Source organism: Phocoena sinus, chromosome 3 (genome assembly GCF_008692025.1).
Source record: "Phocoena sinus isolate mPhoSin1 chromosome 3, mPhoSin1.pri, whole genome shotgun sequence".
Lineage (NCBI taxonomy): Eukaryota > Metazoa > Chordata > Mammalia > Artiodactyla > Phocoenidae > Phocoena > Phocoena sinus.
The window spans coordinates 18,525,966-19,080,662 of NC_045765.1; the positions used below are offsets into that span (position 1 = coordinate 18,525,966).

The 554,697-nt window shown below is 45.7% G+C and overlaps 7 protein-coding genes, 1 long non-coding RNA gene, 1 other non-coding gene and 1 pseudogene across 26 annotated transcripts; 6 read left to right on the forward strand and 4 right to left on the reverse strand.

Moving 5' to 3' along the window:
- The first annotated feature begins 22,127 nt into the window (after positions 1-22,127).
- Positions 22,128-42,802, forward strand: CLK4 (CDC like kinase 4). 3 transcript variants are annotated; one of them, XM_032626686.1, is made up of 13 exons: positions 22,128-22,258; positions 25,045-25,205; positions 29,999-30,221; positions 31,283-31,373; positions 31,772-31,838; positions 34,654-34,770; positions 34,863-35,029; positions 35,236-35,330; positions 35,581-35,710; positions 38,482-38,564; positions 41,306-41,385; positions 42,115-42,205; positions 42,285-42,802. In XM_032626686.1, exons 2-13 carry the CDS (start codon positions 25,045-25,047, stop codon positions 42,423-42,425), a joined length of 1,446 nt encoding a protein of 481 aa, XP_032482577.1. In that variant the 5' UTR covers positions 22,128-22,258; the 3' UTR covers positions 42,426-42,802. The 3 variants fall into 3 exon arrangements, with proteins under 3 accessions (XP_032482577.1, XP_032482579.1, XP_032482578.1); XM_032626688.1 differs by lacking the exon at positions 31,283-31,373 and adding an exon at positions 27,108-27,250 and having other exon boundaries at positions 22,140-22,258; XM_032626687.1 differs by lacking the exon at positions 31,283-31,373 and having other exon boundaries at positions 22,140-22,258.
- An 8,644-nt stretch (positions 42,803-51,446) lies between these two features.
- COL23A1 (collagen type XXIII alpha 1 chain) lies at positions 51,447-404,115 on the forward strand. Of its 5 annotated transcripts, XM_032629191.1 has the most exons (26): positions 51,447-51,883; positions 81,397-81,463; positions 333,565-333,609; positions 357,549-357,556; positions 359,131-359,157; positions 379,988-380,014; positions 381,369-381,395; positions 384,738-384,854; positions 385,725-385,760; positions 386,174-386,200; positions 387,916-387,969; positions 388,980-389,024; positions 390,449-390,526; positions 392,572-392,625; positions 393,254-393,298; positions 394,169-394,258; positions 395,566-395,628; positions 395,929-395,985; positions 396,250-396,276; positions 397,197-397,259; positions 397,344-397,397; positions 397,589-397,615; positions 400,184-400,237; positions 400,530-400,616; positions 402,535-402,573; positions 403,011-404,114. In XM_032629191.1, the coding sequence occupies exons 1-26, from the start codon at positions 51,587-51,589 to the stop codon at positions 403,011-403,013; spliced, it is 1,518 nt and encodes a 505-aa protein (XP_032485082.1). In that variant the 5' UTR covers positions 51,447-51,586; the 3' UTR covers positions 403,014-404,114. The 5 variants fall into 5 exon arrangements, with proteins under 5 accessions (XP_032485082.1, XP_032485084.1, XP_032485085.1 ...); XM_032629193.1 differs by lacking the exon at positions 396,250-396,276 and having other exon boundaries at positions 403,011-404,115; XM_032629194.1 differs by lacking the exon at positions 390,449-390,526 and having other exon boundaries at positions 403,011-404,115.
- Positions 404,116-408,658: 4,543 nt separating this feature from the next.
- On the forward strand, positions 408,659-434,537 carry PHYKPL (5-phosphohydroxy-L-lysine phospho-lyase). 5 transcript variants are annotated; one of them, XM_032626698.1, is made up of 13 exons: positions 408,659-408,738; positions 409,797-409,915; positions 410,416-410,575; positions 413,821-413,895; positions 414,666-414,753; positions 414,831-414,947; positions 416,488-416,570; positions 416,825-417,050; positions 429,840-429,994; positions 430,387-430,476; positions 432,336-432,466; positions 433,486-433,563; positions 433,806-434,537. In XM_032626698.1, exons 1-12 carry the CDS (start codon positions 408,680-408,682, stop codon positions 433,533-433,535), a joined length of 1,353 nt encoding a protein of 450 aa, XP_032482589.1. In that variant the 5' UTR covers positions 408,659-408,679; the 3' UTR covers positions 433,536-433,563; positions 433,806-434,537. The 5 variants fall into 5 exon arrangements, with proteins under 5 accessions (XP_032482589.1, XP_032482588.1, XP_032482592.1 ...); XM_032626697.1 differs by having other exon boundaries at positions 408,661-408,738; positions 434,024-434,240; XM_032626701.1 differs by having other exon boundaries at positions 408,661-408,738; positions 410,449-410,575; positions 434,024-434,240.
- Positions 434,375-440,984, reverse strand: HNRNPAB (heterogeneous nuclear ribonucleoprotein A/B). Of its 2 annotated transcripts, XM_032626704.1 has the most exons (8): positions 440,739-440,976; positions 440,419-440,655; positions 439,515-439,683; positions 438,630-438,788; positions 438,316-438,447; positions 436,084-436,204; positions 435,266-435,406; positions 434,375-434,982 (listed from the first exon to the last, which is right to left on the reverse strand). In XM_032626704.1, exons 2-8 carry the CDS (start codon positions 440,631-440,633, stop codon positions 434,912-434,914), a joined length of 1,008 nt encoding a protein of 335 aa, XP_032482595.1. In that variant the 5' UTR covers positions 440,634-440,655; positions 440,739-440,976; the 3' UTR covers positions 434,375-434,911. The 2 variants fall into 2 exon arrangements, with proteins under 2 accessions (XP_032482595.1, XP_032482596.1); XM_032626705.1 differs by lacking the exon at positions 435,266-435,406 and having other exon boundaries at positions 440,739-440,984.
- Positions 440,985-464,475: 23,491 nt separating this feature from the next.
- NHP2 (NHP2 ribonucleoprotein) lies at positions 464,476-468,496 on the forward strand. Of its 2 annotated transcripts, XM_032628043.1 has the most exons (4): positions 464,476-464,772; positions 464,991-465,060; positions 467,359-467,464; positions 468,127-468,496. In XM_032628043.1, exons 1-4 carry the CDS (start codon positions 464,613-464,615, stop codon positions 468,250-468,252), a joined length of 462 nt encoding a protein of 153 aa, XP_032483934.1. In that variant the 5' UTR covers positions 464,476-464,612; the 3' UTR covers positions 468,253-468,496. The 2 variants fall into 2 exon arrangements, with proteins under 2 accessions (XP_032483934.1, XP_032483933.1); XM_032628042.1 differs by having other exon boundaries at positions 467,359-468,492.
- On the reverse strand, positions 465,294-484,246 carry RMND5B (required for meiotic nuclear division 5 homolog B). Of its 3 annotated transcripts, XM_032628039.1 has the most exons (11): positions 483,972-484,246; positions 483,692-483,813; positions 479,367-479,529; positions 475,990-476,135; positions 475,721-475,861; positions 473,295-473,395; positions 472,946-473,112; positions 471,821-471,986; positions 470,291-470,393; positions 470,045-470,199; positions 465,294-469,957 (listed from the first exon to the last, which is right to left on the reverse strand). In XM_032628039.1, exons 3-11 carry the CDS (start codon positions 479,503-479,505, stop codon positions 469,894-469,896), a joined length of 1,182 nt encoding a protein of 393 aa, XP_032483930.1. In that variant the 5' UTR covers positions 479,506-479,529; positions 483,692-483,813; positions 483,972-484,246; the 3' UTR covers positions 465,294-469,893. The 3 variants fall into 3 exon arrangements, with proteins under 3 accessions (XP_032483930.1, XP_032483932.1, XP_032483931.1); XM_032628041.1 differs by lacking the exon at positions 479,367-479,529 and having other exon boundaries at positions 469,391-469,957; positions 483,972-484,165; XM_032628040.1 differs by lacking the exon at positions 483,692-483,813 and having other exon boundaries at positions 469,391-469,957; positions 483,972-484,006.
- A 6,726-nt stretch (positions 484,247-490,972) lies between these two features.
- N4BP3 (NEDD4 binding protein 3) lies at positions 490,973-499,497 on the reverse strand. 4 transcript variants are annotated; one of them, XM_032628426.1, is made up of 5 exons: positions 499,230-499,497; positions 493,683-494,030; positions 492,674-493,189; positions 492,002-492,229; positions 490,973-491,877 (listed from the first exon to the last, which is right to left on the reverse strand). In XM_032628426.1, exons 2-5 carry the CDS (start codon positions 494,001-494,003, stop codon positions 491,350-491,352), a joined length of 1,593 nt encoding a protein of 530 aa, XP_032484317.1. In that variant the 5' UTR covers positions 494,004-494,030; positions 499,230-499,497; the 3' UTR covers positions 490,973-491,349. The 4 variants fall into 4 exon arrangements, with proteins under 4 accessions (XP_032484317.1, XP_032484316.1, XP_032484314.1 ...); XM_032628425.1 differs by having other exon boundaries at positions 493,683-494,186; XM_032628423.1 differs by having other exon boundaries at positions 493,683-494,033; positions 499,230-499,496.
- An 87-nt stretch (positions 499,498-499,584) lies between these two features.
- LOC116751937 lies at positions 499,585-526,152 on the forward strand. The gene is made up of 2 exons (XR_004349371.1): positions 499,585-499,867; positions 523,258-526,152. It is a non-coding gene; the product is annotated as an uncharacterized LOC116751937 (long non-coding RNA).
- A 2,373-nt stretch (positions 526,153-528,525) lies between these two features.
- Positions 528,526-529,045, forward strand: LOC116752129 (annotated as a pseudogene).
- Positions 529,046-541,440: 12,395 nt separating this feature from the next.
- On the reverse strand, positions 541,441-541,505 carry LOC116752412. The gene has a single exon (XR_004349484.1). It is a non-coding gene; the product is annotated as a small nucleolar RNA SNORD58 (small nucleolar RNA).
- Positions 541,506-554,697: the final 13,192 nt, after the last annotated feature.

A 554,697-nucleotide genomic window follows, 5' to 3' on the forward strand; every position in this document is an offset into this window, starting at 1 on the left:
TGCAGGCTTCTCATTGCGGTGGCTTCTCTTGTTGTGGAGCATGGGCTCCAGGCACATGAGCTTCAGTAATTGTGGCTCACGGGCTCTAGAGCGCAGGCTCAATAGTTATGGTGCATGGGCTTAGTTGCTCCACAGCATGTGGGATCTTCCCAGACCAGGGCTGGAACCCATGTCTCCTGCATTGGCAGGCAGATTTTTAACCACCACCACAATGGAAGCTGTATTCATAGTTTCTTGAGTGCTTTTATCCATTGAATTTTGTCAAATGCCTGTGTCTACTGAAATGATTAAGTGGTTTTTGTCCTTTATTCTATTGATATGATGCATACCCTTTTCTCCTCAAATAATTTTAAAAACAATTGCATAAAACAATAATTGGTGCTCACTTCAGCAGCACGTATACCGAAACAATTATAAAACTTACTGTTGGGCTCATAATGTTAAAGATATACTTTACATGACAATAGCACCAAGGAGCGGGTAGGAAGAGAAACATATTTGAACAGTTTCTGTGTAATATTGGAATTAAGTTAATATTAATCTGAAATTGTTTTTTTAAGTTAAAATGCATGTTTTATTCCTTGCTTGAAAATATCTGTTTAACATAAAAGAAGGAAGTAAAAGAGGACAGAGGCACAAAAAAAGATCTGAGATATATACAAAACAAATACCAGGAACACCCCCACCCCACCCCAGTCAAAGCCTCCTCCAGGCAGCACAGGTCCTGGTGGCCTGCGTGCTGCCCCTGACAAAGCCTCCTTTGGCCATGCAGGTCCCAGTGGGTTGTGCCGTCCCCTGTGGCCATGCCCATGGAAGCCTGCGCCCCAGCTGGCTTACGCCAGCACACATGCTCCAGGCCAGCTTCAGGAGCAGAAGCTGGTGAGAGGAACACATGCAGAGGTGGGGCCAACAAAGCAGGTCCAGAGACCTACCTAGAGCTCTTGGAGGGCCTACTAGGGAGTCAGGGGTTTACTGTAGCTCTCTGTGGGGGCAAGGACAATAATAGCAGAGGCACCAGGGAAATTTTTACTTTTTAAATTTTTTATCTTTTAATTTTATTTTTTACTTTTATTTTTTAAATATATTTCTAGTTTTTAAATTTTATTTTATTTTTTTAATATATTTTTTATTTTCTAATTTTATTTTATTTTTTATTCTTTGTAATTGTTCTGCTCTTCATTTGTTGTCTTTTTTGTTGTTATTGTTGTTGGTTCTTTTGACATTTTTGTTTTTTATTTTGGTTGGTTTTGTGTTTATCTTCTTTTTTAGTTTTTATTTTTGTTTTTGTCATTTTTGTGTGTTTGTCTTTTGTTCACTTAGCTTTTCTTTTAGTTTGTTTTCTTTATTTTTTGTTTTCTGTTTAGGTTAGTTTTATTTTTATTATCTGTTTTGGTTTTGGGGCTTTCTTGTTTGTTTGGATGTCTTCTTGTTTTTTCTTCCTTGGGTTTTTTTGTTTGTTTGCTTGCTTGCTTGTTGGTTTGTTTTTTGTTTGCTTGGATTTCTTTTTATTATTTGTCTTGGGTTTTATTTGCCTGTTTGTTCTCTTTTCTTTTATGTGTGTTTCTATGTTTTTGTTTTTGTTTGCTCAGTTTTGCTTTTACTATTTGCCTTAGGCTTTGTTTATCAGGGTTTTATTTTGGAGGGGGGTTTGGTTTTTGTTTTTCTTTTTGTTTTTTGCCATGCTGCATGGTTTGCAGGGTCTTGGTTTCCAGGCTAGGGGTGGGGCCTAAGCCCCTGTCATGGGAGCACCAAATCCAAGCCACTGGACTACCAGAGAACTTCAGGTCCCAGGGAATATTATTCAGTATGAGCTCTCCTGGAGGTCCTCATCTCAGCACCAAGACCTGGATCCACCCAACTGCCTGAAAATTCCAGTGCTGGATGCCTCTGGCCAAACAACCAGCAAGACAGGAACATGGCCCCACCCATCAACAAAAATGAGACAACAGAGAAATATGTTACAGATGAAGGAGCAAGGTAAAAATGTACAAGACCAAATAAATAATGAGGAAATAGGCAATCTACCTGGAAAGGAATTCAGAATAATGATAGTAAAGATGATCCAAGATCTCGGAAATAGAATGGAGGCATGGATCAAGAAAATACAAGAAATGTTTAACAAGGATGTAGGAGAACTAAAGAACAGACAAACGGTGATGAACAACACAATAACTGAAATGAAAAATACACTAGAAGGAATCAATAGCAGAATAATGGAGGCAGAAGAACGGATAAGTGAGCTGGAAGGTAGAATGGCGGAAATAACTGCCAAGGAGCAGAATAAAGAGAAAAGAATGAAAAGAAATGAGGAAAGTATCAGAGACCTCTGGGACAACATTAAATGCACCAACATTCGAATTATAGGGATCCCAGAAGAAGAAGAGAAAAAGAAAGGGTCTGCGAAAATATTTGAAGAGATTATAGTCAAAAACTTCCCTTATAGTCGAAAACTTTCCTAACATGGGAAAGGAAATAACCACAAAAGTCCAGGAAGCACAGAGAGTCCCATACAGGATAAACCCAAGGAGAATCATGCAAAGACACATATTAATCAAACTAACAAAAGTTAAATTCAAAGAAAAATTATTAAAAGCAGCAAGGGAAAAGCAACAAATAACATGCAAGGGAATTTTTCAGCAAAACTCTGCAGGCCAGAGGGAGTGGCAGGATAGATTTAAAGTGATGAAAGGACAAAAACCTACAACCAAGATTATTCTACCTGGCAAGGACGCTACTTGGCAAAGATATCATTCAGATCTGATAGAGAAATCAAATGCTTTACAGACAAGCAAACGCTAAAAGAATTCAGCACCACCAAACCAGCTTTACAACAACTGCTAAAGGAACTTCACTAGGCAGGAAACACAAGAGAAGAAAAAGACTTACAAAAACAAACCCAAAACAATTAAGAAAATTGTAATAGGAGCATACATATCTAGAATTACCTTAAATGTAAATGGATTAAATGCTCCATCCAAAAGACAGAGACTGGCTGAATGGATAGAAAATCAAGACCCATATATATGCTGTCTGCAAGAAACCCACTTCAGACCTAGGGACACATACAGACTGAAAATGAGAGGGTGGAAAATGATATTCCATGCAAACAGAAATCAAAAGAAAACTGGAGTAGCAATACTCATATCAGACAAAATAGACTTTAAAATAAAGACTGTTAAAAAAAAGACAAAGAAAGACACTACATAATGATCAAGGGATCAATCCAAGAAGAAGTTATAACAATTGTAAATATTTATGCACCCAGCATAGGAGTACCTCAGTACATAAGGCAAATGCTAACAGCCATAAAAGGGGAAATCAACAGAAACACAAAAATAGTGGGGGAATTTAATACTGCACTTACACCAAAGGACAGATCATCCAGACGGAAAATTAATAAGGAAACACAAGCTGTAAATGACACATTATTCCAGATAGACTTAATATTTCTAGGACATTCCATTCCAAAGTAGCAGAATACACTTTCTTCTCAAGTGCAGACAGAACATTCTCCAGGATAGATCACATCTTGAGTCACACATCAAGCCTCAGGAAATTTAAGGAAACTGAAATAGTATGAAACATCTTTTCTGACCACATGCTACGAGATTATAAATCAATTACAGGAAAAAAATACTGTAAAAAACACAAACACATGGAGGCTAAACAATATGCTACTGTATAACCAAGAGATCACTGAAGAAATCAAAGAGGAAATCAAAAAATATCTAGAAACAAATGACAATGAAAACAAAACAACCCAAAACCTACAGGATACAGCAAAAGCAATTCTGAGAAGTTTAGAGCAATACAATCCTACCTCAAGAAACAAGAAAGTTCTCAAATAAACAACCTAACCTTACACCTAAAGCAACTAGAGAAAGAAGAACAAACAAAACCCTAATCTAGTAGAAGGAAAGAAATCATAAAAATCAGAGCAGAAATAAATGAAATAGAAACAAAAGCAAAGGTCAATGAAACTAAAAGCTGGTTCTTTGAGAAGATAAACAAAATTGATGAAACTTTATCTGAACTCATCAAGAAAAGAAAGGAGAGGACCCAATTCAATAAAATGAGAAATGAAAAAGGAGAAGTTACAACTGACACCACAGAAATACAAAGGATCATAAGAGACTACTGCAAGCAACTATACACCAATAAAATGGACAACCTGGGGGAAATGGACAAATCCTTAGTAAGGTACAACCTTCCCAGACTGAATCAGGGAAAAACAGAAAATGTGAACAGACCAATCACAAGTAATGAAATTGAAACTGTGATTAAAAATCTTCCAACAAACAAAAGTCCAGGACCAGATGGCTTCACAGGTGAATTCTATCAAACATTTCGAGAAGAACTAACACCCTTCCTTTTCAGAATCTTCCAAAAAATTTCAGAGGGAGGAACACTCCCAAGCTCATTCTACGAGGCCACCATCACCCTGATACCAAAACCAGACAAAGATATCACAAAAAAAGAAAATTACAGACCAATATCACTGATGAACATAGGCACAAAAATCCTCAACAAAATACTAGCAAACAGAATCCAACAACACATTAAAATGACCATACACCATGATCAAGTGGGATTTATCCCAAGGATGCAAGGAATCTTCAATATATGCAAATCAACCAACGTGATACACCATACTAACAAACTGAAGAGTAAAAACTATATGATCATCTCAATGGATGCAGGAAAAGCTTTTGACAAAATTCAACACCCATTTATGATAAAAACTCTCCAGAAAGTGAACATAGAGGGAACCTACCTCAACATAATATAGCCCATATATGAGAAACCCACAGCAAACATCATTCTCAATGGTGAAAAACTGAAAGCATTTGCTCTAACATCAGGAACGAGACAAGGATGTCCACTCTCGCCACTATTATGCAACATAGTTTTGGAAGTCCTAGCCACGGCAATCAGAGAAGGAAAAGAAATGAAAGGAATACAAATTGGAAAGGAAAAAGTAAAACTGTCAATGTTTTCAGATGACATGATACTATACATAGACTATCCTAAAGAAGGCAGCAGAAAACTACTAGAGCTAATCAATGATTTGGGGAAAGTTTCAGGATACAAAATTAATGCACAGAAATCTCTTGCATTCCTATACACTAACAATGAAAGATCAGAAAGAGAAATTAAGGAAACAATCCCATTCACCATTGCAACAAAAAGAATAAAATACCTAGGAATAAACTTACTTAGGGAGGCAAAAGACCTGTACTCAGAAAACTATATGGCACTGATGAAAAAAACTGAAGACGTCACCAACAGATGGCTAGATGTACCATGTTCTTGGATTGGAAGAACCAATATTGTCAAAATGACTATACTACCCAAAGCAATCTACAGATTCAATGTAATACCTATCAAATTACCAATGGCATTTTTCACAGAACTAGAACAAAAAAATTTTAATTTGTATGGAAACATAAAAGACCTCGAATAGCTAAAGCAATCTTGAGGGGGAAAAACGGAGCTGGAGAATAAGGCTCCCTGACTTCAGACTATACTACAAAGCTATAGTAATCAAGACAGTATGGCACTGGCACAAAAACAGAAATATAGATCAACTGAACAGAATAGAAATCCCCAAGATAAACCTACGCACCTACCATCACCTAATCTATGACAAAGGAGGCAAGAATATACAATGGAAAAAAGACAGTCTCTTCAATAAGTGGCGCTGAGAAAATTAAACAGCTACATGTAAAAGAATGAAATTAGAACACTCTCTAATACCATACACAAAAATAAACTCAAAATGGAGTAAGGACCTAAATGTAAGGCTGGAGACTATAAAACTCTTAGAGGAAAACAGAGGCAGAACACTCTTTGACATAAATCTCAGCAAGATCTTTTTTGACCCATCACCTAGAATAATGAAAAGAAAAACAAAAATAAACAAATGATACCTAATTAAACTTAAAACTTTTTGCACAGCAAAGGAAACCATAAATAAGATGAAAAGACAACGCACAGAATGGTAGAAAATATTTGCAAACGAAGAAAATGACAAGGGATTAATCTCCAAAACATACAAGGAGCTCAGGCAGCTCAATATCAAAAAAACAAACAACCCAATCAAAAAATGGGCAGATAACCTAAATAGACATTTCTCCAAAGACATACAGATGGCCAAGAGGCACATGAAAAGAGGTTCAACATCACTAATTATTAGAGAAATGCAAATCAAAACTACAATTAGGTATCACCTCACACTGGTCAGAATGGCCATCATCAAAAAATCTGCAAAGGATAAATGCTGGAGAGGGGGTGGAGAAAAGGGAACCCTCTTACACTGTTGGTGGGAATGTAAATTGATACAGCCACTATGGAGAACAGTATGGAAGTTCCTTTAAAAACTGAAAACAGAGCTACCATATGACCCAGCAATACCACTCCTGGGCATATACCCAGAGAAAACCACAATTCCAAAAGATGCATACACCCCAATGTTTGCTGCATCACTATTTACAATAGCCAAGACATGGAAGCAACCTAAATGTCCATCAACAGAGGAATGGATAAAGATGTGGTACATATATACAATGGAATATTACTCAGCCATAAGAAGGAACGAAATTGTGCCATTTGCTGAGACATGGATGGACCTAGAGACTGTCATACAGAGTGAAGTAAGTCGGAAAAAGAAAAACAAATGTCGTATATTAACATATATATGTGGAATCTAGAAACGTGATACAGATGAACCTATTTGCAAAGCAGAAATAGAGACACAGACCTAGAGAAAAATTGTATGGACACCAAGGGGGGAAAGGAGGGGTGGGATGAATTGGGAGATTGGGAATGACATATGTATACTACCATGTATAAAATAGATAACTAATGAGAACCTACTGTATAGCACAGGGAACTCTACTTAATGCTCTGTGGTGACCTAAATGGGAAGGAAATCCAATAAGGAGGGGATATATGTATACGTATAGCTGATTCACTTTGCTTTACAGCAGAAACTAACACAACATTGTGAAGCAACTGTACTCCAATAAAAATAAAACAAATAGCAAAATGGCAGATGTAAATCCAACCATATCAAAATGTAAATGGATTAATAAACACTCCAATAAAAAGGCAGAGATTGTCAGACTGGGTTTCAAAATAAAATCTAAGTATGCTGTAGATAAGAAACACACTAAATTCAAAGATGCAAACAGTTGAAATTAAAAGGATGGAAAAAAGATATACAGTATAAACAGTAACTGAAAGAGAGCTATAATGGCTATGCTACTAACAGAGAAAATAGACATTAAGGGGAAAAGTTTACTACAGAAAAAGAGGAACATTTTATCCCTTTTTTTAAAAGGGATAATTCACTAACAAGATAAAACAATTATAAACAGAATACATCTAACGACAGACCCTAAAATATATGAAACAAAAACTGAATGAGTTGAAGGGAGACTTCAACATTCCACTCTCAATAACTGGTAAAACAATTAGGTATAAAATCAGCAAAGATACAGAAGAGTTGAAGAACACTGTCAATCTACTTGACTTAACTGGTATTTATAGAAAATTCTACCCAACTACAGAATATACATTTTCTTCAAGTACATACAGAACATTATCTATGATAGACCATAATCTATCTATTATGTAAGTAATCATATGTCTTATTTATGCTAGGCCATAAAACTCAATAAATTTAAAAGGACTGAAATAATGCAAAGTATATTCTCTGACTCTAAGGGAAATAAGTTAGAAATCAACAATAAAAGAAAATTTAGAAAATCCATAAACATTTGCAAATTAAAAATACATTTCTAGATAATCCATGAATCAAAGAAGAAATCATAAGTTAAAGTAGAAAGTGTTTAGAACTGAATAAAATGAAATCACAATATATCAAAATTTATGGGATGCAGCAGTGCTTAGAGGGAAATTTATAGCTTCAAACACATACAGTAGCAAAGAAGAAGGATCTCAAATCAATAATCTAAGCTTTTATCTTAAAAATCTAAAGAAGAAAAAACTAAGCCCAATTCAAGTAGAAAATAGGACATCATAGACTAGAGTGTGAATCAATGAAATGGAAAATTGAAAAACAATAGAGAAAATAAAATGAAAGTTGGTTCTCTAAAAAGAGCAACAGAATTGAAAAACCTTTAACTAGACCAACAGAGAGAAGGGGGGATCACCAAAATCATTAATGAAACAGGGACATCACCATTAGCCCTAGAAAAACTTAAAGAATTATAAGGAAATATAGTAATCAATGTATGCCAACAAATTAAACAACTTCTATGATATGGGAAACTTGCTAGAAAAACACAAATTATGAAAACTGACTCAGGAAGAACTAGATAATCAAAATAGACCTATAACAAGTAAGGAAATGGAATTAATAATTAAAAATCTTTTCATAGGGCTTCCCTGGTGGCGCAGTGGTTGAGAGTCCGCCTGTCGATGCAGGGAACACAGGTTCGTGCCCCGGTCCAGGAAGATCCCACAGGCCGCAGAGTGGCTAGGTCCGTGAGCCATGGCCACTGGGCCTGCGCGTCCGGAGCCTGTGCCCCGCAATGGGAGAGGCCACAACAGTGAGAGGCCTGTGTACCGCAAAAAAAAAAATCTTTTCATAAAAGCCAAGGCCCAGATGACTCCACTGGTATAGTTTGATACTTCACAAACTCTTGCATGAAATAGAGTAGGAAGGAATGCTTCCTGACTCATTCTAGGAGGCCAGAATTACCCTAACAGCAAAGCCAGACAATTACAAGAAAACTATTGCAGCTTCACTCCAGTAGCCACACTAGCGTAGCTGAAAGTCCATCAATTCCTAAATACCTCTGCTTCCGAAATCCACCAATGCCTAAATGCCAGGTTCCCAAAACCTTATAAAAGATCAGCTCTGGCTTTATTTGGGGATGATATCCCTCACAAGTACAGCTCTCCCTTGCAAGCAAACCAGAAGTTCACTTTTTTTGCATCAAATTTCAAGTTCAATTTGTTGTTAGTTCACAACTCTTTTCTGGTTCAACTCCAGTTTACAATTGGTTATTAGTTCAGACTGGTAGTGACAGATGCACTAATGCAGTTTTGAGATAATCAAATTCAGTCTTTCCAATTTTTGTGGTGATTGCTATTATCTGTTTTTTATTCATATATATTTGAACTCCAAAATGTCAAAATACAAGTATAAATTATATGATGAATTTTCTGAACTATTGAAATTTATTAACCAAGGAAAAATTCCTTTGAAGGTCTTAGTGCTGTATGCAATTGTTCATTTAATATAAAAAATGGTGGAAAGTCACATATAAACCAGCATATTCTAAGCACTAAGTGTAAGACATTTATGATTTCCTCAACTGCTATCAAAGAAAATGATAAAATAACATACTTTCTGATTAAGAGAAATTCAGATGAAGATAAAATAATCAAGAAAAAATTGTAATTGGTGGCTTTCCACACTGTATATCAACATCAGATTTTCAGCTCAAATGAACTGTTTAAAAATACTGCTTTCATGGGACGAAGTGAGAGAGTTGCATGGACATAATACATTACCAGATGTAAAATAGATAGCTAGTGGGAAGCAGCCGCATAGCTTTGTGACCACCTAGGGGGTGGGATAGGGAGGGTGGGAGGGAGATACAAGAGGGAGGGGATATGGGGTTATATGTATATGTATAGCTGATTCACTTTGTTATACAGCAGAAACTAACACACCATTGTAAAGCAATTATACTCCAATAAAGATGTTTAAAAAATACTGCTTTCAGAGAATTTTCTAATTTTAAAATTGCAAGCACATTTTCAGATGACCAGTTTTTTTCTCATGAAAAAAGTTGCTTATAAGGCTGAGTGTGATCCACTCTAGGTGAGACTTCAGAAACAAGAGCAAATTTTTGCAGAGATTATCTTATTGGGTTAGGAGTTATTTAAAAAACCTTCTGGTGGAGATAATACAAATGCAAATTTTAGTGGGTTTTTACATAAAGATGCAAGCAATATTTATTCAGAGGTGAAGCAGCATAAACAATTCTCTGGAATGTGCTGGTTGTCTTGCCCATATTCTACATAATGCTGCTCAAACAGCATCTATGTCTTTCTATTGACATTAAAACAACTGTCATTAAATCCTTCTCTTAAGTCAACATTTACTCTATTTGAACTGAGTGATTAAAAGATTTTGTGACTTTGTTGACATTCAGTATTATTCATTCTCTTGAATTGAAAAACCCATTGGCTTTCTTTAACAAATGCAGTTGGGAGAATCCTCAGTTTATTTGAAGCACAGAAATCATTATTTAATTCTGAAGAAAAAGTCTCAAAATGTTTGTTGACTTTTTCAACAATCCAGTGAGTGAAGCTTATTTATTTCTTGTTTATAATTTTTAACATCTGTTTATCAATAGGATTATGCAAATTGAAGAGTAAACACTGTCACTGAAGTACTCTTACTATATAAAGAAATTTGTCGAATGTGTTAAGAATTGATGAAAAGTTTATCCCTTTTTAAAAAAATTATTTATTTATTTTTTAACATCTTTATTGGAGTATAATTGCTTTACAATGGTGTGTTAGTTTCTGCTTTATAACAAAGTGAATCAGTTATACATATACATATGTTCCCATATCTCTTCCCTCTTGCGTCTTCCTCCCTCCCACCCTCCCTATCTCCCCCATCTAGGTGGTCACAAAGCACCGAGAGCTGATCTCCCTGTGCCATGCGGCTGCTTCCCATTAGCTATCTATTTTACGTTTGGTAGTGTACATATGTCCATGCCACTCTCTCACTTTGTCACAGCTTACCCTTCCCCCTCCCCATATCCTCAAGTCCATTCTCTAGTAGGTCTGTGTCTTTTTTCCCCGTCTTACCCCTAGGTTCTTCATGACCTTTTTTTTTCTCCTTAGATTCCATATATATGTGTTAGCATACGGTATTTGTTTTTCTCTTTCTTACTTACTTCACTCTGTATGACAGACTCTAGGTCCATCCACCTCACTACAAATAACTCAATTTCGTTTCTTTTTATGGCTGAGTAATATTCCATTGTATATATGTGCCACATCTTCTTTATCCGTTCATCCGATGATGGACACTTAGGTTGCTTCCATCTCCTGGCTATTTTAAATAGAGCTGCAATGAACATTTTGGTACATGACTCTTTTTGAATTATGGTTTTCTAAGTGTATATGCCCAGTAGTGGAATTGCTGAGTCATATGGTAGTTCTATTTGTAGTTTTTTAAGGAACCTCCATACTGTTTGCCATAGTGGCTGTATCAATTTACATTTCCACCAGCAGTGCAAGAGTGTCCCCTTTTCTCCACACCCTCTGCAGCATTTATTGTTTCTAGATTTTTTGATGATGGCCATTCTGACTAGTGTGAGATGATATCTCATTGTAGTTTTGATTTGCATTTCTCTAATGATTAATGATGTTGAGCATTCTTTCATGTGTTTGTTGGCAGTCTGTATATCTTCTTTGGAGAAATGTCTGTTTAGGTTTTCTGCCCATTTTTGGATTGGGTTGTTTGTTTTTTTGTTATTGAGCTGCATGAGCTGCTTGTAAATTAATCCTTTGTCAGTTGCTTCATTTGCAAATATTTTCTCCCATTCTGAGGGTTGTCTTTTGGTCTTGTTTATGGTTTCCTTTGCTGTGCAAAAGCTTTGAAGTTTCATTAGGTCCCATTTGTTTATTTTTGTTTTTATTTCCATTTCTGTAGGAGGTGGGTCAAAAAGGATCTTGCTGTGATTTATGTCATAGAGTGTTCTGCCTATGTTTTCCTCTAAGAGTTTGATAGTTTCTGGCCTTACATTTAGATCTTTAATCCTTTTTTTTTTTGTTTTTTGTTTTGCGGTACGCGAGCCTCTCACTGTTGTGGCCTGTCCTGTTGCAGAGCACAGGCTCCGGACGCGCAGGATGCGCAGGCTCAGCAGCCATGGTTCACGGGCCCAGCCGCTCCATGACATGTGGGATCTTCCCAGACCCGGGCACGAACTCGTGTCCCCTCCATCGGCAGGTAGACTCTCAACCACTGCGCCACCAGGGAAGCCCTTTAATCCATTTTGAGCTTATTTTTGTGTATGGTGTTAGGGAGTTAAGTGTCAAGACACTTTTTAAAAGGGACCTGATAAAAATGAAAAAGAATTTCTCATTTGATGTAGATAATTTTTATGAAACTTGCCATGACTATCTTTTGAAATGGATTTTATTACTTGAAAAACTTGATTTTTTTTACCTAGAGTTTGATTAAGAGATGCTAAGTAATACTGAAGAATGGAAAGATGGTATTATGCGCTTCAACAAATCAAATTGGAAGGTCAATTCTCAGTTATCAATTTTATGCCAACACATGTTCAGCATAGTGGGTCATAATGCTGATTATGAGAGTCTTTTTTCACTAAAGAATATTAGTGGACAAAAGAATGAAATAAGGGACTTCCCTGGCAGTCCAGTGGTTAAGACTTCCCCTTGCAATTCAGGGTGTGCGGGTTCAATCCTTGGTCGGGAAGCTATGATCCCACATGCCTTGCAGCCAATAAAACCAAAAACAGAAGCAGTATTGTAACAAATTCAATAAAGACTTTAAAAATGGTCCACATTAAAAAAATATTTAAAGAAATGAAATGTTATGTAACAATTTAAATGGAACACAGATTATAACTGCAATAAATGTATAAGCAAATTCTACAAAACAAGGAACTGTTGAGATCCAAATCATCTGGGAAACATAATTAAAGAGATGTAATTTAGATATGTAGAGTTTGTTTCAGATAAATAATAAATAATTTTGTAGTAGAAGTATGTCCCATGCAATGTTTCTTTTATTTTAATATATGTAGTTGATTCTTGTTACTTGCAGGAATTAGGTTTTATAAAGTTGCTGAAAACACTGAATTGGTGAATAGTTACTCATCACTCCTAGGAGAAATAAGGCTGGGTTTCTGTGAGCCTCTGGTTCACAATACTTTCATCAGCCAGTCAGCCCATAATTTTTGAAATGTGGTTTTCTGTTTAAAAATACCTTATCTAATATACCTTGTTGATTCATTAACACTCACCTCATGACCAAAAGCACTATTACTCATGTCTGAATGAAGCTTGTCTAACATTCATATTTTCTCCATAAGGTGGATGATAACTTTCTTTCTTTTAGAAACACTACATAGCACTTCAGCACTACACTTAGGGGCCATTTTAAACAGTGAAGTCACCAAGAAAAAGCACAAAAATGTACTATTAAATAGACTGTGAAAAAGGCACTTCTTTACAATATGAGAACTGGAAAAGAAGGCAGAGCATTGCCTTGCTTGACTTCAGCTGGTAATATACACGTTGAGAAATTTTTTGCTCCTCTGCTCACGCCCATGAATGAGCATGAAGGCACTATGAGTATTGATTTGGGGGGTTACAAATAAATTTTAATGAGTAGCTGAATCCACCAATAATGAGGATTGGTTATATATAAGTATTTATTTGTATGGACCTATTTCCACAATAAATTGAGAAGAAAAGTTACAACATGAAACCTAACTAAAACTTTGGAAGTATTCCCTTTACAAACAGGAATAAAGCAAGGATGTCCCTTATCATTGCTTCTAAGAGAGAGAAGGTGGTGAAACAGAATAAAGAACATAGCCCTTTGGGTCCAGGAAAAAACTCTCACTGGTGGTGAACTGGGATGAGGTTCAGATGGAGGTGAAACATTGGCTTATGCAATAGCTGGAGGTACTTGAATAGTATGGGGACAATTGCAGTTGTAAGAGTTATTGAGTTGTTTGCCTTTGGTCAGTTGTTTTAAAAGCTCTGAAAAAGGAAACTGAGAAGATCAGGTCAGCCATCTGTCAACTTAAGGCTCACTATTGAGTCAGTTGTCTCCTGTAGCCACAGGGAAGACTGTGTTGAAAATTAGACCCAGGGCAACAAAGCTACAAAGTAAACTGAGTGCATAGCCTAAATGGTCTCCTATGCTAAAGTTCAGAACTCTGAGAAGCACATCTCTAGTGTATTTAATATATTGTCCTTCCAATCTACTCTCAAACCTTTATTTAAGTATATACGTATCCTCGAAAACATGTGGTGCAGTTGCAGTTTTTAAATATCTGCCTAAATGATATTGTTTTATAAATCTCATTTTCTTCTTCATTCAGCATTAAGTTTTTAGGTCTATTTATATTGCTATATGTAAATTTAGCAAAATTGTTCATTGTTTTTTTTTTTTTTTTTTTTGTTTGTTTGTTTTGTTTTTGCGGTACTTGGGCCTACTCACTGTTGTGGCCTCTCCCGTTGCGGAGCACAGGCTCCAGACGCGCAGGCTCAGCGGCCATGGCTCACGGGCCCAGCCGCTCCGCGGCATGTGGGATCTTCCCGGACCAGGGCACGAACCCGCGTCCCCTGCATCGGCAGGCGGACTCTCAACCACTGCGCCACCAGGGAAGCCCTGTTCATTGCTTTTAACTAATGTGTAGTATATATCCATTTTACTTATATCCATTCCCCTAGTTGAGTCCTAAGGAGATGAAAGCCAGTAAGAAATTATCTGTGATAAGAAATGATTGGGACCTTCAGAATTGTGGATTCTGATACAAAATTTAAGTTCTTTTTGTTTCTGTGCTGTACCCACCCTCTGGTATTCTCAAAATTTTAAGCCTATTCCTCATAAAAGCTACATAGTCTTTGGAGAATCAAGGTGAAGAAGTCTGTGTCAATACTTGGTACAAAAATGTTATGAAGTAAGAACAGCAACTGCAGATGAGATGGTATAAGGGAACTGAGGGATAGAGCCAGGAATGGGAATTTAGAGTGAGAGGTGACAGGAAGCCACCACAGAAGTTAATACCTCTATAGAAGTCATCAGAATAGTCTGAAGGATACTGTACTTCCTACAATTACATGAATTAGGAACTTGATATTTATACATTAAAATAAAAGGTAACCCCAGAAGATTTGGAGACAAATATATATTACATATTTTCATATGCTTATGTAGGATTCTACAATATTCATAGGAAATTTAGAACTTATTTACTTAGGCAAATATATTTTCCCTTCAGTGGTTTCACTGGATGGTTGATAGTTGAGACTATTGGTAGCAGGTGTTGAGAAACTCATTTATTAACCTAGTTCCAAAGCCCTTTCATTAGAGGTAGTGAAAATTGACAGGGAGATTGGAAAGATCAGCTTATCCTATTCCCAACAGAACCTCTGAATTAAATCACTCCTGGCACCCCTCCACTCCCCACCTTTGATACACTGCAAAGTGCACTGTGTATCAGGGAATGTTTCTGGCACTGTTTGATGATTGGATCCTGCTACATGGTGTGCTGTGTGAATCTCCTCACAACCAGTCTCAGGAAATATTGGAGAAACCTGGGATGTTATCCATCTTAGGCAGCATGGGATGCATGGGAGACCCTTAGTGACTTGCTGTTGAACAGTGAATAAGGCACCCTGGGACCTTTAATGACCTTGATGTGCTGGAGATAAACTGAGTCATTGTTTCATCATGAGGAGCCCTTGATGATATATCACCTTGAAAAGTGCTTTTTTTAAGACAAACTCCTTTGATCTTGCTGAAAGATGAACTCAGCCCGGTTTCCCTAATGACTAAGTAAAGTAAGTTGCTTTGTACTGCTGTATGAGTTGAAGCAGCCAGTAGAATGGGTTAAACACAAGAGCTTTGGAGCAGGTAAGTCCTGAGATTGAATCTTGGTTCTGGTACTTGATAACTTGACTGCAAGCAAGTAACCAATGATCACTTTACAGAGTTGTTTAGATTATTAAATGAGATCATGTATACAAAGTAGTTAGCACATAATGAGTATTTAATTGATAGCTAAAAGCACACAAAAAATCTAATTAAATACAGATTGGTAATTATCAGTAATAGCGACTTAGAAGTTATAAACCCATAAAGGTTTATACCTTTGTAAAGGTTTCTCCATATAGCTGACAATCTTTTGTTAAACGTAATTTACACAACAATTTAGACTTTTACTCTGGAACTCTGCTTTCAGAGATGACTGTTTCCTATGTCTGAAGTTAAACTTGTAGAATATCTGTGCTAGAATATATGATAAGAATATTCCTCTGGTTGCTCTTCAAAGCTAAGATTTTCTTTATATATGGTTTAACTTAAGGTTTTCTTAGACATACTTGTTCTTTTTTTTTTTAAGTATTAAAAAACATGTATTCTTGAACAGTGATTTGGATGAAAGTAGTATTCTGAGAAACTTTTTTTTTTTTCCTTAGGATAATGAAGCTATTTTAGTATTATTTAAAATAAGAACAACCTTTAAACCATATGAAGTGGGCAATAGGGGAGAAGCACACCTTCCTGAGAAGGGTCCTCCGAGAAGGGTCTTCTCAGGGGCAAAGGCAGCAAGGGTGGGTGGGCAGGAGGGAGTGCAGGCCTGGACGTCAGCGGTGCTTCCTCGGGGCGGGCTCTGCAGGTAGGAGAGGTGGCTCTGGGGCTTGGCAGCTCCTGGCTGGAGTGGAGGGAGCTGGCCTGGCGGTCCGTGCCAGTGACTCAGGCAGGGGTAGGGCAGGGGTCAGCTGGGTAAAAGAAATGTGGGTTTGAGTGTCAGGAGGAGGTGGCCTTGGCTCTCAGGACTCAAGGGGGACGTCAGGCTGCAGGAGGCCCAGGCCCGGGAGTGCTGATCCGCCCCCATCTCTCCAGCGAGGCTCTGTGACTGTGCCCTGGGCGGGTCGGGGGTGGGGGGGCCTCACAGCAGGGTGGGCGGCAGACAGGGAAGGCTCAGGCAGGGCTGCTGGTCAGGCCGGGGCTCAGTGTCCTGTTCTCGGAGGCGCTTGCACCGGGAGCAGATGCTGCTTCTCAGAGGCCCCGGCCTGGGCACAAGGACAGGGACCACTCCATTCCTCATCACGGGCCGGAAGGCCGACAGCCTGGGCTCGGGGCTCTCAGACCTGAGAGGCCCGTCGAGCCGCCTTTGTCCTTCCTCACATCGGCTGAGGGCCCTCAGCGCGGTCTCCTTGGCACAGGGGTCCGGGGACTCCTGGCTGGGCGGACACGTGGACAAGCTGCTTAGGCTTTCAACGGGGGCGGTACGGATGTCCACCAGGCTCTGCGTGTGGCAGGAGAGGCAGGCGTTCCACTGGGACCTCATCGTGAAACCATTGCCATGGCCGGAAAACCCCAGCCCCGAGGAGGTGCGGAGGGGCGGCCCGCTGGGAAGGCGCCTCCAGCCCTGGGGCGCCGAGGACCCGCAGACCGGGTAGTACTTCCAGGTGCGCAAGGCGGCGTGGAGCGGCCGCCTGCTGCGGAACCAGAGCCCGCGATCCTGGCGGCGGCGGTGGTAGCACAGGATTTGGCACCCTTCCCGGCCCATCGGGAGGCAGGTGCCGCGGGCGGGCCCGGTCCATGGGGACCGGCGCTGCCGGGCGTGGGCTGGCTGCGTGGCCTTGACCGTGCCCAGGTACATGCTCAGGTAGCTGCCCATGCTCGCGGGTCAGCGGGGTCGGACCTTCGACGGGCTTTGGCTTCTGGGCGGCCCCGAAGTCTGTAGACGCGAAGCTTACGGCGCCGAGGCGACCGTTGGCATCGGGGTGTGGGACGGTTCGTGGGTCGTCGGAACCTCTGGGCACGAGGTCCTGCGCGCGCCAGGAGCTCCCACTCTTGGCCCAGGCGCTTGGCTCTGGGTGGCGGGGGAGCCCTCCACTTTTTGACCTTGACATTTAAAGGGAGAAAATATAATAATTTGTACCAGGTCCTGAAAATTGACTGAAGGGCACTCTCTTTCATTACTGTAAAAATGAACAAAATGCACTTGAATGGTCCTTTAAGGAAAAAGAGCGAATTTACTTGTACTTCTACAGAGGCTGTGTGCTTCTTCTAGAATGGTTGCTAATGTCACTTTTTGTAATTTTATTCTTTTTTTTAAAAACATCTTTATTGGGGTATAATTGCTTTACAATGGTGTGTTAGTTTCCGCTTTATAACAAAGTGAATCAGTTATACATATACATATGTTCCCATATCTCTTCCCTCTTGCGTCTCCCTCCCTCCCACCCTCCCTATCCCACCCCTCCAGGCGGTCACAAAGCACTGAGCCTGATATCCCTGTGCCATGCGGCTGCTTCCCATTAGCTATCTACTTTACGTTTGTTAGTGTATATATGTCCATGCCTCTCTCGTGCCCTGTCACAGGTCACCCTTCCCCCTCCCCATATCCTCAAGTCCGTTCTCCAGTAGGTCTGTGTCTTTATTCCTGTCTTACTCCTAGGTTCTTCATGACATTTTTTTTTCTTAAATTCCATATATATGTGTTAGCATACGGTATTTGTCTTTCTCTTTCTGACTTACTTCACTCTGTAGGACAGACTCTAGGTCTATCCACCTCATTACAAATAGCTCAATTTCGCTTCTTTTTATGGCTGAGTAATATTCTATTGTATATATGTGCCACATCTTCTTTATCCATTCATCCGATGATGGACACTTAGGTTGTTTCCATCTCCGGGCTATTGTAAATAGAGCTGCAATGAATATTTTGGTACATGACTCTTTTTGAATTTTGGTTTTCTCGGGGTATATGCCCAGTAGTGGGATTGCTGGGTCATATGGTAGTTCTATTTGTAGTTTTTTAAGGAAACTCCATACTGTTCTCCATAGTGGCTGAACCAATTCACATTCCCACCAGCAGTGGAAGATTGTTCCCTTTTCTCCACACCCTCTGCAGCATTTATTATTTCTAGATTTTTTGATCATGGCCATTCTGACTGGTGTGAGATGATATCTCATTGTAGTTTTGATTTGCATTTCTCTAATGATTAATGATGTTGAGCATTCTTTCATGTGTTTGTTGGCAGTCTGTATATCTTCTTTGGAGAAATGTCTATTTAGGTCTTCTGCCCATTTTTGGATTGGGTTGTTTGTTTTTTTGTTATTGAGCTGCATGAGCTGCTTGTAAATTTTGGAAATTAATCCTTTGTCAGTTGCTTCATTTGCAAATATCTTCTCCCATTCTGAGGGTTGTCTTTTGGTCTTGTTTATGGTTTCCTTTGCTGTGCAAAAGCTTTGAAGTTTCATTAGGTCCCATTTGTTTATTTTTGTTTTTATTTCCATTTCTGTAGGAGGTGGGTCAAAAAGGATCTTGCTGTGATTTATGTCATAGAGTGTTCTGCCTATGTTTTCCTCTAAGAGTTTGATAGTTTCTGGCCTTACATTTAGGTCTTTAATCCATTTTGAGCTTATTTTTGTGTATGCTGTTAGGGAGTGATCTAATCTCATACTTTTACATGTACCTGTCCAGTTTTCCCAGCACCACTTATTGAAGAGGCTGTCCTTTCTCCACTGTACATTCCTGCCTCCTTTATCAAAGATAAGGTGATCATATGTGCGTGGGTTTATCTCTAGGCTTTCTATCCTGTTCCATTGATGTATATTTCTGTTTTTGTGCCAGTACCATATTGTCTTGATTACTGTAGCTTTGTAGTATAGTCTGAAGTCAGGGAGCCTGATTCCTCCAGCTGCGTTTTTCGTTCTCAAGATTGCTTTGGCTATTCGGGATCTTTTGTGTGTCCATACAAATTGTGAAATTTTTTGTTCTAGTTCTGTGAAAAATGCCAGTGGTAGTTTGATCGGGATTGCATTGAATCTGTAGATTGCTTTGGGTAGTAGAGTCATTTTCACAATGTTGATTCTTCCAATCCAAGAACACGGTATATCTCTCCATCTATTTGTATCATCTTTAATTTCTTTCATCAGTGTCTTGTAATTTTCTGCATACAGGTCTTTTGTCTCCTTAGGTAGGTTTATTCCTAGATATTTTATTCCTTTTGTTGCAACATACTTGTTCTGTGTTGAGATGAAGCTACCAGATTAGACAGTTTTTCTGGTGTTAATAGTGGATTCTGAGAAATTTAGACAGACTTTTTATTAAGTCCTCTGACACAAGGTGTTCATTTTCCAGGTAACTGACTTATTAGAAAGGGTTAAGGTGTCAGGTAAGATTATTAAGCCAACTGGCCCAGAGATTCTGGGAGTAAATTTCAACCTTTGATTTAGTCCAACTTAACCCAACTGAGCAAAACAGCCAAAAGCAGCTTCCATAAACAACCTACAAATATGTACTGGGTTGTAGCCACTGAGATACCAAAGATAATATAAATTAGGTCCTTGTCTCCAGTCAAAGCTCATAAGCCACAGAGAGTAAATAGGAGCACCATACATGTTGACCTCCTCCTGATCATGACACACTTTCAAATATTAGGGCTTAATATTTAAGTGGCAAACTTATTCAAAATGACACTGAAATAAGATAGCAGCAACTACAAAGCAGACTGCACTACTGCATAACATTGTTTTGTGATGTCTATAAATCCCTCTGTAGGGGGCCTTTCCACTTGGCTGTCTTTTAAGTTTATATTGCTGTTTGAACAAAACTGTGCACTGTCCTGACCACATTCTCTTTTAGCTTCACAAGACAAAGATCTTTCATGTGCCAGCAAAAAAGGGGAACTTTTCTTTGCTGCCAGCTTAATTTATGCCTCTATATGCCTCAAGCTGAGTCCCACTTTACCTCGCAAGATGGCCCAGTCTACTCAGCTAAACATTCCAACTGATAGATGTCCCTGAAATAGTAGGCGTAATCAATTGTAGAACCAATACATTTCACACTATGGACAAAATTGGTCATCATATTTTGGTGGTCCCAGGCACACCAGTGTGCTTTGGCCAACTGACTAAGGACCTCATCTCTAACCAGAGTAGTCAACAGCAGGGAGATAGGTGGGAACTGATGTAGTCAGAGATAGCATCTTAGAGACAGACCTCAAAGGATGGGTAAGATTTAAAATTGTAGATGCATAAATGGTGGCTATTCCAGGTGAGAAGAATAACGTGTTTCATTCTACAGCATAAAGAATTTTCACTTCCAATTCTCCAATTATCTTTTCAACTTCACTTCTTCACTTCTTAACATGGGGTACAATCTCCATAACAATTCAATTTATCCAGAGTAGGTGGCACAAGTTTTCTACAGTATTAGGTCATGAAATGACAGTGCCCTCCTTTCACCTAACAAGGTACAAACCCACATGCTATTGGATTTATGCCCGCAACAGTCCAACCATGCCCTCCCAAATTTGATTTCTGATTTTCTCTTTTATCCATCGAATGTTTGTCAGAACACAAAATCCCCTTGACACTTTTCAGGACCAACCCTACCTGACTCTTTCCCAGCATTTGTCACTGTCAGCCTTTCCCTCATTTAAGTCCTTCTCTCGCTTACTCTGACACCGCACTCTTGGTTCTCCTCTCCTTCTGATCATTCCTTCTCAGGCTCTTTTCCTCTGTCCCTGAAGTGCTCCCCAGGGCTCAGATTTTGGCCTTTTTCTCTCTTCTCACTCTACACGCTCACAACGGGAAACTGTCTGGGGATCCTTATAACTGCGAAATACCTTATCTGAGGTAAGCAAGCCCCTTAACGGGGCTCACTAGCTCTCAGACATTACTCTGCCTTGGTTAAATAAAACTGACTCACAGGAATAAATAATGGGGAAAAGTTTGTTAGGGAAACTTCCAGCTACCAGGAGGCAGGGACCACAACAGGAAAAATTTTGTAAGGAGTCTCAACTGAAACTTATTTTTTTGTTGTTTTTTATTAGGAACACAGGCCTTAAAAAGATAAGCACCTCTGAGCTTGTTTCCTAAGACATCCTATTTATCGGAATCCATTTTTAGACAGGACGTTCCAAGCGGGCTGGACTACACAATCGCGTTCACTGAGCTAACCCCAGCACCAGCCTGGGCCGGTTTGCGGCTTGTCTATTGCGTGGTGGCTCTGCCTGCAGTTCAGCCGTGGTCCGGCCCACTGGGGCGGGAGAGCAGGAAACGGAGCCACGGTTGGCTCTGCTGAGAGGTGCTGCATTCAGAATAACTCCTCGAGTAACAGCAGACACGTGCCACAGGCTTACGGCGTTTCCTCCCGGCTTCACCCAGGTTCTAGGGAGTTGCCTCACCTACCACACATCTCGGAGCGTAGACTGCTCCGCCCGCGTAGCCGCGTGGTGGAGGGCGGGGCCCGCCCCTGACGTCACACAGGGCTCCGCCCCTTAGGGGAGAGGCGGGAGCGCGTGAGCTCTGTTACGCAGGCGCGTTCGTCCTTTATAAATGGCGCTAGAGGCCGACAGTGGGGGTGTAGGGAGAGGGTGTTGCCGCCATCTTGTAGGATGTTTGTCGCAGCGACTGGGAGAGAAGACGGCGGTTTGGTGACAATTATTGGCCAAAGGGCCTTTTACTTTTGCGGAGGTAAGGTTTCGGATAGGGTGTTCTGGGCTGGGTGGTTTCCCAGTCTTTTAGGTCTCGAAGCCACGTGTCGGAAAAAGGACGGGATTCGGGGCCTCGGCGACCTGGGTTTCTTCGGGGCACAGCTCTGCTCGTGGCATTTGAAACCTAAAGTTGCCCAGGTGTCGTGGTAGATTTAAAATCCTAGGGCGGAAAGGCCTCGGCTCTGCTGCTGACTCTTCTCAGAGAGGCCAGGCCACTCATATCACGGCTCCTTTAGGCCCGTGACTCGTCCCGCCGATCAGGGTGAGACCCTGCGAGAGCCTCCTGGGGCAAGTGTTTTCCTAGATCAAGCCTTACTCTGGGTCCCTGGCCTCGGCCGTTTGTAGCATTCTGGGATTTTCCGAGCTCAGACTTCTGCCTCTGAGTGCGCGAAAGGCCCTGACCAGGTGCCCTGGGGGAGAGGCGGGGGGTGGGGACTGGGCGTCCGAGGAACTGCTAGTTTGCGAGTCCAGGTGGTGGAATTTAGCTCGTGCTTGTGAGAGGTAAATACGGAGAGGCTCATCCTTTGTGTGAACTGTTTTTTTCCTAAAGTGGAGCATAGTATTGTTGCATCAGATCTGCATTTCTGATACTTATGCATCACACTGTCCTTGATTACTTAAGTAACCGTGAAATGCTTATACTATTCTTAGGAAACAGCGCTCCAAACTGACCACGTCAGCCACCTGGTCTTATTTTATAGCTATCTTTGTATGATTGTGCTCCATACATACACCCACAGGCTTCTTGTTATCCGTTACATACAGTACTCTTGGAGCCATCTAATCGTAACTTTAACCTATATAGATATTTTAATATAGATAACGTAAAATTGTCGGGTAATATAGGGTGTTAAAGGGCAGTAGAGAATCAGGTTTCTAAGATGGATATAAACATCCGATGTTTATTGTATCTGATGTTTTTATTGAAGGATGATTCTAACATGTAGGATTCTTTGTTAATTAGAAATAGTGTGATAATTCTAGATAGTTTTTCTTTTTTTTGTATGCGAAGGAACCTAATCTGTGTAACCTGGATCTGGGATTCTTCTCTTGGCCTCCTGAGAAAATATTTCTGAACAGTAGTGGCGGCGGCGCGGGAATGGCTTCCTAACAGCTGAATTAAATTTAAAGTAATGAACTTGGCTAGAGAAATAAAAACCTTTGGCTCTCCCAAGATGCTTATTTTAATATTTGCATATTGATAACTGTGGTTATTTAAGAATTCTGCCTTGGTGAGCTAGTTATGGCCTACTGACAGTAGAAGGAAAAAAACAAAACTGAAGCAGACACACATGTTTTGCAAAAACTGCATTATAATAGTCATAGTAATAAACCTCAGTCATCAGATGTTGTAATTTTGCTTGCTATGATTTAAGAATGCTTAACTAAACAATTTTAAAGAGTTCCTGTGTGGTTAAAATACAATTTGGGTAATTGAAGGGTCAGAATAATTCCACTAGAAATATAATTTTTTTTTGATGGCTTTTCTGATGGTCTTTTGGCTCAGGTTAATTTGTAATGTCATTTATTTCAGTTTCCCATATTCAAATGACTATGTAAATCAGAATGCTCACTTATCAGTTTCCAGTGAGAGCCCTGACTAGAGTTTTAGGATTTTTGTTGGACCTAAGAATCAACAAGAGAAGTGAGTTAAAAGATCTGAATATTTGGTGGCTTCGGGCTCTGATGGCATGATACCTACATTTTCTTAGGGAATACCTCCCAGGAGATGCCTCATTTTAAAGTCTTTTAATTCATTTGAAGTTTTTAAAACTTTTTACTTGAATTTGTTTGCTTGTTACTGAGTCATTTGGGCTAACTGAAGGGGGTTAACTAAGTTGGTTTTGCTCCATTTTACCTGTTTTCAGCTCCTTGCTGAGTTGTGAACCTCACCCTCTTCAACAGTTTGGACATCACTGTTAAAAACTTAACTGCTTTGTGAAAGAATTAAGATGGGAAGAGGCAGATAGGGATGACGTTGTTAGAACACAGATCCTGATCCTGAATGGAACTTGTGAGGATGTAGATGGAGTCAGGGAATTGTCACAATTATCTGATTTCAGTGTGACCGTATTCATCCTTATAGGTTCATTTCTTTAGTCACCCCAGATCTACAACAAATATGTTTAATTTTAAGAATGGCTGCAGGATGATCTGAAAATAAACAGTCATCTCCTATATTCAGTATCCCTAAGTGTTTCTCTGAGTTCAGTTATTTGTATCACAGTATTTCGACAAAGCTGCATGACACTTGTGATATTTGTTTTAAATTAGTTCACATTTAAAGTTAACATCAATAACTTAATAATTTGATTATATCAATAACTTAAGAGATTAGTAATAATTTACCATAGAAGGTAATGATAAAAATAAAACCAAAAAAGTTATTAATTTCTAGCTAGATATTGTTGTCTACTGAAGGCTTTGAGCCTGAATCCTGACTCTTTTTTTAAAATGGCAGTTAGCAAGTGTTAGTTGAAGATATGCACCAAGCTGAGAATTTATCCAGAAGAATTGAAAGAAAATGTATTAAGGTCTCACAGTGTTATCATTTAGTACTAGGTGTGTATACCACTTAGAATCATCTGACATACCAGTGGGATAGTGCCTCCATGCCTTGGGAACCATTACCTACGAAGATTTTAGAACCTGTACAACCAACCCTATGTGCTGAGGTTTTTCTATTTAATATTAATGTGAAATATTTTATTTACTAAATATAACCATCTGTAAATTCCACAACTCACTTTTCATTTCCATTAACAGATGAGGCATTCCAAAAGAACTCACTGCCCTGACTGGGATAGCAGAGAAAGCTGGGGACATGAAAGCTACAGTGGAAGTCACAAACGGAAGAGGAGATCCCACAGTAGTACACAAGAGAACAGACATTGTAAACCACATCACCAGCTTAAAGAATCTGATTGGTAAATTACGCTTGAACTAGTACCATTTTAACACTAATAGTTTTAATGACTTGTCATTAGCTTATATAGCTTTCATCTGTCAGATTGTTTTATAAATCAGTCAACAAATACTCATTCAGAAAATATTTACTGAGTGCCTATTATATGCTAGACACTGCTGTGAATAGAACAGAGTTCCTACCCTCACATATCTGTGTCCATTTTGGAGCTATAGGAGACAGTTGATTGAGTCCCAGCTGCCAGTAATATAGTTGGGGGAAATGAGACACACAAAAGTTAAGTAAGTGATTAAAGGACCAGTGAGTGCCTTTAACTTCTATGCAGTAGGGAGAGCTGTACATTGGGGCCTTATTTAGGGTTCCACAAATGAAAGATAATGAAGGGTGGGGAAGAGTTCATCCAGATGAGAAAAATAGCATGTGGTGTGTGAGAATGTTAAAGTGTGTTGGGGATTAGTTGCTTATACTGTATTCTACAGGTTATATTTGTAGATAAGGCCAGTAGATATGTTTGGGATTTTTAGAAGCTTGGCTGTTGTAAGAAGGGCCTCAATAAAAATTTCCAATGACATATGTCCTGTTCTATTGTATTCTTACCAGTGTAAAATTTGGAGGTAATACATTTATATAGAATTGAAGGAATTTTTCAAGTTCCTAAATGATTAAACAAAGCCTAGGTGAATAGAGTTTCTTTCATTCTGTCCTCCATTAATTTCCCTCTCTCATTTGTTTTTGTTGGTTCTATGTTTTCTCCTTGTTTTGTGCAGATGTTCCACTGGGACTGTTTGCCAGATTGCTTTCTAAATTAGCCAACTGGGGTTACTTTAAAAAACTATGTAATTTTTTTCCTTCTCCATGCCAAAACAGACTTGTTCTGTAGAACAGTGAGCTTGTTGGTAATCAGTGCAGACTAATCATTCTTCACACACTATCATATGGAGGGAAGAGGGAGAATCTATGCCAGGATTTCAATGACCTGAGCTAATTAATGTATTATACAAGAATATCTGTACCCTATATTAAGATAAATACAAAATACTCTGTAAGGCTTAACATATAGTACTAACCATTCATGGATTTATTATGCATTGTATGTGTAGAAAGGAAGTGATATGAATGATGAATGATATGAATGATGAATTCATGTTCATAATTAACCACATAAAGATGTTACTGAGTCAGTGCAATAACCACTAGACCAATAGTTTCTTCTTTGATATTGGCACCAGAGATGTCTGGTGGTAATTGCTCTCTAATCTGGAGTAATCTAATAATCTTTTTCAAGATTCAAAACTTTACGAGAGTGTTTTTTGTAAAATTATTGGAAAAAAATGAAAAATACAGAAGCGTATAAAGAAGGTACGCTTGGTAGGATGCTAGTCCCCCATTTGGATGTAAAGTTATTTCTTATTCTTCTGAAAAATATTTTTGTATACAAATCTTTGCCTCTGAATATTTCCTGAAAATAGGTTCTAAGAAGGGACAGTTTCAAGTTAAAGGGTGTGAACTCTTATAAGGCTCTTGCTACATATTCACATATTTTTCACGTATTTTTCTAGAAAGTTTGTACCAAGTTACACTCCTACGACATGCTGTCACCAGTCTTGCCTATTTTGAAATGCCAAGAATAGTGTTTTGTTTTCATTTGAATTTTAAAATTTCTGCTGAATTTATCCTCTGTCATGTGCTTATTGAACACTTGAACATTTTTTTAATTGAAGTATATTTGATTGTGAACATTATTTTTGTATTCTTAGCCTATTTTTTCTATTAGAGTGTATTTTTCTTATGATTTATCAGCGCTTTTATTGGTTATCAGTTATCTTACCTTTTTTCATATATACTTCAGAGTGTCTTTTCTTTCTGATTTGTAAGTAGCCTGTGAATTTCTCCCTTCCTACAGGCTTAATCAGTTCTACACAGGAAGACTGATGTGGCTGTGAACGCTGTGAACACATTTTATATCCTTAAATGTCTTGTAACATAGAGTATCAAGCCTTAAACCAGTGATTCTCAAACTTTAGTGTGAATAGAATCACTTTGGAGGTATGTTTAAAATGCATATTACCAGATTATTCAGTGAGTCTGACCTGGGGTCCAAGGATCTTCATTTTTAAAAATTCAATATTTCGATATTGTTAATAAACAGACCACCCTTTGAGAAACACTGTTTTAAGCCCTTTAGCCTGGCATGCAAGATTTTGGATGATCTGTTCCCAGCTTATTTATTTGCCTATGTTCCCCTATGTGAAAATTGCTCTTGCTGAAATTGTCTACTTACTATTTCCTAAGTAACATGTAGACAAACTCATCTCTAAGCCATTCTGGCTAAAAGTACTCTATAACTGTAAGAATGGTAATATGCCATTTTTCTTTCCTGGCATTTCTTCTACTTCCCACTTTGCCCAAATCCTGATTTCCCTTTAAGATGCAACTGTTCCCTTCTTTTTCATGAAATCTTCCCTGACCATTTTAAACATTTTGAGTTTTTTCTCCTAAGCACTCATATCCAGGCTTTCAACATTTCCTGCATTGTTGAGTTTTGTTTTATTCTTGTATGAGTAATCTCAAACTGAACAGTTATTTGTTGGCAGGGATTTTGCCTCATATATGTTTTTTACCTTCCACAGGACCTGTGTGGAAATAAAAACGAATGCCCATAGCCTCATTAGTCTTGGCTGTTTTGAAGAACTACAGTGAAATATTCACTGGACATTCAGTGAATATTTTTAGAAATTAAATCAGTCTGTTCATCCTGTTCACTGTGTCCATATAGCCTTTATAATTCTATGTATATTTATATATATAGAATATATATAGAATATATATTATAATATATAATATACATATAATATACTATATAATATATGTTATAATATATGTTATAATATATTATAGTTTCTTTATATAATAATTTCTTTATATAATTAATATATTAATAATATAATTAATAATATAATATATATAGAATATATATATTATAATTATATATATATTTATATATAATTGTTTATATAATCTCTAAGCCTTGGTTGTTGTAGGTTGAAGAGGTCCTCATCTTTTTAGTTTATCCTCATGGTATTACTTGACTCTATGTTTGTTATTCTTTAGATTATTTATGGATTATCAGCAGCTCTAATTTCATGTACTAGTCCAGCTAAGGATTATTAGTGTTAGAGTTTTCCAATAAATTTTAGACTTTTATGGGAAGGATGCCTTACAGAATTAAACAGATGCCCTTTAGAGCATGGTAATTTCTAGTTTGACGTATTGTAGATCTCTCCCTTAACGGTTCCAAGCAACTGATCAGATCCCTGACTTAGACCCAGATTTAGACCCTGATATCCTGAGTTGTTTCTCCAATGGCTAGAACTTAAGGCTGACACTGGGGAAAGGGGGTTTCTGCATCTCCCCAGCCTGGATCTGATGCCAGCCCTGTTGAGTAGCAGTTTTAGAGATGCTTCTCCTTTATTTCTGTGTAAACCAGCCTCCTGAGAAAAAGAATGACAACATATTCTGGGAAAAAGAAAGAGGTTAGTGAGGGCAGTCTAGTTAACATCTGTCACTCCATTGCTTGTCAGGATTATTTTAGCTGGTGTGTCTGACTGGGCAGGTGTCCCCTCTCTCCCTCAGTGCTCCCTGTGCACTGAGGTATCTCTTGAAGCTTCACACTCTGTTGAAAAGGACACTCATCCCAGGTAGAGAGGGGGACGGGAAACTGGGCCAATTGAATCTTTTTCTTTCCATCAGATCAAGGCTGCTTAACTGGAATCCATTGACTTCCTGAGGTCCATGACCTCTGAAATTCCTTGCCAAGTTTTGTTTACGCATTTGTGCGTTTCTTAGGGGAGAGGGTCCATATCTCTCAATCAGATTTTCAAAGGGATCTGTAGATTCAGAAGTTAAGCACTATGGCACCAGATGATGCTGTTTTTTCTGAATTCTTGTTTATTTCACAAGCAGGAGTGACAAATTCAAAATGCAGAGGGAAGTAGGGGGTTGGGAAATCCTAAGCAAGCAATTACAAGAACCTTTTCTCATTTGAGGGGGATATATTTTAGATATTTTTGGCACATGGAGCAGCCTTCAAAAGCTGTGTTGTTTGTTTCTCAGAGAGATACAGGAAGCTCGAAATAGAGGAGAGGAGATGGAATAGGTGGTGTGTATAATAATACTGGCACATACAATAGGATTTAGAATGTGCTCTACAACCATGGCAAATCATTTTCCTTCTAGGGATCTCAGTTTAGTCATCTGTAAAATGAGAGGCCTGAAATATATTTAAGATTCCTTTAGCTCTAATACACCTTTCATGAAAGAACTCTGTGCCAGAGATACCTACTTACATTAAGAAGGAAAGGAATCCTGTTTTGCCTGCCTCATATTGTGTGTGGCTCTGAAAAAAGGAAGAGAGCTTAGTTACAGATGCATATATCACAAGATTGATGAATTTCAGAAGAGCAGTTTTGTGAATTTTTGGTCTTAACTTTCACCAGAAGGTAAAGGGACACTTAATCAAGTAAACACTGAATATGTTGAATGATTTGACCCAAGCTTTGTTCCTTCATAGCAGTATATATTAATAGAGATATATGTTCCCCTTTACTTGTTGGTTAAAGTAAAATTATTTCTGAAGTTTTGTCAGTTAAATATAAATTCTAATTCATCAATTTGTATTTTTTTCTTTTATTGAGTTAGCTGTTTTAAACCACGAATTCTTGAGAGAATGTTTTATTTTAACCATGTTATTCTAGAATGAAGAGAGTAATTTTAAATCCTTTAATGTGTTTGCAGTCATTATTTAGAAGCAGGGTCCTTGAATGAGAGAGATTATCGGGACCGGAGATACATTGATGAATACAGAAATGACTACTGCGAAAGATATGTTCCTAGACATTATCACAGAGACGTTGAAAGCAGTTATCGAATCCACTGCAGGAAATCTTCAGTCCGAAGCAGGAGAAGCAGTCCTAAAAGGAAGCGTAATAGACACTGTTCAAGTAATCAGTCATGTTCGGTATGATTGATTTTGTTTTTATTTTGGGTGGATACTTATTTGTGTGTAAAAGCTCTTACTGAGCCAATAAATTTGAAAAAGTTTATAATACTATATGAATATAATTGTGTTTATATTACTTGAATCCTTAAAGGAAACTTCCAAATTCTTACAACTAATCTGTATTTATTAGTTAGCCCTCATTTGCCCACATTTACTCATTTTCTGCAGACCAGATCATGAGTTTCTTGATTTTAATGTTAAAAATATTTTTATCTTTTATAACATAATCATACGAAAAGATGAAGCACCCATCTTTTCTTTCATCTTAAACGTTTTTTACTTTAAAAGAAACCCCTTTCCCAGTACTTGGAGACAAATGTAGAAAGTTGCACTGGCGGATACTTACCCTGTGTATAGCACAGGCTCCAATTAGTTCCATTGGAGTTCTGAAAGTGGGTGCTGAAGAGGAAATTATTGTCCAGAAAGCCTGCCCTTTTTTTTTTACACTCATGAATCTTCACTTGTTTGCAGTAAACTATGAATTATTTTCCTCCCCAAGTTTTCTTCAGTAGAACTATCATTGATTAGATCGAACATTGGCATTAGCCTTTATTTTCCCCTTTTATTTTAATTAAGTATGTTTAAAAATATTGCTAAATATCAATTTGAACTAATCTTGACATTTTAAAACATTTTCCTGACAAACTAGACATCTCAACTCACAGCATAGGCTATTTTATAACAAGAGATTAATAGATCATGACATTGCATTCTTTAAATTTCAGACTTCAATTAAGTCAGTATTTTAAAGAGACAATTGTGTTGTTTTTTTCTATTGCCACTTTAAGTATCTTATCTGAAAATCTGTTCCTTGCCATGTTTTTCTTCTGTAACATAAACTGTGCCTTGTGAATTTCTGGGGACTGAATTTGAAATTGCTCCTGCCAACTGTTCGTGGCCTGGTGCTTATCTGAATGCCTGAATATCTCCCCGCTGAATGAATTGCGTATTCTGCCCTGAATTCACTCTGATATATTGATTGGCTGGATGATCTTGGTGCTGCCCACTTGCCGTTCCAGAAGAGCCACCGAAGGAAAAGATCCAGGAGTATAGAGGATGATGAGGAGGGTCACCTGATCTGTCAAAGTGGAGACGTTCTAAGAGCAAGATGTATAGAATATTTTTCAACACTTTTTAAACTTTTCAGACAGAATAATCTTTTTAAGAATAGTTTGTCAGCGGGGGGCTAAAGAACTCTTCATTGCTTTTTTGTTTTGTTTTTCGTGGGTTTGTTTGTTGTTCTTTTGTATTTCTTCTTTTCTATAGAGTTTAAATATTTCTACTCTAAAGTTCCAAAATAATCAGTGGAATTTGAGATTAGAGCAAGAATGATAGCTCTATCTAAATTATTTTTGTAGCAGCTGAAAATAAAATAATTTGACTGCTGGAACCTTAATTATGCTTTAATAGAGATCATTTGAAAATATTCCACACTTAAGCGCTCATTATTTGAATAACTGATAATTTGTACACAGGTACTTACACTTCTTTCTCCCCCCTCACTTTAGATGAAATCGTGGACACTTTGGGAGAAGGGGCCTTTGGCAAAGTTGTAGAGTGTATTGATCATGGCATGTAAGTTTGTTGTTTTTCTTTTTTGAACATTCTGATATTTTTGGTGGAGAAGGATCCATAATTTAAATGAAATGGAATTTAAGTGGTAGCTATGTGTTTTCCTGGAAGGTATAAGTATTCAAAAGTTCTAGAACTGTGTATGATTTATTTACCGTAAGTATGGATTTTGATCAAGAATGCTAAAAATTTTTATCAGATGGAGTTCATTGAAATTAATGTGAATGTTCAAGTGAAGAGTTTCCCAGAACTTAGGTCCTTAGCTTTCTATAAGAGATTTGGAGTGCTTTACCCTACTTTTGAATTGCAGAGACAATAAATTAGCATGTCTAATCTTCTTGGTTCAAAAACTTTTATTTCCAAAGGAAATGTTTTCCTCTAGGATCCCTATTCTGTGGTTGCAAGTTTTTATGTAAGTGAATGTCTTAAAACAGTTTAGTGGAAACCGCACATTTCTAAATTGACATCTAAACTTTTCTTCATAAAATAGTTGAGGATGTAATTTCCAGCTTATTGTAAATGCTGATTTTTTAAAAAAACATATCTCTCTTTTTAAATATGTTTGGAGGAATCTAAATACAACAGCTTGATACCTCCTGTCATCCATGAACAAACTTTTCTTGAATACTTAGAAATGCTTTATCCTTGAACTTACTTTTACTTCATTTTTCATAGAGAATATTATCCTAAATGTCTTTTATTATCACCCTTTCCTCTCTATGACAAAAATGTGAACATAAAGTAAAATTTTAAGATATTTTGAAATACTTTGACTTAGGAAAGTTGCTAAGAATTCCCATATATTCTTCACCCAGATTCCACAAATGTTAACATTTTACAGTATTTAATCATTCTCTGTATTTACATGTTATATGTATTTTCAAGTTTTGCCAGCTCATCTACAGACCTGATTCACATTTCACTAGTTGTCCCATTAAGGTCTTTTAAAAATTTCTTGAGGTTCTAAGACTTGAGTATTTGAGATATTCCAATGAATAGTATTCAATTGATCAAGTACAAATCTGTTACAAATTTTGATACTTATTAGACCTAAAACATACAATGTAATTGAAAATATATCTTTTATTGAGATGGTTGGGGCCTTTAAAAAATGAGTTCATGTGTCCATAGATAAATCTTACTGTTTTAGCATTAAGTTTCCATTTTTCGTTTTTTTTTAATTGACAAGTAATATGAAAGCTTGTAAGTTTAAGGTGTATAACGTTGGTTTGAAACATTTATATACTGCAATATGATTACTATAGTAGCATTAGCTAACACCATTATCCATTTTTCATTTTTATAGCTATTAGCACTGTTCATTTTTATAGCTTATTAGCAGTTAGAAAACTTGGCCATACGATTAAATAGATGAGACTAGAAGAAGTTTTGTCACAGCAGTTTTATAGTAATTCTTGTAAGTCTTGAGATATATGCTATACATCATAGGGAGATAAATCATTAAAAATTTATTTTGATGATTATATATCAGCCCACAACTTCATTGGGGCCTTGTCAAAAGAAATGAGTTTGGAACAGGTTTGCTATCCAACCACTAGAAAAATTTGTTTGCCTCAAAGATTTTTTTTTTTTTACAAACAGCCTAGGGCACAAACCTTGCCATATTAATTTCGTGTGCATGGGGTTCTCTTTTGTAATGTGGGAAGGCCATAGTGAAAAATGCAGGGTTGACTGCTGGCTTGTATTTAAGAAGATCAGGTTTAGAAAAGAGGACAGAAGGAAGCTGAAGATTTGGAAATCCCTTTCCTCAAAATCATTTATGGCTTTTTTTTTTTTGCCGCACCACGTGGCTTGCGGGATCTCGGCTCCCCGACCAGGGATTGAACCTGGACCTACGGCAGTGAAAGCTCATGTCTTAACCACTGGACCACCAGGAAATTCCCTCTGTACTTTTTAGGAAGTATTACAGATGTCCCAGTCTAAAACACGCTGCCCTACATTGTTGCTATTTATACCTATTCGCATCCGTGAATGCACTAAACATTTTTTTGGCTTCATGACTTATTGGTGTCTCCTTTGCCGGAATTATCTAACAAACTGATAGCTGTCTTCCTTCTCTGAAGAAGTCTAAGCTCCCCTAACCCTGATGGTTAGGCTCTTTCTTCTCTCTACTCCTTATACCAGGCACTTCTAACCTTATGATAAGTTGTTCAAGTGTCTGTCTTTTCCATTAAGACTGTGAGGTACATGGGACAAGCCCTTTTTAACACTGATTCCAATGCAACATCTGGCACAGTCGGTCTAGCGTGGTGAATGAGTGAATGCTTTCAGCAGTAGTATGTTCTATTCAAGGTTTATATTTTTATCCTTTTTTTTTAAAAAAAAACTACTTATAAAATCTAGGTAAATTTAAACTTTTGGAAACAAACATTAACGTTGATAAGTATTAAGAGAAATCATCACTCCGTATAATGTATATTTTGTCAAAATGTTTCGAAAAAATGTTTATAGATCTGCTATAATATACCCTGAAAGATTATTTTAGGAAAATAGCATAGAATGATTGGTACTTAATAAGATTATGCTTTAGAGCAGGGGTCCCCAACCCCTGGGCTGTGGACTGGTAGGAACTGGGCCTCACAGCAGGAGGTGAGCAGTGGGCAAGCAAGTGAAATTTCATCTGCTGCTCCCCATAGCTTGCATTACCACCTGAACCATCACACCCTCCCCCCACCATGGAAAAATTGTCTTCCATGAAACTGGTCCCTGGTGCCAAAAAGGTTGGGGATAGCTGCTTTAGAGGATACATGTCTTCAGTGCCCTTCTGTACATTTACCATTTTCATTTTGTTTTTAAGGGGTGGCATGCATGTAGCGGTGAAAATCATAAAAAATGTGGGACGATATCGTGAAGCAGCTCGTTCAGAAATCCAAGTATTAGAACATTTAAATAGTACTGATCCCAATAGTGTCTTGTAAGTAATAAACTTGGAACTGTGATCCATTATGTTACATGAAATAATCAGAATTCTGTGAACTGAATTATTTTTATTCTGATCTGTTTTAGCCGATGTGTCCAGATGCTAGAATGGTTTGATCATCATGGTCATGTTTGTATTGTGTTTGAACTCCTGGGACTTAGTACCTATGATTTCATTAAAGAAAACAGCTTTCTGCCATTTCAAATTGACCATATCAGGCAAATGGCATATCAGATCTGTCAGTCAATAAATTGTAAGTATACTTGTTAAGTTTTTAAATACCAGTAAATTAAAGGTTTTATTTTACAAGCAACATATCAAAACAGTGTCACTAAAAATACACATTGCAAGTAAAGATGAAACCACTTTTGATCCCTACCTCTACTACTAATTCTCCTGTCCCCCGGTACAGATTAAATTTGTAAGTGAAACTAATAATGTCTTTTTGTTCTTTTGTAGTTTTGCATCATAATAAATTAACCCATACAGATCTGAAGCCTGAAAATATTTTATTTGTGAAGTCTGACTATGTAGTCAAGTATAATTCAAAAATGGTAGGTTACACTTGTTTTAATTTTGGTAGTTGTCTTTAAAATTAATTTAGCTTGGTGATCCTTGGATGAGGAATTTTACCTTTGAGGCTTATTATATCCTGATGTTTAACCCAAAAAGGGTAATCCTTTGCCTTTCTCATGGGGTTATTTTGAAAATCAAAAAGATAATTCATGTGCAAGCCTTTTGGATAGTGCTATAAAATATTTCATATCTTTATTGATCTTTGTGTTTACTTAACTCTATCTCTAGAAACGTGATGAACGCACACTGAAAAACACAGACATCAAAGTTGTTGACTTAGGAAGTGCAACATACGATGATGAACATCATAGTACTTTGGTATCTACACGGCATTACAGAGCTCCAGAGGTCATTTTGGGTTAGTAGATACCAGACTTCCTGATATTTTAGTTGAAAAAGAGATTTTTTGTTCTCTACAGCTTTTATTGGGGGGCAGGTAGTTGGGGGATAGCTGTAATTTTCTTAGCAGTGTACAGAAAATGTTTTCTGTTTTCATAAAAGCTGTCTGGACATTGCTATAAATATTTTTCCTGAGTGGGAAAAATGTGATATCATCTGTAAAGATATTCCAGGTTGTGGTTATTTTTGAACAAGTCAGTCTTACAAGATCATAAGAGAACAAGCTGTATTGGCTAAGTACATGACAGCAGTATGATTTTGAAGCAATGTGGGCACCTCTTTTCGTCTCATCACAAATCATGGTGCTGGTGAAAATGCTAAAGATTGGGTTGGCAGACGTCTAGATGTAGGGTGGATGGAGGTTAAGAGGATAAGAAAGAGGGGCTAGTCTAAGAGGAGAGCTTCTTTGATCATCTTTGACATGAGAAAGCATAGAAAGGAAAATTAGTTAAGGTGCAGGGTTTTTAAATATTAATAAAAGGGAACTCAGTGAGGGAGAGCGTGTCTTATGCCTCAAAATTTTAAAGTTCGAGACCAAGTCATGTTGATAGAGCAAGGAAGTCAGAGATGGCTTTGGGGGCTTGGAGACAGTGGGAAAAATTCAGATCAGGTGATATTGGGAGATAGTTAAATGGTATAAGCATATTACTTCACCAAAAGTAAGTTTCAACCGAGGTTGGATAGTAAAACATCTTTGTGGAATCAGTCTTTTCCACTTTTTACCTTTTGTCTAAGAGGACTTGGTAGTTCAGAATATGAGTGTGAAAGCAAACTAATGATGTTTACCTAGAGTAGAGAATTAGTAAAAGGGACAGGAAATTAAGAATATTATGTAGTGCTGGCTAGTAGAACTTTCCATGATGATAGAAATGTTCTATATCTGCACTATCCAACATGGTACCCATTAGTAGCCACACGTAGACTACTGTGTACTTTCAGTATAGCCAGTGTGACTGAGGAACTGAATTTTAAATTAATTTAAATTTTAGATTTAAATAGCCACATGTGGCTACTGGCTACCAAATAGGATAGCACAGGTTTGGAGCTCATCTTTGAGATTGATGTTACTAGGATTTCTGCTTAGTATGGTCTGAAAGAAGCTGCTGTGTTGCAGTAGTTTAGAAAGTGTATTCATGGTTGAGGACTGAAGGCTGCAATGAAGGTAAAAGAAAAGAGTGTGGGAAGAGATTGTGGACAGAGAGGTATTTTCAGAGCTTAAAAAGAGATAACTTGCTGTGTTTTATCAATTTTAAAAAGAAGATTTTTCTCTACATTTTAACATGTGAGGGAACATAACACAAAACAATTGGCATTTTTTCTTTGTTATTGGTTTGTAAAACAGTGGTGTATCTTACAGTTAGTTAATGGCCTCCTCCTAGATTGCGTAAGATACAGTGATTCTTAGTAATAATACAGTCCCATGTGTGGCCAGGCTGGGGATAGTTGATATAAATCTGAAATTGGGGTTATTGGTCTTTAGGAAAAGAAATGAACAGATGGGAAGATTAGAAGGGTTCTTTGTGTGTTTGTGAAGTGTTACTCCTGAGTATTAAGGCAGAATTAGGTTGAAGGAGGAAGATGTTGTCAGTTGCTACCATTGAGGAGGGCAGTTGGTCTCATGTCTTGGGTGTTGGTAGTAAACAGAAGTTGGTAAAAGTGAATGATGTGAAATTCCAAAGAGTGTGAGAGCTGACCCATAAGAGAAAGAGGTAATTTACAGTCACTTGGGAGAAAGCTGGACTGGGAGACAGGAGTGGCTGGAAAAGAAAACTTTCATCTTAGATCCAAGCTCTATCTTTTGCAGATTTTGTATGTGTTACTGTAAGTAGAAACTATGCTCCATTATCCTTTTGTTCAAGTGATAAGTACCATGAGGGTTAACAAAAATGGCTAAATCATAGTCAAGTTCCTTGAATATATTGTTTCTTCCTTTGTCTTTAAATTCAGTAATGTTACTGAAAGTAATTGAAATGTCTTTTAAAGTAGGATTTATTTGTACATTATTGTTTTATTAAAAACTTAATCTTTAAAAGGTTAAAACATCTGTATGGTTTACTCTTTTCCTTTCTAATTAGATATAGACTTAAGGTTAGGTGTTTTTTTCTTTTCTGAATAATGTTACTCTTGAGAATTCTGAAGGAGAAAGTATATATGATCATATATAGACAACCTGAAAGTACATATATAGATACCTCTCCATGTGAACTTTAAATAGCTATGTAATTCTGCTTATGGGTGACACTGCTTATAATATCCATTATAATTCTTACATAATTTATGTGACACTACTATTTTTTTAATGGAAGAAATAAACTCAGATATCAAGCTGATGGTAATTGATGAGGGGTTAGTAATTACATTCTGAGGATAATTATTGATCTATGTTTGCACTAATAAAATGTAAAATTTCATAGAACAACCGTTAACTGGGTATAACAGTGTTCCTCATTGCACAAGCAATTCAGAGACTATGGAATATATGCTAATCCTTCTTACTTTACATAAAATGCTTCCCCAGGTTAAAATACTGTAATTTGATACAAGGATATGGAGGACTCTGAAAGCATAGTGAATAATGTTTGATATAAAACTAAAAATGTAAACTCTGAATTTACTATCATATTCTCCTAAATAGGCTATATAAAGAGAGCACCCACATAGGAAAAGATATTGTGTATTGGCAATTAAAAATTGTTGCATAATACAATGTTTGGTTTTGTTTTTAAATAGCTTTAGGTTGGTCTCAGCCTTGTGATGTTTGGAGCATAGGTTGCATTCTTATTGAATATTACCTTGGTTTCACAGTCTTTCAGGTATGTATTTAGTAAATGTTATTTACTGATTCATTATGAGCTTTAATGTTAAAGGCATGTTAAAGTTTTGGTTTCCATATTGGAAAGTTGCCATAGTGTCATTATTCTTAAGATTAAAATTTACATGGGCAAAATAGTCATCCTTCTCTAAAACCATAGTTGAATGAAATACTCCCAGTGAATGGTCATAATTCATTCTGCATGTGGAGCTTTTAAACACATGGTTCATATTGACTTCATATGATCCGTTTTATTGTGGTGCTCCTTCATAAATTTACATTAGTGTTACTATGGTCAGTTTTAATTCAGCTCTGGTTATGTTGTACTTTTATTAAAAGTATTCAGAAACAGTAAGTTGTATTAAGCATCTATGACACCCTAGACACATTTCTAAGCACTATGTGTATAAAAATGAAAAGACAGCATCTCTGTCCTCAAGGAAGTCATACACAGGATAGATATGGGAAAACGTACAGTACAATATGATACTTGCTATAATGGAACAATGTAGAAGGGAACCCAGAAAAGGTGAACGGTTAAGTTTCCTTAGAGAAGGCATCACTGAGGAGTAGGGAGTTTAATCCATGCTATAAGGAAGAGTAAGAGTTTGTCAGAAAACTAGAGTGTGTGATGGCCATATCAGGAAGAAATGGTATTCATAAATGCAACAGGCATAAAGGAAGCTACTCTAGTTGAGGAAGGATGAATAGTGCTGTCAGAGTGTCTTGGATAAATAGGAAAATGGTGTCAGTAGGCAAGTATTGATTCATAGTGGACTTGTTTGCCATAGAAAGGTATTTGTTTTATCCTAGGAGTCAGTGGTTTCCAAATGTAGGCTGGTTGGTCTAAAATGAAAATGATTTTGTAGGGTTGCCATTCTAGCTTTCATTTAGAAATTATCTCTCCTGGTTTTTTGGTATTAAAATGTTCTTTCTGTGAAATGGTAATAGTTATTGGCTTACTTGGCAGAACAAAAAGGAGAAAATGTTATTTAGGTCTCTACTTTTTTTCCTCATAATTTTGCTTATGTCAGAAAACTAGAAGTCTTGAAAGCTTCAAGTGGTGTAACCATTGAAGAGGGTTGTGATTTGATAAGGTGTGTTGTTGGATGGGGTGAGGGTGGTTAGGGAGTTCCTGGCTAATACTATCAAGGTTGATTTGAGGTTATGGCAATGCAGGATGAGGAGGGAGGAAGCTGTGATTAATTATAAGTCACTTAGGCGGCTGTTGCAGAGTATGTGTTCACTGCTGTGGGGCACCTCACCAAACTTCTGTCTACTCTGTAGAGATCTGTTAAAAGTACTCTGAGATTGTAGACAAGTTTGATATCTAGAACATAGCTGTCGGTCATTTCTAGGGGGTGGTGTCTGGTTTTGTGGTGGTAAGCTATAGGGTCAAGGAAAAAGTTGAGAACAGTGCATGCTTTCTTCATTCTGACACATATAAAATCCTTCAGATGGTTTTATGATTGTAAATCATTCTGAGATCTTAAGCGTCGATTATTAACTTTGGTTTGAGATGTGGTTTATATTTTAATTCTACCCTCCAAAATAGTCTTCAGCTAAGGAACTTTTTGAAGATAATGGAGCTTGTATTATTTATTCCTGTCATGAATTAAGAACATTTTGAAAGCAGTGTGCTAGGCACAGTAGCTAATGGATTTAAAAAGCATTGCACATAGACTCTGCTCTTCAGAACAAGGGTTGGCAAACAATATCCTGTCTGATGCCTGCTTTAAAAAACGAAAAAGAATATGTGGTAGAGACCATTTGTGACCATCCAAGCCTAAAATATTTACTATCTGGTCCTTTACATAAGAAGTTTGCCAGCCTCTGCTTAGGAGTATACCATTTAGTTTAACAATTTATTCTACTTTAGCCAAAGCTCTGCTACTGTGTAATTTAAGAATATGAGTTTTGACTTGGGTTCACAGCTCAGGTTTCCTCATTGATGAGCTATGTGAGCTTGAGCTAGTATCTTAACCTCTTTGAAAGTTATGTTCCCACATTCCTAGCTCAAGGTTGTTGTAAGAATTATTGGGACTGTATTTTTATTGTCTAGGATTAGTGTTACAAAGTTGCTATCCATTGGGTAATGGAGGTTAGTTAAGCAACCGATAAAATGAGTAGCCAGGTTTTTGGTAATCTTCCCCAGTCATCCCTCAGTTAAACAGTGCAAGTAATACAAATAAGGAAAAACTGTTCTGTTTCACATTAAACAAATTATTCCAACATTGTTAATCAACTGTACTTCAGTAAAATATACTTAAAAAGTTGTTCCTCAATCAGCTATACAGACCTTACCAATCCATTTCAGAAATCGGACAATCAGTATAGCTCATTCAGTTTTATTCCATCTTTGAAGTAGAGTGTAATATAAATTGTATAGCTGTCTAATCTAGTCCTTTTATGGAAACACTATTTTCTTTTTTCTTAACATTTATTTATTTACTTTTTTTTTTTTTTGGTTGCATTGGGTCTTCATTCCAGCACGTGGGCTTCTCTCTCGTTGCGGTGCGTGGATTTTCTCTCTCCAGTTGTGGTGTGCAGGTTCCAGAGTGTGTGAGCTCTGTAGTTGCGGCTCGCGGGCTCTCTCGTTGTGGTGGGCAGGCTTAGTTGGAAAGTGGATTCTCTACCACTGGACTACCAGGGAAGTCCCGGAAACACTATTTTCTTGTGTTTTCCTTTTATGTGCATGTAGGGAAATGGAAAGTGCTAAGTTTCTTTTTCCTATTTTTTTAGACTCATGATAGTAAAGAGCACCTGGCAATGATGGAACGTATGTTAGGACCCATACCAACACGCATGATTCAGAAAACACGGTATGCTTTTTAAGATTAAAGCCCTATATTGGGTACATGCAGTGGCCTATATTCAAACTATAGAAAACCCATCTTTGTTGTTATTGCTTATTCCAAAGACTGTAGATTTTGAATTTTTTTTTCATGAAGTCGTTTTTGAAAAGTAATGCAATATTTACTTTGTGATCCAGTAAATAAAGTGGTGTTTTTATACTCAAGTTAACCTTTGCATAAGTGTTTTCCTAGGTTGATTTAAAAATAATACATAAGAGTAGTAAAAAGCTTGATTTTGGAGTCATATCTAAGCTTGAATTCCAGACTGTTGCAAACCACATGTATGTCTTTGGACAAGAATACTATAAGTGGTTTCAAAACATAGCTTCACCACAGAAGTCATCCAGGGAATTATTAAAGATTTCCAGCCCCATACCAGATCTAGTGAAATCAGAATTTACAGGAATGGATCTAGGAACCTCTGTTTTTGAAGCTGGCATTGTTTCACTTATGGTATTTGGGAACAACTTAGGCGGGATACTAAAACTTCAGAGGGTACAAGATTAGGAAAAATATCATATAAGGTAGCCGATATAATTATTGCTGAGATTTTTAGAAATTGTATGTTTATATATATATAGAGAGAGATGTCTATGGTTCCATCTTTTCCCCCAATCCTCTGGTGGAGGCAGGGCAAGCATGTGGGGTTTTGGGGGGTTTGTTTTTTTTTTTAATCCAGACGTCTCTTTCCTATAGGAAACACAAGTATTTTCATCATAATCAGCTAGATTGGGAGGAACATAGTTCTGCTGGTAGATATGTTAGGAGACGCTGCAAACCATTAAAGGTAAAACAACAAAAAACAAAAAAAAAACTGTTTTAACTATTTTTTAATGTCTTTCTTAAACAGTCATTTTTCCCCTCAGGAATTTATGCTTTGTCATGATGAGGAACATGAGAAACTGTTTGACCTGATTCGAAGAATGTTAGAATATGATCCAGTGAAAAGAATTACCTTGGATGAAGCATTGCAGCATCCTTTCTTTGACTTATTAAAAAAGAAATGAAATGGAAATCAGTGGTCTTACTATACTTCTCTAGAAGAGATTATTTAAGACTGTGTCAGTCAACTCTAAACATTCTAATATTTTTGTAAACCTTAAATTATTTTGTACAGTTAAGTGTAAATACTGTATGTTTTGTATCAATTGCATAATTATCTTGTTAAGCAAATATGGTCTTGATAATGAATGAAATATAAAAGCTAAAATTAATTTTCCTTTTTTGAGATTAATTACCATTTTTAAAGACCTTTGGAATATCCTTTGTGTCCAGTGATAAATGTGATTGATCTTGCTTTTTTGTACATGGAGGTTGACTCTTGGAAGTGATTTTTGTGTTTTGTTTTTTGTTTTTTTTGAGTAAAAGGAAATCTTGACTACTTCATTCTTAAAGGAATATTCTTTATTTACCTCAAACTTTTCTTAACTTTAAAAGTTTTTTCTGTAATTGTTGAACAGGTAATAAGTATTATTAACTCTAGGTAGGCAGGTATTAGAAACCAAAACCCATAGGAACTGTTTGCTGTTGGAATTTCATTAAATTGTAAGTATTGTTCTTTTTCATTGGGTGATGTCAGTGGTGGTAAGTAGCATTCATGGAAAGACATCCAACTTGTGCATCGTAATAGGTTAATAAAACCACATACACACTTTGTTTAAGATTAAAGTCTAACTGGAAAGTTAGCTTGGAAAGTCCTGTTTTCCAATGGCTATTTATGTAGTTAGTCACAAACGTAGAAATAGGAATTCTGATGACTGAGGTTTTTGTTTTTAATGCCAAATCTTCAGGAGTCTAGAAATTGTCCAATATCTGTTTCCTTACCATATGAAGTATAAATACTTAAACCTCAGCCTATGAGACTTTAAGGTTATTATTAAACAATTTGTATATATGTTACTCTTTACTGGAAAAAAAAAAAGATGATTTGATTGGAGAACACTTGGGAAGAAAACTGCAGAAATTTCCAGACCCTGATTGGTTAACATAATGAACTTTTTGTTTGTAGGTATTTTTTTCTGTTTACCTGTTTTCACATTAAAAACTACATGGTAAATATTAATTTAGTAAAAAAACAAAACAAAACAAAAACTATTGATCAGTCTGCCAGGTAAAAATATTTTTTGTTGTAGAATTCATGATTGATTATCCAGGTAAAGGTTTTTTGTTAAAAGTATTCCCATTTCTGAAGTGTATTACCAAAGATTTGAGTTTTATCTGTATTCTGAACATAAAATGCATGTAATTTTTTGGTATGACAAATAGTGATACCAAGGTGGGTTTCTCTACATGATCTGCTGGTAGCATTTGCACATATAGTAAAGCTATGTTCCTGAAGTTGACTAGGAATTTAAGAAAACTGAAATGTTGCTGTAGAATCACTGCATAAATTATGCTTAGGGCTCTGATGCAGTCTACATATAGTTCAACTATGTTATATGTTATAAGGTTTTCTTAAAGGAGCATTTGATGTAAAGAAAAGGTTTTTCCTTAACACAGCAATGTCGTTATAGAGATTAAGAAGTCAGCCATCCTTTATTTTCCTCTCCATTTCCATACTGCTGGTGCCACTCTACTACCTAAGCCTCCTGACCTTTCCCTACAAGTGCTCCAAGTTCCCAAATTAATGTTTACTTTCTCCCCCATCAGAAACTCATTCCTTTGGAGTAGCTGATCTCAGGATATAGGAGGAAAGAAAAATATCCACACTATTTCTTACTAAGAAGTTAATGATTGCTAACCCCTTTCCCTGCTGAAAAGTATTTACATTCTTCACTAAGGGTATTTGCTAGTTCCTAGGCCTAATTCATGGAAGTTTAGGAATTAAAGTGAAACTTCAGTGAATTAGGTAGGATAGAAGAAAAGTTTAGTGGTGAGGATGGTATCTCTGGTATCATATGAGTGTCTACTGCTAACCTTCCTTCCCATCTTCTGTGAACTCTCAGGTTCCTACTCTTAATTGCCTTTTTCCTTGTACTTCTGAACTCAATTTCTGAAAGCGCCAGGTTTTTATTTGACAGTGTTGGGAGCTTCAGCACTAACAGGAAAGGTTTAGAATGGCCGGTGTATAAATATGGATTGTTTGTAACTGGGTATTTTCCCTCATGATTTGGTGTCTCATAGATTACTATTTCTAGAAATTCCACTGACGTCAAACCTAGTTTTAAAAGTGCAGCTAAATAGGTTATTTCCAGTGTTTTCTGCTACTGCTTATAGCTCAGGTGTTCTCATCCATGCATTCATCAAAATTTTTGGAGTAGACGAATAAAATTGACTTATCCAGTTGACAGTAGAAAAATACCCAGTGAAGTTTTGTAGTTCGTACAACTGAAAACTATTCCTCTGAATAATTTTGAAGGGCTAGATGCTAGAGAAATTAGAAGTGACTCAGCCACGACTCCTAATAATTGTGGCTGAATTGTGACTTAAACTCAGGTATCCTAGATTCTAGCATTGTGCATTCTTGTGATAATACAACTTACTGAGTTAAAAACTTAAGTTTGATTCTTGTTCATGGTTCTGTGAAATGGGATGAAATGAATGTAATGGCTAATAGTTTAATTACTTGGATTCAATTTTTCTTACGTTTTTCTTTAGTAGTTGATACATAGCTTCAACCATCAAAATGGTTAAAATGGTATGATAATTTGAAAATATACTCTGTTTTAAGTAGATAGGCAGATAACCTATATTTAAACATCTTGACATCCTGGAATGAAGAAACACTTTGTCAGTTAGTGTGGCCTGGCTTTTTAACTCATTTCCAGTTTGAAATTTCTGATTCCCACAAAATTTGGTGCAAGTAAGGTATTTTAAATTTAAACATCCAGGGACTTCCAGGGTGGTGCAGTGGTTAAGAATCCACCTGCTAATGCAGATGACGCGGGTTCGAGCCCCGGTCCGGGAAGATCCCACATGGCGTGAAGCAACTAAGTTGGTGTGCCACAACTGCTGAGCCTGAGAACCACAACTACTGAGCCCATGTGCTGCAAGTACTGAAGACCGCATGCCCATGTGCTGCAAGTACTGAAGACCGCATGCCCATGTGCTGCAAGTACTGAAGACCGCGTGCCTAGAGCCCGTGCTCCATAAGAGAAGCCACCGCAATGAGAAGCCTGCACACCACAACGAAGAGTAGTCCCCACTCATCGCAACTAGAGAAAGCCCGCACGCAGCAATGAAGACCCAACACAGCCAAAAATAAGTTTTAAAAATTTTGTAAATTTGAACATCTAGTACTTTGTTTAACAAGCTGCATTTTCAGGGAATTCCCTGGTGGTCCCGTGGTTAGGACTCTGCTTCTACTGCAGGGGGCACTGGTTCAATCCCTGGTTAGGGAACTAAGATCCCACATGCCAAGCAGCCAACAACAAAAAAAGGCGACCTTTTCAAATAGAAGAATTCATGAGTCAGTAACAGTATTAATAGCATCAGTAATTGTTGGCTTAGTAGATCGCACGTTTGCAAATAAATAGGTAGAAATAATTTTAATTCTTAAAAGAGTTGATCATTTGATCACGATTTTTGAGAGGTTGCTATATCCAGCTAAATCCTTAATCTAAAGTTTTGTTTAGTTAATTGGTTTTACTTTTTCCATATTTTTATAGAGGGAAGGTAAAGTTTTAAGTCAGGTTGGCTTTACAACTCCTTGGCCAGTCCAGCCTTTGCGGCCAGTTTTATGTTAGTGATTTTTAAAAATAAAACGCAAAAGTTGAATAATGAACCTCTATATATAGCCCAGCTTAAAAAATTAAAAACATTTTGCAAATTTTGTTTCATCAGTTCCCCAACTTATTTTCCTGTTGCATTTAAGTACAAATGTCAGATACCATTTCATCCATGTATCTGTACTGTATATCTTTTAACATGAGTTTTTAGTGCCAGTATCACACCTAACAAAATAATTCCTTATCTGGTAGAGTCTATAAAGTTTCATGATTGTCTAAAGAGTTATTTTAAGTTAGTTTGAATCAGTACCGAGTCAGGGTCCACACATAGCTAATTTGTCTCAGATCTCTTAATCACTATGTGCCTTTTTTTCTCCCCTTTTTATTTCTTTGCTAATTGAAACTTGGTCATTTGTCTTTAGAGAATTTCCCATACTCAGTATTTCATTGGAGTGGTGTCCTTTCCTCTAGTCCCCACTTATCCTGTAAACTGATAGTTAATGAAGTTTTTTAATAGTATTCCTTCTGATAAATACAGAAGGGATGTTAGAAATACACTGTGTTGCTACTCTTTATGAAATAATATATTTGGGCACCAATCATCAGTGGATGCTAAAACCATGAGGGGAAAACTGATGGAGAACTTTATAATGAAGGGATCAGGCTGAATCTCAGGTTGGCAACCAGATGGATGTGTTGATATGCGTCTGAGGTGATGCAATAGGAAATACACAGCACCTGTGGAGTATCACTGCCTTTAAAACGAAAAAATTGAATTTGGATCTAGTCAAGCCTGTAGATTGAAATTGAAATATAAAGAAGCATACCGACCCTTTTTGTTCATTTCTTACCTGTCTGTTAATTCTTTGGGATAGCAGTTCAATGAATTAAAAGAGCTCAGACTTCTTACCAGCATGGTTTCAACTTTAGTCCCAGGTCTTCTCTGTGTTTGGAGGAGTAAGTTACTTTAAAGTAACTACACTTCCTTACTTGGAATTACTTAGGGATAATATCTGTTATCCAATAGCCAATGCAGGGGACACAGTTTCAATCCCTGGTCCGGGAAAATCCCACATGCCGCGGAGCAACTAAGCCCGTGCACCACAACTACTGAGCCCACGCACTGCAACTACTGAAGCCCATGCACCTAGAGCCCGTGCTCTGCAACAAGAGAAGCCACAACAGTGAGAAGCCTGTGCACCACAACTAGAGAAAGCCCGCTCGCAGCAAGAAAGACCCAACACAGCCAAAAATTAAAAATTTTTTAATCTAGCAGATTACCTGGCTTTTAGTAGTCCCACTAGTCAAGAGCAGTTATGTACTTTGTTTTCTATAAATGCTTTAACCCCTAGTAAATAGCAGTTACTTTACTTTCTATAAATGCTTTAACTCAGGTGACTTTATGTTTTTTAAAATTTTCCCAGTAATGTTGGTTGTTCCTCTTTAGGGCACCAGGAATTACAAAACTATCAAGAATTCTACTTTTTTACAGGCTCCGGACACGCAGGCTCAGCAGCCATGGCTCACGGGCCTAGCCGCTTCGCGGCATGTGGGATCTTCCAGGAGCAGGGCACGAACCCGTGTCCCCTGCATCGGCAGGCGGACTCTCAACCACTGCGCCACCAGGGAAGCCCAAGAATTCTACTTTTGACTCCCTATCATAGCAGTTTTTATTGTTACATTTCACTGAAACTGGAAGGGGGAATAGAATTTTCAAAGAATTTTTCTTTTTTTAACCAATCAAGAAATGGTCAACTATTCAGATATATTTTCTTTACATTCACTCCTTTCCTGGTTTTAGTTTGTTTTTAAATGTTGCAATTCTGGGGAGAAGTTATATATAATTAAAAGACTTTAACATAGATTTAATTGTAAAGACTTGAAACCATCCTAAATATCCCAAAGGAGCAGACACCTCATAGGTCTAGTTCTTTAGATACTATCAACAGCAGTTACATGTAATGAGATTAAAGATTAATTGTAGACTTGGAGGAGTTCCCATGCACCCCCTCCTCCCAGTGACTTAAAATGTTTCCCATTACAAATATAAATGAAAAGGTTTTTTTAACTTAAAAAAAAACAGTGCTGCTTTTTTTTTATCATGAGCTTTGAATTTTATTATTTTTTATTTTTTTGCAGTACGTGGGCCTTCGCCGTCGCGGCTTCTCCCGTTGCGGAGCACAGGCTCCAGACGCGCAGGCTCAGCGACCATGGCTCATGGGCCCAGCCGCTCCGCGGCATGTGGGATCTTCCCGGACCGGGGCACGAACCCGTGTCCCCTGCATTGGCAGGCGGACTCTCAACCACTGCGCCACCAGGGAAGCCCGAGGTCCCTCTTAATGTGTATTCCACATCCTGAAAGATGGCACTGCAGTCTTTTACCATATTGTTTCTGAATACTCTTGAGTTGGTGCTTCACCTGTGCCTTCAAAAGGCAGTTCCAGTGTTCTGTGAGGCTGGCTGCTTCTGGCTGGTGCAGGATGTAATACAACCAGTGGACTCCATGGTCATGGGCTCACTCCCCCTCTTACTCTGCTGTAAAGTGGGTTCCCTGGTCAGATGCTCTGTTATATAGGACTCCATACCTGTGGAATGGGGAATCTGTATGGATAGTGGTGCTGGCTGAGGCTCTGCAAACAGGGAAGACGAGCCCATACCTAGTATAGCTATCCACCCCTGTGAGTGACAAATTGCTGGCCCTTCTGGGATGAAGAGAGTCCAAAGTAGTTGATTTGCCACCAAGTAGCCTGAGGACTAGTGCCTATCGCTGACAGGTTAGCCATTTCAGAGGCAGCAGTAGCTAGATTGACCTTGGTAATCTATATGCATGTTAGGGAATGCAGTGGATTCCTGCCCACCCCCCAGATCTGCTCTCCACCACTCTGACTCAGCTCTCTGCCCTTAGGAGGCTGACCTCTTTGCATTGCATCATCTGGGCTCCCTTGCGCTGTAGGTTTGGTCAGTGGGAGGACCAGCAGATCAGAGAGTAAGAGGAGAGAGAGATTATCCCCCAGCTCCTTACCTTCCAAGCCATGGTTTTGCAGAAGTGGTATCCCTTGACCAAAGGCCACAGCTCCTGTTGAGCTGACCTTTGTCTAGCTCCGAGCATTCACAGGGTTCCCACACAGTTCCTTCTTCTCCCCCCTGTAGCTAGAGATGGTAATGGCCTCCCACTGTTTATACTCCAGAGTGCTTCTTCAACATCCCCTGTTGGCTTCCCTTAATCTGCCCCACCATGTAGACAGTCTCTACAGTCAGACTGTCTTCAGTCTGAGGATGCCATCTGTTCCTTCCAGGACCTCAACTTACAAAATAGAGTATTTTCTGCCTTGTCTTTTAAATTAAGCTGTAGGCAGTAAACATATTTTCGCCTTTCCTTAATTCACTTGACAAATATTTGCCAGATCCTGTACCGCTCTTTGAGAAAACGGGTGAACAAGACAAATGGGTAACTTTGTCTTATTAATAAAAAGGTAACTTCAAACAGTGATAAATGATCTTCCTGAGTAATCCTTCTGAGGACTGCGAGTGAAGCCTCCTTAGATTGGACAGTCTGGGTAGGTCTTTTGGAGATAGTGAGGTTTAAGGACCTGGGACCTTGACCTGAAGGAGGAGCTTGCTCAAAGATCTGAGAGCAGGATATTCCAGATAGTGAGGCTGTAGGCAAGGGCAAAGGCCAAAGAGACCAATGAGCTTGGCTTGTTTAATACACAGAAGCTTCTGGAATATGGTGAACAATACATGCAGGTGATGGGCAATTTGCCTGTGTGTTTGTAGCAAGAATGATGTGCCAACTTGTAATATGGTGTTGGCCTCTTTTCAAAGAAGACAATCCAGTTTGCTGAGCAAGTACTTTTCAAACTACTTATTGGGCATATGCTAGATCTTAGCAAGACCTATCTCTGTATAACCACTTAACTGTGACGCCAAGTTACCTAAGGTCACAGCTACAAAGTTGCAGAGGTGAGATGCCAACCATTTGTTTTATTCCAATCTTGGAGGTAATTTCCCCCTCCAAATTAAGGGATTAAGGAGGAATATATCAGCTGAAAGTCCTCAACAGTGTTAAGAGCTGTCCAAAGATGCTAATAAATCCAAAGATACCCAGAGGGTGGGAAGATATAACAGGTCTTTTTTTCAAAACCGGCTGTGGATTTGCCCAAATTACAAAGGTCCAAGCAAGTCTGTTGTTTTTATTTGATTATTACTGGAGTTAGTGGGAGAGTTATGTGGGACCCATTTTAGGATACAATATGCCTGGTAGGAATCTGAGCCGGCAGAGAATGTGCTTGACTTCCAGCCTTGCCCCCCTTTCTTGAAAAAGACTGTTCCGGCCATTTGATTCTCATTCAGGCTTTCCTACTTTAACCCTGTGGTGTACATTTGCATCAGAATCGCAGTATAGGTTAAATATGGTGCATACTAGATGATTATTTTTGGCCAAGTTGTGTTTCCAGTACAGAATTAAGCCATCAGCTCATCAAAAGTTGGAGTTCTTTTTCCCTATCTTTTGCATTTGTTAAAGCCTAAATTTTCTCAAATGAAAGAATTCTCTAGGTCAGGAACAAGGTCTTACAATTTGTTTCCATCACCGCCTGTCTGGCACATAATAAATGGTGAGAGTATTAAATATTCTAAGAGGCATCCTTCCACTAGGCTCAATCCCGACCCTGACTGCGTATGAATGCACAAGAGGTCGCTTTCCACCACCAAGCGGCGCTAGGGCACCATCTAGAAAGGATTCACTAAGTTTTCCACAGGGTTTGAAGTTTCGTACTTCAAAACTTCTGACACTTCAAAGTGTCGGGTTAATTTACAAGTCGAGGGGAATTTTCCCAGCAAATGAATGATGTGCCAACTTGTAATATGGTGTTGGCCTCTTTTCAAAGAAGACAATCCAGTTTGCTGAGCAAGTACTTTTCAAACTACTTATTGGGCATATGCTAGATCTTAGCAAGACCTATCTCTGTATAACCACTTCTGCAGGGGTAGGCTGCAGAAGGCGCTCTGAGTCTCTGGGTGCACCACAGACCTCTTGGGATCGCAGCTGGAACTCGGGCTGAGGAGTCGCAGAGGTGCATGCGCGGGAGTGCGTGCAGCCCGGCGTCCAGGGTGCAGCCTGGCGTCCAGGTGAGGGCGGAGGTGCGTGCTGCTCGCGGGGTCAGCCAGGTACGCGCTGTGGGGCTAGCCAGCTCCGTTTCCGCCCCCGCCCCCGCCCCCTCGCCGCACTGGGCAGGCCTGGCCGCTCCTCCCCTGGGTGGGTCCCGGCTCCTTTTCTGGCAGGGTCTATTTGCATAGAGGAAACTGCCCAAAGTGGCCGCTGTGGAGGAGCTGGCTGCAGGGAAGGGGGCGTGCGCCGCGGTCCGCTGCTGCCCGGAGGCCAAGCCCCGCGCCGGGCCGACCTCGTGCCTCGGGCTCTCCAGCACGCTCCAGCACGCTCAGCCAGCGACCCCGGCTCTGTGCACCGTCCCCTCTGAGAGTCCACCCGCGACGAGCACACCATGAGTCCAGGCCAGGGCTCCGGCGGCGACGCGCGGAAGGGCTGCCGGACGGGCGGCGGCGGCGGCGGCGGCGCGGGGCGTCCCGCGACGGCAGCCGGGGCCTGGGCGGTGAGCGCGCTGTGCCTGCTGCTTTCCGCTGGCTCGGCGGCCGCCTGCCTGCTGCTGGGCGTCCAGGCGGCCGCGCTTCAGGGCCGGGTGGCGGCGCTCGAGGAAGAGCGGGAGCTGCTGTGGCGCGCGGGGTCGCCGGACACCCTGGTCGCTTGGGCCGAGCCGCAACTGGAGCGCCTGCTGCGCGAGGTAAGTCGCCGAGCGCGGGGCTGGGAGTGTCCGGGCGCCGGGAGCCGTTGCGGTGAGGAAAGGTCGCTCGCCAGCCGTGAGCGCCCGAGTCCGTCCGAGCAGCCTGCGCGGGGCCGGGGGTGGGGTGGGGTGCTGAGAGAGGCTGGGGTGCTGGCGGCCGAGGGGTCCTGCTGTTCCCGCTCCAGCCTCAGGGTCGGCCTGCGTGAAAAACAACCTAGAAGGGCTGTTTCGGGGACGAGCAGGGGGAGGAAGAGGAAAGACTGAGAACTCTGAAATAACAGATCTGGGGGCGGGTCTCCACGGGTGTGTGCGCTCGGACCGGTGGCTTCCCGCCTGCGTTAAGCTCCTGCCTTCCTACCTGTGCCAGGATAATGAAGAAGCTTTTGCGGGAAGTGTGTGGTGACTTCTGTCACTGGTAGCAGCTACTGTTCCCAACGCTGATATACCTGCAGAGGTGTGGGGTTCCCAGCAGACCGGAGGTTTCTGGGTGGCAGGAAACCTGTCAGACCCTGGCCGGGGCCCTTGGAGGGGCATGGTCAATCCAGCCTGCGCTGTCCACCCTCCGGCCCCTCAGGAAAGTGTTTCAGAACAGCTCCATCTTGGAGATGCTGTGCTGTGCCTGGGGCTGCTTGGGCTCAGCGCTCACCCAGGGCAACCCAGACCTGAGGGGGTGCCAACATCAGCTTGGCAGGGTGAGGGGAATAAAAAACAGTCCGGGCCAAAAAATACAGATTCTGGATTCGGTCGACGCCACCTAGGCGATGCCACCTGGGCATTGTGGACACAGCAGATGCTGAGTTTCCTTGCTGAAAGCATCGTATGAGACTCTCTGACACTTCTGTTAAGGCTGCTGCGATATGTCTTCAAAGCAGCAGCCACATTTGGGACTTCAAACCTCTCACCCATCATGCTGATCAAAACCTCCAGCAGGTCACCTCCCCATAGAACAGTGGTGGTAGACTGTCCAGAGCGCCCCTGGTTGTGCTGGCCTCCCTTGTGTGAGCCATCCTCTTCTTCCTAGGAAAGGCAGCTACCCCAAGATCACAAGCATACTCCCCAAAGGGGCATCCTCAACTGTAGTATGAATAGCACCACAGTGTTTCAAGGTAGAGGAGAGGATGGGCAGGGCTGTTACTACCATTTCCCCTGAACTGTGCCCAGCTGTGATCTTTATTAATGTAGCTGTGTATCCATTTTTAAGTTAATTTGGATTCTTTAAGGTGAATGGGAGAAAACTGTACCATGCCTTTGTGTTCACCATTCCTATTTCTTAGTCACTTTAATTTAAGCCAGTGTGACATCTCTTCTAACTTGGTTTTGGGCAAAATTGCTGCTTCATGAAATGATTTCCTATGTTCCTCTTGAAAGTGCCTGCAGACCTTAGAAATCTCTGCTGGCAACTCCTGGTGATGGTTTCATAATTGAGCCCATTACCTTTTGGCAAATCCTTAGAGACAAGGGTATTGAATTGATTTATGGAGGGCCAGTAAAATTGCTACCTGTTAGTGCTATAACTGTGGCTGTTCTTTCGAATGGGGGGCCCCTTTTACTTAATAAAAAATAAACTGCAAGCTTTGATTGAGTAAATCAGAAATCCCAGTAAAACCTTTTAGAAGAAACTTGCAAATTGTGTCCATTCTAATAGGGAGGAGAGTCCTGGGAAAGCAGCCACTGCTGAGATTTGAGTCCTGAACTATGCAGATCATAGGAGGCTTCATCCTGCTTCCAAGGAGTTATTGGGCAGAATATTCCCCCTCTCTCTCCCTCTCTGTTTCTCTCTCTCTCTCTCTCCATACCACCCCCCCCCCGCCCCCCGCGCCACCTCCCCCACTTCTTTCCTCTTCATTAGTAAGGGGAAGGGAAAATTTCAAATCCTGGAATTGCCACTTGAAATTCGCGATACCGTTCTGCAGGCTACATCATTAGCATAGGACACATCTTAACACTTCGTGCTACTAGCTAACCAAGTTTGGTGTTGAGGAGTCTCTACTTGGAGCATCTGAGATGCCACACTATGAATGCAGTTGGGGTTCAGCTTCTGACTGTTTGAGTGTCCCTGTGAAAAGGCATCTCTTTCCCAGGGCACCAGTCTGTTCCTGCTCCTAGCCATTCTTCTCACAAATGTCACTGGATGGGAAATGTACATGGCCTGGCCAGTGACCCTGAGAGTCCCTGGCTGAGATGAGGGGACTCATGGGAGGTGCATAGTGGGAGTTGGTAATTGGGTTTAAATAGATGTGAAGATAATTTAGAAAAACTATTTGATATGAAGGATAAATAAATAACTGAAAATCTCTTAAAGAAAGAACCTTTGTAGTTGAACATATTTTTCAGTTCTAATTTGTTCTCAGTGAAGCATCCTTTCAGCCTGTGCTGAAGTAGCTGTGTATGTGAGGATGCCTGCAGCTTGTCCTTTTACCAACAAGCTTGTTTTCAGAGAATAGAAATCCTTGCCAACCGTACACAACTTTAATGTCAGAAAAAATAAGCCAACAGAAGCCACTGTTAATATTAGACCCACTGTCTTTGTTCCCTTGGGAACAGAACTGTGAAATAACTTCTTTGGGACTGGCTGATGTGCCTGATAATGTAGATATAGAAGCTACAAAAAAGGAATATTCATGATAACTCATGATTATTAAAGACCCTTCCCATGGTACAAAATAAAGAAATGGTTTTCAGAAAATAAAAGCAAGATTTTTGAGCAAGAGTCATTAACAATAGTATCTTCAGTATGACCCAAAAATATAAATGCAAAACAAGCATATGATATTATGCTTTTAAAGTGCTTTAAAGAGCTTGCCTCTGTAATCAACCCCCCCCATTAGTTATACCTATAGTTACAGTACTACAAAAGCTTAAATTTTAGAGTAAATAAAATAGCTGCTATACCACAGTAAAAACTTTAATGCAAGGATTAAAGAAATATTTAGTTGTATTCAGAGGAAACTATTTTCAGCTTACAATGGATTTATTGTTGGCTGTTGGTCTTCCATTCTCCAGACCAATCAGTTTGAAAACAAGAAAAGCCCAGAGACTCAGGGTAAAATTCAAGCCCTTTCCTTCCCTACCATCAACTATATATATTGGTTAAGTTACCATAAAACCCAAATCAGGAATCAAATGTGGCTTTTTTTGGCCTCTGTGGCAGCTTGTCACTTATCAAGACTGCTCTAAGGTGTATGCTTTAATAAAAATGGCAATTTTTGAATCCCATGGCACAACTGGAGATGGAGTATAAATCATAGCTACATTTGTTTCCTTGACATTTCCTGGCTCCCAAACCAAAAAAGTTTACAGTTACTTCCTGGCATGCTCACTTTATTTCTCCACTCTTTTTTTTTTTTTCCTTGTTTTTTTTGCAGAAGTTTAGGAGAGCTTTATAATAATAGCATGTTTAGAATGAGCCGACTGTTGGGGCATTCCTTTCACAGATATATTTTGGAATTGTTGAATTGGACTTTTACACATTAGCTTTGAAGATTTGCAACAGTGCTCCTGAAGTTCGGGGATCTGAAAGCTGAATGAATTTAGACCAGCAGGCAGAGAGGGGTAGATGATAAATGGGGTTTCAGTCCCACTATTTACTAGTCCTGGCATCTAACCTCTTCAGCTTCCTGAGCTCAGGCTTCCTCTTCCCTAATACGATGGTCACAACTACCTGTGTACTGATGAGCAAATAAGATAATGTAGAGGAAAGTGTTGGTCAGTAAGTCTTTTGATGGTTGAGTACCAAAATCCCCAAGTGTGATTCCTTAAACAGTACAGTCATTGAATTATCTTGCATAACCTGAGAATCCTGGAAGTCAGCCTGCAGGTCCTGGGTTAGTTCAATGACTTGGCCATGACTGGGTGCCAGGTCATTCTCTGCCATTCTCTTTTTTTTTGTTTTGTATTCCCTGTCACTTTTATTTTCATTTTTTTTCTCTCTCACAACTTTACATTTACTTTCTTTTTTTTCACATCTTCATTGGAGTATAATTGCTTTACAATGGTGTGTTAGTTTCGGCTTTATAACAAAGTGAATCAGTTATACATATGTTCCCATCTCCTCCCTCTTGCGTCTCCCTCCCTCCCACCCTCCCTATCCCACCCATCCAGGTGGTCACAAAACACCGAGCTGATCTCCCTGTGCCATGTGGCTGCTTTCCACTAGCTATCTATTTTACATTTGGTAATGTATATATGTCCATGCCTCTCTCTCGCTTTGTCACAGCTTACCCTTCCCTCTCCCCATATCCTCCAGTCCATTCTCTAGTAGGTCGGTGTCTTTTGTTTTTTTTTTTGTCCTTGGATTGTGCATTTTATTTCTCATATATCAAGTTATGCCTTTGTTTGAGAGCATCATGACATTTATTTTATTTTATTTTTTAACATCTTTATTGGGGTATAATTGCTTTACAATGGTGTGTTAGTTTCTGCTTTATAACAATTATACATATACATATGTTCCCATATCTCTTCCCTCTTGCGTCTCCCTCCCTCCCACCCTCCCTATCCCACCCCTCCAGAGGGTCACAAAGCACCGAGCTGATCTCCCTGTGCTATGTGGCTGCTTCCCACTAGCTATCTACCTTACGTTTGGTAGTGTATATATGTCCATGCCTCTCTCTCACTTTGTCACAGCTCACCCTTCCCCCTCCCCATATACTCAAGTTCGTTCTCTAGTACGTCTGTGTCTTTATTCCTCTCTTACCCCTAGGTTCTTCATGATATATTTTTTTCTTAAATTCCATATATATCTGTTAGCATACGGTATTTGTCTTTCTCTTTCTGACTTATTTCGCTCCGTATGACAGACTCTAGGTCTATCCACCTCATTACAAATAGCTCAATTTTGTTTCTTTTTATGGCTGAGTAATATTCCATTGTATATATGTGCCACATCTTCTTTATCTATTCATCCGATGATGGACACTTAGGTTGTTTCCATCTCCGGGCTATTGTAAACAGAGCTGCAATGAACATTTTGGTACATGACTCTTTTTGAATTATGGTTTTCTCAGGGTATATGCCCAGTAGTGGGATTGCTGGGTCATATGGTAGTTCTATTTGTAGTTTTTTAAGGAAACTCCATACTGTTCTTCATAGTGGCTGTGCCAATTCACATTCCCACCAGCAATGCAAGAGTGTTCCCTTTTCTCCACATACTCTCCAGCATTTATTGTTTCTAGATTTTTTGATGATGGCCATTTTGACTGGTGTGACATAATATCTCATTGTAGTTTTGATTTGCATTTCTCTAATGATTAATGATGTTAGCATTCTTTCATGTGTTTGTTGGCAGTCTGTATATCTTCTTTGGAGAAATGTCTATTTAGGTTTTCTGCCCATTTTTGGATTGGGTTGTTTGTTTTTTTGTTATTGAGCTGCATGAGCTGCTTGTAAATTTTGGAAATTAATCCTTTGTCAGTTGCTTCATTTGCAAATATTTTCTCCCATTCTGAGGGTTGTCTTTTGGTCTTGTTTATGGTTTCCTTTGCTGTGCAAAAGCTTTGAAGTTTCATTAGGTCCCATTTGTTTATTTTTGTTTTTATTTCCATTTCTGTAGGAGGTGGGTCAAAAAGGATCTTGCTGTGATTTATGTCATAGAGTGTTCTGCCTATGTTTTCCTCTAAGAGTTTGATAGTTTCTGGCCTTACATTTAGGTCTTTAATCCATTTTGAGCTTATTTTTGTGTATGCTGTTAGGGAGTGATCTAATCTCATACTTTTACATGTACCTGTCCAGTTTTCCCAGCACCACTTATTGAAGAGGCTGTCCTTTCTCCACTGTACATTCCTGCCTCCTTTATCAAAGATAAGGTGACCATATGTGCGTGGGTTTATCTCTAGGCTTTCTATCCTGTTCCATTGATGTATATTTCTGTTTTTGTGCCAGTACCATATTGTCTTGATTACTGTAGCTTTGTAGTATAGTCTGAAGTCAGGGAGCCTGATTCCTCCAGCTGCGTTTTTCGTTCTCAAGATTGCTTTGGCTATTCGGGGTCTTTTGTGTGTCCATACAAATTGTGAAATTTTTTGTTCTAGTTCTGTGAAAAATGCCAGTGGTAGTTTGATCGGGATTGCATTGAATCTGTAGATTGCTTTGGGTAGTAGAGTCATTTTCACAATGTTGATTCTTCCAATCCAAGAACATGGTATATCTCTCCATCTATTTGTATCATCTTTGATTTGTTTCATCAGTGTCTTATAATTTTCTGCTTACAGGACTTTTGTCTCCTTAGGTAGGTTTATTCCTAGATATTTTATTCTTTTTGTTGCAATGGTAAATGGGAGTGTTTTCTTGATTTCACTTTCAGATTTTTCATCATTAGTGTATAGGAATGCCAGAGATTTCTGTGCATTAATTTTGTATCCTGCTACTTTACCAAATTCATTGATTAGCTCTAGTAGTTGTCTGGTAGCATCTTTAGCATTCTCTTTGTATAGTATCATTTCATCTGCAAACAGTGACAGCTTTACTTCTTCTTTTCCGATTTGGATTCCATTTATTTCCTTTTCTTCTCTGATTGCTGTGGCTAAAACTTCCAAAACTATGTTGAATAAGAGTGGTGAGGGTGGGCAACCTTGTCTTGTTCCTGATCTTAGAGGAAATGCTTTCAGTTTTTCACCATTGAGGATGATGTTGGCTGTGGGCTTGTCATATATGGCCTTTATTATGTTGAGGAAAGTTCCCTGTATGTCTACTTTCTGCAGGGTCTTTATCATAAATGGGTGTTGAATTTTGTGGAAAGCTTTCTCTGCATCTATTGAGATGATCATATGGTTTTTCTCCTTCAATTTGTTAATATGGTTTATCACGTTGATTTGCGTATATTGAAGAATCCTTGCATTCCTGGAATAAACCCCACTTGATCATGGTGTATGATCCTTTTAATGTGCTGTTGGATTCTGTTTGCTAGTATTTTTGCATCTATGTTCATCAGTGATATTGGCCTGTAGTTTTCTTTCTTTGTGACATCCTTGTCTGGTTTTGGTATCAGGGTGATGGTGGCCTCGTAGAATGAGTTTGGGAGTGTTCCTCCCTCTGCTATATTTTGGAAGAGTTTGAGAAGGATAGGTGTTAGCTCTTCTCTAAATGTTTCATAGAATTCGCCTGTGAAGCCATCTGGTCCTGGGCTTTGGTTTGTTGGAAGAATTTTAATCACAGTTTCAATTTCCTTGCTTGTGATTGGTCTGTTCATATTTTCTATTTCTTCCTGATTCAGTCTTGGCAGGTTGTGCATTTCTAAGAATTTGTCCATTTCTTCCAGTTTGTCCATTTTATTGACATAGAGTTGCTTATAGTATTCTCTCATGATCTTTTGTATTTCTGCAGTGTCAGTTGTTACTTCTTTTTCATTTCTAATTCTATTGATTTGAGTCTTCTCCTTTTTTTTCTTGATGAGTCTGGCTAATGGTTTATCAATTTTGTTTATATTCTCAAAGAACCAGGTTTTAGTTTTATTGATCTTTGCTATCGTTTCCTTCATTTCTTTTTCATTTATTTCTGATCTGATTTTTATGATTTCTTTCCTTCTGCTAACTTTGGGGGTTTTTTGTTCTTCTTTCTCTAATTGCTTTAGGTGCAAGGTTAGGTTGTTTATTCGAGATGTTTCCTGTTTCTTAAGGTAGGATTGTATTGCTATAAACTTCCCTCTTAGAACTGTTTTTGCTGCATCCCATAAGTTTTGGGTTGTTGTGTCTCCATTGTCATTTGTTTCTAGGTATTTTTTTATTTCCTCTTTGATTTCTTCAGTGATCACTTCATTATTAAGTAGTGTATTGTTTAGCCTCCATGTGTTTGTATTTTTTACAGATCTTTTCCTGTAATTGATATCTAGTCTCATAGCCTTGTGGTCGGAAAAGATACTTGATACAATTTCAATTTTGTTAAATTTACCAAGGCTTGATTTGTGTCCCAAGATATGATCTATCCTGGAGAATGTTCCATGAGCACTTGAGAAAAATGTGTATTCTGTTGTTTTGGGATGGAGTATCCTATAAATATCAATTAAGTCCATCTTGTTTAATGTATCATTTAAAGCTTGTGTTTCCTTATTTATTTTCATTTTGGATGATCTGTCCATTGGTGAAAGTGGGGTCTTAAAAGTCCCATACTATGAATGTGTTACTGTCGATTTCCCCTTTTATGGCTGTTAGTATTTGCCTTATGTACTGAGGTGCTCCTATGTTGGGTGCATAAATATTTACAATTGTTATATCTTCTTCTTGGATCGATCCCTTGATCATTATGTAGTGTCCTTCTTTGTCTCTTCTAATAGTCATTATTTTAAAGTCTATTTTGTCTGATATGAGAATTGCTACTGCAGCTTTCTTTTGGTTTCCATTTTCATGGAATATCTTTTTCCATCCCTTCACTTTCAGTCTGTATGTGTCTCTGAGTCTGAAGTGGGTCTCTTGTAGACAGCATACATATGGGTCTTGTTTTTGGATCCATTCAGCCAGTCTGTGTCTTTTGGTGGGAGCATTTAATCCATTTACATTTAAGGTAATTATCAATATGTATGTTCCTAAATCCCATTTTCTTAATTGTTTTGGGTTTGGTATTATAGGTCTTTTCCTTCTCTTGTGTTTCTTGCCTAGAGAAGTTCCTTTAGCATTTGTTGTAAAGGTGGTTTGGTGGTGCTGAACTCTCTCAGCTTTTGCTTGTCTGTAAAGGTTTTAATTTCTCTATCAAATCTGAATGAGATCCTTGCTGGGTAGAGTAATCTTGGTTGTAGGTTTTTCTCCTTCATCACTTTAAATATGTCCTGCCAGTCCCTTCTGGCTTGCAGAGTTTCTGCTGAAAGATCAGCTGTTAATCTTATGGGGATTCCCTTGTGTGTTATTTGTTGTTTTTCCCTTGCTGCTTTTAATATGTTTTCTTTGTATTTAATTTTTGACAGTTTGATTAATATGTGTCTTGGCGTGTTTCTCCTTGGATTTATCCTGTATGGGACTCTCTGTGCTTCCTGGACTTGATTAAGTATTTCCTTTCCCATATTAGGGAAGTTTTCAACTATAATCTCTTCAAATATTTTCTCAGTCCCTTTCTTTTTCTCTTCTTTTTCTGGAACCCCTATAATTTGAATGTGGGTGCGTTTAATGTTGTCCCAGAGGTCTCTGAGACTGTCCTCAGTTCTTTTCATTCTTTTTTCTTTATTCTGCCCTGAAGTAGTTATTTCCACTATTTTATCCCCCAGGTCACTTATCCGTTTTTTTGCCTCAGTTATTCTGCGATTGATCCCATCTAGAGTATTTTTCATTTCATTTATTGTGTTCATCGTTGCTCGTTTCATCTTTAATTCTTCTAGGTCCTTGTTAAATGTTTCTTGCATTTTGTCTATTCTATTTCCAAGATTTTGGATCATCTTTACTATCATTATTCTGAATTCTTTTTCAGGTAGACTGCCTATTTCCTCTTCACTTGATAGGTCTGGTGGTTTTTTATCTTGCTCCTTCATCTGCTGTGTGTTTTTCTGTCTTCTCATTTTGCTTATCTTACTGTGTTTAGGGTCTCCTTTTTGCAGCCTGCAGGTTCATAGTTCCTGTTGTTTTTGGTGTCTGTCCCCAGTGGCTAAAGTTGGTTCAGTGGGTTGTGTAGGCTTCCTGGTGGAGGGGACTAGTGCCTGTGTTCTGGTGGATGAGGCTGGATCTTGTCTGTCTGGTGGGCAGGTCCACGTCTGGTGGTGTGTTTTTGGGTGTCTGTGGACTTATTATGATTTTAGGCAGCCTCTCTGCTAATGGGTGGGGTTGTGTTCCTGTCTTTCTAGTTGTTTGGCATAGAGTGTCCAGCACTGTAGCTTGCTGGTCGTTGAGTGAATCTGGGTGCTGGTGTTGAGATGGAGATCTCTGGGAGATTTTCTCCATTTGATATTATGTGGAGCTGGGAGGTCTCTTGTGGACCAGTGTCCTGAAGTTGGCTCTTCCACCTCAGAGGCACAGCACTGACTGCTGGGGGCAGCACCAAGAGCCTTTCATCCACACGGCTGAGGATAAAAGGGAGAGAAAGTAGAAAGAAAAGAAAAGAAAGAAAGAAAGAAAGGAAGGAAGGAAGGAAGGGGATAAAATAAAACAAAATAAAGTAAGATAAAATAAAGTTACTAAAAAAAATAATTATTAAGAAAAAAAAATTTAAGTAAAAAAAACACACACACAAAAAACGGACGGATAGAACCCTAGTACAAATGGTGAAAGCAAATGTATACAGACAAAATCTCGCACAGAAGCATACACATACACACTCACATAAAGAGGAAAAGGGGAAAAAATCATAAATCTTGCTCTCAAAGGCCACCTCCTCAATTTGGGATGATTCGTTGTCTATTCATGTATTCCACAGATGCTGAGTACATCAAGTTGATTGTGGAGCTTTAATCCGCTGCTTCTGAGGCTGCTGGGAGAGATTTCCCTTTCTCTTCTTTTTTCTCACAGCTCCCAGGGGCTCAGCTTTGGATTTGGCCCCGCCTCTGCGTGTGGGTCGCAGGAGGCCGTCTGTTCTTCGCTCAGACAGGATGGGGCTAAAGGAGCAGCTGCTTCGGGGGCTCTGGCTCACTCAGGGCGCGGGGAGGGAGGGGTGCTGATGCGGGGAGAGCTTGCTGCGGCAGAGGCCAGCGGGACGTTGCACCAGCCTGAGGCGCGCCGTACGTTCTCCCGGGGAAGTTGTCCCTGGATCCCGGGACCCTGGCAGTGACGGGCTGCACAGGCTCCCCGGAAGGGAGGTGTGGATAGTGACGTGTGCTCGCACACAGGCTTCTTGGTGGCGGCAGCAGCAGCCTTAGCGTCTCATGCCCGTCTCTGGGGTCCGCGCTGTTAGCGGCTCACGCCCGTCTCTGGAGCTCCTTTAAGCAGCGCTCTTAATCCCCTCTCCTCGCGCACCAGGAAACAAAGAGGGAAGAAGAAGTCTCTTGCCTCTTCGGCAGGTCCAGACTTTTCCCGTGGTGCACTAACCCCCTGCAGGCTGTGTTCACGCCTCCAACCCCAGTCCTCTCCCTGTGCTCCGACCGAAGCCAGAGCCTCAGCTCCCAGCCCTGCCCGCCCCGGTGGGTGAGCAGACAAGCCTCTCGGGCTGGTGAGTGCTGGTCGGCACCGATCCTCTGTGCGGGAATGTCTCCGCTTTGCTCTCCACACCCGTGTTGCTGTGCCCTCCTCCGCGGCTCCAAAGCTTTCCCCCTCCGCCACCCGCAGTCTCCGCCCGCGAAGGGGCTTCCTAGTGTGTGGAAACTTTTCCTCCTTCACAGCTCCCTCCCACTTGTGCAGGTCCCGTCCCTATTCTTTTGTCTCTGTTTATTCTTTTTTCTTTTGCCCTACCCAGGTACGTGAGGAGTTTCTTGCCTTTTGGGAGGTCTGAGGTCTTCTGCCAGCGTTCAGTAGGTGTTCTGTAGGAGTTGTTCCACGTGTAGATGTGTTTCTGGTGTATCGTGAGCCCCGGGAGTGGCCTGGGGGCACTGGGCAAGCAAGGGGAGCTGACTCTGGGGCTCAGGCTGGCCGAAGCAGTGCCGCACACGGATCTAGGTCCTCCTGACGCTTCGACACAGACACAGTGCTGCCATTCTCTTGGTCTTTCCTCATGGTCACAATATGGCTGCTGCAGCTCCAAGCACATGTCTTCACACAAGAATAGCCATGGTAGAAGGGAAGAGGGCAGGAAAAAGCTATCATCTTGAGAGGCTTTCTTTTTTATTTGAGTTAGGGAACTTTCCTTATAGCCACCAGCCAGAATCAGGGCCAGTGATCACCATCATCCTGTCAAGAGTGATGGGGTTGCCACAGGAGGCTTTGGCCAAGCTTGGTGAATCCTCTGAGTCTGGGCATGTTGTCAGTGGAACAAAATTGTAGCTTTGTGAGGAAGGGAGCCTAGGAATGGCTATTGGGGAGCAACCAATAGTGTCAGATGGGTGCCCTAGAATGTTACCCTAGAGGAGGACAGGGTGGGGGTGGAGGGAGGGGGAAGTCATCCATTGTCCTGCCACAGTTTTCATGACCATACCCCCTTCACTGCGCCACACTTTGGGAACACTCTCCAGCTGCAAAATTTCTGTTTCCCTTAGGGTCCTGCTCTCCAGCCCTGCATCTAGCCATAGTAGTCAAAGGCAAGGTTGATGCATTTGGGGTTCTCTCTGGCTCAGTCCCATGCTTTGTAGTTTGTGGTCTTTAACCCTTAAGTGCATGCTCTTCTGATCCCAAAGTGACTGACTGGAGTGGCCTCCTTACTGGCGATGGCACTCTAGGGTCCTGCTTTCCAACTCTTTCCACATCGTGGCATACACAAAAAACGACACCTGCACATCACCCTGCAGTAAGTGGAAGAGGCTGCTCGGGCTGGAGGGAACTGGCCCAGCCACTCTGAGGACCAAGGAGATCGGTATACCTGAAAACATGTGTGGTGCCCTATACCCAGCAGGTATACCCTAGGCAGCTCTGCTCCCCCTCCTCACCCCAATCCCAGCCATAGGCCCCCTTGGCTTTTTCAACAGCCATATCTCACTGTGGCCTCCAAATCCCCTTCCAGAGATCATGGAAGAATCATGGTCCCCAGAGCAGGGTGTCTCTTTTACCTTCATTGAGCATCATCTCATTAGATTCCACCTTTCTAGTTGCCTTTGGATCCTTATACTTTCAAATAGCAATGTGACAGGACCCCAGCTCAGACTGGCTTAATTAAAAAGGGAATTTAACCGAAATGTCCAGGGAAATGTCTGCTCAGGCACAGCTAGAGGTGCCTTGATTTCGTGTTTCTTTGTGTTGGCTCCATATTTGTCAAGGATGCCCTCACTCTTTCCCATGAAGTGGCAGGGCAACTGTCAGCAGCTCCAGGTCCATATCCTCAGCATTAGAGTTTCTCTTTCCCAATAGTCCCACTGATTCACTCCAGTGGTCAATATGGATTACCTGCACCAGTCACTGAGATGAGCCAGGCAGCATCTCTGATCTCTGTGGTGGGGGGAGGTTGTGTGCACCTGTGCACATCTGTGTGTACCCCACTGGAGCTGAAAGGACCAGGAGTGGAGGATGGTCCCCAAAGGACAATTTGGAGTGTTGTTATTAGAAGGGAAAGAAGACAGGGGGCTGGTAAAACCATGTAGATGACCATCCAAGGAATAACAAGAGAGAGGCTTGGGCAATAAACTGGAGCCACATTCTGGAGAAATTCTTCCTCAATGGCTTGAAATCCAGCTAAAGGATTTCTGATCTAATGGGCTAGGCAGTAGGTTGGTAGGTGTTTGTTCTGCAGGTGTTTATGTATATTGATAAATTTGGGTTTATCTGTAGGATCAAAATCTGTATTTCTCTCTGAATATAATGCGCTCACAAAATGTGAGCTTAACAAGTTATAGGATAACTTAAAATCTTAAAACTTTCCCACAACAGCATCATGAATTGTGGAAGACAGAGGTTATTGTCCTTGTTTTACAAGGGAGAAATGTCACTAAGAGGGAGGCCATGACCTGTTCCAGGCACACAGGCCAGGCCTGAGCTCCCTCAGGTCAGCAGGAGGCCTTGGAAGGAGGAGTGATAAGGACAGGTGTGTTCTCTCCACCCTTTATATGAGTTTCATGTCCAGCCGAGGGCAGTCAGGGCCGCCTGCTCCTGGGGCCCACCTTCCTCGGCCCACTTTCTTTTCTTTTTTTTTTTTTTTAAGTCTTTATTGAATTTGTTACAATATTGCTTCTACTTTATGTTTTGGTATTTTGGCTGTGGGGCATGTAGTATCTTAGCTCCCCCACCAGGGATAGAACCCATACCCCCTGCATTGGAAGTCGAAGTCTTAACCACTGGATTGCCAGGGAAGTCCCCCTTCAGCCCATTTTCATCTGCTTACCAGGGAGTGTTCTCCCCATAGGAGTGTACTCATGCGAAAGGAGGCTCCTCTCCGGACTGGTTGAGGAATCTGTTGGGGTGCCCTGAGTCCCAGTGACCTGGAGCAGTGAGGCCAGGAGGTTGCCCAGCTTTGCCTGGTGCTGTGTGTCAGGGTGGCCTTGAGGGACCTGTGTTTGAAGAGGAAGCTCTCTGGACAAGGAATCAGAAGGCCACCGTCTTTAGTCCGTTCAAGCTGGTGTTACAAAATACCACAGACTGGGTGGCTTAAACAACAGATATTTATTTCTCACCGTTGTGGAGGCTAGGAAGTCCAAGATCAAGGCGCCAGCAGATTTGGTGTCTGGTGTAGACCCGCTTCCTGGTTCATAGGCGGTCTTCTCCCTGTGTCCTCTCATGGCAGACAGAAGGGTTGAGGGAGCTCTCTGGGGTCTCTTTTATAAGAACACTAATCCCATTTATGAGGGCTCTACTCTCATGTCCTAATCACCTCTGAAAGCCCCCATCACCTAATCCCATTACAGGGGGGCGGGGGGCTCAATGATTCAGTCTGTAGCAGCCACCACCTGCTGGCTGTGTGGCCCAGGCTGGTCCAGAGCCTCAGTTCTCTATGCATGAGGCAGGGCTGAGAGCACTGCTCAGCCTGTGGGGAGGGGCCAGGGTGATTCAGGAAGAGAAGGGAGGGCTGGACAGAGTAGCTTGTACAGCCCAGGGTGAGCTCTGAGCACTAGATCCTGCTGTTCTTCAGTGTCAGGGTCCCAAAGGCCTTTGGTGTAATCCTACACCTTCAGGGAGACCTCTCCTTCACCACAGATTTCTACACATTTCCCCCTTTTCCCTTAATTATTCTGATCCCTGCCCCCCACTAGGCATTGTTAGGTGTTGGTGGGAGACAGAGTTCTTTCAAACCCTTTTCTCTTTGCTCAGCAGCTCCCCAGCTCCCACTGCTCCTGGGCTGTGGCCACCTCCTTTAGGATGTTAGACCCAATGTTGGGAAATAGCACACCTGCTTGGCAACCCTTCCCCTTCCTCCCTTTTTAAAATTTAAATAACCAAGATGTATGTCGATTTAACATGATTAATGTTATTGATAATCCTATCACTCTAAAACAAGGACATTTAACGTTTTGCACGATCCCTTCCAATTCTTATATGGATGGACAGATTTATGTGTACCTAAGTGCACACACCATTTACACGTTGCTTCTGTATATTCCAACCTTTTATCAAACACATTTTTCCAGGTGCTGCACAGTCTTTATGGTCATGTTTCGTGACCACATAGGGTTCCATCAGTGGAATCTGCATCCCTCTGTCAACACGGCATCTAGGCCTCTCCACATCTTCGTTGGCACAGACAGCTGATGGTTTTATGGGGAAAGTTTCTTACTTCTGTTACTTTTTATGATGTAGAGTACCTGCCTAAAGAGGATCATTTTTAGGGCTTTGTTTTTTGTCTTGATTTTGGACCATCCAAGTTTGTCCATGACATACATGTTCATCCTCCTGTGGAATCCCAAAACTGTTGCACCACTGTGAAATCATGCTTCAAGTTTTATGATGGGAAAAGTGGATTCAATCTGTCTTTTGGTTGAACTTTCATTTCAATTGGGTCTGTTGCTGTTTTTGAAAGCAAAAGCAAAAGCAAAAGCAAATGATAAAGAAGTCTTAAAATAAGATTTGGAAGAACTCTGAAGATTTCATCTCAGAATTAGGCTCATTTGTTGGTTTGGTGCAGAACCCTCCTTGAGTAGTGTTTTGCAGTACCGGACTTCTAATTCTGTGAGCAAATGTAACTCTGTTCGGTAAACTTCTCTGTAGGCCACACACGACCTCCAGCTCCTCCCCAATCGATTTTCTCCATGTGTAGGATCAGGATTAATCTTTAATTGTTGACACAGACACTTAGAAAACATCCCTTCATCATGTCTGGAAACATATTTCAGTACTAAGCACCAACCACTGGGAGAAAAAATAAGTTTGCAGATACAGTTTTTAAAAAAAGTGTATTATGTCTCCCCTACCAGATTTTATTTTATGTATTATTATTATTTTTTGCACTGCATGGCATGTGGGATCTTAATTCCCCGACCAGGAATTGAATCCGGGTGCTCGGCAGTGAAAGTGCGGAGTCCTAACCACTGGACCACCAGGGAATTCCCTGCAGATATAGATTTAAAGAAAGGCATGCCACTGTACTCCTGGAGACTACAGGGGAAACAGTTGAGGGCCTCCCAAGTGCCCGCCCTGGACAGAAGGGTCACGTATTCTTCCTTGTGGTGTTTCTTAACAGCCCCATCCCAACCCCTGAGAGATAGGCTTCACCCTCCCAGAAGTGACAGTGACCAGCCCCAGGTGGCAGCGTGCGCCTGAGCCTGGGTGACCTGACTCCTAGCTCTGAGCCCTTTCTGCAGCCTCACAGCAGCCCCCCATGGAAACAATACTTGAGCTTGGAGCAGTGGCAGCTTTTTCTGCCAGTGTGGACATCCTCCACAGGTGTCCAATGTGGAGGGTGGTGGGGAAGACTTTAGCTTTAAGCAGAACTGGGTTCACATCCCAGCTGTGTCATTTCTCACCTGTGTAGCTTCAGGTAAATTGCTGTTTTTCCAAACCTCAGTTTGCTCATCTGTTAAATGGGGATTATAGTACTTGCCTTATAAAGTTTCTGTGGGGATTAAACAAGTTGATATGTCCGAAGAGCTCAGTGCATCGTACACATTCTGAAAATCGTTCTTCTTGTTGGAATTCTTCTTTGACTGAATCCAGAAGGAATGTCTCTGTTTGCTAATTGGATAGGAAGTCCTGTGGTTACAAGGATGATCTTAAGATCCTTTTACCACTGGGGTTCTGCCATCCTGTTAAGGCCATACAGAAGTGAAAAAGGTATTAACACATGTCCAGTCTCTGAGTCAATGCCAGAGAAATGTGACTTGGTTGTTGAAGAAAGGCAAAGACTGCATTAGCTTCATAGCCACGTTTTTTCAGTCTCTCATTTGAGCAGAATGAGATTTTCCACTTAAAAAATTTCAGTTTTGACCAAAATAAAAATCTAATTATTCATGAAAATTATTATATGGATTTTTCAAACAGCCAATAAATTTGCTTTAATTAATGTTAGTCTGTTTTTGTGGTTATGCAATATAGCACAAATACTCCCAAATGCTCATGATTAAACTAATGAATTGGAGGCCTCACACACATCTGCTTCTATTCATATTGGTAAATGAGAAAACCTTTATTTTTCTGATGTAGCCACAAAACCTTGGGTGGGGAAAGTGCCTTCCAATGGGTAATATGAACTTTTAAAACAGAATTTGCTTCCAACTTTTATGTTGTGAAACAAATCATAAAGTAGTTAGAAAGAATTCTGGTGTTTTCAGAAGACAATTTAAATAAAATCTACTTAACTTGGGCCTCCAAGGAGGATCATCACACAAAAACCAAGGTCTGTCCATTTATTTAACTGTGCCTTTTTGTGTGATGTATGGGCTGTTATCATCTACAGCATCTTGTTTTCAGATCCATCTCGTGGTTCAGACAAACGAAGGACAAGTTCACATGGCAATGGGATTAGAGTATGTGTGTGTGAGGGTGAGCCAGTGCGAGGGCTGGGAGAGTGCGAGAGTGTGCATGCGTGTGGGTGTGTATGCGTGTGAGAGCAAGTGTGCACACATGTGAGCATGCTGCTTGTATGTGAGTGTGTATATATATGTGAGTGCGCGTATGTGTCTAAGTGTGTATATGAATATAAGTGTGTGCATGTGTGGGGGTGTGTATGGGTGTGTGCAGGCACATATGCACACTTATGTGCACACAGGAGCTGGGAAGGAAGCGGGAAGGGTGAGACCAGCTTGACCTCTTGCCTCCCCACAGAAGTTGTCCCACCTTGAAGACCCCCTGACTGGGCCTGGCACAGCTCATGCTGTTGCTCCAGATCTGGGAGACCTGGGTTTGAGCCTGGAGCTGCCTCTAAACTGGCCACTGTGTCCTGGGACAAATCAGTTGGCTTTCCAAGCCTCATCTTCCTCCTCTGGAAAAATGGTGATGGTGTCTGCTTCACTGCTTTTCTGTGAGGATGGAGTAAGGCCCCTTCCCAGGACTGCTCCGGACAGTGAGGGGCCAGGAGTTCTCTCCTTAACCACTCCCCACTTGGCTAATCCTAGCTTCGGGGCTGTCGGGACTGCTAACATCAGTGCCAGGTCCTTCCTGGGGACAGTTCCTCCTCCTCCTTCCGGCTCCTATGATGAAGCTCACACCTTAGGCGTGGCCTTGAATGAGTTGAGCTGGAAGAAGCACCATAGTATAACTCAGCCCAGCCGGTCCTGGTTCTGCTGATGATCTCTTCCTGGGCTTTTGTTCAGTTAACGCTGCCTCTCTGAGTCCATGCCATAGGCAGGTCTGGCCACTGTGCATTTTTCTCACTCATCTTCCTAAATATTCTCAGCGGTGTGTCCCTCTCCTCACCCCATCAACCCTCAGTGCCGCTCATCACCTGTGGGCCGGTAAGGTGAAAACTTCTCAGTCTGCCTGGCATCAAGGCCCCAGGTCCATTCAGCCTTCTCTCACTTCAGTTCACTTGGGGATGGTGGGGAATCTGAAGGAGGCATGGGGTTGGGGTCGGGGTGTCTGAGGGACCCCATCTGTGTCAGTGTGCTGGTGCTGCCCTAACAAAGTACCACAGTCAGGGTGGCTTAAACAACAGATGTTTCTTTTCTCATAATTCTAAAGGCTAGAAGTCCAAAATCTAGGTGTCAGCAGGTTGGTTCCTCCTGAGGCCTCTCTCCTTGGCTTGCAGATGGCCATCTTCTCCTGGTGTCCTCACATGGTCTTCCTTCTGTGTGTATCTGCGTCTAAATCTCCTCTTTTTAATAGGACACCAGTCATATTGGATTAGGGCCCACTCTAATGACCTCACTTTAACTTAATTACCTCTTTAAAAACCCTATCCCAAATACAGCCACATTCTGAAGGATCAGGGGTTAGGACTACAACACATGAATTTTGGTGGGAGACACGATTCAGCCCATACCACCATCTAATCAGACTTGACACATCAGGGAAACTGCAGACGTTCACTGTGGGCAGGATGAAGAGGGCAGGGGCCAGCAGGAACAGTTGGAGCCCAGTGTGGGGATTCAAGCAGGCCTGACATGGCAGCTGGGCTGTGGCATGGAGGAGGCTTGGAAGCCACACATGGGAGCAGCCTGAGGGCTCTCCTCAACATGTCAGAAGCCACGATGGAGGGAATTTCCTGGCAGTCCAGTGGTTAGGACTCTACACTCTCACTGCTGAGGGCTCGGGTTCAATCCCTGGTTGGGGAACTAAGATCCCACAAGCCACTCTGTATGGCTAAAAAAGAAGAAGCCATGATGGAAACTGTTCATTCCCCTCCCATGGCTGTTGATGGGATTTCTTTCTGTCAGGCCAGTGTGATGAACCTTAGAAAGCGGGTCCTGATGGGAAGTCATGTGTGCGTCCTTGAAAAATAATGAATGGGAACATGAATTAACGATTACTGAAGACTTGCATTTTGTTTGCAGACCAAACCTTTCAAAACACACTTCTGTATTTTGGGACTGAACAGGGACCTTTAAGGAAATGTTTGCCCATGTGGTTTAGAAGAGAGTCACTCAGCATGCCAATGGGAGTCACTGATTAAACCCACATTCCTAAGAGAAAAGTTTCTGAGCTCCTGCCAGATGGCTGGTTTGGGCTAGTTGTTCTCACTGGTTGTCTTCAACTGGCTCTGCTGTGACGTTTACCTGACACCGACGTGGAAGCTGAGGCTCAGGGTGGTGAACTGATGCTTCCTGAGCCCAGGATGCCTGCCCCACCAGCCGGCCAAGCCTGTGGGAGCCAGGACCTGGGTGCCCTTGTCCTTTGGCTTTTGTTAGGTTATACGTGAAGTGCACTGAACTCCACATATTTGAAATGTGTAATTTGCTACATTTTGACATATGTGTACACCTGTGAAATCCCCACAGATGAACATGTCCATGACCCTCAAAACTTTCCTCTTTCCCCCTTGAATTCTCTCCCTTCCATTCTTTCCCACCTGCCATGCAAGTATTGCTGATTTCTACACAATTAATTAGCTTTCCTTTTTTTAAGATTTTTGTATGTATTCTTTGTTGGGGGAGGGGAGCCTGGTTTCCTTCACTCAGTATAATTATTGAGAGTTTCTTTGATTCTTTTGCATACATTGTCAGTTCATTCTTTTTCAGTACCGAGTATTATTATATGGCTATACCACAATTTGTTTATCCATTCACCTGTTAATGGATATTTGGGTTATTTCCAGTCTGAGGCTGTTACAAATAAACATCCATGAACGTTCATGTACAAGTCTTTGTGTGGAATATACTTTCATTTCTCTTGGGTATATTACTTTGGAATGGAATGGTTGACCATCTGATAGATGTGTGATTAACTTTTTTTTTTTTTTTTTTTTTGCGTTACACGGGCCTCTCACCGTTGTGGCCTCTCCCGCTGCGGAGCACAGGCTCAAGATGTGCAGGCCCAGCGGCCACAGCTCACAGGCCCAGCTGCTCCGTGGCACGCGGGATGGTGATTAACTTTTTAAGAAACTGCCAAACCCTTGTTCAAAAACATTGTATCATTTTACATTCCCATCAGCAGTATATGCGAGTTTCATGTGTTCATATAATGTCTTTTTTCTTTGGCCGCTCTTAAGATTTTCTCTTTATCCCTGGTTTTAAGCAATTCAATTATGATATGGCTTGGTGTAGTTTTCTTCGTGTTTATTTTGCTTAAGTTTCATTAAGAGTCTTTAATCTGTGAGTTTATAGTTTTCATCAAAATTTGAAAAACTTCTTGGCCATTTCTTCTTCAAATATTTTTTTCTATTCTGCTCTTTTTCTCCTCTCCCTTGGGACTGCAATTACACACGTATTAGGCCACTTGAATCCCAAAGTTCACTGACATGCTTTCTTTTTAAAATAGTAATTTCCCTCTGTGTTCATTTTGGATAGTTTCTGTTTACTAATCTTTTCCTCTGCAATGTTTAATCTTCCATTAATCCTTTCTACCCTATTTTCCATCTCAGACATGATAGCTTTCATCTCTAGAATTTCAGTTCAGGTCATTTAGTATCTTTGCTCTCTCTACTTAACCTTTTGAACATACACTATGCAGTTATATTTCTTGTTTTAAGGTCCTTGTGTGCTAATTCTAACACCTGTGGCAGTTGTGGGTCATTTTCAATTAATTGATTTTTCTGATCATTATGGGGTCTATTTTCCTGCTGGTAATTTCTGATTATATGCCAGACATTTATGAATTTTACCTCTTTGGGTGCTGGATATTTTTATATTTCTATCAATATTCACGAGCTTTGTTATGTCATAGATGTTACTTGTAATAGTTTGATCCTTTTGGATCTTGTTTTTAAGATTCATTAGCTGGAATCAGAGCTATATTTAGTGTAGGGTTGATTATTCCCTACCACTGAGGCAGGACCCTTCTTGGTACCCTACTCAGTGTCTGAACAGATGCTCTTCCCAGCCCTGTGAGAGCTGGGCACTGTTCCCTCTAATCCTTTCCCTGGCTTCAGGTTGTTTCTTCACACACGTGCTGATCAACCCTCTGTGGAATACCCTGTGAGGACCCTTGAAGGTCTCCATGGTTCTCTGTGTGCAGCTCTCACCTACCAGGTCCTCTGCTCTGCAAACTCTAACTACCTTGGCATCCCTGCACTCACAGTTGCCAGGTTCCACCTGTATTTCCTCTCCCTGTGCCACATCCTGGAAACTCTCCCCAGGCAGGAAGCCAGAGTAGTCGTTTTCTGTGTCTCTGAGGATCAGTCTCTTTCCTTGCTTGATCCCTATATCTTCAAAACCATTGCTTCAAAAAAAAAAAAAAAAAAAACCATTGCTTCATATATCTTATTTGTGGGATTTCTATTTTTGTTTCGGTTTTTGATATTGTTTTGGGCAGGAGAGTAAATCTAGTCATTACTACTCCCTCTTGCCTGGAAGTAGAAAACCATAATGTGACTTTTTAAATTTAGGGTAATAATTTTAGATTTATAGAAACATATTGTACCTATGTACCTATGTAAATCTAGTTGTTGCTACTCCGTCTTGCCTGAAAGTTGAAATCCATGATGTAGCCTTTTAAATTTTTTCGAATAATTTTAGTTGTATAGAAACATATTATGTACATATGTGCATAACCATAGTACATTTGTCAAAAGTAAAAAATGAACTGTGATACAATACTCTGGCAGGTGGAATTCTAAGATCGCTCCCAAGATTACCACCCCTTGCTGTACACACTTTGTATAACTCCCTCCCCATGAGTGTAGGCAGAACTTGTGATTATGATGATATGATTGAGTTACTCAACCTATGATTGAGTTACGTTAAAAAGCTTATCCTTGGTGGGCCTGACTTAATTAGGTGAGTCCTTAAAAAAGACTGGACCCTTCCTTGAAGCATGAGAGGGTGTGTGGAGGGGACCACATGGCAAGGAACTGTGAATGACCTCTGGCCAGCAGTTAGAAAGAGAATGGGGGCCTCAGACCACAGGAACCACATGGGTTTGAAAGAGGACCCAGAGCTCTAGAAGCCCTCAGATGACACATTGACTTTAGCCTCATGAGAGCCTGAGCAGAGAACCAAGTTCATCTGTGTCTAGACTTCCGATCACAAATACCGTAAGATAGTAAATTTGTGTTATTTTAAACTGCTGAGTTGGTGGAAATCTGTTATGCAACAATGGAAAATGAATATAATTACTATTAACTGAAAAGAACCAGGTCAAATTCATGAGTAATAATAACCCACTATTCATCTAGCAAGATTTCAATAAAGGTTAATGTGAAAAAAAAATGACTAATGTGAAGACGAGCATGAAGCCATGGACCACTCCCGTCACCTCCAGTTTTCAAGATGATTTTCACACTCTCATATTGTGTCTCAGTTGGAGGTGGTTAGAATTCTGATCAAGAATGGATCTATTATATGAGAAAATATTTGCAAATCATATATCTGATGAGGATTTAGTATCCAAATATGTAAAGAACTCATCAAAAAAAGAGCTCATGAACAAATAGACAAACAACCCAATTTAAATAGACAAACAACCCAATTTAAAAATAGACAAGGGGCTTGAACAGACATTTCTTCAAACAAGATATACAGATGGTCAACAAGTACATGAAAAGGTGCTCCAGCATCATTAGTCATTAGGGAAATGCAAGTCAAACCCATAATGAGATACAGCTTCACATCCATTAGGATCTGTTGGTGAGGATGGAGAGAAATTGGAACCCTCATACACTGCTGGTGGGGATGTCAAATGGTTCAGCCACTGTGGAAAATTTTGGTGGGTCTTCAAAATGTTAAATATGGAATTATCATATGACCCAACAATTCCGCTCCTAGGTATATACCCAAAAGAATTGAAAACAGGTATTAAAACAATGCATGCACGTCCACTTATGTTCATAGCAGCACTATTTACAATAGCCAGAAGGTGGAAACAGCCCACATGTTCATCAAGGAATATATGGATAAACAAATTGTGGTATGTACATACAATGTAGTACTATTAAGCCGTAAAAAAGAATGAAATACTGACACATGATTCAAAGTGAATGAATCTCAAAAACATTTTGCTAAGTGAAAGAAACCAGACACAAAAGGTCACATACTGTGTGATTCTCTTTATATGAAATATCCAAAATAGGTTAATCCATAGAGACAGAAAGCAGATTGGTGGCTAGGAGGAGGGAGGAAAGGGAAGCTATTGCTTGATGGGTACAGGATTTCCTTTTGGAGTAATGGTAATGTGTTGGAACTAGATAGAAGGAACTACATAAAAGGGGTGGTTGCCCAACATTATGAATCCCCTAAAGGCCACTGAATTGTTCACTTTAAAATGGTTAATTTTATGCTATGTGAGTTTGACCTTAACTTTTTAAAAAAGAATAATCTGTTATATAAAATAACAAAGTTATATCTTAATCAGTGGTAAATGACTTTGTAATTCTGCTATCCATTTTTTAATGTGAACTACAGACTTTATTTAGATCTTCTCACCAGTTTTTCTTCTAATGTCCTCTTCCTATTCCAGGATCCAACCCAGGAGACCACATTGTATTTAGTGGTCATATCTCCTCCTCAGTCTTTCCTTGTGTTTTATGACTGACAATTTTAAGACATATTGGTCAGGTATTGTGTAGAATGTTGCTGAATTTGGGCTAGTCTGATGTTTCTCATGATTAGACTGGGTTACTAGTGTTTGGGAAGAATACCACTCAGGTGGATTGACACTATCATGATATCACATCAGTGGTCTATGATGTCAACATGACCTATCACTGGTGACATTAACCTTGATCACTTGATTAAAGTGGTATCTGCTAGAGTTCTCCATTATAAAGTTACTGTTTTCCTTTCCCTACTCTACATTTTGGAAGTAGGTCACTAAGTAAGTCCAGGCCATACTCAAGGAGAGGGGAATTTAGCTCCACCTCCTGGAGAGGGAAGTATCTACATAAATTACTTGGAATTCTTCTGTAAGGAAGATTTGTCTCTTTTCCCTATTTATTTATTTATGTATGTATTTATTTATCTAATCATTTATATCAGTATGGACTCATGGATATTTAATTTATTCTTTGGATTATAATTCAATACTACATCATTTATTTTGTTGCTCCAGCTTTTGCCATTCTGAATTCTTTTGCTTTGGTTTTGTTTCTTTGATGTACTGCCCCCCTTTTTTAAAGCACTTCCTTATTTTCTGGCACTGCAAGATACTCTAGCCTTATCTTGTATTTTTCCTGCCCTGGCTCTAGAATCAGTCATTTCTCCAAGGAGTCATGGTTCTTTTTATTGGAGAATGGTATTTAGAAACCAAGATCTAGGTGCTGAATGTGCTTGTTGCTACTAGGGTGTCATTGGCTGTAGGTCTTCTCTGCAGGCAGCTTGGGTTATTATTCACTCTATATTCACAAAACTGTAATTATTTCTGTATGCATCTGTCTGTGTGCATAACATAAACATGACCTCATAGTAATGTCTCTGACTAATCCAGCTTCCCCCTTTGCTTATTTATAACTTCTTCTTGGACAGTGAGAAACCAGGCTCTCATTACCCATAGTTTATTTACTCACTTGTTCAATCCCAATATATATGTATAGTAATTTCAAAATTGCTACCCTGTACCCCTGTGTGAAACAACTGTACCTACCAGAGTATAGCATTTATGGACAGTTCTTTTGGTCTTCAGCCCTACAGTTCTCAATTGAAACAGTATTTTGCAAAGTGACTTAGGTCAGTTACATGTTTTTCCCCACTACCTTCAGTGAGGTTATGTCACATAATCTTAATATAGTTATATTAATTTGTTTCAGCCTGCATTCCACCCTGGGATTTTCCAGCATCCTGGTTATTTTTTAAAATTTGTATCCATTTAAGTTTCCTCTTTGTGATGTATGGTCCAATAGTTTTTGACAAATGCTTGGAGTATATCCATCACCCCAGCACCATGCAGAACAGTTCCATCACCTCACAGCTCCTCCATGAGTCTCCTTGTGTTTCATTCCTCCTACTCCCTCAACCTTTGGCAACCACTGACCTAATTTCAGTCCCTATAGTTTCGTATGGCCTGGATTTTTTTTGTAGCAACTCTTTAATTTATTAGACATTAAAATTGCTGGTAAGCAGAGGTTCTCTTACTTTGTGGTTGAAGTTAGTTGATACCAGGATTCAAGTCCAGTCCTGACACTTACATTGCCCTGAGTCTCAATTTTCTCATCTGTAAATGAGTATAAAAAAAAATAGTCCTAGCCTCATGGGGGTTCTTGGGAGGACTCAATAAGATAACAGTTGTTGGCACAGTGCCTGGCACATAGTAAGTAATCAATAAACTTGATGATAATAATACTTTATATTTGCTATCCTCATCATCACCATGGTGGGATATGAAAAAAGAATATTAAAGAGGCCAGGAAATGCTGCCGTCTTGAGTTGCTGGTGGCCATAAGAATGTACACATGGGCCCTTCCCTAGGGGGGATGGAAAGAAGGCAGAGAGGATGTGACTGTAGCAGGGCAGGATTGATCCTCCGAAAGTCTTCCTCTGGTGTTTGTGGTGCCTGTGTGTACTTTCAGGGTTGATCCTGGAGTTAGTTTCCTGAGGAGACAGAATCATCTGTCTGTCATTCAAAAATTATCCTAGGCAGGGAGATTTTAGGGCTTCATTTTGGCTTTTCTCCTCCCCGGGATTTTTTTTTTTTTTTCGCTGAGATATTACAACACGGAAAGAACTTTAAAGAAGTAAATCACTGTAATCCCTACACCCAAGTGGGTTGATGTTTTGGTAGTTGCTGCCATCCCAGCCTGCATTGTTACACATATGTAAACATTTTATTGTATCATAAACATTTTTCCTTGTTGCTACATAGTCTTCATAATGACTTTTGATGAAGATATGACAGTTTCATGAAGGGGATTCACCATCCTTCACTAAAGTACTCCCACTGTTTTGCGGCACAACTTCATGAATATCATTTTTTTGCTCCTGATGATTTATTTCCTTGGGATATACTCCCTAGAGTAGGAATTTTCTGTCAAAGGATAGGAATGTCTTTGTGGCTTTATCTGTAGCATTTTGCAGAAATAAAACATTACATCCTTTTTTGTATATTAATCTATATTTCATCAAAATACAGCTGTTCAGGGATGTGATCAAATATCTGGTGAAGAGTTTGAGACTAATGCTTCAACAGATCATTGATAAATTTATCATCTGACCATGTAATGCTTTTTTGGAAACCATGATTTTCTCTGATTAGTTTTCTCTCAGCTCTTTCCCCCCCCAACTCCAAGTTCTCCTTCTCAGTACTTCTGGAGGGAACACTCCCAAAGTCTCTGGTCATTTCTCAGAAACTCATTCTTTATTTACTTTTGGAGTCAGGACTTGTTTGCATATGTAAAACCAGGACCATATTGTTTGCAGATGCTAGGGGTGCTGCCAGATAATTGAATGTAAAAAGTTGAGACTTTTGAATCATTTTTACAAACCAGGACACAAAAGAATGTTTTCTTAGAATTAAAAAAAATAATAAAGGCATGGAAATAAAGTTCGCGGGACTGGGTTTCTAATACAGACATTTCACTTTGTGTTCCTAGTAGGGATGTTTCAACTCCAGAGTTGGGAGTGGGAGTTGGGGGGGTGGGGGGGAGGATAGAGGACTAAGATAAAACTTTGCAGATTCACTATCTAATCCAGAAAAACAAATGCATAAAAGGAGTTAGAATAAATAACGAAACAAAAACTCAATCAGTTATTTATGATCCCATCTACTAGCATTAACAATACGTTTTTTCCTTTCTTTAATAGTTTTCTGTTTAGTTTTTGTTTGAAGATAAGAGTAGCTTAAAAGTAATTGTGTTTCCTATCAGTATTTGATAAAGCCCCCTTCCCCTTAGGGGAGCTGCCCAGATGTGATAGCACTTGTTGAAAGCTAATTGTTTTTTAGCATTAAATGCTTTTGTCATTTTTTTTAAAAAAGGAAATTAGCGTAGCTTCTAGTCTTTCTAGAAATGATAAAAACAGCTGAGAGCTTCTCATACAAATTGACTGGCTTAAACTAGAAGGCTGGATTCTTTTTCCAAGTGAATTTTGAACTCTGTAATAGTACCTGCAAGTATAATGGGGGAAAAGTGAGTTCTGAGGTCCTGCTCACACGTGCATCGCGGGCACCTACTGCAGCGTTCCAGTACAGTGAGGATGGGCATGGCTGGGATGCTCCAGACTCCAGTGCACATGGCCTGGGGTCGGGTGGGGGTGGAGGTGGTATCTGCTGCTGCTGTGGTCTCACCCACTTGGTAGGAGCCTGTGGCAGCTGCGGGGCGGAGGGGGGAACCTCTGGAGGCTCAGGGCTGGCTGGACTGCTTGCAGGGTGGCTCTGGGCCCAGTGGGCGGTTCTAGGGAAGAGTTCCCCAGGCTTAAGCAGGAGTGAGTGGCAGGTGTGGGTCTGGACAGGAGCTGAGAGCCCAGGGCCAAGAGGCCTAGCCAGGTTCTGATTTCTGGGACAAGCCGAGGCCTTGGGGGGGTTTAAGAGGTGTGGGGAGGACAGAAAAGTTCTGTTGTGGTACTGCTTTCACAAACACCTCCACCACAGGGTTCAAAATCATACATCTTCCAGTTCTCTAAAACCTTGGCCTTAACTCTGTCTCTTGTCAGTACCAGCCTCTGTGGCCCATCTGGAAAGTGAGGGCAAGGCTGGCAGATTGGAGTGGAGGTGGAACTTGGAAGTACTTTGCAGGGGCCAGAGCCTCCCCTGGTTACGTTTTTTATTTCAGGCTCCTGGTCCTGGGCTGTTCAGCCCATTCTTATTTATTTATTTATTTTCTTATTTATTTATTTATTCATTCATTCATTCATGGTCGTGCTGCACGGCTTCTGGGATCCTAGTTCCCTGCCCAGCGATTGAACCCAGGCCCTCGGCGTGGAGTCCGTTATAACCACTGGATCTCCAGGGAATTCCCTGTTCAGCCCCTTCTAATGTGAAAATTCCAGGCTTGGTGATCAAGGGCTCAAGACTGGGAGTGCCTTCTCACCTCCTCTAAAACAATGATTTAAAAATTACATTTTTGTTTGTTTGCTGTGCTATTTTCCAGATATTTGTATTTGCGTTTTTACTATGTTTTTTATTGAGAAAAATTACATTTTTAAGTTTGAACCTTAAGTAACCCTTTTAGTGGTAGTATGCATTTTTAACTCAAGTTAGCACATTTGAGATTTGCTTTGTTTTGCTTTTAGGAAGAGTTTTTGGTTTTTGTTTTTGTTTTGTTTTTTCCTAGAGAAAGGTTAATACTTTGTATATTCTTGTCAGGACTCAAGTCTTGGCTAGTTTGGGGATTATGGGCCAATTGCTTCACTCCCCTAAACCTAGATTTGGGATTGGGGATTAATTTCTTATTTTTTCCAAGTTTGTATCCCCTGTCTGTGAGGCAGGGACAATAATTCAGGCCTCAGAGGTTACCCTAGTGTCACATAAGGTGATGATTATGCCAGGGCTGTACTGTGAGTTGTCGTAATAGCAGAGCTGTGACTTTTGACTACATTTTTGTGGTAGTTCTTTTCCCTTCACCCAAATCTAGCACAGGGCTGGGCATGTGTAGAGATTCTTGTTAAATTGTACTGAACTAAATTTTCTAGGCCTAGGATCCCCACTGGTAAGAAGAAAGGAAAATGTCATCAGGGTGGATTAGCCCTGGGCCATTGGGTCTGAAGCCAGTGGGCTTGGAGGGGCTGCAGCCAAGGGGCCTCTTGGGCTCCCTGGGGTTGGATAGGGGTGGTCTCCGGAGCAGGGAAAGATGTTCAAGAGTGAGTTTTGATTGGCCCTACCTGGCCTCCCTCTGCTCTGCCCTCCTATCTTCACACCAGGGACTACCGGGTCCCTTTGTCTTTCCTGGATTTGTATTTGAAAATGTTGTTAACAAAGCAGAAACGTGTCATCTTCTATTCAGGGACTCCCAAGTAATTGCTTAATGTTTATTTCATTCTAAAACTGCCTGTAGAATTTAATGACCTTTTAAAAACTGTTCTTGAAAGCATCAACACCACCACTGTGGATCTTTCAAATATGTTGGTTTTTGCTGTTTTTCCGCTTCTACCCCTCTCCGCTCCAAAACTCATCCTTATTTTTTCCCCCCTTTTCTTCCTGGTTCAGAAGATGGAGGGACCAGTCAAGCTCCGGACAGTTCGAGAAGTGCCGACGGACTGTGTCTGTCCCCCAGGTAAGTGGATGTTCGATTGTTGCTGGCGCCTGACTTCCATAGGCCTGGTCTTCTCTCTCCTGTCTACCCGAAACTGCCAAGGCCATGGTCAAGAGAATCACTGTGGGTTTCAGGCTGTCTGTGGTACCTTGTCGACTGTCCTGGGGCCTTTCTTCCTACATCATCTTCCCTGGTAGGTGTGTCATTAAAGATTCTGGCAAAATTAACTGACTTGGTTTGATGGGGATGGTGGTATTGGTGGAAGAGCTAAGAAACTCTTCAAGATGACTTATAATAAAGGCTTAGATGCTAGGAAAGTAGCAGCCATCCCCTTTTAAAGATGGAGAAACAGACATGAGCCATCCGAACAGTGTTAACATTGTGACCCTAGCTCTGTTTCGAACATGAGGGGTGGTGGGTAGAGGAATAATCTGGCAAATATAGTTTTTCTTGGTTTTCATTTCTTTGGTGGAGGTAGAGGAAAGGAGCAGGAAACGTGGTCTGATTTGTTCAAATAATCATTTGTCTTGGGTTTTGATGGCGTAGACCAGGACGGCTGTGACTAGAATTGAGAATTTGTTGGTTCCTGATCCATGTGGCTCAAATCCTGATTCATATCGATCTTCCAGTTGTCCTCATTGGAGCTTTGCATGTATTATGACTGAGAATTTAGGGGTGTAGTCTCAGCCCCAGTGTTTTCAGGGTTAGAATTATCCTCTCATAGAACAGTATGTAATATCAGTTAATGAGTGGAAAATTGTAACAATTCCCAGATGACCCACCATGCCGGACGGGGTGAGAGAACATGGGAGCTGAACCCAGGGGCCCTGTTCCTTGCTGTCATGCCTTCCATTAGCCAAGTTGTCTGGCATTTCCGAAACCACTTCACCTGGTCCAGAAACCAAGTTTACTGATGGTTAACATCTCCAGATTGGGAGATGTCCTGAGATTTGTGCAAAGATGGACCCATGGTGTGAAAATTCAGTCTCTGGGGACCCAGTGGAAGAGGATTTTACAGTCGAGCTTGAGCTAGCCTTTCATAGGAACTCTGAGGTTTTAATAGGAGGGAAAAGGACATGATAAGTAATGATGTCATGAGCAGATCAGGAAGTCAGAAATTGCAAATCATTGGGGGAAAAAAAATCAGCTCCACCAATGAATTTTTGGCTGATCTGCAAAATGTGTAAAACAATTCTTCTTGCTCCTCCCCTGCTCTTTCTTTCTGAGTATTGAATGGTTGTAAATTCATGTGAGTTATGTAGATGAGGGTTGTCCGAGGGGCTTGTGGCTGTGATCAGGCTGTCCTGGCAGGTATGGTCAGCGTGGCCCAGGGAGTGTAGCACCGCAGCCTCTGCCAGGCCCCAGTGCACACCCATGTCCACATCTGCTCTTTCTCTCCTGTCACCTTGAGCTGGAGAACTCACTTGAGCACTTTAGACTAGAGCCCTTTATCAGTGCAAAACCCCATAGGCTGGCACATTCTCCTCTGCCATAAAAAGCACAGAGGGCTTTTTCTCCAATACCAGAAACCTTACCTCATTCCCTTTCTCCCTGACTCTGATCTGCCCTGCAGACTTTTGGAGTCTGGACATGCAGACCACCCTCATTTGAGATACCCCATCTCATCTGAGATACCCGCAGATCCCCCTAGCCCAGTTCCTTCCCACGGCCCAGAGGACAGTGTAATCTTTTGTCAGATCCTAGGATGCAGCAAGACAGATAAGCGAGGCCAGAGAAGGGGGCGGCTCTTCTGTGTGTGTTACCCATTGTGAAGTGGGTGCTCGGGGAGCTCTGAGGCTGAAGGGAGGGGCAGGCTTCGGGCTGGAAGGTCAAGATTCTTCTCTTGCTGGAGTCAGTGGTGGGAGGACTGGCAGAGCTGTGCTCTGAACTAGCCCTGTGACCTCAGGCAAGTGAGAGGCCCTTGAACCTTGAGCTCCTTGTCTATAAAACGGTATAGTGAGTTGAATTGTGTCCCCCCCTCCCAAAAGATATGTCCCAGTCCTAACCCCTGGTATTTGTAAATGTGGCCTTATGTGGAAATAGGGTCTTTGCAGACATAATTAATTTAAGGATCTTGAGATGAGATCATCCAGGGTTTAGGGTAGGCCCTAAATCCAATGATGAGTGTCCTTATAAGAGTCAGAGGTAAGAGATTTGAGACACAGAAACACCCAGAGGAGAAGGCCATGGGAAGACGGAGGCAGAGGCCAGAGTGATGCATCTACAAACCTAAGAACACCCGGGATAGCCGGCAGCCACAGAAGCTGGACAGGGGCGTGGAAGGGATTCTCCTTAAGAGCTTTCAGAAGGAACCAGCCCTGCCAGCACCTTGGTTTTGGACTTCTGGCCTCCAGAATTGTGAGACAATAGGTTTCTGTCATGTTAAGTCACCTAGTTTGTGGTCATTTGTTGTGGCAGCCTTAGGAAACTAAAATAAATGGGACCGTTAATCACCCTAATTATAAGGTTGCTGAGATAATCAAAATGTGGCGGACATAGGAACTTCCTACACCACCAGGTCTGAATCAGGTGTGTGGGGCTGCCACCTGGGAGCCCCCTCATGCGGCTCTTCCTCATACACCTGCCTCAAAAGAGACTTCTCTTCCTTCAGCGGAGAGCTCAGGGCTGTAGATTCATGTGGCTTACCCATGTACCTGGGGATTCCAACGTCTTCTTTTCTTATGTTACTTATGTACTTATTGTTTTAAAATGTGTTTAAAGTTTTTAAATGTTTATTTTTGAATAGGAAATAATATGTGATGAAAGATTCAAGTACTACAAAAGATTACATGTGAAAACTAATTCCCCTCCCCTCCTCTCCCCCGGTTCTCCTGCTCCTCTTTCCAGGGGCCCTTTACCCATTTGCTGATGTCCTTCTGAGCAGCCCTTTCCAATAGAACTTTCTGTGATGATGGAAATATTCTATCTCTCTGCTAATCGAGCAGCCACTACTAGCCATGTGGGGCTACCAAGCCCCTGAAACATGGCTAGTGCAACTGACAAACTGAATTTTAAATTTTTGTTTAATTTAGAATGGATAAGCGGCAAGGTCCTAATGTGTAGCACAGGGAACTATATTCTATATCCTGTGATAAACCATAATGGAAAAGAATATAAAAATGAGCGTATGCATGTGTATAACTGTGTAACTTTGCTCTACAGCAGAGATTGGCACAACTTAGTAAATCAACTATACTTCAATAAAAACTTTTTTTGTTTAATCTTAATTTAAATTGTCACGTGTGGCTGGTGGTTATGATGTAGGACAGTTTTTTGAGGTTTTTGAGGTCATTTAGATACATTTCAGTGAGAAGCTCCCCTCCTGGTTTTATGCAAATGGTATATGTTGTTGTCCCGGTGTTGCTTTCTCGGTTTGCAGTTTCCCTCTGAGATGGTCTGAATCATTCCATGTATCAGAGAGCAGGTGTTACCTTGTTTTGGGTTAAAAGACAAAATCCTGTTGGGCTGTCCTGTGAGGTACCTGGCCAGTCCACACCCCAAGGACGTTTGAATTGTTTCCCATCCTGTGTTCTTACAGACTGTCCTTCAGGGAACTGTTGGAGGGAAGGAGGACTGTTGTCTTGCCCGGTTCTCTGCCTTCCTCATGCTCTGTACTGAAGCCCGTCATGAGCCAGGCACTGCTGCAGGGCTTTGGGTCACTGGGCTGAAAGGATAGGAGCCCTCAGTCTGTTTGGGGCACCACCACCAGAGCAGCAATTCTGGAATGTTGCAGGGGGTGGCCCCGAAGTCTGCTCTGTGGGAGACTCAGGCACGACCCAGTCCCCATTGTGCTGTGAACATGTGAGCATCCCAAGGGATGGGTCGGGGCCAGCACCCTGGAGCCTGAGAGGTTTGCATTTGACTCTGATGCTTAAACAGCTGCCGAGTGGGCACATCCTGCACATCCTGGAGATATGGGCCATTCTGGTGTAAAAGCTCCTTACCTTAACTAACTCTTTTAATTACATTAATAAAATAAACAAACGAAAAGGAAACTTATGAGCTTACACAACTGGAATAGAGAGGTCAGAGGTACAGCCAGTTTCAGGTATGTCTGGGCTCAGGGGTCTCTCTCCGCCTCTCAGCTCTTCCCTGAGTCATTTTCAGACACTGTCTCCTTGGGGTGGGAAAGTGGCCACCAACAGTCCCAGCAGTATATCAGACCTTCTCAGCAACCCCAGCAAATAGAGCACTCCCCTTTCTCAAAGGTGTCAGCATTGGGGAATAGGGAGTGTTATGGGCTGAATTGTATCCCCTTCCAAATTCAAATGTGGAAGTCTTAACCCCTACCTAGTACCTCAGAATGTGACTGTATTTGAGACAGGGTCTTTAAAGAGGTAAATAAGGTAAAGTGAGGCCATTAGGGTGGGCCCTCATCCACTATGACTGGTGTCCTTATAAGAAGAGATTAAGACACAGACACACACAGAGGGAAGATGACATGAAGCCAGGGAGAGAGGCCTCAGAAGAAACCAACCCTGCTGACACCTTGATCTCTGACTTATAACCTCCAGAACTGTGAGAAAATAGATTTCTGTTGTTTAAGCCACCCAAACTATGGTACTTAGTTTTGGCAGGCCAAGCAGACTAATACAGAGAGTTATTGTTGCTGGGTACAGAGTTTCTGTTTGGAAAGATCGGAAAAGTTCTGGAAAATGGATAGTGGCGATAGTTATACAACATTGTGAAGGTACTAAATGCCGTGAAATTGTGCACTTTTAAATGGTTAAAATGGTATTTAAATTTTGTCTGTATTTTACTGTGATTAAAGAAAGAAGTCCCAGCATTGACCCTGATTGGCCTGGCTTGGGGCAGATGCCTCTCCTTGTACTGATTGCTATTCCTGGAGGATGGGACACATTGATTGGCCAGGTCTGGGTCATGTGACTGGTCTTAGACCTGGGGGGAGGCCGTTGTGGGGGAGGGTTGACACTACCAGAATCATGTAGGCTGAGAGTGGGGAAGGGTGGTTACCTCAAGAAAAAGTAGAGTGCTATTCCCAGAAAAAGAGAAAAGAGATGCAGCTGGGCAGACATAAATAATAGATGACCACTTCAGTCCAGCTCTGGGGGCAGCTGGCCAGACTTGTCCAGGTGGTCCTAAGTGGGGACTACGGACAGACCCTGAGTTTGACCAGAGGCTTGCCTCCACTTCAAGCACATAAGTCTCTTCCCTCTGTTGAGCTTGTCCAACAGACAGTGCAGCTCAGTGATTAAGCACTTGAATTTTGGACCCAGACTGCCTGATTCAAATTCTTTGTCCCAGACTTCCTTGGTGGCGCAGTGGTTGGGAATCCGCTTGCCAATACATGGGACACAGGTTCGATCCCTGGCCTGGGAAGATCCCACATGCCGTGGAGCAACTAAGCCCATGCGCCACAACTACTGAGCCTGTGTGCCACAGCTACTCAAGCCTGTGTGCCTAGAGCCCATGCTCCGCAACAAGAGAAGCCACTGCAATGAGAAGCCCGCACACCGTAACGAAGAGTGGCCCCTGCTCGCTGCTACTAGAGAAAGCCCACATGCAGCAATGAAGACCCAATGCAGCCAAAAATAAATTAAATAAATAAATTAAAAAACAAATTCTTTGTCCCTTACCAACTCCATGACCTCGAACTTATCCTCCTGGTGCCTCAGTTTTTCATCTGTGAAGTGGGGTTTCTAATACTACCTACCTCATAGAATCGTGCGAGGATTGAATGAGCTTGTAGAGAGTTTGTAGCAGGGCCTGGCACTGCTTCCTGAAAGTGAGTTAGTGGTTACCAGGAACCCAGATCCCTTGCCCCCAGGCCAGTCCAGACTCACTGTGTGCAGCCTGTTAGCTTCCTGATTGTTGCCAGGGCTGCCAGAGAGGTAGGGACGAGGCGATTCAGAGTTGGCGGTTGGCTGGAATATCCTGGAGGGAAGGAACAAAGGCCTGACAGACTTCCTTGGCACGTTCTTCTGGGATGTGGGTGAGAAAATGCTGGTGACAGAGCCCAGAAGTGAGGGAACCAGAAAGGCCACACGTGTGGCCTGTGAACTCTTGTCAGCCACTAACGGCATCCGGAAGGCCTCATCATGCAAAACCTGGGGCTCTGCCCCTTTGCACAGTTTGTACTGGTTTCTAACTGGGCTCAACCTGCCCTGGAGAGTATTAGGAACTTTTCAGAAAAACAGTAATACTTTTCATTTCCTTTTTGTGCCTTTTTGTGTTCTTGCATAATATCCCAGAGACATGGCGTGTGGTTTCCAAATGATAGGGACTGTGCTTGCAGTGTAGGGTGACTTCCCAGAAATTAATAAACAGATTTATCAGAGTTAGAAATTCGCTGCTCTGTGAAAATGTTTGGAAGTTTGAGCAGAGGAGTGAAACTCTGCTAGGAGGACATGAAGTACAATGCAGAAATGATACAGAACCTGATACATTTCATTGACAGTTTATGGCAAATGTTGCAGAGTGGAACAGAAATGGTCAGTTACTCTATTCAGCCTGTTTACTGTATTTGTAGGTTTAGGAATTTGCTTAAGGCAGCGGGGAGGGGGTGGGGGGATGCTTTCTTACTACATTGAAGCAAAAAATGGTTATCCTACTTTGAGTTATTTCTTATTTGTAGAATTTTTTTAAATGATACTTTTTTTAATGTGTTAAATCCTAGTTGACTTGCGTTCGTGGTAAAACTAAGTAGTTTAATGGCAGTTTATCCCATTATGTCAGACTGTACAAAGTTGAAGAAGATAATTTGTGTGTCTGTTTCTTTTTTTTTTTTTTGGCCAGAATTCTCTGGAGAATTCATTCATTCGTTCATACATTCATCTCTCTCTACCCTATTTTGTGCTTGTCCTGTGGGTGATATTGATTAAGATTGTTAGAGGAATTGCGGACCCAGTTGTTAGAGGATGATGGCACACATACAGGAACCATAATATATTGAGAATGGGAAGAATTCTAAGAAAAATGTCCCACAGAAATTGAAAGGAGGGAGAGATCACCTCAGATCAAGGAGGCCTGGGTGGGGGAAGATGACAGTTGGGCAGGGTTTTGAAGACTGGTTGACATCTTAGCCAGCTGGGATGGGGGACACATTCCACAAGACCTGGCATACTGAGCAGAGGCAGAGGGGAGCTCTGGGAGTGTCAGGGAGCTCTGTTTGGTTGGAAGGTGATAATGAGAGGTGAGGATGGGTCTTGATTATGGAGGGATGTGAGCTTCATTCCATGGGACACAGTTGAAAGGTATGTGAGTAGAGTTCAGCTTTAAGAGGAGGACTCTAGAAACAGCATGGAGGATGGACTGGATCACAAGTTTGCTTCAGCAGAGAAGCCCACTGAGAGGGTGCTCCGGATGCGGACATTCTTGTCTTGTTCCCCGATGCGTCCCCTGAACCTAGAACAGTGCTGGGCATGTGGAGAAGGGGTGGTAAATATTTGCTGAATGACTGCCCTGGAGGAGAGGTCATGAGAACTTGAATGAGGGCCATGAGAATTGATGGCAGGGAACAGCTGTGAGAGGCACTGGGCCATGTGGTGGACAAAACTCATAAGCAGGATGGATGGGCACGGGAGGGGACAGAGGTGCCCAAAGCTGGAAGCCCGGGGGAAGGTGATATCCTGAACAGAAACAGGAAATCCCCAAAGAGGGATTTAGAAGGGAAGATGATAAGCATAGTTTTGGACAGTGGCCTTATGAACCAATTTGTAGACCCACTGATGAATGGAAGAAAATAATTAGAAGTCTTCTCTTAAGGCATCATCTAGCCACTCTGAACCTATTAATTGTAAAATGTACTGTGTCCTGTAAATAAAAGTCTTGAGGGCGCTCAAGACGTTTTGTTAATTTTGTTAATTTTGTTTGTTTGTTTAAATACAGAATATTTATTAAGAAGACATTAACATGCTTAGATACACAAATTAAACCACTTATACCATGCCATTCTCAGTGAACTGTAAGGAAAAAAAACATGAAGAACAAAATTAGTTGATTTCAGATAAGTTTTCGTGTTTTCTAGCTATCATATGTCCATTTGCATATTAGGAAGTTATTAGCACTGATATATAAACTTTTTTCCCAATCTTAATGTAACTTTTTGGCAAGGGGAAATTCACAAAAATTTGCATTGAAGTCTGAATGTAAATTGCAGACTCTTAAAAGAGGTTATGTATTGACCTTTGGGAATTGGAGATTTTCTTGTGACCACTAGAGGGAGCCCACTATATTCATTAAATTCATTAAATTCTGTAGAAATCTAATGGAATTTTTAAAAATGATAATTAATATTAAAAAAATTTATTAGAAAGTACACAGAAGTTCAAACCAAGGGCAATGAAATACAAAGTTAGCCTTTCACTCTGTTGTTTTTTCTACTAAAACAGAAGATCACTGAGAATTTTCCAGATGGCTCCAGAATAGAGTGGTGTGTTGTTGGTTTCAGAAGGTGTTGTTGATTATGCAAAGGGTAAAATAGCAACTAGCAAGCACATTCCCACTCACCCAAAATTTATTGAGCACATCTGGTTTAGACCCAGTAGAGACTCCCCAAAGCTGTGGGAAGATCCCATCTTGGCCAACTCTATGCCAGCCGTTGGATGACAGGTGCAACTCTTCACTCCGTGAGGTGTCGTGTAACTTTGTACATTGGGATTATTAAATGTCTCGCATATCAAGAGCTACTCACATGGTGGGACCGCCTCTTCCCAGGGGTAAGTTCAATGCAGTCATAATATTTTGTTTCTTAGCTCTCTTCTTATGCCAAAGTATATTCCACATGGATTGAAGATTTAAATGTGAAAAATAAAACCATGGAAGGCAAGACAAAAATACAACAGGTCACTTTTTAAAATTATAGGTAGAAATAGACTTTATAAGCTTGGTACTGAAGTCAGAAACCATAAAGCAGCAGTTCTCAACCAGGGATGATTTTGCCTTGTGGGGACTTTGGCAATGTTTGGAGACATTTTTGATTTGTCTCAGCTTGAGGGGTGGGGTGCTACTGGCATCTAGTGGGTAGAGGCCAGGGATGCTGCTAAACATTCTACAGTGTACTGGAGAGCCCCCAACATAAAGAATTATCCCACCCAACTGTCAGTGGTGCCAATGTTGAAAAACTCCTCTATAGAATAAATGTTTTCTTAAATGATTTAAGCTTAAAAGCTTAAACTTTCTGTCTAGAAAGAAAATTCCACCTTAAAGTTTAAAGATAAATGGCAAACTGAAAACTTAGCGTATATAACAAGCACATGGTTAATATTCATGAGATATAAAGTGCTTTTGCAAAAGAATAAGGAAAAGTCAAATATTTTAGTGGAAGAATGGGCAAAGGAGATGAATAGGGAGTTCACAGAAACGAAATGCATGCTGAGGAAGGAGGCTGGGAAAGGACAGGATGCGGGGCAGTTCCGGGAATCTAGGCAGCAGGAACGGAGGGGCAGTCCCCCGGGGAGTTAGAGGTCTCTTGGGTGTGTCTGCATCAACTGTTTTTTGGTGTGTCATTCTGCCTGAGGTTCAGGGTCTCAGGAGAGAGAGCCCTACTGGGCAGGTCTGACCCCTGTGCCCATTCCTCTGCCCGTGGCTTCCAGGGCAGGGCTGAGAGGGAAGAGCACCTCCCCCACAGGTGCCAGGATGCTGCACAGTGTAGGGGAGGGGAGTCTGGGTTTAATACAGGTGGACTTGGCAGTGAATGCCAAGTGTGGCCGCCCACCGGCTCTGTGAGATTGGGCAAGTGACCTGATTCTTTAAACTCTCCATCTCCTTGTGTGTAAAATGGGAAAACATTATGTACCTCGGGGGTTTGTTTTGAGGTTATTCTGAGACAAGTGTATGTGGAAGTGCTTGGCACACCCTAGGCATCTCGTAATGTCTGTTCATTTATCCCTAAGGAAAGTGGTCTGTGGTCCTCAGGAGGTGAGAGTCAGACACAGATTATTATTATGGGGGTGGGGGGAGGGTACTTAGTAAGCAAGCCCAGCCCTTTCCTTTTGTTGCCTCCTCTGCAGAAAAGAATGTCATTTCTGCTTAGTCTCTTGGTTCCTTTAGTGCCAGGATCCCCCAGCGAACCTTCTGCTCAAAGATGGAGAAAGAGCAACTCCTGGCTCCTCTGGGAGCCCTTGAACTTGGGATTCCCTCTGCTGCCTTGTAGATTGTCAGCAGGCAGCATGGTAAAGCCCTTTTCTCTTGGGTGGCCCTGGGGTTTCCTTCCTGATCCACCAAAGACTTCTTCTGCCCTGATCCAATGTTATTTTACATTTTTGTTTAGTCCTGGCTTTAGAAATAGGATGAATGCGGCCAAGCTGCCTTCCCTACGAGGTCATGATTTTCATGACACTGTTAGGCTTGAGGTGGCCTGTTGTCTGGTCATTTCTTTAGAAGTAGCCTGTGTGGCCCACTCACAAGCTAGCACAGGAAGAAATTCAAAGCACCGGAGGCTAAGGCTCCGAGGGGAAGGGGGGCTCTAAGGAAAAGTCCAGAGAGCAAAGGATGGTGTGGAGGATGGGCCAGCTCCCCCATTAGAAGCGCACACGCCTTCGTGGTGCATTGTGAAGAATGTACTTTTAAAATGCAGAGATGATTCCCAAGAGAACATGCAAACATCTACAAGAGTAGCTGTGCAGTGGGGAAAGGGCAGCCATTTAGAGTATTTTTGGACACTGGCTCTGTGCTAACCCTAATCCCTGGGGATGCTAAGTATGACTGTGCTCAGAATGTGAGCTCATGGAGTCAGGGGAAAATGGAGTTTTGACCCAAGTTGATGTCACAATGGGTCCAGTGGGGCTTCCCTGGTGGCGCAGTGGTTGGGAGTCCACCAGCCTGTGCAGGGGGATGCAGGCTCGTGCCCTGGAAGGGGAGGATCCCGCAAGCTGTGGAGGCTGGGCCCCTGCATCAGGGCTACTGAGCCTGCGCTCTGGAGCCCATAAGCCACAGCTGCTGGGCCCGCGTACTGCAACTGCTGAGGCCCGTGCACCTGTAGCCCATGCTGTGGGGGTGGGGTGGGGACTGCCACCGCCACCACCACTGCCACCTCGCATCGTGGTGAGGAGTGGCCCCCACTCACTGCAACTGGAGGGGGCCTGCACGCAGCAATGAAGTCCCAGCGCAGCCAAAAATAAATAAATTAAAAGAAAAAAAGTAAAACGCAGAGATGAGACTATATGTGCCCCTGGATGGGTGGCGGCAGTAGGTGACCTGGAGGCAGAGCAGAGAATGGGCTGTGCCACCCACAGAAGGACTGGACAGTGACTTTACCCCTGGGTGTCACCCCCATCCTTGGCACTGACTGTTACACAGGTGGGGATAGAGGCAGACCGTGTTGGCCCAAGTACTTGCTGAAGGGTCAGCTGTGCCCAGGAGCAGCATATTTATTAGCTGTGACTGTGGGCCTCACAGTACCCTGCAGGGAGGGGGAGTGGTCTTAGCGCTTTCTGTGTGTGTGGCGGGGAGGGGAGCTCGGAGAGGACAGGGCGCTGCCTCTGAGGAAGGCCAGGAGCAGCTGCCCAGGAGTGATACCCCCCCCTCAAGGCAGGACTTGGGCTTAATTTCTAGGAGGTCAGGGCAGTGCCTCAGGCTGCCCCATGCCTGTTTGCTCCCTGAGAGTGCTCCCTCTCCTCTTGCCCCTCCCCCTCGGGATCCAGGAGCTCCATCAGGGGCTGGGTTGTGGAGGGTCTGTGAGCATCGATTTCTGTTACCCTGGACACTGGCCCTTCACTGCTGGAAGTGGGTGTAGAAAAGAGGAGGAAGGGGTCGGGGCACGGGGCGGGGAGGGTGATGAACTCAGGCGGGAGAGGGTAGGGAATGCAGGTTAGATTGGGGTGGGTGAGGGAGTAGGGAGAAGTGGGGGAGCAATGTGCGAACCCCGGTGTACCTGTCCTGCCCCCATGGGGGCAGGGACTCTGAGCCCCCAGGGCTGGCTGTGGGAAGGTTCCAGATCCTTTAGCCAGAATCCTCTGAGGGCCGACTCAGTTGGTCTCTAGGGCCTCTCTTAGGATTATTGAGAAAAGCTCGTTTCCTACCTAGAACACACCATTTTCTTCTTTCTGAAGGTCCCCACCTTCCCACAGGGCCCCCCTTCCAGGCTTCTTAGCAGGCAGTCCTTCTTTTATTTTTAAAAAATTATTATTATACAAGCAAACTATGCTTCTTAAAATTATCCTACCATCCCCCTCCTCAAAAAAAGTCTCTCTTGTACCCCCCACCTCACTACCCTATCCAATCCCGTGCCCTAGATGTAATTATTTGACCAGTTTTGTTTGCATTCTGCAGACCTTTTTCTGTGCTTCAACAAATACATACATTTAAATACTTATAGAAATAAAATAATGTGAGCTATTCTGTAGTTTTTTGTTTTCTTTTGTTCTGTTTTTTTTTTTTTTTTTTTTTTTTGCTGTACGCGGGCCTCTCACTGTTGTGGCCTCTCCCATTGCGGAGCACAGGCTCCGGACGCGCAGGCTCAGCGGCCATGGCTCACGGGCCCAGCCGCTCTGCGGCATGTGGGATCTTCCCAGACCGGGGCACGAACCCGTGTCCCCTGCATCAGCAGGCGGACTCTCAACCACTGCACCACCAGGGAAGCCCTTTTGTTCTGTTTTTAATACATCTTTATTGGAGTATAATTGCTTCACAATACCGTGTTAGTGTCTGTTGCACAACAAACTGAATCAGCCATATGCATACACACGTCCCCATATCCCCTCCCTCTTGAGCCTCCCTCCCATCCTCCCTATCCCACCCCTCTGGGTCATCACAAAGCACAGAGCCGATCTCCCTGTGCTATGCTGCTGCTTCCCACCAGCCAACTATTTTACATTCGGTAGTGTGTATATGTTGATGCTACTCTCACTTCACCCCAGCTTAGCCCTCCCACCCCATGTCTTCAAGTCCATTCTCTATGTCCACCTCTTTATTCCTGCCCTGCAACTAGGTTGATCCATACCTTTTTTAAGGAACCTCCATACTGTTCTCCATAGTGGATGTAGCAATTTACATTCCCAACAACAGTGTAGGAGGGTTCTCTTTTCACCACACCCTTTCCAGCATTTATTGTTTCTAGCTTTTTTGATAATGGCCATTCTGACCGGCGGCGTGAGGTGATACCTCATTGTAGTTTTGATTTGCATTTCTCTAATAATTAGTGATGCTGGGTATCTTTTCATGTGCCTCTTGGCCATCTGTATGTCTTCCTTGGTGAAATGTCTATTTAGGTCTTCCAACCATTTTTTAACTGGATTGTTTGTTTTTTTTAAATTGAGCTCCATGAGCTGTTTGTATATTTTAGAGATTAATCCTTTGTCTGTTGTTTCATTTGCAAATATTTTCTCCCATTCTGAGGGAGGTCTTTTTGTCTTGTTTATGGTTTCTTTTGCTGTGCAAAAGCTTTTAAGTTTAATTAAGTCCCTTTTGTTTATTTTTGGTTTTATTTCTGTTACTCTAGGAGGTGGGTCAAAAAAGATCTTGCTGTGATTTATGTCAAAGAGTGTTTTTCCTATATTTCCTCTAAAAGTTTTATAGTGTCTGGTCTTACCTTTAAGTCTTTAATCCATTAGGAGTTTATTTTTGTGTATGGTGTTAGGTAGTGTTCTAATTTCATTATTTTACATGTAGCTGTCCAGTTTTCCCAGCACCACTTTTTGAAGAGGCTGTCTTTTCTCCATTGTATATTCTTGCCTCCTTTGTCATAAATTAGGTGACCATATGTGTGTGGGTTTATCTCTGGGCATTCTATCTTGTACCGTTGATCTATATTTCTGTTTTTGTGCCAGTACCATACCATCTTGATTACTGTAGCTTTGTGGTATAATTTGAAGTCTGGGAGCATGATTCCTCCAACTCCGTTTTTCTTTCTCAAGATTGCTTTGGCTATTTGGGGTCTTTTGTGTTTCCATACGAATTGTAAGTTTTTTGTTCTAATTCTGTGAAGAATGCCATTGGTAGTTTGATAGGGATTGCATTGAATCTGTAGATTGCTTTGGCTAGTAGAGTCCTTTTCACAGTGTTGATTCTTCCAATCCAAGAACATGGTATACCTCTCCATCTGTTATGTCATCTTTGATTTCTTTCATCAGTGTTTTATAGTTTTCTGAGTACAAGTCTTTTGCCTCAGTTAGGTTTATTCCTAGGCATTTTATTCTTTTTTTGCAATGGTAAATGGGAGTGTTTCTTTCATTTCTCTTTCTGATTTTTCATTGTTGGTGTATAGGAATGCCAGAGATTTCTGTGCATTAATTTTGTATCCTGCAACCTTACCAAATTCATTGATTAGCTCTAGTAGTTTTCTGGTGGCATCTTTAGGATTCTCTATGTATAGTATCATGTCATCTGCAAACAGTGACAGTTTTACTTCTTCTTTTCTGATTTGGATTCCTTTTATTTCTTTTTCTTCTCTGATTGCTGTGGCTAAAACTTCCAAAACTATGTTGAATAACAGCAGCGAGAGTGGGCAACCTTTTCTTTTTCCTGATCTTAGAGGAAATGCTTTCAGTTTTTCACCGTTGAGAATGATGTTTGCTGTGAGTTTGTCGTATATGCCCTTTACTATGTTGAGGTAGGTTCCCTGTATGCCCACTTTCTGGAGAGTTTTTATCATAATGGGTGTTAAATTTTTCAAAAGCTTTTTCTGCATCTATTGAGATGATCATATGATTTTTCTTCTTCAATTTGTTAATATGGTGTATCACATTGATTGATTTGTGTATATTGAAGAATCCTTGCATCCCTTGGATAAAGCCCACTTGATCATGGTGTATGATTTTTTTAATATGCTGTTGGATTCTGTTTGCTAGCATGTTGTTCAGGATTTTTGCATCTATGTTCATCAGTGATATTGATCTATAATTTTCTTTTTTTGTGATTTTTTTTCTGGTTTTGTTATCAGGGTGCTGGTGGCCTTTTAGCATGAATTTGGGAGTGTTTCTCCCTCTGCAATTTTTTGGAGGAGTTTGAGAAGGATCAGTGTTAGCTCTTCTCTAAATGTTTGATAGAATTCGCCTGTGAAGCCATCTGGTCCTGAACTTTTGTTTGTTGGAAGATTTTTAATTAAGGTTTCAATTTCATTACTTGTGATAGGTCTGTTTATATTTTCTAATTCTTCCAGTTCAGTCTTGGAAAATTGTACCTTTCCAGAATTTGTCCATTTCTTCGTGGTTGTCCATTATCTTCTTCTTGGATTGATCCTTTGATCATTATGTAGTGTCCTTCCTTGTCTCTTGTAACATTCTTTCTTTTAAAGTCTATTTTATCTGATATGAATATTGCTACTCCAGCTGTCTTTTGATTTCCATTTGCACGGAATATCTTTTTCCATCCCTTCACTTTCAGTCTGTAGGTGTCCCTAGGTCTGCAGTGGGTCTCTTGTAGACTGCATATATATGGGTCTTGTTTTTGTATCCTTTCAGCCAGTCTGTGTCTTTTGGTTGGGGCATTTAATCCATTTACATTCAAGGTTATTACCGATATGTATGTTCCTATTACCACTTTCTTAATTGTTTTGGGTTTGCTTTTGTGGGTCTTTTTCTTGTCTTGTGTCTCCCGCTTAGAGAAGTTTCTTTAGCATTTGTTGTAAAGGTGGTTTGGTGTTGCTGAATTCTCTTAGCTTTTGTTTGAAAAGCTTTTGACTTCTCCATCGAACGTGAATGAGATCCTTGCTGGGTAGAGTAATGTTGGTTATAGGTTTTTCTCTTTCATCACTTATCCTCACACTTATCCATCACATATCCTGACACTCCCTTCTGGCCTACAGAGTTTCCACTGAAAAATCAGCTGAGAACCTTATGGGGATTCCTTCGTATGTTATTTTTTGTTTTTCCCTTGCTGCTTTTAATAATTTTTCTTTGAATTTAATTTTTGTTAGTTTGATTAATATGTGTCTTGTGTTTTTCTAGGGTTTATCCTTTATCGGACTCTCTGTGCTTCCTGGATTTGGGTGACTATTTCCTTTCCCATGTTAGGGAAGTATTCCACTATAATCTCTTCAGATATTTTCTCAGACCCTTTCTTTTTCTCTTCTTCTTCTGGGACCCCTATAATTCGAATGTTGGTGTGTTTAGTGTTGTCCCAGAGGTCTCTAAGATTGTCTTCAATTCTTTTCATTCTTTTTTCTTTATTCTGCTCCTCAGCAGTTATTTCCACCATTTTGTCTTCCAGCTCACTTATTCATTCTTCTGCCTCCGTTATTCTGTTATTGATTCCTTCTAGTGTCTTTTTCATTTCAGTTATTGTGTTGTTCATCTCTGTTTTTTCTTTAGTTCTTCTAGATCTTTGTTAAACATTTCTTGTATACTCTCAACCCATACTTCCATTCTATTTCCGAGATTCTGGATCATCTTTACTATCATTACTCTGAATTCTTTTTCAGGTAGATTGCCTCTTTCCTCTTCGTGTATTTGGTCTTGTGGGTTTTTACCTTGCTCCTTCATCTGTGACATATTTTTTTGCCATCTCATTTTTTTTTTAATGAGTGGGATTGTGGTCCTGTTTTACTGGTTGTTTGGCCTGAGGCTTCCAACACTGGAGTTTGTAGGCTATTGGGTAGAGCTGGGTCTTGGTGCTGAGATGAGGAACTCTGTGAAACCTCACTCTGATGAATATTCCCTGGGGTCTGAGGTTCTCTGTTAGTCCAGTGGTTCAGACTTGGAGCTCCCATGTGGGGTGGCAAAAAAAAAAAGAGAGAGAAAAATAACAAAGTAAAAAATAAAATTAGACTAGGAAACTAACAGATATGTTAGAAAGAATGTAAAAGTAAAACTATAGATGAATCAACAACCAGAAGGTACATCAGTACCACAACAGTGAAAAAGAGGAGGAGGGAAAAGAAAAAAAAGGGGGGGGAGGGGGAGGCCTTGGCTGTGGAGAACAGGGCCTAAACAAGGGTGAGGTTTGGGCAGTGGGTGGGGCCAGTGCTCAGGACCCACAGGGCTAGAAAAGGCCCTGGGGTCTGTGAGGGGTGGGGCTTAGGCTCAAGGAAAAGAAGGGGCCCAGGCATGCCCCCCACCCTGGTCTCAGAGGGCAGGGAACCTCACCTGGGAGCCCAGAAGGCTTCTTGGGCTCGAGTAGGTGGGGCAAACTGCCCTCCTCTCCTCTCTTGCTCCTCCTCCTCCGGTCTGGGGTCTGGGAAGGCCCCTCCCACTTGCCTCTCCTGATCTCCCTGGCCTCCCTCCTATGCCCCCAGGACCCATGGAGCCTGGATGGGGCTTTGGAGGGAGGGAAAGCGACTTAGGAGTTCAGCAGGCTCCCTGGCCCAAGTGGGCCAGGCAGTCACCCTCTGCTCCTCTCCCCACTCTTCCTGGAGAGTCCCTCCCACATGTCTCTCCTGATCTCCCTGGCCTCAGGGGCTCTGATCTTGTCTGGCCTCCACTTCTCCTCCCCCCTCATTCCCCCTACATCCTACCGGTTCACTCTGGGGTTCCTCCCGTCTCCTTGGGTGTCAGAGTCCCCCACCAGTGGCCAGCAGCTCCCTAGTTGTGGGGAGACGCTATCTCTGCATCTTGCCACACCACCATCTTGACTCCTCCTCCTGTAGTTCTTTTTAACTTCACAATATGAGGGTACTGTTCCCTGTCAGTCCAACCTGAATGGGCTCCAGGGGCCCATGGACCATTCTTATCTTCAAATAAACACCAGGATGTGACTCAAGGTGGTTGCTGCGGCTCCCAGCCCGCTCCTTCCTCTCTTCCCCCTCTATCCCCTGAGCTCTGGTCTTTTTTTGCTCCCCTGCCTTTCTGGACTTTTTCCACATTTCCCTCCACACCAATCATTTTCACTCTTTCCAGCATAAAAGTCTCTCAGTATGTGTCCTGCTCCTTCTGCTCCTGTCCTTTCTGTCCTTTCTCCTGGTCAGCCCATCTGAAGCCATGGTCACAAGTGGGCAAGTGCAGGGGCTTCTGCAGGAGGTGCTAGAAAGGCAGTGAATCTGTTCACATTTAATATTGTGTCCCTGCAACCATTAAGAGCTTTTGTCACTATAACATCAACACGTATGTACCTCTGATGTCTGCCTCATTATTTGTTTTAACTTTTTGTCAAAATAGAACTTACTACAGGCATGAGCACATATCCTAAGTTTAGAGCTTGATGAATTTCCACAACCAAAACACATCTGTGTCCAGGTCTAGAAACAGCACATGAACTGCCCTCTAGAGACCCCCAGCTACCTGAGGGTAACCACTGTCCCTGTTTCTCACATAATAGACTTGCTTTGCCTGTTTTTGAACTTTATCTGGATGGAATCACACACTGTAGATTCTTTTGTGTCTTTAGTTGAGCGTTATGGGATTTATCTGTTGCTGCATGTAGTGATGGATTGTTCGTTTATTTATTCATTTTATTATTGTTGGGCATTTGGGTTGTTTCCAGTTTGGGGCTATTATGGACAGTGCTGTTGTGAGCAATCGTGTATGTGTTTTGGGGAACATATGTATGCATTTCTGTTGTGTTTATACCTTACAGTGGCATCGCTGGGCATAAGATATACAGATGTTAAATTTTGGTAACTAGTACCACGTCATTTTCCAAAGAAGGTGATAGTTCCACCAAGTGAGTATGAGAATTCCAGAATTCCAGGTGCTCCATGTCCTCACCAACACTTGGCATTTTCTGTCTGTTTTGTTTTAGCCATCCTGGTGGCTGTGCATGTCTGTGTCTGGACTGCCTTTTCTGCTCCATTATCTTATTTGGCTATCCATTTGTGATTACCACATTATTTTAATTACCAAAGCTTCAGTGTTGATATCAGGTGGTGTTTTGTGCAGAATTGCCTTTGCTATTCTTGGGCCTTTGCATTTTCATACAACTTTTACAACCTGTTTGCAAATTTCTATTAAAATAACAACAACAGCAATGACAAAACAACAACAAACCCCAACCCTGCTGAGACTTTGAATGAGATTCATTGAATATTGATAATAATTTAGGAAGAAATGACAATACCAAGGCCTTCAATTTACGAACATGTTGTATTGCTCTATTGGGGTAATTTTATTTGACAGTATTTTATAGTTTTGAGCGTAGTGGTCTTGTACATGTTACATTTATTCCTAGGAATTTAATGTTTTTTTGGATGCTATTTTAAATGATAATATTTTAAAAATTTGCTTTCTGTTTGTTGCTGATGATTTTTCATGTTCCCCTTGTTTTCAGTGTTTTTGCCGCTTCACTTTTTAAAAATATTTATTTGTTTGTTTATTTATTTATTTTGGCTGCACCAGGTCTTAGTTGCAGCACGTGGGATCTTCATTGTGGCATGTTTAGTTGCAACATGTGGGCTTCCTAGTTGCGGCATGCATGTACGATCTAGTTCCCCGACAAGGGATCAAACCTGGGCCCCCTGCATTGGGAACTCAGAGTCTTACCGACTGGACCACCAGGGAAGTCCCACTACTTCACTTTTTAATTCTAATAGTTTAATAGTCTTTTAGATTTTTCGTGTATTTTCTATCATGTCATCTATAAGTAGAATTTTGTTTCCTATTCTTATTCCTTTTATTTCTTTTACTTTACTCATTGCTTTGGCTAGGACCTTCAGTGTGCTGAAGAGAATTATTACCAATTCTATTGCAGGCATCCTGGTTTCATAAGTGAAGTCAGAAGAAACATTAAGTATGACCATTGCTTTAGGTTTTTGTAGATATCAATCAAATTAAATAAGTTCTCTTCTTAGTTTGCTGAGAGGTTTTTTTTTTAAAGAAAAGTTATGATTGGGTGTTAAGACTTGTCAAGTGATGTTTGTACATTTAGGAGATGATCATATGATATTTCTCCCTTTTTTCTGTCAAAACACTGAATTATGATGATTGATTTTAAAATGTTAACTACCCCAGAATAAACCCCACTTGGAGGGGCTCTATTATTTTAATATGTTGCTGGATTCAACATTTAGTTTAGGGATTTTGTATCTGTCTTCATAGAGAGATGGTCTGTAATTTTGCTTTCTTCTGTTGTCAGGTTTTGGTTATTAAGGTTATGCTGGTCTTGTAAAATGAATTAGAAAATGTTACCTAGAACATTTCTGTTATGTTCTGTTTCTGGTTTCTGTTACCTAGAAGAATTAGTGTAAGATTTAGTGTTGCTTCTCTCTTAAATGTTTGGAAGAAATCACTAGTGAAAACATCCAGACCTAGGATTTTCTTTAGGTTTTAAACAACTTCATTAAATTGTTTTAATAGCTATAGGACTCTGCTTCATTTTTTTTGAAGTTTATTTAATTTATTTTTTTATACAGCAGGTTCTTATTACTTATCCATTTTATACATTAGTGTATATATGTCAATCCCAATCTCCCAATTCATCCCACCACCCCACCCCACCCCCACTTCCCCCCCTTAGTGTCCATACGTTTGTTCTCTACATCTGTGTCTCCATTTCTGCCCTGCAAACCGGTTCATCTATACCATTTTTCTAGGTTCCACATACATGCGTTAATATACGATATTTGTTTCTCTCTTTCTGACTTACTTCACTCTGTATGACAGTCTCTAGATCCATCCACGTTTCTACAAATAACCCAATTTCGTTCTTTTTTATGGCTGAGTAATATTGCATTGTATATATGTACCACATCTTCTTTATACATTCGTCTATTGATGGGCATTTAGGTTGGTTCCATGTCCTGGCTATTGTAAATAGTGCTGCAATGAACATTGGGGTGCACGTGTCTTTTTTTTTTTTAATTTTATTTATTTATTTTTGGCTGCATTAGGTCTTTGTTGCTGCTCATGGGCTTTTTCTAGTTGCAGTGAGTGGGAGCTACTCTTCGTTGTGGTGCGTGGACTTCCCATTGCAGTGGCTTCTTTTGTTGCGGAGCACGGGCTCTAAGGCATGTGGGTTTCAGTAGTTGTGGCTTGCGGGCTCTAGAGTGCAGGCTCAGTAGTTGTGGCGCACAGCCTTTGTTGCTCCGTGGCATGTGGGATCTTCCAAGACCAGGGCTTGAACCTGTGTCTCCTGCACTGGCAGGCGGATTCTTACCCACTGCGCCACCAAAGAAGCCCCTACGTGTGTCTTTTTGAATTATGGTTTTCTCTGGGTATATGCCCAGTAGTGGGATTGCTGGGTCATATGATAATTCTCCTTTTAGTTTTTAAGGAACTCCATACTGTTCTCCGTAGTGGCTGTATCAATTTACATTCACACCAACATTGCAAGAGGGTTCCCTTTTCTCCACACCCTCTCCAGCATTTGTTGTTTGTAGATTTTCTGATGATGCCCATTCTAACTGGTGTAAGGTGATACCTCATTGTAGTTTTGATTTGCATTTCTCTAAGAATTAGTGATGTTGAGCAGCTTTTCATGTGCTTCTTGGCCATCTGTATGTCTTCTTTTTTTTTTAACATCTTTATTGAGGTATAATTGCTTTACAATGGTGTGTTAGTTTCTGCTTTATAACAAAGTGAATCAGTTATACATATACATATGTTCCCATATCTCTTCCCTCTTGCGTCTCCCTCCCTCCCACCCTCCCTATCCCACTGCTCCAGAGGGTCACAAAGCACCGAGCTGATCTCCCTGTGCTACGTGGCTGCTTCCCACTAGCTATCTATCTTACGTTTGGTAGTGTATATATGTCCATGCCTCTCTCTCACTTTGTCACAGCTTACCCTTCCCCCTCCCCATATCCTCAAGTCCTTTCTCTAGTAGGTCTGTGTCTTTATTCCTGTCTTACCCCTAGGTTCTTCATAACATTTTTTTTCTTAAATTCCATATATATGTGTTAGCATACGGTATTTGTCTTTCTCTTTCTGACTTACTTCACTCTGTATGACAGACTCTAAGTCTATCCACCTCATTACAAATAGCTCAATTTCATTTCTTTTTATGGCTGCGTAATATTCCATTGTATATATATGCCACATCTTCTTTATCCATTCACTGATGATGGACACTTCGGTTGTTCCCATCTCTGGGCTATTGTAAATAGAGCTGCAATGAACATTTTGGTACATGACTTTTTGAATTATGATTTTCTCAGGGTATATGCCCAGTAGTGGGATTGCTGGGTCATATGGTAGTTCTATTTGTAGTTTTTTAAGGAACCTCCATACTGTTCTCCATAGTGGCTGTATCAGTTTACATTCCCACCAGCAGTGGAAGAGTGTTCCCTTTTCTCCACACCCCCTCCAGCATTTGTTGTTTGTAGATTTTCTGATGATGCCCTTTCTAACTGGTGTGAGGTGATACCTCATTATAGTTTTGATTTACATTTCTCTAATAATTAGTGATGTTGAGCAGCTTTTCATGTGCTCCTTGGCCATCTGTATGTCTTCTTTGGATAAATGTCTATTTAGGTCTTCTGCCCATTTTTGGATTGGGTTGTTTGTTTTTTTTAATATTGGGCTGCATGAGCTGTTTATATATTTTGGGGATTAATCCTTTGTCCATTGATTCATTTGCAAATATTTTCTCCCATTCTGAGGGTTGTGTTTTTGTCTTGTTTGTAGTTTCCTTTGCTTTGCAAGAGCTTTTAAGTTTCATTAGGTCCCATTTCTTTATTTTTGTTTTTATTTCCATTACTCTAGGAGGTGGATCAAAAACGATCTTGCTGTGATTTATGTCAAAGAATGTTCTTCCTATGTTTTCCTCTAAGAGTTTTATAGTGTGCAGTCTTACATGTAGGTCTCTAATCCATTTTGAGTTTATTTTTGTGTATGGTGTTAGGTAGTGTTCTAATTTCATTCTTTTACATCTAGCTGTCCAGTTTTCCCAGCACCACTTATTGAAGAGACTGTCTTTTCTCCATTCTATATCCTTGCCTCCTTTGTCATAGATTAGTTGACCATAGGTGTGTGAGTTTATCTCTGGACTTTCTATCCTGTTCCATTGATCTATATTTCTGTTTTTGTGCTGGTACCATATTGTCTTGATTACTGTAGCTTTGTAGTGTAGTCTGAAGTCAGGGAGTCTGATTCCTCCAGCTCCGTTTTTTTCCCTGAAGACTGATTTGGCTATTTGGGGTCTTTTGTGTCTCCATACAAATTTTAAGATTTTTTTGTTCTAGTTCTGTAAAAACTGCCATTGGTAATTTGATAGGGATTACATCGAATCTGTAGATTTCTTTGGGTAGTATAGTCTTTTTCACAATATTGATTCTTCCAATCCAAGAACATGGTATATCTCTCCATCTGTTGGTATCATCTTTAATTTCTTTCATCAGTGTCTTATAGTTTTCTGCATACAAGTCTTTTGTCTCCCTAGGTAGGTTTATTCCTAGGCATTTTATTCTTTTTGTTGCAGGGGTAAATAGGAGTGTTTCCTTAATTTCTCTTTCAGATTTTTCATCATTAGTGTATAGGAATGCAAAAGATTTCTGTGCATTAACTTTGTATCCTGCAACTTTACCAAATTAATTGATTAGCTCTAGTAGTTTTCTGGTGGCATCTTTAGGATTCTCTATGTATAGTATCATGTCATCTGCAAACAGTGTCAGTTTTACTTCTTTTCCAATTTGGATTCCTTTTTCTTCTCTGATTGCCGTGGCTAGGACTTCCAAAACTATGTTGAAAAATAGTGGTGAGAGTGGACATCCTTGTCTTGTTCCTGATCTTAGAGGAAATGGTTTCACTTTTTCACCACTGAGAATGATGTTTGCTGTGGGTTTGTCGTATATGACCTTTATTATGTTGAGGTAGGTTCCCTCTTTGCCCACTTTCTGCAGTTTTTATCATAAATGGGTATTGAATTTTATCGAAAGCTTTTTCTGTATCTGTTGAGAAGATCATATGGTTTTTCTTCTTCAATTTGTTAATATGGTGTGTCACATTGATTGATTTGCGTATAGTTAAGATTCCTTGCATCCCTTGGATAAATCCCAGTTGATTATGGTGTATGATCTTTTTTATGTGTTGTTGGATTCTGTTTGCTAGTATTTTATTGAGGATTTTTGCATCTATATTCATGAGTGATATTGCTCTGTAATTTTCTGTTTTTGTAGTATCTTTGTCTGGCCTTCGTATCAGGGTGATGGTGGCCTCATAGAATGAGTTTGGGAGTGTTCCTTCCTCTGCAGTTTTTTGGAAGAGTTTGAGAAGGATGGGTGTTAGCTCTTCTCTAAATGTTTGATAGAATTCACCTGTGAAACCATCTGGTCCTGGACTTTTGTTTGTTGGAAGATTTTTAATCACAGTTTCAATTTCATTACTTGTGATTGGCCTCTTCATATTTTCTATTTCTGCCTGCTTCAGTGTTGGAAGGTTATTCCTTTCTAAGAATTTGTCCATTTCTTCCAGGCTGTCCATTTTATTGGCATAGAGTTGCTTGTAGTAGTCTCTTAAGATGCTTTCTATTTCTGCGGTGTCTGTTGTAACTTCTTTTTCATTTCTAATTTTATTGATTTGAGTCCTCTCCCTCTTTTTCTTGATGAGTCTGGCTAATGGTTTATCAATTTTGTTTATCTTCTCAAAGAACCAGCTTTTAGTTTTATTGATCTTTGCTGTTGTTTCTTTGTTTCTATTTCATTTATTTCTGCTCTGATCTTTATGATTTCTTTCCTTCTACTAACTTTGGGTTTTTTTTGTTCTTCTTTCTCTAGTTCCTTTAGGTGTAAGGTTAGATTGTTTATCTGAGATGTTTGTTGTTTCTTAAGGTAGGATTGTATTGCTATAAACTTGCCTCTTAGAACTGCTTTTGCTGCATCCCATAGGTTTTGGATCATCGTGTTTTCATTGTCATTTGTCTCTAGGTATTTTTTGATTTCCTCTTTAATTTCTTCAGTGATCTCTTGGCTATTTAGTAATGTATTGTTTAGCCTTCACGTGTTTGTGTTTTTTACGTTTTTTTCCCTGTAATTGATTTCTGATCTCATAGTGTTATGGTCAGAAAAGATTCTTGGTATGATTTCAGTTTTCTTAAATTTACTGAGGTTGGATTTGTGACCCATGATGTGATCTATCCTGGAGAATGTTCCATGTGCACTTGAGAAGAAAGTGTAATCTGCTGTTTTTGGATAGAATGTCCTATAAATATCAATTAAATCTACCTGGTCTATTGTGTCATTTAAAGCTTGTGTTTCCTTTTTCATTTCCTGTCTGGATGATCTGTCCATTAGTGTAAGTGAGGTTCTAAAGTCCCCCACTATTATTGTGTTAGTGTCGATTTCCTCTTTTTTAGCTGTTAGCAGTTGCCTTATGTATTGAGGTGCTCCTATGTTGGGTGCATATATAGTTATAATTGTTATATCTTCTTCTTGCATTGATCCTATGATCATTATGTAGTGTCCTTCCTTGTCTCTTGTAATATTCTTTATTTTAAAGTCTATTTTATCGGATATGAGTATTGCTACTCTAGCTTTCTTTTGATTTCCATTTGCATGGAATATCTTTTTCCATCCCCTCACTTTCAGTCTGTATGTGTCCCTAGGTCTGAAATGGGTCTCTCCCCGAATAGCCAAAGCAATCTTGAGAATGAAAAACGGAGCTGGAGGAATCAGGCTCCCTGACTTCAGACAATACTACAAAGCTACAGTAATCAAGACAGTATGGTACTGGCACAAAAACAGAAAGATAGATCAATGGAACAGGATAGAAAGCCCAGAGATAAACCCACGCACATATGGTCACCTTATCTTTGATAAAGGAGGCAGGAATGTACAGTGGAGAAAGGACAGCCTCTTCAATAAGTGGTGCTGGGAAAACTGGACAGGTACATGTAAAAGTATGAAATTAGATCACTCCCTAACAGCATACACAAAAATAAGCTCAAAATGGATTAAAGACCTAAATGTAAGGCCAGAAACTATCAAACTCTTAGAGGAAAAGATAGGCAGGACACTCTATGACATAAATCACAGCAAGATCCTTTTTGACCCACCTCCTAGAGAAATGGAAATAAAAACAAAAATAAACAAATGGGACCTAAAGAAACTTCAAAGCTTTTGCACAGCAAAGGAAACCATAAACAAGACCAAAAGACAACCCTCAGAATGGGAGAAGATATTTGCAAATGAAGCAACTGACAAAGGATTAATCTCCAAAATTTATAAGCAGGTCATGCAGCTTAATAACAAAAAAACAAACAACCCAGTCCAAAAATGGGCAGAAGACCTAAATAGACATTTCTCTAAAGAAGATATATGGACTGCCAACAAACACATGAAAGAATGCTCAACATCACTAATCATTAGAGAAATGCAAATCAAAACTACAATGAAGTGGGTCTCTTGTAGGCAGCATATATATGGGTCTTGGTTTTGTATCTATTCAGCGAGCCTGTGTGTTTTGGTTGGAGCATTTAATCCCTTCACGTTTAAGGTAATTATCGATATGCGTGTTCCTGTTACCATTTTCTTAATTGTTTTGGGTTTGTTTTTGTAGGTCCTTTTCTTCTCTTGTGTTTCCCACTTAGAGAAGTTCCTTTAGCATTTGTTGTAGAGTTGGTTTGGTGGTGCTGAATTCTCTTAGCTTTTGCTTGTCTGGAAAGCTTTTGATTTCTCAGTCGAATTTGAATGAGATCCTTGCTGGATAGAGTCATCTTGGTTGTAGGTTCTTCCCTTTCAGCACTTTAAGTATATCATGCCACTCCCTCCTGGCTTGTAGAATTTCTGCTGAGAAGTCAGCTGTTAACCTTATGGGAGTTCCCTTTTATGTTATTTGACGTGTTTCCCTTGCTTCTTTCAATAATTTTTTTGTCTTTAAATTTTGCCAATTTGATTACTGTGTGTCTCGGTGTGGTTCTCCTTGGGTTTATCCTGTATGGGACTCTCTGCACTTCCTGGACTTCGGTGGCTGTTTCCTTTCCCATGTTAGGGAAGTTTCCGACTATAATCTCTTCAAATATTTTCTTGGGTCCTTTCTCTCTCTCTTCTCCTTCTGGGACCCCTATAATGCGAATGTTGTTGCATGTAATGTTGTCCCAGAGGTCTCTTAGGCTGTCTCATTTCTTTTCATTCTTTTTTCTTTATTCTGTTCCACAGCAGTGAATTCCACCATTCTGTCTTCCAGGTCACTTACCCGTTCTTCTGCCTCAGTTATTCTGCTATTGGCTCCTTCTAGTGTAGTTTTCATTTCTGTTATTGTATTGTTCATCGCTGTTTGTTTGTTCTTTAATTCTTCTAGGTCTTTGTTAGACATTTCTGTGTCTTCTCGATCTTTGCCTCCATTCTTTTTCCGAGGTCCTGGATCATCTTCACTATCATTATTCTGAATTCTTTTTCTGGAAGGTTGCCCATCTCCACTTCATTTAGTTGTTTTTCTGGGGTTTTATCTTGTTCGTTCATCTGGTACATAGCCCTCTGCCTGTTCATCTTGTCTATCTTTCTGTGAATGTGGTTTTTGTTCCACTGGCTGCAGGGTTGTAGTTCTTCTTGCTTCTGCTGTCTGCCCTCTGGTGGATAAGGCTATCTACGAGGCTTGTGCAAGTTTCTTGGTGGGAGGGACTGGTGGTGGGTAGAGCTGTCTGTTCGTCTGGTGGACAGAGCTCAGAAAAACTTTAATCCGCTTGACTGCTGATGGGTGGGGCTGGGTTCCCTCCCTGTTGATTGTTTGGCCTGAGGCAACCCAACACTGGAGCCTACCTGGGCTCTTTGGTGGGTCTAATGGCAGACTCTGGGAGGGCTCACGCCAAGGAGCATTTCCGAGAACCTCTGCTGCCAGTGTCCTTGTTCTCACGGTGAGACACAGCCACCCCCCGCCTCTGCAGGAGACCCTCCAACACTAGCAGGTAGGTCTGGTTCAGTCTCCTATGGGGTCACTGCTTCTTCCCCCGGGTCCCGATGCGCACACTACTTTGTGTGTGCCCTCCAAGAGTGGAGTCTCTGTTTCCCCCAGTCCCGTCAAAGTCCTGAAATCAAATCCCACTAGCCTTCAAGTCTGATTCTCTAGGAATTCCTCCTCCTGTTGCCGGTGGTCCTGTTGCCCAGGTTGGGAAACCTGACATGGGGCTCAGAACCTTCCCTCCCGTGGGTGGACTTCTGTGGTATAAGTGTTCTCTAGTTTGTGAGTCACCCACCCAGCAGTTATGGGATTTGATTTCATTGTTATTGCGTCCCTCCTGCCATCTCATCGTGGCTTCTCATTTGTCTTTGGATGTAGGGTATCTTTTTTGGTGAGTTCCAGTGTCTTCCTGTCGCTGATTGTTCAGCAGTTAGTTTTGATTCCGGTGCTCTCGCATGAGGGAGTGAGAGCACGTCCTACCTGCTGTATGTTTTAAATTCAGACTCTGCTTCATTTTTAATAACAACTTTATTAAGATATAATTTATATACCATATGATTCATATATTTAAAGTGTACAATTCAATGATTTTGAGTATATGCACAGAATTGTGCAGACATCACCACAATCATTTTTAGAATCATTTTTAGAGCATCACTCCACTCAGAAACCCTGTACCCCTTAGCTGTCATGTTCCAATCCCTCTATCACTCCCAGCCCCTGGCAACCAGTCATCTACTTTTTATCTCTCTCTATTTGCCTATTCTGGGCATTTCATATAAATGGAATCATAAATATATGGGCTTTTATGTCTGGCTTCTTTCTCTTAGCATAATGTTTTCCACGTTCATCCAGTGGCATGTGTCAGTACTTTATTCATTTTTATGGCTGAGTAATATTCCATTGTATGGATATACTGCATTTTGTTTATCCATTCATCCATTGATGAACATTTGGATTTCCACTGTTTGGCTATTGTGAATAAAGCTGCTATGAACATTTGTGTACAAGTTTTTGTGGGAACATATGTTTTCATTTCTCTTGGTTATGTACTTAGGAGCAGAAATGCTGACTCATATGCTTCATTATATTTTATTGCTAAACCATAATATGGAGATGCCAAAGTGTATTTAACAACTACATTATTGATGGTCATTTAGATGTTTTCATTTTTGCTGTTAATGAGTGCTCCAGGCAATGCTGCTCAAAATGTGGTTTGCAGATGGGTGCCAGGCCCTTGAAATGTTTGTTACAGATCCGTAACAAGATTTAGATAGAAACTGAGAACGTTTTGAAACTTTTCTAGCCTTTTAACCAGTAGTTTTACGTCTGTCGAATCTAAAAATTAAAAAAAATGGCCAATACTTCTATGGCTTTGGTTTTTAAGTTTTTATTTTCTACATAATTTTATTGTATTTCACAAAAGTATTGGTCCCTGACAAACTGGAAGTTAGAACAAAAAACACAACTGACCCTCCACTACAGGTAGGTGATACACCTGCTTGTCCATGTGTGTTTCTGTGGGAATGGTGGCCTGAAGCCACACTCAGAAGAACAAGAACAAGCTGTCTGGGACTAGTTTGTGAGGGGGAAAGGAGAGCTCCTCACCTCAGTTCCTCGTCAAGAATGAGAATGATAATTTGTAATACAGATGAACGGATAAACAAAATACAGTATTTACATGTGATGGGTACTATTCAGTATTAAAAAGGAAGGAAATTCTGACATGTGTTGCAGCATGGATGAACCTGGAGGGCCTTACACTAATGAAATAAGCCAGCTACAACAGGACAAATACTATGATTCCACCTATATGAGGTCCCCACTGTAAGCAAACTTATAAGAGGCAGAAAGTAGAATGGTGGATGCCAGGTGTTGTGGGGAGGGGAAAATGGGAACTTGTTTAATGGATGTAGAATTTCAATTTGGGGTGATGAAAGCGTTCTGGAGATGGATGGTGGTGATGGTTGCACAACACTGTGAATGTATGTAATGCCACTGAACTGTACACTTAAAATTGGTAAGTTTTACGTTACATATGTTTTAATACCACAACAAAAAAATGTTTCATTTATATGGGCTCTGAGCCTCTTAGTTCTCCAGTCACCATGGTAGTCACAATCTCATTTATCCTTACAACTACCCTGTAGGATGGGCATTTCCCCATTTTACAGACAGGGAAAGTTAGTCTCAGAGGGGGTAAGTGATTTGCTCCAGTGATACAGGGGTTAAGTGAGAGAGCGCCAGAGGGGCTTCTAGCTGGGTACCTCATTGTCTTGGTCTGCTCAGGCTGCAATGACAAAGTACCATAGACTGGGTGCCTTACAAAACAGAAATCGATTTCTCACAGTTCTGGAGTCTGAAAGTCTCAGAGTACCAGTATGGTCGGGTTTTGGTGAAGACCCTCATCCTGGCTTGCAGACAGCTGCCTTGCTATGTCCTCACATGGTAGAGAGAGAGTGAGTTCAGTCTCTTATTATTATAAGGACACTAATCCCATCATGAGGGCCCCACCGTTTGACCTCATCTAAACCTAATCACCTCCAGAGGCTCCACCTCCATATACCATCACATTGAGGGTTAGGGCTTCAATGTATGAATTTGGGGAAGACCCAAACATTCAGTCCATAACACCTACTCACTTGCACGTGGCCTTGGCAAGCCCCTGCAACACCTTGAGACTCAGTTTCCCCATCTGTAAAAGGGGACAGTAATAGCCAGCCCGCTCATATGGGGTCATCATATAACTCAAGTTAAGTGACAGGTGCAGACACCTATATAAGCTGCAACTCGGGGAGCTTAGACTTATCTGAGATCAGCTTGAGTTTGTGTTTCCAGAGCTTTCCTCTCAGGGCACCTTGGAGTCCCTTTTAGCTGAACGCATGTGGCACTAGTTGGAGGGATGCTCCTGCTGCTCCATCTCTGCAAGGCTGCTCCTTAAAAGGGCCCTTTCCATTCCGATGTTTTTTAGATTAAGGCAGCCACAAAGTGAGCCGTCTCCCAGGGGCATTGGAAGTTCCTCTTAATGACTGATTATTTTTAAAGGGATAATACTGAATCACGGCCAGGTAAACAGATTCAGCCAAAAATGTGCCTGCTGTAAAGGCCCAGGTTGGAGCCCTCAGCTTTTTGATTCTTCATGGGGTGACCTCAGGCCTTGACTGGAGCAGGACCTGCAATGGGGGTCTCTGAGTGAGCCTACCCATCATGTCAGCAGCCAACCTGCATGCATGGTCACATGTGTGTGGGGTGTGGCCACACTCTTTTGTTGGGGGTCTCCCCATTCTGGTTGATAGTTGGGGCTGTGTAATCTGTCTAGTCACATCTCTGAGGGCTTTGGCAGCCCATGGTCAGTCTGGTGTTGTAGCTCAGTGACTGCAGGGCTGAGAGAAACACCAGGCACCTTTCTTTTATCCTTCGCTGGCCAAAGGGAGTGTGCAGGATGCCAGCGCAGGCCTGGGTCAGCTTAGAAGGCTGAGGGTGAGCGAGGGCCAGCTTGCTGTGAATAGATGAGCAATTCTGGCAGCAAGTGGGGCAGTAGGGAACTCTCTCAACTTGGCCCCTGGAGTTACAGCTCAATTACAGGGTTTTTGGCAACAGTAGCAAAATAAGTTCGAAACAACACAGTAGGAACTTTGAATCCAGGGCAGTTAGAAAGCCAGTGTTATCAGTTAGGCATGCATTTGGCTGCAGATAACAGAAACCCTCACTTCAATGCATGAGGATTTATTTTCCTTGCATGATAATTCCGGAGGTAGGCAGTCCAGGGCTGGTGCAGCTGCTCAGGGATGTTTCTGGAACCCAGTGTCTTTTTATCTTTTCATCCCTCCATCCTTAGTGGCAGGCCTTCATCTTCACAGAGAGGTCAGGGAGAAGGGAGTCGGAATGAGCACTGGGTCAGCCCCAGGCATATAGTGCAAAGAGCATTCTACTTGATATCCAGAGATCTGGGCCCACTTCTGACTCAGGGTCACTTCCATCTTCTGGACTTTTTCCCACCTGTCAGATGGGCAAGTTGAACTATATTATCTCTAAAGTCTCTTCCATCTTGTTCCAGTTATCTATCTGTGGCTTTTTAATAAACTACCTCAAAACCTTATAGCTTAAAATGTCTATTTTGCTCATGAATCTGCAATTTCGGTAGGGCTCAGCGAGGACAGCTGGTCTCTGCTCCACTCATTGCTGGCTGGGAGGCTGGGATTGTCTGAAGGCTCACTCCATGTCTGTCGGGGTACTGGGTGTTGTCTGGGACCTCAGCTGGAGCTTGGCCAGGACATCTGCTCCTGGACTTCCAAGTGGCTACTTGGCTTCGTCACAATGTGGTCACTGGGTTCTAAGGGTGAATGTCCCAAGAGAGAGCCAGGAGAGGCTGAGTGGCTTTTTCTCACTGGCCTGGGAAGTCATGCAAAATCACTTCAGCCACATTCTCTTCATTAGAGGTAAGTCACTAAGGACACCCCCTATTCAAGAGAAGTAGGCAGAAGTCAGATCTGCCTTTTGAAGGAGGAGTATCAAAGAATTTGTGGACCTGTTGAAAACTATCATGCACCTGTAGGTTTCAAGTTTAGTGTTCCCTCTTTTTTGTGCTTTACTCTCACTATTCTACAAGACAAGAGAGGCTGCCTCTCAGTGCAAGGACGGCAGATAAACTGTCAAGGAAAAGGTTTTGCTAGTCTTGGACTGCTTTGGAAAGCCCTGGCCCAACCCCACTGGGACCAGGACTGGGACCTCCCTCAGTCTTAAAAGTGAATGATACCTGGTTCTTTTTTTTTTTTTTTGCTGTACATGGGCCTCTCACTGTTGCGGCCTCTCCCGTTGAGGAGCACAGGCTCCGGACGTGCAGGCTCAGTGGCCATGGCTCACGGGCCCAGCCGCTCCGCGGCATGTGGGATCTTCCTGGACCAGGGCACGAACCCGTGTCCCCTGCATCGGCAGGCGGACTCTCAACCACTGCGCCACCAGGGAAGCCCATACCTGGGTCATTTTGAGAGTTACTCCCTGGCCACATGAGACTTGAGGATACTTGTCCAGCAGCACTTGAAAGTGTATAGTATGATGACAGTTCATCAACACACTCTCACTGACCATTCCTTAAGTACCCAGCACTGTGCTAGGCATGAGTTATAAATCAGGCCTGAGAGCTGGCCCCGTCCCTTGGGAATTTGTGGTTTTGTTTGAGAGACAGACAACTGGGGACACCCCCACCTAGCTAAGTCAGCTGCATCCGATTTCAGTCTGTGTCCCCAGTGTCCACCCTGGGCTTGGCACAGAGGCGGCATTGATTCCAGTGTTTGTCGTTGACAGAAACCTGACTCAGAATGACTTGGCTAAACAAAAAAATTTTTTTTGTATGTTGGGGTTTGTATAACTGAAGAGACCGGAAGTAGATCTCTGACTTCAGGCATACGTGGGTCCCAGGACTACAGTGGTGACATAAAAAACCTTTCCCCTACACCTGTGTGTTAGTTACTTGGTTCACTGGGTGGCCCCCAGTGGACCAAGCTCCCTAATATTCTCGCTGTGTGTAGCCCCTTCCAACACTGCGTCTGAGCTTGGATGTGCAGTTTGCTTTGGCCAATTGGACATTAGCAGGTGTGATGCAAGTAGAGGCTTGATAAGCTGCTTGCACACTGGGGCTGGTCTTCTTGGAACCCAGCCACCCAGCTGTGAAGAAGCTCAGGTCTAGACTATTGAAGGATGAAAGGCCACATGAAGAGAGACCTTGAGGATGAAGCCATCATAGACATTCTAGCCATCTCAGACAAGCTCTCAACTAAATGCAGCCACATGAGTGACCTCAGCCATCACCGTGGTAACAAAACTGCTCAGCTCAGCCCAGTTATTCCAGAGAATTATGAGAAATAATAAATGGCTGTTTTAGGATACTAGGTTTTGAGTCATGTTATGTGGCCATAGATAAAACTACTACACCTTTTCTAAGTGTTGGCAAAACAGCTGCCAACAACTCCAGGCTCAGAAGTCCCAGTGGACCTAGAGTACGTCTTTTCCATGGGATTGACTCTCATTTAACTAATGCAAGTAGCTTGCTCATCTTGGAACCAGTCACTGTGGCCAGGAGATGAAGACCAGGCCAGAGATTCGTGCCCATCCTTGTAGCTGGTGGAGGGTTGGGTCAGTCCCACCCAATCCATGAACTGGGATAGGTTAGGGAAGGGAGAAAAATGAGGCTATTGTTACCAGAAAGTGGGAGAGCGGAGACTTAATAGAATCAACAGATAACCTCCACGGGGGAGCGCATTAAATTGGTGAGGAGGGTGAATGAATAATCATGAGTGTGGCTTAGTTGAGGAATAATTTCTAAAAGGGCCAATATTTAAGTCAGGACTTATCACGAGTAAGAGACAAAGGTTTCTAAGTGTCAGGCAAGCTGAGGGGTAGAACAGGAGATAGAAGAAGGCCCAGAGGCGGGAATTAAAACTCTGGGTAAATGGGAGCTGGATAAGGATGCTGGACAGATCAGGCATTGCACTCTGAGATGGCCAGATGTCTTCGCTGAAAGCTGTTTTTTTTTTTGAAAGCTGTTTTGTTTGCCGAGACTCCAAATGTGTTGTGTAGGCTTTTCCTCCTGAATTAAAAATTCATTTGCATTTTAAGAAAAGTGTCCAGGTGTTTCTGATTTATTTACACTTAAATCATCTCTGTGTGTGTGTGTGTGTGTGTGTGTGTGTGTGTGTGTGTGTGTGTGTGTGTGTGAGAAAGAGAGAGAGAGAGAGAGAGAGAGAGAGAAAGAAAGAGAGAGAGAGGGAGAGAGGGAGAGAGAGAGAATGTGGGGAACTATTTAATGTCCAAGAAATCCTGCAAACGTTTCATTTCGGCGTTTGCCATCTCAGACTGTTTATCTGAGGAGTGAGAGGCTGCCTTTGGCTGGGGCCAAGCCTCCTTCAGCTGTCCCAGGCTTGCAGCAGAGAGGTACGGCAGGGGCCCTCTTGAGGCCTCAGTGTCCAGGCTGCTCAGGGGGCCGAGCAGGGGCTCTGAGGGGCAGCTTGCAGCCTGCAGGCAGCCGGCCCCAGGGGAGATCTCAGAGGCTGCCCCAAAGCAGGTTGCAGCCTACTGAGGACACACAGTTGTCTCAGCTCTTCAGAGACCGGGTATCCCCACCCCCCCATCTCAGCCCAGTCGGTCACCAAAGAATGAGGACAGTTTGTACCCAGTGACGTGCCCAGTTCAAGCTTGTGACATACTAACCGTCGGGGCCAGCACCTCCTGGAAATAGAAGCAAGTAGGAGCTGTTCTTGTAGAAGGTGGAGGTGTGCCCCGGGGGCCTGTTGGAGCTGGCAGACACCCAGGAACAGGAGAGGAGGGGTCAGCCGCTTATCTCAGGACGGACAGATGGACACGTGGAGAGCACCACGGCTGCTCCTCGTATGGGGAGTCAGGAGGCTGGGAGGGATTGGCGCAGAAGGACAGGTCTCAGGGTGAGTGACACTCGGCTCAGACCAGCGCTGGGGCATCCTCCTGGCCACTGTTGCTCATCTCGCCCCCATCATTGTTCACCCCACCCCCTCGACCCTGCTGTCCACACCCCTCTGGCTGCACCTCTGGTGACCAGCACCCACACTTTTTCCGATTTGGCTTTGACCCTCCCTACCTGGTCCTAAGTGGCCCGGGCAGTCTCTGCATCCTGGGGAACTGGGACAAACAAGGCCAACTTTCTTAATGACAGCAATTTGAGGATGAGTGAGGATAGGAGCAGTTTTACACGTTGTTTAATGTAATAAACAGGAGTCCAAGGAGCTGCAGGACTGAATCTTTCTTTAACCCTCACAGCAGCCGTTTATCCATGGGCATCTGGGCAGCAGAGGCACATGGCTGCGGGAGCACCGGACAGCAGCTCTGAGTCTGAACCCACATTTTGGGGTTCAAGCCCTTTGTGGTCAGCCTGACACCCCTGTATCACTGGCCCCCAAACTCAGCAATGGAAGCATCCCATTGCAGACTCACCAGCTGGCCCCTCACTGCCCCCCAAAGCTCCACACTTGCATCAGGACTCCTTTTATTGCAATTGATGGGAGCATAGCTCAAACTGGCTTAAGCATCAAAGGAACTTTTTTGGGCTCTGGGAAATTATGGTTTCAGGAGCAGTCGACATCCTCCTGGTGGGTTTGCCTGTCTCTCGGCTCTGTGTTCCTTTGTTGGCTTCATTCTCAGGTGGCCTCTTCTGTGAGGGTGGTTACAGCCCCTGCCAGGTCCAGGTCCACATCATGTCAGCTGTACTGCCCCGATCCTGCAAAGGACTTCTACTGGTCTAGCCACAGCCTTGTGTTCCCCAAGCCTGTCACTGTAGCTGAGAAAATGTGGAGCTTTGCTTGGTCAGGTCTGGGTCATATGCCCACCCTCTAGTCAGGGGATAGGATCAACCCCATCCACACTCACGTGGGCTGAGCATGGCAAAGGAGTGGCTCCCCAGAGGAGCTTGGGATGCTAGTAAAAGAATGGGAGGGACACTGGGAAGGCAAAACCCATAGATGCTGACTCCAATGCCCACACCCACCTGGGTACCTTTCCTTCTCATACCCCAGCCCTGAATCTGCCCTCCAGCCTCTCTCTAGGTTCTCCCAAGCTCACCTCCTCCAGGCAGCCATGTCTGATTATACCAGCCTGTTGTGCTTTCTTCTTCCCAGAACCCCTCAGACACTCACCTTTGTCCAGCCTGCCTATGCAATGTTTGTTTATTACCTCAGGCAGTTACCATGTTCAGCTTTTTATGTGGATTTTTGGATTTTTGCCCCACATGCATTGTGAGGTCTTTGAGGGCAGGACCTAAGACATCTACGTCCTTAAGGCAGCTGGTATGGTAAAATGCTTTGGACTTTTCTTGAGTGCTTCTGCCTCTAGACTGTGCCATGCTCACAGACACATTTAACCTGATCTTTATTTTTCTATGTTGATGAAGCTTTTCCTGTGAGCCTTGGACACACTATCTTTTCCCATTTTGCACCAGTTTTATTAGGTAAAGCTTGAGGGTCCTAGGGTTTGCACCACTGTTGTAGCCTGTCTTTCCTTGCCCTGTGAGCTTAGTCAAGTTACTTAACCACTTGTTGCCTTACTTTCTTCATCTTTACAATGTGGAGAACATTTACCTTACAGTTACACAGATCGAATGGGCAGCGTATATGAAGATGATGCCTAGCAGAGTGCTGGACTCATAAACAGCAGCTAAATGAATGCATGAGTGAATAAATGAATGAATTGGTCAGTTAGTTGTTGAGCCACGCAGCTTGTAGGACTCTAGACAGGGAACTCTATGAGAAAAGAGAACCCTGTTTCATGGTGTGGAGGAAGCCTCAGCATAGACAGCAGGACCAGAGCCAGCCCGTGGCTGCCTGCCCTAGGCTGGGATGGTCTAGAAGCTGGGCAGGTCTGCAGAAGGATCAGCAGGTGTGGTCAGGTGGCCCCATCTTATGGGGAGGAGAAGGCTGGTAAGGTCCAGGAGCTGGTCAGGTCAAGGCCAAGCATCATGAGGATGTTTGCCTGTGCTGGGCAGCATTGCATCTGTCCCTGCTTCTTTTGGTGAGAGCACCCTGGTTCTCCTTGGGCAAACCCCCTTTTCTAGTCCCAGGCTATGGCTTGGGGTAGGCTGACCCCACCATCTAGTAATTAGCACATGACCCAGTCGTCCCCAGAAGTGGCAGATTTCAGACTTTTCCTGCAAACTTTGGCATAGAGAGGGTCTTTTTCCACTGGGGTTGCACAGGTGATGGAATGTGGGCCTGGAGCCACTGGGGGCCACAGTATGGATAGCATCCACACATCCCTGCCATAAATAAAGCCAACACAGAGAAACTAGAACTGAGAGGTGGGGAAGGAGAGTCCTGAGGAACACCTGGATCCAGCCGGACCTGAACCTTTGTGGATTTTTTAGTTAAGAGAGGCAATGCATTCTTTGTTTTTAAAGTTAATTTGACCCTCTTCTGACCTTTAAAGATAAAAGTCTTGACTGATATACTGCCCTACTGAAAGCAGTTGTTCCCCAGAGATCCCAGCCATATGACACACAATTCGTTTCCATATTGATGCTCACTTCCATGGATATTTGCATTTTTGAGGTCAGAGGTCATGCAAATAAACGGTTATAGACAGGAGGGCGGAGAGTTTCTCAGGAAATCGATAACAGTGAGTGAAAGCTGTGTTCACAGCCCATGTACCAGAGCGTGTCTCATTCTCAGTAACAGCGCAGTGTCGTGTTGTGGCTCAATCTCAGCAGCAACAGAATCTGGAACATGTGTTCACCACATTGAGAAAAGTTTCCTTCGCATTGTTCATCATTCAAGGTCTCATTTAGTTTTTTCTGGGTATGCTGTTTCGTATTTCACACGTGCTGTTGGTTCGTTAGTGGAAATAATTACCTGCACTGATAAAGCAAGGCAGTAAATGAAAGAAAATTATATAAAAGCACCCACCCTAGTGCTTCCATGGACACAGAAGATGAGAATTTCCATCCGTGGTTAAACAGAAACAGAGCTTTGGAGCTGCTCTTCCTGGGCCAGTTCCAGTGACGCATCTTCAACTCTGGGTCACGTGGATTGCTGAGAATCCAAATCATGCAGTTTTTTCAAATTCATGTCTGGACCTAGATAGGAGGCTTTCCTAGAGATGTATAATATAGGGCAGGGGTTCACGGCTCATTACTAAAACTGTGCCAGAATTGTACTGTGAAATGTACTAGTGTCCAGGGATTCAAGATGGACCTTCTTATTCTCAGGCTGGGGTAGGGGGTTGTGGAGACTGCAAGACAAGAGTAAGGATGCCATTTGGCAGAAGTAATCAGCAGTCCCTGTAAGCTGACTCTGGTCCCGGGACAGTGCCCACGTCTGGGTGCTTGGCGCCTGCCTGGGTTATGCCTTGTGGTGTTGGCTATGTCATCAGAGACCCCATCCTGCCCTCCAATACTGCCCCCTTGTCCTCAAATATTATTAGGTCATCACCTCCCCTTGGGTACATTCTTTCTCAAAGTACTCCTGGATACAGCTCATGGGCTAAAGATGGCTAAGAGTGCCCCAGTGTTCCTTGCTGGATGACTTAGGTTAGGGTTTGTGCAGTCTTCAAGCCATCTCCCAGACACCTGGGGAAGGTGGTGAGGCCTCTCCCAGTCCCAGGGTAGACTACTGAGACCAAACTGTTGTCCCTGTTAAAATATGTTCTGACTGGAATTCACGTGGGCTAGATATATACATCTTAATTTGAGACAGGGAAAAAAACCTATTCCATGTTTGATTATCTTCCAAAGGCAGTAACTTGCCTGGTTAGTTTTTCTCTTTCTCCACTCTCCTGACCCCAAATTACAGAAAGAAAACATCCAGGTCATGTTTCCAAATTTCATTTCTTAAACTGAAAGCACATTTTAGGTCTCAAAGGGCAAAAGACACCTTCATCTAGTTAACTCTGAGAGTTTTTAATGTTTATACAACACAAAGTCATGTAGCTCTTTAGTTTTTTATTTTTATTTATTTATTTATTTTTCCTGGACGCGGGCCTCTCACTGTTGTGGCCTCTCCCATTGTGGAGCACAGGCTCCGGACGTGCAGGCTCAGCGGCCATGGCTCACGGGTCCAGCCGCTCCACGGCATGTGGGATCTTCCCGGACCGGGGCATGAACCCGTGTCCCCTGCATCGGCAGGCGGACTCTCAACCACTGTGCCACCAGGGAAGCCCAGCTCTTTCCTTTTTTTAAAGCAAACTAGGAGAATTGTTACTTTGCCAAGACTTCCTATTCTTTTTTTTTAAAAAAATTCTTTTACTGTAGTAAAATACATTTTTCATTTTAACCATTTTTAAGTCTACATTTCAGCAGCATTAATTATATTTATAATGGTGTGCAACCATCACCACTCGCTATTCCCAAAACTTTCTCAGCACCCCAAACAGAATCTTTGTAACCATTTAGCAATAACTCTCCATTTCTCCCCACCCCAGCCCCTGGTATAACCTCTAATCTACTTTCTGTCTCTATGAATTTGCCTAGTCTCTGTATTTCATATAAACGGCCTTTTGTGTCTGGCTTCTTTCACTTAGCACAGTGTTTCCAAGGTTCAGCCATGTTTGAGAATGAATCAGTACTTCATTCCTTTTTATGACTGAATAATATTCCATTGTATGTGTATACCACATTTTGTATATGCATTCATCAATTGATGGACATTTGAGCCTCCTCATTCTTAAGTTTTCATCTTGAACAGTTATGGGGAGTAATTTTAATATTAAAATTTTATTACTATAAAGTCTTCATTCATAATACCACTTGGACTCTTGTATATAGATAAAATGGAAGTAACATTTATTGATTGTCTTCTATAAACCAGGCTCTGTGCAGGGCCATGCACATAGTGTCATCTCATTTAATCCTCACAAACGTGGTATGAAGTAGATGTTATCATCCCATTTTGAAGATGAAAACACTGAAGCCCAGAGAGGATAAGAGACTTGCTCAAGGTCACATAGCTAGTGTGTGGCTGAGCTGAGCTTTGAGTGCTGGTTCCCCTTACTCCCAAATCCACATGTTCCCATCCTGTCTGTTCTCTCTCATTAATCATGGAGACAACCTGTTCATGGCACTTTGTCACACTTAGAGATGTGGCAAAGATGCCTTCTTCCCAAATGCATCAACAGAACCTCAAGCCCTGGTCCAAAATGACCCAGATTTTGTCCCTTGGACTTAGTGTATCTCTTATCAACTCAAGTGGTGAGGGAGAGTATATAAGAGTCACGTGAGTACCTGCTCATAGGGAGGTGTTGGGGGAGTTTGGGAGAGGCCTTTGAATAACTGATATATCTATTTGCACTGCAATTGTGGAACCAATGACCAGCTACCTCACTGAGCTCTCTGCTCTGGTAGCAAAGTCGGGGACTATCCAGTCTTATTGGTCACACATTCATTCTCTCCCTTTCCCTCTCTCACTCCCTTCTGACTACCTATCCATCCAACCATGAAACCATCCATGAATCCATGCATTTATCAATCTACCCATCCATCCATCCATCCATCCATCCATCCATCCATCTGTCTATCCATTCATCTGTTAACTCGTCCATCCATCTGTCCACTTATCCATCCATCCAACTAGATTATATTTGTTGCGGGCCTGCAACAATATGGATGCTAGCTCCTGTTCTAGGTTCTTGGATATAGTGATAAACATACTTCAATAGAGGATAGATCCAACCAGTATAATGTGTTAAAAGTCAGGAAACTTTATTTTAAAGTCCTGATTCCTGACTACTCTTGGAAAAACTGGAAGACCAGACAACACCAGGGCCCAGTTTGCTACATGGCAGTGCTGGCCAGAGCTGTGTAGCCCTGTGCAGAGCATTGACCTCTAGTTCACCACAGCCGTGGCCACTGCCTGTTGTCTTGTACCTGGACCACACTGCATGCCTGGCCCCAAGAGGCCTTTGGGTCTGTGCCCCTCACTAGAGAAGTGTTTGCAGTAGCCACTGCCTGGCCTCACAGTCTACCCCAGCCCAAGACCTGGACTTTGTTCCAACACATTCTGCCCCTGAACTTGCCATTACCTCATCTGCAAAATACGGGTTGATGTGGGCAGGTGAAGATGATAAAGGAGCTAAAAAAGATCTGTAGACTGTAACATGCTGTTCAAAAGAAGGGGCTGCTGTCACTGAGAGCCTGAGCCGCTGGGAGATAGAGAGAGAAAGGGACCTTGTTGATAGGTTGGGTGTTCAACTTAACAGACTCTCAATCCAGGCCTGAGGCTCAGGGCATTTTTGAAGGGAAGTGACACCTAAGTTAAGAAGGGTAAGTAGGAATTGGGAAAGGGAACCACAAAAGTCTTCTCTAACCTGGAGCATTCAAGAATATAAGAGCTCAGTCAAAATGGTGAGAAAGTGGAGTTTGTACATATGGGAGTTGGGGGAGGTGGGGGTAGGAAGGCAGGCAGGGCAGTGATACTTGAAAGGAATGAGACTGGAAAGAGAGTTAATCTGCATTTAGATCATTTAGTCCTTATACCACAGTCGGGGGTTTGAACTTATCCTAAAAGCCAGGGAGACCCATGGGGAGTTTTCAGCTGGGGATGCATTGAGCACTTTGGTATTCTAGTTGGGTGAGGACGGATTTGAGGGGCCAGATCTCGGGCAGCAGCTGGTGGGTGAGCTGGGAGGCTGCTCAGGAATCTGGAGTAAGAGGAGTAGGTGGTAGCTGATTCTTCTCCTGGTGTTTAGGAGTAGAATTGCTTGGGGCTTGGGCTTCATAAGCTGTGAAAGGGGTGGGAGGGAGGGGCTGGCGTGGGAGGGCCCTTGGGTTGCTGGTCTGGGTAGCCGTGAGGAGCAGGAGGGAGGAACAGGTTGGGTGGAAGAGAGGATTGACCAGGTAGAACATCACGGTGGGGGCGCCCACGATCTGTTTCTGAGACTCGGGATTGACAGTAAAAAATCAGGGAGGAGGTGAGATCTCTGAAGAGGACTCTACAGAGAGAGAAGAGGAGAGCGCCTGTCAGCCAGCCTGAGGAACCCACCAAGATGAAGGGAAACCCCATTTAAGTGAAAGGCATGGGAAGAGAGGGCTGCAGAGGCAGCAGACAGAAGCAGGGTGGGGAGGAAAGCCAGGTCTGTAAGTAGGTTGGAGGAGCCAGGTGAGCAGGTCACCAGGGTCAGGCAACACCAAGCACCAAAATATGTCCACTGGGTTCGGCAACAAGGAGGTCATTTTAGAACTTGGTGGGTGTTATTTGGGGGCAGTGGGTTGAGGAATGGGCGGAGGTGTAGAAGAGAGGAAGAGGTGAGACTGAGTGGGCAGCACCTGGGAGAGGGCACGGGGTGCTGGGAGGGTCTCAGGAGGGAAGGAATATTAGTGTGGGCGACAGCGGAGCAGCCAGGAGAGCAGGGGAGACCAGAGGGCTGAAGCAAGTACAGTGTCGAGGGCCCTGAAGAGGTAGGAGGAGGTGGGCAGCAAGGCCACGAGGAAGGACAGGTGGGAGTTGGGAGGCTGAGAAAGTTGCCCCTGGGGCTTCTGTTTCCTCCATGAAAGGGGTGGTATGCTGAGCTCCTCAGAATCTGCAAAGGTCAGAGGTTGAGGAGACTGGACAGGAGGAGAATGGATTCTAGGCATTCAAGGGCTGTGGATGATTTGTGGACCTGGCATGGCTTTCCTCACCACTGCCCCCCACTCTGGCTGCTTAGGGCCCCCATCCCCTGGAAGGCAGTGCACCGATTCTGGACCAGTGCTCTCCTGGGCCGGCCCTGCCTAGCAGGGTCACAGCAGATACTCACCCGGGCGTGGTCCCATCCCCACCCAGGTGAGCAAACTGCAGAAGGAGCCTGTGTGGGCCTGGAGGCTGGAGGCTGGGGGCTGCTGCGGGGCACGTAGAGGAGCAGAAGAGGCCAAGAGCAATGTGGCTTCCTGAGAAAAGTCCCCTGTAGCAGACATGCCCAGGAGGGCTGGCTGGGAGCTAAGCCTGACCAGCCCTCCTCCACATCTGCAGCTCAGCTGCTCCAAGAAACTTGTGCAGCACATGGCTCTTGGGTGTCCATTAGAACAGGCAGCAACTTTCTTCTGCATGGAAAAGTTTTGCTTCAAAGAGAATGACTTTATTTTCATTGGACTCTGGGGGGAAATAGCTCTAAAAATGAGAACCTCGGCAGGAAACACAAACAGGAATTGGTCCCTTTACTCAGCTTTGACCCTAATTATTAAGCCACGCTCTGAAAATACTGAGCTGTAACTGAATTTTTTGTTTGTTTGTTTTTTGCACACATTTTTTTTATTCCTCCAGACAAACGTGAAGTTCTGTTTAGTATCTACATTACATTCAGAAATAAGAAAACTGAGGCTTAGGGAGATTAAGGTCTTCACAATTATATACAAAACAAAGAAAGATTATTTTGCACTTTCTTGAATTATGAATAAACAGTATGTACTCAATTTTTATATGGTTCCTTCATTTCTACATATTGTACATTTTATTTTATAGTATTTTTCCAGTTCCATTGAGATATAATTGACGTGTAACATTGTATACATTTAAGGTGTACCATGTAATGATCTGATATATTTATATATTCCAAAATAATTACCACAGTAAGGTTAGTTAACATCACCTCAAAAATTACCTTTTTTTTTTTTTTGTGGTAGAACCTTTAAGAATTACTGTCTTGGCAACTTTCAAGGATATAATAGAGAATTGTTAGCTATTGTCACCACGCTCTCTTAGATTCTCAAAACGTATTCATTTTATAACTGGAAGGTTGTACCTCTTGACCAATATCTCCCCAAATCCCCCACCACCTGAGAACCACTATTCTATTCTCTATTTGTATACTTTTGGCTTTTCAAAAAGATTCCACATGTATGTGACATAATACAGTATATTTCTTTCACTGACTGACTTTTTAACTTAGCATAATGCCCTCAAGTTCCATCCATGTTGTTGCAAATGGCAAAATTTCATTTTTTACGGCTGAGTAGTATTCCATTGTGTATATCTACACCACCTGTTTTTTATCCATTTATCTGTTGATGGACACTTAGGTTGCTTCCGTATCTTGGCAATGTAAATAATGCTGCTATGAACACTGGGGTGCATGTATCTTCTCCAATTAGTCTTTTCATTTTTTTCAGATATATACACAGTAGTGGAATTGCTGGATCATATGGTAGTTCTATTTTTAGTTTTCTGAGAAACCTCCACACTATTTCTGCATTGGCAACACCAATTTACATTCACACAGTGCTTGAGAGTTCCCTTTTCTCCACATCCTTGCAAACATTTGTTATTTGTGTTCTTTTTGATGATAGCCATTCTGTCAGGTGTGAGGTGATACCTCATTGAGGTTTTCTTAATAAGAAAAAAATTAAATTTATTAACATATCTTATGTTTTATTTAAAAATTTTTTATTTTATATTGGACTACAGTTGATTTACAATGTTGTATTAATATCACATGTACAGCAAAGTGATTCAGTATACATATACATATTTATTCTTTATCAGATTCTTTTCAGATTAAGGTTATTACAGAATATTGAGCAGAGTTCCCTGTGCTATATAGTAGGTCCTTATTAGTTATCTATTTTATATATAGTAGTGTGTATATGTTTATCCCAACCTCCTAATTTATCCCTCTCCCCCACCTTTCCCCTTTGGTAGCCACATTTGTTTACTAAGTTTGTGTGTCTGTTTCTGTTTTGTAAAGAAGTTCATTTGTATCCTTTTTTTTAGATTACACATATAAGCTATATCATATGATATTTGTCTTACACTGTCTGACTTACTTCACTCAGTATGACAATCTCTAGGTCCATCCATGTGTGGCAAATGGCATTATTTCATTCTTTTTTATGACTGAGTAATAGTCCATTGTATATATGTACCACATCTTCTTTATCCATTCATCTGTCGATGGACACTTAGGTTGTTTCCATGTCTTTGCTATTGTAAATAGTGCTGCAATGAACATTGAGGTGCATGTATCTTTTTGAATTATGGTTTTCTCTGGATATATGCCCAGGAGTGGGATAGCTGGATCATATGGTAGTTCTATTTTTAATTTTTCAAGGAACCTCCATACCGTTCTTCATAGTGACTGTACCAGTTGACGTTCCCATCAACAGTGTAGGAGGGTTCCCTTTTCCCCACACCCTCTCCAGCATTTATTGTTTGTAGATTTTTTGATGATGTCCATTCTGACTGGTGTGAGGTGATATGTCCTTGTAGTTTTGATTTGCATTTCTCTAATACTTGGAGATGTTGAACATTGTTTCACATGCTTTTTGGTCATCTGTATGTCTTCTCTGGAGAAATATCTATTTAGATCTTCCACACATTTTTGATTGGGTTGTTGTTTTTTTTTTTTGATATTGAGCTGCATGAGCTGTTTGTATATTTTGGAGATTAATCCTTTGTCAGTTGCTTCATTCACAAATATTTTCTCCCATTCTGAGGGTTGTCTTTTCGTTTTGTTTATGGTTTCCTTTTCTGTGCAAAAGCTTTTAAGTGTCATTAGGTCCCATTTGTTTATTTTTGTTTTTATTTCCATTTCTCTAGGAGGTGGGTCAAAAAGGATCTTGCTGTGATTTATGTCATAGAGTGTTCTGCCTGTGATTTCCTCTAAGAGGTGTAAGGTGAGGTGTCTCACCTTACATTTAGGTCTTTAATCCACTTTGGGTTTATTTTTGTGTATGGTGTTAGGAAGTGTTCTAATTTCATTGTTTTACATGTAGTTGTCCTGTAACTGAATTTATAGCCAGTGTTATGCATTTGTGCGTGAGAGTAGCCTGTACCCTATGAGGAACTGGGGTTCTGAGGCTGGGAAAATGTGACCAGTCTCTGTAATGTGTTTTTCCTCCCATACATGTCAGTGACAAATGTGAATTTTCTCTGTTGGCTCACATCCCTGAATTCCCAAAGTGTCCCCTTTGTACTTTGCTGGGGGTAGTAGGCTGCTGTGTCAGCCTCCCCACTGGGCTGTGAGTCCCAGGTCAATTCATGTCTGTGGCCTCAGCCTTTGTGGCCCCAGGATGTGGCACTGAGTGTGGTGATGGATTTGGGATCGATGGATTGTTGGATGAACTAATGAATGTATAAAAAAGGAATCTCTGGGCTCCTCAAAGAGAACCATAGGCTACAGGGTTTGTTTCATACCAGCATTCACCCCCTTAATCTAAGCCATGTGAACAATCTTCCCAATGAAACCCTGTCTTCACAGTGCCTTCCTTTTCACAGAACCTTCAGTGGCTCCCTGTTTCTTCAGCATCAAGTCTAAATGTCTCAGCCTGACACACCTCTGGGGCCTCCATGCCAGCCAGAATGGGCTCCTCCCTGCCCTCCAAACACATCTGCTCACCCTGCCTCTGCATCTTTATCCCTGGGTCCTTGTACCCAGAGCACCCTTCCTCAGACAGCATAGAATTAAGAACATAGGCTGTAGATTAAGAGGTCTGCATTCAGAATGTAAAATGGTGCAGCTGCTCTGGAAAACAGTATGGAGGTTCTTCAAAAAATCAAAAACACGATTACCATATGATCCAGCAATTCCACTCAGCAGTTCCACATACACCACGGGATTAAAAGCAGGGATGTGAAGAGATATTTGTACACTCGTGTTCATAGCAGCATTTTTCACAATAGCCTAAAGATGGAAGCAACCCAAGTGTCCATGGGTGGATGAATGGATAAACAAAACATGGTATACAATGGAATGTTATTCAGCCTTAAAAAGAAAGGAAATCTGACACAAGCTACAATATGATGAACCTTGAGGTTACTATGTTAAGTGAAATAAGCCAGTCACAGAAGGACAAATACTGTATGATTCCTTTTATATGAGGTTTCTAGAGTAGTCAAATTCATTGAGAGAGAAAGTAGAATGCTGGTTGCCAGGAACTGGGAGAGGAGAAAATAGGGAATTATGGTTTGAGTATAGAGTTTCAGTTTTGCAAGATGAAAAGAATTCTGGAGATGGATAGTGGTGATGGCTTCACACCAATGTGAATGCTGCTGAACTGTACACTTAAAAATGGTTAAAATGGTAAATTTCATGTTATATATATGTTATTGCAATTTACAAGAATAATTTTTGCAAAAAAGTGGAAGACAATTGAAAAAGGTAAGTCAGAGACATACACTGTGAGAAGGACTCCACCTGCCAGTGCTGACTTTGAAGATGGAGGAAGGAGACCATGAGCCAAGGAATGCAGCAGCCTCTAGAAGCTGGTATCCACCCTTATTTCACAGCCAGAAAGAAATGGGGACCTCAGTCCTACAACCGCAGGAACTGAATTCTGCCAACAACCTGAATGAGCAGGAAGGAGATTCTCCCCTAGAGCCTCCAGAAGGGAACATAGCCTGCTGACACCTTGATTTTAGTCTGATGAGATCATACTGGACTTATGACCTACAGAACTCTTAGGATAATTAGTTTGTGTTGTTTTAAGCCAGGTAGAGGCTGGGGGAGGCTGTTTGGGTTGGAATCCTGGCTCTATCACTTTCCAGCTGTGTGGTCTTGGTCAAGTTTCTTAAGCTCTGTGCTTCAGTTTCTTTATTGGTAAATTGGGTTCCTGAGGGTACAGAGGTTGTAGAGAGGTTTAAGTGAGTTAATACGGTACAGTGTTTAGTGCAGTGCCTGGCATCAGAGGAAACCAACACATGTTGCTATTGTTATTGTCACCACCACTATTATCACTCTCCCCTGGGTCCTGTCACGTGCTGCCATCCTCCAGGGTTCACCTGATGCCCATCTCGCCCTCTGAAATGAGGGAGTTTACTACTCAGTGGCATCTTTCTTCTTTCTTTCCATCTCTCCCTCTTGGGTGTGCCCCTCCTCCCCAGCTTGAGCTCCTGGAACACACAGTCTACTATTTCTCCATCCCCTTTGCACTGGATGTGGTGCAGGGCAGTGAGTGCTGAGCTCCAAGTACTAACTCAGATCTGCCTCCTACTGGCTGTATGACTCTGGAAACGTGCATCAAGGTGGGAGGAGTGGATGAAAAGATTCATGTAATTGCAACAAGAACAGAGCAGGCACAGGTCAATGTTAGTCCCATCAATCTGGGCACTGGTACTCAGTGAGTTCTCAGCTGTCCCAACAGAAGCCCCACAGCCTGCTGGATCTGGGTGAAGGAGATGGGGAGGCATCTCCTTGGGGGTTTGTAGCTGCAGCAGAGCTGAGAGCAACCCCTCTGCTCCTCTCCAGCCACAAGGCTCTTCATCCTCTCTGAGCCAAGATACAGTGTGAGGGATTGCCCTCCCCACCCCTACAGTTCATTTTAGAGCCTGGGAAGGGCTGCTGAGTCCCTGGCACATAGTGGCATGTCCCATGGGCCTTTCTATTGATACCTTTCCCCTGCCACTCTCTGTGCATAGGTCTCTCCCCCAAGGGATAGGAGACATGTTAATTCACCATTCACACCCAGGACACCCAGGAAATACTAAGAAAAGTCCATAAATAATATTCTCTTTCTCAGACTGGATATCCTATACATGGTACATGCACATCTTTATCTAGATATATAGATAGTCTTTCCCCACAAAATAGAATCACACAGTGAATATTATTGCTTAAAATAGCTCAGTGGTCCAGAAGTGGGAAAGCCCAAGATAGGTAAGGTCAGAGCTGACAGAGCTGGCCTTAAAGGTCACCCAGAGCACCACTTCTCAAACTTCCCTATGCCAGACTAAGCTGGGGGCTTCTTAAAATGCAGGTTCTGATTCAGTAGGCTGGGTGTGGTGCCTGGGATTCTGCATTACTAACAAGCTCCCAGGGACTGCTGCAGCCCATCCATTGAGTAGCAGTGATCTAGACCAATCCTTTCCTTTTAAAGATGGGGAAACTGAGTCCCAGCTGCAGCAGGAGTATGAACAATTTGAGCTACACCTCAGGATTTGTTTAGGAAATATTAGGATGTAACGTTGGAACTGATAGAGAAAAGTAAAGAAGTTATTTATGACATATGTTCTCAATGCCATGTACTTGACATAGTTTATCTCACTTTCTCCTCATGACACCCCTACATAATAAATAGTTTGGTTTTTATTTTCCAGAAGGAAAACTGAGCCTCTGACAGCCAAAGCAGTTTGCCCAAGGTCAAATTAGTGTTCTTTCTGGTCATTCCAGCCCCACACCCATGACCTTTCACCACCACCTTCAGTGCCATCAGAGGTGTTAAAGTGTTTGCCTCAGGCACTGCGACTGTTTTACTTTTGCTCCACTTTGGCATTTGAAACATTATTTATGTTTTACATTTATTTTTTATTGAAGTATAGTTGATTTACAATGTTGTGTTAGTCCCTGATGCAAGCAAAGTGATTCAGTTGAATATATATATTCATTTTTCATTATAGTTTATTATAGAATATTGAATATAGTTCCCTGTGCTATACAGTAGGACCTTGCCCTTTATCCATTCTGTATATAATAGTTTGCATCTGCCAGTCCCAAACTCCCAGTCCATCCCTCCCCCCTCCCCTTGGCAACCACAAATCTGTTCTCTCTGCCTGTGAGACTGTTTCTATGAAACATACTTTAAAATGATCCAAGTAACTTTCACTTGTGGAAAGATGAAGGAGAAATACTTTTTTCCTATTCCTCCTGCTAAGAACAACCAAAAGCCATGGATATTATATATGAAACCAACATAAGAAGACAGTTATGGTGGAGAGAAGGGACCTCAGGATCCAAGAAATGACATTGGTGAGCTCCCAATAAAAGCCTACTCCCTCTAGCCAGAGGAACAGGAAAGGGGAAGCCTTGCAAGAGAGAAAAGTTTAGATAATAACTGCTCAATTCCAGCCAAATAGTGTCAGTAGAGGCTGCCTGAGGAGAAGCCCCACCCAGCCAGGATGGGATCAGTAGAGGCTGAATGGGAAGATGGAACTCCCACTCCCACCCAGAAGTACCAAGGAGACCCTCCCCACTTTGGGTGTCAACAGAGGCCAAGTGGGGAACCTGGAGTCAACTCCTACCTGGCAGTAATGAAAAGGTATCTCTTCTCCTGCCAGAGTGCTGTAAGGGGAGCCAGCTAAAAGAGAAGATTTAAATATCTCGAATCTCATGATATAATACTCAAAATGTATGGGTTTCAATTGGTAACCACTCATCATAACAAGAACCAGGAAAATTATAATCTGAATAGAGAAAGACAATCAATGCTCACCAGCACCAAGATGGCAGAGATGTTAGAATTATCTCCAATGACTATTAAAGCAGCCATCATAAGAATGCTTCAATGAGCAATTATGAACATGCATGAAACAAATGAAAAAAAATAGTCTCAACAAAGAAATAGAAGAGATAAAGAAAAACAAAACGGAGATTTTAGAACTGAAGAATACAGAAACCAAAATTAAAAACTTAGTAGATGGTATCAACAGCAGGATGGGGATAACAGAAGAAAGAGTCAGTGAACAGAAAGATAGAATAATAGAAATTACACAATCTAAACATCAGAGGAAATAGAGAAAAACAAAACAAACAAAAATGAACAGAGCCTTAGGGAACCTGTGAGATTACCACAAAAGATCTAACATTCATGTTTTTGGAGTCCTAGAAGGAGAGGAGAAAGAGGGCAAGTTGAAAAGTACTCAAAGAAATAATGGCTGAAAACTTTCCAAATTTGGCAAAAGACATAAACCTACAGTTTCAAGAAAGTAAGCAAATCCCAAACAGGATAAACCCATAGAAATCTACACCAAGACACAAGTCAAATTTCTGAAATCTCATGACAAAGAAACAATCTTGAAAGCAAGCACGGAGAAGCAACAGCATACCTAAAGGAAGAATACAATTTGAATGACTGTATATTTCTCATCAAAAACCATGGAGGCCAGAAGGAAGTGGTATAATCATTTTCAAGTGCTGAAATAAAAGAACTATTAACCCAGAATCCTATACTAAAAATATTCATCAGAAATGAAGGGGAAATCAAGATGTTCTCAGATGAAATGATAACTAGGAGAATTTGTTGCCAGCAGACCTACCCTAAAAGTATAGCTAAAGGAAATTCTCTTAGAGAAAAAAAATATTGAAGGAATCTTGGAACATCAGGAAAGAAGACCAACAGAATGAGTAAAAACATTTTTCTTCTCCTCTTGAATTTTCTAAGTGTGACAGTTGAAGCAAAAATATAACACTGTCTGGGCTTCTCTGGTGGCGCAGTGGTTGGGAGTCTGCCTGCTGATGCAGGGGACACGGGTTTGTGCCCTGGTCTGGGAAGATCCCACATGCCGCGGAGTGGCTAGGCCTGTGAGTCATGGCCGCTGAGCCTGTGCGTCTGGAGCCTGTGCTCCACAACGGGAGAGGCCCCAACAGTGAGAGGCCTGCGTACCGCAAAAAAAATTTAAAAAAGCTATAGGAAAAATATAACACTGTCTGATGTGGTTTTAAATGTATGTAGAGGAAACAGTTAAGACAATTGTAAGTGGAGGAGGGTAAAGGGACTTAGCAGGAGGTAAGGTTTCTATATGTCATCAAACTGGTAAAGTGACAACATCAGTAAACTGTGATAAATTATGTATGTATGATGTAATACCTAGAACAACCACTATAAAAGCTATACAAAGTGATATACTCAAAAGCACTAGGGATATATCAAAATGCAATTCCAAAAATATGTTCAAGTAACCCACAGGAAGGCAGGAAAAGTAAAACAGAGAAATAAAAAATAGGACAAACGGAATTAAAATTAAAAGTACACACTTAAGCCCTAACATAAGTAATTACATTAAATATAGATGTAAATGGTCTAAATACACCAACTAAAAGACAGAGATTGTCAGAGTGGATTAAAGAAAAACTATGATCCAACTATGAGCTGCGAGGACTTCCCTGGCAGTCCAGTGGTTAAGACTTTGCCATCCAATGCAGGGGGTGCGGGTTTGATCCCTGGTTGGGGAGCTAAGATCCCACATGCCTTGCAGCCAAAAAACCAAAAAAGACTTTAAAACTGGTCCACATCAAAACAAACAAACAAAAAACCACAACTATAAGCTGCCTGCAAAAACTCACTTAAAATATATGAGTGTAGTTGATTGAAAGCAAAAGGATGGAGAAAGATGAATCATGTAAACATTGATCAAAAGAGAGCACTAGGGACTACCCTGTGGCTAAGACTCTACATTCCCAATGCAGGGAGCCCAGGTTCCATCCCTTGTCAGGGAACTAGATCCCACATGCCACAACTAAGAATTCGCATGCTGCAACTAAAGATTCCGCATGCCACGACTAAAGATCCCGCTTGCCGCAACTAAGACCCGGTGCAGCCAAATAAATAAATAAAAGCACTAACTATATTAATATTAGATAAAGTTGCAAAGAAAATTATCAGGGACAGAGAGAGACATTATATAATGATAAAAGGGTTTATCCACCAACAAAAGATAAAAATCCTGAATGTATTCTCCAAAGGCTAGAGCTAAAAAATATGTGAAGCAAAAACTAAAAAAGCTGAAAAGGAGAAATAGACAAATCCACATTTACTATTGTAAAGGGGTAATGTAAGGAAGATCTTTATAATGACGGAACATTTCTGTATTTTGATTGCGGTGATGATAACACTAATCTACATCTGTGATAAAATGACATAGAAGTGTACACACACAGTGCATCAATGTCAACTTCTTGGTTTTGATATTGCACTATAATTAAGTATGAAGTAACTGTGGGGGAAACTGGGTGAAGACCACTACAGACTTCTCTGTACTATCTGTAACTTCCTGTGAATCTGTAATTATTTCAAAATAAAAAGTTATTTTAAAAAAGCCTCTAAGTAGCAAATTCCAGTCTCTCAGTCTCACCACCCCATGCCCCCAGCTCCAAGCCAGAGGTGCACAGCCTGGCCCTATTGCCCTGCTCAGCACAAGCTGTTATATGGTGTGTTTCAGTTAAGGCACCCTGTGAAGCTTCATTAGCTGATTCAGTATGGAAAAGTGGCATCAAGCAAAAGCATGGGAACACGAGAAGACAGACTTCTAGAGCATAGGAGACTTCAGAAACCAAAGCCACAATGTAACAGGCAGGACCATGGAGGGAAGTGGAGGCCCCTGGGTAAAATGCAGATGCTGGTTAAGGCTACACTTGGCAGTGGAGAGAATGCCTGTGAGAACATCTTGCAGACTATGATGGGCATGGACAATGTCCCCAATCTGCATCTGGGGAGGCTCCAGCACCACCAACAACTCATTTGCAATGCTCTTATCTGATTCTGACATCACCGGGCTGAGGACTGTCCAGATGAGAATTCCCTGCCCTTCCTCAGGATCTGGAGCTTAGCCTTCCAGCTGAGAAGTTGGGTTTGTTCAGATGATGGGCATCAGCCCACAGGTCTTGCTTTAGTTAAAGCTACAAAAGAGGCTGACTGCTACATTTCCTCAGGACTTTACCACATGATTTTCTCTCTGCCAGAAGGTCTTTCCTTTCCTTATCCCCCTAGTAACTAAGCCTCAGGCATCAAGCCTCCTCTGTCTATCTGGCATTCTTAATGTAGATGAGAACCCAATTCAAACTGGCTTAGTCAGAAAAGGGCTTTCTTTCAGCCCACTTAACTGAAATCCCCAGTGTCCAAGAGACAATGTTGAGAATCTGTCCTTCTCCACCTCTTAGCTCTGATTTCTTCACATTCTCCCTTGCCGTGTGTTGGCCCTTGGCAGTTCCAGGATTACATTCAATGAGATTTACATTCTGGTGGAAAATGAGAGAGCCTCTTTTCTAATAGTCCCTGGTGAGCTCCAGGGCTGATCCTCATTGGAAAGGGGTTGGTGGGATGGACAAATAAACTGTCATGGACAGCCTTTCTGATCCCTAGGCATAGTTGTTGAGCCTCTCCACTGTGCTCCAACAGGACTTGTTCTTATACCTCTGGTAGCACTCAACACCCCATTAGGTAACTAAAAATTTACATCTCTCTCTCTCCTTCCAGACAGTGAACTTTTTTGTTTGCTTGTTTGTTTTGCGTTACACGGGCCTCTCACTGTTGTGGCCTCTCCCGTTGCAGAGCACAGGCTCTGGACGCACAGGCTCAGCGGCCATGGCCCATGGGCCTAGCCGCTCCGCGGCATGTGGGATCTTCCCAGACCGGGGCACAAACCCGTGTCCCCTGCATTGGCAGGCAGACTCTCAACCCCTGTGCCACCAGGGAAGCCCCAGACAGTGAACTTTTAAAGTCCTAGGCTATGAATAATTAAAACAAAATGGAGGCATTTCCCTGGTGGTTCTGTGGTTAAGAATCCGCCTGCCAATGCAGGGGACACGGGTTCGAGCCTTGGTCCGGGAAGATTCCACATGCCGCAGAGCAACTAAGCCCGTGTGCCACGACTACTGAGCCCACGTGCCACAACTACTGAGCCCACCGCATGCCACAACTACTGAAGCCGCACCCCTAGAGCCCGTGCTCCACAACAAGAGAAACCACTGCAATGAGAAGCCCGTGCACTGCAACGAAGAGTAGCCCCCACTCGCCACAACTAGAGAAAGCCTACATGCAGCAATGGAGACCCAACACAGCCAAAAATAAATAAATAAAATAAATAAATTTATTTTTTAATAAGATGGAACAACAATAGCAAACATTTATTGACTGTTCACTATGTGCCAGACCCTGTGCTGGGTATTTTAAATCATGTTAATTCATTTTGAACTGTGAGATAGTTACTACTATTATCCCCATTTTACAGATGAGGAGCCTGAAGTTTGGAATATTAAGTGACTATCCAAAGGGTTCATTGATGAGAGAATGAGGATTCAAAATGGAGTCTTTTCAAAAGAATGAAGTTACATATGAACAAGGCTATAATTTGCAGCACTATTTGCAAAGCCAAAGATGGAGAATCTCCCAAGACTTCATCCAAAGGAAACTGACTGGACAAAGTATGGCACATTTGCACAGTGGTGTAGTGTGGAGCTGTGAGAGGGAATGAGGAGGATCTGTATCAACGTGAAGTTACTGTCAGGATATATTGCTAACTGACCAGGAAAAGATCAGGTACAGAACCGTTTATATAGTATGCTGCCTTTTATATAAGCAAAAGGGAGGGAAATAGGAATACACACACACACATATACATATACATATATATACACCTATAGGTATATAGGTGTGTATGTGTGTGTGTGTGTATGTGTATATATATATATATATATATATATATATATATATATATATATGCTTATATTTTGAAATAGAAACAACAGAAGAACAAATGACAGGTTTACAAACCAAGCAATGTGCCTTGTTTCATAAGTTGGCTTTGGAACCATGTAAACATTTTACATAACTAAAAACCAAAATGAAACCAAAAAAGAGTGAAAGCCATCTCTTAACATCGAAAACAAACTGAGACAAATGGTCCTGTATGCAAAATTGATGGCATAACCTCATAGAGAATTGTTTCAAGTGACTTCGAAACAGTAATTTGTGCATTCCAAGTGGGACAGAGACAGAAAGAACCACACACACACCAAACCTGAACCGCATTCCATAGTCTTGCTGTTGGTAATAAAAATAGTATTGTTTTGGGCTTCCCTGGTGGTGCAGTGGTTTAGAGTCTGCCTGCCGATGCAGGGGACACGGATTCGTGTCCCGGTCTGGGAAGATCCCACATGCCGCGGAGCGGCTAGGCCCGTGAGCCATGGCCGCTGAGCCTGCGCGTCCGGAGCCTGTGCTCCGCAACAGGAGAGGCCACAACAGTGAGATACCCGTGTACCGCAAAAAAAAAAAAAAAAAAGTATTGTTTTGTGAAGCTAATATATATATATTAACCTTAAGTAATTATATTAATGTTTTGGGGAACCAAGGTTTTTGTTGTAAGAGAAGGGGTGCAAATATAAAATCTTGGAAATTAAGTAAAGTCTTGTCATCATTAATAAGAATTGGAAACAGCAATATGAAGTACTTGCTGTATTCCATAAGTAATTGTGTTAAATGTCTTCAGGAATAACTGGAGCTCCACACCAGGTCTCCTGCCTGAGTCAGACCTTCCTTCCAACCTCCCATTGAGCCTCCATTTCCCCCTCTGTCCTAGGCATTTATGGTCACACATGATTGGCTAGGCTGATATTCCCTGGATGGATGGGGATGAATATTTCCATGGCTTCTGTGGCTCCAAAGTCTGTTTGGAGGATGTGCCCTGGGGTCCCTTGGTTTTCCTGATCAAGTACAGGCTGCTGCTCATGTTTGCAGGCCGCAGTGGTGTGGGGCACTCAGGAACCTGTGGCCTCAAAGAACTGTCAGTCATTTGGGCAGGCTGGGAAACACCCTCGCCAAGGACTGGAAGCACCCCCAGGCTGAGCCCTGACTGCGAGGACAGGCTTCAGCCCTGGGGAGTGACAGGGTAATTCAGTCCTGGTCAAGAAACAGGCCTTTGCTGTTTTTGTTTTTGTTTTTATCTTTCTTTGTTTATTTACTTGTTCCATCCAGCTTCTCAAATCCTTCAGCAGATCTGGTCACACATGTGCTTCTCAGGCTCTGGGTGCAGTGCTGGGTGGGTATGTCCCATCAGAAGCCTCATTCAGGGTCCAGAGGCCCTGGAGGCATGGATTTGAGGGGCCTTTGGATTACCTTTGGCTTTCCTGTGGCTCCTCAGCATCTTTGAGACTTAGCATAGGGTCACAATCTGCCAAGCTTCCTGGCCTCTTATACGCTTCTGTCTGTGGGGCTGCTGCCTCAGGAGGTGTCCAAGCCCTTGTGGACAGACTCAGTCTAGCACAGGTCCTTCTATGTATCTCATTCCAATGATTGGACACTCCATCCCTGAGTCCAGGCCCCACTCTGAACCACCCTCTGGTCCTATCATGACCCTCCTGGGCCTCAGTCACTGCTTTGATCATCTGCTGATTTCCTCTAGTGTTATGGGTTGAACTGTGTCCTCCCAAAAGATGTTGAAATCTTAATCCCCAGACCCATGAATGGGACTTTATTTAAAAATAGGGTCTTTGCAGATGATCAAGATGAGGTCATTAGGGTGGACCCTAATCCAATATGCCTACATCCTTAAAAAGGGGGGGAAATTTGGACACAGAGACACACACACACAGGGAGAACACCATGTGAAGATGAAGGCAGAGATCAGGGTGACACATCTACAAACCAAGAAAAGCACCAAAGACTGCAGCAAACCACTGGAAGCTGGGTGGGAAGCCCAAGACAGATTCACCTCACAGCAGTCAGAAGAAACCACCCCTGCTAACACCGTGATCTTGGACTTCCAGCCTCCAGGACTCTGAGAGAAGACATTTCTGTTGTTTAAGCCACCCAGTCAGTGGTACTTTGTTGTGACAGTCCCAGAAAATGAATAAACTTAGTAAGGAGGCACTAAATGGTGGCCATCACATATTTATCAGGCCTGCCTCTTGTTTTAAAAAGCTTTGAGCCAACACTTATAAATCCGTAGATCTCACGTAAAATTCAGATTTCCAGTTTCTCTTGAAAAATCAGAACAACTCTGGCTATTCTGATTCCCAAAATCAGAAAAATCTGTCAACTCCAGGTCATTCCTGCTTGGCCACAGGTGGCTGGAGCAGAGTCCCCTTTGTTGGCCACAGATCCTAAAGCCAACTCAGTGCATGTGGAGGCACATATGTAATAAAGACAAGGAGCTTCTCCCCCCCCACTCCTCGGATGCATTTGCTTCACTCAACAGGGGACTGGCCTGGCCCCATGAGACATTTGAGTTTCTGATCTTTGCTCCAATACCTCCAGGACTGGGACTGCACCTTCTCCTTTCCCCACACCCACCCCCTGTCCACTTCTCCAACAGCAGCTGTCACCACCACCCACTGAGATTCCAGCCTATTGCCTGTGCCCAGTCCCCCTAACCCTGTGCTTTTCTCTCCATCTGGGAGGCAACCCTTCTCTCCGCATGGACCCCACCCACTGCCGTCCCCGTCATCCCCAGCTCCTGTGTTTCTGCTGCTCCGGGGGCCTGCCCCATGGTGGACAGTATATTAGCATCCAGGCCAGCCCTCTTGACCTACACCACTGCCCACTGTGTCTCAGACCCAACAGTTGGCCCTTTCACCAAAGGAAGGTATATTTTTAAAAATTATCATTTTAAAACTCAAGGGCAGTAAACTGACCTGTCTGTCCCACTTCCCAGTTTCTCTTACACTTTTACTCCTCCTGCCCCAACATAAAAATATCTGAAAGGGGGAATAAGATAGGAAGTTGTAGAATATGCAAAACAGAAAAATATAAAGCATTTTATCCTTACAATGAAAAGATTCTAGGTATCAAGTATATATTCAGTACTCCGGTCAGTATCAGCCTGAAATGTCTATCCTGAGGTGAGATGTTTTTCTTTTTTATCTTTTCAACTGTAATGCTTGATCACATACAAATGACAATGCCTGAGTTATAAAGTATAATAATATAATGAACACCTGAGGACCTGTTTACCAAATAAAGATTCAGAGCACAAATGGAAGCCTGCATCCATCCCTCCTAACTGAGCCCATTCCTCTGCCCGGCCCACCTCAGGTCATTGTTATCCTGAATTTTAACATTGCCCTTTTGCCTCTTCTTCTGAACTGTTTATTTTGGAAATAATTTCAAACTTACAGAAAATCTGAGAAAGTAAAAAGAGTGCAAAGCACATCCATTAGCCTCTACCCTGATTCACCTATTGTTATCATTTTACCCTGTTTTCTTTATCATTTGATCTTGTTCTCTCTCTCCCTGCTTCTCCCCCCTCCCTACACACACACACACACACACACACACACACACACACACACACACACAGAGTTTTTCTGGGGAGCCATTTGAGGCTGTCACATTATGTCACCCCTAAATACTTCAATATGTATTTTCTAACAATAGGAATATTCTATTACTTAAAAACATTGCAGTTTTTTAACTTCAGTAAATTGACCTAATAATGCACTTTATAACATGTTTTCCCTCCAGTGCTAGATGTACAATAGCTGTGTATCCTTAGCATTGTTTAAACAGGAACATTTCCACAGACTTTCTGTATCTTCCATAACATTGACATTGTATGAATTAATCTCTCCCTCCTTTTTAAAAAAATAGAACACTGCTTCTTTCTAGTTTGAGTGGTTATGGTCTTCCTGTTTCTGAATGTGCTCTTCTGTGATTTAACATTATGTTTGTAAGGCTCCCTGTGTTGTTGCATGTAGCTGTAATTCACTTGTCATTGGTGCTGGCTGTTGTTCCATTGTGTGTATATACTACCATTATATTTGCATGTTGATGGACAGTTGGGTTTTTCCAGTCTTTGTTACTGTGGACAGTGTTGCTGGGAACATTCCTGAACATCTGTTGGCACGTGTGTGAGAATTTTAGAGTTTATCTAGAAGTGGTGTTGCTGGATCATCAACTATGGGAATGTTCAACTTTTCAAGATAATTCCAGATTGTTTTCCGAAGTGGATGTGGTCACTGATCCTCTACTAGCAATGAGCAAGTGTTCCTGTAGACGCTTAATTTTTGGTCACCTAGTGTATGCAAAGTGTGCGAATTATTGTCTCATGATGGTTTTAATTAGCATTTTTCTGATTACTAATCATGTTGAGCATCTTTTCATGTTTTTCAAGCTATGTGTGCCATTTCCTGTGAAACAGCAATAGTAATAATAACAATACCACCTCTAGTTTACAGCTTTCATTGTGTGAGAAACTTTTAAGCACACACATTGTTTAATCATAAAAACAGCCTAATGAGGTAGTACTATTTTTCTCTGTTCTATTCATGTATTTTGCCCATTTTCCCATCAGATTGTTTGTTTTTAAATTCTTGATTCCTTTACACTTCTGTTTTAGCTCACTTTCTCATACTGCCCCGGCAGGGGAAGGGGAGTGGAGGTGGAAGTCAGGCCCTCCCTCCTCTGCCTCTCTTGACACCCGAGGCAGGGGCTCCATGTGACTGCTGAGCTCAGTGGGAGTTCCGGTACCCAGTGTGGACTCCAGCAGTACCCCAGGTGGGGGCTCATTACTGGCCGGCTTGGGTGAATGTCCTGGCTCCCTACTTGGCCTTCTCTACTACCAGCCCAGCAGGGGTGTTGGTGCCTCCTTATACATGGCCTGGTGAGGGTGGAATCTAGGCTCCCCACTCAGCCCTCGAGGGCAGTGGTGAGAGTGGAGTCACTGTTTTTCCTGTAGTGTTTGGTTGGAGTAGAGAGGGGTTGTCTGAAAGTCCTCTGTCATGCCAGGCTGCCCCTTTCCTGGTCCTTTGGCTACAGAGAGCAGGCTTCTGCTGGAGGCTCTTTTGGCCTGTGCCCCTTGGTGTTTCTAGGTTGCTGGCTTCTCCAGCTCCAAGTCTGGGATCTATGAGGCAAAAAGAAAACCCAGGAACTCACCACTATGTTGTTCCTTGGGTCCCGAGGTACCTTCCTAGTCTTCCTTCTTCTCTCCACTGTAAGAGGCTTCTTATGTTCTCTATAGAATTGTTTTATATATAATGCCCAGGGCTTTTCATTGTTCTTAGTGGAAGAAATAGTAAAAAGCATGTCCACTCCATCTTCCTAGAAGTGGAATCCTTATTGACTTGTAAGTGGTTCTTTATGTATTCTGAATACTAATCCTTAGTCAAGGAGTTCAACACTCCTTGTATAATAATATTGAAAATATTATTTCTTAGTCTGTGGGCTTTTAAAAAATTTTCTTTATGGTGCTTTTTTTTTTTTGCGGTACGCGGGCCTCTCACTGTTGTGGCCTCTCCCGTTGTGGAGCACAGTCTCCGGATGCACAGGCTCAGCGGCCATGGCTCACGGGCCCAGCCACTCCGCGGCATGTGGGATCTTCCCGGACCGGGGCACGAACCCACGTCCCCTGCATCGGCAGGCGGACTCTTAACCACTGAGCCACCAGGGAAGCCCTTTATGGTGCTTTTGACACCTGTTTTGTCAGATGTTCTTGATTTCAATGTAATTTCACTTGTCAGTCGTTTCTTTCTTTTTGTTTTTAGGGTTAGTACTCTTTGTTTCTTGTTTAAGAAATAACTACTTATCCCAAGTTTAGAAAGATAATGTTTCATAGTTCCTTCTAAACTTTTCAATATTTTTATTTCTCATTTAAATTCTTAATCCACCTGGAATTGATTTTGGTGTATGTTATAGGGTAGAGGCCCAATTTCATGTTTTTAAATAGCCTCATTGGAATGTAAATTGATGTACAATAAAGAAAACATATTTAAAGTGTACATTTGAATAAGTTTTGACATATATATGTGAACACTGTGAAACCATCTCCACAGTAAAGAAAATGAACATATCCATCACCCCAAAAGTTTCTTCCTGCCCCTTTATAATCCTTCCTCCCTCCAGCTCCCCATCTTCCCTCTAGCCCCAAGCAACCACTGTTTGGCTTTCTTTTACTCTAAATTAGAATGAATTTATGAGATTTTTATGTAAATGTAATCATACATTCCCACCAGCAGTGTATGAAAGTTCCATTCCTCCACATCCTCACCAACACTTGGTATGGTCAGCCTTTCACATTTTAGTCATTCTAACAGTAGTGTAGTGATATCCCATTGTGATTTTCCCTAATGACTAACGATATTGAGCATCTTTCTATGTGCTTTTATGTAATTTTCACTTAAATCAATATTTAGTGTTATTAAGTCTGTGCCAGTATTATTTATAGTTCAGAATGTGTTCTGGTTTCTTTTTGTTTTGCTTGAAATTAATATTTTCTTGGGATTTGTATTTCGTTCATTTTTCTGTGTGTGTATCTGTTGCTAATTCTTCCCACATTGTTATCCAATGGCATTCCCTTTTTGTCTTATTCTTTGGGTCTCGTGTCTTTCTCTTTCTTAATTTATTTCATTGCTTTTGTGGAACATATCCTCCAGGAGCTTCATCAGGTTAAATAGCAGTACAGTGGTGAGAAGCATAATGATGGATACATCTCATTTACCTGGCCATTAACTCTGTTCCAATCTGGACTGGTTGCCCTTTATACTTGGTAACTGTCATTATCCCAGAGTGTTTTGTCTTTATTTTGGAGAGTTCCTTTTTTTCTTTTCCTGTATTACATTTCCTATTTTGGGGATCTCATGCCTGTATCTTTCTTAGTTTACCCTCTCATTTCGGTGGAGAATAACCTTCACTTTTTTAAAAAAAGTAAAACATTTTGACATCTCTTATGTCTGAAAAGATCATTATTTTACTTTGACATTTCATGGGTAATTTGGCTGGGTCTAGAATTCTAGATTAGAAAGCGTATGCCTTCAGCATTTGGGGTTTTTTTGTTTGTTTTTTTGCTTATTTATTTTATTTTATTATTTTTTTTAATTTTAGAATTTTATTTTTTTATACAGCAGGTTCTTATTAGCTATCCATTTTATACATATTAGTGTATATATGTCAATCCCAATCTCCCAGTTCATCCCACCCCCACCCCCACCCCCACCACTTTTTGAATGAATCACTCCATATCTTCTTGCTTTCAGTGTTGTTGAGAAGTTTAAACTTTTGTGGTCTTCTCTCTGTCCCCAGTGTTTTAAAAGGACCTATTATGCTGAGTACTCAGTGGATTGGAAATTTGTGTTCTTCAGTTCTGGGAAATTTTATTTTATTTTATTTTATTTCATTTCATTTCATTTCATTTCATTTTAGAGGATGACTTCCTCTTGTCTTTTTTTCTCTGTTTTTTTTTCTTGAAACTCTTATCATTTGGATGTTGGACTGCCTTCTAAGTTGCTTATCTTTACTATTTTACTTTCAGTAGCTTTTTATTTTTGCTCTATTTCCTAGGATGTTATCTTAACTCTATTTTTCAACACTTTTAATGAGTTTTTGATCCTGCTATTGTTCTTTGAATTTCAAAAAGCTCTTTTTGTAATAAACACTTTAATTTTAGAATAGATTTTAGTTTACAGAAGAATTGCAAAGATAGTGTAGAGAGTTCGCATATACCCCACACCTAGTTTCCCCTATTTTAATGTCTTACGTTAGGATGGTACAGTTGTTCATTTAATGAACCAATATTGATACATTATTATTAATTAAATTCTAAACTTTATTCAGATTTACTTGGTTTTTACCTAATGTCCTTTTTCTGTTCCAGGATCCCATGCAGGATACCGTATTACATTTAGCTGTCATGTCACCTTAGGCTCCTCTTGCCTGTGACAGCTTCTTAGACTTTCCTCATTTTTGATGACTTTGAAAGTTTTGAGGAGTAATGGTCATGTATTTTATAGAATGTCCCTCAACTTGGATTCATTTGATGTTTTTCTAGTGACTGGACTTGGGTTATGGATTTTTGGAAGGGAGACCACCGAGGTAAAGTACCATTCTCATCACATTATATCAAGGATACATGCTATTGTCATTACTTCTGGTTCTTAATCTTGATCACCTGGTTGAGGTAATGTGTCTGGTTTACCCACTGTAAAGTTACTCTTTTTTCCCATTTCCATAAAAAGAGCTCTCTTTATTCTCTAATTTTTAAAATAGCATCTTGTCCCTGTTTCGTGGATACATTTTTCTTATCTTTCTGAAAGTGTTGATATTTGTTTCATAGTGTGTTTTGTTGTTATTGTTTTTTTTAGTATTTGTCAAGTATATCTCTTCCCAGTTTTTTGCTTTTAATATTTCCATGTCCTTATGCTTTAGGCATGTCTTCTATAAAAAGAACACAGTTGGATTTTTTAATGATCCAATTGTCCATCTGTTTCTTTTTTTTTTTCATCTGTTTCTTTTAACTAATGAATTTGGTTCTACTTATATATGTACTAATTACTGATATATTTGGACTTATTTCTATTATCTCTTTAAAAGACTTCTAATTGTCTCCCTTTTCTAGACTTTTCTGTTTTGCACCTTTTGTTTAATTATTTATTTTGTTGTTTATATTCTCTTTTTTCATTTGTTTCCTACCAGTCTATAATATACACACTCTACTACTATTCTTCTCATTTTTCTTAATTGAAGTAAACTTAATAAGTAGTAAGATGCACAAACTAAGTGTATGGCTTGATATTTTTACTGAACACACAATTTTAGACCATCAGTTTTTTTTGTCTTTTTTAACACTTTGAAGATATGGCTGGCTTCCAATGTTTGTGTTGAAAAATCTACTGTCATTCCTTTAAAGGTGAACTGCCTTTTTAAGTGGATACTTTTGAAATCTTCTCTTTGCCTTTGGTGTTGTGTGGTTTCAATTTACTTAGGTGTGGATTTCTTTTTATTTATCTTACTTGGAATATGTTTTGCATCCTAGAGTTGTGGATTAATTTTTTTCCTGTTGACCCTAGGAAATTAATAGACATTATCTTTTAAAAATATTTCCTCTCCTCCATTTTTTCTATTCTTTCTTTTGAGGATTCATTCTATTCTCCATATCTCTTAATTGCACATTTGTACTCATACCCTGTCTTATGCAATTACATTCTTGGTGATATATTTGTGTATATAGTCCATTTTATTAATTCTCTATTCAGCTTTATCTAATCTGCTGTTTAACATATCTATTGAGTTTTTTATTTCAGCCATTATATTTTTCATGTATGGAAGCTACATTCTCCCCCGCAACTTCTGTTAATTCCTCATAGTCTTGATGCCAAAAGCTCAGCTTCTCTGTACAGTGGTGAAGTAGAAAAGGATAGTTTTATTACTTTGCCAGGCAAAGGGGGACACAGCAGGCTCCTGCCTCAAAAAACTGTGTGTCCACAACCCAGGAAGATTTGATAAGGAGTTTTATAACAATGCTTCCCAAGGGTGGAGTTGCTGACAAGATTAGGGTGTGTGCAGGGTCTCAGTTGGGTCTCCTCATCTTGATGAGCTTCTCTGGTCCCTGTAATCTTGCCTCAGATTGTTTCCTGGCTGCTCCTCCCTTGATTAACAATCATTCAAATCTGCTCTTTGGAACCAGGGAAGGTCATAGAGGCTGGAGTCTTGCCTATAAGAAAATGGGGGACAAAGAAAGAGGCCTCCGTGCCAGAGAGCCTCATGGGGCCCCACTTGGTTTCACTGTGTCCGCCTTTGCTTGGCAAAGTAATAAAGCTATCCTTTCCTACTTCACCCAAAACTCTGTCTCTGAGATTCTGAAACCGTGCAACTCAGATTGGGACTTAAACCCACGCACTGGGACTTGAATTGGTCCAAAATCCAGATTGGGACTTGAACCCATGGTCTTTTAATTGACATCACACACCTGGTCTCAGGACTTAATGAAGTTCAGGTTCTTAATGTCTTATCGCAGAAAAAATTCAGTGAGAGACAAAGTGATAGGTAAGAAGTAGATTTATTTAGAGAGAAACACACTCCACAGACAGTGTGGGCCATCTCAGAAGGCAAGAGCAGCACCAGGGTATGGGATTGTCAGTTTTTATAGGGGTGGGTAATTTCATAGGCTAATGAGTAGGAGGGGTATTCCAACTATTTTGGGAAAGGGGTGGGGATTTTCAGAAATTGGGCCACCACCTACTTTTTGACCTTTATGGTTGGCCTTGGAACTGTCATGGTGCCTGGGGGTGTCATTTAGCTTGCTGATGTGTTACAATGAGCATATCCTGAGGCTTAAGGTCTAGTGGAAGTCAACTAGTCTGTTTGCTGTCTTGGACCTATTTGGTTCTAATCAGTTTATGTCATGTCCTTGGGCTATGTCATTCTTTTAAAGGTTGTGCTCTGCCCCCTTCCGTCCTGTTTCATTAGGACTGGCTTCCTCTTCTTTCTCAAAGTCATGATTTCTGGTTTGTATGTATGTATAGCTTATCTACCTCTGTATCTCTTTTATGGAAAGAGGCAAGTTATAAGTAAATTAAGTTAAAGTTTATAAACATCTTACATTTACATTTCCTTCCCTTGTGTTCTTAAAATATCTAAAGAGAAGACGTAATCTGAAATATTTATGTAAATTGATCTGGCTACAACTTCTGAAGCTTCATGCCCAAGGCATGAGTAAGTGAACGTAACTTCCCATAGAACAGAAAGGCATTCCTCCCATTGCTCCCTTCTCTTCTGGGCAGCAGTGCCCAGATTGTTCTGAACTGGGATTCTCTGCTTACCTTCATTGTGGACCAAGGGTAGAGTGTTGTCCTGGGGCTTCACCCTGCTTAAGAGTAAGAACTAGACCTTGGGTATTCTAAGACATTTTTCCAGAAGAGTTGAGTGGACTAACATACATTCTGTTCACAGCAGGTGAAAACGGTAGGTATTTTCATCCCCATATTATAGATGGAAGACCTGAGATACCCTTGACAAGCTCATTCTGAGTTCTCACTCCTGCCCTGTCCCATCATCTGAATCACAGTTATTGACAACTCCCTCTGAGCAAAGACATGAAATGAAGTACTTAACATGGGCTTTGAAGCTAAACTGCCTGGTTCATATCCCTTCACCATTCACCATATACTTACTGTGTGACCTTTAGCAAAGTTACTTAACCTCTCTGTGTCTCAGTTTCCTTGTATGTAAAATAGGAAGAGTAATAATATCTGTGCCCCAGAGTTGTTATGAGGACTAAAAGATTAAATATGGGAAAAGTGCTTAGAACATATATAAAACACTCACAAATGTTAACCATTATCATTACTACTTTTTAAAAGTATTATTGCTGTAGGGACTACATTGGACACAGAAGTGACCATTGGAACTACCACCCCCACCCCGCCAGCTGTCACATTCTGGGGACTTTTCCCAATCTTATACTGAACTTATCCTCTGGGCATCTCTAGCTCAGACCCACTACTTTCTTATTGCAACTTGCTGCCGTCTTGGTCTGTGTGCCCTCTCTCCTTTCCTTCCCCTTCCCTTCCCACTCTACTTGGCCAACTTCATCCACCCTCGTGGTTTCAGGCTCTCCCATAATCTGATGGTTGCAAATTCCTTCCCAGCCATACCTCTGGGCAGCAGTACCGTATATCCCACTCATTGTCAGCCTCTCCGTCTTTCTTCCCCATCTCAGAGTGGCATCTAGCATCCTTCCAGAGGATTTAGGTTGCTCAGTTAAAACATTTTATTCACTCATTCAGTCATTCAAGTCAGTAATGCCTCAGGCTTCTTCCCCCTCTGAGGTTCATGACTGGCCCTCCAAGTCTGCGGTTTTATCAGACCATTCTCTTCACCCTTGATTCAGGCCATTTTTGGTTCTCCCCATGAGTAGAGTATTTAGTCCACTTAATCCAAAATCCAACTTCTCTGAATTACCTGGTGGTCCTATCCCAGGTTGTACCAGGGTGTACCTTTGACATCTCAGCAACAGTGGGGTCCCTGCTGTTGATGGATGGGCCCAGAGAGCCTGTGGTACAAGGTATACAGCCTCATGCCTCTGGAGAGGTTGATCGCTGATCACTGCCCATGTGCTGAGTCCTGGGAAAATCTCAGATCAAATTAGCAGGGTCAGGAGGAGGGCAGGCCAGGACCCTGGGAGTGTCTCTGGTGACCCCAGTTTTTCAAGGACCAGCCTTGGCTGTGGGCACACCATTATTGATGTCAAAGGCTCAGTATCGCCGTCTGCCTTCTGATGCCACCCACATGTGTTTCTAGATTTACTGGGACCTGTGTATGCAGGTGATAGGAAAAAAAATTATTTCTTCATTGTTATCCTTGTGAATCCATCTTGATGGTGGGGGCAGGGGTTAGATAGGAACCACAGTAGCTAACAGGATACTGAATATTGGTGGATAAGGTGGAAAGTGGGACTATTGGGAGGTGTTAGGAATGTACCAGGGAGCAGAGCTCTCTTATTTGGAGTGCCAGTGGGAAGCAGTGGGAAGCACTGTGTTTGATGCCTGTGTCCCTTGCCCAGTGCCTCTGAGGCAGAGGTGGCCTTAGTGTGGCCACTGAAGTCTGACTGCTTGCCCCCTTTGGAGTAGTAACCCACTGAATTAATCTGCTGGGGCTGCCGTAACAGAACACCACAGGCTGGGTGTTTAAACAACTGAACTGTATTTTTTCAAAGCTCTGGAGACTGGAAGTCCAAGATCAAGGTGCCAGCAGGTTTGGTGTCTGGTGAGAGCCCTCTGCTTTTGTTGTAGACAACCACCTTCTTCACCTTCTTGCTGTGTCCTCACATGACCTTTCCTCTGTGCACACCAGAGAGAGAGAGAGAGAGAGAAAGAGAGTGTGTCCTCTGGCATCTCCTCCTCTTCTTATAAGGACACCAGTTCTATTGGATCAGGGCCCCAACCTCATGACCTCATTTAACCTCATCTACCTCCTTAAAGGTCCCATTTCCAAATACAGTCACACTGGGGACTACGGCTTCAAGATATGAATTCTGAGGAAACACAATTCAGTCCATAATGCCAACTACCCTCCCAACCCATCACTTTCATGGCATGTGACCTGCTATGTTGAGCCAGCCCCCTGCCTGTTCCCTCACCTCTCGTATGAAGGGCTCAATGATGTCTGGCTTGGTCAACCCTTCATAAATGTCTACTGAATCAAAACCTAATGTGCCCTTGTGCGCAAATGAAAGCTAATTTTAGCTGAAGAATGATTTAAGATCTTCACAGTCCCCTCTTGATATAGTTGAGACCCGTTGGGGTATTACAAAACCAGACCTAATCCCCACTCCTATATACCTTTCACCCCTTCCTCGCTGTGGTTTCTTTAATAGTTGGATTGAAACAGACCAGACTGCCAAAACAAACCCTCCTGTTTCCACCCACAGGAAAGGGGGGGCTTAAGTTGTACTTTTTTAAGTAGTGGCAATTATGTTCACATTGGCGACTTATACCTGAAAAAAGTCTGTTCTGGGATTTGTGAAAGAAATGGGTTTTAGATTGGCAGTGACTTGTGGCTTGGCATGATTGCAGGCTTTGGCCTTAACTGGTAGGGTTTGGTTCCTCCTGAAGAAGACCCTGCCAAATGCTGGTGGTGCTCAGCCCACCAGCCCAGGGAAGATGGCTCCCTGGGGTTGGCAGCTGTGCTTTGGGAGGACCAGAGATCCTTTGCCTGAAGCCTCTGTGGCTCCAGATGTCAGATCCGCTGGTCACCTCTGGCCCACCCAGGTCCAGATGGGCCAACAGAGAAAAAGTTCTTTCCTTGAACCTGCCTCCCTGGAACCCTTGAAATGTGGGGACCAAGGTCTCTAGAAGCTACTCCCGCAGAGTCACTTTAATACTGACGTGAAGGTTGTGCCCAAGAGGGGCAGTGCTACTGGCCATGCGAGAGGCTGGGTGACCCTGTGGATAGAGCCCTCCCGTGGGGCAGGAATTCCTGCTTGCCCATGGCTCCTTTGGTAAGAACTGAGTTTGCAATATTGGAATAGCCCCGAATTTACTACAAAGTGTGTGTTCTTATCAAAGAAAAGCTGGAGACCTGGTAAACCCCCTGCTTGTGGAGCTGGGAGGAGTGGTTCCATTTGGTCTGCATCTATAGATTGATAAGGGAGGGTTTCTGGTGTGGAAGGTATTTCTAAATCTCTTGGGCTCCAAGATCCACAGAACATTGAGCTAAGGGCCCCTGGAGATCATCTCCTTTCCCTCCCAGTGAGGAGCAGAGCATTCATTCATTCAGTGCCTATCCCTGTGAAATGCAGGAAAATGGGGATCCCAAATCAGGGTCCCTGCCCACAGGAATTTATATTTTAAGGGTGGGAGACCTACACATATAGCACCAGTTAACAGTTTATATGATAGATAACATGTGGTGCTTACTAAATGCCAGGCACTATTCTAAACATTTTACATGAATTAAGTCATCTATCCTTTTTTTTTTTTTTTTTTTTTTTTGCAGTACGCGGGCCTCTCACTGTTGTGGCCTCTCCCGTTGCGGAGCACAGGCTCCGGACGCGCAGGCTCAGCGGCCATGGCTCACGGGCGCAGCCGCTCTGCGGCATGTGGGATCCTCCCGGACCTGGGCACGAACCCGTGTCCCCTGCATCGGCAGGCGGACTCCCAACCACTGCGCCACCAGGGAAGCCCTAAGTCATCTATCCTTATAGTAATAGATAAGCATTACTATTATCACCATTTTACAGATGAGGAAACTGAGGCACAGAGAAGTTCAGTAACTTCACCAAGGTCAAAAGATAGTAAATGTTGGAGCTGGTGTTCTGTTGCACATAGCCAGGCTCTTGGGGCCGTGCTCTTGACCCCCAAGCCAAAGACCCCTCAGGATCCCCTGTAGTGAGTTGGGGCCTCTGAGGGGGAGGGGTGGCTGACACTGGCCAGGGACTGGGATGGGGGTCTTGAGCTGGAATAAAAGAGCTTGTCCGGTGGGGAGAAGGCAGGAAGACATAGTCGAGGCACGCGTTTGCTGAGGTGGGGAGGCCTTGAAGCTCTGCCTGTCGGGAGCGGGGACTGAGCTGTGTGTCTGGGATGGAGCATGTGTGCAACGACCTGGCCGCCAGTGAGTGGAAATAGGGGAAAAACGGGCAGCCAAGCGTGGCCCTTTTTGGCTTGCACAGTTTCACAAAATTATTTTTTTATACTGTGGTAAAATACATATAAAATTGACCATTTTAAAGTATATGATTCAGTGGCATTAAGTGTACTTACAACATTGTGCAAACGTCACCTCTGTTTAGTCATAGTACATTTTCTTCACCCCAAAAGGAAACCCTGTACCCATTAAGCAGTTGTTCCACATTTCCTTCTCCTCCAAGCCCCTGCTTTTTTCTCTATAAATTTGCCTATTCTGGGTATAAATTAACCTGCTCCGTGTAAGCAGAATCATACAGTCCATGGCCTTTTGTGTCTGGCTTCTTTCACCTTGTATAATGTTGTCAAGGTTCATCATGTTGTAGCATGTGTCAGCACTTAAATTCCTTTTTATGGCCGAATAATCAAAATATTTGTTTTTAATCAGAATGCCTTTTGGACTCCCCACTTTGCCCCAGTCACTCCCACCCTTTGTGGTCTTGCTCCCGGCCCACTGATGCTACCTGCCTACATTTCAGTTTCCATCTTTGGTTTAGACAGAAGTGTTAGGGCCAGATCTTGCAGATCCTTGAATGTGGTTGTGAGGGTTTAGCCTTTGTCTGTAGGCAGCGGGTGGCTACCTGGTGCACAAATCCCCCTCCTCCATGGGAAGCCATGTCTGTGCTGGGTGACCCTGCCACAGGCCAAAGCTGATTGTCCCTGGTTGGGAGCTCATGCAGGTGGGGCCGTCCTTCTCAGGCAGTTTGTAATTGAGACGAGGAGGAGGAAAGTCTTCCTCCTGGGGCCTGGACCGGCTTGAACTGTGTGATTGGGAGAGGCTGGCGAAGAAGGGAGAAGGGGGCCATGAGGATGAGGGATAGGTCCCTGAGTTCTGGGAAATGTCACTTTGTCTTTTAGAAATCTCTCCCTCCCTCTCTCTGTCTCTTTCTTTATCTCCCTGTTTCTGTTTAAAGCTCAGCGGGGTGGTGAAGGAGAGGGAAGGAACAAATTATTATAAATTATTAACTTGTCCAAAAAGGATTGAAAGTGGTGATTTTTTTTTATAAAAGTCAAGCACATTGAGGTATAATTTACATACAGTAAAATTCACCCTTTTCGTTGTTCAATTCTGTGAATTTTTTTCTCTCAAAACTCTAATGTTTATTATTGATCTTAGAATAAAAGTGGAATTTAATGCAATTACAGTAAAAATTCCATGTGGCCTGAAAATTCTAACTTTTCAGCAAGGTCAGCTACTCATTTATGAGGCCCAGTACAAAATAAAGATATAGACCCTTATTCTAAATCAGGAGAAAGGTGTTATTATAAATAGCTAAATATAAAGCTTTTCACTTTCTTCCTTCACCAGTCTCTCAACTTGTCATGTTTTTGTTAATGTCATTCTAAGTAAACAATAATTAAATTTTCTAATTACTATTGCATAAGTTTTACTGTCCACAATTCTGTGAGTTTTTGGTATACATTTTTTTATTGTGGTAAAATATACATAAGATAAAATTTACCATTCTAACCATTTTTAAGTGTAGTTCTGTGGCATTAATTATATTTGCAGTTTGGCACAGTCCTCATCACTGTCCATCTCCATAACTTTTTCATCTTCCCCAACTGAGACTCTGTCCCTATTAAACAATAACTCCATTTTCCCCTTTCCCCAGCTCCTGGTAACTTCTATTCTACTTTCTGTCTCTGTGAAGTTGCCTATTCTAGATATTGGAGTCATACAATATTTATCTTTTTTTGTGACTGGCTTATTTGGCTTAGCATAATGTTTTTAAGGTTTCATCCACGCAGTGGCATGGGTCAGAATTTCCTTCCTTTTTTACAGCTGAATAATATTCCATTGCATGGATAGACCACCTTTTACTTACCCATTCATCCCTCAGTGGACGCTTGGGTTGTTTCCATCTTTTGGCTGTTGTGAATAATGCCGTTATGAACAATGGGTGTACAAACATATGTTTGAGTCCCTGCTTTCAAGTCCTTTGAGTATATGCCCAGAAGTGGATAAATTCTCAGCTTAAACATGATCAGAAAGGCCCTCATTATCTCTAGGACACTGCCCAGAAGTTGGCTCCCTCCGTTCCTTTCCTGTCCATCTCTCCCTGGTCCTAGCCTAGTCTTCCTGGGCAGTATTCACATCCTTCTTCTGAGATTTTGTTTTATAAGCCCCACCACATTCTACACAATCAATACATTCTATACACACGTGCTGAAGACTAAAATCCAAATTCTGAAGGCGCATCAGTTCCAGGAATAGGAATGCAGTGTTTCCATGTTGCGAAGGTGACTAACAAGTGGGCTCTTCCCCGGCAAATCCATGGCAGACTTTTCTCAGGGCAGAGCCATCCTCCCTTAATCCAATTCTGATTTCATATAAATTGAGAGGCTGAGTGAAGTAGATCCCCCAAGCCCTGCCAGAAGACAGCTTATTCTCGTGTTTGTCCTCTCTTGATGGGGAGTGAGAACAGTTGCTGACACAGTATTCAGTGTGCACAAGGCACCCTGCATTATTTCATGTAGTTCTCACAAGAGCCCAATGAAGTAATGCTTTAATGTCCTTATTTTACAATTTCAGGGAGGTTCTATAATCTACCCAGGGTTTCACAGCAAGGAGTGTCTGTTCTTAACCCTTACCCACAATGAGCCCTTCTGCACAGAGCTGATGGGGGAGGAACATTAAATTATCTCTCATAGAGTATGACCCAATATACAATGGAATATTACTGAGCCATTAGAAAGAAGGAAATCCTGCCATGTTTGACAACATTGGATGCACCATGAAGGCATTATGCTACATGAGATAAGTCAGATAGAGAAAAGACAAATACTGTGTGAGATCATTTGTACGTGGAATCTGAAAAATTTGAACCCATAAAAATGGGGGGTACAATGGTGGTTACAAGGGGCTGGGGGTGAGGGAATTGGGGAGATGTTGTGTAAGATTACAAACTGGGAACTAGTAAATAAACAAGTCCTGGAGATCTATGCATAGCATCGTGATTTTAGACAACAGTACTGAATTATAAACTTTAAAGTTTCTAAGAGACTAGATCTTAAATGTTCTCACCACAAAAAAAGAAATGACAATTATGTGACATGGTGGAGTGTTAGCTATTGCTATGGTGGTAATCATATTGATCTATAAATGTATCAGATCAACACATTGTACTCCTTAAACTTAGACAATATTATATGTCAACTTTATCTCAATTAGAAAAACAATGTATGACCTAGAGCAGAGGTGATTTTAAATGTGGCTCACATGTTCCTGGCCCAGTGAGGCAGGGTTTTCAGTGGGTCTTGGTGCTCAGTTCCAAGTTTGGTTGGAATTGGGGTATGTAGTTACCATGAAAGAGCTAGAGGAAATGCTGACTAGCTGAATTGAAGCTTCCCTTCCTTTGCCGTCATTTATCAGTCCTACCAGTACCCCCAGGAGGGATGTGAGACTCCCAGGCAGTCGAGTGCCAAGATTCCGGAGTCATTCCCAGTGCAAGCATCACATTGGGACCCTTCCAGGGCCCATGACTGCCTGGCTACCCTAGAGAAGATACACACTGCACCCCAAGTTCCTCTAAATGCTTCCAGAAAACAAGACTAAGCCAGGCATCATGGCTACCTTCAGAGACTGATTGAATGGACAAGCCCTACTTTGCACTGTAGATGGTGTATAAATTGGGAATCAGACACGGCTCTGCCCTGGAGCATCTGGATTCCAAGAGCATCACCTGCAGGGTCACCTGCGCCTGCAGAGGCACTGGGGGGAGCGACACATTATGTGTGGGTCGGTTGTAGAATTTGTAAGCCCCAGGCTCACAGGTGTAAATTGGATTCAAATTGAAACATCTGGTGTGCAGCATCTAATTTAAATTCTGTACAACAGATGTGGCTGATAGTAGAGATTAGAGCCAGGAGGTCCAGAAATGGGATTTTTTATTTTACCACATCCCCTCTGATCCCACAGTTCTCTGCTCAGGGTGTGAAACACTGTCCTGATGGCACCCTTCTTAAAGTCCAAGGCAAGGTAGATTTCTGTGCATCTTCTTTACATTCTCAAGTGTACCTTGGTGTACAACTGGTCCTATTCACCTTGGTTCTTTTCCACACAAAGACCTCTTTGCATTGATGTGTTTGTAGCACCTTGGCTTTCCCTTGGCTGTCTAGCTTCTTGTTTCCTTTCATCCTTTCTTTCTGTGGGCTTCATCCCTGTGACGTGGAGTTATCTCCACTTGAACAAAACCATCTGTCTCTCCCTGAAAATAGCCTCTTTGAATTTGCCAATTATTCCTCTTTTTTTTAACCCCCAAGTTTCCTTCTGCTGCTTAGCCTCTTAACCATTCATTCTACCTTCCCCTACTAATGATCATGTTTGTCAAAATTTTGCTTTCAAATCTTGGCAATTGCACGGTGGACTTCATGGACTTCTCATTGTGGTTCACCCTCAGGTATTTTCTGTGCTGGATCTTGTTTGTGTTACCAACCAAGGGATGCATCTGAAACCCTGACCCTTCTGCTCTTCTGGGTGAGGGGTCTTGGCAACCTGTATATGTCACCTGAGTATAACTTTGCAGCTTTCTGAATCTTGTTGAACATTCCCAGATCTTCAGAATGTTCAAGATTATTTACATCAAGAGTGGCTTTGAAATTATGTGGTTGAAGTTTTTAATAGTCAAATTTGACCTAGATTTATGTTTATACTGCACCTATGCAATATAGCTAACTGTTAACTAACTGTTGTTCTTTAGGTGTACATAAAGTGATCAGGTCATTTCAAACAGTTTTAGCTACCTAAGGCAGCGTGAGGGCAGAAGTTTTTACCACCTTTCTAAGGTTTAGGAATATACAATTTATATTTCTTGCTGTTGGGATTCTTTTTTTATGCGAAGTTCCTCCCCCACCACCATCACATCACAACCATCATCACCACTGCCCAATGCAATAAACACTTGGGGGTTGAAGTTCTATTGACTAGCTCAGGTTGCTGGCAGATTTCCTTTTTAATATCAATTTTTATATATTCTCTTAGCTTACTGGTCCTGATATTTCTTTACAAATAAAACTATACCAATTCATATTATTGGAATGGGGTGAGAAGGTAAATGCATAAATTGACCAATATCATATTGTTGGAATTTTAGGAATAAAATTCCTAAATTCAGAAAATTTTTTGAAGGTCGGATTGCCAGAGCCATATTATAATTCCGTATCACCTGCCAAGGTCTTCTTCAGCCATTTCATTTATTCACCCACGTTTATTGGATGCTCACTCTGCTCACTTTGATCCACGGGGCCAGAGTCTGACATCTTAAGGGCACCCCCTTTATGCTGAACTCTTTACAAATACATTCTATTATCCACTGAAAAGAAATAAAGCATCGTTTCTGGCCCCATGATGCTTAGACTTCGGGGAGCTAGAAATATAAGCAGCCATAATGTCACATGGTTGTTAGTAGTAGTCTCCTGCACAAGGTCCATGGGATGGGGGGCAAGAAGCTCTGCCCAAATCAGGAAGGACTTCACAGAGGAGACCCCGGAGCTGGCCTTGTGTGAGACCCCGTCCTAGTTCTTTTGATAAAGTGCTCTTCCTTTTGTTTGGTGTTTTTGTTTTGTTTCATTTTAATATATTTGTCATTAGAATTATCCCTCAAACAAAAAGAATGAAAACAAACTCCCTTTGAAAATCTCTTGCCTAGCACAGAGTTGGTGCCCAGTACAATGTGTTCTGTAATACAGAGAAGCAAGTGGGCATTGCTGAGTCTGTACTCCTTTCCTTTTGTGCACGTACTAACTACAGTATAAAAGTTTCCTTTTAAAGGCAAGCCCTGTTGCTCAGTGCTGCTTACCACTTTGTGGGGTAAAGATGGTCAAGTTAGAATTGGAACCCACAAACAAATCAAACTGAACCTAATATTGGAAGGAGAGACCCAAACCAAAACAAAATCAGAGGAAAACAAAACAAAACAAGCAAGGGAGGGATCTGTATACATAGGGATAAAAGCTAAGCTTTTCTGAATATGCCTTGTGGTTTTTATATTTGACTTTGCAAACATGTAAATATTTTAAAATATGAAAAACTAAATAATTTTTGAAAACCGGACCTCATACTTCTTATTTTTTCACATGTGTCTTCCCACTTCTAAGTTGCAGTCAGTCAAGGTGCTGGAAAGCCAGGAGATGGGGAGATATGAACAGTTTCTGCAAGTTCTGTGTCTTGAGGTAGTTTATTCCTGTGCAGCCCCTTGTTCCTTGGGGCTGAATTTCGATAGCATCTCACTGGGGATGCTTTCCAGTACCAAGGTCTCACCCTTTGGAGAGTCTTTTTTAAAAAATAATTTCTGTTTCATGGGGCATCTAATGCCTTCTCTAATAAATTCCTATAAAATTGTCTCCCTAATAATACATTTTGAAGGCGAATTACGATAAATTACATGCAAATGCTTAACTCTAAGTGTCTCAAGAGCTCAAAATTGATAACTTATAAGCCTTACCATTGTACCAAAATGGTTATCAGTGACCTGTTTATTGGCCCTGTTTGCTTTTTTTTATTGTGGTAGAATATATGTAACATAAAATTTACCTTTTTAACCATTATTAAGTGTACAGTTTGGTGGCATTAAGTACATTTACATTGTGCAGCTGTCACCACTACCCATGTCTAGAACTTTTTCATCTTCCCCAACTGAAACTCTGAACCCACTAAATAATAGCTTCCTCATTCTCTTCCAGGCCCTGACAACCACCATTCTCCTTTCTGTTTCTATGAATTTGACAACTCTAGATACTTCATATAAGTAGAATCATACAATATTTGTTCTTTTGTGTCTGGCTTATTTTGTAAGCACATTAGCATCATGTCTTCAAGGTTCATCCGTATTGTAGATGTATCAGAATTTCATTCCTTTTTATGGCTGAATAATATCCCATTCTATGCACTATAAATTGAATGGTTGTGTCCTCCCAAAATTCATATGTTGAAATCCTAATCCCCAAAGTGATGGTATTACGAGGTGCAGTCTTTGGGACGTGATTAGGTCATGAGGGCAGAGCCCTAATGAATGGGATTAGTGCCCTCATAAAGGAGGTTTGAGAGAGCTCTCTCTCGCCCCTTCCACCATGTGAGGATATAAGAAGTCAGCAGTCTGCAACACAAAGAAGGGCTCTCACCAGAACCTGACCATGCAGGCACCTTGATCTAGAACTGTGAGCAGTACATTTCTGCTAATTAGAAGCCACTCAGAATGAACTAAGCAATTTTGATATAGCATCCTGAATGGACTAAAACAATATGTAAAAACAACATTTTGTTTGTCTATTCATCTGTTGATGAACACTTAGATTGTTTCCACCTTTTGGCTATTGTGAATAATGCTGCTATGAACATTAGTGTAAATGCATCTGTTTTGAGTCCCTGTTTTCGTTTCTTTTGGGTATATATCTAAGAGTGGAATTTCTGGGTCATATGGTAATTCTACATTTAACTTTTTGCGGAACTGCCAAACTATTTTCCACAGTGGCTGCATTACCTTTTACATTCCCACCAGTAATGCACGAGAGTTCCGATTTCCCCATATCCTCACCAATACTTGTTATTTTCCTTTTTTTTCTTAATCACAGACATACTAACACATGTGACGTGGTATCTCATTGTGGTTTTGATTTGCATTTCACTAATGGTTAATGATATTGAGCATCTTTTCATGTGCTTACAGAGCACTTGTATGTCTTCTTGGGAGAAATGTCTATTCAAGTCTTGTGCATTTTTAATTGTGTTTCTTGTTGTTGTTGAGTTGTAGGAGTTCTTTATACATCCTGGATATTAATCATTTATCAAATATATTATTTGCAAATATTTTTTCATATTTTGAAGGTTGTCTTTTCACTCTATTGATTGTGTCCTTTGATGTACAAAAAAGTTTCTCATTTTGATGAAATCTGGTTTATTTTGTCCTTTGTTGCCTATGCTTTTGGTGTCATATCCAAGAAATCATTGCCAAACCCAATGCCATGAAAAATTTCACCTGTTTTCTTCTAAGAGTTTTATAATTTTAGCTCTTAAGTTTAGGTCTTTGATCCATATTGAGTTAATTTTTGTATATGGTCACATTCTTTTATTTTATTTTATTTTATTTTTTTTTGCTGTACGCGGGCCTCTCACTGTTGTGACCTCTCCGGTTGCGGAGCACAGGCTCCGGACGCACAGGCTCAGCGACCATGGCCCACGGGCCCAGCCGCTCCGCGGCATGTGGGATCCTCCCAGACTGGGGCACGAACCCACGTCCCCTGCATCGGCAGGTGGACTCTCAACCACTGCGCCACCAGAGAAGCCCCACATTCGTTTTTGATATTAAGAATGTTTATGAATATCCCTGACATCTTATACAAAGATGGAGTCATACATTCACATCTTTGTTGACTAGAAACCAAGATATTTATCTGTGATAAATAGAAACTTTGACTTACTGTGGGAATTTCCACTGTGAAGTTTCCTTTTGCATTTGGACTGTCAAATGCAGAATAACTGGGATCCTGCTGCTGATTGCATTGCAACGCAAAGACATATCATTCAAAGCAGGAGACTGAAAATACCTATGTGGTCATTTTTAGTTGTTTTTAGTAGAAGAGTGCTCACAGGCCTGGTGCTTTTAAATGGGTTGCAGTGGTATGGCAAGGGTTTTAGGATGGGGGTAGAGTGCATCCATTTCAGGAGCTCTGGGAACTGGGGTATGGGCCAGGGTCCAGCTGGTTGAGCACTCCCTCAGCCTCCTGGGGAAGCAGCAGTGAGGGGTCTGGGGTGGCCAGTGGACCCAGGATGGCAGAATTAGTTCTGGAACTTGCCCCGTCTGAGGGAGCTATAGTTTAATTTTGGTTTGGAGAATAATTCTACAATCCCCCCATCAACCCATCCCCCCAGCTTCAACACTTATCATCAATTTGATCTGGTTTCATCTATCTCCTCCTACCTTTTTTTTTCTGGAGTATTTTAAGCAAATCCCTGACACCTTATATTTCACTTGCAAGTACTTCACAGTGCGTTTCTCAAGGATTAGGACTTTTCCCCCTCATAACCACAATACCATTATCACACCTAAGATTAATATGAATCCTGAATATCATATAATTTCAGTCCAAATTCAGATTTCTCTAATTTTCTCAAATGATATTAACTCCCTCTGGACACTTCCTGAGAACTAGTTCCACATCCTCTGGCCTGAAGGAGCCAGAATTCTTTCTGGAGTGTAATAAAGAGTTGAAAACACCTGTGTGTGTTGGGGGAGGTGGCCATGGGGCAAACTGGTGTCCCCAGTGGCAGGACAAGTGAGGCTGCCTGTAGGGGAGCCAAGAAGGAAGGGGAACCAGCAGCTCGAGATGTGCATGTGTGTGTTTAAGAGCAGGGGGTTCGGGTAAAACAACTTGTGTTCAGGTCCTGGCACCCATCCCCAATACCTGTGTGACCTTGGGCAGGTGGCTTTACCTCTATGAACCTCCATTTCTTCAGCTATAAAATAGGGATGATACGAATACCTCCTTCATATTAAATAATGCACATAAAGGACCAGACAGTGCTTTTAAAGTGTTCAGTGAAGGCTGACTGTTGTCATCAACAGTGTCATCACCATCATACTTATTGGGGTGATCATTGTTATCCTGATGAAGATCACAGGCCACTGAGGCTGGTGACCTGGCCCTACCATGGCCCGGGATAACCAGGGTTACAAGGAAACCCAGTGTTTTGAAGAGTGGTCCCTCCTGGAACACCAGTGGCATTTTGATGCCCAGAATGGTGCCCAAGTCCAGAAATTCTGGCAGAGTCTCTGTGCCAGCTTGCATTTCAGGACTCTGGGATCTCTTTTGCTCTTGTTCTCTAGGGAGACCTTTGGACAATGTCTTCTCCAAATCAAGGGGACAAATGGAAGACACTGATACCTTCAAAGGGCCACATCATCTTTTGTAGCTACTTCTCTTTCAACCCAAGTATATCTAGCTTCAAAGATAAAAAAACTGGCCTTGGGTATCTTTCCCAAATATTAATTTAAAACATTAATTTGATTCTTCCAGACAGTCTCTCCATGGACACAGGAAGGGAGGGGGTTGGCACAGGAAATATTTGCCACCACCCAGATGGAACCCATTCTAGGGGATCCCACCCAGATATACCCCATGCTGTGGGCCTTGACGCTGGTATGGAGGGTGCTGGAAGGAAAGAGCAGGTAGATTATATAAGAAACAACAGCTATTGTTCTGAGTCTGGAGTCCCGTTCCTCCTGCAGTAGTCAGACATGTAGCCCAGGGGAACATTTGTTCCAGTTAGCCCAGAATAATCCTGGTTTGTTTCCATTGTGTCCCAAAACCTCACTGAATTCTCCTGACCGCCCCAGGCACCTTGGCAACCATTGGTTCTTCTGGCCAAACCCTGGTATCTTCCCATCTCATATGTAAACTGCCTGAACAGGGCTCAGAAAGAGTTTTCACCTCTAATGCCCCAGTGGGGTTCAGTGGGGCTTGCCAGGGTGCCCACAGGCACCATCTGGCTCTACTGGATTGAACCCTGCCAGACCCCCAGCCCTGGTTGCTTTCCCACCTACTCCCCACCATGGCTGGAGTCTCTTCTCCTCAGCCCCATGCCCAGTGTGCCCAGCTAGGTCCTCACCCTGAGACCTCCCAGCCAAAATGAGGGCCCTGAGATGTTGCTCCTCTGGTAATTGGCACCTACCTTCTCATGTTTAGTTCTCTCTGGGCCTCAGTTTCCTCACCTGTGAAATGGGGATGATCATTCCTATCTCACAGGACTGCATCAGAGTGGCAAGCTTCACCCATTAGAATCAACATCCAAAACGTCCTACTGTGTAAAACAAATTACTTGTCTGCTGTACTTCAGAACATTTTTCTCCACTGTATTTTATGTTCTCTTGGGAAGAGAGGGAAGGAGGGGGGATATGTTGACAGTTGTAAACATACATGTTTTCACTTGAAGAGGGTTCAAGCTGTTTTTCATTTCTTAAAGGAGCCTTCACATGTGTCCTTCAAGGTCTTTGCTTGCCAATTAGGCAACATGCACAGTGATTAACCACCCCTCCCTTTGGGGCCAGATTGTCTAAAAGACCTAGTGGCGCCTAATGAGGAGCATAAGAGACACTCCTTTGGAGACAGCTCTGCTTATACTATCTGCTTTTCATTTAAACAAACCACTTGTTTGCAGGCAAGATGGATTGCTGGGTACATGGGTGATTCAGTGCCCTGCATGAGTACTGGTAACACTGGAAGATTCTGCTCACTTGTGTCTGCTTTGAGCCTGCCCAGCCACTCTGCCTTTGCCAAAGAACTGATGCCTTCCCCCAAACCCCAGTCTCTGTTTCTCCTGCTCAGAGCTTTGTAATCAAGATGACTTAATGGTTTGACTGTTTTCTGAACCTTTGGGTTGCCTAGAAAACAATTTCTTCCAGTAAATGGAAGTAAAAGTGCTTAAAAGTAATGTCAACAGCCACAGTCTCTCAGCCTTTTATGGCTTTTGCTGTTTAGAAGATGCAGTTCAGCCCTTATTGTTTAGAGGCTAGTCCTGATAGGAAGGAGGCACAGATGTTCTTTTAACTCCAGTATATGGATGGGCAAACTGAGACTCAGAGGAGTTGGGTGACACAGGTAGAAAGTAATAAAGCTAGAACTGGATTCCTGATTTTTTGACACCTTGGGTTCAAATCCTGGCCCTACCTTGGTATTTAGGAGCTTAGAGAAATAATTTAAGTCATTCGAACTCCAGTTTCCTAATCTGTTTAACAGAGAAATTAATATTGCCTGCACTGAAAGGAAGATTAGATGAAGTTGTACATATGAAGTCCCTAGAATGGTGGCTGGCACAAGCACATGGGCTCTGCCCCTCTGCCTTTATTCTTGTTAGGTCCGTGGCAAAGAGGCAGGTACTCAAGCAGCTCTGCTCATGTTGTTGACAGGTGCACACCAGGCACATACAGAGCACTCATGCAATTCACTGGTAGTTACAGCATTGAGTGGAAGATGAGTGTGGCAGGCAGGATCCTAAGATAGCCCCAAGATTCCTGCCCCTGGTGTACAGCTCTGTATTCTTTTCCCTTGAGTGTGGGCAGAACCTGTGAATATGATGGGATATTACTTCTGGGATTACACCACATTAAGATGGCAAAGGGCTATTGCAGATGTGATTAAGGTTACTAATCAGTTGAGTTTGAATTAATCAAAAGGGAAGTTATCTGGGTGGGTCTGACCTAATCACACAGACCCCTTCAATCTGGATCTAGAAGTCAGAGACAGAAGTCAGAGGATTTGAAGCATGAGAGGCCTTTGGAGGGGACCATGTGGCCAGGGAGTGTGAGTGGCCTCTAGCAGCTAAAAGTGGACCCTGGCCAACAGCAAATCAGAAATGAGGGCCTCAGTCCTACAACTGCAAGTAACTGAATTCTGCCAACAGCAACATTTCTTTCATGAACTTGAAAGGGGGCCCTGAGCTCCAAAAAGGAACATAGCCCTATCAACCCTCCCAGACCCTGAACAGAGGGTCCAGAATTCTGACCTGCAGAAACTATGAGTTGAGTTTTAAGTTGTCAGGTGTGTGGTAATTTGCTTTCAGCAATAGAAAACTGATACAACAGGCAAGGCCGCTGCGGGGTGACCGTATTAGTTATCTGTTGCTGCAAACAAATTACCACGAAACTTAATGGCTTAAACCACAAACATTTATTATCTCATAATTTCTGAGAGTCAGGAATGCAGATTAATTGGGTGCCTCTGCCTTAGGGTCCCAGATGTCTTCATGGCTCATTCCTTCACTTCATTTAAGTCTCTGCTCCAATGGCACCTCCTTCAAGAGACCTCCCCCAACATGCCAGCGTCATCACTTTCTGTCTCCCAGTCACTTAATTTTTTTCATGACACTTGTTGTGGGTTAAATTGTGTCCCCCAAAAGATATGTTGATGTCCTAGCTGAGAATTTGTCCTTATTTGGAAATAAGATCTTTGTGGATGTAAGCAAGTTATGAGATCATACTGGATTAGGATGGGCCCTAACCTAATGACTGGTGTCCATACAAAAGGAGGGAAGTTTAAACACACAAACACATGGGGAAAACACCATGTGACAATTGAGGCAGAGATTGAAGTGATGCTTTTACAAGCCAAGGAATACCAAGGATTGCTGGCAGTTACCAGAAGCTAGGAGAGAGGCAAGGAAGAATCCTCCTCTAGGTCTTTCAGAGGGAGTGTGGCCCTGCCAACACCTTGATTTCAGACTTCTGGCCTCCAGAACTGTGAAACAATAAATTTCTGTTATTTTAGCCATCAAGTTTGTGGGTATCCATTACAGCAGCCACAGGATACCAATACAGTGCTCTTCATCTATCTATCTATCTATCTATCTATCTAGTTTATGGTCTATGTTCCCCACTGGAATGTGAGTTTCTTGAGAGCAGTTGACTTTCTTTTGTTCTCAGTGGAACCCCCTGTACCTAAATCAGGACTTAATAAAAATGTGCTGAGTGAATTGATGAATATTTTTTAGTAAAAAAAAAGTGTCCATGATATAAATCCTTTCTATGCCACATTCCTCTACATTTAGAAAGGTTAAGAAAGAAATATGGCAAGTTCCACTGATCTATTTCATTATGAATATTTTTTTACTTCTCATAGAGGAACAGAAGATATTGAATCTTTAAGAAAAAAAATATTTTCAATAAAAACCTCAGACATGAAATCCAAGAAAATAGTCATTTAGTTATGAATAAGATAAAGGAATGGAACCATTTGAAATTTATTTTTTATGTAGCCTACTGTAATATTACCATAAAATTTTTGTGAACTAAATTTCACTTACTGCCTGCTTTTGGAGCAGGTCATAGTTTCGTTGAAAACAAGAAAAAGGGAACTCAGAAGGGTAACTCTTAAGGTTAATTAGGAAAGAAATTGAAACAAAATTGTGACTTTTGAGGGGGCTCCTTTGAAAATCTGATGAAAGCTAAGGGCTTAGATAGAAGTGCCCATTCATATAAAATCTCACATGTAATTTCAGGGTTTGAGGATTGGCTGAAGCCAAGGTTAAGAACTCTTGTTCTGAAGAATTTGTCAGAACAAGTCCATGTTCTTGACTGGAACTGACCCCAGTCCTTTTACTGAGGTCCACTTTCCTTTGGCTGGGGTGAGATGGGGGCAGCATCTACACATCAAAGCTGAACATCATTTCTTTAAGTTCTAGTGAAATAAAAATGGTTAGATCTTATTAAGGGAAGTAAAGGGCTTCCTTGGTGGTGCAGTGGTTGAGAGTCCGCCTGCCGATGCAGGGGACATGGGTTCATGCCCCGGTCCGGGAAGATCCCACATGCCACGGAGCGGCTAGGCCCGTGAGCCATGGCCACTGAGCCTGTGCATCCGGAGCCTGTGCTCCGCAACGGGAGAGGCCACAACAGTGAGAGGCCCACGTACCACAAAAAAAAAAAAAAAAAAAAGGGAAGTAAAGTTGTTTAAATGCAAAATGAATAACCTTGTGTGGTTGTTCAGCATCTTTCTTTCAAAGCTCTCAAGGCACATATTTTTTTAAACAATTATAAAACAAAAACCCATAAGGGGTGCTGAATAACAGGGTAAGAGTCATGAGATGGCCACTTAGTGAGGTTTTGGGAGGTGCAGGGGTATTGTTAATCAGCTGTGGCCTTGACTGTTCAGAGGTGAATGTCAGAAAAAAACAGGAGAAACAGTAACAGCTTTGGGGTCAGACTCAAAATCCCAACTCTCCCACTGTCAAGCTATGTGCCCTTGGGCGAGTTACTTAACCACCCTGAGCCTAGTTTTTTCCATCTATATAAGGTGAGAATAATAATACTTACTTTTAAGTGTTGTTGTGGAAAATAGGAGTTATGCATTACAAGCACCTGCTCTGTGAATGGTAGCTATTACTGCTGCTGCTGTTGTTAATATTATTAATATTGACAATACCTTACATTTTGTAATGTAATGCCATATCTGGCTGTGTATCAGAAATATATGTGAAGAATTTAGGAAAAATTCCCAGGCCCCACCCAAGAACTATTGAATCAGACTTCTTTGAGTAGTTCCCAGCATTGCCAGGCATCTGTCATTTGCTTCTTCAGCCATTCCCACACCATTGTCCACCATGCTCTCAGCCCCAGCTGGCTGACCAGTGTGGCCTGTGGCTTCCAGTTGGGTCTCAGTTGGCCTTCCAAGGGTCACTGTGGACCAGTGTGTCCCTCAAGCACAGGAATATCCCTTGAGCTTCTATCACACAACATCTCCACATGGCTTCCTCTTCCAGTTCAGATAGCTGCTCCCTCTCCCAGCCTTTTTAGTCTTTGGGGTTGTTTTAAAATGTACCCAGGATTTTATTCTAATTAGGGATGGTAAAATGACAGACACAGAGACAGCTGACTTGAAAGAAAAGTTTAATACTCACAGTTCACAAGAGGAGGGGGCACCACCCGCCATGGAGGGCCACACGGAGAAGCACCAGGGTTGGTCAGGAGGCAGAAGGAGCCAGGGGATACATGGCCAGAGCCTGTACTGTGGTTATCATGGGAAGGAAGTGGTGAGGCAGGGTAGGCAAGCCAAGTAAATTTAAGGTTGCCTGGTTTGAATAATTTCAGTAGGCACTAGACTAAAGGGATGTCCCTAGATTTCTGGTACCTGGCCCTGGGGTTATTTAGGGCAGGGGGAATATTGGCTTGGTGTGTGAGTCTATAAAATAGGTGGTAGGCGCTCAGCCCACCACCAGTCCCTCCCATCAGGAAGCTTGTACAAGCCTCTTAGATAGATAGCCTCATCCACCAGAGGGCAGACAACAGAAGCAAGAAGAACTACAATCCTGCAGCCTGTGGAACAAAAACTACATTCAGAGAAAGATAGACAAAATGAAAAGGGAGAGGACTATGTACCAGATGAACAAACAATATAAAACCCCAGAAAAACAATTAAATGAAGTGGAGAGAGGCAATCTTCCAGAAAAAGAATTCAGAATAATGATAGTGAAGATGATCCAGGACCTCGGAAAAAGAATGGAGGCAAAGATTGAGAAGATGCAAGAAATGTTTAACAAAGCCCTAGAAGATTAAAGAATAAACATCTAGAAGAATTAAAGAAGAAACAGAGATAAACAATACAATAACTGAAATGAAAAATACACTAGAAGAAATCAATAGCAGAATCACTGAGGCAGAAGAATGGATAAGTGACCTGGAAGACAGAATGGTGGAATTCACTGCCATGAAACAGAATAAAGAAAAAAGAATGAAAAGAAAGGATGACAGCCTAAGAGACCTCTGGGACAACATTAAATGCACCAACATTCTCATTATAGGGATGGCAGAAGGAGAAGAAAGAGAGAAAGGACCCAAGAAAATATTTGAAGAGATTATAGTCAAAAACTTCCCTAACTTGGGAAAGGAAATAGCCACCCAAGTCCAGGAAACACAGAGAGTCGCAGGCAGGATAAACCCAAGGGAAACATGCCAAGACACATAGTAATCAAATTGACAAAAATCAAAGACAAAGAAAACTTATTAAAAGCAACAAGGGAAAAATGACAAATAATATACAAGGGAACTCCCATAAGGTTAACAGCTGAATTCTCAGCAGAAACTCTACGAGCCAGAAGGCAGTAGAACTATATATTTAAAGTAATGAAAGGGAAGAACATACAACCAAGATTCTTCTACCCAGTAAGGATCTCATTCAGATTTGACAGAGAAATCAAAAGCTTTACAGACAAGCAAAAGTTAAGAGAACTCAGCACCACCAAACAAGCTCTACAACAAATGCTAAAGGAACTTCTCTAAGTGGGAAACACAAGAGAAGAAAAGGACCTACTAAATCAAACCCCAGACAATTAAGAAAACGGTAATAGGAACATACTTATCGATAATTACCTTAGCCGTGGATGGATTACATGCTTCAACCAAAAGATGCAGGCTCGCTGAATACAAAAACAAGACCCATATATATGCTGTCTATAAGAGACCCACTTCAGACCTAGGTTCACATACAGACTGAAAGCGAGGGGATGGAAAAAGATATTCCATGCAAATGGAAGTCAAGAGAAAGCTGGAGTAGCAATACTCATATCAGATAAAATAGACTTTAAAATAAAGAATGTTACAAGAGACAAGGAAGGTCACTACATGATCAAGGGATCAATCCAAGAAGAAGATATAACAATTATAAAAATATATGCACCCAACATAGGAGCACCTCAATACATAAGGCAACTGCTAACAGCTATAAAAGAGGAAATCGACAGTAGCAGAATAATAGTGGGGGACTTTAACACCTCACTTACACCAATGGACAGATCATCCAAACAGAAAATTAATAAGGAAACACAAGCTTAAATGACACAATAGACCAGATAGATTTAATTGATATTTATAGGACATACCATCCAAAAACAGCAGATTACACTTTCTTCTCAAGTGCGCATGGAACATTCTCCAGGATAGATCACATCCTGGGTCACAAATCAAGCCTCGGTAAATTTAAGAAAATTGAAATCATATCAAGCATCTTTTCTGACCATAACACTATGAGATTAGAAATCAATTACAAGGAAAAAAACAAAAAAGACACACAAACACATGGAGGGTTAACAATACATTATTAAATAGCCAAGAGATCACTGAAGAAATCAAAGAGGAAACCAAAATATACCTAGAGACAAATGACAATGAAAACACGACAATCCAAAACCTATGGGATGCAGCAAAAGCAGTTCTAAGAGGGAAGTTTATAGCAATACAATCCTACCTTAAGAAACAACAAACATCTCAAATAAACAATCTAACCTTACACCTAAAGGAACTAAAGAAAGAAGAAAAAACAAAACCTAAATTTAGTAGAAGGAAAGAAATCATAAATATCAGAGCAGAAATAAATGAAATATAAACAAAGAAAACAATATCAAAGATTAATAAAACTAAAAGCTGGTTCTTTGAGAAGATAAACAAAATTGATAAACCATTAGGCAGACTCATCAAGAAATAGAGGGAGAGGACTCAAATCAATAAAATTAGAAATGAAGAAGTTACAACAGACACCGCAGAAATACAAAGCATCCTAAGAGACTACTACAAGCAACTCTATGCCAATAAAATGGACAACCAGGAAGAAGTGGACCAATTCTTAGAAAGGTATAACCTTCCAACACTGAACCAGGAAGAAATGGAAAATATGAACAGACCAATCACAACTAAGGAAATTGAAACTGTGATTAAAAATCTTCCAACAAACAAAAGTCCAGGACCAGATGGGTTCACAGGTGAATTCTATCAAACATTTAGAGAAGAGCTAACACCCAACCTTCTCAAACTCTTCCAAAAAATTGCAGAGGAAGGAACACTCTCAAACTCATTCTATGAAGCCACCATCACCCTAATACCCAAAACAGACAAAGATACTACAAAAAAGAAAATTACAGAGCAATATCACTCATGAATATAGATGTAAAAATCCTCAACAAAATACTAGCAAACAGAATCCAACAACACATTAAAAGGATCATACACCATGATCAAGTGGGATTTGCTCAAGGGATCCAAGGCTTCTTCAATGTGTGCAAATCAATCAATGTGATGTGCCATTCTAACAAACTGAAGAATAAAAACCATATGATCGTCTCAATCGATCCAGAAAAAGCTTTTGACAAAATTGAACACCCATTTATGATAAAAACTCTCCAGAAAGTGGGCACAGAGGAAGCCTACCCCAACATAATAAAGGCCATATACAACAAACCCACAGCAAACGTCATTCTCAATGGTGAAAAACTGAAAGCATTTCCTCTAAGATCAGGAACAAGACAAGGATGTCCACTCTTGCCACTTTTATTCAACATAATTTTGGAAGTCCTAGTCATGGCAATCAGAGAAGGAAAAGAAATAAAAGGAATCCAAATTGGAAAAGAAGAAGTAAAGCTGTCACTGTTTGCAGATGACATGATACTATACATAGAGAATCCTAAAGATGCCATCAGAAAACTACTAAAGCTAATCAATGAATTTGGTAAAGTTGCTGGATACAAAATTAATGCACAGAAATCTCTTGGGTTCCTATACACTAACAACGAAAGATCAGAAAGAGAAATTAAGGAAACACTCCCATTTACCATTGCAACAAAAAGCATAAAATGCCTAGGAATAAACCTACCTAGGGAGACAAAAGACCTGTATGCAGAAAAGTATAAGACACTGATGAAAGAAATTAAAGATGATACCAACGGATGGAGAGATATGCAATGTTCTTGGATTGGAAGAATCAATATTGTGATAATGACTATACTACCCAAAGCAATCTACAGATTCGATGCAATCCCTATCAAATTACCAATGGCTTTTTTTTACAGAACTAGAACAAAAAATCTTAAAATTTGTATGGAGACACAAAAGACCCCGAATAGCCAAAGCAGACTTGAGGGAAAAAAACGGAGCTGGAGGAATCAGCCTCCCTGACTTCAGACTATACTACAAAGCTACAGTAATCAAGGCAGTATTGTACTGGCACAAAAACAGAAATATAGATCAATGGAACAGGTTAGAAAGCACAGAGATAAACCCATGCACAGATGGCCACTGTATATTTGACAAAGGAGGCAAGAATATACAATGGAGAAAAGACAGCCTCTTCAATAAGTGGTGCTGGGAAAACTGGACAGCTACATATAAAAGAATGAAATTAGAACACTCCCTAACACCATACCCAAAAATAAACTCAAAATGAATTAAAGACCTAAATGTAAGTCCAGACACCATAAAACTCTTATAAGAAAACATAGGCAGAACACTCTATGACATAAATCACAGCAAGATCCTTTTTGACCCACTTCCTAGAGAAATGGAAATAAAAACAAAAATAAACAAGTGGGACCTAATGAAACTTAAAAGCTTTTCCACAGCAAAGGAAACCATAAACAAGACGAAAAGACAGCCCTCAGAATGGAAGAAAATATTTGCAAACGAATCAATGGACAAAGGATTAATCTCCAAAATATACAAGCAGCTCAAGCATATCAATATCAAAAAAACAAGCAACCCAATCCAAAAATGCGCAGAAGACCTAAATAGACATTTCTCCAAAGAAGATATACAGATTGCCAACAAACACATGAAAGGATGCTCAACATCACTAACCATTAGAGAAATGCAAACCAAAACCACAATGAGGTATCACCTCACACAGGTCAGAATGGCCATCATCAAAAAATCTACAAACGATAAATGCTGGAGAGGGTGTGCAGAGAAGGGAACCCTCTTGCACTGTTGGTGGGAATGTAAATTGATACAGCCACTATGGAGAACAGTATGGAGGTTCCTTAGAAAACTAAAAAAAGAACTACCAAATGACCCAGCAATCCCACTACTGGGCATATACCCTGAGAAAACCATAATTCAAAATGATACATGTACCCCAAAGTTCACTGCAGCACTATTTGCAATAGCCAGGACATGGAAGCAACCTAAATGTCCAACGACAGATGAATGGATAAAGATGTGGTAAATATATACAATGGAATATTACTCAGCCATAAAAAGGAACGAAATTGTGTCATTTGTAGAGACGTGGATGGACCTAGTGTCTGTCATACAGAGTGAAGTAAGTCAGAAAGAGGAAGACAAATATCATATATTGACACATATATGTGGAATCTAGAAAAATGGTACAGATGAACCGGTTTGCAAGGCAGAAATAGAGACACAGATGTAGAGAACAAACGTATGGACACCAAGGGGGGAAAGTGGGTGGTGGTGGTGGTGGGATGAATTGGGAGATTGGGATTGACATATATACACTAATATGTATAAAATGGATAGCTAGTAAGAACCTGCTGTATAAAAAAAAATAATAAAATTAAAAGAAAAAGAGGTGGTAGGGGATATGGGCTTTGGATTGGTTGGTTTGCATATGAAAATTATGCTTGAAGGCAAGTTGTTTGCTATCTCTGGGAATTAGCAAACCCTGAGAGGGGTAGTCTCTCCCTGGCCAGCAAAGCATCAGATGTCAAAGTGTCATAAAATGTAAAATACATAAAAGGCAGGGAGATATACGTAACTACAGCCCCTGGGAACTGCCCCATCACTTGCCCACAGCTTTGTAAGTTTTTTAATTAAAGTCTCCTCCAACTACCCCTGAAGAGTGCTCTGTTTCCTGCCAGGGACCTGACTGACACATAAAGAACTGGGTATTTTTCGCAGCCCACAGATGATCCTGATGTGCTGGTTGCTAGCGCAGATGGTTTTTCAGAATCACCTCATGCATGCGTGAAGCTGGTAGTGTGCAGAGCCTGCTCAGTTGGTCGGGTTAGGTCTTCACAGTATGTAGATGTGGAAGGAAGACGTGGGGATGGCTGCAGCGTGCGGCAGCTGGAAATGGACAGGAGCACAGGCTTTGGGGGTATGAGGAGGGGTTCCTGAGGCTTCCCAGGCATCCACTGCAGACCCCAGACCAGCTTCTCCTAGCAGGGTTTTGGATTGGGCAGCTGCTGTCTGAGGTCCCAGGCAGGGCCTTGGGACAGGGGGTGTCTAGGTCCAGTGTTCTGAGGGAAGAACTACTTTCAGTGAGAATTCTGTGAGAATCTGGATGATTCCAGGGAGCAGGTGCCCAGGAACACTGGGGACATTTCTCAATTTCCTGCCGAGTGGGGTGGTTCTGTAGCATGAGCCAGGCCTCATCTTTGATCCACATTACGGTGTCCATCCCCTGTCCTGTCTTGCTTTTTCATGTTCTTTTCCACCCTCTGGTCTATTAGTGAACATAGATTTAGACCTTCCCCATCTCCCTCCCGGCATCTCCTGCTGCTCCGCACTCAAGGCTTGCCATGGATTCTGGATTCTGGATTTGGGTGAGAAGCTGGAGCCTTCATGGCCTGGGGGTGCTGCCCAGCTCTTTGGTTTTGGATGATTCTTCTAGGCAGGCTCTAGAGCGAGGAAGACAGTACTAATCGGTGGGCTGGGTTTGCAGGGACCCGTAATCACAGGAGCCCAAGCCCTCTCAGCTGGCCCGTGGACACTGGCTCCTGGCTAAAGAAGGATTCAGGGGCAGAGAAGAGTGAGGCCAGCTGGGAGCCAAGAGCTCCGTAGCAGCTGACCCAGAGAAGGAGGGCACAAAGCCTGGGCTGTCAGCTCAGAGCAAGCTATAGTCCTGAGGAGGGGCCTGAGGAAGGGCTGAGCCAGAGGTTGATCAACCAGGACTTTCTGTTAATTTATGAGTGTGGCCTGACAGCAACTGTGTGTTTGTCAGGCAGATATCCGCACGTTGAACCTCCAGTCTCTGGAAGTGGAGGGGATGAAGTGAAGGGTAAATTTTAAAGTGATTCAGCTGCCTGGAGTGACCACTTGCCCTGTTAGACAAACTGGGGAGGGGGGAATATTTTTAAATGAACGGCCCATATTGTGATTCCTATAAGAAAGGCTAGTGAGAGAAGATGCCTAATAAAACGAAAATAAAACCATGTTAGTGTGATGAAAGCCCACTTTGGGCCTCTGCACAGTGAGCTGGCAGGATGAGATGCTTGTGGCCCATCCCTGCTTCTAGGACTAGAAGGTCCTATCCATCCTAGGACTTTCAGGGAAGAACGTGCCCTCTCCTCCCACGACCCAGCATGCTTATCACCAGTTTCCACCAATGTGGCCAGGAAATGGACAGCTTGACTGCTCTGTCGACAAGCAGGGGCTCTCTGAAGAGGGCAGCAGATGACAGGACTCTCCGGGTCTATCAGAGTATCAGAGATGCTGGCAGACACAATCGTCGGTCCTGGCTACCTGCCTTGCACTTGGCTCCCCCAGGGGTGCGTGGATGGGGCCTTTCTCCAGGGTCCTGCGTTACGGAGGACCATCTCCTATTCCTGGAACTGGTGCACCTTCAGAATTTGGCTTTTAGTCTTCAGCATGTGTGTATAGAATGTGTTGAATGTGTAGAATATGGTGGGGCTTATAAAACAAGATTTCAGAGGAAGGATGTGAATACTGCCCAGGCAGACTAAGCTGGGACCAGGGAGGGATGGACAGGAAAGGAACGGAGGGAGCCAACTTCTGGGCAGTGTCTAGAGATAATGAGGGCCTTTATGATGATGTTTAAGCTGAGAATTTATCCACTTCTGGGCATATACTCAAAGGACTTGAAAGCAGGGACTCGAACATATGTTTGTACACCCATTGTTCATAACGGCATTATTCACAACAGCCAAAAGGTGGAAACAGCCCAAGGGTCCATTGAGGGATGAATGGGTAAGTAAAAGGTGGTCTATCCATACAATGGAATATTATTCATCCTGAAAAAGGAAGGAAATTTCAGCATATGCCACAACATGGGTGAACCTTGAAGATGTTACACTAAGTAAAATAAGCCAGTCACAAAAGGACAAACATTGTATGACTGCATTTATATGAGGTACCTGGAGTAGTCAAATTCACAGAGACAAAAAGTAGAATGGAGGTTGCCAGGGGCGGGGGCGGAGGGAGGAATGAGAGTTATTGTTTAATGGGGACAGAGTTTGTTTTACAAGATGAAAAATTCTGGATGATATTGATGGTTGCACAACAATATAAATATACTTAATATCACCAAACTGTGCACTTAAAAGTGGTTAGAATGGTAAAATTTATGTTCTGTATATTTTACCACAATAAAAATGTTTTTTAAGTTGGGAATTTATAAATTAAACATCAGGTCCTGTCCCCAAGCACACCTTGGAGGGGTGCCATAGGCTCCATGACTCCTGCACGGCCCTTCCCTCTGAGCTGCCTCCCTGGCCGATGGGACAGGGCGGGACAGGTCCCTCTGCAGAGTCACCTTGAGATCTGAGGGAGGGTGAACATTGGTGCTGGTGAGCGCTCAGCTCCGCGCCCAGCCCCGCAGTCAGCATCTCTCCCTCACCTGGCACTGCTGGCCACCCCAGTTGCTCAACTCATGGGGGGCAACTTGGGTGGGGGGTGTGATGCATGGGGTGAATGAAGTGCAGGCACAGTTTTGGAGGCTTTCACGGAGAGGGGGTGGCAGTGTTGGAAACGATCTTTGAAGCTCAAGGCCAAGAACTACAAGGTCTCTCACAGTCAGATAGTACTATTCCCCTATTCCTCTACTACCTTGTCTCTCCCCGTTGAGGCCGAGGCCCGGAAAGGATTAAAGTGAAATGATGCTCTCAAGCCCTGAGGGCAGTGCCTGACCCCCAGGAAGCCATCAGTAAAGGTGAGTTACACTTGTCCTTGGTATCCTTGCGCTCACGGTCATCTGCACCAGTTTCCCCTCACCCTCTGAGTTCTGTCCATTTCTTCCCCAAACACACAGCTGCTCCAGCAGTCCCCCACCTTTTCCAGCTCAGCAACTACTCCCAAAGTAAGGGGTGCATACTCCCAGGAGAGGATGTTGTGGGATGCACACCTGGGGCATTAGATAACATCATCTCACTTTGGAGAATGTTGCCCTGCTCTGGTTCTTTCTGGAGGATGTCGAGGAGAAAGTCTCATGTTTGTGCTGGTGTGTCCTTAACACCTGTCTAACTCTCGCTGACTCTGAGGCCCCAGCAAGCTGCAGTGTCTGGTTATAATTTAATAACTTCCTTTCCTTGTATTTATTTTTAGGGTTTCTTTCTATTTTTGGCAAATGGAACTGGTTTTCTAGTTACTGTAGTATATAACATTTACTTTTAAAGTAGCTTTTAGTGAAGAAAACCTGAATCAGTTTAAAGAGAAATATTAAATCAGTAATACGAGAAGAAACGTGTGGCTCTGGCAGGAATCGTGAGGGGGGCCTGCAGCGGGGTGCACCCTAGGAATTTCTACACCTCCTCCAAGTGCTTGCTTAAGTTTTCCCTGACGTCCCACCCCACAAACAAGACAGCGCAAATAGCAGCTGATGTCCATGGTACGTGTCACACTGTATGGAACTTGCGTCTTTGTAGGTCTAAAGAATACACTTCCTAAGACAGGGAACAAGGCGGGGCCGTTGCTGGGCCCCCAGCCTCCAGCTCAGAGCCGGCCCAGAGCAGACATCAGGGAGTGTTTGTCACTTCAAGGCTGCTGGCTGACAGGGGTGGAAGGGTCTCCTTTCAGGAGCAGGGACCTGTAAGCCCCCGGCGTTTCTGTAAAGTGAGGTCAGCATTCCCAGACCTCTCTCTTTCCCAAAGACCCCCTTGGTCCGGGCAGCAGAAACTCCTGTTTGTGACTCTAAAGATGTCAGTTCAGGAAGGGAACAGTGAGTTCCCTGTGAAAGTGAGGTAACTGAAACTCAACTAAAGGACTCCAACTCAGCCTCTAAATCAGGATTAATTTAGTCCACGTCTCAACTCACCTTATTATGCGCTTCTTCAACTTAATCTTATAATAATGACAGTAGTAGTATTCCCACAGCATTTTCAGTTTTATATATATATATATATTGCATGTGTTTTTAAATTTATTCTTCAGAATAAGCCCCTGATGGAGGAGGGACTGTTATCCCCATTTTATAGCTGGGAAATCTGAGGCTCTAGCTTGCCCCACTATTGTGCAGCTAGAAAAGGGACACACACTGCCTTCTCCTGATTCCCACACCTGTTCTGCTGCCCCACTCAGCCTGCTGTGTCATCAGCTAACTTTCAGACAAGGCTGCACGCTACCTGGCCTGGGCTGGCAAGGTTAGAGTTGCTCTGACAGCCCCTCTTGGGTAGCAGGAAATATTATGGATCCCATACAGACACACTCTCAGTGCCAAATGGACTATGATGGTGGCTGTGACGTTTTCAAGTGTGGGCAAGGGGCAGCAGGTGCAGGGTCACCACCCCCAGCTACAGGACCCAGGAAACAGCAAACTCTTTGGCCCATGGACTGGTGAGACCCAGAAGCAGGGGACCCTGACACCTGGGCTGGGGACAAGGGTGTGGCCTCATCACTTGCACTCCAGCCCCTGGAAAGCACAAAGCCGGGGGTACCCAGGCCAGTCTCAGTTTTCTGCATCTGTGTTTGGAAGCACTGGGACCCTCAGAGTGATCACACGAAGAAAGATCGGCTCTTTCTTTTGTGGCAGCTATAGAAAAAAGACAAAACTCAGCTTTAAAAAACAAGCTACTCCAACGGCAAGGACAGTGGCAACAGCTGCTTCTCCTCCCGCTAACAGCCAGCACGCAGGTGTGTCTGCTTATCTGGTCCTCATAGCAGCCCACGAGTCCTGTTCATGTTCTATTTTAATGATGTGGAAACAGGCAAAGCAAGGGAAGAGATGGAGAGGAGTTTAGAAGGGTGGCCAGACAGCCCCTGGGGATGGTTGATGACAGTGGTGACTTCACGTGTCGAGTTCAAGTGCCTCTGAGGTTCATCGCTTGGAAGACAGATGAGTGTTATCCTTCACTGAGATGGGATCCACAATGGAGCAGCAGGGAGGCCTGAGGAGTGGACGTGTAAGAGACTTTCTCCTAGGTTTTCTGGTGTCTTGTTTTCTGATGTATGCACTGCACATGAAGGTCTGGAGTTGATCAGGAAGCTGGACTGTTTCCAAGGTCACCAGGGTCCCCGTGTTAGTCACTGGTTAATATTTAGTATCACACAAAGGGACAAATCCTACATGATCCCATTTATATTAATAATCTAAAATAGTCAAACTTGTCGAAGCAGAGAGTGGCGTGGTGGCTGCCAGGGGCTAGAGGGAGGGGGAAATGGGGAGGTGATGGCCAAAGGGTGCAGAGTTACAGTTATGCAAGATAAGTAAGTTCTGGCTTCCCTGGTGGCACAGTGGCTAAAAATCTGCCTGCCAATGTAGGGGACATGGGTTTGAGCCCTGGTCCAGGAAGATCCCACATGCCGCAGAGCAGCTAAGCCCGTGCACCACAACTGCTGAGCCTGTGCTCTAGAGCCCGTGAGCCACAACTACTGAACCCATGCACCACAACTACTGAAGCTTGCATGCCTAGAGCCTGTGCTCTGCAACAAGAGAAGCCACCGCAATGAGAGGCCCGCACACCACAACGAAGAGTAGCCCCCGCTCACCGCAACTAGAGAAAGCCTGTGTGCAGCAACGAAGACCCAACGCAGCCAAAAATAAATAAATAAGTAAATTTTAAAAAGAAAGATAAGTTCTGGAGATCTACCGCGCCACGTGTAAGCACCATTGTAAGCACAGTGCCGGTGCTTACAATACTGTATGGTATACATTAATTGTGCTAAGAGTGTAGATCTTATGTTTAGTGTTCTTATCACACACACACACACAAATAATAATAATAATAATTAATAAAGAGAGCAAGAGGAGACTTTTGGAAGTGATACATCTGTTTATGGCATACATTGTGGTGATGGTTTCATAGATGTATACTTACCTCCAAAATCAAGTTTATATGTTAAATATGCACAGCTTTTTGTATGTCATTTATATCTCAAAAAAGTGGTTTAAAAATATATTTAATACCACAAATCTCCCTACCTTCAGCACTCCAAATCCCTCATAGTACTTACTAGATATGTATTCGGTGTTATCACATTGCCCTCCTCCCCCCATTTCCTGCTAGAATGTGGACTCCACGAGGGCAGGTCTCCCTGCAGTTCTGTGCATTGCTGTGTTCCCAGCGTTAAGGGGCTCAGAACCTGCTAGAATATGCTGTAGGGTCCAGAAAGCACACCCAGGCCAGACCAGGCCTCTTCTCCTGCCCCAGGGTGGACCATGTGGGAACTGTCCCTGTGAGCCAGGCTCAGCCATGCTGCACAGCAGGCCTGCTGGGAGCCCGGTGTCAGGGGGGTTATCTGCGGCTGTGTGAAGAATGCTTTTAAACCCATGCCTGGGTTCTTGACCTTCTGAGAGAGAGAACAGATGCATTGTTTAACCCCTTCTTGCATGAGAGGAGCCCTATCATCTGGGGTTTTAGGAAGTGGGGTCAAGCTAGAGAATTTCTGGCCCTTGGGCCCCAAGGGTTAACGAGAGCCTGGTGTTCCCAGGACCTGAATTTTGTAAGTCCCAGAGATCTCAGCAGGATCTCTGAAGCCCAGCCTCCTCAGAAGCTCACCACCTGTCAGGGTCCTGATTAACAGAAGGCAATGCTTATCTCCCGAGAGGTTCCAGGTACACATTGTGTGAGGTTGTGAAGGTAGAAGTGATGTTTCCTTTTTTTTTTAGTTTTTATTGGGGTATAGTTGATTTACAATGCTGTGTTAGTTTCAGATGTACAGCAAAGTGAATCAGTTATACATATACGTATATCCACTTTTTTTAGATTCTTTTCCATACAGACCATTACAGAGTATTGAGTAGAGTTCCCTGTGCTATACAGTAGGTTCTTGTTAGTTATCTATTTTATATATAGTAGTGTGTATATGTCAGTCCCAATCTCCCAATTTATCCCTCCCCCCCTTCCTTAGCCCCTGGTAACCATAAGTTTGTTTTCTACATCTGTGACTCTACTTCTGTTTTGTAAATAAGTTCATTGGTACCCTTTTTTTTAGATTCCACATATAAGCAATATCATATGATATTTGTCTTTCTGTGTCTGACTTATTTCACTCAGTATGACAATCTCTATGTCCATCCATGTTGCTGCAAATGGCATTATTTTGTTCTTTTTATGGCTGAGTAATATTCCATTGTATATATGTACCACATCTTCTTTATCCATTCTGCTGTTGATGGACATTTAGGTTGCTTCCATGTCCTGGCTATTGTAAGGAAGTCATGTTTTCTTTTGCCACCGGGAGGTCAGGAGAACTCCATAAGACCTGTTATCTGGGCTTTGGATATGCTTTCCAAATCTAATTAACTTTTGGGGCTCTATTCAAAGTCACTTTTTCACTCATGTTAACAATAATGCATTAAATATGTGGCCCATGTTGTCATTTATGAATCATTTTCACAGGGAAAATGCAACACATGTGTTTTGGAAGGAGATTGAGCTTAGAGCTGAAGACTTCTCTTCAAGTACAGGTGTTGCTGTGTGACCTTGGTCAACTCTCTTAACCTCTCTGAGCTATGCTTCCTTGTCTACAATACTTGCTGCACGGAGTTGCTATAAAGCCTTGGTCACATGGGGGATCTACAGGACACGTTGTTTTTAAAGCATTTGCAGTATGAGTTTAAAAATATAGGAGATGTCCCTTAAAAATCCCACTTTCCATGTTCTTTAATAAGTGGGAAGCTCTGGCAGCACAGCTGGCACTCCTGCATTTTCACAGTTAAGGCTGAGTGACAGCCAAAGCCTTCACATGTAACCCAGGAGGGACAGTGCCTTATAGTGATGTGCTATAATCACATGTTACATTGAGGAGAAGATACATACTGTTTCTAAAAGGGGTACATCATCGTGGAAGCAACCCAAGTGTCCATCAGCGGATAAGTGGATAAACAAAATATGGTCTGTACATACAGTGGAATATTATTCAGCCTTAAAAAGAAGGAAATTCTGACACATGCTACAATACAGATGAACCTTCAGGACAGTATGTTAAGTGAAATAAGCCAGACATAAAAAGACTAATATCATATGATCCACTTATATGAGGTACTTGGAGTTGTCAAATTCATAGAGACAGAAAGTAGAATGGTGGTTTCCAGTGGCTGGGGGAGGGGCAAAGGGGAGTTATTGCTTAATGGGTAAGGAGTTTCACTTTGGGATGATGAAAAAGTTCTGGAGATAGATGGTGGTGATGGTTGCAGAACAGTGTAAGTGTACCTAATGCCACTGAGCTGTGCACTTAAAATGGTTAAGATGGTCAATTTTATGTTATGTGTATGTTACCAAAATAGAAGGCAGGGGAATACTTGAGCATGATTTGCTAAGTGATGCCCACAGACTGGGGCATTAATTTCAGCCCCTCAGCCTGCACCCTTGCCCACGCCAGTCATTGGAAACCCCATGAAACTAGAGACGTGCTTCTCTCCCTGACCTCTCCCTACCCAGGCTGGTTTCCCAAAGATGGGAGGCCTCCTGGTATTTACGCCACATGGCCCAGGCAGGCCAAAGGGCCCGTACCTGCACAGTGTCCAAGGCTGCAAGGGAAGGACCAGATGTTTGAGCTCTTCCTTGTTTATAAACGAAATGTCTGTTCTGATCCAGACCCTCTGTGTTTACACGACAGAAAGGGCTGGGGGTGGCTGTGCACATTTGGGAAGCATCCCTGGGCAAGTGCTCTCAGGTGCTCACCGCTCCCCTCTTAGCCGTGGAGCCTTATGGAAGTTCATTACCTTCTCTTACCTGTTTCCTCATCTGTAAAACAGAGAAACTAACAATGCCGAGCTCAGAGGGCCCCCTCTCAGGGAATGTTTGCAAAGCACTCAGAACAGTGCATGCAGCAGCAAGCTCGCAGTGTGTGTTTATTAGCGTTATTTTCCTCCCTCTTTTCCTGACTTTTTTCCCTTCTTGTTTCTGCTGCCTTTTTCCAAACACAGTTTTACTCAGCCTCCAGCAACAGCTCGAGAAAAGAAAGCCAAATCCACGGACATCTTGGGCTCTCTGAGAAAATAAACTCATCTCCACGCATTTAATGAAAAGCAGATTTTTTGAAAACACTTAAAATTCAGAATGTTTGTTATTCTTTGTTGGTACATAAAGAAATCTGTCTTTCACTCACATATTACCTAGCCTGCTGTAAAAAACCCTTGTCGTGGCTAAAAGGTGTGCAGCTCTCAAAATCACTGGAATCCCAAAGCAAAACAGCCCATTAAGGCTGCTAAAGTTCAATTACACTTAAAAAAATATTTCCCTTTATTTAGCTGTGCAGTGAGGCGTGAAATTGCACCTAACCATCCACTTACTAGGCCCTTTGAACATTTCATCCTCCCCAGCATTTGGGCAAGGTACACTGTACCAGCCTTCAGCTGGTTCTGCTTTGCTAATTATTCCAAATAAACATTAAATGCTCCTTCCTTTTTCTCTCCTTTTTCTGCAGTTGTCTGCTGTTCATAAATGTTCACTAATTTTCATACCAATTTCCATTTTGGCTCTAGTTCTGAAGAGGGATCCATGGGGACATTTGTTAATGAAAAATCTGGGAAATTTGATTTGGGAACCATTCTTTTTATACAAGCATTTAATTGTTGAAAGGATCTGATGTGTAATTTGTAGTTAAATTTGTTAAATCTTGGAAGGTTTCGATTTTTGTGTGTTTTTGTTGTTCCAGTAATGCAGTCAAAATTAAGTTAAAAATATTTCCAACTTTGTGTTTGGCCTGGTTTTGTATTTTCATCAGCTGTTATGGATAGGGAATATTGAATAGCCCAACAATAGTAATTTAGGGATTTCAGAGCTCGATGGGGATGATTAATAGAAACCTGAAGCTCTTAACATAATATTTTGTTTAAAATGTTTCCTCTTATTTTACCTGATTTAATACAGATTCTTCTCTTTTGTTCTTTATTTCTTTAAATGACTGAAATAAGTTAAATGCATACAGGTTTATCTTAGCCTCAAATGCAAAGATAAAAGGAATCAATATGAAAAGCTCCCTGTAAGTTATATCAATGACAGAAGAATGTTGAATTTTCATTACTGACCGGGGTAAATGCCTCAGCTGCTTTTGTTTAAAAGCTGTGTTGCGAATTGGGCCTGATTGCTGGGGAAAAAACCTCTGACTTAACCTCTTGGAGAGACAATGCCATCTGTGAATGGTAGTAATAAAACAAGAGTTAAATTATGTGGAAATGTTTACCATGCATGGCACAGAGCAAGTGTTGAATATATGGATGCTTTTATCATAATTTCTTACAAAATGTTGAATAAGCTCCTACTATTTGCCAGGAGCTATGCTAGGGGCCAAGAATGCAGTGCTGAGCGATTCAAAACCAAATTTGCAGGACTGTGATTGCTTGGGCAGAAACTTTTGGAGCAGCTTTTTCAAATACAGCTTGTCCATGTCTCCCCCTGACGTTTTACCTGAAGTCCTGTGTTGAACTGGTGTAGAATTCTCTGTGTGTGTTTTCTAATGTTTTCTCTGTGTGTTGCACTCCTGTTATATCGAATAGGAAAAAAGTACAACAGTTGTCCCTAGTACTTATTGAGATCACATGGTATGGTTGCCGAGACTGCTTCATACTCATTCCCTCATTTCTTCCTCTCACAAACTCCCTATGAGGAAAATACTGTTGTCTTCCTCGAGTTACAGAAGAGGAAACCGAGGCCCAGAGAGGTGAGGCAAATTGCCCAAGGTCACAGAGCTTGAAGCAACTTATGGATGGGGCACCTCTGTATAAACTGTTGCAGGTTGGCTACCCCGATCTCTCCAAAGTAGAGAAATTCTTTAAAATATCCGAAAACATTCCCACAGTGTCCAAGCTACTAAAAATTGCTTCTGTGTTTCCAGAGAGCAATATTCATTCACCTTGCCACCGAGTAGCCCTTGCCTGGGCAGAATCACCTTGTGGTTATCCAGGCCCAGCACCTGCTCAAGCCCAGTTGGGGAAAGCAGGAGGTATAGGGGAGTGGCAGGTCCCTTGGCCCCCTCCACCCAGACCCTCTTCTCTGCACTGGGAGGTGGGCCAGCTTTGCCACTGCTGCCCCTTGTGGTGTAAAGCCATTACAGTCAGGAGAGGTGACCAGGAGATGGCTTGCCCAATTCTCAACAGTGACCAGCCTGGAAACACACACTGCAGCTCTCTGGAGTATCCTTTTGGCTGTATTGTCAGGGAAAATGACCTGCTCCCTAGGGGAAAGGCAGCACCAGGAATTCAGTTCCTAGGCTGCAGCTAGTTCCCATCTCTGCACAATCACACAGAAGGCACCTGGCCCTGCTGCCAAAACCGCAAAGTGGCTTGTTTCTGCTCCCCAGCCTTCGTTAGAGAAGGGCTCTCTTAAAGGTGGTGCCACCATCCAGACTTTCCCATGGGAATTTCTCCTGTTTATTTCCTTAAGTTAAAAAAAAAAGTGCTGGTATGAAATGAGATGCCCCACTCACTGGCCCCCAAAACTCAAATATCACAAAATAGGGGGAGGGGGCCCAGGAGATCTTGGGTATCCGTCTTTCCTCCCCCAGTGGACTGTAAACATATCAGCAAGGTCTGGGACTTACGTTTTTTTCCCCTATATGTCCTAAAAACATATGGTTGGTAAAGTTGATAAGACCTTTTTTAAAATGTGAAGGACAAAAAATATATACATTTGTTTTTCCCATGGGAGCAGGTTTAAGGCAAGAAAAAGAAAGAAAATGGGTTTTATGGGTATGTCCATTTCCATTGGAACACAAGGCAACTTGGTAGGGGGTAGATATTTGTTAGACTAGATGATGGAGCATTTTGGAAACTAGACTTTCTCAACACTTTGAATCTTAAAGTGGGGAGATTTGCCACACACAATGAACATCCTTTACTGTGTCACCCTCTCACAGAGCCTCTTCTGACAGCCCAAATTATGTCTCCTAGTTGGAATTAGCGGGTTATTGGGATTGGTTTTTTCACTTGACAGAACTTTCCTTACGGGTTTTGTGTGTGTTGGCATAGACCCCATGCCCATCATGGCTAATGGTCATGAGCCTACTGCCTGGTACTGCTCTGTCCCTGTGGGCTGCAGACTGCTGTTGGGCCCTAGGCCAGGGCCAGCTCTCCCCTACAGGGAGGGGCACTGCTGTGCTCATCTTTACAAAGGATATTTTTCTGCTTTTTCCCTTGAGGTAAAAAATTATGGGCTCTGTAAAGCCTTCTCGGCCTGAGAAAGGTGCTTCTGTATTAGGTCTACTGTACAATGTTTATTTTATTAAGCCTGGGGATTCTCTCTCTGTACAGGGAAAGTCTCTGGGTTCATGGCAGTTCCAGTGGCTGTTGGAAATGATTAGGCCAAAGCAGAAATAAACACCCTATGAACATAATAACTTGGCTTTCCCAGATAAATTCCAAGTTAAGTGCTTTTAAAAATATATTTCTGTAATTATAAAGTAAGGCCTACTAACTGCAGAAAACAGAAAATATAAAGAAGGCAGTAAAAACCACCCATTACACCACTATAAAGAGAGAACACTTGTTATTAACATTATGTTGAATTTTTTTCTTTTTGCCTCCGAATTCTTTATGTGTGATAACACTGTGTATTAGTTTTGTAGTTTTTTCCATCATTGCCATATCATGAGCATTTCTCCATGTCATTACATTGTTTTGAGAAAAATCTCATTTTAAATGTTTCCTAAATCTTTTATTTTAGAAAATTTCAATCATTTTACAGATGTAGAGAGAATAGTATGAACCCACAGGTACCAATCAGTTGGTTTTGGCAATTATCAAATCACAACCAGTCTTGTTTCATCTAGACCTATGAACCACTTGGAGTATTTGGAAGCAAATTGCAGACATCACATCATTTTTGGGGAATCTTGGTATAAATATTTAAAATTCAAAGGCATTTTAAAGACACAAAATACTATTCATTACACCTAAAAAATTTAAAGGTTAAAAAATGCTTAATACCAATTAAATATCCAGTTGGTGTTCAAGTTTCCACAATTATTTCATAATTTTTTAACAGTCTGAATCAGAATCCAAATAAGATTCATCTATTGTAATTGGTTGATGAGTCTAAGTCTCTTTTAGTCTATAGGATGTGTCTCGTCATTTATTTATTCCTTGCAATTTATTTATTGAAGAAACTGGTCATTTGTCCTGCAGAGTTTCCCACAGTCTGGATTTTGATGATTGCATTCCTGCTGTGTCATTTAATATGTTCTTTTGCCTCTGTATTTCCTGTAAATTAACGGGTAGAGCTAGAGGCTTGATAGGGTTCGGGTTTGGTTTGGGGTAAGAATACTTCCTAAGTGGTGGTGTGTGCTCCCACCAGGAAGCACAGAGTGAATGTGTTTCTTTTATGATGTGAACAGCCATTCATGTTTATTGCCCAGATCCATTATTTTATTAGGGATTTGTAAAATGGTGATATTCTAGTTCTGCTATTCTTCTTTGTTTATTATCCACAATACTTATTTGAAGACACTGTTCGATTACTCTGTGGTAGAGTTCACTTAAGAACAGCAGGATTTTTTTTTTCCAATTATTTACCGGTTTTCAAAATAGTGACTTGGTTCCTTATCATCCTCCAAAGGTGACCACTGGATTTTATTTTCAGTACCATTATGACCACATACATTCAAACATATTTGGTGTATTTTAATCCATTGCAGTTATTTTTATTGATGCTTGAAGGGGCCCATATTTAGTCAGTGGGAACCTCTTCAAGTTGAGTCATGAGTCCTTTTGATATGACCCTTGTAGTTTCTGACAGTTCTTTGCTCTTACTATGACTATGTCCAGACTCATCTTATATATTCCTTTAATTAGGAAATATATAGAGACCATAGTCTGGGCATTGCGGGTACCTGTTGGTTAGTCGTTTCTTTTTAGGCCTTGACAGCAGACAGAACTAGAAAATGTTTCTCTGTTTCTAAGATAAAATGTATCCTGAACACATGCTGCTAATTCCAATTTAAATTCAAGGCTACAGGTTTGTATTTATTTAAATTTATTTTTTATTGAGGTAACATTGATTTATAACATTATATAAGTTTTACGCGTGCATAATATTTCTACTTCGGTATACACTACAGTGTGCTCACCACCAACAATTTAGTCACCGTGTCACCGTACAATTCATCTCTTTACCCATTTTGCCCTCCCACTTACCTTCTCCTGTGGTAACCACTACTATGTTCTCTGTATCTACATGTTTGTTTTTGTTTGTTCATTTATTTTGGTTTTGTTTGTTTATTAATATGATCTTTTTCTTATGCTGAAAATCCTGCCTCTCAACAACACACGCCAAATTCACTTGATTATCCTATGATACACATGCAAGTACACATGTAGTACATACACATACAACAGTCTCAGAATATCGTGTCACACTGACTTCAACAATAGGATTACCAAACACAATTTTTTTTAGCATTTCTTTTGGTCCTTTAGGAAAGCCTTTTTGATGGGGGCATGACATGATGTAGAAGTTTCTATACTTGTGGGCATTAAGCTTGCCTTCAAATTTTTGCACTTATAAAGAATTCTGTGGTAAACATCCTTGCCTTTGTCTTTTATTTCTAATCAGTTCTTTTTTTTTTTTTTTTTTTTTTTTTTTTTGCGGTACGCGGGCCTCTCAGTGTTGTGGCCTCTCCCGTTGTGGAGCACAGGCTCTGGACGCGCAGGCTCAGCGGCCATGGCTCACGGGCCCAGCCGCTCCGTAGCATGTGGGATCTTCCTGGACTGGGGCACGAACCCATGTCCCCTGCATCGGCAGGCGGACTCCCAACCACTGCGCCACCAGGGAAGCCCTCTAATCAGTTCTTTAGGCCAGACTTCTAGGAGTGAAATGAGACAGTCAGAGGTGGTGGATGTGTCTAAGCCCCCCACACATAGTACCCAGTGCCTTTTTCAGAACCAGCTGTGCTTGGAAGGACCTGCATCCCTGCACCCTGATCAACATTTTTCATTACTGTTAATAATAACTAATGTTATTATTATGTTACCAAACATATTCAAAGCAGGGTACCTCGTGGTTAATGTTTTTTTAAATTATTATCAGTCATATGTTTATTGCATAGTTGTAGTTCTATTTTGAATTGTCTTTGGGGTGAGAAGTCCCGTTTTAGTGTTTTCTTCCTACTGATTTGCAAGATATTTTTAATATGTTAAGGACAACAATCCTTTGTTATGTTATGTTTGTTGCAAATGTTTTTCTCACTTGGCATTTGACTTTCAATTTTATGGGGAGGTTTGATGTATAAAAGTAGAAAATTATACAGTAATCAAATTTGTTGACTGTTTCATTGCTTTTATGCTTAGAGTCCCACCTGATATCAGTTCAATGCTTACCTCTTTCCTTCAAGTTTATACACTGTTTCATGTATTTTTCCACCTTTATTGCTTCTTTCCCCTTATTACAAAAGGAATACATGTTTGCTATAGAATTATAAAAGCATATGGGAGATATGGAAGTCTTCATTTATTTTTATACTTAACTATTTTTTAAATCTGTAATTTATTATGGTACACAGTGTGAGGAGAATATCTGACTTGAGGATCTTCCCAATAACTAGTTATCCCAAAACCATTTGCTTAGCAATCTGTTTTTCTCTTGAATTGTACAAGAAATTATTTGGTACATAAGCATCTTTTTTCCAAAATCTGTACCAGTTCCAATTTGTTTTAATTCATGTGGTACGTAATATTCCTTAACAACTCAGGGTACTTTCTTGTTATATTTCTTTTTCAAAAATGCCTTAGCCAGTTCTTGTCTGTTTATTCTTCTAAATATACATGAGAATTATTTTGTCAGATTATACCAATAATGATTGGAACGGCTTTAAATGGAGTTTGGACTTTCTCCTGATGGGTGTGCTGAACCGAGGCAAGTTTCAGACAAGGGAGTGATGTGTTGGGGTCTGTGTTTCCCATGGCTCCTCCAATCTGACACCATGTGGGGCATGGGTAGAAGATGCTACAGCTTTCCAGGAGAAAGATGCTAGAGTCTCTGGCTGGAATGTCACAGAGGAAGGACCTTAAAGAGGTAGTAAGGAGAGGGATGACATTGTGCTTGGGTATGAAGACTGGAGCAGAAGGGAATCTAGGATGACCCCTTAGTCTCCCATTTGGTCAACTGGGGTAGATCATGGTGCTTTTCACCAAGATAGGATTAATGGCTCTAAGGTTCTGTGCTTTTGTGATTTGAGAAAAAATGGTCTCCATGCTCTGGGCATGCGTATGTGCTAGTGTTTTTCCAGATGGTGAAGTGTAATTATTCTTTTCACATAGGAGGAACTGCGGCTTACATCGGGGAATGACTTACCCTGGTCACACAAGGTGCGCATGGTGGCCCTGAGATTCACAACCTCTTGTATCTGCCAAAGCTGGGGCTGATCCTCACACACACGGTGACCATTGCCTGGCCCCTCTCACCATCACTCTGTGCCAGACTCTCTTTTCCCCAAAGAGACCCTGAGCAGAAAAGGTCTAGGGCAAGCCCTTGGTCTTCTTTGTCATCCTTACATTGGTGGACTCAGTAAAGGATTGCTCAGTGCTGAATTGTGTTCCCCCAAAAGATTTCTTGAAGTCCTAACCCTCACTACTTCAGAATGTGACCTTATTTAGAAATAGGTTCATTGCCAATGTAATTAGTTAAGATGAGGTCATATTGGAGTAGGGTGGACCCTTAGTGCACTATGACTGATGTCCTTCTAAAAAGAGAGACAACGATGTGAAGACAGGCACAGGGAGAATGCCCTGTAATGACAGAGGCAGAGTCTGGAGTGATTCCTGCCTTCATAGGAGGGAGGATGTATTGTCTATAGTTATCACATGAGTTGGGAAGAAGAAAGGGAATTCCTGTTGCTGAGCCCCTGCTGGGAGCCAGCTCCTTAATCCTTAACAAGTTTGCTCATCTGAGCCTCACCATTCTGTAAAAAGGGTATTATTATCTCCATTTCACAGAGGAGGAAACTGAGGCCCACAGACATGAAATGTTTTGCCCAAAGACTTCAGCCTTCTTCTTCCTGGCTATACCCAGCTGAATACCCCTGCCCACTTGTCATTGCTTGGGGGTGTGGGGATCCTGCTCTTGGACACATGTTTTTCGGCGGACAGCATGCAGGCCTATGGGCTAGGTTATTAGTGCATTTAGTACATTAGATAACCATAAAGTGGCCATTTGTTCTCTTTTTGATTTGAGCTGCTTTTTTTTTTTTTTTTTTAATGAAAGCTTATTTATTTATTTATTTATTTTTCACTGTGTTGGGTCTTCGTTTCTGTGCGAGGGCTTTCTCTAGTTGCGGCGAGCGGGGGCCACTCTTCATTGCGGTGCGCAGGCCTCTCACTATCGTGGACTCTCTTGTTGCAGAGCACAAGCTCCAGACGGGCAGACTCAGTAGTTATGGCTCACGGGCCTAGTTGCTCCGCGGCACGTGGGATCTTCCCAGACCAGGGCTCGAACCTGTGTCTCCTGCATTGGCAGGCAGATTCTCAACTACTGCGCCACCAGGGAAACCCTGAGCTGCTTTTTATAGGCTTTTAAATTTAGAAACTGGTTTGAATGAAGTACTATTATGAGCTTTTGTATTTCATGTCAGTAATTCTCAAACATTGCCTGGGTTTGTTAACCCAGTATTTGAGGTGGGATGGAGGTGGGGGGAGAAGCGGGGAGGCAGGGCTGCGTGTTAAAAAAAAAAGTCCTTTCAACTTCATCTGTGATCACTTTTCAGGGCTGTTAACTTAAATACCCAAATGTTGAGTTTGAATGTAATAATTACTGTGTTCCATTTTGTGCAGAGAGAAAGAAGGCTTGCAAAGACAAAGATAAATATCTCTTTATTCTGAGAGTGTGATATTTGAACTCTGTGAAATGGCTTTATTCTATAGTTACCTGGCCACAAATAATACCTATACCCGTGTTCCTAAATGGAAGCTCCCGAAATATTGGGGATGATTTTTTTCTTTTATTTTAATATCTCTAGTTCAGCCCAGGCATGACATAGAGGGGGCTTGGAGAGTCAGTATGGAATCATGGTGAGAAGCAAGACAGACTCCCTCGGTTTAAATTCCTACTCTGTCACTACTAGAGAAAAAGTAGGTGGCTGTGGGCAAATCATTTCCCTTCACTGTGTCTCAGTTTCATTATCTGTGAAATGGGAATAAAATCCATCCTTGCTTTTGTCTTCATCATGGCAAATTAGTCGATTGAACAAATGAACTGGCCCCTACTAAGTATACTGCGGACCAGTCTTAAGAATCCTACTAGCTCAGGGCTTCCCTGGTGGCATAGTGGTTAAGAATCTGCCTGCCAATGCAGGGAACATGGGTTCAAGCCCTGGTCCGGGAAGATCCCACATGCCGCAGAGCAACAAATCCCATACGCCTCAACTACTGAGCCTGCACTCTAGAGCCCGTGAGCCACAACTACTGAGCCTGTGTGCCACAACTACTGAAGCCCGCATGCCTAGAGCCCATGCTGCACAACAAGAGAAGCCACCGCAATGAGAAGCCCTCGCACCACAACGAAGAGTAGCTCCGGCTCGCCACAACTAGAGAAAGCCCCTGCACAGCAACGAAGACCCAACGCAGCCAAGGATAAATAAATAAATAAATAAATACTAAGAAAAAAGACTCCTACTAGCTCTGTGCTCTGGGATTCTATCCAAGTTGAAATTTTTAAATTAAGGGGCATATTTCATGTCCAGCTGGAGCTTGGGTGCTTAAGGATGAATATTGCAATTAACAGCTACAATTGAGCAAAATTCCAAATCCACTTTACAGTCTCCCCACAGCATTTATAACAGCATCAGGTACATAGGAAGTACCCAGAAAGTGAGTGGTTCAGTGAGATAAGAAGAAAAGTACTAAAACATGTTTGTTTTTTAATGGCTGAAAAAATTTAGTAGGTAATCCACTCACATGGTCAAAAAATGCTGAGGTATGTAGGGTGTACTGTATATAGTGTTGCCCAGATGTGCGGTTATCTTCCCCACAGAACACTGGTGCTTTATTTTATATCCCTCCAAAGGTATTTCATACATATAAAAGCATATATTTGTGTGTGTATCTCTTTTTCCCACTTTTGTACAACATACGAACATGTAGCACATGCAGACCTGTTTCCTTCACTTAAGAATACATATTGGAGATATTTCCCTATTAGTATATAAAGAGTTTCCTCATTCATTTTTCTAGCTGTATGGTATTCCTTTGCATGAATGTGCCCTAGTTTCTTTAGCCAGTCTCCTGCTCATAGACATTTAGGTGTGTCTACTTTCCTGCCTTTGCAAAAAAATACCATGGAATAAATTCATGTATCCATCATTTCCCATACAGATAATACATCCATCTGACCAATTCTAGTGGAAATCATGGGTCATGGACACACACATTGCTAATTTTGCTGGATGTTAACAAATTGCCTATTATTAAGGTTGCATAATTTTACACTCCTGCCTGGTTTTACCCTCGCTTCAGTGTGTTATCAGTGTGCTGTGGTTCTGGGCCATTCTCATGGATGAAAAAATGGTATCTCAGAGAAGTTTTAATTTCCAGCACTCTTATGAGAGAGGTTGGGTATCATTTCCTTTTTGTAAATTGTGTCATTGTTTCTATTAGGTTATTGGGCTTTTTTCTAACAATCTGTAGGAGCTCTTTATGGATGAGGGAAATAAGCTCTTTGTTAAATGAGTTGAATATATTTCTTCCCTGTGTGTCATTGGTCTTTTGATTTTGCTTATGGTAGTGTATCGGTCTGCAGGCATTCTTATTTTTATATACAGTGACATTCTTATTTTTATATACAGTTGTCCTCCTTTATCCCCAGGTTTTCTTTACATGGTTTCAGTTACCTGAGGACAACTGCAGTTCAAAAATATTAAATGGAAAATTCCAGAAATAAACAATTCATAAGTTTTCGTTGTGTGCCACTGTGAATAGCGTGATGAAATCTTACACTGTCCCACTTCATCCCGCTGAGGACATGAATCATCCCTCTGTCCAGCGTATCCTGCCCATTAGTCACTCAGTAGCCACTTATCAGATCAGATCTCAGTATCACAGTGCTTGTGTTTAAGTAACCCTTATTTTACTTAATAATGGCCACAAGGTGCAAGAGTAGTGGTGCTGATAATTTAGATACACCAAAGAATAATCATAAAGTACTTCCTTTAAGTGAAAAGGTGAAAAGTTCTCAATTTAATAAGGAAAGCAAAAAATTGTATGATTGTACGCTGAGGTTGCTGAGATCTATGGTAAGAACGAATCTTCTATCTGTGAAATTGTGAAGAAAGAAAAGAAAATTGTGCTAGTTTTGCTGTTGCACCTCAAACTGCAAAAGTTTGGCCACAGTGTGTGATAAATGCTTAGTTTAAGATGGAAAAGGCACTAAATTTGTACATTAAGATATTTTGAGAGAGAAAGAGTTCACATAACTTTCATTACAGTAATTGTATGTAATTGTTCTATTTTATTATGAGTTATTGTTAATTTCTTATTATGCCTAATTCATAAATTAAACTTTATCATGTATGTATGTATAGGAAAAAAATATGGATATATGGTTTGGTATCATCCTAGGTTTCAGGCATCCACCATGGGCCTTGAAATGTATCCCCCATTATAAGGGAGGGACTATCGTAGTCCATTTTATCAATTCTATTTTTTGGACTTTTTATTATATTCTATTGATCTTTCTATTTGTGTGTCAATGCCACACTTAATTATCAAGACTTTATTATACATTTTAATATATGGTGGGGCTAATCCTGCCTTATTACTCTTCTTTTTTTAAAAAATTAATTAATTAATTAATTAATTAATTTTTGGCTGTGTTGGGTCTTCGTTTCTGTGCAAGGGCTTTCTCTAGTTGCGGCACTCTTCATCGCGGTGCGCGGGCCTCTCACTATTGCGGCCTCTCTTGTTGCGGAGCACAGGCTCCAGACGCGCAGGCTCAGTAGTTGTGGCTCACGGACCTAGCTGCTCCGTGGCATGTGGGATCTTCCCAGACCAGGTCTTGAACCCATATCCCCAGCGTTGGCAAGCAGATTCTCAACCACTGCGCCACCAGGGAAGCCCTACTCTTCTTTTAAAGTTTGTCCTGGTCAGTCTTGCATGTTTAGCTTTCCATAGGAACTTTAGAATAAGTTTACCTAGTTCAAAGAAACATCCTGCTGGTATTCTTGTGTGTGTGTGAATTGTGTTAAATTTACAGATCAACACAGGAAGAACTGACGTCTTTATGATGTTGAGTTTTTCTGTCCAAGAATGTGGTGTGCTCCTGTAGTGGTTCAAGTCTTCTTTTGCATCTCTTAAAAGATTTAAGATTTTTCATGTACATATTGTAAATTTCCTATTAAATCTATTTCTACGTATCTTGTATTTTAGAATAGGATAGAATAGAATTAATATCTTTTCTTTCATTATACCTTATAACTTGGTTATCATTTTAATATAGGAAATCTATTTATTTTATATTAACTTTCTGTGTCACCATATTACTGAATTCTTTCATTGTTTCTGATTCTCTTGGGATTTCTAGAGAACTCAGATAGTGAAGGAAAATAGATAACAATTATACTGATTTAACAAGAAAATTGAGAATTAAGTGAACTGACGTTTCTCCTTTGGGAGATTGTATCTTGAAAATACCAATTCTTAAAACATAAATAGTTGTTCAATAGATTTAATGTTTCCTTTTTTTCTTCTTCTTAATAGAAAACCTTGCTTTGAAAACAAAGTCAATGTAATAAAAGTTGAAATGTTACTGTTGACAGGATTTAGTTTTAATAAAATAAAGATCTATAATTCCTTATGTTATTTGTGCTTAGAAAGTTTGACTTCAGAAGTAGTATATCCTTAAAAATAATCTGGTAGAGAGAAAAAGTACCTAACTTAGAGCAAGTACCCAGCACAGGGTAATGGGAGGAGCCTGAAATCAAAAGTTCGAAGACTTGAGTTCAAGCCCTGGCTCTGTCACCAGTTCATTGCAATGTTGTCTACCTCCTTGGGCCTCAGTTTCCTGATCTATAAAATAGGACTGATGGTAACTACCTAACAGGGTTGTTGTGAGGGATCAAATGAGATCATGAATATTGAGAGCACCCAGCACATTGCATGGCACATGGCTTATATACAACAAACGGTGGCTATTATTAATAATATATCTGTTAATTTAAGCCACCCTTGGTGTGTTAAGATACAGATCAGGCTACTATAACATAGACTCCTAAATACTATAGTTAAGCAGATAGAAATGTGTTTTCCACTAGTGTAACTGTACAAGCACTGGTATAGTTGCTCCGAGGTATTGGACACACAGGTTCCCAGTGTTCTGTGGCTCTACTATTCTCAGCACGTAGTGTAATCCCATGGTCCCAGAAGGCTGCTGCAGTGCTCACCATTGCCTGATCCCTCAGCCTGCAGGAAGTAAGAAAGAGAAGGCAGGGTGCACACACCTTCTCTTTAAGATCACGCCCAGGAAGCTGCTCACATCACTTCTACTCATGTGCCGTTGGCCATAAACTAGTCACATGGCCACTCTTAACTGCAAGGGAAATTGGGAAATGTAGGGTTTATGCCCTTCTAAAATGAACATTGGGGACAACTAGCAATTGGAGCCATAATTGGTATATGAAAATGACACTTCCTACTTACCACCAGATGTCCCTGTATCTGAGCCCGTTTGTGACCCACCTTGGTGTGTGGGGGGTTGCAGGTGCAGGAGGGGCTCAGGATCTGGTATTAGGTCTTATTTAACGGTAGGGTCATGAGGGTATGCAATGACCATATCCAGATCAGCCTTGCTCATTCTCTGGGACTTGCTTTGGGAGGCTGCCCTTTCATGGTAAGTGGATCTTATGGTGATGAGGCATAACCTAGATTCAGCTGTCTTGATATTTGCTAAGGTATGATAGACGCTGTTGGTAGAGGTCAAACCTAGATCGTTTTTGCTACCATCTCAGTGCCTGGACAGTGCCAGACATACAGTAGGTACCCATACATGTTGATTGATGACTACTAGACTGACTCTAGTGAAAGGATCATTTGGACACAAACAACGAAGCTCAGTTCGCATCACTTGCTTAACAGCACTGGATGTGATCATGTGTCAATGCTTTTATCTCAGGAGTTGTGGAAGAGGATGCCTTATGTATGAATCTTCTTATTAAGACCAGACAACAAAACCTTCCCTGTCTCTCAGGCCACTTCTCTAATTAGGAAAAGTAGTAAGTAAAAAGATAGGGTGGAGTGGGGGAGGTACAGCATCTTTCCAGTTTGAAGGCTGTATTTAGGCTGGGACAGTTGTGCCTGTAATTATCCGGTCTGAGTTGACTTTAATGAGCATTATTTTTAATGCTTTCATTTCAAACGGGAAAAAAGTGATTTTTGCATCCAAGTGTATAAAACAGCTTTATTCACTAAGCTTGAAAGACATAGTCATCACTGCTGTGTCTGTAGTGACTCTGAGCCAGAAACCTCATATCAGAGCCTTGGCCAGAAGGTAACAGTTGGTTGCTATCAAGGAATCACAGCATTCAGGCTGGCCTGGGTCCTCCTCTTCCCATGACCATCTCCCAATGGCAGACATGTGGGAAAACAATGCTGGATGCAGGGGAGGCAGGATTTGGCTTCTAATTTTTCACACTTACAAATAGCATTGCAGTGAACATTTTAATTTGCATGTGCATAACCTTTTCAGTATTTTGAATTATTTCTTTGGGGTAGATTCACAAGTTCAAAGGAAATGAAGTTTTATAGCCTTTAATATTGCAAAATTGATGTTCAGAAGTTTTATACCAATTTATAATGCCATAAGCAATGTTTGAAAATTTTGCATTACCTGTGATAACAGTGAGTAACATGATCTTTCTGAATTTTTAAAAGGTGAAATGGTCCATGGAAAAAAATTTGTTTTATTCTTATTGGAAAAAGTAATGCATGTTTAAAATTAGAGAAGCCAAAAGAAAACTAAAATCAGCTATAATTTTGCCCTCAGTGAACCATAAACACTGGTAATATTATGGTCTGTATCCCATCTGAAGTTTTAAACAAATGTATATATAATTTCTTTTCCTTTCATTCTTTCTTTTCTTTTTATTTCCTTTTTTTAATTGACTAGAAATATTTTTCACATAACAGTTTTATGCTATGTGAACATCTTTTTAGGACATTAAATATTGTTTTCACACAGTTCCCCATTTTTGGAAATGTAGATTATTTTCAGTTTTCTGCTATCTTAAATAGTATAATATGACGATGTTTATAACTAAATCTTTAAGACACCTGTATGTAAGAACACCCCTGACTTGTGTCTTCTGCACTGGGTATTTGTAACAATGTTAACAAAGATACATATTGGGAAATTTTTAATTAAAAAACTGTCTTGTTTGACTTGTAACTCATGTAATTAAAGAGGTAAAGGACTTTTTCGTATGCTTATTGGACAGTTGTACTTCTTCCTTTGTGAATTGTTTATTGTTACTTTCTTAAATTTTCCATTGGATATTTCAACTCTTTCCTATATTGCAAAATATTTTTCAATTTTTTAGCCACCTTCCAATTTTATTTATTCTGGTTTGGGTTTTTTGTTTGTTTTTTAATTCTAAATCTTGTCCTTCATGACACCTATGTTTGTTGTCATGTCCTGGAAAGGTCTTTTGCCTCCCAACATCACAAATATTTTCTTCTACGTACTTCTAAGGTTCAATTTTCTACACCTAAATCTTTAAACTCTCTATACTTCATCTAGCCAGATGGTAAATGTGGATTATAATCTTTTCCTCTCCAAATAGGTAGTGAGGAATTCAAAATGGTAATGTCATAGAGATCACTGGCTGGTTACTTTAGATGTCAACTCTTTTCAAATTAATTTGTACATTTTGTATAATTTCTATCAATCTTAATGAGATATTTTGGGAATTTGACAAAATGAGTCTAAATTTTATCTAGGAGAATAAACATTTTAAGAACAACCAAGAAAATTTTAAAAGGCAAAAGCTTCAAAAGGAGGGACTTAGGTTATCAGTTATTAAAATATATTATAAAGGTATAGTAATGAAAATGAAAACAGTATGTAATCAGTATAGGAACAAACAAATCAATGAAACAATAGAAATTTCTGAAACTCAAGTATATAAAATAATTTAGTATAGCATATCATTAGAGTAAAGTATTTCAGATAAGCAAGAAAAGAAAGGATTTTTAAGTGAATGATTTTGACTATTAATGTTATCAGTTATAATATTAACACCTTTTATAATATTGCGCCATCCTTACAATGCTAGAATGAATACTACTTGGACACCATGTATTATTCTTTTAGTCCATGTTTAAATTGGATTTCTGATGTTTTATTTAGGACATTAGGTGACACTGGTCCATATAGCTATAAAGTTTGGGTATCAGAACTGATTTCATGACCTGATGTCTCTAAACGTCCTCCTCCTTCCCCAAGTTATCTTGCCAGGAATCCAGAATCATCAGATCTCCCGCATTTCATCAAGCTATCTGTTGTCTCTTTCTCCCATGCACTTCCCTGGGCTCCCCGCCTCCACTTTGGCTTCTGCTCCACCCATTGTCCTCATAACAGTCACAGTGATTTTTTTTTTACCTAAAATGTCTATTTGTTAAATTTTATAATCAATGAAAGTGTAAGTTGATTAATTAGATTTTTAAAATATTATTACTGAGGTAAAATACACATAAAACTACCATTTTAACTGTTTTAAAGTGTATGATTCAGTGGCATTAAGTATTTTCACAGTATTTGCAACCATCACCATTATCCAGTTTCAGAACTTTTTAAATACCCCAAATGGAGATCCCATGCCTACGAAGCAGTCACTTCCCATCCCCCCTACCTCCAACCTCTGTAACCACTCATCTGCTCTCTCTCCCTATGGATCTGGCCCACTCTGGATAGTTCATATAAATGGAATCATACAATACATGGCCTTTTCATGGCTGGCTTATTTTACTTAGCATAATGTTTGCAAGGTTCATCCATGTCATAACATATATCTGTACTTCATTCCTTTATGGCTGAATAATATTCCATTGTATGAATATGTCACGTTTTGTTTATCCATTCATGTGATAAAGCTGCTATGAACATTTGTGTACAAGTATTTGCTTGAGTATCTGTTTTCAAACAATGGACCTGTTTTCAGTGGAGGAATGGAGTTGCTGAGTCATATGGTAATATTATATTTAGCTTATTGAGGAAATGCCAAACTATTTTTACAAAGCAGTGGAATCATTTTACATTCCTACCACCGGTGTATGAGTGTTCCAGTTGACTCTACATCCTTACCAACACTTATTTTCTTTTTTTTAAATCATGGCCACTCTAGTGGTTATGAAGCAATATCTCATTGTTTGGATTTGCATTTCGCTGATGACTAATAATGTTGAGCATCTTTTCATGTGTTTGTTGACCATTTGTAAAAGTTTTTTATACATTCTGAATACTACATTCTTATAAGACATGATTTACACATATTTTCTCTCGTTCTGTGGGTTGTGTTTTTCACTCTCTTGACAGTATCCTTTCATGCACAAAAATTCTTAATTCTGATGAAGCCCAATTTATTTTTTCTTTGGTTGCTTATTCTTTTCATGTCATATTTAAGAAACCATTGCCAGATTCAGACAGTTACTAATTAGAGGAGTGAGGGAATACAGAAACAACGGAAAGGCAGTCAAGAAACAATAGTTCAGTGATGAGCAGGGGCCTGGTTCCTCCTCAAGGGATATACATAACAATCTGATACAAACCTCTGAGTTCTTCTACAGAAACTAAGACCCCCACTCAGGTGGGAGATGGTAACTTCAGGCTGAGCACAAGCACTTGGACCCCAGACTGTTTGGAACCACAAGGCTGATGATTGAGATTCCTGTTATCTCCCCACCAACCAATCAGAGGAAGGTCACACACCCTGCAGACCTCCCCCCAAATTTTGCCTATTAAAACTGTTCACTGAAAATGATCAGAGAGTTTGAGTTTTTTGAGCATTAGCTACCCTGCCCTCCTTGTCTGGTGCCTTACAATAAACACTGCACATTCCTTAAAAAGAAAAGAAAAAAACATTGCCAAATCCAAGGTCATAAAAAATTTCCCCTATATTTTCTGCTAAGAAAACATAGCTAAATTTTGCTCTTAAATTTAGATCTTTGATCCATTTTGAGTTAATTTTTGTGTATGGTGTGAGGTAAGTGTCCAGCTTCATTCTTTTGCATGTATATATCCAGTTCCATAGACAGAATGCAGTCCGTCTCAAAAGGCAAGAGCTGCCCTGAAATATGAGGTGGTTAGTTTTTAGGGGCTCATAGGCTAATAAGTGAGAGGATTATTCCAACTCTTTTGGAGAAGGGGCAAGGATTTCCAGGATTTGGGCCACCACTCACTTTTTGGCCTTTTATGGTTAGCCTCAGAACTGTCATGGTGCCTGTGAGTGTGTCATTTAGCTTGCTAGTGTATTTAAATGAGCATATAATGAGGCTCAAAGTCTACTGGAAGTCAAATCTTCCACCATCTTGGGCGTAATCGGCTTTAACCAGTTTTTGTTGTATCCACAATGGCTCTATCACTCCTTTAAAGGTTGTGCCCTGCCCCCTCCCTCCTGTTTCAATTTGAGGTCTCCTCAGACCCATCAAGCTCTTTACTTTCCCAGGACCTTTGCACATGCTCTTCCCACTACCTTCTATATCTCCTCTTGTTCCACATCACCCAGTTAAGTGTGACTCATCTCTTGCCTAAATCACCAACCTACATATAGTAGTTAGGTTTCCTCTGGTTATTCTCTTTCATAGTTCTTTGAAGTTTCTTTATAGCAGTGACCTCTATTGTAACTAATTATTGACGAGGAGCCCAGCTGACTGTGCTGGGGTCTTGGGGAGGGGTGAGGTGATATAGCTAATTATTGATACGATTTTTGGTTTATTCCTGTTTCCCCCATGGACTTTTGGTACCATGATGGTAGGTGTCATGTCTGTATTTAGTTCACCACTAAAAACTCAGTGCCTGGCCATGTGTCTTTCACATGGTAGACACTTGATCAATATTTACCCAAAGTATGAAGGATGACAGTAGCTTAGTAAATAGAACTAGGAAGCTTCCCATATTTCTTAAGATGTGAAAAAGGATAGAGTAATTAAAAATTGTTCCTTAAATGGCTCAAGCAACGTGCTTAAAACCTCAGTCGAACCCCAGGCTAGTCAATTTTGGTAATACTTATTTTTCTTTTCAAAAAGGTTTTTTAAAGGCTGGAGAGGGTGTGGAGAAAAGGGAATGTCGGCAGGAATGCAGGTTGGTGCAGCCACTGTGGAAAACAGTATGGAGGATTCTCAGAAAACTAAAAGTAGAATTACCATATGAGGCAGCAATCCCATTCCTGGGCATATATCCAGACAAAACTATAATTCAAAAAGATACATGCACCCCTATGTTCATAGCAGCACTATTCACAATAGCCAAGACATGGAAACAACCTAAATGCCCATCGACAGATGAACGGATGAAGAAGATGTGGTACATATATACAACAGAATATTACTCAGCCATAAAAAAAGAACAAAATAATGCCATTTACAGCAACATGGATGCAACTAGAGATTATTATACTAAGTAAAGTAAGTCAAAGAGAAAGACAAATATCATATGATATCACTTATATGTGGAATCTAAAATATGACACAAATGAACCTATCTATGAAACAGAAACAGGATCAGGGACATAGAGAATAGACTGGTGGTTGCCAAGGGGGAGGGGGTGGGAGAGGGTTGGATTGGGAGTTTGGGGTTAGCATATGCAAACTATTATATATCGGATGGATAAACAACAAAACCCTACTGTATAGCACAGGGAACTATATTCAATATCCTATGATAAACCATAATAGAATAGAATAGGAAAACAAATCTGTATATCTATAACTGAGTCACTTTGCTGTACAGCAATAATTAACACTACATTATAATTCAACTATACTTCAATAAAAAATTTTTAAAAATTTTTTTGAGTTGTATGTAGTAGTCTCCTACAACATTTTCCTGTCTCCCATACCGCTAATCTTTGCTGTTAAGTATAGTGCTTTTACTCTATTTATTCTTAAATAGGCTTTCCAAAAATATATGTTTTATTTCTGTGCAGTTGAAGCTTTTATTTTCTTTTGGATCTAAGCATTTTTAACAGGATTGTTCTTTTAATTCTAAACTATTTTTACTTTTAAACCTTTACTATTTACTTCTAGTTGTATAACCTAATGGTCAACCTATATCCTTTCTGATATTGGAACTATATTGTGACTTAATATATGAACACCTATAAAAAATATATTATGTTCAGATATAAAGAAAATGTCGGGCTTCCCTGGTGGCGCAGTGGTTGAGAGTCTGCCTGCCGATGCAGGGGACATGGGTTTGTGCCCTGGTCCGGGAAGATCCCACATGCCGCGGAGCGGCTGGGCCCGTGAGCCATGGCCGCTGAGCCCGCGTGCCCGGAACCTGTGCTCCGCAACGGGAGAGGCCACAACAGTGAGAGCCCCGTGTACCCCAAAAAAAAAAAAAAAAAAAAAAAAAAAAAAGAAAGAAAATGTCAATACATTTCTGAAAATATCAAAGTAGGTCTCTTCTTATTCATTTTACCTGTTACTCAGTGAGACCTTTTGAGCTTAAGACTCAATTTCTTTCATAATTCTTTTCCTCTGTTATCTCCTGAAATTTCTACTTTGAATCTGTGTAATTAATACATTTTTCTTTCCATGTCTCTTATTTTTGACATGAGAGGCAAATATTTTACTAGACGTTTACTAGACGTTACAATTTACTACAGTTTACTAGACGTTAGGCAAATTATTTAACCTCTTCCTGCTCAATTCCCCATCTGTAGCATGGGGATAGCACAGTACCTACATCATGTGAGGATTAAGAGACAAAGTGTTACTTGTGGTTTGTCTCTGAGAAGCAGCCATGCTTGGCTAGCGCTAGTGCCTCCAAGTTCAGAGCAAGAGCCATACGGGCCTGGGACCCAGGGTGGAGACCTACCTACCTTTCATGAAATTGAGGCATCTCCATGTCCTCCCTGACCAAATTGAGTTCAGCTAGTGAAGGAGGTGGGAAGGAGACATGGGTAGATGTTTGAACATGGTTGGCAGCCATTTCAGGAGGCACCAATGTATCTAGTATACAAGGATATTATGAGAGACTTTCATCAGCAGTCCAGATGTGATAAATAGAGGACATTCTGCTTACACTATGCCCATGACATTCACCTCACTGTTGAGAACCAAAATGTGGCCAGTTTGTAACGATTTGTCCTTAAGGATCCACAGCACCTCCAGGACTCCTCCTGTCTGGCCTCAGGAGTTTTGTGTCTGCTGGGTTTGTTCAACCTGCAGCTCACCCAGTCATCTCTAGCTTTATATCCTCCTTCCTCAGTATCACCTATGAGTCAAAGAGTAGAGATAAGAGATGCAGCCTCTAAGTGGAGTTGCTCTTTTCATTGAGATCCAATAGGTAAAAATTTGCTAAAGGTCCTGGGGCTAGGTCGTTGGAAGTTAGTTTTAGTAGTATGTTTCCTGGATAAGGTATAAGAAAGCCCATGCTACACTGAAACCTGGCAAGAGGGGCTTTTTACAGTTCGTGCACATGCAAGGAGGCATGATCATTTGGTTGACTGATTCAGTGTTTACTGGCCTTTTGCTGTGTGCCATCACCATGCTGAACTTGATGTGGGTTAAAAAATAAATTAGTGGCTGCTACTACAGCAGGAGGAATACTGGATGTGGAGTTAGGAGACCTAGGTGGCAGTAATATAAGCCTCTTAATTTCTCCAGCCTCCGGTTTTCTTGACAGTAAAATGATAATGATATCTACTTCCTACTGCTGCTGTGACAATTAAATAAGACGATGTATCTGAGCTTACCTTGAGAGTTACCTGAAACTTAGTGGGCATTCAGAACACCTGAGTTGATTGATTAAAATGAAGCCTTATACCCTCATGGGGAGCTAGCACACATTTAAACAACTTTATTACATGGTAGAAAGTAATACATGTCATGCTTAAAACTTTCTGGCCATGTAAGACTGATTCAACGTGCTAAAATCAATCAGTGAAATCCAGTACATTAACAACTAAATAAGAAAAAGCACACGATTATATCAATAGATACAGAAACAGCATTTAATAACATTCATTCACAATAAAAACTCTTAGCAAACTAGAAGGGAAGTAGAAAGGTACTCTCAGAAACAGAAAGGAATGCCTTTAACCTGAAACAAGAGATAAATCTCAAAAAAGGTATTATTCCATTTGCATGACATTCTGGAAAAGGCAAGACTGTGATGATGGATCAGTGGTCTCCAGGGTTACGGGTCAGGGGTTAGAATGACTGATAAAGAGCATCTACCAAAATCTGCAGCTAACACCATACCTCATGGTGAAAGGTTGAATGCTTTCTCCAATAATCAGAGAGAGCATCCCTATTCAATATTGTACTGAAAGTCCTAGCAAGTGCAATAAAGTAAGAAAGAGAAATTAAAGGCATTCAAGTTGGAAAGGAAGAAATAAAACTATTCATACTCATAGATGACATGATTGCCTACGTAGAAAATCCAAACGAACTATCAGAAAAAAGCTCTTGGAACTAATAAATGAGCTGTATTATGGGATATAAGGTCAACATTTAAAAAAACAAACCAACAACAAACAATTGGAAACTGAAACTTAACAAGCAGCCTCATTTACAGTATTCCCTCCTAAATGCAATATTTAGGCATAAATATAACAAAATGTGTGCTGAGAACTATAAAATGTTGATTAAATAAGTCAAGGAAAGACTAAATAAATGGGGAGACGCACCTGATTCATGAACTGGAAGATTCAATATAGTTAAGATGTCAATTCTCCCCAGTTTGATCTATAGATGTAATGTAACCCCAATCAAAATCTAAGCAGGATTCTTTATAGATATCAACAAGTTTATTCTAAAATATATATGGAAAGGCAAAGGAACTAGAATAGTGAAGATAATTTTGAAGAACAAAGTTGAAGGAAACTAATCAAGACTAGGTAATATTGGCAAAAGGATAGTCACATTGGTCAGTGGAACAGCATAGAGAGCCCAGAGATAGACCCAGGCAAATAGAGTCAACTAATATTTGACAAAAGAACAAAGGCAATTCATTGAAGAAAGGATAGTGGTTTCAACAATGGTGCTGGAACAGTTGGACATCCATAGGCAAAAAAATGTGTACCTCATCCTAAACCTCAGACCATATCCAAATATTAAATCAAAACAGATCAGAGGGGGCTTCCCCGGTGGCGCAGTGGTTGAGAATCTGCCTGCTAATGCAGGGGACGTGGGTTCGAGCCCTGGTCTGGGAGGATCCCACACGCCGCACAGCAACTAGGCCTGTGAGCCACAACTACTGAGCCTGCGCGTCTGGAGCCTGTGCTCCGCAACAAGAGAGGCCGCGATAGTGAGAGGCCCGCGCATCGCGATGAAGAGTGGCCCCCACTTGCCACAACTAGAGAAAGCCCTCGCACAGAAACGAAGACCCAACACAGCCAAAAATAAATAAATAAATAAACAAATGTGGGGTTTAAAAAAAAAAATAGAGGTATAAATGCAAAGCATAAAACTTTAAAACTCTTAGAAGAAACCATAGGAGAAAATCTTCATGATCTTGGATTAGGCAACGAGCTCTTAGAGGTGACAAACAAAAGCATGATCCATTTTAAAAAAACTGATAAGTTGGACATAAGCCAAAATGTAAAACTTCTGTTCTGCAAGGGACTTCCTAAATAGAATGAGAAGATGGCCTGCACACTGGGAGAAAATACCTGCAAATCACATACCAAACAAAGGACTTGTATCCAGGCTATACAAAGAACTCTCAGAATTCAACAATAAGAGAATGAAGAGCCCAGTTAAAAATAGGCAAAAGGCAGGAATTCCGTGGCGGTCCAGTGATTAGGACTCTGTGCTCTCACTGTCGAGGGCCTGGGTTCCATCCCTGGTCGGGGAACTAAAATCCCAAAAGCCATACCTCGCGGCCAATAAATAAATAAATAAATAGGCAAAAGTCACTTCATCAAAGAAGTTATACGGAAGACAGATAAACGCATGAAAAGATGCTTAACATCATAAGTTATTAGGAAAATGCAAATTAAAACCACATTAGATACCACTATACACCTATTAGAGTAGCTAGAAAAATACCAATATGCCAAGTGGATGAGGATGTGGAGCATCTGGTTTGCTGGTCAGAATGCAAAATGGTTGAGCCATTCTGGCAGCAGTTTGGCAGTTTCTTAGGAAGGTAAACATATTCTTGGCAAATGACTTAGTGATCCTACTCCTGGACATGTATCCCAAAGAAATGAAAATGTACGCTCACACAAAAACCTTGTACATGAATATGCACAATAACGTTACTTATAATCACCAAAAACTGGAAGAAACCCAGATGTCCCCCAATGGGTGAATGGATTAAAAAACAAACAAACTGTTGTATGTCCGTATAATGGGATATTACTCAGCAGTGAAAAAGGAGCAAGCTATTAATGCATACAATAACTTGGATGAATCTTAAATATGCTACATACTAAGTGAAGGAAACCAGTTTCAAAAGGTTACGTACTGTATGATTTCATTTATTAATATGTCACATTCTGGAAAAGGCAAAACTGTAATGATAGGGAACAGATCAGTTGTCACTGGGAGTTAGGCGCAAGGGATGGTCTGACTGCAAAGGGATCACATGAGGGAATTTGGGGGTTTTGATGGGGAGGATTGTCCTTTATCCTGTTAGTGGTGGCAATTATAAGAATCTATGCATGTCTTAAAACTCATGGAACTGTACATTCAAAAAAAATTTTTTTTCATATTTAAATTTTTAAAACTCTGGCCAGAATCTGAACAAAGAGAAGGCAAGCGGCCACAGGGCATTGGCTCCTGCGTGTCTGGTGTTGAAACACCTTCCAAAGCAGGGGGTTCAGCCCTGGTTTGGTAGCATGCTCAAGCCTCTCAAATTTCAGCTCCCTTTAAATGTGGGGTTTGTTTGCTGCCTCAAACCAAAATGGCACATGGTAAGTGTTTTCACATGGGTGCAACTTCTGTGCCTCTAATGGGTTTCAGGGAAATGCCGTAGGTGGGTTAGGGTGTGGACGTGCGGACGAGCTTCCACACAGGCCTGAGTGAATGCAGTGGCTCAGATGTGATTCCTCTGGGACCACACAAATGCACAAGCTGCTTCGAATCTTTCAAGGCCCAGAAATTCCCAGCAACTAAAAGGAAACAGAGAAGCAGCCTGGGGTGCTGGAAACATCACTGCCCTGGAGACAAGGGAAGATTTGGTGAGACGGTGGGAGGTCTCCTTTGCTTGTAAAATAGGAATGGGGCTGGGGGAGCAGAAAAGACTAGGGGTTCTCAAACTGGGCTCTGTCGAGTTCTGGGGGTGAGAGGGGACAGGGAGGGGTGGCGAAAGGGATGCAGGAAGTCAGGCCTAGGGTCCTTGTGCCAAGCAACAGCCAGAGTTGTTCCACTCTGATTCTTTTATAGACTGGGCCTCTGCAAGATGCCTTCTATTTAAAGAGTGGCTTCTGCTGCTTTAAACAAGGTTTAATCACTACAGGACCAGACGATCTGTAAGATTCCTTAGATGCCCTGTGGTTCCCTGAGTCAGGAAGAAGCGAGCTATTGCTCCCCCAGCTGTGGACCCTGACCCCAGCGCTCAGTGAGGGAGACATACAGTCCTGTTAATTCTGGATTCACGAAGGCTTCACTCTGGGAAATTGCTTTTGACATGCTTAGGGGTAGAAAGTATCTCAAATGAAGCTCCAAATAATTTAAATGTGATGACATTTTGAGTTTTGTGGAGGGGAGGGTGATCTTTAAAAAATGTTCCCATCTAAATTTGCCTACCTGTTTGTACATACAAGTCGAAGGCAATTTTCTTTGTGGAATTACCAGTACATAGTACTTTTGCTCTTGAGATAAGCTTCTTCCTCTTTCTTGACCACATGCAGCTCCCACCCTGGGCTCTCTCATAAGACAAAGACAGACCAAGTTCAGACTCTTTTCCCATAATTTTGGAGATTTTGGCCAAGGAGGAGAGGAGGAAGCAAGGGCCAAGCTGGGTGAAGGGATGAGGCTGCAGTACTTGGCATCAATCAGTTGGATGTCCCAGAAGGCCAGGCCAGTGGGGGCTCAGGTTGACAGTCAAAGCCCTGGCCAAACAGATGGGGATTTGGAGCAGAGAAACTGAAGCATGGGCTTATTGATGGTCCCTCTGCCCAGTCATGCTCAGGCTACCAAGTACGGTTTCTTCTGTGAAGCCCAAATCCTTCTGATACGGGTGATTTGGGGCCCCTGTCAGACATTCGATGAGTTTCCTTCGTCATTGCCACACGTTGGGGTGGGTAGGCTCCTGCAATCTGGGCGAACGGTGCTGAGTGTTAAACCTGAAGACAGGGACTTCGCTGGTGGCACAGTGGTTAAGACTCTGCTCTCCCAATGCAGGGGGCCCAGGTTCGATCCCTGGTCAGGGAACTAGATCCCACATGCATGCCACAACTAAGAGTTTGCATGCCACAACTAAGGAGCCCATGTGCTGCAACTAAGACCCGGTGCAAATTAAATAAATAAATAAATATTAAAAAAAATAAAAACCCTGAAGACAAGGAAGCAGAGTTTGTGGTAAAGCTGAATGCTGAATCTGCCAGCCCTGTGTCCTCAGTTAGAGGTTCCTGGGATACTTTTTGGCTTGTTTCAAAAGCATTTTTGAACCCCAGTTTCTCTAAACATCAGGAGTTAAATGCGATCTTCTGTGTGCCCCTCCAATTAAGCCCAGGAGGAAGCACTTTTAAACGCCCCCTTACCCCAGATCTAGGTCTTTGTGATCTGGGTTCAGGGCCAGTCTTCATGGGTGAGACCCTGTGGCCCTGCACTTAGAGGGCCTCCCTTTAGTTTAATGCTCTGCTGTCATTAAATTCTTAATAGTTTTAGAACAAGGGGACCCAAATTTTCATTCTGCACCAGACTCTGCAAATTATGTAACAAGTGTTGTCTGGAGCTTTAGATTTGAATTATTGCTATTACATTTTTATTTTTATGTTGTGTATCTTACCTGTCAAAAATGTACTTGACAATTATAGTCAGGTTTATAACTCAGACTTACAGCAATTATTTGAACTTCTTGCTGGGGTTTGCTGCCAGTCTAACTGTAGGAGAACGTGGACTGTGAGCCAGCACACAACTTTTTAAAAACTATGTATGGGTTGTGGGAGTGGAAAAAATATAAGATACAAGTGGATGTATAATCGAGTTTTGGGGGGAAGTTTTACATTCACATCAAACCACTCTTTCATTGAGCAAACTTGGGTGACTTCTGGGTTCCAAGCCCTGCGCTGACCACAGGAATACAGAGAAACACACACAACCCCTGCCCTCAAGGAACTCCCTGTCTAATTAAGTGTTTTTCAGAGTATGGAAAAAGCAACTTAGTACATATACGAATACCCATACAGAAAAGGTGAAACAATAGTTTAATAGGACAGTGTGTTTACTACACACAGTGCATTCTAGTTTCTATTCTGTTTCATTTTTTTAAAAAATGCTGGTTGTACCACATGAAGTTGATTTCACAACCCATTAGCCGAAGTTTTAAAAGCACTGCTATAATGGGAGAGACTGATGTGTAAGCAAATAATATTTTGTTAATAGGTAGGGGTGGTGTGGACTTCTCAGATGAGTGTTAATCTGCTCTGAGTCCTGAAGGGTGAGGAGTTTGCCAGGGTGAGAAGCTGGCCGTGGAAATGAGGAATTCCAGACACATGTGCCATGTCTGTGATTGGGGAAAGGTGAGCGTTCCGTGGGACCTGGGCATCTAGGGAGTTGTCCTGGAAAGGTAGATGAATGTATGGTGGAGGGCTCTGCATGCAAGGAGCATGGCAAGGAACTCCTTCACTATCCTGTGTAAGCCACCAGAAGTTTTTTTTTTTTTTTTTTTTTTTTTGGTACGCGGGCCTCTCTCCGCTGTGGCCTCTCCCGTTGCGGAGCACAGGCTCCGGACGCGGAGGCCCAGCCGCTCCGCGGCATGTGGGATCTTCCCGGACCGGGGCGCGAACCCGAGTCCCCTGCATCGGCAGGCGGACTCTCAACCGCTGCGCCACCAGGGAAGCCCCCAGAAGTTTTTTTAAACAGTCTAATTTGAAGTATCATTTATACACCATGAAATTCACCCATTCTAAGTGTACAGGTCCATGATTTTTAGTAAATTTATATAGTTGTGCAACCACCACCATGATACGGTTTTAAAACCTTTCCATCAGTCCAGAAATTTCCCTTGTTCCCATTTCCAGTCAATCCCCAATCCTATCCCCAACCCCAGGCACCCACTGATCTGCTTTCTGTCTCTGTAGATCTGTCTTTTCTAGAAATTTCGTACAAATGAAATCATACACTACATGTGTTTTGTGTCTGGCTTCTTTCCCATGGCATCATGTTTCTGAGATTCATCCATGTTGTTGCATGTATTAGTATTCCATTGATTGGATATACCACAGTTTATCCATTGGCCAGCTGATGGACATTTGGATTGCTTCCAGTTTGGGGCACTGTGAGCCTTTGCATCCAGGTCTTTGTGTGGATGTCTATTTTCATTTCTCCAGGGAGATCCTAGGAATCGCTAGGAATTGTTGCCACACTGACTTCTGCAGTGGCTGCACCATTTCACATTCCCACCAGCAGCCTACAAGGGTTCCAGGGTCTCCACGTCTGCTGGAGGATGTGAACAGAGGAGAGATGGGATGAGGTTTGCATTTAAAGAGACTGCTCCAGCTGCAGGGTGGGGGTTAACTGGGAGAGAGAGGGAGGGGGGCAAGGCAGAGGCAAGAGGGAGAAATCAAGGACTTGCACTCAAGCTGAGGCTGTGGATGGTTGGAGAGGAGAGATGTGTCTGACGCGGCCAGGAGTCAGGCGGACAGGAGCCACAGAGCACTTCTTGAACTGCCTTCAGGTCACACAATTAATAAGAGAGAGAGATGGAGGTGACCTGAAAGCAAGACTTGCATCCGGACTAAGATGACGGTACTGAAGTCCCTGGCCCATCTCAAGTTCCATTAAGTAAGTTGGGCTCAGCTGTCACATCCCTTAGGACTGTTCCCAAATCCTCTGAGGGAAGTGGTTTCCAGCCCTGGCTTCCATTTGAGTCACCTGGGAAACTCTAAGGTCTGCTGGCTGGTCCTGGTGTAATTGATCGTGGGTACAACCTGGATGTGGAAAGGTTTAAAGCTCCCAGGTGAGTGCAGTGTGCACCTGGGCAAGAACCACCCTCCAAGGCAAGTTCGCAGACTCTGGTACACACACTGGAAACCCCTGGGGAGTTTGACAAACTGCAGGTGCCTGGGTCTTACCCAGAGCTTTTGGTGTAATTGGCAAAGGGTGACCGCCAGAACTTTTAAAATCTCCCCAAGTGATCATATTGTGAGGCCAAGTTTGAGAACCGCTGCCCTAGGCAGTTTGTTTGGACCCAAGAGTCAATTCTGAGCAGATGCTTCCAATGCCAGCATTTCCTATGCGTGTTCTTGATTCTCTTGCCATTTCAGAAGTAGACCAAGATATCTTTTTTTTTCCCTTTCAAATGTACAGATCATTTTCCCAAAGCATTTTATAGTACATGTTGTTAAAAAATAAAACCAGATTCCAGTGCACATGTTCTATAAATCCATCTGGTTTACATAACATATTTACAAATACAAATACAGAAGGAATTTAAAGATACTTGTGGGTAAGGAACCAGCATATTAGCTGTATGTTGCCTACTCTGTGGTCTACACAGTGCATGTATACATAAATACACATCAGACACATATGATGAACTGAGTAACTATAGGTAAAACAGTTTATTTTGCCGGGATCCCAGACCATACTGGAAAGCTCATTTATGCATACTTTTCTTGCCTAAATATTTTCAGACAATAAATTAAATAAACAAGAATGATGGCTTGTACCTTTTAGTTCCTCCAGGTGTTTGGCACTTGTGTATTCCTACCCATGAAACTCAAGTATCTTTTAAATCTTACAGCAGTAACTTAAGGAGGAGGCCAGAGATGGTTTTATTTTTTAAAGTTGGACTGTTTTACTAAGTGCCCTGGCATGTTAATTTCTCTAGGTACTGTTTTCATTCTTTGAACTTAATCCCTTGGTGTGAACCAGAGCAGACTCTCAGGGTGGAGGCAGGTGCCACAGAGGGGTCTTGCCTCTGCTTGTTTTCGGCTCTGGGATTATGACATACCGGCTGAGATTTTTTGAAGCCTGACCAGCAGCCTTGGGTCAACTTCAGGTTTATTCACTATGGCCATCAGGGACCACTAAGCCCATAGTGGGCATGTAGACTAGGCCCCCCAGGCATAAGCAGCCCAGGAACTCAGCTGAGGCCTACCCTCCATCCTCCCTTCCCCCAAGTCCCGTCTCCCAGTGCCCCCAGGTCTAGGTCAGCTTCTTGACTTCTGCATCTTGAGTGATGGAAATGATACTGAGGCTGGCCCCAGAGGGGGAAGGTGAGGGATGGAGAGCACAGGGCCTCGGCTAGGGGGACCCAGATGGGACAGTGGTATCCTCAGGGCCTGGTTCCTTGGAACTCAGAGCAGCAGCAGGGCTATAGGTTCAGAGGCTGGATTCCCCCACCAGGGACTGCCCCCACTCCCACCCCACCACACATTCACTCCTCCACTAGGAACTCTCGAGGGTGAGGCTCATGCTAGATCCAGGATGCCATAGACGTGGGCCAGCTGCTGATGCCCTCCCGCTTCTGGTAATTGTGCTCGCTTCCTCACCTGTCCCCTCTGCCTAGACCTGTTTCATCCAAGGTAGAGCATAAAAAGCCAGAAGGGATTGTGATCAGGCATCACCACCAGCCCACCACCCACCAGCAATGAGATGAAAGAGCAAGACTGTTGTCCACTGAGGTGGAGGCCATTGTACTGTCTTAAGAAACATTGTACCTGGAGACAGACGTCCCAGGTTCAAGTACCCTTTCTGACACTTGAGAGCATGATGATCCTCAGGAGGGAGACAGCTGGGAAAGAAGGAGTCTCCAGAAGATGAGGCTCTGAGAGTGCTTTGTCAACTGCGCAGGCCAGACTGACCCTGGTTCTACCACCTTCCACTGTGCAACTTTGACTGACGGGTGTATGCTCTCTGACCCTCAGCCTCTTCCTTTGCAAAATGGGGGTATTACTTCTCAAGCATTAAATGAGTTGAGCCCACCAGGAGTTTGGCACAGTTTCTACACAGGTAAGTACCTGGTCAATGTTAGCTCTTAGTTCTGTGCCCTATACAGGTACTCAGATGAGCAGGGCTCATCTCTAGGTTCCCACCCTCTTTGCTCAGTAAGGACGGCTTAGCTATGTCACCAGAGGCCATACAATGACACCATAAGAAAAGCAGCAGCTTGTCCACCATTCTGGTGCCTTTGTTATGAAGCATCCCTAGTGAATCCTTGATTATGGTACATTTTGGGAAAAGCAAACATGGCGTTTCCAGGTGGTTTTCAGCAGAGATGGTGTTGTGTGCATTCTCTCTCTGAAACACAGAGTCACCACCCAGTCTGCCCCTCTTCCCCTGCTCTTCCTGCCCTTGCAGCCACACTGATCCACCAGGCCCTCTGTCCTCTCAGCCTCCTTCCCTGCCTCAACCTGGGCCCTAGATGTCACTGGCAGACTCCTAACCTGTCTCCCTGTCTCCATCTCTGTCTCTCCACACTGTCAACACAGCTAAACACCAGGTATCTGAGTTTGGGACTCAGAATCCCCCTCCTAGGATGGCAGTCAGGGCCATTGGCTGCCTCAGGTGGCTTCTTTGCTGTACGTTCCTCACTCACGCCAACCCCTATCTGAACACCCGGCCCTGCCCTGAGCCCAGGTGCGTCCTTTGAGGCTCAGTTAAAATGTCACCGGCTCTAACAAAAGCAGTTCTAAGAGGGAAGTTTATAGCAATAAAATCCTACCTCAAGAAACAAGAAAAATCTCAAACAACCTAACCTTACACCTAAAGCAAGTAGAGAAAGAACAAAAAAACCCCAAAGTTAGCAGAAGGAAAGAAATCATAAAGATCAGATCAGAAATAAATGAAAAAGAAATGAAGGAAATGATAGCAAACATCAATAAAAGTAAAAGCTGGTTCTCTGAGGAGATAAACAAAATTGATAAACCATTAGCCAGACTCATAAGGAAAAAAGAGAGAAGACTCAAATCAACAGAATTAGAAATGAAAAAGGAGAAGTAACAACTGATACTGCAGAAATACAAAGGATCATGAGAGATTACTACAAGCAACTCTATGCCAATAAAATGGGACAACCACGAAGAAATGGACAAATACTTAAAAAAGCACAACTTCCGAGACTGAACCAGGAAGAAATAGAAATTATGAACAGACCAATGTCAAGCACTGAAATTGAAACTGTGATTAAAAATCTTCCAGTAAACAAAAGCCCAGGATCAGATGGTTTCACAGGCAAATTCTATCAAACATTTAGAGAAGAGCTAACACCCATCCTTCTCAAACTCTTCCAAAATATAGCAGAGGGAGGAACACTCCCAAACTCATTCTACGAGGTCACCATCACCCTGATACCAAAACCAGACAAAGATGTTACAAAAAATGAAAACTACAGGCCAATATCACTGATGAACATAGATGCAAAAACCTCAGCAAAATACTAGCAAACAGAATCCAGCAGCACATTAAAAGGATCATACACCATGATCAAGTGGGGCTTATCCCAGGAATGCAAGGATTCTTCAATATATGCAAATCAATCGATGTGATACACCATGTTAACAAATTGAAGGATAAAAAACATATGATAATCTCAATAGATGCAGAAAAAGCTTTTGACACAATTCAACACCATTTTATGATAAAAACTCTCCAGAAAGTAGGCACAGAGGGACTTATCTCAACATAATAAAGGCCATATATGACAAATGCACAGCCAACATCGTTCTCAATGGTGAAACCATTTCCACTAAGATTAGGAAGAAGACAAGGTTGCCCACTCTTACCACTATTATTCAAATAGTTTTGGAAGTTTTAGCCACAGCAATCAGAGATGAAAAAGAAATAAAAGGAATCCAAATTGGAAAAGAAGAAATAAAACTGTCACTGTTTGCAGATGATATGATACTATATGTAGAGAATCCTAAAGATGCTACCAGAAAACTACTAGAGCTAATCAATGAATTTGGTAAAGTTGCAGGATACGAAATTAATGCACAGAAATCTCTTGCATTCGTATACACTAACGATGAAAGATCTGAAAGAGAAATTAAGGAAACCCTCCTATTTACCATTGCAACAAAAAGAATAAAATACCTAGGAATAAACCTACCTAAGGAGACAAAAGACCTGTATGCAGAAAACTATAAGACACTGATGAAAAAAATTAAAGATGATACAAACAGATGGAGAGATATACCATGTTCTTGGATTGGAAGAATCAACATTGTGAAAATGACTCTACTATCCAAAGCAATCTACAGATTCAGTACAATTGCTATCAAACTACCAATGGCATTTTTCACAGAACTAGAACAAAAAATTTCCCAATTTTTTATGGAAACACAAAAGACCCTGAATAGCCAAAGCAATCTTTTTTTTTTTTAACATCTTTATTGGAGTATAATTGCTTTACAATGGTGTGTTCATTTCTGCTGTATAACAAAGTGAATCAGTTATACATATACATATGTTCCCGTATCTGTTCCCTCTTGCATCTCCCTCCCTCCCACCCTCCCTATCCCACCCATCTAGGTGGTCACACTCTAGGTGGTCACAAAGCACAGAGCTGATCTCCCTGTGCTATGCGGCTGCTTCCCACTAGCTATCTGTTTTACGTTTGGTAATGTATATATGTCCATGCCACTCTCTCACTTCGTCCCAGCTTACCCTTCCCTCTCCCCATATCCTCAAGTCCATTCTCTCATAGGTCTGTGTCTTTATTCCCATCTTGCCCCTAGGTTCTTCATGACCTTTTTTTTTTTTTCTTAGATTCCATCTGTGTTAGCATACGGCATTTTTTTTTCTCTTTCTGACTTACTTCACTCTGTATGACAGACTCTAGGTCCATCCACCTCACTACAAATAACTCAATTTCGTTTCTTTTTATTAGCCAAAGCAATCTTGAGAAAGAAAAACAGCTGGAGGAATCAGGCTCCCTGGCTTCAGACTATACTACAAAGCAACAGTAATCAAGATAGTATGGTACTGGCCCAAAAACAGAAATATAGATCAATGGAACAGGATAGAAAGCCCAGAGATAAACCCACGCCCATATGGTCACCTTATCTTTGATAAAGAGGCAAGAATATACAATGGAGAAAGGACAGCCTCTTCAATAAGTGGTGCTGGGGCTTCCCTGGTGGCGCAGTGGTTGAGAGTCTGCCTGCCGATGCAGGGGACGCGGGTTTGTGTCCCGGTCTGGGAAGATCCCACATGCCGCAGAGCGGCTGGGCCCGTGAGCCATGGCCGCTGAGCCTGCACGTCCGGAGCCTGTGCTCCACAACGGGAGAGGCCACAACAGTGAGAGGCCCGCGTATCGCAAAAAAAAAATAAATAATAAGTGGTGCTGGGAAAACTGGACAGCTACATGTAAAAGAATGAAATTAGAACACTCCCTAATACCATATAGAAAAATAAACTCAAAATGGATTAGATACCTAAATGTAAGGCCAGACACTATAAAACTCTTCGAGGAAAACATAGGCAGAACACTCTATGACATAAATCACAGCAAGATCCTTTTTGGCCCACCTCCTAGAGAAATGGAAATAAAAACAAAAATAAACAAATGGGACCTAGTGAAACTTAAAAGCTTTTGCATAGCAAAGGAAACCATAAACAAGATGAAAAGACAACCCTCAGAATGGGAGAAAATATTTGCAAACGAAGCAACTGACAAAAGATTAATCACCAAAATATACAAGCAGCTCATGCAGTTCAAAAAAACAAACAACCCAATCCAAAAATGGGCAGAAGACCTAAATAGACATTTCTCCAAAGAAGATATACAAATTTCCAACAAACACATGAATGGATGCTCAATGTCACTAATCATTAGAGAAATGCAAATCAAAGCTACAATGAGGTATCACCTCACACCAGTCAGAATGGCCATCATCCAAAAATCTACAAACAGTAAATGCTGGAGAGGGTGTGCAGGGAAGGGAACCCTCTTGCACTGTTGGTGGGAATGTAAATTGATACAGCCACTATGGAGAACAGTATGGAGGTTCCTTAAAAAACTAAAAATAGAACTACCATCTGACCCACCAATCCCACTACTGGACATATACCCTAAGAAAACCATAATTCAAAGAGTCATGTACCACAATGTTCACTGCAGCACTATTTACAATAGCCAGGACATGCAAGCAACGTAAGTGTCCATCAACAGATGAATGGATAAAGAAGATGTGGCATATATATACAATGGAATATTAGTCAGCCATAAAAAGAAACGAAATTGAGTTATTTGTAGTGAGGTGGATGGACCTAGTGCCTGTCATACAGAGTGAAGTAAGTCAGAAAGAGAAAAACATATACCTTATGCTAACATATATATATGGAATCTAAAAAAAAAAAAAGGGTTCGGAAGAACCTAGGAGCAGGACGGGAATAAAGATGCAGATGTAGGGAATGGACTTGAGGACACGGGGTTGGGGGAGAGGGTAAGCTGGGACGAAGTGAGAGAGTGGCATGGACATATATACACTACCAAATGTAAAACAGAGAGCTAGTGGGAAGCAGCATCATAGCACAGGGAGATCAGCTTGGTGCTTTGTAACCACCTAGAGGGGTGGGATAGGGAGGGTGGGAGGGAGACTCCAAAAGGAGGAGATATGGGGATATATGCATACGTATAGCTGATTCACTTTGTTATACAGCAGAAACTAACACAACAATGTAAAGTAATTATACTCCAATAAATATGTTAAAAAAAAAATCTCACGGGCTCTGTGAAGTCTACCCTGGATGCCCAGGAAGAATAAAACAGGCTTTCTCTGCCCTCCCATAATGCCTGGCACACTGTGATGCTGTTATAATGGCCAGTAGTATAGCTGCCTCTCCTGCTGTTCTGTGAACTCATCGGGGCAAGTGTCATATCCTGTTATCAACAAAAACAACAATAAAAGAATGGCAGTCAGTATATTCCGTGCTAACTAGGTGGCAAGCATTGTGCTAGGCAATTCTTATACAAGATGTGATTCGTTCCTCTGCAGCAGGGCCGGGAAGTTGCGGGGGGCTAACGGGAGCCTTCTCCAGGGCCACCCCCAAACATACCATCTAAGGAAAAACAGTGCCCTCCTTTGCAACTGATACTTCAAAAGCAGCTCTCACCTCACCACTGTGAAACCAGATCACCTCCCTCCCTTATGCTTTTCCTAATGAGAAATTCTGGAGCGCCAGGGCCTGGGAGATGGGTCCTATTATTGTCCAATCTTAGAGATGAGGAAACTGAGTCTTAGTTGAAATTCCCACCCCCAGGTCACAAGGCAGAGCTGGGACTGGAATCCCACATATCAGCCACCATAAGCCTGTGGTCTGAATTCAGGGGCCTCAACTGCCTTTCTGTGTGCCCAGCTCAGGACTTGGCACCAGGCTCAGCTTTGCTGAGTTGAGGTTTGAACTTTGAACTCCTGAACCACCTCACAGAAAGCTGAAGGTCACTGCAGGCCCCAGTGGAGACAGCCTGGTCCCTGGGCTCCATGTATGCAAATAACGAATTCAGAGTGAACTTTGGCTGAGGAGGTAATTCAGCTCCAAGCTTTTGCCCTTACCCCTTTCCACTTCATCTGGTGATTAAAAGGGAGGAGAAAAAATACAATACACACCTCCCCCAGGACTCGAGGGCTGCGGGATCTGGTTCCAGAAACAGAAAGTTTATTAGCTGTCAGAGAAATTTCTCTGTGACCCCAGAATAATTTCCCCAGAGAGAGGCAAATCTCCAGGAGCCAAGAATAGACAAAAAGATTATCGCTTACCCTGCTGGGCAAGCAGTGCCTGTATCCGGTGCCGTTCAGAGTCCAACGAGCTGCTCTGGACCTGTGCCTACCCCCTCCCTCAACGGCCGGAGCTCCTGGGAAACTTGGGGTCCATGGAGCCGGCTTCAGGGTCAGTGTGGGGTGCCCTGTATGAGCCACACTGTGGGCACGGGACAGACGTGACAGGCCAGGCAGAGCTCTCTGCAGTTCAGAAGGGAATAGTTGCCTTTCAGGAAGGGCCAGAAGATTTGAAATCAGACTGGGTTTGATCCCACCTCTATTAAGTTCCAACTCTGTGGTCCTGAGAAAATTATATCCTCTCCCCGCCATCAGCCTAGGCCTCAGCTTTCCTGGGCTGTGAAATGGACGTGTGGGTGAGGTGCCTGGCCTCTCCAGGTGCACAGTTCTCCTCTTCAACAGCGCCATCACCAGAGTCCCCTGCCCAGAACTGCCCACATGAGGGACAAGGTGAGGTCACCAGGCTGGGGTCCCAGGGCGTTGCCCCCAGAATGGACACTTACTCTGGGCTGAGGCTCAGCCCAGGCTGGTCTCTGGGCTCAGCAGCCTCTGCTGCCCTCACCCAGCCTCACCATCTTACAGATGAGGAGCGAAGTTCAATTACCGCCAGTCATTTCTCCTGACTCCACTGTGCTGTGGGGTGCTGTGCTGGTGGGACCACATGTGGCCACAGCATCTGCCTAGAGAGGGGCCACTTGGGGCCACTGAGAGTGTGATGAGGAGATGCTGGCAAAGCTGCAGAGTGGGCAAGGTCATGCCCCACTGCTTTCCTACAGCATAGCCTTGAGCATGAGTGCTTGGCCTTGGGCACACTACTTAGCCTCTGTAAACCTTGATTTCCCCATCTGTAAAGCAGAGATAGTAATATTACCTGCCTCCTGCGGGTGTTGGGAGGGTGTATTTATATACTCGGGCTGCCATTACAAAGTACCACAGACTGGGTGGCTTAACATAAATTTATTTCCTCACAGTTCTAGAGACTGGGCATCCAAGATCAAGGTGTCAACAGGTTCGGTTTCTTCTGAGGCCTCTCTCTTTGCCTGCAGATGGCCACCTTCTCCCTGTGATAGCACATGGTGTTCCCTCTGTGTTTGTCTGTGTCCTGGTCTCCACTTCTTATAAGGACAGAAGTCATTGGATGAGGGAACACCTTAATAACTTCATTTTAATTGATTATCTCTTGACCAGCCCTATCTCCAAATACAGTCAAATTCTGAAGTACTAGGGGGTGGGGACTTCACTATATGAATTTTGGGCAACATAGTACAGCCCATAACAAAGGGTTAAAAGAGGGAGAGTATGGTATATAAAAAATAAATATTTGGTCTTTGTCCCTGGTTCCTGGTACACAGCTCCTAAAACCCTTGGAATATCCAGAGTGGTAAGAGTCTTTTGTATGCTAATGAGATGACTGGTAGCTGGGAGGCCCCTCCGTAGCTTTGGGATGGAGGCTGGTTGCTAGAAAGACCAAGCCAGGATTACAGGACTGGAACTTTCAGCTTACCCCTTCCTTCACCTCTGGGGAAGGGAGAGGGGCTGGAAGTTGAGTACAATCAATTCTGGCCCATGACTTGATCAATCCTGCCTCTGTAATGAAACCTCCTAAACCCTAAACCATGAGGTTCCAGGTTCAGAGAGCCTCTGGGTTAGTGAACATATCCATGTGCCAGGAGGGTGGTGCACCCCAACTCCGTGGGACAGAAGCTCCTGCACTCAGGACCCTTCCAGACCTCGCCCTATGTACAGCCTCTTCATCCAGCTGTTCATCTGTACCCTTTACAGTAAACCGGTGAACATAAATAAAGTGGCTTCCTAAGTTCTGTGAGCCATTCTAGCAAATCGCCGAACCTTGGGGGTGGATTATGGGGACCCCCAGTTTATAGCCAGTCAGTTGGAAGTATAGATGGTCCAATACTTGTGACTGGTGTCGGAAGTGGGCGCAGTCTTGTGGAACTGAGCCTTTAAACCTGTGGGGTCTGTGTGCTAACTCCTGCCGTTAATGTCTGAATTGAACTGAATTGAATTGAATTGTTATACAGCCAGTTGTTGTTGGAAAGTTGGAGAAGCAGAATTGGAAAAGACACCACGTTTTTGGTGTCGGGAGGGCAAAAACCTCTCAGTAAGAAAACCAGTAAGCTTGAGTTTTGATGGTCTCAGCAGTTCAGGGCCCCCGTGGGGGTTGGAGGGTGACGGTCCTTAAGATTTGAGTTGGCTGGTGGGTGAGGGGAGCACTGGGGGGCACTAGCAACTAGTGCGAGGAGGGTAAGGGCCCTAAACAGAGCGGCAGAATAGCGGAAATGGGAGTCTGTGCCTGGGACAGAGTTGGCAGAGCCAGAGAGAAGCCAGGAGCACATAGCCAAGAGAGTTGCTCAGGCCTCGGTTGTGCCAGTGGGGTGGGGGCCCTTGCTGCCCCCCGCCCACGGGACTTGCCTGCAGTCTTCCTTCCACTTCTGCCCAGCATTCTGTCCCTCCTTCCTGGCATGAATCTCTTTAGTGGGAGAGTGACACCGATATCACTGGGTACAAATCCATAGACCCGGCTCTGGATATTTGAGAGTGTGAGTAAATGACTGTGCCTGTTTACAATTAGCCTGTTCTTTCTCTGCTCTGATCACAGGACGACCACAGACTGTGTTCCCCTGGCTCTGGGTTCTCCTGACTTCCTGCTGGGTTTGGCCAATGAGAGCGCAGGAGGAAGATTAGAGGGTGGGGAGAAGAGAGAAACCAGGGTATTTCTCCGCCTCCCTCCCTGCCATGGGCTACATTGCCTGACGCAGGTCTAGCTTTGGTCGGTGACCTCAGTCCCTGGGCTCCGGTAACACAGCCCTCCCTCTCGTTTATCACTTTCACCTAGGGGTGCTAGTAGCTTCCTGCTGTTGCTAAACTTTGGGTTATTTTAAATGTCATCTCTTTGGCTTCTCAACTTCTCCAACACCTGTGTAACTAGCTCACTGCATTGTATTCCCTCTGTTGTAAATACTTGTAGTGGTTTCTGTTTTCTTAGTTAGATCCTGTCTACATGAATAAGTGTCAAGACTTTGTTCTAAAGCCTTCAAAATAAAAGGAAAGTGTTCTAGAAGTTGCTTTGAAAGTCTCAACAGTGATTAATGGCAGTCAAAGTCCTCAAACACTCAAGGAAATGCCAGTTCTTTATTCAAGACCTTAAAAGCACATTGTAAAAACCCCTTTCTTTTTCGGCAGGACTTTTAACTTATGTTTCTAATCAGAATTTGTAAATTACTTCTCATTTTTCATGGATTTCTGATTGATTTCTATTCTCTACCTATAGAAAGTTTAGGTAAAAGATTTTTCTCGGGTTTCCCTGGTGGCGCAGTGGTTGAGGGTCTGCCTGCTGATGCAGGGGACACGGGTTCGTGCCCTGGTCCGGGAGGATCCCACATGCTGCGGAACGGCTAGACCTGTGAGCCACGGCCGCTGAGCCTGCGCGTCCGGAGCCTGTGCTCCGCAACGGGAGAGGCCACAACAGTGAGGGGCCCGCGTACCGCAAAAAAAAAAAAAAAAGATTTTTCTCTCAATCCCATGTTTTTCTTAGCTGAAGTTACCACAGACAACTTCGATATAATCCTTCTTGAAGTGAGATGTTTTCATGGCTGGCAACTTGTAGCAATTCAAGTATTAGTTTCCCATGGCTGCTATAATAAATTATCACAAACTTGGTGGCTTTAAACAACATACATTTATTCTCTTAAAGTTCTGGAGGCCAGAAGTCCAAAATGAGTCTTACGAGGCTAAAGTCAAGGGTCAGAAGGGCTGGTCCTTCTGAAGGGGAGAATCTGTTCCTTGTCTCTCCTAGGTTCTGGTAGCCACCAGCATTCCCTGGCTTGTGGCTGCATTACTTCAGTCTCTACTCTGTGGTCACATCGCCTTCTCCTCTTCCGTGTCTAATCTTTCTTTGCCCCCCTCTTATAAGGACACTTGTGATGGCATTTAGGGCCCACTGGGATAATCCAGGATAATCTCCCCATCTTAACATCCTTAACATAATCATATCTGCAAAGTTCCTTTTCCATATTAGGTAGCATTCACAGGTTCTGGGGATTAGGACATAGATATCTCTGGGGGCCACTATTCAGCCAACCATAGTGTCTTTCAGAACTTCATCATGGCAGCTGTATTCCAGAACTTTCTCTGCATGAATAGATTTCTACCCCCAGAGCAAGCTTTCCAAAATCACCTCCAACCAGGAGACCACATGTATATAACAGAAGGGTGGTTCCTGAGCTTTGCAGGCCCAAGTGCAGCTCCCCAGCAGTTACAGTCCACTGGTCTTCTCGCAATTCCACCGCTGTTGTTCAGCATCCTTGGATCATTACTTGTCATTCTATAAACTGACCGTTCACCTTCTGTGTCTTTGCTGGTGCTGCTCCTACTGCCTGGGACTCCTGCCTCCCTCCTCTGCCCGGAGAGCTCTGCTCATCCTTCCAGGCCCGTCCCCACCACCACCTTCTCTGACGCCCCCTGGTCTGTGCTCCTGCAGCACACTGCTCGTGTCCATGTCTGCAGTGATGCACCCAGGGCATCACAGCAGAGTTGTTGCTGCCTGACTCTCCAGGTAGGGACATGCTCACTCACTTCTGTGCCCACCAGACCGGGCAGCCCCAAGGCTCACGTGTGCGTGAGCCACAACCTGGATCTTGGGGCCTGGCGCAGAGCAGACACTCATGGAACATAAGTTGTGTTGATTCAGCCAAACAGATGATCTTGTTCTCATTTCATCAGAATATGCTAGTTCTCAAGTTGCCATTTAAAGGAACCATGCAATTCTGTTAGTTTCCTTTCTCAATATCCTGCCTGGAGGTCAGGAATGAGCCCCAGTATTCCCTGCACACTCACATGCATGTGTGTTTATAATATGTGCACACATGTGACCTTTCCCACAGGTGGACAAGCCAGGGGGTTGACAGCCCCCAGGAATAGATAAAGTTCACTTTTTTTTTTTTTTTTGACTGTACCACGTGGCTTGTGGGATCTAAGTTCCTGGATCAGGGATTGAACCCAAGCCCCACATTGGAAGCGTGGAGTCCTAACCACTGGACCACCAGGGAACTCCCAAGTTCACCTTTTAAGAAAACAGAACTAGTCTTCTTTCCCTTGTATTCCCAGGACCCATTTTGTCCTTTCCAGCGAACAACCAGTGCCATTCACATACTTGGGAAATCAGAACCCACTTCTGGAATTCTTGGCCACAAGTAGCAGAATTCCAGTGGGCGGAGGCCCCGGAACTTGGGACCCTGGTGAGGTCACCTGTGTGTCTTTGTAAACTGCTTGCATAGAAGAAATTCCTCATGGGGTGTGATCACTTATTCCCAGCAGGAGGAGAATTAAGACACCAGCTCTCAGGAGATAGGAAATGAATGTACAGTCGAGATAATGCAGTACCTTCTGGATTAAGCACCCTAAGATCAGGCTTAAGGACTCAAAGTGACAGTTCCACCCATAAGTGTTTAATGCTCTTAAAATTCAGCATGGTGGCAAACCATTGCACACTTGTCTTTCTGGGTGGAGATCTGACCTTTCTGCGGGGAGGCCTGACCTCTGGCTGACCTCCCTGACTGAACAACACCTACGAGAGGGCACAAGGTATAAGCTGACTCCAAAGCCCACCTGGTCAAGGGGTGTGGAAGGGCAACACCAGGAGAGGGAAGGGCACAGTCAGTGGGGACAGACTGAACCTGAGCTCTAGCTGTACCTTGGAGGGGAAAAGAGGGTGGTGGGCTTACAGCCAGGCCACAGGCCAGAAGAAGGAAGTAGAACTACCCCGCCCAGTGAGAGCCTCTCATGGGAGGCTGAGACACTCAGACAGCACCAGTAGGAGCCCTGGAGGTTAGAGTAGGGAGGGAGGGACACGATCAGGGCCACAAGCTCAGAAGGTCCCTCTGTCATCAGTTTGGAAACAGGCTGGGGGAGACAGCTGGGGGTCTTTGCAGTGTCCAGGCAAGAGACCATATGGCCTCACCAAGAAGATGTGGGCTTAGATAGGAACTCTGGGTCACCGCCAGCATGGATGCCCCATGGGCCTGGACTAACATGAAGCTCAGATCAAGAGAGCAGAGGAAAGGAGAGGAAAGGCACTGTAGTCTTGGGGTGTTGAAGGGGGGAGCTGTGGTGTGGTAGCAGGAGTATGGGCTTGAGGCAGGCAGGCCTGGTCACCCCGGCTGCCCTTTGTTTTCTGGGGCGCATCACTGTACCTCCTGGGGGACTCAGACCCCCACCCCACCATCTGTAGAATGGGGATGACACCCACCTCCCAAGGCTGGGTGAGGGTTACAGCCACTGAAATCGCCAGGTGTCCAGTACAGGCCAACGTTCCTACATATTTGCCTGCCCCTCTCACTCCAGCACCAGGGCCAGGGAGCAAGGTTGTGCACCTCTGATGAATACCAGTGAGAAGGATGCAGGCCTGTGTGGGACTGGGGTGCGGCAGGGTCTCAGGAGCTCACCACGGGTCTGCTGCATGCGTGTGCATGCTGGCCCTCGGGACCCCTGGGTGTGGGAAAGGAGTTGGCTGGGCAGCGATGTAGGCGCATCAGCAGCCCCTCACCCTCACCGGAGCACCTGAGGCCTGGAGCTGATGGGCTCGTGGCCTCTGCTTCCACAGCCCGCATCTTGGCAGCTGAGAGGTTAAAATCCGGATGCTGGCCCTAGTTCAGGAACAAAATGAGGCGCTGAAGTAAATTGCCTTGGGCACCGAGAGTGACAGTGTCCTGGAGGAGCAGGACACATCCTGTCCCCAGCCCAGCCCTAACTCACCATCTTGGTGCTGACATAAGGAGGTCAGGAGAAATGGCTGCTGTCCTGGTTCAAGGGCTGAAAAGGCCCGGGCTGCCAGCCTTGAGAAGCCATCCAGTAGGCCAGGCTGTAGCGCCCTACAGCGGCTCCTGGGTACAGAGCCCAGGCCAGGCTGGGTAGTGTGTCCAGAACATTCATTCAGTCCACTTCACAAGGAGTTCTGAGGAACAGGATGAGGCAGGGGCCCCCGAGGCTGCCCCGGTCCCCTGGAGGGTACAGACCCCACACTGAGCTTGGCTTGTGTGCACCCAGCCAGCCTTCCAGGGCCAATGTGCTGAGGCCTCAGCATGTAAACCCGAAGCCTCTTGTCCCTCCAGTTTCACGGTTTCTGTCCAGAAACTACTGAAGATTGTGTTCAGCTTTTACATTATGACTCCATGTAATTAGGTTTAATTGCTTTATGTTTTGGAAAAATAATGAGAAACCTGCAGGCTTGTGAGACTCATCCCGTCCTGGTCCCACAGTGTCCGGATGGTTGAGGTTTTTAACAAGAAAAGGATCTTGAATGTTTTTTGGTTGAGGATGGCTCCTTAACATTCTTCTCTCTTCAATTTAAAAAGCAAAAGAGCTGGCCCGGTTTCCCTCAGCTTCTGGCAGAGGTGGCCAGCCTTGGCAGCTGCCCGGGCACCTTCTTGCCAGGACAGAAGTTGGCTTGGAAGCCAGAGGCCTCCCCCACCCCCAGCAATGCCTCAAGGAGCCAGCAGTGGAAAACTCAGTCACTTTGCTAGGTCAGCCTTGCTCATTTGAGGAGCTTGTTGTGCCTTCCCAAAAGGTTTGCAGTGACCCTTCCCCTCCTCACCAATGTCATTCCTCCTGGGCCCTGATGCTGCAGGGCCTTCAGCCTTGGATGCCCTGATGGCTGGTTCTGACACGGGCAGTGCCTCCCTCTCTCCCGTGCTGGAATCAAGAGGAAAGGGCCCTGGATTGGACTCACAATGTCTGAGTTCAGTTCTCTTATTAATCAGTTGTCTGACATGATGCAAATCAGTAAACTACCCCAGCCTTTAGTCTCTTTACCTTAAAAATGGGCTCAATGGTGTGACTCCATGGGGCAGCTGGAGGATGCAAATGATTTAGTGAAAATGCAAGTGGGAACCTCCCTCCATGCTGGTCCCTCTGCCAGGTGATACCTCATCCACCTGGCACAATGGAACTCAGTTCCACTCTGGGGGGTACCACTTCCCGTCTTTGGTCCCAGTTCCAGGGCAAACTCCAGAGGAAACAGAGCATGAGAAGGCCGCAGGAAGATCTTGGGACAAACTCACCTGTGTGGCTGCTGTACAGTGGAGCTTTGGGATGTTCCGCTCCCAGCACACAGCAAGGGTGACTGTAAATGTGAGCACAGTGTTGTCTGTGGAGTCTGGCCTACCTTCCCTCATGGGAGTCATATTGGGATCACTTTGACCCATCCATCACCAACTCCTGCAGAGGCATCAAAGATGAACCCATCCATCATCAGAGGATGTTAGTGAAGGTCCCCAGATTTGGGGATGAGCAAAATTTCCTCCCTGATTCCAACGTAGGACAGGAGACCAGAGGAGTGGGTCTCCTGACTGATGTCACAGAGCTGGGAGATAGGCGATGGAGTCAGGGTTCTTGGTGCTGCCCCTCTGTGACATGGGAGCCCAGTCATCACCAGCTGGCACAGGTTGGTGGCCTCCCTCTGCGCATCTCAGGGCTGTGGTTCACTTCCCACCCCATGCAGAAGTGACTTGGCACTGGGGTGAGACAGCTCATGTGGACACCAGAGGGCTTGGCTGCAGAGCTGTGGATGGAAGCAGAGCTTGTCCAGGGGCCTCTAGCCCTAAAGCATTGGGCTGGCTGGTAGCTGTGGTACCTCTCTCAGCTGTCCACCCCAGAGATGGCTTTTACTGTGGGAAACCCCCATGACCACTGTGGGCACCACCAAATCAGTTTATGACCAGGAAGGAAAATGAATCCTCCTTGACCTGTTGTTCTGTTTTTTAATAGATTTTGTTATTTTAGAGCAGTTTCGTAACAAAATTGAGTGGAAGGTACAGAGATTTCCCATAGACCCTCCACCCCAACACAGGAACAGCCTCCTCCATTATCAACATCCCCCACCAGAGTGGTACATTTGTTATAATGGATGACATATATTGACACATAGTTATCACCCAGAGTTTATAATTTACCTCAGGGGTCACTCTTGATATTGTACATTCTATGAGTTTGGACAAATGTATGTATGACATGTATCCACCATGATAGTATCATACAGAGTAGCTTCACTGCGTTATAAAGATAATCCGTGTTATGCCTATTCATCCCTCCATCCCCACCAGGCCCCTGGCAAGCATTGATCTTTTTACCAACTCCATAGTTTTTCCTTTTTCAGAATGTCATAGCCTTTTCGTATTGGTTTCTTTCACTTAGTGATATTCATTTGTTTCCTCCATGTCTTTTCACAATTTGATAGCTCATTTCTTTTGAGCGCTGAATAATACTCCATTGTCTGTATATAATACTGTTTATTTATGTAGCCACCAACTGAAGGACATCTTGGCTGCTTCCAGGTTTTGGCGATTATGAATAAAGCCACTATAAAGATCTGTGTACAGGTTTTTGTGTGAATGTAACAACCCGTTTGTGTAAATACCAAGGAGCATGATTACTGGATTGTATGGTAAAAGTATGTAAGCATACTTTTCTCTAAGAAACTGCCAAACGGTCTTCCAGAGTGGCTGTACCATTTTGTATTCCCACCAGCAGTGAATGAGAGTTCCTGTTGCTCCACATCCTCACCAGCATTTGGTGTTGTCAGGGATCTGTATTTCAGCCATTCTAATAGGTGTGCGGTGGTATCTCGTCGTTTTAATTTGCATTTCCCTGCTGACGTATGATGTGGAGCATCTTTTCATGTGCTTATCTGCCATTTGTGTGTCTTCCTCAAAGTATCTATTAAGGTCATTAGCCCATCTTTTAATTGGATTGTTTGTTTTCTTACTGTTGAGTTTTGAGAGGTCTTTGTATATTTCAGGTAACAGTGCTTTATCCCATGTGTCTTGAAAATATTTTCTCCCAGTCAGTGGCTTGTCTGACAGTCCATTTCTAAATCGCAGCTCTAGATCCTGCCCAGTAGGGAAGCTGGCAGGGTCACATGCTGCAGGGGATAGTATGTGGCTTCGACAACTTTTGACAGTCCCTAAGGGATGTGTCCAAGCAAGACCAAGATCTACGCCCTGATTTCAGCACTGAGTGTGATAGCAGATGCAAGCAGGGCCTGTGTTCAGCACTCAGGGTGTTCATGGGGTAGGCACATGAGAACACCGTGGCCCCAGGCATTCCTCATGAAATTAGTATTCCGTTAGAAATGGTATTTATGAAGATGAGGACGCAATGTGGGAAAATGTGAGTCACCAGATGGTGAAGTAGAGAACGCAGGCCACAGAAAGGCGTGAGCTCCAATGAAAACTCTGGGAGTTCACGTGCATGAGGTCACAGACTAGAAAGGAAAGCACCAAGAGTTCTGCTGGGTCGATGGACTTGAAAGTGGATTTTCCTCCTTTCTGTTTTCCAAAAAGAAGGATAATGGTCTTATAGATCATTGTTTATAATGACCACTATTTATTTTAAAACAACGGATTCCTAAAGCTTCCGCTGCCATTCCTGACCATGCTAAACCATGAGTTCTACGGTGGCATTGAGGAAAAAGCCAGTAATGGGAGACCCCCTGGTTGCAACCCCATGCTCTGGAGAGAACAGAGGAGGGAGTTCCTGCCCCTGAGCTGTGGGGCCTCCGGGGGTGTATTCAGGGGAGCGGGAAGTATGTGAGTGGCTGGCTTCTTGCCCTCTGTCACCTGTGACCAGTGTGCCACTGTGCTTTCAGGACACAAATCTGTCATGCTTTCCCAACTGGCCAATATCAAAGCATCTTTCCTAATAAAAGCTGAGACTGGATGACAAACTGGTAATTGGAGGCAGGCACTGATGGTAGGCTCCTGTGTTCTTTAAAATTGCAGATGGACCCTACCCCCACCCCATAATTCAGCGTATTTCATCTCTGCTCCTCCCAGGCTGCCTACAGACCCAAACTCTACATTAATTGAGCACCCACTGCATGCCAGACATGTGCTAGCTGTTTCCACAGCTGTCATCTCATTTAATTTTCACCCATCTCAAAACAGCCTGAGGTGTCAACATGAATATCCCCATTTTGCAGAGAGGAAACTGAGGCAAGCAGTGAGACTGGGAAACAGTACCCCTTTGCACAGTGCTTTAAACTTTACAGATAGCTTCACATTTTTCTCTTCTGGTTTTCTCAGTGGTCCTGCCAGGAATTCATTAGAATCTCTACAAAGGAGGAAATTGAGGGTCAGAAAGAAGAAGGGGCCCCAAGACCAATAAGTAGTAAGTGAAGATAGACTCAAATCTTCCCAGCTGGATTCCAGTTCTGCTTCTTGCTGCCCTGATGCTACATCGTGAGAAGGAGGTGAGGGCAAGGACTTCTCTTTGGTTTCCTGGAATGAGAGGATCTCATTGAATCCTCAAGATGGTCTGGAGAGTGGGCGGGGGAAGAGATTATAATCAGCATTTTATGGATGCTGTGTCTGCAACTCAGAGGATACATAACCTGCCAGGGTGGCCTAGCTGGCAGTATCAGAACCGGAGCCATAACTGTGACCATTCAGGTTTAACTGAGGAATTGTTATTTTAAGGAAGGAAGTGGAGGACCCATAGTCCTAACCTGTGGAACACCAAGTGACTACAACCGCCAAGATAGTTCAGTTCCGAGAGCTGTTGGGATGTCTTGTCCTGGCCCTAGCACTGCCTCCAGAGAAGAACATTAAATGTTCTCTCTCCAATTGAGGTGTACATTTTACTGCCTCTTCTAGGGCAGCAGCAAAGCAGAGGACATGACTTGGACCTGGATCAAAGGGTTTTCCCTGAAGCCTCGCTATTCTGTCTGGGTCCAGTGGAAGGAGCGCTCACCCTAGGACCCTGGGCAAGCGGGCCAGATTTTAGATTCACCCGACATTTTCATGCCCAGTGCAGTGAAGCTGCTTTAACAAGCATGGAGAGGATTGTTTGGCACCTAACACAGAGGAAGTCACTGTGAGTGAGTGAATGAATGCATGATGCTAGAGTGAACATTTGTTTGCCTGCTAGTGAGGCTGCATGATTTAGTTCCATACCACCACCTTGGGCCAGGGAGTAAGCAGGAAATTCTTCCAACTACGATGTCATCACCATTCTAAACAGGAGAAGGCTGTGGGTTCTGATATTTAATTGTGTGACGTTAAGGAAGTCACTTAACTCTGCCAAGCCTCAGTTTCCTCATGTAAAATGGGCTTTTCCCACATCTTGGTCCTCAGTGCTCCTGGATTATCTGCTAGCTCAGGAGGGTGGGAGCCCCAGCTACACGCCTCCCCACACCTCTGTCTCTGCAGTCCACGGACATCTCTGCTTGGAGGGAATGAACATCCTGACCTTAACGATGAGCACGATTGTGAGACACAATGCCAGGTGCCTGCCCTGTGGCAGCCTTCGCTGCCTCAGTCTCCTTCTGGTACAACAAGGATGGTAAATGTCCCTACAGGACCACCGTGCTAGGGCTTTGCAAGTGTGTTTGTGGTTGCATTTTTATATATAATCACCATTTAATTATAAATGCTACAAGTGCTATTTCATGTCATGATGACATATTCAGGTAAGTGCTGAAGGACAAGTGGCAAGCACAACACAGAAATGCAGAATGTCCGTGTTCCCAGTATCCTTGGTTACCACTGGGGTGATGATAGGATGGACAAGCTTGTCAGGGGCAAGTTGGCAGGGGTTGGGAGGTTAACAGGCCCTGCTCAACCACTTCCCTGGAGCTGTGACTTGGTGCACCTCCCAAGTGGGCCACACTCGGCATAGCCTGCTTCTGAGTCATCCACGTGGCAACTGCCTGCTGGCACTTCTGTCCCTCAGTTCCCAGAGCTGAATGTCTTCTCCCACTTGGTTTTTGCTTCTAGTTGCTTGGGAACTCTGTTCCTCTCAAGCCTCGTTTTTTGTCTTGTTTTCAGCAAAAGTTGATATGGCTTTGGAGCAAATGCAGCTGGGAAGTGTCAGGATTCCACCTTTGTACCTGGAAGGTGCCTAGTAAGTGTTCAGCAACTCCCTTCAGACAGCATAGTCCTTCACAGGGCTGGGGGCTGTCCCCTCTTGGAGCACAAGGGGCTCACATGTTATTTAAATGCTGTGTGCTTCTAAATCATGATGGAGACACGGGCATGGGATTTGCTAGCTTTTTATACAGCCTTAGGACTGGGGAGCATGGAGGGCCCTGAGATCAAGCCCAGGTCGTCATTGTAGAGGAGACACTGAGACCTGGAGGGAAGGGGTGAGTCCATGGTTATCCACAAAGAACTGTCAGTGCAGGACAAGCCCCTGGCAGCCCCTGCCCCATTTGTGTGCTGTCTCCCCACAGCACTTGGCCTCAGACTTGCCCCCAGTCTGTCCCGCTAATGCAGTGAGTCTCGCAACCTGCTAACAAAGGGCAGCTGGTGGAGCCTCTGCAAAAGTGTGTGACGCCAGAGGAGGGTCACCTTGTGCTGAGACTTTAACCCATCATCAAATTTCAGCTCCCAGAGCAGATGTAACTGTCTCCATTTTACAGAGGAGGAAAACAAAGCTCAGAGAGCCTGAGTGACCTAAGCAAGACCACACAGCTGGTAAAGGCTTGGAAATCCAGGCCCCTTCCAGGAGAGTCCGGTGTCTGTTCAGCTGACTCTCTAACATGTTTGTTCTTCTACAGAAAAACATTTTCCTTATGGAATGTATTCATTAGTCAAGCTGTATCTGTAAGATCGTGACTGTGGTTATTGATAATTACTTCGAAAATGGTTTCCGTTAACACTGTGGAAATGTTTAACACTGTGGGACCTTTTTCCCAGCCTAAACTATTTATTAAGAGAAAATGATAACAAAGGAGCAGATAGTGTTTTAAGTTTCCCAGTAAACAACACAGTTATCTTCTCCTGGGTTGGGATTCTGTGGCTCCCTGGGGTTGGGTTTCTGTGACCCCCCTTTGGGGGAGGGGTGTTGTTTTTATTTCTGCTTCCATGGAGGTTTTCCTTGAGAATGGAATTCTGTTTCATGTCCTACAAATAAAATGAAAACAACTAAGGCCCCTCTGAGTTCAGCCCTCCCCCCGGGGGGCACGATGACCCCCAAAGAGCCCAGTGTTTCCCGTTGTTTGGGACATTCTTTGCCCTTTTGAGGCTCAAAGTCCACATTCCCCTTGTGCTGTAGCCAAAAGGGAAGTAGCATCTCACAACAGGGAAGAAGGAATTAGGACCTATTTTGTACGAGGCCCTGTGCTGCTTGTTTAATCTGCACAGAAGTGCTTTATTATCCCTGTTTCACTGAGAAGAAAACTGAGGAACGTGACGTGATTTCCCTCTGGTAGCAGGACTACCAGATGGACTGGGGTATACACTCAGCCTCACTGACAACAGGTCTCTTTGTTGAGCCCTTGCCTGAGACTGCAAGCAAGGCAGGGAGAAAAGGCTGAGACCCTCCAACCCTGGGGATTGGGCCGGTGCACTGGGGGAGGCAGCAGAGCATCAGAGATGGTACCCAGTCTGGATCCCGCTGCCTGGGTTCAAGTCCAGCTCTGCCACTTACAGCCCTATGCTTGGGCTGTTGCTTATCTCCTGGTGCTTTTCTTCTTAATCTACAAAATGGCATGTTAGTAATAATAATACCTACCTCCCTCTTAGGGTTGTACAGATTAAAGGAGGTAATTCAGGTTAATGGTTCCTAGCACTGTGCCTGGCACAGAACAGATTTTCAGTACCTATTTAGTGTCAGTATCAATGACACTGTATCAAAATACCTTCAATGCCCTGGCATTGAAGGATTGGAAGCTTGCCTCATTCAGCTTTGCTGGTCTCCCCTTGTCCTGGGGCAGTGACCCATGGTGTGGCCATGGCCAAGTTGAACACAATGGGCATTGCCACTCACCTTAAAAACTAGTGCCAAGGGCTGGATAGAAGGGGGCAAAAAGCAGGCAGTATAAGGGCAACTGTATTCTTTTCTGTCATTTTCCATTTTCTTGAGCATCTACTACAGGTCAGACATCATTCTGAGCACTAAGTAGTGAATAAAGCAGGCAGGGTCCTTGTTTTCCTGGGCTTACATCCTAGAGAGAAGAAGGGAGGGTTTAAATCTGCAATTTCATGATCTAGTCTTTGCATAATACCTAGGTCTCTGCAGTCCTGCTAAAACTGAAGCCATGTGATTTACTATCTCCAACCAAGGATTTAGGGCTTGGCTTCCTCCAGGCCCAGACAAGCAAAGACTGATAAATGTGCCTGAGGCTTATTTTCAGATTCTCTTTCTGATTTTTTTCATCTCCATCCTGCTACCTCCAAAGGGCTTGGGTGGGACATGAGGTTAGACTCAGCATTAGATTGGGTCATTGTGGGGCTGGAGGACTGACTGAAGAGTTAGCCAGCTGACTGGTACCCAAGCTGCAGTGGGTTTAAGTGAGGGTTGAGGTAGGAGGCTCTGCCTAGGGCAGCAGGCCGGACCAGGCAGCCAGGGGCAAGCAGCACTCAAGCTGGAGTCAGGCATGCAGACAAGGCTGAGGTGCATGGCTGAGATGGGCACAGTGGCTGATTCCAGTTTCTCATTAAAGGGGGCAACAGGGTCAGAGTCTGACCAGGAGGGCAGAAATTTAGGTAAGGGCTCCAGTCCATGGAGGAAGTTTAAGTCTAAGTATAACAGGGAAAGAAAGCTGAGGCCTGGAGCTCAGACAAGCGAGCTGAGCTAACTTGATAATAATTATCTAGATGTTAGTAATAATAATAGCGAACCCTTACTGAGGGCATAAAAGTCTTGTACTTTATGTGTTCTATCTCATTCAATCGTCACAACCCTGAGGTAGGTGCTATCATTGTTCACAGTGTACAAATTATGAAATCAAGACACAGAGAGGTTAGGTAACATCCGAGGTCACACAGATTACTAAATGGTAGAGGTAAGATTTTAACACAGTGAGTACATGGGTGCCAGGCCCTCTAGACACTGGGTCCTCCACACAGGACTGACTTCCTGCAGTCCTACCTGCTGGCAGCCTAAGGGCTTCCTCAGGGCTGATTTCTAGGATTAGGAAGCAGCCTTGACAGAGAAGCCCAGGACTGAAACATGAAGCTGAATAAATAACAGGCCCTGAATAAATGTTTGTTAATTGAACTTGAAGGGAAAAATGCAATTTTCTTTGGGCCCAAGTCAGATGTTGTTGCTGCAGCCCAGGTTCAGAATGTCCTTGTTTCTGCAGGTAGTTTGTGATCTTTATCCTCATCGTAGAGACAGGCCACATCTGTTCTGCTAATGAATACAGTCTCCTTGGCCTGGATGAAGAGGGGCAGCAAAGGGGCAGGGGCATAACTACCTATAAAAACCGTCTAATCAGATGCTGGTGTCCCTGGGCATTCTTTCAAATGTCCCTTTATCATCAAGGGTTGGATTTCCCTCTGATACAGACCCCATGGTTTTCTGCTGTATAATGATATCTCACTGGGGGAATGTGGGATGGAATGAGGGGGCAGTGCTGTGGTTTTCTCCCAGATGGAGAATCCAGAATGTTGCATGCCTGATTTCCCTTCTTGGGCAGTGATTGGAAGCACAGGTCTGCTATTGGAAAGAGGTCAGATTCTTTACCTGTAAAAATATTGGCAGTAACTAAAAGGTACACACAGCAAGGAGGCAGAGTTTCCCAACATTAATCTGAAGGCAACAGTCAATAGGATCAAGCCCCCAAAGTTAGATGTGCATGTGTTTGTGCGAGTGTCTTTGAGTGTGTTGTGTGCATGTGTCTTTGAGTGTGTTGTGTGCATGTGTATATATGTCTGTCTGCGTTCTCTTATGGTGTACAGGTGCATGTGTATGACTGTGTTTGTGTGCATGCATGTCTTGTGCACATGTGTGTGTGTGCGTGTCCAGAAGAGCTGTCCATCACGGAGGTGTGGTTCTGCCTTCTTGCCCCACATCCTAGAATTGAGAATTTCATGACCTGGCAAATTGCCTCTGAACCTCTGTCTCCAGTCCACCGCTGAGGGACCCTGGTGTGCCCTGATCACTTGCCCCCTCTCCACCCACCTGTCGGCTGTGACATCTCCCTCTCTGGGAAGTTCACTCTGGCCCCACCCAGCACCCTCCTCTCTTGCAGCGGCAGGGCCCCCTCTTGAGGCCTGATCTCCAGGAGCTCACAGTCGAATTGTCCCACAGGAGTTCTCGCATAGATGTGGCATCACAGCATCTGCTGACTGGCCACCTCACTGACTGCCCTCAAGGAACCCTCACTCTTTGTGGAGACAGAGCGGAGTCTGGAACAGAACTATCCTCGAGTTTTCATCCCCAAGACCCTCCCAGCAGCAGTAAACATATCTTATGCAAGCAGTGAATCCGTTTGCAGTGTGTCTGTAAGGAATGTCTGTGCATCCTCCTGGCTATGGAGAATTCAGCTTAGATGTTTGTGGAGGTGAGATCTAAACAGCAGGTGCACTGTGGAAGAAGGAGGCAGGTGGTGCTCCAGGACGGGTTCACCCTGGGGGAAAGAGGCTGACAAAGCCTGCAGCCTGAACCCTGAGCGTGTGGGGACACGTGGTTGCTTTTAGACATGCGACTCGTTTGGAACCCCGAGCTAGCTCAGCACGGTGGACTCAGGGTCTGCGGCCCTTCCACTGCTGGCACAAACCATGTCACTCACCCTGCAAGGCAGGGTCATCACCACGTACCACGTAACCAAATAAATGAGCACCCCAGTCAGGGAAAAGAGTGTGTAACTGTACCAAGCAGATGTCAGCATCACTGACTGGATTTTAACTCCTTCCTGAGAGGGTCAGAGGCTGAATCCAAGTAGCTCTGCTTGCTGCGGGAGAGCAGAGAAACTGGGGAGATTCTTCAACAACCAGCCCTCACCTTTTCTTGGGAGCAGAGAAAGCAGATCAGCAACAGCTGAATTTTAGATTCCAGAAGCCTGGCCCTCCCCTCACACACCACACAACCTGGGTGGGTTCAGTGATCTTGCTTTGTCTTCAGGCAGGGTCATGGGTTGTGGATCGTGGCTGTCTTAGCTGTGTTGGGGTCTCTGAGAAGTAGACCCCAAGCAGGGAGTTCTGCTTTCCTGATTCCCCGTTTCCACATAAAGACATTTACCTGCCATTCGAGGAAGCAGGAAGTGGGGAGGGAAATTGTTTAGTTCTTTTTTTTTTTTAAAGAATAGTTAGTAGTTAATGCCAGAGTGTGAGCACTCTCCCAGGCCCGTGCTGGCGATGCATTGGGTGGCGATGATGCAGAGTACAGTTCCTGCCCTCAGAGAGCTCACACTCCAGTAGATAAATCACATGGTAGATGCTCACTTAATAGCATTGCTATTGCTGTGGGAGTAACCAAAGTCGCCTGACGCGGGCCCGGCACAGGAGGGTTGTCTCTACACATGAACACCTTCTCCATCCCCAGATAGGCTCATGAGACCTTCTCCCTTACCCCAGGCTTAGAGAAACCCCCTGCCTGTGATCCATCACCTCTGGGACTTCCCTCCTGTCCTGACATCACTCTATTATAATTATTTGATCACATATCTGCCTTTCCCACCAAAGTAAAGCCCAGTGAGATCAGAGACTATGTCTGACTTAACTTCTGCTTTCTCGGTGCCTGACACTTAAGTAGAGCCTATGACATTGTTTGATGATGAATAAATGGGAAAGAACCATGAGCAGTAGGAACATAAGCAATAATTGAATAAATAAGAAGTTTTCTGTACTTAAAGTTCTGAATCTGTGTGTCAAAGGACTCACTGAATTCAAGGTAAATTGAAAAACTTCATGTAGGTTTCATGTGGCAAAGTATTTTAATTAAAAGGGTTACATACACACACACACATTCAAAGGAGGAAGAAAAAGCTACCATAGAAAGTATCACATGACCAATATCTGAAAAGTATCAAAAAGCAGAATTGCCTCAAACATCTCCACAGTTCTAAGGATCAGAAGACAGTGGGACTGTGGACACAGAATTTGAGTAGAAAAGTTTACACTCAAGAATTCCATATATAGCTGTGTTGTCATTCTTGGGTGAAGACTGAAAAGGAACATTTCCAGATATGCAATGTCTCAGGTACTATATTATTATTTCTAAGAAAGCTACACCAGCATACATGCCAATGAAAGAAGAAAGGGATCAAAATCAGGATCTGGACAGGAAAAGCTGTCTGATTGATTTAAAGTCAAGTAAATTAAAAGCTATGTGAGACATTGAAAATAATTTAAAATTATAATCACAAAACTGAATACAAAATCCCAAAACAGTTTTTCAAAAGAAGAGTGGAATGCTAAAAGCTGTATAATACTACTTGTGATATGTACACTTTTATGTTTATTATACTTTACTAAAAATCAAAAAAGAACTACAACACCAGGGGATATGGGCGGGGAGGGATGAATTGGCAGAACACAGAGGATTTTTAAGACAGTGAAAATACTCTGTGTGATAAGACAATGATAGGTGCATGTCATTATACATTTGTCCAAACCCATAGAATGTAAAACACCAAGAATGAACCCTAAAGTTAACGATGGACTGGGTGATTATGGTGTGTCAATGTAGGCTCATCATTGTAATAAATGTCCCACTCTGCTGGGGGATGTTGATAATGAAGATGGCTGTGCGTGAGGGGGTGCAGAGTGTATATAAAAAAATCTCTGGGGCTTCCCTGGTGGCGCAGTGGTTGAGAGTCCGCCTGCCGATGCAGGGGACACGGGTTCGTGCCCCGGTGTGGGAGGATCCCACATGCCGCGGAGCGGCTGGGCCCGTGAGCCATGGCCGCTGAGCCTGCGCGTCCGGAGCCTGTTGCTCCGCAGCGGGAGAGGCCACAACAGTGAGAGGCCCGCGTACCGCAAAAAAAAAAAAAAAAAAAAAAAATCTCTGTACTCAGCCTTCTGCTCAGGGTGGCTGTGAACTTAAAGTCGCTCTAAAAATAAAGTCTATTAAAAATAAACAGGGCTTCCCTGGTGGCGCAGTGGTTGAGAATCTGCCTGCCAATGCAGGGGACACGGGTTCGAGCCCTGGTCTGGGAAGGTCCCACATGCCGCGGAGCAGCTAAGCCCATGCGCCACAACTACTGAGCCTGCGCGTCTGGAGCCTGCGCTCCGCAGCGGGAGAGGCCGCGACAGTGAGAGACCCGCGCACCGCGATGAAGAGTGGCCCCCGTTCACCGCAACTGGAGAAAGCCCTCGCACAGAAACGAAGACCCAACACAGCCAAAAATAAATAAATAAATTTAAAAAAAAATAAATAAATAAACAAATAACTAAGAACTGTATAATAATAATATGGTTTCTGTAATACATATTAAATTAATAAAGACTGAGAAATTAAGGAAAGGGCATGGAAAATAAACGTATGCAGAATCCTAAAATCATTATTGTATGGAGTGAACATTAGAAATTATTTTGTTCTTGACTCTGAGAATTAGAAAAGTATAGATTTATTTGTATGTAATGGTAAAAAGAAAGCAGTACAGAAAAATATAAAATGAGATACAGATTTCTTCTCCCTTCTTCTATCTCTAGTGCTTTTTCCCAAAAGTAACCACAGGTAACAGATTATTGTATATTCTTCCAGGAAACAAATGTCTAGCTACATTTAAACACATTTACACAAATGAGATCACACCATTTATACCTTATTATTTTCACAGAATAATATGTCTTAGAGATCCAGTTGTCACATACAGAGCTTTCTCCTTTTGATGGCTATATTGTATTCCATTGAATGAATGTACTATAACATCTAGCCAATCCCTAAATCATGTATTGTTAAGTTGTTTCCATTTTTGCCTCTATAAACAATGTTATAATTTAATATGTGTTCATTTATTAATGTTTTTATAAGGAAAAATTCTACCAGTGGACTTGCCAGGTCAAAGGGAATACATCACTTTACATGTTTGATAGCTATTGCCAAATTACCCTAAAACAACATTATGTGCAAGTTCCTGCTTCCACATATCTTCATAAGCACAGGGTGTTATTAAATTTTTAATTTTCTACCAATGTTATAGGCAAAAATAGTATTTTCATTGGATTTTAATAACTTTATTATATGTGAGATTGAACTTTTTTCTATTATTAAAGTGAAATTTGCATTAACATAAAACTAACCATTTTTAAATACACAATTTAGTAGCATTTAATATACTCAAAATGTTGTACATCTACCACCTTATCCAATATCAGGACATTTTCATCACCCCAGAAAGAAACCCCATACCCAGAAAGCAGCACTCCCCCACTCCCCCCTACTCTCAGCTCCTGGCAACCATCAATCTAGCCCATTTTCTATGGAGTTACTTATTTTGTATATTTCATGTAAATAGACCCATACAATCTGTAACCTTTTGTGTCTGGCTTCTTTCACTTACCATAATTTTTTGAGGTTCATCCACATTGTAGCATGTATCAATACTTCATTCTTTTTTATGATTGAATAATATCCCATTGTATGTATATACCACAGTTTGTTTATCCATTCATCCACTGATGGACATTTGGGTTGTTTCCACCTTTTGGCTATTTGTACTGCTATGTATATGCATATATAGGTATTAGTTTGAGTACCTATTTTCAATTCTTTTTAGGTACACATCTAGGAGTAAAATTGCTGGGTCACATGGTAATTCTATGTTTAGGTTTTTGAGAAACCTCCAAACTGTTTTCCACAGTGACTAAACCATTTTGCATTCCCACCAAGTGTATAAAGGTTCCAATTTGTCTATATCCTTGTCAACACTTGTTATTTTCTGGTTTATTATTATAGTCATCTTAGTGGTCACGAAGTGGTATCTCATTGTGATTTTGATTTGCATGTCCCTCATGACTAATGATGTTGAGTGTCTTTTCATGTGCTTCTTGGCCATCGTATATCATGTTTCAAGAGATGTCTACTCAAGTCCTTTTCTCATTTAGTATTGGGTTGTTTGTCATTTTCTTGTTGAGTTGCAGGAGTTCTTTTTATATTGGATATGTAGTCTAGACACTAGACCCTTGTCAGATATATGATTTGAAAATATTTTCTCCTATTCTGTAGATTGTCATTTTACTTTCTTGATAATGTTTTTTAATGCACAAATGTTTTTAATTTTGATGAAGTCCAATTTATCCATTTATTCTTTTGTTGTTTGTGCTTTTGGTGTCAGATCTAAGAGTACACTGCCAAATCCAGTATCATGAAGGTTTATCCCTATGTTTTCTTCTAAGAGTTTTATAGTCTTAGCTCTTATATTTAGGCCATGGATCTGTTTTGAGTTAATTTCTGTATGTGTTGTGAGTAGGGGTCCAGTTTCATTCTTTTGCATGTGGATATCCAGTTCTCCCACAGTATTTGTTGAAGAGTCTATTCTTTCCCCATGACCCCTTGTGAAGAATTAATAGGCCATGGATGTATGGGTTTATCTTACTCTCAATTTGATTGTTTTTTTTTTTTAAGAAACTGCCAAAATATTTTCCAGAGCAACTGTACCAGTGTGAGTGAAGTGTGTAAATCTTACCTCCTTTTATATTCCTTACCCTCCTCCATTTATAATACAACTGTATTAACTATTTCCTCTACATACATTGAGAATATCAAATGATGCTATAGTTTTTCCTTCGATCCTGAAACACAATTTAGAAAACCCAATAGAAGGAAGACCTCTTGTATTTACCCAGACTTCTGCTGACAGTGTTTTCTTCCTCCCTCATGTTCCAAGATTCCTTCTTTCATCATTTCCTTTCCATTTAGAGAACTTGCTTTAGGCATTCTTTCAGGGTCGGTCTGTCAGCAATGAATCCTCTTAATTTTCCTTCAGCTGAAAATATCTTGGTTTCCCCTTCATTCCTAAAGGATAATTTCACTGGGTATAGAATTCTAGGTTTTCTTTCAACACTTGAAAAAGTGTGTGCCACTTCCTTCTGGCCTCCATGCTTTCTGCTGAGCAATCTGCTGTCATTTGAATTATTTTTCTCCTGTAGGTAAGGTGTCACTCCTCGTTGGCAGCTTTCAAGATTTTTGTTTTTGTTTTTAGTTTTCAACAGTTCAACTATGACATTTCTTGGTGTGAGTTTCTTTGGATTTATCCTGTTTGAGATTTACCCAACATGTTGAATGGGTACGTTTTGGTCTTTTGCCACATTTGGAAATTTTTCAGCCATTATTTCTTTGAATATTTTTTCAGCCTCATGCTATTTCTCCTCTCCTTCTGGGACTCTGATGACATAAATGTTAGATCTTTTGTTACCGTCCCACAGGTCCCTGAAGTTCTAGTCATTTTTCTTTTCTGGTCTCTTTTCTCTCTGTTATTTAGACTGAGTAGTTTCTCTTGGTTCTCCCTTCAAGTTCACTGATTCTTGCCTCTTTTCTTTCCATTCTCCTGTTGAACCCATCCACTTAGTTATTTATTTCCTTTACTGTATTTCTCAGTTGTGAACTTTCCATTTGGTTCTTCTTTATATCTTCTGTTTCCATGCTGAGACTTCCTATTTTTTCATTTGTTTCAAGTGTGTTCATAATTGCTCATCAAAGCATTTTTACAATGTCTGTTTAAAAATCTTTGTCAGATAATTCTAACATCCCTATCATACCAGTGTTCACATTTGTTGATTGCCTTTTCTCACGCAAGTTGAGATTTTCCTGGTTCTTGATATGATGAGTGATTGTCAGTTGGATCTTGGACATTTTGGATATTACGTTATGAGACTTGGGATCTTATTTAAATCTTGTGTTTTAGCTGGCCTCCTCACATCCCATGCTGTCAGGTAGAGGGCAGGGGGTACTACCTTGTTACTTCCAGGTGGGAGTGGAAGTCCACATTTTCTACTGAGCCTCCATGACACCCAAGGTGGGGAGGGGCTCTGAGTTACCCCTGGGAGGGGGTGAGAGTTCTGGCTTCCCACTCAGCCTCCTCTATACCACCCTGGCTGGGAGGGGCAGGAGTGCCTCTTTACTGCTCCCCTTGTGGCTTCTACTGACCCCTTGGGGTCTGGCCTCATTATCACATGGCAGGAGGATGAAGGTCCCAGCTCCCCACTCAGCCTCGTCTGATACCACCCTAGTGGGGATCTGACAAAGGGGGATGTCTGCTCCCCACTCTGCCTTTGCAGAGGCAGGTAGGAGTGGGGCCTCAGTTTGTTCTGTGCTATATGCCTGGTGTAGGGTAGTGGTTCTACTTCCTTCTTCTGGCAGGCTTTTCTTGAGGACATTTTTGTTTGCATCCATTGGGGTTTCTGAGTTTCTCCAGCACCCAGGCACCCAGTTTAGGATGTATGAAACTAAAACAAAAGAAAGTAAAAGAAAAAACACACACACAGGTGGGCTCACCTGTCTGTCATTTCTCAGGCCCCAAGGTCCCTAGCTATCCTGCTTCTTCTCTCCATCTTCCATAGTCTTCCTCATGTGTACAGGCAGACCTCAGAAGTAGTGTGGGTTCACTTCCAGACCAATGCAATAAAGTGAATATTGCAATAAAGCAAGTCACATGAACTTTTTTCATATGTAACTTCCATAACATATGAAAGTTATGTTTACACTATACCATAGTCTATTAAGTGTGCAATAGCATTATAGACAAAAAACCCACAATGTATGTACTTAATTAAAAAATAAAATACTTTATTTCTAAAATATGACATCATCTGAGCCTTCAGTGAGTTTTAATTTTTTTGCAATAATAACATCAAAGAGCACCAATCACAGATCACCACAACAAATATAATAATAATGAAAAAGTTTGAAGTATTGTAAGAATTAGCAAAATGTGACACAGAGACATGAAGTGAGCAAATGGTGTCAATAGACTTGCTCAACACAGGGTTGTCACAAACCTTCAACTTGTAAAAAACAATATCTGTGAAGCGCAATAAAGCAAAGTGCAATAAAATTATATATATATATATAAATACACACATATATGCACCCAGGGTTTCCAGCTGTCCTTAGCGGGAGGAGTATTCCATCTTTCTGCCAAACTTTTAACTATTATAGATTTATAACATGCTTTAAATTTCTCGTTGGGTTACTCTTCTTTTTCAGAATTATCAAAGCTATTTTATGTATTTTCTCCAGGTGAACCCTAATATTATTTTAAGTTCCAAAATAAGTGTAGATATGGTTGCAGGTATCTCATCAATTTTATAGATTAATTTAAGGAGCATAAGCATCTTTTCAACGTTGAATATCTGTTTAGCTCTCCAAGAACTAGGATACTTTCCAGCATGCTTGCATTCTCAATATCCCTCAGTAGAGTTATTTTAGGTTTTCTTCCTATAGATCCTTTGATTTCTTGTTGAGTTTATTCTTCAGTGTTTTATCCTTTTCTTGTATCTATTATAAATGGAACACTTTTCCATTATGCCTTCTAACTGGTTATGATTTGTATATGGGAATGCCATTCATTTTTTTCAATATATTTTATTTTATTTATTTTTATGGAAGTATAGTTGATTTACAATGCCATGTTAGTTTCTGGTGTACAGCACAGTGATTCAGCTTTATAGATATGTTCTTTTTCAGATTCTTTTCCCATATAGGTTATAACAAGATATTGAGTATAGTTCTCTGTGCTATACAGTAGGTCCTCGTTGGTTATCTATTTTATAGACAGTTGTGTGTGTATGTTAATCTCAACCTCCTAATTTATCCCTACCCCCGCCTTCCCCTTTGGTAACCATAAGCTTGTTTTCTACGTCTGTAAGTCTATTTCTGTTTTGTAGATAAGTTCATTTGTATCTTTTCTTTTTAGATTCCACATATAAGTGATATGATACTTGTCTTTCTCTGCCATTCATTTTTATATATTAAACGTACATCCACCCATTTCAGTATATTCTCTCATTATTTCTAGTGGTTTTTCGTTTGTTCTCATGCATCTGAGGTATCAAATCATACTGTGTATAAATAATTATATTTTTCATGCTCCACTTCAGCATTAGCATTCCTTCCTTTCTTGTGGCCTTCCAGAAAACTGTTCAATAAAAGTGGTGGTGGGGCTTTCCTGGTGGCGCAGTGGTTGAGAGTCCGCCTGCCGATGCAGGGGACACGGGTTCGTGCCCCGGTCCGGGAAGATCCCACATGCTGCGGAGCAGCTAGGCCCGTGAGCCATGGCCGCTGAGCCTGCGCATCCAGAGCCTGTGCTCCACAACAAGAGAGGCCACAACAGTGAGAGGCCCGCGTAACAAAAAAAAAAAAAAAGTGGTGGTACATCCTCATCTGGTTCCTGACTTTAATGGGGGTGCTTTCAGTGTTTCAGCATTAGGTGTGGTAGCATGTTGGACTGGTTTGTGATACCTTTTTTTTTTAATAATGCAGGGGAAAGGACTCATCTATTTCTATTCTTATCACAATGTTATTCATTGTGATAAGAATAACACAAGTGTTTAAACATATAAAAACAAGAGTTTAAACATATACAAACTTTGCCATCTGGAGACTTTAAAACACTCTCTTACGTAACTGTTGGGTCAGAAAGAAAATACAAAAGTTGAATCACAGTGTGTTTAGAGAGTAATCTAAATAAGAACAGAGCTGTATTAATCAGAAGTATTAAGTTGGAACATGTAACAACTTAAACTAGCTTGAGTAAAAGGGGGGATTTATTGACTCACAAAACCAAGCAGGAAAAACATCAGGGTGCAGGTGGCCTCGGAGGATGGCCATGATTCATCCATCATGATTTCCCAGAGCAAACACAGAACCGGACACTCTGCTTCTGGCCCTAGGGCTGCTTGTGGCCAGTGCTTGTGGCCTGTGGTGCCTGTGAGGGAGGTAAAGACAGGCTGTAAGGGATGCTCAGAGTGTCGAGCTCGGGGAGGGACCACCGAGACAGAGGCACCTGGAGTGGGGCACTGTTGGTAATGAGGCATCAATAATAGCGAAAGGACCAAGGTTTGTGAATGATTTCCTTTTTCTTTTCTAAATTAAAGCAAAGTCAAAGTTAGCAGCATAGTGACCTCATTCTCACACCCACCGTGTCCTTGTATGTTTTCCTGAGTAGTAGAGGGAGGAGAGAGAGAGTTACAGCTGGTGCCCCCAGGGGAATGCGGAGGGTGTGGGCCCAGGTCTGCATGTGAACCCCGAGAGCCTCCCCACCCTCAACAACATGTGAGCATCTGCTCTGGGGGATGGAAGAAGCAAGGGGTCTTGTTCTCAATGGTCTTTGTGCCCCTTGTAGCATAAATTTACTAAGTGCCTACTGTGTGCAGTAGGGATCAGGGGTCACAGGAGCCAATGGAGGGGCTGGTCTGGGCTCACCTCTTGCCCCCTCCCTTATCCCATACTCCCACCGTAAGTAACGACCTGTATTTCCCCACACGTTTCTTGCTGTTCCATACCTCAGTGCCTTTGTATATGTTGTTCTCTCTACCTGGGATGCCCTTTTCCTCCTGGCAAACTCCTCCTTCTCACAGACACAGCTCAAGAGTTTCTTCTTCCATGAAGTGTGCAATGTCCCGAAAAGCTGCTTCCTCACTCCTGGTGCCACCACAAACCTGGTGCCCGCCTCTACTCCCTGCCTACACTGCACTCACCTCCATGTCCCTTACTGGACCATGACCCTTCATTGTTAAATGAAGTAAGTGAATGAATGAATGATGATCATTATGACCTAGCGCATTACTAGGGTGCCAACACCCAGCAGTACACTCCTTCTGATGGGCACGGTATCCCCGGGGGCATCTGGAAGAGAACCCCAGAATTAGAGGCAGACCCTGCCTGGCACACAGTAGGCTCTCAGTGAATGACTGCCATAGCTTCCGGTTCTGACTGCTTGCCACGTGAATGGAGGCAGGGTGAGTGGAGGGCCATGGGACACAGGGCTCACGACACCCCAACCTGAGCCTCTGTCTTCTTTGCCTTTCTGTCTCCAGGAATCCCACCAAAGGCAAGAAAGGACCTTTAAACTTGCCTTTAGAAAAGTCTCTTGTTCATTGAGACTTTCATTGTGAGAAGTAGGATGAGACTGGTTTCAAGGCCTCAGGGGCAGCCACCCACATCTGTCGCTTTCTGGGTTGCTTCAAAAGGCTAGAAGGAGCCTTCAGATCTGTGCATTTTTTCACAGAAGTGTTTGTTCTTTTCTTTCCCTTGGGCTCACATTTTCTTGGAAAGTGTTGCAGATGTTGGGCAAAGTTGGTGCAAGGAAGCGTCTTCAAACAATGACTGTACATTTGAGAGGCATACCGGCCACAAATCACAGGGACCACTCGGGGCTCTAAGGCTTAACTGTCTCGACCTTTGCTTCTGGTGGGCAGACCTGATGCTCAGGCCTTGTGTCTGAAAGCAGTGGTTTGCACGCTGTGAGCACGGCGTGCCATGGAAAGGCACTGGGCCTTGGGAGGCAGGTGACCCAGGCTCCAGGGCCTGTGCCTCTCACTGGGAGGAATAATCCTTCTCTCAAGGGGGTGTTGCAACAATAGGGACAATGCATTTAAACTCTCCAAGGGGAGGAGCGAGAAGTTGCATTTTTTAGCACCCATCTATATGTGAGGCAGGTACATGACATGGTGCCTGGATTCAAGTGTGGCTCAGCATTCCTAGCCAAGGGACCTTGAGCAGGTTATTTCTCCTCTCTGAGTCTAAGTCTCCTCTTCAGTAAATTGGGGGTAACATAAGGATTAAGTGAGATAATACTTAAACTTGGAGGACCATGTCTGGCACACAGTAATAGTTTGATGTGTGTCTGACTTATAGAATATCTCAGTAAGTTGCAGTTTTCATTCATTCACTTACTTCTTACTACTAGTACTTAGATCTGGCAATTAACAGATACTTTATGGGTTTAAAAAAGGCAGAGGTGACTGACAATACCAAGTGTTGACGAGGATGTGGAGCACCTAGAACTGCCAGTGGGGGATGCAAAATGGTACAGCTACTTTGGAAAACAGTTTTGGAAACCAGTGTCTTACAAAGATAAACATCCACTTCTCATATGACTCCACAATCCCACACTTAAGTATTTACCCAAGAAGAATGAAAGCTTATGTTTACACAAAAACCTGTATGCAAACATTTGTAGCAGAGTTATTCATAATGACCAAAAATTAGAAATGATCCAATTGCCCTTCAAATGAAAAATGGAAAAACAAACTGTGGTATATCCGTACAATGGAATCTCATCCAGCAATAAAAAAGGAACAAGCTATTGTTACATGCAACAATATGGGTGAATCTCAAATACACTATGCTAAGATAAAGAAGCTGGACTCAAAAACAAATCAGACGGGAATAAAGATGCAGACCTACTAGAGAATGGACTTGAGGATACTGGGAAGGGGAAGGGTAAGCTGGGACAGAGTGAGAGAGTGGCATGGACATATATACACTACTAAACATAAAATAGATAGCTAGTGGGAAGCAGCCGCATAGCACAGGGAGATCAGCCCGGTGCTTTGTGACCACCTAGATGGGGGGGATAGGGAGGGTGGGAGGGAGGGAGATGCAAGAGGGAGGAGATATGGGAACATATGTATATGTATAACTGATTCACTTTGTTATAAAGCAGAAACTAACACACCATTGTAAAGCAGTTACACTCCAATAAAGATGTTAAAAAAATACAAAATAAAATAAAATAAAATAATTAAAAAATAAATCAAACTGCATCCTGCATGCTTCCATATATGTGATGTTCTATAAGAGGCAAAAGGGTAGGGACAGTAATCACAAGCAAGGACTCAAACAGATGCTTGTACACCCATGTTTATAGCAGCATGATTCATAATACTGAAAGGGTGGAAACAATCCAGATGTCCACCAATAGATGAATTGATTAACAAAATGTGGTCTATACTTACAATAGAATATTATTCAGCCTTTAAAAGGAAGGAAATTCTGACACATGCCACAACATGGATGAACCTTGAGGACGTTATGTGTAACAAGCCAGACACGAAAAGACAAATACTGTATGATTCTGCTTATATGAGGTCCCTGGAGGAGTCAAATTCGTAGAGACAGACAGTGGAAGGGTGAGTGCCAGGGGCTAGAGTGGGGCTGGGGTGAAGAGTTATTGTTCAATGGGGACAGAATTTCTGTTTGGGATGATGAAAAAGTTCTGGACTGTAGTGATGGTTACACAGCATTGTGGATATACTTAATGCTGTTGAATTATACACTTAAAAACAGTTAAAATGGTAAATTTTATGTTATGAATATTTTACCACAGTTTTTAAAAAACTATAGGGACAGAGAACACATCGGTGATTGCCAGGGATTAAGGGTGAGAGGTAGGGTAGGATAAGAAGATTTGGGGGATGATGGAACTATTCTGTGCCTTTGATTGTCATTGTGGTCACATGACTATTCATTAGTCAAGAGAACTGTACACCAAAAGAATGAATTTTACTCCATGTAAATTTAAAATTAAATTTTAAAAAAGATAGAGGCCTTCCAGCTGGGCCCTGACTCTTCATGCTGTTTCATTTAACAAATGAATATTTATTAACTCCACCTGTGCACTGGCACAGTGTTAAGAACCTGTGTCCCCGGAACCCCAGGAATGGACATGGGGTGGATCCTGAGACAGCTGACCAGGAGGAGATGAGAACAATGTGTCTTAGTATAATTTTGATAAAAATCATGCCAGTAAGTTTTCCCTTGGAGACCAGCTCTGAAATCTCGTGGCTCTAGATGTTTTACTATCATTTTTTAGATAAGTATGTTTATATAGCCGCCCTTCACATCCGCCTCCTTTTGATGCTCTTGTTTTAAAAACCGTCTCTGGTTTTTGTTTGCAGTTGTTGTTTTAAAACTAGGAAAACAGGGCTTCCCTGGTGGCGCAGTGGTTGAGAGTCCGCCTGCCGATGCAGGGGACACGGGTTCGTGCCCTGGTCCGGGAGGATCCCACATGCCGCGGAGCGGCTGGGCCCATGAGCCATGGCCGCTGAGCCTGCGCGTCCGGAGCCTGTGCTCCGCAACGGGAGAGGCCACGACAGTGAGAGGCCCACGAACCGCAAAGAAAAAAAACAAACAAAAAAAAACAGGAAAACAGCCCATGTTTTGAGCACTTTCCATGAGCCTCCTGGGCCTTCCCCAAGGCAAGGTATGGGGTCTTGTCCTCCAGGCCACTGTGTTCAGCCTGCTGTCAGCTTCTCCCTCCCATGTTCACAGAGATCAGATAAAAGAGACAGTTCAATTACAAGTGAGAGGGGCTGGCTTCAACAGAATAGAGAAGGTGCTGGCTCATGGAACTTAAAGGCCCAGGCTGGTCTAGCTTCAGGCATGGCTGGATCCAGTGTCTAATTAGCATCTTTAGGATTCTCCATCTCTGTCTTTTCCTCCACTCTCCCGGGGTCCTGGTGCTTCCTTTGACTCCCAGCTTCTCTCCTCTGTGCTGACCACTCACAGCCACAGCTCCTCAGCCAGCCACTAGGGAAGCTGACCACACTCCCAGTGGTCATTTTCCTTTCATGATTTTCCTCATGAGAAGCAATTTGTTAGGGCCTAGTTGGATGCTGGTATCCACATGCACGACAGGGGAACAGGCCTCTTCTGCCTGCCCTTGCCTGTGTGTACCACTCACTTGCGCAAAGGCCTCCCTCCCTCCTCAAGTTCTCTCTCTCAACCCAGCAATGGTGCTTAATTAAGTCCACAAGCCCCAGAGCCCCCATGCCACCCCGTGGGGACCGTCCAAGCCCACTTCTTTAGATCATGACTGAGCAAACATCCCAGAGAGAGTGACACAAAAATGCAGTTGTTTCTCCATTTCTTTTTCATTCGTCTGCTTAACAGACCCTGCAGGAGTGTCCACTGTATGCCAGGCTGCCTGGGGCCCAGGAATAAAGATGAAAAGGTTACTACCTGCTCAGAGAGCATGGTCTAAAGAGAGACAGATCTGCAGAAAAAGGCACGCTCAGGAGGTGCTATTATGTAAAGATACTGTGGCCCAGAAAAAGGCCTTTTAATTTCCATAGTAGAGTGAAAAAAAGGTTTCATTGGAACTAAATCTTGAAAACAGAAACCAAAAATAAACTCATTTTAAAAATATTATATCATATTTAACTATGTTGAAGTTATAATTTCAACTTTGGGAGAATTTTTTAATAAAAAAAGAATTTTTCTTTTTCTTTTTTGGTTGGATTTTACCAGTAAAGTTATGTGAAAGCACCATAAGTTTTTTTCACATTTGAATGTCACAGCATGTTAATAAAGAGAATCATTCGCGCACCAGTCTTCAAGGGCTGCCATAATCAGTTTTCCCATAAGTCTTTCTTGATCTTCTTTTTACCCAAATCCCCCTCTTTTGAAGCGGCCATCTTGTCCTTATCCTTGGCTTGTTTCTCTGCTTCAGTCATTACCGGGCTGACTTGGCCAGAACCAGCCCCATCTGCGGACATATAATCCCAGCAGTCCTCCAACATCACTCTCATCACTTCATGAAAGTCTACATCTTTTTTCTTTTTTTTTTGATTCTTATCTCAGGTCCAACATTTATTAGCATAATAGCCTGGATTTCTCCAAGTCTCTTCTATAAAATGAGGTGATGATAACTAACATACAGAAATAAATGAGATTTTATTTATTAGAAATCAGTACATAGTAAATGATAAACAAATAGTACTTCTCTTTTCTTCTTAAACATTGTATGATTTTTCTATGAAATATTTGCCTTTACTAATTTCAATTTCTGTTGCTTTACAGCATCTCTTACTAAATAGCTCTTGTAAATACTCAAGGAAGATAAATCCCTCTCCTCTTCACAAAGTCTGCATCTTTTGACAAGGTTTGCAATTCCTCTTGCAGTGGATTTGCATCGTATTATTTATAGTCACAAATAACTACTTCAAACAGCAGGTGCATTTACAACAAACAGGTGTCATGCAGACACAGCCTAACAAAGACAGGGACAGGATAAGTGGGCCAAGGCGCTCGTGCTACCAGGCAGGTGCGCCTGACAGGGGCTGGGTTATAAAGGATTGACATAGTTCTCACTCTTTGTGTGTTGTGATACTTTCGTTTCTCTCCGTGAAGCCTCAGATATTGGATTGTCATGTGAGAACCCCCTGCACAGTGCCTGAGAATGTTTCTTTCTCCTGAAACATAAATCTGATCCATTGCAACCTTAGCTCCTTACACCCCTGCCCAATCTCAGTCCTTCAGGACCCCTTCAGTAAGGCCCCAAGACAAAGTCTAAGCTCTTTGCACAGTCCACAGCGCCTCCACGAGCTGCCCAACCTGGCCAGTCCTATTTCTGACTGTTTCCCCACTTGGCCTATGCTGGTTCACATCTCAGTAGCTTAGTTCACAACTTCCCCTCTCCTGGAACACCCTCCCCCTTGACTTCTCCTCCTTCCAGATACCCTCACCAAGGGTCTCTTCCCCCATGAAGTCCTCCCTGTCCACCCTGGCAGGGCTGATTCCTCCTTCCTGAGGCCCCACAGGCCTGGTTGCCACCATGCCACTGCTGCCCTTGAGGGATATCTTCCTCCTTCACCAGACTCTTTGTTTATCCCCAAGGCCAAATGCAGAATGTTTATTTAATTAAAATGAAAACAGGGAGAAGTAAAAATATTCACATTTTAGTCCAGGGAAAGCTTTAGCACTTGAGCCTAAAACTTTTCCCCAAGCTCCCAGCGGCCAGAGCAATGAGGGTCAGTGGGTCCCCTCTGCCTCCATGGGGTGTTGTGGTCTCCAGCCCAGGGTGTCCACACCTATGTGAACATCAGAGTCACCAGGAGCTGGTAAAACACAGGTTCCTGGACAGCATTCCAGAAGATTGTCCTCCAGTTGGACTGGGGTGGGGATCAGGAGTCTGCATTTCTTTTTTTCTTTTTCATTTATTTATTTATCCATTTCATACATATTAGTGTATATATGTCAATCCCAATCTCCCACTTCATCACACCACCTCCCCCCACCACTGTCCCCCCTTGGTGTCCATACGTTTGTTCTCTGCATCTGTGTCTCCATTTCTGCCTTGCAAACCGGTTCATCTGTACCATTTTTCTAGGTTCCACATATATGCGTTAATATACGATATTTGTTTTTCTCTTTCTGACTTACTTCACTCTGTATGACAGTCTCTAGATCCATCCACGTCTCTACAAATGACCCAATATCGTTCCTTTCTATGGCTGAGTGATATTCCATTGTATATATGTACCACATCTTCTTTATCCATTCATCTGTCAATGGGCATTTAGGTTGCTTCCATGACCTGGCTACTGTAAATAGTATTGCAATGAACATTGGGGTGCATGTGTCTTTTTGAACTATGGTTTTCTCTCGGTACGTGCCCAGTAGTGGGATTGCAGGGTCATATGGTAATTTTCTTTTTAGTTTTTTAAGGAACCTCCATACTGTTCTCCATAGTGGCTGTATCAATTTACATTCCCACCAAAAGTGCAAGAGGGTTCCCTTTTCTCCACACCGTCTCCAGCATTTATTGTTTCTAGATTTTCTGATGATGCCCATTCTAACTGGTGTGAGGTGATACCTCATTGTAGTTTTGATTTGCATTTCTTTAACTATTAGTGATGTTGAGCAGCTTTTCATGCACTTCTTGGCCATCTGTATGTCTTCTTTGGAGAAATGTCTATTTAGGTCTTCTGCCCATTTTTGGATTGGGTTGTTTGTTTTTTTAATATTGAGCTGCATGAGCTGTTTATATATTTTGGAGATTAAACCTCTGTCCACTGATTTGTTTTCAAATATCTTCTCCCATTCTGAGAGTTGTCTTTTCGTATTGTTTGTAGTTTCCTTTGCTTTGCAAAAACTTTGAAGTTTCATTAGGTCCCATTTGTTCATTTTTCTTTTTATTTCCATTTCTCTAGGAGGTGGATCTAAAAAGATCTTGCTGTGATTTATGTCAAAGAGTGTTCTTCCTATGTTTTCCTCTAAGAGTTTTATAGTGTCTGGTCTTACATTTAGGTCTCTAATCCATTTTGAGTTTATTTTTGTGTATGGTGTTAGGGAGTGTTCTAATTTCATTCTTTTACATGTAGCTGTCCAGTTTTCCCAGCACCACTTACTGAAGAGACTGTCTTTTCTCCATTGTATTTCCTTGCCTCCTTTGTCATAGAATAGTTGACCATAGGTGTGTGGGTTTATCTCTGGGCTTTATATCCCATTCCAATGATCTATATATCTGGTTTTGTGCAAGTACCATACTGTCTTGATTACTGTAGCTTTGTAGTATAGCCTGAAGTCAGGGAGTCTGATTCCTCCAGCTCCGTTTTTTTCCCTCAAGACTGCTTTGGCTATTCAAGGTCTTTTGTGTCTCCAAACAAATTTTAAGATTTTCTTGTTCTAGTTCTGTAAAACAATGCCATTGGTAATTTGATAGGGATTGCATTGAATCTTTAGGTTGCTTTGGGTAGTATAGTCATTTTCACAATATTGATTCTTCCAATCCAAGAACATGGAACTCCATCTGTTGGTATCATCTTTAATTTCTTTCATCAATGTCTTATACTTTTCTGCATACAGGTCTTTTGTTTCCCTAGGTAGGTTTATTCCTAGGCATTTTATGGTTTTTGTTGCAATGGTAAATGGGAGTGTTTCCTTAATTTCTCTTTCAGATTTTTCATCATTAATGTATAGTAATGCAAGAGATTTCTGTGCATTAGTTTTGTATCCTGCAACTTTACCAAATTCATTGATTAGCTCTACTAGTTTTCTGGTGGCATCTTTAGGATTCTTTATGTGTAGTATCATGTCATCTGCAAACAGTGACAGTTTTATTTCTTCTTTTCCAATTTGGATTCCTTTTATTTCTTTTTCTTCTCTGATTGCTGTGGCTAGGACTTCCAAAACTATGTTGAATAATAGTGGTGAGAGTGCACTTCCTTGTCTTGTTCCTGATCTTAGAGGAAATGCTTTCAGTTTTTCACCATTGAGAATGATGTTTGCTGTGGGTTTGTTGTATATGGCCTTTATTATGTTGAGGTAGGTTCCCTCTGTGCCCACTTTCTGGAGAGTTTTTATCATAAATGGGTGTTGAATTTTGTCAAAAGCTTTTTCTGCATCGATTGAGACGATCATATGGTTTTTCTTCTTCAATTTGTTAATATGGTTTATCACATTGATTGATTTGTGTATAGTGAAGAATCCTTGCATCCCTGGGATAAATCCCACCTGATTATGGTGTATGATCCTTTTAATGTGTTGTTGGATTCTGTTTGCTAGTATTTTGTTGATGATTTTTACATCTATATTCATCAGTGATATTTGTCTGTAATTTTCTTTTTTTGTAGTATCTTTGTCTGGTTTTGGTATCAGGGTGATGGTGGTCTCATAGAATGAGTTTGGGAGTGTTCCCTCCTCTACAATTTTTTGGAACAGTTTGAGAAGGATGGATGTTAGCTCTTCTCTAAATGTTTGATAGGATTCACCTGTGAACCCATCTGGTCCTGGACTTTTATTTGTTGGAAGATTTTTTTTTTAACATCTTTATTGGGGTATAATTGCTTTACAATGGTGTGTTAGTTTCTGCTTTATAACAAAGTGAATCAGTTATACATATACATATGTTTGTTGGAAGATTTTAAATCACAGTTTCAATTTCATTACTTGTGATTGGTTTGTTCATATTTTCTATTTCTTCCTGATTCAGTCTTGGAAGGTTATACCTTTCTAAGAATTTGTCCATTTCTTCCAGGTTGTCCATTTTATTGGCATATACTTGTAGTAATCTCTTAGGATGCTTTGTTTTTCTGTGGTGTCTGTTGTAAATTCTCCTTTTCCACTTCTAATTTTATTGATTTGAGTCCTCTTCCTCTTTTTCTTGATGAGTCTGGCTAATGGTTTATCAATTTTGTTTATCTTCTCAAAGAACCAGGTTTTAGTTTTATTGATCTTTGATATTGTTTTCTTTGTTTATATTTCATTTATTTCTGCTCTGATCTTTATGATTTCTTTCCTTCTACTAACTTTGGGTTTTGTTTGTTCTTCTTTCTCTAGCTCTTTTAGGTGTAAAGTTAGGTAGTTTATTTGAGATATTGTTGTTTCTTGAGGTAGGATTGTATTGCTATAAACTTCCCTCTTAGAACTGCTTTTGCTGCATCCCATAGGTTTTGGATCATCGTGTTTTCATTGTCATTTGTTTCTAGGTATTTTTTGATTTCCTCTTTGATTTCTTCAGTGGTCTCTGGGCTATTTAGTAACATATTGTTTACCCTCCGTGTGTTTGTGTTTTTTATGTTTTTTCCCTGTAATTCATTTCTAATCTACTAGCATTATGGTCAGAAAAGATGCTTGATATGATTTCAATTTTCTCATATTTACTGAGGCTTGATTTGTGACCTAAGATGTGATCTTTCCTAGAGAATGTTCCCTGCGCACTTGAGAAGGAAGTGTAATCTGCTGTTTTAGGATGGAATGTCCTATAAATATCAATTAAATCTATCTAGTCTACTGTGTCATTTAAGCTTGTGTTTCCTTATTAATTTTCTGTTTGGATGATCAAGTGAGGTGTTAAAGTCCCCCACTATTATTCTGCTACTGTCAATTTCCTCTTTTATAGCTGTTAGCAGTTGCCTAATGTACTGAGGTGCTCCTATGTTGGGTGCATATATGCATATAACTGTTATATCTTCTTCTTGGATTGATCCTTTGATCATTATGTAGTGTCCTTTCTTGTCTCTTGTATCATTCTTCATTTTAAAGTCTATTTTATCTGATACAAGTATTGCTACTCGAGCTTTCTTTTGATTTCCATTTTCATGGAATACCTTTTTCCATCCCCTCACTTTCAGTCTGTATGTGTCCCTAGGTCTGAAGTGGGTCTCTTGTAGACAGCATATATATGGGTCTTGTTTTTGTATCCATTCAGCAAGCCTGTGTCTTTTGGTTGGAGCCTTTAATCCATTCACATGTAAGGTAATTATCAGTATGTATGTTCCTATGACCATTTCCTTAATTGTTTTGAGTTTGTCTTTGTAGGTCCTTTTCTTCTCTTGTGTTTCCCACCTAGAGAAGTTCCTTTAGCATTTGTTGTAGAGCTGGTTTGGTGGTGCTGAATTGTCTTAGCTTTTGCTTGTCTGTAAAGCTTTTGATTTCTCCATCGAATCTGAATAAGATCCTTCCCAGGTAGAGTAATCTTGGTTGTAGGTCCTTCCTTTTCAGCACTTTAAATATGTCATGCCACTCCCTTCTGGGTTGTAGAGTTTCTGCTCAAAAATCACCTGTTAACCCTATGGGAGTTCCCTTGTATGTTATTTGTCAGTTTTCCCTTGCCGCCTTCAATAATTTTTCTTTGTCTTTAATTTTTGCCAATTTGATTACTATGTGTCTCAGCGTGTTTCTCCTTGGGTTTATCCTGTATGGGACTCTCTACGCTTCCTGGACTTGGGTGGCTATTTCCTTTCCCATGTTAGGGGTGTTTTCGACTATAATCTCATAATCTCTTCAAGTATTTTCTCTGGTCCTTTCTCTCTCTCTTCTCCTTCTGGGACCCCTATAATGCGAATGTTGTTGCATTTAATGTTGTCCCAGAGGTCTCTTAGGCTATCTTCATTTCTTTTCATTCTTTTTTCTTTATTCTGTTCCGCAGCAGTGAATTCCACCATTCTGTCTTCCAGGTCACTTATCCGTTCTTCTGCCTCAGTGATTCCTTCTACTGTATTTTTCATTTCAGTTATCGTATTGTTCATCTCTGTTTGTTTGTTCTTTAATTCTCTTAAGTCCTTGTTAAACATTTCTTGCATCTTCTCAATCTTTGCCTCCATTCTTTTTACGAGGTCCTGGATCATCTTCACTATCATTATTCTGAATCCATTTTCTGGAAGGTTGCCTATCTCCACTTCATTTAGTTGTTTTTCTGGGGTTTTTTCTTGTTCTTTCATCTGGTGCATAACTCTCTGCCTTTTCATCTTGTCTGTCTTTCTGTAAATGTGGTTTTTGTTCCACAGGCTGCAGGATTGTAGTTCTTCTTCCTTGTCTTTTTCTCTTTTTTTAAATGAGGTATAGTTGATTTACAATATTATATAAATTTCAGGTGTACACATAGTGATTAACAATTTTTAAAGATTACACTCCATTTATAGCTGTTATAAAGTATTGGCTGTATTCCCTGTGCTGTAGCTTATGTATTTTGTACCTTTTATCATTCACCCCTATCTTGCCCCTCCCCCCTTCCCTCTCCCTACTGGTAACCACTAGTTTGCTTTCTATATCTGTGAATCCATTTCTTTTTTGTTATATTCACTAGTTGTTTTATTTTTTAGATTCTACATATAAGTGATAACGTACAGTATTTGTCTTTCTCTGTCTGACTTATTTCACTAGCATAATAAATAGCAGGTTCATCCATGTTGTTACAAATAGCAGATGGCAAAATTTCATTCTTTTTTATAGCTGAGTAGTATTTCATATACCACGTCTTCTTTATCCATTCATCTGTTGGATACTTACATCGCTTCCATATCTTGACTATTGTAAATAATGCTGCTGTGAACATTGGGGTGCATGTATCTTTTTGAATTAGTTAGTGTTTTTATTTTTTTCTGATGTATACCCAGAAGTGGAATTGCTGGATCATACGGTAGTTCTATTTTTAGTTTTTAAGGAACCTCCACACTTTTCCACAGTGGCTGTGCCAATTTACATTCCCACCAACAGTTCACAAGGGTTCCCTTTTCTCTACATCCTCTCCAACATTTATTATTTGCAGTCTTTTGGATGATAGCCATTCCAACAGGTGTGAGATGATATCTCATTGTGGTTTTTATTTGCATTTCTTTGATGATTAGCAATGTTGAGCATCTTTTCATGGACCTGTTGGCCATCTGTATGTCTTCTTTGGAAAAATGTTTTTTCAGGTCTTCTACCCATAATCAGTTTCTTTTATATTGAGTTGTATGAGCTATTTATATATTTTGGATATTAACCCCTTAATTGGTCATATCATTTGCAAATATTTTCTCCCATTCAGCAGGCTGTCTTTTCACTTGGTCGATGGTTTCCTTTGCCTTGCAAAAGCTTGTAAGTTGGGACTTCCCTGGCAGTCCAGTGGTTAAGACTACGCTCTTCCAATGCTGGGGGTGCAGGTTCAATTTCTGGTCTGGGGACTAAGATCCCACATGCTGCGTGGTGCAGCCAAAAAATAAAATTTAAAAAAAATAAATAAATTAAAAAAAAAAAAAAAAGCTTGTAAGTTTAATTAGATTCCATTTGTTTATTTTGCTTTTGTTTCCTTTGCCTTTGGAGACAGATCCACAAAAAATATTGCAGCAGTTTATGTCACAGAATGTTCTGCCTATGTTCTCTTCTAGGAGTTTTATAGTTTCTATTCTTACATTTATGTCTTTAATCCATTTTGAGTTTATTTTTGTATACGTTATGAGAAAATGTTCTAACTTCACTCTTTTACATATAGCTGTCCAGTTTACCCAGCACCACATATTGAAGATTGTATATTCTTGCCTCTTTTGTCATGATTAATTAACCGTAAGTGAGTTGGTTTATTTCTGGGCTCTCTATTCTGTTCCGTTGGTCTATGTGTCTGTTTTTATGCCAATACCATGCTGTTTTGATGACTGTAGCTTTATAATACAATCTAGGAGTCTGCACTTCTTAACAAACCACCCCAGGAGTTGAAGCAACCTAGCCTGGTATAGACCCATCAGGGTGGAGTTGGTTGCCTCCAGCGTACACCAGCACTGTCAACTGACTTAATTTAATTATGTTTGTTTCCTGGGGCTGCTGAAATAAATTGCCATAAACTTGGTGGCTTAAAACAACACAAATTTATTCTCTTACAGTTCTAGAGGGTCAGAGGTCCAAAATAGGTCTTGAGAGGTTAAAATCAAGGTGTCGTCAGGGCTGGTCTGGAGGCTCTAAAGGAGAAATCATTCTAGAAGCTGCCTGCATTCCTTGGCCTGTGGCTGCATCACTCCAGTCTCTGTTCTGTCCTCACATCGCATTCTCCTCTCTGACCTCCTGCTTCCCTCTCATAAGGACCCTTGTGATTACATTGGGTCCACCTGGGTAATCCAGCATATAATCCCCATGTCAAGATATTTAATTTAATTGCCTCTGCAAAGTCTTGTTGCTGTAGGTATTAGTTTCTTAGGACTTCCACAACAAAGTACCACAAACTTAGTGGCTTAAAACAAAAAAAAATGTGTTTTCTCTTGAGGTTGGAAGTCTGAAATCAAGCTATCGGCAGGGCCATGCTATCTCCGAAGGCTCCTGGGAAGAATCCTTCTTGGCCTCTTCCTAGCTTCTAGTAGTTACTAGCAATCCTTGACATTCCTTGGCTTGTAATGAAATCCCTCTGGTTTCTGCCTCCATCTTCACATGGAAACTGAGGTTCAGAGATAGTCATTGACCTGCCTAGAGTCATGTTCTGTGAATTGCCAGACTGGGTCTTGAACTCGGTCCTGGGCCCCTCGATGGTCCTGCCAGCCTGGCCATGTGCTGCAGAAGCTCACCCCTTCATGGAGCCTATGGGCACAGCTGCCGCTGGGCAGGATGGGCTGGTCCCAGAAAGCCTCCACCTGTGCGACAGGTGGCCCTACAGCCTGCATCTTTGGCATTCGCTCAGTGAACCCCAGGGAAGCCCCAGATGCTCAGCTGTCCTGCTCCTTTGAAGTCCATGCCAAACCACGCTGGGTCGGAGCTCAGAGTGCCTGTGGGGAGAGAGCCTCATGGGGGCACCACAGCCTGGGTGGATGGAGCTGAGAGCCCAGCACAGCCTAGCGGGCTTCAGCCCTGCTGACTCCCTCAGCCCTTGCCTGACAGCCAGGGGCTTGAAATTCCAGCACTACTGCTGGGCAGCTTGTAATTCAGGGAGTCACTTCATCTCTCCAGGTTGTAGCCTGAGAGGGTAAGGCTGCCTACACTCCCCTCTCCTTGTCAAGATGGGCACAGAAAGCAAGAGCTGACCTGTGAGCGAGAATTGCTAGTTCAGGCTCAGTTCCTGTTTTCCAAAAATGTGAAACTTCAGGCCACATGGTCCTTTGAACAACCGGGACACCGCATTTAGGACAGAACACCAAGGCTTTGGAAATGAATTAATTTCTTGGAGCATAATAATAACCAGTCCTGTAAATACAGTTTTATTAGCTGGAGATCTTTGGGAAGTGAGCTGGGAGAGGGTGGGTAGAGGCCTGCCTTGGCCTTCCCAGGGGGAGCAACATGCAGCAGAGTGCAGATTTGCTATGAGTAATTGACTTAGCAGCATGTGCCAGGAGCCCATTCTGTGCCAGCCCTGGGCTAAGCACAGGGCATGGGGTGAACCCTGCACAGGGCCTGACCCCAGGAACCTCCAAGCCTTGCAGGTCAGATGGACATGAGCAGGTAATGGTCATGGGCTCTGCGGGTGTCAGAACCTTGAGCCACCTCCCTGCCTGTCCCAGCCCTGGGGATATCCTTGTCCTTTAGGCAGGTCCTGTCCCCTCTCTGTTCCTCCCTTGGAGCCCCCGCTTCTACCCTCCAAGGTCTTTCACTCCAAGTGTAAGTGATCTGTGGCCACACCATGCGCCTGCTGCCTTGGAACAAAGGGGTTGTCTCCTGTCCCTCCTTCCTCACCGGCCATGGTGGGCAGGGCGGTGGGTCCTCCCTACTCCTCAGCACCCTGGGACAGTGGTTGAAGAGAAGGAAGAGAGTCTTGATTGATAGTTGTTATCAGTTGGAGAGGCAGGTGATCTGCTTGTTAAATGCACCGGAATCAGGGACTGAAGTCCTGAGTGGGATGAGTTGGCTTCTCCCTACTTATTTTGGGAAGACCAGCTGGGACTGCTGTTGACTATACAAGCATCAGCTATGCTGTCTAATAACCCATGCTTCGTCATCCTACACTCATGTAGCACAGTAGAAGGCAGAGAACTTGTAGTTTCCGTTCCTTTGTGCTTCTGCCTGTGTTAAAAATTGCTCATGTTCTGACAATCATTGGTGGCCTGTGCCCATGAGCAATCCTGTTTGGGGTTTGTTTGTTTGTTGTAAGATGTGTCCCATAGATACAGTTTCTTTAATGTCTTAGAAGAAGGAGGGAAATGCAATAGGTGCGTTGTTGGAAAGATAGGAGATGAATGTGCGTTGAGACTCCTGAGGGGCAGAGCACGATGCCACCTCCATGCTGGCCCAGCCTTTCAGACAGGTTTTGTTGTGTAACAGCCTTATAGAGATTTAATTTACTTACTATACAGTTCACCCATTGAAAGTGTACACTTCAGTTGTTTTTAGGATATTCACAGAGTTGTGCATCCATCACCACAATAAATTTTAGAACAGCTCGTCAATCTGAAAAGAGAGCCCACACCCATTTTCCCAGAAACCCCTTAGCCCTAGGCAACCACTGATCACTATAGATCTCCCTGCTCTAGACTTTCATGTGAATGGAATCATATAATTTGTAGTCTTTGTGACTGGCTTCTTTCACTTAGTGTATTTTCAAGGTTCATCCAAGTTGTAGCATGTATCAGTACTTCATTCCTTTTTATTTCCAAATAATATTCCATTGCATGGATAGACCACCTTTTATTTATCCATTCATCAGTTGATGGACACTTGGGTTATTCCTACTTTTTGGCTAATATGAGCAATGTTGCTTTTTGTGTACAAGTTTTTGTGTGGACATATGTTTCATTTCTCTTGGGTAGATACCTAGGAGTGGAATTGCTGGATCATGTAGCAGTCTATGTTTAACCATTTGAGGAACTGCCAGACTGTTCTGAGAAGCTGCTGCACCATTTTACATTCCCACAAGCAGTATCTGAGGGCTCCAATTTCTCCACATCTTGCCAACGTTTGTTATCTGTCTCTTTGATTCTAGCCATCCTAGTGGTTTTGAAGTGGTACTTCATTGTGTCCTTTGATTTGCATTTCCCTGATGGCTGATGATGCTGAACATCTTTTATTGTCCTTATCAGCCATTTGTTTATCTTCTTTGAGAAATGACTATTCAAGTCCTTTGCCCATTTTTTAATTGAGCTATTTGTGTTGTAAGCTATTTGTATTTATTGAGTTGTAAGAGTTCTTTATATATTCTGGATATAAGTTGGTGGGTTGCCTTTTCACTCTCTTGATGGTATCTTAAGGCACAAAAATTTTCTTCAGTTTTGATGAAATCCAATTTATCCTTTTTTTTTTTTTTTGGTTTCTTATGCTTTAGGACCGTATCTAAGAGACATTGCCTAATCCAAGGTCACAAAAAGTTACACCTATGTTTCCTAATAAGATTTTTATAGTTTTAGCTCTTATATTTAGGTCTTTGATCCATTTTCAGTTACTCTTTTGCCTATGGTGTGAGATGGGTGTCTCTTTTGCACTTGGATATCTGGTTGTCCCAGACTCATTTTTTGAAAAAAAGATTTTTCCCTATTCAACTGTCTTGGCACTCTTGTCGGAACAAACAGGTTTTAAGAGGCTTACTGAGTGTAGGACAGCAGCCACAATGACATGGCCCACGGGTAGCCTGGGGTGCAAATAGCATTGGGAGTCCTTACAGGACCCTCTGTTGAGCTGTCTCTGCCCCCACAAAGCCCTTTGTGGGGCTTTGTGCACTTTGGGGTGGGGGGCAGAGTGGGGTCTGGGCTGGAAGACCCTTGGGAGGGGAGTTGGTTAGAATGGATGCTGTCATCTCTTCCCTGACATGGCTACACCTTTGTGCCTAGGAAGGACACACTTGTGGCAGGGGGATGCTGCACTATGCCTGGAGAGCACAAACAGGTGGCCTGCTGCAGAGCAGGTGCCTCACTGCTCCTCGCCACCCTCCTCAAGCTGGTCATAGCTAAAATGACCATGCGTCCCACTATATTGGGACAGTCCCAATGTATGCCTATTCTTCCCAAATAATTATTTTTTTTAATTTTTTAATTTTTGGCTGTGTTGGATCTTCGTTGCTGTGTGCGGGCTTTCTCTAGTTGTGGCGAGTGGGGGCTACTCTTTGTTGTGGTGCACGGGCTTCTCATTGTGGTGGCTTCTCTTGTTGCGGAGCATGGGCTCTAGGCGCACAGGCTTCAATAGTTATGGCATGCGGCCTCAGTAGTTGTGGCTCACAGGCTCTAGAGCGCAGGCTCAGTAGTTGTGGCGCATGGGCTTAGTTGCTCTGCGGCATGTGGGATCTTCCCAGACCAGGGCTCGAACCCATATCCCCTGCATTGGCAGGCGGATTCTTAACCACTGCGCCACCAGGGAAGTCCCCCAAATAATTATTAATCAGCCTCTTTCTCTCTTAAAATATCTTGGTTTGGATGATAAACTATACAGTCACCCTAGTCATAGAACAAGGGCTTGGGGTCAGAATGTCTGGGAGTCTGCGATTAACCCCGATAGAGAGCTTACCAGTGTCCTGGCCCAGGCTGCCAGCTCTGCTTCAGAAAGCATCAGGAGGGCCAAATGTGGCTGTCCCTTCCCACGCTACCTGTGTGTGCCTGTTCCCATCCTTGAGGGTGTGGTCAGCCTTTATTTATTCACACCCACCTTGGGCTCCCCATGGCCTCACGGGGAAGCCACATGTTGTGGCAGCTCCACGTTACTCACCTGCCCCTAAATGATGAATAAGACACCTTGGGAGGACCCCTCAGATAAGAGGGGAAAGGCACTTCCACACAGGAAGGAATATGTTTTTTGTTTGTTTGCTTTTTCACTTGGTCAGCTCTTTTATTTTACTATATTTTATTTAGTTTTCTTAATGAATTTTCTAATTGAGATATAAATGACATATAACATTGTATTAGTTTTAGATGTACAGCATAATGATTTGATATGTTATATACTGTGAAATGATTACTACAATAAGTTTAGTTAATATTCATCACCACACATAGTTCCAAAACAAGTTTTTTTGTGTATTGATGAAGACTTTTAAGATCTATTCTGTTAGCAACTTTCAAATATCCAGTACAGTATTGTTAACTATAGTCACCATGCATATTACATGTACGTTACATTCCCTAGGATTTATTTATCTTATAACTAGAAGTTTGTACCTTTTGAGCCCTTTTACCCATTTTGCCCACTCCCCACACCCCAGACTATTGTTATATTCACACTTATGCAAACTTAGATATAACTAGGCCAAAAAAAAGTCCAGATGGAATAGCAAAAAATAGAGACAAGTAATTTAAGCCCTGCCAGCAGGTCTCCTCCGTGGGGAGGGATGAGAATCTGCAGTCCCCACAGTGGGCATCAGCTCCTGGGAGCCCATGTGAACCTCTGACCACCTGAGTGAGGGCTAAAGTTTTCATACAGCTTGCTCTTTAAATGCAAACCAAAGAGTCGACGTGCCTAAAAGCAAATGTCGCAGCAAGGTCTAACTCTGTGTAACTGTCACACTGGAGAGAGTGCAGCAAAATCCTGGTGCAGAAGGGGAGTGGGAAAGGGCTTCCTGGAGGAGGTGCCCAGGGAGCTATGTTGGGAGGAGGGATAGGAGGGAGGAGGGAGGGAGCCTAGTGGAGCTTCCAGGCAACAGAACCATAAAGCAGGTACTGAGGCAGTGGGATTGTGGGGAAAATAAGGTGAGGCCAGGTTATGCAGGCTTCAGTTGCCTTGGTAAAGAATGTGAATTTTAGCCTTTAGTTAGTGATTCCCAAATCAGTGTCTCTGGAACACCTGACTCATGGTATGCTGCTGGGACAAAGAGTTCCACTGTCACACAAGTTTGGGAAATCTCACATACAACACCCCCACCCACCACCCACCCCCGCCCCCAAATCTCCACCTTGGAGTGTTGCAAGGAATGTTAGCATACTAAAGGCCCTGAGAAGTCTTGAAGTAAACACCCTTTCTGGGTGATTACTCAGGGCTTCCCTTAAACCATCTGGTAGCCTTTGTGCTTCAAAGGAAGTACATACAGCTTAGGCAGTAGGGAGCCAGTGCAGATTTCCATGCAAGGGAGTGACAAGATCAGATGCCAGTGATGGGGATGGATGGCTGGTCCATGCTGGAGGCAGGAACACCACTGGGTGCTGGTCACTGGCTAAGTCAGAGGGTCCATCTCAGTAGCTACCTCAGTGTCTGAGAAGGACCCAGAAAGAATCAACCACAGAGGGTGGGAAAGGCAAGCAAGAAGGCAGAAACCGTCCCCAGACTCTGCTGATGCTAAATCCCAGAGCCTCCCTCCTCTTGCAGCTGTCAGTGGCCACAGTCCCCTGGGATCTTCTGAGGACTTGGAAAGAGCAGTTGAAGGCTTCTTACTGCCAGTGTGTGTGTTTATGTTCCGTAAGTGCAGGTCATGTATCCTGAGCTGTTCCCCTGAAGCCTCCAGGGGACACCTGCTTCCAACAGGGCACATCTTGCCTTTCTTCACCTTTCAAGAAAAGGTAAAACATAGGATTAAAAGCGATACGTCCCATTGCCACCCCAGCCTCTAAATTCTTAAGTGGGGTGGAGAACTGAACCTCTCATGGGATTATCAGAACAGCACTAAAAACACTTCTTGCATTTTAATTGGACCTACTTGTTGGCAGGAGGCTCACATTTTAGGAGTCTCTGAATAATTGTCTGTAAGGTATGTTTCAAGCCAGGGAACATGTGACACTCCAAGACAGGGAACTGAATATCCAGCTGTAATCCTCACAAGCAGCCTCACAGAAGTGTTGTACCACACAGAGTGGGTTTGGTGGGAGTGCGCAGAATAAAGGTGTGGGTGAGGCGAGGCCACAGGGAGGCTTGCTGCGTTATTCTGCTTCCATTTAATGTTTTCTGTTCTTAATCATGGCAATTTTTGTCAGTGCTGTTCTAGCTCTGAAATCCTGGGAGAAGGCCTCAAAGGCAGATTGCTTACGTCCCATTGTTTTCTATTTTTCTGTTTCTTCAAGGCTTCTGATGGCCTCCACAGACCTGCTTCCTTCCCTGGGTGTGAAAGCAGGGAGAGAGAGGGGCGGGACACTTGGCTGGAATGCCACGGAGATGGGACGGTCCCACATAGTGGGGAGAACTCAGACTCACTCCTCCATTCAGTCATTCACCATGTGTTTACTGAGTGTGATATTAGGCCTGATCTTTGTATTTGTGTTGAGGATAAAAGAACAGGGATGGGCTTCTGGGAGTTCTTGGTCCAGGAGGGTAGGCTGATGAGTAAACCCCAAAATACGGTCCCTATGAGGAGCTGCATGAAAGGACTGTGTGCATAGGGCACTGAGACACTGCAGACGATTCCTGATCCCACCCAGGGAGGTCGTGGACACGAGGCAGAGCAGGGCTGACGCTGGAGCTGAGATTTGAGGAGAGAAGTAGGAAGGTGGGTGGGCAGGTTTTGTTGGGGGTATTTGAGGTAGAGGAATCTGTGTGTGCAAATGCATGGAGGCTTGGATGAGCACAGTGTCTATGGAGATGTGAGTGGTTTGGTTTGACCAGAGCTTGAAATTTGAAGAGTATGTGGAAGGAGATGAGAGCTGGGGAGTCTGGGCCCAGGGAGTTGGGGGCTTGATCGCCAGACCAAGGAGTGTGGCTTTTGTGCAGGCGGCTGTCTGTGGGGAGCCATTGAAGGTTCTTGGACCGGGTGGTTATGACTGTCAACACCAAGCTGGATAAAATGAAAGAGAAAAGAGGGACTAGGGTAATGTCAGCTCCAGAGGGGGAGAGGGAAAGCCTCCACAGTAAGTGAAGGAATCAGGATGATGCGGAGACCTCGACAGCAGGAGGCCCTGAGCAGAGATGGGCACCAGACCTGAAGTCTAAGGGCAAAACCAAGGTCACATGTGGACATTTATTGCACCCATTTTGATAATATAATAATGGAAGCCACTTAAATGTCTGATGAGGGGGAATGGCCAAGTAAATTACAGGGTGGAGTATGGAGCCATTAAATGTTATAGCAAAAGAAGGCTGTCTCAAAAAAAAACTAAAAATAAATTTTTGGTGGTGAGCACACCATAGTGCATACAGAAGTAGAAATTAAAAAACAAGAACAAGGCCATCTCACTCACAGCCATATGGAGCGTTGGTCTCACTGTCTCCTGGGCTCTCCCTACCCAGGAAGTGAGCCACAGTCCCTGCTGCTCCCAGAGCCCATGGTTTCCTCCCAGAGACTTCTGATGGCACAGGAATGAGAGGTAGGGGGGACCCCTCTGTGCCGCTGATGCTTCCTTCCCCTGTGGCACGGGCGCCCCAGGCCTCAGTGACCTGTAGGGACAGGAATATCAGGGCGGGAAGCAGACCCCTGCTTTATCAAACATCATCCCTCCGCCCATGCCCACAGGTCTTCATGTCAACAGGCTGGAAACAGATATCCAAAAATGGAAATATTTATGCCAGGTTGGTGGGATTGTGGGTGGGTCTTATTCCTAAAATTTCCTGGAATAATATATTGCCTTAGATACAAATGCAGTATTATGTAGCCAGCCACACGAGCTTTCACTTTTCCAGGTGCCATTAACGTAGCTACGAACTTGTATCTTCTGCGTGCCTTGCTTTGATACTAGGTGGTCAGGGCACACGGAGTTTCATTTCCCAAGAAATGTCACCTTTATTATGAATGTAGGGAAAATTGGTAAGATATTATATACAATCCAGGCTGAAATGGATTGAGTATGTCTCTTAAAAATCCTGGCAACCGATGCAGATACTCTGACCCCGCCTTCCTGGTTTTGTCATCCATACCTTTGAAGGGGGTGTGGTGAGCCTGGTCCCAGACTCTGGGGAGTGGCCACATTGGGTTTACTGTTTCCTAAATTAGTTTATTCTGCGAACACAGGTGTGAACCAAGAAGTTGCAGCAGATTCTTTGGGTAGAGTCCACAAATAGCAAATGGCCCATCTGTGGAAAGCTTCAGAGGAAGAGCTCAAGAGTAACCCCCTTTAGGAACCCTGTGGGTGGGCCCACACTGCTCTCAGAAGGGCAGGAAGAGTGTGGCCATCCAGGCTGTGGGACCACCCTCAGGGCGGAGGCAGGCAAGTCTCCTGGAGCCTCAGGAGTCTGGGGCAGATTAGGCTCACACTCCTGGAAGGAGTAACTGAGGGAGAAATAGTACAAATATTTCCATTTTTGGACATTTGCTTCCAGCCTATTGACACGAAGATGTGTGGGCATGGGTGGAGGGATGATGTTTGATAAAGTGGGGGTCTGCTTCCCTCCCTGAACTTCCTGCCCCCACAGGTCACCAAGATCTGGGGTGCCCATGCCCCAGGGGAGGGAAGCATCAGCAGTGCAATGGGGTCCCCTACCACCTCCCACCCTTGCCTGAACAGGAGAAGACTCTGGAAAACGGGGCTGCAGGAGCAGGAGAGGCTGTGGCTCAATTCCTGGGTAGGGCGACCCCCGGGAGAGTGAAACCCACACTCCATAAGGCCGTGGGTGAAACAGGAGCTGCTGCTGTGAAGGTCTCGAGGGACAACCCCCCACCTCAGCCAGTTGTTGCCAGGCTGTGGGCACAAGTCCAGCCACCCGCAGACTGTCCCAGAGGTCCCACCCCTGTCAGAACCTGCTCAGGCTCTGGGGCTGGAACCCCTGGCAGGGGATGGGGTGGACGCCTCAGTCAGCCTGGCTTCAGTTGGGGCTGGCGGGGAAGGTTGGACACACCTCAGGACACAAGTCTCTGTAGCCAGTCTCTTCCTCCTAACAGATTTTACCAGGTTTTCTGTTAGGAGTTTTCTGCTGCTGTGGGACAAGGCACAGAGAATTCCCTCCTTGGGGACTCCAAGCCCCAGATTGTGCTAGGACTTTCCCACAGTGGTGCATGGGTCTGGGCCACTTTCACATGGGCACAAGGTGGCCCAGCCACACTCCCCACCATGGGCGCCTACTCTGTGTCTTGGTGGCCACAGCCCCCGGAAGCTTCCAGCTCTGAAATCTACACACGGCTCTGCGTCCCACCAGCTGGCTGGCACTCCCCCAGAGCCTTGGTTCCCCCTCTGCAAACCCTGGCCTCGAGGGAAGGTGTGGAGTCGGCGCGACGGACCCTGCAGGGTGCCTGGATGAGGGGTCGTTTCTGTGGCCCTTGGTCTGGGGTCCAGAGCCGTCCATGTGGTCGCCATACGACCGAGGGCTCAGGGGAGCAAGGGAGGAGAAATCGGTCTTTGAAAAGCTATGGCCTTGTTTACGACCCAGACGAACATCTCCGGGATTTCCTGAGGCTTTGTCTCACGTCAAGACAGAGGAGCCAACACCTCGTGAAAACTGTTTTATGAGAAAACAGCCAGTCCAGGTGGAGGCGGTGAGGGGGCTGGATTTGAAGCTACCTGAGTTGGTTAATGCAGTAGGTTTGCAGTCACGAGCTCAGTGTGTTTGATGTGTCCAGGTTGACACCCCTCTCATCGCTAAAAACAACTGTTATTTCTAAACCCACCCCCCGACCCGGTCTTCTCACCCATCAGCCTCGCTTTACAAATCACTCCCTTTTAGAAATAAGGAGCATCTGCAGAGAGGTGAGATCTTCCTCAGCGACATCTTAAAGTGTATAATTGAGTGGCATTTAGGACATTCACAGAGTTGTACAGCCATCACCCTATGTAGTTCCAGAACTTTTCATCTCCCTAAAGGGAAATCCAGCTCTCACTTCCCATCACCCCCTCCCCCCAGCCCCTGGCAGCCACTAATCTGCCTCTGTCTCTGTGGATTTACCTATTCTGGACATTTAATATAAATGGATCCATATAATACATGACCATTTGTGTCCGTCTTCTTTCACTTAGCATAATATTTTGGAGGTTCACCCATGGTGTAGCCTGTATCAGCACCTCATTCCTTTTTATGGCTGAACAATATTCTGCTGGATGGATAGACCACTATCCATTCATCAGTTGAGAGACATTTGGGTTATTTCTACTTCTTGGCTATTGTGAGTAATGCCACAGTGACCACTCACCTCATTTAACCTCAGGGAGCCCTATCAGGTAGGTCCTGTAATGATCTCCATTGTACGATGAGAAAACTGAAGTACAAAGAAATTAAGTTGTCCAAGATCACATGGCTGATGGGTGGAGCATCGATAGCGAAATGGGGTTGGTCCTGATGCCTCCTACCGTCAAGGCCTCTTTTTTTTTTTTTTTTTTTTTTAGTTTGTGTCCTTTTAATAAACACGCTTGCATAGTTATATTACAATTTTGTAAAAATAACAACAGATGACCTCATGCCAAGCATTTCCAGCATTTGCACAATCTCAAGATCTTTAATACTATAGTTTTCAAGACGTACGAAATAAAAATTTAAGGCAAACAACTACTGAGCCTGTGCGTCTGGAGCCTGTGCTCTGCAACAAGAGAGGCCGCGATAGTGAGAGGCCCGCGCGCCGCGATGAAGAGTGGCCCCCGCTTGCCACAACTAGAGAAAGCCCTCACATAGAAACCAAGACCCAACACAGCAAAAATAAGTTAATTAATTAATAAACTCCTACCCCCAACATCTAAAAAAAAAAAAATTTAAGGCAAAAAAACAGCACTTTGCAACAATTTAATAATTTATTACATTACAGTAGCATCACAGCAGCAGCCAATAATGCCACTTCAGGCAAAAGCCTCTCAGTATTTCCATTATAGATTCTATTTACAAGAATTTATAACCTGGTAAAATTCATTCTAAGAAAACTTAGCAAATAAAGTTTTGGACTGAAATTGGCATTTCTTTCTCTACTTTTCCTTCCCCCACTTCCTTTATTTTAAACTATCAGTATTCATATTATATTTTAAAACACTAAAATAGCAGTTACATTGTTTCGTCAAGGCCTTTTATTCATGGCTCCAATATGCCAACAACTTTAGGGTTGCCCCCAAGTCACACGTACAGCATACCTCAGCCTGAAAGTGGTCCAAACTCACCTCTGCTCTAACCCAGAAGAGCAACCGGGGAGTGTGGAAGATGCTACAGGATCCTTCCTCGAGAAGTCAGGGGTGGGTTCATGTGCCCCCTCCACCCTCACCTGCCTCCGGGCTGGGGGCCCAGGTTTCCACAGAAAGTCCTGGGGCCCAAGGTCACAGCTGAGCAGGGACTTCTGAAATCCCCAGCCCACCTACCAAGAAAGAACAGGACAGTCTTCTAGGGCTGACAGAGTCCCTGGAGGACAAGGTTGCCACCAGCCCATGCAGAGTCCTGGGCCTGCAGAGACAGGGCAAGGAAACAGCTGAAACTGGGGAACAAGCCAGGCTCAAGCCCTCTGAGTGACTTTGTCCTGGGTTTCCTGACACAGACACAGGTGGGGTTAGGGATGGGCTCCTGACTGGAAAATTCTGATCAGGTGGGATAGGGGTGAGGTACAACCAGTCCCCGTGGGACGAGCTGGTTCCAGCCTGAGCGGAGCATTAGGCCTAGAGCAGTGGTTCTCAAAGTGTGGTCCCCAGACCAGTGGCAGCAGCAGCATCACCTGGGATGGGAAGGTTCCAAAAATTAGAATTGGAAATTATCAGGCTCCATCCACACCTAGCTAGGAAGTGGGGGGTCAGGTTGAGGGGGCAGCATTGTGTGTGTGAACAAGTGTGCCAGGTGATCCTGCTGACGCATCTTGAGTCTGAGAACCCTGTACTGGAGGCCAACAGTCCTGATCACAGAGACCTTCCCTGCTCCTGCCAGTTTTTTAGGAGCCAGGCCAGAGGCTGAGGCCAGCCGCCTGGTCTCATCACTTCCCAGGTCTGCATTCAGGTGCACCTCCATCTCCTCGTCTCCCGCTTCCGTCCCCACTCCCCCTGGCAGGCCCTGGTTGCCAGCTGGATCCACTTACTTCCCAGCCAGCGGAGAAGTAAGGCTGCCCTAAATCACAACTGACATTCAGCTTTACAACTTCCCCGGCCCCCAGGAGATGGGGAGTGGGGGGGGAGGGGGTGCAGGGGTGTGGGGGGGCTCTTAGGAGGAGGTGGGTGGGAGGAGTGTGGTCCCAGTGGTAGAAGCCAGGCTGGGCTTCTCCATCTGCAGTACCACCTGAGTCCTTGGGTCTGGACTCTGGTTTCCATTCCACACCCCTGTGGCTTAAGAACACACTGGTACCTTGGGTGGGGATAGTTTCCATGAGACTCAGTAAAGCCCAGGGCACACTGGCAAAGCCCCTCACCCTGACTTTTTGAGCTCGGCTGGGCCTCCACAGGCTCCTTGACTGGGGCCACCAGTGGAGCATCCATGCCCCGCCTGAGGCCTCCACCTCCTCAGGGTCACATCCTCCCCCACCCCGTGCCCCCGTTAGTCCCTATCACACGAGGAAGATGGAGTAGATGGGTTCCCAACTTTACCCTCATTCCACTGTTATGACATAAACTCATAGGCCTGCATTGGATTCCCAAAAGAACCAATTTGGAAACAAACAAAAAACGTGGAAGTTGACTTTTTTTTTTTTCCTGAGCTTTTCCTTCCCACTCTAATAACCTGACTTTCCCTCCAGGCAATGTAGGTGCCTCTGATCAAGAGCCGAGGTGCTCTCTGGCCCCAAACAGCTGATGCCGTGGCTCTGTCCCTGCCAGCTGTGTGACTTTGGGAAGACAACCCAATCTCTCTGGGCTTCAGCCTCTTAGCTTAGAAACCCCAGCCCCACAGGGACTGCGCCAGAACCACGTTCTCCTCCAGAAAGACTCCAGTGTAGTGTGAAGCCCCAAAATAGGCATCTCTGTGTTGGTCAGACCATGTCATGTGGAGAGTCAGGGTCAAGACTGTGCTGCTCCCGGGAAGTCCCTGGTGTCTCCATAGGAGAGAATGTGCCAATTTGATCAAAGAGACCCAGGCCAGGGCACCCTTCGTTTGGTTAGTGCTGGAGAGATGTAATATCCATGGCCACTGCACTTTCTGGGCAGTATAAGGAACTTTCCAGGTAATTATTAACCCAGCCACCCCCTCACATGCGCCTTTAGGTGCTAATCCCCCGGTAACAGGGCTTTCACCATGTCTGTCTGGGGGTAGCCAGGGGAGCCTGCTGTGTGCCCTCCCTGCCTACCCAGTAGAGGTGGGGATGAGGTGAGCTGGCAGCACCCACCTCATGCAGCCTCCATACCTCCCTAAGTCCTGGCAAGAGCTGGCTGCCGACCGTACTGTCTTCCCTCTGGAGTTGAAAGGAGCCTATAAAAGCCACTTCCTAACTATTTCTTAAAGGCAGACCTCACCAGCTCAGATGGGTGTTGCTGGTGAGTGAGGGACCAGAGGGAGTCAGAGCCTGGGTCCACTTCAGGGAATGTGGCCACACCGACTGGCAGGCCCAGGAAGGCCAGAGCTTCTGATTTTTCAAGCGGGAAATCAGGACTTTAACGTGAAATTGCCCTACCTGTTTCACAGCATTGGTCACAGATTGCAGTGGGCCTAGCCAGACCCCAGGATGCATTCTCTGCCTTGCCTCTCCCCTGATGGCCATCCCATCCTCTCCCTCATCTCAGTCTCCATGTCTACTGCCCTTAGGAGGGTCTCCCCTGTCTCTAGCACTTACGTTAACGTCCATGTGAAAGTCGTTCAGGGACAGGTAGAGTCCACACCTCTGCGTCCTATGTCCTCCCTCCCACCGGGGCTGGTCCCCAAACTTGGCACAGACCTGGACCTCCATGCTGTCCAGGCTGTCCTCTCCACCAGGGCTGGCCTCCTCCGCCAGCCATTCCTTTGGGGCCCAGCTCAAATGTTGCCTTTCATTCACCCCTTCTGGTTTTCAGAATGTTGGAAAAAAATGTTTCGATGTAAAAACTTAATACATTACATTAAAAATAATGAATAATGAGTGAAATCAACTGCAATTACAAAGTCAAAGCTTAGAGCTTAAAATTAGGTGTGATGGGTGGCAACATATTTTCCCCTTTCAGAAAAAGAAAGAAAATAGGAGAGAAATGCAAAAGCAAACAGAGAAAAAGAAACCCGCAAAAAATAGTGTATGCGCTGGAAATCCAAGAATGTTAATTTTTATACAGCTACACTAGCGCACGCTGGGCTCCCTCCCCAAGGTCACCTGTGACCCAGGGTCATGGTCCCACCATCCAGTTATAGAATTTATCTTGCTCCGACTCTGGGCAGCCTTTGACCTATAGACCTTCCCCTGCTCTCAAAGCCTCTTTCCTGTGGCTACTACAGATAACAAATAGAGTGGTTCCTTGGTGGTAAAAAGGACTTTGAAAAAAAAAAAAAAAAAAAGAATTTTCTATCCCCTCAAAAGGTGGCACGGTCGTAGAGCTCATCCCAGTTCACAAAGCACCTTTACATCCCTTGTATTATTTGGGGGATTGTGTTACGGGCAGCATGGGTTCAGGAGCTAACCCTGGGGACTCTATGGATCTGGGTTCTAATTTGGACCTGAGCCCATGGGGCCTCCCTGAGCTTCAGCTTCTCCATTTGTAAAACAAGTAGGTTGAACTCAATGCATGGTTTCTTTTCCCCTTGTTTTACGTTTGTTTTTATAGTACTAGTTTTTTTTTCTCTGCTAATTACAGGAGTAATACATGATCTCTTGCTTATTGTCTTAGTCTGTTTGAGCTGCTGTAAAGAATACTATAGACTGGGTGGCTTGTGAACAACAGACATTTATTTCTCACAGTTCTAGAGACTGGAAGTCCAAGATCAAGGAGCCAGCAGATTTGGTGTCTGGCAAAGACCTGCTTCCTGGTGCACAGATGACCGTCTTCTCGCTGTGTCCTCACAGCGAGAAGGGCAGGCAGAAGGAGTGAGGGAGCTCTCTGGGGTCTCTTATAAGGACACTAATCCTGTTCCTGAGGGCTCCACACTAATGACTTAAGCACTTCCCAAAGACCACATACCATCACACTAGGGTTAGGTTCAGCATAGAAATCTGGGAGGGACACAAATTCGGTCTGTAGCACTTTAATATATATATCAAATATATACAATACCAAATGTACAATATATAGACATATATACAAATAGATTTTATTTATATATACACACAATACCAAAGTGTAGCAAATAAAATGTCAAAATCCACCTTCATCCCTGTGTGATCTCTGTCCCCTCAGATCCCACTATTACCAGATTCGTGTGGGTGCATGCAGGCCTTTTTCTATACATTTATATACACATGTGTGCACAGTGCATGTAGAGAGTTTTATTTAGTATTTTTTCACTTTTCTAATAGCAGTGCCTAGCTCATTAGGTACTTCGCAAATTTTTGTTGCATGGTTGAATTATTTTTTTTAACTTGCCTCCACGTCTTAGAGATCTTTCTGTGTTTTGTCTTTGACTTCCAGACAGATGTACAGTAATTTAATCAAACCTTCCCTAGTAGGCGTTCACAGTCTGTTATCTCACCCGTTGGGACCTGACGTGTCAGAATTCAAAACTGTTCTATAATGAAAGGTAAGGTTGGACATATACGAGGCAACACCCGTAATCAGACACGCTAACATTTCTGCAATGAAATGCATAAATATGCCCCCAAAGTGGGATAACTTAAGTCTCTAAATAGCCTCACATAAAGTCTGACTTGTCTCCAGATGAATCTGCAGCAATCGGACACAGCGTCTCTGCTTAGAGCTTCTGGGACTCGGAATAAGACAAGGGCTTCAGGCCTCTGCACGGAGTCCTCGCGCATCCAGCCCTATTGGGCAAACGCAGCTGAGGCAGGGTCCCCTCACCTCTGGGTCCTTGGTCTCACTGTCTCTGTTCTCCCGGCCTTTGGGGGCTGGCAGTGAAGGGAGTGTGGTGTGGGGACTGGGGAGGGCAGCCTGTCCCTACACATCCTTCAGGCTGTCTCCCAGCCCCGCTCCCAAGCCTGACAGATTTCCTGACTCTCATCGTCACACGGGGACTTCTCCCAACTCCACAGCTGCCTTTTCCCTCTCAGACTGGCATGAATTACCTCCAGCTCTAACCCTCTCTTTGGCACTGTTTTTACCACTTGGATCTGAGAGGATTTACCGTGACCCGGTGGAGCTCCCATTTAGCAGGAGACAGACAATAAATAAGAACTAGAAGGAGTACATCGAATAGTATTTTAGAAGATGGCGTGTGCTATGGAAAAGAGCAGATAGAGGAAGGCAAGTGGGACGTGTAACGTGCATTCCCACCAGCAGGGTATGACATTGCCCATTTCTCCCCAAACCACCAACGCTTGTTATTAATCCGACTTCTTGATTCTAGCCATCCTAGGGGTAGGAGGTGGTACCCACTGTGGTTTTAGCTAACAGGTTTTCACTGCTTGCTAAAGCTGGATGCTGTCAACACCTTTAGTGCATTCACTCATCCAGCCCTGCGAGGAGGTGCTGCTCCCAGCCTCACCTTCCAGATGAGGAAACTGAAGCACGGAGAGGTCACAAGGGGCAGAGCTGGGATGCAAACCCAGGCAGTATGGTTCCTGACTGTGCTCAAAAACCTTACAGAGGAGTGGGAGACACGCTGTGAACTTCTGTCCACAGGATAACTCCATAGGTGCTCTGGTGTAGAGAGTGTGGGAAAGCCTGTGGGGACGATGAGGTATCAAGGAAGAGAGGGGATGATAGTGAAAGTGGGCCTGGAAGGGCAAGTAGGAGTGTGTCAAGTGGAGAGAGGTGACTGGAAGGACACTGCAGGAGCAGAGGGGTGTGCGGAGCAGAGGTCTTGTTCAGGGGATCAGGTGGCCAGACCCTTGCCACCTCCTCGTAACAATCCTACTACTCTGTTATCCACTTCAGCAGAATATTTTTAGATCAGATATTTCAGTTCCACTAGAAGCCAGTGTGTGCTGAGAATTATACCCTCCAGAGTCCACCTGATTATAAAATAAGTGAACAAGTTATTTGAAGACCTCCTAGCATATGGAGGACTCATGTGCGAACCCAGCCTAAGTGAACTCGTCCGTGTGCGACCAACAGAAAATCAAGACAGACGTTATTTAGCGCTGGCGTTCCACGCGCCCTCCTGCCCCCAGAGTGCTCCCTGGAGTCCCTAGAGTGAGTGAGGGTGAGAAGGAGATTTGCTCCTGCCTAAGCAACAGATGAGCCCCTGAGCTGGCCACACCTCTCCCCCGGTGAGCATCCTGCTCAGCTGTGTTTAAAGGACCTCTGACTGCTCCGCTTTTACCCCAGGTGGTGACTTTGGTACTCACCCTCCCATGGGAGGGGGCCCCAACAGAACAGGTGAGAAGTATTTGTGGGATTGTGCCTTCAAATGGGTTTTGTGCAGATTGATCTCATATGACCAAACTGTGGAGCTTGGTGCCTGGAGGGCTCCCTCCAGCTGGAGGCAGCTGTGATGGGAACAGCAGACTCAGTTCTGCCACACCCAGGTGCAGAGCGAGGGTCCCGCCCCTGAGAAGTGGCCCGAATCCCACCGCTCAGGTGATGGTGGACTTTCACATCATGCATTCATCTCATCCCCATAGCAACCCCTGTCTAGTTGTTGCAGTGCTCATTTGATAGCTGAGAAGATCAAGACTAAGAGAGGTGCCCAACCCACCCGGGCCCTGAGAGTACAAAGCCAGCTGGTGAGCGGTAGCCCTGGTGCTCGAACTGGGTCAGAAGTTTTGGGGATCTTTTAAGCCTTTGTTTCTTTCCAAGGAGGTTGATTTCTTGCTGCTACAGTACTTTTCAGTTCTAAGAAATCTGAAGCTGTGATACTCCTTGCCCCTTGCAGTCATTGTAGCTCCTGCTTCCCATCCCATTCTTTCCACCAGCACCCCCCCACAAACGCACCCCCTGATATTTTATTCCTATAGATGCTGCTCTGGCTTCTTAGTCCCATTTTTTCCCCTTTGGCATCATTTGTCCTTCCTCCTTCATTTCCTCTTGGCTGTATATTTCTACTTAATAAGGCCAGGGCTAACTCTGGCACCAAAATCAGCAACTAAGCCCTTTGCCTAAAAGCTTTAATTAGAAACAGAAAACTGGAGGAAATGGCTCTCCTGCCAAGTCTGTAAATTACACCAAGGCTCACAGCCAAGCCAGGTCTGTGCTGGGAACTTGGAATGTTCAGCGCCACTTCTCTCATGAGCAACACTCTCCCTCAGTGCTTCCCGAGCCTGGTGGGGCTGCCCCACCTCTCAGCACCCACCTTCACCCTCCTGAGTCAGTCCCCATCCTCAGAGGTTTAGCCTCTGCTGCCCAACTTATTTCTTAAAGAGGAACCAGAAATCCTGAGCTGTATGCAAAATTGTCTTTTAACTCTGAGCAATTAATTCACGTTTTTAAAACTCTCTGCAAACCATACAAAATATGTCTGTGGACTATCATTGTGCAACCTCTAATCTAAAATTTTTTTACTGGATTTCCTAGTTTAAAGTTAGTCAGTTTTTTTTTTCCCTAAAATCCTTCTTAACTAACTTATTAGATCTTCAGAACTGTCGTTCCAGAATTTAAGCTAAATCAGAAGAAGTTAACTCAGATTGGTAATAGCTATAAAATTAACACTTAGAAACATTTTCAGCCTCAGGTTCACAGTTGGACTTAATGGAACCCCCTGGTGGAGTGGGGTAGAGTGGGGTCTGGCTTTGTGTGGAGAGGACAGTAGAGGCTCAGCTGGGGGCTCAGAGATCCAAGGAGGGGAAGACGTTTCCACCTTGGTAGGAGACAGACCGCCCAAAAGGGACCACGGAATCCGGGCTCTCCGTTGAGAGGCAGGTGGGTGGGAGAGCTGTGAGTCAGGGCAAGGTGGGTGGTGGGGTCAGTCAGCCCAGGAAGCCAGGGTACCTCAGAAGGAGGCTTGGGCTGCTCGGGTCCTGGCCTCCCAGTGTCACCCTGGCCAGCCTGACGTCACCTAGCTCAGCCAAGGGGCATCAGGGACTTGGAGCTGGAGCTGAATCCCTGGAGATGACCCATCACCTGCAGTTAGAAAAACAAGGCCCACAGCTTGTCCCTCTTTCAGCTGTCCTCCCTGCTCAGCATCCCTTAATGTAAAGGTCTTAGAGTAAATGGACCAGTTATGTAAACTTGGTTGGGCACGTCATTTTGCCCCTCTCAGCCTATGAGCAGGAGATGCCGGCACCTGTCTTGGTTTGGGGGCTGCTGCCTGGTGATGCTGCTTGAACCCACTTAGGATAAGGAAGTACAGACACTTGGATGTGAGTTTCAGGTTCTGACTCCTCATCAAGTCTGCACAGAGCATTTCCTTTGACACTTTAAACATAAGGAGAAAAAAATCATGCTCAAGGTCTATAGCCTGGCTCCACACACTCCTGCAGGGGCGAAGGGGTGTCTTTTTAGCAGATGTTCCCATGTGCCCTTCATGATTCCTTTAGCTTAGCACCGCCTGGCTGGTGAGGGCTGCGCCCAAGAGATGTTGTGTTCATCACAGGGACGTCGATGTAGGATCCTACTGTGGGGACACTTGGCATCAATTGGGTTCTGGTCTCAGTGCTGGGACTAGCTGTGCTTTTCCTGGGCTGCTGGTTCATTTTCACGCTATATATGTTGTAAAAGGTTTCAATGGCTGGCTTTCCATATCCACTTCACTCTGTAAATTGGGGGCCCATGTCTCAGAAGGGTAAACCTTGAAGGGTCATAACATGTGAGCAGTTCTTCATTTCTCTTTCTTCTCCCCACACCAGCCCATCTGTATTACCACTCCATCTCTCAGGTTGTACCCATCAGGGTTTGCTGCAGTGAGGGGCAGCCCCTGTGTGCCAGGTGTGCATGTGTCTGCCAGCGGGAATCTGTTAGCAGGCAAGGCCACGTCAGAGAAAAAGCATGTTCATGACCTTATAGCCCAGGAGCAATAAAAAGTACCTGGTGTCGGGCTTCCCTGGTGGCGCAGTGGTTGAGAGTCCGCCTGCCAATGCAGGGGACACAGGTTCGTGTCCCGGTCCGGGAAGATCCCACATGCCACGGAGCAGCCGGGCCCAAGAGCCATGGCCGCTGAGCCTGCGCATCCAGAGCCTGTGCTCCGCAACAGGAGAGGCCACGACAGTGAGAGGCCCGCGTACCGCAAAAAAAAAGCACCTGGTGTCCAAATAAACAGCCATACTTGGCTTGGAGTGATGCCAAATGCACCAGGTCTCTCAAGGAACTTCACCTCTGCGATGCTTGCTGGTTGAGCTACTTTAGAGGAGTATGGCTTCTGACGGCCCAGCTCGGCCCTGCTGCTCCCAGCACAAAACACTAGATCCTCTCTGCTCAGCCCGTGAGGTTCCCCCTCCTTAGCCTGCTGTCCTGGCCAGGCAGATTTGATTTCCCAATCCACCTTTCTCACACCGCAAGTTTTAGACAAAAACGAGTTGATCCAGGCCTACCTGCTTCCATACCTTGTCTCATACTGTCCCCACGGCTGTTCCTTGCCTGCCCTCTCAGCAAATCTAAGACCTTCTCACCCTCAAGGCCCTGCTCCAATACTGCCTTCTTGCTAAGGCCTTCCTTGAGCCCCTCTGTGCAAAAATGAAGCCCGCTGACCCCATGAATTTCCTTAGCACATTGTGGCATTTCCCTTAGAGTGGTTCTCCTGCGTGCACAGCCTGCCACCTGGCCTGGCCCTGAACTCCTCAGGGCTTGGAGCTCCTTGGTTTCATCCATCTCCACTCTCCCTGAGAGTTGTGGGTGTACCCCTGGTAAGCCTGTACTAGCACGCAGGTGTGCATCTACCTGCTGGTGCCCCAGTATGGTTTCTGAATTTGGGAGCAAGAAGTCCCCCAAAGTAGGAAGAGGGTGCATTTGGATAGTGGGAAAAAAAGAAAAGACATGGTTGTGGGATGGCAGCCTGCATTTGTTCTGAACCAGAAGAGGACGAGTCCTCTGCAGCCTGCTTGGCCTCAGATTTGGCCCCCTAGCCTCCCTAACATCTGGGGGCTCCTGGCTTGTATTATATAGCAGGATCTAATGTCCACCTCTGGGTCCCCTCCGTTCAACATGGTGGTGGCACCAGTTGCTGAAGCCCACGAAGGAGCACACCCAGTCTGCAGTGGGCTCAGAGCTCCATGTGAATGTACAGAATACTTGATTTCAAAGTATAGATTGTTTCAGGAAAATGGAGGTTGTTTCATGTTTTCTGTGAACTTGCCGATAAGACTGCTGTGCTCCCTCCCTGCTACAGAGGAGAAGCAGGGGCACACAGAGGGGTGACCTGCTCAAGGCCAAGCACCCCTGTCAGACTTGGAGCTCCTGTCAGCTCAGTTACAGAAAATGCATTTCAGCAGCCCACATCTGGACATCATCAAACAACTTGGAGCCAATGCCATTGGTTGTTTCCAAGCAGATCAAGATAGTGTTGATTTATATTCCAGCGGTACCCTTGCATAACGATTTGGCCATAGGAAAAAATTTGACCTGACCACAAACTGCATTTTGTCTGATAGCAAATGGCCTGCTTAATAGACCAAAACCCATTCAGAGAAGGGTCTTAAACGCACACCGTGTAAAATTCAGTTTCAACAAACACTCGCAAAGTGCCCACCCCATTCCGGACCTGGATGAGACGCCTTGTGGTGCAGAAAGCATGGCCCAGCTGTATGGACAGGAAGCCTGGCACACCAAGTATTGACGCAAAATGGGTCTCCTGGGCCACAGAGGAGGGCAAGACCTGCTCCCTGGGTGAAGGAGAGAGCCAGAAAAGTCTTTATGACATCTGCTCTGGGCCTAAACAATAGATATGATGTTGACAAGCATGGGGACAGGCAAGGAGGAGGGAAGTGCTTCCAGGAAGGCGGGAGTAGCTCAGAGTGGCTGCACCATGGGTCGGGGGCAGGGCACTGTTCAGTTCTAGGTGAAGCTGAAGTGGTTGGGGGTCAGAAAGAGAGATGTCGGGACTTGTTCTAGTCGTGGTGATGGGTTTTTGAGGAGGGGTGCTCTGAAAGCACTCTCCCGGGGGCAGGGTGGAAAATGGCTGGAGGGGTCAGGTAGGGTACGGGTACAGAGGAGGCTGTGGATGGAAGTGTATGTGACAGAAGATGGGACCAAATGGGGGCCAGCTCGGGAGATGAGGAGGGGCAGCAGAGGTACAGAAGCTGGGTGGGGCTGATGAGCAGGGGCTCAGAGTAAAGGTGATTAGTGCCTTAGAGGAGGGAGGGGGCGATGCCCATCATGAGGTGCAGAGGGAGCTCTGGTCACAGGCACGGACTCACCTCCTCTCCAGGCAGCTGGGCTGGGCTGAGAGTAGCCCCTGCAGCCAGCAGAGCTCCTGAGTGGCCCACTGGGGCCAGCTGGGAGGGAAGAGATGAATCGGACCCAGCCTTGTTGTGGGGACTCACAGGGAAGACGGTAGGAAAGATGGGTCTTGAGCAGATGGGATACCCGCTCTGATGGAAGGAGGGACCAGGCGTGGAGGAAACATGGTGCCAGATGATGCCTGTCCCTGCGCGCATCATCTTGCAGGCTTTAAAGAGTGACCCAGCTGGTGAGAGTGTGAGCAGGGTTTAAACCCAGTGTGTCTGTCTCCGAAGCCCTTGCCGCCCTGACCACTACCCTTCCTGCCTCGGTCCTTGACTCAGCCTTAGAGGACCCAGGCTCCGCCCTCAACGAGCTCCCATTGTGGCAGGGAAACCATCACCAGGCAGGGTGGGAGGAAGGTGACATGAGAGATGGGCTTGGAGAATGAGGGGCCTGGCTATCCAGGAGGGGAACAGGAAACACATGGTTCGGTAGCCGTGGAGGAGGAAAAAGGGCACCGAACACTCCAGTGGATGCTGAGTGATCAGTGTGCCGAACTCAGACCATGCGGTACAGTCTGGGAAGCAGTTAGGCAGGCTCAGGCCAGACCTTAATACCTGCCAAGAGGCTTGTACATGGTCCTCAGGCATCAAGAGGACACAGGAGGGTTTGGGTGAAGGGGGAGGCACCTAGTCAGATCCAACTCATGTGAGGGGAAGAAGGAGGCCACTGGGAAGCTAAGCCAGAGACGGTGGAGCCTGAGCCTCTCACAAAGGCCTTGGTGCCCCCAGGACGCCCCCACACTGCACATCAAAGCCCAGCCTCCCTCTCCCACACTCTGCCTGAACAGGGTTTCCTGTGAGCAGCTGGGGCTGGATCACAGTTATTTAGCTAATGTTCTTGGATGGAGTCCCAAGAAAACAATTTTGCTTATTAAAGCAACAACAACAAAGTAACATTGCAAAGCCCACCCCCAAAGAGGAATTGTAAAAAGATCGTTGTGGCCCCTTCTGTTTATTGCTTCATTGATTTATCTGTTTGTACATATGTTTATTGGCCTGACTGTATGGTGCCTGTTGCTTAATAAGCCCAGGCTGTATTTATGAGGGTTGTGGAAGTAAGCAGCCCCCAGCCCTGGTTCCCAAGCCTGCAGTCAGCACAAGGTAATGGGAATACTAGGCTGGACTCATGGGAGCCTGGGTCCTGGGCAGGCTCTGGGAGCTTACCCTGGAACCCTAGTGGTTGGTTCCCTGCGCCAGGTGCCTACCACCCCGCAGGTGAGGGGGCTCCCAATGACGCTCATCAGCAGAATCATAGCAGCTGGGGGTGCTTTTTATAGATCCAGGTGCCTGAGACCCACCCCAAACCCCATGGCTCAGTCTCTGGGATAGAGACAGGAAAAGCCCTCCAGGTGACTCTGCTAATTAAGGTGCAACTGCTGGACCAAGTGATTTCCAAGGGCCTCCTCCCCACTTCTAGAACCATAATCCAGTGTCTCTCAGCATTGAAGATGGGAGGGGCAGCGTCAAAAAGCCTGTGAGGAACCAGCATCACCCTCAGCCCTACCGGGTGAAGGAGCCCCTGCATTTCAGGGGCAAGGCTGTGACCTCTCCACACAGCGGGGCCCCCTCGTGGGCCCCCTCCACACTTAGCGCACCATCCTGGGGACGTGGGGCTGCCATCCCACAAACCGAAAGATTTATATCCTGGAAATTGGGAAAGCAGATGTCAAGATGTTTGAAGGAAAAAGAAGAGCGTCTCCCAAGGGGTGGGGGTTGTGCAGAACTCACTTCTCAGACTTAGCAAGGGTGTGTGTGTAGACAAGAGGAACAGAAGCAGGGCCAGGGAAGTGGCCCAGAAAAGAACAGTCCCAGTGATGGCAAAAATGTGCAGAAGAGCACACTCGGCTCTTAAAAGTCTGTTTGGCACGAGGAGAAGAAAAGAGAGCCAGACATGTGGCCAGGGAGCGAAGACACGGAATTAACAGACAGCAGTGAGAAGAGACGATGGCTCAGGTCCTGTGTTACTGTTTCTGCTCCAGGTAGAGAGCATCTGATGGAGAGCAGTGAGGGGGTCGTGCAGGAATGGTTGTGAGAGGCTCTGTCACAAGGCAGGTGCAAAAGCATTTGATGGATCCCATTGCATGAATTTGAGTCTCTAGATCCAGGTGAATTGTGCCCGGAGCACAGGAAGAACTTGCTAGTGTGATCGTAGAAATATGGCCTTGTCTTTAAGGATGAATAAAGGATGGGGTGTAACGTCAGAACTGTCCCATTTTCAGAAGGATGGTTTCTAGAAACTCCAGGTGGCTGAGACAGACAGGGACCTGGAGCTGCTGTCTCAAACAGATGAGGAAGCAAAGGGTCCATGAGCCCTGTGACCAGCTGACAGTGAACATCATGGCCCACCAGGTACAAACCATTCACCAAGCTGGTCTTCTGCATGACCGCGGGTCAAGGGAGTGTTTAATCTCACCGCATTTGTACTTCAGATGGGTTGACAAAATGCCCAGTCTTTTTGTCTGAGGAGTCATTTGGACTACAGTCAAGCTGGGAGTGTAACTAGATGGTTAATAGTCACAGCAGTCTAATCACAGCATGACTGGCCCATAGGAGGACTCAATAAACAGTGAATGAATGAATGAATGAATGAGTGAATGAGTGGGCCACTGTCAGCCAGGAGGTAATTTTCTTCTTTTGGACTATAGGTTCATATTTAGGCCTACCCTGTTCATGGTTTTTAACAACTTGGAGACGTAAAATGTATCCAGTGATCACATTTGCAAATGACAAGACAACAATAGTAGCTATAGCAGAAGACAGAATTAAAATTTACTAAAACCTTGATAAACTGTAACTGTAGGTAATGGACTGATGATTAATGTGAGATAGTTGTGCCATGTGGGTCCCCGCCAAAACTCCACTTATACCTATTAGGATATGTTTTGTTGTCTGTCAAAGAAATCCAACTCAAACTGGTTTAAGCCAACAGAGAAGAAAAAGGTGGATCATTGATTTGACTTCAGTAGGACGGGTCTGGGTGCTCCCCTGGTGGCATTAGAACCCCCTGTCCCCAGTGCTTGGGTCTGCTTTGCTCCATGCTGCCTTTACCTTCACAAAGTGGGGCCCTCAAAGCTCACTCCTTTCTTGTAGCTCAACCAAAGAGAACCTCTCTTTCCTAACAGTTCCAGCAGAAGTCCCATGCCTGAGTCTCCTTGGTGGCATGTTCATCTCTGACCCAATCACTGTGGCCAGAAAAACAAGAGTGTGCTGATAGGCCAGGCCAAAGTTACATGCCAGAAGCCAGGGTGTATGTGGGGGGGTCAAGACGTACCAAATCCATTGAACTGAGAGTAGGGAGGGATGAGAGTAGGGATTTCTCCAAGGAAAATTGAGATGCTAAAGGTGAAAGAAGAGAGAATGGCTGCTGGGCAGACCAGACACCCCTAATGTGAGGTTAGCCGTGGCTTAGCCTGGATTCTGTGGGCACAGGGTTCGGTGGGACACACCCTCCCGCCTCGGGCTTACCTCCAGGCTGGGACTCCATCATAGAGGCTTCCTATCTTTCTCTTCTTGGCCCTGTGTCGACAGTGAAGCTGAGATTCAAGCCCTTATCCATCTGGCTCCAAACTCAGGTTCCCTCCATTCCCTCGGGCTCTGGGTAGAAATGGGACAGGTGTCTCCACCTACTGACCCCAGTCAGGGACAGGAGGATTGGCTCTGAAGGCTTGTCCTGAGCCAGCTGGCTGTCAGTTGCAGAAGGGGCACCCAAGCATGCTTCCCACTGCATGTCCCTGCAAACCTACAGTGTGTCAACCAGAAGAAGCTGGACCTAGGGAGCTTCCTCGATGCCGGTAATAATGGCCTCATATCCTCTGGGAGGAAGAGGGAAACCTTTGTGTAAATATCAAAACTCTTTTATCGCCCACTCAGTATTTTCTACGCAATGCCTGTGGCTCCCTGTGTTATTTCAGCTTGTGGTTTGCAGAGAGAGGTCCAGAGTGACATGGTGGGAAGACCCCAGAGGGAGGACAGGAGTCAGGATGTGGCACCACCTGGCTGCCAACCAACTGCGGCACCCACACCAGTCAGCTAGTCTCACTGGACCTCACTTTTCTCATCTGTAGAAGGGAACAGTAAGAGCTCATGCACAGGTGTGAACACACATATGTGAAAGCATCTGTCTTTGGGGTGACTGTGGTACCTGAAGAGGACAAGGATCCAGCACAGAGTGGGTGACCCCAGGAATGGAGAGAGGGGCAGGGTGGAGAGGTAGGAGAAACAGGAATGCTCAGCGCTGAGGTTCCAGTGGAGGCTGCAGGAGGAAATGTGTTCTGCAGGCAGGTGTGTGAGGGAGGCAAGGATGAGGGACCAAGTTTTGGGCTGAGGGGTAGAGCTGGGGAGAAGAACCTAATAAGAGGGAGATGGAGCCGGTGGAGGAGTGGCGAGGAGACGTAGGATGAATGAGAATCCAAGAGCATTTGTTTATACATCCCTCAGGCCGTGTGTGCCCACATTTACACCAGGACAGTTTCAGGGCAGCTTCTCTGAGCAAGGACACAAGAGCATTAATTCAGTATGAAAGACATTGACTCCGTATCAGAAAGCCCTTCTTCAAATCTCTTTCAATCCTTCCAGTTGGCCTAAGAGATCATCTCAGTTTGGTCCTACTATATCTTTAACATCCCTTTAATACCTGTTAATCTCCCTTTTTGCAAAGAGAACAGACTTTAGGCTAAGCACTTTCAGGCAAGGGTTTTGGCTAGAACTTTGTTGTACTGTGTAGCTTTCATTGTATTTTTTTTTTAACAGTAACCATTTTATGGCATGGAAGACTGGTTTTCCTTTTGTGGTAGAGATAGAATTTCATTTCCAAACATATTTACTTAAGTAAGAAAAGCTAGTTTAAAGAAAAAAATAAGATTAGAAAGATGGTGCAGGTGGCACAAGAATGATTAAATATCCAGAAAGAGACTCTCACAGCAGCTCCTGGCAGCCTTTGCTTGGTTGCATATGGCAAAATGGGAACAAATTTTGTCCTGGAGAATTTCAGTCCAGTCCTGTTTACTGACTCTGAAGCTGAGTGTCAAAAACTCCTTCCATTGTCCTTGACTAGCCTGTTGACCTAGTAAAGACCACAGATCATTGCTCTGGTGGCCAATTTCCAGCTCAGGGGCCTAGAACATCTGTAGCTCTTTGAGGTTGCTGGTTCCCAAAGGATTTCACTGCAGAAACAGAAGCAGTCAATGGAAACACCTGCCCTGAGTATGACAAGGACACCACTTCCTGAACACTTCCATGGACCAGGCATTGTGTGCCAGTTTCTAATATGTTTCTCATTTGATCCTTTCTATAGCCCGTCTGGGTACATATTATCATTATGCCTATTTTTAGGGTGGGAAAACTGAAGCTCAGAGAGGTGCTTGCCTGGAGTCACACAGCTAGCAGACTGTGTGAGGGATTCAGATGTTGCAGGCCGCCTGTTCTCACGCTCTTTGCCTGGCAGTGTGTGGCCTCTGCCTGAGCAGAGGCTCAGCTCCCGTGCGGGACCCCAGACCTCTCACATGAGGCCCAGCCAGGCTCCCCAGGAGTTGCATGGTTTACAAAGGCGGGAGAACCTGGGTGTGTGCGTCATCCCTTCATAACTGCAGCCACTTTAAATTGACCTGTTCCCACTGGGGAAAGGTTTTGTAATCTGATAAAGAAACGTACATTTCCTTGAAAATAATTTAGCAGTTCCTATTCTTGTTCCACCTTCACAGTGACTACTTTTCCTAAGCAGAAAAACCTACCCTTGGTCTAACAAAGAATTTGAGGCCATTTCTGGGCAGGATGGGCTCTCTGGGAGACATGGTTTACATGTCGGAGGGCTGGCATCCCAGGACATTTGGACAGCTTATGGGGACCATGGGAGAGAACTGTGAAATTGGAGCTGTCGCCATAGCCCTGTGACTTTGAGGGCATGGCTGCATGTCTCACATGAGGCCCCAGCCTCAGGAAAAGCTTTTCTGCTTCCATAACTTCACCCTTAACCCCACCCTTGCTCCCCGAGACCCCTCTCCACAGCTCCCCTCTTCCTCCATCCAGCCCCTCTGCTCTCTCCTCCCTCCACCCCTTGAGGAAGGAGGTTCATTTCTGGGAAGCATTCCAGCCCTGCTCCATCTTCTCCCCAGAAATCAGCTGGGTCATTGGTGGAAACTGAGGCTTACAGAGGTTAAATGACTTACCCAAGGTCACACTAATAATTAGTGCAGTGCTGGCATCAAAGCCAGGTCCAACCTCCTAGAAAACCCACGCTTTTCCACCCTGCACACAGCTGCACCCTCTGCGCTGTCTCTCCCTATAGATCACCCTTCACTCTTCCAGACCAAATGGGAAGATGGGACATCTGTCCTGGAACAAAACACACTGAATTTTAACCATAGTCATGTAACGATAATGGAATCATAAATCATTTTCTCCCTTTATTTAAAATATTTTTTTCACTTTAACTTCCATAAGGAAACAGACATTTTAAAAATATATCATAGGGCTTCCTTGGTGGCGCAGTGGTTGAGAGTCCACCTGCCGATGTAGGGGACACGGGTTCGTGCCCCGGTCCGGGAAGATCCCACATGCCGCAGAGCGGCTGGGCCCGTGAGCCATGGCCGCTGAGCCTGCACGTCCGGAGCCTGTGCTCTGCAACGGGAGAGGCCACAACAGTGAGAGGCCCGCGTACCGCAAAAAAAAAAAAAAAATATATATATATATATATATCATATATGTAGATATTTTATATGTGTGTGGGTTTTTACACATATACTAAATTTGACATGGGTGTGTCATGTTTCAACATACACACACATTCACATATTTTAAATTTGACATGACATTTAGCAAAATAGAAGCTAAGAATTTCAGCTGATGGGCAATTTCTTTTACTTTTGGGGCTAACATTTTGAAATTGAGGGGAATATTCATCATTAGCATAACTCTAGCCTGGAGTCAAGGGCTGGCCTCTGAAGACTGCCTGCCCTTGTGCTATCATTCAGAGAAAATTCCAAAATATGTTTTCCTTTAAAGAACTCACTAAAGAGTTTCCCCAGCAGACAGTTAAAACCTCAGATGGGCACAATTCCTCAATGTGTGTTGTTCCCAGCAAGACCCCCATCTCTCCCTGGCCTGACCCTGCCTACCCTCATTTCATTGTAAATGCTGTCAGTGACGAGGCTACAACCCTAGTCCTGCAGCCACACTGATCAGCTTCTGGGGGCACAGGCCTGCTTCTCCCCACTCCAAACTCAGAAGTGGTCAGTCTTTTGTAAAAGCACAGAAAAGGCATTCTCCCAAGAGCCAGGCCGGGCCAGACAAGGAAGCCTGTGAGAAGGAAAGGTCACATATGAGGGGACACATCACCCGGGACTTCAGAGAGCAGATTTCTAGGCAGGCAGGCCTCAGAGTCACTTCCTGCTGGGCAGCCCAGGGTCACCAGGGAGGGAACTCGAGCTTAATGCACTTAGGAAGAGCAGAAGGGAATGGGCAGCACCTTGTAAAGGGAATTAAATCTTTACCTTCATTTAGACAATAATTTGATTTAGAGCATTTAAAAAAAAAACCCAACCTCTGTTTTATAGAGCATTTACTAGTGTCAGGTTCAATGCTAGGTTGTTTTTTAGATACATAGTATCTCAGATTAGTTGGAGAATCGAGCACAAGTATCCTGGTTTGGAAATAGAGGCTAGGTGGACAGATGGCTGGGGCCTTAGCCAGGACCAGAACCTGAGGCTGGAAGCCCAAACTCTTTCTCCTGCTCTGTAGCAAGTCCACAGGCCAGGCCCGGTGCTGGAGACCAAGATCACAAAGTAAAGGAGGTGAGCTCCTGGTCCATTATGGTTCCTTCTCCATAAGATGAAAAGAAACAATATCTTTTTAAAAAAAAATTTTTTTTTTAACAAAAAGAGAAATTGCTTTTGTCTGACTTTGGACTTAAAACAGTCAGCCATCAGTGCACTGTGCGAAATGCTAAATAGAAGTTTGAGTCAGCAATGTAAACTTCTTTAGTATCTCAAACAGTCCCTGCAGGCAACACACCACTCTCTCTCCGGGAGCTTTAAGCTGTAGGAAGCAGCCTTGAGTCAAGTGTCCAGCTCTGCACTGGAATGCGGTATGAGCTCAGCCATGCCATTCCTCTTCCTAGGCCTCAGTTTCCTCAACTAGTAAATGAAGGGGGTGAATAGTCCAAATGTTCCATTAGATGGAATGTGATTCCTTACCAGGTGGTGAGTTCCCCCAGCTGAGAAGTAGCAAAAATAGGCTGAATACCCATTATAGAAAGGATGCTGAATTGGACCCCATTAAACTGGCCTCATGAGTGGGGCCAATTCTGAGCTGTATCTCTGGCACGAAGTCTGCTGCTTGACAATATGATACATAATAAATAAATGTTGGGTAGATGGATGGACACACTTCCTACTTGGTGGGAGGCTGACCTAGACAGCCATGAAGGTACTCCCTGCCTGAGATCACTGACTTCCTTGCCACTCTCCCAGAAGTCCTGACTCACACAGCTTCTCCCGAATACCTTGAAGTGGAGGCCTTGACTGCAAATGTTGGGCTCTGTGTGAGATGTTCCCAAGGCCTGTCATGAGAGCTTGGAGGTGAGCAAGGCAGTGGGTACCGAGTGTCAGGCATGTAGTGCATGCTGAGGAGTGCTAGCTGCTGTTGCTGCTTGTGTTGCAGGAGGTGGAGAGAAGGGGAGATGAAGGTGAAGGTGGGGAGGGAGGAAGAGGAGGACAGCGGGGACAGTGACTCAGGCACGCTCTGATGGGAGGCAGGTAGCCCGGTCCTCTTTCTTGTGCCCTCCATGTCAGGGCCTGCTCCTGAAGCAGCGGGGCGCACACCTGTTGTTGAATTGCTCCTCTGCACCCTGTTAATGTCTGCAAACTGGAGGGCGGCTTCAGTGGCATGGACGCTTGGGCTCTGAGTCTATAGACTTGTGTCGCGTGCTGGGTCAGTGCTGATTTTTTGGTGTGACTTGGGCAAGTCATCTAACCTCCTTGAGCTTCCGTTGTCTGTACCCCATCCTTATCACTCTTATTGTAGGGGCCCAGGGGAAGGCCTGCAGCTGTAGACTACACACTGTGCCATGCCTGGAACAGCAAGTACAGCCCTGTTTTTTAACCCTGCTGGAAAAAGTCATCGTCATTTTGAATCTTAAACGGGCACACTTTCCCTCTGCGGCTCCCATCACTGCAGCCAATCTCTGGGCTCAGTGGGCTCTCATAGCCTGTGGAAAATGACCGCCTTCTCCTTCTCTGCTATGGGATCACCTACCTATATATTTCCTGTGGCCAAACCAAGCTACACAAACAAATTCTCCTCTTTTAGACAAGCTGTGTGTGCTTTACACACTGTTCTGCACCTAGCCTTTTTTTTTTTTTTTTTCTTGGGGTACGTGGGCCTCTCACTGTTGTGGCCTCTGCCGTTGCAGAGCACAGGCTCTGGACACGCAGGCTCAGCAGCCATGGCTCACGGGCCCAGCCGCTCCACGGCATGTGGGATCTTCCCGGACCGGGGCATGAACCCGTGTCCCCTGCATCGGCAGGCGGACTCTCAACCACTGCGCCACCAGGGAAGCCCCCCCTTTTTTTTAAATAATGACTTTATTAAGACATAATTCACATACCATCCAATATACCATCCAATTCACTCATTTAAAGTGCACAAGTGGTGGTTTTTTAGGCTATTCACAGAATTGTGCAACCATCACCACAATCAATTTTAGAACATTTTATCATCCCCAAAAGAAGGCCTGGACCCATTAGTAATCACTACCCACCCCCAGCTTTAGGGAACCACTAATCCACTTTCTGTCTCTATAGGTTTGCTTGTTCTGGACACTCATATAAACGGGATCACACAATATGTGGGGTTTTGTGCCTGCTTCTTTCACCCAGCATGTTTTCAAAGTTTATCCATGTAGTAGCATGTTCGGGCACCTTGTTGTTTGTACTTCAAGATAAGTTGGAAATCGTCCCATATCAGAACATATAAATCACCTACCTATACATTGCCTCATTCTTTTGATTTTACTCTAGTAATTTGAGTAGGCAAGATATTATAATTCAAGATTCCAACGGTATAAAAAGGTATTCAGGGAGGAAAGTCCTTGCACCTCTGTCCTGTAGCAACCCCTCCCTCCCTAGTCATTTCTCCTGCATCCTTTGAAGGGTGCTTTTGGCCCATGCAAACAAACACATGTATAAATACAGTCTTTTCCAGCTCTTTTTTAACTCAGTGGTAATAACAAAACACACACTGTTTTTTCCCTTGTTTCTACTTAATAGAATACCTGAGATGTTTTCGTCTCTCAGGCGGAGCTTCCTCATTCTTTTGAATGCCTCATTCTTTTGAATGCCTGCATTCAATGGTTTGCATGCTGGTGACTACATTTGAGCAATGAATTCCTAAAAGTGGGATTGCTGGGTTAAAGCGTTTGTGGAGAGAGTGCTGATCCCCTTCCACACCCACCCCCCTCATTTCTCAATGCTCCTCCAGGACCTGCCCAAGCAGCATGGTACTATTCCACTGTACGTCATTCTAAGAGATAAGACACAATATCCCAGAAGAGTTTTAATTTGCAATTCTCTTTGACTAAGGTTGAGCATTTTTTTCGTATATTTCAGAGAAACTTCTATTTTCTTCTCAGCGAATGGCCTGATCCTATCCTGGGTCCATTCTTCTGTTGGGTTGTTCTTTTTCTTATTGATTTGCTTTAAGGAAATTGTCATATGAGTTGGAAACATTTTTTCACAGTTTTATACTATTTCTTTGACTGCTTTTGGTTTTTATTTTTCTTTTGGGTCATGCAAAAAAATTTTTTTTTAATTAATTTATTTTTAGCTACTTTGGGTCTTTGTTGCTGCACATGGGCTTTCTCTAGTTGCAGCGAGCGGGGTCTACTCTTCGTTGCGGTGCGTGGGCTTCTCATTGCAGTGGCTTCTCTTGTTGCGGAGCACGGGCTCTAGGCACACAGGCTTCAGTAGTTGTGGCACACGGGCTTAGTTGCTCCACAGCATGTGGGATCTTCCCGGAACAGGGCTCGAACCCGTGTCTCCTGCATTGGCAGGCGGATTCTTAACCACTGCGCCACCAAGGAAGTCCCGCATGCAAAAAATTTTTTAATGTAAGTCACATTTATCAGCCTTCTATTAAATGGCTTCTGAAGTATGTGTCATATATAGAAGGGTCTCCTCAAATCAGAGATTATAAAAGAAATTTATGGCTCCTTTTAGTACTTTTTTGGCTTCATTTGCTTCATTCTTTTTAGAGGCTGCATAGAGTTTCATGGTATGAGTATGGCATAATTTACTTCACCATTCTTCTGCTATTGGGCATATGGCTTGTTTCCAGTCTTTTCCTATTAAACGTGATGCTGCTGTGAGTCCCCTCGTACATGATACTTTGGTGCACATGTGTAAGCATATCTGAGGAGGCATTCCTAAAAGTGGAATTGCTGGATCAAAGAGTACGTGCATTTTAGATTTTGAAACATATTGCCAAATTACTTTCCAAAGAGTTTGTCCTGCGTTCCTCCTTCCAGTTGTATATGAGAGGGCCTTGCCAGCTCTTTATTTTTTTTAATGAGAAACATCTTTGTTTATTTTCTTCTCAAAATATTCAGTGTGTGGACAATGGACAAGCAGACATGCTGGAATGTTTGGGATAGAGACCTTCCTCAGCAGGCTGGCCTAGTGAGTGTGTTTGTCTTATCCTGATACCTGATGGGCAGCCTGTGGCTGCCCTCAAAAAGACACTATCAAATATATAACATGTCTTTAAAAGATTTTCGCATAAATTGTCTATTGGGCCACAAGAAACTCCATGCCCCTTATCTCTTAGCTGGATGCTGCCTTCCTTTCTGGAGGAGAAAGTGAAGAGTTTTGTCTTCATGTTGTATTGGAAAGAGACAGAAGTTTGAAAGAACTGCACTTCCAATATTTTACCTCTAATTAAAACCCTTCCTTATACTGAATTATTGCTCTTTTTACACATTTTAAGAGTAATCATTCTAAATACTTGAGACCATTGAGGTTTTGTCTCATCCCCTCCCCCTTCATCTTCACTCTCTTTAGCAGAACTTCTCTCATCATTAGCTGATGTCTATTTTTATTTGTGAAATTTGTTTAATAGCATTTCCATCTTGCTAATTTTAAAGGTAGCCATCGTCTCTCTCCATTTAAGAGAGAAAAGACCCAAAGCACAAAGGTGTTTTTACACCTTTTGTGTTTTTACAACCAGCTCTGCAAACTTGATCAAGTTGTTGACCCCTCAAAGTCTGTTGGCTTCCTTGCTCAGAGCAAGGACAGTGAAGACAATGGGCTGCCTGGAAAGTGAGAAGAAAAGCATGGGTGAAAGTATCTAACTTGGGGCCTGCGTTATCAGTCTTCTCTGGCTGCCATCCCAAAATACCACACACTGAGGGCTTTAACACAGAAATTTATTTTCTCACGTTCTAAAGGCTGGAAATCCAAGACCAAGGTGTCATCAGAGTCGGGTCCTGATGAGAGCTCTCTTCCTGACTTGTAGATGGCCACCTTATTGCTGGGTCCTCACGTAATGGAGAGAGAGAGAGAAAGAGAGAGATATCTCTGGTATCTCTGTCTCTTTTTATATGGACCCCAATTCTATGGATTACGGCCCCACCCTTATGACCTCCTTTAACCTTAAGTACCTCCCTGAAGGCCCTCTGGGGTAGGGCTTCAACATATGAATTGGGGGGATGGGAGGGGACACAATTTTGTCCCTAACAGCCTAGGACACAAAATGCAGCCCACAGGCCGAGCATCATGAAATCAGCATTTACCCCAGTGAGATGAAATCCACGGTCCCTGTTGTGATCCCAGACTGGGCTCCTGACTGTGCTGCCAGCCTCGTGCCTCCCCTACACTGCGGACATACCGCTTTCTCTCAGATCCACCCTCAGACCATACCCTCTCCTGCTTCATGCCCCCACATGTATCCCTCACCCAGAATACCCTCACCTTATCCAAACCCTACACGGTCTTCCTGACCCCCAAGACCAGGTCAGGCCCCAGGTTACCCACCCTGACAGCCCCATGCACATCCTTCTGGGCACCACTTGTACCATCTGGGATGTCTTTCCACTGAGCTGAGTTCCCTGGGCAGAGGCCCACTGAGATGTGTCCCCAGCATCCCACAGGGGCTGGCACAAAGTGGATGTTCAGGCGGTGCTTGCTCTCAGACCACTCACGCTGTGCACACACGCTATTGCTCACTTGAAGGCTCGCTTCTGTGATGGCAGAAAATGTAGTTCTTCCCTCTTCATCTCAAACTGCTGGTTAACTGCTGGCACCAGAGCTGAGAGCTGTCCTTCCTCAGTCCTTATCATGCTTTGTTTCTCCTCCCTTCCTTCTTTACCTAGAGTCAGAATCCTCCTTGCCCCACCTTTGCAGCTGACTGTGTGTCTCTCTCTTGGTTTATCACTGAACGGTCCCACGCTGTGCAGGCAGCTGGTTACCGAGGCTCTGTGTGGCCAGAGGTCACTCCTGCACCAAACGGTCTGGACAGGTCATGGAGCTTCGAAGCAGCTTTGGTCCTCTTGGCACCCCTGGAGACGGCCACAGCTGGCTCTGTCCCTATCTGGACAGGGCCCTGCAGTGTGATCATGGGAGCAGCTGCTGTGCCACTCGGTATTTTTAAAAATGGGGGTTGGACTCAGCTGAGCCCGTGGTCAGGGAGAGCCACTTGACCACTGGAGGGAAAGACCTGAGCTGTGAGCAGGTGCCCTTGGACAAGAAGTAAACCATCCTCAGTCAAGGCCAGGGAGGCAGAGAGGGCAGGCCATGCACAGGCCTAACAGGCCAGGGGAGCAAGTGGTGGCCGGAAGCCCACCCAGTTCTCCCTCTGTTCATCCAGTCATGTTTTCTGCCCCATGCTCTGCCCTGACCCCATGCCAGGTACTGGGGCACTGTGCTGGCCGCTCTTCTTTTTCATGCATCAGCCCAGCAGACCCTCTGTGAGCACTTGCTATGTGCCAGATGCTGTGATGGGTTCTGGGATCCCAGGGAGCTGTCACTGGATGAGCCAATGATATCCAAGCACCAAGGACTGTGATGAAGAAATAGGCCATGCTTCAGAGCAAGGTGGTTCCAGGAACAAGGAGGAACAGAGGGGCAGGACCAGGAAGGCTTCCTGGAGGAGGTGACGTAAGCACTCTGCCCTGAGGCTAGCTAAGTGGGAAAGTTCTCAAGGTCATTCTAGGCAGGAGAATAGTGGGTCCCAGACCTAGTCTCTGGGGGTTCAGCCAACCCTGCTTAGTAACCTGATCCTAGGGTACCTGGAGAGGAGAGTCAGAGAGCCTGAGGACCTAGAAGGCCGAGAGACACCATTAGAGCCGGGTCCCTGTGTGGGCGTGCCCTGGCTTCACTGGGTTGTGGGGGCTTTTCCCAACTTTACCCACCGTCTCCAGCCCTAAGAGGGAGAAAAACCCAGGAGGAAGCTGGAGGCTCACCCCCATCAGGGCCACTGCAGGGAGCTGCCTCCTTCAAGCCACACCCACTAATGAGACACCCCACCCAAGGAGGAGGACCCTGGTGCCCAGGTGGGGGCTGAAAAGGCAACAGTAGGACCTGGTCATTCATTCATTCATGCAGTCAACGATCCCGCATCCCTGTGGGGCTTGCCTGCTACAGCAGGGAGAAAGAAATCAAAAAACAACCTCTAGTTACATCTGATGCCCATGGTGCTGGGGAGAAAGATAAGGTAGGAAAGGGAGAGGAAATGGCAGGCCAGGTGTGGGGTGAGGAGCGGGGGTGGCACTGCCATGGGGTAAGTGCTGCTAGGGACCACTTTTTTTTGCTGCCAATTCCATTGGGACCTTAATAATGTGAGAAAGGAAGCCAGTCCCAGGGTCTCCATCATCACTGGTTACCCGCCTGCTGGGCCTCTGTTTCCCACTAGCCCTGAAGAGTGAGGGGCTTCCCTCCACCTCAGTCACATCTTTCAATCTGGCTCCCCGCAGCTCCCCCCGCCCCACCACCACCATCCAACTGCCTGTCTCCTCTGCTCTTTCTCTGCTCCCAACTCATCATGGGTTTTTACCTTGGGAAAAAAAAAAAAAAACCCAGGCATGGAAACCTCTTAATACAAACCAGATGAGGGGGCTGGTGAAAATGTTTTTCTCCACATCAATCACCCAGATCCTTGCTGTGCTGAGAATTTGGTAAGCCCTCATCAGAGCTCCTACCAAGAATCCCTTCCAGACTTTGCCTGACGAGACGCAGGGAAACAATGCCGCCTTCTGTGTGTTTAGTGAAGCACCTTTTTGCACGCACTCACCCCCACTCCCGCTTGGATTCAGGTGGATTTGGGAGTCAGCCTGTCCTGCTGGTGCCGACAGGGGGGCTGACCCTCTGCAGTGAGGGGAGCTGCAACGTGGAGTTGGGCCTCCCTCCTGCCAATAGTCAGCGGCCCCATGGTCCCCCCACTGAGCCCTGTGCAGTGCATGCCTGGAGGTCTGAGATAGGAAATGCTGGATTTGGAGCATGTGACCTCTAGGAAGCCCTTCCCCAAATTAAGCTTAGGAATGCAGGGGCCATCAAGCATCCATGAGGGCTGGTCCTGGAAGGAGAGCCCTCCCCTCCCAGGGCAGAGAGCTCAGCCCAGAAGCCAAGTAATGAATGGATGTGAAGGTGCCTTGTGTACTGTTAACCAGCCATGACAATGTCATCACTGCTGTCCATTGTCCGACAGCAAATCTGAGCCGATGCCCTCCTGTCCCAGACTGTGAGGAGCGCTGAGGCCACACACCCAGCAGGCCCCTCCTGACCAGTGAAGGATCCGGATCAGGAAGCAATGTGACCAGGGCTCCAATGAGGAGGGGGCATGGGTTGAGGGAGTCAGAGAGGGCCTTGACCTAGCCAGGGCCAGTTTAGGGTGACTTCCTGGCTTCAGTCTCCTCAGTAAGCACAAAGGGGAAAATAGCACTGGGAGGGGGTGTTTTGAGCAAAATAATGAGAAGAGCGTGGCAGGTGATGGTAGCTGAGATCGTCTGTACCAAGTACGGCAGGAGCAGATGTCTTTGCAATAGACTTGAAGGTGAGGCAGAACTGGTGGGAGGAGCCTTTCCAAGCCAAGGGCAGCAGGTGAGGAGCCCAGGGGCATGATCAGGGCTCAAATGCAACTGGAGCTAGAGTGGAAGCAAGGGGGTGTGAGGGGAACAGAGGCAGTGGGGAGCCCATGGAGGGCAGGGAAGACCCCCGAATGGCCCCACTAGGGCTAGGAGGCATGAATTTGGGGCAGGAGAGGATGATCAAAGGCTTGGACCCCTCTTTTAACAGCTTCTAGAACTGTGCTGTTCAATACGGTAGCTACTAGCCCATGTGGCTATTGATTCTTTTTCATATTTTTAAAATTGAGATGTAATTCACACAACATAAAATTCACCTTTTTAAGGTATACAACTGAGTGGTTTTTAGCGTATTCACAGTGTGCAACCATCTCCACTACCTGATTCCTGAACATTTCCATCACCACAAAAAGAAACCCTTGCAGTCACTTCCAATCCCCCCTTCTCCCAACTCCCGGCAACCACTAATCTACTTTTTGTCTTTGTAAATCCAGAGTCCTCTTCTGGACATTTCATATAGATGGAATCATACAGTGTGTGGCCTTTTATGCCTGGCTTCCTTCACTTAGCATAATGTTTTCAAGTGTCATCCATGGCTACTTAAATTTAAAGTTCAATGAAATTAAAAATTCAGCTCTCCAGCTGAGCTGGTCACGTTTCAAGCGCTCAATAGCCAACATGTGGCTTTTAGCTTCCACATGGTACAGCTTGGCAAACATGTCCATCATCACAGAAAGTTCTCTGGGGCAGTGCTCCTCCAGAGTGCCCTCAGTGGACAGTAAGTGAGGAACAAGAAGAGATGTGAACCAGATCCCCTTCTCAGGTCCCCAGAGGTCATAATTGGGATCCACCGATGATTTTTGCTATTTCAAAAACTGATAGGGGCTTCCCTGGTGGCGCAGTGGTTAAGAGTCCGCCTGCTGATGCAGGGAACACGGGTTCGTGCCCCAGTCGGGGAAGATCCCACATGCCGTGGAGTGGCTGGGCCCGTGAGCCATGGCCGCTGAGCCTGCGCGTCCGGAGCCTGTGCTCCGCAACGGGAGAGGCCACACGGTGAGAGGCCCACGAACCACAAAAAAATAAGTAAATAAAATAAATTAAAAAAAAAAAAAAAAAAAATCTCCAGGTTGGTGAAAAGGCTATTTAAAAAAAAAAAAAAAAAAAAAAAAACAAAAAACTGATAGGCTTCCCTGGTGGCACAGTGGTTGAGAGTCTACCGCTGATGCAGGGGACACGGGTTCATGCCCCAGTCCGGGAAGATCCCACATGCCGCGGAGCAGCTGGGCCCGTGAGCCATGGCCGCTGAGCCTGCGAGTCCGGAGCCTGTGCTCCGCAACGGGAGAGGCCACGGCAGTGAGAGGCCCGTGTACCGCCTAAAAAAGAAAACTGATGAAAATCATGCCTTGCATGGAATCAGCCTCTCAGGCCAACCCAACGCTAGGTTTCTTGGCTTTTAGCCAGAGTTCTCTCAGCGATGTGGGAGTCTGCCTATCTGCAGCCATCAGAGGCTCTGACTGGCAGCTGCAAATAACTCTGATTAATAATGATGGGAAAATAAGTTAACTGTTAGTACATAAGCACGGCTTGGGACACATGATCCTTTCAGGGGGAAGGAGAATAATAAAAAGGACGCTTGTGTGATTTTACCATCTAGAGGCAACCATTATTAGCATTCTTGTTGATAGCCTCAAGATTCAGATTTTGGGGCGTGCATGAGGGTACACACATAGAAATATGCATAAATGTATGGTATTTAAATGTATGTATATATCTGTGTTTAATTTTAAAAGATCAATTTATACACACTACTTAAACACACAAAACATCCCTGACAATTTACAATGATCTTTCTAAATAGAAATTGGGGGCTTTTCCAAAGGCAATGGGTATACTATATCATTACTCAATAAAACCAGTTCCTCTAAGCTCATTTATTTTATTTTTGACTGCGTTGGGTCTTTGTTGCTGCGCACGGGCTTTCTCTAGTTGTGGCGAGCAGGAGCTACTCTTCATTGCGGTGCGCAGGCTTCTCATTGTGGTGGCTTCTCTTTGTTGTGGAGCACGGGCTCCAGGCACGCGGGCTTCAGTAGTTGTGGCACGTGAGCTCAGTAGTTGTGACTCACAGGCTCTAGAGCACAGCCTTAGTAGTTGTGGTGCAAGGGCTTAGTTGCTCCGCAGCATATGGGATCTTCCCGGACCAGGGCTGGAACCCATGTCCCCTGCAGTGGCAGGTGGATTCTTAACCACTGCACCACCAGGGAAGCCCTGAGCTCATTTCTATTTAACCATTTCTGAAAGCTCAAGTGATGGTACAGTGCAAAAATAAGCAATTTACAGCTGTCTTGAACTTTTGGAGAAGAGAGAAATCTTGGTCAAAAACGTGCTTTAAAAAAAAAAGCATTTTGTAATGGAAGAATTCAAACATTTGCAAAATAGACAGCAATAGCATAATGAACTCCCATGGACCCACATCCAGCTCCAACGAATTTCAAATCTACCCCATCCATATCCCCTTCTCCTCTTCATTACTTTGATTTATGGCTTAGTCGTCTGTCTTGTAAAAAGCCTTAGCTGGATTTTGTGTTTTAGCCAATCAACTGTCTGCCTTTTTTACTGAGAAGTTTATGGTTTCAGCTTGCCTCTGCTTTTTCTATGCTCCTTTGTTAATCCTTTCTTTTTGTAAATAAAATTGTAATCCATATGTGCCTCTGTCAAGACAAGAACTGTACTGTGCCCTCACGTCCCTGATGTCCCCTCCACCCAGTTTCCATCATGTTATTATGGACATGCTTCCTCTATTTTCTTTCTTGGTCTTAGCTAATTAGGTGGTGGGGTGGGGAAGGGGTGGCCGGCCAACAGTCTTTTCTTGGGAATCTGACCACCCCTTGATCATGACTCTTGGGGCATCTCTTGGGTTTGTCTATTCTCTTGTCTGAGATCTTCCTCCAGGATGGTTTCCCACATGGGTCTTTGTGTGGCAGACCATCTAGGGCCTTCTGTATTTGAGAATGTCCTGGTCATCTCCTCACATTTGGATGCCAGTTTGACTGGATGTAAAATTCAAGGTTCAAAGTTCAGTACTTAGTGCTTCAATACTCACACTGATTCCCAAAACCATTGCTCCCTTATCATCTTGCAGGCAATGCTGCTGTTGGAAAGCGTGGTGTCCATCTGTGTTTTGTTCCTTTATCACATGCTCTGCTCTCTGTGGAGACTTTTAGGCCTCTCTCTGTCTCTGATAGTCTTCAGTTTCACTATAACATGTTGAGGTATGAGTTCTTTCTTAACTCTATTTGGTGTTCTGTGGGCCTTTGCAATCTGAGAGCGTTCATCTTGTTTAATTCTGGAAATCTGTCTCTAGTATTTCCTGTGTTTTTTGTTTTTGTTTTTGTTTTTTGCAGTACGTGGGCCTCTCACTGCTGTGGCCTCTCCCGTTGCGGAGCACAGGCTCTGGACGCGCAGGCTCAGCGGCCATGGCTCACGGGCCCAGCCGCTCCGCGGCAGGTGGGATCCTCCCGGACCGGGGCACGAACCCGTGTCCCCTGCATCGGCAGGCAGACTCTCAACCACTGCGCCACCAGGGAAGCCCTTCCCCTGTGTTTTAATCATTTCCTCCTACAGGTACTATTGGCGGTCTACATATTATATATTAATAAAGCCTGATTTCTTATTTAATAAGAGTACGTATAAATAGAAAGGGGGACTTGCAAAAAGAAATGGTTGAGAATTACAGGCATATCACAGCCATCTTCTTTTTTTTAAATAAATAAATGTTCCCGAGAGCTTGCTCCATCCTCATCCTGTGCTGGTTTTATGTGGGGGTTTTCTTGTTACTACTCACATCAGCCTCTCATACTAGGTCCTGCTTCGCAGACGAAGAGAGTACAGCACTGGGAGGTGAAGGGCCTGTCCAAGGTCACACAGCTGGACATGGGCAGTGATGGGTATGCACCTCTGTCCTCCTGACTCCATCAGCTGAGCTCTTTGATTGGCAGGGGACTGTCAGAGCGGAAGTTCTCTGACTCCTTTGCTGAACTGCTTCTGCTGAGGGCTGCTGGGTATCACTCTGGTTCCCCCATGACCTGAGACAAAGGGACATTTGCACTGAGAACAGTGTCTCTCACCTGGAGCTCTGTGGCAGGCCTGGTATGAGGAGTACCCTCTGGCCAGGTTACAGCCTCTAGAAATTCCACTTTGTGGAATCTGTAGCAGCAAGCATCCTTCTCCTTGGGCCATACCACCTCTCCTGTATTTGCCCCCCTGAGCCTGTTTCCTCTGGTCTCACCATCCTGGCCCTCACTGGTGTGCAGGTGGCCTCCTAGGATGCTGCAGGTCTCTGCTGTGTTCCTGGTCATGCCTGCCCAGGTCCAGCCAGCCAGGCAGGGGCAGCCCAAGCAGGGGTGCAAGGGCCCCCTCCATGTCTGCGGGTGCCCTAGGCAGAAGCACAGCTCGTTGCTCCAGGTTGAGTGATGCTGCATTTCCCGTGTCCCACTGGTTGGAGCGTCCGAGGCTACCTGCTGGGCTTGGCAGCTTCACTCCACCAAGTGCAGGCACAATGCAATGAGACTGCACATTGAACGTTTTTAACGTGGGAACTACCACCCCCTCCCCAGACCTTTTCTGTGCCAGATCAGCTACTCACTAGTGCTGGACATACTTGACACAACACCATGTCGTGCGGGGCACCTTACATGCTCACACCTTCTGGCTCTTATATCTGGTTCACAAACGTCAACTCCCAGAGGTGACCATGTGGGCATCACAGGCAGGTATTGTTAACAAATACTGATTGGGTGCCTACTGTGTGCTCAGCACAGGTCTGGGCCCTGGAGAGATAGTAACAAAACAGACAGCAATCCCTGCTGTATTCTGGTTGGGGAAGATAGGCAGTAAAGAAGGTTTCAATATGCTGGAAGGTTAGTGCATTATAATAAATAAATAAATAAATAAAGTGAAGACAGCCCGGAGTGCTGGGGCGGGGGGCTGCAGGGGAGGACGTGACAGTTTTCAATGAGAAGGTGACATTTGAGAAAAGAAGTGAAGGAAGTGACAGAATTCACCAGGTGGCCATCTGGAGGAAGAGTGTTTCAGGCAACAGGAACAGTGAGTGCAAAGTCCTGAGGTAGGAGAGGGTGCCTTGTATTAGAGGAACAGCACAGAGAATAATGTGCTGGAGGTGAGGGAGAGGGGAGGCAAGTGGTGGCCAGTGGGGTCAGGGGATAACAGAGGCCCAGATCACTCAGGCTCAGATGGAGAGGGACCAGCCTGTGGTCACACAGGCAGGCCACACATGGGGCTCAGCGTCCACACTCCTGGTCTCCCCCAGCCTCCCCCGCCCAGAACCTGCAGCAAAGCCCAAAGCACAGCCTTACATGGAAAAACATTTGCCTCCCTGTCTTTGTCAGCTGTCTATGTTTACGTATAGATTTTGAAAACAAAATGTGGGCTCTGTGGCACAGTGGGGCAGAGGCTTATAAATGCTCTGCAGCGCCAATTCGGGCTGGAGTCTGGGAGAGGGGCCAGTGGTCCTTGGGCAACTGCAGGGCCTGCCAGGGGGTCTCGGCTCAGGGTGGGTAAGGGCTGTTTTCAGTGAGAAGCAGGAGCTGTCTTCTGTTCCCCAGTCAAGGTTTCCATTCTCTCTGTAAAGACCAGCAGAGAGAGCAGGGGACAGGGAGTAGGGATATGGGGCCAGGCCCTGCTCACCATCTGTGTGGCCTGGGGGAGGTCAGCCCAAGTGTCTCAGCACAAGGGACTTAGCTTCCTTGTCATCAGAATGGAGGAGTAGAACTAGTGGGAGTGGTTGGCGAGACGTCTAGTCTGACTTGAATCCAGACTTTCATCTCGGCTCATCTGACCAGTATACATCAGCTATGGGTGCTTTATCTCACAGTCCTTTTTCAAAAAAAGAACAATGATGGTGTGACTTTTTAAGATGGAAGGTGGGAGCATTTTTTAGGAAAAGCTGGGCATGTCCACCTCTATCTCGGAGACTAGACTCTCTCAATTCACCTGGGTGAGACTCACAGTTGCACCGTACTGTTTGCCACTCCTGGAATCTTGGTAGATAGTCCCCCTGTGCCCTTAGCCATGCGTCAGCTCCTCTTGGGAAAATTGGGGCCTTGCCTCAGACCTCTGCCCCAGACCCTGTATTTTAACAAGATCCGCAGTTGGGTTTGAGTGGCCCTGACCTAGAGGATGGGAAAGCAGAGGAGGAGCAACCCCGACTGCAGCCAAAAGCCGGCTTGTTGCTGTAGTGCATGTATTGAGTGGGGCTCTTCCTGCCTCCGAGGCAAAAGCGGGAGTGAAAGTTAACTGCCCAGACGACCAACTTTCATTACCTTTTGTATGACTTCCGCTCTGGAGACACGAGTAAAGCTGTTCTGACACACGCCTTTCGGAAAACTGTCTATTATTCTTATGTGGGTGCATTTTTGGTGATGCTGGTCAGAGAGGTGTCCTCATTCTCAGCCAGGCCCATCCTTGCCTCAAGCTCCAATTCCATCATCCCCCACCCATCCATTCATCACGCATCCATGCACCCAGCCAGCCAGCCCTTCTCCTGAGACATCCCAGTGACTAAACTGTGCCCTAGAGATATGAGTAACCAAAATACCCAGACCCCTGCCTTGCCAGGGGGCAGATACAAAATAAGTCATTGTTACAAAGTCACATTTTAGGTGGGATTTTTGTTCTAAAGTAATTACATAAGGCAAAAATCTTGCATGGTCCAAATTCTCCTGAAAATCCCTCAGGGTACCCATAAGATGCCAGAATGCACCATCTCTCTGAAACTCCGCAGAGCCAAGTGTTCACTCCAGTGCTGGGGGGAAAAAATAAAAAAACAGCCTGAGCTTGCATTCAGGAGCCCTTGAGTACTAGAAAGTCCTTAGCCACCAAACTCAGGAGCCCAGCTGGAGGCTCTCATACCACACCAGGTCTGTGGAAATCGAGGCCCACTAAGGAACAGGCAGACTCACGGCCCCAGCTCATGTTTACTCCAGCACATTAGTGAATCTTTGGTATTTTAAGTCATATATCTCTTGTCTACCCTCCCAACCATGTCTAGTTGGCTATAAGTTAGTGAGAATGCATCTCCACTGCACAGCCAGGGATGCCGAGGGGCTCACTCCTACAGCCTGCACCTTCCCACTCATACCCCCATACCAGATCAGCTGGACAGAAACAGGGCAGACCTGTGCACACTTTACATATGGATGAGCTGAGACCCGGAGAGGAGCAGCATAAAGGCTGGGTGAGAAACTCATCTTGGCTTTGACTGCCTGCATGTTAGGGCAGGATCTGAGGCTATAATAACAGGAGCATAATATCTTCAACAAGGGAGGTTATCCTGCTTCCCTCTGAAGCTTGCCCTGAGGACTCAGTTCTGAGAACCACAGTGTAGAGGGAAGGATGCTATTAGATGGGACAGGGCTAGAAGAAGGCTTCCAGGATGGCAGAGGGTTGAGGAACACACATCTCATAGAGATGCAGAACTAGGGTTGTGGCTTTGCCTGTCAATTTGGAGCCTTTGTGAGGGGTGGTTGGGTTTGTTCTGTATGGTCCCAAGGGATTATTTAGGGTTTAAATACATGGTTTCCACCAGAAAGAAGCGACTGTTTCATCTGGTGTCAGTGCACACCCAGGAGCAACCAGTTCAGGGAGGAAAAGCCTGCTGGTCTGTCTCCTTAAGGGGTTGGATGCTGCTTCAGGCAGGACATCTTCCTTAGGCTTTCCCAAGAGGATTTCAGCCATGGCTCGTTTTGCCTGACTTGCTGCCTTTGGATCTAAACCACTGCACCACACTGTTTGGGGAAGCCTGCCCTTGGTGTTAGTTGCACAGGCTGAAGAGGGGGGGACACGTGTCTGTGCCTGGGGCACATCTGGATGCCTGATTAGCCTTTCTTATCTCCCTGCACCTCCCAGTGTCATAGAAGTTCGGCTCAGAGTGACCAGCTGAGGTGTCACTGTCCCCCTAGGGCAGGTCTGTATGGCTTTCTCGCCTATGCTCTCTGCACTGTCTGGCTTCCTCCAGCGTGGTGTGCAAAGAAGCTTTGGGAGCACCAGGGGTTCTGGGTGTAGAAAGTCGTAGTTAAGAGCAAGGCCCCTGGAGAGAGACTGCCTGGGTGGAACCCCACCCCCTCCCCCTCCCCTCCACCTGGAATCAGCCAGACACACACCTGGGCCACACACCTCAGGAGTTTGAGCCCAAGATACAGGATCCCGAGTACCTCACTCAACCTCCCCAATCCTCAGTTTCCTCAATGATAACAGGGGGATAATGGTTCCTACTTCATGGAGTTCTCTGGAAGGCTGCATGCAACGATCCACACAAAGCACTTAGCACGGTGCCCACCGCATGCATGGTAACTGCTTAAAAAATATCAGGTACCCTAATTCTCATTATTATTATTTTGACTCCTCCATGACCCCGTGAACCTCTTTTCATCACCGAAAACTAATGGTCGACAGTGAATGATGCTTTTGTGCCCAGAGGAAGAGAGTCGGGGAAGCAGCCCCAGTCTCTGGGGCAGGGAAGACACCTCCAAATCCTCGGGTGCCACGGAGAGCCCCTGCATTGCCCCCCACCCCATAATGCCCCCCACACCGCAGTGCAACTCCGCAACCCTGCAGTGCCCCCAGCCCCTTCAGTGCTCCCTACTCCGCAGTGCCACCCCCACCCTGCAGAACCCACGTACCCCAGAGCAGGGGCTCGTGGATCTGGAAGGATGCACCTCCCACTCTGGAGCTCTGGAGAGCCTGGCAGCCAGCCCAGCTTGTGGAAGGGTCTCATGTGTTTGAATTCACTCCATTTTATGGAACTAATCTTAAAGCTGGGGAGAGATGATGTCTGGACTTTTCCATTAGAGCCTGCCTCCAGTGCGAAAAAGTGGTAGAAACCCGTTATGTACGAAGCATACCTCCTGCGAGCTGGCAGCGAGACAGGCAGCCGAGGCACCCATGTCTCCACACTCAGACCCCTCTGAGAAGCGCAGCCCCCAGAGGCTGCACCCTGCAGGCTGCTGATTTCCTGTTGTCCTCTGGGCCTCCCCCCCTGGAAAATCGAGTTCCACTGTGGGCAGCGACAGAGGGGAGAAATCTGCGTGATTCCTGTACCTGCTGCTCTGAGCCGTTGGCTTTCCAGAGAAGTATTTTTATTCTTTACAAGTGAAAACCATCCCTCAGGAAAACAGAGGGATTGGAAAACCAGCTGCACCGAAGCTGCACTTGTTTTGGCTTTGCTCTTTTCTTCCTTCTACACTCTTATCCTAGCCAGTTCCCCTCTCCCAGTTTAATTTTTGTTTATTTTTAAAAGCATCATTAGGCCAGAGATGAAACAGAGGCTGCACTGCCAGAAGCAAGATGAACTATTGGCTGGATTCTCTCTTTTTAATTATGGAGGTGAAATTCACATAACACAGAATTAGCCAGTTTAAGTGAGCAATTCAGTGGGATTTACACAACAATTCAGTGTTGTGTAACCATCACTCCTATCTAGTACAAAAACATTTTCAGCACTCCAGAAGGGAACCCCATACCTGTTAACAGTCACTCCCTACCCCCCGATCCCTACTCCCTGGAAACCACTAATCTACTTTCTGTCTCTAGATTTGCCTATTCTGGGCTGTTCATGTAAGTGAAATCACACAATATGTGACCTTTTGTGTCTGGCTTTATTTTAGCAAGCTCTCTTCAAGGTTCATCCCCGTTGTACTGTGTATCAGTACTTCATTCCTATAGCCGAATATCCCATTGTATGGATATGCCACACTTTATCCATTCATCCATTGATGGACATTTGGGTTGTTTCCACCTTTTGGCTATTGTGAATAATACTGCTATGAACATTCATGTAGAAGCAGTTGTTTGAATGCTAGTTTTCAATTATTTGGGCTATATGCCTAGGAGTGAAATTGCTGGGTTTTACGGTAACTCTATGTTTAACTTTTTTAGGAACAGCTGGATTCTTTTAGACGTTACTTAACACCTAGTGTGTGTGCTAGCCTGCTATAGGCTGAAGGTATTATGTCGCCTCAAAATTCATATGTTGAAATCCTAACCCCCAATGTAATGGTGTTAGAACATGGGGCCTTTGGGAGGCAATTAGGTGGTGAGGGTGGAGCCCTCAAAACTGGGATTCGTGCCCTTGTAAGAGACCCCAGAGAGCTCCCTTACCCTTTCTCTCTGCCATGTGAAGACATAGCAGAAGATGGCTGTCTATGAACCAGGAAACAGGCTGTCACCAATACTCAGTCTGCTGGCTCATGACCTTGGACTTCCCAGCCTCCAGACCATGAGAAATAAATTTCTGTTGTTTAGGAGCCACCTGGTCTATGGTATCTTTGTTATAACAGCTCAAACAGACTAAGACACAGCCTGTACCAAGTCCTGACTTCACCTTCCCCTCCCCAGAGCACCAAAACTCTGTGCCCCTCTCAGCTTATCCTGCTTATGTCACAGAGGGCTTTTTTCCTGATTAGCCTACCAGCTCGTATAGGGCAACACAAAGCTCAGAACCAGACACCAGACATGGCCACCTAAAAAGCTGATGATAGGTGAGAGTTAGTTGCACACTCTGGATCATTTGGAATTCTTTGCAAAGACATGGTAGATTAATTATAGCTCACATAATATGAGCAAACTAGCATTTTGCAATAACTTTGCAAATTATCAGTGTCCAAACAGTAATTCTGACTCCTCCAGGCTTCTTGCACACCCTCCCCCCTGATTTGTTAGTCTGTACTGACAACAGCTGGGCAGAAACTCCTTTTGAACTCTCTTCTCTTCTCTAGAGAGATACTGAAGCTGCCATCTCATATATGTCTGGAAGCACTGGCAAATTCTGGCATGAGGACCTCCATATATTAAATGTAGACCAGACCACTTGCCCTGGCTCAGAGGTTCAGGAGGGAATAACCAGTGTGTGCCCAAGTATATCCAGTTCATTCATGTGATCTCAGCAGCTGCTGCCTTTTTTTTTTTCCACCTTAATTTTTGTCTTCCTTGGTCCTTACACCTGCTCAAGGGGCATGTTCTCCCCCTGGCACTGGATGAAAACTTCGTTATGCCCCCATGAGATTCCTAGTCACCAAGAGGTAACAGAAAGTTCTTCTATCACTTTAAGTCAAAAAGCACAGTTTTGATTTGGAAATTATGTTATCTACTCCAAAATAATTATGAGCACATAATTTTTATTCAAAGGTCTGAGTGAGTAGAAGGTTCAAAATGTGACATTCCTGTGAAATCCTACCTTTCATTTAATTAGAAAACTTTTTGCTTCTGAAAGCCCCTCTTGGTTGGTGCACAGTGGCTGGCCCTCAGGAATCGGAAGCCTCACCTTCTCATCTTGTTCCATCTGTCCTTAGCCATGACCAGCTCTGGGTCTGGCATAGGGCCTTCCCACTAGCCAAGCCCCCTTGCCTTAGGGGGTGCCATCTCCATCTACTGAGGGAGCAATTCTTGCCTTGAAGAAAATTGGGACTGTGCCCAGGCTGATCCAGGTCCGGGGATCTGGGGATCTGTGGGGAAGGCATGGGCTTGGAGGTCCACTGCCTGGGTTGGGAGTCGCATCGCCGTCTCTTACGGCATGTGTAAGGCCTCAAGAAGGCCTCCTCTTTGGGCTCTATCACCTTATCTGTAAAATTAGTAATAATATCCGCACCTTCTAAGAGTTCGAGGAAACAACATTTGAAAATACTGGCACTACCCTAGACTCCTGGTGTCTGTCATCTGTGAGGTTCATTGTTGTCTGAATGCAGAGGAAAGTTAAGGTCAAGGGCCAGTAGTGCTTTTCTAGGGTAGCGTCCCTCCCTTCAGATTTCCCACGTTCAAGAGAAAGCTCAACTTAGGAAAAGCACTCTGAGGATGCCACGTAGGTAATGCTCCCCAGCTGTAGGCTCTCACATGTGCAGGTGGCAATCATGGAGCCACACCCCATGAAATGCTGACCTGGACATGTTCCCATGAGCTCGTTTCCATTCAGTGCAGGAGCAGGAGACACGGAGAGGTGGGCCAGTCCTCCTGGTGGCTCCCTTCCTGCCCCACAGCTGGGAATCATTTCTTTTGGAAAGAGGGCAGAATGGGCATCAGGGCCATGGTCAGGTGCACTCCTTGGGTAGGTCACTTCACCACTCTGAGCCTGGGTTTCTTGTCTGTAAAATAGGCATGAAACCAACGTCAGGCGTCATTGTGAGGCTTCCCTGAGATATGAGCACACCCAGCCCTCTGCCAAGCACAGAGTCGGAGCTTAATGAATGTGAGGTGAGCCTGGTTAGAGCTGGGTGAACTGAAATGCATAACCACCCCACTCAGCAGAACAGGAGGAGAGCGAATCTGCAGTTAGAGAGGGAGGCAGAGAAGGGACATGGCTGCTGAGGCTGCAGCTTGAGGGCAGGCGGTGGAGGACAGGGACAAGGCCATGTGCTGGCCCAGCTTCTCCCCAGAGGAGAAAGGGAAACTCTCTCCTTGAAGGTGCGCAGATTTTTCCGAGCTCTGGAAGGAGGGCTGGCCAGGGGCTCACTCATCAGACAGTGAGGCCAGCTGCCCTGTGGCTACCCTCAAGGTCCCCACCCAGGTGTGGGGATCCCCATGTCATTGAGGCAGGAAGAAGCAGGGCAGGTCTGCCTTCCCCGTGCTGGGTTCTCTAAACTGAACCCCACACACCCCATTCCACTAGGATGGGCATGCTCTGAGACACGGGGAGCAGCCCACCTCCTCAGAGGGCCAGCCCACCACCTGGGCTTTCTCTAAAGGTGGACACGCTCCTGGCACTGGGCTGGGGACACAGAGGCCCTGGTGATTCTCACAGGATGAGAAACATCAGGATGAAAGGACATATAGGGGACTGTGGGAGCCCCAAGACTGGATATCTGGGATTCAAGAGATGGGGATGCATTTCACAAAGGATTGATTACTCGGATAATCTTAGAGGATGCATAGATGTTTTGCTGGGCAGGGGAATAAGGAAAGGATGGGGCACAGGGTAAGGGGTCTGTGCATGCAGAGGTGGGGGAGGGGAGGAAGGGAACGGGTGGGAGGAAATGAGGCTGGATTTATGTAAAGAACTTTAAATGCCACAATAAAAGGCTGGAACTTGATCCTATGGTCACAAAGGGGCAACCACAGGCCAAACCCAGATTTAAATGTGTTGCTTCTGGGGTTTTTTTGTTTTTGACCTTCCTTCTGTTTGCAAAATAATTAAAGATATGGGACATCTTACATAAAAATCCTGATTTCCTCCTTCTCTTAGAAAACGGAAGGATCTGGAAACAGTCTGTTGTGACTGCGTATTAGCTGCCCCCTTAGAGTATACCATCTCCAGTGTACCACAGTCCCCACCACTCCTTATTGTCTCTCTGGCCCTGAAATTAACTGTCAGTCACCATTTACTCTGCAGCTTGCACTCTCTTTTCTCCTAGTAAAGAAAGCCTACTTTGAAGCACACCTCTGTCATAAAATCAAATATAGACCAAAATGGCAGCCTTGTGATTTTTGCTAAATGAGTCTACCTCTGTAACCTGCTTATGCATGTAGGCAGGAGAGCTTGAAACTCTGACAGGGAGTCGTCGGAAGAGTTTGTTAGAATTCATGGTTGCAGGCATGAATCCACTCTAGCTAATTTAAGAAGAAAGGAAAAAGATTTATTAAGGGATACGAAGCCCTAGGAGGAGGAGCTTCTGGGAATGGGTCCCTGCACCACACCTCTGAACCAGCCTGCCAGGAGCACTCCCACCAGATCAGGAAGCTTCCTCAAGGCTGCTGGCTTAGAATCACACTACCTCCACCTGCAGATTGGAAGCCCTGAGCCCCGTTTCTGCCCTCACCTAACTCAGCTCTGAGTCAGATGGGTCTGAGCCGTGGAATGTAAATCTCACCTACCCCTAACCCCAAGAAAGGAGGGAAGTTTGTAACCAGTGTTGGAAAGTTGGGTTTATGCTGTGGGAAAGCATCCAAATGTGAGGAGGTGATCAGAAGGTTTAGAGCAGCCACCAATGACCATTGACTACTCCAAGCTCTGGGAAAGGGGGTAGCTTTGGTGTCTGGGAAGTCACCCAGAGGGGACCTAGCCAAGCCACCCCCCTTGCATTCTGGGGTCGTCTTGGACCAGGAACTTCACACCACCAGGTGCCTCCTGAGTTCCCAAACACAAAAGGTATTCCTCAAAGAGAAGACACCTCCCAGACTCCTGAAGTCCCAGAGCCCAGGGTTGTCCCTGGCAGGCCAGCTGGTCAGCCTCCAGGCAGTTGTGCCCATCCTCCTGGCCAAGTGAGTTTGCTTGGCTTTCATGTGCCTTCCTCCAGCCTGGCCCTGCCCCTGCCAGTCTGGACAGCTGTGTCTCTCTTTCAGAACTCTTTGTTCTCTTTGTGGAATTCAGAGGAAAGTTCTGCCAGCTTGGAGACTAGGCTTGGCTATTTCGCAGCAGCCGATAACAGATGAGATTAAAAGATGAAAAACCATGCGGATGTCCCAGCTGTGCCCGAAACTGAGAAACCAAGTGTATGTGTCCACACTCCTGGGCCTGTGGCATTTGTGCCTGCCCCACCCTCCTGCTGGTGGCTGTCTCTGTCCTTGGAGCCCTCCCCTAAGGACCCTTCCCAATGTGCCACCATTGCCTGCTCTGGGGGCTGCTGATTCTCTGTGGACCACTTATAGAGCCCTGGTGGCACGTGGCCTGGATTGTGAGCTCCACGTCTCAGCCCCTGGCAGGCAGAGCAGCGTTTTCACTTTCACTGCAGTGTTATTAAGGGCCAAGACTGTACTCGGTGCTTGATACTCCAAGTCTTACATAAGCCTCACAAGTTGAGAAGGTAGATGCTGTGTCATCCCAGGTTTACAGACTGGGAAACTGAGCCTCAGGGAGATTAGGTGACCTTCCCAGGGCCACTCGGCCAGGGAGTGGCAGAGCTAGGGGCCAGCCCAGGTCTGTCTGGCTTCAGAGTCTCTGCGCATGACCACTGCACTCTGCTACCTGGTTTGCAGGCTCTGCAACCACTGTCTCTGCAAGATAAGCCCAGAAGCAGCATTTCTGCCTTCCACAAGGTTCTTCTGAGCAGGAAACACTCATCAGAGTTCTTGGCCACACAGAGCCACCCCAAGCTGGCCAAGCCAGTACCGGGCCAATGCCCAGGCCTGACAGGCCTCTGTCAGCTTGTGATGTGGGGCAAGTCACTTCTCTGTGGGCCTTTGTTTTCTCTTTTCATTTGCACAACAAATATTTCTGAGCTCTACTCTATGCCAAGCACTAGGAAATAAGATAGACAAGATCTGGCCTGTTGAGGAGCTTACATTCTAGCAGGAAGGAGGCCTGTGTGGTTTACTGGGGGGATTTGAAATGAGGTCAAAGATGTAACCATGGGACAGATTCAACAGTGTGGTTAGGCCAGGGCAAGGTGACGGGTCTTGACCTGGGTGCAGAGGAAGACTTGGAGCACTTGAGCAGGAGAAGGACCTACGCTAAGTGGCATAGAAGGCATGAGTAATGCTGCACAGGGTTGCTCTGAGGATTGAAGAAACAGAAGGAGTTCAGAACTCACAGAAGTACACTATGTTAGGGGTGGAGGGAGGTCGGTGCTTCATAAAGTGGGGGTGGGCCTTTGAAAATGGCAGGAGTCCCTAGGCCCTTCTCTCACAGGCCCTGCAGAGGGAGGACAGCAGTATGTGGGTCCCAGAGTCCCTGAGATGCCTTCAGGAACCACATCTCCCATCAAACACATGCCCTCCTGGGACCAGCCAGCCAGGAGGAATTGCACAGGCCCCCAATTACTGGAACTTTCTCCTGATGGCACCATGTCACATGGGCAGCTATGTGGGCAGCCTTTCATTGGAGCCTCATCCTGTGTCCAAATGTGGGTGGACTGAGACTGCCCAGGGAGGGTCCAAGGGGCAGGCATGACTCAGGGTCAATAAAGGCCTCATGGGTGTGGGGCCTTTTTGGACCTTTGTTGGCTCTTATTCTGGCCAAGAAATAGCAGGCCTTTCCCAGTGGGAAGTTGGGGAGGCTTGAGTGCTTTGCAGGGTCTGCAGTTGACTCCCTCCTTGCTGGCAGGAGGATCCTGGGGCCTGGGTCTTGGAGAGGCCAAGGCTGGCCCACTCCATCTGATAAGATACAGTTGGAATTGAGGCTTCGTCCAGTTGTCTTAGAAATGGAAGCTGACTCTGGTGGATTCTGAAGTCAGACACAGCAGATTTCTATCTTGGCTGAGTCATCCACAGAAGAAATCAGATAGAGTAGTTTTCACCTGGGAATAAATTTGTTTCACAAAATCTGGAAATCAATTTGGCAGTGAACTTTCAGGAGGGTTTGAGGGGACCAGGAGCAGAAATCCAGCTGACACTTGAAACCTGAAATTGGCCACCTAGAGGAGGGCTTTGTGACTGACAAAAAAGCTAACAGTGCTTTTTGGCTGGGGAGCCTGAAATCTGATCTGGGACCCCCAAGGCCAGAGCCTCCGGGCTGGCTGGGTTCCTACATACTCTTCGGCTTTTGTTGTCCTCAAGCTATATATTCAGGCCTGCCCTGTCTGTCTCGAGAACCATCCTGCCCTTTCCACCTGAGTCCCTTTGCTGGGGTTAGTGAGGCCCCATCCTCTCCTCACTGCTTTGCTGCAAGAGGTGCCTGCCCGTCCCACCGCCCCCCACCCCTGCTCCCAGCCCTCAAGTGGCCTTTGGGACCATGGGCATCCAAGTCAATACCCATTGTCAGGCCCTGCCCAGCCTAAGGGGGAGGGGGGGCACCTGGAAATTTGTAAGCTCAACCAGTGCCGAGACGATTCTCCCGTTTGAGAACCGCTAGCCTGAAGGATAAAATACAAATTCCTTACGATTAGGCTCTGCAGACATTTAGGTCAGTGCTTCTCAAACTGTGGTTTTGGATTAACAGCATCAACATCATCTGGGAATTTTTGGAATTTCAAATTCCCAAACTTACTAAATCAGAGACTCTGGGGGTGAGACCCAGCCATCTGTTACAAGATCATTTCAGGTGATTCCAATGGGGGTGCAAAGTTGAAGCCCTGCTACTTCCTCTCACTGCAGAACCTTTGTACCTGCTGTTCCTCCTGCCTGCAATGCCCTTCCTCTCTGCCAGGTCAGCTCCGGGCATCTCTCTGACCTCATCTTAAGCATAGGTTTCTCAAGGAAGCCCAGACCCTCCAGATCAGGTTGTGTTCACCTATCATATACTGTAAGAGGTCCCCATACTTTTCCTTCATAGCACTTACCAGTTTGTAATTTGGTGCATTATTGGACCAGTGCCTGTCTCCCCCACTAGTCTGTAATGATGGTGGAGGCTATGCTATCTTACTCCCACTTTATCCCCAGTTCCTGGCATAGCACCTGACAAATAGAGGGGGTCTGTTGATAATTATCACCTTCCTCTAAATAACATGAATATCCTGCAGCTTCTTGATATTTCAATTTTAGGCATTATCTATTAGAAGTCCAAAGCCTTCCTTCTTTCTCAGTCCTTTGTGTGAAAGCTGCCATTTTCTCTCTGGATGTTTTTGGAATCATCTGTTTAACCCCAGAGTTCTGAAATTTCAACTTGAAGTGCCTTACCGAGGTCTGTTTTCTTTCACTGAGCTGGACTCTCAGAAAACTAAATTTCTTGAATTTTTTTTTTAACAATTTCTCCTGCAAATTTCTTTGTTCCCTTTTTCTGAAGTTTTTTTGTTTGTTTGCTTGGTTGGTTGGGTGGGTGTTTTTGGTTTTGTTTTGTTTGCTTGTTTTTTATTGAGGGGCAAGGAGAGGGGGGACAGTCCCTTGTCTAATCATGATTTCCTGGACTGATTTTCTTATCTCTTCTTTCCAGTCATCTGCATCTATTTGTCTTGTTCTCCTTTCTTGGAGACTTCCCCCAACCTTTCTCTCACAACTCTTTCCAGTGGAATTTTAATCTTTGCTATCATGGGGTTTTTAATATTTATTTATTTATGTTTGGCTGCATCTGGTCTTAGTTGCAGCATACAGGATCTTTCGTTGAGGCACGCGGGCTTCTCTCTAGTTGTGGCGCGCGGGCTCCAGAACACATGGGCTCTTTAGTTGCCAATACCATCTCCGTCGCAACTACTCAACTCTGCCTTTGTAGCATAAAAGCAGTCATAGGCGGTTCATAAACAATTGAATATGGCTGTGTCCTAATAAAGTTTTATTTACAAAAATGGAGGGTGGGCAAAATTTGGCCTGTGGGCCATGGCTTGAGACCTCTGGTCTAGATTCCAGCTCATCAGATACCTGGTGCTGCCAGTTCCTGGGCTTTGGGTGTTTGTTCTGTGTTGTAGGTTGGGTTGCTCTTGAGGTGTCCCCAATCCTGGCTTAAAATATTGGCTGACGAAGTGAGAGAGTGGCATTGACATATATACACTACCAAATGTAAAATAGATAGCTGGTGGGAAGCAGCCACATAGCACAGGGAGATCAGCTCGGTGCTTTATGACCAGCTAGAGGGGTGTGAGGGAGACACAAGAGGGAGGGGATATGAGGATATATGTATACATATAGCTGATTCACTTTGTTATACAGCAGAAACTAACGCAACAATGTAAAGCAATTATACTCCAATAAAGATGTTTAAAAAATATATATATTGGCTGTCCCATTTCTGCACAGGCAGTAATCCCTCATTTGTCTACTTCCCAGGTTCCTAAATATTGTTGCTAGTATTTCCTCTCCTGACCTGTTTGCCCTTGGAGCTCAGGTTTCTGGAAGTAGTAGAGATAAATGTATACATTCCATCTCCCATCCTTAAATACCTGGATTCTTTTTTTTTTTTTTTAAATAGATCCCTTGGGTTACCTCTATAAGCATCTAGAACTAATGTTGATTAGGATTGGTTTAGGTTGTGTGTTTTCACCAAATGGTACTTTGTTGTTATTTTTTTTAATAAATTATTGAACACACACCATATAAAATGAAAGACTTCTGTAAAGACTTGAATATAAAATGACTCCTTCCTTTCTGAGGCATTGTTTTGGGAAAAAGCTTTACTTTATATTACAGCCATAATTCTAACAAAAACTGCTTTGTGAGAAAGGTATCAATATGTCCATTTTACAGATGGGGAAACTGAGGCCCAGAGTTACCCAAGCTCACTGGATAGTATGTGAGAGAGCAAAATTTGAACCCAGATCTCTTTTTACCATCCTGCTTCTGTGCTAAGGAAGTTGCCATGGGCTTTGATTTTGTTCTCTTAGGGAAGAGTGGCATGCCCAGATTTAGAAAGGTGCCTTGGATGAGGGGACCAGGGAAGAGGTCAGATGGGGAAGCCAGCCTGGAGGAAGGGAGGCCATATGAGGAGGCTGCTGCAGATGGTTGAAGGCAGTGAGGCTGAGAGGGCCCATTTGACAGGGATTACAGAGACCATGGGCAGGACTTATAACTGAATGGGTGTGTGTGGAAGAGGGAGGCATGGAAGATGAACCTGTGATGAAGGGGGAGCCCTCAGCCAGAGAGAGCAGAGGGACTGCCCTACCCTGTGGAGGGCCCTGCCATTGTCACCCAGGTGAGGCAGTGTCGGTCAGTCCAGCTCCCATGATGGTTGTTGAACCATGGCCACTCTCTGCAGGTTCCAGAGCCTAAGGCCTGGCCAGAGCCTAGAATTTGCTAGGCATGGTCCCTGCTCTGCAAGCAAGGTCCTTGTTCTCAGCCCTTGGCATGGGAACAGGAGAAGGGAGGTGCTAAAATATCAGGGTTTGAGGGGTCCTTTGAGGTCTCTGCTTCCCAGAGAGGGAGCACAACTTACCTGCCAGGGGTTTCTGTTTAACTCTGGGACACATGGTGTACAGGGAGAGCCCTGATCCCAAATGATCAGGCCCAGGTCCCAAGCACCATGGAAGCTTTCAAAGTGGGAGCAGATAGGCCAGTGGCTGGTGCTGTCCTGAGGGCTACCCAATGGCCAACAGCTGCAGCAGCCTACGGGGATTGTCCGCCAGTCCTCAGACTCTGATATGGAGGTTCTGCTGCTTTTTCTCTGCCTGTCCCCTCTCCTGAGTCCCTGGTTGTCCTCTGCAGAATGGGGATGCAAGATCACTAGAGAGTGATAAATCTGAGTGGGCCCCATCAAGAAGTCTGTTTCTGACAGAAAATATCTGCAAGGCAGAGGTGGAATTTCAAGCCTTAGAGGGGCTATTGACTCCACTCACCCCAAGCTGCCACCTCGTTAGTTCTGGGCTATAGGCAGGGCGGGCAGGTTTTCCATTTGTGGATGGCTTTATCTCTGCTTCTGTGCCAGCCCTGCTTCCAGGCATCCATGCTCCTTCCCCAGACCCCCACAGCGCCTGCACATCTCTCTAAGATCATTTCCCATGCTGGGCTGTAATTGGCTGTTTGCATATCATCCCCCAGCTCCTCGTGAGCTGCGCAAGAACAAGAACGAGATGTATTTATTTGAGTATCCCCAGTGCCTGGCACAGAGTGGGTTAATGTTGGATGGACAGATAGACAGATAGATGGATGGATGGATGGGTGGATGGAAGGATGGGTGATCAAAAGGATGACTGAAACAGAGATGGATAACTTAACAGATGGGTGAATAGATGAACAAATATTTAGGTGAATATTTGATTGTCTGGGTGAATAAAGTCTTTCATTCACTCAGAACTATGTAGTGAGTAGTTTTTCTACAGCGGGATATATGGATGAGCACATGAGTAGAAGGAAAGGAAGAAATTGGATGGAGGGAGAAACAGCATAACAGGTGAATAAACCGAGGAGGAACTGGAGAAATGCCTGGGCAGACAGACGGCCCATGTTCACACGTTCACGATCTCCTCTGAGGATGTCAGTGTCTGTGAGCTGAAGGAGTTGTTCCCAAGGTCCCTAGGGGGAGGAGGTCCGGAGGAGAATTCACAAACACTCTCTGTCTACTAAAAAAATTTTTTTTCTCTAAATAAACTTTGAATCCACTTCCAAATATGTTTAGAAAGAGCAGTGGTGACATTCATGAAGGATGAATTATAAGTGCTTCATTCGGAGCTCTGTTTAGGGACCCTCAGAAATACATACAGTCCCCAAAGCAAGTGCTAAAATGCGTATAAGACAAGAAACATATGCTGGGTATGATGATGTCAAGCAGGCTTACTGCAAGCATATGTGCTGTACTGTTGATGGAACACTCGGCAAGAGTTCCAGAAAGAGGCCTTTCCTGAAATGGAGGTCAATGAGAATACTCCCCCTTCTCATAAATCCTTGGGAAAAAATAGACCTGTCTCCCACACACATGCGGCTAATTATCTGGGGGCTCATGGATCTCCTCAGAGAGTGGTTAAGAGCAGTTTACTAGGGCTAAATCTGTGCCAAGTGGTTTCCAACAGCCCCAGCTAGAAAGACTGTGGCAGCTTGCCCTTGGTTCATCGATGGGTGTTTTCCTACCCCAGCGGGCAGAGAGGGTGAGGCACATGTGCTAAATAATAAAGGAGACAAGATCACATCTTTCCCTTTCCCAATGCCCAGCAAAGATCAGACCCGGAGACAAGCTGCTGATGGACACCCTAGCGTCCAGAGCCTCTTTGCATTGCCGCTGGTGACCATCCACCTTAGTCCAGTTTAACTGGATTTGGCCTGAGCCAGGGCCAGGAGCACCAAGGCAAATTGAATATGGTCTCCACTTTGTGGGGCTCACAGTCTAGCAGAGAGAGAAAGAGAGCTGGGCAGACAGCTCCATCCCAGTGCACTAAGTGCTGAAGCAAGTAAATACCCCTGGCCCAAGGGTGGGCAGCCAGGAAGGCTTCCCAGGGGAGGGTCCATGTCTTAGTTGGGTCTTGAAGGATGAGTAGGAGTTATTCTGGCAAGTAATGGGAGAAATGACATTGGAGACATGAGCAACACATGGGGCTGTGGTGTGTTCCGGGCCAGGAGTGATGTATGGAGGACAAGTAGGGGATGGGCAGAGCAGGCCAAAGAGGGAAGTCTGGCTCAACCTGGAAGGGCCTTGGCCAAAGAGCTCAGACTGTGGCCCAAGGTCAGTGGAAAGCCTGTGAAAGGCTTTAAAGGAAGTGGCATGATCAGATTTGTGGTTTAGAAGGACTGCACTGACTGTGGGGCAGAGAATGAAATCAAACAAGGGAGCCACGGAGGAGGCTGTGACCGTTGACCCAGGGAGATATGCTGGTACCAGACCTGGTGGGGACAGAGAGGGGCAGACTTGGGTTCTTTCTCTTCTGACTCTGTCATTTGGGGCGTGTTCCTTAACCTCTTGGTACTGTAAAATGGGCATAATAGCACCCACCGCATGGAGTTGTTGTGTGGTGCACAGTAATCCACGTAAAATGCCAGGACAAGGCCAAGACATGGTCAGCCAGTAGGCTTGTCGTCTTTTGTATTTGGAGGGGGTGCTCAGGAAGTGTGAATGGGATGGATCCACCCACATTCCCGGGGGTTACTGGGTGGATGGTGTTGCTGTTCACAGAGACTGGGAATTCAGATGGAGAATTGGTGGGGCAGGGGATAAGGACTTTGGTTTAGGCCATTCAGCCAGTTTCTACTAGGAGTGGTGAGGAGCTTCTGTCCCACCTCATCTAATCCTGAGGCGGAATAGTCTGTGGCTCAGAGTGTGATCTCTGGCACCAGACCACCTGGTCAAGTCCTGACCTTGCCACTGATACTGTGTGACCCCAAGCCAGTGACTTGCCCCCTCTGGGTCCAGTTTTCTCCTCAATAGAATGAGATGAAGCGTGGCTGTGAGAATTACAGGAGGATTGACATGACAGAGCTCAGAACACCACCTGGTACACAGTAAATTCTAAGTGAGTGTGCACTGCAGTAGTCCTAGTAGTAGTGGCGGTGGTGGTTGTAGTGGAAATCATTGCTGGTGGTTTATGAACCCAGAACTGGTGTTCCTTGGGTTTTGCAAACTCACAGCTTGGCTCCAACCCCCCATCCCCTGAGCACACAGAAGGTAATGTGGAAAGTACAAGGCTTGAAGTCTTTCGGAAGAAAGAAAATATTTAAAGAGAGAGAGAAAGAAAACAGTTGGGTTTTGAGTGTGTTTCCTGGACCAGCAGCAACAACATCCCCTGGGAACTTACTAAAAATGCAAATTCTCGATCACTCCAGCGCCACTGAATTTGAAACTAAGGGTGGGGCCGAGGACCCCTGAGCACTTTGGAGGGTGACCCAGCCCTCCTGCACCCACAGAGCAGTACCAGACCTAGGATGAGAAAGGAGCTGCTTGTGTCTGCGTCTCTAGCCAAACGATGGCATCTGGATAGAGGGGAGAAGCCCCAGGCAGTCCTAGTTCTTTTCCTTTAAAAAAAAAAAGAAAGAAAGAAAGAAAAAAGGCAAGTGCTTTGGAATTGGACACAGCAGGGTTTGAATCCCAGCTCTGCCACACACCAGGTGTATGACTTGGGACAAGTCCCTTCTCTTGTACTCCATTTGTAGGGTAGGGTAGATACCACCTCCCTGGCAGGGGTGCTGAGCAGAACAGAAGAGTGAACACCTGTACAGCCCTGAGCACAATGCCTGGCATGTTGCAGGTCCACAAGCAGGAGCCACCTTCCTTGCTTCCCACGGCATTCCAATACCCTGCTCCAGAGCTCTGGGAACAGCCAAAGTGGTGGTGACGTCTCCCCACGGCAGAAGTCTGACCTGGAGCTGTAGGCAGGACCTGGGGCCTGTGTATGGGAGCTGCCACTCTCAGCAGGGGACTTCCAGCTTCCCAGGCAGGGCTCCTGCATGCCCTACCCAGGGGCCACCCTCCAGATAAGGCCAGCCCCAGCCAGAGCAGCACAGAACCTAGGGAGGGAAAGAAAGGGGCCACTTGTGTCTGAGGACACCAGGCCTCTCTGGCCAGACTGTGGCATCTGAATAGATGGGAGATGGTCCCAGGGAGTCCCCAGTGTCCCCACAGCCAGGGGCCCTGGGGACCAGGTGAGCCTAGGAGTCCTGATGGCTGTGCACAGCTGGCCTGCCCACACCCCACTTTCAGCTGCCCCAGCCCACAGGCCCCTGCCCACCAGTGCCTCCCTCTCAGGTAGTGCCACATAAGTCCAACATCCTCCACCCCCAACGTCCTCCAGCCAGCCAGGGAGCAGACCTGTCCAGCCTCCTTTGACTCCAGACAGCTGTGGGGAGGAGGGGACAGTCGAGCAGGTCCTGGAGAGGTTGGTTTCCAGGCACAGAGAAGGTTCTTACAGATGGAGAGTGGCACAATGATGGCATGAGCACACCTGAGCTTGCAGGGACAGCGTGTCATGGGGTGGTCCCACTGGCGACGTAGCCAGTCCCCACCCTGTCACACTGTGTCATGGTTAGCGCCTCAGTGGGCCAGTATCTCTGGACCACAGAAACCAGAGACAGGACCCATGCCGGGTCCATCACGGGATTCCCAGTGCCTGCAGGGCCTCCAGTGGATGTTTTGGGAATGACTACCTGAGTGACAGACTGAGGACTGGGTATTCAAATCCCCATTTGGGGCCTAGGAAACTGAGGGTCTGAGAGGTTAAATGTCATGTGTTATCTCAAAGGACCTTAGGACCTGGGGTCACTATCTCCAGTCCAAAGGTGAGGAGACAGACACTCTGAGGCAGGGATTGGCTTGCTCCAGGCCATACTAGTGAAAGCAGAATTTCTAAGACACAAATACAATCCTTCTTCTTTAGAAAACAGGCTTTGTGATGGTAGGGACCCTGTCTGTCTTGTTTACAAAGGTACAGGGGATGAAATCAGTCTTTTGAGTTTTATACCCTTCCACAGCTGCTCGGGAAGACAGCCTGGTAGGGCATGGCCTATGATCCCAGAAAGACAGAGAGGGAGAGGAGGGCTATCTTCTCCCAAGGAGACCAGGAATGAACAGGAACACCAAGCACAGGGCAAGCCTTTTTTCTGCTAGAAATGAAAAATGCTGCCCAGCTAAACAGAGTTACCATGTGACCCAGCAATTGTACTCTTAGATATATACCCAAAAGAATTGCAAGGAGGGACTCAAAGAGATACTTGTACATCAGTGTTCACTGAAGCATCAGGGCAGGTGGAAACAACCCAAGTGTCCATCACCAAATGAATGGATAAACAAAATGGTGAACAGTGGAAGAATATTCAGCCATAAAAAGGAACGAAGTCCTGCTCCATGCTTGCTTTAGTCCGTTCAGGCTGCTATGACAAAAATACCATGGACTGAGTGCCTTAAACAGCAAATATTTATTTCTCACAGTGCTGGAAGCTGGGAAGTCCAAGATCAAGGCACTGCCAAATGTGGTATCTGGTGAGAACCCACTTCTGTTCATAGATGGCCATCTTCTTGTATCTTCACATGGCAGAAGGTATGAGGAAACTCCCTAGGGTCTCTTTTATAAGGGCACTAATCCCATTCATGATGGCTCCACCCTCATGACCTAGTCACCTTCCAAAGGCCCCATCTCCTAATACCATTGCCACATTGGGAGTTAGGATTTTGATATATGAATTCTGGGAGGACACAAATATTCAGTCTATAACCAAGCTGCAACATGGATGAAACTTGAAGACATTATTCTAAGTGAAATAAACCAGACACAAAAGGTCAAACACTACATGACTCCACTCATATGAGGTACCTAGTGTAGGCAAATTCATAGAGACAGAGAGGAGACTGGTGGTTTCCAGGGACTGGGGGAGGGGGAATAGAGGGTTATTGTTTCATGGGTATGGAGTTTCAGTTTTACAAGATGAAAAGAGCTATGGAGGTAAGGATGATAGGGATGGTCGTACAACAGTGTGAAAGTACTTAATACCACTGAATTGTACTTTTTTTTTTTTTTTTGGCTCCATAGGGTCTTCGTTGTTGTGCGCAGGCTTTCTCTAGTTGTAGCGAGCGGGGGCTACTCTTCGTTGCGGTACGAGGGCTTCTCATTGTGGTGGCTTCTCTTGTTGCAGAGCACGGGCTCTAGGCGCGTGGGCTTCAGTAGTTGTGGCACACAGGCTCAGTAGCTGTGGTGCACGGGCTTAGTTGCTCCACAGCAAGTGGGATCTTCCCATACCAGGGATTGAAACTGTGTCCCTGCATTGGCAGGCGTATTCTTAATCGCTGCACCACCAGGGAAGTCCTCTGAGCTGTACTCTTCAAAATGGTTAAGATGCTAAGTTTTATGTATATTTTATCACAATTTAAAAAAAAATTAACATTTTTTAAAATATAATGTAATATACCAAAAACTATTGGGTGGTTCATATGGTATGTGAATTATATCCCAGTATAGCTGTTTAAAAGAATTATGCTGCTCATAACACTGCTGGACACAGTGTGCCGCCCCTTCCAGGGCCAGGATAAAGAACTGCAGATGTTGGAGCACATGGACCTGCCCACACCCCAGCGTTTGAGTGTGCGGGGAGGGCCATGGGACCCCCAGGCCCCCATAAGGGGCCAGTGGCTGAAGGACAGGGAGCCACTGCTTTACTAGGGAAGGAGGAGCAGGAAGATGGCAGAGTCGCCCCCTAGCAGCCTGTCTTCAGTGGACAAGGGCCAGGGAACTCAGACCCAGCTCTTGACTGCTGACACTCTCCAGTGGGAGCCGTGGTCCTTGCCCTGGCCCTGGAGGTCAAGAAAAACAAATGGTGACTCACTTGGGCCCCTTGGGAGTGTGAGTCAATAGTGCAGGGAACTGTGTGGGGCTTCACGGGCCAGGATGCTGGGAGCAGCCCAGCAGGGGCCTCCGCAGAACTTTTCCACTCAGCCTCTTGGCTGCTCTGGGGTGTGTGGTCAGTGAAGCTGGAGCAGCTTCCTCAGAACTTAAAGTCCTGTCAGCGGGCAGCAGAGGAGCCCGAGCTGCGGGGCCACTTGACCTTGGGCAACCCCTCTCCCACTCTGTAACAGGGACGCTGGTGTCCCTGCCTCATGGGTCTGCTGCAAGAATTATGTGAGGTGCCAGCAGGTGATGGCAGCAGGTACCTCATCAGTGACACCTTGGTGCCCTCCTACCACCAGAACAGAGTTCATTCATGCTCTGACCATTTGTTTAGCACCAACCCATGTGTCACTATTACCTATCAGGCGATAGCCATGAACCAGCACACAGGAGCCCTATCCTCAGGGAGCTGACATCCTATTGAGGAGAGAGAAACCATAAACACTAAAAAGCAAATAAATAAACCAGGTAATTTTGCTAGAGATAAGTGACTGGAAGAAAATAAAACAAGAAAACATGCCAGAGAGGGTGATCAGTGAAGGTGTCCAGGAAGCTCAACAAAGAGTCCACCATGCAGAATAGCCCCAGCCATGCGAGGAGAGCCCCAGGACAGAGGGAACAGCTGGTGCAAAGGCCCTGAGCTAGGACCGGCCTGGCTGGCTTGAGAAGCAGAAAGAAGGCCGTGTGGCAGGGGGTGTAGGTGGGGAGTGAGGGGGGAGCAGTGGGAGATGGGGCAGTGTGGAGAGCCTCCTTGCTCACAGGCTGCCCACTGAAGTGACCAACCATCTGCTTTGCCTGGGACTGTCCCAGTTTTAGCACCAAAAGGCCCAGGAAACCCCTCAGTCCTGAGCACACTGGGATAGTTGGTCACACTAGTGCCCACTTGCTTCCCTTATTTCCTGGATGCGGAAGTGAAAGTACCCTAGGCCCTTCTGGGATCTGGCATGCCCTTCCCTCAGCAGAGCTCTGTTCTCCTGTTCGCAGGAGTGGGAGGCCTGGGTCCAGCGCCCTTAGGGTCAAGTTGCCTTGGAATGGGTGGGATAAGCTGAGTGGCCAGCTTTTCCCTGAGGGTCACTTCCTAAGTCCATGTCCACCAGCGTGCTGGCCATGCTCTGAAGGCCTCACTTGCTCTTTTCTAGGACCTTCTGACTGGACTTTTAACATGTAGGTTACGAGGAATTCTCATGGAAACCAAAGCTCACATGAAGGGCTTTTAGGCTTAAAAAAATAAAATATTTGGGTTGGCCAAAATTTCGCTCTGTTTTTTCCATAAGATGGCTCTAGCCAGTAGCGCTTAGTTGTCTTTAACTTCATTCAAAACAATTTTGTTAGATTGTATTGTGACAGCTGTCATATCTGTGCATTTTTTTAAAAACTTATCAAAATTGGTGAATTTTTGTGTAGCCATTCTAATATTGAAGATGGAACAAAAAAAGCAACATTTTCAGCATATTATGCTTTATTATTTCAAGAAAGGTAAAAATGCAACTAGAATGCAAAAAAAAGATTTGTGCGGTGTATTGAGAAGGTGCTGTGACTGATGGAACGTGTCAAAACTGGTTTGCAAAGTCTCGTGGCGATTTCTCGCTGGACGATGCTCCACGGTCAGGTAGACCAGTTGAATTTGAAGTTGATAGCGATCAAATTGAGACATTAATTGAGAACAATCAACGTTACACCACATGGGAGAGAGCCAACATACTCAAAATAACCAAATCAAGTGCTGAAAATCATTTGCACCAGCTTGGTTGTGTCAATCACTTTGATGTTTGGGTTCCACGTAAGTTAAGCGAAAAAAAACCTTCTTGAGTGTATTTCCACATGCGATTCTCTACTTAAACGTAATGAAAACATTCCATTTTTAAAACAAATTGTGACGGGCAATGAAAAGTGGATACTGTACAATAATGTGGAACGGAAGAGATCGTGGAGCAAGTGAAATGAACCACCAACAACCACACCAAATAAAGGTCTTCATCCAAAGAAGGTGGTGTTGTGAATATGGTGGGATTGGAAGGGAGTCCTCTATTATGAGCTCCTTCCAAACGATTAATTCCAACAGGTACGGCTCCCAACTAGACCAACTGAAAGCAACACTCGATGAAAAGTGTCAATAAGGAAACGCATAATCTTCCATTGGGATAATGCAAGACCGCATGTTTCTTTTTTTTTTTTTTTTTTTTTTGGCATCTTTATTGGAGTATAATTGCTTTACAATGGTGTGTTAGTTTCTGCTTTATAACAAAGTGAATCAGCTATACATATACATATATCCCCATATCTCCTTCCTCTTACATCTCCCTCCCACCCTCCCTATCCCACCCCTCTAGGTAAGACTGCATGTTTCTTTGATGACCAGGCAAAAACTGTTACAGCTTGGCTGGGAAGTTCTGATTCATTGACGTATTCACCAGACGTTGCACCTTCGGATTTCCATTCATTTTGGTCTTTACAAAATTCTCTTGGACTTCCCTGGTGGTGCAGTGGTTGAGAATCCGCCTGCCAATGCAGGGGACGCAGGTTCGATCCCTGGTCCAGGAAGATCCCACATGCTGCGGAGCAACTAAGCCCACAAGCCACAACTACTGAGCATGCCTAGAACCCGTGCTCCGCAACAAGAGAAGCCACCGCAATGAGAAGCCCACGGACCGCAACGAAAAGTAGCCCCTGCTCGCCGCAACTAGAGAAAAGCCCACGCACAGCAACGAAGAACCAATGCAGCCACACAAAAAAAAATTCTCTTAATGGAAAATTTTTCAATTCCCTGGAAGACTGTAAAAGGCACCTGGAATCGTTCTTTGCTCAAAAAGATAAAAAAGTTTTAAAAGTTATAAAAAAGCCTTTCTTGACTTATCTGAGCCTCAGTTTCCCCAATCTTTAGAGAAAAAAGTGTGGAGAGGGTTTAAAGCATTTTTCAGAACTGAGTAAAGATTCAATTAGATAAATTGCACAAAAGCTCCTGCCCTTAGGGGCTGGCAGGAGGGAGGAGCAGGGGCTGGGTTTGGGCGGGGAGGGGGTGGGTTCCTGAGTGACTGTTGGAGCCAGGGGAAGAGGGAGAGGGAGGGGCCTGGGCAGGCTGTCCCCCGGTTGGCCCCAGGGTTGTGAGAGGACACCAATAAAGCAAGCGTTGCTGAAGGAGGTATCCTCAGGGGAGGGAGGTGCCGGGAAGGATTGAGAGAGACCACCACTGCGAGAACCAGGTCCTCACTGCTCAGGCCTCCCTGGAGCCTGTTGGCGTTCAGGCCCCCTTTGGAGTTGGTCAGTGACATGAGGGCTCCAGCCCAACCAGAGATGAGATTTTTATCAGTTAGAAATGGTTCCAGTTTGTCTGGCCTCGAACAGTGCTTGAGAAAAGCATCATCCTCCCTGGAGTTATTTAATGTGCAGATGGTTGTCACAAGAGTCATTTAGCAGCAAGCTGGAGCCCTCACCAGCCCATGCGATGCCTGAAACCTCAGGATTTCTTTGAGAAATCTCATTCCCAGACCACTCAGCCCGGGCATCCTGATCCCTAGGTCCACAGACAGACTGTGATTAGGGACCTGGAAAAGCTCCAGACTGTCCCTGCCCCTGTGGGCTCAAGGTCAGGGTGTAATGAGGGCTTAGCCAGCCTCTGGACTCAAACCTTGCCCTCTATACCGTACTTGAGCTATACTGAAATATAGCTGCCCTGTCTCAGGCTTCACCCACCTTGGGAAGCACATAACCAATGTACATCACGTCCCCAGATTCTAATGGCCCAGAGGCGCCTGCAGCCAGTTATTTCTTGGGGTCCCAAATAGGCCCCTCTTTTGTGCCCCCAAGCTGGTGTGTCTGCTGCCAGCTCATCTGTTTAACAGTTCTGCAAGGCAGGTATAGTTGCCATCACCCCTAAAATTTTATCCTCACGGATTGGGAACCCAAAGCTCAGAGAGGTTGAGTAACTTGCTCCAGGTTAAACAGCTTCCTTTCAGTCATGTCTTTTCCCCTTCTGCACCAGCATTACCTGTTGGTATCTGTTGCTCAAAGCCTCTGGAAGGAAACTTTGCAGGTGCCACCATGGCAGCACCCACTGTGAAACACCAGCGTCCCCATGGCTGCCAGCGCCTGACCCAGAGCCGTGTGGGTCACACAGAGGTGAGAACAGCCTGAGCTGGTCTTCGTCACCTGGAGACTCTCCAGCCGGGACGGTTTTTCCAGCAGCATCCTTGGGCAAGACCTGAGTTTCTCCATCTATACATCAGCAGGTCGATCAAGACAGACTCCCAGGTGCCTTCCAGAGCAGCCTGAGTGTCTGAGTCTGTGCCAGAAGTGGGAAACATTCTGCCACTGTAGAAAGGAAGGAACAGAAGAAAACCAAGAAGCGGAAAGCTCTGAGGCAAACTGCTAGGCCAGGAGCCTGGTTTTGCTTGTTCGGAGAACATCTGAGCTGCAGCCAGCTGGCCAGGCTATCCCTGGGAGCCCAGATCAATCTGCTGCAGGCCTGGCCCAGATGCCAGAGGGCCACAACCCATCTGCCCTGCTGCTCGCCCCAGGGTGGCCACCCCTTCCACTGTCAAGGCTGCCTGCCTGGGGGTTCGACATATCTGGCACAACTGCCCTTGCACCTTAAGAATCACAGACTGATGATGAAGGGCTCCGCAAGGCGCCAGCTGTGTGACCTTAGGCAAATCTTTTCACCTCACTTAAGCCTCAGAGTTCCCCTCTATACAGGGCATACCAGCATCTTCTTCAGAGGGCTGAGCAGGGAATAGATGAGCTCCTTGGATGAGCCACAGGAGACCTGGAGCACAAAGGGTTCCAAGTTCATATTTGCTGGATGAGTAGCTGGCCTGGCACCTAGTAGATGCTGAACCAGGGCTGCTGCCCATGGCCGGCCCTCAGCACCTGACAATCTAGAAACTCATGAAAGGCCGTCCTTCCTGCCTTCCCCACGACAGGTTCCACAATCCAGGCCTTGTGTGTGCAAGGCCTCCCTGCTTGCAAAAGCAGCAGACAGGGAGCCTAGTGGTCAGCATGGGACTCAGCTCTGGCATTCCCCGCTCCCAGGGCCTCTATTTGATCAAGCCTGGCAGGCCTCACCACCTCCATCACCTGCCGTAGGGAGAAAGGAGAGAAAGTATCCTTCATCTCAACAGCTTTGCCCATCGAATTAGATAGTCTTGCATCTCTTCTAAGCCATGGATCTCGTTAGATTTGACAGTCTTTTAAAGAGATTGCCAAGAAATGGTAAGGAGGGACCTTAGGCTGCACAAGGTGCGGACTGCACACTGCAGTGGACTACCTTCTGTTAGGAGGAGGACAAACGAGTCACAGCAGGAAGGGTGGGTGGAAGAGGCTAAGTGTGGGGGCAGCCTTTGCCTGACACCAAGGAGGAAGGGGTCTCAGTTAAGTGTGGGGCAAGAGGATGCCTCGGACAGCTCCCAGGTGGTTTCTGGCTTGGCTCTGTGGGTACTGATCATACCTACACCTAGGAGAGAAGAGAACGCTGTTGGGAGCACACGGAGAATTGGGAGATGTTTTTGGGTTTGGACATGTTGCCTCTCAATAGAATTATCTTGGAGACAGTTGAATGAGTATGAATCTTAGAAGAGTGGGTTGACCAATTGTCAGTTTGTGAGCTGTTCACACAGAAGCCTCCAGGATCTGGTTTGAATTGGCCTGCAGAGAATTCACGAGCCTCAGTCTCCTTTACTTAAGCCCTTGCAGTTGGGAGTCCTGTCCAGCCTGCCAGGGCTACAGCCCCACAGGCCCTGTGCACTCAGCAGCCCCCAGGACCCCCACCCAGTCCAGGCCTGCTGGGAGCTTCCCCCAAAAGCCCTGGGAGGCGGGGCACTCCACCCTGCCTGGGCAGCTGCCCACTTGCTAGCATCTTCCTCATTGGGCCTTCTGCCTAACCATGCCACCCAGGAGACCCACCCAGAAAAATCCATTAGTTCAGCCACCTCAGCGGCAGTAAATGTCTTCATCTGGCTTGAGTTTCCCAGATGGAGAATTTTACAGTCGTACCCAGTAATGACCGTTAGAAAACCATGGCGCTGCTTTAGCTTTCATGTCCAGGAAGAGCCTGGCTTACTCTCCCACTCTTGGGCCCCTTTCCTGCCATGCCCCATACATCAGCCTGAGGCCCAGGGCGAGTGAGTGACCTTGCTGAGCCAAGCACAGGCCTTTTATAGCCTGATGAGAGCACAGAAGCCAGGGACCAGTTTGCTGGACCTTGTGAGTGAAAGCTGGGCCTCTTCTCTCCTACAACCAAAGGAGCGTGATGCTGGGTGTGCCATTGGGGTCCCTCTTCCCACACCCTCGCTCACCCTGAAAACAGATGTGCCTGGATAGAACGGGCCAAACACCGGCCAGCCTCACGAGGTTTCCAGGCGCTGTCAGCCCCATGAAGGAGCTGGGAGGAGAGCAGGATGCATGTTTAGCCGTGAGGGGTCTGAGATGTTGGTGAGACACCCACATGGAGGTGTTGAAGGCAGTTGTCCATGCACTGCAGGTGTTGCAGGCCTTGGCTGAGATCACTGACCTGGAGGCTCTTCATAAGCTGTTACACTGGTGTGAGGAGCTATTGTTTGTTATGGGGGTGCCAGAATCTCAGCCTCGCTAATCAACACAGCCCTGAGCCATTCCAGCATAAAACTCAAGGTCTCTGTCTGGTCTCGGGAAAAGTCAAGGGCTATGTAACTGGCATGAATTTCTACTCCCAGAATTCAGGGGTACATCACTTATATGGTCAAATGATTTTAGACAAAGGCGCCAAGGCTACACAATGGGGAAAAGATAGTCTCTTCAACAATTGCTGTTGAGAAAACTGGATACCCACATGCAAAAGAATGAAGTTGGGCCCTTACCTTATACCATATACAAAAATTAGCTCAAAAGGTTAAAAGGTTAAAATTAACTCAAAGGTCAAAAAGGTAACAAAAGCAAAAATAGACAAATTGGACTACATCAAGCTTTAAAACTTCTGCACAGAGAAGGAAAACAGGAGGAAGAATCAGGGGTAGTTAGACTAATGGGGAGTGAAAACGGAGGCAGAGAGGGGAAGGCAAGGGAGCATCAGGGAGGTTTGCAGCAGGGCTCCAGGAACGGCGCCGGGATGAGGGCGCGCTGGCTGAGGCCTCAGCCCTCCACTCCCAGGCCAGGCGAGCTGTGCTCTGGGCCCTGCTGCCGCCAGGCTCTGGGTTCCATGACCCAGAGCCCTCTTCCTCTTCAGCATCGCAGTCACTCAGGTCTCGGGGGCTGACATGGGCCGAGGGGCAGAAGGCAGAGGCAGGATGATCTGCATCAGATTCAGAAAGTGCAAAAATGTATGGATGAGACTGGATACGGAAAAGAATGTGCATTGGAGTGCACATTATGTGCAATAAATCACAAGAAATTTATAAGCGGCTCCCTGGAGCTGTGGGGGAGGGGAGAGAGGTGCCAAAAGGTCTAGTGAGCAAAAGGAAGGAAGTAGATGGATAGGATAGAGCCTGTTACCACCGAGTTTAAACATTTGAGATGCCATGATAGTGTCTTTATGTGGTGCGTTGTCTCTGTTGTTTTATTTTAGTGAATATTAAAAAGCATTTGTCCGGGCTTTTGTAAGTTAACTCCCACCCTCAGCCTTATTTTTCTTGAAAGTCTGAAGTTTCTCAGTGGCAAAACTCTTCTGCCTCAAGAGTTTCTAGGTAGTAAACCTTTTTGAATGGGAAAGGACTTGGGAATGAAATAATGAACAGTTAATTGAATAACTAAATGAATGAGTGAGGGATGAGAACGCAGCCAACAGGGGAGGATCCAGAGGAGCAGGGGGGAGGGAGGGGCAGGAGATGGAGCTTTCTCCCCACTCCTCTCCCCTCCCCCAGCCAGCAAGGTGGTGAGCTGGCTGCCCCCAGGCTGCTGTTATGGGTGTGGGTTGGGGGGTGGTGATGCGGTGGTGCTGGCAGCAGGCAGGCTGTGCCCAAGCTCACTGGGTTCCCTTCTTAATGAGTCCGTCCTTGTTTTCCTGTCTAGGCCCCCCTGGACGGCGTGGCAAGCCTGGAAGAAGAGGCGATCCCGGTGAGTCCCAGGTTTTCTTAATTACTAAACCCAGGCCTAGGAAGTCTGCCCTTGACCTGGGACCTGGCTGGAGGTGCCAATCCTCGCACCACCCCATAACTCAGGACCTTTGGTCCTGGGCCAGGTCTTTGTGCCCCCTCCAATTCCAGCCACTGTCCCCAGAGCTGCAGTGCCCAGTGCTGCCTTTCTTGGCTTCTAGACACCATTCCAGTGTTACAATTCCAGTGACAGTCCCCTCTATGCCCTTGGCCACCCCCCAAATCTCATTATCAGCCTCAGAAACTTTAATCCCTGGTCTCCCACTCTGAAATGGCCTCTTGTCTTTGCGGGACTCGCTACTGTGGGTCCCTCAACACAAGATGGTTCTCCTGTGTGTCCCCATCCCTTCCCTGACATGGCCTGTTCTTCCCTTGGCAGAGGCACCAGGAGAAGATCCTTTCCATACCTTCCATGCAACCTGCAGACTCACCTGTACTCGCCACCAGCCTCCCTCCTGCCACCTTCATTTCACCCAAAATGCACTCTCTCTGCGTGTACCCTTCCCCCAACTCACAGTGAAGCTTCCCTCAGAGGCTACACACCCCTACCCCACTTCCATCTCCTCTGCCTTGCCTTCCACTCCTCCCAGCCCCTCCAGTCTCTTCTCACTGTCACGCCACTCACATCCTTTTGACCAGAGTTACCACTGACTACCTGATGGCCGTACCAGCAGACACAGATGCGTTGCTGTCTCTCTTCCTGGGCCTCACATTGGCCATTCCCCTGGGTCCCCCTCTGACTCTTGCCTGTGTTTCCTCCCACATCTCTGACCCCTTCTCGTATGCCTTTCCTATGGGGCCCACTTGCCTCTTAAATGGATCTGCCCTTGGCCCTCTTCTCTCTCTCCCACCCCTGTGGCTCCGGCACCCCCATAATGCTGATGACGCCCCCACTTCCTGCCTCCAGCCAGTCATCTCCTCTGGACCCAGAGGTTGGACCTGGCCCCAGTGAACCCAGCACTTCCCCCGGATGCTCTCCTCCAGTTCCCCATTGCAGGGAGGGGGCCTCCAGCCGCCTGCTTCCCTATGCAGACACCAGGGCATCATCCTTGATCCCTCCCTCCCCACTCCCCCACCAAATCCCCATCAGCCTCCTCCTCAGTATGTCACAGCACTGTCCTCATCAGCACAGCCTCCTGCAGTTCTCACCACTGTTCCTCCCATGTCCCCTACCTCCAACCTCATTGTGGATGTCTGGGGCCCTCCCACTCTGAGCCTGTACTCTTATGTCCTCCCCACCCCCAGAATGTCTCCTCCTCTACCTGGACTCTTACCCCAAATTCACTATTCTTTGTCCTTTCAGTCTAGCTCAAGCATCTCCTCCAAAAAGGCTTATATCTAATCCCTCTGGCTGGGGCTATCACCAACCCAGCCAAGAGCCTGGTGCAGAGGAGGCTCCAGGGAATGGAAATGCACAGAGCAGTGAACGAATGAAAGAATACACATGTGCTCAGCCCCTAAGCAAATTCATAAAGAGAGCATGGTGGTAAAGGCAGACTGAGCCTGGGAGAAAGGGGGCAGGTTCTCTCTGAACCTCAGACTCTTCTTCCTGAAACTGGGCACGGGCCTCTTGTCCTCGCGTTTTGCTGCGTGCTTGAGATATCTAGGTCCCTACATAGAAGCCCTCCAGATAAACTCCCCAGAGTTCACTGGAAGGAAACACCTTTCCTGGCACTCTGTTTGCTTTGACTTCCAGAAGCTGAGGACTGTTTTGTGTTTGATTGCAATGGATTTTGTGTGTAATCACCTCCCTGCACCATCGGCCAAATACACACTTCATCACTCAGTTCTTATTTCTGCCCTCGTAAAAGGTTTTATTGCCTTTTATTGTAAGCTACTGAAGTCCTTTTTGGAAGGAGATGAGGAATACATAGTGACTTTTTTTAGGACAAAGTATAATATTACTCAACTTACTCAAAAACCCATTAGAATTATGATTCCAATTTACAACTGATCTAAAAGTCAAAGAAAGACAAGGACTTACTGGGCCCCTGACACTGCCCTGGGTCCTTTCAAGTCCTTCATCTCATGTGATCCTCACAGAGCTCTGCAAAAGATAAAAATATGTTATTATCCCCATTTTGCAGATAAGGAAACTGAGGCTCCAAGGGGAGAAGTGTCTCATCTAAGGTCAGCTGCTGGGCAAGGGATGGGCAGCATCTCCTCCCCTTCACTGCCCTTTCCCACGCGATGTCCTGATTCTCTGCCTGTCACAGAATGGTGTGAGTAACACAGAGCAGATGTCCCTCTCTGATTAGCTTTGGCTGGGGCTCGTGTTTATTTCTAGATAGTTTCCCACACATGCACCTCTTGGCTTTGGGCCCTTCCCTTGTACAAACCGGGCTTTTTTTCGCCCCAGGGAGAAAGGCTCTTTTTGCCTGGTGGGACAATATCTGGCTGAGATGGCTTCTTGCTGCTGCTGCCGACCTGCAGACAGAGCCGACCCTGCCCGCCTGTGGGGATGGGTTCTCTCCAGCTCCCAGTGGGAGCCTTTGTCTGGAATATGGCTCACAGGTCCTACAGTGTTTTTGTGTCTCTATTGTAGTGGAGTGGATTTTTCATCTCCCCACTGGCCTATTTCTCAGCTGGGGAAACCGAGCACTACCCTTGGTATTCCCTTTCTAGGGAACTTAGACAGTATTTTTTCTCCTTCCAGACTTCCCTTTCCCCAAGAGCATCCATCACTCTACCCTGGCTCCCCCAGCCCCCTAGATCCCTCCCTCCGTCGCAGCACTCCCTGCAGTGCTGGTGGTCTGCTCTGCCAACATGTCCTTCTCCACCAAAGCACAGGCTCCTCAGAGAAGGAGCTTGACCCGCAGGCACTAAAGATATGGTCAATAAATGCTTGTTGACGGGAAAGAGGGAGGGAAGGGAGGAGGGAGACAGCAAGAGGGACTTTTTAGGAGGCAGGAAGAGACAAGGATGAAAACAATCCAATCCTGCTTGGCTGATGCTTGTGCTAAAGCTACAGAGACAAGAGGAGGTACTCACCAAACCTCTGCAGCCGCCAGCCTTAGGTCAGCAGTTTTAGTGTCAGGGCTTTTTATCCACCCTGGCCCCAAGAAACCCTTTCTAAAAATACATGGAAGAATCACGACTGGGGTGGTAGAGATAGGACTTCTGAAAATCTGCTCCTCCATAAAAGCAGCAAGAACACTAGGAAAAATTGACCTTTTCAGAATCCTGGAAATTAACGTCTGGTAACAACCTAAGAAATGTTAATTTAAGAAAAAGGTCTGAAACTTGCTGAGAACAGTGAGGTTTGTAGCATTTTAATTTGCCCATCTCCCCAGCCCTATGGTAGCCTTAAAAACCATCACAGCCTCACAATCACAGTACCTGTGCACACTAGCAGCCATTGGAGGTGGCAGAACAACTTTGAAGCTCCCCAAATGCTCATTCTCTGAAACTTGTCACTGTCTGTTAGCTCCCTGGAAAAGCCCATACACAAAACTCATCTTTTTTGACCTGATGCAGAGCTCACTTACTGGGAAAAGCCCTATCCCCAGAGTGCTTGCCAAATCCACTCAGCAGCAGTTGTTTAACTTTGCAGCTGCCTGAGGTGGCAATACAAGTCTGAGCAAACAAGAAGCTGACACAAAAACTTAAATGAAAATCTAGGGGATGAGCTGTCCAAAGGGGCTTTGAAATGCTCCCATATACCTGGGGATCTAGAAGACACATGCCCATGCAGGGAAAGACCTAAAAGAGCCCCAGTCTCTCACCTCTGGCTGACCTTGAGTCTCCACTCAAGCAAGAAGTAAAGGCAAAAGCAGAGTTGTAACCTGATAGAGTGTTGAAGTTATGCTCAACACACACAAAGAGCCCCTCAGAACAGAATGGGAGACTTACCAGATCAGGGCATTAAAGAAAACCTCTGTCTTAAGCTGACAATTAAGCAAAGCAAGCAGAGAATTCAGTAGCTGCACATGACAAAGAGTACACATTTCAGAGAATTAGCTCAAAAAAGCCCCTGAACAAACAACAACAACAACAAACCCTGGAAAGGAAGAGGGATATCTAGTTTCCAGAGTAGCCATATTAGATTATTTGATGCCCAATTTTTAACAAAGACACACAAAGATACAAGAAAGTATGGCAATGAAAAAGAAAAGAGGAAAAAAAGCAGTCAGTAAAAACTGTCAGTGAGGAAGCCCAGATGAACTTACTAGACAAAGATTTTTATATTGGCTATTATACATATGTTCAAAGAACTAAAGGAAACCATGTCTAAAGAATTAAAGGAAACCATAAGAATTATGTGCCACCAAATGGAGATTATCAATAAAAAGATAGAAAGTATTTTTTAAAGAAACCAAATAGAAATTCTGGAGCTGTAAAGTACAATAACTGAAATGAAAAATTCTCTAAAGGGGCTCAACAGATTTGGGCTGGCAGAAGAAAGAATCAGCAAACTTGAAGACAGGTCAATTGAGATGATCCTGTCTAAGGAAGAGAAAGAAAAAAAGAATGAAGAAAAATGAACAGAATCACAGAGATCTGTGGGACACTATCAAGTGTGCCAACATTTATATAATGCGGTCCTCAGTAGGGGATAAGAGAGAGAAAGAGGCAGAAGGAATATATGAAGAATTAATGGCCAAAATCTTCCCAAATATGAAGAAAACATTAATCTGCACATCTAAGAAGCTCAACAAACTCCAAGTAGAATAAACTCAAAGAGATCCAAATCTAAGTACATCATAGCCACATTACCAAAAGGAAAAAAATGAAGAAAGGATCTTTTTTTTAAAAAACACCATGGTGGCCACTTCACCACTGACCTTGGCAACTTCCGTGGCCGAGAGCTGGATCCTCCCACTTCTTGACACGCACGGAAGAAAGAATCTTAAAAGCAGCGAAAGAACAATGACTCATCACAGAAAAAGTATCCTCAATAAGATTAATAGCTGATTTCTCATCAAAAACCATGAAAGCCAAAAGGCAGTTGGTATGACATATTCAAAGTGATGAAAAAAAGAAAAACTGTCAACAAAGAAATCTATAGCCAGAAGAACTATACTTGAAAAGTGAAGAAGAAATTGAGACATGCCCAAGTAAACAAAAATGAAGAGAATTCATCACTAGCATCCTGCTCTACAAGAAATACTGAAGGGACTCCTTCAGCATGAAATTAAAGGACACTAGACAGCAATTTAAATCCACACACAGAAATAAAGAGCTTCAGTGAGGTAACTACACAGGTAAATATGAAAGACAGTATAAATGTCTTTATTTTTTTTAATTTCTGGCTACACCCTTGCTTAGTTCCCCAACCAGGGATCGAACACACACCCCCTGCAGGGGAAGCACAGAGTCTTAACCACTGGACGACCAGGGAAGTCCCAAAATATATATATATATATATTTAATTTTATTTTATTAATTTTTTTACACAGCAGGTTCTTATTAGTCATCAATTTTATACACATCAGTGTATACATGTCAATCCCAATCACCCGATTCATCACATCACCATCCCCAACCCCCCGCCGCTTCCCCCCATTGGTGTCCATACGTTTGTTCTCTGAGACAGATCTGTGTCTCAATTTCTGCCCTGCAAACTGGTTCATCTGTACCATTTTTCTAGGTTCCACATATATTCGTTAATATACGATATTTGTTTTTCTCTTTCTGACTTACTTCACTCTATATGACAATCTCTAGATACATCCACGTCTCAACAAATGACCCAATTTCATTCCTTTTTATGGCTAATATTCTATTGTATATATGTACCACATCTTCTTTATCCATTCATCTGTCGATGGGCATTTAGGTTGCTTCCATGACCTGGCTATTGTAAATAGTGCTGCAATGAACATTGGGGTGCATGTGTCTTTTTGAATTATGGTTTTCTCTGGGTATATGCCCAGTAGTGGGATTGCTGGATCATATGGTAATTCTCTTTTTAGTTTTTTAAGAAACCTCCCTACTGTTCTCCATAGTGGCTGTATCAATTTACATTCCCACCAACAGTGCAAGAGGGTTCCCTTTTCTCCACACCCTCTCCAGCATTAGCTGTTTGTAGACTTTCTGATGATGCCCATTATAACTGGTGTGAGGTGATACCTCATTGTAGTTTTGATTTGCATTTCTCTAATAATTAGTGATGTTGAGCAGCTTTTCATATGCTTCTTGGCCATATGTGTGTCTTCTTTGGAGAAATGACTACGTCTTCTGCCCATTTTTGGATTGGGTTGTTTGTTTCTTTAATATTGAGCTGCATGAACTGTTTATATATTTTGGAGATTAGTCCTTTTTCTGTTGATTCATTTGCAAATATTTTCTCCCATTCTGAGGGTTGTCTTTTCGTCTCGTTTATGGTTTCCTTTGCTGTGCAAAAGCTTTGAAGTTTCATTAGGCCCCATTTGTTTATTTTTGTTTTTATTTCCATTACTCTAGGAGGTGGATCAAAAAGGATCTTGCTGTGATTTATGTGAAAGAGTGTTCTTCCTATGTTTTCCTCTAAGCGTTTTATAGTGTCCAGTCTTACATTTAGGTCTCTAATCCATTTTGAGTTTATTTTTTTGTATGGTGTTAGGGAGTGTTCTAATTTCATTCTTTTACATGTAGCTGTCCAGTTTTCCCAGTACCACTTATTGAAGAGACTGTCTTTTCTCCATTGTATATCCTTGCCTTCTTTGTCATAGATTAGTTGACCATAGGTGCATGGGTTTATCTCTGGGCTTTCAATCTTGTTGCATTGATCTATGTTTCTGTTTTTGTGCCAGTACCATATTGTCTTGATTACTGTAGCTCTGTAGTATAGTCTGAAGTCAGGGAGGCTGATTCCTTCAGCTCTCTTTTTCTTCCTCAAGACTGCTTTGGCTATTCAGGGTCTTTTGTGTCTCCATACAAATTTTAAGATTTTTTGTTCTAGTTCCGTAAAAAATGCCATTGGTAATTTGATAGGGATTGCATTGAATCTGTAGATTGCTTTGGGTAGTATAGTCATTTTCACAATATTGATTCTTCCAATCCAAGAACATGGTATATCACTCCATCTGTTGGTATCATCTTTAATTTCTTTCATCAATGTCTTATACTTTTCTGCATACAGGTCTTTTGTCTCCCTAGATAGGTTTATTCCTAGGCATTTTATGCTTTTTGTTACAATGGTAAATGGGAGTGTTTCCTTAATTTCTCTTTCTGATCTTTCATTGTTAGTGTACAGGAAGGACAAGAGATTTCTGTGCATTAATTTTGTATCCTGTTACTTTACCAAATTCATTGATTAGCTCTAGTAGTTTTCTGGTGGCATCTTTAGGATTCTCTATGTATAGTATCATGTCATCTGCAAACAGTGACATTTTTACTTCTTCTTTTCCAATTTGTATTCCTTTTATTTCTTTTTCTTCTCTGATTGCCATGACTAGGACTTCCAAATCTATGTTGAATAATAGTGGTGAGAGGGGACATCCTTGTCTTATTCCTGATCTTAGAGGAAATGCTTTCAGTTTTTCACCATTGAGAATGTTGTTTGCTGTGGGTTTGTTCGTGTATGGTCTTTATTATGTTGAGGTAGATTCTATGCCCACTTTCTGGAGAGTTTTTATCATAAATGGGTGTTGAATTTTGTCAAAAGCTTTTTCTGCATCTATTGAGATGATCATATGGTTTTTCTTCTTCAGTTTGTGAATATGGTGTATCACATTGATTGATTTGCGTATATTGAAGAATCCTTGCATCCCTGGGATAAATCCCACTTGATCATGTGGTATGATCCTTTTAATGTGTTGTTGGATTCTGTTTGCTAGTATTTTGTTGACGATTTTTTCATCTATATTCCTCAGTGATATTGGTCTGTAATTTTCTTTTTTTGCAGTATCTTTGTCTGGTTTTGCTCTCAGGGTGATGGTGGCCTCATAGAAAGAGTTTCAGAGTGTTCCTTCCTCCGCAGTTTTTTGGAAGAGTTTGAGAAGGATGGGTGTTAGCTCTTCTCTAAATGTTTGATAGAATTCACCTGTGAAGCCATCTGGTCCTGGACTTCTGTTTGTTGGAAGATTTTTAATCACAGTTTCAATTTCATTACTTGTAATTGGTCTGTTCATATTTTCTATTCCTTCCTGGTTCAGTCTTGGAAGGTTATACCTTTCTAAGAATTTGTCCATTTCTTCCAGGTTGTCCATTTTATTGGCATAGAGTTGCTTGTAGTAGTCTCTTAGGATGCTTTGTATTTCTGCAGTGTCAGTTGTTACTTCTCCCTTTTCATTTCTAAGTTTATTGATTTGAGTCCGCTCCCTCTTTTTCTTGATGAGTCTGTCTAATGGTTTATCAATTTTGTTTGTCTTCTCAAAGAACCAGCTTTTATAGCTTCCCTGGTGGCGCAGTGGTTGAGAGTCCGCCTGCCGATGCAGGGGACACGCGTTCGTGCCCCGGTCCGGGAAGATCCCACATGCCGCAGAGTGGCTGGGCCTGTGAGCCATGGCCGCTGAGCCTGCACGTCCGGAGCCTGTGCTCCGGACCAAAAAACCAAAAACCAGCTTTTAGTTTTATTGATCTTTGCTGTTTTCTTTGTTTCTATTTCATTTACTGCTGCTCTGATCTTTATGATTTCTTTCCTTCTGCTAACTTTGGGTTTTGTTTGTTCTTCTTTCTCTAGTTCCTTTAGGTGTAAGGTTAGATTGTTTGTTTGAGATTTTTCTTGTTTCTAGAGGTAGGCTTGTATAACTATAAACTTCCCTCTTCGAGCTGTTTTCGCTGCATCCCATAGGTTTTGGATCATCGTGTTTTCATTGTTATTTGTCTCTAGGTATTTTTTGATTTCCTCTTTGATTTCTTCAGTGATCTCTTGGTTATTCAGTAACGTATTGTTTAGCCTCCATGTGTTTGTGTTTTTTACGTTTTTTCCATGTTATTCATTTCTAATCTCATAGCGTTGTGGTCAGATAAGATGTTTGATATGATTTCAATTTTCTTAAATTTACTGAGGCTCAGGCTTCTCTGGTGGCACAGTGGTTGAGAGTCCACCTGCTGATGCAGGGGACATGGGTTCGCGCCCCAGTCCGGGAAGATCCCACATGCTGCGGAGCGGCTAGGCCCATGAGCCATGGTGGCTGAGCCTGAGCGTCTGGAGCCTGTGCTCCACAATGGGAGAAGCCACAACAGTGAGAGGCCCATGTACAGAAAAAAAAAAAATTTTACTGAGGCTTAATCTGTGACCCAAGATGTCATCTATCCTGGAGAGTGTTCCATGTGCACTTGAGAAGAAAGTGTAATCTGCTGTTTTTGGATGGAATGTCCTATAAATATCAATTAAATCTATCTGGTCTTTTGTGTCATTTAAAGCTTCTGTTTCCTTATTTATTTTCATTCTGGATGATCTGTCCATTGGTGTAAATGAGGTGTTAAAGTCCCCCACTATTATTGTGTTACTGTTGATTTCCTCTTTTATAGCTGTTAGCAGTTGCCTTATGTATTTAGGTGCTCCTATGTTGGGTGCATATATATTTATAATTGTTTTATCTTCTTGGATTGATCCCTTGATCATTATGTAGTGTCCTTCCTTGTCTCTTGTAACATTCTTTATTCTAAAGTCTATTTTATCGGATATGAGTATTGCTACTCCAGCTTTCTTTTGATTTCCATTTGCATGGAATATCTTTTTCCATCCCCTCACTTTCAGCCTGTATGTGTCCCTAGGTCTGAAGTGGGTCTCTTTTAGACAACATATATATGGGTCTTGTTTTTGTATCCATTCAGCGAGCCTGTGTCTTTTGGTTGGAGCATTTAAGCCATTCACATTTAAGGTAATTATCGATATGTATGTTCCTATGACCATTTTCTTAATTGTTTTGGGGGTTTTTTTGTAGGTCCTTTTCTTCTCTTGTGTTTCCCACCTAGAGAAGTTCCTTTAGCATTTTTTGTAGAGCTGGTTTGGTGGTGCTGAATTCTCTTAGCTTTTGCTTGTCTGTAAAGCTTTTGATTTCTCCATCAAATCTGAATGAGATCCTTGCTGGGTAGATTAATCTTGGTTGTAGGTTCTTCCCTTTCAGCACTTTAAGTATATCATGCCACTCCCTTCTGGTTTGTAGAGTTTCTGCTGAGAAATCAGCTCTTAACCTTATGGGAGTTCCCTTATATGTTATTTGTCATTTTTCCCTTGCTGCTTTCAATAATTTTTCTTTGTCTTTAATTTTTGCCGATTTGATTACTATGTGTCTCAGCGTGCTTCTCCTTGGGTTTATCCTGTATGGGGCTCTCTGCACTTCCTGGACTTGTGTGGCTATTTCCTTTCCCATGTTAGGGAAGTTTCCGACTATAATCTCTTCAAATATTTTCTCTGGTCCTTTCTCTCTCTCTTCTCCTTCTGGGACCCCTATAATGCGAATGTTGTTGCATGTAATGTTGTCCCAGAGGTCTCTTAGGCTGTCTTCATTTCTTTTCATTCTTTTTTCTTTATTCTGTTCCACAGCAGTGAATTCCACCATTCTGTCTTCCAGGTCACTTATCCGTTCTTCTGCCTCAGTTATTCTGCTATTGGTTCCTTCTAGTGTAGTTTTCATTTCAGTTATTGTATTGTTCATTGCTGTTTGTTTGTTCTTTAATTCTTCTAGGTCTTTTTTAAACATTTCTTGCATCTTTTCGATCTTTGCCTCCATTCTTTTTCTGAGCTCCTAGATTATCTTCACTATCATTATTCTGAATCTTTTTCTGGAAGGTTCCCTATCTTCACTTCATTTATCTTTTTTTCTGGGGTTTTTTCTTGTTCCTTCATCTGGTGCATAGCCCTCTGCCTTTCATCTTGTCTATCTTTCTGTGAATGTGGTTTTTGTTCCACAGGCTGCAGGATTGTAGTTCTTGCATCTGCTGTCTGCCCTCTGGTGGATGAGGCTTATCTAAGAGGCTTGTGCAAGTTGCCTGATGGGAGGGACTGGTGTTGGGTAGAGCTGGCTGTTGCTCTGGTGGACAGAGCTCAGTAAAACTTTAATCCACTTGACTGCTGATGGGTGGGGCTGGGTTCCCTCCCTGTTGATTGTTTGGCCTGAGGTAACCCAACACTGGAGCCTACCTGGGCTCTTTTGTGGGTCTAATGGCGGACTCTGGGAGGGCTCACGCCAAAGAGCAATTCCCAGAACCTCTGCTGCCAGTGTCCTTGTCCTCACTGTGAGCCACAGCCACCCCCCGCCTCTGCAGGAGACCCTCCAACAATAGCAGCTGCGTCTGGTTCAGTCTCCTATTGGGTCACTGCTCCTTCCCCTGGGTCCCGATGCACACACTACTTTGTGTGTGCCCTCCAAGAGTGGAGGCTCTGTTTCCCCCAGTCCTGTCGAAGTCCTGCAGTCAAATCCCACTAGCCTTCAAAGTCTGATTCTCTAGGAATTTCTCCTACCATTGCCGGACCCCCAGGTTCGGAAGCCTGACGTGGGGCTCAGAACCTTCACTCCAGTGGGTGGACTTCTGTGGTATAAGTGTTACGGGATTTGATTTTACTGTGATTGCGCCCCTCCTACCATCTCATTATGGCTTTTCCTTTGTCTTTGGATGTGGTGTATCTTTTTTGGTGAGTTCCAGTGTCTTCCTGTCAATGATTTTCCAGCAGCTCATTGTGATTCTGGTGTTCTCGCAAGAGGGAGTGAGAGCACATCGTTCTACTCCGCCATCTTGGTTCAGGGCCAAAATGTGTATTTATTTGTAACTCTTTTCTCTCTTCTGAGTTAAAGTCAATTGCATAGAGCAATTTTGATAAAACTGTGTTGATGGGCTTATAATGTATAAAACAGTAATTTATGACAATAATAGTACTAAGAAGAGATAACAACAGAGCTATATTGGAACAAAGTATTTGTATACAACTGAAAGTAAATTGCTATTAATCCAAACCAGGTTATTTTAAATTAAGATGCTAATTATAAACCCCTGGGCAACGACTGAGAAAATAACTCCAAAAAATATAAGAGAAATAAGGAATTAAAATGGTACACTACAGGGGGAGGGATAAATTGGAAGATTGGGATTGACATATACTCACTACTATACATAAAATAGGTAACTAATAAGTACCTACTGTATAGCACAGGGAACTCTACTCAATACCCTGTAATGGCCTATATGGGAAAACAATCTAAAAAAGAATGGATATATGTATTTGTATAACAGATTCACTTTGCTGTACACCTAAAACTAACACAACATTGTAAATCAACTATGTTCCAATAAAAAAGTTTTTAAATGTTACACTAGAAAAGATCTAGTTAACAAAAAAAGAAGGAGTAATCGAGTAATAGAGGAATAAAAAAGGTATAAGACATATAGAAATTAAATTCCAAATTGGCACACATAAATCCTACCTTCTGAGCAATTACATTAAATGTAAATGGATTTTTAAAACCCCAAATAGCCAAAGCAATTCTGAGAAAGAAGAACAAAGCAGAAGGCATCATACTTCCTAATTTCTAGCTGTACTATAAGGCTATAGTAATAAACAGACACATAGACAAATGGAACAGAATCAAGAGCCCAGAAATAAACCCACAAACAGTGCACAATGTTTCCAATTTCTTTACTTCCTTACTAACACTTGTCTTTTTTTTTTCTGTTTTTAAATAGTAGCCATTCTGATAGATGTGAGGCGATATCTCATTGTGGTTTTGATTTGCATTTCCCTAATAATTAATAATGTTGAATGTCTTTTGGATTATGCTATTTATTTATTTACTTACACAAAGAATCCACAAAAAATTTATTGGAGCTCATGAAGATGTTTAGCAAGATTGCATGCTACAAGAGCAATATACAAAAATCAATCATATTTCTATACACTAGCAATGAAGAACTCTTAATGAAATTAAGAAAGCAGTTTCGGGCTTCCCTGGTGGCGCAGTGGTTGGGAGTCCGCCTGCCGATGCAGGGGACACGGGTTCGTGCCCCGGTCCGGGAGGATCCCGCGTGCCGCGGAGCGGCTGGGCCCGTGAGCCATGGCCGCTGAGCCTCCACGTCCGGAGCCTGTGCTCTGTAATGGGAAAGGCCGCGGCGGTGAGAGGCCCGGGTACTGCAAAATACATAAATAAATAAATAAAGGAGGAAAGTTTTAAAAAAAAAAAAAAAAAAGAAAGCAGTTTCACTTATAAAAGCTTGGAAAATAATAAAAATATTTAAGGATAAATTTAACAAAATAAGTGTAAGACTTGTATAGTGAAAACTATAAAATATTGTTGAAAGAAGACCTAATTGAGTGGTAAGACATCCATATTCATGGATTGGAAGACAATACAATGTTAATATGGCAATATTCCACAAATTAATTTATAGTTTCAATGCAATCTATATTAAAATCCCACTTGGATTTTTTTTTTAGAAATTGCAAATTGGTTCTCAAATTTATATGGAAATGCAAAGAATCCAAAATAGTCTAAACACCTTGAAAGAGTAGAACAAAGGTAAAGGCCTCATGCTTCCCAATTTTAAAACTTATACAAAGCTTCAGTAATCAAGATAGTATGGTACTGGAATAAAGATAGACAAATAGATCAACAGAACAGAATTGAGATTCCAGAAATAACTCCTTACTTTTACCATCAAATTTCTTTTACAAGAATGCCAAGACAATTCAATAGCGGTAGGACTACTAAATGCAAAAGAATGAAGTTGGACTCCTTCCTCCTATGATACACAAAAAATAGCTCAAAATGTATCATAGACCTAAATGTAAGAGGTAAAATTGTAAGTCCTTATAAGAAAACATCACCTCTTCATGACCTTGGATTAAGCAATGGTTTTTCAGATGTGACACCTAAATCACAGTGACAAAAAAATAAATTGGACTTTACCAAAATAAAAATTCCTTAGAGAGTTTCAGCAGTAGAGTTGAACCGGCAATGAACTTGAAGATAGATGGATAGAGAGTATGCAATATAAAGAACACAGAAAAAATGGAATGAAGAAAAATAAACCAAGCCTCAGAGAAATGTAGGACACCTTCAAGCACACTAACATATGTACAATGGGGGTGCTAGAAGGACAGGAAAAGAGAGGGGAGCATTAAAAAGTTTTGAAGAAATAATGGATGAAAGCTTTCCAAATTTGCTGAAAACATTAATCCACATATCCAAGAAGCTCAATGATCTATAAGTAAGATAAATGCAGAGATACAGACCCAGACACATTACAGTAAAATGCTGAAAGTCAAAGACAAAGAGGAAATCTTGAAAGCAGCAAGAGAGAAATCACTCATCCATACAAGGGAACCCCAATAAGATTAACAGCTGACTTCCCACCAGAAATAATGGAGGCCAGAAGGCAGTGGGATGACCTGACCTAGTCAAAGGACTAAAAGAACCTAGAATCTTATGTCCAGTAAAACTCTCTTTCAAAAATGAAGGGTAAACAAAATTACATAATGATGATGGTTGCACAATTCTGTGAATATACCAAAAATCATTGAAGTTTATACTTTTAAAAGAGTGAATTTCATGGTATGTGAATTAATCTCAATAGAACTAGTTTTTTTGAGGTTTTTTTAATCCAATGAGTTTACTTTTCACTTAGGCTTCTAATCAGCACCACTGTCTACCCTGCAGTGTCTGAGTAGGGTGATTGCCAGAGCAAACCTCCATGCCAAGGCTGGCCAACTTGACCCGGAATTCCAGGGATATAGCCTTGTACCTGAGAGTCATCACAGCCAAAATGCTGGAGGCCCATCTGAGGTGCTGTTTCAAAAGGAGACTCTTCAAACCTGTTGTGTAGTCAGGGTTTGTTCGGCAACATGAAGCCAAACAATGGAAAGCCACCATCTGTGTTTCTCTTCTTTCTGCATGTGTGTGTGTGTGTCTGCACAGAATGCGTGTGTGCATTAGAAACAGAGAAAGAGAAAGAATGCTATACTGTGATTGCAGCCAGCATTGGGTTTTGGTGCCTCCTGTGTGCCACCTTTGTCCCAGGCACTTTACATATACACAATATCTTACTCAATCTTCATAGCAGTCCAGAGAGGCAGGGATTGTTACTCCCCACGTTTCCCAGAAGCAGACTTTGCATCAGAGAGAACAGGCACTTGCTCAAGGTCTAGAGCTCATCAGCTGGAGAGCCAGGTTCTAAGGCCTCAACACTCCCTGGCAGTATCGGCCTGATTAAATCCAGGGCCTGAGGCCTGACCTAAGTGTCGGGCTCGCTGACTCAGTATTGGCTCTGGATTTGCTAACCTCTAAGCCTTATTTCATCTACCAGCAAACTCAGTTGAAAAGCCTCGGCCTACTCTGCTCCACTGGGGAAACCCCAGAGAAGCATGGCTGAAGGTCATTTCCTCATGGGTGAGTGGGTTTCCAAGGGTCAAGAGCCAGGATCCTGTAACCCAAGCTGGCTGAGTGGGAAGAGGCAGAGGGCTAGATCTGAGCCAGGGCCTGTTGGGAAGATCAGGGAGCAGGCACAGTGGAGTCAGGAGTCCAGGCAGAGCCCAAGAGGGGCAGGTGTGGGCTGTGAGCAGGGACAATGACCCCAGCAGCCTCAGGCACTAAGGCCAGCCCCCAGCTCCAAGAGTGCAGGCTGCAAACTAGCCAGGCTGTGGGAATTCTTCCCAGTTTGCTCTTCCAGGAATATAGGCTTTGGGAAACACTCAGGAAAAGATCATCCCCAGAAGGACTAAGAGCTCTAGGGAGGCATTGTAGGCCCCAGACCCTCCACCCACTTCTGCTTACCTGTCAACTAGCAGCTCATGCACCCTCCGAACCTTGAGGTGTGAGAGGATTGGCTCCCAGTTTGGGAAACGCTGTCCCTGTCGGGCCACATCAGTTCAGTTAAAGAGGATCCAGAATCATTGAACCCCCTACTCCCTCAGACCCATTTTATTTATCTTCCAAGTCATCTGGCTCTTATTTAATTGCTCCCACATTCCTGACAGCAAAGGCAGCAGATCCAGCCAGTGCCTGGAACACATGCTTGAAAGCTGTGTGCAGAATGGGGCGGGCCATGGCCAGACCACCACGTGGCCTCCTGGAGGCCCTGAAGCCAGCCTTACTTTCTAAGCAGGGAACCCCTAGACAACCTGAGCCAAGCCGTCTGTCCCACGTGTCACTCTTGGCTGGCCAGCAAGTCCATATCCGGAGGCTTCCGGCAGCCACAGCACAAACCCTGTATAGCCGGCCCTCTGTACTTGCAGGTCCCACATCCATGGATTCAAATAACCACGTATAAGAATTTTGTTTTAATTTCCAGAAGGTTCCAAAAAGCAAAACTTGAATTTGCTGTGCACCAGCTAGTATTTACATTGTGTGAGGTATTATAAGTAATCTAGAAATGATTTAAAATATACAGGGGATTGTATAGGTTATATGCAAATATAACCATTTTATACAAGGGATTTGAGCATCCTTGGATTTGGGTATCCTGGGGAGTCATGGAACCGATTTCCCAGAAACCAAGGGCTCAGCACTCCTTCCCTTCTCCCCTCTCGTCCATTCAGCACGAATTTACGAAGTGCTTGTGCCTGCCTGGCCCTGTTCTAGGCCTCGGGGAAGCAGCGGGAAGCCAGGCACAAAGGGCCCCAGCTCTCAGGGAACTGCCTTACTGGTGGGGCTGACAGAAAATAAAACATAAGTAAGTGGACTTCAGGAGTAAAGAGTGATATGTGCTTGGAAGGAAATAGCAGCCAGCTGTGATGGAAACAAGTGCGTGAGAAGGGTGAGGAGATGTCTTCAGTTTCAGGGTCATGAAGGCAGTCACAAAGGGGAGTGTGAATGTCCTGGGGCAGAAGAGGGCTTGCCCCTTGGGGAACTGAGAGAGACAAGTGGGACCCAGTGCTTAGCCGAGGCTGATGGAGCAAGGAGCAGGGCCACATGGGAGTGCTGTGCCTCCTGAGAGTCTGGATGTTATTCCACTTAAATGGGAAGCCCTGGAAAGGGGTGGGCATCTTTAAAAGGCCCCGCTGGTTGGTGGGGTTGAGGTGCCAAGAAGAAGGAGGCTGTAATGATGGTGCCAATGCCAAGTGATGGTGACTGGTGATACGGTGCCAGCAGGGCTCAAGAGAGGTGGTGGCTTGGTGTGTTTTAGAATCTCTTAGATGGGCTAGATGTGTCCTGTCCCACCAGTGATGGGATCAGTCTCTGGAATGCTGCCATTCCCACTCTGAACACCCCTCTGGGGACAGTGGAAGGTGGAAGGTTTGGGGTCCCACAGCGCTGCTTCCATCCTGAACTGCTCCCCACTAGCTAGGTGACCTCAGACATGCCACGCACCCTCCCGGAGACCTCAGGGGACACTCGGTGAATGTCAGAGCTCTTTCTGCCAAAATAGTTTGCACTTTGTTAGGCTTGAAGTCAAGCTGCCTGGGTCAGGCCTGGGTTCAGCAGGACGTGACCCTGGGCGTGGTAACCTTTCTGAGCCTCAGTTTCCTCATCTGTAAAATGTGCTGGTGAGGTTGCAGCAGGGGTTAAATGAAAGCTGATGGTGGAATTCCCAGTGGATGATGAGCCCTAAGTGAGTGATGGTTACTCTTGCAGCTCCTCCTTCATCTCCTGAGCTGCACCTCACACCAGGCCCCGGGCTCCACTCTCAGGACCCCAGGTCCTCAGAATGAAAATCGCAGTCTGAGCTTTCTTGGAGAGAGCTTGGAAGTGAGTGTGAGGAAAGGCAGGAAAAGCTGAAGGACCAGACAGAAACACAGAGCTTACTCCAGCTGTTTTCAAGTTAAAGTTTATTGCCTTGTCTGACTTGGTAGCTATACACGTGTATCCAACGGCATCAAAGAGTCCATGGTGAAAAGTCAGTCTCCCCTGCCACTGCTGTCCTCCCACCATCCCGTTCCCCTACTCGGAAGTAACTTGATGACCACATTCTTCTCTCCACACCCACAGATGTTCCATGTTTATACAAACAAAAGTCTACCAATTTTTTAGCACAAATGGCTGCCAATTAAAAGACATGCCTTTTTAAAAATGTAACAATATGCCTGGGAGATTATTCCATATCAGAAATACAGAACTACTTTAATCTTTTTCACAGCTGCATAGTATCCCATTTAGATAAGCCTCCCATCCCTTCTTTCCCCCCCCCACCCCCGGTACACGGGCCTCTAACTGTTGTGGCCTCTCCCGTTGCAGAGCACAGGCTCCAGACGCGCAGGCTCAGCGGCCATGGCTCACGGGCCCAGGCGCTCCACAGCATGTGGGATCTTCCCGGACCGGGGCACGAACCCGTGTCCCCTGCATCGGCAGGCAGACTCCCAACCACTGCGCCACCAGGGAAGCCCCATCCCTTCTTCTAAGCAATTCCACTTGTACTGTTTCTAATGTCTTTATCATCTCAATTAGTTCTACAATGAGTATTCTTATACACCTGTCATATATTTGTTAATATATCTATGGAATACATTTCTAGAGCAGTTGGCACAAAATTTTTTAATCTTAATTAGTATTGCCAAATCACTCTCTGTAGAGAATGTACCAATTTATCCTTTCAACCAATGTGTGAGGTGACTGTCCTCACTTCCCTTGATATAAGTCATCAGATTTTTTTCACTCATTCTAATCTGATATGATGATAGTTTTAATTTTCATTTCTTTTATTGTGAATGAAGATTTCCTTTTGTTTTGCAACCTAAAGGGCTGTATTTTATGTGTACTCTCTATTCATATCTTTTGACCATTTTTCTATTTGATTGTTGATGTTTTTAGAGTTGATTTGTAGGAGCACTTTTATATCAAGGTATCTAGCCTTTGTGACATGAGTCAGAAATATGTTTCCACTCTGGCTTTTGACTTTGTTGACAGTGCTTTCTGCCTTGCAGACATTTTTGTTTTTGTATGGTTGGATCAGACTTTATGTCATAGCTTCTAGATTATGAACTGTACTTGGGAAAGTTTGCCCCTCACCATGGTTAGAAAGGAAATTTTCCTCTAGGATTTTTATGAATTTTTTGAAGCATGTAAATCTTTGATCCTCTTGGAATTTATCGTGGTTCATGAGGAGGTATGAATCCAACTTGACTTTGTCCTGATAACCACCGGCCTGCCCACCACCCTCTATTAATAACAGCTCTCATCCAGCAGTTCGAGGGACTCAGGCATAGGGGCAAGGGCAGATCACAGCATAGATGGAGCTTTGGATTTGAGCCTCTGTCCTAAGAACAATGGGAAAGTGAGGAGTGGTGGGACAGGAGTGCCATGATCAGATTTGCATCTAGCCTCCGAATGGAGACTGGAGAGCATTGGGCCAGCATACTGGAAGCCATCTCTGATCCCAGGCACATCCCTTTCACTGCTCTTGGGTTTCAGCTCCTGGGTCTCCAGCCCTCTCTCCAACACCACTTCTGGGTGAACTCCTAGGGATCTTGATATCCGCATAGAAGCCCCTCATACCCTCGGCCTCTCACACCTCACTCGTGACTGACGGCCTCAGTTCCTACTTCACTGGCACAGTTGGAGCAGTTGGAAGAAAACTTCCACAAACCCCACCTGCACGGCCACACACCTGCATGCACTGCCTCCCTGCTTATTGCCACAGACGGACTATCTAGGTTCCTGAGCACAGCCAGTGCCACCTCTTATGCCAGGGCCAGTCCTTCTCGCCTCCTCAGGGGCATCACTCCAGGAATCCCCCTTTCTCCAACATATCGAGTCTTCCCCTTCCAGCTGATTGTGCAAACATGCTGCTGTGCCTCTCATCCTGAAGAAATCCCTTCTCTGGACTCCACGCCACCAAAGCAACTACTCCATCTTTTCTCCCCTTTGCAGCAGAACTCCTAGAAAGCTCTCACTGTCCACATTCCTCCCCTCCCCTTCCCATCAGATGTCCACTCCTGTCACCCTTCCTGTCTGTGGCCTCTGCATTGCTAGGTCCAGCCATCAGGTCTCAGTCCTCACCTCACGTGACTGTCAGCACTGATCAGCATGGGGATTATGCCATCCCCCTTGATGCACTCCCTCCACTCAGCTTCCAGGACTTCCTTCTCTTTCGCACCCCCTTCTAACTGTTGGAGTGCCCCCGAGGGCCAGGGGTGCACAGCTGAGCTCTTGATACTTCCAGCCAAACCTGCCAACCTACAGTCTCCCCACCTCTGTTGATGGCAACAACAGCATCCTTTCAGTCACTCAAGCCAAAATCTTCCTTGATTCATGTCTCTTCGACTCCACAGTCTAGAGAAATCCTCTTGGCTCTACCTGCAGAATCAATCCAGAATTCAGCCACTTCCACCCCCTACACCGCTTCCACTGGCTGCAAGCCACCATCACCTCTCCCCTACATCACTGCAATAGCTGCCCCACATGGTATGACCCTTTTAAAACATAAACCAGGTCATATTATCTCTGCTCAAAATCCTGCAAGGGATCCCATCTCAGAAAGAAGATAAAGTCCTACAAATCACCTACAAGGCCCCCCCAATCTGCCTCCCAGCACTAATAGTGCCCCTTACCCTGCTCTGCTGCCTGTCTCTTTCCATGACACTATCGCCTTCCAGGTGATGTACTGTTTATTATGTTTATTGTATCTCAGCTGTCCTCTCACTAGAAGAGGACAGGGATGCTTAGGACAGGGATGTTTGTCACTTTCACTGCTGTATCCCACTTTCCCAGAACAGCATTTAGAACAGTAGGCACTCAGTGAGTGTCTGTGGGACAAGTGAAGAGGGTGATGAGTGAAGAAGCTATTGCAAGTCAGGAGGTGCTGGTAACATGGATGAGGTTGTGGTATTGGGGAGAGACCCAAGGGGATGGGCTTCAGAGCAACAAACAGTGGATGTGCCAATAGAGCATGTCGAGAAGGACTCCTCATTTCCCCGTTCACCAGCTGGGCAGGAGGGGATGCCATCCACAGAGACCAGGAGCTGGAGAGGAGCACATTTGTGGGCAGAAGATTGTGAGTGGGACTGTGCATCCCTGCTTGAGGAATCATGGGATTATTCAAGGGGAAATCAAGCAGGCAGCTCAAAAAGGGAGCCTGAGCCTCAAGGCATGGTCAGGACTGGAGATCTACATTTGGGACACTTCCACCTATTGTAGCCATGAGCATGGAAGAGCTCCTTGGGAAAGATGGAGAGAGGAGACTGATGAGCAGGGAACTGAAAAGAAGAAAGCTTAGACTTGATCCCTGAGGAGCCTTGGCATGTGAGGCTGGGAGAGGAGACTGAGTCAGCTGAATAGCCAGGGAGGTGGGAGGACGTGTCTGTCATCTTGGAAGCCAAAGGAGGAGAGCACTTGTAGAAGGAGGGAGAAGGTGAGTCCAAGGAGGAGAAGAAATCCTGTCAGGCTTATTGATTGGAGGAGGTCGTTGGAGACATGGTGAGTGCCATTTTGGTGGAAGGATAGGAATGGAATCCAAACCGTAGGGTCATGAGGTGAGTGGAAGGTGAGTGAGAGGAGACCCCCTCCTTCCAGCAGTGCAGCTGTGAGGGAGAGAGGAGCTGGGGCAGGAACAGAGGAGGGCGTGGAACAAAGGATGGTTTCTCGTGTTCAGAGCTGTGGGGAAGGATCTGCTTGAAGGGCAGGCTTGACCAGGGGAGCTTGGGGGCGGCAGGGTCCCAAAAGGAGGAGGCGGGTCAGCTCCTCTGAGTTGTCAATGAAAATAATCAATAAACAATCTATAAAAGGAATAGAAAAGAGTTTTACTTGAGCCAAACTGAGGAGTATAGCCCAGAAGCCAGCCTCACAGATAACTCTGAGAAACTGCTCTAGAGAAGCATGGTTTTCAGCACAGTTTTATGTCTTGTCAGAACAAAGAACCACAAACAAGTCAGGGATACATTCCTTCAAGGTTTCAAAAAAACAGATCAGCAAGTACACAGTGAGTCAGTATGGCTTTGGCACCTGGGAAGGGAATCTTATCATGAAAGGAGTACCAGCATTGGCGTCCCAGGAAGGGAGGCATTTAATCTTTATTTTTAACATAGACATTCTTTACTTCTGGTCAATGTGCCCTTTTCTTTAATAATTAAAGCAGGTGTACAGTGTATGTTTGATAGGCCACAAACAGGATGTTTTAGTTAGCAGAAAATCCAAGTTAACTCATGTATAAGCCAGAATGACTTCCCCATACCTCAATATGTGAACATTTCTTCTATCAGAGTTAACCTGAGGGGCACGGAGCAGAGGCCAGGCACAGGTGCAGGTACAGGCAGGTGTGGGCATGTGGCATCAGAAAGGCAATGGCGAGTCCATCTGGTGGCTTTTATCTTTTTTGTAAAACAAGAGAGCAGGCTGAAAGAGAGATGCCAGCTGTACGGATGTCCACGTGGCCTACAACCTGCCTGGCCCCTAGCCTAGGCTTAGGGAACACACAGCCCACTCCCCCACCACGTTACGTTCTCAGGCATTAGCACCATCATGCATTAGTTTCTCAAGCGAAAAATCATTATCTCTTCTCTCTCCTTCCTCTATGCCTGATGCACCTCTCCACTCATCCTCCACCATTAAATCCATGAGCAAGTAAGTCCTGTCTGTCCTCACTGATAAGTACCATCTGACTCACTTCTCTTCATCTCCACTGCCAGCCCCCAAGTCCAGGCCACTGTCACCTACAGGGGGACAACTGCAACCCATCCTCATGCCCACTCACACTCCCTCAAATCACTCCTCTGTGCAGAACTCTTCAGTGGCCGCCACTGTCCTTCAAATCACGCTCCGCTGGACAATGACGTGGAAACGAGATGCTGTGGTCTGGCTGGCTTGCCTTCTCCCCAGGCCCTCCTCTGCTGCAGCCCGCTCAGTTTCGCCTGGACCCTAGACACCCAGTGACCTTGGCGTGTTCAGAGCCTTTCCCTCCTAGCCACGCGCTTCCCTCCCTGTTCCTCTCCCCGATAACTATTCCTCACCCTCTGAACTCAGCCTAGCCTCCCGACCTGAGTCGGCCCAGTCTGGCTCTGGCCCCTCATTACGTGCTGGGAGCTTCCTGTGCTTCCTCCTTGTGTCGTTGTTTTCTTAAGTATTGATCCATCCAAGGAAAATTCTGTGAGTCAGAGATCTTGCCTTTCACCACTGGTCCCATTAACCTGCACCCAGTGGCGATCCGTAAATATGTGTGGGCTGGCTGACTGCCGAGGGCCGCCTCCCTGTGCTGGCTTCACTCTCCAGACTGAGGTCTGAGGCCTGCCAGGAGAGAGCAGAGGAGTCACTCGTTTGGCAGCAACATGGCTTTAGTGGAAAATGTGTAGGATTTAAGAGTCGGGAGATTTCCTTCGGGGATAAATTCCACCCCTAACCAACTATGTGGCCTTAGACCAGTCATTTGTTTCTCTCTGAGCTTCTGTGTGGTCATCTGTCACATGGGTATGTTCATCATACCTCAAAGATTGTTGAGAAGGCCAAATGCTGTCATAGATGTGCAATATGGTTTGCACACTCTAAGGTGAGGAACACCTGAGTGTTCTCCATGGGGCAAGTCTCAGCTTACTGCACCAGCCTTCCCTGCAGCAGCCACCTGTGCTTCCAGACCTGCCCCCTTCAAATCCCCCATGTGCAGCCAGGCTCGGCACCGCTAACCCTGGAGCTGGGCTATGGGCCCCCAACCCCCCTACATGTCAGCTTCAGCCACACACTCACACATCCAGTGCACCTAGGAGTATTCTCACCTCCACCCAGAATGTTTTCTTTCTCAAGTCTCTCCCTTTCCATAGAAATGAACCAACCCCTAGTGAGTTCCAAAATTTGTTCTTCAAGCAGGAACAGGTCTGATTCCTACACTGCCTGCCAGAACCCAACACGGATGGGCCGCAAGCAAGAAGCAGCAGCAGCCTCATGTAATGCATGCAGGAACCAAAACTTGCTGGATTGTCTTTACCAGGCACACGCTCACCCAGCCACTCCAAGGACAGAGCACTCCCTCTGCCCTGCCACTTGGCTTTGGGGCCAATGACAGCATCAAAGCCTTGCTAGGAGGGGTGGCCAGGAGCTGTGTGAGAGAGTGACCGGCCTGGGCGAGGGGACCCTCTCTCCCTTTGATGCTGACTGTGGCTTCTCTGCTTGTGTTTTGCAGGTCCTCCCGTAAGTGTCCTGGATTATGCTCTCTGCTCCTGAAAGATAAGACATTTTGTTTTCTCTCTGTGTAACACTTTCATGAAAATAATATTTGATTAGAGTGGTCTGTCCTTAAAATTAAATTCAGTCCCAGACAGGGGCCATATTTTTTTGTGATTTGTAGATGAATGCAAGCACAGGATTCCATGGGCTTGACTTGCCCAGTGAAGCATCCTGTGACTGTTTTCCCTGCAAGAGAGCTGACATGAGCCTGGCTGCTCCTCACCAAATCTCTGGCTCAGCTTGATGCACAGCAATGCAAGCACCGTGCCCATATTTCCTAAATGTTCAGCCGCAGTTGATCTGTGTAAACATTTTCGTCTCACGTGCTTTGGCAGAAAGAGCTTTGGAGTCAGGCAGTTATGCCAGGAATATGCTGGGCCTGACCACTAGATCCTGGGGTCCGTTTTCCTTCTTTGCCAAAATATTTGACTCTCTGGGTTGGGCAACAGGGACCTTGAGAGAACAGCTGGCCAGTGAAGGTGCTGAGTTTGAGAAGCGTGTGATTGGTGCCCAATCCACAGCAGCCCCGGAAATCCCATTCCTTCTCCAAGACACGTGACAAGTCTGCCTTTGATTCATCTTGGCAGTTTTTCAGAGCCTGATAAATCCTGATGAATTAATTCAAAAAGCACATGGACAGTCCTCTTGAGCCAAAATTAACCTTCTAAAGGAATTCCTTTCAGATGAGCAGCTTCGTTTTACTTCCACTTACCATGATTCATTTCCCAATTAGCACCCTTCAGAATCTGGACCTCTTGATGCATGTAGCAGCACCACATTGAGCCAGAAAGTGAGAATGTCTAGATTTATGGGCTACGAGCAGTTTTTCACAGTTGGGTCATTCCTGACTGTCACATGGAGGCTAGCCTGCGTGAACTTGCCGAAGTGTGTAATGCAGAGGGCTATGGAGAAAATTTGGTTTTTTGTGTTTTTTTTTTTAAACTTGGCTGTTAAAACGACTAAGTGGATTAAACAAATGCAGAATTCTCAAGCTGCAACCTGAGATGGATACCAATGTATGGGACACTGGCGGGACAGCCACTGCTCCGAGCACATGGGGTCAGAGAAGCATCCAGTAGCAGTAAAGGTGCCCCCATATCTCTGGTTTCCAAGGCTGTCTTCCTCAGGTCACCCCATCCCAGTGGCAACAGACAGGAAACCCATATCCTGCTCACTAGGCCCCAGATCAGGCCCCATTTAAGGAGCATTTTCCATGGTAACTGTGATGCCACCCTCCAGAAGCCCACAATCCCACAAGGTCCTTGCCATGTGCCTTGGCTGACGTGGGGAGGACACATGTGGTATGTGCCCTGGGGGCCCCTCCAGCCTGGCCCTATGAGGTGAGGAATGGGTGCGCCATCCCCCAAACCCACTGGAGCCTTGCATCCCCCAGCTTGAAAGAGTCAGTTACCAGCCAGCAGCCTCTGCTGCAAACCCTGCAGATATTGGGGGGATATGGGGCCCTGACTGAGTTCTAAGTGTTGCCATATGGTTTTCTGCCGAAAGTCTAATTATTAATGACGTATTAATTACCACAGGGGCAATCAGGACGAGATGGCTACCCGGTAATTTGCCATATATTTTTTTGCTCTCTTTGCCCTTTACTCTCAAGCCAGTATTCTTCCTCTGTGCCTTTATTTACCTGTCTGCACTCCTCTCCTCCTCCTCCTCTGCTCCTCAGTGGCTGTGGTCTCTCTGTGGAGGGAGTAGCGTTAGCTCTGTGAAGATGCAGGATGTGCAGATCTGCAGGGCCCTGGCCTGGAGGGAACTGTCTGCAGCTCTAGCTGCCTTGCAGACAAATCAAATAGCCTCCAAGAAAGAGTCTCATTGGCGTGCTGAGTCCACCCAACACTGCTCTTCCTGGCCAGTGTGTCAGCCCTGAGCCCAGGGTCCAGCCCTTGGCTGTGGAGTGAGTGCCCACCTGTGGGCATGGCTGCCAGACTCTTTCCAGTGGACAGAAGACTCCCTGTCCCAGCCCACCATGTCCTGTCACCACTCGAGAACGAGAGACTGGTTAGTTCCAGTTTGGCCTTTTTGGTGTCGTTACTTCTCAGATCTTTTACAACTAAACCTAAAAGTTAGCTTATGCTTGGAATGGATTTCCCAGCCTGGGCTGAGTGAGCACCACGACAGAAGCAAGGTGAAATATGGCTGTGCCACTGTCCAGTCCTGCACGGAGATTAAGGCCCATGATAGCAGCATGCAGAAGTCCTGATAAAGAAAGAGCAGAGGGTAAGCCTGGTGAAGGAGAGCATGGCAGGACCATGCTGTTGGGAGATTTGTTCTGTGCCGCAGGCCAGGAGGATTCAGGGAGGGAAATGTTGATGGATTCAGAGGACGCTCTAGTGGCCAGCTCTGTCCAGAGTCAGGATTGGCTGGCAGTGGAGGGCGGGGTCAGGGGGTGGGTGTCCCCAGTCTTGCAGGAGCCACCTTCCCAGAAGGCTGTGGAGGGCCGTCCAGCCCTGAGCATCAGGGAGACCTGGGCATGGATTCCAACCCTGCTGCCTCCTAGCTGGGTGACCTTGGGGAAGGCTCTGGCGTTCTCTGAGCTTTAGTTTCCTGTTCTGTGAAATGGGGTCATGCAAGGCCTCCCTAACAGCACTGGAGTTGGGATTAATTAAGACTGAGGAGGTGATGGCTACACAAAATGGGTCACAAACCCAGCCTACAATTCTTGGTGGAAACTTTGGGGGGCATTTACCTCATGTCTCGAGTGGTCTGTGCTCCACCCACCCAGGCAGCCAGGGCAGCTCCCCCCAGCAGCAAGCAGCCCAGCCCCTCAGACCAGAAACATCCTGCTCTGTGTGGGGTAAGAACGAAATGCGAAGCCGGCCATGATCCACCTTCACCCCACAGGAGCACACAGGGGATCAGGGCACCGCCACCTCCCAGCAGCCTTTCCTGATTGGCCCACATTCCTAGACATGGCAGCTAGAGTCTTGGGGAACCACAGGCTTTTGCTGGAACATTTCAGCCTCGTGTCCTGGGCCTGCTCGCTTCACTAGCTCAGGAGCATTGGAAACATCCTGACAGAACCACTCCTGGGATTACCTAGTTACCTTTTATACTCCAGGGTTACTCTTGATTGTAGGTGCCCGTGTCCAAAGGGGAGTGGGTGGTGTCTGGGTGAGTGGATTTCTTCCCTCTTGCGCATTGTTGTCTCCTCTGAGCACACATGACCCAGGCTGTGAGCATCGGAGAGGCTGCTGGCTGATTGTGGGAATCATTTTCCTCGGGCGAGGGTCAGGGGACTCCAGACCAGATGCCAGGGGTCCAGTCTACCTCCCACAGAGCTTCTTCCCCTCTGCCACCATCCCTGCCCTTCCTGCAGGACGCAGCAGGCTGGGGGGTGGCCAGCAGGCTCTGTGGGTGATGAGTAGGAGTCCTCCTTCAGAGTTAGGCAGCTGGGAATTGAATCCCCTCACAAGCTGTGAAGCTGGGGGCAAGACCCTCAGCAGCCCTAAAATCTGTTTCCTTCCATGTGAAGAAGAGAGCTGGGATTTAGGTAAAGTGAGGTCACAGCAAATGGTGGTCAGGTGACTAAGGCCATTACAGGGCTGTCAGGGAATTAAGCCTGGTGTTTAGTGTATGAGGTTTTTGGCACTGAGCCTGGGTCAGAGACAGGGCTCTGTGAATTTGGGGTGGGGAGGCCAAGGGAGGGATGTGCATGCAGTGTGTCCACCTGGTATGAAGTTGGGAGCTTTCTGGGAAGGGAGCAGGTTAGGGCCCAGCAAGCCTTCCCCACTGCCCGTTTGCAGACAGCGCTGGCAGCCCATGCCCTTGGCCCCTTAAGCTTCTCATCACTTGGCAGCCCTGAGAAGGTTGGGCCCGGTGAGGGGTGAGGAGAAGCTGGTATCATACCCACAATTACCCCAGGGCTGGGTTGCCCCTTTTCCTGAGGTCGCCCACCCCAGTTTGCATGCAACTCCACTTCCACACAGATCTGGGCATCTTCCCTGACTGGGCTGGCCTTGCCTGCTGCTGAGTTCAAGGTGTTTGTGCCTCCAGTGCCAGGAGCCAGCCGACTCACCCAGCTGTGTGCCTCCGAGCACCCTTGTTCCCTCAGGCCGCACAGGCTGTCCCTTCGGTAGAGGGATACAGGGTGGAAGTGACACTCCGCCTGGCTTTCCCCAAAGGAGGGAAGCAGGCCCATGTGGGCAGGTGGAGGTTGGGAGGGAATTCTGTGGGCTCGGGGCGCCCATGTGTTTTAAGCTGAAATTCAGCTCTCTCAGCCTGTGGAGGGCCTGGCTCCCAGCCCAAGCTCTGCTGACAGACGGGTCCATGTGCTCATCCCAGGGTTAGGGCAACCCCTGCAGCACGAGGGGCCTGGCCACCTGAGAGGCACCTCGTGTACTGAGTATTCACGGACTTTGATTCTGTCTGACCCCAGTCCCGTCCTGGCTCAGCTGTGCGGTCTTGGGTACTTGGCCTCTTAGAACCTGGGGAGATCACACCTACAGAGTTGGAGACTTAAAGGGGGGAACACACGCAGAGCCCAAGTGCAGCATGGCAGGTGGCAGCCCCTTGATAATACCTCTATCTTTCCTCACCCCACAAAACCTCGAGGGAAGGAAAGACAGGCTTAGGAAATCATTCTGATCCACCAACACACATTGGCAGCATTTGGAAAGGAAAATGGCTTTGAACAGTCAGTTTTAGAAAAAGTTTTGGGGGCTCCTTTCTTTTTCTTGAACTAAACTTCAAGACCAGCTTCAGGGAGTTTTTTGTTTTGTTTTTCCTTTGTGCTAAAAACATGTCACTTCCTAAAGGGAAGTAAGAACAAGAAAAGAGTCAAGCAGGATGCTTGTGGTAGAGACTGTGCCGGCCTCATGTTCTGGATTAATCCAGTGTGGCCCCCCCACCCCGTAAGGAGACCAGCTGAAACCAGGTCCATATATGGACCCGATAGGGGCTGTAGGGGGACAGGGCCATAGGAGCTAAGCATGTCTGTGGGGCAGGCTGTGGACTGAAAAGGGCCTCGGTCACCTTGTCCACAGCCTCCCTGTACAGAGGCCAGCCTGTCCTTTTCTGCTGCCAAGGGTTCATGAATAGCTCTCTGCTGATGACAAAAGAAGCATGTTTTTTAATAAAACCTTCCCAAAATAGAGAAAAGCACAAAAAAGGAAAAAGCAATCGTCCATAATCCTACCACCCACAGATAAGTCCTCTCAATATTTTGGCATTTGTTCTTCCCATACTTTTTGTGTACAAATTTGTTTTTATAGTTATTATTCTAAAAATGGGATTACAGTGGACATACGTTTTTGTGGCCTATTTTTTTCCACTTAATATAGCATGAGATTTTTCCACATCATTAAGAATTCTTATAGAAAGTAATAGCTGCATAGCATTTTTTTTTTTTTTTGGCGGTATGCGGGCCTCTCACTGTTGTGGCCTCTCCCGTTGCGGAGCACAGGCTGCAGACGCACAGGCTCAGCGGACATGGCTCATGGGCCCAGCCGCTCCGCGGCATGTGGGATCTTCCCGGACCGGGGCACGAACCCGTGTCCCCTGCATTGGCACGTGGACTCTTAACCACTGCACCACCAGGGAAGCCCGCTGCATAGCATTTTATCACATATATAATTGATTTAACCAGTCTCCAAGTTATATTATTTATATTGACCATCTTTCACCCTTGTAGTCAATGTCGTGGGAATTAATCTAGGCTTATTTCCATGATTATCTCCTTTGTTTGTTTTTTTTTGTTTTTTGGTCGTTTTTTTTGTGGTACACGGGCCTCTCACTGTTGTGGCCTCTCCTGTTGCAGAGCACAGGCTCAGGACGCACAGGCTCAGCGGCCATGGCTCACGGGCCCAGCCGCTCCGTGGCATGTGGGGTCTTCCCAGACCGGGGCACGAACCTGTGTCCCCTGCATCGGCAGGCGGACTCTCAACCACTGCGTCACCAGGGAAGCCCAATGATTATCTCCTTTGAATAAATGTCTAGAAGTTGAATTGCTGGCCCAAAGGGTTTGCACATGTTTAAGGCTTTTGATGTGTACTGCCAAATTGCCCCCCCGGAAGCTGTGCTAATTTACATTCACACCAACAGCACATGAATGCTGCATGTTGCCCCAAGCCCTGGCCAATCATGGGTATTATACTTTTAAATCTATGACAACATAAGTTTAAAAGTTATGGATATGCGTATGTATCTTGTTTTAATTTAGGGTGTATTTTCATTAGAAGCACGGTCTCAGAGATTAAACTAGTGTTGATAAATATTGTGTAATTCTCACTGCCATCTGGTGGTAGAACTTGGAATTGCAGGTATAGAATTTAAAGAGATCACCAGCATTTGAGAGCTTTCAGATTCCAGTTGATCCAGGGACAGCAGATATCATGCAATCAGCCACACACGGGAGAATTTTGAACTCAGAACATTGTCAGTCCAAGGTGGGACCTGCAGAGGAGCCCTGGGCCCAGTATTCTTACATTAGGGGGTAGTAATCAGCATTTATGTTGATAAAGTGATTTTGCCATCTCATAAATAGCGGGCTCGGCTCTGTTCAACAAATACAGAAGGTGTGTTGTGTACTAGGGTAGCACAAAAAGAATCAGACCCAGTTGCAGCCTTTGGGGAGCTATGGGGGAGGGGGACCAACAGCCAATTTACCATGGGATAGAGAGGGAGGGACAACTTGGGGTCACTGTGACCTTCCTAGAGGTTTCTTCTCACAAACTCTTTTTTTCCACTCCAAAATGTGGCTTCTGTCTAGGATGAAAAGACCTGTCTGTCACGCAAGGCTCAGTATTGCCTACATCTTGACTTTGGCACAGAAAAAGTCTCATCATCTCCTATTTACAACATCGAAATCCTCACATTTCCTCTTTTTTGGTATTTGGACTTTTTTGACTCAGCATTGAGCTTTAGTGACTTTCGCGTTTGTTTTACACCTTCAGAATACAATTCAAACATTTTTGGAAAATGTGTATTTGGTAAATCTTCCAGGGCTTAAGATTTGTGTATTTGAATGTATGAGGAGAGTATTAGGTTGTGAGGTACATAGAAATGATGAAACCCAGTGAGGGCCAGTGGTACAGAGGCCCTGGAATGGGGGAGCATGCCCACTTCAGAAACACTATCGGTCATTGTCTCTGTGCCAGGTGCTTTTCTGGGTCTTTGGACTAGCACCAAACAGGAGTGACAAGGCCCCTCCCTGTAGTGAGGAAGAGAGAAACAAACAAGTAATAAGCCAACAAGATAGCTTCAAGCAGTAAAATGTGCTAGAGAATAAAGCAGGGGACATGATGAGAGGGCTGACTGGGTGGATGGGTGGGTATAATTTGGATTAAATAATCAGAAGTCTCTTGGGGAAGACGACATTTGAGGTGAGACTTAAATGATGAAAAGATGTAGCAATCTTTGAGGGGGGTTGAGAAATGCTTCTGGCAGAGGAAGAAGCAAGTGCACAGGTCATGAGGTAGGAACAAGCATCGTGTGTCCAGGGTACATGCGAGGCCAATGTGGCTCAAGTGAGCAAGCAAGTGCCAGGAAATGGTAGAAGGGGAAGTTGGAGAGGTCTCCAAGGCTGTGTGGGATAGAATCTTACAGGCCACGGTGAGAGGCTGACCCAGGCAGGAGGCCAAGGAAACTTGGCTCTGTGTTTACAGAAACTACCTGTCCACAGAGACAGCTGCCTTGACAAGGGTGGGGAGTCTCTCTCCTCCCAAGGGAGCTAGAAAAAGGGACTGTCCACTCTCATCCCCCAGAAGCCTTTCCAACGGGCCTGGGAACAAGTGCACAGACCAAGTGCTTGCTGGGGGCATGATTGCCCGCATTCCCACCCTGGGAGATTGATGGTCTCGGCCCTGCTGGACAGAGGAGGAAGCTAGGCTCAGACACTGATAGGACTTGGCCAAGAGACAAGGCCCACCTGCATGGCAAAGCCTGGATTAGCATGCAGCCTGAAGACTCTCCATCACACCAGCCACCCTATCAGTAAGCAGGTTGTGGCAGCAGACCAGGGCTCAGACTGTCTGTGCATTGGCAGAAGGGTCTTTCTCTTCTCACCACCCAGAGAAACAGATTATTTGGGGTGAATTTTCTGTTTCTCTTCCTCATCCCTATTTTTATCTGGCCCTGGAGCTCTCTCCCCATTCCACCCCCATTATCAAATTGTTAAGACCCTTTCCTGCTTTCCATTAAAAAAACAAACAAACAAACAAAAACAGAAAACCAGTTCTAACTTAAATGAAGAAGAAAATTTCTTCATTCCACCTTCTTTCCTATTCCTCATCCATGTGTCTGTATCATGGCGATTATTAGAAATTCGGGTCCCCCTCGTGGTGAAATGTCCAATTCCGTTTCCCTGGCCAGGAGCAGCTGAGTGAAGCAAAGAGACCACAGCCATGATCAAGTCCCTTTCCACCACTGCTGGTAGGCAGTCACTTAGCCCTTCTGTCCACATTTGCAGTGTGAGGCTTGGCCTGGATGAAAACATTAGGGATTGGATCTGTGCAGCTTTTCACAGTTTCAAAGTACATCATATCCCTGGACATGATGATTTGTGCCCATTTTGTGGACTGAAAAACTGAAGCTTAGAGTGGCCATGCCACTTTTCCAGATCTCACAGTGACAAGCACATGGGGGCTGGCTTCCCCCTGAAGACTCCCTAGACCTTCCCACACAGAGACATTTATGGCACAGTGGGTAAGGCTGTAATGCATCCAGACAGGGCCTCGGACCCCACAGAGGAAGGAGGAGCTAACTCTGCCTGGACAAGGGGAGGCTTCATAGAAGAGGGACAGTTGGGGCATGTCTTGAGGGATGAGTAGGAGTTTGGCATGAAGACAAGGTAGGAGGCATTCCATGCAGCACCAGCACAATGTAAACGGCAGGGGGTGAGATGTGGTCCCATGTGCCAGTGGACAGTGACTCTGAGGGAGGGCAGGGAAAGGCGGGAAGATGATGCTGAGTGAGGGGCCCCCACCCACCCAGAGGGGTGTGGGCAGAAGTGTATATTGGAAAGGCCTCCCTGGCTACAGGGCAGAGACTGGAGGAAGGGGGTCCAGGTAGAAGGCAGCTACAATAATATCAGGCACTGAAATAAGAATGTCCCAGTAAGGATGGAGTAAAAGGGGCAGACTGGAGAAATGAGGGCTGGCAGGAGTTGCAGGCTGGCTCTGACAGGTGAGGGACCAGAGCCAGAACTCCTCATGCTTGGCAGCACCCAGTTCCCCAAGCACCACCTATCTGGGGCGGGGCGGGGGCCAGGCAGAGCTGCACGTCGTCTCCAGAATCAGTCATGGGGGCATCGACAGCCTAGGCCCCGGGGGACAGCATAAGCTCTGAGCAGAAATGTGGGATATGAGACAGGGCCTCTGCCTGGGACCAATTTTGCAATGAATAACTCAGACTGTTTGGAGTTAATCAAGTGAACAAAAAAGGACCACAGGGCACCACACACTCATATGCTTTTTTGCACTCTCATAGTTCAAAAACAGCTTTGATTGTTATAATTAGTTAAATGATTCATCTGTAATATCCCAAATTCATCTGTTTTTAGATTTCAACCTCCTACATCTCATTTTCATCTGAGCCTTGCAGTGCTTCTCCCCATCTCCCCATATTCTGGGTGGAGCAGGGAAGGGATGAAAGCAGATTTTCCAATCCCCACTAATGGCCCCCAGATTGGAACCTTGGGGAGACACAGCCAGGCCCCAGGGAAAGGGCCACCGTGCTGGCCTTTCCTCCCTCCTCCCCAGGGTCCCTCGAAAGCCCAGGACAGGTGCTCCTTCACCCAGGCTCCTTGCCTTGGGCCCATGCTTTATCCCATGTCCCTCAAGTGTCACATGTGGGGCAACCAAAGGACCAGAGGGCTGAGCTGCTGCTCCTGCCCCCGGTTCCCAGATGCCCTGCTTACCCTCGGCAGCCTTTTGCATCGTCCTGGCAGTGGCCCGGGAGCCCCCAGCCCCAGATACAAAGCTCCGAGGGAGGTGCCATCTTCCCACATCCAGCTCTGGGATTGCTATCAGCAGGGACAGGCCATGGAGGGCCAGCAGAAGTTGGTCCTGCCCTTTGCAGGCGTGACTGTGACAACATCTTTGCTGGCCCCTCTTCCCACTTCCCCCAGGCAGCAAAGCACCCTCACCAACCCCCCACAGGAAGAACATGTTCACAGACCTGCACTAAGCCACTGGGATAAGCTCAGGTCTTCCAAGTAAATAGATTTGAGAGAAAGCAGTTATTTGGGGTATGAAGCTGGTCCACCCAGCTCCTCCTGAAATCAGGGATTGGCCCCCTGTCCTGCCCATGCAGTGAAGAGAGAGTGGGCTTTGGGGCTCCGCAGACCGTGTGATCTCAGGCATGTCCCTAACCCCTCTTCAGCCATTGGGGGAGCCAGGTAATTGACTCCATGAGAGCCCTAACACTGGACATACAGGCTGGGTTCAGTGACAGTTCTTGCCACCGTGATGATCACTGACCCCAGCAGGGGGAGCCCTTGAGTGTCCCCAGTGCCCAGCTCCCAGGACGTGGCCCAGGGGGCAGGAGTCAGTGGGTGCCTATGACAGCCGTCAACAGGTCAAGAGTGCCCTCTGGTGCTTCCAGGCCAGGCACAGGCATCAGTAGGAAACTGGACATTCATTCATAGAAGAGTTCCCTTGACAGCTGGTTCACTCAATAAATATTTACTGTTTTCTCACTATGTATGAGGCACTTTGTTTGGCATTTGGGATACAATTAGTGAGAAATACATCTAGAGTCCCTCCCCCCGTGGAGGCTGTGATTGAGCGGGAGAGAGAATCAAAATTCAGGGCCAGGAAGGAACAACAGGTTGCTGCGAGTGTATTTGACCTGGGCCTGGCCTGGTGGGAGTCGGGGTACCGACTCCCAGGAAGGGAGGTGTGAGCCGAGGTCGGAAGGCCAAGTAGGGGCTGACAAATGGAAGCTTTGGGGGAATGTCCAGAGAGAGGGTACACCCAAGACAGGCCAGGCTGGGAGGGAACAGGAGAGTGGGGTCAGGGGCCAGCAGCCATGGAGCACCCAGCTTCATTGAGCAAGTGGTTGCTTCCCTAAGGGACCACAAGGTGGAGGGAACTTGCAGTAGCATCCAACCTGGGAAGGTCCAGGCTTAAACAAAAACTTTGCAAACCCATCAGTCTGCCCAGGAAGCAGTGAGTTCCCCGTCATTGGAGGTATACAAGCCAGGGCTGCATACCCACCTTTCAGGAGGGACATCTAGGGAGAGGTTGGCCCCAGTGGGTCATCTTCTGTACAAGAGCGGGTTCTTCCACTAATTGGCCCTCCCTTTTGGGCTACTTAGACCCAAACTCAGTGGGACAGGATGGCACGAGCCCAGCCGGGGAAGGGGGCACTTCAAAGATTCACAGACATCCCTCAGAGCCAGGCCTCTAGTGGGCACTGGAGCCTCAGGGACAGTCACAGTGGGGAGGGGAGGCATTGGGAAGACAGAGCAGAGGGTCAGTAACGGAGGAACTATGTGGGATGAGGGGGAGTTGAGGAAGACTTCTCAGAGGTTACACGTGAGTCTGGAAGGAGGACCATGGAGGCAGAGGAGGAGTCCTTGAATGTCAGGCCAAGGGGCACTGCGACTCTGCCCTGAGGGTGGGGGTGAGGCTGTATTAGGTGCTGACGAAGCCAGAGAGGGATGGTGAGGTGGGAAGCGTGCGGGGTTTAGGCAGGAGATTTAGGCTTATGTCCCAGGCCAAGATGGCCATGCCTGGCCTCCCCAAGCTTCAGTTTCTTCATCTGTGGAATGGAGGTAATAATGGCACCTGCCTAACAGGGCTGTGCTCAGGGTCAGTGACATCCAGATGAGAAGGCAAATGTGTATGTCTTTTAGTTCCACCCCTTTTCCTGGATTCTTACCCCAAAACTGGCCCAGCACATTACAGTCACACTCATTCAACACTTTTGTGTGCCAAGCTCCAGGCTGGGCACTGTCATCTATAGGAAACCATTCCATCCACACCACACCCACTCTCCAGAGGAGGAAACAGGCTCCAGGGAAGTTAAGCAGTTCACTCCAAGGTCTGCCGGGTAAAAACAAAACAATCAGAATGACCCCCGCTCCTTCGCTGTGTAGGAAGGATGGGCATGTGGGGATAGGAGGCAGGGAGGCTGGTGGAGACTGGTCCAGAAGAGAGGCCAAGTCCTAGGCAAGGGTGAGTGGGGGACTGGATGTGGACGTGGTTTGGAGAGATGGTTCAGAGCTAGAATTGCAGGCTCACAAACTCATTGATACATTCCAGGGGCCAGCCAGGTGAAGAAATAGGGGAAACTGGCTGGGTGCAGGAGAGTGTAAGGAAAAGTTGGGCTTGGGATGAACTGGGGGGATACATGCCCCATCTAAAGGGGGTGCTGCAGCTCAGCCCAAGCAGGTCGATCATTACCACATCTCCTAACATATCAAGAGAAGCTGGAGGGACTTCCCTGGTGGTGCAGTGGTTAAGAATCTGCCTGCCAAGGCAGGGGACACAGGTTCTATCCCTGGTCTGGGAAGATCCCACATGCCACGGAGCAACTAAGCCCATGCGCCACAACTACTGAGCCTGTGCTCTAGAGCCCGCGAGCCACAACTACTGAGCCCACGTGCCACAACTACTGAAACCCGTGCACCTAGAGCCCGTGCTCCACGAGAGGAGCCACTGCAATGAGAAGCCTGCGCACTGCAACAAAGAGTAGCCCCTGCTCGCCGCAACTAGAGAAAGCCCGCGTGCAGCAACAAAGACCCAACGCAGCCTGGAAGGAAGGAAGGAAGGAGGAAGGGAGGGAGGGAGGGAGGGAAGGAGGGAGGGAGGAAGGAAGACATAAGTTTATTTTTAAAAAAAAGAGAGAAGCTAGAAATACAAGTTTTATACAAAATCTTTGGATTCTTAAGGATTCCAACCAATCCATGAACAGTGGGTGACAATTGTGTCATCCATGGAAACCAAAGAGGGCCTACCCCAAAGCCCAGGGTTTCAGAGAGGCTGGAAATTCAAACACGAGTGAGGATGGGAGGAAGCAGGCGAGTGGACCCACAGACTAAGGCTCAGGGCAAAAGGGCAGATCAGGAGTGTGGCCTGGGGCATCAGGGGTCCCTGCAGAGCACCCCCTGTCGCCTCTGTGTCTGTTATGAGTTCTCTCAGTCACTCTGTCCTCTGGTGTCTTGATAATGCTGTGTCTCAGTCCCACCGCCTGAGCTGGGCTGTCCTAGGCAGGCCACTCCCCTTTAGACTGCCTCCATCATGTAGTTCCAGCCACAATGGGACCGTCACCCTTCTGATCCATCCTGCTAGATCTTCGCCCTAGCAGAGGCTGCCACCAAAATGGGCGCCTCAGCCTGTCTGCTATTTCCATTGCCTTCCATCAGACCAGCCCCACGTGCCTGAGCTGGAGATACCAGGATAGAGGCAGCTCTCAGCAGACAAGCTCCATTCACTGATCCAGCTTCCATCCTCCCACACCCAATGGGAGTCAGGTCCGTCACTACCCTTCACCCCACCCTGGAACAATTTTTCATGATACCTAACAGGGTAATCATGTACAGGCAAATGTGTAATTTAAGCAGGTAGTTTGGGATCAATTCAAAGGCATAGCACCATCTCTTCTAGCCACGATGTATAACGGACATACGTGTAATTGCTTCCAGTGCATATGCAAGGTATTCACTGAGCATGCCCTCTCTGCAAAATAGAAGCCAACTGGCTTTCTGGCCTCACAGAATCATAAACCTAAAGGGACCTAGAGATTTTCTAGGCCAAGGGTTACAAACCCAGATGCCCCTACAGAGCTGGCAGGTCACCTCAGCAGGATAGCAGGCCAGGTGTGAGGCACTAGGGTGGGGTGGAGCCTGTAGCCCTGGGGCAGTACCCAGCTAAAGGAACACTTGACCCAGCAGGTATTGCCAAGCACGTGGACCCAGGGTGCAAGATCTTCAACTTTTCAAGGAAAGTCCATACTCCAGATGTTTATGTGAAACGTCACAATTTTTAAATGGTGCAACTAATTTGGTTAGTTTTGCTTTTTTTTTTTTTAAGTGCATGGACCAAACCAAACCTGGCTCCAGGCCAGCCCTGCCCTCTCCTGTACAGACGAGGAGTGGAAGGGGGCAGCATGGGCAGGCCAAGGAGCAAGTGAAGGGCAGGGCTCTGACCTCGGCAGGCTCCTGGGTCCCCACCAAGCTAAAGCCCTCACAGCTTGCTATGAGTTAGATGCAGTAGGTGACTGCAGAGCCCACTCTACAGAGGGCCCCAGATCCCAGGAAGGGGATCCCCAGGAGGAACCCTGTGCCACCACCAAGGCACGAGCTGCAGCCAGGCTGGGCGTAAAAATTGGGGGTCCTTTCTTCCCTTACCCTACAGTGGAATTCAAGTCTGGGAAATTGCTAAGCCCGGACAGTCTTGCTGTGGCCCATGTGTGTGCAAACAGCCTGGCCTGAGAAATCAGAACCACATGGTGCTGACCTGCCCAAGGGGGCTTCCCACCCACCCCCTTGCCCACTGGACAGCCCTAATGAGACAGCCTTTGCACAGGAATGTGCACGCCCCAGGCTGGGACCCCAGGCCCCAACAGCCTTGTAATTTGATGAATTGTCAACATCTGGGCCATAATTACTGGGCCCTGGACTGATAATCCTGGTAAGCCCCCTCATCCAGGGGCCCTGTTCTGGTGCATTGGAGGGCTCCATTCCCCAAGGGGGGAGCTGTCAGCATTAATTACAACCAGAAAACAAGATAGTCACCCAGCTCCGGCCAGTCTGAGCATTTACTCCTGTCTCCGTCTAAACACAACCAGTGTACTGATTTACTTCAGTTCAACAGATACTCTTGCCATAGCTGAGGAGGGGGGAACAGAACCAGCCAGCCCTGTACAGAGGAAATGGTTGACACAACTTCTTTGCCTCAGGGTTCCTCCGAGGCTTTGTTCCCTGATGAACATTGAGAAGCTCCAGTGATGGAGTCGGCATACTCCATGGCCCATACTTACTTCCCCAAGAAACCTCCCCTCTTTTGCCGTAGTAGTTAATATTTCTCAGAAGATGGCTCCATGGAACCCTGCTTAGGAAATAACCAATAGAGTGACAGAGGGAGGGAGCAAACCCATGAAGGTAAGAGATGACAGCAGTGGCACAGCCTGGCGTCCCCTTGCCAGCCACTAGGAAGGCCACACAAAGATCCCTCCCCAGCACTGCCCACCCGAGAGCCAGTGCAGACTCTACGTCTGTGTCCACTTCCCTGTAGGGTCTCATGACTTGGGTTGGTCTGAAAGAGGAGACAAAGGAGACTAACCTGGGACCCACGTTGAACTTGTCATTTGAGAGAAGGACAAGACCTCCATTTTACGGCTGAGGAAACCGAGGCTCTGGGCTGCTCAGGTCCCTGAGCGAGGCAAGGGGCATGGGCCAGCACGGGGGCTCTGTCCTCCTGGCGTGCGATTCAGCGCACCACAGGGTTTTGTTTGCTTCCACACATCCGAAAGCATCCTGGAGCTCAGCTGATCTGCACCAGGGAGGAGTGATTTAAAGCAGAACCCAGGCTTGTAAACAGCTGTGGGGCTTCGTGGAGGGCAGAAGGGGATGAAAACCTCTGGTGAATTCCACAGCTTTGATCAGGCAGGGGAGGCAGCCGGCAGGAACCGAGCGCCTCCAGGCATAGTGCTGTGGCATCTGACTCTCAGGATCACCCATTCTGTGGAAGCTGAGGCTCAGAGAGGGGATCTGAACCCAGGGAAGGCCCAAGCCCTGCCCTCACTCCATGGGCTTCCCAGTGTCGTTCCTTCCGCTCCTCTGGTAGGCCACCCAGGGGGAGAAGCAGCTGGAGCGGCTGATGGTCGGGGAAGGGGAGGGCTGCCTTGATGGAATAAGACCCCATGCCACCAAGGCCATACCTCCACCCAGTCTGGGGCTCTGCTCGTCCAGATGGCCTGGCTTCCCAGAACCAGCTTGTCAGCTGCTGGGGCACTCAGCCTAGACCTTGCCCTGCCTTGGTCCAGCCTGACTACTGTACCCACCCCATGTTTGTCTTTGGTTCCCATCTGACCAGCCCCTGACCCTGACCCTTCCCTCCTCTCAGAGCACCCAGAGCCAGGCTTGGGCCTCCCTCCAACACATGGAAACACTTGGTTCATAGATGGTCCACACAGCCTGCCATCAGAGTTGCTTTGCTAAGACTCAGCCAGGCCCTGAGATGAGAGAGTCCAGTGAGGCTGGGAACATTGCCCTCCGGGAGACCCACAAGCAGAATGATGGCTCAGGCAAATCTTGCAGGAAAGAAACCTATTTCATAGGGTGTAACCCCTTATTTGACCATAGTATTCCCTTCCCCAGGCAAGCCTGTTACACCCTGCAAGACACTGTTCCTTGGACACCAGTTTGGGAAAGGCAGTATGTAGAGGCAGGGCCCATCCTCTAAGGTTCACAGCCCAGGGCCCAACCTCCCTCAGCATAAGAGGGGTCAGAATCATGCCCCAGAGCTAGGCAGGTCCATCTGACTCCAAAGCCAGGCTGTTTCCTCCTCCACCCAACCCTTCTGTGAGTCCCCTCTTCAGTGACTCCCGGTCACCACTGGTCACCTATCAGCCTCTCCAAGGGTCAGCTGTTTCCCCAGAGAGAGAATTCAAGGGCCTGGGCACAGCCTTCTTGCCTAAGTGTCACCAGAGGTGAGCCCAGAGCCACCTCCTCAGATTAAGGCCATGGCTATGGGTCAGCTCCACCCACAAGGCTGGGCCAGCACCCTCTGGTCTCTAAACATTTGCACATGGGCATTCTGTGTTTGCCAAGGGAATCTTCTTGGCATCATATCTAGCCACATACAGCTCCAATCTTGGGTTCCCAGGGAATTCGAGGTGACTTTCCTTCAGCCCTGCGATGGGCGTTTCCAAGATTGCTGCTCTTAATGCCCCTTCTTGCCATTATTCAGAAACTACAGACTTTATTCATGTTTTTAAAACTCCACGAGTTTTAAAAACTCATGTTTTTAAAACTGGGGCAAGGGCTCTGTGATCCCAAATACAGGCAGGGCCCTGGGTGGGAAACTTGGTTTTCTGCCACTTACAGGGCTTCTCACAAACGAGAAAGCTGGGGACCAAGGCTGCACCATCAATGCGCCATCGAGGACAGTCTTGGAGTTGGCAGAGGGGAGCATCCTGCCTGGAAGGCAGGATTCACTCTCAGGAAGGGGCAGCTGAGGTCTAATGCTCTCAGAGACAGCTGGTGGCACTGATTTTTTCCCCTCTGGGGTCAAAGCCAAGGCAACATCCTCGGGCTCCCTTCTGCAGTGGACACTTCTAGAAAAGCAGGGCACCATGGCGCTGCATGCTTCACGTCAGCTGGTACTGGCCCTGGCAGAGGGTCAAAGTGAAAGAGGGTCCAGGGAGCCCTTACCCAGGGAGGGTCTGCTCAGTGAGGGAGACAGATGTACCAGGAATCCTGGAAAGAAGGCAAAGCCTATGAACCTTCTCCCTAGGTTCCCTGGACAGCCATCTGTCACCCCCACTACCCTGTGCTGCAGAAGAGGGAGCACTCCATAGAGAGTGGAACCTATTTCAAGCCCTTGGACAATCCCACTGACTCAGCTTCTTCATCTGCAGGAGGGGGCATGGCACCTGTCTCCCAGGGCTGTGGCAAGGGCAAACCCTGTGAGGGATGCAGAGTCAAGTCCAAAGCAAACCCTGCTCTGTGTCCTGGCCTTTATCAGGGACACCTTGGACTCATCACGCTATCCAGTTCCGAGGCCTGCTGATGTCGCAGCTGTTGCTGGTGACTTAGCAGTGAGGCCTGCTGTGTTCTCCCTCCTGACATACGAAGAAAAGAGCTTTATTTAGTTCTAAGCTGCACCTTAGTCTCCTTTTTTGTTTGTTTTGTTTTGTTTTTTTTCTTGTGATGAGGACTTTTAAGATCTACTCTCTTAGCAACTTTCGAGTATACAGTACAGTAGTGTAAACTAGAGTCCTCATTGCTGTACATTACATCCCTAGAACTCTTGTAACTAGAATGTTGTACCTTTTGACCCCTTCATCCATTTCACCCACACCCACACCCACACCCACGCCCCCTTCCTTCTGGCAACCTCCAATCTGTTCTCTGTATCTAGGAGCGTGGGTTTTCTTGCTGTTGTTTTGTTTTAGATGCCACATATAAGTGAGATCATGTGGTATTTGTCTTTCTCTGCCTGACTTTTTTACTTAGCATAATGCACCTCAAGTTCCATCCATGTTGTTGCAAAAGGCAAGGTTTCGTTCTTTTTTATGGCTGAATAGTATTCCAGTGTGTGTGTGTGTGTGTGTGTGTGTGTGTGTGTGTGTGTGTGTGTGTGTGTGTGTACCACATCTTCTTTACCCATTCATCCATCCATGGACACTTAGGTTGTTTCTATGTCTTGGCTATTGTAAATAATGCTATAGTGGGGGTACAGGTACCTTTTCAAATTACTGTTTTCATTTTCTTTGAATAAATACCCTGAAGTGGAATCGCTAGATCATAAGGTGGCTTTATTTTTTATTATTTGAGGAACCTCCATACTGTTTTCCATAGTGGCTGCACAATTTACATTCCCACCAGTAGCACACAGGGCTTCCTTTTTCTCCACATCCTCACCAACACTTGTTACTTCTTGAAAAGGAAGGAGCTTTACTTAGTTCTAAACTGCATCTTAGTCTCTTTTTAATTTCCTTCTGCATTATGGCTTTTTTTAATCCATGCAGAATAGAGAGCGGCAAAGTTTGCACTGTGTTTGGGCTCAGGTCAGCAGGATGGACAGACACATGCAGGGCCTGGGCACAGAGTCTGCAGTGGCAACCACACTGGACAAGGTGACTGGGGGCCCGTGGGCAGGCGAGATCCAGTGGGCAATGGGACAGAGCAGGGAAAGTTTGAACAGAAGCATGCAAGGGCAGACAAGAGGGGAAAGTGGCCAGAGGCCAGGCAAGACCACTGCCGTGGCTTGAGTGTAGTGTGGACACAGAACTGAAGTGCCTGCCATGTCGGCTCCAGCCCCCACTTCTTCTGGCTGCATGGCCTGGGGCAAGGCCTTCCCCTTACTGGGCCTCAGTTTCCTCCTCTGTAAGATGGGTATGATAACACCTTCCTTACACAGGGCTTCTGTTGTGATTCAGGCAGAGTGTGGAGGCCACCAATAGCCCCCAGAAGAGACCCAGGATGGGACTGGGCCCTCTGTGTTATGGCAGCTGAGAGGGCTAGGGTGAGGGGTCCCCCATAGAGATGCCCAGAGGGACATGGCCCTGAGGAGGCCTAGCAGGGCCTGAGCGGGTGGGGGGCGGGGGTAGATGAGGGGCAGGACCTACTTTTAGAGGACTGCTAAAGGGAAAAGGCTTTTCATACAGATCCAGGTCAGGACAACCAGGAGCTGGCCCAAGGAGACAGGCCGGCTAGGACAGCTTCTGATGAGCTGCAGATGGCGGGGACCGAAACTGCACCTGGCCAGGAGCCCCCAGAGCCTGGGCCCCCAAGACCTTGGAATAGCCCCACTCCCCCTCTCCTGGGACCCTAGCTGCCCCCAGGCCATCACCCTGACATCCAGACCCTCAACTGAATGTGAAAGGAATGGCCAGAAGCCAATTTTCAGAATTGCCCTGGTTTCCTGCCTGGAGTGAGGCCCTTGAGTGAGGGCACCAAGGAGCAGTCGCTCTCACAGCATCTGGGGAATCTGCAGATGGCTGTCGGCCAGGGCAGTCTGGAGACCCAGCCAGGAAAACTGGCTGTTTACCACTGGACCCAGCAGGCAGGTGGACCCAGTCCATGGCACCCCCATTAGATCCCTCTACACCTCCACAAGGGTATAGAGGAATCCAGTGAGGCTTTGTCAGGTGGGTAGACAGTGGGAGCTTTTGGGCAGTGGTCACCAGCCGTCTGAAGATACCACAAAGCCCCCAGACCACTGAGAGGCCCCAGCTCTCTAGACCCACCTTTGTATTATTTGACTTTTTCCTTCAAAGACCACAGCAGTGCAGGGAGCTGAAAGAGCTTTCAAGACTCTTCCTGTTATGTCTTAGTTCAGGCTACTCTAAGAAAGTACCATAGACTGCATGGCTTATAAACCACAGAAATCTATCTCTTCAGTTCTGGAGGCTGGGAAGTCTGAGATCAGAGTGCCAGCACAGTCGGGTTCTGGTGAGGGCCCTCTTCTGGGTTGCAGACTTTCAACTTCTCACTGTGTTCTCACATGGTGGGGAGAGAGGACCAGAGAGCTCTCTGGGGTCCTTTTTATAAGGGCACTAATCTCATTCATGAAGGCTCCACCTTCATGACCTAATCACTTCCCAAAAGCCCCACCTCCACATACTATCACATTGGGGATTAGGTTTCAACATATGAATTTGGGGGGGACACATTCGGTCCCTAGCAAGTTACAAGTGACAGAAACTCAAACTGGCTTAAGGAAAGAAATGTATTCGCTGACAAACAGAAAGAAGTATGCAGAGGTAGTTTCAGCTTCAGGCCCTTTGCGTGCCTTCCTCTCTGTCTCTCAGCTCTGCCTTCCTCTCTGTCTCTCAGCTCTGCCTTCCTCTCTGTTGGCTCTTTCTCAAGCCATGTGGTGCCCCCAGGAGCTCCAGGCTTAGCCCCGTCAGTAGAAAAGAATCCTCTCTCTTCTAAAGCTCCACCATTCAAAGTCCCAGGCATGACACTCATACCTGAACTACTCACCCTGGCCGAGGGAATATGGTCACATGTCCAAACCCTATGGGGTGGATGGGGGTGGCTTTGGAGAAGAAACGGGCTCTGTTATCAGAGGAGGGGATTCTGGACAACAAACAGCACAGAGATGCCCCCACCCTGAGTCCACGTGAAATGTACCCAAGACCATGGGTCGGGGCAGGCTTTGGTCTCTTGTCACTCAATTGTGCCTCTGGGTCGTAAAACACAGAAGAAATGCCTTTCCTGTGTGTAACCTCTGTGCTCTCTCACTCTCTCTCTCACTCTCTCTCTCTCTCTCTCTCTCTCTCTCTCTCTCTCTCTCTCTCGTTTTCCAGGGACCACTGGGTCTGGATGGCAAGCCCGTAAGTGATAACAGGGCAGTTGTAGGTGGTCCTGGGATGGGGCTGCCCCTGGGGTTGGGAGTTACCGTGGATGCCAGAGAGAAGGGCCACTAAGAACCTGGTTTAGCATGGAGAGAAGCTATTTGACCATCAGACTTGAGTTTAAATCCAGGTCCACCACCTGCTGACTGTGCAACCTTGAGGAGGCCTCTTCACCTCCCCAGCCTGAGGCTTCTGTTTGTCAAACAGGCATATTAACTCTTCCCACAGGGATGCTGGGGATGCAAAGAACTGTGAACAGCACTGTCCCTGGTGCCCAGTCAGCCCTCAAAACACAGAAGGCCCTCCCAGCAGACCCCACATGAGGCACAAAGCATCCCCTCATACAGTCTCAAGACTTAGATGGTGGACATCAGGCTGAAGAGTTCTCAACACCTGGACCAGAAGCATATGGTCCACTGGCATCTTTAGCAGAATGAATAAGATGCACACAGAGACAGCATAATAAAATGAATAATTGGATATGGATGGAAGGAAGGAAGGACAGATGGATGAATAGATTGATGAACAGATGGACAGATGGATGGATGAATGGATGGGTGGATGGAAGAAGAGTCAAATGAGGTAACGAATTGTACACACAGTTGGATGCATGGAAGAGTAGATGAGTTAGTGGATGGATAAATGCATGATGGTTGAGCAGACAAGTGAGTGAAAAAAATGAATGAATTAACAAATGATTGAAGGGCTGACTGATGATGAGTGCATCATTAAAGGGGAAGAAAGAACCCACTACCTAGATGGATGAGTGAATGAGCGAATCCATCACTACCTGAAGGGGACATGGATGTTTTGGGAAGGAGGCCAGTGATCGAGGTCCCTGACCAAGAGTGTGAACCCCAAGCTGGCCCACTGCAGCCTGGCCCCCACCCCGGGGTCTCTGAGCTCCACAGTTGGTGCCTTGTGTGTGACCTGACCAGCTTCCCTAGAAGTCCTGGTAACTTGGCAAAACTGAAAGAGACACATTTCCCTGCAGCCAGAGAGTGATGGCAGCCATCATGGCCTGCAGGGAGCCACCTTCACATCCACACACCCCCAGACTGTGAAGACAGTGACCTCCTCACTGGTACCTGGGCACAACGGGTGCTGAGCAGGGAGGGCTCTGTTCTCTGGGGGAAATGACTAGCACATGTGCCCCTGTCCAGAGAGGATGCCAGTGACCACCCAGTCTCCTGTCCTCCTTGTGGTGAGCACTGAGGTTCAGAGCTTCCTTGGGGCCAGCACAGGCAGCCCTCATAAAGGCTGATAGGCGTGTATGTTTTTTCACTCAGCTGCCCACAGCTCTGCTCAGCCTCACAGGCCCTTCTGCCCTCAAAGCCTCAGGGAAGATAGAAGGGGGCTAGCCTAGTGCTCTTCACTCACTCCTGTTCTTTCTCTATCTTCCTTCTCCAGGGACTTCCAGGCCCCAAAGGAGAAAAGGTAAGTGATGCTGGAAGCTGTCCAGATGCAGTAGGCTGATAAAGGAGGCCAGAAATCTGCCTTCAAACCCCAGCTCCAGAGTGTGACCTTGGGCAAGTTACATCCCCTCCTGGAGCCTTACTTTCCTCATCTGTGAAGTGGGGCTAGTGGTGCCTACCTCCTAAAATGGTTACAAGGCTTACATTTGACAATTTAAAGTACCTGGAGGGTTGAATCCGAGTTCTCCTGGCACCAGAGTGTAACAAAACTCAAAGCACAGTCTACCCAGAATGACGAGTTTCCAAAATAATCAATCCTGAAAAGGGGAAGGTGCCAGAAGAGTCTGTGGAATTGAACACTGACTGTTGATGGCATTCTTTGTGGGGAGGACACCCCCCCAGGAAAACAAATGGCAGAGAGCTAACCCTTTGCAGCCCTTTGTGAGAAGTTCTTCCCTGACATTTGGCACTAAATGTCACAGTCAGACTCCTGGAGGGCTGGGAACTCCAAGTGACTTGGAGGGGAGCAGGAGAGAGGGGAGACCTGTGTGTTCCACAGTGGAGTCAGGGGCCATAACAGACCTGGGTGTGGTAGAACCGACAGGGCACTTCTAAGGCAGGGCAGGGCAGGGCTGGGCTGGGCTGCGCCACTGCTATGTGGCCCACATAGGTCAGGGCAGCCAGTGTTCCGGTCCACCCTCAGGGCTGAGCAAGGCACAGGATCTGGTGTTCAGAGCCTCAGGTTTGCATTACAGCTCCACCACCAACTGTGTGGCCTTTGGCAAGTTACCCAGCTTTCTGGGCCTCAGTTTCTCCATCTGTAAATTAAAACCAACGTCTCATGGGGAAGACTGCGTGAGGTAACCGTCTGAATGTTCTTTGTAGATGATGAGACACTCGTGCAGTTGGCAGGTACAGTGATTGCCTTCTTGCCAATTCTGGCTGATGCCACCGAGTCATAGAAATGATTAAGGTAGGGGCTTTGAAAACAGAGAGAAATTGAAGTCTTGGCATCTACTGCTACATAGCATACTGCCCCAAAACTTGGTGACTTAAAACAGTAAATCAATTATCATCCCTCATTATTCCCAGGTTCGGGGGTTCCACTCTGCTGTGTCTGGGGGCTGCCAATAGATAACAGACCACCTGGCTCCAAGCCCTGGATCTACTAGCTGTGTGACCTTGAGGAAGTTACTTAGCCTCTCTGTGCCTCAGTTTCCTCATTGGAAGTGGAGATGACATAGAGCCTTTATGTTTTTTTTCTTAGAATGAAGTGAGACTGTGTATATGAAGCACTGAGCACAGAGTAAATGCTCCACACATGTGAAGTAGTAATAAAAGTAGTGGTGATGTATCACCCTGTTTTTTGTTCCTAGGGTGCACCAGGAGACTTTGGCCCCCGGGTAAGAACTGAGCAAGACCCTCCCCTGATCCCACATGGTTTGTTTCATATCATAATAAGGTATACCTAGCGTTTCTTCTGGATCCCTATGCTTATCACAGAAAAAAATGAGCAAGCAGCCCCTCCCCACCCGTGGTCTATCTCGCTGCCTGTTTTCACTTCAACATCCGCTGGGTGGAAGCCCCAAGCACCTTGATTTGGCCGAGGCTGCCATCCCCTGCACAGACAGGGACTCTCTGGCAGACATCCAGTCACCCTTATCACCGTAGATGGGCAGACAGTGGGGCTGGCACTGGGCCCAGACTGGAGACTGATCTTCCTGAGGGCAGCTGGCACCCAGGAAGAGGGAAGACTGTGGATGTAGCCAGCAGCCCTGAGCCCAGAGTTCAGCTCTGCCACTTACCAGCTGAGTGACCTGGAGTGAGTCACCTTCCCCTCTGAGACTCAGTTTCTCCAACTGTGAATGGGGATGACATCCTTGACCCCAAGCCACTGAGGTGAAGATTCATGGCAATCAGGAAAGTGGGCACCCGGCACCCCAAGTGGGAACAGTAGATCAGAGTCTCTGTCCAGCCCACTTCTAGCCCTTCATGCCCCCTGAGTCCAGGCACCCAGAAGTGCCTTGTTCTGAACCAGGGTTCTCCTCAACGGAGGCTGAAGCAGAGTGGAGACCTCTGCTGGTTGGGCCCCACAAAGCAAGTCTTGGCAATTTGGTGGGGAGCTTAGCTGGGGATGCCCACTCGTGGATCTCTGTGCAGCTCAGGCTTTCCCCAGGCTGGTGGGGGCATTTCTAAAGGGGCTTCCCAAGAGCAGCATTCTAAGCAGCACGAGACCAGTTAAGAGCTACCTCCAGAACGGACACAGTAGCACGTCCACTGCATTCTATTGGTCACAGCAGTCACAGGGCCCGCCCAAGTCAAGAGGGTGGAGAAATGGACTCCAGCTCTTGGGGGAGTGCAAGGTCCCATTGAAGAGGAGCCCGTGGGATGGGAGCAAGGATAGCACCCATGTTTGGAGAATGTGTTCCGCCACTTCCAATGACCAGGCTTCCTCTCTCCAGGTGGGGTTAAGTGGTTTTGCCTCCAGAAATAGCCTGGTCGTTTCTAAATCACCCTCCTGCCTTTCTCATCACACACCTCTTTGCCATCTAGATGGTTTTCCCGAGGCTCAGTCCGGGATTTATAAGTAGAGACCATCACGTGTACAATCGCCGAATCCTCAAGGTAGACTGGCGGAGTCTGGGCTGCTGGTGTGTACACTCCCCTCGACTCACCCCACATTCCTGGGGGAGACCTCAGCCATCCGATCCTGGTGGGAGGAGGAGGAGGAGGCTGACCAGCCTCATTCCAAGTAACTCAGGAGAAGACCCTAAACCTCCTCTAGAACCTGCTCAAGTGTCTACACCCATTTTCTGCCTTGGTAAGGAGCTTCCAGGCCAGTGGTTCCCACCCTGAGCCCTTGAGCTATTAAAGGAGCAGCAGTGGGTGGGGTATCTTCAACTGATTCCTAACACAGTGTAAAATGAGACAGGAATGACCTACCACTATTGCCACTCTGGTTGGGTGACCTTACCAGACTCAGTTGTCTTTTGGCTGGAATTCTATCTTCTTGGTCAGGACCCTGGCTGAGTCAGACTGATCAGAAGATCTGCATGGTGGACATTGCGAGCTTCAGTTAATTTTTTAATTAGGAAAACAAGTGAGCTATGTCTTAAGTGCAGTGGTCTAGAGAACCAAGTTCTCTCATATCGTGGGGTCACAGATGAAAAATACTGTCTAAAAGAGACTCTTGCCTCAGTGGTCAGAGGAGACAGTTCCTTTCCTAGCTCTGTAACCTTGGGTAAACGATTACATTCTCTGACTACTGGCTACTCCATCTGTAAAATGGGACAATAGCAGTGCCCTGGCCAGGTGGTCGCAGGGTTAGGTGAGATAACCTCCAGGTAGGCCTCACTCCTCAGCGCTTGGGCACACAGCAGGGGCCCAATCCACAAAAGGCTTCTTCCTTTCTTGGTGACAGGAAGGTTAGGAACTGCTGGCACTGAGCCAGATGTGCCACATTACTGTGCCCTGAGCCAGTGCTGGGCGGGCACCACTGAGGCAGCAGGAAGTGCTGGGGGCACTGTGGTCTCTCCTCCTCTCCTCCTTGCAGGTGGGGCCACAAGGTGAGGGCTCTGGCTGCCTGAGGTCTGACCCATTACTAACACTGCCAAGAGTGAGGGATTTGGTGCTGCATGAGAGAGATGGTGTGGTCCTTTGTCGCTCTTTTTTTTTTTTTTTTTTGAGATAATTAAAAATTCACAGGCAGTTGTAATAAATAATACCCCGTGTACCCATCATCCAGTTTCCCCCAATGGTGACATCTTGCATTGCTGTAGTACAACCTCACAACCAGGAAATTGACACTGATACAATCTGCCAACCTTATTCCATTTTCACCCATTTTACTTATTTGTGCGTCTACTTATTTCCGTGCAATTTTATCACCCTTGAGATTTGTGCAACCACCACCCAAAGATCCCTCCTGCTATCTTTTTATAGCTGTAGTTACCTCCCTCCCTGCCCCCATGCCTAACCCCTGGCAACCACTAATCTGTGCTCCATCTCTATAAATTTGCATTCCAAGAATCTCATGTAGATGCAGTCATCTAGTAGCCAACTTCTGAGATTGGCTTTTTTCACTCAGCATAAATCTTTTGAGATGCATCCAAGTTGCTACATGTGTCAGTACTTTGTTCCTTTCTATTTATTGCTGAGCAGTATTCCATGACATGGATGTACCCCAGTTGTTTAATCATTCACCATTGAAGGACATTTGGATTGTTTCCTGTTTGGAGCTATTATGAATAAAGCTGCTGTGTATATTCATGTATGGGCTTTTGTGTGAACATGTTTCTGTTTATCTGGGACAAATGCCCAAGAGTGTGCCTCTATCACTTAATAAAGCAGGAGCTGACCGACCAGGAAGGTCTTTCAGGAGGCTTACAGTCCCCATTCCAGAAGGAAGGGCGCTGGTTGGGCACTTGTGCTTTGTCCCACACCTAGTGTGTCTCATCTCTCACCTAAACACCGTAGCTGGGCTTCAGGCACTGAGAGCTGGAGACATGGAGCATGCCGTGGAGTGTACAAGATCCTCTTGGCCTCTTATGCAGAGGTATAGGGACCTGTCCCTTTGTGTGGCCACCAAGAAGTTGCAAGAGGCCCAATAACAAAGCCCTTTCCTCTGAGCCTGCCGAGGGCTGGGAAGGTGAAGGCATCTGGCCGCCCATCTAGGGAGGCCTCTCTCTGAGGCCAGAACCCCTTCCCCTCAGCCTCAGAGTCATGCTGGGCCCCATCTCTTTCAGGGAGATCAAGGGCAAGATGGAGCTGCTGGGCCTCCAGGGCCCCCAGGACCCCCTGGGGCCCGGGGCCCTCCTGGCGACACTGGGAAAGATGGCCCCAGGGGAGCACCAGGCCCAGTGGTAAGAGAGAGCATGGAGCTGGACCACCCAGGACGAGGTTCTGTACTTACCAAAACTCCAAACCCTGATCCTAGAATCAATGCCAACCCTAGCCCTATCCCAAACACCCACCCAGACTCTTACTCCAGTCACACCTTAAATCTGACACTAACCAGGTCCTTAACCCCAATTTAGACCTTGACCCCAAACTCACTCCCAAATCCAGATCCACACCCCCAATTCAGATTGTTATCCAGACCCTAACTCTCACCCCTACAGACTCTGACCCAGCTCTTATCCCCACACTCTAACCCCACATAGATTCATAGACCCTGACCCTAACCTTGGTTATAGTCTCAGTCCCAATCTACACCCGGAGACCCATATGAGGCTGCTGTCTCTGCAGATCTCTACCAACCTCTTCTCCCTCTCTCTCTCTCTCCCTCTCAGTCTCTCTTTCTTTTTATCTCTCTGTTTTTTCTTTACCTCTCTCTCTCTTTCTCCTACTAACTAAGCCTCAGTTGTCCTCCCATAGTCCTAACCCCAATACCGGAGGCCAAATCTCATTGTACTGCCTCTTTCCTTCACCCAGGGGCTCCAACCTGTACTTTCCCTCCAATGCAGAGCTGGCACCTCCACCAAACTGCCACCAGGGTCCCCTGTCAGGGAAGCTACTCAATTGGCTCACCAATTCCTTGTCATGTTGGGCATATAATTCCTTGAGTCTCAACTTTCTTGTCTGTGGGGTGGGGACAGTGATGCTCACTTTTCAGAAGTTTGGTGAGGACAAAATGTACTTGCAGCCCCAGCCCAGGGTCTGGTGGGAGACGGGGGCTCAGTCAACTGTGAAACCCTGCCTCCCCTCATTGCTCTCCTCTTATGCCTCCTCAGGGTGCCAAAGGAGAAGCTGGACAAGATGGCAAGACGGTCAGTATCCAGGGCATTTCAGAGGTCCGGGCTGGCAGGACTGTGGTTCCAGGCCCAGAAGCCCCTCTCCCACACACACCCACATCGGGGTTGGGTGTGTGGCTGTATGTGTGTGCACACCTGCACTCTTGCCCCCCCACCACCTGTGGGGAGCAGATGGGCCAGGACTCCAGCCCCAGCAGAATTCTCATAGACCCAGACCCCTGGGAGGGAGCCTGCAGTCCACTTGTCACTGCTTGAGATCTAAAGCAGATTTCTGTCCAAGATACAAATGGGTGGCACAGCCGGGTTCCAGAGACAGCCCTGCCTGCCCTCTGGGACTTGGTGTCACCCTTTATAAAACAAGGATGCTAAGGAAGACAGCCCGGGAGCCCTGTCTGGGATCACGTTTAACACCCCTTCTCTCATTCCAGGGCCCGAGTGGACCCCCAGGGACCAAGGTAAGTTCCTCTCACTTCTGTCTCAGGCCTGGGGTGGGGGGGCTCCCTCACCCCACCACCTTCCCCTCCCCCACCCCCACTGAAGCCAAAGTGGCAGGATTAGAAGACCAAGTTCTGTAACCTTAGGCAGGTGACTTCATCTCTCTGTGCCTCAGTTTACTCATCTGTCAAATGGGGTCATGATAAACTTTTCCTGCCTTTCCTTCACAGCAAGTTGTGAGGATCGAATAATAAAATCCATTAGCTTGTCAGCTCTCTTTTCTTCCCTCCTTGAGGAGCACCTGCCAGGGTGGGAAGGCAGGCTACGGTCCTCCCTGAAGGAGCCAGAGCCCCTGGACTGAGCAGGAGGGAAAGGTGGGAGAGGAGCCCCCTTTAGTGAGTGCCTGCTGGGAGTCAAGGGCCTTCAATGCATTCCCTCTAATCTCACAACCACCCTCTGAGGCTGGGGGAGTCAGGGCCCCTCTTACAGGAGCAGTGACTTGCCCAGGGTCACTCAGCTTGGGAGGGACCAGGTCAGGGTCGGAGTGGAGTCCAAGACCGTCAGCACCAGCACCCACATGCATCTCTCTGAGGGGATCGGGGGTCTCTGGGCTGCGCTGGATGGGGGTCATCAGGGCCACTTCTACCAGAGGAGCAGGCGCCTGGTGTCCAGGTGGCTCTGACATCTCTTGCATCCCCACTGTCTCCCCTGCAGGGTGAGCCCAGTGTTCCTGGAAAGAAGGTGGGGGTGGCTGTGGATGGCCTTCTTGGCAGGGATGTGGGAAGTGGCTGGAGAGAAGGGCAGGGGCTGGGCACGGTGGAACCCAACCTAAGTCCTGACTGTGGGTGGCGGCTCTGACCTCTGTCTCTGAAGCCAGGATCTCATTCATTCACTCATTCACTCACTCTTAGAGAAATACATCAAACACATACAGTTACTCAAACATATCAGATTTGTTCCCATGTCAAATTGGTTCTCAAAGTGTGATCCCTGGATCAGCAGTATCAGCATCACTGGGGGCTCATTAGACATGTGTGTTCGGGGCCCATCCCGGAGGCCCCGAGTCAGAGACACTGGGGGTGGGCGTGCTCTGTTCAGGCAGCCCCCTGAGTGGTGCTGACATGTGCTCAAGTTTGGGAAACACTGACCCAGATTAATCTTCCCCCATTGCTTCCCATGGCTGGGCCTCCTCCTCCTCTTCCTCCTACTGGGCTCAGCAAAGCTGCCCCCTCCTCCGGGGGACCGTCCACAGCCAACTACTGAAACACACACTCTCCCTGAGCCCCTCTCTATCCCACCATTCTCTTATATTCTCTTGTCTACTTCCCGGCATGGGGCTATGAATTTATCTGAATATTTCCTTGCCCTCAGTCTCCTCTGACTCATTGAGCAGGGACCCCATCTGCCTGGCTTGCAGAGGGTGCTCAGAGGTGTTTGCTGACGGAGGGAATGAATTCCCTCTCCTTCACCCACCCATCCATTCCTTCTGCACACACCTGCTAAGGTGTGCTCTGGGCTAGTGGGGACAGGGGACAGAGGTGGATCTGACCCCACCCCTGCCCTAGAGTTACGAAGAGGGGAGAGGGGCGCTGCCCCAACCCAGTATGACGAGTGCTGCTGCCAGAAGTGGACTGGTGTGCTGGGGAGTACAGGGGGGGGATGGCCAACTGACTGCCAGAGGACCCAGCCAGTGTGTGCAGGTTGAGGGCTGCAGCCTCCACTGTTCTCTTCTCAGGGGGATGATGGGACACCAGGCGAGCCAGGGCTCCCAGGACCCTCAGGGCCCAAGGTAGGTACATGTCCCTCCCTCAGTGGTCCCCCTGCCTCCCACCTCCCCAGTTCCCACCTGCCTGGTGAAGCCCTGCGCCGTCCTTTCACATCATGGCACATGGGTTGATGACCAGGACAGGCCAGAGGGAGGCAAGCAGTAAGGCCAGGGTCCCACTCACCAACGGGCCTGGCAAGTCACCCAAGCCATTTGCCTCCCCTCACACCCTCAAGTCTTCTGGTTCCCATCTTAGGTGGCCCCACTCTACCCAGTCCCCAAGGCAGGAACTGGGTATCTTCCTTGCTTCCCCAACCAGTTAAGACAACCACCAAATCCTGGCCAGCCTGCCTCCAAACTGGCTGAGCCCCTGAGCTGCTCCAACCATGTGCCAAGACTAAACCAGAAGGGGCCTTGGTCCTGAGTCCTCTGGGCTGCACTGAGCCCATGCCCCCCAACCCCCGGCTGGGCTCAGGCACGTTCTCAGGAATTACTCCGGAAGCCCCACAGACCCAGGCGGCCCCCAGCCTGCCCCCAGCGCTCTCTCACAGCACACGCCTCTGTTGCAGGGCAAGCCAGGGAGCGCGGGGCCTCAGGGAGAGAATGGCGTGGACAGAGCCCTGGGGCCCAAGGTGACATCACAGTCCACTGCTCTGGTTCCCAAAGGCCCATCACGGGGGAGATGGGTTTCACCTCCAATTTGCCCTTTTACGTTGGGAGTCCGGGAGGTCCCAGGCCCAGGGGTCTTGTTTGATTGGCAATCAGAAGCCCACCTGGGGGCGGGTGGCAGTGGGTCTGGGTGAGTGATGAGGCCTCCACTGTGTAGCCTTGGGCTTCTGGGCCTCAGTGGCCCATCTCTACACAACGAGGGGTCAGAGGAAGGTCTCACAGGCCCTCCCTCAGGGAGCCCCATTCCTGGGATGCCAGTCATGTCCACTCGGCCCTGTGTCCTTTGGGGAAGAGGGGACTAGAGTGGGCAGGGGAACTTTTGGCTTCAGCCCTGCACACCTGGCTGCAACCATGTGTCTCCACAGGGGGAGCCCGGCCAGCCAGGCGCCGATGGAGCCACAGGGCCGCGGGTAAGCCGTCTTCCCCCAGCCACACCAGTGGGATCCAGGGGCCTGATTCCTTCTGAAGCCCCCTGTCCCCCAGAGACCCCAGAAGAGCTGGCAGGAACTGGGAGTCTTTTTTTAATAATAATAATTCATTAGTGATTTTTTTTTTTTGCTTTTAGTCTCATAATACATGCTTTTGGTAAAATGTTCAACTATGGATGTGAAAATAAGAGTCCCGTCCTCTCCCCTCTTCTCCTCCTCCCCAGGAAAGTGTCTGCCCTCCCAGACTCTTTTCTTGGCGTATTCAAACATAGACCTCGATTTGCGACATATGGCATTACCCTCCCCCTGTGGGGCCTTGCCTTTCCCCCAGCCCCACATCACCGTTCACCCCTGTCTCTGGAGCACAGCCACCACAGCTGGTTCCAGATCTTTTGTGATGAGCCCCTATCAACACACTTTTAGAACTGCATCCCAGCCCCTGTTATTGGCCCTGTGATTCTGGGCAATCGCATCCCCATTATGCTCCCAGAGGCAGCCTTCCTCCTCCAAAACACAGGTCTAAGCCCGCAGCCTGGTCGTGCAGGTGGCCAGGGAATTGGATTAAGCATTGAGTGTGGGAATTCAGTGTACACCTTACAGTTCCGTGAAGGCCATGACCGTGGAGGCAGCTGGCAAATGATGCCCTGGCCTGGGTCTCTCCATCCTGCGCAGATGGCCTCAGGCCTGACCAAAGTGCTCACAGACCCCACTGCTCTTCTAGCAGAGAAGAGTCCAGTGGGGAGGTGAGGTTCAGATGAAAGGTGAGGTTCCAGCAGCAGTGCACATGCCTGTGAGGATGCGTGCCTGTGTGGACACATGCATGTGCAACACATACATGTGGACATGTGTGTAGGGGGGTGTGTGCTCAGAACCAGGAGCGAATGGGAGTGTCAGTGCCTGGTGTGTGCGGTCTCCACCTGAGGTTAAGAAACTGAGGTACAAGGGCAGCATCCAGCCGGCATGTCTTTAATTGGCCCGCGCAGTGTTTTGGAGGGTTTGGGTGTTTTTGTTTGTTTGCCAACATTTAAAAATCTGAAGCACTTCACATCAAAATCAGACTCTCCATTTTCTCTCAAGAACGCAGGGATGGGCCTCAGTGGGCTTCAGTTCCCACGTGAAGGCAAATCACAGCCACCCCCAGGCTAGGCGGAGGTGTGTTCCTCAGTTGGCCCCAGGCATCCCCCTTCCCTTGTGTCACCCCCTGCCTGGCCCCTGGATTGCTCAGTCAGGGTGCCAGTGCCCGAGAGAATGCAAGAAGACACCATGCTGGGGCCGCCCAGGGTACAGCTGAGAGCTGACCCACAGCTCACTGGCCTGTGTGCAGCCCTGGTTACTAGGTTCTCTGGGTAAGACAGAAATGACTACCATGCTTTTCCCTGAAATTCTTCCTCTTCTTTCTGCCTCAGGGTCCCCCAGGGCTCAAGGGTGAGCAAGGAGACACGGTGGTAATTGACTACGATGGCAGGATCTTGGATGCCCTTATGGTAGTGTTCCTGGTAGACCCTGATACACCCTTGCTGTTCGTTTCCTGAGGGAATATTCATTTACTTTGTGTATAAGTCCTGCACCTCTTTACACAAGGGACCAGTGGCAGCTTAACGAAAGGCTCCACATTCACCAGGTGCCTGATATGGAAGTCAACGCTGTGTGGAGACCCACACGACGCTGAGAGAGCTACTGTAAATGGGGCCCATGTGGCCCTGAGCTCCTCAGAGGCCAAGGCAAAAAGGGAAGCTCACCCTTCAGAAGCAGGAGGCAGGGCCTCCCGGGGCCTTCCTAGGGAACACAGGCTGGAGGGGGCTGGGTCTTCTAATGACCTCTGGGGGAGAAGAGTGTGGCAAGGCCTGTACTGGGAGGCTCAGGAGATGTATGGCCTCTGAGCCCTGCCCCAGTGCCGGGCAAACTTGGGACCCATCACTGGTAGAGTGAGGGGTTGGGTGCCAGCTGCTCACAGGTACCAGGGAGGGGAGCTGGGGTGGGGAAAGGTGGTCCTCAGAGACAAGACTGGGTGTCAGCACCTAATCCCACCTGAGCTTCAATTTCAGTTATCTCCTACAGGCCTCAGGGAAGCACAAGCTGATGGTAATGTGCCCACCCCAGGCCTGCATGGCGTGGTGTGGTGTGACGTGGCCCAAGGGCGTGCATGTGCATGAGCCACATGGAGAAGCCCTATGAGCTCAGTGAGGCGGGAAGTGGATTTTGGATGCCAGCCGGGGACAATGACTGGATTCAATGGGCAGTGGGCAGACACAGATGGGTGAAGGGAATGGTACGAAAGGTGGGGATAGCTAGAGGCAGGGAGGCCACCAGGGAGGCATGTGCTGGGCCTGAACCTGGAGAAGGGTGGGTGGAATGGAGGAAGGTTGTAAGACCAGGGGCATCTCAATGGAGGAGCCAACAAGAAGGCACAGGTTGCAAGATATTGGAAGTGTTCATCAACAGATGAATGGATAAAGAAGATGTGTGTGTGTATATATACACACACATACAATGGAATTCTACTCAGATATTTTTAAAAAATGAAATTTTGCCATTTGCAACAACATGGATGGACTTGGAGGGTATTATGCTAAGTGAAATAAGTCAGACAGAGAAAGACAAATACTATATGATATCACTTATATGTGGAATCTAAAAAATACAACAAACTAGTGAATATAACAAAAAATAAGACTCACACATATAGAGAACAAACTAGTGGTTACCAGTGGGGAGAAGGAAGTGGGGAGGGGTAATATAGGGGTAAGGGATTAAGAAGTACAAACTATTATGTTTAAAATAAGCTACAAGGATATATTGTACAACACAGGGAACATAACCAATATTTTATAATAACTATAACTAGAGTATAACCTTTACAAATTTGAATCACTATTTTGTACACCTGTAACATATAATATTGTACATTAACTATACCTCAGTTGTTAAAAAGTGGGGGCAGGTTAGTGAGAGGAGGTGGAGGGAAGAGACCTGGAACTTGCTGGGCTGGGGGCTGGGCAGCTGCAGCCTTTGTGAAGGGGCATGAGTATGGGGGGTGATGGTGGGCAGCGGGCCTGTGGGAGTCCTGGGTGGGGGCAGGAATTTGGGAGTGAAGACACCATCTTCTCCCAGTGAAACCGAGGGATGCCCAGGACCAGCAGACAGCACCAGAGTTCACAGGAGAGGCAGAGAGCACGGTGCTAGGCCACTGGTGGGAATGTGATCTTTGGCTGGCCTTGAATGCCAGCAAGGGTTTTACACTTGTTTCTAGAGGCAATGGGGGAGCCATCGCAGGATCTTGAGCAGGAGTGTGTTGTGACAAAACCTATACTGAGGGCAGAGGGGTTCTGGGCCCTTCGCGGCAATTAGACACTGTGACGTCTTACCCGATACCTGGTGCGGTCTGCCTCGCCTCCCCCAAGACACAAGGCCTGACCTGACTAGGTGGGAAGGGGGCTATAAGGGTCACTGCTGCCTCCAGATGTAGGGGTGGGTGGGGAGTGATGGGGAGGCCCCACCTGAATACTGACCCCTTGACTTTCACACACAGGGTCCTCCTGGGCCACAGGGGCCCCCCGGGCCACCAGGGATCCCTGGAGCCAAGGTTAGTACAGATGTAGCTATGTGGTCCCCCCAGGCCCCTGTCTCCAGGGCCCACCTCCCCTCTCCCCTCTGCCTCTGCTTCTCTCCCAGCACCCTGGCCTGGCTTCTGGGGCTCAGAGAAAGTGGCCCTGCTCCTTCCTAACCAAGCTGGGTGCCTTCTTCTTGCCCCTGGGTTCTCCCTGGGATCATTCACACGTGTAATCCATAAATGGGCCCCTCATGACCTCACGAAGTCCTGTAGGTTACATAGGCATTCCTATGGCCTGTGTGCATCGTTTACACCTGCCCACTTGGCGCAGGAGAAGGAGCCCAAGACTTTGAAATCAGGCAGGGTCTGGTCTCTGCCATCATCCCTGGGCTGTGTGGCCTGGAGCCTCAGCTTCCAAATCTGTAACCTATCAACCTACTATAGCCACGGGCTGCACCTGCCCATAGGGGCTGAGGAAATGGAGGAGAGGGTGATTGGTGCCTGGCACTGTGCTGGACACCCAGTGGGCATCTTCTTGAAGCTCCAACTGCAGGGACCCAACCCAGGGCTGGTGTGCTGGTCAGGGGAAGCAGCCTGGCCACAAATTCCTGCCAGGGGCTGTGGGACACCATAACCCCCCTTGCTGTCTATTCCCTTGCAGGGCGACCTCGGATTGCCTGGTGCTCCAGGAATCGACGGAGAGAAGGTCTCTGGGCCTTTTATTTCCTTGGTGATGCTGGTGCTTGGCGTCGGACTCTGTGTGTGTGTGTGTGTGTGTGTGTGTGTGTGTGTGTGTGTGTGTGTGCAGAGTTGGAGAGAGGCAACAGAACAGAGTGGGCTCTGGAGCCTGTGTGCAAATCCTGGTTCTGCCCGTAGACCTCAGGCAAGCTACTCACTTTCTGGCAGCCTTAGTTCCTCACCCACAGGTGAAGATGGTATAACAGGGCTGCCATGAGGGTTAAATAACTGTGTATGGAACACACCTGAGAGCAGTGCCCGCATGTAATAGCAAAGAGTCTTCAAATGTTAGCTAAAAGTATCACTGTCGTTATTAATATTATTCCAAGTGTACGTGTTTGTGTGTGATCCTGCATAGACTCGACAGTGTCCATGAGAACCACTTAACATTCATGGGTGTGCTTTAGCACTGGGTCCCTCATGTGTGGCACACAGTGGACGTTACAAAATTGGTTGAATGAGGGAATACGGTGGCTGGAAGGGTGACTGAGGGATGGTTGGTTGTATGTGGGGCTCCCACCATTGGCTCCTGAGATATGAGCACAAGGTTGGCCCCAAACCCCATATGCGCCCCTTGGTAGCTGCCCAGTCCCAGTCCCACTTGCTCCACCCCCTCCACGCCCTGCCCCACCCTGCACCCCTGCTTGCAGTGAGGCACGCTAGGGGCTGCCCCTTCTCTGTCTCCGACCAGGCCCCTCTGCTCATTCATCACCTGGTCTGGAGGGGAGGACCCACAAGGAGGAGGTGGGGGTCTGGCTTGGCCTGGACTAAGCTCTGGGGACCTGCCAGCGTTGGGGGGAGGGAAAGTGCCTACTGTACCTTGTTCTGCGGTTTTCAGGGTCCCAAAGGACAGAAAGGAGACCCAGGAGAAGCCGGGCCGATAGGACCCAAAGGGGAAGCAGGAGAGATGGGCCTGTCAGGCCTCCCGGTATGTGGCTGGGTGGGCCTCACCCTGCTTGCCCCATGCAGGGGTCCCAAGGTGAATGCGTGTCCCCCACAGTGGCTGCCAGGCGTTGGGGCCCTACGGTCCTAGTCTCAGCCCAGCCCTGGCCCACCGAGCCTTTAAAGGGAAGCTCTGGGCTGCCCTGACTCTGAGCCCCCACTTCCTCCTCTGTAGAAGGACCTACCACTTACCTCCCAAGGCCTCCTTAAGGTGAAATAAGGAGGCCTCGCCTAGTGGCCGGTGGTTAGACTGGGAGCTCTGACAGCCCACGTTTGCATTCTGCTCCATCTCTTACTGACTCTGGAATCCTGTACAAGTGACCTAACCTCCCTGGGCCTCAGTTTCCTCAGCTCTAAAATGGGGGTGAATAAAAAGAAACGAAATTGAGTTATTTGTAGTGAGGTAGATGGACCTAGAGTCTGTCATACAGAGTGAAGTAAGTCAGAAAGAGAAAAACAAATACCATATACTAACACATATATATGGAATCTAAAAAAAAAAAAAAAATGGTTATGAAGAACCTAGGGGCAGGACAGAAATAAAGACACAGACGTAGAGAATGGACTTGAGGACATGGGGAGGGGAAGGGTAAGCTGGGACGAAGTGAGAGAGTGGCATGGACTTATATATACTACCAAATGGAAAATCGATAGCTAGTGGGAAGCAGCCACATAGCACAGGGAGATCAGCTCAGTGCTTTGTGACCACCTAGAGGGGTGAGATAGGGAGGGTGGGAGGGAGACGCAAGAGGGAGGAGATATGGGGATGTATGTATATGTATAGCTGACTCATTTTGTTATAAAGCAGAAACTAACACACCATTGTAAAGCAATTATACTCCAATAAAGATGTTAAAAATTAATTTAATTTAATTAAAATGGGGGTGATAATCTCCCACTCCTACAAGGGAACACATGGACAGGGCTGAGAATGATTGGCTAACATGTGATAAATACCCTCTGTCACCATCATTTTTAGCACTGCTCTTGTCATGCGTGGCTAGGTGCGAAGAGCTGCCACCACTACATACCCATTGTCCATCCATGAGGCTTACTCAGCTAGAGAGCTGGTGCCAGGATTTGAACTCCAGGTCTTTACTTCCAGAGCCCCTGGCTGCCCCTGCCCCACAGGAAACAAACCCACTGATTTAAGGAAAACTATTTTAAGCTGCAAAGGCCAACTTATTGCTGCTGCCCAGAAGCCTCATGGGGGAAGGAAGGGGAGGTGCTGAGCCCCATGGATGGTGATTTTGGTGATGGACAGAAAAGGCTGAAGGCCATCCTATCCTGCAGGGTGCCGACGGCCCCAAGGGGGAGAAGGGAGATCCGGCATCTGACGACCTACAGGAGAGCCTGGTAAGGGGGCTGCTGATGATCTCTGCTGAGGGCTGGCTGGGGCCCTGAGCCTTGGGACACAAGGGCCACCTGGCCTGACCAAGCCCAGGGCAGTGAGGGAGGAGGAGGGGGAGCCTGAGGCCTGTCTTTGAACCCAAAGGCCAGCACTGGGCCTCCCACCAGGCAGAGCCCTCCTGGGGGCAGCAGGGAGCTCGGCGCCCATACCCAGGCAGTGCTCCTCCAATGTCCGATGAACTCAAGTGTGGGTGAGTGAGGGATGACGGGGCGATGGGTGACTAATCCACCTCTGACCCTTCCTAGGCCCAGATCATAGTGGAACCAGGGCCTCCAGGCCCCCCTGGTCCCCCAGGCCCCGTGGTAAGAATGTTTGGCTTGAAGCAGCTGGGATGCGAAGAGGGTGGTGGGCTCAGGCCCAGGGGAGGAGAGGATACCCCAGGGGGGAGGGGGCACATCAGACAAGGAGGGCAGAGCCCAAGTCTGGGCTTGAGAGGCCACAGAGGTCAGGGCCACAGGGGCCAGTGAGTGGCCTGCAAGCCTATGTGGCCACTGCAACAGGGCCTGACCTGGAGGTCTGGACCCATCCTGATGGCCTTTCTGACCTGCTTTCCCCTCCTCCTCCAGGGCCTTCAGGGAATCCAGGGTCCCAAGGTGAGTCCTAAAGCATGGGTAGGAGCCCCTCCCACTTGCTGCAGGCTCACAGCCTGGAAAGTTCCAAAACGTCTTGCTAGTAGGCAAAGTGAGGGCCCCATGCTCGGCCCTGGACCAGCCCTGCATCTTCCCAGGGCCTGGCCATTCCCAATCCCCTGTAGAATAATCCCGCTGATGCCCCCCACCCAACACTTGGCCTCTCCATTCCTTGCCCCCTCCCCTAGTGCACATCTGTCTTTCAACTGCCCACACCTGGATATGAGGTCTTGGGTTTGGTGTATATTACATAAAGTCATGTCCTCTGCTCTTAAATTAAAGCCGTGAGTGTGGCCTGACCATGTGCCCTGTCCCAGAGAAGCCAGCTGGCCTCCCTGCATCTCCCTAGTTTACCCTGGGGGAGAGCACATCTCTGCTTCCCAAGCTCAGATGCTGAATGGGACCTCAGAATCATGGAATCCCAGAGCTGAGCAGGGCCGGGCATGTGGCCTAACCAGATGTGCTGCTTCTGGTTCTGTTTTGTCCCGAGGCCTCCCCAGATCGTGTTTAGAAGAAGCAGCTGCTGTCAGGGATGGGGTCCAAGACTGGGACTCAGAAATGCAGTTGCCACTCAGCCCTGCCACTCCCTGGCTGTACAACTGGGCCTGTCCCTGGCCCTCTCTGTCCCTCTGTTTCCTCATCTGTGAAATGGGTGTGACCATAACCACCTTCCATGATTACTGAAAAAGCCCACATGTGAGAAAAGGTAAAATGTGCACACCCACATTCTGATTATTTGCACAAGAAGGGAGCCAGGGCCAGGCCTGTCAGAGCTTGGAGTCTGTCCCTCTGCCCTGTACACCTCGGTTCCCGCACAGGCCCCAAGCTTTCCTGTCCTGCCATCTGTCTGGCCCCCTTAACTGGTGTCTCCCCTTTGCTTCCAGGGCTTGGACGGAGCAAAGGGAGAGAAGGGCATGTTGGGTGAGAGAGGACCCAGTGGCCTGCCTGTGAGTGTCATGAGCCTTGTTTGTCCTTAGAGGTGCTAATTTCTATAACTGTCATGCCTCTTGACCCATTCCTTTTCCACCCAGGGTCCAGCTGGCCCACCAGGCCTTATTGGGCTGCCAGGAACCAAAGGAGAGAAGGTAACATCCTTCCTTTAATGCCCCCCAACTATTGTGTCACTCAGTCCTGGGGGCTCAACCCCTGCACTTCACTGGTCCCTGGGGCCCGAATTCAGGTTCTGTGGACAATTCACAGGGCTGAACTTCCCAGCAGCTGTGTTCCCAGCACCTCCTTCTCAGCCCCCTCACATCTCCTCTTTGTCTCTTCTCAGGGCCGACCCGGGGAGCCAGGACTAGATGTAAGTATCTCACCGTTCACTGTGACTGGGTCCCTCCCATGTGTAAGTTTTGCCCTCATGCTGCCCATACAGTAACTTGATCTGGTTAGCTTGGATGTATCCCCCTTCCCCATGGCTGGGACTACAACTGACTCGTTCTGCCCATGTCCCCATTGCTAAGTCCAACACACAGCCCAGAGTAGGCGCTTTGTTGATGGATGGATGGATGGATGGGTGGATGAAGGATGGGTGGATGGTGGGTAAATGAGTGATGGATATAAATAAATGATGGATGATGGTTGTAAATGAATGATGGATCATGGATCATGGATGTATGAATAGTAAGTGAATAGATGATGGATGGAGGATGGTGGAGGATGGATGGAGGATAGAGAATGGATGGATGATCCATTGGAGTAGGGAGGTGGGAAGAGCAGTGAGGAGCCTGTTGCAATATCCTGTGAAAGATGACGAGGCTTCAGCTAGTGCAGTACTGTGGGAAGGAGAGAAGGAGAAGTATTAACCCAGTGTTGATTGGATCAAGAGACAGAAAGCACATTTTAAACTGGTTTAAACTGACTCATACCTGGAAAATCCAGATGTATGACACATAGATCCAGGGCTCAAGTGTGTCAACATGACCCAACCTCTCATTCTCTCTTGTCTCTGCTTCCTCTGTGTAGTCATCATTCCAGTTTCCACATGGTGATGAGATGGAGCCAAGAGCTCCAGACCTGCATCCCCCTCGGTCCAAATCCTGGAGAAAGGCATTTGCCTCACTCTCTACTCTTTGAGAAAAAGTCTTATCAACTCTCCTTGGCCCCAGCTAGGTTAATGCTGAAATGTCACTTGCCATAAGAATGCAGTGCCCTGACTGGCCAGCCTGCTCACATGCTCCATCCTGGAGCTGGTGGTAGAGTTGGTGAATTGTGAGAAGGGAGGGTGGTTCCCAGGAAAATCAGGTAGCTATTGCAAGGGAAATGGTGACCAGATGCAGGCAGGGCTGCAAGGGCTCTGGCGTCCACCCTAGACTTTAAGGAGAAAATGTCACCATGGAAAGCACCTGCAGACAAGGAAGAGGAAGAACTCTAGACTGACTTTCTGACTGGGAGGGCCACGTTACATCGATGAGGAGGGTCAGGAGAAGACACTGATGAATCCAGCTCAGGCTGTGGACCCAAGGAGGTAGTGGGGGTGGAGCAAAAGGGACTCCATGCCACCAGCTGCTCACTGTGGCCACAGCTGCTCTCTGGGAGGCCTGGAGCTCAGAGTGGCATCTCAAAGCCACACCTACCTGCTCTACCTGGCAAACTCCTGGCACCCACTCCACCAGGCCCTGCTGAAATGGGGAGCCTGCTCGGAAGCCTTACCTGACCTCACACCTGGACAGAAGAGCCCCGCTCCCTGGGACCCCATGGTATCTGGTTCAGACCTCTGTCACTGACCATTGGTCTTCATCTTCTGCACCCCACTGCCTGCCATGTTAGACTGTGTACCTTTGTACCTGCAGGGTTTTAATTCATGGAGGTGACTTAGTGATGACACACAGTGGCCCCTAATGCCTTTGACAGAAGAACTTATAGCTTACATTTCCCAGGGAAATGGCATGTCCCACATGGGGCCACATGGAGATGCAGCAGTTTTCGTTGGCAGGCAGTAAGGAGTGAGGAAAAAAAAGCCTAGGCCAGGGCTTTTATTGGTGTTTCTATGGGAAAAGCAAGGCAGAGCAGAGTAAACAGTTTAGGACTGGCTAGTTTAAATAATCCTGGCAGGCTTTGGGCTATATAGTCTCTTGTTGCCTGCTACCTGGTCCTGGCATGATTTGGGCCAGGGGAAATATTGACTTGGTGTGTGAGTTAGATAGAGTGGGTGGTTGGGGGATTGGTTGGTTTGCATCTGAAAGGCATGCTCCCAGCCTAGCCCTTTGCTATATGTAAGAGTTGACTACCCCTGGGAGAGGCAGCCTCTCCCTAGCCAGCAAGATTTTGAGGATATCAATGTATCATATTTCTAAAAACAACGTAATAAATATAAGAGGGAACATATGAAATCTGATTTTCTGCCCTCAGCATTCAGCCCAAAGCCCAGTTCCTAGTGGATGCTTAGAAATGTTGGTTGGGTAGATGAACAGATGGACAAATGGATGGATGGGTGGATGGGCATATGAGTTTGAGCCAAAGGCAGAGAACAGAGGGCACCATTACTTGGTCTGCTGAAGATGGTGATATAAACTTACATGGGTTTCCTGTGTCTCTGTCCCCAGCCAAGCCTGGGCCAATGCATGCTGCATCTGACTTGACATAAGAGAAAGCCCCTTGCTAGCGGTTCTGCCTGAGGGCTTCCATCCAGAAACAACAACACTGTTCTACTTTGGAGGAAGCAGTGCTGGTGTCCTGAATGCATGTTTTCTCTAAGTCATCCTGGTACCCAGCATCTGTGTCACCTAGGAGCTGGGGCTGGTCCAGCTTGTACCACGAATATGCGTGGAGGGAAGGGGCAAAGGTGGGTCGGAGAGGAGCAGAGATGAACAGATAAGCAGAACAGACCTCAAATTTCATCATCAGGTTTAACCTTTAATCCTTTTGTCAGGGTTTCCCTGGACCTCGAGGAGAGAAAGGCGACCGGAGCGAGCGTGGAGAGAAGGTGAGGGAGGTGGAGAGAAAGTGAGGGGCAGCTGGAGAGAAGGTGGGGGCAGGAGGAAAGAAGGAGGGAGGCAAGTGAAGAGAAGGAGAGAGCAGGCAGAAAAGAAAGGAGGCGGGAGACAGGAAGCAAGCAGAGAGAAGGCGGGGTGGGCGGGAGGAGGTAGGGCCAAAAGGCTGGGATGCGGGCAGCAGGACAGGGGTGGCTGCCGGCCCCAGGCCCATCTCTCTGAGGGGCATTGGGGGTGCCCTGGGCCTGGCAGCCACCGCCACACCCCATCTCCCTTCTTGCACAGGGGGAGCGCGGTGTCCCCGGTCGGAAAGGAATGAAAGGCCAGAAGGGCGAGCCGGGACCCCCAGGCCTGGACCAGCCATGTCCAGTGGTACGTGTTGGCGAGACGTGGGAGCCCCAACCCAGGTCTTTGCCGACTCCTGCCAGGGTGGGGCCATGTCTTCCCTGTACTCAGAACTCAGCTGCAAGTCCCAGGGGCCCCATGGGTCCCACCCTGGGGGGCCCACACTGCAGGGCCACCCCTGCTGTCTCTGCTGTCATGGTGGCTCCTCTTGCTCTGGTCCTGACCCCTCCATGGGCAAGGCTGAGGACCCACCCTGTCTACAGAGAGGGAGGCCTGGTCAGGGACAGAGCTTCCTTGGACCTAAAGGGGGATGGGACCACCCTCACCTCTCTGGGAGTTTCTCCCATCCCAGAGGAGGCTTTTGCTGGTCTGGGTAGCCCCACACTCATCCCCTGCATCCCCCCCCGCATTCCCCAAAGCCCCATCTGTGAAGGGAACTTCACAGCCTTTCTCCTCTCCTGTTTCTTTACAACAGCCTCTCATGGCCCACCAGACTCAGTACCTGAAATAACCAAAGTTTGGTTCTCTTTTTCTAGAAGGCAGGGAGGGTTTACTTGTCACACTCTTCCAGTGGAGCTCAGAAAAGACAGGAAAAACAAAACAGCTGAGTTTTCATACTAAAACTCACCAGATACTCACATCTGGCCTTCCCCGCCAGGGACACAGAGCCATGTGGTGTACCCCTTCCAAAGGGGGGTCAGGAGCAGGGACCCCCGAAGCCCAGTCCTCTGACCTCTAGTGGGTCATTTGGCCCTCTGTTCCTCAATCTCCTCATCCATGCAATGGAGGTGCTAATCCCTAGCTCCAGATGGCTTTGAGGAGGCAATGGGAAAAACAGAAAGAGCAGAGCAGGAGGCAAGCACACACTGAAAGGGCCAGCGACAGCAGGGGAACAGGGTGGCCCAGCCCCGCAGCCTCGGGCCCTGGGCCAAGACTTCCCTCCAAGTCATTAAGCCTTTTTCTTTGAAACAGGAGAATCTTAAATGCGGAGGCAGGCGAGGGGCGCCAGGCTCCAGGGGCCTGCCCTGCGGTACGCGGCCTGGCCTGCTGTGTGCTGTGCGCCATGCTGTGCTGGGCATTCTGAGCTGCCTGTGCCCGCTGCTCTGCCCTGCCTTCCTCCATTCTGCCTGCCTTTCCATTCTTCCCCCTCCTCCCCACTTCCCTTTGAGTCCCAGCCCCTGCCCCTGGTGGATGCATGGCAGTGCCGGGGGTGTGCTCCCACGTGCCTGAGGTCTGCCTGTGTGCTTTGGAACGGAGTGAAGTGTTGTCCACTACAGCGTCCACCAGGGACGCTAGGCTGACTGACGGGTCAGCCTTTGTCCGTCTCCAGGTCCCCACCTCTGGACCACCTGAAGAAACCTGCCCCCCTGCTTGTGTCTGGTACCTCCAGACGATCCCCACCCCAACACCACACACACACCTCCCCACCCCGGCCCAGTGTCCACCCTGACCTCAACCTCCCCTGTCTGCCACTCAGATCCAGACACAGGCACCAGGACAGGCCAAAAGGGAATCCCATTTCCTAGACTGTCCTTCAAATACTCTTGGTCACATGACTGAGAGCTCTCAGGCCCCGGGTGTGAGCTGTTAGAGCCACTGTCACAGCTGCCAGACAGAAAGCCATTGCAGCCCCTCGCAAGGACCAGGGCCAGACCCTACTCCTGGCCTGTGGATGTCTGGCATGATGTCCTGTACTCCATGGTGTCCTGGTTCTGCCCACAGCACATATGTCCCAGCAAAGCCCATGGGGGCACACTTGGAATAAGCACAGAGAGGGGCTGCCATGTCCCATGACCTGACTACCCAGGTGGACAGGGCAGGCATTCGGGCCCTGCCTCAGTGGGGTCCGGTGGCCTGAGGTGGCAGCTCCCTACACCTGGGGCAGGAGTGTGTAGGGCCCTGACCAGCCCCCCATCCTTGTCACTGAAACCTTCTTCCTTTCCAGGGCCCTGATGGGCTGCCCGTGCCTGGCTGCTGGCATAAGGTACTTTGCAGGGAAGAGTCTCCAGGGCAGGCTGGGAGGAGTGGGGGGCCCAGGGGGCCTCAGGGCTGGGTGCCTGCTCCTCCCCACACAGTGACTGAACAGCCAGGTCTCCCCGAGATGACCCTAGATTTGACTCTCCCATCACGTGGCCCCAGGCCCAGGGCTGTGATCCTAGGTGGTTGTGCACAGACCACCCTCTTGGTCATAAAGGGCTCACTCAACGCCTGGCCCGGCCAGTGCAAAGCCATCAGCACCCCCTGGGACTTTGTCCATACCGCCCCCCTGAGAGGGGGTGGAATCCAGGAGATTGGGGTGAGAGGATTGGGGGCGCAGCTATTCCTGAGGAAATGAGCAGGATGGGGATGTGCAGACCAGGGGCAGGGCCTCTGGGGCTTCCCGGTCCCCTCCTCACCTTCAGTCTTTCCCTCCTTTTCCAGTGACCCCAAGCACGCATCTCACAACCTGTACAGATCCGTGTGGACATTTTTAATTTTTGTAAAAAAAACACAGTAATATATTGATCTTTTTTCACGGGATGCACCACCATACCTGTGGCCTTTTGACATTTGAGAGTGTGCCCAGCCCAGCCCCAGAATGATCAGCACGTGAAGCTGCCAGGAAAGTGGACAGGCCCATTGGGGGCAATGTGTACTTGAGGGGCACCCTCAGGACTTGGCTTTCCCGGGAAGGAGATGAAGGTGAAAGTGCCTGGCTCGGGAGAGGCTGCCAAGATGTCAGGTTGGGCCTTCAGTCACCTGATTAGCAGAGACTCTGGCTGTCCCGCTGCCCTGCAAGAGCCTGCCCTCTGAAGCTCTGGAGCCCAGGATCCACACCATCCAAAAAGGCTCAGGGCATGAATGGCAAATGCAGCTGCTCCTGGCCTCTCTGGCCTCTGCACTCAGCCACAGCCAGCTGACAGGACTCCCACCCACCACTTGTAGCTGGACACGGGGAGCTGTGGGAAGCACCCTAAGGGGTTGAGGCCCCGCCAAGTTCCGTAGGCCTCAGGAACCAGCCTGCCTTCCGTGAGAACAAGTGTCCTCTGGCCAGGAGTGGAAGCCAAGCGCTGTGATAACTACCACATGGACCCAGCAGCAGGGAGCCCTATGATCCCCAAATGTGGAGGTCCCAGGCTGGAATGTCTGTTGTTCTTGTCTCTCCACCACCCACAGCAGGGACCTGATGGGACTTTGCCAGCCTGAGGAGATGGACCTCAAGCTCAGAGTTGGGGTCTCACCGACCCCAAGGCTTCCACCCAGGGGAACTCTGGTCAGCCTGCCAAAAATGAGTCCTCCGAGTGAGCTATGCAAATGAAGAGAGCCTCAGGGCTGCTTCCAGGCCTGCCTAAGTAGGGCACCTATGCCCTGACCCAGTGATGCTCTGAGAAGAGGCTTCCCCACCTCTGACAAGGGTTCCCGGCCACCAGCTCCAGCCCAACCACTTGCCTCCCCTCTCTGTGTAGATGGAAATTGTTGCGTGAAATAAACAACAAATGTGTGTCTTGGGTATGCTTGTCCTTGCAGACTGCCCCTAGCACCATACCTAGGTGAGGTTTCAGCCTGGCTTTTGCTGGGTGGGGAGGGATAAGGGAACTCTCCTTGGGCCAGAGCCACCCCAGAAACCAGAGGAAGTAGTTCAGGCTCACAGCAAAGATGGGGTTTAGAGTTAGGAAGACACAGACTCAAGGCCTAGCCCTGCTACATACCAGCTGAGCCTTCTGTGCAGTCACCCATGTCAGTGAGCCCCTGTGTTTCCTCTGATCTCATGACCCGTGACTGCTGCATAACAAATCACCCTAAAATTTGTTGCCTTAATACAATGATCCTTGGAACCTAGAAAAATGGTACAGATGAACCAGTTTGCAGGGCAGAAATAGAGACACAGCTGTAGAGAACAAACGTATGGACGCCAAGGGGGGAAAGTGGGGGGAGGATGAATTGGGAGATTGGGATTGACATGTATACACTAATATGTATAAAATGGATAACTAATAAGAACCTGCTGTATAAAAAAATAAATTTAAAAAATTTAAAAAGAAAAGACAAACAAGCAAAAAAAACAGTGATCCTTGGGAATTCCCTGGCAGTCCAGTCATTAGGACTCGGCACTTTCACTGCAGCGGCCCAGGTTCAATCCCTGGTCAGGAAATTAAGATCCCGTAAGCCACGCGGCATGGCCAAGCAAACGAAACAATGATCCTTTCTGTTTCTCTCTTACAGTTCTGGGGGTAATGGGCTCAGTTGGGCAGTTGTCACTCAAGCTTTCCCACCCCTGGCAGTTGATGTTGTCTGTCCTCTGGGACCTCAGATGGCCAGAACACCTCTCTGTGTGGTCTGGGCTTCCTCAGAAGGAAGCTACTGGATTCACAGGGTGAATGTCACAGGTGGACCAGGTGGAAGCTTTGTCACCTTTTACGGCCAAGCCTCAGAAGTCATATGGTGTTACTTCCTGCCAGAATCAGAGGTTCACCCTAATTTGAGGGAAAATTTTCGACATCATATTTTAAGGAGAAAATGGAATAGGAGATGGGCAGCCATCTTAGAAAATTCAACCTGCCACGTCATCTGTACAATGGGACAGCAGTGCTTACCATGCTGACTGTGGTTTAGTGATAATACACGAAGAACCTAGGACAGGTCAAGCACTCGGAAACGACCATGGTTGTAAGTTCCCTCTCTCCTCCTGACCCCAAGCCCAAGCAAGGGCCACAGGGGTGTAGACAAGAAGGGGCCTGCAGTGATGGTGTCTCAGCCTTCTCCCTCCAAGAACTGAGGCCTAAGGAGGCCACAGTATGGGTAGTCCCCCCAGACACTGCTACGTGGCCTCCTCACTAACAAAACAGGCCCAGCCACACACCGGCTAAGGGGAAAGAATAGGTCAAGTCTCCACCTCTGTTTCCCTCAGTTGCTGGCAATAAATGGCAGGCCATGCTGCTCAGCCAGTAACATGGGTCACCAGAGAAGTCAGTAGTATGAAAAGGAACAGAAACACAGAGGGGCTCTGATGACTGATGGAGACCAGTGGACATCCAGGTGTCCTTTGGAGCTCCAGCATCACCGCACAAATCTACTGCACTCTGCAATTTGTAATTTGCTCCTTCCTCCACCCAGGTAACTCACTGGATCCCCTCACCAGCCGTGTAAAGGGCCTATGTGATTGGTGTCACTATTTCCATCTTACATATGGGGAAAGTGAGGCTCCAAGGGGTTAGTCCCCTGTTCAAGGATGCATGGTAGCAGGCTTGGGACACAACCTAGGCTCTTGGATGTCCTCCAATTTATCTTTCCTAAATTGCTTGGCAAAGCATGGAGTCTGTGGGTAGCACCATGATGCTGGGTGACTGGCGAGCACAACCTCATGAGGGTAGAAGCCACGTGTTCCCCCTTCCCCAGATACCCAAGGCGGTCCCTTTCCTGCTCCTTTGGGCAGGACAGGGCCATTCATGGCCCATTGCTGCCCCCTTGTGGCCTCATGCTGTGTATTCTCAGGTCTGCAAACTTCAAAATTTAGTCTGCAGAGTCCTCCAAGAGCTTGGGGTGGGGGCAAGAGACTATAGAAGAGTGACTTGCTAAGGTCCCTACTGAGACACAGGGGAGCACCCTGCCTCACAGCTGAGCCTTAAGGACTGAGGGCCTCACGTCCCCCTGCCAAGAAGGGCAGCTATGCCTCAAACTACCCCTTTCAAAAGCAAAGGAAGCACATTTATGGAGCCCCACTGTGTGCCATGGCATCTAAACTAATCACAAGGATGACTGTTCCCCTTTTGCAGATGAAGCTGAGGCCAGAGAGGAGTGAGCTTACCCAGGTCTCCTTTCTCCCAATCCCTAGGATGCTACTAGAAATTCATGGAATGCTTTTGATTGCCACAATGATTGGAGGACACTCCTGGCATTAGTGAGTAGGGCCAGGGACATCAAACATCTTAAATGCGTGGGACGGTCCTGCCCAATGATGAACCATCTCACTGAGAATGCCAGTGCTGCCTGCATTGAGAAACGACGTGCCCTGGCTTCAAATCTTGACTCAGCCACTTCCTCTCTTCCCCTGCCCTCTTGGCCTCCGATGGTACCTCAAAGGTCGGGCATGAGATAATGGACAGAGGAGTGCTTAGCACAGAGCCAGAGGAAAGAACGACTGGGCTTCTCTGAGCAGGAAGAAGGGGAAGCTTCCTGGTGTTGTCCTGCCCCTATTGTAGATACTCTTGGCCCAGTAAATGGCCCAGCCTGGTCTGACCTCCAACCTCCTGACTCTGGACATCCCGGGAGTGGGTGAGATAAAAGCTGGGCCTGACTGCGGCCTTCTTACCCTCTACCCTAAAGCAGGAAAAGTCCTTGAGCCAACCTGACTTTTCTGAGCTGCCTGGGCCACAAGACAGGCTTGTGTTTGGGCTCAAGACAGGGCCAAAGATGGGCCCCACACAGAGCTCTCAGACTCCCTCTGCCACACACACACACACACACACACACACACACACACACACAAAAGCATGCACATTACATTAAAAGCTGGAACTGCAGGATGTACAGACACCTATTGGTCTCTCTACCAAAGACGAGGAGCAGATCCACTGAGAAAACCAGTGACCTCCCACTCACATTTCACATGCAGGGAGGGGGGCTTGACCCTCAGAAAAAATGTGCAGGCCACAAGCAACCTCTCTTGGTTAATTTGGGAGGAATTTTTTTCATGAATCAAGGTTCAATTCAGCTTTACAATTAAAAGAAACTTCATTCAGTGTGCAATAAAGAAGAAGTTCTGGAGATGGATGGTGGCGATGGGTGCACGTGAGTGTACTTAATGCCACTGAACTTGTACACTTAAAGATGTTAAAATGGTAAATTTTATGTTATATATATGTTACCACAATAAAGAAACTCCAAATGTTCTTTAATAAATGCCTTAAGCGGGAATTCCCTGGCAATCCAGTGGTTAGGACTCATTGCCAGGGCCCAGGTTCGATCCCTGGTTGGGGAACTAAGATCCCAAAACTTCGCAGCACAACCAAAAATTCCTTAAGCATTTTACAGTTGTATGGGGGAAAAGATGAAGAAATCAGCAATGAGGGGGTGAAGCAGAGGGCTGAGACTCATGAAGAAGTGACAGGAGCAACAACAGGAGCCTCCCTTTCCCCAGCCTGCCCAGGCCACCCAGCTCAGGCTGCAGTCTTAACAGCCTTGCTCTAGGTTTCACCGAGGCAGAAAGTCCCAGCAGGGGATATCTCTTTGCTATCCCGGGTTCCCATTCCCTTAGGAGCATTTTCCTCTCACTCCGTGGAATTAAGAGTCCAGCTGCACACTTGCTGTGTGTCTTAGAACAAGCCCTTTCCCTTTCTGAGCCTCCGTTTCCTGACCATGTATAAGGCTCAGGAAGCCTCCTAACTCTCCTCCCACCTAAACACTGTAAGATTCTCTTAGTGTTGCTATAGCTTGTGTTCACCCTGCCTGGATTCCAGCAGAAGTCCTGGAGGTCATGCCCAGGACCTCCTCAGTCAGCTCCAGCAGTGGCCTTGTGCCCTCCTTCTGCCCTTCCTGCTGCTCCTTCACGGGGCTGGGAAGTCCAAGATCCTGACCCTGGGCTTTGCCTACTTGAGGCCCCAGCTGTGCACCAGGCTGGGTGCCTGTCACACGTTCCCACTGAACGCTTACGGCTCATCCCATTTTATGCACGGGGAAGGCGACTTAGGGACTGAGCTCGAGGCCCCTGCCGAGGCTCAGAGACCCCACTCGAGTGTGGGAGCAGCGGCGGGGTCGCCGGGGGGCACTTCCCGGGGAGGGAAACAGCAGCGGCCGGGAGGGCGAGGACCGTGGTGCGTTCCCAGGGCCGGGGCAGCACTAGGCGAGGCGAGCACAAACCCCGCTCCCGCGCGGCGTTGTCTAAGGAACTTCGCAGAGGTGGGGAGCCCGTCAGACTCTTTAGCCAACTTAATTAAGGAACAAACTCGAAACGGCCCACCTGGGGGCGGGGCCGCGGGGCAAACAGTAGCTCCGAGTCGCGCTCTGCCATGGGCGGGGCCCGCAGCGGGGGCGGGGCTTGGGCGGAGCCGGGACCACCCCACCCCCACCCCCGACCTCCGCGCAGTGTCTCAGAGCGAGTGCTGGCGGGCGCCATGGCCACTGATACGCGCGGGAAGGCCGCGACTCTGGCCCTGAGGAGGCGGCTACTCAGGTACCGAGACGGCGACGCGATGGGGGGGGCCGCGCACAAGGCACGCACGTCCGGCGCGAGCCTACAGGCCCCAGCCCCCGCGGCCTCGCACGACCTGTCCCTGTTCCGGCGCCTCTGGCCCCTGAGACCCCGCCGCGCGCAGCCTGTCTCGGCGGTCTTATCCCGCGCCTCCCCCGCAGCGTCTTATCCATTCCCGCAGCCGGGCTCCTGGGAGGACCTCGCCCAGTGGTAGCCCGCCCTCCGGACCTGGGCCCGGCTCGGGAGTGACCCAGGAAGGGGCTGAAAGTCCAGACGAAGGGTGGGGTGGGGTGTCGGCTCACAGGCAGCCTTAGAGAAAGTCTACCCTTGACCTGTGTCTGAGGGGCTGTCGGTGGGACGTGGGGCATGAGGCAGCCTTGGGCTAGAGCTTGGGGCTGGCCCCCACCAGGGCAGCAGGCTTGGAGGGCAAGGACTTGTTTAGGGCCGAGAGCCAGCCACCAAATGGTGGTGCCCTACTCACTCATACCAGCAAAGAGACACTGCCTTAGGGAGCCCGTGTGGGTCTGGAGCAGCCACCTTTCCCGGGACCCGAGCGATTCAATGGGCACATGTGGGAATGAATGAAGCCACATAGCCTTCAAATGACTTAAGAAACAATTTGTTTTTGTTTTTTGCGGTACGCGGGCCTCTCACTGTTGTGGCCTCTCCCATTGCGGAGCACAGGCTCTGGACGCGCAGGCTCAGCGGCCATGGCTCACGGGCCTAGCTGCTCCGCGGCATGTGGGGTCTTCCCGGACCAGGGCTCAAACCCGTGTCCCCTGCATCGGCAGGCGGACTCTCAACCACTGCGCCACCAGGGAAGCCCAAGAAACAGTTTGTTTTAGCAACTTCTTACCCCATCCTTTTCTCCTTTCCAGCCACCTGTGGAGTGGGGGAGGGAGTGGAGACAGGGACGCAACAACTTGCCCTTCAAGCTTTTGTCCTTTCCAGAAACTGGGAAAGGGTAGGGGGAGGCCTCTGATGGGTGGATTTCTCCCTTCCCGTCTTCAGACATGGCTGTCCATTCGTTGTCCCCACAGCAATTCCTGCAGACTCTTTTTTCCTGAGGATCCTATTAAGATTGTCCGGGGCCAAGGGCAATACATGTATGATGAACAGGGGGCAGAATACATCGATTGCATCAACAATGTGGCTCACGGTCAGTATCATACCTCAAGATGGGGCAGGAAAGCATGCCAACACTGTGAACCTGGTCCAAGGGTGAACCTGAGGTTCAGAGAGGTACAGAGAACTCAGGTTCTGCTTAGCCAGCATCCATGTGCAGAGGAGACCCGGTTTTCATATGTATATGTATAACTGATCCACTTTGTTTCAAAGCAGAAACTAACACACCATTGTAAAGCAATTATACCCAATAAAGATGTTAAAAAAAAAAAAAAAGAGCATAGGTTTTCGAGATCAGGTTTCTGCCAGAGAACTTTGCCTTCTGCCAGAATCTCAGGGACTCCTTTCTAGGTCTCCCTTTCCAGAGTGGCACCTCTGTCTCACCCCCTCTGTCTTCAGACTCCCGTCTTTCCTCTGTACCTCTGCCTCTATAACTGCATCTCCTTTAGTTGCGTTCACAGATTGGGGCTGGGAGAGGCCCGGAGGGATTGGCTGAGTGGGGCCGGCTGTGTGATGGAGGTGGCCCTCTTGCAGTTGGGCACTGCCACCCTCTCGTGGTCCAAGCAGCACATGAACAGAACCAGGTGCTCAACACCAACAGCCGGTACCTGCACGACAACATCGTGGATTACGCACAGAGGCTGTCCGAGACCCTACCAGAGAAGCTCTGTGTATTTTATTTCCTGAATTCTGGGTAAGTGCACTGTGGCCAGCCCCCAGCAAAAGGATGAGACAACAATGGAGAGATTTGCTCACATGGGCATAGCATTGTGTAGCCGACGGAGTGTGGGGAGAGGCAGCCCTCAGTGGGCCAGGCACCCACACTTCCTAGCTGCAGGCCCCACTGCTTCTCTGTCAGATCCACTTTCCTGTTCTCTTTGTAAGGAGTGCCATTACCTCTCTTCTAAGATCATTGTTGGGGCTTACCAAGGTAATATGTTCCTTTATTTCTGCTTTATGCATACACAGGCACAGTGCTGGGAGCTACAGCCAAAATCCCTGCTCTGTAAGGAATAGAAACATCAAAGATGCTTCAAAGAAATACAAAATTACAAAGAGGAATCATTTTCTGGAGGAAAACTACAGAGAATAATGAGGCATAGAAGCAGTGGGGTGACCTGGCCTGCTCTGAGAGGGTCGGGGAAGGTGTCCCTGAAGAAGTGATGTTAGGCTAAGAGCTGACTAGGGGATAGCTAGATGAGGAGGAAGGTAGGGTGCTGCCCGCTCCATTGGAAGTGTTCTTGTCAAGGTCACCACACAGAACAGCCTGTACAGAGGTCCTATGGCAGGAAAAATATTTGCACCCCAGCGCACTTGAGCTGAAAGGCAGCCAGTGAGGGAGGGCAGAGGGTGGGAGCCTGGGGACACTGGGGAGGGAGGCAGGGCCCATCACCCAGGGCTTTATTGGTCAAGTGAGGAATCTGTGTATCCCAAGAGCATTGGGAAGCCATCAGAGGGTTTTAATCAGGTAAGTGGTATCATCAGGACTGGAGGAAAGCAAGAATGGACACCATTAGGCACCAGTTTAGTGACCGGTGATAGGTTATGCTACACTGGGAGTAGCAGTGGAGGCAGAAATGGCAGATGATGGCGTGTACACAGAACCAGCCCAGTGTGCCTGGGAGAGAAAAGTACAGAGAATTATGAGGCATAGAAACAGAGAGGGGACCTGGTCTCTTTGCTGCCCTTGTCTTCCTGTTTCTCAGTAATATTGCCAGAGTTACCACTCTCTCTGGAAATGCTTTCTGGTCTTGCTTCCAGAACATTTCACGCTTCTTGTTTTCTGCCAGCTTCTGGCCACTCCCCCTGTCTCCTATGATGATTCTTCCTACTCTATTCCTCAGGGCTGGTCGTCTCTGAGCCCTCTGCCTTCCTTACCTCATCCATTCCCGTGTATTACATATCATCCACATGCTGGTGACTCCCAACTTTGTATCTTTTTAAAATTTATTTATTTATTTGGCTGTGCCAGGAATTCGTTGCAGCACGCGGGATCTTCATTGCGGCGTGCAGGATCTTTAGTTGCGACGTGTGAGATCTAGTTCCTTGACCAGAGATCGAACCCGGGCCCCCTGCATTGGGAGTGTGGAGTCTTAACCACTGGACCACCAGGGAAGTCCCCCAAATTTGTATCTTAAACCCAGATGTTTCCCATGTGTTCCAGCCTCAAGGTTCTAACTGCCCACTTGACTTTGGAACAGGTCTAACATCACCTGTCCAAAAGACATCAGGAGTTGATCGTCAGGTTTCCTTGGTGGCGCAGTGGTTAAGAATCCGCCTGCCAGTGCAGGGGACACGGCTTCTATCCCTGGTCCAGGAAGATCCCACATGCCGCACAGCAACTAAGCCCATGAGCCACAACTACTGAGCCTGTGCTCTAGAGCCCACAAGCCACAAATACTGAGCCCACGTGCTGCAACTACTGAAGCCCGCATGCCTAGAGCCCATGCTCCACAAGAGAAGCCACCGCAATGAGAAGCCCTCGCACCACAACAGAGTAGCCCCCGCTTGCTGCAACTAGAGAAAGCCCGTGCACAGCAACGAAGACCCAATGCAGCTAAAAATAAATAAATAAATAAATATATTTTTTAAAAAAAAGAAAAGAAAGAATTGTCTTCACTAACACCTGGTGTGGGACCATGGCACTGGCTCTCCCTGACATTCTCAGGCACCTACCCCAGACTTTCCCAAGAAGACCGGCCCTCCCTCACCCTATCTGTCCTGGCAAATGCCAGCACCGTCTGCGCCTCTGCTCAAGGTAGAAACGCACCCTCCTCCCAGTCCTGCATCAGGCTTGCCTTGTCTGTCTCCAGGTTGTCTCCTAACTCCATTCACCTCTCTCTGCGTGGTCACCACCTGCTCTCACCTTCGTGTCCTTCTAGGTCTCCTCACTTGCACTTTAATTCCCTTCTACTCCATTATATACACAGAGAGGCTTCCTCCTCATATGGGAGCTGAATCATGTCCCTTCTCTGATTAAAACTTTTCAGTAGCTTCACATGGCACTGAGAAGAAAATCCAGGCTCCTTCTGCAGGCTCCTTCTCCCCACTTCCTCTCTCATGCTGCCCCTGGCCTCCCTTGTCTTCTTGTGGTTCCCTGAGCAATTTTCCTTCACAAGGTCTTTGTGTGTGCTGCTCATTCTGCCTAGAAACTTCACCCTCAGGACTACAGGTGTGGCCTTCGTCTGTTCCGGCTGCTGTAACAAAATACTGTAGACGTGGTGGCTTAAACAGAAATTTATTGTCCCACAGTTCTGGAAGTCAGAATCCAAGATCAAGTTGCTGGCAGATTTGGTTTTGTTGAGTCCTCTCTCCTCGGTTGCAGGTGGCCACCTTCTCACTGTCTTCACATGGCCTTTCTTCGGAGCATGCACACCCCCGGGTGTCTCTCTGTGTGTCCAAATGTCTTCTTACAAAGAGACCAGTTGTATTGGATTAAGGCCACCCAGATGGCCTCATTTTAACTTAATCACCTCTTTAAAGGCCCTGTCTCTAAAATACAATCACATTCTGAGATACTGGGAGTTAGGGCTTCAACACATGAATTTGGGGAGACACGATTCATCCCATAACACCCCTTATCTAAGGTAGGGCCCTACCTGGTTCTCTCGGTACCCTGTGTCCATTGTAGCACTTACCAAATGATCATTCTGTCTTTGTTTTTTGGCTTTCGTTACACATAGTAGAATGTAAGTTCCAGGAGGGCCAGAGCCTGCCTGTTTTACTTAACTATTTTCGCCCCCAGCTCCTAGCACATTGAAGGCATTTGATAAATGTTTACTGAATGAATAAGTGAATGATTAATGAATGGTGTCCTAAGAATCTTCTTGCTGCTGGAAGGGCTCTTCCTTCCCTCCAGGTTTCTCTGTAGAAAGCAGTGATCCTGGAGGGAAAGCCCTTGGATAGCTGTCTAAGCAGTATCCACTTTTTCTGTCATAGGTCAGAAGCCAACGACCTGGCCCTGAGGCTGGCGCGCCAATACACAGGACACTGGGACGTGGTGGTATTAGATCAGTAAGTGCCATTTCCAGAAGCGTGGGCCTGCTGCTTATTGGGGATCAGTGAGGCTCTGATTTTGGGTGCCTTGGGCAGGAAAGATGAGGGGCCTGGGCCTGGAGAGGATCATGAGGACCTGGCCACAGAGACACCCCACACACACACACACCAGGCGGCTCTTTCCCCCAGGTGTCTCTTCTGTGGTGGCAGCTTCTGGGGAGCAGAGAATGCTTTATAAGGTGGTGAGAGTTGGTCCCACATATTAGGTTTTAAAACTGTTGTAGGGACTTCCCTGGTGGGCCAGTGGTTAGGACTCTGCACTGCCAATGCAGGGGGCGCAGGTTTGATCCCTGGTCGGGAAACTAAGATCCCACATGCCGTGTGGCATGGCCAAAAGATTAAAAAAATAAAATTAAAAAATATTCCAACAGTAGCTCCCATTGTACTGAGTATCTGCTGTGCACAAGACCCAGGCCCAGGGTTAGAGCATTATCACATTTAAGGTTCATTAAAACCATGAAGGAGAAACACCCCCCCCCAACTTTACAGAGGAGGGAACTGAGCCCAAAGATTTTAACGATTAGCCACCGTTACATAGCTAGTAAGTGGCCTTGGAGGAAGGCTTGCTGACTCCAAGGCCTGTGCTCGTTCCTGGCCCTAGGACTCAGGCTGTGTCTGAAAGGTTGGTCTTCCCTGAGTGTTTCCTGAGGTGACTAGACAGTTGTCAGGGCCAGGCCAGGGAGTACATGCCACCTGGGTCTGAGCCCACTCTCCCTTCTCCTTCCCAGTGCTTATCATGGTCACCTGAGCTCCCTGATCGACATCAGCCCCTACAAGTTCCGGGACCTGGATGGCCAGAAGGAGTGGGTCCACGTGGTATGCACTGCTCAAATGGGCAACAGGCCGGTGCTTGCGCCTCAGCCTGGATGACATGGTGCTGTCACTCCCCACAGGCACCTCTCCCAGACACTTACCGGGGCCCCTACCGGGAGGACCACCCCAATCCAGCTGTGGCCTATGCCAGTGAGGTGAAACGTGTGGTCGGCAGCGCACAGGAGAAGGGCAGGAAGGTAACCACATCCACGCAGGTCTGGTCCAGCAAACAGCAAATGCTGCCAGCCCTGGACTGGATCTTGGGAACCCTGAGAGAAATTGGAACCAGGGCCTGCCCTTTGGGAGTCTAGTAGAGGGATTAAGTGCTCAGCAGAGAGTTTAGGTAGAGATATGTCCTGGGCGTTACTGGACTCCAGGGGCCCAAGCTGGACTGGGGTGTGTGTGATGGTGGGCCCGTGGAGGGGGTGCTGCCTGATTTTAGTAATATAAGGTGAGTAGGAGTTAGCCATTCAAGGTGGGGTCGGGGTAGACAAGGAAAGGCATCCTCAACAGAGCGGCGGCCTGTGCACGAACCATGTGAGTATGGAGCCAGGCTGAGCCGGCAGGAGATGAACCTAGAGAAGCAGGTAGGACCATAGGCCCGCGGACTGCAAGTGCCCCTTTAGCTGAGGGGCTAGAGGCCATGGGAGACCTTTGTAGAGTTTTAAGAGAGAAGGTAATAGGACCAGGGGATGCAGTTGAATGGGGCCAGTCTGAGGGCAGGTGACATGAGGAGGCCCTGTTGGCCCGAGTGAGCAATGGGGAGACCCACCCAGGGCAGTGTAGTAGAGATGGATTGTGGGGCAGAGACAGGAGAGATACGTCATACCCTGGAAGAGCAGCAGCCACGGCAGCAGTAGAGGGGAGGCAGCTGGTGATTGGTATTAGGGCTCTCTAGAAGGCTTTGCTGAAGGAGTGACAACTGAACACAGGATATATAGCAAAGACAGGCCAGAAAGGTTGGCAGAGCCAGATCCAGGAAGCCTGGCCCATGCATTTCCGATGCTCTGCACCTACTTATATAAAACCAAAAAAGAGATTCCTGTGGTGGCAGCATGGGTGGGTGACCGGTTTCCCACCCCGTCAGTCCTTCCTTCATCCCAGCAGTAGCCTCTGAAGCAGCTCCAAGGCAGAACACAGTTTGGAAGTCATTGCTATAAGCAAAAGGGTCAGTGAAGGGTTTTAAACAGGACAGTGATGAGCTCAGTGTCTACACTGAGGCATCACCCTGGTGGCCAGTGGAGGATGGATTGGAAGAGGTGTCCAGTTAGAAGGCAGGAGGCCAAGGCAGAAACTGGCAGGTCTGCCAGGAGGCAGGAGTATCCAGCGGGGAGGGGAAGGAGTGGGTGCAACGATGTTGCAGGGATAGAGTCAGAGGCTGTGCTGACTGATAGATGAAGAAGGTGGCTGGATCAAGGATGGGGCCAGATTTCTGTCCTAGTTGGGAGGGATGGGACTCACCATATGGGAGAAGGGAAGGAACAGGCTTATGGGGGAGAAGTCTGGATTTCATCTGGAGCATGCTAAGTACAGGGGGTCTGGAGGCATCCAGGTGGTAAGAATTGGTTCAAGTCCTGAAAAAGCTACATCACAGACCCTCAGGTGTGATGTGGAGCCCAAAGTGGGGGCACAGTGCGGACAGTAACTCATCATGTTTGGAGCCAGCACTGAGCATCAGCGGACGTGCTCAGCTTGCAGCTCAGCCCCTCCGCAGTGCCATTCCCTTCTCCTCCACAGATTGCAGCGTTCTTTGCTGAGTCTCTGCCCAGTGTGGGAGGGCAGATCATTCCTCCTGCTGGCTACTTCCCAGAAGTGGCAGGGTGAGTAGGTGGGAGAGGCTGCCCCAGGGTGGGGTTTGCCAGCCTTTGTTCCAAATTCCAACCTCAGCCTGGCAATTCCTGCCAGAATTGTCAGACAAAGCCCCTGAAGAAATAGTGGCTCCAAGAAGGCCAGCTATCTGCATAAGGTCCCCACCTTACTGTTGCCAAAGCCAGGATTCAGAGTCCCAAGACCCAGCTCCTGGTCTCCTCCCTCTCACCACAGTCCCCCATCAGCCGTGTGTCCTCTGCCACAGGCACATCCGCAGGGCCGGAGGGGTCTTTGTTGCAGACGAGATTCAAGTGGGCTTTGGCCGAGTAGGCAAGCACTTCTGGGCCTTCCAGCTGCAGGGGGAAGACTTTGTCCCCGACATTGTCACCATGGGCAAGTCTATTGGCAATGGCCACCCTGTAGCCTGTGTGGCCACAACACATGCTGTGGCGAGGGCATTTGAAGCCACCGGCGTCGAGTACTTCAACACGGTGAGTGAAGGCTCCAGGGCCAGGAAGCACCATGGTGGCTTCTGTACAAACAAGGCCACTACTACTCACTAATTTTTTTGTAAATATAGTTGTTTTATCGTAAATATTACAGTAAATATAAATAGATATAACCCATATAAACAAAAGCTCGTTGGCTTCCTCACAAGTTTTTGAGAGTGTAAGGGAATTCTAAGACCGAAAGTTTGAGAACCACTGCATTATCATTCAATTCTAGTTTTTTCAAATCTTTTTGTTAACCTCTGACTTACTGCCACTTATTCTTTTGATACTTATTCTGTAAAATGTGTTGTTTTACGTGATTGTTCTACATGTCCTTGGGAAATTGTGGGTTCTCTAAATGTTGTTTGCCAGACTCCCTGAATGTCTCTTAGGTCACACTTGTTAATTGTGTTGTTTGAATCTTCTGTATTCTTACTGGATTTTTTTTTTTCCTACTTAACCTACTAATAATTAAGAACTGTGTGTTTAAATCTCACACTATGATGAAAAATGATCAATTTTTTTCTTGTAATACTGTTAATTTTTGCTTCATATATTGTGAGGCTGTTAAGTAATACATATATTACTTAATAATATTAAGTAGTATATATATATATACTTTTGGGTTTTTTTTGGCCACGCTGCTTGGCTTACAGGATCTTAGTTCCCCAACCAGGGATTGAATCTGTGCCCTCGGCAATGAAAGCATGGAGTCCTAACCACTGGACTGCCAGGGAATTCCCAGTATATATGTTTTTTTTTTTTTTCTGTATGTTCATTGGGAATTGAATCTTTTTCTTGATTGAGGTATAATTGACATATAACATTATATTGATTTCAGGTGTACAACGTAATGATTCAGTACTTGTGTGTGTGTGTATGTATATATGTGTGTGTGTATATATATGTGTGAATGTATATATATATATGGTGATCACCACGATAATTCTAGTTAACATCCATCACCATACATGGTTACAATTTTTTTTTTCTTATGATGATGAGAACTTTTAAGATCTGTTAGCAGCTTTCAAGCATACAATACAGTATTATTAACTACAGTCACTATGCGTCCCTGGGACTTAATTATTTTATACCTGAAAGTTTGTACCTTTCGACCCCCTTCACCCATTTTGCCCACCCCCACCTCTGGCAATCACCAATCTGTTCTCTGTATCTAAAAGTTCAGGGTTTTTTGGGTGTTTGGTTTTTGGTTTTCTTAGATTCCACATATAAGTGGAATCATATGGTATTTGTCTTCTCTGTCAGATTTATTTCACTTAGCATAATGCCCTCAAGTTATGAAAGCATCTTGTTGCAAATGGCAAGATTTCCTTCTTTTTTAGGGCTGAATTTTATATATATACATTCCATTCATCAATCAACAGACACATATCTTGGCTATTGTAAATAATTCTGCCATGACTGTAGGGGTGCAGATAGCTCTTTAAGATAGTATTTTCAGTTCCTTCAGATAAATATCCAAAGTGGAATTGCTGGATCACATGGTAGTTCTATTTTTAGTTTTCTGAGTAACTTCCACACTGTTTTCCATAGTGGCTGCACCAATGTACATTCCCACCAACAATGCACAAGGATTCCTTTTTCTCCACAACCTTGCCAGCACTTGTTATTTCTGGTCTTTTTGATAATAGCCATTCTAACAGGTGTGAGGTGACATCTCATTGTGGTTTTGATTTGCATTGCCCTGACGATTAGTGGTGTTGAGCACCTTTTCGTGTACCTGTTAGCCATCTGTATGTCTTCTTTGGAAAAATGTCTATTCAGATTTCTACCCAATTTTTAAAAATTTATTTATTTAATTTATTTATTTTTGGCTGTGTTGGGTCTTCGTTGCTGTGTGCCGGCTTTCTCTAGTTGCAGCGAGTGGGGCTTCAGTAGCTGTGGCACATGGGTTCAGTACTTGTGGCTTGTGGGCTCTAGAGCACAGGCTCAGTAGTTGTGGCGCACGGGCTTAGTTGCTCCGTGGCATGTGGGATTTTCCTGGACCAGGGCTTGAACCTGTGTCCCCTGCATTGGCAGGCAGATTCTTAACCACTGCGCCACCAGGGAAGCCCCTCTACCCAATTTTTAATTGTATTGCTCTGTTTTTTGCTACTGAGTTACATGAATTCTTTATATATTTTGGATATTAGCTCCTTATCAGATACATGATTTGCAAATATTTTCTCCCAGTCAGTTGATTGCCTTTTCATTTTGTTGATGATTTGCTGTGCAAAGCTTTTTAGTTTTATGTAGTCCCGCTTGTTTATTTTTGCTTTTGTTACCTTTGCTTTCAAGTGTCAAATCCAAAAAATCATTGCCAAGACCAATGTCAAGGAGCTTACCGCCTATGTTTTCTTTAGGAGTTTTATGATTTCATGTCTTACATTCAAATCTTCAGTCCATTTTGAGTTAATTTTTTGTGTATGGTGTAAAATAGTGGTCCAGTTTCATTCTTTTGCATGTGGCTGTGCAGTTTCTCAAGAATTGAGTCTTTTATTATATGGAGTAATAGTTTCCATTCCTAATAATGTTTTTGGTCTTAAAGTTTATTTTATCTGATATTATAAAGCTAAGTCAGCTTTCTTTTGACTATCAATTACCCAATGTATTATTTTCTACCCTTCTATTTTCAACCTTGTGTGCTCATGCTTTAGGTGTATTTCTTTTAACCAGCATATATCTAGAATTTGGGTTTTTGCCCAAATCTGTTAATATTTGACTTCAAAGTAATGACTTTAAATTTAACGTAACTATTGATGTATTTAGGCCTGTTGCTAGCATCTTAATTTATAATTTCAGCTTACCATACTTTTCTGTGTCTTTTAATCCTTCCTATTTTATTTAAGTATCTGTATTACAAGTATTTCATCCCAAATTCCTTTCAGTGGAAGCCTTTATGTTGCAAACCTTCTGAGGTCTTCTGTGCCTAAGGGTATTTGTGTCAGGCCCTCATATTTAACTATTTTAGCCAAAAATAGAATCTAGATCCTAGTTACTGTAAAAGTATATTCCAGGGACTTCCCTGGCTGTCCAGTGGTTAAGACTCCACACTTCCACTCCAGGGGGCACAGGTTCAGTCCCTGGTCAGGGAACTAAGATTCTGCATGCCACGCAGCAGGCCTAAATAAATAAAGTCAGTGCTGATGGATTCATTTTTTTTAAAAGTGTATTCCATTGTCACCTTGCATGCAGTGTTGCTGTTGAAAACGCTGAAATCACGGATTCTTTTTTAGTTGAAATATAATTCACATATTATAAAATTTACTCTTTCAAATACAAATTCAATGGTTTTTTTTTTTTTTTTTTTTTTTTTTGGTATGCAGGCCTCTCACTGTTGTGGCCTCTCCCGTTGCGGAGCACAGGCTCCGGACGCGCAGGCTCAGCAGCCATGGCTCACGGGCCTAGCCGCTCTGCGGCATGTGGGATCTTCCCGGACCGGGGCACGAACCCGTGTCCCCTGCATCGGCAGGCAGACTCTCAACTGCTGCGCCACCAGGGAAGCCCCAATGGTTTTTAATTCAAGTACAATTCAGTCTTTTATAGTATACTCACCAAGTTGTTCAGCCATTATTACTGTCTTAATTTTCATTGTTGTACATTTTCATCACCCCAAAAAGCAACTCCATACCCATTAGCAATCACTCCCCATTGCCTTTTCTCTACAAGTACTGGCAATCACTAACCTTCTTTCTGTCTCCATGGATTTGCCTGTTCTTGACATTTCACATAAATGCAGTCACACAATATGTGACCTTTTGTGTCTGGCTTCTATCACGTAGCATGTTTTCAAGGTTCATCCATGTTATAGCATGAATCAGTCTTTCATTCCTTTTTATGAATGATTAATGTTCCATTGTATGAGTATACCGTGTTTCATTTATCCATTCTTCAGTGGAATGTGTTTTCAGTTCTTTTGAGCGTATGCCTTACCTATGAGTGGAATTGCTGGGTCATATGGCAACTCTTAAGTTTAACTTTTTGAGGAATGACAAAGTTTTTCCAAGCAGCTATACCACTTTACATGCAACGTATGAGGGTTCCAATTTCTCCATATCCTCTCCAGCATTTATTTTCTCTCTCTTATTATAGCCATCCTAGTGAGTGTGAAGTGGTATCTCATTATGATTTGCATTTGCCTGATGGCTAGAGGTGCTGAGAATCTTCTCATGTGCTTATTGACCATATATATATATATATATATATATATATATATACACATATGTATGTATATATATATGTATCCCATTATATATGACATATATATTCCAAAGAATATATCCTTTGCAAATTTTTTAATTGGGTTACCTGTCTGTTTTTGCTGCGTTGTAAGCATTTTTTTTTTTTTTTTTTTTTTTTTTTTTTTTTTTTTGCGGTGCGCAGGCCTCCCACTGCCGTGGCCTCTCCCGCACAGGCTCCGGAGGCGCAGGTCCAGTGGCCATGGCTCACGGGCCCAGCCGCTCCGCGGCATGTGGGATCTTCCCAGACCGGGGCACGAACCCGTGTCTCCTGCATCGGCAGGCAGAACACTCAACCACTGCGCCACCAGGGAAGCCCTGTAAGCGTTCTTTATGTATCCTAAATACTAGATTCTTACCAAATACATAATTTGTAAGTATTTTCTCCCATTATTTGAGGTGTCTTTTCACTTTTTCGGTAGTATCCTTTGAAGCACAGAAGTTTTTAATTTTGATGAAGTCCAGTTTATTTTTTCTTTGGTTGCTTGTACTTTGGAGTCATAGCTAACAAACCATTGCCTAATCAACGGTCATAAAGATTTACACCTCTGTTTTCTTCCTAGAATTTTATAGTTTTTATTGTTATATTTAGGTATTGGATCCATTTTGAGCTAGTTTTTAAATATGGTATGAGGTGGAGTTACTTAACTTTGCATATAGATATCCAGTTGTCCCAACACCTTTTGCTGAAAAGACTGTTCTTTATTATATCTTATCCCATTGAATGGTCTTGGCACCCTTGTCAAGAATCAATCAGGGCTTCCCTGGTGGCGCAGTGGTTGGGAGTCCGCCTGCCGATGCAGGGGACATGGGTTCGTGCCCCGGTCCGGGAGGATCCCACGTGCCGCGGAGCGGCTGGGCCCTTGAGCCATGGCCGCTGAGCCTGTGCTCCGCAGCGGGAGAGGCCATGGCAGTGAGAGGCCCACGTACCGCAAAAAAAAAAAAAAAAAAAAACAAAAAAGAATCAATCAACCAGGGCTTCCCTGGTGGTGCAGTGGTTAAGAATCCACCTGCCAATGCAGGGGACATGGGTTCAAGCCCTGGTCCGGGAAGATCCCACATGCCGCAGAGCAACTAAGCCCATGCGCCACAACTACTGAGCCTGCACTCTAGAGTCCACGAGCCACAACTACTGAAGCCCGTGTGCCACAACTACTGAAGCCCGCGCACCTAGAGCCTGTGCTCTGCAACAAGAGAAGCCACCGCAATGAGAAGCCCGCGCACCACAACAAAGAGTAGCCCCTGCTCTCAGCAACTAGAGAAAATCCGTGTGCAGCAGCGAAGACCCAATGCAGCCAAAAATTAAATAACTGAATTTAAAAAAAAAATCAATCAACCATAAATGCATGATTTTTTTTTTTTTTTTTTTTTTTTTGGCTGCATTGGGTCTTAGTTGCAGCACACGGGATCTTTGTTGTGGCATGCAGGATCTTTCGTTGCAGCACACAGCCTCAGTAGTTGCAGTGTGCAGGCTCTCTAGTTGTGGTGTGCATTTTCTAGATCTAGCACGTGGGCTTAGTTGCCCCATGGCATGTGGGATCTTAGTTCCAGTTCCCCAATCAGGGATTGAACCTGCGTCCCCTGCATTGGAAGGTGGATTCTTTAACCACTGGACCACCAGAGAAGTCCCAAATGTATGGATTTAATGGTTTATTTGTAAACTTCCAGTTCTGTCCCACTGATCAAAAATCTATCCTCCTGCCAGTTGCACACAGTCTAGACTACTCTACTTTGTAGTATGTTTTGAAATCAGGAACTGTTAATCCCCCAGTCTTTGTTCTTCTTTTTGAAGACTGTTGTGGCTATTCTGGGTCCCTTGCATTTCAATATGAATTTTCATAATTAGCTTGTCAATTTCTACCAAAAAAGCAGCTTGGAGTTTGATAAGAGATTGCATTGAATCTGTAGATCAGTTTGGAGAGTATTGCCATCTTAACAGTACTAAGTCTTCTAATCCATAAACATGAGATATCTGTCCATTTATGGAGGTCTTTGTTTTTCAATCATGTTCATAATTTTCATTGTAAAAGTCTTTTTCTTTTTTTTTTTTTTTTGGCCACACCACATGCGGGATCTTAGTTCCCTGATCAGGGATTGAACCCACACCCTCTGCAGTGGAAGCGCAGAGTCTTAACCACTGGACCTCCAGGGAAGTCCCTGTAAAAGTCTTGGAACTACTTTTGTTAAATTTACTCCTATGTATTGTATTCTTCTTCATGCTTTTATAAATTGAATTGTTTTTTTCATTTCACTTTAAGATTCTTCATTGCTGGCGTACAGAAATACAGTTGATTTTTGGATATTGATCTTGTATCATGCAGCCTTACTGAATGCATTTATTAGCTCTAATAGTTTTTTATAGATTCTGTAGAATTTTCTGTGTACCAAATTATGTCATCTGTGAATAGAAATGGTTTTCTTGTTCCTTTCCATTCTGAATGCCTTTTATTTCTTTTTCTTGCCTAACTGCCCTAGAACCTCCAGTACAATATTGACTACAAATGGCAAGAGTAGACATCTTGTCTTCTTCCTAATCTTAGGGGAAAACATTCAGTCTTTCACCGTTAAGTATAATATCAGCTGTGAGTTTTTCATAGAAGCCTTTTATCAGGTTGAAGAAGTTCCCCTTTTTTCCTAATTTTTGAGAGCTTTTATAATGAAGGCTGTTGGGTTTTATCAAATGCTTTTTCTTCGTTTATTGTAATGATCATGTGATTTTTTTTGTCCTTAATCCTATTAATATGGTTTATTACATTATTTGATTTTCACATGTCAAACCAACTTTACATTGCTGAGATAAATCCCACGTGATCATGGTGTATAATCCTTTTTATATGTTGCTAGATTAAGTTTGCTATTGTAATTTTTGAGGATTTTTACATCTATGTTCTTAAGAGATACTGATCTATAGTTTTCTTGGGATATCGTTGTCTGGTTTTGGTATCAGGGTAATACTGGCCTCAAAGAATGATCCAGGGGCTTCCCTGGTGGCGCAGTGGTTGAGAGTCCGCCTGCTGATGCAGGGGACACGGGTTCGTGCCCCGGTCCAGGAAGATCCCACATGCCGCGGAGCAGCTAGGCCCGTGAGCCATGGCTGCTGGGCCTGCGTGTCCGGAGCCTGTGCTCTGCAACGTTAGAGGCCACAACAGTGAGAGGCCTGCGTACTGCAAAAAAAAAATGATCCAGGAAGTGTTCATGCCTCTTCTATTTTCTGGAAGACTTTCTGAAAGATTGGTAATAATTCTTTCAACATTTTGGTAGAATTCACCAGTGAAGCCATCTGGTTCTAGGCTTTGCTTTGTGAGGGTTTTTTTTATTATTAATTCATTCTTTTTACTTGCCACAGGTCTATTCAGATTTTCTATTTCTTCTCGAATCAGTGTCAGTATTTTTTATCTTTCTAGGAATTTGTTCATTTCATCTAAGTTATCTAGCTTGTTGACAGACAGTTCACATTATTCCCTTATACTTCTTTTTACTCCTATAAGATTGGCAGTGATATGTCCTCTTCATTCCTGATCTTAGTAATTTGACTCTTCTTTTTATCTTGGTCAGTCTGGCTAACGTTTGTCAATTTTGTTGATTTTCTCAGACAATCAACTTTTGGTTTTGTTGATTTTTTTCTATTGTTTTTCTATATTTCTATTTATTTCCACTGTAGTCTTTATGATTTCCTTTATTTTTGCTTTAGATTTAGTTTGCTTTTCTTTTTTATACTTTTTAAGGTGGAAATATTCATTTGAGATTTTTTTTTAACAGAAGTATTTACAGACATGAAATTTTCTGTAAGCATTACTTTTACCACATCCCATGAGTTTAGGTATGTTGTGCTTTCTTTTTCATTTATCTCTAAATATTTTTTAATCTCCCTGTGACTTCTTTGACCCATTGTTTGTTTAAGCATGTTATTTAATTTTCACATAGTTTTTTAGTTTTTCAGTGTTCTGTTATTTATTTCTAGCTTCATTCCACTGTGGTGAGAAAGATACTTTCTATGATTTCAGACTTTTAAAATATATTAACACTTGTTTTATAGCCTAATATATTGATATATAGTCTATCCTGGAGAATGTTCCATGTGCACTTGAGAAGAGTATTTATACTGCTTTTTTGAAGTGGAGTGTTCTGTATATATCTATTAGATCTAGTTGGTTTATAGTGTTGCTCAAGCCTTCTACTTCCTGGTTGGCCTAGTTGTTTATTATTGAAAATGAGAGACTGAACTCTCCAACTATTCTTATTGAATTCTGTAGTTCTCCTTTCAGTTAATTTTTTGCTTTACTTATTTGGGGGCTCTGTTGTTAAGTACATATGTATTTGTAGTGGTTATATCATTTTGATAGATTGACTCTTTTATCATTATGTTTTCCTGTGTTGCTAATAGCAGTTTTAATCTTGCAAGTCTTTTATGTCTGATATTACTACAGCCACACCAGCTCTCTTGGTTACTGTTTGCATGGCATACCTTCCTCTCTTGCTTTCAACCTACTTGTGTCTTTACCAGTGCTCTTTATTTCTTCATGTGGATTTGATTTACGTCTGATGTCCTTTCATTTCAGCCTGAAGAAATACTGTTAGTATTTCATGTAAAGTAGATCTGCTGCTGACAAATTTTTTTCAGTTTTTTCGTTATCTAGAACTACCTTAGTTTCTTCTCTTTTTCTTTTCTTTCTTTCTCCTTCTTTCTTTCTTTCATTCTTTCTTTTCTTTCCTTTCTTTTTTATTCTGCACCATGCATCTTGTGGGATGTTGGATTTTAGTTCCCCAACTAGGGATTGAACCCGGGCCCTTGGCACAGAATCCTAACCACTGGACCACCAGGGAATTCCTGTCTCCTTTATCTTTGAAGGATACTTTTACTTTATAGAGAATTCTGGACTGACAGTATTTTTCTTTCATCACTTTGAATAGGTCATCCCACTGCCTTCTGGCCTTTAGGGTTTCTGATGAGGAATCAGCTATTAATCTTGTTGAGAATCTCTTGTACATGATGAGTTGCTTCTCTCTTGCTAATTTCAATATTCTCTCTTTGTCCTTTTTTTTTTGAGTTATAATTGACAGACAACATTATATTAGATGCAGGTGTACAATATAATGAGTCAATATTTGTATGTATTGCAAAATGATAACCACAATAAGTTTACTTGACATCCATCACCGTAAAGTTACAGTTTTTTTTCTTGTGATGAGAACTTTTAAGGTCTACTCTCTTAATAACTTTCAAATATACAATACAGTATTGCTTGTTTGTTCTGGCAGCGCTGTGCAGCACATGGGATCTTAGTTCCCCGACCAGGGATCAAACTCAAGCCCCCTGCAGTGGAAGCACAGAGTTTAACTATTGGACCACCAGGGAAGTCCCCAGTATTATTAACTATAGTCACCATGCTGTACCTTACATCCCTGTGACTTATTTACAACTGGAATTTTTTTACCTTTGACGACCTTCACCCATTTACCCACCCTCTTGTTCTTGTCTTTCAGTACCTTGGTTATGTTTTGTCTAGGTATGAAACTTGTTTATTCTACTTGGAGTTCATTGAGCTCCTTGGATGTTTAGATTGTTGTTGGGGTGTTTTTTTAGTCAAATTTAGTAAGTTTTAGACCATTGTTTCTTCAGATATTCTTTCTGCCCCTTCCTCTCCTTCTGGAATTCTTATTTGCATATGTTGGTATGCTTGTGTCCCACAGGTCTCTGAGGCTCTGTTCATTTTTTTTATTCTTTTTTCTTTCCGATTTTCAGACTGGACAGTCTCAATCAACATATCTTCAAGTTTGCTGATTCTTTCATCTGCCTGATTAAATCTGCTGTTAAGCCTCTTAATTTTTCATTTCGGCTACAGTGCTTTTCAACTCCAGACTTTCTATTTAGTTCTTTTTTATAATTTCTATTTCTTTATTGATCTTCCAAATTTGGCAAGATGCCATTTTCATGCTTAGCTTTTAATTCTTTAGATATGGTTTCCTTTAGTGTTTAAGCATATTTGTAATATCTGATTTAAAGTCTTTGTCTAAAAAGAAAGAAAAAGTCTTTGTCTAATAAGGCCATCATCTGGGCTTCCTCCATAACAGTTTCTGTTGATTGTATCCACACCCGCCACCACCACCACCCCATATATGGGCCATGCTTTCTTCTTTCTTTTCATGATTCATAATTTTCTGTTGAGAACTAGACATTTTTAAACATTTATTTATTTATTTATTTTTGGCTGTGTTGGGTCTTCGTTTCTATGCGAGGGCTTTCGCTAGTTGCAGCGAGCAGGGCCCACTCTTCATCGCGGTGCGCGGGCCTCTCACTGTCGCGGCCTCTCGTTGTGGAGCGCAGGCTCCAGACGCGCAGGCTCAGTAGTTGTGGCTCACGGGCCCAGTTGCCCCGCGGCATGTGGGATCTTCCCGGACCAGGGCTCGAACCCGTGTCCCCTGCATTGGCAGGCGGATTCTTAACCACTGCGCCACCAGGGAAGCCCCTAGACATTTTTAAATAATATAACGTGGCAACATTGGAAATCATTTTCCCTCCTCATGGTTTGTTGTTCATGCTTTTTGTTGTTGTTTGTATATTGCCTTTTCTGAACTAGTTCAGAACAGATAACTATGTTATATATTATGCTAGTTCAGCATCTTGGCCAGGCCACAATTCTAAACCAAAGATGCTGTGGGTAGAACTCACGACCTTTTAACAAGTTCACAGTTGATAATAATATGCAATAAATAGCCTCAATCCATCCCCTGTGTCCATCCCACACATAATTTGCTTTGGACATACCAGAAAGCTGCCTCACAGCAAATCACCTAGGAAGCTTTTTATGATCACAAGCAAGCAAATTTTCAAGATGGTCTACAGGATACCACTGCATACCCGTTGGAATGGCTGCAATTAAAAACTGCAACAGGGCTTCCCTGGTGGCGCAGTAGTTGAGAGTCCGCCTGCCGATGCAGGGGACACGGGTTTGTGCCCCGGTCCGGGAAGATTCCACATGCTGCAGAGCGGCTGGGCCCGTGAGCCATGGCCGCTGAGCCTGCGCTCCGCAACGGGAGAGGCCACAACAGTGAGAGGCCCACGTACCACACACACACACAAAAAAATGCAACAATTCCAAATGTTTTTGAGGATGTGGAGCTACTGGGATTTCATAGACTAATGGTGGGAATGTAATATGGTACGAATTTGGAAAACAGTTTCACTTTTTTATATAGTTAAATATATATTTATCAAGCTGTCCAGCAGTTCCACTCCTAGGTATTTACCCAAGAGAAATGAGAACGTATGTTAACAAAAAGACTTGTTATAAATGTTTATAACAGTTTTATTCGTAAATAGCCCAAAACCAAAATAAGCCCCAAGGGTCTATCAACGGGAACTTGGATAAACAAATTGTAGTGTGTCCATATAATGGAATACTATGCAGCCATAAAATGAACAAACGACCAATACACACAACATTATAGATGAATTTTAAAAACATGTTGCGCAGAAGCCAGGCACAAAAGGTTACATATTTTGTGATTCCATTCACATGACATTCCAGAAAAGGCAAAACTATAGTGACAGAAAGAGTCAGTGGTTGCCTGGGCCAGTAGTGGGTGGGAGCACAAGGAACTTTGGGGAATGCTGGAAATGTTTTGTATTTTCATGGTAGTGGAGGTTCCACAGGTATATACATTTGTCAAGTCACACTGAACTACATACATTTTAAATATATGCAGTGTATTGTATGTAAACTATACCTCAATAAAGTTTTGTGGTTTTTTAAAGCTATAGTTTAAAAAAAAAAAAAAAAAGATGGTCTGCAGGAGACCCCTTCCTTCTGACTCTCTGCAATGCAGGTCCTCAGACACCTGCAGGGCCAGGTGGAGGAAGTGAGTCAAAGCACTCAGGGTGCCTGAAGGGGACAGGTAGTGCCAATGTAGCCAGATAGGCTAGGTTTGTTTTAAGTCAGACATATTTTTGTGTTAAGTCTCTTAAGACATTAGCACCTAATTCAAAACTTTTAATTATGCCACACAAGCCAAACAAAATGAATCCTCAGGCCGCATTTGGCTCACAGGCAGCTTGTGGTCTGCGCCCTAAAATCTGCCTTGGGCTCAGCCAGCAGAGCTGTGAGCTGGAACCACAGAGTGACTTTTCCTGGGTGTGGCTCTGGCATGCTGCTCTTGACCCTCCTTGAAAGAGGTGATGGGCAGTGCAATGCAGTGGGTCTGGGTCCAGTCCATGAGATGGGGCCCTGAAGCCTTTTGACAAAATCAGCTGTGTGGGAATGCCCAGTACATCCTCTCCTCTGATTTTTGCATGTTCTTGGGGATCCTATTGCACCCCTGGGGGTACTTGGCCTGGATTACAGTCACATTAGCACCTGGAAAGATGGGACAGCCCATGGGGGATTCAGAAGAACCCCATTTACTGCCCAGCATGCTGAGCCCTGAGGGGTTCAGGCCTGTGCTCATCACTGCCCTTGCACTGTGTGTGGCAGTTCTGCTGCCCTTCACAGTCCCTGGGCCATGGCCCACTCTGCTGAGCACCTGACATGCTCTTTGTCCCCTGGCTCAGTTTGGGGGCAGCCCAGTGTCCTGCGCTGTGGGGCTGGCCGTCCTGGATGTCTTGGAAAAGGAGCAGCTGCAGGCTCATGCTGCCTCTGTGGGCAGCCTCCTGATGGAGCTCCTTGGACAGCAGAAAGCCAAACATCCCATCCTTGGGGACATCAGGTGAGGCTCAGGGTAGCGTCACCACCTGCCAGGGGCCTGGTGTGGTTCCTTCATTCACTTCATCACCACCTGGGATGGTGGGAACTTTTATCTCCACTCCGCAGAGGAACTGAAGCACCTACAGGTGCTACTGCCCAAGATGGCACCTCTGGAGGGAGGAGGGGGGTGAAGCCAGGATCAAACTTTCCTCTATCCACATTGAGGGCCCCTCACCATCACAGTTACTTCCTGGAACTGTTTTAGCACCCTCCAAGGGTTCCTACAGCTCTCCACCTCCCCAGGAGGCTGAGTGGGCTTTCTGACAGGGGCTTGGCTGAGGCCCAGGCAGAGGGTGAGAGCAAGGACCATGGTCCCTCAGGCCTGGCCTCCTGAGATGTCACCTTCTGCTCCAGGGGCGTTGGGCTCTTCATTGGTGTGGATCTGATCAAAGATGAGGCCACAAGGATGCCAGCAACCGAAGAGGCTGACTATGTGGTGTCCAGGTATTTTTTCTTGAAACAGCTTGTTTCTACGGCCCTGACTGGGAAAGAGCTCCCCTCTTGCCTCTCCCAGGCACGCTGGGCCCACACAGGGTTGACTGAAGGAGGTGGCCTTTAGCCTCTGGGTTAGAGGGCTGCCAATCTGTGCACCCCTTTGACTGGGCTCTGCGGACTGAGAAAGCGGCCCCATCAGCTCTGTACCCAGTGCCTGGCAGCAAAGGCTTCAGATGGGTGCGGTCCGTTCCCAGCCTGAGCAGACACTTCTGCCAAAAATGCCAAAGCTGCAGAAGCTCTCAGACCCAGGCAGCCCCAATGCTGCATTTCACAGCCCCAGGCTGCCCGAGGGAAGCAGCTTCTCCAGAGCCACACCTGAGGCTGTGGCAGAACCAGACTCCCCATTCCTAGAGGGTTTTCAAATAGGACTCCTGTTCCTTGTCTGGGTGGGGAGTGTCTGGATGACTCAGCATCTCAGGACTCAGGAGCCCTCGCTCCCAGTTCTGGTTCCCATGGTCTTTCACTTGAACCCCAGGCAGGACCGAAGCCACAGGACCCTTTCCCCTCTTGTTTCGTTACTTCCTTTTTATTTCCATTCCTCACTCCTACCTCCTTCCCCCACCTTGGAAAACCCATCTAGTGTTTGATGCGTGTCCTTATTCAAGTTGTGAAATGTTTGTCATTGTTTCAAATTCACGTAAACAGTATTGATGTAAAAATCGTTCTCCCCACACGTTTTTTGAAGCTGACCCCTCCTGCGTGGCTGCCCAGCCCCTGCCTTCTCTGTGCTGGTTGAGCACATCCACCAGCTCACCCACCCCTTCCCCCAGGGAGCCTCAAGACTCAGAAATTCAGGATGGTCTGTGGGAAGGAGGGAGTCAGATCCTCAGCCAAGCCTGACCTCCTCCACCTTATAACCACCCCTGTGGTTTCTCCAGTTCAGTGAAGAAACAGGAACCAGGTGGAACGGTGTTTCAGTGGCAGTCACCCTGCTAAAGGCAGAGCTGGATTTAAAGTCCAGAACCTGATCTTTCTAGCACAGATGCTGTCAGTGCCAGGAAGACTGGGATGCGAGAAAGGAGCCAGAGGCAGGCTGAGGACACCCTGCTCCTGACAAGACTTACATAAAAGGAATAAATAAAAAAGAATGAGAGTGCGGGGTCAGAGAGAGTGTAAATACAGTCACATCAGACCCCTTCTCTCAGAGGCCAAAATACCTTCCTAGGTTAAAAGTGTAAATGTGGAATATTAAAAACAATTATTAGATACCAATGATGATGTTAAATAACTTCCAAAAAGAACTGGAAATTAAAACTGGATAGTCCTGTCTGGGGTTACAACATAACCTGGGGGCAGAGTACAGAAAGGGTTGGCAGGGAAGTTAGAAGCTAGGTGAGGGCTCCATGGATTCACTGTACTACTCTCTTTGTGAATGTTGGACACTTTCCATATAAAAAGTAAACCGTACAATGTCATATAAACCATGTTAAAATGAAAAATGCAAGGACTCTTGCTGTCCACATTGTAGCCCCGTGGCCAATCTCGGCTTCAACTGGGGCTCCAGGGATGGATGAAGCAAGACCCCTGCTTGGGGGTGGGGGGGGGTGTGTGCAGGCAGCAGGCTCAGGGCCAGATGTAGGGCACCCCAGACAGGGGCCTCTGATGCTGGGCCATAAAGTTGGGCAGGAGTTTGGCAGGGGGTGGCCAGTGCTGTATCCTGGTGGGAACTGGCCTATGGAAGGTTCTGAGGGCAGTGTGGCTGGAGTCGCACCCACGAGGCCAAAGCCAGGCTGAGGAAGGTCTGAAAGGCCCATGTGAAGTGCCCTTGGCTGGTGGGCAGCAGGCCCTGCTGTGTCCTATCCTTGCAGGCTGAAAGAAAACTACATTTTGTTGAGCACCGACGGCCCTGGAAGGAATGTCCTGAAGTTCAAGCCCCCGATGTGTTTCAGCTTGGACAACGCACGACACGTGGTCGCAAAGCTGGATGCCATCCTGACAGGTGAGCCTGGAGACCCAAGGGGCAGCTGATAACTGTGTCTCTACAACCCAGCCTGGAGCTAGGACCTCCCAGCATGCCCAGGGACAGGGGTTCAACAGCTGAGCCAGGTGTCCTCTGAACAGTGCAGGGAGTAGGGAGCTGAAGTGGAGGCCTCCCCTATTCCTGCCTGTGCCCCCCAAAAATCTGAGCCCTGGGTAGATGGGAAATGAGCCACCACCCATCCTGCCTGGGCAGGCACCAGTGTGGCATGCAGGACAAGGGAAGCAGGGCTGGGCTTTTAAGCCCAACTATCGGAACTAGTGGGAGGTTCCATTGTGTCCTTAAAGCCTCCCTGAGATGTAGGTGGCAGTAGCTTTGCTTTCTTCAGCTGCTAAGTGGCTGAAATGAGATTTGCACCCTGGACTGATTCAACACAAAATGAAATCCCTCTGCACATTCCTTATCATTTAGGAAAGTCAAACTCTCCTCTAAATCCACTTACAAGGAAATCTGTAATTACCAAATTGGACACATCATGCACTGAGGCGATGTTGCCACGTACAGAGCTCAGTGGGGGACCCCAAAATAGGCAAAATGCTATCTTCCTGATAGAGATCAAAGCAGCCCAGCTACAACCACCCCCACCCCACCCCCAGGCTATTTCACTGTGGTCACCAGGTCTCTAGAGCTAAGGCCAGTCCCTACTAGACACAACTGGAAGTGGTAAGGAACCTGCTGGGGGAAGGGAATGTATTTTCGGGAAGCCTGCGGAGGAAAAGCTGACTGGGCACAGAACTGGCTTGGAGTTACTGTATAGAAGGGACTTCAGTTGAGCCTGGAAGCCTCAGGAAATCTGAGGGCTGGTTTTGTCCTCTTGGGAAATTGTTGCTGACCCTGTGGTGGCCTGTACACAGGGGTAAAGGGTGGGACAATGGGCTTGGACAGGCCAGTGGGCCCAGTCTCCACACTGCCATCCAAGAAGCCTGGACACTGAAGGCAGAAGTCTTTAGCAGAGGAGAAAGGTTGACCATCTTTTTCAGACATGGAAGAGAAAGTGAGAAGTTGCAAGACACTGAGGCTCCAGCCCTGAGGCAGCTCTGCTGAGGGGTGTCTTCTAGGTAAGTGGCCTTACTTCTTGTTCCTAGAGAACCAGAACTGGGTTCCTTACCACCCATTTAGTAGCTCCTTCAACATTCTTGTTCCAAGTGATGTCCCCTTCCCACAGGTTCGTTTTAATACTGGGAGGCTCTGGCTGCCTTGGGCTCTCCCCATCCCCCACCCCTGAAAAATCTCCTAAGTACTTAAGTTTGCATTTGATGGCTGAGCAAAGAATATAGCTACTTCCTCCCTTCTCCAGCAGGTTCCTCCACGGGAGAGCTTCTGGCAGGCTTTATCCACCTGCAGCCCCCAGCCAAGTGCTGTGTCTTACAACTAGCTATCTTAGGCCTCAGCCACTAGACTTGGGGTGCTCCAATCAGGCCAACAGACAGGCCCTGCCATAGGGGGCCGTTACAACCAGGAGGGGCACCATCTTGCCCAGATCCAGCTGGCCCTTTGTGTGTCTGCTCTTATCTTTAGGTTCACACTGTCTTTGCTGGGAGAGAGAATCCCATTTCCAATGGCAAGTCAAGACAGGTGTTCCAAGGTGCTCCAGACTCGAACTGCCCTGGGTCAGTGTCCCCACTGAGGGTGGTAACCCTCACTGTACTGTTTTCATCCCCTTGAACAGCTGCCCCAAATATCTGAGCCACTCCACTTTCTTTAAAGGGGCACAAGTCCTAGGCAGAGCCAAGTCATTAAAGGAAACTAACCAAAGATGTGGAGAGTGTGTGCTTATGCCTGACAGGATGCAGGTTAGGTGGTCTTGGAGGATACTGGAGCTCTGGAGCACCTGTCCCCCTTCACAGTATATCCCACACTCACCCAGGCTTGGGGGTTTTTTAATTTTTATTTCAAAAGCTTGGATAGCTTCAATATCCAGGTTGTGGCAAAATCAGGACACGTGTAAAATACCTTACAATACATTAGATTCCCGAAAGGTACCAAAAAGTACAGTAAAATTAACACTTCCATTATAGGAAATGTATGACACAAATAATATAAAATTAAAGGTGAAAAAAGGTGACACTGTTTTCCTAAGATACAATTTACTCTTTACAACCAGGGTCCACAGGTCCAGGCTGCAGAGCGGCCGCAGGAAGCAGACCCTCCAATCTGGCTCCGGGTAACTGGGTAATAAAAATGAGCCCATAATGCCGCTCTGGCCTCGAGACACCACACGCTGCCTAAAACAACTAGAGCTCTGGATATATTAAACAGGAGAGTGATTTCCAGGGGGGAAATTTTAAATAAGACGCACATGGGACAGCCCATAGAAAGTTTGCCAGGTTAAATTTGGTACATAATTGTGTTCACTCGATATCCAAACAAAGCGTGTGCGGTCAGTCGGACACTCCTGCCAAAGCCTCAGTATGGCTTGTAGTTATTCTGATGGCCACCGCGTCGCTGGCTCTTCCCGTAATTTGTACTACCCTGACCTAGGGACAAGAACAACAATGAGAGCAGCTACAACTTACTGAGCATTTACTCCTGTGCCAGGCGCTTGATATACATCCTCACCAGAGCCAACAACTCTGATAGGACATCTTCCCCACCTTCCTGAGCCCCAAAAGCTCAAAATCGGGTAGCTCCAGTGAGCAAGCCAGGCCACAAAGCCCAGCCTGTCCGACTCCAAAGCCCCTGCTGCCAGTGGCCCCTGCACTGTCTGTCCTGCCTCCCAGGGTGGGTGAGTGGATGGGGGCCTCCCTCTCTCCTACTTACTGTAGTCGTAGCCGGGGCCGTAGCCGTAATAACCATAAGGCGAGTAGTCGTAGCCGCCATAGCCGGGCCCGTAGCCCTGCTGGTAGCCGTAGCCCTGGTTCCAGTAGCTGCCGTAGCCCTGATTCCAACTCTGACTCTGACCTGTGGGGGGGAGCAGGGCACAGGGGCCCATGGACCATTTAGCACACGCAGGAGCTAGGATGGAGGAAATCCTGCCCTTTGGGTGGCGAGGTTACTATGGCAACTCAGAAAAGCCAAGGGGCTGCTGTCCTAGTGTAGAGGGAGGGCCCTGGGCCCAGCCCTGTACCTGAGACCCAAGCTGGGGGTAAGAAGGCCAGGCCAGGAGGGAAAACTAACTTCACTGGGGCAACCGAGGCAGCTCACTCTCATTCAAATCACCCTCTGCTCACCCCCACCCCCCCTGGCAGCTTGGCCTTAAAAAGGATGGAGTTCAGGCTTTGGAGTCAGAGGGGCCTGGGACGGAAGGAGGTTAAGCGCCTGGCACAGCCTTGCCCTACCCTTCAGCCCACCCACCCATGGGTGTACCAAGACTCAGGACAGCCACAGAGCCAAGCACACCCCGTCTTGATGCAGACGCCCCTCTGCCCTGGGGCCCCAGACCACATGAGAAAAATGGGCTCTTCTACTCCAAGCAGCAGCAGCAGCAGCAGCAGCATAGCCTCAACCCAGGAAAACCATTCCTGATTCTGCCCACCCTGCTGCACCAAGCACCAGAGGCCAAGAGAGCCCCCAAAACAGGCACAGAAGCTCCATGCAGGTAGGGAAACAGGACTCATCTTCATCTGGGTTCCACTCACCTCCTCCACTTCCGCCACCACCACCGCTGCCTCGGTTCCCTCGGTTGCGATTCCCACGGCCCCCAGAGCCATACTGCTGCTGTTGATAAACCTCTTTGGGCTGAGCCACCTTGATTTCACACTGAAAGCCAAGAGGACAGTGGGTCATGCCAGTGGGACAAACCCTGGGCAGGGAGTGTGCATGAAGGCCTTCGCTGACAAACGTTCAGGAGGCAGATCTTCTCTATCTGCTCAAGAACACATGCTGGGGTGGGAAACCACATTTGGACTAGCTCTCAGAATCACAACTAAAATCTAGACAGACCGAAAAACTCACACAATGGGCTTTTTGGCTCAAGCCTTTCCCCAGAGTGCTTGAAACAATGGGATACACCCAATGGGATAGGTCTACTGATGGTCACCCTTGGGTGCTCTAACAAGTGGGAGAAGAGGGACAGCTGGACCAATGCCAGTCCAGTGTAGCAAGACACCACACCAGGTGTCAATCTGGTGCCACCTTGGGCAAGGGAGTCAGAGAAGGCTTCCCAGGTAAGGGATCTTAGAGAAAAAAGGTTCTTTTTTCCCCCCAGAAGAAATAAAAGCATTCCACTCAAACACACTATTGAGGTGGCAAACCTGACCTCCATCTTATAAAGAAAGCCACTGAAGCTCAGGGCAGCCTTCCCTAAGGCCATACTGCTCCCCCTTTCTCCTCCAACCACTGGTGTGCTGTTGGGATGGACCAGATATCTGTGTCTTCTTAGGGCCCAGAGAGTCAATTTCCTTCTTGCTCAAAACTCTGAGGGTCATGGACCTTCAAGTGCTCCTGCTTTAAGTATATTTTTAAAAGAAAGTCCACTGACACATAACCCTCTCCATTAAGACCAATTAAAAAAACATTTTAGGGGGCTTCCCTGGTGGCGCAGTGGTTGAGAGTCTGCCTGCCGATGCAGGGGACACGGGTTCGTGCCCCGGCCCGGGAAGATCCCACATGCTGCGGAGCGGCTGGGCCCATGAGCTATGGCCACTGAGCCTGCGCGTCCAGAGCCTGTGCTCCGCCCGCAACGGGAGAGGCCACAACAGTGAGAGGCCCGCGTACCGCAAAAAAAAAAAAAAAAAAAAATTTTACGTTAAGATGCCCCCATACGAGCATACTCAAAAAATCAGCAAATTACCGAGTGATGCAATCTCATGTTTTCTATCCTACTAAGTTAAAAATACTGAATACAACCTGCTAAAATACACTTATTTCAAGATCAACCACTAGCAGTTTGACTAATGGTGCCCTAATAGGCTCTTCATGCCCATTTCACATCATGGCACAGAGACAAAGACCTCTTTCCATGTCACTGTCCACTGGGGTAACCACTAATGGATGAGGTCTCACCCAACAGCCCCTATGATCCCATCTCATTTTACATAAAATTTAGGGGCCCAATCCCAAATCCAATCTTTCCAAAAATTCCCAGCCAGGATTGAGGCTTCCAGGAGCCCCACGCTGTGTGTCCCACCTTATCTGGCTGCCACTCCTGCTCAGGCAGAGCCTGCCACACCTTGCCAGTGGGCCACACCCTCAACTCCCAACTGCCTCGGCCACTGGAGAACACAGGGAGCATGAAGTACCTACCCTCTCTCCCGTCCAGAGTTCAGAGGGAAGAGTTGCCCCTCACTGAACAGGACTCTCGCTTATCTGAAGTCAAAACTGACTCTAGATTTAAGGTGGCCAGGACCCTGGGAGCTCTCTGGAAAGGATCTTTGGGGTGGGGCTTAATTTAACCAGTAACCAAAGGGGATGGAGATAAAACAGATTTGGTTGTGGCAGGAGATAAAGATAAAAGCTCTACAACAACGTCCAAAGCAGGTAAGACTTCTCCACAGAAAACAGTAAATGGCAATTTTAGAATCTTCTGAGACCTTAACTGTAGGACTTACACACTTTGCACTCTACATCCCAAACACCATGACCTCTACCTTTAAGTCAGGAACTGAAGAGGCTACTCAGCACACACTCTATCCCATATAAGCCTCCCGTCCTCCAGTATTCTCCTGCCTCCCTCATATCCTGTCCTACCAGCCTAGGAGCTCCGTGAAAGACAGGACAACCTGCCCCTCCCCTATGAGGACAGCAAACAGTGCAGAAAACAGTAACGTATACCCTGGAGAACTCTTGGAGGTAACCCAATGCCTAATCCACGCCTGCAAAGGCAAGCTCTCCAGCAGAATGCCAAGCACACACAACTGCGGACACCTTACCTTACTTCCACTGATGGTGTGGAACTTTTTCTCCAGAACTTTCTTCACAGGTTCCTCTTCTTTAAAGGTGATGAAAACAAAGCCTCGTCTTTTGTTCGACTTTGGATCCATTGGAAGCTCAATGGCTTCAATCTGCAAACATAAGCAAAGCTCAGGACCCTACCGCAGAGCCTATAAGGAACTCACAGGAGAAAACGTTCAAGAACACCAGAGTGAAAAAGAGCTCCAGCCAGCCAAGGTGCCAAGGTGCCAAGGACCAGGAAGAAGGCAACCTCGGTGCAGCTAGCAGACCACTCCGGAAGCCACACACTCACCTCCCCAAACTCGCCGAAGTACTCCCTGATCTTCTCCTCAGTGGCTTCAGGATTCAGACCCCCCACAAAAATTTTCTTTACTGGGTCTTTCTTCATGGCCATGGCTTTTTTGGGGTCAATGACACGGCCATCCAGCCTGTGCTCCTTCTGGTCTAGAACCTGTTCCAACAGAAGGGAGCTGGGTTCTAACTCAGCAGCATGACCCTGAATAAGAACCTTCTCTTTGAACCACAAGACTCCAACACAGGCACACAAAATGTGCTTCACTCCCTTCAAACTCTACCCCCAATCTGACTTCCCAACCCTATCTCCAAACTTCACTTGGTTTACCTAAACACCTATAAATCTATCCTCAACCCCCCCCCAACCAGTCTTTGCCCATGCCGTACACCCCTCTTCCTGCCCAGGCAGCCCCAATTTAAGGCCTATCTCCTCCGGAAGTAAAGCAATAATTAAAAGCACAGGCTAGAGCTAGGCTGTGAGGGCTGGAATCCTCACACTCCACCCCTTACTAGCTATGTGATCTCTTCTACTTAACCTTCTGAGCCTTAGGTTTGTTTTCTACAAAATGAGTAAAATAATGTTTATCTCCTAACAACCATGGACTCTCTTCTAGTCCTCTCAATGAAATGTCTGCTTCAGCAGGGTCCAGAATAGGCACAAGATAATAAACGGTCAACCATAATCTGCCTGGACCACTCCTGCCCACTCACTCCTCCATTTAATCTCTACTTTTAATCCCTTCAAAAAGGAGAGCAGGAGTTCCCAACCTCTCTGCTTTTCCCAAAGCACCCAACCATGTGCAAAACACATAAGCCAATCATGGTCTAAGAACAGTATCCTCATAGAATACACAGACTTCTGATTATAAAGTACCCAGCTTACCTTCTCCACGCTGGCTGCATCTTTGAAGAGGATAAACCCAAACCCTCTTGACCGACCAGTGTTGGGATCCATTTTTATTGTACAGTCAACGACCTCTCCAAATTTGGTAAAATAATCCTTTAGGTCCTTTTTGCTGGTATCCCAGCTCAGGCCACCAACGAACATTTTTCTGAAATGGTGGGGTGAGAACAGGGAAACAAGCCTTAGAAAACTCATTTCGGAAGGATTAGCCCTAGCAAAACTTTCATTGAAAAGATTGTAAATAAAGCCACCATTCCGGAACAAAGGTTTACCCTTAGGGCCCACAGGGTTCTACCTCCGGAAGATGTTAACATAACTCCGCTTCCCTTCCAAACCCAATCTTGACCGTAACAAAGCCTCAGGTGATCCGTACCCCCAAGGAGGTGGGGGAAAAGGAAGCACAACCTAGCCGGAGAGCTAGGCCCTGGGCACTCACAACTGTAAGGAATCTAATTTGTCTAACAACCGTGTATCAAAACGCTACGGTCCCTGCCACCTCCGAGCACTCGCTCTCAAGGAACTCAAGGCTTCCGGGGCCGAGGAGTTCAGGCCTTGACTCCGCCCTGGAAAAGAGGCGGAGAAGGAAGGCCCTGGCGCGCGCCAACTCCGCCCACGCAGCTCAGGCAGTCAGCGACCCGCCGGGCCCCGGGTCCGAGCGCACTCCGCTTCCGGGCGCCAGCCAGCGGCCCCGGGGCGGCGCCAAAGTCGACCCAACAAACTCCTGCAAACTCCGGCGCGCACAGAAAGCCGGCGGCGCGGGGCTGCTGCTCTGCGGGCCGCGAGCAGGCCCCGGCCGCCCGCCCCTCCCCCCGCCGCGTGGCGCCAACAAAAGGCGGCCCCGGAACAAAGGCGGCGCCCCCCGTCGGCCAGCGGCCGCACCTACCCCGCGTCCTCCTCGTTCTTGCTGGCGTTTATCTGGTCACCCTCGGCGCCGTTCTGGTTGCCGGCCTGGGGCGCCACGCTCCCGCCTCCGGCGCCAGCCGCGACCCCGGTGCCAGCACCAGTCCCGGCCGGCGACTCGCCTTCGGGGGCGGCCTCGTGTCCGTTCTCGGTGGCGCCCGTCGTCTCCATGGGTTGCTCCTCACCCGCTTCCGACATGCTAGGCCGTGGCGCGCGGCTCCTGCAACGAGCAGCCACGACGCATCAGGCCGGCGCCGCTCCCGCCCGGGTTCCCGCCCGCCACCCGCGGGCCCGGCCTCTCACCTCGCCGCCGATGACGCCGCGGGGCCCGCTCGTCCCCACCCGCCGGGAAGGCACCGCGGGCTCGGCCGCGCTCACGCTTGCGCTGCCGGGCCTCTCCCCCGTCTACCGACGGAGCCGCCGCGACCTCGCGTCCTCCTCCCTCGGCCTGCGCTGCCGCTGTCGCCGCTGCACGAAAGCCACCAACACAGAAGCTCTACCAGGCCCGCGCGGTGCTGCCGCCTGACAATGCCGACTCGTGGCGCTCTTTATAATGCCGGAGCCGAGGCCACCTCGCAACAAACCACATGCTCATTGGCTTCGCCAGCCGGTCACTCAACCCCGCGCCGGCTCCCCATTGGCCGCGGCGGCGCGCTCACGGTAAATCCAGGCGGGCTTTGTCCTCATCTTAGAATTCGCGCGAGCCGGGGCCTTGCAGAGGGTCGCCGGGTCCGATGGTCCGATGACCCTGTCCCGAGCGGCCCGGCCCGAGCCCAGGGGCGGAGAGGCTCATTACTGACCGTTCGCCCTCTGAGGCCGTAGTCCCTCGTCCCGGTGCGCCCTAATCCAGCATTGGCAGCCTTGGCCACTCCGTTTCCCAAAAGAGGAAACTGGACTCAAGGAAGCCTCGGAAACCGAAGTCGCCCCAACTGGAAGTGCAGAACCCAGCCTTCCGAGATTGGGCGCGTAGTGCCCGCCAAGGCCCTCAGCTTGGTTCGGAGAAATTGGGACGGATCCCGCCCTCCCCCTTGACCTTGGTGCCGTCAAAGCCAAGCGCTCCCGCCACTTCTGCCGCCTCCCCCGGAGGTGAGAAGCGAGGAGGGGGCGGAGTTCATCGAGTGACTGTTGCCAATGGTGCTCGGCCGGGATGTGGCGGGAGAAACGGTGGGACCACGGTGTTCCCCAATCTTAGGTCGCCTGGCACCACGTTGACGACTGACATCAAATTTTTACTTTTGATTACTTAAACTCTTTCATTTATTTTTGCTAAAACCTATTTTTAAGAGAAATGTACCACTTCCTTGAAATCATGAAGTTTTGGGGGAAGGGAAGAATAGTTCTCTTTTTCTAATATACAAAACCCCTTAATATTTATCTACTTGACCACCAAGCTTGAAAGGCCTGCGTAATCCCACGATTCCTTTTAATCATATGGGTGACAAGCCCCAAATGAACCAGGATTAAAACCTCTGAAGCCTGGGGATTACCAAACAACAGCAGAACACAAGTAGCTGACGTCTCCCACTGGAATCCTGCTGCCAGGCCCGGTGTGATAGGCTGGGCATTCTGTTTTCTCATCTGGTCTCCTAACAGTCCTATGGAAGGTGGTACCATAATCAATTTATAAATGAGAAAACAAGCCCAGAGCCCTGGCCCAAGACTCACTCCCTAAGTCAGCCAGCCAGTGGAGTTGCCATGAGAATGTGAAATGTCACAATTTCACATTTTGAAAAAATAATTTTTAAAAAATCTGAAGATTTAGCCACACAACACTGCATTTTCCCCAAGGTATCAACCCCCTAGAGCTGAGCACCCACCCCAAGATGAGCAAATGCCTCTGGTTCATCCCAAGGCTCACCTGACCATTTCACTTTCAGGTTAGATTCCATAAACTGGAATTCACGTATCTCCATAAAACCTTGGTCATGTCACTGAAATCTGGTGGTAAGGCTTGCAGGGAAGTCCCTAACAAACTCACCACCCCACCTCCACCCCAGCCCTTGCCCACCCACAGAAATAAGGACCAGGGTTTTGGTCACAGGCAATAATGGGCACAGCTGCCCAAGCCATGGAGAAAATTCAGGCAATCAAGGTCAAGTGTAGCCACAGGACATAACTAATGAGGGCATACATTCACTTAATCTCCTGCTCTTGTCCACATGGATTCCTTTAGCACAATTTGGGAAATGCTTTCAATGACATGTCAAGTCTGAGGATAACAACATTTGGATGGTGCTTCACAGTTTGCAAAATACTTTCACCAACATTGCTTTCTTGGAGCTTCAAAATACCTTCCTATGCAGTTATCCATAGTTTATACACAAAAACACTGAAATCACACAGCTGAAATCGTGGCCACAAAGCCAGCACTTCCAATTCTACATTGTCTCCAGGGCTCCTGACTACTCCTGACTAGGACAAGGGGGCTCTGAGCTTCTGAGTTCCGTGGTCTAAATTAGATGTCATATGGGATTAAATGACTTTGAGCCTCACATAAAGCACTGGCCTAGAACATACTTTATAAACTGTAAAGAACTGCAGACAAATAGGGGTCAGTCTTAGCACAGAATGCTTTTATACTGCATGCAAGGGTGCTTCTGACAGAGGCAGGGCACCACGCTGTTTGGAAGCAGCAGTAATTCCCTTTGACACAAGGGAATCTTGTTATTTGGTCCTAGTTGCAGACATGAGTTGAGGGCATCTTCTATGACAATGAGGTTCTCAAATCAGCAAGGTGCCCAGTTACCCGCCCTCAAAGTAAAGTCCCATGGCTTTGGGAATTCAGACTGTCAGGCAATACATGTGTAAGAATGTGTACAATCACCAATCTAGAATACAGAGGATAGACACAAAATGCATTTTGAAAGTTTTTTAAATTACATAAATTTTTCTTTTTTTTCTTATTTTGGCTGAGCCTGCAAGGTGGAAATTGCAGGAGTTAACTGCAAATATGTTGTGATTGTTGTGGCTGACTCCCATAGGGGGCCACTTCCCACACCACAGCTCCATGGGCTCCAGCTAGAGGTAACTTTCTAAAACACAAGTTGGACCTCGTCACACTCTGCATGAAAACCGTGGCTGGCTTCCCAATACTCTGAGGATGAAGTCTTAACCCTGAATACAGGTGAGGGGGACAGATGGGGCTCACAGAAATCCATGCCCCCCTCCCTCCAACCTCTCTCCATCTTGAGTGGAAGAGTCACTTCCAGGCCTGAGCGGTTGAGACTGGGCGCTTCCCCCAGACCTCGCTTCCCCTGGAGACCATGTGTTCTGCATGTCAGAGCTACATTATAAAGAAGAGCTGTTCAGCTCACATCAGACTTGATGTGAGCAAGAAATGAACCTGTATTGGGTCAAGCCACTGAGATTTGGGGGTTTATCTCTAATTGGAGCCTAGCCAAGCCTGACCGTTCCACACGGCTCGAGCCACCCCAGTCACATCTCAGGCCCAGCTCTCCATTCTAGCTGTGCTGATTTATTTGCTGGAACTCACCTGCACCCTTCTGTCTTTCCACCTGCTGTTCCCTCTACCTGGAATATTCTTCCCCAAATCTTACCTGCCTACTCTACTTATCTGTTTTGGGTTGAATTGTATCCCCTAAAAGATCTGTTCAATTCCCAACCCGTGGTACCCGTGCATGTGACCGTATTTGGGATAAGGACCTTTGCAGAGTTAAGATGAGATCAGACTGAAGTAGGTGGGCCCTTAATCCAATATGACTGGTGCCTTATAAAAAGAGAAGACACAAAGACAGACACAAGGAAAACACTATGTGACAACAGAGGCAGAGACTGGAGTGACAAGTCTACAAACCAAGTGCCTTGGTCAGTTCAGGCTGCTATAACAAAATACCATGATCTGGGTGCCTTAAAAAACAAACTTATTTCTCACAGTTCTAGAGGCTGGGAAGTCCAAGATCAAGATGTCTGATGAGGACCTGCTGCCTAGTTTGCAGATGGCTATCTTCTTATAGTATCTTCACATGGCAGAGGGCAGAGAGAGAAGCAAGCTCTCTCATGTCTCTTCCTAAAAGGGCACTAATTACATCATGAGGGCCCCACTCATCTAAACCTAACTGCCTCATCTAAATGATGACCTCATCTAAACCTCATCTAAACCTAACTGCCTCCCAAAGGCCCCACTTCCAACTACAATCACACTGCGGATTAGGGTTTCACCATATATGAATTTGGAGGGACAAAAACATTCAGTCCATAGCACAAAGGAATACCAAGGATTACCAGCAACACCAGAAGCTAGGAGAGAGGCATGGAGCAGATTCCCCCCTACAGCCTTCAGAGGGAGTGTGGCTCTGCCAACACCTTGATTTTGGTCTTCTAGCCTCCAGAACTGTAAAATAATAAATTTCTTTTCTTTTTTTTCTGCTTTGTCAGACATTTATTTAGGTGTCTTGCTAGTACAATTTCCTGTTACCTGGGTTTGATATATAACCTCAAATTCTTATACTGCAATTTTTTGGGTATGACCAAATGTAACTTCTAAAAAAAAACAAGTACTGCTGAGTTTATTTATTCACTTACTGTCTCACAATTTTTATCCTTGCCCCTGTTATCAAGTAAACAGAGACAATAAATTTTTATTGTGTTACGCCCCCCAGCTGGTAGTGCTTTGTTATGGCAGCCCTAGCTGACTAATCCAACATCCATCAGACTTCAGCTTCCTCCAGAAAGTGTTCTGTCAGGCCCCAAGGAAGGGCCCCTCTCAGAGCACAGATCACACAATATTGACACTGACCAAGAGCTCAATGAGATCCTGCACCAGGTCTGTCTCCTTTGCCCTGACACCTCCAGTGGGCACTCCAATACCTGCAGACTGAATAAAAGGTCTCTTAACCAAGGTGACAAACTGGTTCCTAGTGGGCTGAATCTGACTTTCAGATGTGCTTGCTTGCCTATACAGTGTCTTGAACATGGTAAAAAATTATTTGCCAACATTTACAAAGTATATTTCTACAAAACATTACATTTCCAGGTACCTTTGGAAATTTTTTAGATAAAGTCACACTGGGCCACAGTCCCATGTGTCCACACTCAGCGGGAACTGAGTCACACTGCCCCCCAGCAGGTGGAGCAGCTGCTGTCCAGCTCACTCCAGCCCTCACAAGGTCCTAATGTCTTGTTCCTGGGCCCTCTAAACTCATCACCATCAACTGAAAGCATTAGGGATGCCAGTCCCTAACTAGGCCTCCATGAAACTCAGCTTCTTCCTCTTGAAAACAGGGATGACAACACCTGCCTCTCAGCACTCCTGCAGGGCTCACAGACTGTCTGCCAAGAGTTTAGCACAGTGCCAGGCGGGTAGTAGATATAAATGCCAGCTGCTAGGACTGCTAACAACAGTAACAATAGAAGATCTCAGGGATGACTCCTTCAGCTGATGAGCTCCCCATCGTGTTGCAAATCAAATCCTCAAAACAGAAGTGGAAGATCTGGAGAAGCTCTACTAGCCAACGCCCTGCCCACACCCGCTAAGGTCACATTCTTGCGACAGCCACCCATGCCTAGTTTGAGTCTCAGAGGCAGCCTCTGCCCAGCAAAGGCCAATCAGAATTGCCTAGGACACCCTTCTGGAATCAGACCTTATTGGAATATGTGGTTCACATACAGACCTAAACCTCCCGGTCTCCTCGGAGCTTGCAGGGCTGCATTCAGTGGACATGGCATACAGAGGGGCCCAGCCTGGCTTCATATCACAATCTCCTGCGTAGTTTTTAAAACTTCGGATTCCCAGGTCCCTGGGGCTGGATTCTCACTTTTATACAGCATTCTGGGCACGGGGCATTGGGATAGGGACAGATTCAGGATGCACTGCTGCTGACCAGGTCGGGGACGAGCCTGTGAAACCAGGAAATGCCCATCTCCCTGCTGAAAGGCAGCAGCACCTCCTCATCAGAGCAGCCCTGGAGGGGCTGTGTGTGTGGTTTATCACTGCCACTAAGTCAGGGTGGGCCTGGGAGACTCTCCCTTTGAGCCTCAGTTTCTGATTACACGACAATTCATATATTCACTCATTTACTAACAGCTCGGGCTTTGCCTGCCATCAACATGACCCTCAGGACAGACCTGTTTTTTGAACTCTAAACCCACACGAGTCACTATCCCTCAACATCTCTCCTGAACTGTCCCCAAGGCACCTCAATCTCAGCATGTCTAAAAGAGAACACATTACATTCCCCTGAGCCCAGACCCTCTGCCGGTGCTCTTGGCCACAGAGAATGCCTCTACCACCCTACAGGTGCAGGCCAGGAACCTGACTGGGTCAGCCTTAACACCCCTCTCCTCACTCCTCCCCTATCCAATACATCACCTAGGCCTGAACGTGCCTTTATTACTGTCACCTGCACTCAGGTTTGCACTACAGGAATATCAGTCAGGGAAGGCTACACTGTGTACCAAATATATCTAAAAGCCACGGAAGATTGTTTCTTACAGATAACAGTCCTGGGTGGTGTTCAGGCTAGAGAAGCGGCTCTCCTCCATGGGGTCGTTTAGGGACCCAGGCCCCTCCCATGGCTCCACCAGCCCCTCGGGCCTTGTCATCGCACACAGCTGGCAGAAGGAAACATACAGGGTGGAGCTGGTGTGAGTCTTGATGGCCCAGGCCTGGAAGTGGCACATGTCACTCTCACTCACTTTCCATTGGCTGGAACTCTGGTGGCCTTGCCTTACTGCCATGGACTCTGAGAAGCGAGCTGAGCTGCTTGCACAGGGAAGGCAAGGACAGACTGGGTGCCTCGTTTTCACAATAGGCTTCAACAACTCTATGTTAATGACAGCGAAGGGAGACTCTAGAGGATAGCTTTCCTTTAGTCAACCTGCCTTTCAGGGACCATCACCAAGTGCCACCACTATCAGAGGCCACCCCTGCCCCTGCCCCTGCCCCAGGAGTGGAGTCTACTTCTCCACGTGGTGAGATGAATGCTGTATCAGGGAAGCACAGGAGGACAGGGACACATGGGAGAGACACTAAGTAAGCTAGGGAAGTGGGCAGGAAGGACAAGGCTTCCCACAGGAGCAGACGCTTGGGCTGTGCCCTGGAGCCTGAATGGGGGTTCTCCAGGCAGGGATGGGGGAGAAGTGGGTACGGGCAGAGGAGACCGACTGAGCAAAGGCTCAGCTCTTGAGAAATCACAGACTGTTTGGAGAACTGCAAGTAGCCCCACATGACAGAGAGGAGCTGAGATCCTGTCGCTGGGCAGGGGCTTTACATGCCACGACAAAGGGTTCCATTCATCCACAGGAAACAGGAAGTCAGTGAGTACTGCAATGGCAATGGTCCGTGAAAGGAGGGGGTGATGAGAGACATTAAGGAACATGTGTGGTTACAACCCTGACTCCATGCATAGGGGCAGGATGGGCAGTAAGGCTGGAAAGTTGGAGCAGAACCATCAGGTGGAAGGCCTTGAATGCCAGGCCTGACAAGGAAGGCAGAGGGAAGCACTGTCTGCCTCTCTCAAGTAGAAAACCATCCCCCCACAGGTGACGGCCTCCTCGCTTCCTGCCTATGCCTGTCTCTAGCAGCACAGTTTATTTTGTCCATTTCTTCTGGAACTTTAGTCCCTAATGGCTAGAAAAGGATCAAGAGGTGATCCATTTCAAAGATGAAGTCCAAACCCCTCATTACCAGGGAAGAAAACCAAAGGTCAGAGAAGGGAGAGTGCCTTAGTCTGTTCGAGCTGCTATAACAAATTACTACAGACTACATGGCTTATAAATAACAGAAATTTATTTCTCATGGCTCTGGAGGCTGGGAAGTACGAGATGAAGGCATCAGCAGACTGGGTGTCTGGCAAACCCCACTTCCTGGTTCACAGATGGCTGTCTTCTCCCTCTTACTTCTTCTCACCTGACAAAAGGGGTAAGGGAGCTCTGTGGGGCCTCTTTTATGAGGGCACTAATCCTATTCAAGAGGGTTCTACCCTCATGACCTAATCACCTCCCAAAAACCCCACCTCTTAATACCATCACCTTGTGGCGGGGGTAGGATTTCAACATACGAATTTGCAGGGGGAGCACAAACATTCAGTCTATAGCAAGGAGTGACATGTCCAGTGGCACCAGGCCTAGAAGCCAGGCCTCCATGTGCTGTGTCCTCTCAGCACCTCTAGCGCTCCCTCAAGTCCCGGGCGCTTGGGAAACAAGAGACAACAGGCATGCTGAGGGTTTCATCCTGCCACCTCAAGTGCTGAGTATGAGAGATGACAGATATGAACACAGAAACTCCGCCTTTCTCCTACGAGCCAAGAAACAGGAATCCACAGGCAGGTACCATCTCCTTAGCACCTCCCACCCCTTTCTCCTTCCAGAGGACAAGGCAAAGCCAGCTCCTGGGCATGAACACCAAGTGCAAGGAGCCAAGGCTCTGACAGTCACATTTGTTCCCAGCACAAGGCCAGAGTAGGCAGGACTCCCAATGCTGGGCAGAGGGGGCCCACATAGCTGAGGAGAGAGGAATGATCTCTAGCCACGAGCCCTCTCCAGCTGTGAAAAGCAAGGATTTTGGGGGTGAATGCTGCATCTTATCATTCTGTCTCCACATTCTGCCAGTGAACTAGCCAAACCACTTCACCAAGGAGGCTCAGAATGGAAGATAAGTTCATACTGTCTCCTGATCCAGGGGGTTTGAGAGTTGGAAGCTCCTCAGGGCAGGGTCCTCATCCCACACTCACCTGGCTGACTGCTCAGGAACCTCTTGCTTCTCGCCAGCTGCCTTGCCCCCCAGCTTCTCACAGCTGTCCCCCAAACAGCTCAACCCCACTATTCCCTGAAGCCCCCTCACCACCTCCAACCTAGTCTTGCAGAAGCCTCCTTGGTCTGCATATCCACCTCACCCTGCCCTTCCACCTCTTCTTAATGAAATCCAATGTCCCCAACATGGCCCCACACTCCACTCCTGAATGCCAGGCTGCACTTCCTCTCACCTCCCTCAACACAAGTGGAGGGGCCATCTCACCCCATGTCCCCAGTCTCACTCCTTGAGCAGCACTGTACAACAGAAATATGATGCAAGCCACAAATGCAAACGCATGGATAATTTAACATTTTCTGATAGCCACAGTAAAAGACTATTAGACAATTAGTAAAATGGTAAAAAGAAACAGGTGAAATTAATTTGAATAACATTTAATTTAGACCAATCTATCCAAAATATTATAATTTCAACATGTAATCAACATTAAAAATTATTGAGATATTTTGCTGGTTTTTTTAGATTGCCTTAAATCCACTGTGTATTTTACACTTGCAGAGCATCTCAATCCAGACTACATACTTTTCGAGTGTTCAGTAGCCACATGGAGCCAATGGTCACTATACTGGGCAGCACAGATCTAGACCAGGGGTTGGCAAACCATGGCCCACAGCCCAGATCCGGCCGGCCTACTGTCTGATTTTGTATGACTCCTCAACAAAGAGTGACTTTTTTTGGGGGGTGGGGGGCACCACACCACGAGTCATGAGGAGTCTTAGTGCCCTGCAGTGCGAGTTCGGACTCCTAACCACTGGACCACTAGGGAATTCCCAAGAGTGATTTTTTAATATTTTTAATGATTGAAAAAAATCAAAAGAATAGTATTTCATGACACAAATTCTATGAAACCCAAAAGTTAGTGTCCATAAGTAATGTTTTAAATTCTGTCAGTAAAGATGTATGGAAATATGTTTCATCTCTTCTTATATTTTTACTTATCTCCTAATACCCTCTAAATTTTGCCTCTTGGCCCACATAGTGGGGAAATATTTACTATCTGATCCTGTACAGGGAAAGTTTGCCCAGCTCTATTCTAGACCATTCACCTGCCCCCTAGACTCCAATACAGGAGCTCCAGATTTGGCTTTGGAATCAAAAGGCCAGCTCAAATCCCAGCTCCCCTGTGTCCCAATTCTGGAGTTTAGAACAAGTCACTTCCCCTTTATGAGCCTCATTTTTCTTCATTTGAAAGTCGGGTCAGCCCTCAAGTGGGTGTAAAGAGGGTGAAAACCCAGCGCCAACCATAGAGCTGGTCACTCATTCACTCGTTTCCGGTCCTCCAGTCTCATTCCAGTTTCCAGTCTTCACATCTCCAGCTGCAACACCTGTCCACCGAGTCCCCCTCACCTCACTCAGTACCTCGTCCAGGTGACGTCTGCACCAGTCACCTTCTCCCAGCATCCTCAGCAATCTCTACCTCCACTGGCAGGGGCCCCATATTGGTGACTTCTGAATCACTTTGGCAGCACAAACCTCCTTCTGCCTGGAATAGCCTCCCGTCTTCCTCACCAAATTCTGTCTCCTCCAAGATGACACCCCCGCACGGCCAGCAGTGCCCTTTGGCTCGCAGCTCTACCCCTCCGCGGGCCTGACAGCAGCACTTCCGGCACGCCCGAGAGGTGATCTGGGCATGCGCACAGCTCTGGTCCCTCCAGGTGAGGACCTGTTACAGGCCCAGCCCCAGTAGCCCTTTGCACACACAAGGGCTCAACAAATACGTCAGACTGGCCTAGTGAGGCTTGGGCCAGCTTCCCCCTCGAATTCCATCAATTCTCAAATCTCATCAATTTTGACATCTGACATCTTAATCCTGATGTCTCCCTGTTTCAGCGGTGCCTCCTCCCAGGGACACCCTACCCATCCGGCCCAGTCCTAACGGCTCAGCTTTTCCAGAACCAACTCCATTCATGCTCTCTCACCAGTCAAGGTCGGTCTGGTCACCAGCTTATGTTAGGCTAGTCTAGTCTCTAGCTCAGGGCCCACCTATTTTCCCTTGTCACATCCTGCCAGTAAATCTTTTCCTCCTGGGGAAGTGTTTCTTCTAAAATTGACCCTCCCTTTGGCTGTTAGGTCAGAACTACTTCCAGCAATAAAGAACGATGTCCTGGAATTGAACATGTTGCCAACAAGTACTCTTGTCCCCAGTTAATGTTCCTGCATTTTGCCTAAAACGTGAGAACTAGCCTCCCACTGGTGGTGCTTTGAGCCCTGACCCATGGTGGGATCAGCTTCCTCATGCCAGTCACCAGATTTTCCTTCTACACTCTAGCCACTTCTCAGTTTCTTTTTTTCCCCCATATTTTCTGTTGAGCTATAACTGGCATATCATAAAACCTACCCACTTACAGTGTACAATTCAATGATTTTAGCATATTCACAGAGTTGGTCACCATAATCTCAGTTTGGAACACTTTCATCATGTAAAAAGAAACTCCTAACCTGGCCATTCCTATCCCAACCCTCCCTCCAGCTCCCACAACCACTAACCTGCTTTTGTCTCTATAGATTTGCCTGGACATTTTATATAAATGGAATCATATAAAATGTGGCTTTTTGTGTCTGGCCTCTTTCACGTAGCATAATCTTTTCAATGTTCATCCATATTATAGTGTGTATCAGTACCTCATTTCTCTTTATTGCCAAATAATTTTCCACTTCTTTTGCTGGTTCCCTGTCAGAGGCTGAATCTCAAAATGTTGAAGCACCCCAAGTCTCAGTCCTCCTCCCCTCTTCATCTCTATCTACTCAGTTCCTGGGTGATCTCATCCAGTCTCTTGACACAAAATACCGCCTATATGCAATGACTCACAAATCTATCTCTCTGTCCAGCCCTTTCCCATGAGCTCCAGACGCACAGGTCCCACAACGTCTTCCACATCCCCCTCCACTTGTCCATCTCAGGCATCAGGCTTGACACAACCAGTACAAGAGAACCAGTCTGAGTTCAGTTATGGGTAGTGATGGAAGAATGCTAGTAAGTGTAAGCAAACACAATCTAGCAGCACATTAATAATAATTTTAAATCAACATGGAAGGCTTATTCCAAAAAGACAAGGCTGGTTTAATATTAGGAACTCTGCTAATATAAAGCACCATATTAATAGAGAAAATGAGAGGAAAAGTCTTATCAATATATATTAACAGGGCAATTGATAAAACCCAACACATATTTTTAGTAAACATTCTTGATAAAATAGAATAAGGTAAACATTTATAAAAACAACCCAAACACCATCTTCCAGAAGCACTTTCATTAAAGTAAGAAACAACACAAAGTTGTCTTCTTCCATCATTATTTAACCTTTTCTGGAGGTACAACCAATGCAATTGGACAAGAGAAAGAAACTAGAGGTATAAAAACAGGAAAAGAGTAGATAAAACCATCATCATTTGCAAATAATATGATTATAAACACGGAAAACCCAAAGCCCAAAACACTATTCTAAAGTATAAAAGAAGTCAGTATGGTGGCTTTTGTATATGCCAATGACAATCAGAAGATATAAAAGAAGGACCTAAAACACCTAGGAATATACTTATCAAGATAAAGATGAAGAAAATTTGAAATATTGAGCACATAAAAGATCTGAGCAAATAGGAAGATTCAACATTAGGAAGATGTCAAACCTCTCGTAAACAGTGATAAAATAATTTGTTAATGCTATCTTAATAGAAACACCAAACATTTAATAGGAACACTCTCCTACTGAAAAAGGCAAGGTGCAGAATATTACGCATAGCATGCTACTTTTTCTATAAAAATGGGAAAAGCATTTGTATATAGACAAGATATGGTCTATCTATAGAAGGCGAAGTAGGAAATGGGTCTCATTGGTTGCTTCTGGTTAGTAAAATGGGTAACTGAAATAGGGGTGGGAGAGACACTTCTCACTGTATAACTTTTTGGTATAATTTTGAACCATGTGAATATATTACTTATTCAAAATTTATTAAAACTGAAAACAATCATATTTCTATTTTTAAAAAATATTTTAATGGCTCTGTGTTGTCAGCAAATGATTTAGGTGTCTAAAACCTTCCATAACTGGGCTCCAAATAATGGTATTGATGATAAAAGGGAGGTGAGGATAGGGGAAGCCGCTGCTGCCACCAACCAGCACCGCCACCACCATCCAATTAAGGAACTACAGTGAGCTACATACAGCCCATGCACCAAATCTAGCCCGCTGTCTTTTTTTTTTAATAAATAACTTTTTATTTATTTATTTATTTATTTTTGGCTGCGTTGGGTCTTCGCTGCTGCGTGTGGGCTTTCTCTAATTGCGGCGAGCGGGGGCTGCTCTTCATTGCGGCGCGCAGGCTTCTCATTGCGGTGGCTTCCCTTGTTGCAGAGCACGGGCTTTAGGCGCATGGGCTTAAATGTAGTTGTGGCTCGCAGGCTCTACAGCACAGGCTCAGCAGCTGTGGTGCACGGGCTTAGTTCCTCCACGGCATGTAGGATCTTCCCAGACCAGGGGTCAAACCCATGTCCCATGCATTGGCAGGCAGATTCTTAACCACTGTGCCACCAGGGAAGTCCCAGGGCATATGTTTGTTTTCTGTTTGTTTTTGGGTTTTTTTTTTTGAGGTATGTGGGCCTCGCACTGTTGCGGAGTACAAGGTCCCGTTGCGGAGCACAAGCTCCGGACGCGCAGGCTCAACGGCCGTGGCTCACGGGCCCAGCCGCTCCGCGGCATGTGGGATCTTCCCGGACCGGGGCACGAACCCGTGTCCCCTGCATCAGCAGGCGGACTCTCAACCACTGCGCCACCAGGGAAGCCCTCAGAGCATATGTTTTGGGTTTTTTTTTTAACATCCTTATTGGAATATAAGTGCTTTACAATTGTGTGTTAGTTTCTGCTGCATCACAAAGTGAATCAGCTATACGTATACATATATCCCCATATCCCTTCCCTCTTGCGGCTCCCTCCCACCCTCCCTATCCCAAAGCACCGAAGCACCGAGCTGATCTCCCTGTATTATGCGGCTGCTTCCCACTAGCTATTTATTTTACATTTGGTAGTGTATGTATCTCCATGCCACTCTCTCACTTCGTCCCAGCTTACTCTTCCCCTCCCTATGTCCTCAAGTCCATTCTCTGTCTGTGTCTTTATTCGTGTCCTGCCCCTAGGTTCCTCAGAACCTTTTTTTTTTTGTTTTAGATTCCATATATATGTGTTAGCATACGGTATTTGTTTTTCTCTTTCTTACTTACTTCACTCCTATGACAGTCTCTAGGTCCATCCACCTCACTACAAATAGCTCAATTTCGTTTCTTTTTATGGCTGAGTAATATTCTATTGTATATATGTGCCACATCTTCTTTATCCATTCATCTGTCGATGGACACTTAGGTTGCTTCCATGTCCTGGCTATTGTAAATAGTGCTGCAATGAACATTGTGGTACATGACTCTTTTTGAATTATGGTTTTCTCAGGGTATAAGGGCATATGTTTTTGATTCGTCTCTGGGTATGTACCTAGAATAGAATTGCTGGGTCCGTGGTAACTCTTAAGCTTTTGGGGGAACTGCCAGGCTGTTTTCCAAAATGGCTGCACCATTTCACATTCCTACCAGCAGCGTACAAGTGTTCCAATTTTTCCTCATTCTCATCAATACTGGCTGTTATCTGACTTTTTCATTATAGTTATCCTAGTGGGTGTGAAGTAATATCTCACTGTGGTTTTGATTTGCATTTGTCTGATGGCTAATGATGCTGAGCAACTTTTCATGTGCTTAATGGCTGTTTGCATACCTTAGGAGAAATGTTTACTTGCCCATTTTAAAATTAAGGATGAGTTTTTAATTGACTTTTTATTTATCAAGCTAGATGCTTACTCTAGGAGCTGAAGTTCAAATAGAAGTTCAGTTGCCTTAGCGGCAGTTGGTATCTCCCCAAAAGTGAAGCCTGAGATTTCAGAACAGAGGCTAAGGAGAGAGGGATCATCAGGTGGGATTCCAGAGGATGGAAGCTTCCTCAAACACAACTGCTTGGGAGAAACCTTACTGTGTAAAGCTGAGAGCTTAGAAAAGTCAGCTTGGCTCTTCAGAAAGTTGGGTTTCTATAGCGTCAGGATTTTGGCTTTGGAATTTAAAATGTATTATTTTAAAGGTGATAACATTTATGTTAAAAACATTTTCAGATAGTACACAAGAGTATAAAGCAAAAGTTAAACGTCCTTCCTCCCTAACACCTCTTCCCTGATTTAAGCTCTCCAGAGATATTCACTATTAAGTTTTCATGTATATATGCAAATATATACATATATATTTGTTTATGTACATTAAATAACATATTGTTCTGGCAACTTGTTTCCACTTATCAATATAGCTGGGACAAATATTATTCTTTTAATGTGTTGTCATATCATGTTGTATGGATTTCTATAATGTATTTAACCAGCCCCTACTGAAGGACTTTAGTTTTAGTGTTTTTTGCTATTTTGAGCAAGTTTGCAGTGAATCTTGTGCACTATCTTTGGTACTTTTGTGAGTCTCTCCAGGGATAAATCCCTAACATTTATGTTTTGATGGATGCAGTATGGTCCAATTGTCCTCTAAAGAGGTGCAGTTTACACTTGTTCTAACAGTGTCTCTCCATCGCTTTCAAAGATTGGGTTTTAGCAACCTTTTTTTCAGGGGGAGGAGGTTGTTGTGTCTGTTTTCATTTACATTTCTTTAGTTCAGAAGGAGGCTGACATTTCATATTTTTATAGGTCATTTATGTTTCTTTTTCTGTGAACTTTCTGTTCTGTTCTTGTCCAGTTTTTCTATAGAGTTGTCTCTTAGTGCTTTGGAAAAGCTTTTTGTATCTTAAGGAAAAATTTCTAGTGCTTTTGTGGTTTTATTGTTTATATGAAAAATTTTGATCATCAGTTTTACTGGCGAGTGTGAGCGACAAGGCAGGGCTCCAGCTTTGCTTTCTTCCAGATGGCTTGCCATTGTCCTGATGCCATTTATTGAATTCTTTCCCTTTCCATCCATTTATTTAAAATGCCTTTGCGATACACTAGATTCTAATATGTGTTTGGGTCTATTTCCAGCCTCTCTATTCTTTCTCTAGTACTAAGTTACTTTGATGGCTTGTTTTTTTAAAAAATTGTTTGTTTTTAAACTATTTTATAAGGTTTTGGCAGTTTACCAATTAAACCAGGTCTAGGGAAAAGCATGTTATATGGAGAAAGGAAGTGTCTGGGAGTCAAACAGATCAGGATTTGATCCCAGATATATAGTTTATCAGCTTTTTAGCCCTGGACAGATTCTTCAACTTTACTGTGCTTCAGTGTTTTCGCCTTTAAAACAGAATGAGGATTGAGTGAGATGCTGCCAGGAAAGCGCTCCCTGCTGCTGTTAGGTGCATGCTGGATGTGTGGCTGTTCACTTCTGGGCCTGAGCTTTAGTGGGCCGGGGTGAGGCATTCGCAAGATCAAGGGGGTGTGTCCCCCCACCCCCAATCCTCCAGGTGCAGGAATTCCCTGCCCAGTCAGCCCTAAGTCAATTACTACTGCCTGCCCAGACCTCTCCTTCGATCTGCTATTCAGAGAGAGAGCTGTCCCTGAAGGGAGGCCAAGGTGTGTGTGTGTGGGGGGGGGGGGGTTCGTGGACAGAGTGTGGGTCCCTCACTATACAGAACAGGGTGGGACAGATAGGTGGAAATAGAGGAGGAGGAAACAGGACTCCATCTATGCTCTTGCCCTGAACCCTTCCAATCTGAGAGGTGGGCTGCTTCCTTTTCTGTTCCCTCATGATGATAGATTGGGGTGGGGAGGAGAGGTATTCATTTGTTCAATAAGCATATCCTGGGGACTGGCTCGGTGTGTGAGTTTCCTAGGGCTGGCTTGGCTTAAAACAATACAAACTTATTGTCTCATAATTCTAGAGGCTAGAAGTCCAAAATCAAAGTATCCGCAGGGCTGTGCTTTCTCTGCAGGTTCTAGGGGAGAATCTGTTCTGTACCTTTCTCTTAGCTTTTGGTGTCACTGCTATCCCTGGTGTTCCTTGGCTTATAGACACATCTCTCTAATCTCTGCCTCCATTGTCACATGGCATTTTTCCTCTTCTTATAAGGACACCAGTCATATTGTATTAGGGTCCACCCTAATGAGCTCATCTTTACTTGATTACATCTACAAAACCCTATTTCCAAATAAGGTCATGTGCACAGGTACCAAGGATTAGCACTTGAACAGATAGCTTTGGGGGACACAATTTGACACTGGGAATGCTGGCCCTTAGGAGGGTTAGGGTTAGGGTTAATGTAGGGCATCAGCACTGACTCTCCCTCCTTCCCACTTTCCCAGCCAGTGACCTGGGGCGGCCAATGGCATGTGAATTTGATTTCTGGCAGGGATAAAATTAGTGGGGAGGATGATATTTTTAGAAGTCCAAGGGACCCTAGCGACCACCTAATCCAGACATTTAACAGATGGGAAGCTGAGACAGTTCCATGAGACACTTTGTGTTATGGTTGGGCACTTTGTGCTGAGGCAGCTGCTGTGGGCCATGGACTGTGGCTCCAGTTGGTGGTGGGGAGAGGGGGAGGGTGGCCACTGAGTCCGTTGTCAGCCCTGGATCCCCAATTGCAGCCTGAGGCAGACTCTAGTTTGGGCCACCAACACCTACTGAAAGCCCGTGCTTTTCCCAGATGGGTTTTTTGTCTGGGGCTGCCCAGAGAGAGGAGGAGGTGGTGCGGGCCGGTGCTGCCACTGTTTCAGTTCTGACTCCCACTCACACAGTCCCGGGGCCTGTGGGTGCCATGCAAGGCAAGTTCCCTCTGCAGTGCCCCCGCCACCCCCGAAGCCTCTCCTGGGCTGCAGCTCTGCCAACCCGCTTCATCTGCTACCCTCTTCCATTGGCTTTGCATGCTCTCAAAAATCAGGGAAATCTCTCCTCTGTTGGAGACTCTCCTGTTTTCTTTGCTGTTTTGGTAGAAGTTGGTGATGTGTTGATGTGAGTGTGTGTGTATGTGTGTGTGTTTCTGTGTGCATGCACGTGCATGCAAAACCTGCCCTGTCTCCACAGTGCCAGCTGCCTCCCACTGCTTAACGGGGTTCTTGAGCATAGTGCTTGATGGGCACATTTTCTGTTCTTGTGCCCAGAAAAATCTCATCCTTCTCCCTTGCTCTCCTTGGACTTGACACTGGCATGCCTGCCAGACTTCGTGCCATGGAGTGAGCTCTGGCCCTGAAATAGCTGATCCCCAAGCAGCAACATCCTGGGGCTCCAGCTGCAATTTACAGCTAAGGCCAGGGCAGAGGATGCCAGCGTAGGCACCCATGGGCTAGAACTCTGAGCGGCTGGAGTTTTTGCTGCCAGCATTTTCTGTGGAGTTCGCAGACCGTCAGGAGTAGAGAAGATGCTGAGGAGGTTTGTGTCTCCACCATTGCCTATCGGACTCTCCATTCATTCCAAAAAATGTACTGAGCATCTAGTATGTGTCAAACACCATGCCAGGCATCAGAGGGAGCTAGAGAAAGTCCTTGCCTCCCCAGGGGTTCCAAGTGAACTCTACTGCTGTGTTCCATGACTGGGAAGCATCAGGAACTCTAAGAACGGGAACCTAGGAAGAGATCTGGGAAAAAGCTGCTTCCTACTGAGATTTGTGGAATGGCTGGGGGGAGGGGGTGCTGGTAAAGCCTGGAGGTGAGGAAGGGGGAGGGCAGGGCTGAAGACAGCCCGGTGGCAGGGCCCAATAGAATGGCCACTCTCAGTACTTACCGCAGCCATGTTCATTGCTGGGGTCCCTCCGTCTCACAACACAGAAAGCTCCAGGAAGGCAGAGACTGTCTGTGGAACTGGTACCTGGCAGGGAGTCAGTGCTCAGAAAACATCTGAATGAATGAACTTCACAGAGTTTTCTTTAGCTCTTGAGGCTACTGGGGAGCAGGAGTTTAAGTTCAGGTTCACCTGGTTAGTTTTATGATTTTGGAAGATCATTCAGGCAACTGTGGGAAAACAGGGGAATGGACAGTATGCCTGAGGAGCTTCCTCTGCTGTTCGCTGAAGGGGAATCAGATTTGAACCTAGCACCTGAAGATGGAGGAGGCCACCTACAAGGACCAAAGAGCAGCTGTAAGAAGCTGAGAAGGATCCCTGGCCAATAGGAAGCTAGGATCACAATCCTACAACCACAAGGAACAGAAACAGGCCAACAGCAGGAATGAGCTTGGAAGAGGATCCCAAGTGCCAGATGAGATCACAGCAGTTGGAAACTTTGACTTTTACCTTTGTAAGCACTGATCAAGGAACCCAGCCATGCCATCCTGGACTTCTAACCTGCAAACCTGGGACAGAATAAAAGAATATTGTTTTAAGGCACTAAGTGGTCATATATTACAACAACAATAGAAAATGAACACACCAATTGCTGGAATCATTCATTGAATTGAAAACACAGGTAGAGGGGCAGGTCAGACAGGCTAACTGAGAAAAGACACCCAGGAGGAGTTGGAGTTGATGATAAGCATCCCCACCTCATCAGGTTGTGGAGAGGATCAAATGCATAGAAAGTAAGTGCTGGATAAACGTTGGCCACTGTGGGTGTGGCTGGAACTGTGGGGAGACCTGGGTCCCAGATGTAGGTGGAGATCTGGGAGTTACTGCAGAAGGGCCGCTGCCTCCAGACACTGAACCTATCCCATAGTTGTTGATTCCATGGGATGTGATAGGATGGAGAAAGCAGGTGACATTGCCACTGCCCAAGCTCTGCTGTACCCCCTGGGCCTGGGGTCTGTCAAGTGGGCTGGTCCCAGCCCTGTCTGACCAGGCTCACATCTCCTCTGCTTTGAGTGTATGACTACCCTCTGGAGAAGTGAGGAATTACCAGGATTGATTGTGGCCAGCTATGGCTTATGAACTTTTTATTACCGTGCTCTGTTAACAGCTGGTTTCTTGCTTTACCTTCGGAGAGGGGCATGGAGGTCATGGTCCTAGTCCTAGAATGTGAGAACTGGAATCATCTTTGGGATCTGTCTATTCCCTCTCCTCTGGTAACAGGAGGGGAATGATGAGGCTTGGAGAGGCAGGGACTTCTCCCAGACCACAGAGCAAACCAGGGACCAGGCTTCCCTCTCCCTCAGTCAGTCTTTAGCTGGGGGTGGAGAGAGGTGGGAGTCAGGGAGCAGCTGGTGGTCCCCTTCCTAGTCCTGTGCCCCCACTACTGCTGAGGAGGAACAGAAACCTGATCATACTTGGTTTCATCTGGGCCTTCCTTTTCTACACATGGAAGGAGGAATCTATTTTTCTCTTTCTTCAAGAGGGACAGAGAGGAGGGCAGACAAGCTGGAGTGGAGCAGACTGGGGAGGAAACTGGGTTGAGAGTGTTTGGGGCTTGATAGGGAGAACTTGGGTGTCAGAGTCCATTTGATTTAGATGAGTCAGCAAACGTTTTCTGTTAAGGACCAGATAGTCAATATTCTAGGCTCTGTGGGCTACACAGTCTCTGTTGCAACTATTCAACTCTGCTGTTACAGTATGAAAGCAGCCATGGGCAGTATGTAAACAAATGTGTGTGGAGTTTCTGATAAAACTTTATTTATAAAAAAAGACAGGGACTTTTTTTAGAAGACCCAATGCTGCCCACCAAAATTAATTAATTAATTTTAAAAAACCACATATGCCCACATAAAAACTTGTACATGAATGTTCACAGCAGTACATGAATGTTCACAGTTTCCAAAAGGTGGAAACAACCCAGTCCATCAACTGATAAATGGATAAAATATAGTATACCCATACAATGGAATGTTATGTAGTAATGGAGCACTGACACATGCTACAACATGGACAAACCTTGAAAACATCTTAAGCAAAAGGAGTCAGACACAAGAGGCCACATACTATATGATTCCATTTCTGTGAAATGTCCAGTACAGGGACATCTATAGAGACAAAGGGGAGATTAGTGGTTACATAGGTCTAGGAAGGATGAGGGGGTCAGAGGTGATAGCTAAAGGGTGCAGTGATGAAAATGTCCTAAAATTGACTGTGGTGATGGCTGCACAACTCGGTGAATACACTAAAACCAGTGAATCATATACTTTAAATGGGCAAATTGTATGATACGGGAATTATATCTCAATTAAAAAAAAATCATCTACCCCAGTTTTCTAAAAGAAGGGACCTTAGTCCATCTAGGTCTAACTTTCTCATTTTATAGATGAGGCACTGACGCCCAGAGAGGTTAAATGACTTGCCCAAAGTCATTTGTCATTTAGAACCCTGATTGACTACCCATTAGCCATTACATTCTCACCCATTCTACCCTGCTTCAAGTGAGTGTGGGAGTGGCCATTCACACAAAATCAGTGAAGTCACACAAACCACCTTGGATCTGGCACAGATCTCTGAGACTGGTGTTAGAAATACACGGTGTGGTTTACTGAGGACAGATTTGTTCTTGGCACTTCACTGTCTTATGGCTCAAAAAATTGACACTTGTGACCTGGCCAAGCCAAGATTCCCACACTTTCACTATCCAGCCACATTTCACAAACTTTGAGCTAAAGTTGAATACCGAGTCACAGGAGATGAGCAGAGCGTGAGCTTGGACATTAGCGGACCAGGATTCAAATTCAGCTTTGTGTGAGCTGCATGAAGCTATTACCTTTATGAGCCTCAGAAAATTGTGAATAATAAAGGTATTCTTTGTGAGCACTGGATGAGATATCACATGTAATGTGCTTGGCATATAAATGTTAATTCCTTCCTCCTTCCATTTGAGAACTGAGAGGTCTTCATAACTGAGACCTTGGTGAGGTCAGTCAAGCACATTTGCTTGAATTGGGTTTCCTGGGGATGATAATTCTCTGTGGAGTTCATCATGCCCAGTGCACACATCTGGGAGCACCTTTCCCCTTTGCAACACTGACACATTGTCACCCAACCAACAAGGCTAAAAGAGGAATAGAAAACCACCCTGCACCCTCTTGCCCTGTTGGTAGGAATGTAAATTGATACAGCCACTGTGGAGAACAGTATGGAGGTTCCTTAAAAAACTAAAAATAGAATTACCATATGACCCAGCAATCCCACTACTGGACATACACCCTGAGAAAACCATAATTCAAAATGACACATGTACCCCAAAGTTCATTGCAGCACTATTTACAATAGCCAGGACATGGAACAATCTAAATGTCCAACGACAGATGAATGGATAAAGATGTGGTAAATATATACAATGGAATATTACTCAGCCATAAAAAGGAATGAAATTGGGTCATTTGTAGAGATGTGGATGTACCTAGAGTCTGTCATACAGAGGGAAGTAAGTCAGAAAGAGAAAAACAAATATCGTATATTAACGCATATATGTGGAATCTAGAAAAATGGTACAGATGAACCTATTTCCAGGGCAGGAATAGAGACACAGGCGTAGAGAATGGACATGTGGACACAGTGGGGGAAGGGGAGGGTGGGATGAATTGGGAGATTAGGGTTGACATATATACACTATCGTGTGTAAAACAGATAGCTAGTGGGAACCTGCTGTATAGCACAGGGAGCTCAGCTCGGTGCTCTGTGACGACCTAGATGGGTGGGATGGGGGTGGGTGGGAGGGAGGTCCAAGAGGGAGGGGATATATGTATACATTGTACAGCAGAAGCTAACACAACATTGCAAAGCAATTATACTCCAATAAAACAAAAAAAGTACTAAGATTGAAAAAGAAAAGAAAACCACCCTGCAGAGCCCTGCCAGCTGTGTGTTCAGAGGAGCTCTGCTCTCACAGCCTCACGTGCCACTTGGGGAGGGCTCCCTAGAGAGGGCCAGAACTTCTACTGCAGGACCTAGGGGGAGGGAGAAGGTGGGGGAGGGTTTGGGGTGAGAAATGGTACAGCAAAGTGGTGGACAGTAAGGCAAAGCTGACAGTAGCCACCAGTCCTAAAGCTCAGGAGGGACTATCTTTTCTCAAGAAATTCCAAAGTGCAAACATTTAAAAGGTCAATTTTTGGTTACATTGTGCATACAAACTTGGCTTATTTTCAAATTATTTTTTGTTGCTTATATAACTATTCTCATTGTTCAACTGATATATTTTTCTATTTGTGAAATTATTTGGGGTCTAAGTTTAGTATGGATTGCATCCTACTTTTTCTTATTAAAATACTAAGTTTTTTAAAAGCTACTTGTTTTTTATGTAACGACTGCACTTGGTTACAGGGTTAAAAGGTCAGTTTTCAGCTGGCTTAACTGCTTTGTGCTGGCAAGGCCACATGCAGGCTTCTAAAGTTCCACTTTCTGGCCTGTTTGGCCACCACAAAAATGACGAGACTAATTGACAAATTAGTTGCCTTTGTCAATCCTATAATCAAAGGCAACTAATTTGTAACAATGATCTAATTAATACTCATCCAGTGTTCCAAGACAGGGTACATTAAGTAAGTCAGAGGTACAAGATCCACCCCAGTCTAGGCCTGCTCGCCTCCCCAGCGTTACAGTCCATTAATCCTCTAGAGTTAACTGCAAACCGGGTGCCTACTCAGATCTCTCCCCCACCACACCCCGAAGGCTCAACCCCAGTGTTCATGCTGTCTTCCCTCTCAGCTCCCGCCAGCTGTCTCCGCCATGCCTTGCGTGGGCGTGATGCCATGCGGCGGTAGGAACTACAAGGAAAACAGAGGGTTAGGGGATACCGTTGGGAGGTCGGCGGGAACTGCAATTTTAGATATTTTGGTCAGGAGAACCTCTCCCGTGGTAAACATCTGAGCAGATTCCTGCGGGAAGGGTGGGAGCGAGCCACCGGCTCTCTGGGGAACAGCGGTCTAGACCGAGGCAATTAGTGAGTGAGTGGGTCCATCCCTTGCCAGGAAAGAGAAAGCAGAGTGTGAAAAATCGTGCTGGAACGAAGGAATCGTTAGCAGTGTCAGGCTTTACCTTAACCTTGGCACCTAGGTTACACCAGCCGGGACCAGTTCAGGACCCGGGACCTGACCGGACTAGGCAGCTTTAGGCAAGGATCCTGTCGCCTTAAATGTGGTCATGACCCTACAGGTACAGCCTCCTCCTCCTCCTCTTCCTCCCGCCGCCTATTCTGTGACGCCGAACGCTCAGAAGAGCCCAAGCCTCGGTCCCAATGCCTCCTCACCTCCTCCAGGCCCCGAATCCCTCAGGGCTCCGCCCCTTGCCTCCTGAACCCTCTGATTCCGGCCCTAATCCACTCCGCCCCGCCCCGCCCCGCCCCAGTCATGGGAGTGGCCCCGCCCCTACGGCCGAGACCCCGCCCCTCCGTGCTGTATATTTAAGAAGCTGAGCGTCAAGAATTGGTCAGAGTCGGAGACCTGAGTTCCTAATTGGTTATGGTGTACTGCCTGCTTCCCGCAGAGCGGCATGACCCGGAAGTGATTCCTGAAGCGCCGGCCGCGTGGATTAGTACTTTGGGCACTCGGTTGCCGCGGTCGCTGCCATGACCAAAATAAAGGCAGATCCAGACGGGCCGGAGGCTCAGGCGGACGCGTGCTGCGGAGAGCGCACTTACCATGAGCTGCTGGTGAATCTGAACCCCATCGCCCAGCCTCTGGCTTCTCGCCGCCTCACGCGGAAGCTCTACAAATGCATCAAGAAAGGTGCGGCGGGACTTTCCTGGTGGTCCAATGGTTAAGACTCTGCGCTTCCAGTGGAGGGGGCATGGGTTCGACCCCTAGGTGGGGAAGTTACGCAAGCCGCGTGGCGTCTTCAAAAAAAAAAAGAAAAAAAAAAAGGTACGGGTGGACGCCGGGGTGAGTCGGGACAGGGCGCGGGTGGCGGGCGGAGGTCCCCTCGACCGATTCTTCTGTCGTTGCAGCCGTAAAGCAGAAGCAGATTCGGCGCGGGGTGAAGGAAGTTCAGAAATTTATCAACAAAGGCGAGAAAGGGTAAGAACCCCCTCCCGCCAGATTTTGCATTTCTAAACGATGACGAAGGTATCCCTGCTACTTAGTAGGTAGTCGGTAAAAGAGCTATGACTCCCCCTCATGTGCAGAAGGTAAATTCCCTTCCGTACAAATGCTGATACATCACTTACACGAGCGCAAAGGGACAACATGGGGAAAGTGAATTCCAGGGGAAGCGAATCGTATAAGCCAGCTCACTTAGGGTAGATCCCAGCTTCATTCATTCAGCGACTATTTACTCACTCCTCTTTTTCAGGCACTATACTATGGCGAGACAATGACAGTAATCAAATACACACAAAATTACAAGAGTCATAGGTAACCATAAAGGAAAAGTACAGGGTGCAGTGAGAATGACTTCATTATCCTACATCTTTTCTTTCTGGCATTTATCAGAACCTGAAATTTATTTGCATTTTTATTCCCTGTATCTCCCACTAGGGCCAGAAAGTAGGCTCTTTGAGAATAGGAAAAAGCCTCTCACTGCTTTACTTTCAGAAGTGTCTGGTACATTGTAGGTGCTCCAGAGATAAATAATGCTGGGGGGATTTGATGCTCTATGGAGTCTGACCTAGGTGGGGTAGCTGAGGTCTGAAGATATAGGAATTAGTTTGTGGGCTGGCGGGGGAGGGGAGACATTCTGCCAGAAGAAAGTGGATTTCAGGGCAGGAGAGGGTAGTAGTGGACAGAAGTGCTAACGTCGCATGGGGTTTTTGTAAGCCATGGTAAGTTTAGTTTTTGTACTCAGAGCTTTGGAGGCCACTGAGGGTTAAAGCCAGAGAGTGACATAATTATGTTTACACCTTAAGATTTTTCTGGCAACTTTGGAAAGGATCAGAGGTGGAAGAATAGATGGGGAAATTGAGATAGGAGGCTACTGTGGCATAGAAGAGGCGAGGGCAATTTTTGATTGGGTTAGTGATGGCGAGATGGAATGAATTAAAGTGGATGGATGAGAGGACTTTCCGATACGGAGTGAAGAGGTGTGGATTCCAGGCGAATGGACAGAGGGCACACTCACTGAAATAGTGAATAGTGGAGGGAGCCGGGTTTGTATGGGAAGATCATGAGTTTGGTTTTAGACAAGTTTCTGAGGTGCCTTTTAGACATATGAACCGTCTCCCTAGCAGAAATGTCAAACAGGCAAGTGGCTATAAGGGTTTGCAGTTTGGGAGAGGATCAGGCTGGAGAGAATAGATTTGGGAGTTGTCAACACATAGTTGGTGCTTGAAGCCTTGGTTATGGATGGGGTCAGCTGGGGAGAAAGTACTGACAGGGCAGCCAAGGACCAGGCTGTGGGAACAGCAGCATTTAAAGGCTACTGAGGAATTCCCTGGCGGTCCAGCAGTTAGGACTCCATGCTTCCACTGCAGGGGGCCCAGGGTTCGATCCCTGGTTGGGGAACTAAGATCCCTCAAGCCGTGCGGCACGGCCAATAAAATAAAATAAAGGCTACTCAAAGGAAGAGGAGCCTGCAGAGGAGGAGAGTATATGAGGCAAAAGGAAAACTAGGAGTGTGGATGCAGTGCTTTGAACCAAGAGCTTTTTCCTTGTGTTTTCCTCTCACTCCCCACGGGAACAGACTCTTCCCTCTGTGTCATCAGGGCTGCTGAGGCCCTTGTCCCAGAACCCCAACACTTTGCCAGCTAAGAGCCCTAGCTGGGGATTCTCTGGCAAGCTTTCATTGGATCTGGTTCCCTGTCACTCTTGGGAATGATCCTGGAAGCACTCAAGGCCCTTAAATGTGACTAGTTTTTCTAGCCGTCTTGTCTGCCCCATCCCCATCCTGGACTCCAAAGCCATCCCTGGCTCCCCAGCGATAGCCAGCCCCTGTGTATCTGGTATCCTTCTGATTCTCTTGACCTTAAATGCTTTCCCTGTCTCCAGCCCCTCCACGGGCTGCCTGACATGTTCATCATTCAGCTTTCCTCTCAAGTATCATTTCCTGATTCATTTTTTGATCTTCCAAGGAGAGCTGAGCTCTTACTCCTTGGCATCTCTCTCATACCTCATCTGTCCCAGCACGATATGCTTTGTCACACTTGGTGGCATTTACTTGTTGCCAAGCAATAGAGATTACCTCCCCAGAGGAATGGCACTCACCAAACCAACCTGCATGAATTTCTAAAGGTTGGGAGACACACATTAATAATTGGACTCTTTGAGGTCATGGGGCATTTTACCCATCTCTGTACCCCCAAGGCCCAGCTCAGAGGCAACACTTACGACTGAAAGAGGGAACAAGCAAGCTGGAAATGACAGTGGTTTCTCTTATTTCAGGATCATGGTTTTGGCAGGAGACACATTACCCATTGAGGTATACTGCCATCTCCCAGTTATGTGTGAAGATCGGAATTTGCCGTACGTCTATATCCCCTCTAAGACGGTAAGGAGCACGTGTGCCCGATCTTGGTCAGCACAGGAGGGAGGGTGTCTGGGATCAGGTATGTGGCAGCAGGCCATAGTGGGAAGGAGCATGAGCTTTGGAGTTAAGACACGCCTGGATGGATTCTTGGCTCTGCTGCTTCCTAGACGAGGGACTGCACGTAAGTTACCTCTCTGCACTTCCATTTCTTTCTTGTAAAATGGGAATCCCCTTCTCCATGGACTATGGGAATGAAACAGAAGGTGAACTTGGATATGTAAGTCCTATTAGGTGGGTACAGTTTCAGAGGGGATGTTCTAGGGACCTGAAGCTGTCCTTACCCTTACACAGCAGAGGCCAGGTCTGGGGTCCAGGGAGTGGGGGATGGCAGGAACCTGGAAAGCATAGGCACTGCCCAAGGGGACAGCCCCTGCTGGGCTGGAGCCCTTTCACAGTTGCCATGTGAAACTGTAGGCCCAGTGTTGCTGGACCACAACTCGAAAGTTTGCTGAGTTTAAATGGTGTCAAAATGTTAACATTGACTGACTAGCACATGTCTTAACATTGACACTAGCACTAGTCTGTGGGCTGGATTAGGCTGGTGGATCATCAGTTTGTGACTCCCTGGTATACAGGTTGTGCGGCCTTCTTTCCAAACAGCCCTTCTATTTCCTTCTCTGCAGGACCTGGGTGCAGCCGCCGGCTCTAAGCGCCCCACCTGTGTGATAATGGTCAAGCCCCATGAGGAATACCAGGAGGCCTATGATGAGTGCCTGGAGGAGGTACAGGCCCTGCCCCCGCCCATGTGAAGGACTTAGGCAGCAACCTGGGCACCTGCTCCAGAAGCTGTTGCATTGGCAGCGCACCAGCTGGCAGCCATCCTGCTGCCCACATTCATGGCATCTCTGTGGTACCCTGAGGCACGTGTTCTTCCCAGGTGGCTCCAACAGCTACTTCACGGCAGCAAAGCCAGCATCTTCTCCATCAGTGCTATTTTCTGTTGAGCTTCAATGAAGATGACGTGGGAGAAGTAAATGCTAAAACTAAAATGTGCTGAGTCTGTGGGTGTTTTTTTAAGCAGCAGCTACTGGTGGGGCTGAAGAGTTGGTGGGGAGGAAAGAGCAGAAGCAGCCTTTCTCCTCAGAGGACCCGAGGACTTCAAGAATGTTCAGTGCTAGTGCTTGGCCACCAGAGCCAGTGCTAGACTCAAGCTGAGAACGGACCCTAGTGCCCACCCTGAGCTTTCCACTCCCGCTTCCAGAGTAGCTGGGAGCTGCAGGGCGAGCCAGCTGAGCCCAGGCCCCACTTCACCTAAGCCTGTAGCTCCTATGTCGGGGACACCCCCATTCCTCTTTTCTTTTTCCCCAAGAGACTTAAATGCCACTGGGAAGCTGACAGAAGCAATGTACCCACCCACACAGTAAATTTTAAATAGGTATATGAAGTTAATTGCAGAACCCCAGGCCATCTCTCCTGCTTGGCATAATGGCCCCATAACCTAATCCCTTCAAACATTTTAGACTTATGGTGCCTTCCTGTTTTCAAAGGCCCAGCACAGGACCCAGTACACACAGCAGCCAAGCTTCAGGCACCCCGGAATAAACTGGAAGGACCTTGGGCTTGAGGGTTGGATCTGGTTTAAACTCCAAGCTCTCTTCTGGATAAGCTGTGAGCCTTTTTGGGCAAGTCATTTCATCTTCCTACATCCCTTCACACTCATCTCTAATAAGGAGGTAATACGATTTTATATGTGTATATGTAAAAGCACCTTGCCCGGGGTCTGCCATCTCCTAGCTTTTTCTCCCAATCAGATGCAGGTTGGGTTCTTTCGACTGGGCTCTGTGGCTGCCATGCTCCCAACCAGCAGCAATAGTTAGGCCATGCCCAGTACCTGTGCGCAGTGGGCACGTGGTAATTCTTTGCCAGTGAAGCTAAAGGTGGGCAAAGTAAGGAGAAGGCCTGTGAATATATTTGCTCAAAGTTATAAAACAACGGCATTCAGTTCTATCCCAGACTATTTACAGTGGGAAATTGATGCATACAGTTGTGAGGCTGTACAGTGGGAGGAATGGACACAAGCCTTGGTGTGGCAGTAAGAGACCTGGCTGAGGGCAGGATGGAGGACATCTGCTGTGCCCGCCAAGTCCTTTGCTTCTCTGTCAGTTGCTACTAAGTCAACAGCAAATATAATGAAGGGGAGACAGAGCAGGAGTACAGAGGCCAGAGTCTCCCTGCCCTCAGAGCCAAGGAGCCAGCTGCCGGATGTAGGCTGCTTCATCTCCCTCCTTGGTCTCTGCCACAGGGCCACTCCAGCCCCTGCCTGTGGTGGCACTCCTCAGCCAGTTGCTCTGAAATGAACCACAGTCCACAGAAGCCAACCACCCCCACAGAGACAGACCAAGGCTCATGGGTGAAAAACCTCTTTCAGCAAAGTTCCTCCCAGGCAGGAATCAGAATATGATGCGTTTCCCATCTGCTGGGTTCTGCTCCATGGGACAGTAGGGACACTTCAGCCTACAAAGGGAGGAGAACCAAGAATGTCTCAGGGGGCCAGCCAGCAGAAGGATAAAGCCAAGGTGGAGCAGAGCACATGGAACTTACTTTCCACCGTTAATGAGCTTGTTGAGTGCATCTCGGGAGATGACATGGCCACAAATGAGCTTGATGGGAGGGTTGGAATCCGACGTCTGCTGGCGGAGGATGGGGCACGCGAACACTGAGTGGTACCAGCACTTCATACCTAGTTCGATCTCAATCTGGGGAGGCCAGCAGAGGTGTGAGTCCCACTTCCCGTGGCGGCTGTCCTCCCCAGCGCCTCCTGCTGTACCTCCCCCTGCCAGGCCTCACCGGTAACTCATCCTTGTGACTCCAGACCCCGGTGCACTGCCTCTGCTCGATCACAGCTTTAATGTTCATCAGCACTGGCAGCGCCACACAGCCAGAGGCAAAGCTGCAGAACAAAGAGCAGGGGCTGGAGTGACCCTGACCAAGAACCCAGCAGACAGACAGAAGGACCAGCACATTGTTGGAATGTGACTTGGGACAAGGTTTCAAAGTGGCACTTGATCAAACCGGTACTTAAAAATCTCTCAGGTAACGCATAAAGCCACATATGTAGTCATGCGTCCAACTCTAAAAAGTCATTCTAATGCACCCCAAATTTGAGAATCTATAATAAACACAAAAGGAAAATCCAGGGGACAGATAATCTGTTCATCCCAAGCACTGATAAGTCCTTGGTGTGACAGGGACAATGATGTTTGGAAGGGCCCCAACCTGCCTGTCTACCCCATTCCGTTGTCACAGTGCACCTCTGTAACTGCAGTCAACCAGGGCACTTAGATACGGGAAAAAGCAGATTCAGTCCTCACAAGGATTGGGCGGTGGGTGGGGAGCCGACTGGCTGGAGCCTTGGGTACCAAACACCTACAACACGCAGGGCAGTTGTGCGCAACAGAACCATCCTAAGGCACCGGTGTTCCCACTGGGAAAGACTGTTCTATAACCAGAGTCTGTGGTAACGAATTGGAGGGTGGAGCCTATCACAGTGGGGCAAGGCGTGAGATTCCACAGCCAGCCTAAATAAAATACACCACTGTGGTGCGGTATGTGGTGGGGTCAGGTCCAGGTGACCTTTAGTCCCTGTGAGGCCCTAGGAGCCTGTTTTCTCATGTAAAATGAGGATAACAGTACCTCTAACTCCTTGGTTCGTTGTGAAGCCATGAGAAGAATATTAACTATAAAGGAGTCTTCTGAGTGAAAGCTCTCAGCACATGTGACTCAGCCACTCAAGTCTCCCTGAAGGGAAGTCGTGTTTGAGAGATGAGGTGGCAAGAAGGCCAGGCTGTCAGAGGGTCTTGTGATAATCCAGGGGTGAGGTGCAGGAGACACAGACCTCATTCAAGAGACCTTATAAAATGGGAACCTTGGGCTTCCCTGGTGGCGCAGTGGTTGGGAGTCCGCCTGCCGATGCAGGGGACACGGGTTCGTGCCCGGATCTGGGAGGATCCCACATGCCACGGAGCGGCTGGGCCCATGAGCCATGGCCGCTGAGCCTGCGCGTCCGGAGCCTGTGCTCCGCAACGGGAGAGGTCACAGCAGTGAGAGACCCACGTACCACAAAAAAAAAAAAAAAAAAAAAATGGGAACCTTGACCCTGCCATTGACCTTATGGTGATCCCAGGCCACAACTCTTTCTAAATCTGTTTCTCCAACTGTAGAAAGAAAGGTAATTCCTATCTGGAAGAATGACTAAGACAGCCAGTTTAGGTCTGTGAAGGCACCAAGCAGCATCCCTGGACGTGGCAGGCAGGGCCTTGGCAAATTGGGTTTCCCTCAACCCTCCCACTTGTGCTGCCCCTACAGGGCTGGCTGTACCTGACGCTGAGGGGTGACTCCACAGAAAGGCCCAACAGGGAACAAGCATCGCGCGTAAAGGTCTCACAGATCTCGGCCCAATGGCTGTTGTCCAGGAGGTGGCAGTAGGGTGACTTCTCCAAGCCCAGCCGCAGGTATACCAGACTGCCCATCATCACCTGGATCTCTACAAGGCAAGGGGGAATCAGGGTACAAGGAGGCAGCCTTTTCCCAGGGTTCCGCGTCCAGCCCTGTGGTGGCAGGGCTGCAGAGGCAGTATGAGCCCCATGGCTGCCAGGCCCGAGACCTGACAAAATGGGGGTTAAAATGCCCTCTGGCAAAACCAGTTTTCCCTATAATCCAGTGAGGAAGTGGGGTCTCAGGCCTGCTTCTGTGGCAATCATGACCCCACAGCATGAGGTAGGGAGGGGTTTCAGTTTCCTTCCCATCCTTTCAGCTGCATCAAGGAGCGAGCTCAGGCCAGCGCTCATGTCTCTATTCTCCAACACTAGCTAATCCCCCCACCCCCCGCCTTTTTTTTTTTTTGGCCACACCTTGCGGCATGAGGGATCTTAGTTCCCTGACCAGGGATCAAACCCATGCCCCATGCAATGAAAGTGTGAAGTCCTAACCACTGGACTCCAAGGGAATTCCCTAATCTCCCTTTTTAAAAAGCTTTCAGGAGGCAGCAGTATCTAGCTAAGATTTCATAACATTGCTGGGTTTTCATGTTGTTTATCTCTAAATAAAATGTGAAGTAATAAATGTGAGGGGAGCTAAAGAAAAAAGTTACTAGTAGTCGGGTGGTTACTAATTGTGAACATCTGGAAGGTGAGGCTCAAACAACTGAGGTTTGGAATTCCTACTGTGAGGCAGAGCAGCATGAGGGCACGCGTGTCGTGGGCAGGCCTGGTGAGCTCTGGGTGGGGGTGTGGCACGTGGCTGGGGACCAGAGGTGGTGTGAGATGAAGCTAGGAGGGTATGGCAGAGGCGGTGAGGAAGGGCCTTGAGTTTGTAGTTCACCTGGGCAACAGCTGGGGAAGGGTTCCGGTAACATGCAGCCCCACGTGGGGCAGGGATGGGCAATCCCGGACGTGATGTCCGCCAGAGCCCAGCACTGCCCACCCTGGAACTCGGGGCACATACCCCGCTGGTGAAGCCGAGCAAAGGGCTGGAAGTGCCGGGCGTAGCTGAGGGCCTCCAGCTGCTTCTCAGGACCACCTGCCAGGAGGCGGATGAAGTGCAGTCGGTGCAGCTTGAACTCCAGGGAGCTGTTGAGCTCGAGCAGACGCTGCCTGTGGGAGACGGCCCATCTGGGAAGAAAGGGGCCAGCTGAGTGTGGAGCTGGTGGGGCGAGAGAAGGGGCCCTGGAAAAGCCTCCAAGAGCCTAAGTGAGGCCCGTGAGACAGAGCTGGAGACGTGTCAAGTATGCTGAGTGAGGTGAAGAGCACAGACAAGCCCTGTCCCCCACGGGCCCACCCAAGGGCCAACATACTCCAATGCTGGCCCCAGGTCTTGTTCATGCAGAGCTTCCAGGATTCGATTCAACTCCAGGAAAGGCTGCTTGAAATCCAAATCCACATTCAGTGTTGATTCCTAGAGGGAGAGAGAACAATTCACCACTGGAGGACAGCGTTTCCAAAATTCTCTGCTCTACACCTAATAAAACCTCATCCACCAAAGACGAGCTAGAGAGGGCCAGGTTTTACATGAGGAGCCATGGTCTCTTGCCAGGCACCTGGACCCCTCTTATTCCCAGTTCAGTTCTGGGAGGCTGAGTGCTACATGCTGGCCTCCCAGAGAGCAGACTGCAAACCCCACCCCACCTGCTGGGGTACTGGAGACCCACACTGAGTAGCATGGAGAGGAAATTATTCCTTTTCAATCCCCCTAATTACATTAAGGGAAAGTATCCTTTATTTTCACTTCTAAGTGTGTCTTTAACACCTAACAAGTGCTACTTCGTCATTTTACTAATCTTCCTTTTTAAGAAAGGGATTACCAGGCACTCAGACCTCTGGCTGGCAACCAACTCTACCTAGAAATTAATAACTTCACTTTTCATTGTATACATATATTTTTTATATTTTAAATTTTATTTTATTTATTTTATTTGTGGCTGCGTTGGGTCTGTTGCTGCACGCGGGCTTTTCTCTACTTGAGGCGAGCAGGGGCTACTCTTGGTTGTGGTGCGCGGGCTTCTCATTGCCGCTTCTCTTTTTGCAGAGCAGAGGCTCTAGGTGCGCGAGCTTCAGTAGTTGTGGCATGCAGGCTCAGTAGTTGTGCCTCACGGACTCTAGAGCACAGGCTCAGTAGTTGTGGCGCACGGGCTTAGTTGCTCCGCAGCATGTGGGATCTTCCCGGACCAGGGCTTGAACCCATGTCCCCTGCACTGGCAGGCGGATTCTTAACCACTGCGCCACCAGGGAAGCACGGGCCCAGCCGCTCTGCGGCATGTGGGATCTTCCCGGACCGGGCACAAACCCGCATCCCCTACATCGGCAGGCGGACCCTCAACCACTGCACCACCAGGGAAGCCCCATTGTATATATTTTTATAGCTACTCTCTTTTTATATCAGGGGCACTGATTTCTAAAATTTATTTAAAGAAGCAACAAAAGCAAAAAATAAAAAGCAGGACTACATCAAACTAAATTAAAAGCTTCTGCACAGCAAAGGAAACCATCAACAAAATGAAAAGGCAACCTACCAAACGGGAGAAAATATTTGCAAATTGTGTATCTGATAAGGGACTAATATCCAAAATATATAAAAACTCATATAACTCAATAGCAAAAAAAAAAACCCTTAAAAAATGGAGAGAAGATCTGAATAGACATTTTTCCAAAGGAGACATCAAAATGACCAACAGGCACATGAAAAGATTCTCTACCTCAATCATCAGGGCAGAGCAATGCAAATCAACATCACAGTGAGCCATCACCTTGCACTTGTTAGAATGGTTATTATCAAAAAGATAAGAAATAACAAGTGTTGGCAAGGATGTGGAGAAAAAGGAAACTTCGTGCACCTTTGGTGGGAATGTAGATTGGTGCAGCCACTATGGATAACAGTATGGCTCAAAAGATTAAAAATAGAGCTACCATATGATCCAGCAATTCCACTTCTGGGTACTTATCCAAAGAAAATAAAAACACTAACTTGAAAAGATATCTGCACCCCCATATTCATCACAGGATTATTTACAATAGCCAAGATAAGGAAACAACGTAAGTGCCCATCAATGGATGAATGGATAAAGAAGATGGTGTGTGTGTGTGTGTGTGTGTGTGTGTGTGTGTAATGAAATATTATTCAGCCATTAAAAAAGTAGGAAAATCCTATCCTTTGTGGTAACATGGATGGACCATTATACTAAATGAAATATGTCAGACAGAGAAAGACAAATACCATATGAACTCATATGTGGAATCTAAAAAAGTTTTTTTTAAGAAAACCAAGCTCATAAATACAGAGAACAGATTGGTGGTTACCAGAGGTGCAGGGTAGGGTGTGGGAGAAATGGGTGAACTGTTTTTGTTTTTTTTTAGTTTTAATAAATTAAATACAATTTTTAAAATAGCTATTAACCCATTTAAGGAAAGAATGCATCAACAGAAAGGAGCTGGTCTACAATGGAAGCAAAGTTAAGGGGCGATCTTAGAAGAAACATTGGACTTCCCATGTGCAGTCCAGAGGGGAGGATGCCCTGCCAGGCCAACTGTCCACTGGAAACAGGTCTCTGGGAAGAGGTATCCCTATCAGACAATCAGAGCTGATGACATACATATTTGAGTCATGTAAATAAGCCGACCTGTCTGGATACAAGAAAAAAATAATAACGGGGTCCTAATATAAAGAAAACTACCAAGTAGAAAGCAGAACAGGAAGGTACCAGTGCCTTCCCAGCGGGCTCGTTACCTGGCACAGCTCCTCAGCAACACTGAGCATGCCCTGCTGGTACAGGTGCTCCAAGATGGCCATCTGCAGGATCTGCTGCTGCTTCTCCCGAGAGTCCCACACTGCGTCGGAGACTACACCGCAAATCTCAGAGTCAAAGTTCTGACGAGGATAAGAGACAGGGCCCTGTGACTCAGGGTCTCACTTCTCACACTGGCTTCCTGAGAAGCCCTGCTACACACCAGCAGCAGGTGTTCCCGCCCCCAGTCCGGGGCCACCCACATGCTCACCCTGTCAATGGCTTTGCCCACTCGGGAGACACTGCTGTGAATGTCCTTGTGGTCTGAAGCCAGCTTCTGCACGGTGTCTTTTATCTTCCGGCAGCACTGAGACATCACCAGGGAGAGGGTGGCTGAGAGAGGGGTTCCCTGGAGGGCTGCAGAGAAACACTGGCAATGAGTCAGGACACAGAGGAGAAGACCTTGCCCCTGCCTCCTTATTCTAAATGCCAGCATGGAGGCCGGGAAGCAGCCCTGAACTCCAAAGTGAAAGCTTCTACTACAGGTCCTGCCACTTTTTAACTACATGACTTGGAATTGGTCAAGTGGGACAAGCCGGTTCATCTCTCAGAGTCTTCATTTCCTCATCTGCAAAATGGGGGTGATAGCACTGGCCTTGTAGGTTGCTGTGAAATGAAGATGATTTGGCACTTACTGTGGGCAAGTATTTGGTTTTAGCTCATTTAATCCTCACCACCATTCTATGCAGTGGGCACTGTTAGTATCTTGTTCTACAGCTGAGGAAGCTGAGGCAGTAACTTGCCAGATGTCACAGCAGTGATCTGAAGCCCAGGCTCCTCACCACCACCCAGATGGCTCCTTATTATCTTGAGGGAGATACCCTGGGGGAAGGCTTTGAACCATAAAGTATTGTCCCCATGTTAATGCCTCTAATTAACCCAGAGGACACCAGGCAGGCCAGGGTCCTCCAGGGAAGCACAAGGACATTTCTGGCTCAGGATGCCAGGTTTACAGCGGTTTCCACCCCCCATGGCTGGATGAGCCACACGAACTACCAAGAGCACGTGGGGCTCAGAATAGAGAGGGCAGACAGGGCACGGGTCCCTTCCTCCAGCCCATCATCTATGTCCCTTCTTTAGATGGCAGCACCTCGGTTCAGGGAAGAAAACACAACCCAGGGAAGGGAAAGTGACCCAATAGGGCCAGGGAGTGTCTCAAGCTCCGAGACCAGAAGCCCTGGAAGAGAGAAGCATTCTGCCAGGTTGCTAAACAAACAAAAGTGAACTGGAGTTGCTGGAGCACCATGGCCACCTCAGGGGAGCACTACTCTGAGAATGAAGCCAGTGTAGATTGAAGGTATCACATGAGCACTTAGATCCAACTGGGCTGGACCTTTCAGTTACCTGAATCTATAAATGCAGCAACCATACCCCCTTTGTTTGTTTAAGCTAGTCTGAACTAGGTTTCTGTCACCTGTAACTGAATGAGTCCTGACAAATACAAACAGGAGGTGGTGGCTGGGCCTACTCCTACTAGGATGGCTATAACCAAAAAGACAGGTGATAATAAGTGTTGGTGAGGATGTGAGGAAATTGGAACCCTCATACATTGCTGGTGGGAATATAAAATGTTGCAGGTACTTTGGAAAACAGTGTGCCAAACAGTGTGCACACAAAACAGTGTGCCAACATTTTCTTCAAAAAGTTGAACAGAGGGCTTCCCTGGTGGCGCAGTGGTTGAGAGTCTGCCTGCCGATGCAGGGGACACGGGTTCGTGCCCCCATCCGGGAGGATCCCACGTGCTGCGGAGTGGCTGGGCCCGTGAGCCGTGGCTGCTGGGCCTGCGCGTCTGGAGCCTGTGCTCCGCAATGGGAGAGGCCACAGCAGTGAGAGGCCCGCGTACCGCCAAAAAAAAAAAAAAAAAAAAAAGTTGAACAGAGAGTTACCATATGACCCAGCACATAAAAAAAGAATGAAGTACATGGTACAATAGGGATGAACCTTGAAAACACGCTAAGTGAAAGAATATAAAAGGCCACGTATTATATGATTCCATTTATATGAACTGTCCAGAATAGGTAAGTCCATAGAGAGAAAGTAGATTAGTGGTTGCCAGGGGCTGGGGGAGAAGGAGAAATGGAGTGATTATTAATGGGTGGGGGATTCTTTTTAGAGAGATGAAAATGTTCTGTAGTTGGATAGTGGTAAAGACTGTACAATTCTGGAAATATACTAAAAACCCACTAAATTGTACACTTTAAAAGGGTGAATTTTAATGTGAATTATAGCTCAATCAAAAAAAAAGGACATAGGAACTAGGGGTTACCTCTGGTCAAATCTAAGACAATTTGATCATCAAAATAAATAATAACGGTAATGGATTATAACCCATTGAATAATATAAGAATTTATGGGTATGAACTTGGAAGGAAGGAAGGAAAGAAGGAAAGGGGGAAGGAAGGAAGAAAGAAGGAAGGGAAAGCTCCTTTCTTATAGTTAAATGCCAACTAATAAGTGTATAGGGAATGATAGACCAGGAAAAATCACCCATGTTGCAACTAACTTTGTAATGATTGGTTCACGCAAGAATCATCAATGAATGCTAAAACCAGTGGGCAGAGTCTGATAAAGCACAGGAAATTTATATAGTCTCAAAGTACCTCCCCACAAATTACTTATTGATTAACTCTAAAGAAAGAAATATTAACCTTAGGGTGTAGGAACCTGGCAGACACCATCTTAACCAAAGATCTTGATCAAAGTTAACATCACCCATAATGGAACAAGCTGATACCTTGTGCCTCCTGATGTGATGCACTGAGAAACACATCAGTTCTGAAGTACTCTTGCCCAAAATGCAAAAAAATAATAAGGAAATAGCAAACAAATCCAAATCGAGAGACGTTCTGCAAAATCACTGGCTTTAATGTTTCCAAAATGTCAATGTCATGAAAGGCAAAGGCAGGTGGAGGAAATGTCCCAGACTTAAAAAACTAAAGATTAGACACAAGAAACTACGTGCAATGCTTGATCTTGGATTGGATCCTGGACTGGAAAATAAAATTTAAATGTTTTACAAAAATTATTGGATAGTGGCAAATTGAAATATGAGCTATATTCATTAGGTCATAATATTAATGTCTAACTTCTTGATTTTAATAATTATACTGTACTTACGTAAAAGAATGCCCTTGATCTTAGGACATACACACCAAAGGCTTAGCTGTGTGATATCTGCAGCTTACTTTCTAATGGTTTTTAAAGTAAGAATATGCAAGAAGACTGATAAAGCAAATATGGCAACATACTAGCAGTTGGTGAATCTTGGTGAAGGGTATATATGAGCTCTTTATACTGTTCTTAGGACTTTTCTGTAAACTTGAAATTATCTTAAAGTGTCTTAAAGATTCAAAATAGAAAAGCAAATTGAAAACAAAACGTAAATGAAAATAATCTCAGGTAAATTAATAATTTGTTGGGCTTTTTGAAATAGCTCAGAGACTTCCATTGTTCCCCTTCGAAGAGGCCTAGGGATCCATGTATCAATGCCCTAACCATCGTCCTTCCAGAACCCTATTATCAAGCAGCCTTGGGGTCTCCTAGGCCCCAAGGGAGGCAGATGTGGGGCTCTAGTGGGGGGACACCCACCTGCGCTGGCCAGCTCAGCCCGCAGCTGGCCCACGTAGTGCAGCAGCTCCTCCAGGCTCTGCTCACAGTGCTGCCCATAGGTCAGGAACTTCTGCAGGACCTTGTCCACCTCTCTCTCCACACTTGCACACTGCTCCATGGCAGCCACTGTGTCAGGCCCCACCTGGGCCAGAGGGGCACAGTGAGGAGGGCTCCCAGATCCCACCTCACCATTCCCATATCATATATCAACGCTTAGAAATTCCCAGCTTAACATATCTGTACACAGCTTCCATCACTTCCAGCCAGGGTGCCCATTGGAGGTGCAGGTAGGCATGAGGACGGGTCTTCTGAATCATGGTGAGAAAATTACTCTGTTTTCAACTCTTCTCATTAGAATCCTTGTTCATCTCTCTTTTTAATTTTTTTTGGCTGTGCCACAGCATGCAGGGATCTTAGCTCCCCGACCAGGGATCGAACCCATGACCCCTGCAGTGGAATCGCGGAGTCTTAACCACTAGACCACCAGGAAATTCCCCTCATCTCTTTTTTAATCGGAAAAGAGAGCAGGCCTTGCAGAGCCCTCAGCAGGCAATACTATCTATGCTATCTAAGTAGAAATCCATACATACATCGCATATTCTAATGTTTCATGTATTTTCATATGTTCATTATGGCCACCTCTTCACTTAGTGGACTTGGTTTTCCATGTACTATAGTGATAGAAGCCATGAAGGCAGTCCTTGAATGGCTGATGCTTGAAAGCACAGCCTATGGAACAAATGCTGACCACAATGGCCTGAGAGGCCTTGCCCACCACTCCTACCTCAGCCTCCCTGCCACTTGCCCACAGACAGGCAGCTCATATTCCCTTGTTCCTTCACAGCTCCGTGCCTTGGTATGCTCTCCATCACCCCTCACTTCCTGGACTACTTGAGAATCTGGCCCATCCTTTCCAAGGCAGCTAAGAGGTCATCTCCTTCTGCAGCTGTCCCTAGCCTGCTCTCACCTGGCTCCCTCCACTCTCACTTGGCACCCTTCTATTTCAGTTTTGATCACTGGGTAACGATCTGTTTGAGGGCTTGCCTCCCCCACTAGACTAGAACATCTCTTGTTGTAAAACTCTTCCTCCTTATGGTACCATTGAAGAAAGTTGACTTTTCTTGTCCCACCTTTCCTACCACTAAGGTCCCATTCCTAAGTCCCTTCAACGCTGGGCCACTGCTCCCCTCCATTTCAGAGCAGCCTTTGACACTGAACACATGGACAATCCTTAAAATGTTGGTGATAGAGTTGATTTCGCTCCCCATCTTTCCATCTATGGGATTTAAAGTGAGAGGGCTCTGTCAAATGCATCTCTCAAACGTTCAAATCTAGCCAGTTGTTCATTCTCTCAAAGAAGGGTACAGAGTAACGTCACAAAGAGAATTCTGTGTCCAAAGTGACCATCGGGATTCTCCCAGTCTCACCAGCCTCTCTTCCCATTCCCACCAGTACTGTTAGCCCTGGCCCCATCATCTTGGCCCAACCTGTAGCCATTATCTCCTTATCAGACAGGGGATGAGTAATGGAGAAATGGTACCCAGGGCCTTGAGATGTATTTATGCCCTCCCTCCTATGGTTGACACTATCACAGTAGAATTTGTTAATCATGGTGTCTAGAAGACATGCCCCCCTCTTCATGCTGCCTGAGGAAATACCCTATAACTGGAATATGAACCACTACAGGCAAAATATAACAGGGGTACCTGTTGGAAATAATATAATAATAATTATTGCTATGAATAGTTAATATTTTATAGGGGCTTATTATGTGACAGGTGCTGTTCTAATGACTTGGCATGCATTAATTCACTTAATTCTTACAAAAGCACTATGAGGTAGGTACAATTATTAGACCTACTTTACGGATGAGAAAATGAAACTCAGATGAAATAAATTGCTCAAGGTTACATAGCTGGGAGGTAGAGGACCTGGAACTGAAGCTGGGCAGTCTGGCTCCAGGCTCCAGAGCCCTTCTCTGAAGCACAGTCCTCTCTGGACCAGCTTAACAGGCCACCATCTCACCAGGAAAGGAAAGCAGCCAATATTTGTGGTTGGAATGAGTGTACAGCAATGATTAATGATGACAAGAAACAGGAAAGTAACCACAGAGCCTGTGAGATGATCAGCTAGGAAAGATGGCAGTACAAAAGAATGTTTGCCAAGAGTGGGAACCAGAATCACAATTTACTGAAAATAAACACAGCTCAAGAAAGGTTACAACCTCACCAAGGTCAAACACTATGGCCCTGTCAGACATCAACTAATACCAGGGTTATCAAAGGGAAGCCCAAGTCAGCATCTTGAAATTGTATTAAAAAGCTGAGGGAGGAGATGGGTACAAGAATTTTCATCCCAGTGCTGTGTTGTGGCAGGGAGTTTGAGACAACCCAGGGGCCTACGGGAAGTGATAAGTCAAGTAAAATGTGGGAGATGCACCTATGGAAACCTGGGTAGCACTGAGAAACCATGTTCCAGATATACCCACAGCAACATCAGTAAGATCCCAAAACATGGTACTGAAGGGAAAAAAAAGAAACAAAATGAAGTCCAGGCAGAATACCACTTATGTTTTTAAAAAATATATGCATACAACCAAGGACACACGCAAATAAAAGGATATGTACCAAACACATCAGAGTGGTTTGCTGCAGTTGGGTGGGGGGAGAGGGAATGGGGAAAATGGGGATAAAAGGGAATATGTAAATAAATGCAAAGGAGAAAAAGGGCCTGTGTGGACCAGTTAAATGTACACTGAACTGATAAATGTGATTACCTCAATAAATTTTTTTTTTATAAAATAAACGAGATGGGAAAACAGAACTGCTTGCAGGTATTCCATCCGAAAAGCCCAAGAGGCCAATTCGGCCTGTCCAGGGTTAGCCGCTCTCCCTTAATCACAGCCGGTCATCTTCACCAGGCACAAGGATGGATGAGTGTGAGTTTGTCTTCAGGATTAATCCAGGGAGTTTCATTTCCACTATCCTAAGCCCTCCTCCCCAAGGTCTCACATGGACAGAAATTATCTACCAGGGTGATCACCCCAATACAACACATCAGATCCTGTCACCCCTTTGCGCATCACTGCCACGGTTTGACATAACATGCCCTTTGCAATTGTACATTCACTTCCTTTGCCCAAGCTATTCCTGTGTATAGAGTGCCCTCCATGCTTCTCTGCACGGAGAACACAAGATGCTGTTTAATCATGAAGCCCATGAAGCTCTCAATGAAATCTCCCTGCCTCCTCCTCTGCTTCACAAACCAAACCTCTGTCAAGGGCGCCTATACCACACACATCTGAGTTCTCAGCACTGCGGCACAGTAAACTGCCTATTCACACGTCTGTCTCCCCGCACTAGACTGAGCTGCTCAGGGCTGGAGTCCAATCTCATCCTCTGTCCCCTCAGTGCCCAGCCCAGGGCCTAGTCCACAGGGGGTACATCCATTTCCTAACTAGGGGGCCCTGAGCTCAAACTTGTCTCAGTTGGGCAGGAAGAGACATGAGTGAAATACTGAAATCCCCACCAAGGCATGCATAGGGGTTTTGTCCCCAGTCTTCGACATCCTAACACAAGAGGGCCCCTTCTGGGGCCAGGGGAGAAGAAGGGAAGTTTGTATAAATCACAGAAAGGTCCCCTTTGCCTGACACAGAACTGGACAGCCTCCACCGACCCAACACTTAATCTTTTCACCCCCCATCTCTATCCAGTCTTCACCTGACACATCACTCCTCTGCTTAAAACCCAATAGATTTCCATATACTCAGAATAAGTATGGGAGATGGGTCTACAAGGCTCTATGTGAGTCAACTCCCAACCACCTCTCCAACTTCATCTCCTACCACTCTCTTCCTTAATGGCCATATTCCAACCACACTAGTTTTCTTAATATTTCTTGAACATCAGTTTATTTCTACCTCAGGGCTTTTTCCCTCTGCCTGAACACTCTTTCAGATCTCCCTATGACTGGGTCCTTGTTAGGGTTTCAAACGCATTTCTTCAGAGATGCTCTCCTAGACCACAGTATCTAATGCTGCCCCCTCTGCCCCACCCCGTACCTATTAGTCTATCATATCACCCTGTTCCTTTTCTTCATTGCACATCTTTATTTCAAGTTTCAAATCATTCTTCTGTCATTAACCAAACATGGAAGGAGGAAAAAGCCCACCAATCTTCTTGGACTACAGCCCTTGCTGGGAGTTTCACCTGCATTAGCATGCATATTACTGGCAAACTCCTACTAATCCTTCAAAAGACCTTAGTCGAATGCCCTGCCTGGCTCCCACGTCCGCAACGGGTTACCTCCGGCTCGGCAGGGTCGCAATAGGACGGGACGTGTGAGTTCGAGCCACTCCCCAGGTAGGGGCGGCTCCCCGAAGGGTCTCTGAGAATGTAGGAGTCCAACTCCCGGCCCTGGCCGACGTCTGAGGAGAAAACAAACCCAAGGGCGGACTGGTGAGGGGTCTTAGTCCCGAGGCTTTACAGAAGACCCGGGGCCTGGGAGCCTGCGTAGCCGAGCAGCCGCCCACCGCGCTCCGCCCTGTGACCGCACCTCCCGGCAGGGAAGCCAGCCGGCTCTCACCTGGTACCGCAGCCCGGGCCCTCGTTTCCGGCGCCGCTGTCAACGGAACCGGAACCTGCGACAGTTGCTCCGAGGCTCCGGATTCGCCCACTCGCGGCTCCGCGGAGGGGTGGCCGAGCCTCCCCCTCCTGCGCACGAATGGAGTCGCCCGCAGGGTCAGGGCGGCAGCTGGAAACCGCACCTCCGACCGTCGGGGGGCTGCGCCCGGGCTCCCCCGGGAGCCCGAGGCCGCCGGCCCGGCCCCGACTCTGCACGTCTGATGGGAGGAATCGGAGCGACCCACTCGCTGGCTAGCGGGGGTGCGCGCGGCGGCTCCGCGCTCAGAAGCCCTGGACCAGCAATAACTGTGCCTCCCCCGGTCCGCGCCCTCCCACCCTCATTCAAAGTAAAGACAATACCGAACAACACAATGCATGTAAGGTCCAACAGTTAGGCTTTCCCGCGATGGCTCCTTGATGCCCTTTTTGAAACATCAAATGATGTTTAAAAGAGAAGTCCCCTTTTTTCTACCCCAGCCCTGCTGCTCTCCTAAGTCCATACTTAATTAACACACTGGGCAATTAAGTTCTGCTGCGAGGTACTCGGCCCTGCCCTGCTGCCCTAAATTGGTCGCTCTCCTTCCAGAACGGAGGGGAGACAGGGGTTGCACAACCGCCCTAAGGAGGAAGGGTAAGGGTTAGGAAGGAGGTGAGAGGAGATGGTGACCCCAAGCCCAGGCCAGGGCTGAGTTCACGACCCTCCAAGGCCCCCTTGCTCTGCAGGGAAGGGGCAGAGAAGCCTCCCGCCCCCTCCTCAGTCTTCAGGGACTTGGACTAGAAACAGCCCAAGAAAAAAGACTCGGTCTCTTTTCCCCTGACTTTAGCTTCCTTCCAGGGCCAGTCTCATTCCAGGGCATCTTACCCTACAACCCTCCATACCTCCTCCCCACCTCCACAAAACACCCTTGCACAATCCAGCCCTGTTTTCCTTATAATATTTGACTTTAAATTATCTTGAGCGTTTATTTGTTTATTCTGTCTTCCTGCCCCTAACCTCCCCCCCTCCCCCACCTCCCTTTTAGGATAAAAGCTCCATTGGGGCCAGGAGTTTGTACTCACCGCTGCTGTAGCCCCAACACTATGTGCTTGGAACACAGTAGCTGCGCAGAAATAGTCTGAAGTAGCCGATATCCTCCGTTTATGAATGGGGAAACCCCGGTTTCAAACCTGATGAAACACGCAAGGAAGAGGGCGTTCCACAGCCTGTCCAGCAGCCCACGGGAGCGAAGAGGCCTGTCCGTGCACCGTGAGCCTGGGTGGTCCTGGCCCAGCCGGGAGTTGTGGGGGTCGGAGGGTTGAGTGAACCTTGCCTGGGGCCACAGTCCGAGGTTGAGGCTGCGTCCAAGCCAGCAGGACCTCACAGGGTTTCACGAACGCCCCAGGCTTCCCCACTTCCTCTGGGGAAGCCTGCCTCTCAGCTACACTGGGTGTGAGCAAAGCCTAGCTTCTGCCAGAACTTAGAATGCCCAGCTCATACCTCAGGCTCCTTCACCTCTGTCTGTCATTGTTTCCCCCAGTATGTGGCTCTTCTTACATCATGGTTTCGTTACTTTTCAAGTTGCACCATGTTTTCTTACATGGCTGATTTTGTCAATCTTTCCTTGTTGGGATTGTGTGGTTTTGTTTTGTTTTATTTTGTTGGAGGGTGGCTGCTTCAAAGCAGAAAAACTTAGCTATTCTCCACTAACTCAGTAACAGTCTTTTTACTTTTGCTAGTTTCCTAGGATTTGATTTTTAAAATTTAATCCCCAATGCATGTCCATTTTATTTTGCAGGGGGTGGTGTAAAATATGACTTATTTTTTCCCATATTTTTGTCCAGTTATCCCAGAACTGCTTAAAAAATAATCTTCATTACCCTCTCATTTGGAAGCCCGTTACCATAATATTAAGATTTTTCTACAAAATGAAATCTATTTCTTGCTCTTCATTCTTCCCACTGAGGCATAGTTTTATTTTTATACAAATGTCATATTGTTTTACTCACTACTTTGTTCTATGTTCTAATATGTGGTGGGATTAAACAATGCTCACAAAAAGGGCAAAAAAGAAAAACAAACACAAGGTTATTGAGAAAGCAGATCATTGGTTGCCTGAGGGTGGGGTAGAATGGCTGACTCCAGAGGTACATGGGGATTTGGGGGGGATGATGGAACTATTTTGTATCTTGGCTATTCTGTAGGGCTGGTTGTACAATTCTCTGTACTATCAAAGCAGTGAATTTTCCTGTATGTAAATTATACCTTAAAAATGGCAGGGGTGGGCTTCCCTGGTGGCGCAGTGGTTGAGAGTCTGCCTGCCGATGCAGGGGACACGGGTTCGTGCCCCGGTCTGGGAAGATCCCGCATGCCGCGGAGCGGCTGGGCCCATGAGCCATGGCCACTGAGCCTGCGCGTCCAGAGCCTGTGCTCCGCGACGGGAGAGGCCACAACAGTGAGAGGCCCGCGTACCACCAAAAAAAAAAAAAAAAAAGAAAAAGAATGGCAGGGGTTAGGGAGGCCGGTACACAAAGAGCATACTAGATAACAAAGAAGGAAGGAAGGAAGGGAGGGAGGGAGGGAGGGAAGAAAAGTTCTTGATAGAGAGGACAAGCCCTGAAGTGCTCTCCTGAAAAACAGCCTTCCTTGCCTCCCAGAGTGTGTCCAGGAAGGCCAGGTTAGGAAAAGAGGAACCTCCCCTGATAGCTGGGGGGACAGGGGGGCAACAGCGGGTAGTGCAGCCACCACCTGCCTTCTGCAGAACCTGGGAGCATCAGGGCTCAACATCAGTTCAAGTTGGCCGCTCAGGCTCTGCTCTTCCTTCCACCCTCCAGGTGGCTCCCAACCAGTCTCCTGTTTCTCCCTGCCCCTGCCACTCCTTGCAAAGCTTTGGTTCAGGCCAGGAGCAGCTATATCATTTGCAGGCCCCAAAGCAAAATGAAAATGCGAGGCCCTTTGTTCAAACATCATTAACTTCCGGATGATGACAGCAGAGCATTGCACCAAGTCTAAGGCCCTTCTGAGTGTGGGGCCCTTGGTGACTACACAGGTCACACACACACAAAGCCGGTCCTGGTTCTGGCCCTTCCCCTTGGCTGCCTGAGGGACCCACCCACAGTCACAGGAGGTGAAGTCCTTCTGTGCCAGCTTGCCAGGCTGTCCAGCTTGCCTCCTTTCACCCCTTTCCAGACAAGATCCTCTCATAGACCTGCCACACGCTTCCCCGTGACCAAATCCAGGCCCATCCTGGAATGCCTTCATCTCACCCTACTCCAGAGGAAATACCCCCAACTTCCCCTCCTCTGAGATTACCCCTGTTAAAGAAAAAAATTACTCATGACACGTGTTAAAGAATATGGTAAGGAAGACTTTATTCAAGGGGGCTACTGGAATGGGGTTTTGTGGTAGGGGCCAGAGAGTGGCCTCAACTCCAAATATAACCAGGAAACGTTGATTTCATAGCCAAGGAGCAGGGTGGAGGTCAGCAGATGGAAAATTACTAAGAGGAAACCTCAAGGTGCAGGGGGAACTGGCTAAACGACTTCAGAGGATTCTCAATGAAGGCAGGCCAGAGTGACCAGACATAACCTGGGAGATGGTGGAGGCTGAGGAACTAGATTAGATATGGAAGGTGATCAGATATGGAGGATGGGAGAACTCTGTCTAACCTAAGTTAGCAGGATTCTCGCTAGAACTGGACTGCATAAGGAAGGACACAGGAAGGCACAGTCAAAAAGAAAGCTCGGAAGTGGCCGACCAAAGTTTGGTCAACATCCGTCCCCCTGCCCCACTATGACCTGGAGTGATAAGTGAGCCAGCTCTCCTCTGAACTCCCATGGCACTCAAACTTCACCTCTCATGACCTATTCCACTTTTGTTTTTGTTTCAAGAAACAGCACATTCTTTTTCTTTCCTGAATCCAATACAGAGGGGTAAAGCCCCCACCTACTAGGGTGGTGGGTTACGCAATCTGAATTGTCACCTGCACCCTCTTTGGAAAAAGTTTCCCTAATACCTGCTGCTCCCCCAGTCTCAAAGAAATTTACTCTCCATCCCCCAGATGGGCTCCCTCTGCCTTCTCCGAGATCTGCTGACTTGCTCACCACTGTGGAGGTGCCTCTGTTGTCCCCACCTCTGTATGTTTGCACTCTTCTGGCCCAGTCACTACTGTGGACCTTTACCCCTCTCCCCCACCCTCCGGGAAGGGCCACGGGGGCAGAGGCTTTGACCACCTTGGCTTCCTCCCCAAGTGAGGCACTCAGTACATCACTGTGCAGTGAATGGCAGTGCTTGGCACAGACCTGGTTCAGACCAGGTGGCACGAAAGGTGAATGAATGCTTGGAGCTGGAGCCTTTGCCATCTTCCCCCCGCCCCACCAGCTTGAATCCATATGCTAGTCAGGGGAGGGGTGTGGTCTCTCTTGACTCCAAAGCCCCCCAGTGTCTGCTGGGCTGGAACCAGAGCAGGCTCTGGGGATGAAAACAGAAGAGCCGGCCCTGCCCCAACCATGCCCACAGCCCAGTGGAAACAGAGGCAAACTGACAATTCCAACAGCACAGAAAAAGCTGGTGGAGAGACGGAGGGGCTGCGGGCATAGGGAATGAGGAATTGCCTAGGCAGGGTGTCAGTGCAGGGAAGGCTTTCCTAAGGAGGCGAGATCTGAGCACCGTGAGGGGGCATCTGGAGAATGAGGGCCCAGAGGGCTGCTGGCATCAGGAGGGGCACCACTATCAGTGACCCTGGAGGGAGACTGTCAGAGGCCTCAAGTGACAGGTTAAGGGGCCCAGGGAGCCACTGGAGGGTGTGAAGCTATCTGAGCTGAGAACAAGAGGGACCAAGGGCAGGGAGCCCAGTGTAGGGAGCTAGTCTCAGTCTGGAGAGAATTAGATCTTGGGCCTAGTCTGCTGGGGGAGGGGGTCTGAGGACAGCTGGGGAGCTGAGGGGTCTACCAGGGGCAGGACATAGGGGCTGCCCCAAGCAGTAGCCACTACAGTGGCACCTGTGATCGGCTGGCCCCAAAGCCACCCAGCCAGCTTGGGGACAGCGAACTGGTTTTCCCAGCAGGGATGAGCTCACAGGGATCTGGTTCCCTCTGAGCCACCCCAGCTTCGGCTCTCTCGTGCCCTCCCCCTACATCTGGGCCTGGCTTTGGTTTCTGGCACAGCTGCCAAGTTTTGGTACCGCCCACCCACTCCCCGCTGGCTATACTGGCCAGCCCAGCTCCCTAATTGCTGGGTGGGGAGCTGTTCTGCAGAGCTGGGACACCAAAAGGTGGACCCCAGCCACTGTGGGGCACGTGGGCACCCAGCCTGACCAGCTCCAGGCCCTGGGGGTGACTCAGTCTTCAGGCTAGCACTGAGCTCTGGAGGGCCCTTTGGAGGAACCATTGACCCAGAAATCTCGATTAGAAGGGGTGTGTGAAATGGGTATCAAGGCCTGTCATGGACAGGCCAGCCTAACCCAAGTGTCCCTGCTTTCCCTCTCCAGGCAGAGGACCTGGGCTCAGGGGTGAGCCCAGATGGGTCTCAGCTAGGCCCAGGGGTCTGCCCTGGCCACAGGCTCCAGCCAAGCCTGGCCAGTGCTAAAAGGGGCTGAGACTGGTGGGAAAGAATGCAACAGAGGGAGGGACCAGGAAGCAGCCCTCCAGGCCTCCAACCCAGGAACCCCAAACACACCCCCTTAGACACACCCACCACCCACAGCACATCTCTACTATACACACCTGACACTCACACAGACATAAACACACCACCCCCACGGCAGACAACACACACCCTGCTCTCTGCCCTAAAAAGGCGGGGCACACTGGCTCACACTCCACAGCTGCATCCAAACCCCTGCACAGCGACTCCACTCCACTTGTTGGGGCCTGAGGGGGCCGCCAGGCGTGGCCAGGGAAGGAGCTGATCACAGCCATAGGGAACAAACTGGGGGTCTCTGCAGAGATCTCAGACGTGGCCACTGCCCCACCATGACTGGGCCTGGGAGGGAGACATCTGTGTGCTGGCTCCACGGTGGCAGGAAGCACATCTAATTCAACCCTGACCCCCCCATGCCCTGACAGCCTAACACAGCACCAGGCAGGCAGGAAGCGCTCCATGCATGGCAGCAGTTACACGGATGCATCTGTAAGGACACCAAACTCCAGAGCAAGGGCTAGGGAGATGCCTCTTGCACAGCCAGACACTGGTTCTGTGCTCCAGATCACCCACCCAGGAGGGAGCAATGAGCCAGAGGGGAAGCCAGATGTCTGAGAGGGCAAGGATGGGAGTGGGTTTTAGGGGCCAAGGACCAGCCTTGGCTAAGAGCAAGGGTCACGGAGCCAAATGCAGGGCCAGGGATGGGGGGGCTTCCTCCCAGGAAAGAACTTTCCAGAATACAAATCAGATCATATCTCACTCCTGCTCAAGAGTACCCCATGGCCCCCCATGCCTACAGGGAAATGTCCACATTCCCTGCGGTTCTGTGGTAAAGGGCTGTGGTTCTGGCCCTTTACCAAGCTTTCTCTGCCTCATCTCCCGCACCTTCCCAGGGCCCTCATCCCAACGGAGGGAGGGGTGCACAAGCCAGAGAGAAAGGTGGGAGGTATGTTCTGGGAGGGGCAGGGCCCCTCCTGGAGGCTTAAGGTTCTCCAGCAGAAGCTGTGTTAGGCCGGCCCCGCATCCAGCTGGGCCTGGGAACCTGGGGCCCAGCCTTTCCAAAAAGAGGACGTCGTTTCATGTTATAGCAATACCTTGGCTGACTTGCCTTCTGAAAAGTCTCACTGATGCTAAAGAGAGGAATTTCATCCCACATGGCAGCTAAGGATTCCTCCAGTCCCCAACGTGCATGTCCAGCAGCTGCACACAGAGGCACAAGGCATACCCTCCCCACTGACCATGAACATGGTGGAGCTACAGCCTGGGACAACAGCCCTAACCCTGACCATCCACGATCCTCTGGACTCAGGTCAGGGACAGGCCCAACATCATCACCTGGTGCCTCCTCGTAGAAAATGTGATTTTATTCTGGGGAGGCCAATGTTCCCATCCCAGCCTCCCTCCCTCACACTGGCCCTTTTGCATCACAGGGCTCTTCACTCCCAAACCTCCTTTCCTGGGCCACACCTACTTCAGGGAGCAGGGCTGGGCTCTGCCTGGGCATTCCTCAGCCAGTGGGGCCTTGCCCTGGCTCCTGCTGCTGGCACCCATCCAGCCCACAGTCCCACTGGATCCCTCCTCTCAGCGACAGGCCAGCCTCCATCTTTGGCTGGTCACAGCAGATTCTGCCCCAGACCAATGTAAGGAAGGAGCTGGCCGTCTCAGTGGGCTTGTGCAAGCCATCTTCTGACAGTGCTTCTGCTGTCAGCTCACTCCGCTGGCCTCAGATCTTGGAGGACTCAAGCCGAGGGCTCCAGGGCGCGAGGGGCTCCCGCAGTGCCCGCAGCTCCTGTTCCAGCACCTGGTTGCGGTGGTACATGTCCATGTAGCCCCCCTGGATCTCCCGCTGGTAGCGCAGCACCCGCTCCTTCTCCTCCTGCCATATCCGCCGCTCCTGCTCAAAGCGCAGCGCCTGCTCCTGGCCCCGGAGCCGCTCCTTCAGCAGCTCAGCCCGCAGCTGCTCGGCACCATCGCCGGCCTCACCGCCTCCTGCCTCCCCCAGCAGCCCCCTGCTCTTGCAGTCATCGGTCTCACAGCTGCCTGGGGCCTCCTCCCGAGGGGCCTGCTCCTGCAGGCTCCGCACAGCCTCTCGCAGCTGGGCCAGCTCTGCGTCCTGGGCCTGGGCTTGCACCCGGCTGCCCCGAAGTTGCGTCTTCAGGCTGAAGATCTCAGCAAGCTTCTGTGCCAGCTCAGCCTGGGCCTCCCGCAGCTGCTGCTTCAGGAGGCTAATCTCTGCTGTCTTCTGGCACACCTGAAGAGGGACAGGGATGGGCAAGAGCCAAGCAAAGCAGGGTAAGGGGGGACCAGTTGGAAGGCAGCTAGAGGATGAGATGACAGTAATGAGGGCAGGAGTTTCTGAATGCCTAGTCTCTCACCTCCCATCGGGCTTCTTCCTCTGATCGGGCACTGGGATCGGCCTCTGGGCCCAGGCCCTGCTGTGCCTGTAGCTCCTTGCGTAGGCGCCGTTGCTCCTGCTGGGCCATGAACAGCTGTAGCTGGAGGTTGCGCTCACTACGCTCGGCCTTCTGGGTCACCTCGTGCAACTGCTCCACGTATAGGCGCTTCAGCTCAGACAGCCACAGATGCTGGCGCTCCTCCAGCACCTGCCAAGAGGAAGAGGCACCTGCCATGCCCTGATATCCACACACGGCCCTGCCTCCCGGACACCGACTGCCTGCACTCCCATGGCTGGCCCACAGATCCAACACTCCAGCTGCTTCTAACATCCTGTGCCCCAACACCACAGGGTCCAGGGTCCAATGCTCTGGCCACACGTGTGCCCTAACCCACGATGTCCTCCAGAGGTGAAGTGTCCTCAACACATGGCCCTCCCAGGGAGTCTCCCTCCCACCCAACTCCCAGCAAGGACCACCAATGCCATGACATCCCCACCACGTGGGGCTTGGGGAGAGGAGCCAAATCACCTCTCTCTTCCTTATTCTCTTGTGCACAGAGCCATGTGGGAGAGCTGGCTGGTGACCTTCTGTTTGCCCTGTACTCTAATGCCAAGGGACAGAACAGCACACCAAGGCAGGGGCTGCTCTCACCTGTGTGAAGGGGTTGGTGCCATTCTCATCACTGAGGCCCCTCTTGAGCTCCTCGCAGGTGGCGGGCAGCACGGCCACCATGTCCTCCGCAGTAGGGCAGGAGAACTCGTAGGGGGGTGGTGGTTCGGGCAAGCAGCTCAGCACAGCCTCCTTGGGACCCCGTGAGGCCCGGTCCAGGGAGCCCCCAAGGTGGTTAATGTGGCCCAGGGAGGAGCAGAAGGGGCCGGGGCCGGTGCTGGGACTGCGGCCAAAGCTGCCTCCGCTGGAGGAGTCGGACAGACTGGGCTCAGGCTCGGGGCCACCTTCATCCAGGCTGAGGGCATGCAGCAGCTGGGCACGGGCCTGGGCCTGGCTGGCCCGGGGCCCCGGGCTCAGGGGAGGGTGGCAGGCCAGCGTGTGCAGGCTGCCATTGCTGCGCCACAGCTTCTGACCCTTGTGGGCCGCCAGGCTCTGCATGGACAGGAAGCCTTTCCCGGTGCCCACTGTCGGCTTGAATACTGATGGGCGAATGTGGCACTGCCAGGAAGAGAGGGCAGGAATGAGACCCTGGGCTGACTGCTCTGCTCTGCCCTCCGATGCTCCCTCCCGCAGCCCCCTGGGAATCCTCTTTGAGAACATGGGGGACATGTCACCAGGAGGCAGTGACCAAGTCTCAAGCCTGCCCATAGCAACACTTTCATGGGACTTCCCTGGTGGCGCAGTGGTTAAGACTCTGCGCTCCGATGCAAGGGGCCCCAGTTCAATCCCTGGTCAGGGAACTAGATCCCACATGCATGCTGCAACTAAGGAGGCCACCTGCCATAACTAAGGAGCCCATGTGCCGCAACTAAGGAGCCCACTTGCCGCAACTAAGACCCAGTGCAACCAAATAAATATATATTAAAAAAAAAATTTCCGCATGTTATTAAAAAAAAAAAAAGACTTTCACATCCCATCCCAGCATCAGGGTCTCCAAGGAAGCCCCCATCCCCACACTACCACAGTAGGGAGGGGCATGGCAGAGGCACACCTTGTCAAAACGACCCCGCTCAGGCAGCGAAGTCTTGCTGAAGTCACCGGCCCGAGGATGTTCCTGGTAGTAGAGGGTGGCATAGTCGGCAGGCTCGTTCCGAGGGGCCCGCTTGGTGGTCCTGCTGTCCTTCTTGGGGAGGTGCAGGTAGCTGAAGAGCTCGCGCTGGCCCAAGCTTTTCCGGAACAGCCCATCAGGCTGGCGGGAGCCCCGAGACCCTGAGAGTGCTGCCCGTAGCTCTTCAGGGGAAATGTCCTGCCGTTCCAACAGGCTGCCCACGTTGCCCATGGCAATGCCAGCAGGGCCTGGGGCTGTGGCCATGAAGTTTCACCAGGGCACAGGCGGCTGCTTCTGGGGGTCGGGAGTCTCCATCAGAGCAGGTAGGCGCTTGCTGCCCAACTCCCCTGATGCCCTAAAACCAAGTGCTTGCTCTGTGTCAGCTCCCCACCTGGCCCACCCAGGAGTGGCAGATGTGGGTTCCAGAGAGAATCCAGGACAGGATTCCTAGAGAAAGGAGTAGAGGTCCCAAGGCCACCTGTCTAGTGCTCCAGCTCTGACTAGGGGCCAGGGTATGACTGGGGTCACGGGGGACCAGGACCTGAAGCAGCAGGATAGGGGCCCCTCCCAGGACTGGGCCAGCTGAGGACTCCATCGCTGTCTGCTCTAACTTTGTTCATTCTCTTGCCAGGCACCTAATGTTGTGGGTGGGCAGAGGGCACCAGGGAACCAGGGCTGGTGGCCTCAGAATTTCCATTCCTTCTTCCCTTGGGAGGGGGAAAACCCCATTCAACCCCTCTTCCTGCAGAGGGTCAGAGTTTTCCCAAGGGAAACACCTGGCACGGGTGGGGTTGGGGGCTACCGCACGAGGGATACAAACAGGAAGGGCCCGAGGGGAAGAACGGTGGGAACAATGGCCACAAGTTCCGGAACAGGTGTCCATGTTGGTGCAGTGGTGCGAGGCAGGGGGAAGGGGCAGCTGGGGCCCCTGCCAGCCCCTGTATATGCTGCACCTCCAAAGCCCACCACCAGGCAGCGGGACCCAAATCCTGACCCAATGTGTGGAACCAATCAGTGTGTGGGCTCTGGCTTCCTCATCTGGACAATGGCCATGACAACTCTTATCACTCAGGGATGCTGGGAGGACTGGCTAAGATTAGAGGACAAAACGCCCAGTCCAGGGCCTGGCCTACAGCCAGGATCAACACAGGCTGTCTGAAGCTGAGCTTAGCTGGTAGACACGTGAATGCCGCCAGCAAGTTCCCGAGCGACCAGGTCTCCCACCTGTGCTGGGACCACACTGCGGAGGGCAGGGCCTGTCCCTAGTGCCCCGCTGGATCCAGGCCAGCACCTGGCACACAGTAGGTGCTCAGAAAGGACTTGCCAAGTGAATGAATGCCACCTTCTCTGCCTCCCACTCAGCTGTTCCCATTCACGGACAGACACCCAGCAGGCACAATGCAGCTGCCAGTCCACCCCCCCCCCCCGCCCCCCGCCCTGCCCCACAACTCAATATGCTTCCGGGACACTGACTCCTGCTCCAAACAATGGTTAGGAGGTTCCATCTTCCTCAACCATTTCCAGGTTTTGTGTTTGTAGAACACAAAGCTCACAGGGAGCGGGAAGGAGGGAGGGGGGTGGAAGGGCACAGCCCTGCCCCCACACCCTGTGGCCCTCAATCTCACCCCGGGCAAAAGCAACCTTCCCAACCCTCCCCTACCAGCCCCCAGACAGCTCAACCTCTCTGGGGGTGTCACAAGCCACACAGGGTTAAGAGAGTCACCCAGATAAGGAATGACAGGTGCTGAGCACCTACAGTGACATGGCCCTGCGTAGGGGTTTCACGAAGCCCTGGCATATGGTTAACTATCTGGTTTTTTACGTAAGGGCACTGGGGGCTCCGAAAGGTGAAGTGGCTTGCCCAAGGTCACAGAGCTGGTCAGAGTGAGGATGCCTGTGATTCTAGTAACACGACTGCCAAATGTCTAGTGGGAACCCAGGATGTCACCCACAGCCCAAGAGTTGGAATTGAAGCATCTTACCCCCGAATCTGACACCCCCTCACCATGACAAGCCCACCCAGCAACAGACACCGCTGTGTCGGACAGCCCACTGAACTCCTGTCACTGCTTCTTGGGGAGGTAGACAGCAGAGAATCTGGTCTCCAGCGCACTCTCACACCATCTCTCCATGGGGCACCTCCCTTCGCCATGCCTCAGTTTCCCCACCTTTCCCCAAAGTGGGAAAGACTCTACCTGCCCTGCCATCCTTATAGGGTTGCTGTGACAGTCACAGAGATGGGGAGGTGAAAGGGCTTGTGAACTGTAAACCTGGTGAGAGCATGGTGGCTGGGATGGTGGCAGTGGTGCCAAATATGCCCACTTTATCCCAAACACACAGTGCCTCATGTTCTGCTGGCCAGAGCCTCATTTCCTACCTTAGGGAGCAATAACCAACACTCCATAATCCCCACGAAGGGTCTCAGGTCCAGGCGAGAGGCAGCCATGGGCCAAAACAGCACATACACCACACACACACAGCAGTCCAGTCAGTGCCACCAGCGGCACATTAAGTTCCTCCGTTAGAGGACACAGAGAGGATCCAACAGCAGACACAGTCACGCTCAAGGTCATCCACACAGCACTGATCACCTTCCAGACACACACATAACACACGAATACATACTGTCCTCCCTAGCCCCAAGGCTGCTAGATGTAGGGGAGTGTATGTGTGTGTGTGCGCGCGCGCACACACACACACACACACACACACGACCGGCTTTTCTCCACAAGTGAGTTGAGCAATTTGAAATAACTATGGAGCTAGATGGAGGGGCAAAAATAGCCCTTCCCTTTGTCTTTCCCTAAGGCCCCCACCCTCCACCCTCCACCCCTCCTAGATAACTTCTCCGGCTATATTATTAGCTCCCCCAGTAGGGCCAAGGCCCCTGGCTTTTGGGAGGCTCCACCCTGCCCAGGTCTCAGTCTGGGGACAGTCCTTTTTCCTAAAGGAGTCCATCCACCTCCCCTGCCTCCCCCACACCCCCAATACACACATGCCTTCCCATTGCTTGGAAGCCCAGGGACTGGTCCACTCAGGCCAGAGCAGCTGTGCAGGAGAGGATGTGTGGGGGGAGGAGGGAGGGAGAGACAGCAAGTGCCTTGCAGCCTCTCTGGGACCGCCAGAGCGAAAAACAGGGCCTCCTCATCCAAGTGCCTGGGCTTCCCCGCCCAGAACTCATTACGTGCCTGGGGACCAGAGCTCTGCACAGAGCTGAACCTCACCACCACCACCCCACCGCCCCGCCAGCAAGGTTTCGGCTGGGCCACATAGGTCCTATTCTGCACAGGTCCCGGTTGGCCCCAACAGGGCCCCTTTACTCCTGCTTCCACCTCCCCCTCCACCCGCTCCAAGATTAGCCAGAAACACGGAGAGCCTGGACACTGGGAGCATCTCCTGTGGATGAACCCTTGGTGGAGACAGGAGAACAGGGCTGGGGGACCACCCTGGCCATGAAGCAGAAAAAGAGAGGACACTCAGGGAGGCATCCCAGTGTCCCTTGGTGGGTGCCTTGTTGAGTCAGCCTGCTGCTGGGCCTACCACGTGCTCACAGCACACATGGGAAGGGAATATTGTCACCCCCCACTTCAGAAGAGAAAACTGAGGCCCAGGAGGTAAAACATGCCTAAGGTCACGTTCAGCTGCATAGGAAAATGTACACAAGCTCCCCACGTTTAGAAGCCTGCCCTGACCCCACTGTGCATCTCCTCTGGGGTGCACCCAGAGTACTCGGGTAGGAAGCTCCCAGTCTGGCCTTGGCTGCCTTTAGCCCCTCTTGAGCCCTGGCCCCAGAGGAGGGTCCCACCACCTGCTTCGGGATCAGCTTTGCTGAGGGGCATGACTGCAGCTGCCCCTGAGGAATGGGACTGGAATGTCCCAGCTCCAAAAGAGGGGGCAGTCAGTAAGAGGGGCCCAAGGAGGGAATGGGAGAGGCTGGCATTCCCTAGTCCCACTTCGACCTGTGAAAAGGCAGAGTCCAGCGTCTAAATGCTGCAGGAGTGATTCTTAGTATCACTATATGGTCACTTACAGTTGCACGGCACTCTACAGTTTTTATCAGCCCTTTTGTTTCATCATCTCATCTCCACGACAGCCTCATGGAGGCGGGGAAGACAGTAGTTACCCTTACCCCATCTTACAGCTAGGGAAACTGAGGCCCAGAAAGAGGTGAGCTGCCTAAGATCCCACACGAAGAGCAATCCCAACTCCCCAGGCAAGGTCCTCTCTTCTGCTCCAGGCTGTCCCAGCCAGGGGTTACCAGCTGCCCTCCATGGGCACACACTGCTGTGTATTATATCTGCTCAGCTCCCCACACTCGCAAGGGCCCCTGCAACCAAGTTGGTTTGGATCTCAGTCCCCTCAGCCTGTAATCCCCCCTGCTTGCCCCTGGGTCAGGAAGAAATAGTGGAAGCACGGCTGCATTTGGACTCTGAGCCCTGGAAGCTGCTAGCTCTATAGGCGGTGGCGGGAGCAGGCTGGCTGCATTCATTCAGTCTCGCACATACACACCCACACACAGCCAGCCGATAGAGAAGCCCTGCCTAAGAGGGCTCTGGGAGGAGGCCTATCACCGGGCCCAGGATAGCCTCCTGCCTCTGTCCCTCCCTAGGCCGGGCAGGGAGCACCGAGGCCGAGGGACAGGCTGAGCTCCTGGTGCAAGCGAGGAGAGCCCCGATCTGCTCGTGGAGGCGGGGAGATATCTGGGTGGGAGATGACAGGTCCCAGTCCTTTTTCTGGACGCAGTCAGGGGCCCGATTTCCGCCCGGCCCCAGGCGGGCCCTCACTTTGGCCAAAGGTTGTGGCCAGACTGGGATGGTGCTCAAGACCTGGGAGCGTCCCCTATTCATGGGATCCCTGGCAGCAGGCTGGCAGCTGCCGCTCGTACAGGGTAGGGGGTTAGTGGAGGAAGTGGGTATCCCGGAGGGGGCGGGAGAGGGCAGGAGAGGGGTCTCGTGGGTAAGGTGGAGGGGCAAGCGAGGTTGGCATCTCCATGGAATTTCCCCGGGGAAGGCTGTGGCCGAGGCGAGGGCTCCCCCAGAACTGCGGGAGGTCCTCCAGCTACCTGAGGGGCGGAAGGGGATGTCTCTTCCAGGCTCCTCTCTAAGGCTAGCCCCGAGCGGATAGCCTGGGGGCGGGGAAGCCGAGGTCAGACACCAGCGCCAAGGGCACCTGCCCCACCCCAGCGGTGGTGCAGGGGTCCCAGGAGCTGCCCCAAGGAAAGCGCGTTTGCAGCGTAACCTGCCGCCCGCCCTCCCAGCAGAGCGTCCCTGCTCGCGGACGGTCCCCGATCCCGCACCTCGGTGCTTCGGTATCTGGAAGCAAGGGGTACCTGGGCGCACACTGCATCTTGCCACCCTCGCTCACTTCTCAGACGTGAACCTCGGCCGGCGTAAGGGCTCCGGCTTGGCCAAGGTCGCCGGGTAAGCTAGACCTCGGCGGCCGGCCCCACCCCCCCGAGTCCGGCCCCAGGCCGCTACGCGCCCCACTCACCATGCCGGCTCCTCTCTGTACCTCTCGCGCGCTGCAGCTCCCTTGCGCGGACTTGAACCTTCCCTCCAGGGCGCCGGCTCCAGCAGAGACTGCGAACCAGGATGGAGCGGCCAGGCGGCAGGCGCCGGAAAAACGCGGGCGGGCGGGCGCCGAAGCCGGATTGGCGAGGGACGGACGCCAATTCGTTCGGCAGCGCTCCCTAGTCTTCCCCAGAAGCGGAGGGAAAACCCGGCCTGACTCACTGGCTCACTGCCGGCCCACAGCCAGGCCCAGGCCCCCGGATGTGGGGGGCGGGGACAGGGGCCACCCCCGCCCACTGCGTGCCAACCTGAGCCCCGCCCGGGCTCTCGGCTCCAGTCTAACCCAGCCTGCCGAGATCCCGCGCGGCGGTGGCGCCTGAGCTCCCTGCTGGTTGCGCTGTGCGCCGCGGCCGCCCGGCGTGCGCCAGCTCGGACCCGGGCCAGTCCGCAGCCCGAAACGTGGCTGATGCTCCCAGAGGGCGCCCAGCCCGTCCCGCTCCTCCGCTGCCGTCTCCTCTCCTCCTGCCTCGCTCGCCCGTCTCGGTTTCCAGAACCCGACAGCTTCGGAAGAGGCGCGTTCCGTCCATCACCTCCTTGATTCTCGCCGCCTCCTCTTAGGTACGCAAGTATTATTCCCTTTTGAAGGCTGAGCAAAACAGTACTCCGAGAGGTGTGGAGACATTTACCCAAGGTTAATGGGTAACCACAGAGTTGATGTGGTTACAATAATAAATAATAAATGCCAGCAGCCTCAGTGAAACACAAAACAAAGCAAAACAACAAAAGAAGGTGAGGGCTTCCCTGGTGGCGCAGTCGCCCGCCGATGCAGGAGACACGGGTTCGTGCCCCGGTTCGGGAAGATCCCACATGCCGCGGAGCGGCTGGGCCCGTGAGCCATGGCCGCTGAGCCTGCGCGTCCGGAGCTTGTGCTCCGCAACGGGAGAGGCCACAACAGTGAGAGGCCCGCGTACCGAAGAAAAAAAAAAAAAAAAAAAAAAAAAAAGAAGGTGGGCTGGGCAGGAACCAGGCCTCTGTTCCCCTCTACCTGCTTGCCTGGACAGCGTGGGAGAGGCTAGAGTGGGCGGGGGTGGGGGTTGTATGCAGTGAACTTTGCTCACCTTCCTGGGCTCACAGGGCAGATACCTCTGCCTGGGCCACCTGCCCCCAGATTTGGCATCCCTGTGGAGTTGGCTCAGGAGCCACACTGCCCAGATGTCAAGGGGCAAGGCACTTAATGCCTGGGGCCAGGGAAGGGAAAGAAGCTCCCTGGGTGCACCCACTTCCTGAATCGGCTGGCCTTGGACAACTTCATTTCTTTCTCTACACCTTGGTCTTCTCATCTCAAAAAGGGGATCATAATTTGGCTGGGAGGATTAAATGAAGTATCATCTGTGAAGCTCATGTGCAGCATAGTATCTTGGCAGATAGGCATCTGTAAATGTCAGTTTGTCCTTCTCCTTTTTATAGGGAAGGTTGATCAGAAGGTCAGAATGCTTGCCACAGAGCCTGACTTAAAGTGGCTGGGAAGGCTGTTAACCCGCAGCCAGCACGCACTCACATTGTCTTGGGTCAGTTTCCCTGGGCTGGGTAGTATGTGCATTCATGCTACTTGTGAGTGGCCAAGACTGTAAAACCCTGGAGCCACCAATGGAGGCTTGGAATTTTCCCCTTCTCTCTGGCTGCCACCTCTGGCCTCATCACCTTTCTCCTTGAGTTTTGCAGCAGTCTACCTGGGCTCCCTACTGCCTGCTCTTGGCCTTTCCCCACTCTGCCCTGGAGGGCACTTTCCAGCCTATGCATTATGTCTCCACTCTCCTCTGCTTGAGAGGTGGCATCCCATCTTCAGGACTGGTCCCACAGCTCCTTCAGGCCCAGCTCTGGCCCCTGCCTCACAGACCTCTGTGCTGGGGACTGCCTCAGTGTCCTCATCTGTGAGTGCTTGTTGTTGGGAAAATCCATTAAGGGCATCCACTGTGCCCAAGGCCCCTCCTCCCACTGCCAAGGCAAAACCATTCCCCCATCCTCTGTCACTGGGGCAGTGCTTGATGCAGTGCATTGGCACTTGTGGGTCATCTGGCAGTCATCCCCAGGAGACAGCGAGTTCTGAGCCTCCAGTCCATGTCCCCCAGTGCCTCCCCAAACCTGACAGTTGACCATGCTCAGCTCGAACCCACCATCTGCAAAAAAGCCACTTCATGACTGCTTTCTAACCAGGAGGAAGAGGATGAAGAAAGGCGGCCCTGGCTCTAATCCTGAGTCTGTAACTTCCTGGTGACCTCTCTGAACCTCAGTTTCTTCACTTGTAAACAGGCAGAACCAGGTCATAAATGAAATGGCTTAACCCATGGGAAAGAACCTGGCACTTACAGAGGCTTCACAGCTGTGTGGCCCCCGCCCACCCGCTCTTCACTCCTTGCCCTCCTTTGTCCTCTCTTGTCCACTGGGGCCAGGCCCTAGCCCAGGGTGAAGGGAGGAGGGAGGAGAGCTGGCCATTCCTGGAGAGGCAGCAACTGAAGATTTCAGACCACAGCAAGAGCAGGCTAACAGGTAACTCCTGGTGCCCGCTGTAGCTTCTGCCAGGTCCAAGATTGTTCTAAACCTGAGAGCTGTGTCATGACCAGGGCATTGTGGCTGTCGGGATGGAGGGAGTAGGACCCTGCTCACCTGCCTGCACCCCACGCCCTGGGCTGAAAGTGGACTCCTGGGACCTGGACTCCCCTCCTTGAGTCACTCGTGCTGGGGAGGAGCCTGAGTTCACCTCTCTTGCCCTTCCTGCCCACCTTCCCCTGGTGACCTGGAGCAGCCTCAGGCAAACAGGAGGTGGAAGCTGAGAGCTGCCTGGGCTTGCTCTGGGGCAGAGAGCTCAGATCTGCAGGAGGCAGCAGGACTGCAGTGTGAACGTTCCCCGGAAGTCCAGGGTGCCTGGCCAGCCCACTGGCCCCACAGCCAGGCCCAGGCCCAGCTGCCACCAGGGTGGTAGCAGGGAACCTTGCCCTGGAACTTGTGAGACCTGGGCTCCAGTCCCTTGGTTATAGTGATTTATGGGTGGCAGGCAGTGGAGAAGTATGGAAGGGAGGGGGAAGGATTGAGAGAAGTCTGGGGAAGTCCATCGCAAGATGAAAGCGTTGTGGAGACCGGTGCCCCAATATAAATGTACCTAATACTGAACTGCACACTTGAAGATAGTTAAGATGGTAAATTGTGTGACGTGTATTTTACCACAATTAGAATTTTTTTTTTTGCGGTACGCAGGCCTCTCTCACTGTTGTGGCCTCTCCTGTTGCGGAGCACAGGCTCCGGACGCACAGGCTTAGCGGCCATGGCTCATGGGCCCAGCCGCTCCGCGGCATGTGGGATCTTCCCGGACCGGGGCACGAACCCATGTCCCCTGCATCGGCAGACGGACTCTCAACCACTGCGCCGCCAGGGAAGCCCAATGAGTCTTTTCTTGCAGGGGCACATAACCTTGTCCTACCCAGTCACACCAGGCAGGCTGTGTGGCTGGGGGCCCTGGGCTGCAGTATAAAACCTTTAGCATGGAAGCAGGTTAATGGTGGGATCATGGTCTCCTAGACTGTCTCCCCGCAGCAGGTGTGGGGTATGGTCAAATGCATACGTGAACAAGTGGATGAACTTACTCTTCAAAAATTGGGTTAGTGCGATTCTGGAATTTAGCATCAGGGGACCTGCACTCACCTTGAGTCTGGGCCTTTATTAACCGTATGACCTTTAACCTGCTCTAGACCTTAATTTCCTTATTTGTAACATGGTAACATCTCCGAAAGCCTGGTTTAGAATAAAACCACGTGTCTGACATGATCTTATTTATGTGGAGCGTAGAACATCACCCCGTGCAAGATAAGGGACAGGCAGAAAATACACCAGAAATGTTAACAGTCAGTGTTTCTGGGTGATTTGTTTTTAGATTTAATTTTGAAATAGTTTTGGTCTTAGAGAAAAGTTACAAAAATAGTGGAGTTTGCTTATACCCTTGACTCAGCCTCCATTCATGTTAATGTCAAACATAACCAGGTACAGTGTTGACAACTGAGAAGTTAACAGCAGTTCGGTCCTGTAAATTGTGGACTTCATTTGCATTCAACCAGTTTTTCTCCTAATGCCCCCTTTCTGGTTCAGGATCCAGCCCAGCACCCCACAAGGCATTTAGTTGTCATGTCTTCTTAGTCTCCTCCAGGCTCTGACATTTCCTTAATCCTTCCTCATCTTTTGTGACCTCACTTTTTGAAGAGCACTGGCCAGGTGTGTTGTAGAATATCCTCAGCTTGTGTTTATCTGAGGCTGAGCGGCATGGGGAAGGGTACCACAGAGATGTGTGCCTTCTCAGTGCATATCAGGGGCTATAAGATATTAGCGTATCTCCTTACTGGTGACTGTGCGAAGACCTTAGAACACTTAAATTCCAGTTACTACCCTTTGATTTCCGAGGTACTGTTCTCTGTATAACTGAAGACTTTTTTAAAAAAAATTTATTTATTTATTTTGGCTGTGCCGGGTCTTAATTGCGGCATGCGGACTTCTTGGTTGCAGCATGTGGACTTCTTAGTTGCAGCATGTGGACTCTTAGTTGCGGCATGCATGCGGGATCTAGTTCCCCGATCAGGGATCAAACCCGGGGCCCCTGCATTGGGAGCATGGAGTCTTACCCACGGGACCACCAGGGAAGTCCCTGCACAGACTTTATTATTGTTCTTTCACTCAGCCAATCTTCAGTTCGATTGACCCCCGTATTTACCATGATCTTTGTCCTTCATTCCTTCCTGCATTCATGATCTGCCATCTCAGATAATTTTCCTTCTCTCTGCAGAACAGCCTTTAGAATTCCTTCAATGTATAATGGTCTCCTGGTGGCATACTCTCTCAGTTTTTTATGACAATGTGTATATTTAATGTTTCTTCTTAAAGGATAGTGTCTCTGTGTATAGAATTCTAAGTTGGTACTAGTTTTCTTTTTAGTACATTGAAGCTATTGTTCAGCCATCTGCTGGCTTCCATTTTTGCTGTTGAGGAGCCAGATGTAGTCGAATATTGTGAATCAGTCAGGTTTTGCTAGAGTATGATGCAGTAACAAACAGCCCCTGAATCTCCTTGGTTTGCAACAACATAGGTTTGTTTCTAGCTTCATTTCCATGTCCTGCAAGTGTTGGCTGCAGCTTCTACCTGGGACATGCTAGGCTCCTAGCAGAGGGAAAAGAACCATGGCAAAATCATGTGATGGTTTGTAAAGCTTTTGCTGAGAAGTGGTGGCACATGTCGTTTATCCACACATGTTATTGGCCAATGCCTGACTTCAGCAGGGTGGAAAAATACTAACCTCCCATGGGGATTGGTGGCAAATACAGTTGACCTTCCATATCCAAGGGTTTTGCATCTGTGGATTCAACCAACCATAGATCAAAAATATTTGGAAAAAACTCCAGGAACTTCCACAAGCAAAACTTGAATTTGCTCTGTGCCTGCCTACTATTTACTTAGCATTTACATTGTATTAAGTACTATAAGTAATCTAAAGATGATTTAAAGTATATGGGAGGATGTGCGTAGGTTATATGCAAATTCTACACCATTTTATATAAGGGACTTGAGCATCTTAGAACCAATCCCCTGTGGATACTGAGGGATGACTGTAATTGGGGACAGTAATGCTATCTACCACACTGTGGCTTCTTTGAAGAGTTCTGTAGCACTTACGGTACACCCAGGAAAATATAAACTATGTTTGTTTTTTCAAACAAAGGAATATAATACACAAGGTGGATTGTTTACACAGATTTTTGAAGGCTGCAAGAGCAAAAGAGGATGCTGAGTTTACCCAGATATTAGTAATTACAGGAAGCAGCTGCCACCCATTGGCCTGGGAGGATAAAAGGGAAGAGGCAGGGTTAGCAGGACCTATGGGCTTGGAGGAGGACCTGCAGCTGGGACTCTGACCATAAGAAGGGCCCTGCTGACTTGGGCTATTACCTGGGAGGGGGTTTGGTGTGGCTGGTGCTGGGAGCGTTGAAAGGAGCTGGGGCTGCTGAAGCAAAGGTACAGGAAGGAATCCCCTTCTCCCACCTGTTAATCTCCCTTTAGTGCCTCCCATTGGCCGAACAGAACAGAAAGTCAGCTGGCAAGGGGGCCTGGGAAATATGGTTTTCAGACCCTCGCCCCAACATCACAGAGGAGGTTACGGAAGGGTGGGCTGAGACCTGAGAGACAAGAGGTAAATAACCAGCATTATTACCTGTTTTCCTCTGGATTCTTTTACTATTTTTCTATTTGTCTTTGATTTTCTACATTTTCACTATGTTGGGTCAAGACATGGATTTCTTTTTATTTATTCTGGTTGGGATCCATTAGGGTTCTCAAATCTGTAGATTAATATCTTCCATCCGTTCTGGAATATTCTCAACCCATCTTTTTTAAAAAATTTATTTATTTTATTTTTGGCTGTGTTGGGTCTTCATTGCTGCGCATGGGCTTTCTATAGTTGTGGTGAGTGGGGGCTATTCTTCGTTGCGGTGCGGGAGCTTCTCATTGAGGTGGCTTCTCTTGTTGCGGAGCACGGGCTCTAGGTGCATGGGCTTCAGTAGTTGTGGCTTGCAGGCTCTAGAGCACAGGCTCAGTAGTTGTGGCATATGGGCTGAGTTGCTCCGCAGCATGTGGGATCCTCCAGGACCAGGGCTCAAACCCATGTCCCCTGCATTGGCAGGCAGATTCTTAACCACTGAGCCACCAGGGAAGTCCCCTCAACCCATCTTTTGAACGTTGCCTCTGTTCTGGTCTCTCTTCTTTCCTTCTGGAACTGCAATTAGAAATATGTCAGATCTTGTAACTTCCGTAGCTTCTGTATTTTCCATCTTTTTGCCTTCCCATACTTCTCTCTGGTTCGTTTCTTCTGAGAAGGTTTCCTGTTCTCTAATTCATTCTTCAGCCATGTCAAATCTGCTGTTAAACCCATCCATTCAGTTTATAATTTGAGTTTCGAGTTTTGAGTTTCTATTTATTCTGTTTTTGCATATGATACATAATTTTATGGAGTTCCCAGTTCCTTGCTGAAATTTTCAATTTTACTATTTAACTTCTTAAACATAGTAAGTATAATTTGTTTTACAGTCTGGAGTTCCTCCAGCTCTATTTCTGTTGATTATTATTTCCAACGGTTTTTGCTCAAGGAATCTTGCTTCCTCCTGTGTCTGGTTATTTTTGTATGTTGAATATTGTGTTTGTGAAATTATTTGTAGAGATAATTTGAAATGGGGTGATTTTGTCATTCAAGGAGAATTTGCTATTGCTTTTGCCAGGTGCCTGGAGGGATTAGCAAACTGAGATCATGTTAGTTCATACTTAGGGCATGATGTTTCCTGGGGCACCTGGATGAATCAGAGCTTGACTGCCATTCAGGGCAGGGCTGGTTTGCTTTCAGTTAACCCTTACTTTTGGGGTGCAGTCCTTTAGGGCTGAATACAGTGTCAGGCTGGTTTGTCAGTCCCCCCCACCCCCCGGCCTTGGCAGGCCCTTGGCTCTGATTTTTGTCTCTAGCCATGCAAGGCCACTAGAGGTGAGCTTGACCTCTCAGCCACTTCTTTCCAATTGGCAAAAGTTTCTGGGGGCAACCACAACATCAAGTATCAGGGTCACCTCTTTGGAATCCTGTCCTCCCTGGGACCTCGGCATAGCAGTTCCTCAATATCTTGTTAGCTCTTTGATGCTTTTAAGAGTGAGTAAGTGAGTGTGTGGTGTGTGTGTGTGTGTGTGTGTGTGTGTGTGTGTGTGAATTCCCTGGCTGTCCAGTGGTTAGGATTACAGGCTTTCACTGCATGGAGCCCAGGTTCGATCCCTGGTCAGGGAACTAAGATCCTGCAAGCCGTGCTGCAGGGCCCCCCAAAAAACAAAAGTGTGTGTGTGTGTGTGTGTGTGTGTGTGTGTGTGTAAGAATTGTATGAGCATTTGCCCAGCTCCTTTAGCTGTCTTCAGCGGGAGGTTTTGTCCAAAATATCTAGACTGCCTTTACTGGAAGAAAGGTCCTGGTTTGCCTTTTTTTTTGGCCGCACTGCAGGGCTTGCAGGATCTTAGTTCCCCGACCAGGGATCGAAACCGGTCCCGGCAGTGAAAGTGCCGAGTCCTAACCACTGGACCGCCTGGTTTGCCTTTTAAACTATTAAACTATCAGTGTGGAGGGTGGATCAGAAAGTACAAGAGTGGTTTTGGGAAGACAAGTCATGTTAATCCATGTGGAAGATGCTGTAAGCTTGGATGAGGGCATTGGAGGCAGAACTGGAAAGAGGACAGATTTTGAGAGCTACTCTGGATGTTGAGATGATGGGCTTGGTTTTTTGTTGTGTTTGGCATGAGTAACTGAATGTAATAGTTCCAGTCTCAGAAACAGGTGTCTGAGAGGAAGAACAATTTGGGAAGAGAAGATCAACAGTTTGGCTTTGGGTATGTATATTTGCTGAGGCTTTGGGATGTCCAAGAGAGAATGTTCCATGGGCAGTTGCATATTTGGGTCTGGAGTTCAGGCAGTGATATATAACATTGCGAGTCTTCAGTAGGAAGGGGGCACTTTGACCCTGTGGTTTTCTTGAATGGAAATATTTTAATTAGAATTTTTGCCAACACTGATGATTTTTTCTTGGGTCAGTAAAGCATTTTTTGAATAAATTGCATTAAAGCAAATTATTTTGATGAAAAAATTTAAATACAGAACAGTCAAACGACTTCTTATTTTTTGCATTTAAAGTTTATTTTGCAAAAAAATATTTTCATGGTTATCACTGCTTTTCAATTTTTCATTCAATCTAATTTTAAAATAAAATCAATTTCTTCATCAATCAGTTAGCATTTCCTTTTGCGACTGTTATGTCTATCAAGTCCAATCTCCTGGATCAGGTTTTGCAGATCTAAGCTATGTCAAGAAGATTTGAATTTTTCCAACATTTTAAAGCCAGTCATAACATTTTGCCAATGCAGTTTCAGCTGTTGTCAGTTTTATTTGGTGGTGTTCGGTGGAAGGGTGATAGTTTGTCTCTGTTTCTTAGGGAATCCAGGAGAAATTTTTGAGGAGTTTTGTGATCAAGACAGAAATGGAGAGTGAGAGAATAGAATAGTTGAGGAATACCAGGACATGGGGAGAGAGGGAAGGAAGAGAGGAGAAAGGGCAGAGCGGGGCAGAAAGAGAGGGGGAGGGAGAAACAGAGGATTTGGGGAGACGGCAGAGCATGCAGGGTACAGCAGGACAGAATACCCTTGGGGTTTAAACAGACAGGGTAAAAAATTGCCCTGCTGTCGCCCTCTGTATATCACTGAAGCCCTGAGGTTCAGATTCTCTGGAGAGAGAACAGGGCTCAAGATCAAGGCTGGTGGGACTACCAGATGTGAAGGCAAGTCAAGGAGGATGAGGAGCCAGCGAGACCCTCAGAGAGGGAGGAGGAAACCTGGCTCGGACCCCTGCCTGCCCTCTGGCTCTGGCTGGGCCCAGGTGTGCACACACTGCCCTGCCCGTCATGCAGTCCGTCGGGAAGGTAGAGTGACAGGGAGCCCCGCTCAGCTGACCTGATGGGAAGGCTCGTGGTGCGAGTGCTTTGCTGTGCTGAAGGGAGAGGCCCTGCAAGGACGGAGTCCTGCTGTTCTTCCGCAACTCCAGGGGCCCCGGATCTCCTCACTGTTCATGAGCCCAGCCTGAGGGTCACCCTGCAGAGACTGGACTGGAACAAGGAAGCAGGGGTGCAGGTGTCTGGGATTCTACCGGCTCTTTGATCCAGAGTGGTGGGTCGGGTCTGGGTTCATAGGGCTGAGCCACCCTCACCAGGCCCCCCAGCCAGGTGCTGCTGCCCTGCCCTGAGCCACCTGGGACCTGTCTGTAAGGCAGCCAGGTTTAGCAAATGAAAACACAGAACTCCTAGGCAAATTGGAAATTCAGGTAAACAATGAGTTATTTTTTATACCACTTTTTAATACTAAAAAAATAATCTGTCTGAAATTGAAATTTAACTGGGGGTTTCAGTGTTTTGTCTGGCAACCTTACACTCCTCCTGCAGTTCTCCCCTCCTTTCCATCCCCACCCCTGACTCAGGCCCACCTGAACTACTGCAGCCCCCTCGAATCCTCTGCAGCTGCTTCTACTCTGGCCCTCCCTGGGCCATTTTCCACACCAGTCACCAGTTTACTCACCCAACACACATCTCTGATCTTGCCACCTAAATCCCCGCCCAGAGGCTGCAAACTCAAGACCCATAAACATGTTTGGTGGTGGTGGTGGTGTTTTCCATCATAACATTTCACTATAAAGACTGGATTTCTGGCTTCTCTTTTTTTTTTAATGTGAAGCTATGGCAGCCCTGAGCCCAGATTTCCACCTTTGCCTCTATCACAGGGAGCCAAGAATGCCTCTCCCTTTCAGAAAGGCCCTAGTCTGCACTTCCCCTGGGTCTCGTGGGCCACATTCATTTCCTTAACCTGCCCTTGTTCCATCTGAGCTTTTGACCCCTGATCTGCTAAAGTCAGATTACCAAGCTTGACATTCAAGACCTTTCCAACTCAGAAGACATCTCCTCTCTCCCACCTTCTTTCTCCCTCCATTCCTTTTCTTACCTTCTTCTCCTGGCCCATGGAACACCACATGGCTCCTTAGCCTGTTCCATCCTGGCCACACTGTGCCAGCACCTACTGACCCGTCTGCCTAAAAGATGATCCCCCTTCCTGTGGTCGCATCCTGGCCCAGGCAACAAGGACAGCCTCCCTGAGACGCCCTCTGTTACCTCCCCACTGAAAGGTGCTCTCTGCGTCTCTTCTCTGGCCATCCACAAAACCATTTATGTTCATTGCCAGCTTCTTTCTCAACACACATACACGCAAATAGATCCCCATGGCTGAGCATCCACTCTGTAGATGCTGGGGAAACAAAAGGAAAATGACCTTTGCAAGTTCCCAGGTAGGTGTGGCAGAGCTCAATGGGCAGGGCTGAGAACAGATTCCCCTACAAAGAAAACATTCAGCTGCCTCTAACTTGGAAGAAGAATTTCCCAGACTGAGGAAACAACCAGGAAACTCAGGAGACTGAGCCTGAAGGGGTGTGGCCCACCTGGAGCCAGTGGGAGTGACTTCATGGGGAAGGGGGAAGGTGCTGGAAGCAGTGGTGCCGGATGTGAGCAGTCCCAAAAGCCAAGCTCAAGACTTGACTCTAGCATAAGTAATTGAAGACCAGTGGAGCTTTTAAAGCAAAGAAATTAGGTAATGAGTTACTAGAGTTACTAGAATGTAAAACCCATGAGGTGCAGGGATTCTGGTCTGATTTATTTTCAGAAGGCTGGTAGCTACTGAATAAATATTTATGTAATATGTGAATGAGTGAATGAATGTGTTGCACGAAGGTCATTCTGGCAGCAGTGAGAGGACTGACAGGAATGGGAAGAGCCTGGGAAGGGAAGTCAGGAGGTGTGGGGAATACCAGGTCCCAGGTGAGGGTCTGCATGGACAGGGGGAATGTGCAGAGGGCTGGTGGGGCCACCTCTAAGGTGACTTAACTGCCTTTACTCTGAGGGTTGGGCCTTCATCTTTGCAGCAACTCTGCATGGTGTCTGGCCCAGAGTAGCTGCTCAAGAACTATTTGTTGAACTTTCAACAAAAGAATGTTCTAGGTCTACTCAAAGACAGAGCCATGTGCTCTTGTCTCCAGCAGTATGGTGGCTGGTCTGGAATTTCCTCCTCCAGAAACGGGTCATTCTTACAACATTTCTTCCCAGTTTACTTAGAGCTTTTGCAGACATTGCTTCATTTGATCCTTATCACAGCCCTGAGAAGTGGGAACCATTAGCTCCATTTCACAGTTGCAGAGACAGAGGCCAAGAGAGGTTGTATGACTTCACCAGGGTAAAACGTGGGAGAGATGGAATTCAGACCCAGGTCTGCCAGTGTCCACATCCAGGCTTCTTTCATCATTTAGCTGGAAAGATGTGAGTAGCAAATGTGAAAAGGCACACGACGGCCCGTGGATTCTGTGCTGAGCAGGTATTAATGGTCACAGGTTATGTTCATTGAACACTTCCTGAGTGCCCGTTGTAACAGGGAAGAACAAAATCTGACTCCATGTTGGATCTGTTTCTTTTACTTTGACCTTTGCTTTCTGTTACTTTTCTTCTGTCCATAGCTATAGACATACATAATGGCCTGCCTCAGGGAACCCTGCCCCTCTGCCTGAATGTTAAACCAAAGTGCCTTTGTTCAGCTCACAGGGAAACACCCTGACCCTGCCCACCTGTGAATGGCTGCAGAAAAGAACTTAACACATCCCCTCCCCCGAGGCTGGCCAAAACCAGGAGATATTTTGCAAGACTTATGGCCTTTTTACTTTACTTCCTCACCTCCTCCCCCATCTGCTCTATAAAAGAAATTAGCATCCAGACTCCATAAGATGGTACTCTAGGACGCTAGTCTGCCATCTTCTTGGACACACAGTTTTCTGAATAAAGCCGCTATTCTTTGTCTCAACACCTCATCTCCCAACTTATTGGCCTGTCATGCGGCCAGCAGAGTGAGCTTGGACTCAGTAACAAGGTGACACGAGTCACCTCATTTATTCCTCAAACACCCTCTGAGTTTGGTTTGTCACTCTCTCCATATTACAGACGTGGTAAAGTATAAGGGGTGGGGAAGGGCTGACACTGCCAGGGAAGGCCTTGGGAGGAGGTAAGCCTGTGGGTGGGGGAGGAGGAAGGCATTCCTGGAGGGAGGCCTGGCTTGAGTAAAGGTGTGGAGAATTGGGCAAAAAAGTGTGGGGCTTCCATCAGAAGAGGGGCAGAGGCTAGGGGGGCATGTTAACCAAGGCCCTGGCCTGTCGGCTGTCTGGAGGAACCAGACCTGGCTCATTGAAGTCTGGCCACAGTAAGTCCTAGGGCGGGGACTGGGGTGATGGGCGTGCACTGGGCAGTGGTGAGGAGGAGGCAGGAGAGGGAGAGATGGCTGCTGGTCAGCATACTGCAGGCCTGGTCCAGGTGAGAGATGGTGAAGACCTGAAACGGCAGACATCAAGAGGGAGGGAAGAGGCTTTCCCAAGGAAGGATGGATGGGATAGGTCAGCAACCACCTCTGAGTGTCACATTCGGTTTTTTTTTTTTTTGCGGTACGCGGGGCTCTCACCGTCGTGGCCTCTCCTGTTGCGGAGCACAGGCTCCGGATGCGCAGGCTCAGCAGCCATGGCTCATGGGCCCAGCTGCTCCGCGGCATGTGGGATCTTCCCGGACCGGGACACGAACCCATGTCCCCTGCATCGACAGACGGACTCTCAACCACTGCGCCACCAGGAAAGCCCCATGCCTGCACAGTATTGACTCATATAGTGTTTTGTTTTAATTAATTACCAACTTAAAAAATCAGGACATTTCAAATACAAATCCAGATTTCCTGTTTCTACTGGAAAGTGAGAGAAATGGCAATAATGGGGCCCCACTTCTGCATGGTAACAGCCGGCTTGTTTCCAGTAACTGAGGTACCAATTGTTTCCAGTAACCGAGGTACATACTCTCTTTGCTGCAGTCGCTGCCACTCTCTGTTGTGCTCCATCCACCTCACACACTGATGTCACTGGCTTGGCCCCTGTAGGCACTGAGTTTGCAACACCTGATATGGATAAACTGTAGCATGTCTGGAGGAGGGGACAGATCAGTTAGTGACTTGAAACATGTTATACAAGACCAGCCAGAACAATGGGGGATATTTACCCTCTGGAGGTGTGATTGTAGCCTTCATGTTTAAAGGGCTAAGATGCAGGCGGAGGAGGCAGGTCTGTTCTGTGAAACCCCAGAAAAAACTTAGGACCAGTGAAAATGTGTGTGTGGGAAGCAATTTTCAGCTCAACCTAAGGCCGTTTTTCAGCATCACAACTGTTTCAAGATGTAACAGGTAATGTCAGGAAGTGGCCAACTCCCTGAGTGGAGGTGGGGGCAATGTACAGGCTGAGCCTGGACAACCGTTTCGCCTCAGCCATTCAGAGGGAATCCAAGTGTTGCGTGTGTAGCTGAACTGCATGCCCTTGACGGTTTCTTCAGCCCTTCATGGCTGGATTCTGTGCCCATGCCCGGGTGAGGGAGAGGGAATAGCTAAACTGGCTCCTACGTAGCTGTCCTGGAAGCCTGAATGTGGCTGCTGCTACTGCTGGGAGAAGCGGGGAATTTAGGCTGCAGCTGAGTGGCAGGAGGGGCAGGATAGTACGTTTTCTGTGGTGCAGCATGAAAAGCTTTGGGCCAGACCATTTGGGTCTATAAGAGGAGAGGCATGTTGGATGACCTCCAGGGACCCTGCCTGCTTAGGCCACCCGATGCCCTGATAGGAGTCTGGATGGCTAGGCCCTCTGTCCAAGAGGGACAGGGTAGGAGTCGGAGTAGTGGGTGTTGGGGGTTCCTGAAGGCAGCTGCTGTAAGCGTACTTCCTAAATGGGAAAGGGAGTTGTGATTTAAAATGATAAATATATATTTGGTCTTCTTGTTTCTGGCACAGAGCTCCTAAAACCCTTGGAATTTCCTAAGTGATAAGAGATATTTAAAGTGTCCTTTGTTATGTTAATGAGGTGACTTTTGGTCGCATCTAAGGATTGAGGACTGTTTGCCTGGAGAATCAACCATGTGATTAGAGGATCGGAACTTTCAATCCCACCCCCTGACCTCTGGAGAGGGGAGAGGGGAGAGGGGCTGGAGGTTTGGTCAGTTGCACTGGTCAGTGATTTAGTCCATCATTCCTTGGTAGTGAAGCCTCCATAAAAATCCAAAAGGATGGGATTTGGAGAGCTCCTGGGTTGGTCAACACCTGGAGACTGGGAAGAGTGGCGTGCTCGGAAAGGGTGTGGAAGCTCCGAGCTCCTTCCCCATACTTTGCCCTGTGCATCTCTTCCATCTGGCTGTTCCTGAGTTATATCCTTTTCTTTCTTTCTTTTTAATTTTAATTTTATTTTTTAATTTTTTATTTATTTTTGGCTGTGTTGGGTCTTCGTTGCTGCACACAGGCTTTCTCTCGTTGCGGCGAGCGGGTGGGGGGGCTACTCTTCGTTTCAGTGTGCGGGCTCTACGCGCACAGGCTTCAGTAGTTGTGGCTCGTGGGCTCTAGAGTGCAGGCTCAGCAGTTGTGGCACACAGGCTGAGTGGCTCCGAGGCATGTGGGATCTTCCCGGACCAGGGCTTGAACCCGTGTCCCCTGCATTGGCAGGCAGATTCTTAACCACTGCACCACCAGGGAAGTCCGTTATATCCTTTTCTAATAAAGTGGTGATCTAGTAAATGTTTTTCTGAGTTCTGTGAACCACTCTAGCAAATTAACTGAATCCAAGGAGAGGTTCTTGGGAATCTCTTGATATAGCCAGTTGGTCAGAAGTGAAACCAAATGCCCCCCAAACCAAGTTCCCCTGCTGAGTTTTTGTTTTGTTTTGTTTTGTTTTGCGGTACGCGGGCCTCTCACTGTTGTAGCCTCTCCCGTTGCGGAGCACAGGCTCCGGACGCACAGGCTCAGCGGCCATGGCTCACGGGCCCAGCCGCTCCGCGGCATGTGGGATCTTCCCGGACCGGGGCACGAACCCATGTCCCCTGCATCGGCAGGTGGACTCTCAACCACTGCGCCACCAGGGAAACCCCCCTGCTGAGTTTATGATTAAATTCTCTATCCAAAACTTCATTCCCATTCTTGTCTCACCCTTGTTTCCCTCGTGATTGAGGAGGATCAAAGAAATGGGGGGATCAAAACCAAGCAGGACCCTGCAGGGCCCTTCTGGATACAAAAGCCCCTCTTTGTCTCCTGTTTCTTATTTATGGAAAAAGGCTTTAGTCTCCTAGACCTTCCCTGAGTTCCAAAGAGGGGACTCAAACAGTTGCTAATTAGGGAAGTGAGGGAATGCAGAAACAAAGGAAAAGCTGTCAAACAAGGAAAGTAAAGATAGCTAAAACAGTAGTTCAGCCATAAAGCAGAGTCCTAGCTCCTCCTCAAGGGATACACATAACAATCTGACACATATCTTTGAGCTCTTCTGCAGAAACTAACACCCACCCCCACCACCCAGGTGGAGGATGGTGACCACATGCTGACCACAAGCACTACACCCCAGACTGGTTAGAACCAGAAGGTTGATGATTAAGATTACAGAAACATCACCCTATTACCTTACCATGAACCAGTCAGAAGAAAGTCCATGAGCTGCCACCCTCACCCCAAATACTGCCTTTAAAAACCCTTCCCTGGGGCATTCCCTAGGTGTCCAGTGGTTGGGACTCTGTGCTCTCACTGCCATGGGCCTGGGTGCAATCCCTGGTCAGGGAAGTAAGATCCCACAAGCTGTGGTGGAAAAAAAAAAGAAAAGAGATTTATTTGAGCCAAACTGAGGACTATAAACCAGAAGCCAGCCTCCCAGATTACTCTGAGAAACTGCTCCAGAGAAGCATGGTTTTCAGCACAGCTTTACTTCTTGGCAGCACAAAGAACATTAAACAAGTCAGGGATACATTTCTCGAAGGTTTCAAAAAAACCAGACCAGCACGTACACAGCAAGTCAGTATGGCCTTAGCACCTGGGAGGGGAGTCTTATCATTGAAGGAGTACCAGCATTGGCGTCCCAGGAAGGGAGGCATTTAATCTTTATTTTTAGCATGAACATTCTTTACTTCTGGTCAGTGTGCCCTTTTCTTTAATAATTAAAGCAGATGTACAATGTATGTTTGATAGGCCACAAACAGGTTATTCTAGTTAGCATAAAATTCAAGTTAACTCATGTACAAGCCAGAATGACTTCCCCATACCTCAATATGTGAACATTTCTCTTATCAGTTGGTTGGCGATGTGGGAGAAAAACCCACATGTTGGAACTGGGGTGCAGAATTGGAGGAGCATATACTTCCCTAAGTTCATCTTCCAGGGCCCTAGAGTGGGCTCTTGTCTAACACTTGGAAATGAATTGTCTGAGGAGACACATGTGCTGACAAAGCAAGAGACTTTATTGGAAAGGGGACCAGCGTAGAGAGCAGCAGGGTAAGGGAACCCAGGAGAACTGCTCTGCCACGTTGCTCGCAGTCTCAGGTTTTATGGTAATGGGGTTAGTTTCCGAGTTCTCTCTGGCCAGTCATTTTGACTCAGGGTCCTTTCTGGTGGGGCATGCATCACTCAGCCAAGATGGATTCTAGCGAGAAGGATTCTGGGAGATTGGTAGGACACATGGACTGGCATCTCCTCTTTCCTTTTGACCTATCCCAAATTCTTCCAGTTGGTGGTAGCTTGTTAGTTCTGTGTTCCTTACCAGGACCTCCTGTTGTAAGATAACTCATGCAGGTGGTTACTGTCGGCCTGGCCAGGGCAGGGAGTTTCGGTTAGTGGTTCCCCTGACTCCCTGCTAAGAGACTTCATACTCAAGATACTTCTTGGGAATTGGGGCGGAGGTCTCTTTCTTCTGTGACTACTTCTTGCCTAGAGTGGACATAGTCCTGCCTAGTAGAGTAGAAGTCTCTCTCTACCTGATCTAAATCGAGGTATTCTGTGTCCAAAACTGGCATTCACCCTTGTAATAACAGCAGTTTAGCCTGAGACTTTTGGACCCTGTTGGACATGTACCTTGTAAAGCAGTTGAAATAGACAGGGGCCAAACAGGAGGCCTAACAGGATGGTCATTGCTGGGCCCAGAAAAGGAAGGCAAAATTTGGGGTGAGGGCTTCAGGGTATGTGACTTTCTTCTGATTGGTTGGTGGTGAGGTAACAGAGTGGTGCTCCAGGAACCTTGAATTCAGCCTTAAGTTACCATCCTCCACATGGTGGGGGCCCCAGCTCTGTGGAAGAGCTCAACGATATTCTTATGCATACTTCCTTGAAGAGGAACCAGGACCCTGCCACAAGGGTGCACCACCATTTGATTGCTCCTCCGCTGTTTCTGCATCCCCTCCCTTCCATGGTTAGCAACTGTTTGAATCTGCCCTTTGGAACTCAGGGAAGGTCAGAGAGGCTGAATGAAGCCTGTATCCTACAAACAAGAAACAGGGGACACAGAAAGGATTTGTACTCCGGAGCCCCACAGAGTCCCGCTCAGTTTCAATTCAGGGAACTAGATGACAACGGCCCTGGCCACTTTCTGCTAAAATGGGGCATAGTGCTGCCTCAATTTGGAGAATAGACACTGAATTGGAAATATTTCTCAGTTCTAAGTCCTGTATCTGAGTCTTGTATGATCAAAATCTCAGTCCTTTGGCCTGCCATTTTGATGTAACAGACCCTATTAAAAGTAGTTGGAGGAGTGACGACTAGAATTTTAATAGACAAAATCAATCTCATTCCCTGAGGAATTCAGAAGAATAAGTCTGAAACCCAGTCTGGACCGCACACCTTGAGGAGACTTGTAGCCAGGTAGCCAGTTGTTTGCTTTTATCTAAGTAGGTTTAACTTCCAATGTGGTATTAATATATACATAACAGGAGCTATTGGCCACTACGCGTCTCCTTTTCCTACTATCTGATCTAAAGCAATTTCATTTTCTGAAAATTTAACAGTTACAAGAGGATATCTTGAAACCATAAGGTTGCAGCTACCAGCTGCCAGCAGACATTGTTTTGAGAATGGCTGGTGGCATCCCAAGTCTGACACAGCTCAGAAAACTCAAGTTCTTAGCAATACGAGGACTTGTCTGAAATCACATCCATAATGCCACCTAGTATTACCTTGGATGTCTGAACCACAGCTACTGCATTTTGACTTTCAATTGCATTTCTCTCCTTAATGGCCAAAGCAGATGTCACCATTAATGATTTTAGTGATTTTCCAGATATGAGAAGATGCAAGAATTTGGACTCATAAAGTCTTTTCCTGAAAGTATCTAACTATCTGAAGACCTGTTCTGCCAGTTTTCCCAGAGCACAGAGTGCCTCATTCCTGATCTCCACCCTGAACTCCTTTCAGGGTGTGTTGAAGGTCAGTGGCTGCAGTGGCCATTGACCTAATCCTTGCAGAGGCAGATGGCAAGTGCCAATTTTCAGTTGGCAGGGCCCCTTCAGGGTCATAAATTTGACCATGGTTTAGGGGGCATTTCATGACCATTTCATCTCATGGTGCTAGGAATGTTCATTCCCAGGTCTGGAAAGGATTCTGCTGATAGGCCACTCAATGTGCTATTACTGGACTAGGCCTTATTAACAGTAGCCAAAAGTCTCTGGACCACCTGTCTTACTAGTCTCTTATGGTCCAAGAAAATATTCCCTCTTGTTGCTTCTTTCCATATCTAGAGTTACACTGTTACAATCATTGATCTCATATGGAACTATATATCATCATTTTATCAGAGGCTCAGTCACACATTTGGTAATTCAGGAAACAGCAATTTTGTAAAACAGGCAATATAAATATAGTACTGTTAGCAGTATTAGTAAGGTCATAAGCAAGAGTATAAGTCAAGAACTTCCATTGGGTGCAGCCCAGTATATCCCAGGTCGTCTGACTTAGTCTGTTCTGTACCAGTCCTTATCTTTAAGGGAAGTTTTATATTGGTATTGTCCATGAGGCACCCAGCCCAATTTCCTAGTGTTACCAGGCTGGTTATCCCTAGTATGGTTTAATTGTCCCCAACCTAAGGGAGCCTTTAAGTTTAAATGACCGTAGCCTGGTATTAACTTCCTGGTTGCAGATCATGGACCATTTGATCTTCAGCCAAAGACAGATTACTGAGTTAAGTTTCAAAAACAAACTTAGAGTGTCCTATTAATATTTCAATTTAACTTTGCAACAATATAACATAATAGCAAGGTATTATCTGAGAAGTGAGTCTTAGTGAATATAGACCTCAATAAACAGAATTAGAATTTGATATCCATTGAAATATCTCTCTCTCTCTAAAATTACCCTGATTTTTGTCAAATATAGCCAAATTAAGATTAATTTGTTTCTAAAGTAAATCTGGTCCATCAACCACATAGGCTCTTCCACACTGACTCTGGTGTAATTTCTCAGGAGTCTCAGACTGAATTCCCCAAAAGGCCTCTCTGGGCCAGGAAATCCATGCCGAGAGTGCATCATCAAATTTTGCCTTGGTGAATTTCTTGCTTTTAGAGGTCCCCAAAATATCAAGATTCCTACACCTGTTAGAAGGTGGCCTTCCTAATTTATCTGATAAAGCTGCTGGGAACCTAAAAGTTTCCAGTTTCTGGAGGGAACAGATAGAGAGCAAAGGTAAATATTTCAATTCTGCTTACAAAGGTATAATTTACCAAATTACTGTAAGTCATAATTAGTTTGAAGGGAAGGGTTTTTCTTACAGCTGGAAAACACAGATTTAAACCAGTAATTTTTCAGATAGAAACCATAAAAATTATATCAGTATTCACCAGTTCACTCAGTCCTATGTAACTAATCCTTTCATTAACAGATTTATGAAGCCATCAGGTTTTTCCTTAGGATTCTTTAATATCTTACCCAGGGCTTCCCTGGTGGCACAGTGGTTGGGAATCTGCCTGCCAATGCAGGGTACACGGGTTCGAGCCCTGGTCCGGGAGGATCCCACATGCCGCGGAGCGGCTGGGCCCGTGAGCCATGGCCGCTGAGCCTGCGCGTCCGGAGCCTGTGCAACGCAACGGGAGAGGCCACAACAGTGAGAGGCCCGCGCACGGCAAAAAAAAAAAAAAAAAAAAGCCATATTCAAGTTTTGTACCAGCTTACTTTTAAAATTCATTTATTCAGTTAACTTCAATCTAAACCTAGACAATCCTGACCATCCACAAACCCTCCATCCCTTTCTGTATCCATATTAATCTGTCCCCCGTTCTTGTCTCCATCCAGAAACAACCAGTTCTATGGCAGACTCACTTTCTTTTCCCTTATTAAAATGCAGTTCCATCCCTCATACCTTCTTCACTGAAAACACACATCCTACTTCCCTACTGTATACTGAAATGTTTCCTTTATTATTTTTATTAGCTTTAATTACCTGTTTAGAGTCTTCAACTCTTAGAAACCGTCATTTCTAGTGAAAACTAAGTAGTAAGCAATTATGTACTGTTTTTTACATTAGCATTCCGTAGATTGGTGAACATAAATACCAGTGATAATTTCTAAAAACATTTGCTTTCTTACAGAAAACATTTCAGGGTGGCACCAAACATATTCATTAGTAGTCCTAAATACCTTTAGTTTTTCTATTTAGTAATTGATGTCTCAGTATCTTATTTTACTTCGGAATGACCCAGTTATTCAACAGACTTTCATCATTTAACTTAATTTAATGTTACTCTAAAATTTTATGTTACCAAATATCTGGAGAGATCATTGTCAAGTAGGCATTCCAAAAACATAATTATTCCCATAGAGTTTACCTAAAAGTTCTTATCTCATTTACTTTCCTCAAAAGTTTTTTTTTGAGTTAACTTTTCTTATTGACAGATTTGTAACAGATATAATAAGGTTTTATTTGACTTCTATTAAACCTAGTTACAATAAAGGTATTATACTTAATGCTGGTGACCCTAAAGATGTGTCTATATTAATTAAATTAACAAACTTTATAAGTTTAATACCAGATATTAATTTAATACAGAATATTTCCCAGTTCATGTGAACCTGAAATTAATTCTGGCCAGTTAACTTCTATATTTTTGAGAATTTGTATAAGCACTTAACTTCCTTTAAGCCAATTAAGTAGAGCTCATTGAATTAATTTTGATAATACCGTCCAAAAGACATATATACAATGCACACCGACATATAGACAAATAAAACCAGAGATCTCATAGCTTCATTTTCTAAACTTAGTCATGAATCAGGTATTAAAATATAAAACTCACTAGCTTATAAATAATAGTTGAAATAGGCAAAATTTAAAAAGGCTTCTTACTGTTTTTTTTTTTCCCTCAGTCTCAGAAATTAGAGATGGTCTAGATAAGATAAGTGATCCTGAGAGCCCTGGTCTCAAGGCATGGAGCGAGAAAAGCAAGTTCTCCTAGAAGGACTTATTCCCTCAGGGTCGGAATTCTGAAAAGACGGTTTATCAAGCTTGCCTTTTGTAATTGTATATGCAAAAAGAACCAGTTTTGGAATTTTGAAGAGTTTTACCTACACCAATTTTCTCTGGAGTCTAAACAATATGGTGGCCATACAATGTTATAATAAAATATCATCTCTTTCTTAGTCGCTGGCTCATAGCTAAAATGTTTCCAGTTAGTCAGAATTTGCCCAAGAGGGATTCACAGTGGAACAGAACAAGAATTTCCCATTTCACAAGACAGGATGTGACTCATAACAAAGAAGAGGTCCCACCAGCATCGCCATTTGTTGCAGGAAGGGGCCTAGAGTGGCTCTTGTCTAACACTTGGAAATGAATTGTCTGAGGAGACACACGTGCTCACAAAGCAAGAGACTTTATTGGAAAGGGGCGCCAGGATAGAGAGCAGCAGGGTATAAGGGAACCCAGGAGAACTGCTCTGCCACATTGCTCACGGTCTGGGTTTTACGGTAATGGGGTTAGTTTACAGGTTCTCTCTGGCCAATAGTTCTGACTCAGGGTCCTTCCTGGTGTGCGCATAGCTCAGCCAAGATAGATTCCAGCGAGAAGGATTCTGGGGGTTTGGTAGGACATATGGACTGGTGTCTCCTCTCTCCTTTTGACCTTTCCTGAATTCTTCCAGTTGGTGGTAACTTGTTAGTTTTGGGTTCCTTACCAGGACCTCCTGTTGTAAGATAACTCACGCAGTTGGTTACCATCGGGCCTGGCCAGGGCAGGTAGTTTGGGTCAGTGGCTCCCCTAACATTTTTATATAGTTTTAACTTCTGAATGATGAAAATGTTTTAGATATTCAAAAAGTAAAGTTAAACTGAAAAAGATTTAAAAAAAACAAACCTGAAACAATACGAATAAAAATTACACCCAATTATGTATCAAATGAATAACATAACCAACCACACACGCTTAAGCAACTTTGAAGCCAATAACAGGACATTTTCTAAGGCTAAAAAGAAGTGACCAGAAACTCTCACCTTTGCTTGGGAGGCTTGTTGAAGGAGTGATTTGGGGTGTATTTCTGAAAGGGTTCTATGTGTGTGCAGGATACATGTATTATCTTGTGATTTTAAAGGAGTGTTATTTGCTTGAGCTCTCTGGGACTGTTTATAGCAAAGCAAACATTTTAATAAGTAGATACACATCAAATAACGCAGCACTTGGGTTGCCTCAGGCTGTGAAAACAACGCATACCCCACCCTCACCGCCACCCCCCCACCCCCGGCCGCAAGGCGGTTGCATGTCCCTGAGTGGACAGCGCCCCCTGCAGGATGATGTTTGCTGAGCGCCTGCCTCCCCCACCCCCTCATACAGTTCTTGTGTTATTTATTACAAGTTACAGTTTTACTAACACCAAAACTCGGATCCTCCTCCTTCCCCCAGATTTTATAGGAGAAGATATCTGTACTCATAAAGTCTTTGTCTTTCTCACGATTCGGTTATGGGCCAATGGAAAGGACAGTTTCCACAGTGGGACAGAATGAGGTTAGAGGGGTAGAGTTGCCTCTTAATAGTTTACAGACAGATGTCTTAACCTGGGAGAGTCCCACCTTCATCCTGTGGAGATAATGGAAAAGTAGCTCTCCAGATGGTGGTGAGGATGAAATCAGATATGGGAAGAGGCTGTCTCAACATGAGTCGGGTTATAAAACCAAGGTGGGAGGGCATGGGGGCCACAGATCTGGAGCAGCCAGGATGAGCCAGGTGGCACCTCTTTGTTGGGTGTCCTGCTTAATCATTGGGTCAATGGCTGTGATAATCAGACAAGGTGTGTCTAATCCCCATGTGCCAGTGCAGACCTCCACAGCAGAGCGGTCAGTGACTGGCCTGGTCATGATGATGGGCAAGGCAGGGCCATGTGGGTGCCCAGGTCTGCCTGACTCCAGATCTTGAGTTCCTTCACCTGCTGGATGCTGGGGGTTAGCAAAGAGGTGGCCCGCTCTCCAGGGACTTCTAGCTGGATTGGGCAGAAGGGAGGTCTTCCTCTGCTCTGAACCTTTCTCTGCCTTTTCTTTAGATTTCAGCTTCCCACCTGGGAAGGAAGACTTGAGCAACCACCCAGGATGGCTGGCAGCCTCCCAGCCCACCCACCATGGACCTTCCACCTTTATCTCAGAGCCTGGAGCCACAGTGATGTCCTTGAGCAGTTAGACGACAGAACAGGCATTGGGGCTGGCATGTGGTAGGTACACAATTCATATCTGGGGAGAAAGGCTTTCCTTATGAGCCTTATTTTGTTAGCTCAGCAGCAGCAACTCTGCACCAAGTTCCTAAATGCCTGCAATGGCATTTGAACCTCAGAGCCAGGCTTGGACTGAGGTGCATGCATGTGAGATGTGTCTGCTTGACGCTGTCCTTTATTTACTACTTTCTACTTGTCACTCACTGCAGGAAGCACTTTACAGGTGTAATGGGGACAAGAGTTTTGAATTGTATCATTGTGATTTTTTTTCTCTTGCATTCCCTTGGATATGAACTGCTAAAGACATTTTTTGCCTTGGTCCTGCTGCTGGAATGCAAAGCTTTAAGTCCAGCCCGGAGCTGAGAGCCAGCAGGTGGAAAGGAAAAAGGATTTTGTAAATTTCTTTAGTTCCCAGGCCAGGTCGACAAGTTCAGAGGTCTTCAAACAAGGTGCACAAAACTCCTGGGGTGCACAGAGTCTTTCCAGGAGTGAGTGTGGGCAGGGAAACCAGAAAATAGTTTTCACTACTTCGACTAATACGTGGAATCTGAAAAAACTCTTGTAAAAGATATATCCATGAGTTTTTAGTCATTGTATCTTGAAAATTTGGGTAGTGCCAGAAAATGTTCCAATCACATCATATTTTATGTAACTAAATTGTATCCCAGGTACATAGATAGTTTCAAGGGAGTCAGTATTCAGAATCTCAGCTTCCATATGACTTCTTTCCTAAAGTTGATCTGCCTGTAAAAGCATCTGAGGTGACTACTCCTCTCACATGTGACACCCACCCCAGATCCCCCTCTGTGGGGTTGCTCCTCTGATGATTACTCAAGGGTTCTGCAGGGCTTCTTCTCTTACACATACCTCTCTTAAATATAAAGTAAGGAATTTTGGTCATATTGGGAAGTTCTGGAGAAAGATGTATGCGAGCTTGGGGTTCAGGGAGTTGTGGCGATTTTTAATCTCTTTGCCTTTTCCACCTCTCTCTCTCTCTCTTTTTTTAAATAGATTTATTTTATTTATTTATTTATTTATTTATTGGCTGCATTGGGTCTTCTGTTGCTGTGAGCGGGCTTTCTCTAGTTGCCGCGAGTGGGGGCTTCTCTTCGTTGCGGTATGTGGGCTTCTCATTGCGGTGGCTTCTCATTGCGGAACACAGGCTCTAGGCACGCAGGCTTCAGTAGTTGTGGCACACGGGCTTCAGTAGTTGTGGCTCGTGGGCTCCAGAGCGCAGGCTCAGTAGTTGTGGCGCACAGGTTTAGTTGCTCCGCGGCCTGTGGGATCTTCCTGGACCAGGGCTTCAAGCCGTGTCCCCTGCATTGGCAGGCGAATTCTTAACCGCTGCGCCACCAGGGAAGCCCCTCTCTCTCTTTTTTTAAATTGAAATATGATTGACATAACATTATATTAGTTTCAGGTGTCAACATTTCAGTATTTATATATATTACAAAATGATCACCACAAGTCTAGTTAACATCTGTCACCATACATAGTTACAATTTCTTTTTTCTTGTGATGAGAACATTTAAGATCTCTCCGTCTCTTATCCACCTCTCCTTTTGCCTAAAAATGCTTTGCACTTGAAGGAATCTCCCAGGAGCGAAGCAAAGAGAGCACAGTAGGAATTACGCCTCCTTGGGAAGCAGCTCCTGTGTTCTCAGTGCTCATCCTTAGAAGCGTCCTCAGCTGGTGGACAAGCCGCTGAACAGCAGGCACAGCAGGGGGCAGTGATGCTGAGCCATGCTCATGTTCTCCAGGAATACCAACATTTTCAGGACATATTGGCTGAAACTCACGGATGATATTTCTATGATATTTCTTTCAGATTCTTTGTGTTATTAAAAAATGGAGTCAACCTGTTTTATCAAATCGTATAGAATAGCCTTATTACAGTCTTCATCTTATAAAATGTTTGGTATTTTCTATTTCTATTATAAGAAAGAATTTTAGCACCAGGTCAATTAGTTTTTTGCAGTGTAGTCAGCCCTTTGTATTCGAGGGTTGCACATCTGTAGATTCACCCAGCTACTGATCAAAAATATTCAGGGTAAAAAAAATTCCAGAAAGTTCCAGAAAGCAAAACTTGAATTTGCTGCATTGGCAACTATTTACATAGCCTTTACATTGTATTAGGTATTATAAGTAATCTAGAGATGATTTAAAGTATATGGGAGGGAGGATAGAGGGTGTGCATAGGTTGTATGCAAATACATTTCATATAAGGGACTTGAGCACCCTCAGGTTTTGGTATCTGTGGGCATCCTAGAACCAATTTCCCACAGATACTGAGGGATGACTGTATATACATCAATAAAAGATGCTTTCTTTTTTTTTTAATAGAGGTATAGTTGATTTACAATATTATATAAGTTTCAGGTGTACAACATAGTGATTCAAAAATTTTAAAGATTATAACTCCAAAAAAAAGATTATACTCCATTTATAGTTATTATAAAATATTGGCTATATTCCCTGTGCTGTACCATATGTCCTTGTAGCTTATTTATTTTACACATACTTTGTACCTCTTAATCCCCTCCATCTATCTTGCCCCTCCCTGCTAAAAGATGCTTTCTATGTTTAAGAATTATTCATCAAAACTTATACTTATGTTGTTTTGGTCAATTCTGTATTAATTCTATTTGTAGTAATAATTCAATTCAGAAGATATGTTTAACACTTAGGATTTATGGTTGACAGGGAATAAAGTAAACTTCAAAATTTCAATTTACATGCCTTTTTTGTTATAGCTAAGTTTGATAAGGTGGTGGATAAAAGACTTTAAAGCCTAAAAATATATTGCCTTATGGTGAAGATATACAGAGGATGTGGAATGGAAACACGGATTCAAGGAGAAGAAGGAAAAAATGTAAAATTTCAAAATGTTGAAGAAGAGCTTGTTCATGGATTTAAACAACTGATGATAGTGGGTAAGAAAGTGTTTCAATATTTAGATTCCATTGGATATTTTAGAAGGCTGATGTAACAGTTTTTATTTAAAATATTAGTATTTACAATAGATGGAAATTATATCCCTTGCAACCATTTAAATGTTTAGTGAAATTTTTAGATGTCATCTTAAAAGTGTGCAAGAGGGTACACACCACTTTTAAAAACTTCTTTTAGGAGCTATATAAGTGTATCAGTCAGGATCATCTAGGCTATGCTATAATAACAATCCCAATGACTTAGTGGCTTGTAACAAAGGTTTCTCACTCACACTTGGCATCCATTATGGGTTGGTGGGTGGTTCTGAGTTGTGAGGGAAAGTGACACATGTTTGGTCTTGCTGCTGCCAGAATAGTCACATGGCCTACTCAGCACAGAGGGCAGGAAGTGTGGTCCTGGAAAGCAGAGGGCTGGGAATACTTAGTGAACAGTCTCAGTTTAGAAAACAGTGGGCCAGATCATAGAGGTTCTTCCATGGTGCACAGAGATTCCACTAAGACTCCTGGGCAGAAGGGCCTATAACCAGGGAGGTCCAGGATGTCCTTTCCTCCTGCCCCCACAGAATGAGGGACGAAGAGGGGCAGAGAGAGGCAAGGGACTTAAGAGGCATATGTTCTGTTTAATTCATTTTCAGGGTGAAACCACCATAGGGGAGCCTGATAGTCAGCAAAGGGGGTCAGCAAAGGTCTAGGGTGAGGACAGAAGGGCTGCAAGGCGCATGGCCTTCATTGTCACAGGCAAATGACTGGACACAGAGACTTCAGTAGTGGCCCAAAGATCAGATGGGACTAGTCACCCTATAGTGGTCACTTGTTCACGGCCAGACCAAACCAGATTGACTCTTTACTGCAGGAGTCAGCATGGACCCGGGGACCTCCAGTGGATCCCTGGCCCTTCTCCCACATTCATGTGTACCCAGGTACCATTTTGGAGAGGTGCACAAGGATGGGATACAGTATCGTTTCCATCCAAGTGACAGAAAATTCATTTGAAACAGACTGTTGTTCAAAAGAGACTGTTAAACAATTCCTGATTCAAAGTTGCACTTGGAAAACAAACAAACGAACAAACAAGAAAACCCAAAGTTGTACTTGGAAAGGAACTTGGAAGAGAAGGTTTGGACCAGAGGAGATTGAGATGCCAAACTATAGTCTTGGCACCCCAACCCCCATGACTTGTGTAGAAGATGTACTTGACCACATTTTCTCTGCATGTCTAAGCAGTGGTGTGAGCAGATCTCAACCATCCTCACGTGTATCACCCCAGCACTCCTTGAGGTGGGTGCTGGTGTCCTGTCTCGTTTAGAGATGATGAAAGAGTCTTCTGAGGTTAAATTGGTTTCCCAAGGACATGGAGTTATGATCTGGGACTCTCCAGCTGCCCAGCCTGAGTGTTTCCACTTTACTGGGCTCCCTCCTGAGACTCCAGTCTCTCGAGCTTGGTCTCTCCAAGATTGCTGTGGCAGCAAGAGTCAGAAAGGCAAGCTTTCCTCCAAGTCATGGATGAGCACTGCTTACACGCACACAGTGTTCATAGTGAATATCAGAAGCTTAGAGAGAAGTCACCTTTGGGCAAAGCTATTGTTTTGTGCAGGTCTCTGCTTCCTATCCTTAATGTGGCTGGACCAGCCCTTGTGGTTCTTATTATGAGTGCAAGACGCCCTCAGCAATAACCATCAAGAAACTATGAAACAAGTAAACCAAGTTTATTACTTACAAGTTCTGGAGGGTACACAGCATGCCTGAGGCCACAGGAGGTCCTGGGGGAGAGAGAGAGAAAGAGAGAGAATGGGCTTGTTCTGCTTTTATTGGGGTTGAAGGTGGGGGCCTAGTAGTGAATGTAAAACATAAGAGCAGGAATTAAAACTCGGGGAGAGAAAAGCAAGTGGCCAAACCAAAGATCTTTAAAACAGAGGAACTTAATGGGGTCAGCCTAGATCTTTATCTAATTGTGTGGCTGGCAATATGTTTGTTCACATGGCAGTCTTTGGAGTGGATGCAATCAAGAGCTTAAGTCAGGCACTTGCATTACAACTTAAAAAGAACCCAGCTGGGGGCCCCCCCCGCCCCGCCCCCGCCCCGCCCCCGCCCCGCCCCCTCCAGCCGGGGGTGCTCTAGATGCTGTACGGAGACCTTCTGCACCCCTGCGAACATGGCGCTGCGAGTGACGCGGAGCGTGTGGGCCGCAGTCTGCAGCCTGCGCGCCATCTCTGTGCCCAACGCGCCCTGCCCGCCGCGGCCCTGGGGACTAAGGGCGGGCGCCGTCCGGGCGCTGCGCACTGGTCCCGTTCTGCTGTCGGGTCGTAAATTCACAGACAAACATGAATGGGTAACAACAGAAAACGGTGTTGGAACAGTGGGAATCAGCAGTTTTGCACAGGAAGCTTTGGGAGATGTTGTTTACTGTAGTCTGTCTGAAGTTGGGACAAAATTGAACAAACGAGGAATTTGGTGCTTTGGAAAGTGTGAAAGCTGCTAGTGAACTCTATTCTCCTCTATCAGGAGAAGTAACTGAAATTAATGAAACTCTAGCAGAAAATCCAGGACTTGTCAACAAATCTTGTGATGAAGATGGTTGGCTGATGAAGATGACACTCAGTAACCCTTCAGAACTAGATGAACTAATGAGTGAAAAAGCATGTGAGAAATACCTAAAATCTATTGAGGAGTGAAAATGGAACCCCTAAATAAGCTAGTTTGAAACAAAAAAAAATAAAATAAAAATAAAAAGAACCCAACTATCAGACACTTAAACTTACGGTTATGAAGAAGATGGATGTGTTTCTAGTTGAGGGCCTCTGGGTGTAAATTGGAATACTTTGCAATGTTCTGGCACTATCTGCTCAGGTGTAAGACGTATGGAATGGTCGGGGATAGTCCTGCTCTTTGGTGTTCTGAGAACCAGCCCACACAGGACAGAAAGCAGCAAGCCATAAACAGGTTTCATCAAATCATTTGTCTGTGTCCTCACCATGGGGTCTAAAACTGAAACCATGTAACTCAGATTGGGACTTGAACCCACGGTCTTTTCACTGAGATCACACACCTGGTCTCAGGACTTAATGAAGCTCAGGTTCTCGATGTCTTGTCAGAAAGAATTCAGTGAGAGACAAAGTGATGGGTAAGAAGTGAATTTATTTAGAGAGAAACACACTCCATAGACAGAGTGTGGGCTGTCTCAGAAGGTGAGAGTGGCCCCAGGGTATGGGGTTGTCAGTTTTTATAACGGTGGGTAATTTCATATGCTAATGAGTGGGAGGAGTATTCCAGTTATTTTGGGGAAGAGGTGGGGATTTCCAGAAATTAGGCCATTACCTACTTTTTTTTTTTTTAATTAATTAATTAATTTTTGTCTGCGTTGGGTCTTCCTTGCAGTGCATGGGCTTCTCATTGCGGTGGCTTCTCTCTTTGCAGAGCATGGGCTCTAGGCACGCGGGCTTCAGTAGTTCTGATTCGCAGACTCTAGAGCGTAGGCTCAGTAGTTGTGGTGCACGGACGGCATGTGGGATCTTCCCGGACCAGGGCTCAAACCCGTGTCCCCTGCATTGGCAGGCGGATTCTTAATCACTGTGCCACCAGGGATGTCCCCACTGCCTACTTTTTGACCTTTATGGTTGGCCTTGGAACTGTCATGTTGCCCGTGGGTGTGTCATTTAGCTTGCTGATGTGTTACAATGAGCGTATCCTGAGGCTTAAAGTCTAGTGGAAGTTGACTTGTCCGCCATCTTGGACCTATTTGGTTCTAATCAGTTTATGTCATGTCCTCTGGCAATGTCATTCTTTTAAAGGTTGTGTCCTGCCTCCTTCCCTCCTGTTTTAACCTGACATTCACCAAAGACAACCACCAACACCGGCTTGTAGTGAAGGAAAGTTCAGCATTTATTTGTAGGACACCAAGCAGGGAGAAGGGGCAGCTTGTGCTGAAAAGACCCAAACTCCCCAATGGCTTTCAGGGAAGGGTTTTTAAAGGCAACATTTGGGGTGAGGGCTATAGGGTGTCTGACTTTCTTCTGATTGGTTGGTGATGAGGTAATAGGGTGATGTTTCTGGAATGTTAATCATCAACCTTCTGGTTCCAACCAGTCTGGGGTCTAGTGCTGGTGGTCAGCAAGTAGTCACTATCCTCCACCTTGGGGAGGGGTCTTAGTTTCTACAGAACAGCTCAAAGCTGTGTGTCAGATTGTTATGTATATCCCTTGAGAAGAAGCTAGGACTCTGCTTTATCACTGAACTATTGTTTCTTGACTGCTTTTCCTTTGTTTCTGCATTCCCTCACTTCCCTAATTAGTAACTGTTTGAGTCTGCTCTTTGGAACTCAGGGAAGGCGTAGGAGACTAAAGCCTTTTTCTACAAACAAGAAACGGGGACACGGAGGGCCTTTTGTACCTGGGAGGGTCCTGCTGGGTCCTGCTCAGTTTCAGTCTCCCCTTTTCTTTGATACTCTTCAGTCCTGAGAGGAACAGGGGCAGGACAAGAAAGGGAATACTGTTTTGGATAGAGAGGTTAATCATAAACTTGACAGGGAAACTTGGTTTTAGGGGGACTCAGTTTAAGTTAGATCCAGCCACGACCCTGCCAGGAACAAGCACAGTGTCCAGAGGGGCATCATTTTTTTACAGGAATTACAGAGCTTCCTTCACCCATATGGAGGCAGGGAACATTTTCCTGATCCCCTTTCACTATAGCCACCTCATGAGGTTTCTTTCTCCCCCAATTTTTGTTTTAAAAAATTTCAACTGTTGGGCTTCTCTGGTGGCACAGTGGTTGAGAGTCCACCTGCCGGTGCAGGGGACGCGGGTTCGTGCCCCGGTCCGGGAGGATCCCACATGCCGCGGAGCGGCTGGGCCCTTGAGCCATGGCCGCTGAGCCTGCGCGTCCGGAGCCTGTGCTCCGCAGCGGGAGAGGCCACAGCAGTGAGAGGCCCGCGTACCACCAAAAAAAAAAAAAAAAAATTTCAACCGTTAACGTTTTTAAAAAGCAAAGAGGGAATTCCCTGGCGGTCCAGTGGTTAAGACTCGGCGCCTTCATTGCCGTGGGCCCACGTTCGATCCCTGGTCAGGTAACAAAGATCCCAGAAGCTGCAGAGCATGGTCCGCCCCCAAAAAGAAGCAAAGAAATTGTCTGCAAGATACTCATGTACTTACTTTCTTTGGAAGAAAGTTTTCTCACTACTGAGCGAAATGTCTGACCTTTAAGGAAGACTGCCCCAACGCAAGGTTTGCAGGGGACCAACCGACTTGGCTTTGTGGGTGGGAAATCTGTAATGCAGGATTGTCTATAGGAAGCAAATGACCACAAGGGGGCAGTAAAAGCCAGTGGCTGAGTGAGGAGCTCTTGTTGGGAGGGGGAATGAACAGCCCCCATTCAGCACCTGGAGTCTCCCTGAAAGTTTCCCTTTACTTATAACACAGGGACCCAAGGGCACTTAACTTTTATCCTGGCACGTCTATAGTGAGATGTCTCCTTGTCTGTATTGGTTGGGGGAGATAGAATAGGGGAGGAACAGGAATTATCAGGAAAAATTATCCCCACCCAGAGTCCACACCATGTCTTTCCCCTTCCCAGGAGGAGGCAGAGGCCTGGGGTTGGGTGTGGGGCGGCCAGGCTCTTGTTCTTAGCTCCAAACTCCTTCTCAAGGGATGTCAGGCTGTGCCAGAAGGAGTGGAATGAAAATGTTTGGTGTTTTTCAAGAGGAACTGAGGCAGGAGATAGATGGGCCCCAAGCTGAGCAGCTGGAGTTTGTCCCCTGTGGACAGATACTCCAAGATGAAGATAATAGCAGGAGTGAAAGAGGAGCTGAACCCTGCCCAGAAAAAAGATAGAGAGACCACATATTTCTCATTCTCGAGGTTAAGGAGACCTTCCTGACTACACACGTACAGAAAGGCTCCTCAGGGGGCCAAAAGGGAGGGGGCGCCACCCCATAGTAGGTGATGTCAACCTACCCATAGCCCTCTTCGCTAGAATCCATCTTGGCTAAGGGATGCGCACGCACACAGGGGAGGACCCTGAGATAAACCAAATGTGGACTCAGAACCAGGCAAAACAAGGTGATTGGCCAGAGGAAACCCAGAAGAAATGCCCCCATATAAATAGTGATTCAAACTACCACGAGGGTGCGACTGTTTCTCTGAGCCTGCATGTGTGTCTATCCACACGTACCATTTTTCCTCCTAATAAACACTTTACTTGTTTCACTACTTTCCACCTCTTTGTGGGAATTCATTTCTACAAAGCTGCCAGGCCAGGGCCTTGTCTCTGGCCACTGGCCCTGGTGGTCTGACCAGGGAACCAAAATCCTGCTTCAAGCCGCTGCAGGTCGAGGCTACCCAAGATCAGAACTGGTTTGATCTTTCAGGAGGTTTAAAAAGGAAAGTGGCCCCACTTCTGGCTCATGGTTTCCTGGTACTGAGAAAGGCCAGGGTTGTGAAACCCACGAGGGATGGATGCCTGGGCCTGCTCAGACCCTGCATTCTGATACAGCAGCCCTTTGGGTAGGTTTTGGCCTCAACAGAATGGTGAAATTGGCATAGTGTGTGAAACCACCCTCCTCTGAAGTTCTCGTTGGCCAGTGATGTTATCTCCTGCAGGAGGGCAGCAGAAACCACTCTCAGAGCTGGACCCTCCCTTGCTCTGAGAGATACGAGGCATTGTTCCAAGGATCTTCCTTCCTTCCTGCTTCCCTCCCTCCATCCTCCTCTCCCATCTTTCCCTTCTCCCATGGAAAATTTCACACAGAATAAGAGTAGCGAAAAGAGAACAATGCACCCTTGTACCTACCAGTCAGCTACAGTGCACATCTCAGGACTGCTCTTGTTCCATCTTTATCCCTCCCCTCCTCTCCCACGACTGGGTTATTTTAAAGCAAATTGTAGCAGTTATAACATTTATCCATACATTTTAGGCTTCATGTCTAAAGGATAAGAATTTTTTTAATACAGTCACAATACCATTATCACACTTTGGCATCTTTTAATACCCAGTCCTTATTCATGTTTTCCTCATTTTCTCAAGAGTATATTTTTATAGTTGATTGGTTCAAATCAGGATCCACCTAAAATCCACACTTTACATTTGGTGGATATGTCTCTTAGGTCTCTCTCTCTCTCTCTTTTTTAAAAAACATTTTAGTATTTTAATGTTTGATGAGAACAATGTTTCCAAAGATGTGTTCTTCTTTTTTAAAAAATAAATTTAGCTGGACAATTCAGCCAACTGGCACATTTAGCACTCCAACTACCATGCAAGATACTTGGTTCAGGTCAAAGTGCAGATTTTCTTGATCATCTTTATGTAAGTATTTCCTGTCCATCTGGAGAGAAGGTGAATAAAGATTTATTTTGTTTACAATTAATCTGTGTTTTAATATTCACTCTTCAAATATTTGAATTCAATTGATTTTGAATTCAAATAATTCAAATATCTTTATTCCCTTTAAGGAATAAAAAAATTGACTGATAGTGACCTATCTAAGCTTATCTTACATAGAACACATCATAATTTGAAGATACAGTTTACCACCACTTCTCCCATAATCCTCCCAACTTCCTATCCATCTTTCCTGCTTTTTCTTATCATTTTCACTATCTGACATACTATAGTATCGTATTTATTTTTCTCTTAGGTCTGTTTAAATCTCATTGCTCCTAACTGTGTAAGCCTGGGACAATCTTAGGATGATGTAGAAACAGGGTGGGGCTCCCCTCCTCCCAGGGTAATAGCAGATTCCCACCAAATGCTGGAGCTCTTCTAATGTAATTTGAAAAAGGAGATTTCCATTCCTTGCATCCTGAGCATAGATAATCTCATTTAATTCTCATGTCAACCTAACAAGGTAACATTTATGCCCATTTTACAGATGATGAAAGTAAGTTTGAGGGAGGCTTTCCAAATAAGTAGAAGTGACTATTTAATTGGAAGGTTTTACCTACCTGATTCCACAGACCACGTTTGTTTCTCCTTAGCATTTCTGTTTATCTTGGGATAAGCAATGGTGCCAGCAGCCATCACCAAGAGCACAGGGTCCTCTTGCTAGTATATCCCATCTGCAGAACTTCTGAGAGTGAAAAGCGGGTGCATGTGAGGATGCTGAGACCACAGGCATAAACTGCATGTGTGTTTGCCCTGGCTCTCATGGAGCACTGACAAAAACATCTTCATTGCTCATAACTACTACAGATATCAATAGTCTTCTTTCTGTTTCGATTAAAAATTTCTATTAGGAGATTTTATATTTTGTCAATACAAATCATATGTATGTATAAATGTGTATAAATGTATATATGTATACATTTATATATGTATAAATGTGTATATATGTATAAGTGTGTATTGTTATATGTATATAAAAATAATAAAATGAGCCCTTGTGTGCCCAACATCCAGTCTTAAGAAATGGAACTCTAAGAATATCTTTGAAGCCTCTCCCTCCTCTCCATCCTCACCCTCCACGATAAACCTTCCCTGAATTTTTATCATTCCTTGCTTTCCTTTATATTTTACCACATATGTATGTATGTGTGTTGTTGAAGAACGCATTGTTTAGTTTTGCTTGTTTTTGAACTTTATAAAAAGGTGTTATATTTTTTGTATTCTTCTGTGATTTGCCTTTTTCACTCAACCTTATGTTTGCAGGATTCATTCATGTTGATGTATGCAGTACGTTTGCACTGCTTATGGCATTTCATTGTGTATCACAGTTTACTAATCCATTGCTCCATTGGACGTTTGGCTTGTTTCCAGTTTTTGCTTTTGTTTTCTAAATTACAAGCAAGTTTACCTTAAGTCTTCTTACTCCCATGACCTGGTGCACACATGTAAGAGTTTATACTTGGCTAAATGATGCCAAAACACAGTTGATGAATTTACACTCCTACAAGCAGTGCATGAGACTTAACAACACAGCGTATCATTGGCTTTTAATCTGTGTCAATCTGATGAAGATAAACTAGTATCTAATTGTGCTTTTGATTTGCATTTTTCTGATTACTATGAAGTTAGGAATTTTTTCAGGTTTTTTGGCCTTTATATTTCCTTTTCCGAGAAGCAGATTGTCTAGTGTTGACATGGAGGGATTTTTTTTCTTTATATGTTATGGATTCTAATCCTATTATCAGTTATACGCATAGCACAATTCTTATACTGGTTTGTAGCTTATGTTTTCATTTTCATTATGGTGTATGTGTGTTTACACTGAAAAAATGCTTATTATGGAGAATTTTGGACATAGGAAAACATAGACTAATACAGCCCAGTGTACCCATCATCCAGACTTACCAAACTGTAACCCTTGGCTGAACCTGCCTCTTCCACACACATCCTTCACTTCCTGTATTATTTTGAAACAAATCACAGACATCATATATTTTCATATGTATATTTGAAAGGATGCACCCCCTGTCTGGATGCCTTCCCCACTTGCCTTGCCATCCCCCTGTCTGGATGCCTTCCCCACTTGCCTTGTACTCTAACTTGCCTTGTGCTTGCCCATTCCAGGCTTCTGCCCCTGTACAGTTCCCCTGCTTAACGCTGTTCAGGCTCTGATACATCTCCTGTGCAGATGCCTCCTTGCTGCTTGGACTCTGATGTCCCCTCTGTGCCACGATTGTTCTCCCTTCACCCTCCAATGTGATAAACTATCTGACTTGTCCTCACCTAACTTTTTAGTACTGAATGTTTTAGGAAGGGAAGAAGAGGGAAAGGAAGTGGTAAGAAGGAGAAAAGGAATAAAACGAAGAAGAACACATATGGAATCTTTGATGAATTAGATATTTCTAATTTTAATATGGCCAGAGTTATCAAACTTTTCATTTGCAGTTTTTACTTTTTGTATCTTGTTTAGTGAATTATTTCCTACCCTAGGATCTTAAAGATATTTCTCCATATTGGCTTTTAAAGTTTTGCCTTTCACTTTAAATCTTTAAGCTATCTGTCATTTATTTTTTATATAGTATGTGAGATACAGATCCACTTTCATTTATTCCATATGAAAACCAGTTGTTCCAATACTTTTTATTGAATTTTCTTTCTTCATTGAACTGCAGTCATATATCATATTTCCATTTATGAGTCTGTTTCTGGGTTTTCTCTTTGGTTCCATCAGTCTGTTTGTCTATCCCTGTGCCAATACTACACTGTAATACCATGGCTTATAATAAATCTTGATATCTGGTAAGCAAACTCCCCACTCTGTACTTTCTCAGGAGTGCCTTGAATATTCTTTGCCTTTTTTTGCCATGTAAATTTTAGAATTAGCTTATCAAGTTCTGTGAAAAGCCCTTTTGGAAATTTGCCTGGAATTGCACTGAATTTGTAGATGAGTTTGGGGAGAACCTAATTCATTATCCTGCTGAGTTATTAATATGGTATTATTTGAGTCATTAACATAGTTTATCTCTCCATTGATTTAGGTTTTCTTAATATTTACAATGAAGTTATGTAATTTTTGCTTGTTATTTTTATTTCTTTTTTAAAAAATTATTTTATTTATTTATTTTTGGCTGAGTTGGGTCTTCACTGCTGCACACGGGCTTTCTCTAAGTTGCGGTGAGTGGGGGCTACTCTCTGTTGCTGTGGCTTCTCTTGTTGCGGAGCACGGGCTCTAGGTGCGTGGGCTTCAGTAGTTGTGGCTCGCGGGCTCTAGAGCGCAGGCTCCATAGTTGTGGCGAACGGGCTTAGTTGCTCTGAGGCATGTGGGATCTACCCGGACCAGGGATCGAACCCGTGTCCCCTGCATTGGCAGGCAGATTCTCAACCACTGCGCCACCAGGGAAGCCCAGTTTTTTTTTAAAAAAGAAAAGTTCCATAACAAACTTTTGTCCAACGGTTTCATCCACTGATGAATTTACCTTAATGAACTACTTCATGAAGAGTTGCAAAACGATTTTCTGTCATTCTTTGTAAAGATCACCTCTCCCTCATCAATTAGCATTATTTGATTACTACGTAAGACTGATCATACAAGACACACAGAATAAATGCTTAAATATTTTCCTTTACTTCCCAATTTTTTAAAGATTCAGTGCCTTCTCTGGTTATCTCCAATGGTAACCAATGATCAACTTCTCCTTCTCTCTCTCCTCCCCACTCCTCCCCACCCCCTGCACTGGAGTATGAGTTCACATGTTATGTATACAGATCTTTGACTTACATTGGAGTTATGTTCTGATAAACCCATCACAAGTTGAAAATATCTTAAGTGGAAAATGCATTTAAAACACCTAACCTACTGAACATAATACCTTAGCCTAGCCTACCTTAAATGTGCTCAGAACACGTACATTAGCCTACAATCAGCTAACACAAGGCCTATCTTATAATGAAGTGTTGAATAGCTCAAGTAACTTATTGAACACTGTACTGAATGTGAAAACCAGAAGATCAAAATTCAAAACCTGAAGTACAGTTTCTACTGAATGTGTATCACTTTCACACCATCATAAAGTTGAAAAATCATAAGTTGAACCATCCTAAGTGTCAGAGATTATCTACTTGATATGTTTTATGCTGTGCATTTTTTTTTGGATCCTTAAATTGTGCTTTGTTTTCTAGTGGGATTTCCTGTGTCTTTTGGGGGTTTTGTTGTTTTTGTTGTTTGTTTTTGTGTGGGTTTTTTTTTTTTTTTTGTCTGCATTGGGTCTTAGCTGCGGCACACGGGATCTTTGTAGCGGCATGCAGGATCTTTCATTGTGGTGTGCGGGCTCCAGAGCATGTGGGCTCTGTAGTTGCAGCACGTGGGCTGTCTAGTTGTGGCTCATGTGCTCAGTAGTTGCGGTGCATGGGCTTAGTTGTTCCGCGGCATGTGGGATCTTCCCGGACCAGGGATCGGACCTGTGTCCCCTGCATTGGCAGGCAGTTTTTTTTTTTTTTTTTTTTTTTTTTTTGCGGTATGCGGGCCTCTCACAGTTGTGGCCTCTCCCGTTGCGGAGCACTGGCTCCGGACACGCAGGCTCAGCGGCCATGGCTCACGGGCCCAGCCGCTCCACGGCATGTGGGATCTTCCCAGACCGGGGCATGAACCTGTGTCCCCTGCATCGGCAGGCGGACTCTCAACCACAGCGCCACCAGGGAAGCCCGGCAGGCAGATTCTTAACCACTGCGCCACCAGGGAAGTCCCAACACAAATATGTTTAAAAGAATAAAAGACAAGCTTGAGAATATCTGTAGGGGACAAAAAACTATTAAAATGTCCTGAGAGCCTCATAACAACACTGAGATGGTTATCATCCCAGTTTTAGATATGAGAAACTCAGGCTCAGAGGGGTTAAGTAACTTGCCCAAGGTTGTGCTCTAGTCAGTGGGTGGAGCCAGATTCAAACCCAGGTCTTTCTGACTTCCAAACCCTATTTTCTTTCTGCTGTACCACAGGTAAATAATTATTTTACTTAAGGAGTGGCTAATAATCCTATTAGAAAACACTAAGGGAGGATTTCATCTTCCTCATTGTTTTTTACCATGCTTAAGCTAATATACATCTTGTGATAATCATAAAGTTTATGAAAAATTTTACCCAAGTCAAGGTCAAAGTGAGCAGGTTATCAGTTATGGGAGGGTCTGGGCTTTATGCACAAGGGATTTGAGGTCACCACAGCAGATATTTCAAAAGCATCCCACATAGCAACCTACATGCCCATCGACAGCTGGTGAATGGATAAAGAAGATGTGGTAGGGTATATATACAATGGAATATTACTCAGCCATATAAAAGAGTAAAATCTTGCCATTCGCAGCAACATTGGATGGGCCTGGGGTGTATTATACTAAGTGAAATAAGTCAGACAGAGAAAGACAAATACTGTATGTTTTTGCTTATTTGTGGAATCTAAAAAACAAAACAAACAAATATAACAAAATAGAAACAGACTCACAGATACAGAGAACAAACTAGTGGTTACCAGAGGGGAAGGGGGGAGGGGCAAAATAGGTGAAGAGGATTAAGAGGTACAAACTGCCAATTATAAAATAATTTAAAATAAGTTACAGGGCTGTGTTGTACAGCACAAGGAATATAGTCAGTATTTTATAATAACATTGTATGGTGTATAATCTACAAAAATATCAAATTACTATGTTGTACACCTGAAATTAATATAATATTGTAAGTCAACTATACTTCAATTTTAAAAGAAAGCATCCCAGGACTTCCCTGGTGGTCCAGTGGTTAAGAATCCACCTTCCAATGCAGGGGACATGGGTTCGATCCCTGGGCAGGGAACCAAGATCCCACATGCCGCAGGACAACTAAGCCCTCGCACTCTAGAACCCATGCGCCACCACTAGAGAGCCTGCGTGCTGCAACTATGCCCTCGCGTTCTGGAGCCCACGTGCCACAATGAAAGATCCCCCATGCTGCAACGAAGATCCCACGTGCCACAACTAAGACCTGATGCAGCTAAATAAATAAATAAACAAATATATATTTAAAAATAAAAGCATCCCAACATAAATCATCTAATACATGGATTCATCATCAGTTATTGATTATTGAACATGGACGACAGAGAGTGTTAGAGGCTTTCTTAAATACACTTTCACATTTAACCTCAAAGCAACACTGCCAGGTACATGTCATTAACCTCAATTCACAAATGAGGAAACTGAGGCTCAGAGGGCCAAAGTAACCTGCCTATCCAGGCCTCCTCACTTCCTTTCTGCTGTATCACAGTGTCACCTTTCAAAAAAACATCTCAGAGGACTAAAATCTGAATGAAAGCCACATTCCCACACTAGGCTGTTTTAGATTTCAGCCCCAGACTACTGAATTTAGGACAGAAAAGTTGAGATCAAATAAGAGCTGGGAAGGACACAGACAACCACCTGTCAAATTGTGGTTTGTGTCCTTTGTCCACCTACGCTCAGGCCACTGACTTTGAGAAGTCAGTTGTGGTGGCTGCTTCTGGTGCTTCGGGACATACGCTTCCAGGGAGAGGTAAGACCCTCATGAGGAAGAGATGCGTCCCTGCATTGAGATAGGGCCTAAACATTATCTCAGCCGCGGTAGGTCCCCTCAAGCAAGAAAATGAGTCAGAGCTCCTTATCATTTATCAGGAGCTGACTCCCGGCCCAGCATGGCCTTGTCTTCCTCACAAAAGCCCTCAGAAGGCACTGCCATTACTGTCCCCATCTTACAGGCGAAGAAGTTGAGGTTGCTTGCTCCAGGTAACACAGACAGTACATGGAAGAGCCAGTGTGCAAATCCAGTGAGTCTAATCCCAGAGAATGTCATCCCTCACAAAGGAACCTGGCACAATGCCTGGCACTTACATGCTCAGTAAGCCCTTGTGATGGTGGTGATGATGACAGTGATGACGACAGCATTAAACTTGCGAACAAGAAAATGGATTATGGGTCTTAGCGTAGACCTGTACTATCTAATATGGTAGCCACTAGCTGCAGGTGGCTATTGAGTATTTGAAATGTGGCTAGTATGACTGAAGGACTGAATTTTTTTTAAAATTTTTATTTGCATTTATTTTTTGTGGAATTTATTCCTGGGCTGTAAGTTTTTGTTTCTGCAGTTTCTTCTGGGATATCTTTTTCTTCTGTGCAACCTCCTCTCTGGTTTAGGAACAATCTGTTCTTTTTCAGTGAGGATCATCTCAACGTGGCAGGGAGAGCTCATGTATGGGTTGATCTGACTGTGAGCTCTGTAAGTCCTGTGCCACGTCTTTGGGGCTTTGTTCACCTGGATGTGCTCAGTGACCAGAGGATCTTCATCTAAGCCCTTAAGTTCAGCATTACTCTCTGCATTTTTGAGCATTGTCCAGTAAAAATTCAGCACTTTTTTTTGTGCCACCAACCCTGTGTCCAGCACCACTGTTTGGCCTGGGACCACCTACCAACTCTACCATTGTAATGGTGGAATGGCACACATTGCTTCTGTAAAGTGATATCCTTCAGATACTTGGTGGCTTTTTGGAGATGCATACCCTTAATGGCCTGGGCAGTTTCATGAGTGTTCTTGATTTGTATGCTAGGTTCTCAAGCAGTTCTCTGGTAGTTTTACCCAATTCCACAAATCCTAATGCAGAGTGTTCATTGTATACTGTTGATCACTGACCAAAGTGTGGCTGCTCAGAATCGGTTTATTTTCACAGAAGATCCAAAGGTGTCCTAAGAAACACATCACTGCAGTGAATTTTTAATTTTAATATAAAAACTGAAGGAATGTACAGTTATGGTCAGACTACATTTCACCTTAACATTACATCCTGTTAGGTCCTGTTGTATTGTGGTACATGTGCTGGGCACGTGTGTTATTTCCAATACTGCATTAATGAAATGTATATATTGATTGTATATTGAAATGCTGTATTTTGGGTATATTGAGTTATGTAAAACATATTATTAAAATGAACTTCAAGTGTGCCTTTATATATTTTTCAATGTGGCTACTAAATTTTTTTTTAATTACATAAGTGGCTCACACTATATTTCTCTGAGAGCACACTGGCATACATTTTAAGAATTCAATTCAGAATGTTTGAGATTTTCTCAGCAATAGAAGCAATTTGTTACTTAAAAAAAAAAGAAGTGTAGTGATCATTGTAATGATCATTCTGTCCATAATCATTTCCCCCAGAATTGTTGATAACCTCAATAGAAGCTTCCATAGGAAGTAAACACAAACCAAACACTATGATGAAAATTTCTTCTCATAGAAGAAATTTCTTCTCATTGTTCTAGCCCACTCCTTGAATTTTTTTCCTTTTCTGTAACCAATCAGCATCATTGGTCATAGAGGATTCTGAAAGAGATACTGGAACACCAGAGAAGAAGAGCTCCTTGGATTTCCAACACCCCAGCCAAGTGATATTCCAGGGTTTAAACCAACACCCCGACGACTTCTGCCAGACAACTTGGCTTTCAAAGTCCAACCCAACCTTCCCTCCTTCCCTTGCCCTGCCAACTCCCATGGAAACCCCTGACTTGGTGAGGGGAGTGATCCCATCCCCCACAAGGACCCTAAAGTGTCCAAGGGAGAGGGAAGCCCAGGATTGGAGCTTTTCTGAGACCAAGGCAAGAAGGCAGTCCAACAGAGCATGCTGCCCAGTGCCGCTCTAACCTATTTGCTTCCTCCCTGAGATTCCCTTCTCCAGGACACCCTCTGGGACGTACGGCAGGGCATGAAAGCCACTAAGCGAATGGCAGGGCCCTCCACAATTGCTACCAGTCTTGCCCTCGCTGTTTAGGCTTTTTGTCTGGAGCTGTGACTTTAACTGAACTTGGTCACTCACATTCCTGGTAAAGACTGGCTCTTACGACCACAACTAACTTCCTGTCTTCTGAAATGTGTACTATTTCCATAGAGGAGGAAGCTTGTTCTTTCCCTGTCCAACCTTCTGCAGTCCTTTGTAAATTTATTCCAGGGACAGAGAAATAGAGGCCAAGGACATTCTGGACCTGGGGTTCTCAACCATGGCTGCTCATTGGAATTACCTGGGGAGCTTTTAAAAACTGGCGGCCCAGGCACTATGCCAAACCAACTCAGTCAGAACCTCTGGAGGTGGAACCAGGCACTATCATTTTTAGTGCTCCATAGGTGATTCTAGTGGGTGGCCAGGGTGAGAACCACTGCTGTAGTTCGGGAATCTAGAATTTGTCCCGCTAGGCCTCCAGCTCCCCTGTGATGATCTCTTTTGGACATTAGTCTCATGTGATTTCTCCACTTTGTGTGATTTTGACTCTAAATTTTCATACTTCCCAGAAGAACCAACAGGGCCACTGACTAGGCCTTCAGAGCTCAGGCTCTGAGAGGAGGAGCTGGGAAGCAGGTGGGCACACTGACCCTCCAGGAGCGGTAGTTCTCAACTTCTACAACATAAAGATGCTCAGAGTTTACCCCCGACTAATTTACCTGGCTGGGGAAGAGTGCATGAAATCACTATTTTTAGAGTTCTCCAGTACATTCAGATGCACAGCCAAGGTTGAGAAACACTGGCTGGTGAACTGGTAAAGCCCAGGTCATAGTTGAATTTGTTCTCAGACAGAGCTTATTTTCTTAATGCATTATTTAATTCTAAGCCCTACATTCTACTCTTGTTCAAATCTTGCCATCAACTTTCCTTTGCACCAGAAAGCCATCCCCATGTAGACTACCTAGGAGGAGACAGATCCGGGAATCTGTATGGTTGGAACACAGCCCCCACTCTCTTGCAGAGCCCAGAAAATACCCATTTCTTTTTTTGTTGTGGGTGGTTTGCTTTTGTTTTGCTTTTGAATCTAGACCACTACAAATGTTATAGGGAACACAATCTAGCTAATAGCAATTAGTTTTAAAAGTCAGTGAGTTCAAGGTCTGAGGCCAAGTCCCTCATGTGTAGTTGTGGAAATGGCCTGTATCTCTCTGCAAGACATATCTGTGAGGCCCTCCAAATCCTCAGCAAGCTCCAGTGGACTTTTAGGTTAGAATTGTTGACATGATGAGGTAATGTGATGCTCTCTGAAATAAGATAAAGGTGGCCTCATTCATTGTTTTGAAGCCTTCCAGTGGTAATAAAAGCTACCATTTATTGGGTACTCCTTATGTATCAAATATCAATACCATATACTATACCAGATACTGACATTATCTTGTTTATTCTCAGCAGCCATGTAAGGCAGGCAGGTATTAAAAGTTCTACCTTAGAGATGTGCAAACCAAGACTCAGAGAGTTCAGTGACTTGCCAGTGGTCTCAGTGAATTATTAATGGTGGAGATGGGACTCACACCTCATGTGGCTGAGGCCAAAGTTCCAGTCCTGTCACCTTGGCCGACCTAGCCCCAGCAATTTCTCCTCTCCTGGGCCCTTTTGTTCCTGCCTCCCCACTTCCCACCTTGGCTTCATTTCCATGAAATGCAAGATGAATTAATTATATGCTAATGAGTCTTCTGCCGCAGAAAGTGAGAGGGGGATGTGACAATGTGCTAGGACAGTCTGGTCTCCCTGATCTTGGAGAGGCAGCAGTGAGAAGTGGCATGAAGCGAGATCTTAATTCCCTGCCCAGGAATTGAACCTGGGTAGCCTGGATGAAAACCAGGAATCCTAGCCACCAGACCCCCTGGCTCTTGCCCCCATTGAAAAATACATTTCTCACAGAGGCAAAAACTGTAAAAACAGGTACAAACTTTATTATTAGAGACATAGCACAACAAGTGGGAGAGCACACAGAGAAACAGTTTGTTTAATGAAGATGGAAGCAAGGCAGAGATACACACCTGCAGAGAAAGGGTGTGGGCATCCTCACTAGTGAGGGGGAGCGCAGTAAAGAGGCGGTGAAGTCATTTACATAGGGCAGTTCTTCCGGTCCTTGTTTACCTTTGGCCAATTATCTCCTTTCCTTTTCCACACCTGACCTGCCCTAGGGCCCTCCCCAACATGCATGCACAACTTTTTTCCAAGATGGATTCCAGCCCAGAGCCTGCGGGGCAGCATCACATATTCTGGGGTGGTGCCCCCTCTTTTTGACCCTCAAGGAGGCTTTCTGCGCATGTGCAGTGTCTCCCTTTCCCCAAGGATGGGAAATATGTGACCTCTTGATCCTTTCCTCAAACAAGGGTTTAGCCTCTCTCTGTTCCTGCCGTAAAAGTGTCCCATGTCCAGTTATCTACCCTATTAACTGTTGTTTCTTATATTGAAGTGCAGATCCCGAAATACAGAAGTCCGGTCATAAATATGTAGTCCGGAGCCCATTTGTCTCTTGCCTCAGTGAATGTAAACAGGGGGCTGGTAATGAATGTCCGGCCTGGAGCCCATCTTCTTCTCACCCCAGGAAGTGTGAACAGGAGGCCAGTTGTAGATGTCTAGCTTGGGGCCCACCCATCTCCTGCCTCATCCCATGCTGAGGTGAGATTCTAGAACACTACACAGAAAGGGTAGTTCTGGTTGGGCAAAAATTTATGTCAGTGAGGCCTTGTGGTTTTGCCAGCTGTCAGGGTGAAACAAAAATATTCCCTGGGACAGGGACACTGTTCCTGAACCTCCTTCTCACTCCAATTTCCCAAGAGTAGAACTGACCCTCCTCCTGTGTTGTAGCCCCCAGGACTGTCTGAGGTCTAAAGCCCCTGCAGTGAGTATATAGGGTGGGTCATAACTGTGAGGGAGGAGAAGTCACCTCAGGAGGCAGGTCAGCCCCCAAAGCACTTTGGACTTCCCATCTCCTTACATTCAGAAGTTTCACAGAATGTTCCACCGACTGCAAGCCTAGTAGGAATTGAGCATCTCTGAGTCTCTCTAGGCTTCCTCCTGTCCTGGCAGAGAGGCTTCCCAGGAAATACCTGCTGTTGGGCCTGTGAACTGGGCTCTGCTCCAGCGATCTCCCAGAGGGGAGGGAACCGTCATTTCAGGAGAACCTTCTCTATGAGGCTCTGGGCTAATTAGGAAAAGGGAAATGGGCTGCCCAGAACAGGTGCTGCTCTTCAGGGGGCTGTGATGGTTGTTCTTAAAAAGGAAATTGGTACAAATGAGCTTAAATTAAGCAGAATTAAGGCTGGCAGAGAGCATGGCAGCTGCTGGCAGACAGGTAAAGAGGGTGGAAAGGGCCAGTGAACAAAGATGGAGCCCAGGTGTGGGGAAGGGGTGGTGCCAGTCTTCAGGGCAGGACAGAAGAGCAGGACATCAGCCTTTAGGGCAGAGGAGGCCTGAACAACAGTGGATGAAGCTAGGGGCTGGAACCTGCTCCAGAGAACTTCAATTCCATAAAAACTGAGAGCCTACAAGGCAGCAGGCACCGTCCTAGGCACTGAGGCTATAGCATTGATACCCCAGCCCTGAGCCTGGGGTATCCAATGTTCTAGAGGGATGGGGGAGGAGGGGGAGAGACAATAAATATGATTTCAGTTAATGGTAATAGCTGTGAGAGCAGTAAAACAGGGTGATGTGTATGTGTGTGCACATGTGTGAACTCTGGAATGGGTAGTCAGGGAGGCCCCTATGAAGTGGGGCACACTGGGGATGGTCATCAAGGACAAACTTCTTCCTCCCTTCCTAGGTGAGGAAATACTCAGTGCTGCACTTTCAGACATCAAAATACCTTTCTATTAAATAAAACAATACTTCTTTCTAATCCAGTATCACAGCCTGGGGAGTCCACAACTAAACCTTATTTGTGGGTGAGGGGGCATGGCTCATACAGATACAATAGCAGAGGCAGTTCTCAATTCTGTCAGCCTGAAGGGCAGGGGAGGATTCTATCACTTATTGAGCAACTACTACATTGTTCATTTGTAACTTATCTTTAATTTTTTTTCCTTTGGAAATATTTTAGATTTACAGGAAAATTATAAAGATATTATAGAAAGTTCCTGTATACCCCTCACCCACCTTCCCCAAAGGTTAACATCTTACGTAACCATGGTGCATTTATCAAAACTAAGAAGTTGACAGTAGTACAATACTCATAACTAAATGCTATAGACTGAATGTTTGTGCCCCTCTCCCTGCAAATTCATATATTGAAATCCTAACCCCCAATGTGATGGTATTAGGAGATGAGGGCTTTTGGGAGGTGAATAAGTCATGAGGGTGGAACCCTGAATAATGGGATTAGTGACCTTATAAAAGAGGCCCCAGAGAGCTCCCTTGCCCCTTCTGACATGTGAGGACACAGCAAGAAGATAGCCATCTATGAAACAGGAAGAGGGCCCTCACCAGACACCAAATCTGCTGGCACCTTGATCTTGATCTTCCAGCTTCTAGAACTGTGAGAAATAAATGTTTGTTGGTTAAGCTACCTAGTTTATGATGCTTTTGTTAAAGCAGCCCAAACAGACACTAAGATACTAAATTCCTGAAAGAAATTTGGATTTCATGTTACTTATCTTTTAATGTTATCTAATCATCCAACAACTGGCCAAACTGAAGTTCAGAGACATTGTGACTTGACGAAGATGATACAGCAAGTAAGTGGGGGAAATTCAGGTTGCAGTCCAGGTCTGTCTGACTCTGAAATGTGTGCTCTCTAGATGATGCTGTCTCTTTGAAGGAGGAGGTCAGTGTGTTAGTCTAGCTCCTTGGAGAAGTGGACGCCAAGACATGATTAACCATGTGATTAACCATGCAATTATTTTACTGGGGGAAATGCCTGAAATAGGGAGGGAGCCAGAAGAGGTAGGGAGAGTTGTCAGATTTCCATGAGAGTCTGACCCTGAGTGAGAGGGAGAAAGATGTTTGGGTACCAGCAAAGGAGTCCTTTCTGAGTGGATGACTAGAGCAACCTGTGGGAGGTGGGCTCTCAGTAAACCATGTGATGGATTTTAAGTGTGGCAGCTGGAGCCCTCAGCCAGTTAAGGATTCTGGTAGTAGGAGTTTGAGCAGAGCACAGTTTAATAGCTGCCACAGCCAGAAATGCAGAGAAATTTTGTATTTCCTTTCAGGTCTCCTCATGGAGGAGATTGCTGATCAGAAGGGTGAGATCCAAGGAGGTGGGCAAGTGAAGGATCCTTGCCCTACTGGATCTACCAGCTCCCTGGCAGAGCTGGTAGCTCAGGAATCCCAAAATGATGGTTAATTTTATGTGTCAACCTGACCTAGGCCACAGGGACCCTAGACATTCTGGTCAAACATTATTCTGGGTGTGTCTGTGAGTGTTTTTCGATGAGATTAACAGTTGTATTGGTAGACTGAGTCAAGCAGATTGCCTTCCCTAATATGGGTGGGCCACATCCAATCAGTTGAAGGCCTGAATCTAACAAAAATTCTCCCCCTAGTAAGAGAGAATTCCTCCTGCTTGGTTGTTTTTGAATTGGGACACCTGCTTTTTCCTGCCTGCAGACTCGAACTGAAACATTGGTTCTTCCTGGGTCTTGAGCCTGCCAGCCTTTGGACTGGAACTCCAACATTGGCTTTGCTGGTTCTCAGGCCTTCAAACTCAGAATGAAACAAAAGAATTGACTCTCCTGTGTCTCCAACTTGCTGACTCACCCTTCAGATCTTGGGACTTGCCTGTTTCCATAATTACATGAGTCAATTCCACATATATATATCTCCTATTGGTTCTGTTTCTCTGGATTAACCCAGACATTACACCTGGTTATTACACCTGATTTACTCACTGTCAAGGCTGACCACAGTATCTCGTAGGGTTCCTTTTCCTCTTCTGCCGTCAAACTCCACACTTGAACTGTAGGATGGATGGAGAAATGTACCCAGAAGAGCATGGGAAGGTCCAGAAGAACCAGTCCAATTTACCTCTGGGTGTGTAGAAGAACTACTCTCACACAGCCACGGCATGAGGTGATGGGACCTGTGACATGGCATCAGGGAGTCCCTCCAACTGGCAGCTGGCTCTCTAGTGAAAGTAATAAACCCAACCAATACTCAAGAACAGACCCACCATCTCATCTCTGTATGGTTTGTGGGTTCTGGAGGATTCTGCCATCTCAAACTTGCCTGTCTGCTCTTCCTAAAGATTCCTTAACCTCTGGGAGGACTGGTACTGGCCCTGCTCCAGACCCAGTAACAAGATTTCTTCCCAAAGTGGAGTAGGCCTGTCCTGTAGCTGGGGAGCCCTTGGATAACCTGTCAGTATCCGCAGGGCAGCCATTCCTGCTGGCCCCCAGTACTCCTTGCTTTGTATCTTGTCTGAAGCTTCTGGGCTCTCCTTCTGCAGCTTCTTTCTAGAAGCCTCCTGTGCTTGGTCCTGAAATTCTGGAACTAAACATTCACCCACATGAGTAATCCAATGAGATAGTTCTTGACTTAGCCACCTTCCCTTCCACCCTCAACCCAGGGAGGATCTCTCTGATTCAGAAGTTCCTGCACTGAGGGAGACCAGCATCCCCAGGCACCTGCTAAGTAAAGGCCTCCTCACACTGATCCCTCCACTGCCTTGCCTGCATCCCAGCATCCTCAGAAGCCCTTTCCTCAACCCAGGGTTTTCAACAGTGGCATTATTGAACTTAAGGTTGGATAATTATTTGTTGTGGGGAGTTTCCTATGACAACATTGCTGGCCTCTTACCAACTAGATTCCAGTTGTAACCTCAGTTGTGATGACAAAAGAGGTCTTCAGACACTGCCAAACACCCCCTGCACTAAAGTCTCTCTGCTTGAACTCTAGAGCCATAGTAAAACCTGGGCTGGGGCTGGGGGCTGGGCAGACACATAGAGGAAACCAGTGGGAGGAAAGCGTGTGCCTTTGAGACCACCCCTACCCCAACCTCCATGAAACAGGGCTACTTAGACTTTTCAAAAGCTGCCTCCTCTTGGTTCCCACCATACAGTTTTGTTTCCCCCTTTTAAAAAAATAGACTATTTTTGGGACTTCCCTGGTGGTCCAGTGGTTAAGACTCCACGCTTTCAATGCAGGGGGACTGGGTTTGATCCCTGGTCAGGGAACTAGATCCCGCATACTGCAACTAAGAGCCCGCATGCTGCAACTAAAAAAGATCCTGCATGCTGCAACTAAAGATCCCGCATGCTGCAAAGAAGGTATGCTTCGTTCATGCAGCAACGAAGATCCCATGTGCTGCAACTAAGACCCGGTGCAGCCACATAAATAAATATATTTTTTTTAATTGACTGTTTTTAAGAACATTTTTAGATTTAGAGAAAAATTGCAAAGATATTAATCAGAGTGCCCATCTACCTGCACCTATTATCAACAACTTCAATTAGTAAGGTACATTTACTACAATTAATGAACCAATACTAACACAGTATTTTTAACTAAAACTATATTTTATTCAGATTTCCTTTGTTTTTAGCTAATGTCCTTTTTCTGCTCCCAGATCTCATTGAAGATACCGTATTATATTTATTGCCATGTCTCTAAGGCTCCCCTTGGCTGTGACAGTTTCTCTGACTTCCCTTGTATGTGATGACCTCAACAGTTTTGAGAAGCGCTAGTCAGATGTTTTGTAAGATGCCCTCTATAGGAATTTGGCTGCTGTTTTTTGTATGATTAGACTGGGGTTATGGATTTGGGGGAAGAAGACCACAGACATAAAGTATCATTTTCATCACACCATATCAAGCGTACATACTATCAAGATGATTTATCACTGTTGATGTTGTCCTTGATCACCTGGCTGGGGTAGTGTTTGTCACGTTTTCCCATTGTACAGTTACTCTCCCCACCTCACCCCCTTTCCACACTGTCCTCTTTGGAAGGAAGTCACTATACGCAGTTGACAGGTAAGGAGTGGGGAGTTATGCTCCCCTTGAGGGCAGAGTATCGACATAAATTATCTGGAATAATTCTGCATAAGACATTTGTCTCTTCTCCTCCACTTATTTATTGATATTTATCAGTATGGATGCATGTATTTTTATTTTATGCATTGGGTTATAACCCAATATTATTTTCTTTTTTCTTTTTTTTTTTTCTCAAATTGTTCCAGTTTTGGCCACTGAGAGCTCTTTAATTTGGCTCCTGTGTTCCTTTGACAATACCCCCATCAACGTTTTTTTTTTTTTTCTTTTTTGCGGTACGCGGGCCTCTCACTGTTGTGGCCTCTCCCGTTGCGGAGCACAGGCTCCGGATGTGCAGGCTCAGCGCCCATGGCTCACGGGCCCAGCCGCTCCGCGGCATGCAGGATCCTCCCAGACCAGGGCACGAACCCATGTCCCCTGCATCGGTAGGCGGACTCTCAACAACTGTGCCACTAGGGAAGCGCCCCCCATCAACTTTTAAAAAACATTTCCTTACTTTCTGGAACTAAAAGATGCTCCAGACTCATCTTGTATATTTTCGACCCCAGTCCTTGACTCAACCATTTGTCTAAGGAGCTGTGGTTCCTTTCATTGGAGGATGGTATTTGAAACCAAGATCTGGGCACTAGTTGTGCTCATTGCCCTGGAGTGTCATTGCTGCTAGGTCCTCTCAGCTGACAGAACAAGGAAATATATGTGTGTGTGATACCTGTGTATACACACATATGTAAATATTTCTCTGTATAATTAAGCTTAATGTAAACTCATACTGGTTTATCCAACTCTAATCCATCATCACATTCTTCATACTAGCCTTCTGCCCTTTGCTTATTCATAAATTCCCACTCCAACAGTAAGAAACCTGGCTCCCACCATCCATTCACTTAATTGCTCAATCCTAATATACAGAATTGTTATACCACACCCCATATCCCCATGGGAAACTAGAGGATAGTGCATATGTGCACTTCCTTTTGACTTTAGTCTTACAGATTCCACTTGTTTCTAGTGTTACTTAGGTCAGCACCTAATCCCCCATCCCCTTGAGTGAGGTAGTTTTGTACATTGTAATGTAGTTAGATTTTCTTGTCATAGTCTGCATTCCTTCCTGGGATCTCCTTACCTACTAAATGACTTTTTAAAATTTGCATACATTGACTCACTTTTTTTTTTTTTTTGGCTGCGCCGTGTGGCTTGCGGGATCTTAGTTCCCCCACTAGGGGTCAAACCTATGCCCTCTGCAGTGGAAGTGCAGAGTCCTAACCACTGGACAGCCAGCGAATTCCCAAGGCTGATTCTTTATGCTAAAAGTTCGGTGGGTTTTAACAAATGCATAATGTCATGCACATCAACTACCCTGTGTGCACCATTACACACAGAGTAGTTTCACCACCCTAAATATCTCTTGTGCTTTATCTATTCAACATTCCTTCCCTCTCCCCAGACCTTTGGCAACCACTGTCTCTAGAGTTTTACTATCTCTATAGTTTTGCCTTTTCCAGAATGTCCTATAATTGGAATCATATACTATACAGTTTTTAGTTTGCTTTAAATTTTCTTGGCCATGTCACACATCTTATGGGATTTAAGTTCCCTGACCAGGGAGCGAACCCGGGCCCTTGGCAGTGAGAGCAGAGTCCTAACCACTGGACCACCAGGGAATTCCCTATATAGCTTTTTTAGACTGGCATCTTTCACTCAGCAACATGTATTTAAGGTTCTTCCATGTCTTTTTATGACTTGGTAGCTCATTTCTTCTTAGTGCTGAATAATGTTCCATTGTATAAATGTACCACTAGTTTGTTTATCCATTCACCTATTGAAGGTAATCTTGGTCACTTCTTGTACTTAGTGATTACGAATAAATCTGCTATAAACATTCACATGCAAGTTTTTGTGAGGACAAATTTTCAAATCGATTGGGTAAATACCTAGGAGTGAGATTGCTGAATCATGTCATGATTATGTTCAGCTTTGTATGAAACTACCATACCATCTTCCAAAGTGGATGTATCATTTTGCATTCTCACCAATGGTGAGAATGCTTCCCTTTGCTCTATATCCTCACCAGCATTTGGTATTGTCAGTTTTTCAGATTTTAGCCATTCTAGCAGGTATGTAGTGGTGTGTCATTGTTTTCATTTGCAATTCCCTGGTGACAAATCATGCTGAGCATCTTTTCATATGCTTATTTGCCATCTGTATATCTTCATTGTTGAAGTGTCTGTTCAGATCTTTTGCGCATTTTTTCACTTGGATTTTTGTTGTCTTGTTGAATTTTAAGATTCTTTGTATATTTTGGGCACAAGTCCTTTATCAGATATATGTTTTACAAAGTTTTTTTTTCTAGTCTGTGGCTTGTCTCTTCATTCTCTTAACAGTTGCTTTCACAGAGTAGAAGTTTTAAGTTTTAATAAAGTCTAACATCAATTATTTCTTTCATGGATCTTATTTTTGGTATTGTATCTAAAAACTTACTGCCAAAGCAAACATCACCTAGATTTTCTCCTATGTTTTCTTCTGCTCAGAAGGCAGATTCTGGGGGTCCAAATCCCAAGCTCCACTACTTATCAGCTTTATGTCCTTGGGCAAGTTTCTTACCTTTCTGTGCTTCACCGTCTTCATCTATAAAACAGGTTAATAGGACTTCCCTGGTGGTACAGTGGTTAAGAATCTGCCTGCCAATGCAGGGGACACGAGTGTGAGCCATGGTCCGGGAAGATTCCACATGCCGCGGAGCAACTAAGCCTGTGCGCCACAACTACTGTCTGTGCTCTAGAGCCCGCGAGCCACAACTACTGAGCCCACGTGCCTAGAGCCCATGCTCCGCAACAAGAGAAGCCACTTCAACGAGGAGCATGCGCACCACAACGAAGAGTAGCCCCCGCTCACCGCAGCTAGAGAAAGCCCGTGGGCAGCAACAAAGACCCAACACAGCCAAAAATAATAAATAAATTAAAAAAACAGGTCAATAAATAAGGCCTAGCTCTTAGGTGAAGGCCTACATGAAATAAAGCACTATATTAAATTTTGTATATGTGAATGAACAACAAGTGCTGGTTGTTATCATTACAACCACATTGGCCAAGCGTGTGCCAGGTGCTTCTAGATCCTGGGCTCGTGTCATCCACATGCTGACCAGCAAGGCAGGGACATTTGTTCCATGCCACAGAGAAGCAGCCAGGGTGCTGAGGAGGCAGAAGAGCTGTCTGCTTCTTCCCATTACTGACCACCTCTCAGCCTTCTCCCACTCTCCCAGAGTGGCTTGGGGGAGGCCCGTGCTGGGGAGTGATGGGGGCTGAAGATTCAAGCTGCATCAGGCCTGGCCTGGGGTGCCTTCTGGTGTTTGGATGATGGAGGTTGTGGCAGCGGTCGTGGGGGAGTGTGAGAGCGTAGGGTTAGAAATGCACCCCAGCCCAGGCTGAGCTGGCTGACCCTGCTTTTCTCCTGCTCATCCCAATTCCCAGTGCAGAGGGAAAGGAAGGAATCCCCCATCTTTTTGGTCTTCATACCTACCAGGTGAGTACAGAGCTGGAGGCGTTGTCACATCTATTCCCACCAACTCCAAGAGGCTTCATGTTTTCTAAGTCCAAGATGACAGTCAGGGTTGTTCAGGAGACCAGCAAACAGAAAGTACACCATTCCCCTCTCCTGGGCCTCAAGTTGAGAAAGTCCCTTGAATACCCTTGCACTGTAATCAAGGTCTGTTTGCCCTTCACCATAGAGAGTAAAACTGAACTGCTGGGCGAGGTCAATTTAGGATCCCAAGGACCCTCTCTAATAAGTTTGAATAGTTACATGGAACCTGAAGCTCTTCACTCCCTCCACTCATCTTTGCTTAAACCTCTTGGTTTATGCTCAGGTTGTACAGTGCACAACCCACACAACTGCACACAGCAGCCCTAAGATCATCCTTGGAGGAGTCTTTTTGGAGCAGAGCTGCTGAATTCTACCCTCCTGAAATCGGGGACCTCAGTCCTTCCTCTTGCACTTCAGGTGTCCTATTTATTGTTAAACAAACTAACCGTAACTGGTCCCAGTCTCCTCTGACTTCTGCCCCAAATCTTTGGCAGTAAAATGCCCTGAAGGAGTGATTTACCTTTCAGGGCCCACCACTTCCCTCTCTCATTGGCCCTGGGCTTACCTCCAGATGGTTCCTCCAAGATGACACCCCAGTTCCACCAGCTCCCTTGG

Coding starts and splice junctions, on each gene's coding strand:
- N4BP3 (XM_032628426.1), bottom strand. CDS start 494,003: ATGGCCACAGCCCCAGGCCCTGCTGGCATTGCCATGGGCAACGTGGGC. Junction 493,190..493,682: donor AGCGGGGTCGTTTTGACAAG/GTGTGCCTCTGC, acceptor TCTTCCTGGCAG/TGCCACATTCGCCCATCAGT. Junction 492,230..492,673: donor GCACCAACCCCTTCACACAG/GTGAGAGCAGCC, acceptor TCCTCTTGGCAG/GTGCTGGAGGAGCGCCAGCA.
- PHYKPL (XM_032626698.1), top strand. CDS start 408,680: ATGGCCACTGATACGCGCGGGAAGGCCGCGACTCTGGCCCTGAGGAGG. Junction 413,896..414,665: donor GACGTGGTGGTATTAGATCA/GTAAGTGCCATT, acceptor TCTCCTTCCCAG/TGCTTATCATGGTCACCTGA. Junction 430,477..432,335: donor GCTGACTATGTGGTGTCCAG/GTATTTTTTCTT, acceptor CTATCCTTGCAG/GCTGAAAGAAAACTACATTT.
- HNRNPAB (XM_032626704.1), bottom strand. CDS start 440,633: ATGTCGGAAGCGGGTGAGGAGCAACCCATGGAGACGACGGGCGCCACC. Junction 438,789..439,514: donor ATGCAGCCAGCGTGGAGAAG/GTAAGCTGGGTA, acceptor CTGTTGGAACAG/GTTCTAGACCAGAAGGAGCA. Junction 438,448..438,629: donor ACTTCGGCGAGTTTGGGGAG/GTGAGTGTGTGG, acceptor TTATGTTTGCAG/ATTGAAGCCATTGAGCTTCC.
- CLK4 (XM_032626686.1), top strand. CDS start 25,045: ATGAGGCATTCCAAAAGAACTCACTGCCCTGACTGGGATAGCAGAGAA. Junction 34,771..34,862: donor ACTGATCCCAATAGTGTCTT/GTAAGTAATAAA, acceptor GATCTGTTTTAG/CCGATGTGTCCAGATGCTAG. Junction 42,206..42,284: donor GACGCTGCAAACCATTAAAG/GTAAAACAACAA, acceptor TTTTCCCCTCAG/GAATTTATGCTTTGTCATGA.
- RMND5B (XM_032628039.1), bottom strand. CDS start 479,505: ATGGAGCAGTGTGCAAGTGTGGAGAGAGAGGTGGACAAGGTCCTGCAG. Junction 476,136..479,366: donor GGCTGAGCTGGCCAGCGCAG/GTGGGTGTCCCC, acceptor GTTTCTCTGCAG/CCCTCCAGGGAACCCCTCTC. Junction 475,862..475,989: donor TGGGCAAAGCCATTGACAGG/GTGAGCATGTGG, acceptor TATCCTCGTCAG/AACTTTGACTCTGAGATTTG.
- COL23A1 (XM_032629191.1), top strand. CDS start 51,587: ATGAGTCCAGGCCAGGGCTCCGGCGGCGACGCGCGGAAGGGCTGCCGG. Junction 381,396..384,737: donor CAGGAGACTTTGGCCCCCGG/GTAAGAACTGAG, acceptor CATCTCTTTCAG/GGAGATCAAGGGCAAGATGG. Junction 393,299..394,168: donor CAGGAATCGACGGAGAGAAG/GTCTCTGGGCCT, acceptor TGCGGTTTTCAG/GGTCCCAAAGGACAGAAAGG.
- NHP2 (XM_032628042.1), top strand. CDS start 464,613: ATGACCAAAATAAAGGCAGATCCAGACGGGCCGGAGGCTCAGGCGGAC. Junction 464,773..464,990: donor CTACAAATGCATCAAGAAAG/GTGCGGCGGGAC, acceptor CTGTCGTTGCAG/CCGTAAAGCAGAAGCAGATT. Junction 465,061..467,358: donor ATCAACAAAGGCGAGAAAGG/GTAAGAACCCCC, acceptor CTCTTATTTCAG/GATCATGGTTTTGGCAGGAG.